Consider the following 425,648-nt stretch of genomic DNA (forward strand, 5'->3'; position numbering starts at 1 on the left):
TTCAGAGTATAGATTACCTCCTTGGTTAAGTTTATTTCTAAGTAAGTATTTTGTTATTTTTTTTTTGATGTAATGGAAATGTCTCTGCTAGTTATAAAATTCCGGGTTTTGAAGTGTAAAAAAAAAAAAAAAGTGAATGAAGGGCCGCAAATGGCAAAATATCCTTCTTTTTTATGGGTGAGTTGTATTCCATTACATATATATGTATACCGCATCTTCATTATCTATTCAACTATTGATGTGCACTTAGGATGCTTCCATGTCTTGGAAATTATAAATAATGTTGCTGTTAATAGCAGGGTGTATGTATCTTTTTTAATTAATTCTTATTTTGTGGTTGGCTTTATTCCTTTGATAACTATGTAAGTTTAAAAAGCTAAAGCTCTAAACGGTCTTAGAAATAATGAACAGTACATATATGTAAATTTAAAAATATATGTACAGTAAAAGAAAAAAAATCTATCAAACCATGAAAGACATGGAAGAAACTTAAATGACATATTACTAAATGAAAGAAGCCAGTCTGAAAAGGCTACAAACTGTATGATTCCAACCAAATGACATTCTGGAAAAGGCACAGCTACAGAAACAATAAAAAGATCGTGGTTTCCAGGGGTTTCGGGAGAGGGAGGGAGGGAGGGAGGAATGAACAGATGGAGCACAAGGGATTTTTAGGCAATGAAATTATTCTGTATACTATAGTGGTGGCTACATGTCATTATGCATTTGTCAGAACCCATAGAATGTACAACATCAAGAGTGAACCCTAATGTAAACTGTGGACTTTGGTTGATAATAATGTGTCCATGTTGGTTCATCGATTGTACCAAATATGCCACACTGATGAGGGATGTGGAGGGTAGGGGAGTATATATGTGTGGGTGGGGAGGGCTATGTGCGAACTCTCTGTATTTTCTGCTCAATTCTGTTGTGAACCTAAAACTGCTCTAAAAGAATAAAGTCTATAAAAAAAAAACTTTACAAGGGTTGCTAGCACCAACAGTGTTTTAGAATCTCCTTTAAAGGTCTTTAAGAATTGTCTGATCTCAACTCTGGCTGGTTGGCTCAGGTAGGGTGTGTTCCCGCAAGGGAAAGAATGGCCTTTTAGGTCTCACTGCTCTGGCACTTGGATGGCAGTGAGGTGACAGCCTGTTACCTAGACGGAGCCTTAACTTGATTCTCTAAATCAGGACTCAGGCAACAGTCTTTCACAGCTTTGAGTTACTTGACCAGATTCAACAGATGGATGTTTTCTCTTTGCCTTCAGTAGGTTTTGTGTGTTTACTTAGACAAGCGGCGTTGCAGTTGGGTTTCCCCACAGCTGACTCTGCAATTAAGATTTATGTGCAGGCTGCTCACTAGGAAGTGCTCTTGGTATCAACACCGTGACGGACAGGGAGAAAACAGGACTGGGCATCGGGAGCAGGTAAGCTCTAAAGGATCCCAACAAAGAACTCAGCAGACCACATAGAAAGCTCTGAGGCTGGGCTGGCCTCTCTCGGGTGTCCCCAGTTGGGACAAGACTTGTCCACGTCTTTATACGCCTGGATATGGGTCACTGGATGAGGGCTGCCACCGAAGAAGGCATGACCTTGGGCAGAGCAGCTTCCCTTAGCCCAGGCACTCCCCACAGCGGGCTGACCACTGGGCGTCTCCTTCCAGCGGCATTCCTGCTGCGTGGGGAATAAACTGCCCCCCACTCAGGAAAGGGGAGGTCTGTGGGTGCGTCACTGTGCTCCCTACAAGCGGCTTTCCCTACCTTCTTCTCGCGTCTGAGACTTGCCTTTTCCCTTTACTTATTTCTACAGGAAGCATTTTCCCTCCTGCAGGAACGTATTTCTCTTACCCTAGTTCCCTTCCAAGCCTTGCCACCCCAGTACACAGAGTAAATGCAGAGTCAGATTCTGTTGGTTCTGAAATGTCTTCTTTCCTCTCTCTGTCCTTCCCCCGCTTCCTCTCTTCCCTCCCTAAACGCTCATCAGGCAGTTTCACCTGCTTCCAATTTGAGCCTCGTGACAGCCAGCCTAAATTGCAAGCCTGATGTCAGCTGATTTCTCCCTCTTTGGAGTTTTTCCATTATTCCCTTCATGGCCATGTACTCCCCCTCTGCCCTCTGCCAATACCTTGTGCGTGAATTCCCCGGGGCAGTGGTGCAGCTGGCCCAGAGCCTGGGTTAGCTCAGCCACGAGCTGGTGGGACTTTGATCACGGCCCATTCTCTCGATTAGCTGTCTAAAACGAGGCCAGGGCACTAAGTGATCCCCCAACATCTCTTTTAACTCCAACATTCAATGACTTTTTGATTTGAGGGATTTTCACAAAGGAAAATGGGAACAAAAAGGGATGCCAGATTCCCTACTCGGTCTTCACTTCCTGTCTTACCCACTGAGAAGACTGGAGCCTCCTCTCCCAGCTAAACGCAAGATGTGGGACCAGTTATGGCACAGTCTAAGTGTCTGGAGAGTCAAGGTTTGGAGTCCCCAGAACATTGTGGAAACCAGTCAGAAGTGAGCTCAGAAACTTCTTAGCAGCCCGTCCTGCAGCTGCACTTAGCCTCTGTCTGTGAGTCTCTCCTGTGAGGTGAGGGAACGTGCATCAGGGCTTGTGTTGAGCTGTCTTTGAAATGCTCAGTGAGTCCACTGCGGTGAGAGAGGTTTCCGGCTGGTTTCATTCTGCTGGCCTCTCTCCCCTCGTCTTAAATCTAAATGGATTTCACTGTCACTATTGCTGTTTTCTGTAGCATTTGTCTTTTGTTTGTTTTTCGCATGAGACTGGGCCAGGGTAAACAGTGGCCCTTGACAGGAACTCAGGCTCAGGGGGACTGGGTTAAGACCCTTCAAATTGTCCTTTCTCTTCCAGGCTGGCCCTTTCACGCAGTAAGTAATGACAGACCGTGATAAATGAACTGCATAGAGTAAATATAGCACAGAGGATGGAAGCTGGAGAGAAAAGCCTACTGGAAAAGTGAACCTGGTGGTTCAAGAGCAGAGCTGAGCTTATTTGCATGTAACTCAGGTGTGGTTACTTATTTATGAAGCACATTTCCTCTGAGGTGTGGAAAATAGGCTAGCTGTGAACCTGATCCGGGCCGTAGAAAGCTCACGGTCAGGAAGCAGAGCCTGGGGCAGAGGTGGGGGAACCACCGCCCACCCCACTGACCAGTGCACCCCACTCCCCACCCCAGTGCTCCTGTTAATTCCCTGAGCTTTTTCTTGTCTTCCCTTCTTGCTGGACTGTGAGGAGGGCAGGGGCAGTGTTTGGTCACCATTGTTTCCCTGCACCCAGTGTCTCACCTGGCACATGGCAGGCCTTCAATAAACACGTGTGTTATGAATGGCACTTGGCAGTGAAGCTTGCACCTACCTGGAAGTTGGAGGGAGGTAAATACAAAAGAGGGGGAGAGCCCTTGGCCCTTCCAAACTAGACCCACCCTGAAGCCAGAGGAGGAAGTAATGTTAGAAAGAGAGGGAAGGAGAAGCACATTTGAAGAAGGGGTCAGCTGTGGACCTGCTGCAGGAGAAAATCCCAAACAAACGTGACCTTCCAAGTGTGTGGTTTGACTCCCAGAACAAGGAAAAAAACAAAACAGAACAACCCACACAGTTCCCCCCAATAAAAAACGCCTACCCCAAACAGCAATTGCTCCAGACTCTTGGTGATATCCTAGTTACACAGCAGAAAGAACAAAGAAGTGATTTAAGCATCTTGAAATTGGAATAGCTGTTGCCAAACGCCAGAGGATCAGCAGAATTGTTAGATTCCAGAAAATGCAGAACCCTTGAGGCTTCTGTATTCTTCCATCCTGATGTCAGACTGCCGGCAGCCCACGCTGAGCTGCTTTGTAAGAATGTGCAGCTAGGCCACTGCCTCTAGAAAGGGGGAGGAAGGAAGGGCCAGCTCGCCTTGCTGGGAATTTGGAAGCTCTGCACCAGACACTGTCATTTCTCCGCTCCCAGTGATGAATGAGGCTGAGGCTGGCCCTTTCAGCTGACTAGACACAGATGTGAATTTATCAGTTAGGAGCCTGCCTGGGCAGGGTTGAGGTAGCAAATATGGAATGTTGAGGAACCTAGAGACTCGCATCAGTGCAAGCTGTTACCTCCCTAAGGTCGAAGGACAAAGGGAAGAAGGAAGTCTTGATGCCTGAACCAGGGGGCACTGGAGCTGTGGAGGAGGGGCCTCCAGAGACAGACAGCAAAGCAAGGGGGATGTGGGGAAGAAACCCTGTCCGTGTTTCCTGCCGGGTGCCTCCCACTGGCCAGAATGGGAGCTGGCCAGCCAGGGTGCCCAGGATGGTGCCTTCTTCAGGGGTCAGCCTCCTGGGGCTGAGAAGCCTCCTGGGGTGAGTCAAAGGAAGGAAAATCAGTACACTGACAACTAGCCTGATTACGGCAGAGCTACATGTCATAGAGCGTTTTATAAGTTACCTCATTTAATCCTCAAAGTTACTTTAAAGCAGGCTGAGCTCAAGGCGAATTCCAGAACTTGTGGGCACAGTGCCTGCTCATGCCTTACAGCCTATGAGGACTGATGAACTGAAAGACGGAAGTGTGTTGACACCCACCGTCAGGAGCTTGAGGCCAAAGGGACTCTAAACACCAACTAGAGCTGGGACGGTGACTGGGGGCAGTTTGCCTGCTCCCAGCCTTTGTGATTTCTCCCACGTTTGTGCTTTTTATCCTGTTTACCAGCAGTAAGAAGGTTGTCTTCTTTCCAACTGGCAGGCCTGTGGGGAGAGAGTCCTGCGGGACGCCGTGGGCAGGGACAGTGATCTGCAGGAAGAGGAACAGTCTGGTTCCACCTGAGGGAGGAAAGGGAAGCAGAAAGGCCAGGAGCCAGCTGGTCCTGAGGAGGGGGTGTGGCTGGGGACCGGGGGCACAGGGCCTGCCTCCTCCGGGTGCTTCTGCCTCCCTGCCTGGGGGATGGGGAGGGGTGGGGAGCTGTTCTCTGTGGCTCAGGTGCACAGACCTGAGTGACCCTCCAGCAGCTCGGGGCAGCAGGCAGCAGACTGACATTGGGTTTCCTTCATTGTAAAGTAATCCAGGCAAGAGTGGCCATTTGATCTGAAGGGCAAGGTCTTATCACCAAATAAATATTTCATCACTTGAGGCCCCAGTGAGTTGAGGCCTGGATGGGACTTCAGTGCACACATGAGTCCCCTGCCCTGTCTCAGATGTCCCAACAGTTCCTACCCAGGGAAGGGGGAGGAGGAGGGCCGGTGGCTGAGCCATTAGAGAGGGTGGGAGAGGGTGTCCCCTCCCATGACCTCCACGAAAGTGCTGAGTCACTCAGCTCGGTCACCTCTCTGCACCTTAGTTTTCTCAGCTGCAAAATGGAAATGATCTCCCAGCCGAGCTCTAGTGCCCGTTTTGGTTGCAAACGTCAAATGTGGTAAGAAAGGAAAGCATTTTGGAAGGCAGAAAATGACTTACCAAATGTGTTCATTATTAATACCGACCCTGTCTTTTCAGAAAATGTCCCTCCAAAGGCCTAAACCATAGTTGAGTTGCTTTCATTTATTCACCAAACAGATATTTATTGCGTACTTTGTCATGTTCAGGGCTGATTCCCTGCCTTTCTGATCTGTATACTCTTCTTGCTTCACGTGTCCTGCCCTTTAGAGGTTTTATTTTAACCTCTGCTCTCTAGGGTTGACAGGGAGTATACAAGGAATTCGAAAGCTTGTTGGGGTTGATGAGGAATACATTGGCTGAAATGAGATTCCAATGCCTCTGCTCATTGCCTCCAGCCTTACTGACGTTCTGCCTTTTCGCCTGAGGAGCTGCAGGCTGGGTGCGAGGAGGGAGCTGAGTGGCCCTGCAGGGTGCCATGGCAACCACGCAGGACTGCCACCAGGGACTTTGATGTCACGCTGCACCTTGAAGCTCATTAGCTGTGGGCTCAGCAGAAAAGAAACCCTTTCTGATCCTGTGAGGAGGAGGAAAGGGGAGAGAAGCAGGTGTGATGGCTGTAGCTCAGAAAAGGCTGTATCAGCAGGGCTGCCTTCATCAGGGGCAACTTTTCACTTTCAGTGGAGCCTCTGCTGGCTGGGAACTTGGGAGGCCAGGCCCTAGCAGGGAGAAAGGCACTAGTGCTGCTGGGTTATTCAATCCTGGGATACCCTCTCAGGACATTAGCCTCAGAGCAAGAAGCATAGGAGTAGAGGGGTCCCACGTGGCTGGCGGGGAAGTTCAGAATCCCTGACTGCCCTGAAGGGGAACCCTCCTGGGTTAGTCCTGCCCACTGTCCAGGACCCGTTGCCTCTGGGTGTGTACTATTTTATGGCTCCTTTGTGTGGTTAATAAATCCACTTTCTTACCGCCTTCATTTCCTAGTAGGAATGTTGGTAGGCACCCAGTAGATGCCTGGACTATCTGCTAAAACCAGCCCCAGTCCAGAGAAAAATTGTCTGCAGAGTATCACTAAACAAGCACAAGATAGTGTCCTTGAAATAGAGAAAGAAATAAATGAGGGACAGGGCTGGGGAACTTGGTGTCCCTTGGTGCTTTCAAAATATGCTCCAGTTCAAGGATCCTAGGTGGTGGGTGTCGGTAGGGGAGCAGACAGAGCCCAGCCCTTGCCGTGGTCCAACTACCACAGTGTGTTTCTGGCAGAATCGGCCTGGTCTGGCGGTAGGCCTCGTCTGCTAGGAATCTGTGCTTCTGTGTCTTCTCCTTTTCTGCTGCTTTCTTGTCATCCCTACACGGACCCCTCTAAACAAATCTAGCCTCCTCCTCTGCCTCATCTAACCCGCAGGCAGGCGCAGAGGCTGAGGAGAAGCTGTGTCCAGCCGTGAGGGGGGGCTGTTGTTGGATGATGGGGGTGAGGAGGACGACACGCAGCCTCCTCCTCCTCGTCACTGTCACTAGTGAATAGGGGTGGAACGAGGGTGACAGTTGACAGCACTTCAGGGGATTTATCTTATTTTAGCTTCTCTTTGCAAAGATGCTTTAGAACTTCATAAAAACCCTTTCCTGAGCTCTGGTGATTTGTCTTTCCTTGTTTCTCAGACCCAGGGTACTACCAAACCAAAGTTTAGAAAGTTTACTAGTTTGTGTGGCTGCAGGTGGTGGCTGCCAGACCCTGGGAGGAGAGGCCCCAATGGTTGTCTATTTTCATAGGTGCTGCTCTGGCTGCTGGTTCACTATTGATTTTTAGATTGGACCCTGTAATCACACTGCATTATGCTGCCCTGGCCGAGGCCCTGCGCAGAAATCTTTACTTGAAATGTCTTTCTTGCTCCGTTCTCTGGAAACTGCTGGCACGCTCTCCTCTGGCTGCGGCCCCCAGTTTATCCTCCGAGCTGAGAGTCTGAGAGGAGAGGGCGTCCACACTCCTTTGTCTGCTGGCCTAGCAGTTTGCTTCAGTCCTGGAATGTACGGTGGGAGGGGCTGAGCCAAGGGCTGTTCTTAAAAGAAGGATAACCCATTCACAACAGAAATCTACAGAAGACTTTGAAAACACCCTGTGAGAAGAAATATACCGTATTTGGAAACAGAAATAAGGGTTCACCACCAAATTTTCCTTTGCAAAACCAACACCTCCCACGCGCTGCTGGGAGCATTGGGTGGAGCCATGATGATTACGTGAAAGGGGCTGCATGTCCCCAAACTGCCCCAAACGCTGTGTGTCAGTCTTCCCTTTGTGCTCCACAGCTTAACCCCCAACCCCGGTGCAATTTGTGACCTTAGATTTGTTGAGGTCTTAGAAGAGTGCCTGGTATGTAGTAAATGTTATATAAGTGCTTGGTAAATAAAATAGCCAGCAGAACTGGAGGCCAGAAATGGGACTGCCGAAGCCACACTAATGAATACGCAGCCAGGGCAGAGGGAATGTGAATGGGGTTTAGGGAAAATTGTATTTGACGACACAGAACAAGAAAATCTCTGAAGGGCGGAGGCTGTGGGATTCAGAATACCTGCTGGGAGGAAGGGACACGTGCCATCTAGTTGAGGGGCCACTGCGTGTTGGCTGCTTCACTTACATATTCCCGTTAGTCACCACGGTATTTGGTGAAGGAGGCGTTGCTGTCGTTATTCACGATGAGGAAATTGCCCAGGGTCCCACAGCTGCAGCAGGGGTGGAGGACAGCTATGGGCCGGTTCGCCTCTGGACACGCTGCAGGGAGGGAGGGGCGCACACTCAAGCCCCGCCCCCCGCGGTGGGCTCAGCGCGAGGCTGCGCGGAGCGGCGGCTCGGCCCCGCTGAGGTGCAAGCGGGGCCCAGCCACAGCGGCCCTGCTGCAGCCCGAGCTCAGAGCGGCTGAGGTCACCCCTCCCTGAAGCCCTCGAGACTCTGCGGTGGGACGTGAGTTCTCCACAGCTGTCCCGGCTCCTCACTCTTCCTCCCTGCAGGGACTTGTTGGCTGCAGGCCCAGGCTCTGCTGATAGAGAACTGACAGACTTCCTAAAATAGGAAGCCCTGTCACCCACCCATTCTCTCCCTTCGGCGGAGCTGGCTGGGGCCTCCTTAGTAGAGACCTCTCTCTTGAGATTTGTTTCACCAGAAGCAGCTCTGGCCTAAAAGAGTCCGCCGGACTCATGCCTTTGCTTGAGGGCCAGTCCACAGCCTTGGAAAGGCTATCGAGCCTGGGGGTCTACAGGGATAACAGGGCAGGCTAGGGGTTGGACAGGAGTTTGTGCTCTCACTTCCTGTTTAAAAGTGATGAAAAAAGCTCCAGCCCACTGACTAACCAGCTGAGTCCTTTCCCTTCCGGCAGAGGCCCAACGGCCCCTGAGATTGAACAGGCAGTTCTAAGTTTGGTGTTAGAACTGCCAAATCCAAGTTGTGGTTACCTTTATTTTTCTATTAGAAGGCCTGGAGCAAATCCCTCTGGGACTTGGTTTTCTTATCTGTGTAGTGGGTTTCACAGTCCCTGTGTGGCCTGGCCACAGGGTCGGTATAACTTCAGCTGATAAGAGACAAGTTTTGTTTGCTCTGAGATAACACACAGGGCCTGGAATGGGAAAGGTGAGTCCCAGCCCACCTGTCTTCTCAGGGTGCTGCTTCCCTGTGGCTGTGACCAGGTCAGCCTCTCTCTCCCGCAGTCCTGACTCTTTCACATTGATTATAAAAATAACCACGTGCCTCCTCCGTTTTGCTGTTTGGATTTTTCTTGGCTGCTTTAACTCATTCTTCTGTAACACTGGCTTTTTTTCTTCTGCACTTAGTTGATCTGAAATCAGATTTCACCTAGTGGAGCAGAATTTCACATTCTTTTGTTGATGAAGGGTATGGGTTTTGTTTTTTTGATCCTGTTCTATTTTAACTGCTCAGAATTCCCCTGATATACTTAGTTTTCCAACTTTGCATGTGATTAGAGGGAGAGGCCATCGTGATACTAACATTCCCCTCCCCTCGATGTGATCCTGCCTCGAAAAATAGTAAAGAAGGATACAGGGCAGATCCAGTCTGAAGTCCAAGTCGTGCTCAGACCATGTCCATTCTTGGTGAACTTGGCAGCGGTGAGTTTGGCTGGACTTGGATGGGGCCATAAACATGGACCTGGTGTTAAGCCCCATCTCTCTGCTGATGGCTATGGGAAAAATCATGAGGACAGTCCCTCATCGCCACCCCCATACAGGCAAAGGCCTAGGGAAGCCTTATTTGAGGGGGGACTCTGCTCCCCTCTTGCCAGAGTTGTCTTTGTGTGTTTTGGGTGTGATGGAGAAAGAGATAACTGTGGGAAACTAGGCAAAGTCAGAATGGCTGAACCGACAGGGGTGTCCCAGCTGCCCTTGCTTAACTGGAAGCAGAATCTTGCCCAGAGCCCCTTGTGAGCAGAGAAACAAGACTCTGCAAGCTCATCCTGGAGGCTGGAACCAGCACTTGTTCTCAGCGGTAGATACAACAAAGGGCAGATAAAGTCCCCGTGCTTGAGGAAACTCAAAACCTACCAGAGAGATTAGAGCATTCCCCAAAGCATGAAAGATGTGGCAGTTATTAAAGACAACTGGGTGTGTGGGTGGGTGCATGGTGGGTGTGAGGATGGCAGCACTTGGGCTGGCGCTGGCCTTCTGAACTGGCAGAGGGGAGCAGACGAGCAATCCTCTTGGCTCCCTGCTGCCCTCTTTGCTTCCCTCCTTCCTGCTATTTGTACAACACTGTGCCAGACCCCAGGTGAGGACAGAGGTGTTATCATAAGGGATTCAACAGTTCACACTGGGAAGTATCCATGCCAGAGCTGGGGAGTACTACTCTAAGGGCCAAGTCATCCTGCCAGAAGGGGCAAGACCTGGATTTTCAATAGCAGTGTCAGGGCAAATGAATCTTGTCTGAGGGCGTCATTCTGGACTGACCACATCCTAACCTTAGCTTCTGCACCTGTTCTGTTCCTTCGCTTTTGCCTTTGAGTCTGAATCATTCACATGGATTCCACCTCCGCGTAGGCGTCTTTCATTTGTCGTCCCAATGTCTGATTTGGAAAGACCCCTGACATTACCCTTGAGGCAGTGCTCTGGCCCTGGACCCCCTTTCTCCTGGTTTTGGTTCTGGCAAGTTGCTTCAGCCCAGATGGAACTTACAGGACTTCATATTAATTGAGGGGATAAGATGTAGACTCAAACTAATTTTTTTTAATGCTATGTTAATTACCAAGAGAACAGGGCTCCGTGAGATCTAAGAGGGCTTGATTTTGGTCCTGAGGGACAGTCTGGACTTGCATAAATGGGAAGGAGCAGAGAGTGCATTCTTAGCAGGAGGCAAGGTTTCAGCAAGTGCTCAGAGATGGGAATGTGCTTCACTAGTTCGAGGGACAATGAACAGACCAGTCTGCTAAAAATATTTATCAAGTGCCTCCTGTGTCTGAGGCACATAGGAGTTACAGAGGAAGGGTAACGAATGATCTCTGTGCTCAAGGATTCTGCCGGGTTCTGATTCTGAAATGCCCCCATCAGAGCAGAAAGGCCAGAGGGAAGTCTGGGGAGTAAAACTGGAGGCAGGAATTGAAGGTGCAGCAAGGCGGCAACTGTCCTAGCACAGATATGGATGAGGAAAAAAATGTGTGCTCCTGACATAATCTTGGGAAAGCTACAGATTACGGTTAAAGCAAATATTTACAAAGAGGAGGGGCACGAGGACTGTGCGGGCAGAGGGCGCATTTCTGTGTCATGTCGCAGAGCTTCAGAACTGCTGCAGTGGATTTAGCTGGCAAACGTGGAAAGAGGAGACACCAGGGGCCGAGCCCCAAGGCGTTTTAACAGCAATCTCTCCAGCCAGCTGATGCCCCCGGTATTTGTTATGTTGCTGTTGTCTCGGTGACCGTGGCAGCGGAGTCATACGGGGAGACCTTTCTAGGTTGCTAGATTCTTTGGCTTTTTGAGCTTGTCGCAAGAAGCTGCTTTGCTTTCCTCACCCTGACTACAGAGGAATGTCTGTGGTCCCTGAAATAGAGTAACAGTTGATGGAGCTTTGTGTTGTTTTAGCAGGAAAAAATACTGATGAGATAGTTGATTTGGGTCCTTGAGTTTTTTCTTCTGAACATAGCCAAATTCTAATGGTGTCTCTGAAGGAACGTATTTTGAGTTTGCATTTGTAATGACTGGTATATTATCCCTTAAGGTATAATTAATAAGTAGCAAGACATGAAATGAGTACATATGTTCCAACGAAATGAACATTCATTCATTCATTCAGCAGGCATTTTGGTCCCTATTATGTTCAAGTCACTCTGCTGGGCACAAGACCAGGTGCTTATTTACAAAAGCCTTACTTGTACTGTGCCCTTACATGCACATGACCAGGACCCTACCCAACTAAATGAGCAAGGCTTGAATTCCAGGGTTGAGTTCTTCCAGTGGAATCATGAACTATCCATCTAATAGAAGGACATGGAGGGAAGGGACTTCTTCAATGGTCTGTGGTAGCCTTTTGCCCCCATCCCCCTCCGGACTTGGTGAAGTTGCCAAGTTTCATAAGGAAAGGCCCTCGTCCAGGGCTGTGTATGCAGGAGGCAGTTAGACCACCAGAGGTGGGAGACTAATCTGATGAAGCAGGACACAAAATCCAATGTGAAATCCTGTGAAGTAGTGGAAACTGGCTGGCTTCTAATGAAGCTGGTTCCTTTTGTAATAGCAAGCAGGATGCTGTTCCCAACCCAGGCTCAGTGACCCTACTCTGAATCAGCCTGCAGGTGGAAAGGTATGTCCCCAAGACCTGGAGAGTTGGGTTCAAGAGCCAGGATCCGAGGGATGGGCAGATGCCTGGAGTGGACCCGCCCACTGTGGTTGAGTCCAGAAGGCCCTAGGGAGGAAGGTGTGCTGCAGTTTCCCTCTATCTGTGCTCCTGTTCAACTTCTTTAAGAATGAGGCCCAATCAAGAGAGAAGAGACTGGCACAGGGCGGTGTCAGAGCATGCTCTGTGGAAGCCCTGCCCAGGGCTCTTGTCATTAACTTCCTGGTTACCCCAAACACAGGGGCTCTCCATTGTAGGATTAGCTTTTTTTTTCTCTTCTAAATTGGAATTTCTACCAACATGAATCATTTGTTAGAACATTTTGGGTCCTGAAGGAGTGGAGACAGGGATGCCCATGGGTTTATGTTTGGGTGGTGCCTCTGACTCACTCAGAGAATTGGGTGATCTTTTGCACCTCAGTTTCTCTTACCCATGGAAACAGGATGAAACTTGCCTGCTGCAGATCACAAGACTGGGAAACTTGCTTAAAGAAAATAAAAAATGTTTACATGCTCTTAATAACTTTGAGGGAGGCAGGAGTTTGGCCTGGTGAACATTTTCTAGAGGAGAGATACATGGTGGTCTGAAAAATCTTTCTTTACACTTGAAGATGTGTTTCATTGTGCCAATGTCTCTTTTCTTCCCACCTTCCTTCTGGTCACCCGGACATGGTCACACACCCATGTGATAATTTATTAGTGATAGTAGTAGCTACTGGTGATCCACCAACTCCTCTATGCCAACTACTCTGCTAGATTTTACTTGAATTCTTAAAACATATGAAAGTTAAGTATTATTATCATTATATTATTGAAGTATAGTTGATTTATCATGTTGTGTTAGTTTCTGGTGTCCAGCAGAGTGATTCAGTTATACATAGATATACATATTCTTTTCCATTACGGTTTATTACAGGATACTGACTATAGTTCCCTATGCTATACAGTAGGACCTTGTTGTTTATTTTATAGGTAGTAGTTTGTGTCTGCCAATCCCAAACTCCTAATTTATCCCTCCCCCAATCCCTTCTCCTTTGGTAACCATAAGTTTGTTTTCTGTCTCTGAGTCTGTTTCTATTTTGTAAATAAGGCCATTCATATATTTTATTTATTTCTTTTTCTTTTTTCTTTTTAATTGAAGTACAGTCAGTTAGAATCTGTCAGTTTCTGGTGTACAGCCTAATGTCCCAGTCATGCATATACATACATATGTTTGTTTTCATATTCTTTTTCATTAAAGGTTATTACAAGATATTTAACATAGTTCCCTCTACTATACAGAAGAAACTTTTTTAAAAATCTATTTTTATATGTAGTGGCTAACATTTGTAAATCTCAGATTCCCAAATTTATCCCTTCTCACCCCTTTCCCTGGTAACCATAAGATTGTTTACTATATCTGCAAGTCTGTTTCTGTCTTGTAGATAGGTTCATAGTGTCCCTTTTTTTTTTTAGACTCCAGTATAAGTGATATCATATGGTATTTTTCTTTCTCTTTCTGGCTTGCTTCACTTAGAATGACAATCTCCAAGTACATCCATGTTGCTGCAGATGGCATTATTTTATTCTTTTTTATGGCTGAGTAGTATTCTGTTGTATAAATATACCACAACTTCCTAATCCAGTCATCTGTTGATGGACATTTAGGTTGCTTCCATGTCTTGGCTATTGTATATAGTGCTGCTCTGAACACTCGGGTGTGTGTAGAAAGATAAATATTACTAATCCCTCTTTATACTTGTGGAAGCTGAGGCCTAGAGAGGTTAGTGGAAAAGACAGAGGCGACCCAGCAAGTCAGTGGTAGAGCCAAGACTGGAACTAAGGTCCACCAGCCTCCAAAGCCATACCCTTTTCACTACACCCCACCGATTCCTCACCACTCTTCTCAGATTTCTGAGGGCAAATGAGTGGAATCTGCCCAGAGAAGGCAGCTCCTAGCAGAAAAGGTGACTGCAGAGTGTGTGGTGCTGAGCACAGCATCGGTGGTGCCTACCCTCAACCGAAGAATGTGGCTGAGGCTGGAGGTGATGGACGCAACACAGTGTCCTTTCCTTCCTTTTCTTGGCCTTCGGCTGAAATGCCATCGATGACTGAACCCACCCTTTTTTTGTGTAGAAGCCTGCATATTCCTGGTTCCCAGCCGTATGGAGGATGACAAAGCTCAGAGAAGGAATGAAGTTTTTTCTGGGGTGGACTCATTGCACACCCAGGTCCCTCTCCCCTCTTGCACTTTGGGGATGCAGCAAGCCCCCTCTGTGCCCACCTGTTCAGAGGGATGAAGGCAGGTGGTCTCGTAGGGGCGCTGGGAATTGGGCCTCTGTCCTGCTGCTTCTAGAAGGCCCAGCTTTCTGGCAACACAGCTTACCTGGAAGCTGTTAACTTTGCCCTACTTCATTTTATTGCATGCATACTTATCCTTTTTGTGATGCTTTCAGACCATGGGTGTGGCAGCTGATGAGTTGAAACCTGTCTTCATTAGGCACTGATGCGGGCTTAAGGAGTGTTATTACTTGCTTAATGATGGCAGCTTGCAAAACAGTTTCCACAGCTCTCAGCACAGCCAGGCCTGCATGGTCAGACATCTGCTCCTGAAACGGATTTGCCGTTTGGAAATGCAAGCATTTGACTCTGGCAAATGGCGCCCTGACACAATCATCCTCGTGTTCACTGTCCTCTAAATGTCATTGTCTCATAATTGGAATTGATTTTGGTCGCTCTTTCAGAGGCTGGGCTGTCAGCAACCCCTTGTGGGGGCTCGTAGCCTTTGATACCTGGGGAGGAGCTGCTGGTTTCATGGATGACTTGCTACGACCAGAATTCCCTGGGGCCTATCTTTAGCTCTTCAGAGGAGTTTTTATATACAACATCCAGAACACTTGTGAAATTTCTGTCTTGTGTAATCAACATCAGTGTCATATATGTAAAACTTTCCTTTTCCTATTTGTGGTAATCACCATCTTGATGCTTAGTTATTTAGGTGAGGATGCACAGTTCTTATAGACGATAACATTCTGTTTTTCCAACTTCTAGCCTTCTCAGGCAATGATGTATTCCAAATACCACGTTTTTTCTAGTATCTAAAATTTACCTCTTCAAGCAGAAAAAAGAAAGATTTTAAGCTTTTGTAGTATACAGTCTTGGTTTCTTAAATATCATATATTTAATGTAATATAATTTTTGTTTTAATGACTTGGGAGAGTTGAGACCAGAGATTGTACAATACTCCTGTCAGTCAATGACAGTCTCTCCAGGCAGCTCAGATACACGAGGTTGGCCCTTTGCCCCGCAAATGCTGGACTGTTGTGGATTTTTATTTCCCTGGACCTTTAGTCTCCTCCACTTTCATTTCTTTCTGCTGCCACGTGTTCTGTTGCTTCTAATCCACGTCCTTATTTCTCACACAAGGACTTGGCCATTACTTTTCTCTCCTGGAGACATCCTGCACGTGGCTTTTGTGACAGCAGCCCATTGCTCACAGGTCCGTTTTGTCTTTTCCAGAATCCATAGCTTTGCTGTAGATGACGGAGGAAGGGGGAGCCTCCAGTTCTCCAGGGTGTTACTGGCCTTGCCACTGAACAGAGCTGCCACTTGGGAAAATACATTTCAGGCCATCTGAGGATATTACAAGTTATAGATGCATCATATGTATGATGTGTCATTTATTTCCTGGCCTGACTTAAACAGAAATCACTTCTCTGATTTCTGTTTGACCAAGTAGCTGATGGTGAGTGGACCAACCTCAGCTTCCCCTTATCAGCCTCCACTTTGGCCCTTACATACTATCCCCAGGATAGGCAGGAGATGCCCGAGGCCATAGCAAAGAACCAGCTGCCCAGCTTCTGAGTGCTTCTGACGATCCTTTGGTAACCCTCATCACACATGTAATTTCTTCTTTAATGCCTGTCTTCCCACAGTTTAGTGAGCTACAAGAAATGGAAGGCTGTGTCTTTGCTCCCCATAGACCCAATCTCTGCAAAGTGCCTAACACTCAGGGAATACTTGTTGGATTAAGTTTGAAAAGGTCCTTCACGTTCTCATCTGAACAGTCCTGTGAGAATATTTAGTGGACAGAGATCTTTTTCAGACTAGGTGTTTGAGCTTAAAGAAAGGTTTTTAGGTGTAAAACTTGTGCTCTCCCAGGCCAGACTGGTGGGAAGGTCCGTGCCATCTTTCTGGGTGTTGGTGTTACAGCTCAGTGTTACAGCTCAGTTGTGACAGCAACCTGGATCCAGGCAAGAGAAAGCAGCACTCAGAGGGTTGGAGCACTTGGTTTATTATGCTGGTGGGCCCAGAGGAGTTAATACTCCAAGCTCTGGACCCTGTCTGTACGTTTACACAGGCTTTTATAGGCTGCCAGTCTACACTTTGAACATCATATGCAAGTAAGATGTAACAAAGTTGACTAATTAGGAATGAGCTTTGTAGAAATGGGCCAATCAGGAGTAATAGAAATGGACCAACCAGGAGTGAGCTCCATGCAAATGAGGCACTACAAATGGGCCAATCAGGAGTTAGCTCAGGAAACCAATAGAATCTTAGGGATAAGTTCCACTTTCCTAGAAGTAAGCCATTTCAGAGGCAAAAAAGCGAGATAATGCTGCTGGGCCAGGGAACCGGATGGTGCTGGTAGGAAAGTAGTGGCCCTGCCTGGGGGTCCTGCCAGCCTTTTTCATGGGGCTTCCCACCTCACTGGTCTGTGAGTGTAACCTAATCAGTAAGTGGTTCCCCTAGGCACAGCACTCTTCTGGGTGCTGCGACAGCTGGAGCCTGTGAGGCTTCGCACCGGCGGAGAGCAAGTTTATACTCCAGGTAGGGAGGCGACAGTAACCCCACAGGTGATGTACGTCAAGTCCTCAGAAGTCTTAATGGGGTTCAGAAAGGACAGAGAGATGGATGGAGACCAGAGCTAAGACCAGGACCCCTACAGTGGAGTCTTAGATATTTGGTGGCTCAGCCTCTTACCTCTTGCCTGTCTTTAGAGGATGGAGTTACCTGTATGGTATCCACATCATTTTCTTACTTGTTCATACTGCCATTTCTCTATCTCAGCCTTCTCTGATGAGGTAGCTGTAATCTGGGCAAAATAGGCCTTTGGCATCTTCCCACCTTGATTTCTTCTGTTCCTGTCTCATTTCTTCACGCTGTTGTTTCCCCTTTCCAGACACGATCTTTGCTTTCTTCCCACGCCCTGCCCTACTTTCCCGGTTCTCAGGCTCGCAGCCTCCCTCCCCCTGCACGCCTGCTGCCCGTCTGAACATGTGCTGCCCAGGCAGGAGTCTGTTCCCTCTCCTTCTACTCACTTCTCCCTACAAACTAACTACTCCATGCCCTTCACTTCTTGGCTTTGCTTTGCATTTTCCCAGATGAGAGTGAATTATCTGATATACTTATTTGCTTGTCAAACATTTGTCATTTGTGGTCAAAGTGCTGTGAAAGGCACTGCAGAGAAGTAATGTGATAAAGAGTCACCTTTCCAGGAACTCAGAACAGACTGTTGACACTTAATTTTTCTGAAAATATCCCAAGACTTTCTGAGGAAAAAAATAATAAAAGAGAACTTTGAGCCCTAGTGTTATAAAAACTTCACTTATATTCATAATTATATATTAAGAGGGGAGACAGTGGGTGATCCTACCACTCTTAGGTGGAGCGGGAACTTACTGTGGGGCAGAGAAAATGTACATTCCTGTCCATCCTGACCTTGGACATCAGCTCATGGCTGGTGGGAGTAAGATATGGGAAGGTATCATTCAGTACCCTCTTGTCTGGCTCTGGGAATACTTTGTGCCCCTGCAGACAGAGCTTTAAATGGAGAAATGAGATTTCCCTGGGAGTTTGGAGGAGTATCACAGGAACTATCATCACTGGTGAAAGAAGCTTCCCCTCCTGTGATGAGCAAAAACTCAGGAGCAGAAACTGTGAGATGGGGCCCACAGTGGACAAGAGGCCAGGTGGAGGCAGGGCCCTGGTCCCCCACTGCAGCAGCCGTGAGCTCTGTGGGCTCCTCTGCACCTGAGGTGGCAGCCAAGAGTTACAGGGGAGGACCATCTTCCTCCTCTTTTGAGCAGTGAAGTCAAGGAGTGCTTTGGGAATGGTGGGGACTTAATGGGGAGCATAGACTTCCAGGAATGACTCTGGGTGGAGAATTAGGACTCAAAGACATTACAGTTGTGTCCTTAACTGTTTTTCCAGACTTGGGTTCAGAAAACAAAGATTAGGTAAAGAAGAACGAACTATGCCCCTTGTCCTCAGAGAGAATCACGCTGTGATGGGTGGTTACGGAAGTGGACATATATGCACATAATCCAGGAGTGATGAGTAAGGAGAGAAAGTATGAGAGTGAGCTGAGTATGGGACTGGCTGACCTCAGTGATCTGAATGTGAAGAGGAGTGTTGCGCCTCGTTGGAAATCCCTTACAGTGATGGATGATATTTGGTTCTCTTTGTGGCATAGATGCTCCCAATACTGCAGATGAGGTGATGAGGACTGAACCTCCCTCATTCACTCTAATCAGAGGAGCTCATTCATGTCCTAGATCATTTTCTTACCTGTTTGTACTGAGCCCTCTCCATCCTGGTCTTCTCTGCCCAGCACAGAGGTAAATGCTCATCGTACCAGAGAATTAAACTTATCAGGGTTCAGTTAAAACCAGCTGTCCTGGGCGGGTGGTGCTGTGACCACCGCTCAGGACACTCTCGTTCCATAAAGCTGGCTTCCGCATAGGTGGTGAAGAAGCACTGAAGACCAGGGATGGCAGGGATCATACAGATAGCCAGGTACAACTTCCCTCCTCTCCCACCAGAAGAATCTGAGGTCCAGTGAAGAGAAGATCTTGCCCAAATTCAAAGCTGTAGGACCAGGAAAAAAAACCCCAGGTCCTCCAATTGCTATGTTACAGAGTTAACTCTTCTGCAGTGTAATCTTAGAATATAGTACTCTCCAGCTAGACAGGGGTATAGCTCTTGACTCTAGGAGACCTTTGATAAAATGTGAAATGAAGCCATGCATTAAGTGCCAATCATCAGTAATACTTCGGTGTGGATAGTGATAGCTTTCTCTTACATCCACCAAGCCAATAGGATAGGATTTAATACTCATGTATCTACTCACTGGTAAAAAACCTCCCCCCTTCTTTCCTCCTTCTGCTCTGCCCTAAAGCACATACCCATCTGGGTTAGGGTAGCATCTTTGTTAGTGATTAGCCTAGAAGAACACCATGTTGACTTTCCTCTTTGGACCATGTCAGGATTTGCTAGACAAGGCAGATCTTTGGGCCTTTCCTGTGTCTTTCTAGTTGCCATTTCTGTGATGGAAATGAAACTGGGGATGTTTCAGACTAAATCCCATAATGCCTCATTCCTCTTCACACCTAGGAGACCAAGAGTGGAAGAGAAAAGCTATGAGACATTCCTTCTGACAGCCAATGGGGTCACTGATGGCTAAAGTGATAAGTGTCTGTAGAAAAACGGACACTAAGAAAATGAATTTAGAGGGTTAAAAACTCCATTCTAGAGCTTTATACATGACATGCTTTATCTGGTAACTTAAACTTTTGAGGTTCCTTCTTCTCCTGTGAGGAACATGGGTCCTGTGGTTCATCTCCCTTAGCCCCCACTGCTGGTAGGTGAGAAATTAGCCGCTTTGATCAGATCTCACCACTGAACATACACCCACTATTCCCACTGCCTGGGTTAATTCCTTCTCTCCTTACGCATTCCTTTGCTTACATATCTTCTTACAGAATTATCGACTGTTTGAGTTGATCAAATAAAGACAGTGAAACCCACAGCTCTGATCAACTCACTTCCCTCCTCAAAACAGTTGTCAGCTGTTGACTGACTGTAGTGGTCGTTTCCAATGAGGGTCCCTGGACCAGCAGAATCAGCATTACTGGGGCGCTGGGTGGAAATGCGGATTCCTGGGTCCCACTGCAGACCCACTGAATCAGACACTCTGCAGGTGGGGACCAGAAAGCTGCACTTTTACAAGCCCTCCAAGGGCTTTTGATGCATATTTGATGAGCACTGGACCACAGTATGAAGCACTGCCTGAACTTGCCATGGGAGGGATGTCATATTAAAGCCCCCTGTTCAGCCTCCTGGTGTGCCCCTGTACACACTCCGTACTCAGGGTAAACAAAAGGGGCCCTTCATTTTCATGCCTTCCTGCCTTTACTCAAGTGGCTCCTCTGCCTGGAGTTCTCCCCTTCCAGACCCCATATATCTGTCTACCCAGTTCTTTACCTAAAAGCTTTGCCTGCCTTAAATGCTGGTCAGCATGTTTCTGATGAGGGATATTTTTCAGTTTCAGAAGTGAAGGTGGTTCTCTCCAGTCATCCACGGGCCCATTAAACACTCTAATAGAACCCCAGCAGCACTGGACAGTTTCTCCAGATGTCAGTTTGCAAGCATTCTCTGATCAGTACATAGGTTAACTAACATTTGCACATTGTTTTCCTTCTGGGAGCCTCCAAAGCCAAGTGTTGTGACAGAAGAGAGGATGATTCAGTCCAGAACTGATGGGTAAACAGGATACAAAATCCGATACCACTGATGTGAGCAATGAACAATACTGACAACCTATATTTAAATGGCATGAGTCTTGATGATTATCTCTTGAGGCATCTATCCAGCCTCCCAAGCTGAATGCATCCTCAGGATGTGCAACTCATTCTGTTAATTTAAGCACTGGGAAACCGTGGTGGGCTTGTAAAAAGTGTATACCGTAAGTACATGATATTCTGAGCAATGTATTCACTTCTGCCAGGTTTCGTGTGCCAAACTGACCACTTTAATCACATAAACTGCAAAGAAAATCAAAACTACAATGAGGTATCACCTCACGAACTAGTCAGAATGACCATCATTAAAAAGTCTACAAATAATAAATGCTGGAGAGGGTGTGGAGAAAAAGGAACCCTCCTACACTGTTGGTGGGAATGTAAATTGGTACAGCCACTATAGAGAACAGTATGGAGGTTCCTTAAGAAACTGAAAATAGACTTACCATATGATCCAGCAATCCCACACCTGGGCATATATCTGGAAAAGATGAAATCTCTAATTGAAAAGATACATGTACCCCAATGTTCATAACAGCACTATTTATAATAGCCAAGCCATGGAAGCAACTTAGGTTGCTTAATATATATATATTTAAGAAGTTGTGGTATATATACACACATTATATATGTATACAATGAAACATTACTGAGCCGTAAAACACAATGAAATAATGTCACTTGCAGCAACATGGATGGACCTAGAGATTATCATACTAAGTGAACTAAGTCAGGCAGAGAAAGACAAATATCATATGATATCACTTATATGTGGAATCTAAAAAATGACACAAATGACCTTATTTACAAAACAGAAAGAGACTCGCAGACATAGAAAACAAACTTATGGTTAACAGAGGGGACAGGGGGTAGGGGAGGGATAAATTAGGAGCTAAGGATGAACAGATACACGCTGCTATGTGTAAAATAGATAAACAACCAGGACCTACTGTATAGAACAGGGAACAATATTCAATACCCTTATATAACCTATAATGGAAAAGAATCTGAAAAAGATTATATATATGTATGTATAACTGAATTACTTCGCTGTACACCAGAAACTAACATGACATTGTAAATCAACTACAGTTGAAAAAAAAAAGAAACAAAGGGGGAAGGATATAGCTCAGCAGTAGAGCACATGCTTAGCAAGCACAAGGTCCTGGGTTCAATCCCCAGTACCTCCATTAAAAATAAGCAAAAAAATAAATAAGCCTAATGACCTCCCCCCTCAAAAATTAATTTAAAAATTAATTTAAAAACTACAATAAAAAAAAAACAGAAACAAAGAACATAAAGAACAAAACCCAAAAAACCCCACAAACACTGCAAAGAAATTTTACTTAATAATCATAAACTCTCAGCTAATCTCTGTAGGAAACTGATCAAAATGATGTCTACCAACATGATCCCCTCTGTCTTCGAGGTGTCACTCATTAGGTCTGTAGCCATTTGCTGCTGTGGGGGAACCAGGCAACCCCTTCCTGTACAAATGGATGATAATGACTAACATGCCTTGCTTCCTCTGCAGGCTGCTGTGAAGATTAACTGGATCTAGGTCCCCCTGTAAACGGCAAAGTTTAGTGTAAATATTAGCTGATATTGTTTGGACCACCCACTCCCTTCTGCCTCCTCCAAAGCCAGAAATCTGGTAGTTTCACTCGACAAACTGAAAAATCATTCTTCTTATGGTTATGTCATAAATAATCAGTTAGTCCTGGAATATGACCGTAGGTGACTGGGGCATAGTTGAAAACAGTCACTAGCTTTTAATGAGATGTTGTGATTAGGATGTGGAAGGAGTTTGAAAGAGCAAATTTGATTTAAACAACTATGGTCCTCGGGCTGTTCTCTTTGTTCACAGACTTGTGGGCTTGTTGAATTGGGGGGTACTGTAGATGGGAGCCAGTCTAACCTTTCACACTCCAGAAATACATGCCACAGCATCCCTGACAGACGTCAGCTTGCTCTTGCCTCGACATCTCCAGAGTTGGGTGAGCTCATCCTTTCAAAAGCTCATTCCATTGTTAGCTATTTCCAGTTGCTGGAACATTCTCTCAACCTTTAAGATAAAATCTGCTTCCGTTTTCTTCCAACTATTGCCCTTCATTCTGAGCTCTGACAACGCACAGAAGGCTGCTCTTCTCTGTGTGCCAGGGCTTCCTCAGGAAATAATGCCCAGCTGGCGGGCTTCTCTCTGAACTAAACATCCGTCTGGTAACTTTCCTTTGTTCATGTGGTTTCCAAAACTGCCTCCCAATCCTGGTCCTTTCTCTGTGTGAGGACCATGCATGTTTACAGTGTGATTGTTGGGGCACTCAAACTGGCAGGGAGCACTAGCTCTTTGATGGTCTTATAATATGGCAAACTTCCCCCTCCTCCCTAGCCCCCTTACTGCAGCGCCCAACTCGATTCAAAAAGAGTCCCAATGGTAACTGACCCTCCTAAGCCCCAAGGCTCTAAGGAAGGAACCAAAACAGTGACACTGGGCAACCAGAGCAGCCGGATTCTGTCCGTTACGCAGAGTGAATTCCACTGGTGTAGTTCCTACTGATCATCTCTTTGTCCAAAGTAATGGCATTCTTCCCAATATCCTATAGACATGTTTCAGCAGCAGACAGTGTAGGAAGTTGGATGCAGTGATAAAATGCAACAGGCAGACCGATTGAAGTTTAAATACGGCTCTGCCCCTTAAGCAATTTACCTAACATCCCGGATTCTTTGTTTTCTCACGAATAAAATGAGAACGATCAGTCCTACTAAGTTAACCTGAGGGAAACGCAGTGATATTTCCAAAACAGAGCCTGGCTCACAGGAGGTGCTTATGAGTACACTCTGGTGCTCTTAGCAAGTGGACTCTTGTTGAGATTTCCTTTCCATTCTCCTCCCTCCAAAGCAGCCCGGTTCAAGATGTTTAAGACCTTCTGGTGTGGTGATAAGCGCACCACAGAATTTAACGCAAGGGGCAGCAAAATTTATTTGCAAAGGCCCAGGGGTAATTACTTTAAATTTACATTTAAATAGCCACATGTGTCTGGTGACTATGTATTGGACATTGAACGTAGCAACCTAGGAGCATGTGAGTTAGAATTGTGGCGAAAAAAGGCTGAGCTCAGTTGGTGGATTGAGTAATAGTCTAATAAGCAGTAGGGAACCATTTCAAGTTTTCCAGTAGGGGAACAGCAAGAAGAGAAGCGTGGGGAGTGCCAACAGCCGACCACCTTGTACAGGGTAGTCAGGTAGCTCAGCCTTTGTGGGTCACACAACCACTGTCACAACCACTCAGCTCTGCTGTTGTGGTGCCAACGCAGCCACAGACATTATGTGAATGAATGGATGTGGCCGTGTTACAATAAAGCTTTATTTCCTAAAACAGGCAACAGGCTGCATTTGACCTGTAGTTGGTCAGCCCTGAGTCTAAACTCCTGTTTCCTTCCTTCCTTTCCTTTCTTCCTTTCTTCTTTCCTTCCTTCCTTTTGGTAAAAACACTTAACAGGAGATCTACCCTCTTAACAAGTTTTAAAGTGCATAATACAGTAGCGTCAACTATTGTCACCACATGTACAGCAGGTCTCTAGAAGTTATCCATCTTACATAACTGAAATTATATTCCTGTTGAACAGCAACTCCATTTCTCCCTCCTCTCAGCCCCTGGCAACCACCATTCTACTCTCTTAAGTCTATGAGTTTGACTCTTTTAGGTCCTCACATCAGTGAAATCGTGCAGTAGCTGTCCTCTGTGAGCAGCGTCCTTCACTTAGCATAACGACCTCAAGGTTCTTCCACACTGTTGTCAACAGTTGAAAGTGAAACTTTCCTTCTGGCATTTGGCAGGAATTCCTTCTTTTCTGAGGCTGAAAAATGTCCCCTTGTATTTACCACACTTTCTTTATCCAGTATCCACTGGTGAGCATTCAGGTTGTTTCTACGTCTTGTGCATTCCGAGTAACGCTGCAGTGAACATGGGAGTGCACATAGCTCTTTGAGATCCTGCTGTCAATGCTTTGGGATAAATATCCAGAAGTGGGGTTGTTGGATCATATGCTAGTCCTGTCTTTCAATTTTTTGAGGGACCTCCATACTGTTTTCCGTAGCAGCTACACCATTTTACATTCCCACCAACCGTGTTCAAGCATTCTGATTTCTCCATATCCTTGCCAACATTTGTCTTTTGCTTTTTTGATAACAGCCATCCTAACAAGTATGAGGTGGTTGTAGTCTTATTTTCTGATCTCAGCCCTGGGGACCTGCTTCTGTTGCTTTCATCTTCCCAAGAGCATCTCTCTCCCACCCTCCCAGCCTCTAGGATTCCCTCTGGGCTCACTAAGCACACAGTCCCAAAATCTGTCTGAAGATTTGCTTCAAATGCTTGTATCTCCGAGAGGGGCAAGGACCTCTATCCACCGTCCCTGAGAGAGGAGGTGGGGGGTGTGTATAAACCCTCAGAGGAGACCCACTGGAGATTTCATTATCACTGGGATACCTATGTCCTGTGTTTCCATTCAGATCATCTGTGTGCGACTTGCCCTGATGTATGCTCCCGTGACACCCCACACTCTTGCCTTGTACCATTTAGTTCAGTTACCACTATTTGCATGATGGTCAGTTTAATCACTATCCCCTCCTCCCTCTCTCTGAAGGCAGCGCCACGTCCGAGTTGCTGTACCTGGCTGTATCCCTAGCATCCAGCAGAGTGACCCACACGAGGTACACACTCAACAGATACCTGCTAAACTGATCCATAGAAGCTTTTCAGATCACATTTGCCAGACTTCCTCTTCCTAGCCGTGTTGGGAAAAGTTTGACTTTGAACCGTTAATGAATGCCAGGCCTGAAAAACAAGACATAAGGACCCATGTTACAGGCATGGCCTGGACTGAGGCCTACATCTCAGGACTCAGCAGTTTTCTTGGTAACATCACTGACACACCTTTTCTGTCTATTTACACCTTGTACGGATTTCTTGGAGGAAGGTGACATTAATAAGAAAGTGTTCCTTTGAAACTCAGGAATGGTGATTCATTCAATATTTCCTTTCTCTTCCTCTGAGAAAGGAACTTTTAGAATTTTTGTACATGGTGAAGCTTTTTTATGATTCTTAGATTGGATTTTGTGAACTAAGTTTTGGAGGACATGAACAGCAGCAGAAGAAAGTTATGTGCTGAATCCTGTGTTCACAAACCAGGAGTAGAAGTGCAGTCATTTGAGCAGATGTGGAGCAGAGAGAGCTGGCGGACTTCCACGAGGCAGGCAGGCAAAGTCCGGGGCAGACAGGCTGCTGGGAGAGTTGCCAGGGCTCAGCCCGGGCTGCTGCCTCGCTTATACCCCCAGGAGGGTAGAAAGAAGGGTTATCCTTAGGTTACCCAGCAGGGTAAGTGAGGTGGAGGATGGTGGTGGGTAAGTGGGGAGAGACGTGGATGACGTGGCTCTTTCCCTGTTACTTTGCTGTTCCAGCCACTAGTGCCCTCTGTGGGTCTCAGTGGAGGGCAGATGCCAAGCCCATGTCCCCTCTTTCCCACTACGGCCAAGCTGAAGACCCACCCATGGCCCTTGCTACCATAATTTGGCTGCATAACTCCAGTACCCACCTTGCCCCATGAACTCCTGCAGTTTTAAACAGAGGCTCAATGTAGTCTCCTCATCTTCTCCTTTCCCCTTTGTTTGGGTGCTGTCATGGGTTGAATAGCGTTCCCCCAAAGATATGTCCAAGTCCTAAACCCTGAAACCTGTGAAGGTGCCCTTACTGGGAAAAAAGACCTTTGTAGTCTAATGTAAGGATCTTGAGACGAGATCATCCTGGACTTAGGGTGATGCCTAGGTCCAGTGACAGGTGTCCTTATAAGAAGAGAAGACACAGATGCAAAGGAAAAGGTTATGTGAAGTCAGAGACAGGAATCAGAGTGACAGTCACAGCCCAGGCAATGCCACAGGTTGCCCCTGGTGGAGGCATGGAGTGGAATCTCCTACAGAGCCTCTAGAAGGAACCAACCCCGCTGACGCTGACACCTTGATTTTGGACTTCTGGCCTCCACAGGTGTGAGAGAATATATTTCTATAGTTTTAAGCCACCCAGTTTGTGGTGATTAGTTTTGGTGGCCCTAGGAAGCCCATACAAGTGGTGATGTGAATGTAGTTTTGAGAAGACTTTTAAGACCTGAGCACATCAACCCCATTGTTATCCTGTCAGCAGCATTGTCTCAGGCAGCCAGGGTGTGGAAGTGTTGAGGAAAACAGTGCCGGGTCATGTGCTATTAACCACCAGCTCTGGGTTCTCCTCCCCTGAAGCCGGGGTGTCTGTGGCAGATAGCACCTTCCTTATCCTTATCGGCTGGGAAAATGAGAGAATGAGTATAGAACTCAGTGACCACTGGGCCGGCTGTGGAGAGTAGAAAGGGCAGGCTGGTCATGGGACTTTCATATCTCTCTCCTCTCTCCACTCCTTTGCTCCTTGGCATACAAGTGTGGAAAGAACAGTGCCCCCATCCGCAGCAGCTGCCACCAGTTACACTGCAAACATGGTACCTTTTCTAAATGATACACTCCTCCCTAAAAGGGCAAAGTAAAGCAACATTCAGAGTTAGAGAAAAGATATCCTCTCATTCTCACTACTCTCTTTGGTTTTTCCCCGACCCAGGCACCAGCCCTTTCGCCTGACATCAGAACAGTGTGGCTGGAAGCATAAACTGGGTGAAGCAGTGGGTGAGTACGAGGCACATGCTGGGGAGATACTCTGGGGAACCCCTAAGGGGTCAGGGAATGGCTCGCTTTGGCTGTTTGGGTTTCCATCACTTAAAAATGATGGAAGTCCTTTTTGGTGTTGATGTGCAAGAATCTTCATTTGTCCTATTGGCTATTTTAAAAAAAGGTTTCATTTAACAATAAAGAGAGAGATTTTTGGCAGTCACTAAACGGTCCAGTGCTACAGCCTCAGCAGAAATATTTATGCCATTTATAGTTGCTTTCATGTCCTTCATTTCATCTGAGTCTCCTAACAGTCATGAGATGAGTGGAGCAAGGATCATTACTCCATCTTATAATGAGAAAACATGAGGTTCATGACTTGAAGAGGATATAGATGGACAGCAGGAAAATAGTAGGGAATTCCAAGCTTGGGGAGGAGGGTGGGTTGGGGGTTGAGTGTGAAGGAATCTGGAACAGTGAAGAAATCTTCATGGCATGTGGGTGAAAAGTACACTTGGAGAGTACTGTCACTTGAAGAGGTTCCTGGAGTGGCGCAGGGGATGAGAAAATCAAGGAGACCCGTGGTTTGTGGGCCTGAACGTTCAGTAAGCAGTGGATTCAGGTAAAACTGAGTCTCCTCACCCCAATGACTGCCCACCTTAAAGATGCTTCATCATAATACAATGAATGAACTCTGTCCTCTGCAGTAAAGAGGGGAGGCCGCCGTGGTAGTCAGTTGTTGGGTCACCCACCCAGCTGTTGGATGGGGTACCCCTCCACAAGGCAACATTTTTGGAAGTGGTGCTTTCGGGCGCTGGGAGGCCTGGACTGGTGGATGCGACCGTTGGGTTTCTATCTGACTGTGCGGAACCTTGAGAGGAGGGACTTGGCACTTCCACTGTCCCCCGCGGAAGCCTGTCCTCAGCTGGTCTGACACATCACATTTGCTTTGTGATTTGCACACATAAAATGAATCTCCCCAACGACCCTCTCCCCAGAGCCTCATCAATTAGAACTGCTTTTGTCCTTAGCCTCCTTTTGTTGACCAGCTTGGAAATTGGTTAGGAGGGAGAAGAAAGGGAAGTTGTCTTTGTGGGCAGTGGCGCTGGAGGGCTGGCTTCTAATGAAGGAGCCCTGAATGGTGCGATTGTGCTGCTGTTTATATAGTTTTAATTTTAATTTGCATCCGTACCAGGCTCGGCTCCCGAGAGGCATTCGGCTGTGTTTGGAGCTTTTATCTCCTCCCATAGAGCCAAACCTGCCAGCTTATCATTTGCCTCGAGGAAATTAATGTGCCTCCCCGCCTCCCACGCCCCTGCCGTCATCATGTGCTGTTGAATTGTTTATACTTCCGTGGAGAGAGAAAGAAAGACTGCACAGAACCGTGGAAGGTTTCTTTCCTCGTGTTCATGGGTCATCTGAGACTTAAAAGGCTTCCGGAGCCTGGGACTCGGGGAGCCAGCCTTTGCCCTGGATTAAGGCGAGGGTGTGCAGACACAGTGTCAAGGAGCTAAACTGAAAGTGTTAAAGTAGGAAGTGAGGGAAACGACTTCATTTCCCCTCATCCTGTGCATGGATGGGTAGTTCTTACTCTTGTTCTGCTGTTCCTGAACGTGTCAGCAAAACATGACTCAAGAACCAACCCCAGCTCTCTAGCCCCTTGTTAATTAAATTGCAGCTCTGCAGTGTGGCATTTAAGACTCCACAGAACTTAGTCCCTTCTAGTTCTTGCCGCTTGCTAATAAGAATTTCCAGTTCCTGCGGATGGACTTCCCGTGCCCGCGCTTCTCTCCGCCTGTGCGCTAACGTCTGCTCGGCGTCCCTGCAGCGGCCGCCTCCACCAGGACGCTCTCCTGGCTTGTCCAGTCCACCCTGCCTCCAGTCCTGTTTATGGAGCCTTCCTCGAGGGCTCCAGCTCACACGGTTCTCTTCACTCGCTAAGGTCCTGGCTGCTCAGGGTGGGTCCCTGGCCTGCAGCCTGGGCCTCCACTCAGAACCTGTGAGACATTCAGACGCTAGCGCTTCACCCAGAACTACTGAATCAGAATCAGCTTTTGAACCAGACCCCTGGGTACTTCATGGGCACAGGAAAGTTTGGAAGCCCTGCTCCAGACTCCTGTGACATTTATCAACTGGTCCTCCCCACCTGGGGATGGATTCATTCTCAGGTGTCTTCATGGGCGTGGACCTTGCTTCCCCAGTGTGAGTGTAAACACTTGGAGACAAGGGCTTAGGTTCACTTGAGTCATCTTTTCAGCTCTAGGATGACCTGACTACATCATAAGAACTCATTAAATGCTTAGTTAATTCCATGCAGATTTGCCCTTAAGTCATACCTATTTGTTGCTCTATTTAAAACGTTGGACGTCCAGTGTTTTGATGGTCCTTTTATGTATGCTAGTTCTGTCATCTTCATCTTAGTTATTAATATATTAAGGGCAGGGATCCCTGGCTGTTTTTCTTATCTTCATACAGCTTTTCCTCCCTTGTGATAAAATGAGCTTTCCCCAGGACTTTTCAGAGTAAGAGTCGAGTGACTCTCCTGTTTGCTGAGAGCAGCTCTGACCCTCTTTCCCTGTTGTGCTGGGTCCGAAATCCCAGTGCCCCGAGTGTTGCTGGTGGGGCTCTGCCCTCATCCATCCCCTCATCTCAGCTTCCCTCAGGCAGTTCCTGCCAACGTCAGCTTACTCTCAGATCTCTCTCTAGCCCCCAAAACAAAAGGCTTTGACAACGCCCTCAAGAAGTGACCACTTAGTGGGCATGAAAGAGGTTCTAGAGGGTGATGCTCAGTGTGCAATCGGCACGGGGGTCTGAAGTCCTCAGGGAGAGCTTCTGGAGAAGGAACCTCGAACCATGCCTGGAAGGGGAAGGTTCTGTGTTCAGTCTAGGCTGAGCCATGTGACAAGGCTCTCAGGCCAAGAGACCATGAGGTGGAGAGCCAGTGCGCTATTCCACCCTGTATGTGTGTGTGTGTGCTGGTGGGTGGGCCCCACTTGCCCAGGGCTCTGTGGGCATAGAAGGGAAGTGAGAGTTCATCTCACAGGTGGTTGGAAGTCACAGGGAAACTGAGCCGGTAGGAGACAGTTAGGGGGTTTCGCTCTCTTGCCGGCAGTGGGGTGGTGGTCTGGACAGGGTGAGAGTCCAGGACATCTGTTGGGAGGCTGTAGCCAGAGTCTAGGCCAGAGAGGATGGCACCCCCCCTCATCCCTCCAGAGCACCAGCCGTGAACCGACCCACGGTCGTGCTCTTCTGCGTGCCTCACATCTGCTTAGTTGCCAGTTCCTGTCCAGTCTACCTCTGAGCTCTCTAAAACTTAGTCCCTGTTGTTCACTCCCAGTGGCATCATCCAAGTACTCATCACTCCTGTTTTCTTCCTCTGGGCGTTCTTCTAAAGTGCAGTCTGGCCTGGCTCGTTTCCCCGGCTCCGCAGTGTCTCTGCCTGGACGACAAGGACCAGCCCCCTCCCCGTGGCCCGGCAGGCCCTTCTCCAGCCTGTGCTCTCCTCACCCCCATCTCATTGCCTCCCCTCTGCTCAGAGTTCCCAGTTCCTGGAACCTGCCTTGCCCTAGGGATAAAGGAGCTATGAACATTGGTTTATCCGATTCTTTTAACTTTTCCTTTTTTTTGAATGTGGCAACTACAAACTGTGACATGTGTTCACGTTGTATTTCTGCTGAACAGTGCTCATCTAGATTCTCTTCTGCGCCTTCTGCTTCCCTGGCTCAGGCCAACTGCCAGCTTAATTGCATTTAATTCAACCAACCAGTGCCCTGGGCCAGGTGCTGGGGAGGTGGGGGCACTGGGTACATCTCTCCTCTGTGCCCCCTAGACCGACCTTTTCCAGGGACTGGCCACCTGGCTGGGGGGAAGGGTAGGTGTCAGGGAGGCAGATGCATAAACAGTCACCTTGAATTCAACATGAGAAGCCAGAGAGAGATGCATAAAGGCTCAGTGATGCAGAGGAGGGAGCACATCTGTCTGGGGAGTTTGGGAAGGTTTCCCCAGAAGATGACATTTGCACTGGGTCTTGGAGGAAGGGGATTCACCAGCCAGGGTGAAGGAGGGGTTTCTATGTGCGGGAGAAAGCTCTGCAGTTCCCCGGGGCAAGGCAAACTCTACACTTTAAATACATGTAGTTGGTTCTATGTCAATTTTCCTTAAATAAAGTGATAGAAATGATAGAATGATTAATTTTAATAATATATTTTAACTCCATATACCCCAAATATTGTCATTTTAACATAAAATCAATACAAAAGTTAATAATAAGATCTTTTACATTCTTATGCTGTGTTTGAAATCTGGTGTGCATTTGACAGTGACAACACATCTCACTTTGGACCAGATCTTTCAAGTGCTCTGTAGCCGCACATGATCAGTAGCTACCATGTTGGACAGCACAGATCTAGACCCTCTAGTGAAACCCCTCCCCTGATCTAGAGTGGTTTTCTTCTTAGATTGGGCACATCTGGGCAAACACATCTACACCTGGAATAGTTTTGAGCTGTTCCTTTCTGTGGCCCTGAAAACCTTGGGCTCTCTGGGACTGCGGGTCAGAGAGTGGCTCTGGGGAGTCTAGGTCATTAGCCTAGAACTGTGTGATTTCCCACCTCCCATCCCACCCTCTGTTTAAGCCTGAAAAACAGCAGATCTGTTAGCTTTAAGAAAATACCTTCTTACGTTCCCCTTTGCATCAGGATGCAAACTCCACTTCACTGACTACATATAGGGGGTTAGTGCTGGGGTAGGAGGTGGGACTGCCCCAGGTTAGGAAGGGCACCCATTGGGTGGGCATCAGCCTCTGAGAGTGAGTCTGAGGCTGCATCTGGAAGCTAGGGAGAGTCTCGGTGCAGAGCAGCCTTGGGCCCCTCACTCCAGCCTTCTCTAGTCTGAGATCTGCCCTCCCAAGCCCTCAGCTCCTGTCAAGAAGGGATCAGAGGGGTGCGGGGAATGGGAGGCGCTGTTGGTAGGACAGATGGGGGCTTCACCAGCCCTGTGGTTGAGGGGTACCCTTGGGGGTCCCCCAACAAAGGTTGCCTTTAGGATAGTGACAGCTTTTTATGGTTCTGCCACTAACGATCTCAGGGGCCCTAAGCAAGTTACCCTCTCCTCAGAGTCTCAGTCTCCCCATCTGTACAATGAAGGAATTGGAATAGACAGCCTCAGAGGCCCCTTCCACTCATGAGGAACAGTGACTCTAACTGCATTCAGTTGAGCACATACTAGTGCTGGGCAGTGTCCTGCACAAGAAAGAGGTGACAAGAAGCACACACGACACAGTCCTTGCCTGTATTCATGGAATGTGGATTCACAGTCCTCTGTACTGCTTGACAGTTTTACAAGAATCTGTTACTTTTACAAGTGAAAAAAGGCAGAGAAAGGGAAAAAAACAAACGAAAAGGTGTGGGTACATGTGTGTGGTGAGAAACTAACCCTTGCAGTTATTAGTATATTTATTTTTAATTTTTCATGTAAAATCTTCAAACATACGCAGAAATAGAAATGCAATACAGTGAGACCCATGGCCCTGCCACCCAGCTTCCACCATGAGCATACCCCGGGTTTGTTCCATCTACTCCTCCCACCTAGGAACCACACGGTCACATGTGGCCTCTGCCTCCATATCCGCTGACCGCCCACAGGCCAGTGACGCCACACAGGACGAGGCCAAAGGGACTGACCTGCAGGCAGCTCGGCTCCTAGCCAGCTCCTCCCCGGCGGGGCCACACAGGCATCCTGAGGCCACGAGGAGCCAAGGAGGGGGGACTGGTGTCTCTGATGTCCCAGATTCTTAAGGGAATGGGCTGCTCCAGAGATTCAGGCGTCACTGGGCTTTTACTCCTCAGCAGCAGAGTGGGGTGTGCTCACCACCTCTGGTTTCTGCACCCTCTTCGCAACTGCCCCAAGGGCAGGAACACAGCCTCCTTTAGCACTTCTGCAAACAAATCTTAGGAGGAGGAAGCTGGGTCATAGGGCTGTCCTAAAGGGACCGGCAGAGCCGCTGGGGCAGAGGGTGGGGCCACGGGGAGTCTGTATATTTGGCCTACTGTTCTGTGTCCCCACCGTGAGGGGAAGACTGTGATAGAACAAAGGGTAAGGGGAGGGGAGGCAGTGGCTTCCTGTGTCCAAACCTGCAGGACGGAAGAACAACCCTTGTCAATCCTGGATGTACATTACGTGGTACATATAATTTCTATCCTATTTCCATAAAAGATCCAGGTGGATAGTAGGTGCATCACTAGAATAGGCTAAAGACTTGGCACGTGGGCTGTCCTTTGCCCACACTTACCAGAGTTTTTCCTAGAATAAGTCTTTATTAAAGGAACTGCACATTTATTAATGTGCACTTTCTATTTTTAAGCCATGTAACCCCCAGAATAGAGTAAGGATCAAAATAAACAAACACCAAGTGCAAGTTTAAATAGCGTGCTACTGCTTAGCTATGATAAGCTTTCTTATCTAAACAGTTTTCTTCTTGAAAAAATCTATTATGAACTGTTTCAAAATACAAAAGGTATTATATTATTCTTTCTCCCTTATGTAGAGACAATTATGTAATAAATATTGTACTTGTCACCCAGGGTAAGAATTAGTGTGATATAAATACAAATGGAAGCTTCTTAAGCGGCTTCTCATCCAGGCCCCTTTCACCCATAGGTCTTTATCTCTCTCCTGTGTGTCTTTATACTCATACTAATTATCTGTATTAAAAAACAAAATATATCAACGATAAATAATAGTAACCATTAATAAATATAAATAGTACATATTTGCATGTTTTAAAACATGCTAAAAATAGCATCAGACAATATGTAGGGAATTAAATATTTGATTTTCTTTATACAATGAAGACAAATTGTGCTTTGGAATCACCTAGAGGTGGACTGAAATCTTTCTGTGTTACTTGGTGGCTCTGTGACCTCAAGCAAGTTACTTTACCTCTCTGACCTTCAATTTTCATCTCTGTGTCATATAATTACTGTATAATTCCTTTAGTTTCCTCAGTTTCACCTGTAAGACAATTAATATTAGTACTTGTAAAACAGGTAATATTAGTACTCACATCAGACTTGTGAGGTTTAAAGAAGACAATGCAGATTAGGGGCTTAGCTCTGAACCTGCCACTGTTGGATAAATCAAAGATTTTCAGAGCGCTAGGTCTGTCTAAATTTTTTCTTCATTTTTGCAACCCGACACCTCTGAAGGAAGCAGGTCTTTTTGTTCTTTCCCACCCTCAAGTGATCTAGAACAGCTAAACCAAAGCATACGATCTAAACAAGGCTATCCAGGATTCTTCATAGTTCTAGGGGAAAGAGCAACTATTTCCTCCTTGAATAGGAATGGCATAGGAATAAACATTTCTGTGCTGGTCGCTGTGGGTCACTCCGTTTTCCAGGAAGACGGAAGCCCCCGACTCTACAGACTGTGGACTCCATGCACAAGGGCCTAACGCAAACAGGCTGACGGGACGAGAGTGGGAAGAGCCACTGGGCTCAGTGCCAGACACTGAGATGTTATCAGCAGCAGGAATGTTCTGTTCCTCTTCTCGTCTCTACTTTTTAAGCAATGGACCTTATTTTCTGTGAATTAATTTCTTTCTAGATGTGTAAGCTGAAATGAGATAATTACTAAGGTATTTAAACTCAAAACATTGTCCCCTATTTCTGGCCAAAGCATCTTCCCCCTCAATAATTTATATCTATAATTTTTTTTTTCTTCAAATCCTGCTCTGTGAGTCCTCAAGAGGGAGCTGACACAGGTAGGCCTGATAAGCAAGGCCTCAGCCTGGGCACCCAGCTCCACGCTTGCATTGTTATCTGACTTTAGGACACACCAGAAAGCACTCTGTTTCTCCACATGTAAAATGGAAATAAAAATGCATACCCATTCCTCATTTCCTCCACCCTCAGAATGAACGCTCACTTAGCTCCAGATTCCTCTGGACATGATGAACTTCAGGGCCGAGGTGTTCATTCCCCCAGCTGCTGCCCACAGCTGAGTCTTTCCCAGGACTGGCCCCTTGGCTGAAATGAGTGGCTTTGGCCAAAGCTGCACGGCCTTCCCAGAGGCAGCCCATGTCCAGTGACTGGTCCGTGCAGAGGTGCAAAAGCCCAGCCCCTTTCCCCATTTGAGGACAACTCTGAGGAGCCCTCTCGGTTCCAGAGCTCCTTCTCGGGGTCTGATGAGGTCACTGCCTGGCTTCTTCCTTTGCCCAGTCCTGTCTTCAATCACCCAGAGGTGTTGTTCCTGAGACCTCTTCCCAGTAAACCTCTTGCAAGCAAATCTGAGTCTCCTAGTCTGTTTCTCAGGGAACCTGACCTGAGATACAGTGGTAAACAGAATAACATCTGTTAGAGTCAGGAGCCTTGGTGAAGTGACCCTGCAACGGCTTCTGGGTATCTAACAGGAACCACCAGATAGGATTCAGAAGGAAAGGCTGAGAAACTGGCTGTTGGGGTCTGAATAACAAAAATGTATTATATCCTTTGCTGAGTTCCCACTCAGGGAACTGTGGCCCAGCTGTGGCCCCAGAGGAATGAAATCGTTCATCAGAGAAGGACAAGACATTGACAAAGGAGAGGGAGGTTGGGGCGATGCTCTCACCATAACTGGCCACAGAGCTTATGTATGGGGGGCTGGCAGTTCCACTGTGGTCCACAGAGAAAAGGCCTGTGACTGGCCTGTGTGCTAGTTTGCCTTGCTCAGCTGTGGGCCAGTGTAATCAGGACACAGGGTCCCCAGTCCATCTCTGAATGGGTCATTTTACTTCCCAAGACCAGCTGCCTGAGAGATAGTTGCCTGGCCTTCATTATAAAAGGTGGTGGTGACCCGATCACCTCTGGAAAACAGGCCAGGGTGGGGCTGGCTACATAATTTGCAGAGCCCAGTGCAAAATGAAAATGCAGGGCCCTTGTCCAAAAAGCAGGAAAGATAAGTGCTGTTGAATAATAGTACTGAAATAGAAAGCTTTTTTTTAAAAGATCTTGTTACTTATAAACATAATAGGCATAATAACATAACATAGTAACAGCGTAAACTTACAAATGCAAAAAATGCTTTTGGCGTCGTATATTATACAATACAATAAATGATAATACTTTATTAATGTGATAGCTTGATCGTAAGATTTTACTATTTCACTTTTTTGCAAATTCATTTATTAGATCATCAAAAGTGATACTTTTAGCAACTTCATTTTCAACTGACGTAATTGAAGGTGACACTGGTCACTCTTGGCAAATGCAAGATCTCAAATAATTTTTGATAGTTGTTAATTTTCAGAAGGATCCTTCTGCTGTTATAGCTGTTACTGGAAATTTTAGGTATATTTTAGAAGCTGAAACAACAGGGTAAATTTCTGGTAAATTATTTCAAGGTAGAAATTTTAACACATCTAGAGTGATGGCCAGCTTTATGTAAGTCTGAATTTAATTTTAAATATAAATTTATACAATGGCATTTTAATGTTTTCTCTGGCATTTCCAGTAACTTGCAGTGGTTGTACAAGAAATTGAGAGTAGTTTCATGATTTATATATGATTAAAAATTCTTATTTGTGCATTCTATTGCATTATCTTTCACTATAATAAAAATTAATTTTTAGTTGTCTTTCTTATTAATAGTTGGCTTATCTGAAGTTTCATATGAAAATAATGTCCTTTCTGTTGAATGCAGTGGTCTTGAAACTTACTATTTCTAAGCCTGCTGATACTGGCTTTGCTGTGCTGTAACAGTTTTCCAAGCCAGAGATTCTAAACTATTCAAAGAATTCTAATAGCCTTCAGATAGGTTTTATTGCGATGTATATGTGCACAATTTTATTTTGTAGTAATTGACTGACAAAGTTTACTGCCTGAGCACTGGCAGCTCCCATCCGAGAGCTGGGACTGGAGAGTTATTATCTGTATTACGTGCTGCAGGGATGGGCTCTGGGGATGAATGGGTCCGCTGACCTCCCACCTCCATCCTGGCACTGCTTTCTTGAGGAGCTTCTCCCTTGTCTGGGGCTGTGGCCACCACTGCCATCAGTGCTTCTGCTTCGCCACCACCCCCACTGTCACAATCTGAGCTCAGATATGGGCCTGGCTGTCCTTTCAGCATGTTGCCCGCTGTGCCTACAGGCTGGAACATGTGTGTGTGCACATGCCCTGTTGCCAGTGTATCTCTTCTGCTCACCCACATGCTTTGTTGTCTTATTGGACTTGGCTTACCAAACACAAATTCAAAGATAAAATTATGAGGAATTTCAGAATGGCCACAGAGCATTAAGCCAAATCTGAGGGTTGGGCCCTGTGTGACTGCACAGGCCACACACCCATGGAGTCAGCCCTGATTCTGGGCACGCATGCAAACCTTGGGTGGGGAGCAGAAGCATCTTTGTACTGCAAGCCAGGAAGCACTGTAAGTCCGGGACCCATAAAAACCAGGACTCTGTTCTAAAAATGGAAACCCAGCACATCCCAAATTGTAAAGTAGGCATTCCATACTGATATACAGCTTGAAAGGCCTATCTCCCCAAGGTAGAAAGGAAACCACTAATAAGTAACTGATGGTATTTGCTCTTCCCGCTCCCACCCCCAGAGCTGGGGACCTAGGCCTAGTGAGAGGTCAGCTGAGCAGAGGGGGTGATCATTGCCAGGCTCCAGGTAGCAGATTCCTGCCTAGGCTTAACCGTCACCACAGCCCCATCCTCTGATACAGGGCTAGAGAGTGGGGGGCAGTTCCAAAGGTCTTGCCCAGCCAAGGAGAAGCATGTTCGCTGGATGGAGAAACAGGAGACAGGAAAGCAGCCGTGGTCCTAATGTCTAGACGAGATGACTGGTGCTTGTTTTGACCCCAGTACAAGGGCTTTCTTCAGGATGACACTCAGATTCTCCGAAGATGGAAGCGGGATTTACGTCTTCATCCCGGATTCCCCAAAGCAAGACATGTTCAGTAGTGAAGCTGGTGCCTTAGAACATTTTTTATAACTTTATTTTCTTATTACAAAATCAACTCTGATTTTTAGAGCTAGATGTTGATTTAGAAAATACAGATAAGTAAAATTAAGAAATCCCTCCTAGCAGAAATAACCACTGTTAAAACTTTGACGTGTGCTCTAGTGGACTTTCTGTTTGATTGCTTTTCTGTATGTATTTCAGGAAAAAAGATGTCGACTTTGGAAAGTACAGGGAGTAACATGACAAACACTCATGTACCCAATACTCTGAATGAATATTTACAGTTTTTCATATTTACCTCAGATTATTTTATATAAAAGAAACAAAAAAGTACTGGTAAAGTTCAAGTCCCCCACTCAAATACTGTTTTCTTTCTTCCTTCCCTGGAAGCAATTATTTTCTATCTGGAATACCAAATCCCACACCATTTACTGAAGTTCTTCCTTTCCCAACTAATTTATTATTCATTCATTCATTTAATGAATATTTGTTGAGGTTCTATGTGTGCCAAGCACTTGAAAACAGTGCGGGTTGGGAAACAGAAAAAAATCTCTATCCCTGAAGAGGCATATATTCTAGCAAAGGAGGCAGACAACAAAGTATGTACTGTGTCAGACAGGGATACCACCTATGAGGAAAAATAAAGCAGAGCAGGAGGACAAGGACTGAGTACTGCTATCGTAAATAGGGTGGCCTGGGGAGGCGTCACTTACAAACTGGTACTGCGGCGTCTGAGCAGAGACTAGACGGAAGCAAGAGAGTGCGGATGTGGGTATGTGGACAAGAAAGTGAGTGCGGAGGCCTTGAGGAGACAGTGTGCCTCGTGTGTTCAAGGAAACCAGCCAAGAGACACACATGACTGACGCGGGGCATCAGCAGGAGAGGCAGTCAGAGCTAATGAGGAGTGGGACGGTGGAGGCCCCTGTGGGCCATCGGCAGGACTTGGGCTTTTAGTCTGAGTGAGATGGGGAACATCACAGGGTTTTGAACAGAAGAGGATATCATCTGACTTGCCTTTTTAAATGGTTCACCCTGGTGGCTGTGCCAGGGGGAAGTCGGTGAAACTTTCCGTCACCTCACTTCTTCTGTCTTTGTGGTTGGCGATGTCTGAACGCATCCTCTGCTCTTAGTTGTTACAGGGGTGCTTACATGATGCCATAAAGGGCTGGGCCTTCTTGCGGGAGAGGCTCCTGGTGATTATCGTTGTCAGAAGAGTAAGAATAATGGAACATGATAATAGCAGGCTGACTAGAATGACCTCAGTGGATAAAGGGGCCTGTCATGCTTCCTGGAGAATTCTGGATACATTGGTGGATGCTCTATGATTAAGACTATTTATTTCCAGCGCTTTATGTTCAAGTGACTGATAATGAAATAGAACAAGCGCCAGATGAGTAGACATTAGCTAAAAGTTTAATTAGCTAAAGAAAGAGAGAAAGCAGTGACAGCCTTAGGCTGACATCCCTTAAGACCCTAATAGTTTGCCTTCACAGTATCCCTTAGTGACAGTTTCCCTGTTAAGGCAATTCCTTGTGGCCAGTTTTGATATCCCCTACTGTTGTGCTGTTGGCTCCTTGAATTTTCTCTATTGAAACACTTACCACGTAAGAACCAGTTTAATTGGAAGTGATTTCTTCCAGACTGTAAACCCTGAAAGCAGAAGTGGGATTGCCTCGTTCACTGCTCTATTCCAAGTCCTGTGTGCAGTGTCTGCCAGAGAAAATGCCCAATAAATATTTGGTGAATGAATGAGAAACTGTCTAAGGACACAGAGCTATTGTGCAGGATTTGCAGCTGGTTCTGGCTTCTCGCGTTTGTTCTGCTAGGGAAGGCGCCGTACGCTGCACTTTTCTGTGGGGAGTGTTTGGTTGGGTGGCCACACAGGAATTCTCCCAGCTGTCCTGGTGGCCTCCTTGGCTTCCTTGTTGGTTGAATCATCCCTGCGTGGAGACCTTGGGGACCCCTGCAGTTGGATGCAATGTCTGGAGCAGCCACTGCCTGAAGCTCTGTGGGTGTGATCTGGAGACCAAGCTTGTCTTAATCTCTGCTCTGGCTGCTGACAATAAACAAGCTTTCCACCCAGCAGCTGTTGACAGTCGCCTCCCACACGGCCCACCAGGGCCCTGCCCGGAGATGGCATGACACCCTCCCAGTTGCTCTAATAATACCAACACTATGTTCTTAGCCAGAGCTCCAGGGCTTCACTCTCAGAGCCTCTTTGCCTTAGAATGGGAGTCAGAAGAGCACAGAAACAGAAAGCTCATCTGGACCTTTATCTAACCATCTCCAAGTTAATTCGTTCAGGTTCAATTTCTCTTTCCCCTGCTCCTCTTCCGGTGGCTGAGCAGTGAGAAGGGGACAAGCAGAGCCCAGGAACAGTCAGAGGCTGGTGTCAGCTCCAGGCGGAGAGGAGGGACCCCGAGAGGCCGCGGGGCTGCGAGGGCGCCCGGTGGCGGTTTGCTCTTGCCTGTGCCGGGGCCCTGAGCCGGGATCGGGCAGGCCTGCTGGGAGCAGCAGCCTGAGGGAACAGGAAGGACTGCTTTCCTTCCAAGAACCCTCTGTTTCCTCCTGCCTGGACCTCTGTTCTTCAGAGAGGTGGTGTGCAGCTCCGCCCCTCAGGTGCTGCGGGGCCTGGCAGGGGCCCAGAGTGGGCGTGGGAACCGTCCATCACCCGCCTCTCATTGCCTGGCGGGTCCAGGCGCACAGGGTGCACAAAGAGCCAGGGGCTTGCATTTCACAGGGGCCGGGCTGAACACTTCCTCAGCTCCTGAGAAGCAAATGGAGAGGGACTTCAGAATCCTGTCCACATCCTCCCGCGTCTGAGGCTCGCTAGCGCCTGACAGAAGGAGAAATGGGAAGCCGACTAGTCAATGGCTCAATTCCTATGCCCCCGTATAATTATGGATTGGCCACAAGTCCTATCTCGTTTTCTTAACAGCCCTATGACACGAGGGAGGAGGAGGCAGGTGCTGCAGCCACACGCCCTACATCTTAGTGGTGCTCTACCTGCCTAGGAGCAAGGCTGCCCCCCCCCACCTCCTTGGGGAAGTATCTGCTTCTCTCCCTAGCATTTTGTTTTTGTGTTCTTGCTCCTTGTAATACTTCCAGAATTTTCACTGAGGCTGAGTGAGATTCCAAGGTGGGCTGATCACTGCCCAGGGAATATGGAATTACACTGTAACTTAGAATGCCTGAGGTTCTATGAAGAGAAGTGTCTGATACACTCAAGGCATTACGAGATTTACTTCCACATTAAGGCTTTTATACTCGCATCCAGTTAGCCTGTACCCTGAGGGCTGAAGCCAGCAGCTCTCACATGTGAGTTCATTGTTCTTAAATAGACTCAAGGCTTTGCGCTAAGCTTTTCAGATAAGATTCATTTAAAATTACAGCTTGCCTGCCACTTTAAGAAATTCATCATCTCCACCATCAGCCTGGTACTGTTGAATATATTATTGTGCACAGAGACACAGATGATAGCTCTCAGAGTAGAAACTAAAACTTTATATTGGATAATTGCAGAAAACTTGACTGCAGCTCACTAAGAACGTATTTTGATGAATAAGGAAACAACATTTCAAAAAGTAGGTCAGGGCGCTTTTAGGGAACCCAAAAAACCCCACAAGTATTTTCTGCAGGTGTAATAATTGGGCAGTCCATCAGCCACCCTCCTCCATCCCTTCCCTTGTATTTCTATTTCCAGTCTGTTGCCTGTGACAGCCCAGGAAGGGGCCCCAGGCAGCTCTCCTCTGAATCCTTCCCTGTGACATCTCCTCTCTGCCTTCTCCCCATACACATCAGCATCACTAGCACCTCAGTTTCTAATTTTAGCTTCTGTTTTGCATTTTGCATAGCATATAAGGAAATATAATGCAGAATTTAGACAGGAGAGAAGTCAGGCTGTTTTCTTCCTGATGAATTGGCAGCAAGTCCTATTTGATGACTGCTGGCTGATAACAGTCGGTAGAACAGGGAACAACAGAACGGTTGTGCCCTCACCTGCGTTAGAGAGCAGTCTCCTTTCAGGATCCCAGGAGCTAGGACCTTTCTGTGCTTTTCCGTCTGCACTGTATGGCTGGTTGCATGACTTCAGAAACCACTAAACTTATTTCCGGTTTTTTAGGAGTTCAAATGGACACAGATAATTGATTATGTTGAGATCGAGAAAGTATGCATGTATGTATTTGGGGTTGGGGAGGATTATTTCCCGTAGGAATACTGAATTAGATTCAATTATCTGTCAACACTAGAGGCTAGACAGATCTGCATTAACAAACAGGTAGAGGACCGTATCTTACATCCTATGTCATGTGGACTGTCTCCTTGGGGGTCTTTTCAAGGATGGGGTAAAACTTTGGGAGCAGACTGGAGTTGTCAGAAATTCAGAATCTTGGGCTTCCAACTTCATACTTACTGACTCCTAACCCCTGGAGGCCCAGGAATCTGTGTTTTAACCTGTTCTCTAGGTGACTTTAAAAATTTAAAAATTACTAGCTAGATGATCTGTCAAGTTCTCTCCAATCCAGCTGAAAGTTAATTAGTTCCCATAGCTTTTTCCATGTCTTCTCAGGTGAGCTTGCTGCCAATTTCATTAGTGAAACAGAACCAAATCTAACCTTTGTTATTGAAAAGTATCACACACAGAAAAGTCATAGATGAATTATATAAAGGGAACTCTGTAAAGCTCCATGAATTATCATAAACATAGCCTCAGTCATTTCACGCAGGTCGAGAAATAGAACTTTGCCGGAACCCTAGGAGGCCCCTTCTTAGTGGAATTCCAAGCCCTTTTCCCGCCCCAAAGGGAACCACTCTTCTGACTTCCGTAGTAGTCACTTCTTTTTTTTCTTTATATTTTTAGTCTAAAACTGTCTCCCTAAATAGCACAGGGTGGTCTTGCCTAATTTTGACCTGTGTCTAAATGGAATGACATGGTACATACTCCTTGGGGTCTGGTTTCTTTTGCTCAGCATTTTGTTGTGAGATTTCATTAAGTTTTCCACTCAGCGATTCTTGCCCTTTGTAGAGCTGCCACACCCTCTCATTGCTTGGATCCAAAGCAACACCTCAGAGATGCACAGATTTTCCTTAAAAATTATAGCAAATTAAAATTCATTTGGTTAATGGGAAATTCACGGTGCTCCTGGAGCCAAATATGGATACCCCAGGATGTGGCTGAGTGAGGACTGGGAATTACTGCTCCAGGGCTCCAGCTGTGTCTTCTCTGTGCCAGGGATGGGACTGAAGAGATGGTCAGGGGGTCCTTCAGGAGACGAGACCTCTCCTTCAGAGAAAGGAAATGTTCAGAGCTATGAGCTCCCAGGGGCCTCAAACCCAACATTCAACCAGTGTGTAGCATTGCATCAGGTACAGGGTGACCCAGACTGTTTCAAGGCAGCACATGTCTGTCTTCCTGCTAGTTTCATTCAGGTTTTCTGATCCATCACACAAACAACAGCTGTGCTCAAGGCACATGCTAGAAGGTGTAGAAGAGAGGAGATGCTAAGGCACAGTTACTGTCAGTCTTTTCCGCAAACTCTTGCTCCCCACTGAGGTTAAGAGCATCACCTTTTGAGTCAAAACCCAACCTGGGTTCTGGTCCTGGCTTTGCTACTTACCAACCAGGTGACCTTAAGCTCATCTTTAAAATGGCGATTGTAATAGTGGTATGTACATCATGGAGCCTTCTTGATGATTGAGAAATGCTTGAAAAATGTTTAGCATAGTATCCGGCTAACACTAATTCCAGCTAACAGTGACTGCTTCCGATGTGCCAGGTCTTGCAGCCCTATGTGTTTGCTTCTATTGCTACCCTCAGTTTCAGATAAAGAAACCAAGGCCCGAAGAGGTTAAGAAACTTGCCCCGGACCCATGGCTATGTGGCGGAGGAAGTCTAACATCAGAGCCTTTGCTCTTAACCGCTCTGTGTGTGGTTCAACAACTATTAGCTATTTTTATCATCTTTTTATGTCTAGGCTTTGATACCCTTGGTGTGTTTCTCTGATTATCTGTTTCAAACCTCTCACGTGACTTCTAGCATAGCCAGGGACCTATGAGCTGCCTATTCCAGATCAGAGTCACGAAACAGATGAGACTGGCTTTGGAATTTGAGAATAATCCCATCTCCTTGTTATGTGATCCTCTTTTGGGGTTGTCTCTCACAATGGAAGCTGGTGACGACAACGGTGGCCTTGGTAGATGCATACCAGAAGGTCTTAGCTGTCACTTCATAAGTACTAGCTTGCCCCAAAGCCTCATTCCTCTCTAAATTGGGATTCTGCAAGCAATGAGCAGACAAAATGGTTGAAGGGTTGGAAAATGGTCCTGAAAGGACAGCTTAAAGGAGTTGGCAGTCATTTGGTAGTGGCGTATTGGAGACTCTAACTTTGAGCAAGATGTGAAAGTTGACAGTTTCCCCTGCCCACATGTGGTGAGAGAAGAAGCAACGTACAGAAAGGGGTGAGCTTGATAGAATGTTTTCCTTCTATTGATGACAAAGACTTAGTGCCCTGGAGTCGAATATTGAGGGGCTCGTGGTAACAGACTGTGCTTTCATGGGCAGCAACATTGGCGGCTCAAGACAGGGGGGTGGACCTCTTTCCTTCTTTTTTCACAATTTTGTGATAAGGACATTTTTTCTTTATTCTCAAATTTTTAAGGACCTTCCACCGCATGGTAGGTAGAATCTTGCCCTCCGCCAAAGATGTCCACATACCAGTCCCTTAAACCTATTTATACAGGCAGGCCTACAAGGTTCTTCTTGGGAGGGGGAACAAGAGAGCCAGTTTCAGGGAGATAGGATATGAGAAAGACTTGACTGGCCCTTACTGGTTTTAAAGATGGAAGAAGAGGACTGCAAGTCAAGGAATGTGGGTGCCTCCAGAAGCTGGAAAAGGCAAGAAAGTAGATTATCCTCTGGAGCTTCCAGGAGGGAACGTGGGCCTGTCAACACCTTGCTTTTAGCCCACTGAGATCCCTGTCAGGCTTCTAACCTATAGAGCTGTAAGATAAAAATTTATGTTCCTTTAAGTCATTTAAGTTTGTGGTAGGTTGTTACAAAAGCTGTGGAAAACAAATACAGTTTAACCCATATGGCAAGAATATAATTTGACAGGTTGAGGGGGAAATTTTTAATTTCTCTCTCAGTCCTGACTTCTGTACCCCAAGTCATGAGATTCGGAAGCCCAGATGTATGTGTTAGCGTGGTAACAGTAAATACCTCTGTTTTTCAAGCTGACTTCAATGCTAGCTGTCAGCTGATACACCCTCTAGTGTCCCCTGGGATTGACACGGGAAGGGAATGGGGACTGCTGTTCCTTGTGCTGTCTCCACCCCTGAGCCTCTGCACCAGGAGAAGCTTCAGAGGAGAACGCAGTAGGGCTGCTTTTCAAAGGCAGCGTGAATGGCTATGCTAACCTCCTGCGCTGCCCCGGAGTTACCCTAAGTCAGTCATGGCCTCTATCGAGCCTGGACTTTGGAGCCTCCTTGTCCCCTTCCAGCTACAGCCCCTGCTTAGAAAATGAGTTTTCTCCCTGTGCTGACTCACCTCTCCGACTGCAGAGTGGAGCTGCAGACTAATTCACGGAAGCAGGAGGAAGAACAAGCCAGTATCAGCAGGAACAAAAGCTGCACCAAGTCCCAGAATGAAGTGACATCACAAAATGTTCTAACTCTCCCTGTCTCGTTCCGGAGCAATGGAAAGACAGATAATTCCAAACTGCTGACTGGAAAGGAGAAGTCCGGCTAGATTTTTCTACAAAATGAATATTTAGCACTTTGAAAGGAAAACAAAACTTTCAACAAGCACAAAGAAAATCAAGTTTTAAATAAAATAGGGTTTCCCAGAGTTTGTGAGGCCATTTCATGGGCCAATAGGCTGAGCACAGAAGTTTCTTTCACAACCTGATTTACTTGCTCAGGATCCAGGATCAGAAGGAGTTAATTTTCTGTTTTTGGCCAGGGAGGGGTGGCCAAGAACATTCCCAGGGGCAAAGAAGTTCCCACATTTGGCACCAGACTATTGGAGAGGGGCTCCTTGGCTCTCTCATCCCCAGTCACTTAGGACTAGAGGTCACCTCTCCCTCACCTTCCTACGAGGGTGGTAAATGCTTCTGCAACTCTTACGTGGGTAGGGGCAGTGTGCGAGTTGAAACCAGGCTGCTGAGCCAGTTTACCTATGTAGGGGCCCCTGGGTCCTGCAGGTTGTGGGGAGAGGCCACCCCCTGAAGGGGAGTCTATAATAGTGTCCAGCTGCAACAAGGGCCACTGCAGCAGCCTCTTCCCTGCCACCGCCACCCTGTCTCCTCTTCCTGCTGCAGACAGACTGACAGAAGCTTCCCAGGAGGGCTGAGCAGTCAGGGATGCTAATGAGGGGGAAGGTAGCCATGGCCTCACCGGAGATCCTAGTCTGTCTCAGGGAGTATCAGTGAGGCTTGGGTTCAAGTCCACACTGGTCTCAGCGTCCCCGGACTAGAAACCGCAGCACTGGGACTCTGAAGGGTCCTCTTCTGTAGGAAAGCAATGCGCACCCCCGTCCCTACCCTCAAATAAGAGAATATCCCTTCCCCCATCCCAGGAAGCCTTGGCCCCTCCCCTTTCCCTACTCCTAGGAAAAAGGGCCTTTCTTGATGGTGGGTTTTTCTATTTTTCTAGTGACAGCACAAGACAGAGTCTTTCTCTCACTGTCAGTCACCATCTCACCATCTTCCTCCTCCTCATGCCAGCCCTGAGGTTTCACAGGGCCAGGCCTGCCCTCTCTGGACCATCCTCTGAGCTCCTGGCTGCCCCTGTTCTGGCCACGATTTTTCATTCTAAGATGTGTTCTTCAGAAACCAATTTTCCCATCTTTGTGGGCATCAGATTCTTGCCACTTCTCTTTTTCATTTTTAAGTATTTTGTGGCTCCATAAACTGCAGTTGAGGGTTTGCAGAAGAGATCAAACAAGGAAGCCAGAGACATGAGCAGCTCTGATGAACCCCATAGCAGAGGAGACCTTCGATGCCAGCGTTAGATGAGAGTTGGGGGTTATCTGTTATATTTCTCCTTGCCCCTCCCCCCTACTACTTACTCAGTTATACTAGTGCAGGCCTATCCCTGAACCTCCAGTGTTTATCCACTTAGAAATTTGTCTTTGCAAGACAGCCGAAGCTGCAAGGCCGGGCCCGGAGCCAGTGCAGCGTGGATGCAGTGCCCCGCAGGGCAGGATCCAGAAGAGCCTCTGGGCTGCTGCAGACACCGCTCAGCAGCCTGGCTCCCGGCTCACTGGAGGGGGAGTGCCCGGGGAGACGCTCCTCTGTAAAAAGCTCAGAGGTCAGTCGGGGACTTCCTCACTCTTCCGCCGTCCAAGTTTGGGTTTAGACCCATACTGGTGTGGATGGTGCAGCTTCTCGAAAGCCAGGAGTCTTGATGTGTTTGGGAGCCTGGACTCCTCACCCCCAGTTCTGTGCTCAGATCCTGCTTAATCACCACTTGACTTTGGGCTCTGTGACCCCCCTGTAAAATGGAGATTTTGCTGTCCATCTTCCAAGATTGCTGAGAGGGGTAAATGAGGTTGCCCATGCCAAGCATTTAGCAAATAATAAACATTAGGTCAGTAGTGATTTTACTGTTGGTATTATTTGTTGTCATCACGGTCAGCAGCATCACAGCCCAATATCAGGAGCTGGTAAGGTCAGCCTGGTATAGTCCCAAGCAGGCTCGCCCACAGGGAGCCTCTCGAGCTGGCCTCAGCGCCTTCATAAGGCTTCCCTGGCTTTGGGAGCACTGGATTGGAAAGTACTGCCCCAGTGTTTGCTTCCTTTTGACTGTCATCCTTGGAGCTGAGTCCCCAGAGGCCCATTGCATGATCAGCTGCTTCTGGAGTTAAAGCATTTTTTGAGCTGAGCGTGCCCACAGGGCAGACCTGAGCTCGCTGAGTCATCCTGCAGCGTCTGAGCCACCAAGACAACAGGCAGCAGCAGTTGGGAAGACGAATGGCCCTGGTGTGCACAATACTTTTCAAGGGGATTTTAGTGATCGTTTAACATGTCTCAATGCCAGAAGGACTGGGTGGGTGCTAACATTTATTAAACACTTGCTCCCTACCTGGCCCCCGCAACAGGGCTTTGGTTTCACTGAGCCCAAACCAGACTGCCCAGTGGGGACACCCTTCTCTCAAATTGCCAGACACCCTCCTCAGTGGGTCCTGGGGTGAGTCCCTGACACCCAGTGGAGGGTGGGAGGTGGCTGTGAAGGGAAAGTCACTAGCCAAGTCCTGGATGTGGGGGACGACTCTCTCCTCCCCTCACCCTACCCACACACAACCTTCAAGGTGGGGTTATGGAAGCAAGAGTGGAAAGCATTGATTTCTCCCTGAGGTCATTAAGAGGAAGTGACTTGCAATAAGGACTATGCTATGAGATCTGTTTTGCACAGTTGCTGTGGATATTTAGTTATTTCTGTTAAAACCACTGTCTATTTGGGCTTAGGATAAGAGAATGTGTCTAAAAAATGCTTCGTCATTATCCCTGTCCTTACTCTCTGCTTGAAAATCTTGGAAGAGTGAGGTTAAAGTGAAGTGATTTCTTTCAGGCGAATAGTCCAATGTTCTCTCAGAAATTATTGGAAAAAAAAAACAATTTTGCAACTAGCACATTTCCCAAGGTTTGCAAGCAGATGAGTGAAAAGAAAGGTAATGTATTTTTAAAAATACCCTGTATTTTTCCTGATTTGAGGCTGGCTTTTAGATTTATTTCTGGAGTGAACACATTTGGTATTTATGTAAAGAATGAGATAAATAAAAAAGGATCCAAATGGATATATATAAGTCTTAAGATGGACTGACATTGGTCTGCATTATTGATAAGCAATCAGGAAGTGCTGTTTGGGAACGTTCGTTTCCTTCATCAGCAGGAATTTTTCGAGCCTTTATTGGCTCTGGTATGTCGCAAGGTATTCTTGATTGTTCTGCTTCTTTGGATATTATTGTAACCTTGAGTAAATACCTATGAGCATAAGAAAATGAAAGGTGAGGAGGGGTTCTGAGGGGTCATCTGTCTTATCCCCCAGCTTCGTTTAGAGCAGCAACTGTACTTTCTACTGACAAGAGAGACCCTCTGAAACTGAGATTCCAGACATTTTTTTTTTGATAATTTGTTCCACCATTTAATGCTCTTTCTTTACCCAAAGTTTTCTCTTACTGATTCTGAGTGTGAGTGAAATGTCTCACGCTTCAGTGAAGAGGCAACCAGTTGTTCCCCAGGGAGTAAAAAACCCCCCCACCGGTCTGAGATTCTATTTGGGTGCTTCCTCTGTCTCTTCTTTCCTTGACTGAGTGATTCTTATTTTCACTAATTTACTAAGAATCTCCAGGCTAATTACTTTCTGCCTGGAGATGCTGAGTGCTGCAGGGCACCCAGGCTATCACACAGTCTGAGTCACGGCTGCTTTTTCCCTTGTTCCTGGGCATAGCAGTAAAATGTCCGTCTTGCTCAAGCTCATCCTTTTCTGGACAGTGTTTCAGCAGAATGGTTGGTGAATAGCAAGTGAATATCCGTAATTCCCCATTTCAGAGGGGAAATTCCAGGGACAGACGTTCTCATCAAGGCTGAGTTAGCCCTGTTCTAGTCAAGGCCACCTGGCTACACCATACTGCACCTGTTGGTCCTTCTATGGCACAGAAAAAATATGAGGACTTGGCTTTTGTAAGCACAGATCATACCAGAAGTCATCAGTGGAGTTGAAGCAGCACCTGAATCACCCTGAGTGCTTTATTATCAGTGTTGAAATTTGCCCAACTTTGCATCTATTATTGAAGGGCTTAAGCTGTCTGGGGACTTTCTCCCATGCTGGCGTCCACTTGCTGGACTTTGCAATATGGCTTGTGATTTTGGACATTAACTGCATTTTAGAAGGAATTTAGCACCCTTTTCAAGTATAGCTGGGGTTTTTTGGTTAAATTTCAAAATTATAGGAGTTTTAACTTAATCTTTGAAGAGCTGTGGCTGAAACATTTCAAAGTGAGTGAATTTAAAAATAATAGTCCAACCTGTAGACTTAAAACAACTCTACTTATCATTCAGAAATGATACTCGGAGCAGCAGCCAGCTGAGCGTGCTGTCACTAGAAAAGGCTATGAACTTGGAGAGAGCTTCCGCCTTGACCTGCTCTTTGCCATTTTCTTAGGAACGTGTTTAGCACAGAGCTCCTGAAACTATTCTCTGAGGAATATAACTGTCAAGAGTTCCTGAGGATCCTCTGTTCTTCCTGTTTTCTGGATTCTACTCATAGAAGTTGGTCTAATTATTTCTTTGGGGGGTCACAGTCATAAGACAGGACAGGTAGGTAAGGCTAGAGGCCAGGCCTGGTGGTTTTGTAAATTTCCAAATCCAGCCTGGTCGGTTGTGATTAACACCCCTTCCCCAGTCTCTCCGCTGGAGCCACTCTAGCTGACTCTTCCCCTCGAAACACAGTGAAAACAAAACAAAAAGCAACCAAAAAATAAAAGAAACCCCCACCCACCCATGAATAGCAAGGGACTCCTAACCCTAACAAATCTTGGTTCTTTCTTTCTCTCTCTCTCTCTCTCTCTTTCACACACATACACACACACACACACACACACACACACACACACAGACACACACACACACACACACACCCTACATTACACAAACACCTGTGCAATTCCAGGCCCATCCTCCACCCTGGAGCCCTCTTCACCCAGTTGCCTTTCCACCCCAGCAGGAAATTGCTTAGAATTTAGAGAATTACAGCTGAAATACGCCAGTATTTTAAAATGCTTAATCATACTTTTCTAAAGCTATATATATGTATGTGTGTGTACATTTGTGTTTATATAAAAAAAAAACCCAAATTTACCATGGTAATTAAAGTGTGATTTATGACTACAGCCCAGGCTGTAAGGTAGCAGAGGGCACGGTGAGGGGGTTCAGGAGCTGGTCTACGTTTTTTATGTGCACCGCAGGTAGCCTTTCCTGAATCACTCAGAAGTATCTCAGCATCTCTGTTTTTATGATTGTAATTGGTCAAGGATGAGAAATCCTATCATGGGTCCCTGTTTGTCCAGGGAGTGGTGTGGACATCTCTGATGCTCACGGATATGAGGGCTCTGGGTGCCCAGGGGGCCCTTTATCTACCCAGAGTCTGACTGACATCTCTGCTCACTTTGGTATCGGCTCAGCCCAGAGTGCATGACCTTGTTCTATAAATACCAGCCTTGTTTAAATAAGAGCTGCCTTGGACTCGTGGCTACCACAAATACCCCAGATGTAGCAGGCAGGCCATCCCCTCCTGGCTGTGAGGTTGGATCTGCCCTCCCTCTGTGAGAGGGAGTAGGGGCGCGGGGGGCAGTGCCTAGAGCTGCCATCCCTCACCCTGTCTTTCCACAGATGCCTGAGGCCCTGATGAGGGCTCTGGGGGATACAAAGATGAATGCAACTCAGTCCCAGCTCTCAAGGAGCTTACAGTGTGATACAATAGAAGAGAGATGCGCAGATAATTATAATGTGAGAAAGAAAGAAAGAAAGAAATCCACGGGGGGAGGAGGGAGAGGAAGAACAGTTAGGAATTGAGAGGAGGGTGCGCTCTCTCCCATGTTGTCGGGGATCCCAAAAGGCTTTGTGGAAGATGGGCATTTGAGCTGAGATTGAAGTTTAGGCAGGATTTGGATACAGGAAAATAGGTGATCTATTTAGAAAAATATTACTTTGGATCCCTAGCTCGTTCATCAGACTAAACCCCAAATCCCAACAATTTAATACGAAAAAAAAAAAAGCAACTCTCAAAATAGTAGAAAATATAATTGAATGTTTCTGTGATCTTGAAATGGGGAAGTTAGTTTGAAACATAAAAGAAAGAAAATATAAAAGAAAAGACTGCTTTTGACTATAATAAGATGAACTATCACAAGCACCCTGCACAAGATAAGAGAGCAAGGAAGAATGGAGAAATGTTTGTTACTTATAATGGTAGATAAATAGTTAATATTAATATAAAGAGCTTGCACAAACTAAATTAGAAAAATAAATATCCTAACAGAAAAATGGGCAAAAGGCAATGAGCAACTCATCAAAAAAGCAATATAAATGGTTTATGAACATGGAAAAATTCCATGTAAGTAGTAATCAAAGAAACATAAATGAAAACAACAGGGAGATGCTATTTCTCACCTACTAATCCAAGCAGTTTCATTTTTGTTTTTATTTTTTAATGATTATTCCCCAGTGTCCAGGAAGAACAATGGGGAAAAATGGGCTGCTTTTAAAACCTCATTGTTTCTTTAAATGTTTTCTTAACCTGGTTTAAAAATGTACTTTATGATAGTAAATTCTTGGATTAATAAAGAGGCTTAAAGTTGCTTTTAGAAAAGTAACACTATGAAGCTCTGTTTTACAAATCTCTTGTATTCCTTCCCCTACTTCCCACCCCTCAATTCCAGAGAAGCAGCAGGTTCTAAGGATCAAGTCCTGGCCTGGAGTGGAGGCCAGCAACCTAGAGCCAGGGTTCTAGTCTGACCACCACCAGATTTTTGCCAGCTAAGAATGAATTTTACATTTTTGAATGATTGAAAAAAAATCGAAAGAATACTATTTTATGACGTATGAAAATTATATGACACTTAAATGTTAGTGTCCCTTGGGAAGGGTTGGGTATAGGTCAATGGTAAAGCAAATGCTTAGCATGCGTGAGGTCCTGGGTTCAATCCCCAGTACTGCCATTAAAAAGAAAAGTTAGTGTTCCTAAATAACATTTATTAGAACACAGCCACACCCGTTTGTTTGTGTGTAGACTATGACTGCTTCTGTGCTGCACAGCAGAGTTGAGTCATTCCAATGGTAGAGGAGGAAGAAGTTTTCCTTGACCCTCTTAGGGTCCCTGGTTGGATCCCAGAATTAAACTAAGACAGATTAACAGGAGAAAAGCATACAAATTTTATCAAAAATTTTACGTGTACATAGGAGCCCTTACAAGTGAATGAAGACTCCAAATGACCAGAGCAGGAAGCTTTTATAACTTTCAGACATAGAAGCAATAAATTTGTGAAGAATTAATGAGACAGAGGTTTCCGCTGGGGTAGTAAATGATGAAGAAGTCAATGAGAAGATAAGGGTTAGTTTAACAAGGTTTGTTTATCCAGCCTCCTCAGCCCTCAATTCTCTGCCTCTGGTGGTGAGAATGTCTTTTTCCTCCTGGTACAGGGAAGGCACCTTTCACCTGGGCATTTTATGACCCATTTCGAGGAAAAGGACATGTTGTGTGTGTTGGGGGGGCTGTCTGAGTGACCTTCCTGTTTCTACTGTGTTTTAAAATCCTTCAACTTAAGGTGTGTAATATGCCAAGGTGCCCTATTTTGGTCTAGTGTGTCCTGAGCCCCATCAAAACAAAGACTGCATGGTCCACAAAGCCCAAAACATTTACTCTTTGGCCCCTTACAGCAAAAGTTTGCTGACCCCTGGTCTGGAGTAATAGTAGACATGGTGTCTTCAAGGAATTTCAATTCTACAAATCCAAATCCAGCTCTATTTCATTTGACATTTTGGCCCTCCCTTCTCTTTCCCCCTAAATCATCATCTCTTCCAAAGGACGGACTCAAATATGTGGGCATGGTTTGGACTGAAGGTTTTGAAATAAGAACATCTCATCTTTAAGGAAAGTTACTTATAATTTTTAAAAATTGGCTTGTTAACTCTATAATTCAAAATGAGACCAGAGACTTTTTTCATGTCTTTAGTGTTCAGATGGCACGTCTAAACCTGAAATACTAGCAGGAAAGAAAATAAGATTTCTTATCTCTTTATGTTCTTTTGATTTTATATTTGATTTAGAAATGTCAAAGAATATGATACTATATCCTACAGAGAGTGGTAATTTTGTAAAATTTGAATATGCTGATGAAATATACATTTTTAGTCACTTAGCCCTTATCAAAGGAAAAATTCACTTTAGCCCTAAAAATTTGAGCAGTACAAATAATTTATTTGCTTATTGTTTATTCACGTGCAGAAATTCTCCTGGTTAATTGTTGATGTGCTCCAGAACTTACATAGGGTTGGTTCATACCATAAGAGGACAGAAACTGGGTGTATCTCTTTCACCACTATCTAGCTAGTACTTACACACCTAGCACTCTGCCTGGCACATACTATTAATGGGAAAATGTGTTTAATGAGTAAATGTGGTTTGTTTATTGTCCTAAAGGTATCAAAGTTTAAAATTCCATTTTGTTTTGTATATGTATAAAAACATATACTAAATTATTTTGGATTCAATAAAGGCTAAGTGTATTGCTGTTCAACACATCAGTTATTATATTAGTCATAACTTCTATTTTCACAGAGGCTTACTAATATTATACCTCTCAACTGTGAGCTACCATGAGAAATCTCACTAATGCTATTACAATTGACAATATTATTCTTTTGCTGTTTTGAACATTGATTTTCAAAAACTTTTTTCTGATTGAAAAAGTAATACTTATTCAAAAGAAATTCAAGGACTATAGAAATATATAGGGAAACTCAATTATAATTTCACCCCTGGAGATAATCCCTATCTATTAACAACTTGGGCTATCTTTCTTCAGATTTTTTTTTCTGTGCATATGCCAATGTGTATAGTAATTATTATTCTACTAAAATATACACACTGTTTTGAAACTGTTTTTTCTCTCTCAAAAACATATTTCCATTTCAACACCTAAAGATCCACTTTATTACATTTAGTGACTGAATAGTTTCCATTATATGAGCCTACCATTGTTTATCTGCAGCCACTTCCCTGTTGAATAACACTCGGGTTACAATTATTATTTTTAAAGCGCCTTAAAAAAATCCTAGGAGCGCTGTCTATCAAGACACAAACACACGCGCGCGCGCACACACACACACACACACACACACACACGGAGAGAGGCAGAGAAAGAGAGAGAGAGAAAACAAAACAAAGAGTGAAACAAGTGAATAAATTTGTGTTTAAGCAATGATAGACCTTGGTGCATCCTGGGAGTTTCTGGCTAGAGCCTTGCAGACAACTTGGCGAAGCTGATGCAATGACAGTGCAATTATATGTCAGTGATGCAAGGAAGTAAAATTGTAAGCAAACATCTCTTCTAAGGGAACCCATGGCATAAACACTTTCGAGACTGCTCGTTTTAGGGCTCTGGGGTTTTCAGGTGCAGAGCAGCGCCTGGATGCTTTGTTAGGATCTAGTAGACCACCAGGGAAACAGCCCCTGGGCTGCTGCTTCTCTTTCACTGTCTTTATTGTGAACTATTCAGTGGTGACAGTCCTGAATCTTTTAATCCCTCCAACCTGAAGAAAGAGTTGTATTGCAAATAGTTGAATGGATTGATACCTGGTAACCTGGAAGGACTTCCAGACAGGACCACTGTTAGGGTTTATGTGACCTGAGATGTATCTTGCAGCTTCACCAGTTTGATTTGAAACAGAGCTAGGGGGCTTTGGGGAATCCATCCCTAGTAGCTCCCTGTGCTCCTATAGGAAAGACCAGACAAATGTGGCTTGGCAATGACTCGAGTGCAAATTAGGACCTTAACTTCTCAGTTGGGTCACTCCCAGCCAAGATCCTGCCAATTTACCCCTTTCCAGATGAGTATAAAAAGCAGGAAGTGTGCTGGTGCTGGGGGACCTTATGAATGCTATTAGCTTTGTTGAATTTGGATTCCTTTATAGGAAATGTTCTAATATGTGTCAGTGTTACATCATTTAGAGCTGCATATTAGTGGGGTAAAAGTGCCGATGGAGCTTTAGAATCATTTTTCTAAAATAAATCAGTGTGTCACTAGACAAGAATAAAACGTAAGTCTGTGCTCTTACCAGATGATCCACAGGGTGAGCAGGCAGCAACGACAAGGCTGAAAAGAGAGCAGCAGTAAGAATACTAATAGCCAATCTCTACACAAGCCCTGTGTGTCAGGCTCTTTTCTGAGCACTTTACAGGAATTACCTCATTTAAGTCTCACCAGGATCTTGTGAATTGAGGTATTGTTATTATTCTCATTTTACAGCTGAGGAAGCTGAAGCACAGATAAGTCGATAAACTGGCCCAATGTCACAAACCTAATAAGTAGTGAAGCAGTGATTCAATCCCCGGCAGGCTACCTCTGGAGCCTGTGCTGTTAGCCACGAGTATGCCTGAGAAATGCAAAACTCTGAAGTCAATGTCAAATCAACCTAAGGGCAGTGAGCATCCCCAGAGCCTGGAGGGAGGTCTGGAAGTACCACCTCCAGGAGCCAGGCTGATGCAAGTCTGGGGCAGGAAATGAAAGCAACTTGTCACAGAGATGTCAAGGGAGCTATCAAAGACTATTAGGGTCATTTCAAAAGGACTCAAGAACCAACCTAAAGGGACTCTCACTGGCTAAAGATGTGGCAATTTGAGGAATAATAACAGCAGGAAATTGAAACATACAAATATATTTAAGTCTATGAGTTCACAATGATTCTCAAAAAATTGGTCACATTTAGAAGATGATTGAGAAGTAATTCATTATTGATTTGAAAACTGGCAAATAAATTCAATTATTTTTCCTGCCTTTCCTATATAAGCAATATCTCTGAGTAACTGAATAATGCATGGAGTGAAGCTCTTCTTTATAGAAGTATTTCAGCTGCTAAATGACAAAGGAATAATAAAATTAGAGTATCACCTTTCTGCAACTCCTAAAGATCTAATAATGGATGTAGATATTGAGCATTACTGATTACTAACCAAAAGAGAGACAACCAAACAACATTTACCTCCCGATGGAAGAAGGAAGAACACACCTAATGAAAAAGTCCTACCAAAAAATCTGAATCTCATCAAGCTTCTCATTCCAACTACCAATTTCAGAAAATACAGAGGATAGAGGAACATGTTACACTACACTGTGGGAACACAAAGAGCAAGGAATCAGGCTGGGAAACTCTACAGAGCAAACAACTTGATTTGGTCAATAAATAATTTACAAGGAAAAATTTTAAAAGAGAGAAGGGAAAATCTATAGATTGAAAGAGACTTAAAAGGCATATCAACCAACTGCAATGTGTGGACCTTAATTAGGACATAATTTTTTCAAATTCAAAAAGAAATTTATTTGTGAAAAAATTGATAATGTGAATAATGACTGAGTATTTGACGATGTTAAAGAAATACTGTTAACTATTTTTGGTTTAATAATGATTTTTTTTAGGTCTTCTCTTTTGATGAAAGGATATGCTCTCTGGGATTTGCTTCAAAATAAAATGCAATGAGGTCAGGGGTAGAGATTAAATAGAATTGGCCCTGAGTTGATTATTTTTGAAGTGGATAATGGGCACATGGAGGCTTATGAATGTTCTACTGTTGTGTATGTTTGAAAAGTTATCATAAAATTTTTTAGTAAAATAAATAATTTTGGGGTTGCACAAGGTACACACTATTTCTGATCAGAGAATACATGAATAATTTGGCCCCAAATACTTTAGATACTAAGGTGAAATGAAACTTATTCTATCATTCATGAGTTTAATGTATGCCCTTTCTATGCTCTGTAATGGCAAGAAAAAAAATTTGAATAGCTCCTGTTAAAATAAAATGTGAGAACCTGAAGCTAGAAATAGGAAGACAAAAACCAGATAGTACTGTGTCGGGAAATATCAACAGCCATAATGTGCAATAGTTTGGTAGCTATTACTTGAGTAGATTCGCTTACAATTTAAACACTAGAATTTCAAGTCCAAATTAATTAACTCTCCTTAAAGCTCCACCATGTCACCAACATTTACTGAGCACCTACTCTGTGCTAGGTGCTGGGAATCCAGCCTCTAGCAGGAGAAAAAGGAAACTGTAACTCAAAATGATCGGAGGTAAGACAGAGGAGAGAACAAAGAGACAGTGCAGCACAGTGCTGGGTTAATTCTCCCCGGGGTGGTGAGAGTTGGAGAGAGTGCCTTTGATAAGATGGCATGAGGCTGGCGAAGGGGTTGGAGGAGGGGCTCTCTCAAGGAGGGAAAGGACTTGAGGCTGAGGGCGATGAGGAGGAGCTGGAAGCACTGTAAGCCCCCTTGGTGAGTCATCCTTGGCCCTGCAGACCCCACCCCCTTTCCTGGGGAATCCCATGTTTTGAGTCCTAGTCTATGTGCTAATAATTTAGAAATTCTTATGTCCAGCCTTGACCTCTGTCCTGAGCTCCAGAACTGTGTGTCCAAATGCCTGCTCTTCAGGATGGATTTCACCTCAAATTCAACGTGTCCCAAAACTGAATTCATTACCTCTCCCCCGAAACCTACTCTGTCTCTCCTATTCCTAATGTCTCCACAGGCGTCCAAGATGCAAACCTTCAAGGCCCCGTTGCCCTTGTGTCCTGCACCTCCACGTCTGACAGTCGGCCTTCTAAAGGTCTCCTGAAGCCACACCTCCTGCTTTTGCCACTGCTCTTGTCTTGTTCCAAGCCTTGGCATCTCTCAGACAACAGCAGTTGTCTTCCAGCTGCTCTTCACACCTCCAGTTTCTTCTCATTCCAATCTCTTCTCTGCTCTGTGGTCAGAGTATCAGTGTTCCAAGCTTCCTTCATCAGAAATATCCAAAGGGCTCGTTACAAATGCAGATCACCAGGCCTTTCCCTGGACATTCTGAATCTGTAAGTCTGGGTTGAGGCCTAGGAATCTGTGCGTTTATAGCCCGGGCCCTGAATTACTATTATCAGGGGGGAAATTTGAGAAATACTGTTTGAACACACATCTGTGCTACATATCCTTGTAACACTCCATAAAGCAGAGTTTTAAAAAATTTATCTAAAGGTGGTTTCCAGTAAGAAATAGAGTTTACATCGCAAATCAGGACATACAAACATTTACAAATGCAGCAACAGAAACTAAATGTTCACAAAACTAAATTTTTCTCCTCTTTTCTCTTTCAAATAATGATAGTTAGGGGTTCATGAAAGGGAGTTTAAGACCCACAGCTTGAAGACAATGTCCTGTGGGTTAAAAATCCAAGTTCCTTAGCTTGATCGCAAATCAGGACATACAAACATTTACAAATGCAGCAACAGAAACTAAATGTTCACAAAACTAAATTTTTCTCCTCTTTTCTCTTTCAAATGATGATAGTTAGGGGTTCATGAAAGGGAGTTTAAGACCCACAGCTTGAAGACAATGTCCTGTGGGTTAAAAATCCAAGTTCCTTAGCTTGTTTTGTCACAGTCTAGCTCTTATCCATGTTTTGCAAGTACTTCCATATTAAATTGCTCAGTGGCCATGGTGTACTCAGTGCATGGCGTGCCGTCTGCCTAGAACTTCTCTTGGCCCTTTGTCCACTTGGCAAACTTTTTTCTTTCTTCAAGTCTTTGCTCAGACATCACTTTCCCTGTGTAATCTCCCCTAAGTACTGGAGCCACCGAGGAACTTTGACTTAGATGCCTCGTTTGCAATTTGTACACGCCCAAATTAACACCTTAGCGTCTACCCCGCAAGCTTGCAATTAACTGTTTACAAGGCTTGTCTACTCCACACTCCCTGAATGTAGAGAATCTTTTTCTTCCTTTCCTTTCCATTTCTTTTTTCCTTTTCTTTGTCTTTTTCTTTCTTTTTCTTTTTCTTCTTTCCTTACTTCCTTCTTCTCTTCTTTTTTTTTTTTTAAAGCAGTTTCTACATTCCAGGGCCTAGAAAGAAAACTGTCACAGAACAGAAGCTTGGTAAACAGTCACCCATGCAGCACCCACGAAGGGATGAGCCAGGTGTGAGTGTTAGTGCCAAACCCAGAGCTCAAGGCAGGAGATGAAACAAGATAGTAGTTTAGCACCAGTAGCCTAAATGTAATGCTGGAAAACTTGGACTTTATCTTCCAACTGAACCAAAGGTTTCTGTTTTGGGGTTTTTTTTGTGTGTGTGTTGTTTTTTCCCAAGTGTGATTATCTGACCAGAGAAAGAATATGACGAGAGCTTTGTCTTAGAAAGACAGCTTTGATAGTGTGGTAGAGGATGCTGAGAAGGGACTCCTGAGAGCTTAGACCTGAGTCTGTGGGGATAATGCTTATGATAAGTCGGGTCTGGGACTTGACGTTAGGTGAAAACTGGAGGTTGGTAGGATGCCAGGGAGGAGAGAGAGTGAGGAGTCAAAAATGACTTGGAACCTCAGCCAAGGCACCAAGGTCTGCATCAGCAGTGATGAGTCACGCTGACTGTGTGTGCCTCAGATATAGTGTGATGACAATGGTACTTTACCTCTGAGGTCTTTTTTCCAATAACCTAAAACTTTAATCATGAGAAAAACATCAGGCAAATCCAGTTGAGAGACGTTCTACAAAATACCTGGTCAGTACTCCTCGAAACTGTGAAGGTCATCGAAAACAAGGAGTGTCTAAGAAACTGTTGTAGCCAAGAGGAGCCAAAGGAGACATGTCTAAATGTAACGTGATACCTTGGATGGGATCCTAGACCAGAAAAAAGACATTAGCAATCTGAATAAAGTGTTGACTTCAGTTAATAATAATGTCACCATTGGTTTGTTAGCTGTAACAGAGGTACCCCACTGATCTAATAAAACTGACTTGGAGGTGGTGATGCTGTGATTAACGTCATGATATCGTACGGCTGTTACATGTTGTATGATTGGCAGATGATAATGATGACGTAGGAAATACAGGGGAGGGCTTGTGTGGAGTAGGAGGGCATCCTGAGACCATCGTTATTTCACTGATATTCGAAATCTGAAGCTTATATAAATAGTCTTGCTATGCATCTCTCACTTCCACTTCTGGATGTTACTCCTTAAGTCTACCTCAGGTCTACTTTATCCTTTGCCTGCCCTAACTCAGAGGTAACTATCAGGTCTTACATAAGGCACAAGGCTAACATCTTGGTTCTCTATGCCTGGAACTTATTTCACCAGGTTATCTCCTAGCTGGCTCTTCCTTATCATTCAGCTCAAATATCCCCTCCCCAGAAAGCTTCTTTTGACTACCTGATCCAAAGTAGCCCCTCCCCAGTCATTCTGCATTGCATCGCCCTGTTGTGTTTTCTCCATGGCTTTTTACCACTATCTAAAATTTGCTTGTTTATTTACTTGTTTATTGTCTGTGGCAGATGCCTCCCCACTGGATTTGAAATCCCATCAGGAAGGCAGAACCTCATCTACTTTATCACTGCTCTATCCACATCCCTGGAACAGTACCTAGAGATGCTCAGAAAATACCTGCTAAATGAATTTCATGTAAATCATTGTCTTAGCTCAGGCAGCCATAACAAAATGCCATAGACTTAATGGTGGCTTAAATAGAAGACATTTATTTCTCACAGTTCTAAGGCTGTGAGGCCCAAGATCAAGGTACCGGCTGATTTGCTTCCTGGTGAAACCTCTCTTCCTGGCTTGCAGATGGCTTTCTTCTTGCTGTGTGGCACAGCACCATCCTTCATGGGTCTATCTCCCCTGCCACCCAGATACATTAGTGTAGGATGTTAGTGACTGTGGGAAAATTGACTCTTTTATGGTATTTCCATGTCCTGCTCATACTCTCTTTTTTAAAAGAATAAAAGTAAGAAAATGTTTTTCTTTATAATTTCTTCCCTAATCCTTTTTCTTCTTAGACAAAGCAAACCACCCAGATGACAGAAGCATATCTAAATAAAACGTATCTTTTCTTTGGCATAGCTTAATGGGGAGTTAACTAAAGGTTCCTGCTGGAATCAGGGGAGGGAAGAATTGGTTACATTCACCCTTTTACCCTTTTCCTTTTACCAATTTTTTCTTTCCCTCCTTTATTTTTGACTCTCTCCTAATTCCCTGGTCTGGTGGGGATCGCCGTCAATGACCTTGCACAGTGCTGATCTCAGAAAGATGCAGGAAATGACTCTGGGCCTTGTTCAGGCAGAAATATCACCTCTAAGCTGAGCTGGGGAACCCCTTAGGGGTTATGGGAGCTAGTGTTACCAGAGAGTAGGTTCTTGTCTTGTGCAGGAAAGAATTCAAGAGCCAGCCATAATAAAGTGAAAGCAAATTTATTTAGGGAGATGATAGGTACACTTCCCATAGACAGAATGCAGTCCATCAGAAATGGGAGTGGCCCCAGAGCATAGGGTCATCCAGGAAAGTAAGAGCAGCTCTAGGAGATACACATTCCATAGTAAAGTGACAGTAGGTTTATTCAGGGAGATATACACACTCCATAGACAGAGTGCTGGCAGTCTCGGAAGGCAAAGGAGGCCTTGAGGTGTGGAGGTGGCTAGTTTTTATGGGCTGAGTAATTTTGTATGCTAATGAGTTGGAGGATTATTCCAATTATTTGGGGGAAAGGGAGGAGATTTCCAGGAATTGGGCTGCTGCCCACTTTTTGGCCCTTTATAGCCAGCTTGGGGACTGTCATGGCTCCTTGGGTGTGCCATTTAGCATGCTACGACAATGAGCCTATAATGGGGTTCAAGGTCTACTAGAAGTTAAATCTTTTGCCTATCTTGGGACTAGTTGGTTCTAGCCAGTGTATGTCGTGTCCTCAATGGCTGTGTCATTCTTTTAATGGTTGTGCCCTGCCCGCTTCCCTCCTGTCTCACTAGGACCTCCTTCAACCACAACGAACACCTTTCTGGCCTAACAGGAGAATACAGAACACTTTCTTGGGGCCCAGGGAGGTTATTGCTTAATTTATTCATTTCTTTTATATATATATATATATATATATATATATATATATATACACACACACATATATATATAATAATATATATCTACATGTGATTTCAGCTAGTGAAAGGTCAGTGATAGTTCAGATGTATTTTTGAGCACTTCAACCACAGAATCTGTTGAACTAGGTGTTTACAGGTATTTAGTAAGAACAAATACAAATTCTATATTACATTAAAAAAAATCAACATAAGCAGCATTCCTGCATTATGAGAGCTGCTACTGCAGTTTGTAGGCTCATGAATGCACATCACAGGCTGTCAGAAGTGTTTTCAACCAACCAAAGTAAGGCAAGGCTCTCATCATCTGCTGTTTACACACCCACCCACACACGGTTATTTATGTTAGTTATCAGGGTCCTAAGCAACATTGAATTGATAAATTAAAAAGTGAATTTTATAGTCATTAATTGTGGTTAGTGACTAAAAGTCAAACAAAAATATTTTACTCTTGGGAAGAGGTTTGAAGAAATGAGCCAAAGGCAAGAGCAGAACATTTCAATAAAGTTATGAAAAAGGACAAAACCGGGTCCGTGGAGAAAAGGAAGCACCTCATGTGTGAATCCTCCTGAGGCCTCCGCCAGCTCTAGTGAGGCCTCTGCTTTTCTCTGGGAGGCCCCGGGGCATATTCATGTCCGTGGGGTCCATTTTATCTGACTTAGGTGAGACAGTTAAATGACAAAACTCAAATGAGTGAGGCCTTTAGGAGACAGCACAGCTGAGGACGGCCTTCGGTAGAGCGAGGGCAGGAAACAAGGGAAACTCAGATGCGTTCATGTCACAGATTCTTACTGAGCACTGTATTCCAGGAGCCGGAGGAGGAATCTCTCCCTTCATGCTCACCCCATTCTAATGGGGAGAGAAAGGTGGAAAATATGCAACTAAACAACAAGTAAGTATCATTAGGAAATAAAGCAAGGTAAACTGTGGAGAATAATTAGTGGGCAGAAATTTCGGGATTGCAGCAGCTATGCAAAAATGTAAAGTGAGAGCATTCTCAGCAGAAGAGTATGTGCAAAGACTCTGAGGGAAGGAGCACTGTGTGTGTGTGTGTGTGTGTGTGTGTGTGTGTGTGTGTTTTTGGAGAAACGGGTCAGTGTGCCTGACACCCCATGGATGGAGGAAGAGTGGAAGGAGATGAGGTCAGGGAGGTGAGCAGGGCTAGGTCATGTGGGGGCCTACAGACCACAGGAGGACTTTGAATTATGGTGGAAACCATGGATGATTTTAAACTGTGGACTGATATATTCTGACTTGGACTCACACCACCTATCTGGCTGCTACTGATATGTAGAAAAAAGACCACTGGGGGCCAGAGTAGAGGCAGGATGACTTAGTTAGGAGGACCTGCACTAGTTCAGCTGAGGAATGGTGGTTGATACTTGGTTGGGATCATCAGAGATATAGGGAGGAGGTGAAATGTCCAAATTTGGTTATGCCTTGGAGGCAGGGCCTGCTGATGGCTTGGTTAGATGAGAGAAAGAGGAATCAGGATGACTGGAAGTTTGAGGCTTGAGCAACTGAGTGGATATGGGGCTGTTAACCAAGATGAGGAAAATTAAGTGAGGATCATGTTTGTGGGGTGGAACTGAATTTGGCTTTTGACCATTTTAAATTGGAGTTATCTGTTAGACATCTGAGAAGTTGATTAGACAATCAGATCCAAGGTCAAGGGCTGGAGGCAGGTCTTTGGGAATCATCAACTGCAGTCCCCTTTTCCTTAGAATGGACTCAAAGCTCTATTCCACATTTCACAGAGCTCCAAAGCACCCCAGATGATTTGGGGGAACCCCCGGCTAGACAGAGAGGAGGAGGTGGCTTCACTTGCATTGTCACCTCTACCTAGCTCTTGCTTCTGCTTCTGTTGAATCAGAGCACTTAATGGACTGTCTCTCTGCAATATCCTTCCCCCAGGGAAGAAACTCAGCCACTTCCTTGATTTCCATAGCTGAACAAAGTAGTGGATTAACCTCACAGACATAATGTAGAGCAAAGGAGGCCAGACACAAAAAAGCACGTACAATAGGACTCTCTGTATGTCAAGTTGAAAACCTGGCAAAATTGTTTGATGGTGATAGACATCTGGATGAGGGTAACCTTTAGGGAAAAGGTGGTGGCTGGGAGGGCTCCCTGAGGGGCTTCAGAGATGCCAGTTATGTTCCATTTCTTGGTTTCAGTAGCAGTTACACAGGGTCTGCATGTTGTGCCAGTTCATTGAGCTGAAAATTTATAATCTGAGTAGCATGCTGTACTTTAATCAAAGTTAAAATACGAACAAACCTGACGCGTATTTGTGGACAGTGATCATTTCCCAAACTTGTTATACCAGCTTTATTGTCCCATCCTGGGCCATAAGCCAGACAGGCACCTTAATTTTATGTGTTTTCAACGTAGATGAATTGGGAAATTGAATTGAGTAAAATTAAAATAGCTGCTATCCTTGCGGGCCTGTGACACTTCTGTCCAAGGCATATATTTGATAGCAAGGGCTTGGAGCTGGAAGTCTTACTCTTCTTAACTTGGCAGTCTTGGACATGTCATGATTTTCTTTCTGGCCTTAGGTTTGACTCAATGAGAATGACAATAATGGCTTGTTGTGAAGATTACACAAGACATATCCATGAACATATATGATAAACCTTAAGGAGCTACAAATTTGATTTATTATGATCCAACCAATGTATAGTGAGATGATATTCATGTCTCATAGGTCTAATGTCAGACAGGAGCCGGGGTCTTTAATAATGTATATTAGGGGATGGGATGAGCCTGGACAGGGTCTGAAATACAAATTCCTTTTTCTCAGTGTAGGTTGGGGAAGGATCATGTTGGTTGGTTATGATGCCTTGTTGTTTAGTCAAACATGTTTACATGTTGCTGCAGGGTATTTTCTTCCATGAGATTGACATTTAAATCAGTAGACTTTGAGTGAAGCAGATTACTCTTCATTATGTGCGTGGACATTATCTAATCAGTTGACGATCTTAAGAGAAAATACTAAGACTCCTTCAAAAGAAAGAAATTCTGCCTCCAGACTGTCTTCCGTCTCAAGACTGCAAGATCAACTCCTCCCCGGGTCTCTAGCCTGCCAGCCTGCCCTGCAGATTTCAGACTTGCCAGCCCCCACAATTGCATGAGCCATTTCCTTAGATTAAATCTGTACATCTTTCTCTGTAAACACCCCACTGGTTCTGTTTCTATGGAGAAACCTGACTAATACAGGCTAGATGAGCAAAGGATGACAGGAGGGTGAAAGGAAAATTTTTATGGCTGTGAGGGAGAGTATCTAGTGCCTTTTTTAAAAAGTGAATTCTGCAGGGTTAGGTGACCTGTTTTCTCTGAATTACATATGAAAGTACAGCTTTTCCTCCTAAAATTCCCCTTAATTTTGTATTAAGTGAACATACAGTTTTGCCTATTAAAAAACTGGTATTTTCCTTCTAGTATGTGTGTGTGTGTGTGTGTTTAAACATAGTACACATCTGCATATACAGATTCACATCATGCTTTTACTGTGATATTTTCATGCAGGCATTTTTCTGTGCTGTGACAAACTGTCAAAGACATCAGTTTTAATGACTGCATATCCCACCTAATGAGATTAATTTGTCTGTTCATCTTTCTCTTGTTTTCCTTTGATGATTGTTGATGGTGTGTTGATTGTTGTTAACTGTTGTTTTAAATCGTAATGCAGCAAAGTTTAGCTGGTAAAGAACAAAATTTGGAGATTTTAGACCCAGGTGTGAATTTCAGAAGTGCTAGTTGGCTGTATAACTCAGCGCAAGTTACTCAGCCACTTTAGTGTGAGATGTGGATGATACGACTTGACTTTACAGGTTATAATGATTAAGGGAGAAAACATATAAGATGCCTAGTGGAACACCTGGCACTTGGTAGGCATTCAGTAAGTGATAAACATGAAATTTCCAGTCCACTGTAAAGTCCCCAAAGGCAAGCGGTGGTTTTGTTATTTCCAACAGCTACTCTGGCTTATGATGCATTTTACTCAGCACCATACGTATTTGTTGAAGTATTGACTGCTTTAGTGAGCTCTGCCGAAAGGTGGGATTATTTTCTTAAGCAGAATTACTGGGTCAAAGGCTATAGACAGGGAAAGCTCTTGAAACATGTTATTGATTGGTCTCCTAAAAGGTTTGAGTCAATTTAAGTGCTGTTACACAAACACGAAGTGTAGTTATGCATGGAAGTAGCTGGCCTCATCTGCCATGATTCATGACCATTGTCATAATGGGGGGGCTTGGCTTGGGTCCTGGTGTCACCAAAGCTTCCTGTCCTATAGGGAGGGGAACAAACACCTGGCCAGGGGTGCCTAAAATTGGCCAGTCACCCATATTGGCTTGCTAGGGCAGCCTGCAACGGGACTGCTTATTTCAGAAACTTATTTGAGAGCGTGGTGGTTTGGTTTTTGGGGTTGCTCCTGATCTGGCTGTTCTTGAGTCCTTAACTTTGTGGGGATAAATGTATCTTCAATAACATTTCAGTTGTGGCATAACTTCTGAGTGTGCGGAATACAATTATAGAGGTGATTATTTACTGTTGCTTTTATGGATAACCAAGGTATCAGGTGAACATGTCTTGGTTCCTGTATTAACAAGCACCTTGGCTATAGCTCTATCAGCTGGATGCGGTGCTCCAAGCCAGGATATGGTACAGGCAGTGAGAAATCATCTCCATAGTTTCAGAAATTACAAATGTAATCTTAATAGATACAAATTTTTGCACATTTATACCTAGAGATTACATCAAAGACTGAAATTCAGTTTAGACCTTCTGCTAAGAAAAGTACCCATCTCCTGGGAAGAATAAAATGGCAGCAGTGTTTAAAGTCAGCACAGGAAAATGGCAGAATTTGTGTGTTCAGGTCTTCTTCTCCCCCACACTTTTTTTCTTTTCTTTTTTTTTCCCCCTACACTTGGTAAAAATGAATTAGCAAACTTGGTTAGCAGAAAGGCAGGGGGCATACCATTTTTTTCTATCACTGGGATGAAATAAATAAATTCTCTGGATTTGCAATTAGTGCAATGATCAGGAATGTTCAGTATTCAAAACGTTATCTATGCATTTACATACATATAGTGCTATGTTGCAAATGTGACATTTAGATTAGATAAAGAGTGAGTTTGGGGTTCATTTTCTTGTGGGTAGTAGGTTAAGACAGGGGGAGGACAGTGTACCCGTTTGAGAGACCTAAATATAGGGAAAAAAGTATCATGTCGCTCCCTTCCAAAAGAAAAATTTTTTCTTTTCCTTTCTCATTTTTAAGACCAAAAGATTTTTGAAAGATAAAGGTTGCATTTTCTCTACATAGTGTAAAGTAAGTTCTTTAAAATCAATTTAATTAAGTCTGACTAAAGAAATACCAACAAAGGAATAGTTTGTGATATGTATTATGCAAGTAAATATGCAAAAACACTGTAAGTTATTGGACATGTACAAAAGACAGAGCAAGGACCATATGCCCAATATGTTAGGAAAGACAGACTATTTTAAAAGAAGATAAAAAAGTTTTCTTAGTAGAAAGACGGTTTCAGTGTACTCAATTTTTCCTACCCTTTCTCAAATTCCCTTTACTTTCAATAGAGACTTGTCATTGAAAATTTTCTCAAAGAGGAGTTTGAAGCATATTCATGTTTGAAATGAGACAAGGTCTATTCTTAATATGAGTAACTTTGAGGAATGTGGTACTAAGGCATTAAAAGACAGTATTTATAATTGATATCTATAAGTCTGACTCAGGATGTGGAGAGAAATACTGTGATGGAGATGAAATACAATAGAACCATGGTAACTGGTATGAACTTGCTCTTCCTCACTCAGATACAAGGAATGTCCCATTTCTTTCTTTTTTTTTTAATCAAATTAAATTTGACTCAGCACCTCCACCTAACCAGGATGATTGGAAATCCACTCAGTCATTTTGTAGGGCTCCTTCCTTTTCCTTTGTGATTAAACAAAACTATACTTGTTCCTTGGTATCTCTGGGGATTGGTTCCAGGACCCCCAGTGAATACCAAATTCCACAGATTTTCAGGTCCCTTAGTCAGCCATCCATATCCATGGGTTCCGCATCTGTTGATAGGGAAGGCCGATTGTAATGCTAGCGAATGTTTACATAGAACTCATTCTGTACCAGGTCCTGCTCTAACAGACTAATTCATCTTAGCCTCACAGCTCTCTGGGGTAGGTCATGGTATTATAATTATTTTTAACCTGAGGAAACTATGATGCAGAGAGTAGCTTATGCTAGATCACCTGGCTAGTAAGGGATCAAGATTTGGACTCAGGTGATCTGGTTTGAGAATCTCTTCTCTTAATGACTATACTAATGCCAGAGTTTATGCATTTCAGGAACAGTGGGACAGGGTTCTTGATCCCTTCAATCCTAAGCACCGTCTTTCTGTAGGAGAGTCCAGATCTTTGCTCCATGATTTGACACCCCAAATCAGAAAACTGGTGACCTATTGTTAGATCTGACAGCAGACAAGTTTTGTTCAATGAGGGCAGTATCTTTCAACCGTCTAAATTAATGGCCAACATTCCAAATATGGAGATTTCAATAAAAAGTCAAAATTTCTAGCTTTTATTGAAAGACCACAAGGTCTGGGAACACAGCCAGCGTTCCCACTGGACCCTAGGCTGGAGCTCATTGTCTTCTGCCCCTTTACACGGGAACATGTGCTCTCCCTGGTTTTATATTCAAGCTCTTTACTCATCTAGGTTACCTGATAGACTCAGTAGATCAGACTTGAAAAAAACAAAGGTCACTTACCCCTTCTCTGGGGCAAGGAAGCCTAGCCCTTGAGGACACAAAGATATGTCCGCCCTCCCAAGAGGTGGAAGAAGAAATACTACTTGTTTCTTCATGAGAAGTCAACCACCTAGACACAAGTAAGTTCTCACTGGCCCTGGTGTAACATTTTGCTTCCATAAAGACCAAGATTGGCTTGGGTTTTACCATCAACTTTCCAGGCACTGAAATTTGAAGCCTTGGCAATCTTTATGGTTTTTCTCTTGTCTTTGCCTAATAGGTCAATTAGCTGCCAAACCCTAGATTCCACCACCAAACCTCTTGTGCCACAACATCTTTTATGTTCTCCTTGCCCACCTGCAAGATACCACCTTAATGCAGGCACTCCTCGCCCCTTGTCTGGACCATCCTAATCCATGACCTCTTACCAAGTCTACTGGCTCCCGTTTGTCTTTTCAGCTTTATTTTCCATTTCCCATCTCTCATCCTTATCCTCAATCCTCAGATGAACTCAACCTCTTTGATACAGTACCACTCTGGGTTTTTCTTCTTCTCTGATTATCCCATCCACTCAATCTAAAATTCCCTTCTTCCTTGAAATTTATTCAAATTTAACTCTCTTCAGTAGCCTTAAATTTCAGTTTCTCCTTGAATCTTTCTGTGATCCTACCTGGAAGTAATTACCTCCTCCCTCAAATTCCCACAACACTTTACCTGCACCCCTTTTAAAGCACCTATCGCCTTCACTGTGTTTACAAATAGTGTCCCTATATGACAGTAAAGCTTTTGAAAGTAAAAGTTATTTTTCAATCACTTGGTATGCTTGTTTTGTACTGCCCACAACTCCCAGAATGGTATCTTGCAAGGACTTTGAGCAGGTTTTCAAGATTCATTGAAGGAAGAAAGGCAGGCAGGCAGGCAGGCTAAAGTCTCTTACAAAGCAAAGAAGTATTTAGTAATAGGAAATTGTTTATTTTTGTTACTGTTTCATTGCCTTTATAATAGAAGAAGAGCTGGAACACCATTTTTAAATCCACACTTTTTAGCTTAAGAATAATATGGCAAAACAACTGTTTCTACCTTGATGTTTCCTTATTTCACAGCACTCATCTATGAGCTAGCTTTAGAGTCCCTGCCAACTTCCACAACATACTGCAAAGCAGGTGAATGTGCATATCTAAGAGAAGACTTGAAACTTACTCCAAGTGTGGATTATGCTAATGACTTGCCACCTAATTTTAATGATTGGGTAAGGTATATGAGTTGCTTTTGGGACATGTTGTGGCTTTGGCTTAGCCTTATGATGGATGTAACCTTGTGATGTGACTGGGACAGGTGGCCCTAAGGGAGTGTGCTGATAAGGGTGCTGTGCCAGTTCTCATGTCAGAGACTGAGGCTCAGGTCCTGGCATTGCCACTTATTAATAAGTGAGCTGGACAAGTTTGTCAATCTCTTTCTTTGCCTGTAAGTGAAGAAAATTGTGCTTTACCTCCAAAGTTCTTTTCAGTTCTCAGAACCTGTGAATCATGTTGATAGGTTATAATTTTCAGTACATGAATCAGCGAATGTTTACAGAAAGCCATTGGTGTGAGCAGTCTGAAGACAAACGGGAATTCTAGAGATTATATTTTCCAGTGGTATCTAATGGATCCCTGCAATTTTTGCACACTGACAGCATGATATAGCTGCATACAGATGTCATGTATTAGCATTCTGTTGTAATTCCTAGAATTCCTAGAATTCCTAGAATATTGGAGCAGTCATTAACCGCTCAGTTAATTATACCGATTTGCTGCCAAATCCTCCTTTCTCCTTCTACTCCTATCCCTGTGGACAACACATGAGAATAAAACTGCTGCTGCTGTTTCTCCTAATGGTTACAGTCAAAGTTATGCTACTGCATGTTTATGTTTTCTATAAAGTTATTTGTAGACAATACTAAAAATAGTTAAATATGATGAGCTGCACATTGGATGATGAAATTAGTACTCTTGATATTTTGGTATTTATGGAGAGAAATAAATAATGGGGTTGAGCTAAAAGTTATCCCCAGTAGAAGAAAAAAAGCTCACCTAAGTGTCTGTGTAGCAATAAACTCCATCTTAAAATGGTTTCTGTGGAAAACAGGTCTTGTTAGAATTGTCTTGTCTTTGATTGAGTAGTATGTACAGTAAAGCTTTTCTTTATGATTTATTTTAAAATATGTAAAGTGCAGCCTAGCCTCTTTAAAATTATTTTTTGAGTTATTGTCAGTTTACAATGTTGCACCATAGCCTAGCCTCTTAATAGTGCTGCTTAATGAAAGTGCAGAAATAAATGATTGTAGCGGGAGATGGAAATTAGAAGAGGCAATTGAATAAGAGAAAAAAATGATGAAGCAATGAAGCACAGCAACTGAAGAAGCTTGTTTTAGGGAGCAGAGTTACAGAAAGGGCTCTTGAACCATTTCTCTTTTGATTATTTGAAATGGTGCTTTATACGTACATTTCAGTACATATAAAGCACAGATGGTAATCTTGAAAAAGAAGGCAAAAAATGGTTATGGTTGTGATCTTTATATTTGGAGATTCCCAACTTTGAAGATCACATAAACATTCCTTGGGACAATTTCAAAATTAGAATTTATATCAAGTCTGATTAGGCATGTGCTCAAGTGCTAAGTGGTAGAGATCTATCTAGAATACCAAGATGGTACCATGATAATTAAACAAAGGGAATTCCTCCAAAAACTTATTTTCAAAAATGAAAGCATTAAAAATGTGTGTGCTCCATGATCCAGAAACTTTACGATTAAGAATGCATCCCAAGGAAATAATAAATACACATACCAATTTTCTTTGACAGTATTTACTCAATTTACTTTTATTTATAATTGGAAAAGAGAAAGAAGAACTAGAAGTGACTCACATTTCCATCATTAAGGAACTGTTTACATAAGTTGTGTACACCCAGAAAGGGGAGACTGTTTTAATGACATGGGATAGGATGGGGGCCGTTTAGTGCAGCAAGCAAGGGGTGAAGGAAGGTGAACATTTCTACTTTCTTGTATTCTGGAAAATTCTCAGATAAATGAAGTTTATCTGAGCCATCTTCCGACTTTCCTTTCTGCTCTTCTCTCTCCTTTTGGGTTCTAAAATCCTCAAGCCAAATCAGTCACTGTAACACTTTTATGTCACAAAGTTATTTAGACTCATCTCTTCTAAACTGTTTATGACTTTTACAGTTTCTTCCTTTCCTTCACTAATCAATCCACAGAATCTCTCAAAAGATTCTAGGGTCTTGTTTGTTTGAGAGTTTTTTGTTTTTTTGTTTTTTTCATTACAACCACAGCCATGACAGTGGTGCTGGAATTACGAAGGGTTTGTGTTACTGTTTGCTAGGAAGAGATCTAGAAATTAAGCATTTGAAGTTTGTGATTGCCTGTAGTATTTTTCTTAGAATCAGATCACATTTGTTCTCTGCAGTAGCAGTAACAAATGACCAGTATTTTTAGTGGCAAATGGTCCCACTCCTACACTGGCAACGTAAATCATCTGCTGTTAAAAGTAGAAAAGGTCACCAAACACTCTGAGGTTGCTTGTTAATGGGTTTCCGTTTTTGCAAAGACCATAAGGACTTAATTATGTCTGGTTGTATTTTCTCTTAACTTTTCAAAGCACTTTTACATCTCCTTTCATTTTATCCTTATAATCATCTGTACAGAAGGTAAGTGAGATACTGTTGCACCCGTTTGAGAAATGATGAAACCTAGACCCAAGAATTTAACTGTGGAGCAGTAATAGGACTCAGGATGACTGACTCTCAGCTGGACATTTTATCTTGTAGCTCAAAAGCAGGAGCCCGCTGGTAGCCAGTAAATTATTACTGTAGAAGCTGGGCAGAATGTGAAGCTACTGCTAGAAAATCACCTTGGGCTGATAGTTCTGCAGTTCCATTTTTTGAAAAAAATCGGAGCAGCTGTTTGTCCTTGAAAGAAATGGAGAGTTTTATGTGCTGAGATAATGATGCATCTAGACCAGTGGTTTTTAATCAGGGGTCATTTTGCCCCCTCCCCTCTCCCCTCTCCCCAAGGACATCTGGCAATGGCTACAGACGTTTTTGGTTGTCCTAACTGGGAGGGAGTATTACTGGCATCTCGTGGGTGTCAGCTAGGCATCCTGCTATATATCCTACAAAGCACAGGACAGCCCCGTAACAAAGAATTATCCGGCTCGTAATGTCACCAGTGCTGAGGCTTGAGGAACCCCACTTTAGATGTCTTTCTGCTCTGGTGAATGGTGATCGGCATGCTCTCAGTCACATACAGTCTCTGCCATTGGAGTTATATAAACTAATGATGGGTGAAACTTTTCAAAAGACCATTCAATAATGTGTTCCCTTTCTCCCTCATAAGGTGCTTCCTCTTAATTCTTCATCCTCTCTCAATCCTTGCTCCCCAGTTGTCATTCTGCCCGCCTCCCGGGCTTATCTCGTCTTTCCATGTTCCCCCTGACCTTTTCCTCTTTGACATCAAACTGATGTGTTTCCACTCCCCTCTGGCCCCTTTCTCCTGCTGTGAGTGAGCACACAGTCTTGGCGGAGTCTGGGTGATGGGTGGAGCTGCAGGCCCCGGAGGCACCACCAGGAATGTCGATTGGGTCTCTCTTGGGAACTGCCTATCTCAGAGCTTCTGCTGTCATCTTTGGAAGAATGGTTGGGTGAGGGAGGCAGAAGCCTGCCTAGAGTGCCTTAAAGAAAACCCATGGGCTAATTTTCTTTCTTACTGTATTATTTAATGATTTCATTTTAGTGGGGGGGGGTAGGTAATTAGGTTTACTTAGTTTTAGAAGAGGTACTGGGGATTGAACCCAGGACCTTGTGCATGCTAGGCATGCTCTCTACCATTTGAGCTACACCCTCCCCACCTAATTTTCCTAAAAGTAGAGTAAACTTCTATGCTTCTCTTGGGAGGAGGGTGAACAATTATATTCCACACCCTCCTATACATTGTAACTATTTGCTTAATGTTAGTGAACTATGCATAGATAGTCTCTGGCCATACAGGCATTTCCAGCTTGCTCTTAGACAGTGGCAGAACTGAATGTACTGAGTAACAGGGGCACTTAGAGTAATAGAGGGACTTTCTGATTTGGGAGAGGGAAAGGGGTAGAGATGGCCAAACTGTTTTGGTATTTTATTTTCCAAAAGAATGTTGACATGGATGAGAACCATTATCCACATCTCAGTAATAAAGATCAGAATTACATATCCTAAATAGTTGACTTCTTGAACAAGACTGAGCTAACCATTACTGTTTCAGTCTGTCTCATGAGGGTCGGCGCTGAGCCAGGTAAAATGTGTCAATTTCTTTAGCTGAATTATCATATAGTTCGGCGATTCTCAAAATAAGAACTTGGACCCCCCCCCCCTTGGGTGTTTCTGAGATTCTTTCAGAGAGACTGAAACGTCCAAATTTTTTTGGTAATGATGTTAAGATGTCGTTTGTTTTTCTTTTTTCGGTACCATTCTCCTCACTAATTTTGCAAAGGCATGGTGATGAGAATGGCTGGTGCCTTGGCCAAAGTCAAAGCAGTGGCTCTAAATTGTACTCATTGTCTCTGTATTTTTCACCTCCATGTACTCACAGTAAAAAGAAAGTTCAATTGCACTTACAACTTTACTTAAGATCCTGTTGAACCAGTAGAAATGATTAATTTCTTAAATCTTGACCCTGGAACACTCACATTGTTAATATTCTGGGTGACAAAATGGGAAATACAGATAAAACACTGTGGCTGCATGCTGAAGTACAACACTGCAGTGGTTGTCTTGAGAAAAAGCACTACACGGTTGTTTGAGTTGCAAGCTGAACCAGCCATTTTTTCCCCTGATGCATCATGATTACTTGAAAGAACCACTGAAATACGAACTACGGTTATGCAAACTTGGGTGACTGGCAGGATGTTTCAGAAAAATAAAGTGAACCTGTCATTTCAAGGGGGAAAAGACCAAACTCCAGTATTTTCTAAAGTTGAAATTTGAGTTATTAAGCAAAAATCAGAATTTTGGAAAAGCTATACCCACCGCTGTGAGTTTGGCAATTTCCAAACACTAGAAGACTTTTCTTAATGAGATGAGTGGTGAAACTAATTCATATGATTGTTTAGTATTGAATAAGGAAATGTGTCAACATTGGGAAGACTTGAATAAGTCTATGGACTGATATTTTTTATTTGACCAATGAACAAACGAATAATGTTACTAAATCATGGATGGGTGGAAGATTCATTCAAGATAGACCAGTGGATTTTAATGTGGCAGAGTAGAAGTTCATTGGTATGAACCTTTTGTTCACAAAAAAGCAACAAACTGAGTTTGTTGGTTTCAAATCCAGATTGCAAATAACCTTAAAAAAAAACACCACTTACTGGGTTTTGATATCGTATCAAATAGTCAAATCAGCAATCATCTGAAAAGATTATTAATATACCCCTTCCTTGTCTAACTACGTATCCATGTAAGGCCAAATTTTCTTCATATACTCCAACTAAAACAACATATTGCAACAGATGGACTGCAGAAGTAGATATGAGAATCCAACTGTCTTGCATTAAGCTAGATTTTACAGAACTTTGCAAAAATGTAAAACAGTTTCTCACCAATTATTCTTTGTTTTAGGAAAAAATAGCTATTTCTCACAAAACTTAGTTAACATGTAATGGTTGTTTAATATTATTTTAAAATTAGTCTTTAAAAACTTTCTGTTTTAATTTATATTACAGTAAATATTAATAGCTAAAATCCATATCACAAAGGGTGCAAAGGGTCCTGAGATCAAAGATTTGGGAACCACAGATCTAGAATATTACAAATTGCAATATGGTTACCATGAACTTGTTCTCTTCAAAGCAAATATGGGCTATTTCCTTTCCTCATTTAAAACAATAATGATTACATTTGGGTGGTGCTTTGTACTTTCCAAAGTGCTTTTATATGTTATCAACAAGTTAATCCTTTGAGTCATCTTATAGATTAGACATTATTTTCTCTATGCTATACTAAAAAAAAATGAGGTCTAGGGCAATGAAGTGGCTTATCCCAGGGCAGAGAGCCAGTGAGAGAACTGAGATCTGACCCCAGAATTTCAAAATTCCAGTTTTCATCAGATTTTTGAAATACTACCATCTAGGTTCAGAAACTGTTAGAAATTATTAGTATGTTAACAATTCAGATTGTAATCAATTTGATTACATAGGGGTTATTAAGTAACTTTCAGTTGACAAACATTAAACTCAAATATATATTCCAGTCATATGGAGTTTGAGTTATGCTCTTTATGTTGACATGCACATTATTTCAAATTCTGATTTAGTGATGTTTAGATGAATGTTTTTATATAGCCTCTTTATATCCGTTCATTATATTAGATTTAACTATGTGAAAATGTCAATATTCTCTCATTTTTTGACATAAAAATGACAACTATATGGCTCAACTTAGTGCAATTTTGAAAACAGAAAGAGTAACAAAATCTCTTAAATTAGGTTAAAAATTAAATAAAAAGAATGAAAAAGTATACATTGAAAAAAACCAGCCTACGTAAAAACTCCAACTCCTAGCCACACCCCAGCAATCTGAGAATCACTACCAACAATTTCCTGCATATCCTTCTAGAAATTGTCCATGCATATACAATCGTACATACACCTATTAAAATATACACACATGTGGGATCATACTAAACAAACTACTCTGCAAATTGTTTTTGTTGTGTACTATGTTTAGTGATCATTTCATTCAAGTCATATACTTCTATTCCTTTTAAAAAGTTCTATTAGTTTATTGGAGGATGTATCATAATTGACTACTGAATTTTAAAAACTATTGGCATAATAATATCCATACAGTAAAGAAGGGAGAGTAAAGCTCAGTGGTAGAGTGCATGCCTAGCATGTACGAGGTCCTGGGTTCAAGCCCCAGCACCTCCATCAAATAAATAGATCAGTAAGACTAATTCCCTCACCCCCCAAATTAATTAAAAAAATAATATCCATACAGTAAAATGCACCAATCTTAAAGTCTATTTTCTACATGTGTATAGACATGTGCGTGCCAACTAATTTCTACATGTGTATGTATGCCTGTGTAATCACCACCTAGATCAAAGTATAAAACGTGTCCAGCATCCCAGAAGGTTCCGTCAAATTGTTTTTGTAGGGGAGGAAGAAATTTTCTTCTACCCTTCTAGGTTCTTTTGGCTGGTCTAAGAATTAAATTGGCATGAGACAGGTTAACAGGAAGAAATCACACAAAAGTTTAATACTATGTTCACATGGGAGAGACCCAGAAAAACTGAGTAACTCATCACCATGGCTGAAGCCCTCATCTTAAATACCCTCTTCAGCTAAAGACAGAAGAAGATTTTGGGAGTGGTGGTTTGGGACTTCAAGGGGGTGGAATGCAATTTATAGGGAGATGGAAAAGCAAGTGCTTGATAAACAAATCTTTGCTGGGCCATACAGAGGCAATGGGACACTGAGAGGAATTTTAATAAACAGAATTTGCTGGGTTTCTCCCTGCCTTCCACACCTAGTTCACATTGTTATCTATGGTGATAATGCTCTTCTTGAGACAGGTCCTCTATTGTTATTGGCAGTTAGCAGGAAGGTCAAAGTTTCTTCCTGATGTTTTGGGCCTTGATGTTTTCAGCTTGAATTAATCCTTATGCCAAAGAAACATTCTGGGGTGGCAATTTTTTCTCCTCAACGGTTTACAGCCAATAACTCCTCCCCAACCCAGCCACCATTGTTCTAATTTTTATCAATAGATTGGTTTTGTCTTAAGTTTCATATAAATAGAATCATAGTGTATGTTTTTGGTGTGTGTGTGCCTAATTTGTGTTGATCAACATCAGTTCTCTGAGGTTGATCCCCATCATTGTGTGTAGCAGTAGTTTGTTTTTATGGCTGTATAGTATTCCATCGCATGAATTTATCCATTCTACTGTTGATGCACATTTGGGTTTTTATTAAAACATTTTTAGATATTATAAATGAATCTCTCATAAACATTCTTTGCATGTCTTTTGGAGGGCATACCCATTCATTTTCTTTGGTATTTTCTTACCTGATTTCATTTTGATTTAAATGTGTGAATATACCTATAAGGCAGTCCTTTACAGAGGAAGTATGACACACCCATCACACTAGCAAATGCTGGTGGAGGCAGATGGTGAAATACAGAAAATATGAGTGAGATTTAAGAAAGTCTTTTAGTTAGAAATGTAAAGAAAATGTGCTATAAATAAAATAAGTGTTCTAGTAAAATGCTCTTTGTGTGAGCTGAATGTGTGATGATGGATTCTGGTATGAAGAAACTTTGCCAATAGAATGCCAGATAAAGAAAACATTCTATAAGTGTAGAACTAGTGGCTTTTTCAGGCTAAAGATATCAATCAGATATAACTAGCCTTTTCTTTCTGATCTCATTTACATTCTTCCTGGCATATGCTTACTGGCTTATTTTACATATACTATTTAAACAAGTATATAATATAATACATGTATTCCTAATGGAAAAAATTAAATTGTTAATCTGTGACATTAATATAATTTGATATCAAATCACTTTCAGATAAAAAGACAAAGAAGGAAATTATATTAGGAAATAATCTAAATTTTTAGTTAAACATATAATTTAAAATAAGAAAAATCTCACTTAACTGAAATTTTGCATTATAATTAACTTGATTTCTGATTAAAGATTAATTAGAATTTTTTTTTATTTCTCACTGATGAGCATTTCTTAAGTAAATTACTGCACTTTCTCAGCCTTAGTATTTTGGTATAGGAATACAATATATTCTTTGATGATTTAAGAGCTTTTGTGTTAATCTTTTAAATATTTATGATTGTTGTAAAAGTGCTATAGATGGTCTAAACGTGGGATGACTCTGGTTTCTTTTAAAAATAAAATTTGGCTATCATGTGTTTTCTTACCATTTGAGAGTTCTAATTAATGTGTTTTAATCAATATTTTACCTAATTCAGATCTTTTCAGATATTAATTAATATTTCAGTAGCATGTCATAAGTAAAACAAATAAAATTTGAGAGTCTTAGAGCACTTCAGTTTACCAAAATGACACTTAGTAGTAATTTTTAGCAAATTATTTTTGAGGTTTAATTTTTAAACAAACCACAGTAGAACATGTTAACATGTAGAACATTCTGACAATATTACCTGTTTCTAAACATAAACATGGTTCTGTTAATTCATCGCTTGAAACCACTATTATTAATAAATTAATAATCCTGGAAATAGGTTTATTAGTGTGGTTTCTTTCTTTATTTTTTATTAAGTACTGAGTGACCAAAGTATATTTTTAAAATAAAGTGTTATCTGTGGTGATTTATGGATGGGAAATTGTTAGAAACTCTGGAAATCATACATTATTCTCATGTTCTGGGTGTTTATATCAAATTGCCTACTTGACTCCTCTGCTTCAACATCTTGAATTCAACATGAGTAAAATGGAACCCTGACTCCTCACCCCTTTTTAATGGGCTTCTCTCCTCTCCCCACTTCCAAACTAAAACATATCCATGTGCTATCATTGTTAACTAAAAACATAAGAAAAACTAAATTATGAAACTTAAAAAAAAACCCCAAAAGGTAGAAAACATTAAAATGGTAAAATAATAATAATGAGCAGGATACTATTATTAATTTTATTGCCCCATACTTATTTCTTTTGAAGTCCAGGACATTGAACTAGCATGTTGTAATAAAAGAAAATTAACTATGAAAAATGAAATTCTGTGTATTTATCAGGAGACTGTTAGAAATTCAAGTAGCTATTTTTTCTCCTCATTACTCCCCACCTTCTCTCTTCCTCCTCCTACTGCAATAGCCAGACACCCATTGGAACTAAGCAGGACCCTGTAGGGCCTTCCCAGGGACAGACCTCCTGTGTCCCCTGCCTCTTGTTTAGAGAAAAGCTTTAGCCTCCTAGGCCTTCCCTGAGTTCCAAAGAACAGATTTAATTGGAGAAAAAAAGTGCAGAAACAAATAAAAACAGTCAAGGAAGACAAAATAGTAATCATTTAGCCATAAAACAAAGTCAAAGACCTTGAGTTCCTCCTCAAGGGCAATATATAGATAATATCCTGAGCCATATCCTTGAGTCGCTTTGTGGATACTAAAACCCCCACCAGGTGGAAGAAGCTAACTGCATGATGACCATGAGCACATAGCCCCCAGACTGGCTGGAGTCTGAGGATTGAGAATGCTAACCCCTGTGATAACATCCTATTACTTCACCGTCAGCCAATCAGAAGAATGTCCGTGAGCTTTCAGGCGGCCCACGACCCTCTCCCTTACCTTGCCTTTAACAACCATTCCCTGAGAGCCATCAGGGACTTTTGAGCAGTGGCCATCTGCTCTCCTTGCTTGGCCGTGCAATAAACGCTGTACTTTCCTTCACCATAACCCAATGCCAGTAGACTGGCTTTACTGTGCCTCAGGTCAGCAGACCAAAGTTTCGTTTAGTAACACCATTTGCTGGCTATAGCTTCTACCAATTAGCCAACCACATTCCAGGAGAGTTTTTTGGTTTCCTGCCTCTTTAATTAAAAAGTAATAATTAAGTATTTACTATATGTTTGAATTTATTTTTTAAAAAAAGAAAAAGAAAATTGATTAAGTCTAAACCATAGATCTTGTCCTTGGGGAGGCAGGATCAAGACAGGTAAAACAAAGGTAAAAAGGTCCAAAAAAACTCCTTATTTTTTCCTGGTGCTTTACATTTACAGAAAGCTCTGACAATAAGCCTTCATTTACTCCCAGAATGATACCTTGCTGCAGTCTAAGTAAAAAAATATTAAATGATTGCTCAGGGTCCTCTCCATATTTAGAGATAAATCTGGTGCCAGGAGCCTTGTTTTCTGACTCTTTGTCCCACATTCCTTATGTATGGCACGACTTTCTGAAAGCCAAAACTTAACACCAGGGTTTTTGACTCTGCATTGTGACTCTGCAATATGCCAAGCCCGACTAACTGAACTAGCTTATGACTGAGGTACACTTTAACTTAGAGATGATCTCTAAAACTTTGTCACTTCTGTGTTTTTTCCCTCCCACTTAGCAACCAAGAAGCATCACTTTATTTTCCCTTTCTCCCTGCTGAGCTCCAGCAGCAGCACCCAATGTGATTGTCCAGAGAGAAAGAAAACCTCCACCATGAGTTGCACTTAACTGAATAAGAGAAGATTGTAGATTCTACTATGAGAACTTGAGCTAAAATTTCATCCACACAGCAGAAGCTGTGAAATGCCTACCAGCTGAAAGTGGCTGCTAGCTGGCATGTATACCATAGTAATCCCTTAGGAGTAAAAAAGAATCTGTGATTTTGTGTGGTGCATTTAACTTTATGGCCGCCTACACATGCAGTTAAAAGCTGTTCATGGCTGAGGAGAAACCCCTGATTCCCTCCCACGTCATATCTCAGCTTCGTTTTGGTGTGAGCCGTGGGCGGCTTCGTTAAGAATGTTTATACCCTTTACCCAGAGCAAACATTCCCATAGTGCTATACTTGTAGAATCCATAAAATAGAGAATCAATTTAGCAATATTTACTAATAAGTGAATAATAACAATACAATAAAGCAAAAGATATTTTCTCTGACTTCCATCAGTCCCTGAGGTCTCTCCATTTTTTTTAAGTCCCTTAAATCTAGCCTTTATTTCCACTCTACCACCCTCGTTCAAAGTCTCTATCTTTAGTACTGCAAAAACCCTGTGAATACTCTTACTACCCATTCTCCCGGCACTTTCTCCAAGTTATTCTTTTCATGTTCCGAATAGTTTTATTGAATCAAGTTCTTTTCCTGCTCAAAAACACACAGTGACTTGGAAAGTCCTCACTGCTCTGACATTCAAGGTCCTCTAGAATACGGTCTCACCTTACCTATGTGACCTTGTCTTGCTGTCCTAATAATAATAATAACAATAATTATAATTACTATTAATTGAGTACCCAAATCCCAGACTCTGTGTGAGGTGCCGTCCATATCCAATTTCCTAACCCAAACTCTTGCTCCAGTTACTCCTATGTCCTTATATTTCCCCTGTAGGCTTTGTTCTTTTCTATACTGTGCTCTATTTTCTGTATCTTCTATGTCCCCAAATCCTATGAATAATTTGAAACAGATAATTTCTCAGCTCCTCTAAAAATCTCCTCAAATTATTCAGAGCCATTGATCTTTTCCATGTCTGACTTTTTAACACCCTTTTTCTATACCACACACTAAGATGTTTAATACTATTGTGTGATTATTCAGTCATTTCAGGTATGTAAATTTACCTCCAGTTAAGTTGTCATATATGGGCATCCATGAGTGGGCTTCAAAGGGTGCATGAACCATTTAAAATTGTGTGTTTTGCATTTGTGCATTTTCCCCAGGTCAGGAGTTTTCATAGCATCCCAAAGAGGCCCAAGAAGAGGGTTGAGTTACTCTCTGGATACCAAGTCATTCCTACCTAAACGTAGGAAATATATATCTTATTGCATACCTCTGATTTCCATTGTAAAAAACTCTTAGCTAAGGTGCATGAGCCCAAGTTTTACAATGTTGATCTGCTGTTTTACTCTGTGTTAAATGAGGTGTTCTGAATTTTAACGTGGAAAATATTATCACTATATGCAGAACTTATTTCAAAAAAAAATTTTAAATTAAACATTTTTGAATAGATAATATAATTACACAATTTGAATGTCAAAACTATGCAAAAAGGTCAACCAGAGAAGTCTCACTCCTACTTGTCTTTCTTTTATAGATAACTATCATCAAAAAAGATTTTAATACCATAGGTCATACAATAATGTCTGTAGCTTCATTCATCAAACCTCTTTTGGTTGCAAGTAACAAATTTATTTCATACCAGGGTAAACAACAACAAAAAAAGAAATTTCTTTAAAGATGGAGTATTTCAAGAGAGGCAGAAAATACAGCCAGGTTTCAGGAAGGATTGGAACTAGGACTTGGGAATCCATCAAGAACACAAGCAGCTGATTTTTGTCTCACTTACTGTGCTCCTTGGCTTCAGTTCTCTCTCTTTCTCTCTCCAAATTGACTTGGTTGCTTTGGCTGCATAAGGCCAAACACAGCTGCCACCTTGCTCCTGAGTATACTCAAAATCAGTTCTGGTGACCAGCCCAGCTTCTTATCTCTCAGGGCCAATTCTTAGAGACAGAGAGACAGAGACAGAGAGATTGAGGGGCTGTTTGGCCTGACTAACCTGACTAGGGTCATGTGTGCATCCTTGGTTGTTCAGCTCTGGACAGGGGAGCAGGGAAACAGTACAAACATGGATGCCAGGGATTCAACCCTGTAGAGGAAAGTTCTTAAAGCAAAGGGTATGGACCAGCCTCATATCCTCCAAGGTGCGTACTCAAGTGGTTTCGCTGACCATAGTTAACTAGCTTTTCATTTTCATGGTCCTGAGGCCACCTTTGGTCCAGATAGATACCCAGTCTGATGATCTCTTTTCTTTTTGGCAGGAAACAACTCAGAGTCTAAGTATGAATGCTCTCTTGAGACCTGAAGGATGGCTTATTCTCTTTTTATTTAAAGATTTTATAAGTTTCCCTTGGCCAGTTCAAGTCAGTACTAGGTGCTGTTCTCACACTAGCTGATGCTTATGTTATCACCTCTGGTTACCTCCTGGTTGCTTCTTAGTCAGGAATGAGGACCACTTCCTGGTTACCAAGAACAACAGAGCAGAGTAATATGTGGCTCATACCAGATCCTTCCTTCCATAAAGAAGGTAGGGGTGAATGCTTCTAAGAAAAACAAGCATTGCCTAAGTAACAATACCAAATTCTAATACTCAAAGAATATGCCCCTAATGTACTTACATGTCATAATGGTGCTAAATGCACTTCTTGGGTGTTATGTCTTATCAGTACTTTTATCTGTGAGCTGAGAATGGTGTTAGTAGAAGCTATTTGAGAAAAGCAAAGGACATACTGTCTCTTTAGGTGAAATTTTCCAGCAGAACAAATATTAGTAATCTTCCATCTATCTTTCCTTCCTCCCATCCTTTCTTCCTTCTAAATATGGTAGTATCTTCTCAGAACTTCCCAGGACTTGTACTGTCTGAAATTCTCATTTTACTGCATAAAATATCCTCAGTGAAGTTTATGAATAAAAACTAACCTGAATAGTGTACGTCTGTGTGCCAGGCACTCTTATAAGTATTTTATGATTACTCAACTAATCTTTGAAACCACTGTATGAGGTGACCACTATTATTAGCCCTATTTCACTGATGAGGAATGAGGCACAGAGAAGATAATTGCTCAAAATCACAAACCTTATAAGCGGTAGGGTCAGGATTTAAACCTTAGAAGTTTGACTCTAGAATCTATACTTTTAACCCCACCTTCACTTCTCATAGTGAAGGCAGTTCTTCAAAACAGTGATCATCACATTAACATGTTTTAGAATATATGCTGCAAGCGTACTTAACAGGATTGACGAATCTGCTGATGCAGTTCATTTGGGAGGCTACAGAACTGTGTCTGAACTGGCCTGTGTGTCATTTATCTCTCTGCTCATTTCTTTAGGGCTTACCTTTTGCAAATACCACCTTTCTCGCCAGATTTACACTTAGAAACTGTTGATAAATAAAAAATTTTTGAGAGGATTGTAGCTCCAAATCAACATAATATTTTCTCTTCCAAGTTGTTATGATTAGTTGTAATATTGCTCATTTGAATGCTCCTGCTCTCCTAAGTGGTGGTCCTCGGTGCTGGCTGTAACAGCAGAGCTCTGCTTGGAGGTAGCAAACAAGATGAAAGTAAAGTTGACAACTAAGCTTGGTGAGACTTGAGAATGGAATAGGAAAAGATGGGTTATTGCTTTGGAGAGGTTTTGATCTAAATATGGAGAGTGATTATGAACTGTTTGTAAAGCTTTGGAGAATCAGTGTGACCTGTAAAGACAACAGGCAGGTATGCCATGCTCAAATCGTAATCTACCAGTTAAGATCCTACAGGGCTTGTGACTCCCCTAAAAATGTTCTCAGGGAGATTTCCAATAAAAATCATAGATACGTACACAGTGTGACTGCCAGACAGAGTTAGGGTGCACTTGAGACCAGTGAGGAGGCATACAAAGTCAGCCTGGGCGGTGAGCTGTGTGTTTTCTCAGTTTCAGTTAGGATGGTGCAAGAGTAGAGAAAACAGAGCTGGATTTAACTGGAGTTGTGGTTTCACTGAGCTAGATAGGGGAAGGGAGTTGAGGGAGTCTTTTGCTATTCTCATCTGTTTGTTCCTCTATGTACATTTTAGAAGTACCTTGTCAAGTTTCATGTAAAATTCTTGTGCTTTTGGTTGGAACTCCTTTGATCATACTAATCAATTTGGGACAAACTGCCTGCTTTATGATACTGAATCGTCTGTATTTCTTCTTATCATTAAACCTCTCTAATATCTTTTAATGAAGATTGAAATTTTTCTCCAAAAAAAAAATGAAATCATATATACCAAATCTAGCAACAATGGACATGAAAAATATTGTCTATCACATCCTTGTTCAGTATTTTCATAAAGATGTCTTATGAAAAATTTCTCTCTAGGTTTCATCATAAAGTTATGAAATAAATTATTACTGCTCTCAAATTCTTCTTTTGAGACGCCAATGGTTTAGTAATAACAAGCACTGTAACTTGGCTGCTGACTTAGAAATAGTTTCCTTGTAGCTGTTTCCCTTTGAGTTCTTATCCTTTGAGTAGGCTGCCTTGCCTCTCTCAAAGATACTGTGTATTATTTCTCCCTTGAAAAACATGCCTTTTCTTTTCAGCTGTGTTCCCTTACATAACAAAAAACTTGGAAATGCAATGTCTTAAAGAGAATGCATAAAGGTTATAAGGCATCATGCATTATTATGGTTAATTACTCAAGCTCACACTGATTATATTAGATTTTTTGAAATCCAAAACTTTGACTAAAATGAAGGTCCTCTTTTCGTGTGTGCTCACGCGTGTGCCTGTAACATTTGGCTATATGGTTGTATTATTTCCTAAGGCTGTTGTAACAAAATAGCACAAATTGCATGGTTTAAAACAAACTGGGTGGTTTTAGCAGAAGTGTATTCTCTTACACTTTTGGAGGCCAGGTGTAGGAAATCAATGTGTTGACAGGGCCATGCTCCCTCCAAGCCTCTAGGATCCTCCCTTGCCTCTTCCAGATTCTGGAAGCCCCGTATGTTCTTTGGCTTGTGGCAGTATCATTCCAATTTCTGCCTGTTTTCACGTGGCTGTCTTTCCTACATGTCTCTGCCTTCTGCTTTTCTTAAAAGGACACCAGTCATAGTGGATTGAGGGCCCCTCCTACTCCAGTATGCCCTCATTTTTACTAGCTATATCTGCGATGACTCTACCTTCTTTTCTTTCTCTCTTTTTTAATGGAGGTACTGGGGATTGAGCCCAGGACTTCGTGCATGCTAAGCATGCGCTCCACCATTCACCTATTACCCTCCCCCGACCATATTTTCAATTCAGGTCATTCTGAGGTACTGTGGTTAGGACTTCAGCATATCTTTTGAGGGGACACAGTTCAACCCACAACAATATCTAATTACTGAGAAATCTTGCATAAGTTTTTTAGGAATATAGGCATATTCATTTAAAAATGTAACTTCACGTTTGTTGTTTGACATAGAGAAAGGACACAAATGCAGGAATATATTAAAAAATCTGCAGTGATGAAATTTTGCATGTCAACCAGGCTTTTATGAGAACTCTATTTTTTACTTCAATAAAATCTCTGCAGGCAATTTTTAAAAATATTTTTGATTAAGCTATTTGGCTGAATCACTGACTGTAATATAGGTTTCTCAAAAATATTTCCAAGTCTATTCAGCTTTCTACATAATTTTCATATTTGCTTTTAGAAATGAGAAAGACAAAGGTAGAAGAGAAACTCAGATCTAAGTTAAACACACTATGTGACTATCCGCTTTATTTTCTTACTTGGAAATATATAAAAGGAAACTGCCTTCTTTCAAGAAAGGCTCTAAAGAATCTCATTATATTTATAAAGACTTCCACATGCTGTAATAAATCCACCAGCACCGTCTTTAATTCAGAGCATTGTTGCAACTCTCCTAACACAGAACACATCTTTCTGAGCTGTTTATCCCAATGTTTGATGTCGGCACTAGAAAGAAATTAAAGGTTAAAAATAAACAATAAAAAAATGATCTTGAAGCTAGATCAGGGCTAGGGAGTCATTAGGTTGAACCCCGTGATTTACAGAGGACGATACTGAGGCCCAGAGGTTCTTGAAGGTCACCAAGCTGGGGCTGGAAAAGCTGGATCTAGAATCTTACTCTATTGAATCACATTGTATTTTTTTCCATATTTTATTCAAAACTTGCACAAAAGGTGAAGAATAGCTGGCACTGAGTTGTACACTTTAAATGCATGAACTGTATGGTATGAGAATTATACCTCAATAAAGCTGGTTTAAAAAAAAAAAGATGAATGGCTGGGTTTCAGAGGTACAGCAAGGAAAGTACAATATGCTTAAGAAAGATTCATGTTAAATAATAGTTTCTTTTTTTAAAAAATTGCACAGTAAATACCCACCTGAAAACAGCAAGTAGCCCCGATTCTAAGATCTAAAAAACAACTTAAGCTAGACTTAATTTTAATTATAACATTATCAGTTTCACAGAGCTAGAAGGTGATTTAGAGAAGGAACATTGTCTAAGAAATAGTCTTAAGACATTTGTTGACACTCAAAAAATCTGTACGCATTTATAAGGCTAAGTTAAAATGTAAGCCTTTAAATAGTGCTCTGTCATGGAGCATGAAGTACCATACTGCAGGCTCACCTTTCTAGAGGTCAAAGTAGATTAATAGGAAACTGGTGCTTTTTCTGTTCTTTCTTTCTGGATTTCTTAATAGTGATTCATAGGCCTCCCAAATTTACCCTCTAACTTTTTCATCTTTTGTCTTCTGTATTATATATATTTGTCTTTAAAAAAAAAGATATAATTTTTATCCAGTAAAGTTCACTTCTTTTAATCATACAGTTCAATGAGTTTTGACAATGTATATAGTGTAACCATCAACAGTATCACTCCAAGAAGTTCCCTAGTCCCCTCTGCAGTCAGCCCTCCCCCCATCCCTGCCAGTTTGGCCTTTTTAAGAATGTCACATAAACAGAATCACAGAGTATGTAGGCTTTTGTGTCTTGTTTCTTTCACTTAATATAATCCTTTTGAGTTTCCTCCATGCTGTGTCTATCAATAGTTTGTTCCTTTTTATTGTTCAGTAGGATGCCGAAGCCACAATATGTTTATTCATTCATTCATTGATGGACATTTGGGTTGTTTCCCATTTTCATTTCTCTTGGATAAATATCCAGGAGTAAAATTGCTGGTTCATACCTAGTGAGATATGTTTAATTTTATAAGAAATTACCAAATGATTTTCCTAAGTAGTGGTACCATTTTATACTTGCAACAGCATTCATTATGTATTCCTGCCAAATTTTATAGTTTTGACCATTCTCTTTGGGCCCATGATTCATTTTGAGTTAATTTTTTTTTTATGATATAAGGATCAAAGTTTTGGGTTTTTTGTATTTGTTTTTCTTTTTGGTTTTTTGCATATGGATGTCCAATTGTTTCAGCACTATTTGTGGAAAAGACTGTCCTTTCCCCATTGAACTACTTTGGCACCTTTGTCAAAAATTGACTATATATTTGTGGGTCTATGAGTCTATTTCTGGATTCTGTTCTGTTCCAGTGATCCACATGTCTTTTTTTATGCCAGTACTACACTGTCTTAATTATTGTAGCTTTATTATAAATCTTGAAATCAAAGTTAAAGTCCCTCTAGTTTTTTAAATTTCTCTAGCAATGTTTGCAGTATAATGATCTTGGGCATATTTTGTTAAATCCATCCTTAAATATTTCATGTTTTCTGAGGCTGTTATAAATGATTTGCCTTTTTTTTTTTAACAACTTTAATTTCCTTTTGTTTTGTGCTAATACATTTTTATTCCTTTTTTCTATTTCCTGGGAGGTTTTACAAATGTATCTTTCAATACTTTGATTAATTTTTTAAAGTTGCAATTAAAATTTTTTAGCGTGGTAAAATATATGAAATGAAATTTACCTTTTAAACTATTTTTAAGTGAGCAGTTCAGTGGCATTAAGTACATTCACATTGTTGTGCAACCATCACCACTATCCATCTCCAGAACTTCTTTGTCAACCCATATTGAAAATCTGTATATACTAAATACTCTCTAGATACTAACTCCCCATTCCCACTGTCCTGTATCCCAAGTGCCCACTGTTTTATTTTCTGTCTCTATGTATTTGACTATTATGGGTAACTCATATAAATAGAATCATACATTACTTGTCATTTTGTGTCTGGTTTATTTCACTTAGCATAATGTCTTCAAGGTTCAACCATGTTGCAGCATGTATCAGAAATCCATTCCTTTTTAAGGCTGCATAGTATTCCATTGTATGTACCTACCACATTTTGTTTTTCCAGTCATCCATTAATAGACACTGGGTTGTTTCTACCTTTTGGCTATTGTAAGTAGTGCTGCTGTGAACATAAAGTTGGCTTTAATTTATGAACTATTTCATGTTCTTTGAGTTTTTCATTTTTGTTTCTCTTTTTATTTTATGGAGTGATATGTTTTGTTATCTCCCTCTAAATATTATAGTTTCTTTGAGGTTTTCTTCTATTCTTTATGTGTCTCTGTTCCCTCCAGTTTCTTTTTCTGTTTGTTTTCACTTTTAGCATCCATTCAAGCCTTTTGTCAAACATCTCGTGGTTCCTGATATTTTGTTTTAAGATGTTTAAGAGTGGGGAATTTAAAAAAATGGATAGAAGCTTTGTGGGGAGAAGGGGGCAGGTGGAGCTTATCAGGTCTTTTTTCTGGGGTACTTTAAATGCCAGAACATTGAGGAAGTTTCACTGGAACCATTTTGTTTCTCCACAAAAGCATGAAAGAGAGACTGAGGCATAGGGGACAGCAGGGGTTGGGGAAGCAGTGATGGTGGGGCAGTGGTGACATGTTTAAGCCTTGCTGTAGGCTTTCTGGGTGCAGGGAGGGGAAAAAGAGGCTGAGGGTTCCACTTTCACTTAATCCACTTGTTTTTAGTCCTAGCACCTCCAAGGGCTGAACTTGTCAAGGATTCTGTGGCACAAAATAACCTTTCTACTTTTAAAGATATTTAGTTGGGAGATGTTTAGGTTGTAACTTCACAGCCAGCTACATCAGTAACTGCTTCTCTATCTGCTTTGTCTTCCAAAAATGTGTTGAAATATTTTATCCACTGTTGTCTCCTCTCTTATTCTCCTTGTCCTTGTTGGTGAATACCATTTTTATTGCTTCATTGACATTTAATGGGGTTTTAGGAGGGAGAGGAAATGAACATATGATACATCATGTTTAACTATTGGAGTAAATAGCATTTATCATTCATAAATGATTTACAGCATTTCTTTTACCACCTGACAGGAAAAACTTCCACCCAGGACAATAAATAAAACTCAGGTGAAGTGGAAATATTAGATCACAGGTTTGCAGTCATAAAAGGAAAATGAATTTTCAAAAAGGCACATACAGGGCAATTTCTGGTAATGAATGTGTTCCTTGGTTCACTGGAAAGTAGAAAAGAGTTGAATATTGAGCAATCTAGATCTGTTGATTAAAAAAAAAATCCTATACCTCATAAAGACAAGTAGTGTATAAAATAAAGCTGTAATTTATAGAACTTGCTTAATCTCTTATTGCTTTTCTTTCAGCCATTTCTTTCTCTTTAGCATCTTCATTAGTGGATGATTAGTTACAGGAAGAGGCAAAAGTCCACTAGGCAATGCTACTACTTGTTATTGGCTAAGAGGCTGGACTTACTAGTTCAATGAGGGTTTGGTTTAAGAATTATGTGTGGCTTAAATTATTGGTGCTGTCCCTGTTACTATAGATCACTTAGTGCTAACTATGATTATACTGAGCACTTACTGGAATATTATTTGAGTTCTCAGTTTAAGGTGGATGGAGAAAATAAAAATGAGCACCTATTTAAAAACTGGACCCATGAAGAAAAGCTAAAAAAAGTTTTATTGTTTTGATTTGATTTGTTTGCCTAGAAAAAGTAAAGGATCAGTGGAAGTAACGTTGTTCAAGGACATCCAGAGATGGTTCATGTTGATGTTTCCCAGAGCTCTTTTCTAAGCCTTTTTCTCCCATGGGCAGTAGACAGTATCCATCAACCTGCTTGGCCATCCCCTCCCCTACCCCACCATTTTTCCTCAGATATTTACCCATGAAACTTAACCAACAGGTTTAGCTACCTGCTCTCCAGACGAGATCCAAGCTCCAGCTCTAGTTTTCCAGCTGCCTCCTGATTATTTCTACTCCAGTGCTCTGCAGGCAACTTAAGTTCAAAGTATCAAAAACTTAGGTCATTATATCCTCCCCAGCATTACTCACCCATTCTGTGCTCCTCTCCTGACTTCTTTAATAACGGCAGTAACAATTCACCTTGTCACCTAAGCTTAAACCTTAGAATCAGCTTTTCTTTCTTCTTTTCCCATCAGCCCCTCCATCTTATTAGTCTGTGAACCAATTCTATGAATTTAACTTCAGTGTTTTTCAAATTTATCTTCTCCTATTTCTTATGCTGTTAGTTTAGCCTCTCATTAACTTTTGCCTGAACTGTAAGCAGTAATGTTTCACTTAAAACAGTCTGTCTGTCTGTCTCTCTCCCTCTCTCTGTCTCTCTCTCTATAATATATATATAATGTATATTCATACACATATGTGTATACATACAGACATATACACATTTACATGAATATGTATACGTACATATGTATATATACCTATATATTCTTATGTAAACTAAACTATATATTCCTTGATGTTAGGAAAAATGTTTTATTTACTATTTATCACCAAAGCCCCGATGCTCAATAGATTTTAGTGGAATATATGAATAACATTTATCCTAAAGGTAGTGACCACCTGGTTTCTATTTCCATTCACAATTAAACAACAAAATTAATAATTCAATCTTTAGGTATAAGGAAGAGTGGGATACATACTGGAATGAGTTTTTTATAGCTCAGATAATTTGGTAAACTCCTCTTTGTAGTTGTTTTTTCTCATGAGGACAGATTTTTTTGTCGAAGATGATTTAGAAATTTCTTTGCTTGGATTTGTGATGCTTAGATTAGTTGATTTTCTGCTGGGTCAAATACAGTTCTTTTGCTAGATCAAAATAAATTTCACCAGAGGAATCATACATATTGAACTAGGAAAGAAATGCAGTATTAATACAGAGGACCTAAGAAGGTTAAAGGAGAAGGATTAGGTTAAATTCTAATTATGACTTTCCCTTGCATGATTCTCTTTGAAACTTGAAATTTTAATTTTAGGTACAACACTAATTGTCAGTGTATAATTAGCATGACCAAAGATGTTGATCTCATATTATTTCTATTCTATCCTTACTACAGAATGAACTAGTATAAGTCAAGATGTTAACTGGAACCGTGAACTGCATTTAGCAAAAAGGTACATTTCATAGTCTAAAATCCCAGCGAAATGGTAGGGACAATGACATAGCAAGCTGTTAATTTTTCTCTTAAGAGTGCCAAAATGCTGTTTCAGGCTTTTTTGAATACAAAGATTAAATGTAATTCATTGGTGCTCTTGAACACAAGTCATTTTCAATAGGCAAAAAAGCTGTGATACACAACTTTTGAAACAAATTTGTCAGGAATCTACCTCTCTCTTTTCTCCCATGGTTGCTAAACTGACTCGACTCTCGAGTTTACATCCTGCAGGATGTAGGCAGGAGGACACCCATCCCATGCTTTTAACTCTTTCAGGGGGCATACATGATGAAAGGACAATTAACCTGTTCTATGTATGTACACCAGATTAGATGTCATTTCAGCATTCTGCAGTAAGGTATAAAATGAGCTATTTCCCTAAGTAGTGAGTCTCCCTCTACTGAAAATGTTCAAGGACATGTGTGTCTGATTTGTTCAGTGCTGTATTTCAGAGTCTTGAAAAGTGCTTGGTGCAGAGTAAATACGCAATAAATATTTCACGTATGAATGAATAAAACACAAAATGGATGTTGTTTCAATAAGCTTTTACTGCGTAATGAACCACCCCAAAATGTAGTAGTTTAGAACAGTGATTCATTATTTTTCATGGTTCTGTAGGTTGGCTGAACAATCTAAGATGGTCTCACATTTCTGGGACATCAGCTCTAGGGTTGGGACAGCTAGGTCTTTCTTGCCATGTCTCTCATCTTGGGCCTCAGCATTCCAAGAGAGTGAGAGTGGAAGCAGTAATGCTTCTGCCTGTTAGGCTTGGAACTCATTTCCAGCGCCTCCTATCAGTCAAAAAAGTCACAAGGCCAGATCTAAAGAGATGGGGAAATTGATCTGACCTATTGATGGGTGTTGTTGCAGAATTTGTGGCCATTTTTAAATCTGCCACAGATGACTAAGTTTAAAAAAACCTTCTGTATGGAATTCTTGTAATAGGAGGGAGATTGGTCAAGCTGATCTCCCAAAGTCCTTCCAACTCTGAGATTCTGATTCCACAGGCTCTATGGATCTCTTATTGTGTTCTAAGACAGAACAGTTACTAACCCATTGTAACTGGAAACTTTAATCTACATCTGGCAAAGTAATTTCAAAGATAATTCACTGAATAATTATTTTCTAACTATTACTATGATCTAGAATTATATTCTTCCTTAACTCATTTCAAATGCCCACCAGAATGTTCTTGTTAGTGACAGTGAATATTTACAACTCTAGTTTTAATTCTGGTAAAGCAGCAACGTTCTCCTTTCCTTATGCTCTCTTGATCATTCTATAAACACTAGATTAACTCTTTACTCTTACTCATTCATCAAATACTTATTTTTTTTTTGCAGCAACATGGATAGACCTAGATATTATCACACTAAGTGAAATAAGTCAGATGGAGAAAGACAAATATCATATGATATTACTTACGTGTGGAATCTAAAAAAGGGATACAAAGGAACTTATTTACGAAACAAATAGACTCCTAGACATAGAAAACAAAGTTATGGTTACCAAAGGGAAAAGCAGGGGGTTGGTGGGGAGGGATAATTTGGGAATTTGGGATTAACAGATACATACAACTAATACAAAGTAGATAAACAACAGGAGCCTACTGTATAGCACAGAGAACTAGATTCAATATCTTGTAATAACCTACAATGGAAAATAATCTGACAAAGAATATATACATATATATGTATAACTGTATCAGTTTGCTGTACACCTGAAACATTGTAAATCAACTATACTTCAATAAAAAAAACCCCAATACTTAATTTTTTAGGAGTCACTGAGATCAGTAATTTAAAATTCTTTTAAAATTTTTTTTAGGCAGGAGGTAATTAAGTTTGTTTATTTATTTATTTATTTTTAAATGGAGGTACTGGGGATTGAACCCAGGACCTCGTGCTTGCTGGGCAGGCACTGTACCACTGAACTATACCCTTCCCCCAGTAATATAAAATTCCTATTTTTCTTCTGTGTCAGAGAAAAGTGCTTACATTATTGCCTTAATATTTAATGCTATTTACTATTAAAGTTGTAAATCTACTACTTTTCTGTAATCATCCTTTTATGACACTTTTAATAAAGATATTCCCTTGTGACTATTTTAGTAATAGTAAGTACACAGATACAGAATGCAGAAATATCATATAAGCAACTTACAAATAATATATGAAAACCCTGTGAAACTTTCCATTAAGGAGTTTCAGTACAATCACAGTAGGAAAACAGTATGGGGAAGACTGAACTGCTGATGGCTAAACTGTGATTTAATAGGAAAAGTTCAGACTGTAAAATTTTGCTAGTATATTTTTGTATGTGTATGGACTTAGTTGAAAATCATGTATGTTTTTGGTAATTTTGAAAAATACTGGACAAATACTTGAAACATGACTATTTTAGTTACTGAAGAATCTATTTAAAAAAAATTTTTTTTAGTTTGACATTCTACGCTAATACTACACTAATACTTCTCTCTTCCTACTCTTCCCAACCCTTCTAAATAAAAACAAAGAAACAAACTCACAAAAATTTTCTAAAAATAAAGCTACTTCATCTCTGGGATTGATAAGCCAGGTCTTGGATGTATTGTTGATGATTAACGTGATCAAGTAGCATTGTCAGGAAATCTTGCTCTACCTTTACTTTTTTTTTTTAAGTTAATAAATTTTCTTTCTTTGTTTTACATTTACAGAAAATTGAACAGAAAAGAGAATTCTCATACACTCCCATGCCCACCCCTCAACCAGTTCCCCTAAAACAAACATCTTGCATTGGTGTGGTATATTTGTTACAACTGATGAACCAATATTGATAAATTATTTACTAAAGTCCAGAGTTTACATTAGGGTTCACTCTTTGTGGTGTACAGTTTTGAGTTTTGCCAAATGTATAATGTCATATATCTATCACCACAGTGTCATACAGAATAATTTCACTGCCCTAAAAATCTCCTGTAGTCCACGTGTGTCCCTTCTCCTGCCCCTCAACCCCTGCTTTCCATTTTTAATACCCAAATTGAGCCCAGGGCAATATTAATTAGTTGGAGCTGAGAATTTGCTTAAATAACCTGTGATTCCCCATGGTGATCAACATTTCTTAATCATTTAGGCTAGCACTGTCCAATAGAAATCAAGTGTAAGCCATATATGTTTAAAATTTTCTAGATGCTGCACTAAAAGGTAAAAAGAAACAAGTGAAGTTAATTAATATATTACACTTTTCTCAATATATCCAAAATATTATCAATTTCAATATGTAACCAATATAAAAACTGAGATATTTAAATTTTTTGTACTGATTTTCAAAATCTAGTGTGCATTTTAAACTTATAGCATATCTCATTTCAGACTACTCACGTTTCAAGTGCTCAGTAGCCAGGAGTAGCCAACAACTAAAGCATGGAACAGTGCAGCGTGGAACTGTGAGCAACTTGAAAGCAAGCTATCCTTCTCTCTCCAGGGCCTCCAGATTAGGCAGGAAGGGAACATTTTTGGACGGTATATCAAAAAGATAAAAGGGTTCTCTAAATCTCTGGATGCTGATACTTAAATGTTCTGCAACTACTTTCTTTAAACTCTCCAGTTCTGGAAAAAGTGGAATGGGGATCATGCTCATACTGGCATAGCAAAGAAATGAGTATGCATTTGGCGTCCTGACTCCCAGAAAGCCTGAATCATCCAAAATGTTGACTCATGAGCCTAAGGTGACTGAAATATAAAGTGAATCAAATCTGCCTTCCAAGGCATCGTTTGTTTCCACTTTTCTCTCTTCCCTCCCTGTTTGGGTGACTCATCCTCTTACCAAGAGTCCAGCAGCGGGCAGATCCTAAAACCCCCTTGAAGGAGATGAGCAGTCTTTCGGTCTGCCTCAGTCTCTAGATTTGCCTACCTCATCCAGATCTGCATTTTAGACTGGGAATGATCCTAAAACTGTCAACAAAATTTTTTTTTTTCTTTTAGGGTGGTGATGGTAGTAGTGAAGAGGTGGTTTAGGAATCTGTGAAAAAAAGACAATCTTTTATTTCAAAATCTTCTAAAATTTAATGTATCCTTCAATCCTAAAGGCCTACTCCTCAGTGCCGTTATTTAGTATCTTTCTCCACTCTGGGTTTTTTCCTTCCCTGGGAGGAAAGTTTCCACCCGCTGTCCCCAAGATAACGCCCTTCCGGTGGCCGCCAGGAGCCTCTCTGACTCCGCAAGGCAAGCAGGATGCCGATTCGCTTTCCCGGTACTGTTAACTACACAGACTGACCTCCAGCTGTGGGCAAGGCCAAGACCCCAGTCCCACCTGCAACCACTCAAGGCGCAGGGTGGGGCTCCCAGTTCCAAGCCCCGCCCATCGAACCCACCCCAGCCGCTAAGAGAGAGGAAGTGCAGTAAGACCCACCCACTTTAGTCGTTTTCCCTTTCCGTTGGGCAGACTGGCTGCCCATCATCTAAATCCCTTAGCCGATTGGTTCGCCCCCTCCCGCGCCAGTCCGTGCTTCTCCCGGGCGGGGAGGGCGAGTCACGCCAAACTGGGCGGGGAGTCGGCTGGCCTCTCTTCTTCGCTCGTCTGGGCGGTGGCGGCGGCAACTGGGGACGGGGCGGGTGGCGCATCACGGGCGCGGAGGCAGGAGGAGCAGTCTCATTGTTCCGAGAGCCGTCGCCACTGCAGGTCCCTCAGCTCATTGGGGCCTGCCCCTCTCAATCCTCCCCAGCCCCCACAACCGCCAGCGGCTCTGAGGAGAAGTCTTCCGTGGAGGCAGCAGCTGCAGCAGCATCTCCGACCCGCCCGCCATGGAAGACATGAACCAGTCGCCTCTGGTCTCCTCGTCCTCGGACAGCCCGCCCCGGCCTCAGCCTGCGTTCAAATACCAGTTCGTGAGGGAGCCCGAGGACGAAGAGGAAGAGGAGGAGGAGGAAGACGAGGACGAGGACGAAGACCTGGAGGAGCTGGAGGTGCTGGAGAGGAAGCCCGCCGCCGGGCTTTCGGCGGCCCCGGTGCCCCCTACCGCCGCCCCCGCCGGCGCTCCCCTGCTGGACTTTGGCAATGACTTCGTGCCCCCGGTCCCCCGGGGGCCCCTGCCGGCCGCGCCCCTCGCCGCCCCTGAACGGCAGCCGTCTTGGGACCCGAGCACCGCGTCGTCGGCGGTGCCCGCGCCCTCCCCACCCTCCGCTGCCGCAGCCGCGCCCTCCAAGCTCCCCGAGGACGATGAGCCTCCGGCCCGGCCTCCCCCGCCTCCCCCGGCGGGCGTGAGCCCTCAGGCTGAGCCCGCGTGGACCCCGCCCGCTCCGGGCCCCGCCGCGCCCCCCTCTACGCCAGCCGCGCCCAAGCGCAGGGGCTCCTCAGGCTCAGTGGGTGAGTGCCGCACCCTCCTTCTCGCGCCGCCCCTCGCGCCCCTCCCTCTTTTGTGTGCAGCCCCCAAAGGCTCGGGCCCTGCGTCCCTCTCCGCCCGGAGGGGGCTTTGTCTCTGGACCTCGGGGCAGAGGCGCCCCCCCTGGTGGGAGCCGCGGGGAGCTGGGTGGGGCGGCAGAGGAAGCCTGGGCTTGCTCTTCATTGTCTGTCTGGGTATTGGGGAACACGTGCACCCCGAGGCTCCCAGGTCCTTCCCTCTTGTCCCCGTTCCATTGCGTCCCAGAAGTTAGGCACCCACCCCTTGCAGGAGCTGGGTGTGTATGGAGGAGCTAGGAGTGTGGATTCATCGGGCTGGCTTGGTTCCGGGGTAAGGATGGAAAGGCTTTGGCTCCCTAATCTTTTGTCTGCCCGCTGGATTGCCCCTAGGGAAAAGATGCAGTTTTGCTGCTGTTCTGCCTGCATTCATCCTTGCCCCCCCTTCCTCACCCCTTCCTCGGCTTGGGTGGCTGCATGGGCTTCATCTCCCTCCCTCCTCTCCCCTTCGCTTTGCGCTGGTGGGGAGCCGGCCCAGTGGAAAACGTCCACATTGACCCAACTGCAGTGAAGGGAGAGCGCCTCCACTGGTGTGGCGCGTGGAGAATTGGGAAGCCGAGTTCTGGCGAAGTCGTGCCACCGCCCAGCTTACCAGGGTTGTGATGTGGCGATTCCTCACCAGCTTAATCGAGCCAGGGAAGTTAAGAGCTGGGCATTGTATTCCATGGCGACGCAGTTCTGCCAGGGGCTCTGTTAGGGTGGACAGGTTTAGCCTCTTAATGCATCGTAATTGAGTCGTAGAGGGGAAAAAAAAGAAAAGGCAAAATGGTTGACATTTTTAAAGAAGGGGAAACCTGTGGATTCCCTGCCGGGAAATAGGCCAGTTGAACTTGTGGCAGATTTACCATGAGACTTAATGAAGTGTTTTGAGACAGGCGTTTTCATATATTGGTTAGAAATACTGTTTCTTAGCATTAATATATTTTAGTTCCGCAGAGACAGATCTGCAGTCTGTAAGTAGTTTTCACATCTTTTGATTCACATGAGTATCAGCTGTACCTGATTGTATATTATTGGGAACATTGTTTTCAGCTGTACCTGATTGTATGTTATTAGGAACATTGTTTTACTACCCTTTTCATCTTGGGAAATTGTTTATTTTGGAAGAGAAAAAAAATCAAGTTTGTTAGTGATTGAAGATTCCTCTTACTTGGCAAATTATTAATAAGTAGTTTGTTACTTTTGGAACAGAAAGTGTCCCACCAGCAGTACGACCTTTATATATAAAAGAGCAAGAATCAGATAATGTAACAGCCTGCTAAGAAATTGTCGTGGCCTTGTAGGATTTTAGAAATGGTTATTTTTCTAGGAAAAGAAAATCTGAGATCACAGAAGAAAACATATTTTCTTCAATCCACTACTGCTCCACAATGGGGAAAATAAGCCAATAATGATGTTTCTGAATAACGTTTTGATAATGACGTACCCCAAAGCATTACTTAAAATAATTCCTATTCTAAAGATGTAAGAATATGAGGAGTAACTTAATTTTTCCTTTTCTGAGTAAAAAAATACATTTTAGAGAAACTAAGGTGAGGTAGAAAAATACCAAGTAATAAGAAATGGAAAATTTAATGATTAACAAGAGCATACTCATTTGGCATCTTGTATTCCTGCATGGGAACAAAAAAAGGGATTCTGTTCTTGGAACAGTGAAGATTCAGAAGGTGACAGGATTCTCTTGGAATTCTGACTTTTGTTGGAGTACTAAGTTTGGAAGACAAGAGAGACAGTATTGCCATTCAGGCACTCTATTTTGCATAGTCCCTAATTCTGTGTTGATGATGCCTATTTGGAAACTTCAGTTCCTTTCGTAAGTGCAGGAACATCGTGATTATGGTCTGGACAGATAAGCCATTTCAGTGAGTCGAGGTTTCTTAACAGAGTTTGTTCGTTCATTCAACTGATTATTGATTACCTACAAAGAGATAGGCACTCTTCTAGGCTATAAGGATATAGCAATAAGCAGGACACAGGTGCTCCCCATGGGGGCAGTACTGATAATAAGCACATAAATAAGGAACTCAGTAGCGTTAAGTATTATGAGCAAAATAAGCAGGATGATGGTGTGGGAAATGATTGAGCTGTGGGAACTGGGAACCTTTTAAGATAGAGTGACACTGAGAAAGGCCTTTCTGAGGGGTGATGAGTTTTGAGCTGCAGAGAAAAAAAATTTACAAGAAGATCCTAGGAGGCAAAAGCCCTGAGGTAGGAAGGAGCTTGAGAATCTAGGAAGAAGACTAGGGAGAAAAACTAGGGGGAGAGTGGTGTAAGGTGAGGGTGGAGAGGTGGGCCACGCTTGGATCATTTGAGGTCTCTAACAGGCCATGGTAAAAAATCTGGCTTTTTAAAATATTATTTATTTTAGAAATATACTCCTTAAATAATAATATTGGGATTTCAGAGCAAAAATTAAATTTAGAGAAACTGAGAGGGCTGATGTGAGTAAAGGCAAGATGAGAAATGTGGGGAGCGTGATTGGAAACAGGCCAGTCTGACTGGAGGAGGGTTTATGTTACTGAGTATGGTAGATCTCTGACACTTGTGTATTAAACATCATTATTTACCCCATTTTTTGAGTAAACTCTAATTTCTATCACTTGGTAAGTTATAATTTTGCTGTTTGCTATTGTACTTGGAGCATCCCCATTGCAATGCAGTAACTGAAGTGAGGCTGAAGCCTCTTGCCTGCTGATCATTTTTCATGGAGAAACATTGGCTTCAGGGTGAAAAGGTGGTTGGTTGACCTAGACTTTGAGGCTGTGCAAGGGCAACTGGATAAAAATTGAGTTGAGAGAAATGCAAACATTCATTAACGATGACATTGAGCTGGTCTCTGGACATGTTCTAAATCAGTGTTAATTAAGATTGAAAATGTGTGGTAGATCAGGATTCTGAAGGGTATTGAATGCCAAATTAAGGAGTTAGGGTTTTTATCATCCTGCTTTCATCCATGCTCTACCATTCACAGTTGCCCTTGGTTTTGGGAATTTATTTTACGAAACAAAAAATGTTTTTGTTGTTGTTTCCAGAATACAAAGTTATTTCATTATTTTTCACCCTTCTCCTGAATTACTGCTTTAGGCATTGGGAAGCCACTGAAAATTACTGAACTGAGGTATGGCATCATGAAAGCAGTGTTAGAAAAGTGAATTGGTGAAAATATTGAAGATAGGTTTGAAAGAAAAAACAGGGGAACTACTCAGAAAGCTTTTGCGGTAGTTCTGAGAGAGGTGAGTAGAGCCTGAACTAGTTCATCACTAGTTCATTCAGTGAAAATGGAAGCATGATTTCTTCGGCTGTGAATGTCTATAGTTAGATTAAGAAGAGGTTTTATGAAAGAAAAATTGATAGGACTTAGAGGCCATGGATGTAAATACAAAGAAAAGAATGTTGGTTCTTATTAAATCGATTTCAGAGACTGTCTAAAGTTGTTGTTGCAGTGGAAATTTGTATAGAATGTTGCTCATAAGTATAGCTTTCTGCTTAAGGATTAAAAATTATTCATCTTTTATAAAGTCATTTATTATATGATTATATCGGCATAGGAGCACATATTAGAAATGTTAAAAGATTTTGAGCAATGTATAGTTTGAATCTTGTGTCAGTTCTTAACATAAAAGTTCAAGTAAATAGTGATGTGACACTCCCAGGAAGTAGATGCCTCTAGAGATGACATGTGCTAATCCATTCCCCTTCCTCCTTCCATTTTTTTCTAGAAAATGAGAACAAGGAATAATAGAACTGATGAATTTAGATTCTGAATAATTTCTGTGGTTAACCATTTCTATTTTTCTGACTAGGAATAAAAGTTGGGAAAAGTGGCGTGCCCCTTATGAATAAAGTAAATTACATATCAGATTGGTTTCTAGGAGACTCATTGTTAAATTTATTGGTTCTTTTTAGTAACGCACAAGCTTCCTCAAATCCTTTTAAAATGAAGTGGTGAATATATATTGAGACCGTGATTAATACCTAGTTTTGTGGAGTAGTATTTAGAAATCATGATGTTCTAGCACTGTATTTATGTAAACTTGGAAATTTGCTATATTATAAAAAACATTTCTAAAATATGTATTCTCTGTTGTCCAAAAATTGGCTCTATTTTATGTATATTTATTTCATAAGATGCCTAAAAGCAGTTTATTTGAAACACTGCTGATGCAAGGCCCCAATTTAAATGGCACACTTCACAGGTATTTTTGCTAGGCCAGGATAAAAGTACCAACCAGAAAGATGATGTTTCTTGATTTTTTTCCCTTGGATCTCTAAGTAGAAGTAAATGTTGCAGATACACTGTTCTTAACAGTACACAGTTTGAAACTTTTTGTTTCTGTTTATAAATATGGGCCCTAGAAAGTCCCTCTAGGGGTGACAGCACTAGGGATGGGAACTGTAAGGGGCAGAACCATAATTCCTCAGCAGTATTTAAGTGGGTGAGTGTGACCTTTGTAGCTAGCTAATGTGGTACATAGGCATGCAAAATGGCAGAACCCAGCTCTGTTGATGCTAATGTCACCTCAGACTGATGGCCTCATCATTCTTTTCAACTCTAAAGGAGGAATTGGTAATTTCACATTTAAAGTGATATTTTTTTCTTAGAACGGTGATGATTAATTTTTATGTTGCTTTATTCAGATGTTCCCATACACTATATTCTTACGTCATCATATATATCATACTATATATATGGCAGTATTATGTTTACTTATTTCTGTTCCCCAGACTATGTACTTCTTGAGGAAAGGGGCTGAATTACCTTTTTTGCTTGAGGAAAAGGACTGTATAACATCATATCTTCATTGCTGAGCATAATGTGTTAGATGTGGCATAGGCACTCAGATTTTTGTTGAATGAATAGATATTATAGATAAATCCTGATTCATATTCTTATAGTTCCAGAGTTTCTCTCAATAAAAATCTCAAGTCTTAGGAATTAAAGCATTTATTTATTCACATACACCAGGTATACGGGTGTACCATATTTTATTTAATCAATCTCTTACTGATGGTTAAGTAGTTTTTCAGCTTTCTCTGTTATAAATAATGTTGCTATGACCATCCTTACATGTACTTGTTTGGAAATACATGCTGTTGTATGTTTTGTGGTATACAGTTACATAAATGGAATTACTGATTTGAAGGATATGTGCGTTAAAATGTTGATAAGGGCAAACTGTATTACAAAGATTTGTTCCAGTCTATTTTCCCATCAATAGTGTGTTAAAGTACCTTTTTCCTTATGCCTTTACAGTGCTGTATATTGGTAAACTGGTGAATGGTTTAGCAAATTGGTTTTTTAAATTTACATTTTAGAGAATTTTTTTCTAGGCTTTAGGTGCCAGTAAATTTTTTCTGATCACGACTTTTGCTTCGTCTTTTGGGTTTTTGTTCTTATAGAGGTAGGAGCACTTGCTCTATTACAGAGAAATTAGCCGTTTGTCATAGGCTTTGAAAACTTTTTTCCTGATTTGTTATTTGTATTTTGACTTTCAGTATTTTTTTGTGTGCAGGGATTTTTATTTAGTCAGATTTATCATTTTATTTTGTGACTTTGAATCATAAAAGTCATAGAGTTCTGTATAATTCTTCAAAAGGCCTCTAAGATTGTAAAAATTTTTCTTGTGTTTTCTCCTAGAATTTTATGATTTTTATGATTTCATTTTAATATTTATTCTTCTGCAGTTTTGTTCTAGAGATTAAAATAGTGAAATAATTTAATTTTTCAACATATTTTCCCATTTGTCCCAATACCATTCATTGAATCATCTATCTTTTCCTTATTGTTTTGAAATACCACTTTTGCCTTACACTTGTAGTATGGGTGAGTATTTTTTGTTCCATTTATTTGTCTGCTCGTACATAAGTAGCAAGCTGTTTTAATTGTTACAACTTTTAAATAAAATACTAGCTGATCGGGCTTTTCCAAAATTATTTTTCCTGGCTACCCAAGTATGTATTTTCTGTCTGATCTTTAAAGTTTGTTTATCTAATCCCGTCTCTCCTTCTGTTGGAATTACAGTGAGGTTATATTACATTTATAGATCAATTTAGAGGAGGATTGATATATTTTTAGCATTGATATATATATATATATATATATATATATATATACACACATACATATTTACAGCACATGGTTTTAAACAACATATATTTTTAAAAAAATTTAGCTTATAATTATGTCAAGTATAGATTTAAAAAAATAAGTATTAAATATTATAGCCTGCTTAGTATGAAACACTTTAAATAATGGATTAAATAGATATTTGACCCCCTCTTTTCAATTGGTTATAGGTAGAAAAGTGAAGAAAGATAAGTCTTCTTGCTTTTTGATTTTTTAAAAAAATTTTCGTTTGAGAAAGGAAGAAACGTCTGTACTCCTGTAGTAGGAGCGATAGCTGCTAAATACTGGATTACCATTTTAGCAGTCTCTGAATCCTTCATTTAGTGGCCTTCTAGTTTCAAAAAACCCCCATTATTTCTTTAATGGCTTGTTCTTGTTGATAGAATTCTTACCATAGATGAAGAAGGCTTATAAAGTTTTGTTCAAACAGATTTGTCAATTGTCTGGTAGTAATGGTGGTCCCTAGGCAATTCAGTGTTAGTTAAGAAATAATTAGCATACTCTCTCTTTTTTTTAACCAGGTTTAGGGCTGAATATGGGAACAAAAAATGAGTAGAGATTGTATTTATGAGAGGTACATGTAGCAGATTAAGGAAAGAATGCAAGTCCCTAGCCGTGAAGTATTTTATGCAGAGGAGTCTTATGGTTGTACTCCAGGAACAGTCATGTATTTACCTACCTGTCAACTGCTTTTGTGAAGAGAAGAAAAGGTTTTTCTCTTCCTAACTTTACATACTGACTTATAAACAACTGATTGAAAGGTGCTATTGTTACTTATCTCAGTGTTCTGACAGCCCTAGGTGAAGCTGGTTTAAATCCTAGATTTAAACATTTTAAACCTACTGCAGTCTTTGGTCTCAGAAAAGAAGGGAATTTACTTGTTTATAACTCTTTTCATCTTTGTTCTAAAGGGGGTTATTAAATATGCTTAAAGCTATCATATAAATCCCTTTCATAAATATCCTTTAGAACTTCTCAGTCTGTTAATCAACATCATTATTAAATTATAGAAAGTTATATTATTTTGCCAAGTTCTGATATTTTAATTTTGTATAGAAATTAATTTTTATGCAAACAACTCAATAAAAACTTCATTAGATGCTCTTGTTTATATATGGTGAATTATGAAAATCACGATTTAGAATATTAAATATTTTATTACATTATATTTTATAGGCCATATATACCATACAACACAAATCTGTTATAAAGATTAGGACTATAAGACATCACTTTTGAAAAAGGACTGAAAAACTACCACCTTCCAACATACGTTCTCATTTACCCACTCATATTCCACCAAGTTTTCTGTTGTCTCTCTTACTAAAATTTTGTTAATGAAACATGTTTCAGGAGCTGTAGGTAAGCATTGGTAGAATGAAACATGTATGCTTTAGTGATCTGCTAAGAGTTGTGGGTAAAATTGTAGTTAAATTTCCTTCAATATAATAGAATTTTAGTATGTGCATGTTGCCTTATCTCTTTTTTTTGAGGAATTTAAAAGTAAATTTTTACTTTCTGCTATGAAAAATTTCAAACATTAAGGAAGACAGAATACTGAGTAAAACCTCCTTTAGCCCCAGCAATCATCAACCCATGGCCAATTCTGCCAATCCCACACCCTCATAGATATTTCATTATGTATCTTGCAAACTGTTAAGTACTCCTTTGTAAAATAAAACAATACTTATAATCAAATATTTCCCCAACCTATTTAGCAATATTTAAGTTGTTAATACTTAATCATCATCATCAAATATCCAGCCAGTGTTTACATTTCCTACTATGAGGTGAATGTCATAAGTGGTCTTATTTTTTTAACAATTAAGAAAAAGTCACATTCCAGATATTACAATGGGTTGATTTGTTTTACAAGTCTCTATCTGTGGGTTCTTCCTTTCTTGCTTGTAGCCTCTATTTCTCTGAAATTTATTTGTTGAGGAATGCTTATATGCTGTAAAAATTTTTTTTATTGAATATAGTTGATTTATAGTGTGTTAGTTTCAGATGTGCAGCAAAGTGATTCAGTGATTCATACATACATATGTATGTATGCTCATATGCTTTTTTCATTTTAAGGTCTTAAGATATAATTTACACATAATAAAATGCATGGATCTTCAGTTTTAACAGTTTAATGGTTTTAGAGTGCATCCACTCATTTAACCCACACTGCTGTCAAGATATAGAACATTTCCATCATCTCAGAAAGATCCCTTTGGCCCTTAGCAGTCGATTCTCTCCTCCCCCAAACCCCCAGTCCAGGGAACCACACTGTTCTGATTTCTTTCACCATGATTAGTTTTGCCTATTATAGAGCATTGTATGAATGGAGTCACACAGTATGTACTCTTTTATGTCTGGTTACTTGCATTTAATGTTTTTGAGATTTATCAGTGATGTTGCTGGTATCAGTAATTCCTTTTTACTACTGAGTAGTGTTTATAAAAATATACTACAATTTAATTATTCATTCACTTGTTGATAGACATTTGGATTATATAGTTTCTGGCTACTATAACCAAAAATGCTGTGAACATCCTTGTACAGACCTTTTTGTGGACATATATTTTCATTTCTTTTGGGTAAGGAGAGTGGAATTGAGTAAGAATAAACTGAGAGTAGAATTGCTGGGTCATAGGATCAGTATGTATTTATAAGAAATTGCCATACTGTTCTTCAGTGTTTCCACTTCCAGAAGCAACATGAGAGTTCTAGTGGCTTCACATTCTCAGCAACATTTTATGTTATCAGTCTTTTAAATTTGAGGCACTTTAGTGTGTATGTAGTTCTTTCTCATTGTGGTTTTAATTTAGATCTCCCTAATGACTAATGAATTAGAGGATTTTTATGTGTCTATTGCCTATTTGTATATCTTCTTTTGTGAAATTTTCCCATTCTTAACATTGGGTTGTGTGTCTTCCTTACTGATTTGCAGGAGTTCTTTCTGTATTCTGGATTAGTCTTTTGCCAGATGTGTGGATTGTGAATGTATTCTAATCTAGCTTGCCTATTTTTATTGGTGGTTTCTTTTGATGAGTATAACTTTTTAGTTTTGCAGAAGTCTTAATTTATCAGGATTTTCTTTTATGATTAATGCTTTCTGTGTGCTGTCCAAGACATCTTTGCCTACTCCAGGGTTGTGAAAATAGTCTGCTTTCTTCTAGAAGCTTCAATTTTAGCTTTTATTTTTGAATCTATGATCTATCTTGAATTAATTTTGCCTATGGAAGAGTTATGGGTCTAGATTTATGTATATTTCCATATAGATACCCAGTTTTCCCAGCAGAATTTTTTTGAAATAATTTTTTCAAAATTATCTATCTTGTCTATCTTTATTGCATTGCTTTGGTGCCTTTGTCAAAAATCAATTGACCACATAAGTGTGCCTATTTATGTACATGTATTTTGTTCTATTGATCTATCTGTCTATCCTTATGCCAATACCAGACTGTTTTGATTACTGTAGCTTTATGGTAAGTGTTCAAATCAGTGTGACTACTCCCAAGTTTTATCTTCTTTTTAAAAATTGTTTCATCCTTTGTAGGTCCTTTGTATTTCTATATGTTTTGGAATTGGCTTGTTCATTTCTACAAAATACCTCCTGGGAGTTGATTGGGATTGCATTGAGATTAGAGATTACTGTGTGGAGAAATGACATTTTAGGGTTTGAGATTTTACCATATAACAAGCTAACCAGTTAGCCTGAATAGTTTAATGGATACTAGCAGTACATACAGATTCCTGGGCCAGAGTCAAAAGAACTTGATTACCCACAGCAATGGTAACAGCTGGAATATCACATATTCTTGTGCAGGTTCCCTGAGCCCCGTTTCCCACCAGGCAACGTGGAATAGGCCAAGTGACACTTGTACTTGCTGTGGGTTGTATTATAGGAGAGGAACCTTGAACTTAAAGAAACTAAATCTTACATTTTTCTGACTGTTGCTTAAGAGGGGGACGCTATCTTCATTTCCAAGGCTGTTCACTGTATACATCTTCAAAAAGATAATCAGAAACAAAGGCAGTCAGTGCCCAGTATCTCTACTCACAGGATATGCAAAAACAGTAGAAACTCATAGGGAACTCTTTCCTGACACTGAACAATATTGTCTTCCAATCCATGTACATGATATATCTCACTGTTTCTCTCTATTCTTTAGATCTTTGATTTCTCTCAACAGCATTTTATATAGTTCAGTGTAGAGGTTTTGTACCTCTGTTGTTAAATTTACTCTTAAGTATTTTTTTGTTACTACTGTAAATGATATTTAAATTTAAAAAATTTTCCATTTGTTTGTTGCTAGTATATGGAAATACAGTGATTTTTGTATAATCATATCTATCCTGCATCCTTCCTAAATTCACTTACTAGCTCTAGTAGGATTTAGTAGATGTTTTTTGTTTGTTTTTTTACCATTGGGATTTTCTAACCACACAGTCCTGTTGTCTGCAAGGTAAGATTGTTTTAGTTTTTCCTTCTCATCTTCATGTCATAAATGTGGTGAGAAGGCAAGTGGATTTCTTGCTTTATTCTACATCTTGAGGAAAATTTGTTTAGTCTTTCACTTTTAAGTGTGATGTTAGCTGCATATGTTTCCTAGATGTTCTTACCTTTAGGTTGAGAAAATTTTCTTCTATTCCATTTGCTGAAAATTTTTATGAAATGGTGTTGAATTTTATCATTTTGGCCTCTATTGAGATAGATGGTCATATGACTTCTTTTTCAGGCTGTTAATATGGTAAATTTCATTGTTAAGTCTGTAAAACATTTTGGGAAGTGTTTGCCCCATTATATACTGAAAGAGTTGTGTAAGCGTCCTTTGATCTTTATAGAATTTACTAGTGAAGCCATCTGGCCTTGGAGGTTTCTTTGTGGAGAAGGTTTTAAATTACAGGTTTACTTTCTTTAAGTGATATAGGACTATTCAGATATTCTATTTCTGCTTGTGTCAATTTTGGAAATGTATACCTTTCAAGCAACTTGTCTATTTCATGTTTATGAGTAGACAAATAGGAATTGGTCCACTCACCTAAGTTGTCTAATATGTTGACATAAACTTATTCATAATATTCTCTTAAGCTTTTAGGATTTATAATGGTAGTCTCTTTTTCATTTCCAATACTTGTTTTTCTCTCTTTTTCTTGATCATTTTAGGGATTATCAATTCTGTTGACCTTTTAATGAACCAGGTTTTGGTTTCATTGATTTTTCTCTATAGTTTGATTTTTTTCCTGTATCTTTTGTTTCTGCTGTTATTTATTGTCTATTATTTGGGTTTAACTTGTTCTTTTTCTAGTTTCCTTAGATAGAAGCTCTAAATTTTGAATTTAATCCTTTTTTCTAAAAGCATTTAGAGCTGTAAATTTCTCTCAGAGCATTGATTTAGCTGTATCCTGCAAATTGCCATTATCATTTGATTTAAAATATTCTTTAATTTCCCCTGTGATATATTCTTTGATCCATGAGTTATTTAGAATTGTATATTTAATTTCCAAACTTTTGGAGATTTTCCAGGATTTTTCTGTTTTACTGATTTCAATTAATTCATGTGGTCAAAGAATATACACTATATGATTTTAATCCTTTTAAATTTATTGAGATTTGTTTTATAGGCTAGGGCATGGTTTATCTTCGTGAATGTTCCATGTTACTTGAGAAGAATGTGTATTCTGTTTTTGTTTGTAATGCTCTATAAAAGATAGTTCATTGGAGTGTTGTCTAAATTGTCTAAATCCTTACTTACTAGTGTGTATGTGTGTGTGTCTAGTGTATCAATTAACTGAGAGTTTTGTTAAAATTTTTAAATAAAATTTATAGATTTGTCCTTGTCTCCCTTTGGTTTTTGCTTCATGTATTTCCTTTATGCCTTTTCCATATACCTTTAGTGTTGTTGTATCTATTTAGTATTATATCCATTTACTTCTTTATCATTATCAAATTCCTCTCTTTATTTCTAGTAATCTCAAGATAATACTCCTTGTCTTTGACTCTACTTTGCTTGACATTAATATAGCCATTCTAGATTTTGTAGGATAAGTGCTTGAATGATACACCCTTTTACATTCTTTTACTTTTAACTTACCTGTATTTTTATATTTAAAGTGTGTATCCTGTAAGTGACACATAGTAGAGTTTTTATCCAGTCTAAAAACCTCTGCCTTTTAATTGGGGACCTTTACTACATTCAGTGTAATTATTAATGAGTCATTTTAGTCTTTGTTTTCTCTTTGTCCCATCTGCTTATTTTTTGTGCTTCTATATATTCCTCCATCCTTTATGCTTTTGTCATACATTTTGCTTTTATGTATATTACTGTATATTGTAATTAAGCTTCAAAAATCAATTCTTGAAAGAAATTAAGAAATGAGAATACTTTGTCTACTCATGTATTTACTATTTCTTTAAAGAAATTAGGGAATGAGAATATTTTGTATCTACTCATATATTTACCATTTCTACGTTTATTCATTCCTTCATGAAAGAGTCAGGTTTCTATCTGATATCCTTTCCCTTCATTATGAAGAACTTCATTTAACATTTCTTGTTGTACAAGTCTCTTGGTGATAATTACAGTTTTTGTTTTTATCTTTTGTTTATCTGATAATATCATTTGTCTTTATTTTTGAAGGATATTTTTGATTAATACAGTCAACTTATTTGTGGTAGTTATGTTCTATAAAGTCACGGAAAACACTGAATTAGCAGATACTGAATCGTCTCTAGGGGAAATAACAGAGTTAGGTTCCTGTGAACCTCTACTCATAGCATTTTTGTTACTGATCAGTATATAACTTTGTTTTAGGTGTGTTTCTATTTAAAGAAATAAATTAATATAGATTGTTGACTCTTTAACATTGAACTCAAGGCTAAGCGCAACAATGCTATAACTCGTGTCTGAATGAACCGTATCTAACACACACTCACGTGTTTCCTCTGTTAGGTACTTTACAGCCTTCTTGTGGTGAAGAACATTAGACGGCACTTAAGCACTGTGCTTAGGGGTCATACCAGAATCACCAACAAAAAGCATAAAAATCCAAACAGCAAGGCACTAAATGTACTGCTAAAAGAAAACTTGTTTACAGTCTGAGAGCCGAAATAAGAAGGTGTAGGGTTGCCTTAATTGACTTCATCTGAGAATGTATGTTGGGGACTGGAGTGCTTGGCTGCTCTGGATGTGTCCACTGCTGTAAGTACTGATTTTGGGGTAATCAATTTAGTGAGTAGGCCAATTGGCAAATTAAGAAATCTGAATTATGAGGGTTGACTGGATGCAATTCTAGGTTTTCAGTTTTTTTTTTTTTATCATTTTAAAGTATTCTTTGGATTGCATTGTTTCCAGTGATAGGTCAGGTCATTCTTTTTGTTGTTCACCTGACGTTTTCGTCTGTTTTTAAGAATTTCTGTCTTAGGTTTTCAACAACTTGATCTCTACAAAGTACATCTTTGTGGGGTTTTGTTTATTTATCCTGCTTGGGGTTCATTGAGCTTCTTGTGTCTGTGGATTGGTATTTTCTGTCACAATTGTCAAATTTTAAGCCTTTATATCTTAAAATTTTCCTTGCTTCAGCCATTATTGTCTTTTTGGGGGACTCCAGTTATGTGTATACTTTAACTGATTGATTGTCTCATAGGTCATTGAGACTGTTCATTTTTTTTCCTCCAGCTCTTTTTTTTTTCCCCTTTTCTTTTCTTTTTTTCTTTTTCTTACTATGCTTCAGTTTGGATAGTTTCTCTTGCTCTTTCTTCAGGTTTATTAATCTTTTCTTCCCCACTGTCCAGTTTGCTTTTAAACTCATCTAGTGAATTTTTCTTTTGATTAATGTAATTTTCAGTTATGGCATTTGCATTTGGTTCTTTTTCTAGTCCATGTTTCTATACAAGATTTTCTATTCACTCATTGTCTGTTTTTTTACTGACATACTTAAGAACGTTTTAAAGCTATTTTAATTTACATTTTAATATTCACTAATTTAACATTTATACTCTTTGTTTATATTGGCTATTTTTTTCTAATTTATGCTCATTTTCTTGCTGCTTTTCATGTCCAGTAATTTTTTGCTTGGTACTGGTTGTCATGGATGTGGTGGTAGTTTTGTTCTGGCAGGCAATTGATTTGCTGGCAACTCATCTTGATCTTTTCAAGTCTTGATTTTAAAGTTAGGGTGGGTCTAGAGCAGTTACTGGCTGATTTTTTTTTTTTTTAAGGGCTGAGAAGTAAATATTTTAGGCTTGTGGATCATACAGGTTCTGTCTTAACTACTCATCTTTGCCTTTATAATGTAAAAGTAGCCATAGACAATACATCACATGAATGGACATGACTTCTTCTGGTGCAACTTTGGCCCATGAACCATATTGTACTGACTCTTGGTCTAGAGTATCCCTTACTTTATGTATATAGCAGTCCCACTCTTAATGTGTACCTTTTCTGGAATCTCATTTTTATGCTTGGGGTGTTCATGAGATCTCCACCCTGGCTGGCCAAAACTATTGTTTTTGTTACTATTATTATTATTTTATATATTTTTATTGAATTATAGTCAGTTCACAATGTTGTGTCAATTTCTAGTGTACAGCACAATGCTTCAGTCTTATAGGAACATACATATATTCATTTTCATTATAGGTATAAGATATTGAATAGAGTTCCCTGTGCTGTAAAGTATAAACTTGTTAATATATATATGTATAAAAGTATCTGCAAATCTCAAACTCCCAATTTATCCTTTCCTAACCCCTTCCCCGGCTAGTAGCTGTAAGTTTGTTTTCTATGTCTGTGAGTCTGTTTCTGTTTTGTAAATAAGTTTGTCTGTCTTTTTTTTTTTTCAGTCCACATATAAGTGATATCATGGTATTTTTCTTTCTCTTTCTGGCTTACTTCATTTAGAATGACATTCTCCATGTCCATCCATGTTGCTGCAAATGACATTTTTATTTTTTATGGCTGAGTAGTATTCCATTGTATAAATATACCACAGCTTCTTTAACCAGTCATCTGTCGGTGGACATTTAGGTTGTTTCCATGTCTTGGCTATTGTAAACAGTACTGCTGTGAACATGGGGTGCATGTGTCTTTTTGAATTAAGGTTCCCTCTGGATATATGCCCAGGAGTGGGATTTCTGGATCATAGGGTAAGTCTATTTTTCATCTTTTGAGTAATCTCCATACTGTTTCCCATAATGGCTGCAGCAAACTACATTCCCAACAGTAGTGTAGGAGGGTTCCCTTTTCTCTACACCCTCTCTAGCATTTATCGTTTGTGGACTTTTGAATGATGGCCATTCTGACTGGTGTGAGATGATACTTCATTATAGTTTTGATTTTCATTTCTCTGGTAATTAGTGATACTGAGCATTTTTTTCATGTGCCTATTAGCCATTTGTATGCCTTATTGGAGAATTGCCTGCTTAGGTCTTCTGCCCATTTTTGGATTGGGTTGTTTGTCTTTTTCTTATTAAGTTGTGTGAGCTATTTATTCTGGAAATTAAGCCCTCATCAGTCTATCTTTTGCAAATATTTTTTCCCATTCTGTAGGTTGTCTTTTTGTTTTGCTTATGGTTTCCTTTGCTGTGCAAAAGCTTATAAGTTTAATTAAGTCCCATTTGTTTATTTTGCTTTTATTTCTATTGCTTGGGTAGATTGCCCTAGGAGAACATTGCTGCGATTTATGTCAGATAATGTATTGCCTATGTTTTCTTCTAAGAGGTTTATAGTGTCTTATGTTTAAATCTTTAAGCTATTTTGAGTTTATTTTTGTGTGTGGTGTGAGGAGTGTTCTAACTTTATTGATTTACGTGCAGCTGTACAGTTTTCCCAACACCATTTGCTGAAGAGACTGTCTTTACTCCATTGTATGCTCTTGTCTCCTTTGTCAAAGATGAATTGACCAAAAGTTTGTGGATTTATTTCTGGGCTCTATTCTGTTCCGTTAATCCATATGTCTGTTTTTGTTCCAATACTATGCTATTTTGATTACTATAGCTCTGTAGTTTTATTTGAAATCAGGGAGCTTGAAATCCTCCAGCTTCATTCTTTTTCTTCAGTGATGCTTTGGCAATTCTGGGACTTCTGTGATTCTATGTAAATTTTAGGATTATTCTAATTCTGTGAAAAATGTCCTGGGTAGTTTGATAGGGATTGCATTAAATCTGTAGTTTGCTTTGGGTAGTATGGTCATTTTAACAATATTAATTCTTCCAATCCAAGAACATGGGATACCTTTCCATTTCCTTAAGTCATCTTTAATTTCCTTAGTCAGTGTTTTGTAGTTCTCCACATAAGTCTTTCACTTTCTTGGTCAGATTTATTCCTAAGTTTTTTTTTTTTTTTTGAATGCAGTTTTAAAAGGGATTGTTTCTTTACTTTTCCTTTCTTATATTTCATTGTTAATGTAAAGAAATGCCACTGATTTCTGTATGTTAATCTTGAATTCTTTTATTAGTTCTAATAGTTTTTGTGTGGAACTGTTAGGGTTTACTATATATAGTATCATGTCATCTGCATATGACAATTTTACCTCTTCTGATTTGGATCCCTTTCATTTCTTTTTCTTGTCTAATTGCTATGGCTGTGACTTCCAGTATATACTGAATAAAAGTGGTGAGAGTGGGCATCCTTGTCTTGTTCCAGATTTTAGCAGAAGGGCTTTCATTTTTTCACTGTTGAGTATTGGCTGTAGGTTTGTCATAAAAAGCTTTTATTATGTTTAGATATGTTCCTTCCCTACACACTTTGGTATGAGTTTTTATCATAAATGGGTGTTGAATTTTATCAAATGCTTTTTCTGCATCTATTGAGATGATCATGTGTTTTTTGTCATTTCTCTTGTTGATGTGGTGTATCACATTGATTTGTGTATGTTGAACCATCCTTGTGTCCCTGGGATGAACCAAACTTGATCATGTATGATCTTTTTTATGTGTTGTTGGATTCTATTTGCTAATATTTTGTTGAGGATTTTTGCATCTATCTTCATCAATGATACTGGCCTATATAGCTTTCTTTTTTGGTAGTGTCTTTGGCTTTGGTATTAGGGTAATGGTGGCTTCATAGAATGAGTTTGGAAGTATTCCCTCCTCTTCAGTCTTTTGGAAGAGTTTGAGAAGGATTGATATGAGCTCTTCTTTGTATGTTTGATAGAATTCCCCATACACAACCTAACCTACCACCTAAAAGAATTAGAAAAAGAAGAACAAGCAAATCCTTAAGTCAGCAGAAGGAAAGAATACAGATCAGGGAGGAAATAAGTAAGAGATTTAAAAAAAAAAAAAGAAAAAAAAAAACCAATGAAACCAAGAGCTGTTTTTTTGAAAGAGTAAAAATTGACAAACCTCTGGCCAGGCTCACCAAGAAGAAAAGAGAGTGCACAAATAAACAAAATAAGAAATGAAATGGAGAGATTGCAACTAACACTACAGAAATACAAAAAATCTTAACAGAACACTATGAACAACTATATGATAATAAATTGGACAACTTAGCAGAAATGGACAAGTTTCTAGAAACATATAGTCCACCAAAACTGAATCAAGAAATGGATCATTTGAACAGACCAATCAATAGAAGTGAAATAGAATCAGCAATAAAAAAAATACCTCCCTGCAAACAAAAGTCCAAGAACAGATGGCTTTACTGGCGAATTCTGTCAGACATACCAAACTTTTAGGTCAGGTCTTCCAGCACAGTCTGACCTCCAGAATACCCATTCAATTCACAATTCTATCTTAGATTTGCCTGCTGGGTCTTAGTAAGCCTTGGGCTGGATATGTGCAGCATAGTATTCAGCCAGAGTTTTAAAGGGAACCTCTATCCAGATTTCTGGAGCTTCTTTTTCTCTGAAACTTGCCTTTGTATGTCACCCTGCCCTACAAGTTCCGGACAGCCTCCTCAGCTCAGCAAGAGTGCAGTATTCTTGGGCCCCTCTTCCATGTACTGTAAACAGAAAGTGCCTCCAGACAGAAAGCCTCTGGTGTGCCTCCCTCTTCTCAGGAATCACACCCTTGTACTGCCTGTGGTGCAGTGTCTCAGGATGGTTGCTTCATACATTTTGCCCGCTTTTACAGTTACGTTGGGTTAGCCTAATAAAATTACTTTTCTAGCTCGGAGCAAAAGTTCTTTTATTTGATATTAAATGTAGTTTATTTTCCTTGTTCTTTAAATTAGATATGATTTTACTGACCAGTTATACTTTTGATTGATAAATTTTAAAATGAACAATTTCAAGGAAAATACTCAGTATAAGAATATGTGGACCTTGATTAGATTGTGATAGCATACGTGTTTTTTGAATTGAGTAGTAATAAACTTAAAACTATGCCATTTTTACTTTTTAAAATAATGATTTACTTTAAAAAAAATCTCTTTAGTGAATAATTTTAAAACTGATTCTTATGTGATGGAAGTAATTAGCATTCAAAATATGTAGCCCTGAAACAGTCTAAACTTATATTCTAGTTTTAGGTTTAGGTAAGGAGAAGAACCTAGCATTAGGGCCAATTTGAGAAATAGATCATTTGGAAAATGTTTTTGTTTTGTGAATGGTGTGCATTTTTCATACTGTCATTATAGGTAGTTCAGTGATTCTATTCATTTTACCGAGGGTAATAAGCAAATAATTGTATATCTGATTATAGTGACAAAGTTAAATTATAATTTTCTAGCTTTGTCATTAACTTAAGCTATGTGACCTTGAATAAGTTCATTCTCTGAGCGTAGGTAACTGGAAATGTGGGAAATTAACAAAAATAAGGGTAAGGACTTAAAATAAGTTGTAAAGAAAATTAGTGAGGCTGAATATAGTGAATTTGAACTTCACTGGGTGTTAGCATTCAGCTATGAAGGAGGGGGAAGCATGGGTTTGGTTAGGAAGAAGTTTGGTTAGCATAGATGACATGTGAGGAGCTGTTGAGGTAAGTTTAGACAGGTAAATTGGGGCTGTATTGTGCAGGGCCTCATATCTGACTGACAGTTTTTGGTGTAACTCAGTGTATAACCAGGAGCTTTTAAATGTTTTCAAGCAAGAAAATATATAAAATTATCCTTTTAGCAATATTAATTTGATGGTTGTAGAGGAAAGACTTAATAGGAGATCTCTGGCTTCCCTTTTGCCTATTTTTTAGTGAAAACTTGGTAAGTTTTTAAAAAACATACCATTATGTTTTTACTTACTGTACATATAATTAAATCCTTAACTATTTATTTCTTCTGGCTCTCTGTTCATACAGCACAAATGAGATTGATGACCAAGGTTTTAATTTCATTCAGTAGTTAGAATTTGGCGTTATGAGTAGATCATAGAAAGGGGGACTTGTTTATCTTTCTTGTAAGCCTAGTATTATAAGTATGTACAACATACCTCAGTAATTCAGAATGTTATACTTTTACTTAATATAGGATCTCTGATTATAAAATAGTTTATTCAGTTGTGAAAGTCAAGTCAGGGATTTTTTTTTTTTACAGAAAAAGGAAGAACAAAGTCAGTAGTTTTTTTCAAAACAAGAAATAAAAGGTTTTTAGGTGTTTTAGCCTTAGGATTTGGTAACTTTTATGATACATAAGTGTATCTACATATATGTACATTTTATAAAATCTCATAAGGCAGCATGTCTTACTGGTTTAGATGAGTGGCTCGTCCAACCTATTGTTCTAGGTTATAGGAGACTCTTAAATGGATTTCCCTTTACCACGTCATCTAAGAATCCTTTATATATGACATCATGCCTAGTATGAATTTGTCTAAAATTTGTGTGACATTGGGAGTTTAACTCACCTATTCAAGAGGAGGAATGCCCTTGGAAGGCAAGTCTGTGTTCATGATAGTCACATCTCTGATTTTTTTCTATTGATCAGCCTTGTCTAGCTTGTTCTTCCAGACAGAAGTGTCCAGATTTGTTAGGTCGTCTATACTAAAGGAATACCTCCTGTCATCACTCAGGCTATTTCAGAATGTCTTTTGCTAGAGGCCTTTCTTTAGTGTAAACCACAGATCTTTAGCTGAAGCTATCCCAACTGCAGGTATCAAATGGCATCGTGCAAGGTTAATATACCAATACACAGAGTATTAGTTGGCTTGGGCTGCCTTACCCAAATACCATACACTAAATGGCTTAAGTAACATAAATTTTATTTCTTACAGTTATAAAGGCTAGGAAGTCCAAGATCAAAGTGTAGGCAAGTTAGGTTTCATTCTGAGGCCTCTTCTTGGCTTACAGGTGGCTGCCTTCTCACTGTGTGCTCATATGACATTTTCATGTGACCGTTGCTCCACCTTCATGACCTCATGTATTCCTAATTATCTCCGAAGGCCCCATTTCCAAATACAAGCACATTGGATCTTAGGGCTTCAACATAATGAATTTGGGGGAATACAAACATTCAATTTATAGCATATAACATATAGGGATTAAGAAAGTGGGCTCTGGAGTTGTTGCCTGAGTCTCACTACTTACTGAGTGAGCTACTTTACTTCTCTGTCACTTGTTTTTTTTTTTTTTTAATCTGTTAAATGGAGGCTATTAACAATAACACTTAACAAAGGGTTGAAAGAAGTAAAATGAGTTCTTGCATGTAAAGCACTTAGAATAACAAGTAGAGAATATTTGTGAATTCTGAAAGTGTTTTCTGAATTGAACATAATGCCAGTAAAAAAAGATTAAGCAAGAGTAGTTATTAATTTTATTCAAATGCATCTTTTAAATTTTTGGCTTGATAATGATAAGATAATTTACCTCTCTGAAAATGTGAGTAAAAGCTTTGGATGCAGTATGATAAATGAAATTTAGTATCTTAAAACCAGTTTGGCTTATGAAGTTTCTTTAACATAAACACATTGCCTGTTGAAAAATGATAGGTTCTATAGATATCATTTAATCAGCTTTATAATATATATGATAATTTGATCTGGATTAATGATGCTACTAATGGTACTACTTTTTCTTTTCTGTCCTGGCTTTTTCTCTGTAGGTAAAGTTTTGTGTTAACTCATTACAAACTGAACCCCTTGCTTGCTCCTCTTATCTTTAGTCTCCTTGCAACTCTGTCTTTATTTCTCCTGAGGTTATATTCTATTTGTTTTTCAGATGAGACACTTTTTGCTCTTCCTGCTGCATCTGAGCCTGTGATACACTCCTCTGCAGGCAAGTTCTTCCTGCTAGCCTTTTATCCTCTGTGTATTCTAACTTTTAACTTTTTAGTTATGTTAACTCTGTGCCTAGTAGTTTGAGTATACTAAAATCAGCATGGTTCCAAGAATGTTTATCTACCGACAAAGTTGAAATTTGCATTTTATATGCTATGACCAAGAGAGAAATGGGTAGAAACCCGATTAATAATTGGAAATTGTAAGGAATTCTTGGACCCTTGATTTACATTTACATATTGACTGGTCATTGTCACCAAGTGTAGTTCACTTGCTTATAGTTGACAGGCTTTCACAGAAATGAATGCCAGTCGATGGCATTTAATTGTCCAGGACCCTTTCTTTCCTATACTGCCAACCAAACTCTCTTCTCAATTCCTTGTTTCTTCCTCTCAAACTAGTTAAAAGTAATTTTTCTCATTTAATTGTACGCGAGGTTTTCCTCAAAGACTTGATGTCTCTGCATGGCATATAATTGCTTCTGTAGTCTTGCACATGTTTTATTGACAATAGTTTTAATTTTTTTCAGTAATGATTCAGTCTACTTGATGATTATTTATTAACTAAATGTTATTAGCATTTAATTTTAGTTAACAGTAAATCTTTACTAACACTATTTTGAATCTGTCATAAAACTTGGATTACCTCTGAGAACACTGGCATTCTCTAACTTTCCTTTTTGTCCATGGTCACAGAAAAAATTATGGATTTGAAGGAGCAGCCAGGTAACACTGTTTCCACTGGTCAAGAGGATTTTCCATCTGTCCTGCTTGAAACTGCTGCTTCTCTTCCTTCTCTGTCTCTCTCAGCTGCTTCTTTTAAAGAACATGAATACCTTGGTAATTTACCAGCAGTACTACCTACTGAAGGAATGCTTCAAGAAATTTCAAATGAAGCTTGTAAAGAATTCTCTGAGAAGGCAAAAAATCTATTTGTAGACAGAAATTTAACAGAGTTTTCAGAATTGGAATACTCAGAAATGGGATCATCACTTAGTGGCTCTCCAAAAGCAGAATCTGCCATAATCGTAACATATCCTAGGGAAGAAATAATGATGAAGAATAAAGATGAGGAAGAGGACTTAGTTAGTAATAAAATCCTTCATAGTCAGCAGGAGTTACCTGTAGTCCTTACCAAATCAGTTAAAGAAGACAGAGTTATGTCTCCAGAAAAAACAAAGGACAGTTTTAATGAAAAAGGAATTGGAGCAGAAGCTCCTTTGAGGGAGGAATATGCAGACTTCAAACCATTTGAGCAAGTATGGGAAGTAAAAGATACTTATAAGCAAGACAGTGATACGTTGGCTGTTGGAGGTAATATAGAGAGCAAATTGGAAAGTAAAGTGGATAAGAAACGTTTTTCAGATAGCCTTGAACAAACAAATCATGAAAAAGATAGTGAAAGCAGTAATGACGATACTTCCTTTCCCAGTACACCAGAAGCTATAAAAGATGGTTCAGGAGCATATATCACATGCGCTCCCTTTACCCCAGCAACAACTGAAAACATTTCAACAAACATTTTTCCTTTGTTGGAAGATCCTACTTCAGAAAATAAGACAGATGAAAAGAAAATAGAAGAAAAAAAGGCCCAAATTGTAACAGAGAAGAATGCTAGCACCAAAACATCAGACCCTTTTCTGGCAGCAACACAGGAGTGTAAGACAGATTATGTCACAACAGATAATTTATCAAAGGTGACTGAGGAAGTAGTGGCAAACATGCCTGAAGGTCTAACCCCAGATTTAGTACAGGAAGCATGTGAAAGTGAATTGAATGAAGCTACAGGTACAAAAATTGCCTTTGAAACAAAAATGGACTTAGTTCAAACTTCAGAAGCTATGCAGGAGTCACTTTACCCTGTAGCACAACTATGCCCGTCCTTTGAAGAATCTGAAGCTACTCCTTCGCCAGTTTTGCCTGACATTGTTATGGAAGCACCATTAAATTCTATAGTGCCTGGTGCTGGTGCTTCTGCAGTGCAGCCCAGTTCATCACCATTAGAAGCTCCTCCTTCAGTTAATTATGAAAGCATAAAACTTGAGCCTGAAAATCCACCACCATATGAAGAGGCTGTGAGTGTATCACTGCAAAAAGCACCAGGAATAAAGGAAGAAATTAAAGAGCCTGAAAGTATTAGTGTAGCTGTTCAAGAAACAGAAGCTCCTTATATATCTATTGCATGTGATTTAATTAAAGAAACAAAGCTCTCTACTGAACCAACTCCAGATTTCTCTAGTTATTCAGAAATAGCAAAAGTTGCACAGCCAGTGCCTGATCATTCTGAGCTAGTTGAAGATTCTTCACCTGATTCTGAACCAGTTGACTTATTTAGTGATGATTCAATACCTGAAGTTTCACAAAAACAAGATGAAGCTGTAATACTTGTGAAGGAAAACCTCATTGAAAGTTCATCTGAGTCAATGATAATAGAACATGAAAACAAGGGGAAACTCAGTACTTCGCCATCACCTGAAGGGGGAAAGCCATATTTGGAATCATTTCAGCCCAGTTTAGATACCACAAAAGATACCTTACCACCTGATGAAGTCTCAACATTGACCCAAAAGGAGAAAATTCCTTTGCAGATGGAGGAGCTCAGTACTGCAGTTTATTCAAATGATGGCTTATTCATTACTAAGGAAGCAAAAATAAGAGATAGTGAAACATTTTCAGATTCATCTCCAATTGAGATTATAGATGAGTTCCCTACATTTGACAGTTCTAAAGCAGATTCTTCTCCTACATTAGCCAGGGAATACACTGACCTAGATGTATCCCACAAAAGTGAAATTGCTAATGTCCAAGATGAAGCTGTGTTACTGCCTTGCTCAGAATTACCCCATGACCTACCTTTCAAGAATGTACAACCTAAAGATGAAGATAAAGGTCATGTTCCAGATGATTTCTCCAAAGATAGGGCTGATAGTTCAGAGGTGCCCTTACTGCCTCCAGATGTTTCTGTTTTGGCTGCTCAAACAGAAATAGGCAGTATAGTTAAACCCAAAGTTCTTGTGAAAGAAGCTGAGAAAAAACTTCCTTCTGATATAGAGAAAGAGAACAGATTGCCATCTGCTATATTTTCAGCAGAGCTCAGTAAAACTTCAGGTAATCAATCCATACATTATTTTGTATTTTCTTACCACCTTTTGACTTATGGAACATTCCATTACATTTTATGTAATATATTGCATTTCTAATGTCTAATATATATCACATTGATAAGAATTTTTCACTGTCTCAGTTAAAGGTTTCAGTGTTTTTTGTACTCTTGAACTCATCACTCATCCTTGCTCTTAACTTTTCCACATAATTATTCATTGGTCGTTTTTATATTGTACCATGGAACTAGAGAAAAATTTTTGTTAGAATTGGCTTCAATGTCTGTTCTCTTCAGTGTTTCCTGATAGCATGAAGAGCAAGAGGTATTAAAACAGAATATTGTCAGATGTATTTATTGTTTCCCAGAAATTCCTTTATTTTAAAGTTTTAATGAAAGGTTTCTGTAACATATTTCTATTTCAATATACTGCAGTAACTTCCAGTAAGAGATATAAAGATAAGGATATTGAGTAGTGGACATTTCGTTAAGTGTAAATTGAGATATGCTATTATGAATTCTTTTGAAAAGTACTGATTTCTCGTATTTTTCTTTTGACTCTACATTTCCCACATACCTGATTTACGTGAAGTGAATTATACATGTGTTTTTTATTTAGCATTCTAATTTAGATGTGCTTTCTATAAAAATATGTAGTGGTTACTGTGTGTTTACTGAATATATCTATGTACTGAAGATAGGTAGTACTAGTGGCATAGAGACCAGTTTAGAGTTTGTTTCTATAGTCTAAGAGGAGTTGATGAAAATTGAGACAGTGGGATGAACAAGGAGACAGTACTTAGTTTTTGATTGGAATCAGACATGCAAGATAAGGGGTGGAGTTAAAGCTTACTAACCAGGAAACCTGAGTTCCTTGTGTGTTCAAATACATGGATGGCAGTATGAGAAACTGAGTTAGGGAACATAAGAAAATAACATGGGCTTAATGGGACAAAAATCAGTTTTGAATATGTTGCTATTAAGGTACCAAGAGATACCTAAGAATGATGGATATTGTACATATGAAGCTCTTGAGAGAGACCTTGGCTGTGTGTATATTTACTATGGGCTCAGAGATAGTAATTAAAAGTCACAGACATTAATTAGGGAGATCAGGGGGAAGAGGAAGATTTAAAGGTAGAAGAATTGGTCAACATTATCAAATACTAGAGAGCTCAGTTGAGAAAAGGATTAGGAATTTGTCAAAAGGGAGGGAAGGTGTTGTCATGTCAGTGGCAGGTAGTGTGAGTGGGCAGGGCTAGCGTTGAGTTGAGGCACGAATGGGACTTGAGCAAACTACTGAATGTTGACAATCTTTAAGAAGCTTGAGAATGTGGGGAAAGTGTTAGCTGGCACAAGAGAAAGTACGAGGTTGAGGAAGGGCTTTTTTTTAAGGTAGGAGTGCAGGTCTGATTAAAGGTGCACTTTGTCAGGAGGGGATGAGATGAGATATAGAATTTAGATGGACAAATTATAGAGGAAGAAGGATTTTGAAAGACTTGTAGTGAGTGGAAGGAAAAGTATAGCTGTTGATACTGCTAGGGTTTTATGGCTGGAAGTTGATGATTTGTGTTTATTGTTTAAAAAAGTATGTTAGGTCATTTGTTGAGAATGAACTGGAACATGCTTGGGTGGAGAAGGTCTGAGATACCTTCTGACTAGGGAAGCAAAGGTATTGCACTAGGAGCCCAGTCAAGGTTGAAGGATGGTCTGTGTGGTAGGGTGACTTCTCTTTGACTGTGCCCAATTGCCTGGTTATGGGTTCAGGGAAGGTAAATGCTTGTATTGATTCAAGATTGTGTTTTGTTAGATGGGCCCAGGGAAGGACAATGAGTCAAAGGAGTTAAGGATAGTAGCAAGCGTAGTTTGATGTGCTGGACTGTGGCATCTAAGTTGAAGAATATAAAGAGGAGAGGAGAGGCAGTTAATAGATAAGAAAGTAGAAGGTCAAAGAACTCAAGTTCTAAATTAGATCTAAGAAGCAAGAGTAGTAGGAGTGAAAATACGAACACCAGAATGATAGGGGGTGTGGTCAAAGCAGGATTATGTGTGTGTATATATGTGTTAGATGTTGAATTTAGAATTCCAGGTTGATTATAATGGCCAGGGTTTGGACATGAGGCAAGGGCTAAAACTGAGTGGGGCAGAGTTTGCTAGAGGTGAGGTGAAGTAAAATGTGAAGCCAGGATGTTGGATTACTCTTATTACACATGACATTGAAGTTACCCAGGATGATGGCAGGACTTGGGTTGGAAAAGAAGGTTAGGAGCTAGGGACAAGAGACTTTGGTACAGGGCAGTGAGGCAACAGGCAGGGTGGTAGATAGAAGCAGTAAGGAAAGAAAGACATAGCTAAATAGCTAAGGTTTTTGCCCAGTGCCCTGAAATAGTAGTCTGGAAACAGCATTGGTGAACAAGAAGAGCACTGGCCTCTCCTCCTCTCTCTTGGTGCATAGTGTGTAGGAGAATAAAAAGTCTCCATTTAGAGAGTTCCATGGGAAAGCAGTATCCTCAGGGAAGACCCAGGTTTTAGTGAACGGACGTAAAATGGCAGGGATATTCACGAAAGGCATTGAAGGTTAGAGGTGGTTCATAGGGGAATGGGGATTTCAAACAGCACAGCGAAGTGGTATAGGAGAGAACAGTAGGGAAGCGTCTGGGAAGCCCAGAGCAGCATGGTGATGAAAGCATGGGTGAAGACCAAGGATAAGCGGTGATGTGTGAGTAGTTGTTTTAACAGCCTGTGCTGTCCAGTTCCCTCTACCTGATACTCCCTCTCAAAACTTAATGCTAGCAGTCCTCTGGTACATGGGGGCACTCAGGTATTTCAGAAGTCAACTTTTTCTTGGGTTGACTTTACGAGACCTAGGATCTTGGCCTGTAGCCAGTTTAGAATTAAGGAAAGAAAAGAGGGCAGTGCCTTTGAAGACTAAGTAGGGGATGACTGAATAAGGAAGTAAAAGCAATAGTTGAGCTATTGCTATAATAGTTCTTTAGAAAATAGTTACTAATGTCTTTTCTGTGAGAAATTGTGACCTATGCTGCTTTTACTCAAACTTTTTTGATATGAACTATTATCATAGCAGCTAACCAGAGAATAGAAAATTATTTGGATACACTAAATGTGTCTACTCTACAAAAGTCATGGAAAGGGAAACCAGTGTGGTGTAGTAAATATAATACAGATAACATGAGTTTTAGTCTTGGCTGTACCACTGACAACCACTTTATCTGTCTCGAGGTTAGTTTCATTTTCTGTAAAAGGAAGGGGATTATATTAGGTCCTTGCAACTTGATGGTTTCTTTGACTTAATTTTAAGTAGGTAAGTAGTTTAGTGTGCTTTATACTAAGCAGTGTGCTAATTGTGGGGGGCAATAAAGACTAAGACAAAATCTTGCCCTCATGCAACTTTCTCAGCTGGTGGAGACAGACTGGTAAGAACATAGCTAAACATTATAATATGTGTTATAAGGGTACAGGTGCTTCCCTGTCTTCCTGAAAATGTAGGCTCAGTGTTAATGAAGTCACATGTACCAAAATGCAGCAAGAGACTGACAGGATTACCATTGGAAGGCTCTATTCTTGACTAATAATTTTCTGTATCTTTGATTATGATATATTTAGGTGTTTTAAAAAAAAAGATTCTGGGTCTTATTATTGAATATACAGTTAAACATGAAAACATTGATAAGTATTAAATAATAAATAAAACTCCCTCAGATAATTTATTAGCTCCAGTTTGCTCTCCTTGTTTTCTTGAAATGACATTTGTAGACAGAATTCTGTTTTAATTTTGAGAAGAAAGACTGATTTTGTAAGACAAATGAGCAGGATATTATGGTGCAGACTTTGATACCTTATTGATATTTTTGAATACAACTTGTTATGAGAAAAATGAATACTAGCCTTCCTCTTCTGCCTTGATAAAGTTATTTTATCAAACTGTATTCTTAATAATTAAATATAAATGCTGCTTTTTCTCAGTTCATAATTATGAACATTTGTTCTGTTTTTTTCTTTCACTGTACTTTGTTTAGAGGCTCAGTATTTCCCATATGTTCTCTGTTTACTTTTTTAAAAAAAATCTGTAGCTAAAGATCTGTTTTTGGTACCCTGACGGTTTCCATTTTTGTTTAAAATATATTATGGCTATCACTGGCACTTTAATTTTTCACTTTCCACTCATTTTAAATAAAAATGTATAAGTTAGAATATTCTAATTATTGTGTAGATTTATACTACTATAGGTCCAGATAATGAAACTTCTGAAAGGAATAGTTAACTGATAGGCAGCACTACCAGATGACAATTAAAATGTTTTTCTCAGATGAAACATGGAAGTCTCAGTTTGTCACAGAATGATGGTTTAGGAATATAAGTATATAATGATTGGAAGTGGAAGACCATCAGCACATACTAAGGGAACAGAGAGGCTAGCTCTTCTTTGGGGTATTACGAATGGCTTCACGAAGAGATAATCCTTTGAAAGTTACAGTTAACAATTGTGAGTAAACATAGAGAACACACACACACACACACATATACATGTGTATGTATATATATGTATGTCATGTATATATATGTATGTTATGGTCAGTATATAGAAACCTACTCATTTGAAACTAGGGACCTAGATGGATTTGCAGACTGGCCCTGGGTGACTTAAGTGAAAAGAACATTCAGGTTTATTCAGAACTAAACTGAAAAACCAATCTATGCTGAAGGAGAGTTTGATACAATATATACTACATTTTCTGTGACTGGAATTAAGCAGAATTTTTTTTTTTAAAACCTGTGGTATCATTTAGAAGACTTTTAAAAAAAAGATAATTGCTTTTTAAAAATTAACTTTCATATGGAAATAACTTCAAACTTAAAAACAGTTGCAAAAAACTAGTACAAAGAATGTCTTATATTTTTCATCTAAATTTGCCTACTAACATATCCCCATTTGCTTTATTATTTATGATCTATTTTTATAAATAACTAATAATGGATACATAGATACATCCTTTTTTTCCTGAACCATTTAAGAGTAAGTTATATACATTCTATTTTATCTCTTAGTACTTCAGAAGGGGACATTCTCTTACATAACCTCAGCACAGCTATTAACTTTATAAATTTACATTGATAAAATACTTTTTTCTAATCTACCACCCATATTCCAGTTGTGTTACTTGACCTAATACTGTTCTTTATATTGTCCTCTACTGGAAGGTCCAGTCTAAAGCCAAGTTTTACATTAAGTTGTTATGTTGCTTTTGGCTCTTTGAGTCTGGAATATTTCCAGTCTTTATCTCTTATGACATTTTTGAAGAACACAGGCCCTTTCCCTTCTCCCTTTTTGGTAGAACATTCCTCATTTTGCATGTCTGATGTTTCTTAGTGATTAGGTTGAGTTTATGGATTCATGGCCAAAATGAAGATGATGTAGTGCCCCTCTTTATGGTATCTATCTGGAAGTACTTACTGTCAGTCCCTCACTGATGAGGTTAATTTAGACCATCTGGTCACGGTGGTCCCTCATTTCCTTTTTGTGTAATTACTGTCTTTCTTCCTCCTTGACAACTAATAAGCAGTCTGATGGGGACACTTCAAGACCATGCATATATCCTGCCCTCCACCAGAATTTCCTTCCTAGATTTAGTACCTGTTGATGATTCTTGTTTGATTCATTCTTTACCATTAAGTTTTCAAAATGATTTTTCAGTTCTGATACTTCCTCTACTTTTTTCAGTCAACCCTGGCATTCTGCTCTTAAGAGCTCTCCTTTTCCATTAATTAATTAATTATCAGTATGGATCCATAAATTTATCATTTCCCCCCAGTGGTTTATAATTCATTACTATACTTAATTTTTTTGGTCGTAAATTGTCCCAGATTTGGAGGGCTCCCCTTCAGGTTGGCTCAAGGACATGGAGCTATCTTTCTTTTTGAGTGGACAAGAAAGAACTTATTTCTAGCATAGCAAAACATTGTAGGCTCATCTTTTGTCCACTCTGCCTCAGCCTGAAATTAACTATTTCTCCAAGGATCCCTTTTTCCATTTAGTGATTGAGATCTGGATGCTGTCAGTACCTTGCTAGTGTGGGGCCTTTCCATTGTAGTCCTTTCAGCAGACAGAGGTAGGAAGTGCTTATATACATATACAAATGAACATAAGCACATACACATATTTATGAAATCATAAGTACACAGATACCTCCATTCCAGAACATTCCCAGAGAACTATTTCTTCATTTCATATTTGTATGTTCCTTCTATAGTGAGAACTTGGCTCCTAACACTACCAAACATTTAGTTGTTTATTTAATCCTTGAATACATCTAACATAGTTTCATAATGTTTTAGAATTATAATAAATATAATAAAAGAATTCAGGATTATTTTACAGATCCATCTCCCTCAGCCCTGCCCAAGATTGAATGTATATATAGTGAAGTACAAGGTACTTGGATTAGTTTTATTTTCCCCTTTCCCTCTATTTTCCCTTACCTTCAATGTGGTTATAATACTCATTTGAAATAAAGTTAGATTAATTTGTTTTAGTTTGCTTGCTTAAGAATTTTGAAAGACCAAGAAAAGTCAAATTCTTTGCATTTTACCTGGAAAGGGGAGACTACCATTTATGAGAAATCTTTTAAACAACCAAGCACTTTCATATAGTCATCTCATTTAGTCTTCACCATAATCGGAAAGAAGGAACCATTTTATGGATGACAAAACCTAAATCTAGGGATGTTAAGAAACTTTCCCAAGGCTACATAGTAAGCACAATACTTTGGAGCTTCTACTGTGCTCCAGATGTCCAGTTAACTGTCTTGTATTAGTTCTTACCTAATTCCACAAGGCAGATCTTTTTTCGAGTGGGTGAAGAACTGGGATGTCAGCTAGGTTTTGTTCCCTTCACAGTTTCCCCATTTTGGAATAAGCAGTTACTGTCCTAAATTTAGCACACGACCAAGGTGCTGCTGCTTTTATTACATTGTGTTGGGGGCATTAGCCAATGCAAGACATTTTTAAAAAGTTAGGAAAGTGGGTTACCATGTACATTTTCTCACGTGGTCTTCCACAGATAGGGATGTCAGAATGAGGGTAACATTCTGTTTCTTCTGTGTGGAGACTGAGTAACTATTGTGGTGGACAACTGCTGTCTATGTTGTTGGTTAGGTCATTGGTTAAGAAAGGTGCTAATGTCTCCCATCTAAACCACTGAGACCTTTGATTTAATGATAGTGATTGCTTAGTACATGTTTGTTGGTTGCTTGGTTTGCTACTAATGCACAGAATATTTTCAGTTCATAATGAGCATATAGATTGTGTTTTGCTGATCTTTTGGTGAGTGAAATATAAACCAACCACAAGTTGATTGTTCATTATATATAGTTAAACTATGTGCTACTAGGAATAACCAAATAGTATTGCCATAATAAAGAATTCACTGAAAAATGGCCCCTTTATCTAGGTAAAGAATGGAAAATTACCTTTTGTCAGTTTACATATACTTCTTAAATATGTTCATGAATAAATGCTTTCTTTTGATAGTGTTTTTGACTTAGAACATTTTTCTTATATTAATTTAAAAATTGGTTATATAGCCTTTAGGCTTTTTCAGTAAAGCATTATAGATAGTAAGTATTTTTGTTAAATTTTTAGTGAGCATATTTAGGATGCTTTTGATAATTAATAGTTGGACTTTGATTAGGACAGTGAGCAGTTAATCTTATAAAAGTAGAAATTTAAATACCCAGAAAAATGAAAATGTTAAACACATTGAGTAATAATATCTTTAACTGGAAGGCTTTTAGTAAATGTGCAGTATAGCTAAATTAGAAACTGACTTATTAATAAAGTAGTTGATTATACTTAAATATGTGACATTGTCAAATTAGTATGGATTTATTTAGTGCTTACTATGAATCCAATACAGGTTGAAAATAAACATGAAATAAAACGTAAAAGACATATAATATGGTTGAAAACTTCATTTTGGGCTTCTTACAGACCTAATTTCTAATCCTGACTTTATCACCAATTAGCTGTATGACCTTGGGCAAATGTTTTAATCTACTTGAGCTTCAGTTAAGTTTAGTAGTCAGAATTTCTCTCAAGAAATTCTATCAATGAAGTCAGGACAGCAGTAGTACATGAAGTAATCTGAAGTAATATATGCTCTTTACGCAAATTTGAGAAATATGGAAAAGCATTGTGATAAAATTGTATTGCTTAGTCATAATCATTGCTAATGTTTTAGAATATGTTCTTTTAGTCTATTTTCTATGCATATGGATACTTTATGAATACAGTGAAAAAATTTTTCCAAATTAGGATCATACTTTACGCATTGTTTATAGCTTTAAAAAATTTTAGTACTATATAATGCCAACATTTCCATGTTTTTATTCTTCTGCTATATGATTATTTAATGCTTATTGTTCCTTGCTTTGGGTATATTACAATTTAACCAGTCAGTTTGCTAGGACCCTTAGATTGTTTCTAGCTTTTTAATTTATAAATAATGCTGTTATTAACCTCTTTATATTTAAATGTTTTACATACCTCTGAATTACTCTTTTCCATAAATTACCAGAAATAAAACCTTAGGTAATTGGGTAAGAGCATTTTTAAGAGTTTTTTTAAAAACTGGCTGTCAGAAAACTTGTACTAATTTTTACCCTTTTAATGGAGTAAGAAAACACCCATTTTTCTATTAGTTACCAACAATTAATTTTTTGGGGGGGGGGGATAGCTAATGACTTCCCACATTATACGGAGTTCAAAAAGTGTAATTACAGCAAGTCTTGCTGTCTTAGCTACCTAGTACTCCTTCCTAGAGTCACCTACTAGGCCTTACTTAAGTATCCTTCCAGACATTCTGTACTTGGCTTTTTTATTTTTTTTAAACTTTTACCAGCTTTTGGTAGGTTACAGTAGTATCTTGCTGTTTTGAACTTTGATTATTAGTGAAGGTGAACATGTTCCACATATTTATTGGTGGTTTGTATTGCTTTTGTGAATTTCCTGTTCATACCCTTTGCCCATCTTTAAATTTAGAAGTTCATCTCTTTCTGATTTTAAAAGTTCTTTATATACAGTGGATGCAAATTCTTACCATGTTACAGTTTCCCCTTAGTTTTCTAAACAATTTTTATTTTACTCTACATTTTAGTGGGCATTTTTAGTTTTCATGTGGGAAATTTTTAAACTTTGTATACTAATTTATAGTTTTAACTTCACATTTCATTCTGATCTATTTTTTAAAATTTATTTTATTTTTTGCAGGGGGAGGTTTATCTATTTATTTATTTTTAGAGCAGGTATGGTGACTTGAACCCAGGACCTCGTGCATTTTAAGCATGTACTCTACCACTTGAGCTATACCCTCCCCCTTCATTCTGATCTATTTAAAATTGATATTGAATTCTGGTCAGAGATCATTTTATCCCACATGCCTTTTTGGTCGTGGAGTTGTTTTCCTATTCACATCATACTCTGATACAGTTCCCTAGTACCAGGCAACAATCCTAGGGAAGAGCCAGAAAATTGAGACCTTTTTTGCCAGATTGTATGCTTTGGGTTGGACAGTCATCTGTACTATGGGTGTTGGTGCCATCTAGTGTTGTAGATAGAGCATTCCATAGAGCTCGTTTTCTATGACCATATGGAAATTCAGTTGGGCAGAGAAATTTAGTGAGTTGTGAATATTAATTTCATACTAATAAATGACTTTGCAAATGACTTTATAAAAGGATTTTGAATTTTGACACATTGTACTGAATCAAACAGATGCTTATATCATGCTACTAAAAACATTATGAAATGACCCTAAAGATTCCCCCAGACATGTACTTTAATGAAAACTTAGAAGTTTTAAAAGATCTGTTCAGAGCCTAATGACAGTTAAATTTTTGAATTCCAAATTTAAAAATGTTTTGGATCTTTTGGAATATCTGTATATTTATTTTAGATTATAATCTAAGAAATCAGCGTTTATTTGGTCTCATTGAATAGTATCACTTTCAGTTTTTTTCTGTATGGTTTTTAGTGTTCATTTAAGCAGCTTTTACAAAATTTTTATAGACCTTAAAGTGCTCATTATTTATTTGTCATTTTAACTTGTATTGTCATTCATTTTCTAAATTAAAGTCTTCGTGTCTTAAGATTCAATTCAGTAAAGTTGAAGTGCTATAATTTAGTCCATAGAGGGCATTATGTTACAGCATATGATATTGAACAGAATTATTTAATACCTTTCAGTAATGAGACATACATTTATTTTCATACTTTTGTATAGCTCAGGATAATTAAACTTTGAAATCAGTTTAAAACTACTATGTAGCTATATATTTTTTTTAATTAAAAAATCTTATTTTCTATTGCTGAAAAGTAGAGATAATTTTTTTTAGCTATCACGAATTGTGTAAAAGTAATGCCCAATTTAGAGAGTAGCACTTTCAATCCAAGTGGCCACATCTTTCTCACCTTATTTCCCTTGATCTCTAAACATTGTGAAGCAAACAAAACAAAACAAAAACTTGAGTTTTTTAGGGGTTCAGAAGTGGAGGAAGGAAAGAAATGGAAAAAGGAGGACCACCTTGGGAGAGCTGGCTCAAGTTACAGCTTACATACATATTACTGCCTATTCCAAAATACAGTCCTCTACTCTGAAATCCTGCCGCTTAGATACAAGCCAAACACACACAGACACACACACACAATATTTATGAGGGTGTTACAGAGAAAGGAGTTTTTTTATACTTTAGTAGGAATTAATCTAATCATATAATTTTCCTACTAATGAGGTAAGTGCATTAAGAAAATGAGAGTTTTGATTTGAGATAGGAGAGGAGAAATGTAGCTAATTCCTTCCTTTTGAAAGGAGTTAGGTACATGCTTGGGGAGGTTTTGGTCATTGGTTTTTTTTGTCATGGCTGGTACTGGGGATATGGACATTGAGGAATAAGAAGTTGTCAAGAACTCTGAACAGGTTATTTCTAAAGTTCTGTGTAAGGCTGATTTTTAGTTCAGGAAAAGAAGAATGTCGTCCGTCTGTCCCCGCCCCTCTCGCACCCACGATAGGCAGTAGGACTTAGAATTCAGACAGCACTTTTTTGATTGTATTATAAAGGAATCTTTTGGGGACCCCTTCTTTGGAAGCATTTATTTTGAAGGGAAAATATGTTCCTATTCCAAATAATCAATGTGGGATGTATCTGCTCTATTTGAAAATCATCCTTGAAATAATTTTTTTTCATTTTTTTAAACAAAATGTTAAATATTTGAAGGAAAACAAAATAAATGATAAGTCTTTAACAGATTTATATTCTTTATTTGCTCATTTTAAGTTGGGATTTAATGTGGCTCTATAAACCATCCATATATAAATTTTTCTCAGCTGGAGGAGAATAGTTACATAGCAAAGCATAATAATTTGTGTGTGGGGTGGGGAGGGGGGTGCTTCTGTTTAGAGGGTATTGAGTTGTGTAGAATTGAATGGTTTAATACATGTACTTTCTTAGATGAGTTTTTCAGGCTTTGTCTTCTTGTGGTTTAACTGTTAAATTTTTATCATCATAATAGTAAATAGCTAGCACTTATACAGGGCCACATTTTGTCAGGCACTGTCCTGAGGCCTTTTGTACACAGTGACTCATTTGATCCTTACAATAAGCCTAGCCCAGTGGCTTTACATTTTTAACAGATTTGTCTCATCAGATTTTCAAATTTAAGTGCTTCTTAGTTTACCAAACTTGAAACAACTCTAGAAAGGGAAGGGAAATAGCTCAGTGGTAGTGTGTTCTTAGCTTGCACAAGGTCCTGGGTTCAATCCCCACTACCTACATAAAAAATAAAAACAAACCAAAAAAAAAAACCACTCTATTTTTTTAAAACTTTATAATAAAGAAATGGGCAAAATGTCAGCTGATTTATCTTAGCCAGTTTTCCCTATAAACTTACTAGCCTAAATTTGCAAAGATCATAAAAGTTAAAGAACTAGGTATCACTATATAAGGTCAAATTTCAGGGCTCCTATTTTGGCTTTTTAATCTGCTGGGGAGCTATTAAATATATTTAATGTTTAGATGAACGGGTTTTACACATCCTTGCTCTCTCAGATGATTTTTAAAAATTGTTGAACCAAGTCAAGTACCACAATGTGTGAATAATATGAGTTGTAAATATCATTTGTCTCAAGAAATCTTTTTTCCTTCTATTAGTGTGGTAATCTCTGGCTTAAAACAGTGTTTGGGTGCTGTTTTTTGAGTTCATTATTCTATTGCTAAAGTATTTATTGGCCTTCAGTCTTAAGGGACTCATTAATAGAAGATACTATTTTGGAAATACTATATACTGACTGAATAGTTTGGAATTTCTAATTATTGCATGGAGAGGCCAGACATTTTTTGCCATGATATGACTTGGTGACAGGATTCTCAAATATCACATTATGCAGAGATCCAATGAATAAAGTTTAAAGTTAAATATTAACTTTTGAGCTGAGAGTACTAGACTGTCTTTAAAGATTGCTTTGCTTTGTTTGGAGTTAGGTAGAGAGGGAAAGAACTGAGTCCTTGATATTCAGACCACTTCTGATATGAAGGATTTTGCAGCCCACACAGTTTTCCAGCAAGTTCAAAAAAATATTATACCTATTTCAGTGTAGTTGTGGTCTTAAGAAGTATGTACTTTCATACACAGGCTCCATCTTATACTTCAACTTATCATGCATTTTAATATAATTTCACTAATTTGTCATTATATTTTGCCTTTCCTGCTAAGTCTGATGGTAGCATCAGTTAATGTTTAGTCAAGACATTCTGCACTGGAATGAATGCCAGTATTATAAAGTTGAACAAAAATCTCAAATTCCTTAGATTTGTTTTTGTGTTTATCAATAAAATTTTAATTTGGTCTTATGCCATTTTCCCAAAGCAAATGATATAATTAGCACATGAACATTTCTCCTCAAGCCAGGAGTTTATTAATAGTACCTGCAGTGGTGTCTAATAGATATTTATTGAAAGATTGAGTTGGAACAGGTGATGATTAAGAATAATTGTTTATTTGTACATCTCTGGATTTCCATAATTAAAAAAGAAGAAAAACATAGCATTACATTGTAAATATGAAATTGCTGAAATTGAATAAAATCTTTTTTCTATTGAAGTAATATATATTCAGTAAAGATTGATAATTTGACTTTGTGATTCTCCTCTCATACTCTCATAAGGGTGCAAAATGCCAATAATTTAGGAGAAGGTAGGAAGAGATTCAGTATTCCCCAGGCTTGAAATTTAAGCTGCTACCCTTCTTTGGATCAGTCCATTTTTATCTTATTGGGTAGCCATGGATTTTAAAGTTTTAAATGAAGCTGAAAACCAGCAGCATAATTTACCTATCCTTAAAACAAAACGAAAAAAACTGCACATGACTTTAAGTGCATTTCAAATAGATTCAGTGGTTAACTCTACTAGAAGAACAACCCTCTTTTCTTTCCTTTCTTTTGGTAGCCTGCCCGTCTCCCTGCAAAAGTAGCTCCATTTGATGTGAGCAACAAGCAAAAGACTAGAACAATAAACAGATAGAAGAAGGCCGTAGTGCCTGAGTATTAGTAGCCTAGTTACAGATTGCACTGCGTCAGACTGCTCCACACCCAGAAGGCATCAGGTGACTTCAGTCCTGCTGCAGTTGTGCAGCAGAGGAGACTGCAGACTTCGGTTGAGGAAACGGATATTTCATGTCTCAGGGGGTAGATTTTTGCAGTTACAGCTTTTCCGTTGGTATGCATAATTGGTAATTGCATCTGGAGGGCAGATCGTGAAAAGAGATGGACGGTCAGAAGAAAAATTGGAAGGACAAGGGTATATGTGCTTTTAAATCTTTATTCAGTTTTTTAATGTGACCAATAATACATTTCTGTGAATAAGCTTTGCAGTTTAGATATATTTTGGATTAAAAATGAAGCCTATGAAAGGTTTAAGAGTAAAGGATTAGAATAGCTATTTCAAATGTATTTTTACATTCGGTTATGTATGAGAAAATGTCACGCTGTTCTGTTTCACTGGCATTTGATTTAGTCTTTGCAGTTCTGTTGTTGATTAGGTTCTGTTCTTTAATCTTGCACACAGTAAACAGTATAGTTTTTTAATTGAAGTATAAAAAAGATAAAAAGCAAATTTCTTTTGTATAGCACAGGAAACTATATTCAATATCTTGTAATAACCTTTAATGAAAAAGAATATGTAAACAGTATAGTTTTAATATATTTCATTTGTTGGTCACTTTGGTGTGATAAATCTACATAGCTATCTTTGTATTCTATAATGATATTTTCTGTGATTTTTTTTTTTAAAGCTGATTTGGTGTAGTTGAAATTCTATCCAAAGGTTTGTAGGTAGCAAGATCCTGCATTTGCAATAAGCCTGTTTTCTTTGGAAATCTTATTAAATCTTTGAAGTTGCTACCAGTTCCCTTTTAATTAGATTATAATTTTGTATATCTTAAAATGGTTAAAATATATACACAGTATTTTAAATGTGTGTCTATATTTAAGTCACTAACCTTTGTCCTTGTAATAACCAGTCAGTGATCTTGATCCCCTTTCCTCCCCCTTGAAAGCCCAGATCCTTTCAAGTCTCAGTGGATTGGGTTGTGTAAGAATTTAAGCCCGTGAGTGTACTGAATATTTTTAAAATATTTTATTATGTAGATGGTTAAATGTGCCATTTTAAGAAAAAGGGAAAGTAGTAAGCTGTATATTTGACCTTATAATAAATTGTATTAAAAATTATTAGAGCTATTTTTAAGTAGTCCAGCGAGACATTCCATACAGGCGATTTTTTTTCTGCCCACATTCAAGTTTTATAGTTTTTAAAAAATGTTATGTATTGCTGTAGGAGATTCGTTAGCAGGACTGGTGATAATGTTTCTAAAAGCAGTATGTGGAGCTAATTACAGTAACCTTTACACCCTTTAAAATTTTTTTGGAATAAAGTATTGTGGGGAAAAGGTGAATTTAAGATTAAGTTTGTATTGAGACATCAGAATGATTTTATAGTTACAACTTAAAGAACAGAAAACAACACAGCTTTGGATTTTTACCTTTATGAATTTAATGAAATAAAGTGAATTTAATGAAGAGAAGGATTTTTATCTCTTCATCCTTCTGACCATTAGCATTACAAAGTGAAAGGTGAATTGCTACACTAGTTTTTCTTTCTTTTTTTTTTATTGAAGTGCTACACTAGTTTTTTGATAAGTAAAAATGATAGTGATAACAGGACATAAATACAGCCTTTTAAAATAGGTGAAAAGTCACATCAGGGCCTACTTTGCATCTGTTAAGGCTCTGGATTAATGATTTGTTTCTTAGACCATTTAATAACATCTTAAGTTCATTATTTGCTGAACTAACTTAGGGATATTTTGAGACATGAGAAATTAAGACCCAGTATAGTCCATATTATACCAGAGATTTATTTTAATTATTTTTAGGCACTAAATATAAAATCAAATTTACTCTTGAATTTCTGGGGAGCCTCACTTTGTGTATTAGTGCAATGGCTTGATATATTTTTAGTACTTGTCTTTGGCATTTTTTGCTTGGGAAGATTAACTTTACCTATTTTTCTGATTCATTGGTTAAGTTATATTTTAGTATTTTCTTTATTAGCAGCTAATTTTAATGTTGCAGATTATAGATTACAATTTAAATGGAAATCAGTGAGAAGCTGAAGCTGCCATGGAATGAGTTTTTCCTCATTTTATGAAAAATGTGACAGTAGAGGAAAGAATCTCATCTAAGTGCTCTAGGTATATTAAAAAGAAAAACCACAAAAAAACTTAAGCCCGTATTTTTCCTACTCCCTCATCACTCTGTTTTCCCCTTAAGTGCCATAGTTGAAACACATCCAGTCATCTAATGATGGTAGCATTTAAAGGTATAATAGAAGTGAGAGATACTTTGATTTCACTGTTTTAAAAAATTTAGGGTTTTGTTTTGTTGCTGGTTAACTGGTATTTAAGACATTTTATTTTTCAGGCTAAGACCAACATTAATAATTTGTATTCTTTCCCATATTTTTTATCTCAGATTTTCACTTGTTCTTAGCAGGATACTTAACAATGAATTAAATCTACGTAGTACTTTGATTATTGGGATTATATGGAAAGCATTGATTGAGACACGATTTTGAAGCGTTAAGATAGGAAGGAATAGGTAGGTTTGGGGGTTTGTGTTGGGTGGGAGAATGATGTAACTGCTAAAAAGGTATACTTGAGACAGTGAATAGTTTTTCTGGGTAGAACAGAATATTTATAGGATAATAGTGGAAAGATAAGATTGATATGATCAAAGAATAGAGAAGATGTGCAAGATCTTGGTCAGGTTTCCTCAGACTTCCCTGAAGATGAGAATCAGCTAGTGCTTCTTGAAAATAGTCCTGTGAATCCATATTCAGATCTACCAAATCAGAATTTATGGGGGGAGGGTATGGCAGTGTATTAAGGACCCTGGTGTAATTCGTGTTATAATCAGGCAAATTTAGTAGGAAACACCAGTCCAGGTTTTTAAGTTTCTGTTCTAGTATGTTTTGATTTTGGCCAGAATAAGAAACTTACCCTTTTCAGTTTCCTCTTTTGCATGATTTCTAGTGTTCCAGTTTTGATGTTCTCTGATTTTATGGAAAGATATCCTGGGCCAGATTGCAAAAGACATTAACTGGGTTTTGGATTTTATCATAAAGTAAATAAAGAGCCTTTGGAAGTTTTAAAGTATGGAGTGATAAAATGATAGGTTTGAAAGACTGTTTTGGGGTGCTGTATAAGATAAATTGAAGAAGAATTTAGAGGCAGAACAGGATGACTGTATTTGTGCCCAGATTTAAAGCAAATAGTGCTTGGATTTGGCCTGAAAAGAAAGTGACAGATTTGAGAAACCCAGGAAAGGAGTGCTTGACATTTGTCATAGATTTGTGGGACTAAGATAAGGACAGCATGAAATTTCTGTCAGAGTGAAACTTTGGCAATGCTAGTGCTTTAGTATCGATAGAAATAGAGCTGAAGTAGGTAGAAATGATGCCAGGTTTTGTTTTGGAAACCTCAAATTTAAGTGACAGAGTATCTCTGAAGCTCAGAGAAATGACAGGTTTGATGAGTAAAGAATTGGGAATTGAATACAAAATGAGATGGATGAATACTGTGAGGAAATTTGCATAGAGAGAACAGAAGATTGAGAAAGGAAGGCCTAAAACGTGCATTGTGGGGATTTGCAGCACCAGGAGGATCAGGAAGTTACAGTCAGAGCAATAAAAGGAGCAGGATAGTGCTGGTTCACTGATACTAAGAGGAGGGAGAATTTTCAAGAAGGAATAGCTGGTTAAATACTACAGAAAAGCCATTTAATAATGAGGATTGAGAGATGATTGTGAACGCTGCATTTTAGGAACACTGCGATTATTACTAGCACTTTTGAGATTTGACAGTTAACATGCTGTAGGTGACCTTTGAGAGAAGTTTGTGTAGGATGGGGTCAGAAATGTTCCTAGCATTTAAATTCATTTTGATTATATGGCAAGACTGGCTTTGGACCATTTCTGGAGCATACTTCTTATAGAGATTCTTATAGAGATTCTTGTAGAGTTCCCTGACCTTTACTTTTGCTAAGTCACTTTCAATTTCAAAGCTTAAGGTTACTGAGTATATGGGTACAGGTGTACGCACATACTGACATTGAGGAAGAGAGGAGCAGGGGTCTTGCTGCTTGAACAAACAAGTACCTTACTTAACCCCTGGGAATGCCCCCCCCCACCCCCGCACACACATAAACACAAAATGCCTGAGAAGAGAACTTGGGTGTTAATTGTGAGACTTACTGATTGGAGGAAGCTTCCTGCTTTCAGTTCTAAACTTAGTTGAAACCCAGTGTTTAGTCATTCATCAGATACTTTTTCTAGGTCTTGGTTTAGTAGTGCAGTGCTGTGTGTGCTTGTGTGTGTGTGTGGTAAAAAATTTGGAAGGTGTGTAGAAGAAGAATACTATCACTTCACACAGTAGTTTTGGTATATATTTCTAACTGTATGTATGTGTTGGGCACATATGGTACATTTTGTTCTATAATCATTTTCCTCCCAGTCAATGGGGAGATAATGTTTTAATGGATGTAGTATTCTAAGTATGTACTATTAATCCCATATATAGTTAAATATTCATTATTTCTGAAGTTTTACAGGTATAAACAATCCTAAATTGAGTATAATTGAATATAAATGATTGTTTTTATTCATAATTATTTCTAAATTGCTCAGTTACAGTTTTTAGGGTTTTAGTTCATGTTGCAAAACTTCCCTCCAGAAAGATACAAATTATTTTGAGCAATGTATAGGAGTGTCTGTCCCGAAACCTTGGCTAAGATTAAATACTACATATGCATTTCTGATGGTTTTAACTCTTAAGATAGCTGTTTTGTCACTTTTGAGTAAATTAGTTGATGAGAATCAAGTTTACATCGAAAAAGAGTAAATTTGGAATTTTTTTCCTTCTGTATATAAAGTCTCATATGGATACATATTGGGAGCAATGGAAATATCCTCTCTGTTTTCTTCATTTACCCAGGTCTGGGTACTCCTAATTCTTTACCAGAACTTCTGACTGGTTATTCCACTAAATCCTATGTGTCACAGCCAGATTAATCTTCCTAAAGTATGGCTCTAATTATAGTACTTAAGGGGTTTTCCTTTATTTTTCAAATTAAGTTCATACCATCTATCCTGGACTTTTAAAAGATATTCCATGGTCTAGTCATAGCCTTTATAATCCCATCTCCCATTACTGTGTCTCCAGCCACATTGAAGGACTTATTCCAAAAACATTCCTGTTCTTTGCATTTGTTTTTATTTTTCTGTCTGAAATCCCCTCTTCCCATTTCATTTTGCCAAGTCTTACTTATCAAAGACCCAATACTTCCTGAGATATTCAGAAATCCTCCTTGGTGGAGGTAATCCAGTGTCCCTTAGAATTCCCATCTCTTGGTTTTCATTTTGTGAAATTCATAACTGTAATAGAATTTATATATAGGCATTTTTTAAAACTGGCACCACCACCCCCCAACTATAAATTCATTGAAGGCAGAAACGGTGGCTTCATCACTGGGTCTTCTCATTGACTCTGCAGAGCTTCTCAACAAAGTGAGAGGCTGAGAAGTTTGTACAGCCAGGTTTATTCCTGGCCTTGAACATCCATTCCTGGAAATTTTTTTAAATGTTCTTTTAAACGGGAGAAATAAGAAAAGAGAGTCCATACTTTACCCCTTCTTAAAGGAGCAATTAAGTAACTGAAGCAACTTTTGTAAATCCAGAATTTTCAGATTATACCTGCAGACAAACCATCTTATTAGTCATTTATTCTGATTTTCCCCTTTTACAGTTAAGGAAACCAAGAAAACTAAAGAGATTAAATTATTTGTTCAGGATTACACAGCTAGTGGCACAGGGTCTTTGTTTTTATTTTACAATTTATAGTTGTACTTGAACAATCAAAGATTGAAAAATATAAAAGCTAAAATGATCCATCTTTTGATACTTTATTCATTTATAATTGAACTGTGACATCTTTCTGTATGGTTCTCTCTGTAATAAAAGTGGCAGAAGTCTGTAACACTAGCCATGAAAGAAGGTAAGTGTGGCTAGTTGTTTAGTATAGTCAAAAGGTTAATCCTGATGAGAACTCTGTGGGCCAAGAGAGAGAAAATTCTCTTCGTCTTTAGGGACTGAATTACATGCTTGAATGTAGAAAAAAATGTTAAGCAGTGATAGAATTCTTTTTCTGATCTCCAGGTATCCCCTAGGTTCCCCTTTTATTTATTCACTTGGTTCCATCTCTTGCTAGAATTTAGGCCCAAGGATGCTATTTAATTTAGCCAGTCCTTCTCTTTGCATCTTTGGAGCAGTATTCTAAGACCAGATTTTCTCTTTGTTTCTCTGCTTTATCATGGATAATGTTCACTTTTATGTTACTGGATATGTGTTCATGTGCATATAATGTGTAAATATATCTCTTTAAATCTGCTTCATGGCTTTCACATTTTTTAATTCAGTCACCTTTTAGGTGAATGGTATTGATAGACACTAAAATACTATTGTGTCTCCTCAATACTATTATCACCACTATCTTAACAGTCTATGTAGCATTTACTTAAGGCACTCAAAGCAATTTAAAGATTAAAAATTATTAATGATAAATTATTAATGATACTCCTCCAACTCTATTGTTAAGAGTTGAGAATTGAGATAGATTTAGGAATTACTACTCAGATTACAGATTTGCTAAAACTCTAATTTTCCATAAAATTTTCCAGAAGAATAGCTGTTGTTAGTTTATAGCTGTATACACTCATTTGTGTATTTTTTCCACTTAAATAATTAAAATTAAAATAGATTATTCTGGTCAGTGATGTGAATACTTTACCTTGTTTCATTGAAATCTATACTATTAGCCATTTATTCATTGAGGATTTATATTGAGTGTGTGCCACAGGTATGTAAAGTTAGAGAAATATAACTAGTTTATCTACTAGTGAAGCTCATTCTTTTTGAACTAGTAATTTTCTCTGAGTTTCCCCCCTCCCCAGTTACAGTTTACTAAGCTTTTCAGATACCTAGAGTTACAGAACAGTATATTTTCCATTTAGTTTTTATTAGGAGAAAATAGGATTTTTGGCAGCAATTTACTATTTCTAAAGTTTGATGCCTATTTCTTGTAATGTGTGGATGCCAACCAGAAGTAAAGTTGGAAGGGGGAAGTTAGAATTATTTTCTGCTATTTTTTTATTTTCTAATAAAGCTGGAAATAGAATGTGGGATTAAAAGTATTGAAAACTATGAACTGATTAATAAGTAAATTGATGTGGTGCTTCTTGAACCTCACTGTTCTCTATCTCAGAGAAATTTGGATTTTCCTTAGAAGAGAGCAAAACCATAGGTAGTTTTTACCTTCCTGCAGTGTATTGAGACATTTTCTATTTGATGATACTTAATATAGAAGAAACAACCACTTAAAGTGAACTCAAATTTCATAGCAAATAAGAGGGAAAAAGGTTTGATTAAAACTTTATCTTAAAATGTAAAACCAACAGTTATGAAAATAAGTTCTAGTTTATTCTTAACAAAATTTAGGTCATAATCACAGCTGTGCATAAGTTCTTAGGATGAACAGAGATGAATCAAGTTTTGGGGCTTTTCACTGTGTAGTTTTTACCACAAAATTGGTAACACAAAATGGCATTTTTATGGTTGAATTTTCACATTGGATCATATATAATGCCTTTTTACACAAAATGTTCAAGGGTTTTAATGACTTTCCTGGTGGATGATCTTAGTATTTTGAGGTCAGATACTCTCTTTTGAAGTGCCTCTTGGACTGTCAGTCTCTTTTGGAGTAATTCTCCAACATCACTGGTAACATTAACCTTCTGAAATGCTACATTATTAGGAACATAAGCAGTTTTGCATTGTCGTAGATTTGTGTTGTCTTATCTGGAAATTATATATATACATATATGTATATATATAATTTTAACTTATTATTTTCAAAGTGAGGGACAATTTAGATGGCTTCTAAGAACTGTAATTTTGCAACTTAAACAGAACATATGATTTACTCATTATTGAATCTTTATTACTGAAATTTATTGGTCTGTATATGTAACTCTGCTCATGGTGTTACTTGCTTCTCTCTCAATTATTTAAATTGGGGTTGAAGCACTCTTTGGAATCCTCAAGTAGGATAAAAAGCAAACTTAAATACTGATAAATTCCTTTAAATACAATATGTGGTATGATGGAAAGAGTGAGACCTTCATGTTTAGACCTGAATTTCAGTCTGTAACCCTGCACAATTTATTTAATAATACTTCTAAGCCTCAGTTGCCTTATGTATAAAATGCAAATAATACTTTATTGGGTTGTGATTAATGATCAACGTATGCAAAGTATTTGCACCATTCCTTGCTCAGAATAGGGGGTTACTAAATTGTTATAAAAAGGGCAAGTATAGAATTTTTTGCTAGTTTTATGTAAAATGTTTCTTCCTTAGATGTATGGTGGTTGAAATGGTCACTGCACTGTAATGTTGTCAGAAGTAAGGCAGGGAAGATACAGCGGTGAAAGAGACAAAGACTTGAAATTGTGGCATATCTTTCAAAAACTAGCTAGAGCATGAGGAGAGATGGCCAAAAGAGGTGCTGATTTGCCAAGTATTTGAAACTTTGTAGCAGTACTAGGTATCCATCAGCCTGAAACTTGCTAACTGAAACCAAGTTAGCAGTGCTTTCAGAGAAAGTTGAATTCACCTTTTTAAAAAATAAGAGCTTATTTAATATTTGATTACCCTGCTTAACTTAGCCTCTTGGGATTTAGTGTTTAGTTCACCAAGCATCTCCATAGGAGAAATCTTTTAGTTTCAGCTAACTTGTTAGGTGATTAAAATTAAAGTTTTCTAATTTTATACGTGGGGAAACTAGGTTAAGTGATCTTAGTCAGGATCATACTGATGGTAAATAGAAAAAAGAAACAGGGCTCAAGCTCTTCTGTCTTTGCTGAAAGAATTAAAACTCCCACTCCACACAGGTCTTTTTGTGGACACTCACATGTCATTTATTAGCCAGTTAAATGATTACTATATGGAGGTAAAAGCTTACTATGTGGTAATACGTGATCAACTCTGAATTCTAGCACATTTCCTGGCATTTGGGAAGAATTTAATTTAAGGATTGTGATTCCTAATAAATACATAATTATTTATTAATATAAAGATTATGGTTGTGAAAAAACTAAAAGTTTAATTTCATTGTAATATTTTTTATATTTATTTGTTTTTAACTGCCTTTCTCCCTTTTTCATTCTTCATCTGACTTTATTAGAGAACTTAACATTTGCTTTTGCTTTAAGAAGTACGTGTTTTCCTGCTAGCCATTTCTTGTCCTCCCAGTGCTGTTAGGACTCCCTAGTTTAATGTCCACCCCCCATCCCGCCCCAGACAAAAGATTTAAGAACTGAAGCCTGACTTCAGGCTATTCAAGGAAGAGCCTCAGTAAGAATTTAATTTGAGGCAAAATGTAATTGGATGACTCCTGCATGTAAGGCTGACACTATTTTTAGCTATGACAGATGAGTTTATGGTTACCAAATGTAGGCAACTCTTCTTAGTCCGCATTGGGCCAGGTGTTTTTATTTTGCATTAAAGATCATAGAGTACTGAATTATTTTGAATTAAAATTTTAGTTTGATAAAAATGCTACTGATCTGTGCATTGCACAAAACGAAGTAAAGATTTTTCACATTTTTTTGAAAACGAAAGTGGGGAAGCACTGCAGGGATTAAGTCACTTTATTCTGAATGACAAAAATTTATTTAAATTGAGCATTATTTTAGTAATCCATAAGCATTCTCCCCTGTTATAAGAAAAAGCACTGTTACATTAATTTCAGATCTTTAAAAGGATGTTTCATGAACATTTTATGTAAGAATGAAGTTGAGGTCGTAACTAGGTGGCCTTGCATGATTAACACTTTATTCTGCAGTATAGAAGGAGACGTCAGGAACTATAAAGGATTAAGCTTTCCATGTACAAGCCCTTTGTGTTAATTTTGGTTTCTCAGGAATAAAGAGGCCATTAAACTCTTCCCTCATAAACAGAACTAATAAAGTGATTATAGAGGATTCAAAAAATTAGCATTTTAGTGACCCTACAGTTCTTAAGGATGTCCTTTATTTTAATTTGAAAATATTACAGTTTTTAATTAAAATGTTTCTATTCCTAAGAATAATCTAGCTACCATTCAGACAGTGCAGCAGATATTAATGAAGCAGGTAATCAGAATAGGAAAGGCATTCGTTCAATCTTTTAGGGTCTAGCAATATTTACTGTTTTATATATTATCTGAAAGCATTGATATTTATTATTAAGTGTAGATATCTGAGAGTAGTTTAAGTAAAAACAAATGTTAAATCCAAAGTACAGAAACTTTTTGAATAAATTAGAATTAGTGCATGCCTTAAACTGGCATAAAGTGTGCATTCATTTAATCAATCAGTAATATTGAAAGTTTAGTTGGATTGAGGCTTTGTCCTCAGCTCTGGTGATGTAAGTAGTAAGAGAATATGCTATTTTGTGGATCTTACAAAGAGAAACAGATGTTAAAATGAGCAATTTTTTTTTAGTTTTTAATTTTTTTAATTAAATGTGCAGTTCATTGATTTTTTGGTATATTTACAGAATTGTGCAGCCATCACCATTATTTAACTTGAGAACAGTTTCATCACCACCCCCTATCCAAATCTTAAATCCATCACCAGTCACTCCTTATCTCCACTCATCTCAGTCCTTGGCAACCACAAATCTACTTTCTGCCTCTAGAATTTGCCTATTCTAGATACTTCATATAAACAGTCATATAACCTTTTGTGTTTGGCTTCTTTCACTTGGCTTAATGTTTTCAACACTCATCCATGTTGTAGCATGTATCAGTACTTCATTCCTTTTTATGATCCAGTAATATCCCATTGTATGGATATTTTGTTTATCTGTTCATCAGTTGATGGACATTTGGGTTGGTTCCTCTTTGCGTTATTATGAATAATACTGTTGTGAACACTTTTGTACAAATTTTTGTGTGGACATAGAATTTCTGGTCTTTGGGGTAGAAATTCCAAGGAGTGGAATTGTTAGGTAACTTTATGTTTAATTTTTTAAGGAATTGCCAATTTTTCACAGTGGCTGAATTTTACACTCCTATCAGCAATGTAAGAGGATTCAGTCTTCACTGCTTGCCAGCATTTGTTATTGTCTATTTTTTTTTTATTATTTTAGCCATCCTGAAGTGGTATCATACTACGGCTTTGGTGTGCATTTCTCTAATGACTAATGATGTTGAACATCTTTTCATTGCTTACTGGCCATTCGTATATATTCTTTGGAGAAATTTATATTCAGTTTCTTTGCCTGTTTTTAACTGATTTGCCTTTTTATTGTTGAGTTGTAAGAGGTTTTTTTCCTAGTATTTTCTGAATACAAGTCTTTTATCAGATGTTTATTTGTAAACATTTTCTCCAGTTCTGTGGGTTGAATTTTCACTTTGCTAGTGTTCTTTAAAGCACAAAAATTTTTAATTTTAATGAGGGCTAATTTATCTGTTTTTGTGTTTGTGTGTCTTTTGTTGTTGTTTGTTTTACTTTTGTGCTGTGTCATATCTAAGAAACCATGCCTAATCCAAAGTCATGAAGATTTATACCTTTTTTTTTTTCCTTCTAAGAGTTTTATAGTTTAAACTCTTTAGGTCTTTAATCCATTTTGAGTAAATTTTTACATATGGTGTATGGTGAGGGTCCAACTTCATTCTTTTGCATTTTGATATCCAGTTGTCCCAACATCATTTGTTGAAAAGCTGTTCTTTCCCTCATTGAATTGCCTTAGCATCCTTGTCAAAATCAGTTGACCATAAATGTAAGAGTTTATTCCTACGCTCAGTATTATTCCATTGTTCTGTCTGTCCATCTCTTTGCAGCCACCAAACTGTTTGATTACTGTAGCTTTGTAGGAAGTTTTGAAAAAGGGAAGTGTGAGGTCTTCAACTTTGTTGTTCTTTTTAAAAAATGTTTTGTCTATTCTGGATCTCTTTCATTTGCTTATGAATTCTACAATTGGCTTGCCAACTTTTGCTAAAAGGCAGCTAGGATTTTGATAGAGATTGCTCTGTAGATAAATTTGAGGAGTATTACCATTTTGACAATAATGCCTTCTAACTATAAAGATGGGATGTTTTTCCATTTATTTAAAATTAAGTCTTTAATTTCTTCCAACAATATTTTGTAGTTTTGTTTCTAAGTCTTTCACTCTTTTTAAACTTTTTGATGCTGTTATAAATGGAATTATTTTCTTTATTTTCAGATTATTCATTGTTAATATAGAAATACAATTGACTTTTGTAAATTGATCTTACAGCCTACAACCTTTCTGGATTCATTTATTAGTTCTGGTAGCTTTTTGGTGGATTCATTAGAATTTTCCATGTATAAGATCATGTTCTTTGCAAATAGAGATAGTTTAACTTCTTTTACAATCTAGGTAGCTTCTATTTCTTTTTCTTGACTAATTGCCCTGCCTCATACCTCAGACAATGTTGACTGGAAATTGAAAGAGGGGATATTCCTGTCTTTTTCCTGGCCTTAAGGGGGAGATCTTTCAATCTTTAACCATTTAGTATGGTGTTATTTCTAGGGGTTTTTGTAGATAACCTTTATTAGCTTGAAGGTATCCCTTCTATTCCTATTCCTATTTTGTTGAATGTTTTTATAATGAAAGGGGCTTGGATTTTGTGGTTTTGTTAGATGCTCCTTCTGTGCCTGTTGTAATGATCGTATGGGGTTTTGTCCTTACTTCTTTTAATATGGTGTGTTATATTGATTGGCTTTCATGTGTTGAACCAACCTTGTATTCCTGGAATAAATGCCACGTGGCCATGTTGTGTAGTCCTTTTTATGTGTTGCTAGATTCAGTTTGCTAGTACTTTGTTGAGGATTATTGTGTCTATATTCATAAGGGATCTTGATCTATAGTTTTCTTGTGATGTCTCTGCCCAATTTTGGTATCAGGATTGAACAGACATCTAAGTTAACTAATGGGTATAACTTTGAATGGATATTAGAAGCAGCAGTATTTGAATATATTTCTCAGAAAGAGTTTTAATAAAACTATGGCTCCCTTCATTGAGAATCGACAATCCTGGATAAACTTAATCTTCCAAAATTTTTTCATTAAAGCCAATTTAAAGAATCTGTGAGACTATAATATTGATGAATGTCGATTACAGTGGCAACCCTGTTTGTTAGAAACTAGTATTTTTCAGCCTTGCAGCTTCAGTAACAATCTCTAAAGTTCCTTACAAAAAAGGATTGAAATCCTTTTATACTTTGCACAGTGACTTTGGTAACAGTGTAGATTGCCTCTCAGATCTTCCTTTTTTAAGATACATCAATTTTGTCTTGTGTGTGCTTATCAATACCTAGTTGACCTATCTCTCTTGGCTTTTCTTACCTTTGTTCATCCTCAGTACTTTAAGGCTTCACCAGAGCATTCCTAGGGCTTACTTCAAGACTCTCATGGTAGCTGCTTTGAGTACTCTCCTATGGCTATTTACGTGTTTTCACACAGTATGTGTGGGCTTGCGTGTATGATGTTCAGAGTTCTTTCATTTATTGGAAAGACCGCATTCCTAGGAACCATATGATAGGTGGAAGGGAAGTAGTAGGTTATGGTTTACTGTACTTTCATACAGATTTCTTTTAGGCTATAATCACTGGATACTGCTGGACCATACGTACATGACTCTTCCTGTATGATCAACTTTGGAGAAATTAACTTGATTTGGCCCAGAGCAACAGAGTTTTTTACTATCAGCTGGATCTAAATACTTATTAAGCTAGCAGACAGGGTATTCTCTTCCCAAAACCGCACTCTTGTTATTAGATTGTCTAGTGGTATCAAACAGGAATAGAAAGGGGTGCACTTTTTGGTAAGTGTGATGATAATTCATGAATGCCATTGGAAAGGGACAATTTAGGGTGGCATAAAAGGGATAGAGAAGCAAGTTAAACTCATCTATAACTCTACTACCCAAGGATAAAAACGACTTACTAGATATCCTTTCAGGCTTCATAGTTACACATTTTAGTGGGATTATACTATATGAATATTTTTATAACATCATTTTTATTTATAATTGTGTTTCTATGGCAATATAGATCTCTATCTCTGTCTTTAATGGCTACCTAAAGCCATAACTTTTGCATACTTATATCCTAATTTTACTTAATCAGATTCACATGGTTTTTAAAAGATGATTTCAACAACTTGATTAATTACAGTCTTCTACTGTGGAAAAATACAGAACAAAAAATACTGGAATAGATCTCTTTTTTCCTTTTTGGATTTAACTGTAGGTGAAGTATATACGTTTAAAATTTACATGTTCCTTACTAACCTATCTTGTTAATTTTACTTAGACTTTCTTCTCGGCCTTTATGATTCATCTGACATGTAGTAATTATCTGCTTATACTCTGCTTATTCATTGTATGTGCAAATGTGTAACACTTTGAGGGATTTTAATGTGCTAATAAGTCTTTAACTTGGCATCATACATGAAGAGTATGAGTTTTATCAGTAGGAAGCCTGTGTTAAAAATTCACATTCTACCACTTATTAATTAAATGATCTGGGTCCAGTCATGTAAGAGCTGAGTCTCACTTTCTTGTCTGAAAGCCTGCTTCATAGGATTTTAATAATTGAAAGAGATAATGTTGTCTACGATGTTTAGTATAATGTAAGTGCCCAGTAGATACTGACTCAGGCAGTAAAGGGATATGTGGAGAATGTAGATCAGAACCTGGAAAACATTTCTGAAACATCTCTCAGGCTTAAAAAGTGTGTAGCTTTTCAGTTTGTTTTTTATTTAACATTATTAGGAAGATTTGCAGTTTTGCATTGTGACTGATTTCTGTTGTCTTACCTGGATGTGTGTGTGTGTGTGTGTGTGTGCGTGTGTGTAGCTATTTAGTTATAGTTTTAATTTATTTTCAAAGTGAAGGACAATTTAGATGGCTTCTAGGAACCACAATTTGCAGTTTAAACAGAACATATGATTTACTCCTATTATTGAATCTATATTACTGGAATTTATTGGTCTACGTATGTAACTCTGCCAGTGGTGTTAGTTAATTGCTTCTCTCCTCTCAGTTATTTAAATTGGGGTTTAAACACTCTTTGGAATCCTCAAGTAGGATAAAAAGCAAACTTGAATACTGATAAATTCCTTTAAATACAATATGTGGTATGATGGGAAGAGTGAGACCTTCATGCTTAGACCTGAATTTCAGTCTGTAACCCTGCACAATTTATTTAATAATACTTCTAAGCCTCAGTTGCCTTATGTCTAGAATGCAGATAATAAATACTTTATAGAGTTGTGGTTAGTGATAATGTATACGAAGTACTTGCACAGTCTCTTGCTCAGAATAGGGCATTACTAGGTTTTAAAGTCCTCTTTCATGTGTTTTATAAAGTAGTATGTTTGTGATATAAACACAGCAATATAACTTACTAACTTTAAAGTTACTAATGGGTTGACATGACTTTCTTTTCTTTTTCTTTGTATATTTATTATTTAAATACCTGGATAAGAAAGGTGATAGTGATTGTGGTGGTATTTATAATAATAACAAAATAACAACCTTGACATTTATTAAGAATTTATTATATGCTACTTACTATATTAAATACATTATATTCATTATCTTACTAATGAAAAAATTTTGTGAATTCATTATCTTACTTAATCCTCATAGTATCTCAATAAGATCATTCTTGTTTCTACACATATTTTATAGATGAAGAAGCTGAAGTGTAGAGGGATTTAGTGACTTGTCTGAAGTCACACAGCTAGTGTGTTATGGAGCCAGTGTTTGAGTCTAAGTGATGCAACTCCAGAGTCTGAATGCTTTATCTTGTATGAGCACTGTTGTGGGGCCCAGGGGGAGCCTCCCGGGGAGAATGTTACCAAAGGCTATCTTTATCACTGCTTCCCCTACCCTCTTGCTGTATCCTGTTTAAAAAAAAAAAAAATGAACGAAAGAAAGAAAGCTACATTAGTTATTAGAGCTGTTGTAGCAGAGACTTATAATTAGACCTGTCCCTATAGGTTTTCTAGATTCCTTACCAGTTCTTCAAGACCCAGCTCAATTTCTGTCTTTCACAAAGTCCTTTAAAATATCTTCCAGTTGTTTCTATTCTAAATTCTTATGATAGTGTGATATTTATAATTTATTGATACTGTTTTTATGTGTCTTACTATCTTCCTAAAATTGTAGTGTTTTAGAGTTGGACAGGACTTGAAGAAAAGTCATGTCCCCATTTTCAGGTTTTCTAATTCATTCTACTAGGTTGAGTTTTTTGAACAGTATCAGCTCAGTGTTTGCTGAATATAAGAAGACTATTATATTAGCATTGCTTATTCAATGCTTATTATTCATAGCATAGATACACTATTTTATGTTCTGGTTAGGTCGCAGTTGGCTAGTATATTGGTACTGTAGTAGAAATTAGTTGAATAGAACAAAACTGATGTAGATGTTTTAGGCAGAGTTGGAGCAAACTTGAGATGGGGAAAACTTCAATAAATAGTTGAAATCAGTTTGCAAACAAAGCTGTAACATCATATATAGGATGTGCAATTAATAGCATTCAGATCAGATCGTATTTAGGAGAATGGAATAAATGTTCCCTAAACATAATAAATATTATTTGAACCCCTGCTGTGGTGGATACAAACTGTGATGGGCATTTAAATATCTTAATCAGCACACCATGTGATATTTACTAATAGAAATTCAGAGCTTCATAATAATATCTAACATTTTACAGTTCACATACATAATTTTCCCCACAAAAATACCCTTTACAATAAAGGAAAGTCAAAGACCTTAGAGGACTTGGGGAATCAAGACCAAAGCAGCCCTAGAAATACTTTTGTTAACCTTCTTCATCTTAAAAATTACAAGTGTTTACAATTGTACTCAAGAGTCTGTCCATGCTCCCTACCCCGGCTGTTCACAATTCAGAAAGAGATGAATTATGTTTAGCCTGTGAATTCCAGAGTCCTTTGGCACACTGCAGAATTCTCCTTGGGTTGACCTGATCTTGAGACCACAGGCCGTTGGTTACTTGATCCCAACAGTGGCCTGTGACCATTGGCCAAGAGCAAACTTGCTAGGTTAGGCTTTGTCCGGCTCCTTACTATTAATAAACATTATGTAACAGTGTAACAAGTTTAATTTTTCTTTTTTTCTTTGACACCTACATTTTATGGAACTGTAATTATCTACTAGCTTTTCAGGTAATCTAAAGGCTGTTTCCCTCTGTTTTGCTTTTGTAGGAAACTTGTTTTAATGATGGCCAGGTTAGCTTACGATTTTAAGTTTCTCAGAAATCTCTTAAAAGCAGAGCTGTAGAACTTACATGTGTAGTTTCTAGTAAAGTTTTAATTTCTCAGCATGTTTTGAATTTAGTGATTTTTCTGTAGATACATTCTCATGTCACCGAGGTATCTTATTTTAGTGTGTGGTAAGATTTTTTTATATTATTTGAATATGTGTCACACATCTTATGATGAGGAAAACTCTCAAGGTCATTTTTAAGAAACCTCTTCTTGTTTTGGATTAGAAGTCTGCTATGCTGGGCTTGGGAGATTTAATAGTATCGTATAGCCAGGATGATTTGGACATGTAGGAAATAGATTTGAATGAAAAACATTTTATGGTAAATACAAACAGATTCAGGTATTATACTAACATACAGTTTGGGGTAGGTTTAAAATTTCGTTTATAAAGTTAATCTTAAATTTTGGTTTTAATTTATCTAGAGGACTTTTTATGTTTGTAAATAGAGTAAGTGTAAATGTGCTAAATACAAATGGGTGAAATAATGTTCTAATTTCAGATTTCGTCTTTTTAAATTTTCAGTTGTTGACCTCCTCTACTGGAGAGACATTAAGAAGACTGGAGTGGTGTTTGGTTCCAGCTTATTCCTGCTGCTTTCATTGACAGTATTCAGCATTGTGAGTGTAACGGCCTATATTGCCTTGGCCCTGCTCTCCGTGACTATCAGCTTTAGGGTATATAAGGGTGTGATCCAAGCTATCCAGAAATCTGATGAAGGCCACCCATTCAGGTGAGATGTGTAGAAAACAAGGCACACGTTGGCTTTGCACACTGTAAACAGGATTAGTATTGAGATTTCATTCTACTATCTGTAGAGTTACAGGAATGCATTTTTTTTTTTACTGCTTAAAGATGATTGCAAATTTTTGCTAAAAAGCTATACCAAAAGCATCTGCTTTTGAGATTTCCTAAAAGTCATTTCAAGGGCTTATGATAGAAAAGATTGGGTTTATGTATCATTAGCCTAACTCTAGTACTTGTTAGTAAAATTTATTTATTTATTGGAAGGAGGTATTGGTTATCTAATTTGACTTTTATGAAAGCTGTATTTTTTTAACATGGTTGGGATTGGTGAGAGTTACATTTTCTTTATTGCTTTTATATACTGTCTGATACTAGAAATACTTTTCTTACTGGCAGTATTTTTGTGTTTTTCTATTACTCTTTCTCTTCATGTCTTTGTCTTTTCTTACCATTCTTTCCCTATCTAGTTTTTTCTTCTCATTCCCTAATGCATTACTTTTGTATTATCCTTTGGAATGCTCCTTAATTTTAGCATCTCCTTGTCTCCAAACTGTCATCTTCTTCCTTTATTTTGACAAGCACGCTCTAGCATTGTCTATCTAATTGCTAGTGCGATGGACACACCTCACCTTGGGTCTTCTGACCTCACTTCATAATCAGCACATTCCCCACCCTGCTTTAAAAATTCAGATATGTATAATTCACATACTATAAAATTCAGTGGTTTTTCAGTATATTCACAGAATTGTACAACCATTGCCATCTCATTCCAGAATGTTCATCACACCCAAAAGACACTTTGTACCCTAAAGCAGTCACTCCCCACCTAGCCCCTGACAGCCACTAATTCGCCATGTCTTTTAATGAATCTTTTATCTCAAACTTGTCAGTTTCTATCGGTTAACACCACTATTACCCTAATTTCAGGCTCCCAGTTTTCATGACAACTCTATAAGATAGATATTACTCCATTTTACAGAGGGGGAAACAAACTTCGAATTCATTAACCTGAAATTGCAGCTTCAAAATGGCAGTTATATCATGCCACAAATCATAAAGGAATATGATTTTGGTTATACTAAAATACATAAAAACATTGTCAAGCCAACAATTCTAGTTATAAATTTTACATGTTTGATTTTAAAGACTTTTGGAAAAAAACTAATGACTTCTTTATTATTTATTCCCTTAGAAACACTATCCTTGGCTCAAAGGCCTTTCATAATCATTATAAAGTAAATTCAGCTAACATGCAGTTTAATACGCCTTTTGGACATTTTTCCAAGTTCTCCAGTCATGCTAGTGAAGTTGGTATCATATTTCATATGTAGTACCTGCGGTCATTGGAAGAGTGATGACAGTGCTGGAATTGCATTAATATCACACAAATGCTGGTTGAATGAATGTAAATACCCACAGGGTGTCACTGATGGAGAGTGCTGCCTTTGTGCCTGCTGGCCAGGCGTCTTCAGCAAGGACAAAAGCAGTGGTACAAAGAAGCAGAATACCAAGTAAAGTTGTATCAGTCGCCTTTCTGTATTTCTTAAAGCTGCATGAATAAACTACTGCTGACTTAAGGGGTGGATGTGAATCTTTGACCATTTGTAACTTGATAATAACAACTTGATATTTGTTGGCTAATAAATAATTGTCTTATGGTAGACCATTGTACTAGTAAAGATGTGTTCCTAGTCCTTAACAGTTTATACTCTAGTAGAAAAAATCTGCGAATATACACGTCTATATTTAAGGGCTGGATATGGTAATTACTTAAGAATAATACAAAAGAAAGTATTGTTAGAGTTACATAGTAGGGTTGGAAGAGGTGGGATTTGAGATGGGGCTGGCTGACTGGATATGCTGTCACCAGAGGTGTGAGGAGAGCACTGGGGATTGGGAAAACAGTGTGAGAAATAAAGGCATTAAGGATTAAAAAAAATATTTGATGAATGGCTCAATTTTGAGCTACAACATAGTATTGGGAAGTAAGGTTGGAAAGATTTAGGAGGGCTGTTGTGTACAGTTGGAACCATAGAATCACAGAATGTTTGAGTCTGAATGGATTTAAAAAGTCTATTTCTCTAACTTGGTACGATTGGCCATGACCCAGAGAAGCTGGTTGCTTTTGCCAGGTTACATAGCTAGGTAGTAGCAGTTCTGGTTCCTGCCCGAGTTCAATCTAAACAGCACGATCTAGAGTAGCTCAGATAAAACTGACCTGGCACTGGCTGAAGGGATGGATACAGACAGGCTAGAGACTGGTTTGGAGTAAAGGCACAGTGAATAAAAACAAGGAGACATGGGGCGTACTGCAGGGGTTGAAACTTTGAGACAAGGAGTTATCAAAGAGGACAGTTACTTCCAGTGTAACTAGTGTCCACAGACGTAGGGAGCTGATGAGAAGGGACTGGGTAAGGAGCCACTTCCAACAGATAAGAGAATACTTAGCACTTCTGATTGGGTTCTGCTCTGCCAAGATAAAATGGTTTCGTTGAAATAATAACTAATGAAGCAATTCCTTGCATTCCTGCAGACTTGACTTCCCCCTCTCCCACTACAGTTATCTTCTTAAATTTGACAGTTCCAGCTATCTCAGAATGGATTGGGGCATCTAAGTGGACAGTAACTGTTGTGTTTTACTGAGATTGCCTTCATATTTTTGGCAGCCATTTCACAATCTGGGGCTTGATTTATTGGGTAGTTTCCCCTAAAGATTAGGCTGAAAGAGTGTAGTATTTGGAAATGACTAGGGTTTTTGTTAGGAATACTTGATAAGATAACATTATGTCAACTTGAAAAAAACAAATCCATAACAACTACCATTTATTGAGTGCTTCTTTGTGCCTGATTGTGTTAAGCACTTTACTTATTGAAATCTCATGATAATCTCTGTATTATAAATGAGGAAACTGAAGTTTAGAGTGATGACTAACTTCCAGAAGTTACACAGCCAGGTAAGTGGCAGAGATTAAGATTCAAGCTCAGATATGTCCGACTTCAAAGTGTATGCTTGGTTTCTATATCCATGTATAAATGAAATAAATACTCCATGCTTGGTGAATTTTTACATTGTGCTTAATTTGGAAAGAGTAGATTTCTATAGTAAAATATTAATGTTTTCTTTTACAGATATATAATGGCTGATTGACAGACATCCAGGGAAAATCACTCCAGTCAGTGACAGTGTATTTTGTTTTCTAGGGCATACTTGGAATCTGAAGTTGCTATATCTGAGGAGTTGGTTCAGAAATACAGTAATTCTGCTCTTGGTCATGTGAACTGCACAATAAAAGAACTCAGACGCCTCTTCTTAGTTGATGATTTAGTGGATTCTCTGAAGGTAAGTTTTTTTTTTTGCTTTTCATTTTTGGCATTCCCAGAGTTTAGTATCAATTGAGTTACAAGGGGTAAAATTCTATTTTTCTATATTAAAGTAAATTAGAAAGACATAATGAAATAAGTACTGTATCACATATTTAAGATGGAGGAAAGTACAGTTCCTTTTAAAGGGAAAATGTTATAAATTCACACTTTTGGAAATCATAAAGATTAAAAGAAGATTAAAGAGAATCTTGACTATTAGAATAAATATTATCTAATAGATTTAATACCAGATATGATTTCATCTGCTTGGCTGTTTTAGAGTCTAGCACTTCATTTCTTAGCTTGTATGTGATTCTTACATACACATAAGCTATTTCATATCTTTTACTCTTTCTTGGAATATTTATCCAGGAAAAGCTTTAATATTCTGAAACACCTCATCATCAGTTGGTAATCTTTGGAATTTTCTCCAGTTTTTGGACCTGCTATAGCAGCTGTTAGAGTCTCACTTTGCAAGTAAGCTCCCCAAATTTTAGGCTGATTCAAAGCAAGCACTAAACTCATAACGTGAACCCCAAGCACTGAGATTTTAGTGCTTTTCCTTTTACATAGAACCTGCCATTTGTGTTTTGTGTGTTATTGCCTGTGACTTAGGACAGACTTGTTCCAATCTGAGCCTGGGAAGAAATGTACTATGGTAGTAATTACTGTAATTTTCTTTTCCAGGAGAGATAATCCAAATTTGCAATGTATTGTGCTAGCCAAGGATATCATAGCAATAGGATGATGACTGGGTGTTTAGATTTGGTGAAACAGTTTCTGAACTAGTCAGAACAGGTTTAAATGCTCAAAATGCTTTTAACAAATATCTTAGCCTTTTTTTTTTTTACATTTTTTATTGATTCATAATCATTTTACAGTGTTGTGTCAAATTCCAGTGTTCAGCACAATTTTTCAGTCATTCATGGGCATATACACACTCATTGTCACATTTTTTTCTCTGTGATTTATCATAACATTTTGTGTATATTTCCCTGTGCTATACAGTGTAATCTTGTTTATCTATTCTACAATTTTGAAATCCCAGTCTATCCCTTCCCACCCTCTACCCTCCCCCCGTAACCACAAGTCTGTATTCTCTGTCCATGAGTCTATTTCTGTCCTGTATTTATGCTTTGTTTTTGTTTGTTTTTGTTTTTTAGATTCCACATATGAGCGATCTCATATGGTATTTTTCTTTCTCTTTCTGGCTTACTTCACTTAGAATGACATTCTCTAGGATCATCCATGTTGCTGCAAATGGCATTATGTTGTCGGTTTTTATGGCTGAGTAGTATTCCATTGTATAAATATACCACTTCTTTATCCAGTCACCTGTTGATGGACATTTAGGTTATTTCCATGTTTTGGCTATTGTAAATAGTGCTGCTATGAACATTGGGGTGCAGGTGTCATCCTGAAGTAGATTTCCTTCTGGGTACAAGCCCAGGAGTGGGATTCCTGGGTCATATGGTAAGTCTGTTCCTAGTCTTTTGAGGAATCTCCACACTGTTTTCCATAGTGGCTGCACCAAACTGCATTCCCACCAGCAGTGTAGGAGGGTTCCCCTTTCTCCACAGCCTCTCCAGCATTTGTCATTTTTGGATTTTTGAATGATGGCCATTCTGACTGGTGTGAGGTGATATCTTAGCATTAATAGGCCAGCAAATATTTTCAGCTGTGTGCTTCTCTCAGTTTAAGACTTGGAACCTCAGTTACTTACTAATAACATTAATGGTAGTTTCCTTTTATTACTTATCTCTTCTGTGTAGTGTCCTTGTATTTAGTGATTTATTCTGTAGTAGTGCTTTGAAATTATCTGATATCAGTCTGTAAATAAAAAGATCATGGTTATGTCATTTGGGATGGTTTGATTAATTTCAAAAAGGAACAAATGGTATTTTGGAGTAAATGAAGTAGAATCTTGCACACAGGAGTCCTAGAAGAAACCAGTTCCTATTCATTGAAGTGATATTTGCAATGTATAGATTGACTGCTGGGGTAGAACGTGTGTGAAAAATTATTGATGGGGAGGTCCTAATGCAGTTTAAGATGAAGGGTTTTGTGGGTGAGAAATGATTGAGAAGAAACACTAGAAATAGTGATACAGAGCTTTAGACAGCAAAGGGCCATCTCTGAATTTAGCAGTCAAATTGTTGGGAATGGGGTGTGACTTCAAACAAAATCATGAAACTTGATAGAGGAGTCACTGTTTTTATAGACTTAATAAAAACTGCAACAGATATAAACTAAAAGTCATTCTTCATGTTTGCATAGTATAGCAGTTAAGGCAGCTATGTATGTCTGTAGTTCAGTATTTTTCTTAAGAGGCATTTTTGAAGAGATCTGTTTAAAAACAAAAACAAATTGATGTGGGAATCATTCATTGTGTTCCAGTTTTTACAATTTGGAGTTTAAAGATTCCCTCTGTCTTTAATGAAAAGAAAACTTACTTGTTCTTACAGAGTTTATTGTCATCTGTACACAGTCCTATGTGTAGACAGTTATGTAGGTGTGGAAATACTTGCAAAGGCTAGAGGAGCAAGAAAATGTCAGAGGAGGCCTGATTAAATACTTTAAAAAACCCTTTAAATCTGATTTGCACAGATAATTGAAAATAGAACATGAGGAAATTTACTTTTATGAAATAAAGAATTTCTTTTTGCTGTTTAATCTTATTTTAAAAATTTCTTTTGAAAATTACATTGGATGTTTTTTTTTAAACAATTACGTTATTTGTGAGGAAGCTAGCATAAATGAGAGAAAGTGAACTTGGTAGATTCTTGCCTTGAGTGACTTTGCTAATTTGAAAGTAACGGGAAGTGGCATGTAATGAGATAGATTACTTTCTGGAACACTTTGCTTTTATGAAATTTTCTTATATTTTAAAACAGTCTTTGTCTCTTAATATTCAGAAAAAAAGACTTGCATTAAAAGTATGGTTTACTACTTTTTCTCCTTAAGGAGTAACAAAAAACCATAAAACTTACAAAGGTGATAGATACAAAGCCCTTGGTAATTCAGGTGCACCCTCTGATAATATACCTGCAGGGTCCTCCTTGATAAACTGTGTTTGTGCTACATGGGGGGGACTTGAGTTAAACCTTTTCTTATGCCATTGTGTATGAGCAGTATAAATTCCATTTGCAGAGAAACACAGGATACTTGCTTAATATGTCTTTATTGAAAAAAAGCTGAGAAAAAAACAACACGCTTGGCTCTTTATGAAAATGACCTAATAGTATTCCTTTTCTAGACATGTTCCTTGAGCATTTACCACTCTTATGCCCCCCAGTTTTTGTTTATATAGAGAGCATTTTTTAAAAGAAAATTATTTTCCTTCTGTTACTTTTTTCCTTTTAGCCACAACAGTTTGTAGGAGAATCATATTCTCCCTCTGTAACGCAGGCAAAAATGGTTTTTTCAATTCCTTTTTTTTCACTTTTTCAATTTAAAGAAAAAATCATTTTGCTCTGTTAAACTGATTTTATTTCCTAACATTCAGATTTTAAATTTGTGGAAAGTTTGCTAATAAATAGCCCCATTTGTGATCTTGTTTAAAGTGTTTTTTAGGCATTTATAAGAACCAGCTTTTTACTGGGATTACTTTTATTTTATATGGCTCATAGCTAGGAATATGGAAACTACCATGATTTCAGGAAAATGCAGTGGAAATTAGTCTCATTTATAAATTCATTTCATTTAGAAAATAAACATTGTATCAAGCTTGGTGGCTTGTTTAAAATAATAACTTTTTAAAATTTGAAAGAGGGTTCTCTATAACTCACTGTCTTTATAAGTGTTTCATGCCCTCAAATTTATATAATCTACATTTCTAGATTCTGGGTCATAATTACCACTACTTTTTTTTTAGCATTTTTTAATTGAGTTATAGTCATTTTACAATGTTGTGTCAAATTCCAGTATAGAGCACAATTTTTCAGTTGTACATGAACATACATATATTCATTGTCACATTTTTTTCGCTGTGAGCTACCACAAGATCTTGTATATATTTCCCTGTGCTATACAGGGTAATCTTGTTTTATCTATTCTGTGTATGCCTGTCAGTATCTACAAATTTTGAACTCTCAGTCTATCCCTTCCCACCTCCCGTCCCCTTGGCAACCACAAGTTTGTATTCTATGTCTATGAGTCTGTTTCTGTTCTGTATTTATGTTCTTTTTAGATTCCACATATGAGCGATCTCATATGGTATTTTTCTTTCTCTTTCTGGCTTACTTCACTTAGAATGACATTCTCCAGGGAAATCCATGTTGCTGTAAATGGCATTATGTTGTTTTTTATGGCTGAATAGTATTCCATTGTATAAATATACCACATCTTCTTTATCCAGTCATCTGTTGATGGATGGTTAGGCTGTTTCCATGTCTTGGCTATTGTAAATAGTGCTGCTATGAACATTGGGGTGCAGGTTTCATTTTGAAGTAGGGTTCCTTCTGGATATATGCCCAGGAGCAGGATTCCTGGGTCATACGGTGAGTCTATTCCTAGTCTTTTGAGGGATCTCCATACTGTTTTCCACAGTGGCTGCACCAAACTGCATTCCCACCAGCAGTGTAGGAGTGTTCCCTTTTCCCCACAGCCTAGAGCATTTGTCATTTGTACCACTGCTTCTATTTGAAACCTTCTTTCTCAGAAATTGAAAATTTTAGAGTCAATATTCTTAGCATATGAAACTTTTCTTATCCTTGCTTTCTTTTGGGGTGGGGGGTAATGTCAGGGAGAAGCTGTTCTATCAAATATGATCAAAGAACTAACCGAACCCCAATGTTTACAGGCTTGTTGGAAAAGATTTCACATGAGATGGTGGCTATCATTGTGCCTAGTCTAGGTCTCATTTTGGTGGTTGACTTGGGCAAATAAAAATATGTTCTGCAGATTTCTTCTTTTAAATTCCTGTGTACAGTTGACCCTTGAACAACATGGGGGTTAGAAGTGCCAGCCCACCTTGCTGTTGAAAATCCACCTGTAACTTCAGTTGGCTATCCATATCCACAGTTCCTCCTTAACCGAAGTTGCTCTGTATTTGCAATTCCTCTGGTATCCATGGTTCCATATTCATGGATTCAACTAGCCAGGAATTTTGTACTGTAGTATTCACTACTGAAAAAATCTGCTGACAAGTGGACCTGTGTAGTTCAAATGGTGGTGTTCAGAGGTCAGCTGTAATCGTTCCTTTTGTTCTGCTCCTTTGCAATTAACTGCAAGTTTCTAAATCCTAGAAAAGATTTCAAGTGTCCATAGACTGAACAACAATCCATTTCCCAAAGGATTAATTCTAGTCAAATATTAAGGGGAAATCACTGACAAAATATTTCTAATTCCATTCAGTAGAACTTATTTCAAACAGTAGTATAAAATTTTACCACAGGCAGATGTTCTGACCAGTCCTCAGGATTTGTTTCAAAGTGGGTTTATTCCATGGAGTCCCAGATCCAAGGGAGGGGAGAATGAATGAACGAAAAGGAAGTAAAGGAGAGATGCTCTATCGTTAAATTAGTCTGTGAAAGCTGTACATGTGTACTTTTCTTGGAGAGCCTATTGTATATTTATTAGTCTCTGAGAAGTCAGAAAGAGGCTGGATAACTTTATTTTACCTAGTGATACTTGTCAACCTTGTTTAAATAACACTCATTACCGCCAGAAAACTAATACAAGATAGTTGAACAAATTTAAAGCACCTGGTTAAGGTTTAACTATGTTTCTGTGATTGACCTTTTGTGTAAGGGATCTTGTTTTAAAACAGTGGTTCTCAGTCTTGGCTGCACACTGGGACCTCTGGGGAACTGTAACAGATACTGATACTTGGAAAGGGGAAGGAGTGAGAGTCCCATCCTCTGAAAGTGTGACTTAATTTTTCTAAGGACACTGCCTGGAGAATCGCTGTTTTTAAAAGTTGTGGCTTTGAGCTGTAATCCCTGGGCTATAGTTTTTCCCCTGCTCACACCGGCCCACCCCCTTCATTATAAAAGAGAAGCATATGACTGTCTCCACTGGGTTCAGCTTTGGGACTTCTTGAGTAAGGTTCTTATCTTTATTTTAGGGGCTTCTGCCTTTTAAAACCTCAAATCCCAAGAAAAAGTCTAATAATTTTATATGCTAGATTCAAAGACCAGGGGTGTTCTTATCTTTCTGTTATAGGGCTTTTGATGATGAAGACTGGATTCTTTATGACAGTAGTTCTTTAACTGTCAGTGGAAATATGTTAAAATTGTAAGAAAATTTCTAGCTATAGTTATCTGAACATCAGGTAAACATAGTGTTCCAGAATTAAGTCTGAAATCTGAATGTGAGCAAAAAGGCCTGAACTCCAGAAATAGCTGACCCCAAAGAACATTAAAATCTGGTCCTCAGGCTCTTAGGCATTTATTAACATACACATTTTGACAGTTTCCTTTCTGGTTTCTTTGGCTCACAGGAAACGGGCTGGGGAAATGTAGAGACAGTCAAAGTGTATTCATGAATGAGGCCAAGTATGTCAAAAGTCAAGTAATTTTCAGTGGTTAAAAATGTAGGAGAAAAGCTTGAAAATGTCACAGTTGCCAAAGCAATTTCTGAAATTCTGTGAAGCACCCTCCCCCCATTTTCCTTAGAAAATGCCCCCATCCCAGTGGAGACATCATCTAATAAAAAATCTGCAGCACTTTTCAATAAGAAATGTACGTGATACACACTTAAATTTAATTCCCTTTTCCCTTGGACAGAAGACAAACAAGACAAGGCCCTTGCCCTCTTCAAGTAAGTATTTATTAGACTTTCATTGTACTTTGGCCCTCTTTCCTCCAGTCTCATTACTACCCAAAGAGAGATGAGCCTTTGATATCCACAGTTAATATGCATTGGCTGCAAGGTTGCTACATATTTGCCTTAGAATTTGTAGGTTTAAAGTGTTAATTGACCTTTTCCCTGCCTCTTTATAATAGCACGCACATTCCTGGCCGTTAATAAATGGTGACTCTGTAGGTGGTTTTACCGTGTAGCAGAGCAGAGATTCTGGAGTCAAATAAACCTGAGATCATTGTCACCTTTGGTCTGGCAACTTGCTTAGTCTTTTCTGTGTCTTGGTTTTCTCTTCTGTGGGGATAATAACAGTTTAAATTTGGGGGTTGTATGTAATGAGGGTAACTGACCTAACGTATGTTCAAAAATTTGTTAGTTACTGTTCTTATACAGCAGTTCCAGTGATCGTGCAGTTGCTACATGCTGGTTCCTAACTACCACCCCTTTCTCTTCTGATGGTGCGTTCTCTGGAAACTCTTACCCAACATTTTTGTTTTGGGCCCCTGAAGTGTTAAATTTTCTCCAAAGTTAGCTGCAACATTTAAAAATTCTGTGATAGCACATAAAAATGTGAATTTCTGGTTTCTCTCTTAAAAATGGGAAAATTTGAAAACATTAGCCTGGAATACTTGCTCGGCCGCAGTCTGTGGAGCTGGATCGTGGGTGCCTCCTTGCGAAGGAGAATGCATGTATCAGTCCTCACCCAGGCTCCTTCATGCATTTCTGTCACCTGCCTGGTCCCACAGACATTTGAAGCCTCCCTCTGGTCCTCTTTGCCTCTGAATAGCCTGACTTTTAGGAAGAGTGCGCTCCAAGAGGCAAGCCTGGTGACATTTGAGCCCCTGGGTGTGAAGTCTTGGGCTCTCTGTGGATTTGGAGTGCAGCCTTGTTGGTGACTTAATGACCAAATTAGGAAGTATTTTTGGCTTATGTGTTAGTTTCTGAATTCTGTCATGGTATCTTTGTTGCTAAAGCAATTTCTTCTAAAATGTAGAAGGTTGACTTTTTTCCCTTTAGACTTGTGGATGGTGATGGATAAAATATCTCTGTTGCTCTATGGCAGACTTGCTCAAGTGCAGAAGTTATATTTAGCTTCTGCAAAAGGAGTCTGTAAAATTATGTGAGGAGGGAGGCTTGCTAACTGGAGTCATGCTTCAGACATTTCTACCAGTGGTTCCACAGCAGTTGCTGAAACCAGGGCAGCATTTAAGTTTTGATTTTCAATTGATAGAGACTAAGAATGCTTGACATTGCTCACTTGAACATTACATTTGTTTGTAGGTAACCAGAGTGCTGCTATTTGTAGAGCTGACAGTTGGTAGAGGAATGCAAAGTGTCTTCTAACCTGCAGTAACTATACTCACTAGAGTTTGAACACCTTAATTACTCAGTACCCAGCTCATTGTAGGCACTAAGATTTTGTTAAACAAATGAATACATGAACAAAGATATGCTTTAAATTAAGGGTCAGCAAGCTGTCTGTCTGGCGCATGACCTGTTTTTGTAAAGCCTGAGAGCTAAGAATGGTTTTTAAAGGATAATATTCAAAGAATATGTGACAGAGATCCCTTGTGGCCCACAAAACTGAAAATGTTTATTATCTTACTATCTTTCATATATTATCCGACTGTCTATGTACAGAAGTTTGCTGCTCCGTGCTTTAGATGATGGAGGTGCTAACTCCCTTCTCTCCTCTTTGTCATTTATACTGTGTTACTGGAACCTAAATAATTGCTGTAGATGGTGGCATCTTGGTGATGTTTGTGACCTACTAAATAGGGCAGAGTGATTGTGGGACACATGAAGGCTTATAATAAGAAGTGAAGGAACTGCTGATGATGAATATTTAATAAAAACCAAACTGACTTTGTGTTTCTAAGTATTCAGGAACTGCTTTGAAAATGTCATTGGGTCTTTACGAGGTCACCAAATTTTAGAACTGGAAGAAAACTTTGAAACTCTTTTGTCCAACCATTCATGAGTAAACTAAAGTATGGAGAGGAAATAAAGAACTTCTCAAAATGAAATTACTTTTTAGAAACAAGGCCTTTCCCAAACTGCTGTATTTGATGATTTAAAAAAGAAAAAAATTCCCAGATTTTGAGACTAAGATTACTGAAGTGGGAAAGTTTGATCAGTTCACTGCAGTCCCAGTCCCTGGAGGGGACAGTAAAACATGACAGTATGATCTGAACTTAGGCAAGTTACTAAACTTTTTTTTTTGTCTGCATTGGCTGTGGTAATAACAGGGCCTACTTCCTAAAGTTGTTAGGAATAAATGAGTTTGTATTTGTAAAGCATTTTAACACTGTGCCTGGCACTAATATGGTAAGAATTGTATTAATGTTTGTTATATTATTGTTTGTTAATATATTAAGAAATATATTAGGGTTTGTTAAAGGCAGTGGCTAAAAGAATAATGGTCAATTTAACTAATAAAAGTTTGAGGCATCTTCATTCCTAGGAGGCCTCATTGGCTGTTAAAACATGCATCACTGTAGAGACAGTGCCTCTGATCCTTAATAAAATGCTAGAGGTGATGTTTTTGGTACCTGAAACCTGGTCTGCCTGATAATGTCTCCCTGCTCCATTATTGCTTATGTCTGAGATTTTAATGTCTGTATTCGGCTCATAAAGATCTTGAATCACTTAGCTCGTTAGATCTTTAAAATCAGTTTTAACAGCTAATTCTCATAATACCTTTCCAGTCTTCCCATTTAAAAACTACTATATAAGAGCTGGAGGGTAAGGCGTACCTTTGGTGTGTTTTCTGATCTCAGAAAAAAACAGAACCAACAGTTGGTAGTATAGTCCAGAGAAAATGAGTCAAATCTGTTAATTGTTTTAATAAGAATTCTGAAATTCCTGAGTTGAGATTGGCGACTTAGAAGTAAAAGATCTATATTATTTTACCACATCTCCGAGGAATATGCCTTTAGTAGTTTGGCATTTCAATGGGACGCTTTATTTGAAAGGTTAATTAAGAAACTTGAGTTTTGTTTTTAATTGGTTGTTCTTTTCTTATAGTTTGCAGTGTTGATGTGGGTATTTACCTATGTTGGTGCCTTGTTCAATGGTCTGACACTACTGATTTTGGGTAAGTCTACAAAACCACTGGAATGAAAAATTATAGGAAAAAATGGTGTGCAAGGAGCTGAGACATTTTAGTGGAGAATATTTTTACATTGTAGGAAAAAGAATGTACGTTAGAGGTTGTGAGCTCTTTAAATTGCTGAAACTGATCCTGTTTATGGAAACTAGTTCCTAAAGACTACTCAAACTAGCAGTGATAAACCAGATCAAGGGTGGTCCTATTTGATGGTGCAGTCAGTTGTGAATCTCACCAACCAGGATGCCTGTATTTTATAAAGTCTGTGATGTGATTTGAAGCCAGGAATGATTCCTGCAGCCTCCCTTGGTTTAATTCATTGCTCTGCAGTGGCTCCCACCAGATGTTTATAGGAGATCCTTGTGTATGTCTTCATGCATTAGGAACACTCCTGGCTCTCTTCAGAGTGCTGCCAGTTTGATGGCTTTGTCGTGTGTGTTCCCCAAATCATACCAGTCTATTTAAAAGGTTGTGTATTTCCTTTTTCAGCTCTGATTTCACTCTTCAGTGTTCCTGTTATTTATGAACGGCATCAGGTAATTTAATTGAAGATTTCAGAATACAGAGATCACTGTCTTATATGGAACTTTGAAATATATCAGTACTAGTTTCCAAAGCCTTAAAAAGAGAAATGTGATGTTTTCTTAAGCCTTTGCTGTGTTGGAAATAGTAAGGGCTAGTAAGATTCTAACAACTTCTTTCTACCTCTTTCAGGCACAAATAGATCATTATCTAGGGCTTGCAAATAAGAATGTTAAAGATGCTATGGCTAAGTAAGTATTTAAAATCTGCAACTTTTTTTAACTAAGGATAAGGTGTACTGGACTTTGAGAACTGTGCAGCATTCTCATATTGAGTAGCAACTTTCAGTCATACCTAGGGTGTGACAGTTGCAAAAGATTAGATTTTTTTCTCTAATGTTTGGATCATTAATTTCTGTTTAAATGTATTTACTAGGTTTTATTTAAGCCTAATTTGTAGGCCAAGGTGACAAAATTATAGCTTGTCGTTTGACAGCCTTAGGATTTTATTTCTTGTATAAACTGAGCAATATATGACTGGTCAATGAAGGACAGACGTTTAAGAAGCAGAAAGCAATTTCGAAATATTTACATTGACCTCTTCCTCCTCCTCTTAATTTGTAGAATCCAAGCGAAAATTCCTGGATTGAAGCGCAAAGCTGAATGAGAAAGCCTGAAATAATTAACAATAAGTGTTTATCTTTAAAGGGGATACTCATTTGATTCCATGGGGGAGGGTCAGGGAAAAAGGAATCCTTGACATTGCAGTGCAGTTTCACAGATCTTTATTTTTAGCAAAGCAGTGTCTAAAGAAAAATGACCTGTCTTGACTGCCATGTGTTCATCATCTTAAGTATTGTGAGCTGCTATGTATGGATTTAAGCCGTAATCATATTTGTTTTTCCTATATGAGGCACTGGTAAGAAAAGAGCTGAGAAGGCTGTATATTACACGTTGTTGCAGGTAGTCTTGCTGTATTTGAGGAATTGCAGAGAAAGTGGAGCTGAAAAAAAATAACCCTTTTCACAGTTTGTGCACTGTGTATGGTCTGTGTAGATTGATGCAGATTTTTTGAAATGATATGTTTAGACGAGATCATGCCACCAAAGCAGGTGTGAAAAAGCTTGCCTTTCTGGGATGTTCTAGGTGTATTGTGAATTTTACTGTTATATTAATTGCCAATATAAGTAAATATAGATTATATATATATCTATATATAGTGTTTCACAAAGCTTAGACCTTTACCTTCCAGCTGCCCCACCGTGCTTGATACTTCAGTCATTGGTTTTATGTGTGTAGTTCCAAACCACATAAGCTAGAAAAAGAACATATTCCTAGGAGCACTACCATCTGTTTTCAACACGAAACGATGCCATGCAAATGAACTCAACATAAACTTCATCGCACAGACTTACTGTAGTTATTTTTGTCACAAACTCTGGACTGAATCTAATGCTTCCAAAAATGTTGTTCGCAAATATCAAACATTGTTATGCAAGAAATTATAAAATGCCGATTTATACAGTTGTGGTTTAAGCTGTACTGAACTAAATCTGTGGAATGCATTGTGAACTGTAAAAGCAAAGTACCAATAAAGCTTCTAGACTTAATGTTCGGTATTTTGGTTTCATGAACCTGCTGCAGATTAAAAGCATACAAAAAAGGGTAGACTGCTTCCGCCAGTCTGGTGGCTTGTACTTGCAGAAAGGTTTTAAGCTCAGAGTGCAGCTGCATTTACTTTGGAAACAGAACATGTTTGCGAAAATGTTTTTAAATTATATTTTTATACTTTGATAACTGAAAATAAGTTCATGCACCAATATTTTAACATAGAGTAGAATAAATACAGTGCAGGATTTATGAACATACATAAAATCATACCATATAAATATTTATAAACCAGATTTAAGAAGTTTTGACACAGACACTATTGCTCTTTACATACAGTTGTACATACCATCATTGATCAGTTTATTGTTCTTCCACATGGTTATTTCAATGCAACATCTGATCAGTATGAAAGGTCAGTGGTACAATGTAGGTATCATGGTTATCACTCAGCATCACATGGTTACAGGAAACAATTAGGACTGCAGAGGGACTAACTGTGGGCCCAACAACCTATCAGTGGATTAATGTAAGGCATTAATAAAATTGGCATATAAAAATAGCTTAATGAGTGATCTCATCCATTTAGAACGCTGAAGCACTTCTGTGGCAAATGTTAATCTGTTTAACTGAAAATGCTTCATTTCACCTTTCCTCTAAACTGACAACTACAAATAGTAACTCAAGATCCAAGATTCTTTAGTTCACTGACTGCAAGGACTAAGCGGTATAGATGTGCTCAGAGTCACAGTCCCTCCCCAGCCTTCCTCCCAGGGTGTGCCCTCAGCCCCTCCTGGAGTCAGCGGAAGGCCAAGTGTAAAGTACGACTGAGGTGGTTTAGGGTACTTTCTGGTTGATGTTGGCCGAGTCACATTCTGTCACTTTGTTTTGTATCTTGATTTATCAGATCTATTGCTTGGGCTTAGGAATCTGTTTTGCAGAGATTCTTAAAATCCAGACTTGACCTTATACATAGTCTACCTCAAGCCTGAAGTCGACTGGAGTCAAGCCCACCCCACTCTGGGAGCAGTAAACTCAGCTCAGCCTCATGGAGCCACTTGATCCCCCCCCCTTCTATTTTGTAGTAGAGGTTTGTTTTATTTGAAATGTTTTGGAGGCTGTGGGTTTGGCACGCAATATAGTGAAAACCTAGTCTTCCCATCCACCCCCCCTCCCCGGCTCCTGAAATTCGGAGTTTCTTTGTGGCTCACCTTCAAGTAGCCACTGTTTCCCAGGGAGGTAACTGATCTGATGTCTTTAATTTAGGAAGCCTTGACCTAAACACATGACACGGGTGACAGCCCAGGAATCTGCTAAGGGTCCTGTAGCCCTCCTCAGTTTTGACATTTTAGCACCATGTGAAGAAAGGAGACAATTTGTGGGAGGTGAGACAGCAGCCCACACAACTGGAAGCTTTCAAAGGCACTTAATGGATATAAAACTCTGCAAATGAAACATTAAAAAATTAAGTTTTCTCAACTTGTTTATACATGGCTCATTTGGTTTTGAAAGCTAAATGTGGAGAACAGAGGCTATCAATGTTTCTAGTATTTCGGTGAACCTAACTTAAGCTGTCCTGTTCAACTTCTTTGTTTGTAAAAGTGAACATTTTTAAAGTATATAGAAACATAATAGCAAAACATCTTTTGTAAAAGTTTTGATGCAAATTAAAAGCTACATATTAGATTAGGGTAACTGAGGCTTTAAATTTTGTCAGTGGGCTACATTATCAGATAGGATTTCTTTGTCCGTGTACTTAGTACATATGGATTTTAGTCTCAGGAACAGGCAAGCAGTCTTAACATCTGAGAACTGACCTCCCGTCTTGGCATCACAGTTTCGGAGATTCCGGACGATGGGAGCAGCCACCCCGCTTCACTAGCACATGGAGCTTGTGCGGCCTGCCCGCTGTAGGCAGTTCCCAGCAGCTGGGGCCGAGGAGGCACCCACTCGCTGCCTCTGTGGTTGCTGGCTGGTAGTGGCAGCAGCAGTAAGAGGATTCTGGCACTTACAGACATCGCCACACAAACACACTGAAAAAGCAGATCAGTCATTTTGCATGGCTGGACATCATACTCTGTCAAGTGACAAACATTTTGCCAAGTGCTCCAGAATCAAACTCAGGTGATGCATTGAACATTTCAATTTCAAATTCAAACAACAAACCAGGGATTTTGCCACCAATGAAAGGTCTAATGCTTTTTTAAAAAGGTCTACTGTTTTTCATTTGGTATGGCTCTTTCAGAACAGCCTGAGTCTGTGTTCTGAATGGGAGGACTTTTGGCAGCTTGACTCTGCACTATCTCTCTTGTTACTATTGAAAAGGTTTTATCATCTCCACTCGAGTAGGCGAGCCCTTTCGAGTGCTCAGCACAGAGCCAGGGATCACAGCAGGCTCCTGTGGCTGCAGAGGCCTGGGGGCCCTGCATCTTAAAGGTTACTTCTAGCTTTTCATACCATCAGAAGTCCCTGGTATCCCCTGCACCAGGTGACTGTTAGGCTTCTGTGTCCTGTCGCTAGCTTGTACCGTTTGGTGCTGCTCTAAATGGGTGTTTGCACCCCTCAGGGAGCGGGCGCTCAGCACTATCTCAAGGGCTCTAAGTGCCAGAAGCAGCTGGCACAGCAGACGAGATCTCCCGGGCAGGCCACCAGAAAGCATCCTTGGGGCCATTTCCCACACAAAGCTTTTGGGAAGGAAGTGGGTTGAAATTCCCTACAGGTGCCTTTTCCACACACCCAGACAACTAGAAAACATCTGGAATGCATGCATGTCGTCTTGGTCATCCCAAGGGTTTTGCTTGGGCTGAAGAGAAACCAATATCCATGTTTCAGTAAAGCCCCTCAGCTACATTAGATGTGGAGAAGCTAAGTGACTTAGAATGACCCTGTCCTGACCCTCTACACTCCAAATGAGAAACGTGGAGGGACAGAAGAGAGCTGCCTCGGAAATGCTGAAGAGGCTGATGTCATCTCCAGAGCAGGCTGGTAGGGGTCCTTCTAAACACTGCAAGAGGAGTCCTGCCTCACAAAGCAATGGGCCTGTTCTGCGCAGAGCAGTGGATAGTCAGTAGCAGCCCTGGCTCACGAGATGACACAGCTGGTTGAGGTTCTCCTTCTGCTACTAACTAGTGCTGGGCCTGATGGCTCCCCCCTCACCTGATCTCCGGTGTAAAGCTGGGTAACGTGCTGTGCTTGTTTCTCAAGGTGACTGAGGCTCAACAGGATTTTTAAACCTCTCTTGGTTGTGGATTAATATCCACAGTGATAGATAAGAACTCCAGTGATGAGCTGGAAGTTATGAGTTAAAAGACCTATGGAATCAAGGTCATTCTAACCTGATTATATGCAGTGGACACCGTGGGCTGTTCAGCAGCTCCTACTGAAATCTGTTGTCTTGGGTCTCTCCCTCACATGTCCCTCCACCCAGCAATGCTCAGAGTAGCCACCACACGCCCTTGGCGTCTCACAATCCCAGGACAGCTCTAGTGGGGACATAAGCCCATCAAGGTGTGGGTTGGGAGTCACCAGAGACTAAATACCTTATACTTGGGAAGTCCTCGTCCTCATAAGAACTCACTGAATCTCCTGTCCACTCCCCCCTCCCCCCGTGCCCCTGGGAGGGGCTGACACCTGAGGGGAGGCAGGCGGGGGTGCAGGCCAGGCCTGGGCATCAGAGCCAGGTTAACCAGGTAGGTACCTGCAGTCATCTCCTCCAGTGCTGACCACATACTTGTCGTCATGAGAGAAACGGATGTTTGTCACGTGAGCTGAGTGACCAAAGTAACGCTTATGTTTGGCCTGTGAGCAAAAGTGAACAGAGATGATTAAGAGACCCTTTTCCTTCCAGCAACCACCGACCACTTCCAGGACTCAATTCCCCGCCTCCCAGGACCCTCCTTCACCCATGGGGCTCCCGTTTGGTCTGGTCTTCTCTGTTAGCCAGTGCTTCACTGGCCTCGTGTCTCATTCTCGCCCCACTTATGGCCATTCTGTCCATCCCCCCATTCTCCTGGCTTCCAGGATTTCCCCTCCTGAGGGAGATGAGAAGGTTGGGTATTGCCAAATCTCCACAGCGATGTGACAAGAGTCCTCTTGTTCTAGGTTTTAGATGGCCATCTAGATGCGGCCACCGTCCTGGCAGACTACAGAACAGAGAGCCTGCAGGCAGTGCAGGGAGACTCTAAGGAAAACTCACAAATTTTTCTGTGCATGGAAAATCAAAGAGCTTCACCAGCCCAAAGTCATCTCCTGTGACAATGTTCAGTCCAGCATGGGTTACACACGCACAGTTGACATCAGCCTTGTCTGCATTTCGTGGCCAGATGCCAATGACTTCGTCTCCCAAAATGCTGTTCCAAAAGGAAGGGGTGTTAGATGTGTGAGAAGGCTTCCTGCAGTCAGGCACACTCCAAGAGGAAAATTGAATATGTCATGTAGCTCTTCTGGCCTGACAGCATCTGTCCCCTCCCCTCTGGACACCTGGCCCAACTCTTAACTATTCTCTGCCCCAGTTCCCTTTATCCCCCAAAGAAATGTTACCTCCATCTTTGATTCTCTTCCTCTTCCCTACAGTGTTTCTGAGCATATGTAGGTTTGAGAGAAGGTGGGGGGGGCTCCTTCAAGCTCACAGGTTGGTGGTCTCTTTTGAACTGGCAAGGCACTGTTACCTGGCAGTTCTAAACTTAGGGGCTGGAGGCGGCCTCCCAGTCTACCACGGGGCTTGGCCAAGAGCTGGGAGATGGTTTCCCTCTGACCTTGCTGGATGGGGCTGGGGCTGGGTAGGACAGATTACACAAAAAGAGAGACTTTGCATTTCAAAAGCCCAGGCTGGTAGCAAGAATCCTTCTGCCCCCACCCCCCAAAGGAAAGACAGCCCTGTCTCTAAGCCACTTCAGATCCCAGCCACACACACACTTGGAGGCTGAGCCTGGGACAAGAGTCTCCCTTGTGACCTTTTCCTCAAGAAGTGTTTTCCTCCAGTCACCTTGTCCAGGAGGCCCAGGTGATCTTCTCAATGACCATGGCTTCGGTCACCTGCTTCCCCAGGGGGACCTCGTGCACCTGGCGCTTGTAGGCTCCTGTTGACACCTGCAAGTGGAAGGCAGCCATGCCCGTCAACCTTTTTTCCTGTCCAAAGGGAACAGGTGTCTTTGCCTTTGGGTGTACTGTTTCCCAGCCTCCACAACCCCAGGACTTTTCACTGAACCCAAGTTCAGCTCCAGGCTGCCAAGCCTGTGGTCAGCCCAGGGCAAAATTTACACAAGCAGGGTGTTTTTCCATCCATTTTCTCACTATTTCCAAAGCCCTAAAGCAGTGGTACTCCAAGTGTGGCTCTGGACCAGCAGCATCAGCGTCACCTGGAACCTTGTTAGAAACGCACATTTTGGGGCCCCCACCCCAGACCTACCCACTCAGGCTCAGGGTGGGCCCGGCAATCTGTGTTAACAAGGCCTCCAGGTAACTCTAGTGCTCACTCAAGTCTAGGAATCTCTGTTCCCAGAGGACCAAGGTCCTTGGGTACAGAGCTGAGGCAAGTTTCCTCGTGGACAGCCAGTGATACAGATGATTTCTGAAGTATCTTGGACCTGATCCTAGCTTCTCTGGGGACCTTCTGGAAGAAACTGATCACTTGCCAGAAAATGGCTGCTGCCTCCATCTCCAGACCCCTCGCCCTGCAGGGGTTGCCTCTAGCCCGGCCACCCCAGACTTTCCTGCTGTTCAGGAATGAGCCGAGATCCCTCCCACAACAGGGCCTTCACGCATAAGGCCTGGAACCTGGAACCTGGAACCTGGAACCGTGTTCCCGCCCCTCTGTTGCCCAGCTCTTACACACCCTACAGCCTTCAGCGTAAATATCTGTGTGGAGAGAAAGTCAATCCAAACTCCGTGCTTGGTAAGCTCCCAGAGCACACTGTACTTTTCCTTCTCAGCACATGACCACAATTTGTAGTTGTATGTACATTTTGTGATGATTTGTTTGATGCTCAGCTTCTCCACGACAAGACACGTTCCAGGGGAGCGGGGACCAGGCCCATTTTGTCCACCCAAAAGCCTAGCAGAGTGCCTGGTTCAGTAAACATTTGATGAATGAACGACACTCTCTTCTCCCACAATGACTACCAATTCCAGGCCGGCTCACAAACACATGCTATTTGTTCAAAGTGCTAGAGAAATCATTCTATTTTCAGCTCTAAGTGCCAAGGCAGGGACTCCTCCCCACTGGTCAGTCCCCCACGGCCAGTGATGGGCTCACTCCAGGCTCACTGTTTGGAGTCCGGGTCCTGAGTGTGGAAGGACCACACTACCCAGTGGGATCTGGAATTGAAATCAGTAAGTATAGGAAGCAACCCAGGCTCTGGTGCAGCCCCAGAGAATGAGGGATTAGACAGCTCTGCAGGGGCAGGGCTGAGAGGAGGATCAGAGATGAGGGCTTGTGTTTCCTGCTTTCCTACTGAAGAATAAGTCTACTACTTTAAATTCTATTCAACTTTCTTAAATTCTCTATGCCTCTGTTTTTTCATTTATAAAACAGGGGAAAGTAACAATACTTAAACGGTTCCTGTGAAGAGTCAATTGGCAAACTGCCCAGCACACAGTCAGCACTGAACTCACGTAAGCCGCTGTCAGTGCTACTCTTACTGCTGGTTGCCCCAGATGTTAGTAAAGCCGAAGCCTACCTGGATGTATCTGCCATCTGCGGAAAAATCCATCTGGATGACAAAGCTTGGGATATCTTTGCAGTAGCCAATGCGGTTCAGACTTGTGCCCTGAGTGAGGTCATAGAAGTCCACGGTGTGTTCAGAAGAACCAACGGCTAAGAATCTGCTGTCTGGGCTGATTCTAGAAAAAGCAGTTCAAGAGCACGGTCTGTGAGGAGGGCTGTTTGGGGCTGGTCGGGCACGAGGTCTGCTCTGGACAGGCCTCCCAAGCTCAAAGGCGATGAGACCACTCCTCCCGGTTCACAGATGGTGAGCTTCTCCTATGGGCTACGGAATCTGACGGCTTCTCTGTATCAAAGCCCCTCAAAATAAGGAAATGGATGCATACAGCCTTCTGCAGAACGGTGTTTCACAGGAAGTTTTTTTACCACACTCTCAGGGAAATGAGCAAAGACAGGTCAGAATTAACATGTGAGAGGGCCTCCTTCCAAAGCTGGCTCATTGAAAAGGACCTTCTCACAGCTGAGTTCTTCATTCCAGCCATGACCCTGCTCCAACGGCACCCACGGGAGGGAGGACACCCGCCCTTTCTCCTCCCTGCCCAGACCACCTGCTATGTACCTGATATCCTGGATAGCACACTTCCTGTCTCGTTTCTTCCCCCAGACTTTCAGGCTGTTCACTAACAAGATGACAAACTCTCCGTTCTTCATGCCAATGGCCACCATCTCCCCGTTAGGGCTGTAGGCTGCACATCTGGCCGCGTGGCCCAGGCTCACCTTGTTGAGTAGTTTCTACATTGACACAAAGTAACACCACCTGAGCCCTTGGCCACCTTGGCTGGTCTCCTGGGAAGTCCTGCCCCCAGGCTGGAGCCGTCAGGCCGCCTCTGCTGCCTGGGGAGGCCTCCTAACCTCTGGCTTCTCAGAGTAAGTGTCCCTGAGTGGCCAAGGCGGCCAGTATGTTTTGACTGAGCAGCTTGGGAGACAACATGTTTTAGGGTGGGGGTTGGTGAACTTTTTCTGTGGGCGGTTTGGTGGTTAATATTTTTAGGCTTTGGGGTCCCTATGGTCCCTTACAACCACTTGGCTCTGCCGACGTAGCCTGAAAGTAGCCATGGGCGCCAACAGAAACGGAAGAGCATGTCTGGCTTTGCAAAGACGGGCAGTGGGCAGACCTGAGCCTCGGGCCGCAGCCTGCTGACCTCCTGCTCAGGGCAAAGGGCTTGCGCTTCGGCATCAGTTAGTTCAGATCCCGACTCCTGGCCTTGTCCCTAGCTGGGCGTTTGGCTAAGTTACTTCTCCATTTTCCCACGTGTAGAGAAGCGATATTAATACTGGTCTTGCAAGGATGTCGTAGGCATTAATGACAGTGTCTGTGCAGCATCTGTATGTAGTAGGTATTAATAAACATAATAAATAATTAGGAGTTAACAAGTGTGAGTATAACAACCACACTTTGGCTTTTCCATGTCTGTTCTTTGATCCTCACCCTGAAAACATGACTGAAACATTTACTAGCCATTTTGTAATGAAACCAAGTATTTTAATTATTAGAACCTAACTACTTGTTTTAATATCAGCTAAGGCTTAGTCACATTAACCTCCCCCCACCACCAGATCATTCCTTGCTTTTTTACATTTTCATTCCAGATGAGTCTTTTTGGAAATTTTTTGAATTTTTAAATTGTTTTTCCAAACTCTAAGAGAAACTTTGCTGGGATTTTGATTGAAATGTTCCACTTGAGAACATCTGACATTTTAAAATCATTTTTAGTCTTCCCACCCAGGGAAGACATAACTTGTCTAAGTTTTTTAGTTTTGTGGGTTCTTTCTTGACAAGAGAATAACCGTTCTCAACTAGATTTTTCCTGGGCTATAAATATTCGTAGATGGATACACAGCTAAAAGGTCTACGTATAGACTGGGGGCGTGTGAATGGGCCTCCTTATCATTAGGCTCTCTCACTTCCCTGCTGACCAGTGGCTGTTTTCCTGTGTGGCCCCATCCCCTCTCTCTGGTCTGACCCTGGCCAGACCTCTCCTCCCTCCGGGCTGTCACTGCTCTGAGACCACTTGTGAGCCTCCCAGCCCGGGCAGCGTGGGGCCCTCACCTTGTCAGCCAGGTCCCAGGTGCGGGCTGTGCCGTCGTTGCTGGCAGAGATGAAGATGTCCTTGGAGGGGTGTGTGGCCAGGCCCCAGATCTCCCCTTCCATGTGTCCATCAATCAGGATGTTGGAAGCAGCGTTTTTTTCACCAACTTCAATTATTTCTCCATCCTTGGTCCCCACTAAAATTTTTCCCTGTTGTAATCAAAACACTATTAGGAAAAAAAGACAAATACTGTAGGATCCCAGTCATATGAAGGGCCTAGAGTAGTCAAATTTATAGAGACACAGAGTAGAATGGTGGTTGCCAGGGGCCGGGGCAAAGAGAGTTACTGTTTAGTAGATGCAGAGCTTCAGCTTTACAGGATGAAAAGCGTTCTGTGGAGGGATGGTGGTCATGGTTGCACAGCAATGTGAACGTAGTTAATACCGCTGACCTGCCCACTTAAGAATGGTTAAGTGGTAAATTTTATGTTCTCTACATTTTGTCACAATTTAAAATAAAATAATTTTTAAAAGACACTATGAGCAACCTGGGAAAGTGCCTTCACTGGCACTGGTATTGAAGCAGGAAGAGCCAAGAGGTGTTTTGTTTTTAACTACTTTGTCCATCCTTCAGCGACCCCCTCACTTGGTCCTTTCTCACTCCCCCATGCTGGGGGACTCCACCGGAGTTCTCCATCCTCTCGTCTCTGCTGGGACGTTCCAGGCACTGCAAGCTCACTGCAGAGCAGGGCAGCCAACCTCTGTTCTTGGACAGCTAAAACGCTTCCTAAGTTCTCCCTCGCACTGAACAAAAACCCATCTCTTGATGACTTTCAGGTTCTGGCTTCATCGCCCACTTGTCTAATCACCCTTCCAGATACACCATCTTCTTCCACTTGTCTAATTACCCTTCCAGATACACCATCTTCTTCCACTTGTCTAATTACCCTTCCAGATACACCATCTATCTACTTAAAAACAAAACTCCCAGTTTCAAATTACGCAGACTCCAAGTCAGGTTGGCCTTTTTAATGGAAAGCATCTAGAGAGCAAATTCTTAGACTGATACCAATTCCAAAACATAAACACGAGGTATTAAATCGAGGTTAGGAGATTTGTTTTCAAGTGCCTCAGAATCTCCTGAGGAATTAAAAAAATAATTAAAACTAAAAAAGGAAAATACTCTTCAAGGCCCCATCCCTGAGATTTGATTTGCCACTGTGGGTGGGAGCCTGGACATCTTGGTTTAAAAAAACCGAAAAAACAAAACAAAACCCTTCACAGTTGTGTTTGATGCTCAGCCCAGGCACGCCTTGAAAACCAGAGGCTCTGAGTCAGACAGTTGGCAGTCCTGACTCTCCCCTTCCTGGCTGTGTGACGTGGGCAGGGGCAAACCATTCCTATCTCTGTGCCTGTAACAGTACCGTCTATGCTGAGGGCCGCAAACACCTACTGACTGTGGCCATGTGCCGGCCACAGTGAAAGGCCCTGAGCATGCGTGATGCATGCGATCCTCCCAACACCCCATCTGCCGGACACAGAAAGGCTCAGTAACACGCCGCGTCACGCGGCCAGCCCTCCCGGGGGAGTTGCAGTTTGCACCCAGGTCAGTCTGCCTTTGCTAAGCTTCCTCCTCTCTGCAGTCTGAGTCATACCCTGGAGGCTGGTTTTAAGGATTCCAGCACCCAGAACAGGGCAAGCATCTGGCCGGGAGGGTCTGTGCTAACTCAGGCCGGGCCCACCCGGGCAAGACCCGCACGGCCACTCACTTTGCCGCGGCACACGGAGCGCACGCACTCCACCAGCTGCCCCGTCTCCAGCTGGAAGGCCCGGCAGCGCTTCATCTCCTGGTCCCACAGTTTCACAGCGCCCCCTTCTTTGGTCCTGAAAAAGATCAAGAACATCTAGCATGTTAACCCTCGTCCTGAGACCACTCCTCCCTGCTCTCCCGTCATCTCATCCAGGTCCCGGCCCCTCACGCCGGGCCCAGCAGGACAGACCCTTTCATCAGCCCTGCTAACGGCTCCCCTACCCCCCCGCAACCCCTCGAACTTGCAGATTCCCTGGAACACTTTCAAATGCCACAATCATGGAAGGAAAGAGAATGGTAATTAAAAAAAAATTAAGCTATGTTTTTATTAGATTGAACAGGAAAAGCAAAGTTTCTCCTGTTTTCCTGCTTCACTTTGACATCATCCTGGTGGGGACCAGTCTCTCCCCTCTTCTCATCCCTCCTCCCTCGTCCCCAAGAGCTACTGACAGCAACACCTGATGGACAGCAGAGTCACAGGGTCTGTTCTAGAACACCTCTCTGGTTTTTAAACTACCACCACACCACCTCTCTCCTTCCCTGGTCCTGACTTCTGAAGGTTCTGCCCCAGGGCCCTCTGGGAAAGACAGCAGACTCGTCTCCCTCATGCAGAAAAAACAGGAGAGGAAAAATCTGCATTTTCTCCAAGTTGAAGATGCTTCTGTCATTATCTCCCAAGACAATAACCAAAGACCAGTTGTTCCCAGAGGAGCTTTGGCTTACGGCCGCTCTTTCCCGCCGGTCACTATGAGTCCATCCCGAAGGGTCGTGTACATGGTGAAGACGGGGCCTGTGTGAGCCTTGGCCACCAGCCGGATTAGGAAGTGGTCCTTCCACACGTAGACATCGCCGTTGATGGCACCCGTGAAAGTGAGGTTGTTCTGTAAACAAAGGGACACCTTCCACATGGGGACATGGGCCATACCTCGCGAGAGGGTCCCCCCACACCTCCTCACTCCTCTGTTAAGGAACAAGGGCCAGAGAAACACACACTCAAATTGACCTCTTGAGCCCGGGACAGGCAAGAGAATTCCAGGAAACCCCTAGAAGCATACAATAAGGAAACCACCGGGCTTGCCATTCACTCTGTTGAGTCAGTTTTGGGGACAGTTCATTTCCCCACTGGGTGTAGCTCTGCTTTTAAATGAACTTGATTCTGTGAGCAGCCCCAGGGGACAATAGGGGAAGGGGCGGGATCCAGCCTAAAGGAAACTTTCCTGGGCTGGTCTACAAGGTGAGTAAACCCACAGCCGGAGGACCAAGCGCTGGCTGTGTTCCAAAATGTCCCAGGTGAGCTTGTGTTGGCTGAGGGCACCCCAAAGCCTACGTGAGGGTGTCAGTGAGGGGACTTGTGGTACGAGAGGGCACAGGTGGGGAAAAGGGATGCTGTCCAGTGGTGGGAGTGTCCCCACAGCTCTGCGGCCATCTAGCCTGGTCGTCCGGGCTTGCAAGTCAGTCTGTCTCTGGAATAACGAAACTCCTGCCCTCGGTGGAGTCTGGCTTTTTTCTGATTAACATTTTAGGGGGAAAATGGGGAAAAATACAATCAACTCATCCACCTGTGCTAAGAAAAGGGAATAACGGTTGCAAATAAGCCAGTAAAGGAGTTACTGTGGAAACGGCTTTCTTGTTGTTCGTAGCTTCTTAGCTACACCCACCGCCCACACCCACGCCCAGGGGTTCGGGTCCCCTCTCAGGAAGCTTCTGCTGGAACTCACAGCACCGAAGGCCACAGCAAGCATCGTCTGCATCTTGGCAGCCTCCATGGATCCGATGACCCCTTTCTTGTAAAGCAGGGCACTGCCCGCCAGGGTCCAGAACTTCATGTGTTTGACCCCGACAGACACAAACTGCGTGTCTGAGTCAGGGCGAAATTCCACCACGAATATGCGCTCCAGGTGACCCCCTCGGCTGGCAACCTTGGCACCTGTGCAGGAGAGAGAGTCCAGCGAGGCAGGTCCTGTGCTCCCGGGCAGGCAGGGGAGCTGCAGCCCAGGACGGATGGCGCTTCGTCCTCGCAAGGCCCAGGGCACACTTCCCTGTTCTTTCTTCGCCAACGTCCCCCTCCCACCTTCAGACGCTACTCCCAGGGAGGGAAAGAGAGCATGTCTGGGAACTTTCCAGAGCAGCAGGTGCGGCTAACAGAATGCCCCTCCCTGCACTCTTCCCCAGGTCCATGAGCCACATCCAGGCATCTGTGAACACAGCAGGGAAGGATGGCCCAGGAGATAGAAGCTTCTAGATATGAGAAAAGGGCAAAAGGCTTAAGGGCATCTTCCATCTGGCCAACTCCAATCTCCAGCATCGCCACTGGGTTCACCCCACAGGACCAGTGTCACTGGAGACTCACATTCCTTTAGACAGTTTGTTTTGCTCCAAGATTCTCTGCCTTTAATTTCTTTAAAAAGTTCCTCATATTCCTTTTTCTTTCATGGTTTTTAGGTTTAGAATTTTTACCTTTTATATTTTATTACTAGTCTTTTTCCTCAACCCCATTTATGTTTTTTTTAGTCTCCTGACTTTTATTTAATCTTTGCCTTAATCAAATCCCAACTCCACTGTTTGTTTGTAGAACAACTTTGGAAAAGTTATTTTAATCTCTTTATGCCTCAGTTTCCTCACCTATAAATCGGGGATAACAGTTCCCATTTTCTAAGCTGTTGTGGAGACTAAAACAATTGATACAAGGGAAGCCCTTAGAACGGTGCTTGATGCACTGAGGGTTCTCCACGGAGTAACCACAGTATTGTTATCACTCTTTTAGCTCTTTTGGCTTCTAGTCTTTTATCCTGTATTTTATCCATCTATTTTTATCTCATCATTACTTTCCAGCTTTTGAGTTTTTAATGTTTATTTTAAATATCTTTTCTTCCCATTTTCTTCAAACTTGTTCTTAATGTCTTAGCTCCAACTTCCTCCTCCTCATCTCCTCTCCCTATCGTATTTACTCACATGTTTTTTCCCTCCCCTTTTCCTCCTCCCTCCGTTTTTACCTGGCTGTTAGCGAGCTGGTGGTGGTGGTTCTCACACGGCTGGGCCAGCACAGCCCTGACACTCCCTCCCGGAACCCCTTCCCAAGAGTGGCTGGGGAGACCCATGGGTCACCCCTCACGGCAGAAATTCTCTCTCTGCAGATGGAATGCCTGGCTTATTGGAACAGATTCCCCACTACCTAGGGCCCAGAGGTTTTAAAACCCACAGTCCCCAACGGTACCGTAAACTAAGTTAAAAGACAAACAACAGACTGGGAGAAAACACGTACAACGTTCTAAGAAACAAAGAATTAACATTAATAACTAGTAAAGAACTACAAGGTGTAAGCAGAAGACAAACAACCCTCCCAAACCCACAGTGGAAAAAGGATCTGAACAGCTGAATTGCAGAAAAAGCAGTATAAGTGGACAATAAAGAGATGGAAAGAGGACTGATTCCAGCAGTCACGGGGAAAATGCAAAATAAACAACTAAGATGCACATTTCTTTTAAGCCACTGTTTGCTTTCTCCTTGTTTTAATCTCATGGACACTTCTAATTGTGGCGATGCCTGTCCCCCTCTTTGCATTGGCTTCTAGGTTGCTCAGAACAAATTTCATACAAGTATCTAGGACCTGACAACATTCATTTTATAGATTAAGCCCATTTTTTTTACTCTATCTAATTCTGTTTCTTACACACACACACCCCCCCAAGAATTCCACAAAACAACTTGCTAAAGACAAATGAGAAATGAATAATATGCTCTCTGATCATAATAAAAGTAGGTATGAACCTCCCCCTAAACCATATTATTTATCTGTAAGCAGGACTTGAAGTGAAGGCAAAAACCACACACAATCAGTTCAGAAAAGCTGTGGTTGGTAACAGGCTGTTACATTATCACTAACTCACAACTGTTCTGTACAGACCCACGCACCGGTTCCGACAAAGACAATGGGAGCAAGTTACCAAAGAGAATTCTTCTCTTTTTCTGGGAGCTTATTTAAGTCCTGGCTCCTTCAAACCACCTTTGGGAGGTCAGAAGGGGCCCCAGGTGAACAAGAGGCAAGGCAGGCACAGGTACTGGGCTGGTGCACAGCCAGAGCGGATGCTGCCCAGAAGGACAGGTGGGGAAGTGAGGACAGTGAGCCTGAACTGAAAAGGACAAGACACGATAGAGTCTAATATGATAACTTTCTTCCACGGAACTAGGAATAGACTTGATCTTGGCTACCCTGAGAGTACAGTTACTACTGAGGAAGAGGAACTATGAGTCAAGTCACACCCTCACCTAAGGGCTTTGCAAGAGCTTTGCAACAGTGGGTGGGCTGGCTTGTGAAGTGACGCAGGCCACATCCTTGCAAGTACTCAAACGGAGAGCAGCAGTCAGCCGTCAGGCAGGCACTCGGAGGGATTTCTCCATGGATGGATCCTGACTGGGCAGGAAGACTTCTCCAGCCCTGCCGACTCTAAGATGCTGTAAGTCTATCATTTAAGATGCTCAATTTCTCATCTGAGGCTGAGTTCATTTAATCAGCTATCCATTTGACATCACAAGGAATGACCTGCATCCCCGAGATACAGATTATAGGGCCGTTTGGACACAACATACCGATGAACAAGGAAGTGAGAAATGGACGGATTATGACAAGTGAGTCTCACCATAAACACCTGCAGGTCCCCATCCTCTTCCCCCGACACGGGCTCAGGAGGGATTAGCACTTTCCTCTCACTGGGCTCATCTCTTTACAAGTCCCCGCTCACGGCCCCCTCCGTGGGAGGATGTGGAGATAATGGGACACCAGGAGCCCTGGATTGGAGAAGTGCCACCTCTGCATGCCAGGCTCAGCGTGCCCCAGATACAAGCGCCCTGGCCGGAGACAGACCTCATTAACGTCTTAACTAATTGGATCTGCTTTTGCCAACCTGAGAATATACTCAGAAGACTGCACATCATGGATTTGAAGATGAGCATCAACTTAGCGGCAGCCTGTGTGTGCACATGTGTTGGGGGAGGACAAGAAAAAAATCCTGTTAAACCTTAATTATCAGGTGAATCCCCATTTCACAAAAGTTAAAATGTGGGGGAAAAGTGTTTCTGAGACTATGGTGGGAATACCCATCCCAGTTCCTGCAATAAGGCAACGAGGGTGACAAAGCTGTGGCAGAAGCAAGATCCAGGGGTCACCGGAAGGACAAGAGTTTGGGTAGGCACGTTAAGGTCAGGACAGAAATGGTGGAGGATAGTTCACAAAGACCCTTCATCAACCAGCCCAGAACTCCCATGACCATGGGGGCAGGGACACAGCAGTGGCTCATGAGCAGCTTCTCCAGGATCCCAAGAGCCCTGGTTTCTGCTGAGTCGGCAGCTGTGCCTCTGGCAGGCGGTGGAGTGACGCAGATCCAGGTTGGAGCCCAGCCCACGGCCTGAGCCAGCCTCCCAGAGGGACACCAAGCTCGCTGCCCTTACCTTCCTGCCAGCGCCAGACGGTGATGGTGTGCTCGGGGTCCACGCCCACCGACACCAGCAGCTTCCCAGTGGCGCTGAAGTTGACGTAATTCACCCCCTTCGAGTGGAAGCACCGCAGCATGGAGAGGGTGTGCTTGGTCATGGCATCCCACACGTGGATGGAAGGGGTTGTGCCTGAATGTGGGAGGCATGACCGAGAGCTAAGGCTGGAGAACGGTGGAGCTGGGGCAACCCCGCCACTCACCTAAAAGCCTCTTTAAGACTAGTGTCCAGGGCGTTTCAGCAGTGGGGGCTGAGAGACCTACACCCTGGCCTGGCTGGGGGTGAGACAACGGGAAACATCTGCTGTGCTTTTAGAGGCAGAGGCCTAAGGGCATTTGTGTTCAACACGCACACCCGAGGAGGAGTTTATACAACGGACACCAGTGAGGTCAATGATTTGTATCTGCAACTCAGCCAGATACAATCAGCAAACATGATACATCGACACCGTTTTGCTGTGCAGATTCAAACTACTCACGGATGGAACAGCCTTACCTGGGGTCTCCGTAATATCACCTGCAGTGGGTGAGCAATGGCAATGAGGAAGCGGCAAGGGAAAACAATAGCTAAAATAAGTCATGTTTCTATGAGTGAGGCACTCAACACCAGCATCAGAAAGTTCCAAAGTAAATTTAAAAATGGGCATGGGTTCAACGAAAACAAGCAGGAAGACATGTTTACAAACTGCCTTTGAGATGACAAAGTTTAAAAAAAAAATAACTTTTCGCAAATGTGAATCCGTTCACATTTGCTGTTGGCAGTTCCCTAGGGTAAGAAGAGCCAGGCGCACACGTCGCAGGCCACCCTTGCCAAGCACAACCTCCAGGCTTCAGATACAGGCTCTGCATCCGACACCTGGGCGCTGAGAAATTGCTCTCGCACATCCCCAGGGATGGGGGCCACCCATCTACTTGGATGATGAGGCACTGGTCAGACTTTATGGTCCCTCAGAATCACCAATCACTGGATGCATCAACTCAGGCAAGACACATACATCCGGGGCTCAAAAAAATCAACAGCGACATGGGAAAGGGTGGCCATCAGTCACGTGCCCGCAGACTCTCCCAGTAATTGCTAGTGAGTCAGTGGCCCTGCTCTGCTGGGAGACCCTGGGTGGCTGCAGGGCCTCCTACCTATCTGGCTGGTGGCCACCACGTTTCTGTACTTGGGATGCTGGTTCACCGTGAGGCAGAGGATGTCGTCCGTGTGCTCCAGGTAGAAGCTCTGGCTCCCTGGAAGAGACAGGGCAGGGTGAGCAGGGGACCAAAGGAGCTCTCAGGACAACCCCAAAGCTTTGTGTGGAGACTCTGGAAATGTTTTGTAAAAGTAAGAGCTTAAAGCGTCAAATTCTCACTTTCAGAATCACTGCTGGGGGGGATGGGAGATCACCTCCCACATCTGCATCCTCTGTGCCAGGTTCAGGAGGAGAGCCGGAGCCTGCTATCTAATCCTCATCTAACACACAAGCTCCACGCCAATCCTTCTGCTTCCAGCGTGGGGCCGGGGCACAGTCCGAGCACAGAGGCTTCCAGAGTCCAGACTGTCTCCTCCTCCCCTCAGTCCAGGACACTGTCTTCCCCTGGGTGGGGGAGGGAGCTGGAGATAGTGCTATCCTGAGCAAAATGGCACCACTTACTCACTGGAAAGGGAAGACTGAAATAGGACAATACTTAGGAAAGCCCTTTTAATCGTCTTTATTCATCAAAGTGCTAATCCACTGAGAGCCTGGATGGCACCGGTGATGGCTTCACCCTGGAAGCCCTAACTTGACATGTGTCACAGAAGTGAAAGAAAGGATAAGAAAAACTTTATTGTCTACTGAAGCACACCGGTTTGTTGACTGCCCAAGTGGCCACTGTAAACCCACCCAAACGCATAGGAACTGAGAGGTGAGTGATGGCTTCCAACACAATTGGAAATAGCACTTTGTTACTAACCTGGAAATATGTGGCTGGAAAATTGAGAAAAACGTACAGAAAATTCCAAGGCCCTCCTCCCCATAGAAGACAAATTATTATGTGCCCCATGATTTTACTGTCTTTTTCAGACTAGGCATGAACTACACAGAATTAGGAAGGAATATAAAAATTTGAGGGGAAAAAAAAAGGTTTAAGATATGAAGCAAATAAGGCAACATGTTAACATATTTAAATCTGGTGGTAAAGATAAGGTGTTGGTTGAAACAATTTCTGAATGCTTCTTTTTGCTTGAGGTTTTTTTTTAAAAATAATGTATTTATTACTGTATTGTTTAATTATTTTATTTTGGCAGGGAGGGGAGATAATTAGGTTTATTTATTTTTGGAGGAGGTACTGAGGATTGAACCCAGGACCTCACGCATGCTAAGCATGCGCTCTACCACTTAAGTTATACCCTCCCCACAAGGTGTTTCTTTTTAAACCATTTTTTTAATTTCAGTCATGCTATAGTTAAGGGACATTTTAGGTATTTTTATTTATTGTTTCATAGTCATTCTCACTGTAAATCTGGTTACAGAGTCAAAACCAACAAAACTTGGAAATATGAGCTGCTAAATAGATGGTGACTTAAAATCCAATGAGAAAAGTTCCCCCACGTCTTGTCCCCAGTTACTGTCCACTCCCTACACCCACTTTCTGACTTCCCTCCATCCCGGCTAAGCATCCGTGGAGCTGATGAAACACGGATCCCTCCCTTCCAGGGCCTCAGACAGACGCGACTGGGTGAGAGCTGGACACAAAGAAGGCCTGACTCTGAGAATGTGGGCCCGAGCACTTCTAGGACTAAATGACACGGCTCCAGAACGTAGGGGAGTGTCTCTAAAGGAAACAGAATGCTTAAGCTTTGGGGCATCTAACCAGTGGGAAAGCGCATAAAAGGGCTAAAATAAAAGCCTCTGTTCAGGTGGTGGTCTCCCCCTGCGAGTTACCTGTGGAGAGGTTCTGAACGATGCCGGCCGCAGCTGTGTGGAAGATGATGTCTGCACCATCATTCAGGTAATGCAGGTTATTGCGACAGTCGAACCCTCTGTAGCCAAATACGTGGTCCAGAGCCAGCTCCTACGTTCCCACACAAGGATGGAAGGGCCCTTAGAGGAAGAAACCGCCCTGCGGGAACGGCCACACATCTCACAGGAACTCAAGGCTGGTGAGACAGCCAACCCCTTGCCACGTGACCAGCTGGGGATGCAGTGATGCCCTTTCTTCCATTTCCTAAGGGGCAGGGGACAGGCTAATGCATAGAATTATGGTGAGTTTTCTAAATAAACTAGATTTTCTTCCCAGCTCCTCAGGTGAGGCAAAGTCTACCAGTGTGATGACCTGTAAAGGGTACCTAGGAGTCTGACATCTAAGGTGAGCTGAAGGGTGGTGGTTCAGAGCTCTGCTCTGATTCTCATAGATGCAGCGGGGCCAGCAGGGCAGAGCACGGAGGCAAGGGCCACGCTCATTCTGATGCTTGGCGCTTGCCCTACAAAGCTCCTACACAATTTGCCATTTCCCCCGCAACAACTAGATATTGCTCTGGGTTTACAGTCTTTCCCTTCTTCCTGCCTTGCCTTCTATGACAAAGAGCAGCGGCTGATTCAGAGCAGATCCGTTCTTTATTCAGTTTGACACACCTGTACTGCTGGTGGCTCTTTGGCACCAGGCACTGTGCTGGTTGTTGGTGGGGTTGCAGGGTTAAGATGTAGATCCCTTTAGTCTAGGTTCCCTGACTCTAGCCTTTTCTCTCTCCAAAGCTCGCCAACTGCAAACATCAGATTAATTCTAAAATACCACATCTCCTTACTCAAAAACATTCACTGACTTTCACTGCCTGTGGGATAAAGTTCAAACTCCTTAAGTCACCACAATCAGTCCGACTCCCATCTACTGTGACCCTTGGTCAAGATGACGTGTCAATTTACCCCCACATATCAGGAGCTTCCCTATCTTTAGGACTTTGCTTTTCTAAAATTCTCTCTTATCCGAAAGCTCTTATCCTTCCAACTTAGTGTCTGCCCACTCCCCGGCCTCCCCCGACCTCCATGTGCTTCACAGAAACCGGGTGTCATACGTAACCCCCAGTCCTGGCGGATGACTGACTCAAGCTGGGCCGATCGCAGTTTCTTCCAGGAGTTTAGCACTGGGGACACTAGTCATTTTGGCTGCCTAATTAACTGAGGAGATGTAAACCCAAGTGCTGGACAGCACCACTGCCTATGAAAGCAGTTGACAAAGTCCGCAGGGAAAGAGGAGATCGCAACAGGCACACACAGGCCCCGCTGGGCAGACAAGGCTCCATCTTGGCTTATGATGACTTTGCATCTCCGGGATCCTGTCTTTACTGAAGTTCAGCTGCATTTCCTGACCTCTGCTGTGTTCCCTGATAAATCCCCCCATAGTTTCCCTTTTCCTGCAAACAATCTTAAGGTGAGTCTTTCTGGCCTCAGTGAGTTCAGAGCACAGTAGGGGAGACAGATGAGTAGGAAACAATGGCAGTGGAGTGTGTGACAAGTGCTGTGGAGGAGGGGGTGTGTGGTGGAAGGCAGGAGGGCTCAGAGTGGGGAGCCTCAGGGGAGACTGCACAGGGAAGATGCTAGAGAAGGCCTTGACACAACAGGGTGTGGGGAGGGAAGAGGAGGGAAGGCAGAGGGGACAAGAGAGACCACCAGATCCATGCTGGTTCACCTGAAGGTGCCTGTGGGATGTGCAGGAGTTGATGTCTGCTGGGCAGATCTTAGGACGTGAGTTATCAGATTAAAAGCAAAATGGTTTAACCTTCTCACCTCAACCAGTTTCTTTTTTTTGGTGATATTGTTCTTCTGGAGCTTCTCAGGCTGGGGAGCTGCTCTGCTAACGGGAGGTCTGGAACAGAGAGTGGCCAAAAGAAGCACAGCGTTGAACAAAAAGCAGCAAGGTCGCCTGGTCAGTGTGGTCAGCTAAGGCCAGTCCAGGCTCCTCTCTCTCTTCTCCCCCCTTGGGGACTTACACCCGTGTTTGTCCTGTCCTGCCCCGTCTCAGCTCCCCCACCCCAGGAAAAGCAGTTTCTGACACTGGGGGTCCTGGATTCACAAGCACTGATCTGGGCCTCCCCACACCTAAGGCCTCATAGTCAGGGTCAGTCCCCTTCTCCTGGGAGCCTGGAAGAAAACACAGACCAGAGGGACTTACTTTAAAACTAAAGAGAAGCCTAAGCCTGACAAGAAAGGGGCTTTGCTTCCTGAACCCACTGGCCATTTTTCAGGCAGGGAGGTACCCACATTGGTCAGAATTAGGGGGTCAGAGGTCATGGCGTGGTGTGAGGTGGGACTTACAAGCCAGTCTTGGAACGAGCCCTGAAGGCCAAGTGCCCAGGTCATTCTCACTAAACAAAAGGGCAAAGTGGGAAGTGAAGGTGTCAAAGACAGAACAAACTCCTCCTCTGCCCTGTCCCTCAGGGTCTTGGTCTGTAGCAAACTGCTACCATCATACCTGAGGTTAGTTTTCCCACTTAGTTTTGGAGATCTGGGCATCCAGTTTTAATTAAGAGATTTCTTTAATGGGTAAGCTCTTAAGGACTTGCAAATGAGTAGGGCAATTTTTGGTAATATGGGATTCCCTTAAATCAGACTTTTCGGACTTTAGGAACCCGGGGACGGATGCGGGGACCTGCACCAGCTCGTGCCACGTGTTCCAATCTATTCTCTATTGCTCTTGGACTATGCAGAAAAAAGGATTACCTTGATCCCCTTGTAAGCAGCAAACAAAGCCAAGTGAGAAACTTAGTACAGTTTAGAGCCGCACTAGCAACCACCTCATTCATGCACAAGCACCGTCCAAGTGAACAGACATTCCTGTGTGGCACAAACCATGCTTCCCGAGCATGCCAGCAAAGAACTAAAACAGAAAGGAAAGAGTGCACCGGTCTACAAATCCAGAAAGCTCATACCCTGGCGTCTCTGGGCAAACTCTGCACTAACGCGCCTACAGGACAGGGAGAGAGAAGGAAGCCTGGTCACCGCTTCCGCACACTCTCCGTGGCTTTGCCAATGCGCCTGGGGCCTCTGCTTATTTTAGAGTGTGCTGGGGAGAAACTTGTTGTCAGAGAAACAATCACATCCTCCTGGATGTCGTTGGGAGTTATGCACAATGGCTGCTTTGTTTCTGAATCAAGTTCGACTCATAATTTAGCCTAATCATTCCCAGTGTTTCTCGGGAGGGCAGCTCGCCTGCTGGAACGGCTTGCATTCTTATGCTGGGGAAAAACAAGGTAGCTTTTTATTTTCTCAGAAACGCTTCCATCAAAACACGTTATGTAATCTTAAGTGATAATTGGACCAAATGGTATTATAATCACCACCGAAGAATGGTGAGAGAGCACATCTCTCCAGCGACACCCCCGGCTGACATCATCGCTGCCAAATTGAGCAAAAGCGGGAGGCCGGGGGCAGGCCAGTTCTCACAATTAGACACTTCCTTTGCGTTAATTATCGCTTCCCAGGACATCTGCTCTTTTTTCTGTTTTAGTGGGACTTTCGAATGAAATCCGTGGGTTTCTTCTTTCACCTCAGAGTGTTGTAATGTATGACAAAAGCAAGCCAAGGTCTGGGCCGGGAGCAAGGGGCCACTGGGGACTAGAGCATGGTTCATAAGGCAGAATTTGAGATTACACGCAGGGCTCGTTTCCAGGGCATACACGGGTTGTATAATATGTCGTATATTATACAGTGTATCTGGAGTATGCATCCAAGCACAAACACTGTGCACTCATATATACACGAGACTGTATATATGGACACGTAGAGGCAATCCGATGCTTTTGTTCACCTTGATTTTCAGTTAAAAACTGAAAAGTAAAGCAATCTCAGAATGTTTTCTTTCTTATTTCACAAGCATGTTAACAGCTGTATTGCTTCAAAACTGAAGATGAGGGGGCAAAAGGCAGAAACCTGCATTGTGGCAAATTCAGCAGATTGTAAGTCTAGACCCTTCACAGTTGTGAACTCTGCACGATCACTTAGTACTAGATGCTCATCCAACACCTGGGCTTTTGCAGAGTGCTGTGCATACTTACTTGACAATTCCCTGCCTCCAAAGGAAAGCAAGGTAAAACACAATACAAGCATTAAAGGCTTCTTTCCAGGCATCTATAAACAGGGTTTGTAACATCAGACATGGGAGGGACTGCCAAAAATCTCAAGCGCAGTCAAACGCTGAAGGTTTGGCATTTTTCGGTGGATCTAAATCCTTCCAGATTCAGATTCCTTTGGAAATGTGACTCTGAAAAGCTTTGCTGAGGTGGGAAATAGGAGCAGGTCTGAGAACGTTCACTCACTTTTCAGTCCAATAAACTCTTTATAGCTGGCTGCTCCCTGCTGGCACACAGGACGCAGAGTGAGGAGGGCGATGAGCGCGTCAGGAATGGGAATTAGCGGGGAGGCTGGGAGAGGTTAAGAGATGGAAGGCAGGGATCAGAGATGGGAGGAGTAGAGGCACAAAGGGGTCTCACGGGGGCCAGTGGGGCTTTGAAGAGACACAGGGAAACAAAGGAGAGAGTTTTCATTGGGAAAGCAATGTAAGAAGAGCGCCTGGCAAGAGGGCAGACCAACTGGACCATCAGGAGAACACGATGGGTAAGCTGAGCTCAGGGAGAGTGGCGGAGCAGCTGTGCCGAGGAAATGGCAGGGAGGCCTGTGAACTCAAGATGGGACTTGGTGTTAAGTCACAAGGCAGCCCAGCTCCTGCCCCATTCAAGGTGCAGGCTGCTGGTATCCCACCCACACCCATGCCTCATGTGCTCTGCGGGCACCGAAGGACCTGCCATCATCCCACTGTCCAGCATCTTGGCTGCTGAAGGGAAAGCTGAGACTCACTTCAACATGTGGGGAGGGTCAAAGAGCCCCAAGGGTGGCCAGCACCCAGGCATCCACCTCCCTGCCCACAGCCCCTCCCTGGGTGCTGGGCTGGCAGAGTCGGGTGGAGCAGAGCACACGATGGCCTGAGATGCACAGGAGAGGGGTCGTTGCCAGGACTCTTGGGGAAGCTTCTGAAATGACAGAGGTTATGAAAGTCAGTCCCAACCGAAGATGAACACAACGAGAGAGCCAGCTAGGGAGCCAGGCTCAGAAAGCCTGTGAGAAACCAAGTCGTTCCAGGGAGCTTCTATAAAGAGAGGTGTGGGTGTGGAGAAATTCAGCTACATTTAGCCAAGAAATGCAAGTTTGGAAATGTTTTTAGTGTTGTTAGTCACACAGTGTTCAAAGTCCCTGGAGGAAATGTAGCTTTTTCCAGGTTCCAAAATGTGCTATAAAATGCTCTAAGAGTTTTCAAAATGTCTTAAGAAACCCAGCTACCCTGATTGATCCTGGTACAGGTGGAAACCAGCAGATGATCTGAGCACTGTTTTCGAACTGTCCTCCAACAAGATATATCACCCCCATAGATGGACTTCAGGAGCCAGGGAAACCCTGACATTCATTCCAAATTGTGTTTGCACATGCACACTTTTCTGGTGAAAAGAGGCATGCTTTAATCATATTTTCAAAGATGTCTGCAGGATGTGAGACTGTGTGTGTGTGTGTGTGTGTGTGTGTGTGTGTGTGTATATAAGAGAGAGAGAGTGAGAGAGGGAGAAGGAGAGAGGAGAGAGAAGGAGGGAGAAGGAGGGAGAAGGAGGGAGGAGAGAGGAGGAGATTGGGAGAGATGCTGATTAAGAACCACTTCTCTAGGATAAGTCCAAGTTTAGGAAAAGTATCCAAAGCCATGGGAGCTCTCTATTATCAAAACAAAAGGAACCGGATTCTGTTTAATGCATTCTTATGTCTTCCAGAACCATCTGTAGAGCTGCTCAGTGAAGGAGCAGAGTTGAAAGAGGCTGTCAGGTGGGAGACTGTGGGCTACCCTGAGCCTTCCACCATGAAAGTACCCTTGACTGATGCCTATAATGTGGCCCCTGCCCTTTTTTTTTTTTTTTAAATAGGGGTATAGTCCCAGTCTTGGCCATTTTAGGTGAATATCAAATTATCTGGGTGGAAAATCAAGGGCATAAAGGATGGAGTAGAGGGAAGTACAAGTAAAGGTGAACAGACCATTGAAGAGGCCAATGCAATAATCCAAGGGAGGGATGGTGAAGATCTGGACTAAAGCAATGGTGGTGGAGAAGGAAACAAGTGAATAAGAAACAGTGGTGAAGCAGACTTCAAGGTCTCTGGAACTGTTTAGCTCTAAGGGATGAAGGAGGAAGAGCTATGCAAGGGGAGCACCAGTTTTCTGCTTGGGCATCTGGGCGGATGGTGGCACCACTGAGACAGGAGAAGATTTACGAGGACAGACGATGAGTTCAGTTTTGGCACGCCAAACTCTGGACATCTGCGGGTTGGCTATACAGCTGGAAGTTCGACTGAGAGGTGGGACTCAGACATATGACTTTGGGAATCATCAGCCAATAGGTGGAATATAGGAGATCAATCAGGAAGAGGGTGGAAGGTGAAAAAAGAGTGGCCAAAGGTGAAATTCGAAGGACCAACAGCATGTGAGGGGCTGGAAGAGGAGGCGGGGATGGGACACAGAGAAGGGTGGCTGTAGTGGGAGAAGGAGGGCCAGAAGAGACTGTTTCCGAAAGGTAAGTGACAGAGGGATATATAGACCTGCACTGTGCAATATGGCAGCCACTGGTCACATGCGGCTGCTGAACACTGAATTGTGGCCTGTCCACATTTAAGGTGTGTTAAAGCTGCAAAATACACAGCAGGCTGTGAAGACCTAGTAAAAAAAATTTTTTAATAACATAAAATAATGAATTTTATATTGATTACATGTTAAAGTTACACATTTTAATATTTTGGGTTAAATGAAATACATTATTAAAATCAATTGCATCATCTCTTTTAATTTTTGTAATGTGGCTGCTAGAAAAATCACATATGTACTTGCGTTATATTTCTGTTGAACAATGCTACCCCAAAACACCCAGTTCTCCCTTTAAACGAGACAAAGAGGACAGTGGATTGGATTTGGGAATTAGAGAGTCACCACGTCAGCAGAATGGCAGGGACAGAAGACAGACGGAATGGCTAGAGAGTGATGGAGCGACTTGGTGGGGCCTGGATGGGAGGGGGAAAAGGAGGGAGGGTGAGGGTGGGAACATGTGTGTAAGATCAGTCAAGAGATCTGTTCTTCTCCTGAAGTGGGCTGGGTGGGATGGGAATGGGAAAGACCAGAATGTGTTTCTTGGCTTGAAGACATGAATCCAGTTTTGGACGAGTGGCGTAGGAGACACAGGAAAGGGGAGAGATGCTGAGGGAGCTTGGATGGATGTGAGGCTGAGGCCCAAGCACCAGCTTGAAGAAGAGAGACTGGCCTTGAACAGGAGGGACTGACTTCCCCTGGGAAGAGACGGAAGGAGGTGAATGGTCTTCGTATGGGTGGACAATGGGAAGCGAGTCAGAGGAGAGAAAGAAGTGCCAAGCTGGAGTTCAAGTTCAGAAATTTGACCGTTGAAGAGGGTGGCAGAAGGAGCCAATCAAAGACAAGGATGAAGATGAGGGAGCAGCGAAGAGGGCTTAAGCACAGCTGGCAACATGGACTCTGGAGGGTGGGGAAGCAGTTGGCACCAGTGTGATTTTCTGGTCAGAGAGTGAAGGGGTGGGTGGTAGGAGAAACAATGGAGGAAGAGCCACAAGGCCTGGAAGAGTGGCATTTAAAGATGCAAAAAGTGAGGCCAAGAAGGAGCTGATGAAAAAAAGATGGAGGTGTGTTGGCACTGGATGCACTGATGAGAATGAAGATGAGGTGTTCTGAGAATGAGAACTCTAGAGGAGAGAAGGTTAAGCCACTGAGTGAGGAGTTACGGGTGATGACATAACCCACAGCATGACAGTGTGGGTGTGGGCCAGCTGATCATTACCCCAACAGACCGGAAGCCAATAAATGACAGAAACTGGGTGGGGAGAGGATGGCAGTGCAGCCATGGACTTCAAAGGAGTGGGTGAGGCTGGTTAGAGAGTGTGCGGGATGCTTTACACACATCCACAAAACGCCGGACCCCCCACACCTCACACCCACCAACACCCTTACAAGCCGCACACATCTTGCCCTCAACGACTACGTCTTCCGTTACCACATCAGGACCACACAACAGTACAAAGCAGGAGGGGAAGCCACCTCGGGAGCACCCCTTCCCTCCAAACGCAGGTCTGGGAGATGTTCAGAGACCTGATTAAAATAATCGGACCCAACTTGGCCCCTGTCTTCTCAGAGAGCCTCCCTCTGAGTAGAAAAGCGCTTACCGATGTGGGATGTGTTCTTTAGCTCCGTGTGTGAGTGCGTTTGAGTCAACTGATTCACTGTAGGAGTACGATCTCATAGGTGTATTCATCTTTTTAAAAAAATCATTTTATAGCACTTGGCCTCTGCATTTTTACACCCTTGATACATTTTTTGTGCTAGAAAGTGAGCAAACTGTTCTCTAATGAATGGCAGGCTTAGTTCCTAAAATGATCAGTTACACAGAAGTCATTATTTTGCTTTAAACAACACAGAAAATCAAGAGATCTGAAAAGAGAAAATCACTTATGAAGGTAGCATTACATTTCCTTAGAAAATCAACGATTCAGCTTTCAGTAGAGTTACATGGCTAAACACTGGGCTTTTTGAGATGATTACTTTCGGCATTTCCGAGTTTAATAGATATTGTAACTTCAGTTCCTTCCATGTGGTTAAAGAACAGGAAACTTGTTCCCTACTGCCTGCTCAGGGCAGCTCTGAGTGAAGAATTCTCAGAATTAAAGGGTGCAGTGAAGGAGGAGGAGTTAGCCTGGAGAGAAATGCCCGGGAGTAGCAGGGGACACTGCCTGCCTGCTTGTCTCACCCCAGCACAGTCACCCTCCCAGAGTGAGGTCTGAGCTTGGCTTACAAGTGACATGTATGCAACTGCAGGGCTGTGTCCTGAGTTCTCTGCTCTGCAAGGTCCCTCCTTCACAGGACAGAGTGGTTTTGGCAGAGCTCAGTATGGTAAATGCAGCGGCACCTGCCGCTACTGTCGGTTCTTAGCAGCTCTTACAATACAAGCTCAGAGAGCAGCTACTGATCAGTGATGACAAAGGGCTTCTGTCAGGCCAGTGAGCGCAGGAAAGCGCCAGGGGACCAGGGCTGTTTATTGGAGGGGAGCATTGCCCCGCTTCATCACACTCATCAAGCCTCAGGCAAGCTTGGAATAGGGACATACTCACTCAATAAAGCATTTTTTAAAACCTGGGGGGAGGGGAGGTTCTCCAGCAGATTTCTGTCCTCAAACATAGCGTAAAAGGTAAAAAGAAAAACTGGGATTACCTAGATCAGGGTTTCTTTCAATTTGGGGAAATCTATCTAAACCTCTCCCGTATTTTCATACGTTGCCACTTGTGAGCCTGTTCTTTATTTCACTGTCAATTCGCTGACTAAGAAGCTCTTGTCTGCAAAATAGGTGTGATGGCTACAATAACACAGAATTTTCAGTTGTTTTTTTGCCTCAAGTTATTCAAATAGATTTAAATAAAACAAACATTTAATTTCTAAAGGACGGATGGTATGGAGATAAAAACATCATTTAACTAAGAGCAGTTCTGCAGCCAGGGGGGGGCATCACTCGATTCTACCTGAGTCACACCTTCCCACAAAATAAGGCCATTCACCAGTGCTAACAAAACGAAGGTGAAAGGGGTTACTGATGAAGAACAGATCTGCAGGCCGTTTTGAGGACACATTAACTTGTTTAAGTATGAAGAGAAGCGGGCTAAGCAAAGGCATCCATTCATTTACTCATTCAAGAAATATTTGTTTACTATGTACTGTGTGCAAGGAACTGAGTTAGGCACATGGTAGTAACCGTGATAGATACAGGGCTGACCCTTGAGAAACTGAGTCTTGTAAACAAAATTTGTAATTCAGTGGAACTGTAAACATCTTAGTACCACAAACCCATATATTAAGGAATCAAGAATTAAAGACAGCTATTAATTTGGGGCTGAAACAAAAAATAAAAACAAAACAACCCCCCTTAGCACTTCTTTATATACCCATGGTGTACAGTTTTCGCTATAGGATTATCTTTTTGTTTAAGTTCATAAATTTATACAGACTGATTCAGAAAGGATAAGAGATAGTGAAGTAGATACGGTTTAGGGCTTCTCTTCACTCAGTCATAAGCACCATTTAAGGAAAAGTTTGGAAAACTCGTAATGCTAGAGTGGAATTTTGAAGTCATTTGGCGCTAGGACCTGTCAGTGCAGAGAGAAGGGACCACCATTAACAGAGGACTCAGAATCTGCTTCTAATCTTGATTTGTAAAAGCTTCTTGGTTTCCTAAGGAACATATGGCGTAAATTGAGAGTAAATGTGCACCAGAGGGACTAAAAGATTAATGTAAGAATACTCGCAGGTTCCTTCCTCATAATCCCCTGCTAAGAATAATCCTAAGCACTGCCACCTCAGTGTCTCCTCATACTGGGTCGCTGAGATGGACAGGGCGAAGTTGCCTTGTAGGGGAAGGCAGTTTATGAGTGAAAACTATTCTCTTCCCCTCCCCTCACCATGGAGGATTGGGAGAAGGATTCCACTCAGGACACACAACCACCTCCACTACATGTCTGAGGGTGCCCCAACCACCCTCCCCAGTGTGAGGACCTACAGGGAGAGGGAGGATAAAGACCACCCTTCAGGATCCTGATATGCCTGCAGATCTGCAAGCGGGGGTTACTGAAAGGTAATGAGACACTGACAGCCAAATGTGGGTGAGTATCTCAAGGGGTCACTGGTGCCGGGGGATGAGTCCCTGTCCATGGGAACTGTGGGAGGCAGCACTCATTCAACCACATGAAAGGAAACTTACAGCATACATGACTGAGCAGGGGAGTTGCCTGATCCCCTAGACCCCTCCTAAACACTCAATGTCACACGCTGTCTTCCAGAGGGAACAAGTACCCTCAGTGCCACAGAGATGTAGCTTAGTGAGGAGTGAGGGCCTCTCAACTTAAAGGTGTTGTTCAGAATTTCCTAAGGGTTAATGCCTTTAACCTGAGAAATGGAAGGATGGCCAGGGGTGCCAACTGCTTAGAGACAGAAATTTCCAAACTGGATTATGGATATAAAGACAAGATGCCAACAAGATCTCAGACACTTGATATCTAATCCACAGGTGTCAGTGACTGGAAATGAACCTAAATCTTGTTAAGTTGTTAAGGAGTTTATTAATTCGTTCAATAAATATTTACTGTGTGCTGCCACTGTTACAAAATTTGAAGATAGAGCAGTATATTAGAAATTTTTCTCTCACAGAGTTGATATCCTAGTTGGAGGAGAGGAACTTTATTAGAATTTCCTAATCTGGCAAACAACAAAGATCTATGGTTGTTCAACTCTTAAGGGAATTCCCAGACTTTCAACCAACAGGAGTAAGATAATGTGTTCTATTCCACTGAAGAAAAGCCCAGGATTAGATTGGCTTTCACTGGTAAATTCTACCAAACATTTGAAGAAGAATTAACACCAATCCTTCTCACACTCTTTCAAAAAATTGAAGAGAAGGGAACAGTCCCAAGCTCATTTTACAAGGCCACATGATCCTGATACCAAAACCAGGAAAGTACACTACTAGAAAAGAAAATTATGGGACAATATCTCTGATGAATACAGATGTAAAAACTCTCAATAAAATACAAGCAAACCAAATTCAGTAGCACATTAAAAGAATCATTCACCATGAGCAAGGGGGATTTATCCTGAGGATGCAAGGATGGTTCAACATATGTAAAACAATCAATGTGATACATCACATTAATAGAATGAAAAAAAAGAAATATATGACAACCTCAACAAACATGGAAAAAGCATTTGACAAAACTCAACATTCATTCACGATAAAAACTCTTTTAGCAAATTAGGAGTAGAAGGAACATATCTCAACAAAGTAAAGGCTTTATAGGACAAGCCCATAGCTAATATCATACTTAATGGTGAAAAGTTGAAAGTTTTTCTCTAAATCAGGAACAAGACAAGGATGCCACTCTCACCACTCCTATTCAACACAGTACTGGAAGTTCTAGCTAGAGCAATCAGGTAAGAAAAACAAAAGTATCAGCTCTGGAAAGGAAGAAGTAAAATTGTCTCTATTTTCAACTGACATGATTTTAAATACAGAAAATCCTAAAAATGATCAAAAACCTTTTAAATCTAATCTATGAATTCAGTAAAGCTGCACAGTACAGTTTCATGATACAAATTAACAATGTTTCCATACACTAATAACAAATTTTCAGAAAAAGAGATAAAGAAGTCAACTACATTTATAATAGCATCAGAAACAAAAATACTTTGGAGTAAATTTAACTAAGGAGGTGAAAAATCTCTACTCTGCAAATGACAAGACAGTAATAAAAGAAATTGAAGAAGATCCAAATAAATGGAAAGGTATCCTTTGTTCACGCATTAGAAGAATTAACATTGTTAAACTGTCAATAGTACAAAAGCCATCTATAGATTTAATGCAATCCCTATCAAGATTCTAGTGGCATTTTTTTAAACAGTAGAAAAAACACTCCTAAAATTAATATGGAACCACAAAAGAATCTAAATAGTCAAAGAAATGTTGATAAAGAAGAATAAAGCCGGAGGCATCACATTTCCTGATTTCAAGCTACACTATGAAGCTATAGTCATCCAAACAGAATAGTACCAGCATAAATGACAAATAGGCCAAAGGAACAGAATCAAGAGCCCATATTTAAATCCAAGCGTATATATGTAAACTAATATTTGATAAGGGAGCCAAGAATACTCAATGAAGAAAGGACAGTCTCTTCAATAAATGGTGCTAGAATAACTGGATACTCACATGTAAAAGAATGAAACCAGACCCATATCTTACACTGCTCACAAAAATTAACTTGAACTGGATTATAGACGTTTAAATGTAAGACCTGAAACCATGCAACTCCTATAAGAAGGAACAAAGCTCTCTGACATGAGTCTTGGTAATGATTTTTTGGATACAACACCTAAAGTACAAGCAACAAAATAAAAAACAAACAAGCAGGACTACATGAAACTAAAAAACTTTTGCACAGCAAAAGAAATCATCAACAAAGTGAAGGGACAATCTAGGGAATGGGAAAAATATTTGCAAACCATGTATCTGATAAGGAGTTAATATTCAACATATATTTAGAAATGTATACAATTCCAAAAAACTAAATAACCCAATTAAAAGGTGGGCAAAGGACCTGACTAGACATTTTTCCAAAGAACATATATGAAAGGTCTATAGCTACATTAAAAGATGCTTAACATCACTAGTTACCCAGGAGGTACAAATTAAAACTACAATGAGGCATCACCTCACACCCATTAGAATGGCCATCATGAAAAAGACAAGAAAGAATGAATGCTGGCACAGATGTGAAGCAAGGGAGCCCTTGTGCACTACTGGTGAGACTGTAAATTGGTAGAGTCACTATGGAAAACAGTATGGAGGAGCCTCAAAAAACTAAAAATAGAACTACCTTATGATTCATCAATTACACTTCTGGAATATATCCAAAGAAAATGAAAAAGACTAACTCGAAAAGATATCTGTACCTCTATATGCATAGTAGCACTATTTACAATAGCCAAGACATGGAAACAACCTAAGTGCCCATCAGTGAATGAATGAACAAAGAAGTTGTGTGTGTATACACATATACATACACACATGGAGTATTATTCAGTCATAAAAAATGAGGAAATTCTATCATTTGTGACAACATGGATGGACCATGAAGGCACTACGGTAAGTGAGATAAGTCAGATAGAGAAGGACATATACTATACGATCTCACTTATTTGTGGAATCTTCAAACAAATAACCAAACTAAACTCAGAAAAAGAGATCACACTCTTTCTATGGCTACCAGAGGCAGAAGGTGGGGGCAGGGAGAATTGAATGAAGGTGGTCAAAAGATACAAACTCCTGGTTGAGATAAGTAAGTACTAGGGATATAATGTACAATATGATGACTACAGCTAACAGTGCTGTATGATACACATGAAAGTTGTTAAGAATAAACTGTAAGAGTTGTCATCACAAGAACATTTTTCCCTTTTTTAAAAAAGATGTATATATATGAGAAGATGAATGTTAGCTGAATCTTGTGCAGTAATCATTTCACAATATATGTAAATTGAATCATCATGCTGTATGCCTTAAACTTACAGTGATATGTGTCAATTACTTAATAAAACTGGGGGTAAAGACAAACAGAAACCCCCAATATATATTTAATATTGGATGAGAGGGAAATGAAAAAAAAAGTGTATTCTAAATATTTCCCCTTACACACAACTGGACCTTGTAAATGTCATTTAGAAAAAAAATAAACACAATTACAGAGGAAGAAATTTTAAAATGATTTTCTAACTGTATTAGGGACCACCCCTCTCTGAAAAACAAATAATATTTAATAAGACATAAAACTTAATTGATAAAAATGTATAAAAAGCATGATTTCTTAAAACTTTTTAGAAGATGGTTGTGTACATGTTATATAGCCAGGTAAGACAGCTGAATATCTAGACGAAATATTTCTGATAAAGTGATGACTAAAGCCATAAATATCATGATTTCGACAGTTGTCCATAATTCATAAGTAAACTACATTAAACTGGTGCTAAGACAATACAGCTTTAGTGTTAAACGCTAACTTTCCAACTTTACACTTTTTTTTTAAGGGAGAGATGACCTTTCCAGTCTGAGATAAACAAGACAGTTTAGCAGCAAGCCCAAAAACTTTCTGAGGAAAGAAAAAAATTATGTTTTAGCTCAATTTGGGATTTGGATTTGCGACCATTAAGTTATGCAGCTTCTGAGGCTGGGGTAGGGGAGGTTTGAACCTCTCCTTTTAGTAAAAGGTGGAAAATGCTGTAATAAGCAAAATGATATTATAAAGATGGTGTAGAAACAGACAGGGTTAAGTCCCACATCCTTTTATTCAACCCTGGACAGAGAACCAGAAGCTGCAAGCCTCAGCATTTGTTAAGAAAGGACCTTGAAAAAATACAGACTGCTGACTCAGATGCACTGAAAAAACAATCCCTAAGATAACTATTACACCCACTTAGAAAAATAAAAGTTGGTGAGCACTTTACATGCCTATTTCCATAAAAATAGTTCAATCTGTATTTATTTTGTATCTTTCATCATAAAGTGTCGTTGCGGTCTGAATGCAGGTTCCAACGGAATAAATTAAATAAAAAATATCCATTATCACTATTCCCCATGGAAATGGGTAATCTAAGCAGTTAGGTGAGGAGGAGATGGGAACATGACCCCATCAGGCACAACTAGGAAGACTAATGGCTGGTCATCATATCTGGATTTTAATAAAAGACCATATCCCACACTGGGAGATATTATTAGATCCTATCTAGAAAAGAAAATGTCTTTGTAATTCACCTCTGTGGTGATTATGCAGTTACCACAGGATGCAAAACTGGGGCTGCATGATACTTTGATCTATACAAAAACTGGATATTGGTACCAAATATTTCTATAATTTTATTCTAATTTCTGGGGTTTTTTGTCTTAATGTGAACATAAAAATCTCTGGAGATGGGCCAACATCTCTATTAATTTTAAAGATTTAAACATTATTTTTAAAGATATTGGGGAATATCAAAATGTAATGTGACTAAAATATTGATTTTTAAAAGTTGTTCATTCTCAGAGTACTAATGAGTTGATTCTTGTGGCACCCCCAGACAGTGGTGTAAAATCCATGGCTCATTAAAACTGTTCCACTTAACCTGGGTCAAGTTTTAAGTGTCTCCAATAATTCTTAGTGTTGATTTGGTTGTATTTACTGGCATCTTTGATTGTATCTATACAGTTACAACATTTGGTAGAAAGTATCTGTGCATATTCAAAGGCATTTATAAAGGATAGTAATTACTGTTCAATATTAAAATGGCCTGAAATTCTTTTCTATGATAATAACACCAATTTCTGTTAGAAAAAAATTAAAGGAGAATGAGCTGGACATTTTCCATGCACCCCTCTGTATCTACCTCCACCCTTCTCCTCTGCTCTGTGCCCTCCAGGGCTGGTCACAATGCACCACATCAATGGACTGCCTTGCCCTTCAGCTTCTGACTGGATTCAGCGAAAGAGAGGCACCAGCAGTGGGTAATAGGAGAATGCAGCTGGGGCATGCATTCCCTCAATACCCCCTTGCTGGGACTCAGGTTGGTTACCTTCTACCCTGTCCCTCAGGTCTCAGCTCCTGGAAGGTGGCCTGCTCCTACAGCGACCTTCTCCACACCTAGCAACAGCATCCTCCCCTTCAGGTCCAGGGATAGCAACGGCTTCCAGCCATTACAATTCCCAAGGTGCTGCCCCACTCCTGCTGCTTCTCTTCATCCTGCCCACACCTTTATTAACAGCCCCTTCAGTAAGCTCTTCCCCAGTTACTTCCTTTTCAGAGTCTCTCCCTTTCTTGCTGGGACCACAACTGACACAGTGAGTTTAGGTTTAGGCCAAGCTTGAAAGACTTAGGTTATTCCTTTCACTGTCTACCAATTTTATGAAATTCTATCCAAGATACTAGGTGTCCTATATTTTTATATCATTTGAAGTCAATTTTAGGGAGCTTAAGCCAAGAATCAAAACCAGAAGAGAGAGAGAGAGATCTCTGAAGTTTTAGACAAGACTATCCAACATAATTTTTAGAAATACAATATATAACATCATGCATCAAACACAGGAAAAAATTCCTATTATAACAGAGAAAATGGGTTATATTTAAAATATCAACATAACCTCATGACCTTAAGAGTAATTTTTTTCTACTTTAGGTCTACACTAATTTAAGCAATCTCAAGTAGTTATAGGCAACAAATGAATGTGAACTCAATAGAGACCAGATTCTCTGCTTGGGACAGGAAAACCAAAGATGAGTGTGGGACCTCTTGTCGAAAAACAAGGGCAATTTCAGAAGTACACAGTGGTATTGTAAAAAGCCACATACACCAACCCAAATAAAGGTCTGCTACAAACCAAACAGTGATAATTTAAACATGAAGTGAAGGCAACAACAGCACGCCATTTGTTTTGAATGTAAAAAAAGTTGTATTATTACTGCAGGAGAAAAATAATACAGATTATGCTCTAAAAAAGGAATGTATACCAATAGTAATCAAACAACTGGTGCTCATTTTAAATCAAAAGTGAGGTTAGAAAGAGTGAAAAATGACTTGATTTTTAAAAATAAAATACTAATATGGCTATAAATGATACACTTTTCCCTCCTTAAAAATTCAAGCAGTTATCAGTCTGAGACACAAAATATATTTTTTCTAAGTTGATGCTATGAAATGCCAAATCTCAGGCCAGAGAATACATGATTTAAACAATGGAATTTAGATTGACCTGAAACTTGGGTCTCTGGGGGTCTCTAAAAGTTGACCTTCCCCTCCCCATTTCAGAGCTGTGTGCACTGCTCATGGTCACCTGGGGAGCAGCCAACCACAGAGCCAGGGCATCTGGAAGAGTCCAGGAGTTCTTGGGGTGGGGGCAGGAAGATACAAATTCTCCCAAGAGCATAGCAAAGTTTCCCACACCTACAATACTCCTTACTCCACAGGGCACTGCCTGCATCCCAGTAGGAATTTGGGAGACTTGAGAAGCTAGTTCTTTAAGGGGATATTATATTACCTCCTACTTTACATTTTCACTTCCATTATGTGTCTATATCTTTTGTCATAAACAAAACCTTTACATCCTCTGACTATTGGTATCTTCCAACATTCATACACTGTCCAGTTATGCAAAACACGCACAGAGCGAGGGCAGAAATCCTTGACTGTCATGTCTAACTGAAGATGATATGGGCATGGACCAGTGAGCACTGTATATTGCACCTCATTCTCCCTCCTTTCAAGTGGTCGTTTAAAACAACTATCCTCACGCTTTCCTCTCTTCACTGTCTATTCAACAGGTTATGCTGACTGACATTATCGTGAGCCACAGAACTATGAGGAGCTTTATCTGGACCTGGATGAGAAGACATCACAATGTCCCACGATCCTGGATATGGGGTTGGATGCAGTAACTGGTTAAGACTCTGGGATCTCTCTCTTTGGGAAGGGGATAACAACATTTTCAATCATACGTGGGATAGTTTAAACTGGGGCATCCTAAGAGTGTCTATATGACAAGAAAAGGGTGGCGTGTAGTAGACATTCATTGTTTTGGGTCCATCCAGAAATCAATCTCTTTAATTTGGTTAAGAGCCCTGGAGTTTTACTTCTGGTGGAGGGATTACACTGCTAGTCTATGCGTGGCATGTGACTACTTCAGAATCATCAAAGGTTCATATTTCCCAGCACATCATAAGATACCTGTGAGGACTTTCACTCACAGAGACTATACAGTCTAGGTACTGCTGTCATTTTTCTACTTGAAGAACTGCAATAACCTAGAGGAAGCAGAACTGGGATATGGAGAGAGAACAGAGTCGAGTCCTGGTAGCAAGATTTGAGCCGTGCCCCACCCCCACCAATCAAGTGACACCTGAAGACATCCTATCCCTGGATTTTCAGGTATGAAAGCCAGTCGTTTCCTTTTGCTTAAGCCAGTTTGGGATGGGTGACGCCCTTGAGACTAAAATCCCTTAACTCAAGAAACAATATATAAACAAGGTATGAACTTGTTAATGTGTTGAAAAAAACATAATTTTCCAGGCAACTCTAGTAACTGGTACTGAGAAAACGTTAGGGGTTTAATCTCCCGGCAAGTTTGGGAGAACTGTTTTTACCGAAGTCAGAGGACAGGATTTTTGCACCATCCCTTGAGTTATGATAACAGTAAGCATTTTGAACTTTAAATTGCTCTGGAAAACTAAGCTTTCTTGCCTCCTATTTTTAAAAACTTTCTCAAGAGAAGCTTCCTGACATTTAAACACTTCTTAAGTAATAAATTTAAGTTTGCAGATAGACAAAACAGCTACTCCATTGTGAGGAAACATGTAAACTAGGAGATGAGGTCAAAAGTTGAGAGCAAGGAGGTGCATCAGGCTGGAGTTGGGAACTTGAGAGGCAGGGCAGGTTTGGAAAGGTTGCTCTAGGCTAGAATTCGACGGACTAGCTGGAGACCAAGGAGCGTGCTTTGAGCGCTAGATAAGGTCTGGGAGCACGGACTCCTGACATTGGAAAAGACTTTTTGACTTTCCTCAGCCACGTGCCACATATGGCTGAGCAGCAGAACTACCCAAGGGTTCACCCAAGGCTGGGGACTGGCTGGATGAGAGGCAAGGCAGCCCAGCGTGCTAGAGCAAAGCTGACGTGGGTGACCAGGACGCTTGATCAATACCAGGAAGAGAGCACATACTGGCAGGGGTAGCCCAGCGTTCTTCTGGCAGCAACAACACATTTCTTTCCACTTTCCCACCTCTCAAAAGACTGGAACTAAAGGTCATATGGCTTCTGAAGAATAGGAACTCATAATGTGTTAGAAATTGTACTAAGAAGCACAATCCACAGCCTCCCCGCTACTTAAAAATCACACCGAGTCCAATCAGAAATAATTTATGACTATCTTAAAGTTTAGGAATTAGGAATTCAGTTGCTTAAAATTGATGCATAATATACAGCTGCCATCAAGGCACTGTTCTCAATATGACAGACACCACACTCATCTCAGGGGTTCTAAGGTGGAAAGGATTTAAACCAGAAGAAGAACTGCCTGGAATACTGGTAGGAGGCAAAACAGGCCCCTGCACTGAGCAGGTGTTCCGAGCTCCTATCTGGAGGTCCTCAGGAATTTGTCTCCCGTTAGTCTTACATGAATAGACACAGGTGTTTAGAACACGCACCCAGGTACGAGCAGGTATCTGCACATACACACAGGACAGAACAATGAAGGGAAGGTAAAGGAGTCTCTGCCTCTTCAATTAGCAGGGCATGAAGTAGTTAAAGGGAGCGGTGCCAGGGCTGACAGTCCCAAATATTCCCAGGGAGAACCTGGGTGCTGCCTGGCCCCCTGTGCCTGACGCCTGAGGCCTCAAGCATTTGCTTCTCTGACGCCTGGGATGCTGGGGTCCGTGGAGCCCCTTTTGCACCCCAGGTGAGGACTCAGGTGAGCTGCCTGCCTGACTTATTGTTAGCAAAGAGTCCCCCCTACCCCAAAGGCTTGGTCCTGCCCCACATTCCCCCTCTCATCGTGCTCTCACAAATCCTCTGAATGCCCGCCGTGCCTGGCACCCCTTTCTTCTGCAGTTCATAAGCTGCCTATCTCTGAGGTTCAAAGTCTCCTAGAATTAATGATAAGGATTGGAGGAGACTTGATTGTCAGTTCTGATTAGGAGGTGACCTACCCCCATGGAGGCAGCTAACTCAGACACCACTTCCTGCTCCTTCCCTCGCCTCTTCCTGGTGTAGTCCTGCTTTGCTCCCAGCATGCTGTGCAGCTGGCAGCCCTCTCTTTGGTTACAGCCCCCTCTGGGAACTGATGCTGTCAAGGCTTTTTTAAGTTATCAAGCATGTTGCTATTATAGAAAAGGCTTGTCTATTCCTCTGGACCCTGTATTTATATCTTAAAATTGTTTTCTTCACTACATGTTTTCTTCACTACACCCTGGTGTGAATTATTTTCTTAAATGCCAGTAAAATATTGAAATGCCTACCCCAGTGTCTCACAACACTATGAAGCTTTTTTTTTTCATATTTAAAAAGTCAATCCTGTTTATGCTAGTGTATGACAAATTTCCAATCTGGCATGATGGAAAAAAATGAGGTAGCTTCAAAATTCTGAAGTTTAAGACTGAAAATTTTAGGGTCCTCTCTACTGTCACCTTTCTTACCTCCTGCTAAATTGGGCAGGTATGAAATTTTTAAAGATCCATCCAAAGAGACAATAAGACCAAGAGAGGTTCAGAGAAAGCAGCTGCAGTGTTTGGGATTAGGAATTTGATTAGATGTCTGTATCTTAGTGGCCAGTGTAAATCTCAGCAGAATGAAGCACTGGGTTGTAGAAATTAGCCAGAAGCAGCCTTGGAATAATAGTCAAGTTGATTCATTTCACAACGTTATGTGAAATTGGAAAGGCTGAGTCATTTTTTTTTCAAAAGAATGTTTAATTTAGGCCAAATGTTTTTTAGGGTGGATTATTTAAGTGGAAGGCTTATTCATACATTTATATGCATACGGCTTTTTTTCTTTCTCCTTAGATTTATATCCTTTAAAAATATTTCCTCTTTGCAGCCACTAAAAAAAAATGTTAGAAGCAAAATAAACCATAATGACTACTTCAGAAAAATCTCTAATTTTGTTTTAATCAAAAGACAACTCTGAACCCTGAGAGTAACATTTAACAAAGAGGCTAGGAAAGAATTAGGGTTTTTTTGTATCAATTCAATCTTCTTGCCTGTAGCACATCCACCATTTATCAGGCTTATTTTAACATCTGGTTCTGAACTGAAGCAGGAGAGGGAAATGACATTTCTTTGTATCTAAATTTTCACCTAATAGTAAAAGGTGATAGATTAGATCTATTAAATATTTATTACTAAGCATAAAGCCATGCTGAATGCAAAAAAGCCAACTTGAACCCCATTAATTATATATCATGAGATCAGGGTACTTGTGAACACTGAACTCATGTCAATATGAAGAGCCCACAGATAATTCTTAAACGTCTTTGAGATCCATGAAGCTCTCTTTAGATATTAGTGTTTTTACTCAATATTTTCCTCTTTAGTATGAGTATGGTAAATTAAAGCATTGTTGTAATTATGAATTTTTTTTTTTTTAGAAATGCTAGTGTTTTCTCTTATCAATACTTACAATAGCACATCAAAAAGGCCCAAAATACTACTAGAAACCCTCCTTCTACACAGAGGATCATGGCAACAAAATCAAACTGGTTAAGCCTGGAATCGCCAAACACTCCTGAACAAAGCTGGGCAGGTGAAGACACAGTAGGAGAAGGCACAGCAAGGGATGCAGCCTGGTGCGCAGACTACTGTCAGGATGGAAGACTATTTTTCACAAACCACAGATGTTCCTCCGAGACCTCAGAAGCCTGCCTTTCCTCCCACCTCTGGAGTCAGCACGCTCTCCTGTCTGCCATCACGCTCAGGACGGTTCTGGGCTTTCCTCACACCCTCTCTAGTCTAACCAAGTCTCATGTCTATTGGAGGCATTTTCCACACACGACTTCTGCAAAGTGCAGCCCACCCTTTTCTCACAATGGCTGTGGACCATCTCCTCCAGCTTAAGCCTGTGTGCTGGTTAAGACTGTGCATATACGTAAAAGACTAGCTTGAGAAGCACCTTTTAGGGCAAAGGAAAATTCACTGTGGTTTCAACAAGTTTCTTGTCGTGAAGTTTAATAAATGCAAACAAACCCGGCACCACCATACCTTTCTTCCACTGAAACTTCCTTCATCTGCTGGTGTGGTTTGGTGCCTTCCATTTCCCTGATGCTCACAGCGTAGATCTTGGTGGTATAATCAATGGCCTTTTCTCTCGCAACGTCGCTGTCATAGCCTCAAATGACAGAGACACACGGGAAGAGGGCAGAGTTGGTTTGTGGCGGCACAGGATGGGGCGGGGAGGGAGGCGCGCTTGGCACGTGACCGCTGAGGCTCACCTCCGTCCTCCTCCGCGTCGGTGTCCGACTCCTCACTGTCCACCAGCTTGCTCTCCTGGGTTCCCACAAATTCCCTGGTCCAGATCATCAAGGCCGTGTCGGCGCCGCCCACCGTGAGCAGCACCGAGTCGTTGTGCAGCCATCGCACGTTGGTGACATGGGCGCTGTGGCCCACGTACTTCTTGAATCTTGCGTGCTGGCCCTGCGGAGCCAGAAACTGGGGATGACCCCACCCGGAACCTCATCCTTCCTTCTTCTGGACTGTTCCATCCAGGTTATTCTCTAGCGTGGCTTCTACTGGATATACGTTTCCCCCAAGCTGTCATTTCCCCACATTTTTCTAGGATGTAACCTCCACGAGGGCAGGGACTCGATTTCTTGCTTCCTTGAAACATTTCCTGCCTCATCATGGGTCCTCAATAAACAGTTTTTGAGGGAAGGAATAAACTACAGAAACTATTTCTGGAAGCTGAAAAAGTTAGCTTAAGAAAGTATAAAAAGCTTGTTTCTGTTTCTCTCGAATATCAAATATGTATTCTCCTCAGGTCTCCAGTGTGAACTCCTGATTGTGAGTCAGGCTGACATTTGAGATCAGGAGTGTCTTTCCAGTCACCCCTCACAGCCCAGCTGGGACAGAAGAGCCAGGGACTTCTTTTTTACAATCCTGGGGCCTCAAGTAAGATATAAAACCAATGCCACAGTTTCTGCCATGGACACTGGAAACAATTTCTAATACTAGAAACTTTCAACTGATTTTAAAACAAAGTGAGCTCTAAGAAAAAGGAAAAAACCACCACAAAACCCCCAAATAAAGAATACAAAATGAAAAATACAATTAATAAACAAGTTGACATGTCACCTTAAAAATAAAACACACACAAAAACAAAGTAAGGTGTTTTTTATCAAATATAACCAAATAAATAGAACCCAATCTATTAGTAACTACTGAAAGCTCTTCAGAGTGGTGCCCAGGCCACACCACGTGCACCCTCAGGTGGAGAAGGATGAGGCTGAGGTGAGACCAGCTGCTCACCCCGGGGCAGTCCTGACAAGCAGTGGGAAGCCCAAGCTGGCACCAGAAACCAGCTTCCATTTTTGGCTTGTGAGCCACAGCCTGGCAAAAACAGCTCCAGCGGGAGCCACTGAAAGTGGGAGAGATTTTCCATCCTCTCAGCGACTCCCAGGGAATGCCTTATGCAACGTGGGAAGCTGCATGCACTTTGTGAGGTCGTGCAAGGGCCATTGCTCCCTCCGATGAAAACTTTATTCAATCATTGGCAAGAGGCTTCCAGAGAGTTTTGGACGGGCATGCTGGGAAACCTGAAGCCAGCGCAGACACATGGCAGGAGACAGGGCAGGAGAGTGTGCGACTTTGAAATACTCTTGGTCAAGATCTCTGTGCATTTGGCTGACCCCTACCTGATAGCAGAGTGAAAGTGCCCACCCCTCTGTAGAGCACTGAGTCTAGAAAGATTAGGGAAGCCAGCAGGCAGGCAGCATTCTTAGGAAGCCCTCCAGAGCCACAATTTGCTAGAGAGTAGGGAGAGCAAAATAATAATTTCCAAAGGAAACCACTGTGTGACCATGTGAGTTTCTAGCAGGCATGGAAACAAAGACGACCGTCACAGTGGCTACAGCCATGCGTCCTGCTGGTCCTCCTGCTGGAAGCAGGAACCTACCCATTTGATCCAAGACAAAGGTAAGCTGGTTTCTTGAGAGGAGGAGAAAGTGAAAGAGCATGAGAAACGCCTCCCTGTACTCACACACAGAGACAGGACAGAAGAATCCAAAAAGAAAGAGACAAAGGAAGAAATGTTCTAAAGTGACCACAATCAGGTTGCAGGGGAAAGAGAGTGACACAGGCAAGAAAGAGGAAAAAATTGAGTCACTGAGGCTGTTGAACAAAGCTGAGATTCTTCGAGCAGAGATGATTCAAGATTCTCAGAATAGGAAACAAGATCACTGCTCCAGAGAACAATGATGGGAATTCACGGTTACTAGAAGGTTCCAGGAAGCCAGATGCTCCTCCCAGGAGCAGGATGTTTGTTGGTCCCCTTAGGGCCTGTGGAAGGAACCTCTGGAGACATGGCCCAGCCAGAAAGGTGAGCTGTCTCCCTGGGTCACTGTGCCAGACATCTCTGTATCTCTGTAACACCCATCGGGACTAACTACCACCACCTTCCCCTTGCACTGGGTCATGAAAGAGTAGAGAATCTGGAATACGTCTCCAGCATGCTGGCTGTTAACTGCTTTTAGGTGAGAAATTCCTGAGACTTGGATGAAAGCTGTGTACCCTTTTCCCACATTCACAACATTTTACATATTGCTTCTCTGCCTATAAAATTTTACCTATGAGGTTCCTCTTTGAAGAACCATTCTCTAGAGCTTTGATACTCTGAGAAGGAAACATGACAACTTGAGGGTAGATTTTTAAAATGTACATGACATGGTGGTACTTTAACCTCTCTGATACAGTGTAAGAGACCAGATTTGGAAAGGAAGGGAGGCTGTGGGAAGCACCAGGTGGCTGTACAGATGGTGGCAGAGCATTGGATTTTCTGGGACGTGGCTGAAGGTACTGGACAGATAGGAGAGTCTATCTTATGGAGGCTGGAGACAATGTGATTATGAGGGGGCTGATGCCCTCATCAAGATTTTATACTGTAAAACTGCATATATAAGGAATATGTCAGGACAGAAAGATGCCTGCAAGAGACACCTAGTAACTCATAGGAAAGGAGAACAAAGAAGACATGACGTTAGAGTCTAACAATGGAACCTGAATTTTGGGCAAAGAGAGAGTTGCGTGATTACAGTAAGATCTCCTAGGCAGCACTAAGGCTTGACATGGTACTCAGCACTAGAACACGGCAATGGGAGGGTATCTTAGGCTGGCAGGGTTGCCATAACAAAATACCACATGCTGGGTGGCTTAAATAACAGAAATTTACTTCTCTCAGTTCCGGAGGCTGGGAAGAGGTGCCAGCCAATTTGGTTCCTGGTGAGGGCTCTCTTCCTGGCTTACAGACCCCCTACAGGAGCACACAGAAAGTGCCTATCTGGCCTCTCCTCAGTGCGTGCGTGCACGGAGAGAGTGAGCTCTTTGGTGTCTCTTCTTATAAGGACACTAATCCTACTGGAGCAGAGCCCCACCCTTATGACTTCATTTAACCTTAATTATTTCTTTAAATGCTCTCTGTACATATCTAGTCACATTGGGTGTTAGGGCTTCACCATATGAATTTTGGTGTGGACACAAACATTCAGTTCATAACAGATGGTGAACTTTGGCCAACACACTCAGCACTGGAAGAGTGGGACTATCCAGCTAGAAATGTTCATCAGCCTGGGTCCCTGAATCTGGGAAGGAAAGAGTGCTGGAAAAATCAGATTTAAAAGAAAAGGAAGAGAAGTGATACTATCAAAGTGGTTTATACAGACCAGTGGTTTTCAAATGCTTTTAAATTATGAAACTATTTCTTCCATCAAATCTTACACATAGTGGAACTCAAGAATAAAAAGATAAACAATCCAGTTTAAAATAGTGGACAAAAGATATGTGCAAACACATCACAAGTGACCAACAAGCAAACAAAAAAGTACTCCGTAAAATTAGACACCAGGGAAACGAAAGTTACAAACACAAAAGATCACACTATCTACTCCTCAGGACGGCTACATTTTACAAGTCTGACAAGGCCTAACTGGCAACTGAAACCTCTTTCATTTTTGGTGACAGTGTAAAATACAACCACTTTGGGAAAAGGTCTGGCAGTTTCTCAAGAAGTTAACCATACATTTTCCCCTATAACCCAGAAATTCCACTCCTACATATTTCATAAAGAAAATGTATGTCCACAGAGATTTTTCCAAAGATGTCTATAGCAGCTTCATTATAACCAAACATGGGAAAAGCATGTGTCCACTGACAGCTGTGTAGATAAACAAACTTTCCTATATCCACACAAGGGAATTCCACTCAGCTATAAAGAGGAAGGATTATTGTTACATACAACATGAAGAAATCTATTTGATCATCCCATTTATATGAAGTTCTGACACAGGGTAAGCTAATTAATCTATGGTGAAAAACACTGGAATGGTTTTTCATCTGAGGGTAGAGTGGGGGTGGGGACTGACCTGGAAGTTACCATGAGGAAAATTCCCGGGGGGTAACATTCTGTATCTTGATAGGTATTTGGATTACATACGGATATATATTTGTCAAAGTGCATCAAAAGGAACCATAAAATTTGTTCATCTCAACTATAAAGTTTTCAATTCTAAAATCTTAAAGTTCTAAAAACTAAATTTAAAAATTTTACTTTAAAAATACTAAACAAATGTTGAACTCTCGGTAATGAGATGCATGTTGAAACATTTAGGGGTAAGTATCCCGATGTCATCAATTTACTTTGAATTACAGAATCTAGGTGGTGGGTTTCTAGGAGTTCACTGTGCTATTCTTTCATCTTATCTGTATGCCTAAAAATTTTCATAACAAAATGTTGGGGAAAAAATCTCCACAGATGCTCAATATATAAAGTACAAAAACACAGAGAGACTCTGGTTGGAGCAGGGGTGGGACCCCAGAGCCCCTCTGGTTGACCCTGCCTTGTTTCCTGGGGTTGTCTCTGAGGAAGCTTCCTGGAACTCTGAGAGCTGGAAGAACACAGTTTGAAATTACTGTGATAGACGGACAGCCCGCTTGGTCAGGCTGGGATGTGGACGATGAAGTCCCAGGATCAACAATAAATTTAGCTCCAGAGCACGATGCAATGGTACCATGAGGACTTCTGGTATCTAAATCTGCCCAAACCTTAGTCTGCTAAACCCGGGTATCACTAACCTCTTGACTTGTTCTGCTAGCAGTCTCATTTCAAAAAATGTAAAAGTAGCAGTGAAAACTGCTACATAGAACTGGATTCTGATCAAGTAGGAAGGGCTGATAACATGAGAGTGAAGAGATGAATCACTGGGAGAAGGTGGCCAGGTGGCTTTGGAATTTGGAATGGACAAGGAAGGGAACACTGGACATGATCAGAAGTGTATCTTAGAAAAGGCTACCAAGAATGATCACCTGATGAGATTTTAACAAATGAAGAAGGGAAGAGGAAGGCATCTAAAGAAACCAAGGTGGCTAAAGAGGGAGTTGGTTGTGGCTTTAAGGTTTTAAATGCACTAATGATAGAAAGAGGAGTGAATAACCAGGGATGAGCACAGAAGTCTTGCACAGACAGCTCTTTCAGGAATGTTAAGGTCAAAACCCAAAACAACTGAAAAGGATTTTAAAGATACATTTAGGACTAGAAGAAAAACAGAAAAGTTAGGAACACTTCTTACATCAGATGGTGTAATATGAACAGAAAGCAGATTTAGTTAACTCCTCTATTAAAGAGAATGCTCTTCAAGCCAGAAAGGGTCAAACAGAGCTCATGTCCGTGAATACAGACACCTTCAAATGTGACCACAGTAATAAGGTCAGTATTAGCTGAGAGTTTAGAAACCAGGAGAGGTGGCATCCAAAAAAACAAAAGAAAACAAAACAAAAAACCCCAAAACAAACAAAAAAAGGTTCCTGTATCCAAAAGGGAAACCAAGCAGACGGGCAAATACTGGTTCATGAGTTGATGCAACTCCTGGAAAATGCTAGGGTGAACTATTACCCAGAAGGTCAACAGGCGCTCGGAACAGATAGTAATGATGACTAGGCAGGAACAGGGGTTCACTGCAAACTAACTGCATGTCTTTTATTGCCTGATTTATTAGGTGAGATTAGGGATACAACCTGCCTTTTAGCAAGATACCTGCCAAGTTTTCATGATGTCTCGTTGGACTAGAGATAGAAACGTGAGCTCTATGCTAGGAGCGTCAGAGATTAAAATGTCTGTTTCTGATGCATGTGCTTTAATGAACAGAATGCCACATTGAATACGGGTTCTTGGTGGTGTTCGGTGGTTCCTGTCTTTTTTTTTTTTTTTCTTCCATGATTTGGAAATCACACTTGTAAAATCAGGATGATGCGATGCTGGAAGGGGAAGTAAGTATTCCGAAAAGGTATTTCAAAGATGTTGCCAGGTTGGAACAAGGATGGAAAATAAACAAGATAAATCTTACTTGGTACAAATATGAAGGTCTGTGCTCAGTTTTTAGAAAATCAATTGTGTAAGTCCAAGATGGAGATGATCTGAATGTTTTGGGGAATAATATCTATGATTAGGTTGTGTGGTGTGGCACCCAAAAGAGCTGATGCCATTTTAGTTTGATTTAATACAAAAATAAAATTAAAACAAAAGAGTCCCACTGTACCCTGAGCTGGTCAGATTACATCTGAAACACTGAATTCAGTTTTCGATGAGACAGTAGAAAATGGAATTGAAACAGGTGAGGAAGATTAAGAAGCACAAACTTCCAGTTACAAAATAAATGAGTCACAGGGATGAAACGGACGGAGTGAGGAATACAGTCAATGATAATGGAATATCTTTGTATGGTGACAGATGGTAACTACCCTAACCGCAGTGATCATTTTATAATACATAGAAATACTAAATCACTATGCTTGCATAAGGAACTAACATAGTGTTGTTGTAGGTCAATTATATCAACAAACTCATAGAAAAAGAGATCAGATTTATAGTTGCCAGAGGTGAGGGGTGGGGGAATTGGATGAAGGTGGTCAAAAGCTACAAGTTTTCAATTATAAGATAAATAAATACTAGGAATATAATGTTACAACATGATGACTATAGCCAACACTGCTGTTTGATATAATGAAAGTTAAGAGAGTAAATCCTAAGTCTCATCACAAGGAAAAAATTCTTTTCTTGCTTTGTTATTATATATCTGTATGAGACGATAGATGTTCACTAAACTTATTGTGGTGATCATTTCATGATGTAAGTCAAATCACTACTCTGTATTCCATAAACTTAAACAGTGCTCTATGTCAATTATCTCAATAAAATTGGAAGATGAAAAAAAATGGAATTTATAAAATGAATTATGTTTAGAGGGAGGGGGCAGCTGGCAACCAGGTCACATGCGAAACGACTGAGGGAACTGGAAATGTTGAGGCTGGAGAAAATGAGACTTCAGGGAGTCAAATACGATCCCTCCACGCATGAAAGCTGTGAGGAGACTGGAATCATTCAGTGATGCTTCGGAAGGCAGAACTTTGGCTAAAGGGGAAAAATTTCAGCTCAACAACAGGAGCTACTTAAAAATGAATCAGCTGTTTTGTGAGGTGGTAAGTTGTTCATCTCTGGAAGTTTGCTAGTAAAGATACCAGTCCAAGATGGACAGAAAAGTCTTACTTGGTAGTTTGTGAGATGTTGGATTCGATGATCACTGAAGGCCTTTCAGGGAGGAATTCTATGCCACGAGAATGTGACTCAAAACAGTAAACATAATGTCACAAAGGTTTTTATACAGTATAAAAAACCTTGATACAGTAGATAACATTATTGATTGCTTATGCCTTCAATATTTAAAAATTTACTTAGATTTAATAGCTAGATTTTGCGCTATTAATGAGACTGAGCAGGTATGTATAGTAAACATGTAGTATTACCTTGACAGGATATGAGAAGAGCTTAACGAAGCCAAAATCATCTCCCGTGGCTAAGAGGGAACAGTCTTTGGTGAGACTGGCAGCATTTACGTCGGTCACATCGCTGTGTGCTGGCCAGATTCCCTCACAGGTGGGCCCCAGCACGCAGGTCCATGTGTCCCACTCTATCTTCTCAATCTTGTAAAGAAGGAAGGAAAAATTAATATATTTTTGTACAACCTAGAGATCTTTTTGTTTTATTTAAAAGAAACATATTGAGGCTGAGTAGTTGTAAACAGTGACTGCCAACACCAGGCATTTGTGCTGTATGCTGCAGTGCAGAAATTCTCAGTTGCATTTTTTAAGTGATATATGCAGTTGTCTCAAAAATCCAACATTGCAGTCAAATCTCCATATAACTTCTCCTAGATAAGATGAACATGTTGGGACTCTGGACATCTGACAATGACAAAGTCTTTTTGTTCTTAACTAGATATTCATCATTGTAGATGCCATAAGCCAGGTCAGGGTTTCTCAACGTCAGCCCTACTGATATTTTAGGCTAGATACTTCTCTGCTGTCAGGGGCTGTCTCTGTGCCTGGTGGTATGTTTAGCAGCACCCCTGTCCTCCTCGATGGATGCCAGTAGCATCCCTTCCCCAGGTTGTCCCCAGACACTGCCCAATGTCCCTGGGGAAGGGGGCAAAATTGCTCCCAGTTGAGAACCACTTAGCTAGACTGATCAATGGGGCTGATCATTTAGCAAAGTATATTAAAAAGTCACAGGACGTAACTTTTTACAGGGCTGCTTCCTTGGAGGAAAGAGTAATATGATTCTGCAGCTAGCTTATTATTCTTTATGCTCTGGAGAGACCATCTTAAAAATTAAAAGCTGTTCATATTGTATTAACACAAATATTTATTCTTTAAAACAGTTTTGTGTGAACTTCATGGACAGAATATTTGCAGTTCATATAGGTTAAATCCTGATAAAATTGAAGATTTTCTTTTTTGAAAAATAAAACACCATAACTATCACTGTGGATCAGACTTTTCTGGGGGATGTGATCTCATTTACTCTCATTCAAGGTCCACTAATATACCTTCACATTAGTTTCTTTACATAAACACATTATAGCACATTTAAAAGGGTATAAAAAGTCATTAGCTAAAATTAAAGGCCAGATTGCTCCCTTTGGACCTGGAAATCATTTTGCATGTTCTTAATGCACCTCGCCTCCATTTCTGTTGTTTTCTGCCTAGTACCACTGCTTAGAAGAGAAATGGTAAGATAAAGAAGCAGCCAGGATTTTAGTCACAGTGTGGAGGTGCTATAAATATTTCACTTGCTCAAATTTCTCCTCATTTAGCATTCTGTGTTTCCTCTGGACACACGCAGAACTGGAGCTAAAAAGCTGTGGCTGACCCAGTGATTTGGGGTGCTTCAGGCAGGGTCACAGACTGAGGTGACATGAAGGGGTTCACCAACAACTACCTCAGTTTCCTGCAGGTCAAGTGGAGTCTCCCCAACTCCTTATGACACCCTAAACTGACCTTCATAGGAAGAGAAGCAGGGAACCTCCCCTCTGGTTCTAGAAATGGGCTTTCTGGCCACTGACTCTCTGACAGGTACTAGGTTCCATTTCTGACACCCTCCTTGTCCATCTCCAATGCCACCTCCATGGGTGGCACCTTCCCTGGACTCATTATCCAGGGAGGAAAGGGGAGTGAGCTGGTACTGCTCACTGTCCTGTCACCCCAGCAGAACTCCCTGGGCCAGATCTGGACACCGTGCTCTCCAGGGGAAGCAAACGTCTAACTTGTTGAGACCTACAGAAGTTGCATTTTAAATGAAGCATTAAGAAAGATCCTTGTAACCCACAAATCCCAAAGGGGTAAATGAACTTGTTAAAACCCTTGGAGTTTAGATGGAAGGAGAGCCCTCAAGGGGTCTTTCTTCCATAGCACCTTGCCCCAGGCAGGTATGTCATTATCATCACCATTTTGCAGAGGAGGTGACTGGAGCCCAGGGAGAGGTGATCACTTAAATGGCAGCCTGTTTAGGAAGCAAAGGGGCAGCTAAGTTTCAGAGGGCTGGCCTCCTGGTACGGAGCGGCTTTAATGGCACCACACTGCATCAGGCGGCTGGATATAAGTGGACATTTTAATATTTGTCATTTTTAACACTTTGCTAGGTAACCTTTGTATTAGTTTCACCGTGGCTATTTCTTTAAAAAAGTCTTTTTTGAAAAGGAGATTTTTCAAAATCCTTCACAGTCAAACATTGATGAGTAAAACCACGAGCTACCTCTTTGGAGCTCCTGGCAGTGGCAATACCGGGGGGGCCAGGCTGAGGAGACACCAGCTGGAGGGAGCCCTCAAACAGCAGCACAGAGGTCAGTCTCTGGGACAACGAATGTGCACTGCAGACTGACAAGTTATTCACTCTCCAGAGCCGAGCCTGGCCTTCAGGAAGCCTCAACACAGATTTCCCATTCGCATGTTTTGTTTTTCTTTAACATAATAGTTGCTCATCTGTCCCAAGTTGGCCTTATGCCCCCTCCACCATTTGGTTAGACTGTGTGTTACTTTGGTATACTTATTTTGGGGCACTGGAACAGGAAGGGAAAATACAGGTGGAGCCATGTACAGGGATGCTGCGTGGTCTCGGCTGTGGAGTCACACACGGACCCCTTAGGCTGGGATCACAGCTCTGTGGTCCTTTAACTTTCATGGAGCCTTAGTCCCTGTCTGTAAAATGAGACTGACAACTATCACACAAGGCTGTTGTGAGGATTGAAATCTAGGTGTATGAAGTGCCTGGCACATTCCACAGGTGTTCAGTGAATGAACAATGAACCCCTTACTCAAGACTATAAATGTTTCCCCATAAAAAAAAGTTAAAACGAAGACTGAGCAAAGATAGATAAACTGGAGTTGGGGAATGAGATCAACTGATCACTTTCGAGTTGCTATGAATACAATGCCATCATCCATAGCAGCTTGTGTCCTCATGTATCACACTTACATTCTTTTAGCAACAGTGAAAGTATTACAAGTGGACGCAAGTCGACGTCTCTGGGAGTACTTTAGGATACTCAGATAGTTTATATTACTGGCTAACTGAGGCTAGACAGAGGAAGACGCCTGTCCCTCAGCAGTGTACCCTTAACCTCTTTTCTTCTAAGGAAGCAATATTTCTTCTGTTACCTAGCAAATAAATGGGTCAGAATTTCTCCTGGGACTAAAAGAACGTCCTTAGTGCTCAATCACGCAATGACCTTTTGGCCAGCGGGGTTCACTCCAGGGAAGTGCTGTGCAGCCTCTGAAAGGGGTGCTGGTCCACAAAAGCAGCCATTAGTTCATGGATTCAAAAATGTTACCTAAGCCTTGATTTCAACAATTAAAAAATTATGTACATGGCTAAGGGAATGAGGAAAATGTGGACAAAGGAAACATTCTACTACGTTAGGATGGTCAGGTTGTGAATGGCTTTGTTTTGAAAAATAATTTATCTTATTGTTGCAGAAGGTATTGCTTATTATTAAAAACAGTAAACCCTGAGAAAGCATGATTCAAAGATTTATGCTTATAAAAAGCTTTGCATAAAACAACAGGACATGTGGAAGAGGAAAAGTACTACGTAGCATCCGAACTGTTAGCTCACTGTCTTCTGGCAGAGGAAGATTGAGCAGAATGCCGACTGAGTCTTGCTACGTCAGTGGTGTAGTAAGTCTGCATGTCCTTAGGAAGCAGGAAACCAGAGGAAGCAGTCAAATGTAAGAAATGATCAGGCTCAAAGCTACACTAAATATAACCCACATTAGTGAACAATGATAGGTTTTACTAAAATGAACATAATAAATCCTCATGAAATAACTTTTTAAAGCGCTATGGGAATGACTGTTACCTCTGAAGGTCTTATTATATGCCGTTTGCCTCTTGGAGCTTCAAAAAAGAGTTGCTCTTTGGCACCTGAATTAACTTGCAGTAATTTTCCTGTTACGAAAGAATAAAGACAATTAAACTCTGCACTTATCTTTTTATTACAAGGTGATAAGCATGGTTGCAACTATTTTGATTCATTTTAATCAAAGTCTCCGAAATGGAGTAAATATATGCTGAATCATCCAGAAGTGTGTGAAAATACAATTACATGGCAGGGTACAATCCCCAAAGTTATGATTTTTAAAAATATGAACCAAATAAAATCTGACTTTGAACATCCTTCAAAAATAGAAGACTCCAGTTTGCTATATTTTACTCTGTTGCATTGAAACGAGCTATTTTTCCAAAGCCTGATGACATTTTTTTTTCTCTTTTACCCCACTGCCTCCTAGCACAGAGATGTAATAAAAGCAAACTGCTTTGGCAAGAATTATGGCACCAGAAGCAAAAACCTCGTTGTTTACTGAGATATAAATTCTAAATTTGCTCTTTAACATTTAGAAACAGGAAGACAAGGATGTACAAAATAAACTGTGAATGCTCATTCCACTCCATCCTTCCCCCTTTCTTTGAAAATTTGTAAAGGGATCTAAGACTTTGCCCAAAACAAAATGTTTAAGCAAAAATCATCTTTCAGTCTAATGTAAAATGATCATCTTTGATTCATTTTGGTTAATGTTGAAACAGATTAGATTTCCTAATTCTCCTCCTACCATGTCAATGATCCTTTGTGGCTTGAAATTTTAATGACTCAAAATATCTACTTTTTAGTATTTTTCCAGCATTTTTTAAATTATGAAAAATCGTAAACACACATGGAAGTAAGAACAGTATACGGAAGCCCTAGGTGCCCAACGTCCAGCTGCAAGGGTGACTAGCACGTGGCCAGCCCATTTCATGAATGTCCTCTCATTCCCTCACCCCAAGTTATTTTGAAGCAAATGTCAGATATCCTAACATTTCATCTGTAGATAATTCAGTGTATACATAAACATACTAGCATTTTCTGACCCTCTCTTCCAAAACGATTTACATCTAGAAGTCTTGAAATGTTCTTCTGGGAAAAAATTATACCAAAGTAAGAACTCTGTGATTTATATCATGTTCTTTCACATTTAAGTTGGCACCATTTAGGTCTGAAATTTAACTTGGCTAAACTTCAGGAGTTGCAGGTCTGTTTCTAAGTGACTAATTAAAACAAGGTTCTCTCATTTCGTAACTGAGACCTGAATCGATTCCAATTTGCTGAGTTTTAACATGGTGATGAGGGGGTTTTGCCTTGGCTGTGAGGAGCAAGTATATTTGAAAACGTTTTCTCTGAAATGGGTATTTTTTTTGACTTTATGGCTCAACATACACAATGAGAAAAGAAAAAAGGGAATGAAATTCACTTTGGCTATTTAGCATTATAAGAAAATGAGTAATCACTATTTTTCCAATGAACTAGACCTATCTGCAAAGAATATTTTTAGAATTCTCAAAAGTAACTGCAAATAACAAAGGATGCAGGAAAATGACTAAAAGATTCAATGAGAACATTATTCGAATATAGATAATTTTTAATTTTTGGCTATGAGGTAATCTAAGAGAACTCAAACAACTATAGCTCTCAGATAATCCTAACAACTCACTTCACACCATGGTTTCAAAGATCATACTTCATAAAACAAAGCAAAAACTATTAAAATAGCTCAATGAAGTACTTTACGACTGCAGGAATGTTAAATACAACAAAAGAACAGACAAGCACCGGAAGTGCTTTGCAGCACTAAGGATACCTTCCCAGCCCCACCCCTCTCCTGAGAACTTCCTCCACCTGGGCTGGGCCCCTGTGATCACATTCGTGCTCTGGAGGTGGACCTTGACCCAGGAGGGGCCCAGCTGGAGACTGGGACTGGGCAATCAAAAATTCTCTCTCCTGGGAAACTGGAATCTAAGGCTGAATCGGTGGATGCCTTGCTGGGAAGAGATGAGGACTTTGGGACTGAGGGTAGCATTCTGGGGCAACAGAGAGTGGGCCATGTGCAAATGAACTAGGCTGTGCCGCTGCAGAGAGAGGGGCCAAATGCAGGCACCAGACCCAGGAGAGCAGTGGACACTGAGACAGGCTGCCTCGGAGCAGGAGAGGAAGGGGGGAGCTTGTCTGCTTGGGTTCTAGGAATTTTCCGATTCATCCCTAAAGCCAGTTTCTCAGGAGATGTTGCTTTCTACGCTTGGATTCTCTGAGATATCCCTATCTTTCCAATAAAGTCATCTTGTATTCTTTTTAAATTTAAGCTGGCTTGAGTGTATTTCTGTTCCTTGAAACCAAGGGTGTGAATAAATTTTTTAAAAATCCATTATTCTTGTGTTTGGAAGGTAGCATTATGGGTGTTTCCCCCCCAAATTTTCTTTACTGCTATCTTTTCTTTTTTTAGCACAGAACTATTTAGGTCACCACTCCCTTTTTTCCACTGCCTGCTGCTCTGTAACCACTGGAATATTCTGAGGACAGGAGTGGAAGTAAAGGGCAAAAGTCCATGTAATCCCTGTATAACTTGACCCTGAATTGTTATTCTTTCAGAATCTTCTCATTTTTATCCACTATTCATATCTACCCAGAGTAAGAGAACTGAGAGAGACAGGTGTCCTCAGCACTACGCAGGTACAGTAAATCACACATATTGCAGGTGTACAGAGCTTTATAATCCACTAAGTGATTCACATACGTCATCCCGGATGCTATATAATTTACAAGTTGGAACAATTCCAAAAGTGATACTAAATGTACCAAACACATCAGGCCATTTGCAATGAAAATCAGAATGAGATGTCCTATTATGACTCAAATGTTAATTGATAGCAGATCTTAAGAGTCCTGATATTTCTAGTAATGAACTAACAGTAGCTAGAAAATACCCTTCCATGTTCTCTCTCTCTCCATATGTATATATATTTTTTCATTCTCAAGCATTCTGTGCAGAAGTTTTCATTCAGGGGTAGCTGATGTTCCTGCAAAAGCCCGATGTGCTTTTTGGTTTTCCTGAGACCTGCAGTTGCCATGGACACGGAAGGCTGCCTGCGGAGGCTGGCAGCCACGCCGCAGCCATGCCACTGCCTGCCCCTGACAAGCCAGCTGGCTCTCACAAATGCGTTCACTATTTTTGACTGCATCAAAAGAATGAAACAGATCGCTGCTCCTAAATTCTTCTCCCTAGCCCCTGCAAAGCCCCCGAAGCCCAGCGGTGAAAAGCTAGGCTGGCTGATCATGAGGCAGCCTGGTGTGTGCTTGAGGGCAGGCATTTGAGAAACTAGGGTATCAAGAGCATAAGCATATCAATAGGACACCTGTCTTGTGACAATAACATTGGAGTTAAACCAGGGAAGATTCACTGGCACACTTGCTCTTACTCTCCAGATGGTGTAACTCTTTCCTAAAAATCAAAAATATTCTATTCTCTCAGTCCACAGAAACCATTTGGTCTGATCCTTTTATCTGACTGAAGGGGCCACATAGGATGACAGACAACGTGGCTTTTCAAAGACCTCGGTCTCCTTACTCCCAGGGCCTTTTCCATCATCCTGAGCACCAGCTGGACCACAGACTCTGGCTTTGGGCAGAATTATGGAAATAGTGAGACTTGCCTCTCCTCCTGCAAGGTGATGGCTCCACACCAAGGGCCTTCATACAGGTCTCTACCTAGGCCCCTCCCGGTGGCAGCCCCCTGATCCTGGCCAAGATCTTGTTCTTTCTATCTATTTACTCCTCTTTATAGCCCTATATCTGACACAGGGTCTACACATTTGAAGAATGAAAACTAATAGCAATAACCTTTCCAAAATGCAAATACAATTACAATGAGATATGACCTCACACTCATTTAGGATAGCTACTAGGAAACCCCCCTCCCAGAAAATATCAAGTGTTGGCAAGGATGCAGAGAAGTTGGAACCCTTGTGCACTGTTGGTGGGAATATAAAATGGAGCAGCTGCTGTGGAAGACAGTATGGTGGCTTCCCTCAAAATTAAAAATGGAATTATCATTTGATCCAGAAATTCCACTTCTGGGTATATACTCCAAAGAACTGCACCCACCATGTTCACAGTAGCATTATTCATAATAGTGAAAAGGTAGAAGCAACCTAAGTGTCCACTGATGGGTGAATGGATGACAAAATGTGCTGTCACAAGACAGAATACTATTCAGCCTTTAAAAGGATGGACATTCTGACACGTTACAACATGGATGAATCTTGAGGACATTATGCTAAGCGAAATAAGTCAGTTACAAAAGGACAAATAGTGTATGATTCCACTTGTGTGAAGTACCTAGAATAGTCACAGTCTTAGAGATATAAATTGGAATGGTGTTTGCCAGGGGCTGGGGGCAGGAGAAAGGGGAATTATTATTTAACAGCTGCAGGATTTCAGTTTTACAAGATGAAAAGTCCTGGAGACGGAAGGAAGTGATGGCTGCACGATAACGTCAATGTGTTGAATGCCACTATACCACACACTTTAAAAAATGGGTAAGCTAGTAAATTTTATGTTATGCATTATTTGACCACAATTAAAAACAATTTTAAAGAAATCTTCCCAATCAAAACTTACTATGTTTCATTTTCTCTTGGCCCTTCACGCCATAAAATGTAAATAATAATTGGTTTTAACCCCCTAATGGTTGTTGTGGCAGTGGGATCAAACATATTGTGTCAAGTGTGTGTGTGCTGGGTTCTAAATAAAACTCACTATACTCTCTTCTACATATGCATAAAAATGGCCTTCAATATTCTAAACCTTTCTCACAAGAGGGTATACCTAGGGATGTCAACCAGTGAAGAAATAGGGTGAAATCCTTGTTTTGTTTTTTTTTTAAACTATGAAGCAGGGAGTATCAAAGAACAAGGCTGAGAAGCAGCCGCTCCCACGCACCCCCCGGGGCTGCACAGGCTCCTAGATGACTCTCCCAGGCCACCAGTGTCCCAGCCAATCACAAGCGCCAGCCTGTGCCCTGGGCACTGCGTCTGGCAGGCCCTGACGTGAAAATGAGAGGACTTATCTGATCTCCCTTTGCCCTTGTTGGGACTTGTACCTCTCACAATAAATGGCACGCCTTCTTTCCATCTACTGCACTGCGTAAAATGCCTGCAGGTTGTAACACTTAAATTAAGTCCAAATTCCAGTGCAGCAAGTATAGTTATAACTAAACCCCTGCCTGGCAGGAAGGTTAGTCTATGGCCACTACTTTAAGAAATACTTGAAATAAAATATGCTGGCATTTCTGGAAGAACCTCATTTTGGTTGAAGCCCTCATTCTCTCTTTCTCCTGGTTTATTTTAGTTGATTTCCAACTCCAGGCTCACACACCCTCCCCAAGAGGGTAGGAACGCCCCACTCAAAATCCCTTAGAGTTACCTGATGCCTACAGGGTCAAGCTCAGGGTTCTACTTGCAGGCATGATGTAACAGTTCCTTGCACTCTGTCTTGGTCTGCCTCTTCCCATCCTCTGCCCTTCGTGCCCGCAGCCACTCAGCATTACTATTTCTTAATCACCCAACTCTCCCTACCTCCACCTTGTGGCGGGCCATGTTCCTTCTGAGCCTGGAATGCTAGCCCGTCTCAGACTCTGCCAGCTGGTGAACTTCTACTCATTTTTCAAAATCCATCTCAAAGGTCACTTCTTTTGTGAAGGCTCCATGGGTTCCCTGGAAGCTCTTTCCTCAACACACTACTGTCTACCCCAATGGACTAAAACTCTGAAGGCTGGGGTCCTGCCCACTCCTAAATGACTGCCCCAGACTCTAACATCAGCCAAGACCCTGGGATGAGATTTAAAAGTGGCCCACTCTACAGTGGACGCACGGATGTGGCACCCTGGGTGCTCAACGCTGCCTTGGTCCGCTCTGAGCTCCTGCTCACCACCTCCCCTGTGACCCACCATCTCTCACTCCAATGCCTTACCCAGTCTGCGCTCCTGTTCAGGCACTAATGTGTCTCCCTCACTAAGTTACAAGCTCTGCAGGGAACAGGAGTCATGCTTCACTCATTTCCATATCCTCCACATTCTCTGGCGTAAGACCACGCACATGGCAAAGCTAGATTTGTAAAATAAATAGACAAATCCCCGTGGCATCTGTGGGCATGCTTGAGAGGAGGTGGGGGGCAGGTTCAGACTCTCAGAGAGCAGACAATCTCTAGGCGAGCCGAATGTTGCTTTCTGCCTTCAGTGGAGGGTGAAAATTGCTTGAAACTTCTTGGGCAGTTCTCCCAAGTGGTAGAGAATTGGTAGAAAAAGGGAAAGCAGTAAGGAGGGGACAGAAGGCAAGGACACAGCATGCCAGACCCAGAGGTGAAGAGGTGACTTGCCATGGTAACAGAAGGCATCGTCTATCTTTACCTGTCTTAAAACTCAATGGCTTGAATTAATAATAACTATAGTAGTAGTAGTAATTATAACAAAAAGAAGGGAAAATACCCAAAATGTTAACAGCAGCTGCCTCAGGGTTGTAAAATCACAGCTGTTTATATGTTGTCTAGCTTTAAAACTCAACTGCCATTCTCTCTGGAAACAACGTATGAATGGACTTTTTAAATACTGAAAGTAAATTTTAAAAGCCACTTTACCTCTACAGTCCCAGTCAATGTGTGTAATGTAACCGGAAGCCCCTTTACAGATGCCGACCCTTTTGCTTGTAAGGACGTTGTATATATCCACAAAGTTGTCGTGGGATGCCACAGCAAGGTATTTTCCTGTATCTATAAAGAAAAGTGTGCAGTTAACACCAAAACATTTTAGATGGGAATTTACTTCCAGGAACTGAGCATTTTAAAATAAGTTCAAGGCCAAGGAAATATTTTAAGAGAGTCCACTCTTGTAACTTTTTATCCCAACACATCTTTTAAAGTTTCTGCTGTCATCTTCACCTTTTGAAAATTTAATATCAGAGATCATTTCTTTCCTGTGATGGAAGGAGACCATGTCTTCAACAGTGTCAGCGTTTACGACCAGGAAACTCCCATCATTCAAGCCAACTGCTAAGGCTTTCCCATCAGGGGAGAAGGCACAGCATCGTCCACCTAAAAAGAATCCACAAAGAACTGTTATGATTTGTGACTTTGCTACCAAAACAAACAAAACGAAGAGATGGGGAAATCTGTATAATACGTGCATTATGCGTGGACGTGTGACTGTGCCTTTAAAATTCACACTACATGTGAGAAGAATTAAAACTTCATAATTTAGAACACCTCATTCCTCCAAACTCAAGGACAATGATCATAATGTTAACAATATGTTTTCAATTTATTGGAGGTTTATCTATTCATTTCTTAGTATCTGAATATCTGAATTTTTCAAAAGACAAGGGGAGTGAATGGGGAAAATAAAGGATTAATATAACCCATATTTCTGCTCCTAAGAGGTGGTATTTAAGAAGGAAAGTTCTGTAATAACATTTCTGGAAACTATTTTTTGGTATCACTCCTGACACACACAACTTGCCTTAGAGCTCCTTGTTCTACTCTGAGTCACTCTAATTCTCTGACCCGTGGATCCTAATGCATAATTCTAGAGGTGGAAGATTTTGATCTGGCCTCTTTTGTCATGAGAAGAATGGACTATGGACATTTTCTGCAGAGGTATCTGCAAAACTAATCAGCACTGGGTGCTACACGAGCAATGTTTTCTACTACTTTGGAGGGTCACACGGAGCTATTTCTGACTGGGGAGGATGGACTCTGTTGGGGTACATTTAATAGGAATCCCACTGAAGAATGTCACCCTTGTTCTTACTGTCAAGACTATAGTAGGCACAGCCCCAGGGTGGGACAGTCCGGCAGCCTTGTGCTAAGGTATTTCAAATGGAGCTTCCACACACACCCCTCAGGCCTCAGACATGCGGAAAGCTATGTTCATACCATAACTTTAAAACTGGCTCATAAACTACACCTCCCTTCCTCTCTTCATTCACTGTGCTGTTACTTACCTTCTATGAATCGGGCGTGCCACCAGTGCTGGAAGACCAGAAAGACCAGCCTGCTCCTGAGGAGAGCCACCAAGATTAGGCTAAGCTTCATAACTTACCACACAGATCAGGACACCTGAGAGTGAAAGGGGGAGCTACTAACACCTACACAGGGACAACAGCTGTCAACTGGGTTGAATGGCCATCCTCTCTAAGATGTGCTGGCAGTGGTTCTTTTGACCTGATTTTTAACCTAGTGAATCAAGTCCACTGTTTGATATTCGAGTCACTCACACTAAGGACTTGGTCTATCATTTCTCCAATATAAATTAATGGCCAAATTATTCAGTCCTGTAATGGGTAAGAGCATGGTCTCTGGAGTCAGACCTGGGTTTGAATGCTGACTCCATCACTTATCACTGCCCAGAAGTCCGGAAGCTCTATGGCGGAGGTCCCACAGAGGCCACGGCTGTGCTCTCTGAAGCCACGCTGCCTGGGTCTGAATTAAGGTCCACCACTTACTAGCTGTGCAACTTTGGGCAAACAACATAAGCTGTCTGTGCCTTAGCTGCCAAATTTGTAAGTGGAAATAATAAAGGCCTTATTCACTGGGTTCCAGTGAAGATGAAGGCGAAGGGCTAGCACAGTTGCTGGCTCAGCAGTATTAGCGCCGTCATTATCGTCACTACCGTCTCGACACCATTTTTCATTTTATCCCCCCAGAATACCACATGTCTCTTTATAAAAGTCCCAAGTACAAATACTTGAGGGCCAGACCCCAGTCTCGTCCTTTCCTGTCTTCACTTTCACAAATCCTTTGAGACTCGGTGCTCATGTTTCCTCCCCAATGGAGCTGTCCCTGGCAGTGGGCCTGACTGAGTCTCCCTGATACCCTGTTTGTGCCAGAGCTCTTTTGTCTCCCCTCACCCACTCTCCACCCTGCTCTGTGGAGCTGGCCCACATGGACTGTATCAATGGGCTCCCGCACCCCCTGGCTTGTGATTACATGTGGTCAAGGGAGCATGAGCAGGAGACTGGAGGGAGGATGGAAGGGAACAAGGAAGGTGGGAGGTGGGGGTACGTGTTCCCCTAGCCACCTCCCTGCAGGGTCACTGCAGGCTGGCTGAGTCTCTGGGCTGACAGTCATAGCTCCTGCCTGCTGTCACCTCGCACAGCAATCACTTTCAAGGTTCCAGCAACTGCCCTCCTTGGCCCCTCCAGGCCCAGGGCTGGTCGTGCTACCCGGCTGTTACTGGCTGTGTCGTGCTGCACTAGCCCTGGTCATCTCCCTACACCCTGCTCACTCCTTTATAAATAGTACCATTTTGAGCCTCTCCTCAAATTACCCAATTTGAATGGGCCATCTGTTGCTGGGACTCTGTTCAAATCCTGTCCTTCTCTGACACTAGAGTTTGACTGTTCATCTTGGGAGCCTCAGTGCCTGATACCTAGAAGCCACTCCATAAATGCTTTTTGAGTTTGTCCTTCTTGTTACACCTCTTAGTTCTAGTGCATATAAGTGTTTGATATATATTTATTCATTTCTTGATATTAGTTTTTTTTAAATATAATTGGCTTTCATTTTCCAGTAATATAAGTCAGTTCTGGAGACGGTTAGACATAAAAATAAACAGCATTCTTTACAAGCTGATGTGTTTCAACCGACTCCCACAGTTCTAGATGAGAAGAGGAAGGACATATTGCCCCCAGGTGGCAAGTGTCTGTGCATTGCAAGGAAAATGAAGACTGGATCAGGCCAGCCTTCTGGAACAATTCTACATGTGATTAGTTCTATCTGTAACAACAAACACAAAATCCCCGTTGCCCAGCATATTTGGGGCCATCTACTAGGTGCTCTCAGTGAATATTAGCTGAATGAATGAATGAATGAATGAATGAGTTCAGTACTTTCTGTTGTAAGTACTTTCACAGGTATGTAAGGTGATGTTACCTACCTTTTTTGAGTTTCCGTACTGCCAGCATACGGTGTTGGGAGGATAATTCCCAGATCCGCAGTGTTTTATCATCACTCACTGTTGCACAGATGGGCAGAAGAGGGTGAGCCGCCAGCCCCCACACCTCTCCTTCCATGTGTCCCTGTGGGAGAGGAAATGGGACAACACAGAATCAGTCCATGCTTACAGCCAGCCCTCCCGCAGCCTTGTGCTGCATATTCAGTCTGAGAGTATCCCAAACAGGTTCAAATGTGAGTAAACACAGTTTAAGCTGCCTTGAGCCAAAATGACTGTACAGAATAAATTTTCATTTGAACTTGATCTAAAGTTGGGCCTACATGATGCTAAAGCGTTCATCTGGGAAATGAAGGATGGGCTCACATCACTCTGAAGTTCCGTTTATATGACACCAAACATCTTTCCATTTAGAAACGTCTGAGTGAATAAGGAACTGTCCTCATTTTATCCTATTGTTTGACATTGAATAAACACAGTACATATGTATCTTCTCATAAAACAGCTTGGTCACAACGACACAAACCACTTCCTTCAATAAGACCATATTCTAAAAGATGTAGGTACCAGCTATCTGTCAGAGGAAATGGGCAGCAATATTCTTGCTAATTCCATTTTAGTTCTTTGAATGCACAGCATTGGACAGAGCAGGAATAGAGCTAAATTTTCAAGCGTCCTGGTTACAGCTCAGAGTCAGCATTTATTCACAAATTATTGTATTCTAGTAAACAGAAAACTGAAAGGGGCTTGACAGGCATTGGACCAATTCCACATACCGATTCGATGTCTTATCACAAACACAGCTACCTAACTGGCTTAGAGTAACAACTGAGATGAAACAGTATTTAACAAACGAGCAATTAGGGAGAAAATGAATCTGATTCTTCTAACTTATCAGTCAATAAAGTAGTGAAGAATAGACTAGAAATGGAATAATAAAACAGACCAGATTGTTTACTGAATTTCTGCTTTTAGCAGTTAATTATAAAAAGACTTTGCTTAGTAAAGCAAAAAGGAAGACCATACACAGGCATCTGAAAGGTGTTTGTAGTTGGAATGCTTTGGGGAACAGGTGGCTCTCCAAAGAGAAATTGGATGATTCCGGTTTAATTGGGAAGCTGTTTAAGCAAAACAGTAATTTGGCAGAAGATACGAAGTTCCCAATACAGTTGACATTCAAATATCTGAGAAAGGCCAATGGGTGTAGATACTCTTTTTGACTATATTAGATTTGAAGCACCATACATCCCCCGTTTTCTAGTTTTCTTCCCTTGAGAAGCTTCCCACTCCCAAGGTCACAGAGGATGGATCAGGTGTCAGCCCTCCCTGGTTTCCCCCAAACTGGATCTGTTTGAAGCTCTTTTACAGACCAAGTCCTTTTGTACACTGAGGACATGGACGTAAGGCTCTGAGACCCTTTCAATCCACTGCCTTACATATCAATTTAAAAACTGTATTTCCTTAATCGAATATGATTATGTACTTTTATGCAACCTAGCATGCATGTAAACAATTTAAAGTCTCAAATATTTGGAAATTAAAAAGAAAGAAACATTTAATTTCTGATAAAATTAAATAAAAAGTCATGGCCAGAAAGAAAAGGAAATTAGGTTGAAAGGAAACAACAAAGGCAAGAACAGCTGGAGAACAAAGAAGTCACACCTCAAGGACGCACCTCAGCCCAGTTCTCAATCCTGGCTGCCTGGTGCCACCAGCTCCAGAGCTTCTGTCGTTTGTTTTTAACACAGAATTTTTTTTAAAAAAAATGCATTTTTATTCAGGATATCCAGGGTGGGGCTTGGGCTCATGCATTCTTAAAACCTCAAAGGACTTTGATCTATGATGTGTGTGTAAAATTGTCCTCAGGGTGAAATAAATCAGAAGACCCTTCACAGTGGGATTCTGGGGGTTCAGCTCTGATGCAGCAAGTCTGCAGGTGTCAATCAGGTCAGGGAGGAGGTAAAACTCCTCTACTGGACCCACGAAAGGTCCTGAAGCTGAGATAACCAGTGTATATTCTTTTCACTCCACCTTCTACACACCCTCAGCCCATCCTGTGTCTCTTCCATCTGTAACTAAGGCCTATCCAACACCAAATTGGGCAGGACTACCTACCCACCTCCACATACTCCCACCCCCTTGGGTGAGATTTGATCCCTTCTTTCATCTTTGAGAATTCCGCTGACATTCATTTTAATGTGATATTACAGGAATATAATATTTGAGGGGAGAGGAAGTGAAGGAGCATGTTATGTGTTTATGTGAGTCAAGGCTGAGACTAGAATGATGCACAAAATCTAAGGAGACACTAGGTATTCGGTGTATGCAGAACAAATAATTTTTTTTAAGTTTGACAGATTTTGACAGACTGAGAGGAAATACATCTAAGGAGCCTCATGCACACCTAGGCCTAATTTGGACGATGAGATCATGGACTTTGAGCAGGTAATGTAGCGGAGTGAGGTTCTTGGGGACCTTGGGAGAGGTGAATGTATTTTTCATGTGGTAGGGACAGGGATATCTGATGGCCAGAGAGCAGGCTGTGCTGGACAGGTGACCCTCATGATCCTCCTGGTTTTTACACTCTTGTGTAATCACCTCCCTCTGAGTGTGTTATTGCCTGTGACTTATTACCAACCAATAAAATATGGCAAAGGGGACAGATATTCATGATTACACGAATGTGATAATATGATTATGTTAAAGTCATTTAAAGGCACTTTAGTACCTGTTTTTCTCTTTCCCTTGCTTGCTTTGAGGAAGCAAGCAGTCAACGCTGGAGACCCCATGTTACAAGGAACTATGGGCAGCCTTTGAGAGCTGAGGGTGGCCTCTGGCCAACAGCCAACAAGAAACAGAAGTCCTCAGTCCTGCACCCAGAAGGAACTGAACTCTGCCAACAACCTGAGGGACCGTGGAGGCAGATCCTCCCTCAGCTGAGCCTCAGATGAGACCACAGACCTGGCTTTTCTTGCAGCCTTACAAAACCTTGAATTGAGGACCCAGCTAAACTGTGTTCAGCTCCGACCCACAGAAACCATAGGATAATAAATGTTATTTTAAGTTGGCAAGTTTGTGGCAACTTGTTATATAGCAATAAGTAATTAATACAGCACTGACCCAACCTTGAGAGTGAGTGCCTCCTTATATTTTACACTCTTACTGCTCCCCGTTGCCTCACCCCACATTCCAGCTTTGATGTGAATTAGTTTGGAATATGTACAAACACAGTACCTGAACAAGCAGTGTCATTGGGCCACTTTTATCAATTTCCAGGATCTCTCCATTTTTTGTTCCCACCAGGATATGTCCGTGTCCCAAAGTGATGGCACGAATAGAAGGGTTATCTTCCAAAAGCAAGCCTGAGGGGGGAAGTGTTCTATTTAATTTTGTAAATATTGTATTTAACAGAACAAAAAACATTATAATAATTATATCAATTCTACTTTCATAGTTTCCAAGTACTAGGTATTGGGCCACCATCCTTGACATTTCTACCAGGGATCAAGAGCTCTGAATGTGGAAGAAAAAAAGAGAACTGATTTGGTAATGGTTTTCCAAGAATTTTAGTACTATCTTTTCCATCTCTATGAACAGAAAGATCTCTACTGCATACTCAGGAGTGGCACCTTTTGAGCTAGTTGACAATGCTGCTCTCTTAATGGCGTAAGTCTTCAAGCATCTTTCAAACATATCATCCCAGAGCTCCACGATTCCATCCTTTCCACCTGTTACAAAGCCCTGTGAAGGCACACGTCAGAAGAATTATATACACATCAAAATGACATGTTAACCCACTCAGCTTCGAAAGGACTCCCCCTTGGGTAAAGAAGCTTCGTCTGTGTTTTCTTCCTAAGTACAGGAGACTGGAAAGTCTGACGATAATAGTAATATGATTTCTAGAAGCATCTCTCCCCTGTTTCTCTGGCAGGATGAAGCACCTCCTCACTGTGTCCACTGCACTGTCTTCAGACCACTGGTTGGACTCTGGCATCACTGGACGGCCCAGTCCCCTGACTAGAAAGTGGGTTCCAACAAAACAGGACCAGCCTCAAAGCCTGGCAGAGTTTCTGGTATCTCATACACTCCTGCTGCGTGAGCTAGAAGCGTCACCACAATCTAAAATGATTGTTAAATATTTTAAAATATTTACTTCCAGGAAAAAGTCATTATTTACTATTAAGAGTAACTTAAGTATTTCATACAACAAAGCTACTCTGTTCTTTTGTTCAATAGACATAATTTAGACAATCATTAAAATTCAGATTAATTTTCACATAACCTGAAAAGTAAAAAGCTTAACATATTGGATTTTTTTTTTTAACTAAACAGTGATCTTTATTCTTGTTCTAAGCTTCTGATTTCTTGGCTTTATTAGTTTTCCTTTCTGGCAACTTATACACACCAACTGTTCTTAGAAGTCTTTTTTTTTTTTTAAAGAAAAATACTGAGTAATGTATTGTTTTCTCAGAAACTTTAATTTACTTCATTTCAATGAAGTTCACAAGGAAATAATATTTTGTAATTCATTACACTAAATATCCTTATTTATCCTTATTATAGATTTTGACCCTAAGGACACCCACTCTCCAAATTAAATGTAAATGCAGTATATTGTAATGTGCTATCCTTATCTTTTCCCACAATTTTTCAGCTTAAGTTAACAAGCAATAAGAGTTTAAACAAACTTATATCACATTAACTTCTGGGCCTACAAAAATTTTGCTTTCTGTTTTAATCTTTTCTAAAATTTGTAGTTGAACCCAAAACAAATTTCCTAGTGAAAAACAGTTTAACCATCAAAACAACCATTGTAGTTGCCCATCTAACAAGAACCTACTTCTATAGTGGGATGAGCATATTTATCTGGGAACAGGTATGCAAGATGAGGCTTAGTTAGGTGTGTCGTATGGTTTAAACTGTTTGGAGGTCAGAGAGCATGTGTAAACTGGCGCCATCACCAAGCTAGCAGCGAATTAAAAACTGGTATTTCCTGGGAAATTGGTTGAAGAAAGTGTTTTAACAGCACTGAAGGGAAGTACCATCTTTATTTTAAAAACAACAACACTGCAAGGCAAGTGTGTAGCTGGACAGGTTAGGACAAAGACAACCTTGAGAAGAAATAAGCTGGTGTGATGGTTAATTTTATGTGTCAACTGACTAGCCACTGGGCGCTCAGATTAAATATTATTCCTGTATGTGTCTGTGAGGGTGCTTCTGGATGAGATCAGTATTTGAATTGGTGGACTCAGTCAACAGCCCTCCCCAATGTGGGTGCACATCATTCAAACCTTCGAGAGCCTTCGTAGAACAAGAGGTAGAGGGAGAACATTCACCTATTCCTCTCTCACTGATTGAGCGGGACATCTCATCTCATCTTTTCCCACCCGTAGACTGGGATTCATACCATTGGCTCTCCCGGTTCTCAGGCCTTTGAACTTGGACTGAGTTAACCCATTGGCTTTCCTGGGTCTCCAGCTTGCAGATGACAGATTGCGGGACTTCTCAGCCTCCGTAACTGCATGAGCCAATTTCTTATAATAAATCTCCTCTCTGCATATGTAAAGGTACATCTATACCTTTGTATCTACATCCTACTGGTTCTGTTTCTCTGGAGAATCCTGACAAATACACCCAGTTATAAGACTTCACTCTAACACGCTTGTTAAAGCTGAGCCTGTCTACACAGGAACAACCTGGTTATCAACCTAACTTCAGGTCAAACTGACGGGAGGACAGTAATCTAACCCCTGGGCACTTCCAGGTCTCCACTCCGCCAAGGAGAATGACGGTGTTGAAATCTTTCTCAGGACTCTTTTCCTACTGTGTGTCTACATTTACCCCAACACTTCTTAAGAGGTTCTTGGGAGTGAGAGTGAGGAAGAAAGAGTGTGAGAAAAGCAAAGCGAAATTGCGCATAAAGAACAATTATAAATGAAAGAGAAGTTTTAAGACCATTTGTGCTCCTCTCCGTTTGTGACAACTATGTCCTAATTCAGAGAGTACTGTTTTCACATACTGACATCCTCTAGGTGTGACTTTCTTAACCCTAACTTGTAATTTTGAAAGCTAATGAGGAAAACAGACCATACCTTGTCCAATGCATACATGGCAAACACGGGCCCGTCATGAGCTTTCACTGTCTTGAGTAGTAGAATATCTTTCCAGATAAAAATATCTCCAGTAGCTGCTCCTGAGAACACTAGATCTTCCATTCGCCCGTAAGAAACACACATCATTGTTTCCAATTTTCCAACACTTCCAAAAATTCCTCTTTTAGAGGTGAAGCCCCCACCTGGAACAGACCAAGAGTATCACTTTTTGAAAAACTGACACCTTCTATGGGCTTTTAGAATGACCATCTTCAATGAAAACCCAGTGTGTCTGCATTATCTGTACACATAAAGATGTACAGAAATGGTACAAAAATATCAAACAAAAACATTATAAAAGGTCTTCTTCACGCATGAATTCAGTGTTTGCTGAATCCCTGTTTTGTGGTGGGCACAGTGGTCAATGTTGGGGTCTACAGATGAAAAGAAAGAGTTCCTGTCTTCTAGGAACTTGGGGTCTGGTTGGAGAAAGAGCTTGATATGCATCTCAGACCAAGGAGACCTGCGTCTAACCAAGACACAGTGCAAGTTCTGTGCAGGCGAGAGGGAGGAGTGACTAAGTGTCCGGGAGATCCAGGCAAGCAGTCATGAAGGCTGACCAAAGAGAATGGAAACACTAGTGGCTGTGAAGGAAACTGTAAACATGTTTTATGTATGTTTTGCCTCGATTTTTATCACAGTAACTTTGGGGTGAGGAAAATGAATCACTGTGTAGGAGAAGTGCATCATATTTGTCCTCAGATGTTCACCTTTTCCTGCCCTTCCTGACTGGCACTGGGAAGCCCAGACTCATTCCAGAGAACTGTATGCAGCCTGGCTCTCCAGACACAGAGGGGGCCATTACCTTTTCTTTTACACCAGAAAGCACTGGAACAGTAGCTTCTTTATGTTTTGTCTTGTGTAAGGCTGGGCTTGGTACCAAAGCTGATACTAAGAACAAGAAACATTCCCAACAATAGGTCTGGCCTATTAGTGAGAAGAGTAAGACCACCTTCCGTGTTTTGTCATGCTTATTTACGCATCCTTATTATCAACATCATATCCACATTTATTTTGACCGCTTCCTGTGTATAGGGTCAAGGTTTCATTCATGTGCTAAATTCAGTGATAAATTAATAAAAGAACCACAAAATAATGAAAATTTTATTCACCCAACCAAAGTGATTATTTCCTGCTCAGTAGTCCAATATAATCACTGCTTTAAGAACCAATGACTAAATATAAAAATAATTATTTTCACAGCAGAACATTTCCCAAAGCTTTCTAGGTATTGATGAATATGCAGCATCATATAGAGTGTTCTCAGTTTCACGGCTTAGGCATATTTGGGAGAGAACAGCTTTTACGCACAATTTTACATTGCAGAGATGGGCTAAGAAGTGGTGGTTGAGGGTTTTCTTTTGTTTTTTTCCAGCTGGAGTAAAACTTTCAACCACATAAATGATAAACAAAACAACAGTACCTGCTTGTTGCCAGAATTTGATGTGCTTGATCCCAACTGTAACCAGTTTGTCAACATGGTGTGGGTTACACTTTACCACAAATATCTTATCTTTATGTCCTCTACAAGAGACAAATAGGAAAAAAATTCTAGTTTTGATGAAAGCACTGCTAGAGAGTTTAATTAAAAGCATGCATTTGGTCTAACTTTTATTAGGTACATCTAACAGGACAAGTAAATTAGAAGATGATTTAAAATACACGTGGGGTCCACATTAAAATAATGAGCTTTGGCTTTTCCTTGCATGTCTGAGCCCTTTCTTCTTACCCTAACATTGCTACCAAAGTCTACCTAATTATGCTTTAAACAAATTAATGAAATACTTTAAATGAATCAGAATGTCTCCATGAGATAAAATTAATACCACCACCATAGAATTGTAATTCTTGGGATAGAGAGGTCCTGTATAAGAGGAAAGAGACACTGCAAAAGCATTAATGAGAAGCTCCAAATGTAATCTTCTTTCCATGGAAGGCATAACTTCACGTTAAACAAAGTTTCAGCTAGAAATGTATTCACAAGAAACTGAAGACCCTAGTTCACACACATGGAGAGAGAAAAGGATGTTGTCTACTGATTTACTGAAGGCTCTTAGGATGCTGTGCATTCAGAAATGTAACTTTATAACTCAAGAGGCACAAGGACAAATGTAAGAATGACGACTGATGGGAGGTCTGGAGCTACAGACCTGCCATTCCACAGTGCAGGGAATATTTCCATTTTAGAGTATAAAGTAATCGCCAAAGTAATTAGAATCTAAGTATTTACTGGTCTTAATGGACTATTTGATGGTATATTAGGACATAACTTTCATTACGTGAAAGAAAAGCAATTAATAAAAAGAACATGACTGACTAATCTCCCTTATAAATACAGGTACAAAAATCTGAAATAAAATACTAGCAAAGAGAATCCAATAGCACGTACATTATGACCAAAGTAAAGGGGGTTCATTATTAAGGAATCAGTACAATTCATCATATATGAGAAAAATTATGTTGTCATTTTCACAGGCATTAGACCAAAAAAAAGTCATTTATCATAAAAAAAAGTACTGAACTAACACTTAGTAAAGTAGGAATTAATGGATGCTTTAAAGTCACCTGTTAGATATTCATATTTCCCTGCAGTTCTTGACTCTCACTGAGAAACCTAGATTCATTCAAGATCAACTATATACAAACTGGCTCTCCTTTTTAAAAAGGAGAATGTGCTGGAATAGTAGCTTATTCATTTTTTGTCTATTTGTGTGTGTGTGTATATGGATTCAAAAGTCAGACTCTTATTTAATGTTATTCCCAATAAAGTCAGGAACAAGACTATTACCACTACCATTTAACATTGCATTAAACATTATTACCTAATGCAATCAGACAAAGTCTAAAAAAATTAAAGGCACAGGAACAGGAAGGGAAGAGGTAAAACTTTGTATTTGCAAAAGAAGTAATTATGTCTAAAAACTTCAAAAGAAAATAATGTAAAAACAACTACAAACAAGATAAATTAGTAAAGTTGTAGTATATTAAATTAAATATAGAATCAATAGTCTTAATAAATACAATAACCAGTTGAAAAACATTTTTGAAGAAAGGACTCTATGTATAAACAACAACAAAAATATCAAGGCACAAATTTAGCAAGAAATGTGCACTACATATGAATGAGCACAACAAAAAAACACCCTGCATCTGTAAGGTGGAAAAGTAGACATAAAAAAATGAAAACACATTCCATGCTCTTTGGTTGGAAAACTCACTCATAAAGATGTTAATTCTCCCTAACTTTGTTTATAAATTCAAATTGATTCCAATTAAAAAAGCAGTTTAATGTCTATTTGTTTGTTCTTTAACCTGGAGTTTAAACCCTGGCTTTCAAGTTCTTATGGGAGAATATACCAGCAGTAATGGCCAGGAAAACTCTGAAAAAGAAAAGCAAAGTGAAAAGGGTAGCTCTCCTAGATACTAAACAATTTATAAAGACTTCATAATTAAAACAGTATGGTATTGGTGCACAAATTGACTGACAAACCAGTGGCAAAATAGAAAATCTAGAAAGAGACCCAAATGAATATTAAAATGTAGTACATAATAAAGACAGGTCTCAAATCAATGGGGAAAAATGAACACTTAAATGGTGTATGTTACCAAATGCTGGCAAGGATGTGGAGCAACAGGAATTCTTATTTATTGCTGGTGGGAACACAAAATGGTACAGCTACTTTGGAAGACAGTGTGACAGTTTCTTACAAAACTAAACATACTCTTACCATAAGATTCAGCAATTATGTTCTTTGGTATTTATCCAAAGGAGCTGAAAACTTATGACCACAAAAAAAAACTACACATGGATGCTTACAGCAGCTTTAATCATAACTGCCAAAACTTGGAAGCAACCAAGATGTTCTTCAGTAGGTGAAGCAATGAGCTATCAAGCCATGAAGAGACAGGGAGGACCTTTAAATGGATATTACTAAGTGAAAAGAAGCCAATTCGAAAAGGCTGCATACTATACAATTTCAACTAAATGACATTCTGGAAAAGGTAAAACTATGGAGATAGTAAAAAGATGAGTGGTTTCCAGGTTAGAGGGGAGGAAGGGGTGTACAGCCAGAGCACAGATTTTTCGGGCAGTGAAATCATTCTGTACGAAGCCATAGTGGTAGACACATGTCATTATATACTTATCAAAACTCACAGAATGTACACCACCAAGAGTAAACCCTAATAGAAATTGTGGGCTTTGGGTAATAATGATGTTTCAATGTAGCTTCATCTATTATAACAAATGTACCACTCTGGTGCCAGGTGGGGATTTGAAGGAGGCTGGGATAGTGGGTATATGGGAACCATGTACTTTCTGCTCAATTATGCTGTGAAACTAAAGCTGTCCTATAGAATAAATTCTATATAAAAGGGAAAAGAAAATTGGTGCTTGGAACACCTTGATAGCCATTTGGAAAAAGAATAAAATAGAATCTGCTCCTCACAATAAATACTGGGATAAATTCCCAATGTTTTAGAGACCTAAACATAAAGATAACCCATAGCAGATTAGAAGAAATTATGAGTGATTTCCTTTTAACTTGAGAATGGGGAATACTTTCCTAACTATGTCTCAAAATCTTAAAGTAGTAAAGACTGATAAATTTGACCACATATAAACAAAAACCTTTGCATAATGAAAAACATCATAGAAAACTCAAAAGACAAATGACAAACTGGGGGAAACATCTGCAAGTTACAGACAACAGACAAATAACCCTAACATGTAAAGGACTACTTCCTGTGTGAACAGTATTTCAGAGAAGCAAGATGGTTCATGAGGGAAAATTCTTACTTATAGAAGAATTCTAGCTAATATGAAAAATGAATGATAGAATTAGAAAATTATCATTTTCAACCCCTAATTAAATAATCAGTTTAGCCCATAGTTTGTGAATGGATGCCACGACCATTAGACAGTACATTGTTGGGAGACTATAATGGAACGATTAGGCTGATACCACTAGAACCCACATAGGAGCTGAGTATTACGAAGAGTAGGAGAACCAGACATTTTGGGCAGTGTCGCACCGTGGGAGTGTACTGGAAGAGTGATCTGCCCTGAGAAAGAGGAATTCAATCCTTAACACTATTTAGAACTGCTGGCTCAGGGAATAACAAAAAGCAGACTGGCTTTTAGTTGGTTTTATTACTCTACTAAAAAACTTCTACAGATAATACAAGCCCTATTGCTGGCACCTGGCAAGTACTACTCCCGTGGCCCCCACCCCCGGTATGCCACCGATTATGTTTCTGACACAGTCCAACGTGAAGTACGTATCAGGTACTCTTGCCTAAAAAACTAAAGAGAAAATATCTGCAAATGATATATCTGATAAGGGACTTATATCCAGAATATATTTTTAAAAACTCTGACAATTCAATAATAAAAAGACAAATAATCCTATTAAAAATGGGCAAAGTATCTGAATAGATATTTCTGCAAAGATACACAAACGGCCAATAAGCACCTGAAAAGATGCTCCGTATCATTAGCCATTAAGGAAATGAAAAACAAAACCTTAATAAGGTATCACTTCATACCTACTAGGATGGATATAACAAAATGACAGACAATAATAAGTGTCAGCAAGTATGTGGTATGTGGAGAAACTGGAACATTCACTCATTGCTGGTGAGAATGTAAAATAGTACAGCCACTTTGAAATATATTTTGGCAATGCCTTAAAATATTAAATAGAAAACTGCTATATGATCCAGCAATTCCACTCCTGGGTATATACCCAAGAGAAGTTAAATCTGTATCTATTTAAAACCTTGTACACGAATGTTCGTAGCACCATTATTTGTAAGAGCCCAAAGGAGGAAACAACCCAACTATCCATCAACTGATGAATCAATAAATAAAACGCGGTTGGATCCACACCATAAAATGTTACTCAGCAATAAACAGGAATGAGGCCTTGACACATGTTATGACATACACGAACCTTCAAACATTATGCTACATGAAAGAAGCCAGGCACAAAGGACCTCGTTTTGTATGACTCCATTTATACAGTGTCTAGAATATAAAAATCCAGAAAGACTGCAAGCAGATTAGAGCTTAATGAATATGGAGTTTCTTTTTTGGGGTGGTCAAAGTGTTCTGAAATTAGATAGTGGTAATGACTGCACAACTGTGTGAATACGCTAATGTTTATACATTTCAAGTGTACAGTATTACAATTTGACATCTGTATATACTACAAAGTAACTGAACTGTACACTTTAAATGGGTGAATTATATGGTACATGATTTATTTATCTATGAAACTAGTGTCAAGGAAAAAACTGAATGTGATTCAAGCCTATGGGTCTAACTACCATTTATAGGAAATGCAGGGAAATGTTTGCTATGCTCTCGTGAAGACTCAGTCAAGTTAAGAATGTGACATATTCTATGGGTCAAATGACCCAGTTCCTCAAATGCATCTATGGTACGAATAAGGGGGGAGGGGACTGCTATAAAATAAAGGAGGCTTAAGAAAGATGACAGTCAAATACAAAATGTGGGCCTTGTTTTGATGCAGATTTGAACAAATCAACTCTCATCTTTGAAACAGTCAGGAATGTTTGATTATAAATTGGGTAATAAATGAAAGAAAGAAATTACTGTTGCCCTAGTTAGTTGTGATAATGGAATGGTGGTTTTTAAAAACAAATCTTTGCAGTTAGAAATGCCTAATGAAGTATATACAGGTCAAATGACACAATGCTTTGAATTATCTTTAAAATCTTAAAGCAGAAAAGAAAGTAAAAGGCAAAAATGAGAAGGAAGGAAGCTTTGTACCATGTGTGGGATATTGCAGCTGGGTGATGGGTACAAGGGAGTTTACTATGGAGGAAATACTCCACTTTTGTGTAACTTTTAAAATTTCCATAATAAGCAGTTAAAAGAACAGAACATCGCCATACCCATTGTATGAGTCCTACAGTGAAAGGCAGGCAAAGGAAGAGGAACTGATTTTTGAACTTTCTCCCTTTGTTTCTTTGAAAGTCAAAAATGAACATGGACACCAGGGCCAAGATACATCACTGGATGTATAAGGAATAATTAGGTCAGACAGAAAAAGGTATGAATGAAAGAGAAAAGAAAATGTGCTTAACACAAAGAAGAAACCAGATAGCCATGAAAGACATTAACTATCCAAGGATTTCGTGATTGGAGGAAAATTCCCACAGCTCCTAAATAATTAATATGAACTTTAGAGACACGATGCTAGAAAAAACCAAAATGAAAATTGAGAACATATCATAAATTACATTTCCTACATAGTCAAGAGCACTGTTTTGTTTGCTCGTGTCTATACAAGGTCAAACAGTTAAAGGCAGTTGGAAAAGTCTTTTTTAAGAGCACATTGTAGTTTTCATCTAATTTCTTGGTGTCATAAAAACAGCGATGTGTTTCTGCTACAGCTAAAATTCTACACTAATGATGGCACATAAATGCTTAATGTCAACACATAAAGAACATGCACTCACTATCTGCTAATTTTTCCTTTAGACACTTGTTAAATTTATAGGAAAGTTGCCTACAACTGCATCTGTGTGCTCATGTCTGTGTAAGAAAAACAAAATTAAAAGAGTGTCAGGTCCTAAACTGAAGGAGTAAGAATGTAGAAGTCTGTCCTGCTGCCCCAACACAGGACATGTCCTCATGCCTGGGTCACAGGTAAGTCACCATGCAGGGCCACATTTTAAACTCTCAGCAAGCACAGCAGAAGAGGGAAGGAAGCACCCCTTCTAGAAGCCAAGGACAGCTGCACACCAGGTGAGCTGGCTTCTTAATCTTCTATTCCAAACGCTTCTGTTTGCACGGAGGCCCAGTCCCGTGCGTGTGATCTGGTCTTCTTTTTATGTGCGTGAAGGTAGCCCACAACAGAAAGACTGAATGAATGTCTGACTTCTACCCCAGCTCCAAATAAGATTATAAATGGATTACACTATAGAGTAATACAGAATAAGCCAGGTAACATTAATGAGAAAGTGGGATGATATATTGGTGGGGGGGGGAAGCAAGTCACAGAGCACTATGTGTAACACCCCATATATGAGTAAAAATGGATTAAAAAACTAGCTGAATATATACTAAAGAACATATGCTAAAATATTAGCCATGGCTATGTCTGGGGAGTGGAATTATGAATCATTTCCTTTTCTTCTTGGTGCTTTCCTGTGCTAACTTTTTCATAATCATGTATTATTTTAAAAACAGAAAAATTAATAAATGTTATTTTTAAAAAGAGATACACATATTTAAAAAGGAGAGTGAGAAAAGACAGTGCCAATTTGGTATGCAGGAGACTTGATCTTATTCACTAAATGTATGTAAGGTTAGGGACCTAAAATAGATACAGCAGCAGAGCCAAAACAGAAATGCATACTCTGAGGGTCTGTGCACCTGCTCTGTGAGGGCCTATACTTTGTCCCTAAGCTCTCTAGTAGCACAACTACCTCACATTAACATTGGAAGTGTTCTTGTTATGCACCTTGATACTGTATCTTTTGCCTAAGATCCCTACTGTTCAAACCTCTGAGATGAAGTGTGTCAATAATTATCAGTCACTGTCCCCCAGAGCCATGTTCATAGTGGGGTGGAAATCCAAATAAAGGGACACAGAGGTGCCTGATTAATTATCCTATTGTTCTGCCCTGATTGACAGTAATATCAGGCCATTTCACCACTGTCCATAAGAGATTGGTCTTGGTTATTAAATGGGTTACTTGTGTATTAAACTAAAATATATTACGTGTACATTAAAAGGAAGAAAAAGACTAAAAAATTAATCTGTAATGGAGGTGACTGAAATCATTCAGGAAAATTAGCAAAGAGTCAAAACAACTGCACAAATAGATTGGATCAAGTCTCATAGAGAGAGATCTTGTAATAACATCTCTATGGGCCAATTCTGAACTTTGCTAATTTCTCTGAGTTGATAAAAAAGTAGGTTCACTTAAACATATTCACAACTGAAGGGTGGCTTCTGAGAGTGCCGTGGGCACACGCCAGCCTTGGGCAGCAGAGGCATTGCTGGTGATGCCACCCCAGCCACCGACTACCTCCCTCCCCTAATGGGGAAATCTCACACCCTGGGTGATGGGCACTTTGGAGAATATCACCTGGCAGAAGGATGCAGCCCACAGGAAGCCAGTTTCCTGTTAAGCATTGCTAGTGGTGATGCTGGCAATGATGGAAACACAGAAGTGCAAAGTGAGGGGTGTCACTGAGTCAGCCACCGCCAAGAGTAAATCAGACCCTCAGAGGAGCTATGATGACTCCCGGAAGCCAGGAAGGTCCCATCAGTAAAGTATTAACTCCTTTTTCTTTGTCACGTCTTTCATGCCGCTGTTATTAAAGTTTCTATCTACTTAAGCACCCTAACTTCAAGCCATAAAATGAATTTTATTTTTGGTTACTTACTTATGTAAGTATTTACAGCTGTTAATATTATATAAATAGGTAGTTATAAATATTATTTATTATTTAAAAATCTAGTATTCATCCAAAGGACTTTAATAATCCTTGTCATTCCTTCTTGGAAAGAGCAGTGGTGAATGTTACCATTGGAAAAAATGCTCTTTGAGGGCAATTCTGTAGGTGTCCTGTTTGGGGAATGTGACATACAACTTGGGAACAATTCCAAAAATAAACTGTGTCATTAACGTAATAGTGTTCAGTCACTTTGTGTTAATTAAATGGAAGTAAAACTACTAAACATATCAGATATATACTTTTTAAGTATTAATATTTCTTCCATTTCTATTAATGCTGCTGGCATACAACAGGTGAGCCACCCACATTTGCAGAGGGTTTTCTAGCAGGAAAACTGCACTTCTTTTGAAATGCAGACATGTGCTTTGCCTGAAATTATCTGTAATACAGGTGGCATGTTATCAGAACTATTAAAGTAAAATTCAGTATATTAATTGAGGAGGAGAGCAGAGCTCTGATGAAAAGCTGGATCTGAGTACTAGTGGGGATTGAAACAACAGTGAGGAATACTAGAGAGACCAAAGGAAAAACCACTTGGGTAGGCAGATTTATGAGCTGCCATTTGCTGCCAAGAATTCCATCTCAACAGCAGTCATCAGAAAAGCTCCTCTTTTTCTCCTAAGATGGTCAGCTGGAGTCTTCAAGGCTCCATCTGCTCCTCCTCCAAGTCTCTATAAATTTATGGATCTTCATTCATTAAATCAAATTGCCAAAAAAGTTTTCTCCTATTTAATATCACCGAGGGACACATCAATTTAAAAACTGAATCTTGGCATTCAAAGCCATGAACTTAAACATGATTTTGTGGGGCAAGATTGAAAGGGAGTCGGTTTACGCAGGGAAGAACCAGCAGAGAGGTAAACTGATAACCTGCCTTGGGCAACAAATTGTATTGCTGGGCCTTGGTTGCCAACTATTCTGACCTCTGACCACGGCTGGGCAAACAGCTAAGCCCAATGCAAGCAGGAGTGGAAAGCAATGTTCAGACTTAGGGCTGATTCAGCAGGGAGGGGGGCTGGGGTAAGGGAGGACAGGTGGTCTATAAACAGCAGTCGGTCTTGGAAAGTCTATTTATAAGACGGGGAGATTAGGGAAACAATTTGCCTGCTTGAAAGCGAGTGGCAGATGCACACGATGGGGCCTCCTTTCCCGCACACCACCGCCTCATGACAAATGGTCCTTCTGACTCCAGTGACATTGACAAGCCTTCACCAGATGCTCAGACAGTGGGAAAACAAGGGGGCAAGGCACCAGCCTGAGAAAAGCTGCTTTTCTACTGCTGGCAAAAAAGCTCCGATACAGATAATGCATATATTACTAAGAGCAAAGTGATGAATAACTCTCTGAAAAGAGTTTCAGAATTTTTCAATTCCCTGAAACAATCATTAATTCCTCTAAGTCAGGATGTCACCATGAAATATTGCAATATGCTCTCCCTTAGGGGTTAAGCTTTCTATATGAATTCCACCTGAGTTTGAAGAAGAACTCTGACCAGAAAATGCAAACTGTTGACCTTTACTGAAGCGTAATCATCGGCAGGGTGTCGTCAGACCTTGGCGGCTTCTTACCTGGTGGTGGCTATCTTTTCTCCCTTTTTCCAGTCCCAAAATACAATACTGTGAAAATCGTCTAAACCAACAGACACCAGGCATTTTCCATCAGCTGTATGAAAACAACACAAACATCAAATGACTCATTTCTTCAGTGAAAAACCCAAACACTTTATATACTATAAAGACGAACAAGAAATTAACCTTAAGAATATTATTTAGGCTCAAATACATTAGAAGAATCACACACTAAATTAGGGACCTCACTGAACAAAATGCATAATTAGCAATATGGAGCTTCTGAATGCACAATAACCGGTTGCTGAATTAAATCACTCACTCAGTGTTCCAATCTGAGCCATGGGGTTGGGGGAGTGTCTTGAGTCATCAAAACCTTGTCTATTTTGTGTCAGACAAATCTCATGGCATTTAATGGAAGAGCCATTTAATGTCACTCTTAGTCTATTCTCAGCTGTAAAAAACTGGGTTCTGTTTAACTCTCCAAGAGCATTAGAGACTAAATTTAACTTTAAAAATTATTTTAAAAGATGATGTTACAATTTAAAAAAACCGTTAATTTCTTAGTTTCCCTATTTCACATAAAGTATGTTTGTTGTAGGACATTTAGAAAATACGGATAAAGGAAATTTTTAAATCATCCAAACTTCTAGGCCTATTGATATAAGTCCTGTCAGTTTCTCTATAAAATATGCTTTCAGAAAACAAAACCAGGATTGTAATGAACATATTAATTTTTTTCATTTGTTATATGATGAGCATGTTTCCTTAGTATTAATTATATTACCAATGATTACTATAATTTGGACAGGTTGTTTTACAAAATTAAAATATATAATATGTATAACTGAATTTGAATCCAGACAGTTAATTTGCTTTTTCCCTTCAAGACAGATGAAGAGGTATGGTCAATAAGTCTTCCCTTTGCTGCCTCCTCATGAAGCCAGATTCAGAGAGAAGCTTCTCGGGTCAGCAGTTCCTCCCGAACTCTCCGTGGGCTGGGAGATGGGAGGCCAAACTCACTGAGCCTCAGTTCAGCAGGGCGTCTCCTCTGACTACAGAGGGCCAGCAACATTCGGGTAAAGAAACATGAGTTTGTGATAAACTACTTCTCCCCAGCCCACTCGGGGTCTCGACTGGTATTTTCAAAGACAGGCCTAGGGTAGATGCCAAATTAGGGCTGCCAGGTAAAATAAAGGGGCCTAGTCAAATTGGAATTTCAGATAAGCAACAAGTAAGTTCTTAGTACAATATTACGCTGCATGAGACATATTTGTACTAAGAAATTATCCAGTTTATCTGAAATTCAAATTTAATTGGGCCTCCTGTATTTTTATTTGCTGTATCTGGCAACCCTCCCCAAATGCTGGTTAACTAACGTCCAATCCTTGAGTGCCCTTACTTGTGCTAACTGGGAACAGCAGTCAGATCCTTTTCCTCCTGGTGGAAAAGGAGAGTAAGAAAGGAAGAGCCTGGCTTAACAAACCAAATCCTCCCCAATCTTCTTCTGCTGCTGCTACTGCTACTGCCTACTACCTACTACCACTGAGGCAAGGATTTGAAGGTTACATTAACCCTTTCAAGCCCCTAGACTGTAGCATTAGGTGAAGACATTAACACTTTCCTAAAGGGCTAAGCCACCAAGTGATTACTATAAACAGATGTGTCTTCTGAATCACAGTGAATGACATGCCCTTATGCGTCAGTGTCACCAGGCTTTAAATTGTGCATGGTCTCTCTTCATGCATTTGGGAGAAGGGACTGGTGACGACCTCCTATTCATTACTGACATTACTTTTCCCATATTTCCTGTGGGGCCTGGCTATGTTGCTACATTAGCCTGTCTCTGCATTTGTATTGGACATTTCTCTTTCCCTTCTTATATTGCAAGCTCTTATTTAAAACTTGTAACACATTTCTTATGAGATCCTCATACTGAGTTCTTTTTCAGTGAAGTCTGGTGATACTGAAGACATCAGGAGGACGAGGGAGACAAGAGTGGAATGTGCCTATGGATAGTTCCATGTTCTTTAGCTATACAATGTTAATTGTCTTAATTATCATTCCTTTCAAAAACACTGCACAAATATTCAGTGTCTGTTTTTTGCATTTGTTAATTTAAAATTTTATGTTTTCTTTTGTGTAGCTGTATTAATATATCCTTAGAATGCAAACATCCACATATATTAAAAGATAGGGTTTTTTCCCCCACATTTTACATTTTTTGAAGATCTCAGGGTAAATTGATTTTTTTTTTGCTACTTTTTATTAGAATTTCTGCAAGGCCCCACCAGCCTGTCTTCACAGTTATACCACCTTTCTACCCCATTTCTGACTATGAATAGCAATGAAGCAGCAGTATAAACCCAGAGGCACCTCAAAAATCATACCTCTTCTTTAGGATGGCAATTTTTTTCTTGAACTCTGCAGGTATGGGCTATTTCTACACACCACACAGTTTGGAAGTATAACTGGCTACCATTTTTTTCCCCCCTGTTCTCCTCCCCCTTACCCAGAGGCTTGACCTTAGCTTTGAAAATCCATTGTCCCTTGACCATTTAGTTGGAGTTTTTGATTTCCAACAGTATTTTTAGAGTTTAACCAATGTCCTTTCAAATCTTTCCAGTCACAGTATGTATTAATTATGGATATTTTGTGACACAGTCCAGAAATAATTCTAAGGCACTTAATGTCAACAGTAAAGGGCAAATTAGAAAGAGAAATATTTTACTCAAACAATTACAAGTTGATCCCGTATTCAGGGCTCATAAAAAATGCATAGGTTTTTAGAATTGAACACAATGAAATCAAGTTAGTCTTAGAGGTGCCCTTGTGGAAATTAGTATATTCAGTGAAGGTTTTTAAAATATGAGGATGATATTTAGTCTAGAGAATGTTTACATGGCTGAACCTTTCTCTTTTTAATTGGTTTTCTATTCACATGGAGGCACTTTTCTGACTGCAAGCAGTCCCATAGATGGCTCCATCTTCCCCAGACAGTGATAATAAATTCACAAAGTCAAAGAGTTGCTCAGTTAAGTGACATAATATAAAGGCATTTTTCTTGTTGACATAATTTAGAGATACGGATTATGCTGTTAGAAATGTTTTTGGTTAAAAATTTATTCTTTTTGTTTGCCTTGGAAAAGTAGCAAACATGGATTAATCTAAATCCCTAAGTATAACTGTTTATTTGTTGTCTAGTTTTCACATCATCTGCCTGCTTTGTATTTCCACGACAATTTCTTTCTCTAATAAGAGGCAAAAGTACTCTCAGTAGGTCTCCACAATACCCCCCAAATGAGCTGACTTGCAAGAGCTAGGTGGACGTGGGGGTGCTGAGGCACACAGATGGGGCCACTAGCTAGATAATAACCAGTGTCCCTGCCTTGTTTACATGGTTCAACACGGAAATCTAAATAATCTTCTCTCGGCATTTTGACTTAAACTACTCACTTTTCTGCTCCTATTCACCATGTTTAATTCAGGGCTGTTCTAGGACACGGGTCTCTTTTCAAGGCGGGACGGGAGTGGCTGTTGCACATGGCAGCCTCTATGTAACCCCATGCCCACTTCACACTGATGCTGGAGAACAGGGGCGGTGGCAGCTGGAAACACCTGCCGTTGGGGAGAGGGAGTGAGGAAGTAAAGGAGCATGCCCAGTGCTCCAGGTATGCCTCTCTGTTGAAAGTCCATACAGGTCCTGGTGGAGGGCAGGGGCAGAAGAGGCAAGAGGCAGAGGGGGGACAGCTCCCGCCAGCTGACAGCCCCAGGCTGGGTGGCTTTCTCACGGGGGGGACTGAGAGCCTAGGTCCTAGCTCTGGATCTGCTACTGTTTGACTTTTGCCCTGGCCATACCAACAAACTCTCTGGATCTACATTCTTGGTCTGTAAAGTGGTGCAGGGGTCTGTTTAAGACTAAAGTGATACCATTCTAACACAGAGTACTACTATCAGTGTAAGCGAAACAAAGAGGCTTCAGCTCACACCTTCAGGAGGGTGCCATAGAGACCACAAAGATCAACCAACCACCTCAGTTGCTCTGCATGTAACCACACACGGTGACAGATCAAACACAACAGGTAGTTCCCCACTACCTTGAGGTTAGTGCTTTCTAAAACTATCACCTAGCTTTCTTTCTGCCATTTACGAATTAACATTGTATTTAAACTCTGAGATGAGTATGTAATTTTTCACAATCAAAAATAACACATTTGCTGAATAAATTGGCTCTTCTTTAATGAATGTTACCTGGGGAATAAAGAATGTATTCTTAAAACTGAAATACCCTTTCTAGGTAGAAAATACTTCATATGTGGGTATTTCTTTATTTACCCAAAGTGGGAATTAGAAGAAGTGACAAAATCGGCTTCTCAACCTCTTCCTACAATGTCTGGTTTCTCCACCAGGCATCAGTGTGAGGGGCTGCCTGACGAGGGAAAGACTTCTAAGTTCAGTTAATCTCTTGATCTTTCTTTTATGAAACTGCTAAGCCAGGAAGAGATATGAGCTCTCAGAAACACAGAGACCAAGTTACTGGGTATCAGCTTCCTGGTATTAACTCATCTCATAACCAGTGTCTTTGATCAACACTCCTTTCATCTCTTTTCTAAGAATATTTAATTAACATGAGTTGGTTTTTTTATTTTTCTCAATTAAAAAACCCCAAATTAATCAATTCTATAGAAAAATTGTCTAATAATTATTAAATTCTACTTGTAGTATTGTAAATTTCCTGCCACTTGGTTTGTATGTTAATACACATTTCAGTTGAAATCAGTGAATAGATGCTATTTTGAGTTCTAATTTTTCTTTGATACATGGAAATGTGTATAAAATACACAGTCCACATACTTGTCATTTAAGTTATATAGCTTTTATTAAACAGCACCAAATTGTCTGCTAGAAATACTGAGTCAATTTTCAATGTTGCCAAAAATATATTAGAGTCTCTATACTCTAGGACACATTTAGGTTTTATTATTTTATTTAATGGGTGTCTTGGCATTCTTCTAAAGCATACTTCTTAATATAATTTTTATGTTAAGTATACGCATATGTATCTGCTAGCAAGTTAATTTTAGGAAAAGGACAGATAGTTGCGCCATTAAGGAGTGCAACTATTTTAAAAAGCAAAAATCCATTCACATCTTTCAAACAGAACCTTATCTGAACTCAAATTATAGGTTCATTTTAGATTTTACTGTTTGTATCAAGGACACATGGTGCACTTATTTTAAAATCATATGTCTGGGGGAGGGTATAGCTCAAGTAGTAGAGTGCACGCTTAGCATGCATTAGGACCTAGGTTCAATCCCTACTACCTCTAAAAAACAAATAAACCTAATTACTTTCCCCCAAATCCCCCTAAAAATAAAAAATTTTACGTCCATCAAATTTCTGGAAGTTTAGGACTTTGTATTCACTTTTTATTGGGTGCGTTACCCAGCCTTTCAACTGGCAGGTGGTAACCAAGTAGTTCTCTCTCTTTGATACTCATGCTTTCTCTACCACTCATGCCCACCAGTGGGCAGTATGAACTGTTTAGTCTTGATTTCTATTAATTCAATAATGACAGAAAGTACTAACTTCTAATGATGACATAGCAACTCAGATTTATACAGTAGTTTATATTATATGAGAATGTACATGTGACACACCCACAGAAATCTGCACCATGTTATTGGTTAGAGAATAAAGATAATTTTTGTCCCAAGATGGTTTACAATGTCAAGTTCTAGCAACAGTAGTGAAAGGCAAGACAAAATACATTAAACAAAACCTCATTCATTCATGTATTCATTCACTCGCATATTTGGAGTAGCTTCTGTGTCCACTGCGCTACAACGTGTGCAGTGGGGAACAGAGAGATGGGCTCTGCTGTATGAGGAGCTGTCACCACATGTAACTATTGTGCCACGTGGGCTCTAACAAGTACCACAAGAGCACTGACAACAGTGGGCTAAGGGATGCAGAAAAGGGAATAGGTCATTTCTCTCTCGAAGGATGGAGGAGGAAACTGTCAGCTTGGTCTTAGAGGATAGCAGGACTTGAACAGACACATGAGAACAGCATGAGAAAAGGAACACAGGCAAAAAACACAGATAGGAGTGCATTTGGGTTCTACAGTTAGGGGGATATAAAGGCACACAAATGGGTTAGTGGGTGAAAACACTGCAAAGGAAAGCTGAGGCCAGATCACAGAGACTATGAATGTCCAACCAAGGGCTCAGCCCTGAGCCAGCCAACCAAAGGGAGTCCACGTGGGGGAGCAATGTCACTGCACTTTCAGGAGACTCAAAAAGTGGGCAGGATAGACTGGAGGAAGTGGGGATGGAAGCAGAGACCAGCACAGTTATGATGGCACTGATGAGAATTTCGGGCTTGAACAAGGAGAGTAGAGGGGGAGGCACATAAGACAGAGGTTGGGGCTGTGAAATCATGGAATTTAATGACCAATATTATACATACTGCACATATTAAACATTTGAATAAAGCTTAGAAAAAGGAAATTACAGAATTAGTTTTCTGCAGAAAGTTCAGAATTTTTTCCTACACATCCAATATCTACATTTGGGATTATTAAACATTTCTAGGCGAAAACACCCTTTTGTGATAAGTCCTCGTTCTTCGATCCTAGCATAAGGAAATGGCCTTATTCTAAAGAAAATTATATTCACCAGTTGGATTATAAAAGCACTGTGTTCAAATTTTAAATTAAGGAGATGGAAACTTCAGTTCTATTTTTTCAAGATGAAATTTATTTCCAAAACACCAGCCTTGTAAAGTGGCCCTTTGCAGAGCAAGTGCAGCCCTCCCTCTAGCTCTTTATGTTTTAAATCGCAGGTGCTGTGTTCCCACTTATTTGGAGAGAGGCAATTGATGTTCTTCTGAGTCACTGCCAGACATTTGCAACTAAGTCTTTCAATAGCAACAGCTGCTCTGGATTTCAAATCGCTCCAGCAAAGGCAGAACACAGTGTGAGCTCTGGGGAATGACCCCGGAGAGAGGAAACGAGGGAGACAGGATGGGAGGTGGCATCTAAAGGCCACATTTCTGTTAGGTATGCACTCATCTGATTTTCCATCTAAGACTGGGTAGCTGACACACCAAGGGCTTACCTCCTTGCAAACAAAACTAAAGGATGCTTAAAAAAGAAAAACCAAAGTAAGTGTGTAACCATCTGCCTACAACACCGGTGGGAAACGTGCTCACCTGAAAAATCAAGCGCACACACTCCTCTCTGATGCTGTCCTTTCAACAGTGACAAACATTTTAGAGTCTGTGTGTCCCACACGTGAATAGCAGCATCTCTTCCAACCTTAAAGAATAGGAAGAGTGTTATTAACTACTTACAAATTATCATAGGAATGATTTTGTTCCTCAGAGTCAAGTACTACTCAGAAATCAAAACCCACATGTGGAGCGTAGGAAGACCCTGGGAAATCATCTGGTCCAACTCCACTGTTTTCCAGATAAGGAAACTGAGGCACAACGGGTCTCAGGGTCTTGCTCTGGCATCAAGTTTAGGTGCCAGCAGAGCCTAACCTGGGGCACAGCTCCCAGTGAAGGGACTTTTAAAAATCCAGCTCAAACGTCCACTGTGCTTTGCTTCTGTTAGATCTGCCTTTCCGTTCCTGCCTTCTCAACTCCACACTCGATTCCCCTTCTCGGTCAAGGAAGCCAGCTGTCCGTCTTTACAGCACTGTCCTCAGAGTGCTTTTAGCTCTCAATTACCTACCTACCTCGAGAAGGCATGGCCCGGCCCTGCTTCTTCCCGTGGGAAATGAGTTTCATGACTTAACTCTGTCAGTAAGGTGGCTTCTCCTCCAGGTGACACAAGCTTCTATCACACCAACTCCCAACAACAGAGAAAACTGTTAACAGTAAAGTGGTTTTCCTCATTTATAATACACAGGGGGAAAACCTTGTTGGGTATGATGACTCTAAAAAGGAAAATGGGACGTAAAGCCACGCACATAACTGAGCAGAGTCCAGCCAACTCCTACACGGCCAAAGGTCATATGACTAAGTTTTACAAAAAGAAACTATACACTAAATGTTACACTAGTATTAAAAGATGGTTCATTTAATAAACATTTATTGAATACCTAGGATACACTAAGTTCTAGGTAAACAGTAATGAGGAAAACATATTAAGACTTCACAGAACTTACTTTAGTTTTACCTAATCCTGTTCATAGATCTCATCACCTTAGAATGAGAATTCCTCAGACTTTCCAGAAGTGGCAGAATGGCTGATTATCCCACCATCAAGTGATTCAGAATTAACTGCATCCTCAGCTTCCTGCCTCACATTTATTTCTACCAAGTGTTTCTTGAATTTCTCATGTGCAAACTGAATTCAAAATTAAATCGTCTCTCTTTGGCTAGGCCCCCATCTTACAGGAGAGATATGTACCTGCCCGGTGGCCACGTAGTCCTTCACTGGATGGATGGTCAGGCTGAGAATGTCATCGTCGTGTCCCAGGTACAGCCTCTGGGAGTGCTGCTGCCTGTTGTACACGACAGCAACTGCGGCAATGTGATAGACCACTTCTCCAGCTTGTGTGTAGAACAGATTGTTTCTACAGTCGTAGCCTCTGTAACTGAAGCACAGGCCCAGGAATTGCACAGTAGTTGAATAAGCAGTGAACAGATCAGAAATTGTCAGGAGATAAAGTTAACATGTTAACACAGACATGCACAAGTAGAACCCCAGGGGTCTCCACAGTTGCCCAGGACAGTGGTCTTCAATGGGAGTACGAGGACCTATGGGGGCACGTGATGACCTTCTAAGGGGCAAATGGACACTGATAATTTTAACAGAATCTGTTTCCAGTTCCTCAGCTACTGTATGTGCTTTCTCTTAAAACTGACCAGTCTGAGAACACATCTGTGGTGAGGTGCAGGTTTTCCTTTCCCACCTCCCCTTTCATAATTGCCTTCTTCCCAGTTTTGCAAGTCATTACTCCCATCCATTTGGAATCTTACTATGTTGTATTACCCCGGAATATCAAATTTTGCCGGGATGCCAAAACAAATACAAATATTGTATGTTGAAAGTGAACAGCTATAGCAACTGGGTAAGAAAAACTTTTGCAAATCAAGTGACTTCTAATTCTTTGCTTTTAAACAAAATTTTAGAGTGATTTAATTGAATTGTCAGATAGACCACTAAACTACATTTTTGTACATCAAAATCACAATATATATTTTTGGCCTATAACTCAAGAGGGATATAGAGAATTAACATTGCTATGATAAAACTGCTTCTGGTTCCCGGCAAGATGGCGGAGTAGAAGGACGCTTGTAAGTCACCCTCTCCCACAAATACACCAAGACCCACATCTACAGACCCACTCAGCCAACCAGAGCACCTGCGGAACTCCAACAGATCATCGCCCTCTTCAAAAGATAAAGACGCCAAAAATCTGGTAGGAGAAAAGGAAAAAAGAAAGAACAAAAGGCAAAGCAGCGCGGGACGGGTCCCGCGGGGAGGGAGCGGCAAAGGAGGACTGGCGCTCGCTCGCTGGGTCTCCCCTCTCCAATTGAGAGGCCAGCGGGACAGAGGGGGAGCCTCCAAGGCTCGGATCTGCACAGAGCAGCCCTTGTCTGACAGAACTAAGTTAAACGGGCACAGAGCGTCCCCCCGACACCCAGCCTGAGACGCGGGCCGGCAGCGGCGGGCAGGGCCAGGCTGCACTAGCCGGGCGGAGGACGGGGGCGGCTGCACGGAGGCAGCTCCGGGGGACTGCAAGGGGCTGGGCGCCGGGGCTGTGGGTGTACAGGACAGAACAACCTGGGCCCTCCATAAAACAGCAAGGTTGATGTGCTCTCGGGGGAAGGGTGCATACCCCCATCTCTGAAAACCCGCGGAAACTTTTCAGGGGAAGAGGGGCAGGGCCCAGGCAGACCCGCCATATTCTCCAGCGCTGAGCACCCAGGCGGGGGCAGAGGCGAAACCTGCGTCCGCACCGAAGGGCTTAGCAGCCTCAAGGGCCAGACTGAGACGGGCCTACAGCCCCGGGCAGATAGGATCCTTCCATTCTGGTCCCCCAGAGAACTTGCTCCACAAAGACAAACAAGCAGCTGGGTCTTGGCTCGGAGAAGGGACAAGGCTGCCCCTCGGTCTTCCCCGAGCCCACCCGCGGAGCGCGACCAGGGCCGAGCGCCGACCAGGGCGGAGCGCCGGCACAGAGCGCGCAGCCGCACAGAGCAGCGGAGCTACCGGCAGCGCAGGCAGGGGGAGAGCGGCCCCCCGCCTGTCGGGCAGGAACACAACCCCTGACCGAGGTGCTGGGAGAGGGCACGACCTGCCCTCCTGCCTGGCCAGTCTGCCACACCTGACTGCGGCATCCGGAGGGGCAGTGACCCGCCCGCCCGCAGCAGAGGAGAGCTGCATCTGACCCCGTGTTAGGAGGAGGCGTGATCTGCTTGCCTACAGGTGCTGGGAGCAGCACAGAAGAGGCCGCCAACGGAGGGCCTATGAAAACAAGCTGAGCTTCCAAAACAGGACAAAGACAGAAGGACATCACATTAAAAGCACACACACTCCAGGAGAACATCGACAACCCCCCCTTTTTTTTTTTTGGTTTTTTTGTTTTGTTTTTTGTTTTTTGTTTTTGTTTTTGTTTTGTTTTATAATCTGTTTTTACCTGTTCTATTTTCAATTACTCTCTTAATTTTTACTTCTTAATTCATTCCTATTTCTCTTGGGTTTTGATGTCCTGTTATTGATTAGACACAGGCTTCAAACACATATATTCATCTCTCCACCCCCTTTTTTTTTTAAAGGTTTTAAAAGGACGTCTCCACCCGATTAATACTCTGCTTCAACCCGCTCTTCTATTATTCATTATACACTGTTTTCAAACCCTTTCCCCCTTCTTTTAAAAATCTTTCTCTCTCTCTCTTATTTTTTTCTCTTTTTTTCTTTCTTTTTTCTTTTTTTTCCTAAGTTCTATTCCTAAATAGGCATTAGATAGATAAAATCCTTAAGATCCAAAATAGACAACTGATACTCCATAAACCACAGTGCCAGAGAGGTATGAGCAAGATGAAGAAGCAGAGAAACCTTTCCCAATTAAAAGAACAAGAGGAATCCCCTGAAAGAAAGCTCAATGAAATAGACATCGATAGCCTACTAGATCAAGATTTCAAAAAAGGAGTGATCAAATTGCTGAAGGAATTAAAAGAGATAATGCTTAGAGAAATAAAATATGTCAAAAATGAAATTGAAGCTATAAAGAAGAGCCAGGCAAAATGGGAAAACTCATTGACAGAGATGAGGAATGATCTAACAGCTGTGCAAAGCCAACTAGTTAATGCAGAGGAACGAATTAGTGATCTAGAAGACAGGGCAACAGAAAGCACCCATTCAGAAGAACTACAAGATAAGCAAATAAAAAATAATGATAATAGCATAAGGGACCTATGGGATAATATAAAGCGTCCCAATCTTCGCATAATAGGGGTCCCAGAAGGGGAAGAAGGATCAAAGGGAATTGAAAAGGTTTTTGAAGAAATCATGACTGAAAACTTCCCAAACTTAAAGAAGGAATCAGATATACAAGTACAGGAAGCTCAGAGGGTCCCAAACAGGAAGAACCCAAATAGACCCACACCAAGACATATCATAATCAAGATGGCCAGAGTCAAGGATAAAGAAATGATTCTAAAGGCAGCAAGAGAAAAGGAAAGAGTGAACTACAAGGGAACCCCCATAAGGCTCTCAGCTGATTTCTCTACACAAACACTACAGGCCAGAAGGGAGTGGCAAGATATATTCAAAGCCCTGAATGAAAAAAAGATGCAGCCTAGGATACTTTATCCAGCAAGGCTATCCTTTAGGATAGAAGGAGAAATAAAGAGTTTCACAGACAAAAAAAAGCTGCAGGAGTTTAGCAACACTAAACCCATGCTAAAAGAAATATTGAAAGGGCTATTCTAAATAGAAAAGCAGCAGGATGCTACAGAAATGAGAAACGTACAACTGGAAAGGTGATAACTCATGAAATACAAATGAAAACACGAAATTATAAAAGAAGACATACAAATCACTGAGAGTGGGAGAGGGAGGCAGGGAAATATAGAATTTTTTTTTCTTTCTTTTTTAAATTTTTTTAACAGTAGGATGGGTTTGAGATCATGTTATTATCAGTTTAATAAAAACAGGTATAGGTTAATAGATTTACAAAAAAGGGTAACCACAAGTCAAAAATTTACAAGGGAGTCACAAAAATTAAATAAAATCCATGATAATACAAAGGAAAATTACCAAACCACAAAAGGAAGAAGAAAGGAACAAAGAGGATATACCAATTCAACTGCAAAGATAAGTTCAAAATGGCAATAAACACACATCTATCATTAATTACTGTAAATGTTAATGGACTAAATGCTCCAGTCAAAAGACATAGAGTGGCAGACTGGATAATAAAGCAAGAACCTTCAATAGGCTGCATACAAGAGACCCACTTTAGGGAGAAGGACACATATAGATTGGGAGTGAAAGGATGGAAAAGGATATTCCATGCAAATGGAAAAGCCAAAAAAGCAGGTGTTGCAGTACTGATTTCAGACAAAATAGACTTAAAACAAAGGCCATAAAGAAAGATAAGGAAGGACATTTTATAATGATTAAAGGAGTGATACAAGATGAAGATATTACACTCGTTAATATATATGCACCCAATATAGGAGCACCTAAGTACATACAAGAATTACTAACAGAGATAAAGGGGGATATTGATGGGAATACAATCATAGTTGGAGATTTTAACACTGCATTAACATCACTAGACAGATCTTCCAGACAGAAAATAAACAAGGCAACAGAGAAATTAAATACTACAATAGAAAAACTAGATTTGGTGGATATTTTCAGAGCTTTACACCCCCAAAAAATAGAATATACATTCTTTTCAAGTGCACATGGAACATTTTCCAGGATCGATCATGTACTTGGACACAAAAGAAACCTCAACAAATTTAAGAAGATAGAAATTATCTCAAGCATCTTTACTGACCACAATGCCATGAAACTGGAAATCAACAACAGAGAAACAAAGGAGAAAAAAAGAAAAGCATGGAGATTAAACAATATGTTATTGAAAAAACAATGGATCAATGAGGAAATCAAAGCTGAAATTAAAAAATACCTTGAGACAAATGATAATGAAAGCACAACCACTCAAAACCTATGGGACACAGCAAAGGCAGTGCTAAGAGGGAAGTTTATAGCGATACAGGCCTTCCTCAAAAAAGAACAATCTCAAATAAACAAGTTAACCCACCACCTGAATCAATTAGAAAAAGAAGAACAAAAAGCCCCAAAAAGCAGCAGAAGGAAGGAAATAATAAAGATCAGAGAGGAATTAAATACAATAGAGATTAACAAGACCATAGAAAAAAATCAACCAAACCAAAAGCTGGTTTTTTGAAAAAGTAAATAAAATCAACAAACCTCTGGCCAAACTCACAAAGAAGAAAAAAGAGAGAGCACAAATTAGCAAAATAAGAAAGGAAAATGGAGAAATTACAACAAACAAAATAGAAATACAGAATATCATATGAGAATATTATGAAAAACTATATGGAACCAAACTGGATAACCTAGAGGAGATGGACAAGCTTCTGGAAACATACTGTCCACCAAAACTGAATCAAGAAGAAACTGAACACTTGAACAATCCGATCACTAGAAAGGAAATAGAAATAGCAATTAAAAACCTCCCTACAAATAAAAGTCCAGGACCGGATGGCTTCACCGGGGAATTCTATCAAACATACAAAGAAGAACTCATACCAGTCCTTCTCAAACTCTTCCAGACGATTGAAAAGGAGGGAATACTCCCAAACACATTCTATGAAGCCACTATCACCCTGATATCAAAACCAGGCAAAGACACTACAAAAAAAGAGAATTATAGGCCAATATCACTGATGAACATAGACGCCAAAATCCTCACCAAAATTTTAGCAAATAGAATCCAACAAAACATAAAAAAGATACATCATGACCAAGTGGGGTTCATCCCAGGGACACAAGGCTGGTTCAACATATGCAAATCAATCAATGTAATACATCACATCAACAAGAGAAAGGACAAAAACCACATGATCATCTCAATCGATGCAGAAAAAGCATTTGATAAAATTCAACACCCATTTATGATAAAAACTCTCGCCAAAGTGGGTATAGAGGGAACATATCTCAACATAATAAAAGCTATATATGACAAACCTATAGCCAGCATAGTTCTCAACGGTGAAAAACTCAAAAGCTTCCCACTAAAATCTGGGACAAGACAAGGATGCCCACTATCACCACTCCTATTCAATATAGTCCTGGAAGTCCTAGCCACAGCAATCAGGCAAGAGAAAGAAATAAAAGGGATCCAAATTGGAAAAGAAGAGGTAAAAGTGTCATTATATGCTGATGACATGTTACTATATATATATAGAAAACCCTAAAAGGTCCACACAAAAGCTACTAGAGCTGATCGAAGAATTCAGCAAGGTAGCAGGTTACAAAATTAATGTTCAAAAATCAGTTGCCTTTCTTTACACTAACGATAAATCAACAGAAAAAGAAAGTAAAGAAACAATCCCCTTTAAAATAGCACCCAAAGTAATAAAATATCTGGGAATAAATCTAACCAAGGAGGTGAAAGAATTATACACAGAAAACTATAAACCACTGATGAAGGAAATTAAAGAAGACTTTAAAAAATGGAAAGATATTCCATGCTCTTGGATTGGAAGAATCAATATTGTTAAAATGGTCACACTGCCCAAGGCAATCTACAGATTTAATGCAATCCCTATCCAATTACCCAGGACACATTTCACAGAACTAGAACAAATCATAATAAAATTTATAGGGAACCATCAAAGACCTAGAATTGCTAAAGCATTACTGAAGAGAAAGAAAGAGGCTGGAGGAATAACTCTCCCAGACTTCAGACAATACTATAGAGCTACAGTCATCAAGACAACATGGTATTGGTACCAAAACAGACATATAGACCAATGGAACAGAATAGAGAGCCCAGAAATGAACCCACAAACTTCTGGTCAACTCATCTTCGACAAAGGAGGCAAGAATATACAATGGAATAAAGACAGTCTCTTCAGCAAATGGTGTTGGGAAAACTGGACAGCAGCATGTAAAACAATGAAGCTAGAACACACCCTTACACCATATACAAAAATCAACTCAAAATGGATTAAAGACTTAAACATAAGACAAGATACAATAAACCTCCTAGAGGAAAACATAGGCAAAACATTATCTGACATACATTTCAAAAATTTTCTCCTAGAAGAAATAAAAGCAAGAATAAACAAATGGGACCTAATGAAACTTACAAGCTTCTGCACAGCAAAGGAAACCAGAAATAAAACAAGGAGAAAACCTACGGAATGGGAGAAAATTTTTGCAAGTGAAACCGACAAAGGCTTGATCTCCAAAATATATAAGCAGCTCATATGACTCAATAAGGAAAAAATAAACAACCCAATCCAAAAATGGGCAGAAGACCTAAACAAGCAACTCTCCAAGGAAGACATACAAATGATCAAAAAGCACATGAAAAAATGTTCAATATCACTAATTATCAGAGAAATGCAAATCAAAACTACAATGAGGTATCACCTCACACCAGTCAGAATGGCCGTCATTCAAAAATCCAAAAATGACAAATGCTGGAGAGGCTGTGGAGAAAGGGGAACCCTCCTACACTGCTGGTGGGAATGCAGTTTGGTGCAGCCACTATGGAAAACAGTGTGGCGATTCCTCAAAAGACTAGGAATAGACTTACCATATGACCCAGGAATCCCACTCCTGGGCTTGTACCCAGAAGGAAATCTACTTCAGGATGACACCTGCACCCCAATGTTCATAGCAGCACTATTTACAATAGCCAAAACATGGAAACAGCCTAAATGTCCATCAACAGGTGACTGGATAAAGAAGAAGTGGTATATTTATACAATGGAATACTACTCAGCCATAAAAACCGACAACATAATGCCATTTGCAGCAACATGGATGCTCCTAGAGAATGTCATTCTAAGTGAAGTAAGCCAGAAAGAGAAAGAAAAATACCATATGAGATCGCTCATATGTGGAATCTAAAAAACAAAAACAAACAAACAAAAACAAAGCATAAATACAGGACAGAAATAGACTCATGGACAGAGAATACAGACTTGTGGTTACCGGGGGGTGGGGGTAGAGGGTGGGAAGGGATAGACTGGGATTTCAAAATTGTAGAATAGATAAACAAGATTACACTGTATAGCACAGGGAAATATACACAAAATGTTATGATAAATCACAGAGAAAAAAATGTGACAATGAGTGTGTATATGTCCATGAATGACTGGAAAATTGTGCTGAACACTGGAATTTGACACAACACTGTAAAATGATTATGAATGAATAAAAAAAATGTTAAAAAAAAAAAAAAGAATGAACCTAAGAAACCCACAATGATGTAATAAGGTAGTTTTCTTTTGAAAAATATATCAAATGCATTTAAAATTAAAAAAAAAACTGCTTCTGTTCTCATCTACTTAAGGAAGTATATGTGAATAAGCTTTGATGTGAATAAGCTTTCTTAGTACTTATATTGAAAACTCAAAAGCCAAAATAGATTCAATGCTAAATTGTGTTACATTCTAGCAATAAGAAATATATGTGCACATATATCTGAACTCATTGAAAAAATTCTTATGAAAAAAATTTTTCCAATAAGATTTTTTGTTTAGTAACTGTTTGTCACAATTTGTACTACATTTACATTGAATTGGCAGCTATTTATTATTAATAGTTATAACAATTAAATTCAGGAAAAAATTGTTAATGTTTAGACCAGCACTGTCCAACAGAAATACTATGAGCACATAGGTAACTGAAAATTTTCCAATCACATTAAAATAATTTCATCTTTTTTAAAGACCATTCAACCCAATATGTCCAAAATATTATCATGTCCACATGTAATCAATATAAAAACATTTTAATGAAGTATATTCTTTTTTTCATGTTAAGTCTGCAAAATCTGGTGTACATTTTCCACATACAGCACATCTTAACTCAGACTAGCCACATTTCAAGTGCTCATTGGCTGCAAGTAGATACCACACTGGACAGCACAGTTAGAGACTAATGGTCACAAGGGAATTAAATTTGAATTGAATTTATAGAAATTTTCTTGCTTGTTGAAGTTATGACAGGGTGAACAAAAGGCTTTCAAGCACAAAAATATTACATTAGGATAAAATTCTATGGGAGGAGTGGAACAGAAGTATGAGTTCATGTATTTTTTAAATTGATGATGACAGGACTCTATCTATGGCATTTAAGTTCCACTGGAGCCATCTTAACAAATGATGTGAGTATTTATAAAACAGTAGGTATCATAGTCTTCATAACCATTTAAACCTAAGTTGAAACATTTTAGATGTCAACTTAAAATGTGGAAGGTTGTGCATGATTTTCAAAATTCAAAATTATTTGGGGTGTACATGAACAAAAATGTCTGAAGGAAACATTGTCTTAAGTGGAGACAGGTAAACAGAGCAGGAGTTATGGGCACCAAGGAAGCAGAGATGGTGGAAAGAATGAAGCGAAAGATTAATGTGCAGCAATAACACATGCATCTCGGAAGTACACAAAGTATGAAAAATCAGGATGCACATGCAGAGATGGTCACAGAACATCGAGTGAGAAAACTGGACAGAAAATCGTGTTTAAAATGTTAACTGCAAGTAGGTGCACACTGGAGAGAAGAGTCAGCCTGAAGTGGGACAGCACTGCAAAGGAGGTGATAAGGTGCTAAGGCTGGTGACAGACCACCTACCCATGGATGAACTGGAGTTTCAAGCTGTCCTCAGGAGCCTTTTCTCGTTTGAGGAAGGGCACTGCATGGTTTTTCTCTTTACTTTGTTGCTTTAGCTGAGGTAGATCTTCTTTGTAAACCTTCAACCATAACAGAAACATTTAGTCAGAAACTCTTTCCTTTAGGCTTCAAACACATTAATATCTTGACATTCTCAGGATATCTTTAATGGCAGGAAATCAAGTTTTCGAAAATCTAAGAAACTAATAATGGTCACAAGAGATGGAGAAGGTCATTACATAATGATAAAGGGGTAAATTCAACAAGATATAACAATTGTAAATATCTATGCACCCAACATCAGAGCACCTAAAAATACAAAGCACATACTAACAAAACTAAAAAGTAATAAATATCAATACAATAATAGTTGGGGATTGATCCAACACACTCTCAACAATGGATTAATCATCCAGACAGAAAATCAATAAGGACAGTCTACTCAAGCAATAGAAATAAAAGCGAGAATAAACAAAAGGGACCCAATGAAACTTACAAGCTTCTGCACAGCAAAGGAAACCATAAGTAAAACAAAAAGACAACCTACGGAATGGGAGAAAATTTTTGCAAATGAAACCGACGAAGGCTTGATCTACAGAATATATAAACAGCTCATACGACTTAATAAGAAACAACCAAACAACCCAATCCAAAAATGGGCAAAAGACCTAAACAAGCAATTCTCCAAGGAAGACATACAAATGATCAACAGGCACATGAAAAATGCTCAATATCACTAATTATCAGAGAAATGTAAATCAAAACTACAATGAGGTATCACCTCACACCAGTCAGAATGGCCATCATTCAAAAATCCACAAATGACAAATGCTGGAGAGGCTGTGGAGAAAAGGGAACCCTCCTACACTGCTGGTGGGAATGCAGTTTGGTGCAGCCACTGTGGAAAACAGTATGGAGATTCCTCAAAAGACTAGGAATAGACTTACCGTATGACCCAGGAATCCTGCTCCTGGGCATATATCCAGAAGGGACCCTACTTCAGAATGACACCTGCACCCCAATGTTCATAGCAGCACTATTTATAATAGCTAAGACATAGAAACAGCCTAACTGTCCATCAACAGGTGACTGGATAAAGAAGATGTGGTATATTTATACAATGGAATACTACTCAGCAATAAAAACCGACAACACAACGCCATTTGCAGCAACATGGATGCTCCTGGAGAATGTCATTCTAAGTGCAGTAAGCCAGAAAGAGAAAGAAAAATACCACATGAGATTGCTCATATGTGGAATCTAACAACAACAACAAAAAAAACCAAAGCATAAATACAAAACAGAAATAGACTCAAAGACATAGGATACAAACTTGTGGTTGCCAAGGGGGCAGAGGGTAGGAAGGGATAGACGGGATTTCAAAATTATAGAATAGATAAACAAGATTATACTGTATAGCACAGAGAAATATACACAAGATCTTATGGTAGCTCACAGAGAAAAAAATGTGACAATGAATATATATATGTTCGTGTATAACTGAAAAATTGTGCTCTACATTGGAATTTGACACAATATTGTAAAATGATTATAAATCAATAAAAAATGTTAAAAGATAAAATATAAGTAAAATATTTTGTTACAATTTCATCTAAGGCCAGAAATCTCATAATGTTTCTGACACTGATAAAATGTGGACCTCGTGAATTATGGGGATCACTCGTTGGAATGATCTTTCCTTCATGACCTCATGGATCTTTCAGATCAGACTGAGATAGAAAGCAAAGCTCTTGGTCTAACCTAGGATCTAAAAAATGCTACTACTGACTGAGAGAATATTCCCCAGAATTTAAATGCAGATAAAGTGAATCTTGTGTACCAGGTACTTACACCCTACTCTCAAAAGATACCAATTTAACACATTTAAATGAAATATAATGGACAATTTCTCATCTTCATAAAGGAAAGTTTTCATTTGATCAAACTAGATTACAAAATAATCATGAAATATTATAATAAAGTCCTTAGGATTTGACCAAAAATCATTTAAAAAGAAGTCAGAAGCTACCTCACTACTCCCTTGTCTAATACAGATGCAATGAACTAAGCTTTTAAAACCTAATGATAATTATTCATTTGAATTCACGATGCTTTCATCAGCTCATCAACTACTTTAAAGTACTGAATTTTAGTCTTGACATTTCTACTGCGTATTTGAACAAATGTCATAACCTCTGTGGGCCTCAAATTCTCATTTGTAGAACAGAATGAAAATCCCTGCTCAGGAGCAACTCAGGAATCAAACATAGACAATGCGAATCAATAATATAGGTGGAAAGTTTAGAAAGTAAGATGTCAGGGAGAACATATAAATCCTAGGCATGAATTTCAACCGAGTCATGTCTTTTCATTCTTTTACTAGTATCATTTTATTAAATAAAAACATCCCAGTTTTAAAATTGCTTTTCTTTTTTCCCCTAAAATGCATGTTCATTTTGCTTAAATCCCATTTCCCCTTGATAATTCAGGTATAATATTGTTTAGTGTTTGCGTGGTATTTCCCCATTAATTTCCTTTCAAATCTTTGTCTTTGGTAGTTTTATTGCATAATATATTGTTATCAATACACAAACTGATTTAGTCTTGAACTTGACCCAAACCATCAGTTGGAACGCTTTTGTACTAATCTAATTTTTCAAACACTGAATCAATGACTGATGATTATGAGCTGGAAAAAAAAATCATCTGAAAAGTTACACATTCGGAGCTCATGTAGAGGCAAAGTCAAGTAGCACAAAGAATATGCACTCCGGGGAGAAGCCCAGATCCACTTTCTCATCCTAATACTACAGGCAATGCGGATGTGGGCAAATTACTTAACCTCTCAGGGTTACCATGGGGTTGGATTTGGTGTATGTAAAGCACAGGATCTGGCCTCATAGACACTCGATACGTGGCAGCTGCCATAGGCCTATATGGCAAGTCTCCATGGGCAACTCGGACAGCTGCTGTGTCCGAAATCCTATTCACTCCACGTTCATGTGCGGAATCTGCTTCACATACCTTTGTTAAATGACAAGGAAGAAAATAGAACCCCTATGGTTATCTCCGTAAGAAGGAGATATGTGTCCAGATTCCAATGAAGGATTGCACTGTTTAATACACACTTCGTTTAGTGCTAAAATTAAATGTCTATTTTAAAAAGAACAGGACCCAATTTGGATGCAATTGTCTAATTTTTCTAATAAGGATGACTTCTGACTGGAGAGATAATGTGCACTGTATTTGGGCTTTTACTTTAATTAAACCGATAATAGTCTCCATAAATTAAGAGAGAAACCAGGACAACAGCTCATTTGCAAACTACCATGTCTTCATGGCTACCTATTCTATAAAGAAAACACATGCTTTAATGATCTGTTACAAAATGAAAAATCCTATAGCTTACTTGAACATTTTCCTGTAAAAAATATTTTAAAGTTTTAGGTGCTGGGGAGGCAAAAAAATCCTGCCATGGGTTCTGTTTTGAAATTTTGCTACTACCTTCCACTTAAAAAAATCTACTGATAAAATGTGGATAAAATGTGATAAAATGATCTGATAAATGCCTTATTTTAAATCTGTGTTTAAAGATCAGCAGGCAATTTTTCTTATTCTAGTTTTATTTTCTGCCTAAGTACTATTTTCAGTACAAATGTCCAAATTAAATGAGATGGAGATTCTGGGTTACAAGGTACCTGTTATAAGGCTCCTGTTCACTGACCTGGCGATCATAGTTGATTTGAGTTTCCTGCTCAATATCAGAGTCCAGCTCCGGCACGTCAGATAAGTCCGAATCAGATTCTTCACTGTAGGAATCAGTGCCACCTTCTGTGGAAACGTATCCCATAAGGAACAAGCAGAAATTCTGAGACTCTAAATAGCTAAAAACTTTATCTAAAATATTTTTCTCCTATCCTATCGAAGTCAATAAAAATAACTATACCATAATTTTCATTTGCTGTTGATTCTTAAAACATCTTTTTTTTCCTTTCATCTTTTGGTTAAGTACAGCACACCTCTCACCCTCTTTTTCAGGAGTATTAACAGACTAGGGTAACTCCCCCCGATCATGTCCACACTTCCATTAGGTAATAGATCTTTGGGTTTCAAATCTTGCTTTGAAAGGGGGAAGAAAGGGGGACAGGTTTTACCAATGAGAAGGCAGGGCCAAAAGGAAATCCAACCACTTAGTTCAGTAAAGATCTCTTTAATCTGTTAATATGCCCACTGAGTGATGGTAATTACCATGGTCAAAACTGCTGCAGAACCCCTCCCAATAAAATAATTTCCTTACATATTACTCGATCATTCCTGCCGACATCACAATAAATTAAAGGACTATACATCCATTGAGCTGGAACACAGTGGCCCAGATTGTGGACCATTCTTTGAACCCCATTATGGAGGCAACTTCTGTTCCAAAGTTTTCCTTGTTACCTGATCAAGCAGACCCACCATCTGTTACAATCATCCTAAGGAGGCTGAAATATGTTCATGTTATTTTCAAAGGTTAATTCTCCATGTAAACCTTAGCCCTTCAACTTGCATTTGGTATAAGCAAAATTCTTTGAAGGAAATTATCCAACTGACCCAAATACAATTGGCCCGTACTGCAAAAGATTTTTCTCTTTTTTTATTTTAAATTTATTATAGGAATGAACTTTTCACAATGGCTTTCACTCTTTACCTTTAGAAGAGATGTTAGACCATTCTTTGAAACTTTTATTGAAAAATAAACAGGTGTTGAAAAATTATTACTGGTTTTACCCTGGCGTGGGGTTTCCAGCAGACCATTGCTGACACCTTCTGGAATAAATCTCCACTGGAAAACCGAGTGGTCAGCCCCTCCTGTGCTTAATACCCACTGAAAGTCATGAGACCAGCGGACGTTTGTGACATGTGCGGAATGGCCCACGTACTTTCTAAATTTGGCTCCTAAAAAGATATTTTTGAGGAGAAGATTAGTTATGCAAACAGAATTTACTGATTAGAAAATTACATTCTTATTCACATTGAGAGGTAAAATCTTCAAATATATTAGAAAATATTATTTTCAGTCTTACAGTATCATAACAAAAAAGCAAATGCTCCAAAAGATACCTCAATTATCCCACTATGGATTAAGCTAAAAGCGAGTTTTAAAATTTAAGCCCTGTGTCTAAAGACAAATCTGAACCTGTTTCAAACCTGCTTCCCTGACTCTGAAAATAAATGCTCAAGAATGAATACCTTACACTTTCTTATTTAACACTTTCTTATTTAAATACAAGATACAACAAGCAGTCCTTTACAACTGGAAACAAAAAGTAATTCTGGGGGTGGGGGGGAGTCAAATTATTATTAGGGGCCATGCAGATGCAGAATCGGGAGAATGAATTTTTTTTCTCTTAAATTGATTGCATTCATCAGTGAACACCATCCCCAGGTGATGAATGCCACAGTAAAGCTATGTGAACTGATACTTGTGGTTGAACTACTGCAGCAAAGTCCTCAGTGTACGGCCAGTACAGAGCAGCATAAAGGCACTCATGGAGCTAAGCAAGCACTCATGGAGGTAAGCCTCCATCTTACCACGGGGAGGCCCAGAACCCCAGAAACTAGAGATTTCAGGGGGCCAACAAGCACTCAGCCCTCCTTCAGAAATACTCCCACTTATCACAGTCCCTCTAAATGAAATCTCTTTAATGGGAGAAAGCCCATCTGTTCAACTATCACATGTTTAAAATTTAAATACCCCCTGGGGAGGTAATAACTTAAATTTATACGAAGATGGAAATGACTGCTATATGTCCCTTTCCTGAGAGCATGTTCTGACCAGGTGAGGTTTTATTATATCAGGGCCTCCAGAAAAGATGAGAGGAATGCTACCACAGCGGGGAAAGGAAGGCCTTGGGTCTCAAAAGCAACCTTGCCTATTTCAGAGTTTCCTAGATCAGTTTTGGTAATTTAATAAAGAGAAACAGATTCCACCTAAAGTTAGTTGGAAATGTTCCCTGATAATTCAATAACTAGGAAGCAAACATATACCCTTCCCATATCTCTGTATTTCTTGCTGACATATTCTTTGCTACCCTGACCTTTATACCCTCCTCAGAGATTATTTAACCCATCTCTTTGTAGTGCTTTAAAAATTGTCCACAATTCTAGAAGAGTCAAGCTCATAGAAACACATGGTAGATTTGTGGTTGTTAAGGTCTTCGGTGTGGGAGAAATGGGAAGATGTTGGTCAATGATACACTTTCAGTTATAAGATGAGTAAGTTCTGGGGATCTAATGTACGTGTTGACTGTGGTTAATAATACTGTATAGTATATTTCAAAGTTGCCAAGACAGTAGTTCATAAATGTCCTCAACACACACACACAGTAAGTAAGTGAGGTGATGGATATATTAACTAATTTAATAGTAATCATTTCACAATATATATGTATATGAAATCACCATGCTGTACACTTTAAACTTTCACAATGTTATTTGTCAATTATATCTCAATAAAGTAGAAGAAACAAGTCCACAAAGTATTTGATACAAATCAAAACAAATAGAGTATGTCAAAAGTGGCAGTTATAAAAGGCATTGCAGATGCCTCCTTGCCCTCTTTCTTGGATCTCTAGATACCATGCAGCAAGGACACTCAAGCAGCCTATGGAGAAGCTCACACAGCAAGGAACTGAGACACAGCAAGAGCCATGTGAGTGAGCCGTCTTGGAAGTGGGTCTTCCAGTCCTAGTCTGACAGTTAGATGACTGCAGCCTCATGAGACCTGGAGTGAGAAACGTCTGGCTAAGCTGCTCCTGAATCCCTGACCCCCAGAAACTGAGGTAATGAATGATTATTGATTTAAACTGCTAAATTTGTGAGGGAGGGGAATTTGTTACACAGCAATAGCTAGCCTGTATACCCTTGGTAGGCTGAAACTAGAACCTGCAAAAGCATTAGTGTCATCCACATTTAGGCCTTATCTCTCTGATCTTCCTTCCTGGCCTCTCTCTCCCCTTCCCTTGCTCTAGGTTCAATGGCCTCTTTGCTGCTCCTCAGGCATGCCAGGCCCTCTTCTGCTCTAGGCCCTTGCACTTGAGTTCTGTCTGGAATGCTCTTTCCCTGAATCTCTGAATGGCTGGTTCCCTCACCTCCTTCAGGTTTCTAGTCAAACAAAACTATATTAGAGTTAAAATAGCAACACTACACTGCCCACCTGAGCATTCTCTATTCCTGCTGTTTCCTTTATTTTTCATCATGGCCCTTCTCACGATCACATATGTTTATATTTTCTTGTTTATTGACTATGTCCCTTCAGTAGAACAGAGGTTCCAGGGATTTGTGCTTGTTTTATTCATTCACGTACCTCCAGCCTCTAGAACAGGACTTAACATTTATTGAATAAATGAAAGCCACATCATTTCTTCCAAGATTTTCCTTAGGAGACTAAGTGTCTTTAACAAGGCCTCCGTTTGTTCTCTGGACCATGAGGAAGGCTCAGTCCTCAGCCCTCATTTCCTCTCTATTGGTCCTTTCTCCTTGGCTTTAAATACTGTTTATATGCCCTTGATTGCCAAACATTCATATCTGGCCCTGAACTCTCCCTGGAGTGCTGACAGCCTGTGTGCTATGCCCACTTGGATGTCTAATAGGTGCCTCAAACTTACCATGGACAAACCAGGAGTTCCCCTTGTCCTCCTACCCCCATAAAACACTGACACACACAATACAACTTTTCTCATCTTCCCATCTCTGTAAGTGGTGCTTCCATCCATCCCATTGTTCAATCCTAAAACTTAGTCATCCTCAGTTCCTCTCTTTCCCTCTATTCCCACATCCAATCCATCAGCCAGACCTTCAGCTCTACCTTGGCACTGTTTCCTAATTTCCACCACCTCTTCACGTCTATTCCCGACAACTCTGTCCAAGTCACATCATCTCTCACCTGGGCTCTTGCAATAATCTCTCTTCTAGAAGCTTCCCCTTCCCTGTTCTACCCCACACAATATCAAAGTGGTATTTTAAAAACTTACGTTGGTCATGTCACTCCTATACTTTAAACACTTGATAATTTTCCAATGCATTTAGAATAAGGCCCATATTTCTAACAGATGCTTCAAGGCCCTTCATGCCTGGTCCCCAATGCCTCTCCAGCCTCTCCATACACAATTCTCCCCACATTCATCACGACTAGCCACATTGATCTTTCTGTTCCTGCATCGAGCTCATCCAAGCCAAAGCCAACACTTTCCCTTCCAAGGTCCCCCAGGGTCTCTGCAACTCAAGTCTTACAGTATCCTGGACACTTGTCATGGGAGGTAGTTGTTCAAGGGCCGTGTGTGTGTGTGTGTGTGTGTGTGTGAGTGTGAGTGTGATTAACGGAATGGCAGCACACAAGTAAAACATGGAGATCCTCAGCCTTGAGCCTTTCCTTGGTGTAGGGATGGGTGTCAAGGGTCTTAAGATATGGCAAATGTCAAGGCTCTGGATTTTACCTCATGTGAGTGTCTGGGGGGTGGGTGATGGTCAAACAGGGTGTAGTCTAATTGACACCAGGGAAAATTATCAATATCAATCCTTAAGACTTGAAAACTGTCAAAATGAGAAAAACAAATTGGTTTGGCTATGGAAAATAAATACCAATTGCAGTCATTTTCATCAAATGCAGAACACTTGAGTTTAATTACTATGCAACAGAATACTACACACTTACAATTGTAAATGTGTCAATTAACTTGATTGTGTGTTTTATTTAATCACAATGGAAAACCGTAATGTTTGCTCAGTCTCCACACTCTCTCACAGTCATAGCTGGCTGCTGACAGGTCCAAAAGTTGAGGGGCATACTTGTCACTGGTATCCTGGGTTATAGGGAGACAAGTTCTAGCAACTGTGACCATACTCATCAGCAACACCTTTATAAACTTCTGACAGTAGCTTTAGCACAAAAAGGCCATCAAAGCCTAAATGTCTCCAAGGCAAATTTCAAGATTTATAAACCATGTGTCATGAAAAGTAGAACAAATCAGTCTGCTCTGAGGACATGGATACATCTGCACATTGCTGAGGTGGGTCTTATTGCCTTCCCCAGACTGTTACTCTGGCTGTCAACCTCTCGTGATCACTCAGATGTCTCCCGGGTGCCATCATTCTCAGGGCTGTTTGACATATCAGGACATCTCATTTTGACAAGTAGCACTACTCAGTGTACCTCCCTACCTCACCCTCATCCTAATAAGCAAACCCAACATCTACAGTCCACCCTACCAGGCTTGGAGATAGACAGGGAATACCAACTCTCACTGAATTAACTCTCTTCCCAAGTCCTGACACTTGAGACCAGTAGTATTGCTTCTGACCTTAATGATGTTTATTCTGAAGCCTGAATTCCCAGATATTCTGGTTGCCTATCTTAACTTCTGCAAGTACATTACTCAATCTAACAAGACATGCCCTATTACTCAAAAGACCCATTAGGGAGAGAGGGAACAGTCTGAATTACGCACGTTGAGGTAATTTTGTGCCATGAGCATCTTAAACTGGCGGTCATTTTGCCAAGTGTAAGTGATAGTGGTTTTGCTAGGCATTTTATGTATAATTTTGTACCATAATTGTCACTGCTTCGAAACTGTCAGCTGAAAATGACTTTCTGATTACATTTTCAATCTTTTTCCTTGCTTAATCTAAAAATCGTTCAAGTGAAAAAGTTCTCATGCAACAGCATACCCCTACTGATTACTTTCCTGAGATCAGATTTTTAGGGTGCAGACACAGAGTCAGAAAAGCCCATGCATGTGGACTCTGCCTAAACTTTTGAAAGAACAAGAGGACACGGTCATTATATGGTTGATTCAATCAAACTCTATAAAGTCTAAAGATGCCACAAAAACTGAAGTGAAGAGATTTTAACCAAAAAATGAACAAAATGGGAGGGCAGAAAGGATTGTTTTGAATAAAAACTTCTCTCTCAAAAATTTCACCAGTTATGTAAGTCTGGTGTGCAAAATTAGTGCTATGACAAGGGGTACACCAACTGTATCATCACCAGAACAATCATTTTCAGATTTTATTTAAAATATGTCTAACAGGATTTGCTTTGCTTCCTATGTATAAGCACAACTATCTGTAATGCAAAAAAGAATTTTAATTATGATATTTTAACGTAATATATGTAATTTAAATTATTATATTTATAGATATATAAATAAGATACAACTTGTTTAAAACATGAAAGATAAGGTCTATCACAAAATGTTGAGTAATCTCTGTTAAAAATGCCAACTTAAACTTGCAAAACCACACGTTGCAGCATGTCAAAAGCAGAAGGCATCAAACATCCTATTTAAAAGTGTTGAGAGTAAATATGAATATAAAGATAAAATGAACAGTCTACAGTAATAGACACCAAGAAAATAAGCCTTAATTACACTGAATATATATTCTAGGTTAAATCTTCATTTAATGAAATGTTTCTTTTGGCCTTACCTTTCTTGAGACAAGGAAACCTGAACAATTTAACCAGTCCAAAATCATCACCAGACACCAGCACCGAGCTGTTGTAATTTGCATCCACTGAGTTGATGTCAGTGACGTCAGTGTATTTTGGCCAAACTCCACACACTTCTGGGCCTTTCACACATGTCCAGGAGGCCCAAGGAATCCCTTTGATTTCTTCTTTACTTGTTAAAGGCTTCCCAGCTGAAAAAATCAATTTTAATATATTACTGCATAATTTAAATAAAAATCATATTCTTACTCTATTTATTTTTCTCATAGAGGTCTAAAGTCTTTGTTTTAAAATGTCTCTAAACCAAGGAAACTATAAATTCTAATCTCTCTATCCAATTGGTCTTTTAAATTGGTGATTTTTTTCAAAGAAAGTACATGCTCAAAATTGATTTAAGAGAAAGAAAATGATTATTGTACTAAATAGAATGTCTGAAGCTACTAATATTTACTTGATCTTAATTATGTAGATATTGATGATCTTATGCTTTGTACTGTTGATGAAATGACTTATTAAATTATGTTTATATAAAATTATGTAAAATTATATTATATATTTAATCTCCAACATTTTGCCAGGTTTTTGAAAAGTTTATTCCAAACTCCTACCTTTCATAATTCAAGGAACCATGGAAGTGACTTTTTAAAATTCAAGCTCAATTAATAAGAGAAGAAAAATTATGGATTTTATTATTTAAATTTTGAAGTGCTAGACGATAAAAATCCACCAAATTTTGATGAAATAAATTAACTGGTTGGGGAAAATAGTCCTGAAAATTGTGCTAGGTATGTGTAGGGCACAACACCCAGCCTCCTCAGCAGCTGGTATGGGGTGTCCCCAGGGAGCACGCAAAGGAGAAAGCACATGGACAAAGACATACTTGCTAAAATGCTTCGCCATACACAATTTAAGAATTCAAAATCAAGACAATTAAGTGTATTATCTCATACCTTCCCCCTCAAAATAAACAAATATTCTCAAATAAAGAATCTATGAGAACAGATACTCTTGTACATTACTGGGGCATTGTCAAGCCGGCATCAAATTCTGGACTCTAACACAGCATTACATAAAAATTCATTATAAAGACTATAGAATCAGAGAGTTTACAGTTGGAACATAGCCTTGGATCCAGTATTCCTGCTTTAAAGAATATAGTCCAAGGAAGTAATTTGGAAGAGAAAATCCCACCTCTACAAAGATAACTGGAGCTACACTGGCTGGACCAGTAAGGAAACCACATTATAAGCCCAAGTGCTCAGTAACAGCAACATGAGGAAGTAAATTATGATATCACTGATTTTGTTACTGCACATGACAAACATGTGTTCTTTTTTTTTCACATATGGAAAATATATATGAAATACTGTCAAGCAACAGACACAAGGAAATACACATCTCTTAACAATGTTATTGATGAATTTGATAGGGCAGAGAGTCTTAAAAATGTTGAAGTCTTATATGTTACATCTTATTTTATGGTGAAGACTGATTTTTCAATAAAACTAAGATGAAATTATTTGAGGTGAAGATTCATGTTAAACATTAAATTTTTCCTCTTAATTAAAAACATTAATTATAAAAGAAATTTATCTTTCGGACACTTCAGTTTTATAAACTAAATGTTACTAAGTGAGTATTATATAAATAAGATGAATCTCTTATAGAAGTTTTAGTGGGAGTTACAAATAAAATTTGTGGTTATTTTAATCTCAATTAGCACATTTCACCAAACAATCATACAATAAGGGCTTCCAATTATGAAGGACCCAGATTTCAGACTAAAACAATCGCAGTCATTGAGGATTCTGATCCTCAAATCTTTAGTATTTTCCTAATTTTTTCCTTTCACTTATCTCTGGGTATTTTTTATATCTAGGTTTACAGCTGACCCTTGAACAATTCAGGGGCTAGGGTCACCAACTCCCTATGCAGTTGAAAATACATGTATAACTTAGAGTTGACCCTCTGCATCCATGGTTCCACATTCACGGATTCAACCAACCTCCTACTGTGTGATATAGTGGTATTTACTGTTTAAAAAATCCACATATAAGTAGATGGTACAGTTCAAACCTGCATTGCTCAAAGGTCAACCACACATTCTTTGTCCGTTATAACAACTGCAAGTATTTATGCCTAGTCTATGCACTGTCTTTTCACTAAATTCATGGTCTCTTTAGTCCTGCAATTATTTTTTATTCTAATGTGTTCCATTTATGAATCTTTTCTTTGAGAGTTTATGATTTCAGTGTCTAGTTTCAGAAAACACTCCTTCTTCTGAGGTCCTAACGACATTCTCAGCTATTTTCTGCTTGTTGTTCAAAGTTGTGCTTTGCACACACATCCAATGCCCTTGTGACTTACATGGCATTCTGTAGAATAGCCGTTCTCCGGCGCCATCATTAGTTTGCAAGTATTTACTATCCAAAGACCAGTCAATGTGCGTGATGAAACTGAGCGACTTGTTGCATTCTCCAATTTTCTTATATCGCTGGGCGACGGCATAGACATCTACTGGGCCGTCGTTGGATCCCACTGCCAGATAAGAACCGTCTGGAGAAAATTTCATTTCATGAATGACTTCTTTTCGATCTTTGATATGGACTACTTCTGTCATATCTCTGTAAGAATAAAAAAGCAAAATGATAAGCAGTAAATCTAGAAATAGGAACCCCAAGTCATGTTTTACAGATTGTGTGCCAGAGAAAAAATTACTTAGAAAAGGAGAGAAAACCTACAGGAAGCAGACAATTAACTTCTATGGAAAGATACAAAATATTATTTAGTTCATTATTTGTAGAAAAAAATTAAACATTTTAAATAATATTTTGGGCTTCCAAAGTAAAAAAACAAAAAAAATTTAATGAAATGCATCTTGCTTTCATGTTCCATTATATACATTATTTTTCCCTAAAATTTTTTATTTAAAAAAATGGTGTTTGAAAATTGTTTTTAAAACATCAGAGAAAGGCAAAATATATCAAGGTTAATAGAAAAACAAACCACCTTTTTTATACTTTAAGAACAAAAAACCAGTGACTGTTAAGCTTGATGCTTATTGTAAAAGGAGCAAGTCCAAAAAGCAGAAGAGGAAAATTGCTTTTTTAATGTTAAATTTTTATGTTATTATAAGTTTCACTATGAAAGTCAATAATGCATACACTGAATCACTGGAATATTCTGTATTCTTTCTGATCAGTTTCTGGTAAGAATTTCTGCCCTTACATGAAAGCTCACTGAGATTTTTTCCTACAACTATGAGACAAGATTAGGACTAGTAGGTCCCCTGAGCTAGTAACAATGCCTTTATCAACTCCAAAATAAACTGAATGCATAAATAATGCCAAATACTTGCTTACATATAATAATTCCTCCTACCTACTATAATTTATTAATGTATCATTATAGTTTGCCATAATGTCACAAAATAGGTGTGGGAGGAATTTTTTTTTCTTTTTTTGGCTTGGGAAATCCATCAAAAAGAAAAGAAAATTTGGTAATTAGCCATCTTTTCACACATCACTAAGCAAAGAAAGAAAATGTTGCCCACCAATTTGGTAATAAGTTACGTGTGGCTGGTAATGAGAATTTCATGTAATAAACCACACCAAGAGCATTTTCCAAAGCTACATAGAATTTGCTGCGTGTGAGAGATGCAGTATTTAATTTACAGCTGCATTTCCTTTCTGTAATCACAAAATGTTTAAGCCAAAGAACAAGCAGTGTGTGTTCAGAGGAGTTACAAGAGTGGGTCATAATTTTTGTCCAGTAGAATACAGGATGTTAATAAATATGAAGTGTTCCATTTTATTGCTGATTATAGGTGAAAGAGCTTTTACTCAAGCTCACATCTAAAAATCTGGTGCTGTTGGAGGGGGTTGGCTTCCTTCCTTCTCCCTCATTTCTCCCTATTACAAGACCGTATCACTTATCTAAAACCCCTGGGACCAGATGAGCTTGAGAGTTCATTATCCACTGAGTTTCAGAATGGTTCACATATGTAACAACCCCAGTAGGAGCTAGGGCAGCACCTCTTTGGAACACATTAATATTTTTGCAGCAAATCACACGATACATGATTATTCCTACTAATAATTAATATACTTACAAACAATCTCACAACAGTTCACTGGGTCAGACTGTGCTGCCAAGTAAGTGACAAAGAATTTGGGATTTTCAGAGCATCTGGATTTTGGAATTACATGTAGGGGATTGTCAATCTCCAGCATTCCTATTTGAGAGAGTAAATGCCTTTTTCCGAAGGTCCTGGCATACATCATGACCGGGAAAATTAATTTCAACAAGAGTATCTCTAGTACCACCTTCAGTATCAGTACGTGCCTGACTCGGAGAACAATGAAAGAGCCGTCCTTCATGCCCAGGGCCAGCTGAGATCCGTCAGGGCTGAAAGCGACGCTGCGAACTGCTTCCTCCATGTTGCAGCGGGCGATCAAGGCGTGGTCCGCCAGGCTCCACAGCCTACGCACAGTTCCAAGTAAAAGACAAGACAAAACAACTTCTCACAGTCATCAGCCAGCCCAAGGCTGGAGGCCAGTTCACTGCGACAATAACAAGAGAAAACCCAGTTACCTCGCACCAGTGTCCTTCCGCTCCCGGCATGTCTGGGAATCTGGGAAGGGGTTTAGTCTGTCTTTGGGTTATTTTCACCACTCAGAATACCCAGCAAGAAATATAAAATGAGAAGAACATTTCCAAAGGTTCTGAGATTCATAAAATAAGGAAATTTTCAATACTCCTTCACACAAAACTGTACTTTTCCCTTTGGAAATTAAACATCGTTCTTTCTTTATACCAACAGTTGTTAATAACATCGATAGGATAAGAAGTACCACCAGGTGCTGTTATCGGTAGTTTTTTTTTTTTTTAATACAAGTACTCCTCTAGTAACTGTGTTACGTAAGCACGAAGAGATTGAAATACACATTCCATTTGTTGGCCTCCTGAGCAAGAAAAAGTATCTGAGATGGAAAAGAATGAATGCTACCCCTGCATAAGATGTTCCAAAGCTCGCTGTACAGTCACATGCTGTCACCCCTCACAAGCTCCCTGGGTGCCCCACTGCCAATGGATCCCCTCCTGGGCAGGGTCGGGGAATACTTCAGTGTCCCTGGCTGACGAGCACAGCTACTGCTGGAGAAATGAAGGTCAAGAGCAAGAACAAATAACATAGTTTTCAGCAGCTCCTGGACCACCTAATCCAGGCACCTTAAACTGACAGAACACAAACTAAATATTTGAAGATACAAGTAAGGGTTTACACGTGAGTTACAATTGTGGTATCTGACCTCTCTGTTAGAACTTTGCAACAGTCTTCTTTTAACATGAACACAGTATCTGCAAGGGGGACTGAGGATCTAAGTTGTGTGATAAAAAGGCAAGACAGTCAACTGTGGTGCAGTTTCTCTAAATGCATTCTGCCATCAGGAGGGAGGGAGGGATGCTCCTGACAGTGCAGGGCTGCACAGCCAAGTTTGCTGACCCCTTAGGCAGCCTGCACTCCTCAGCCTAAAGCTTAAAGTATTCTTTCAACACCTTGTCCATTATTCATGATCTCATGCTGTTTTCAGCCTTGTACTATTTTAAGCAATGTGAGCTTTGCTTTTACTAGCATGAAGAAAACATCACTCCTCAGTAAACTGCACTCTCCTTATAAAGCCACTGAACTAATCTTTCATAAGAAATTATGACTTATACCCTTCCTAAATTTCAATCCTCAGTGTAAAATTCCATTTAAAGAGTTAGCCAAATTAATGGTTAAGGAGAGCAATACAAATTCTGGCAGCAAGGACTCTTTGGGGATGTTTGCAATTCTGAGACTCAACACAGTTGTTAAAATACAAAAGCCAAAGACTTTCTTGAAATCCTTTCTATGTGGATGGGTATGAATTCAGTTTCTCAGGTGTCTGAATAGCGTGGCAGCATCAGTTTACTCAGAGTAACAGACGGAAGAGGAAGAGAAGAGGAGGAAGTGAGTAAAGAGAAGTGGAAGCCAAATAAACATTTATGTCCCACGAAGAGGCAACTGTAGCCATTTTCATGGATTTTCAGACAGATGAGGCTTTAGTGCTCAGGAAAAACCAAAAAATGGATTTGTTTTTGGATTTATGCTTTACTAATGAGTATCTTGATTGCATTTTGGTTAGATTCACAAACATACAAGGGCGGGGGAAGTGCGGAAACCCTTCCTCGGGTTTACAGTGCTCTACTGTAGCTCTTCAAATCCAGAAGCAGTCAACAGTCAATCGACTGATCAGTCTCTTCCTCTCACATCGTGGACTCCTTCTGGCCTGCCTGCTGTCGAGCACATTTAAAGCTCAGTAATAAACACGAAAACCATGGAATCAGGGCAATACTCTTCATCTCACACTTAAGTCCTACGTTCAGTCCTTCAACAGTCACAACGATATTGGAAGCCTAATCATTTGGCTCATCTTCCTAATGTGGTGCCCTCAGATAACAAAGGATCCATAAGCAAGAACCCTTGAGGCCCTCACAAAATGCCATTTTTCCTTAGGAACCAGCAAACTTCCTTTGATTTGAGGGCACTGCTCAAAATTCCACGCAAGAATTTACATAGAATTAATGGCTCATGTGCTGAAGACGACTGAAAAATCAGAATTTCAGTTCTGTTGGTGATGAATGAGTGTCTGTGACTAAACTGAGGATGCTGAGTGACTCAGCTGGGACATTGCTGTGCAGCCCCCGACAAGAAAATTGACCGTATCACAGGTGACCACACTTAGCTCACACCTTCAACAGGAAGAGACCTGGGGCCAGTCTAACCAGCAGTAGTGTATTTTCACTTCTAAGAACAATTTCTTGACTTAAGATGGAGCCAAAGAAGGAAAGCAACAACAAAGTGCCAAGAAGTCAACTTTTGCTGAGTGAAATGTCTTAGCATTCTGTCTGGAAACTGTGCGGTTCTGCACTGTGGGTTAGCCTTCTCTTAAAGGAACAAGCAAATTGGGGCAAAATCAATCTGTTATCCCAGGGAGGTCAATGCAGTAACGGTGGCCACTGCCGGGCCCTCACCTGACTGAGCGGTCATCACTGCCTGTCACTGCCAGCGGCTTCTTGGGGTGCAGGGCCAGAGCCCAGAGCTCCCCTTCACAGTGGCCCTGCAGGATCAGCATCGGCTTGTCCCGTTCCCGTACAATCACTTCGAAGATCTCGCTGTCCTGGGTCCCTGCTAGAAGTCGGTCTGCTTTCCAGCACACACTCCGGATAGAGAGGCCTAATGAAAATGAGTAAAATGAAAGCGTTATCTCTACACCACCTACAAATAAAAGAAAACACCTAAAGTCAATACTTTGCCACCAGGGAGCATCTAAGGCCTCACATTGGAACAACGCCTGGGGTGGAGGATCAATCCCACAAATCGTTCTGTGTTACTGACCGTTGCCTTCAGTCTGTTGGTTGCTGCCCCCACCCCTTGTGATCTGTTCTGTAAAAGAGTGACTGCTCTTTCCTGCCTGACTTAGGGTAACTGTTTTTACAGCAGGGTGTATTTTAAAGACTACATCTAAAGGTGAATATGAGACGAGGGATTGGTCTTTATGAACACCTAACCTTCTTTGAAATAATTTCCTTCTGATTTGGCTATGGAAAAGTTAATCACGTCAATCTTTAGGAAGCTAACACTGTAATAAAATTACACGTGGGTGATACTACAGAACAGTTAATTATATTAGCCAAGTTTAGTATGTATTTGATTTGAACCTAGACTCATTCCACTGGATAAACAGATGCACTATGTCCCAGAAATATGCAAATGAAACTCTAATTCCAGTCTCAAAATACCAAACATTTGAAGATGTTATTCTTCAGTGACTTAAGAATTTATGGAATCTTCTCTAAAAGCACAGTACTCCTTTTAAATCCAAACTTCCACCTCCATATTATTTCACCCTCTCTAAGCAGAGCCTCACTTGCCTGCCTGGGTTTTGATCTCTTGAGCTTCTTGCCATCTGTTCTGTTCCTCACTGGGTACATTATTCATTTACTTAACGTAGCAAATTTTCTCGTGTCTGAATTAGAAATACAGAAGCAATCTCACTTCCGTAACTACTTTAAACTACTTAAGGATGTGATAAGCTTTGAGATCTGAGCTGCATCCCCAGCGAGCTTTGTTTTTGGCATAGAGAGTACAAGAAGTCAGAGCACCTGGACTTCAGTCCTGCTCTACATCTCACTGGCCCCACACATCAGGGAGAGTCCTAGTCTCTCTGGGGACCAGTTTTTCTCCCCATAAATGCAAACCATAATTACAGAACCCATGTAATTTATCATCCAAATTGGGATCCCTTTGGAAGTAAAAGTAGGCACTAAAAATAATTAAATTTACATTTTTTTGAAATATTTATTAACCAAGAAAGAAGCTTTACTATTTTGAAAGATCTATTAAATAATTCCATTAAAAATATTTTTAAATCTAAACTTATAATTACTTTACTGAGCCTTCTTTTTTGGGGGGTGGTAATTAGGTGTTATTTATTTATTTAGTGGCTGTACTGGGGATTGAACCCAGGACCTCGTGCATGCTAAGCACGTGCTCTACCACTGAGCTATACCCTTCCCTTAATTACACTTTACTACAGAACGAAAAGTCGAGGACAGAGGGATGAATAGGCATACATACAGAGGATTTTTAGGGCCATGAAACTCTGCAGGACCTGTAATGGTGGTTACATGTTATTATCCATGTATCAAAACCCACAGAATATTAGACCAAGAGTGAACCCTAATGTGAGCTGTAGGTGTTGGGTGATGATGTGTCTGTGTAGGTCCACCCGTTGTAACCTACTTATCATTCCGTTGGGGATGTTGATGGTCAGGCAGGCTGTGTGTGTTTGGAGGCTGGGGTATTTGATAAGTCTCTGTACCTTCCACTCAAGTTTTACTGTGAACCTAAAACTACTCAAAAAATAATAAAGTCTATTTTAAAAAATCCAGGACAAATGTTAAGCCAGATGGGATGCTGAGATAACAGAAGGGTTAACTGGGGGTATGTGAACTTTAAATTCTGAAATTCTTATGTTAACCAACTTCTTGCGGTCTTAAAAAGCTCCAGTGAGATAATGCATTTAGTTACAAAAAAGTACTTTTTTTTTTTTTTAAGACACAGGGCTGTTACTACATGCGATAACTCTTTACTCCTTGCTCTGAATTCATTGTTCTGTGTCTTGAAATGGAAGGAGACAGCACACAGGCAGATTTATTATTCCTGCTGTGAGGAGTAAGCAGAGATACCTTGGCAACGGCTGGTTCAGGGTCAATCACTTAAAATCCTCCACTGCAAACATCACAACGGGCTTTCAAGGTTGAAAAGGACAGATTGTGGGGAAGGCAGTCAGGATAAGATGGCAGGTGGACAGGGCAGGAAGCTCAGCTGTGGAGGAAACCATCCTTTTGCTATTGTCTCCTTCTTATCTCTTTCCTCTGCCTTCTCCGGTTAATTAGTTACTAATTCACTAATTAACATATTCCTGTTTCCTCTAGGAGGGGGATGAACTGTTGTCTCCCCAGCAGGCTTTGTATCATCTATAATGTTACTATTGAAAAGGTGTAACACTTTGTTCTTCAGAAACAGTAAAGATGAATATTAAAAATATTCCAACACTGGCAAAAAAAAAAAAACCACCCTCAAATAACTTACTTGCTTATTATATTTAGTTTGTTTCCTCTCACTAACATCTGTGAAAACAAGCGTTTTCTCAGTTTTATACACTGCTAGATCCACAGTGGTTGGCAGGTAGTACATGCTCAATAAGAACTGCTGAATGAATAAAACAAAACATTAAAATCACAAACATTTCTTGAGTCTTTGGAGACACCAAGAAGTAAGAGACAACATCCCCATCCTCAATAAAAACATTCACAGAAGGAAGGGTCTAGTCATTCATTTATACAAAAAATTTTATTGAGCACCTACTACATACCCAAGACTGAAGCCTGAGCAGTGAACAAGCCAGACTTTATGGAGTTTATATGGAGTTTACATTCTAAGGAGGAGCCAGACATTTGTGAGCAGATATAGACATGCTAAAATCTACTAAAATGATATATGCAAGAATATACAATAGGGAAAGGACTGTCTCTTCTACAAATGGTGTTGGGAAAACTAGACAGCCACGTGCAAAAGAAACATACAAAAATAAACTCACAATGGGTTAAAGACTTGAACGTAAGACATAAAACCATAAAACTCCTTAAAAAAAAGATGGGCAGATGATCTGAATAGACTTTTTTCCAAAAGAAACATACAGATTGCCAACAGGTACATGAAAAGGTGCTCAACATCCCTAAGCATCAGAGAAATGCAAATCAAAACTACAGTTAGATATTATCTTCTACTTATTACAATAGCTATTATTTTTCTTAAAAAAGACAAGAAATAATAAGTGCTGGCAAAAGCGTGGAGAAAAGAAGCCCTTATACACTGTGGGATTGTAAACTGGTGTAGCCACTACAGGTACCAGCATGGAGGTTCCTCAAAGATTAGAAAGAGAACTACCATATGATCCAGAAATTCCACTTCTGGATGTTTACTTGAAAGAAACAAAAACACTAACTCTAAAAGATATCTGCATCCCCACATTCACTGCAACATTACTCACAATAGTTACAAGATGAAAACAACCCAAGTGTCCTTTAATGGATGAGTAGATAAAGAAAATCTGATATATACAATAGAGTATTATTCAGCCGCCAAAGAGGAAATCTTGCCACTAGGGACAACATGAGTAATCCTCGAAGGCATTATGCTAAATGAAGTCAGAAAAAAAAAAAAAACTATTGTATGATCTCACTTATATGTTGAATCTCAAACAAACTCACTCACTCACAGATACAGACAGCGGATTAGTGATTGCCAGAGGCTGGGGATGGGCAGCAGGCAAAATGGGTGAAGGTAGTCAAAAGTACAAACTTCCAGTTATATAGCAAATAAGTCCTGGGGATGTAACATACAACATGATGACTATAGTTAGTAACATTGTACTGTATATTTGAAAGTTGCTAAAAGAGCACATCTTAAAAGTATTCACCACAAGAAAAAAAATTTGTAACTACGTGTGGTGATGGTTATTAACTAGACTTATTGTGGTCCTCATTTCAAGATAAATATATTATACATATATATACATTATATACAATCATTATGTTGTATACCTGAAACTAATATGTTGTATGTCAATTATTATCTCATTAAAAATGATATATGCATACATGTATACAGCTATATATATAATTACATATTTCAGCAGTGTGTCATATTTTAACTACTATCAAAATATTCAAACCATAATCCCTTTATAATTTTATTGACTGTTCTAAAGACTCACCATTTCGAAGCAGGCCTGGCACCCACGTCTCCACTACAAGCATGAATGTGCCAATTCTCCCCACGGCCTCTAACAGTGTGTCCCAACCCATAGGCCTTAAATGGCTTGAAAATGGAAAATTTCTCCCAAAGATCCAGCACTGTATTTGGTCCAGTGGACAAACATTTTTTCTTCCCATCATCCCCACTATTTTTTAACTTCTTGTTCGGGGAACAAATTCAGAAAGGTCAAGAATATTATAACAAACAAGCCATTACCTGGAATTGACAAATGTTCACATTTTTAAAATATCTGCTTTGTCTTTAAGACACTTAGAACAAAGAAAAACCTTCCAACTCAGCCAAGGCTGATGAAGCAGTCAAGCCACACAGCAACAAGCTGTGTTCTCAGACTGCATTCAGGGAGTTCTTGGATTCCTAAAAGAACCTCAGGGGCCCGGCAAGGAGAAATGAGAATGGGAAATGAGAGGCAAAAAGCAGAGTCTGGAGATCCCACCCCGGCTTTTCCCTCAACAGCTCACCACCTGCGTTTTATAGATTTCACTGCAACTAACCAACGTAAGGGAGAAGCTTTACCCATGGCAAAGGCAATGAAGTTAAACTGATAAGGATTATTTCTAAGGATGGGCAGGAAGAGAAGGAGAGAGAAATAGGGGAGGAGCTGTTACATTTTCATTGTTTACAACATAAAGCTAATGAGCCCTGAACATTTTCTCTGGAGACCAACTCAGGCTTTCCACAAATGCTCAGTTCTTCAAACAGATAAATTGGATTTTGTCACATCAGACAAATCGACCCCAGGGGTCTACCTATTGAAGATACACAGGATGCGAGGCCACTCTCACTTCCAAGAGAACCAATTAAAATAGGGAGGAAAAAAAATAAGAAATAAAATAGTGATGACTTCCTGAGGACATCTCAGTGGGCATTCAAGTTTCTAAAAAGTGTCCTGTTTTCATCATGTCTAAACCTAATTGCGGTTCTGCATGCAAGACTGCCGAAGAGCACTGCCGCGGCTCTTGTGGGCACATTCTGGAGACACCCTGATGAGTGGCAGCTCCCTGAAAAGGTTCTGACAGTATTTCTGTTCTCCTGCCTTTCCACGCTTGGTTTTAACTTCTCTGGCACAAATGCAGAGAACAGTAATGTAATCATGGTTTCCCAGCCAGGCTTGCCAAGGTGACCACTACACTTAGAAATAATTAAGCTGTCTTGGCTTCTTTATTGTCTGCTCTGGGAGTCAGAAAAATATAAGGTATTATTTGGAATACAGTTAGACGTCCACCAAGAGCGAAAAGAGAGCCAGGGAAAACTATCCTAATTGTTTTAAGCCGCAGAAATTCTCTTTTCTTCTGAAAAAGACTTGTGGAGACTTTTGACAGTATGAACTGAAGGCTGAATTTTGAATTGGTGACGGGTCCACATTTTGGGGACGGTGGCCTTCTCATGCCACTGTGCTGAGAAACGTGGGGCTCTGGCTTGTGCTTGGTCCAGACAGCCAGCAGATGGCAGTAGAGAGCAAGCACCCACCTCAACATAAAAATCCTCTAAGGCCAAGACCAATTTCTTGCCAGCCCTTTCCAGGGGTTTTACATTCAGACGAGAGTGGGAAACAGAATCCTTTCAATCTTCTCTGTGACAGTCCTAAAACCTGGGCATGGGGTGGGGGGATCTAGTCCCTGACTACCACGAATATCAACACAGACCTAAAGGACATTGCTTATTCTCTACTAGTTCATGGTGAAGTATACGAGCTGGATTTATACCCCAGCTACATGACACGGCAAGTATTTAACCTTTCAGATCTTCAGCTGCCCATCCGTAAACTGAAGAGAATGACAGCACACTTCACAGCACTGTTACAAGGACTCAATGCAACTGACCCAGTGCCTGGCACTTAGGATATTAATCAATAACTAAGTTGTTATTATTTTAACCAGCAGATTTCTATTAAGTTCAGATCTCAACGGAGAACAACTTGCTGTGCGTGTGTGGTCAGATTCCAAACCTGGGAAGGGTTAGCACCAGGAGCTGTTAAGTTGCTGCATGTGTTAAGTCTCTTAGTTACTTCCGGTGTTACAACTTATTTGTTGTGTTTGCCACCATTTTGATACGCTAACAATGTTGACCCTCAAAAGGAAAGGCCATGGTCTGACACACAAAGAGAGAACTATGTTGGGAATAAAATGGTTTTTCCCCCCATTATTTGGCCCAAGAAGGGAAGACTGGTAGCGGGCAGGGGTTGGTGCTTACTAGTGTTCTTCAATGTGGTGCACCAAGGTCTGATATATGGTGAAGGGACAAGAACAGTTGCTCCAACCCTTACTGTCCATCAGAATCTACATGGGAAGTGTTTTTAAAATATGGATGCCTGGACCCTACTTAGAAATTCCTCTTAATTGGTCTGAAGTGGGGCTAGGAATATTTTTAGCTCCTAGGGCTGAGAACCACTTGTTGAGAACCAACTATCAAGCTGTTCCCAAGCGAGTGTGTGTTCTCAGACTTTAGTCAGACTGAAAATTCAGATTTCTAGGCTGCATCACCAGGTGATTCTAACGCCATGGTTCTTTTGCCACATGTTGGAAAAGTTTGCCCTAGTGGATTAGAAAGCCCAACTCCTGATAAGCAGATGGCCAAAAATAAGTGCAACTTCAAGAAATCAATCTGAGTCAAACAAGCAGGTCCTGTAAATGGGCAGGAATGGTCCTCCCAGACACTCCCCGGCTCTGCATCCAGAGCTGTGCACATATGCCCGGAAAGGCTTGCAGCAACTCAGGAGGGGGCCCGCAGACAGCACCGGGCCCTAGGTGGGGACAGTAAAGGTTTGCTGAATAATGAGGAAGTTACAGCATAGACAGTTGACATTATTTGCCCCAAGTCCCAGAGTGAGCAGGTGACAGAGATAAAGTGAGGATTCAGGCAGTACAAGTCTGGCGCAAACTGTCTTCCCCACAAAGGTATTTCCCTTCTCTGTGCATCAGGACGTGAGAGAGATCATCCCAGAGATCAAACCAGACAAGGGGATGGCCTTCTACAGCCTGACCTTATTAAAGGTGCAATACTAAGGAGCACCCCAGGTGAAAGATGATAAAGGGTGAGAGGGAGAGAGTTCACTCAGATGAAGAGGGAGTGCTGGCGAAGGGTATGGAAAACATAGCAGGGACCCCCCCCACACTTTCCCTCCCCTCAGGAGGCGGTGCTTGAGGTGCCCAGGGAGCCTGGAGGTGGGCCAGGGGCTCTGGTGCCCAAGGGTGATGCTGAAGGCAGAGTTTGGAATGTAAAGGAAACAAGAGGGAGGGAAGATGTTCATCTCTCCAGGGATTTGGGAGCACAGATGACTGGAGGAGAGGACTGGCCTTATGATTTGCAGAGCCCAATACAAAGTGGAAATGTGGGACCCTCTTGTTAAAAAATGATTAAGAATTTCAAGGTGACTCCAGCAAGCACTAAGCCAAGTGGAGTGCCTTGGGAGCAGGGGGCCCTGTGCAACTACACAGATCTCATGCCCTGAGGAGCCGCCCTGCCGGGGATTCCCAGGGCTGTCGGAGGAGAAATGGGCTCCTGCACACAGAGTGCTCAGCACAGAGGCTGCCACAGAGCTGGCCACCAGCCCCGGGAGCTGCTCCAGGAGAGCCACACAGCCTCCGCACAGGCCGGGCAGGGGCTGCTCCCACACCGGTCTGCAGCATGAAGTGCCCTCGCCTGCTGCTCCTGTTTACCAGGGCTCCCTGCCTGAGCACTTCCAGCAGAATGCACAGATACTCTTTACTAAATTCCTGGCTGTTTCAGAATCCACTCCACAGGATCCCAAATCCCCTAGCCTCAGGAAATCAGAAGGACCCACACAGCCTAACTAATGGGGCTCCAAAAGACAGAAACACACTGCCAAGCCCACGGCCTCCACCCCAGGGAAGGAAGGCCCAGGCTGGTTTTTATAGGCCAGCCTGATACGAGTGTTTACAGGGGAACCACTACCAGAACAACTGACAGTCAGCCTCTGCTTGTCACCCTCTACACGGAGTCTGAACAAACGTAGCAAACCTCCCCCTCGCCGGCTCCACGTGTTCCTCCGCAGGGCCTCCACTTCCTCAGAACAACAGTGATGCAGGAGGCATGGCCCAAAGGACAAAGGTGAGCAGATAGGGAGAGAGGTGATGGAGGCGATGGGCACAGAAGTGAGCAACAATCACCCAAGGGACCAGGATAACAACAGAAGGTGTTTGATTTGTTTCTACTGTCAACAAGCCTGTTTTCAGATTTGAGAGCTGGTCCATTGACCTGTCTCTACCAGGGTTTCTCAGCCTCAGCACTGTTACATTCAGGACCAGATAATTCTTCATCGACGTGTCTCTCATTGTGAGATAGCAGGATGGTCAGAAGTGTTCCCAGCCTCTACTCGGGAATGCCCTCCCAGGTGACCATCAAAAATGTCTCCAGACAATGCCCAATGTCTTCCAGGGTGGGTAAAAGCACTCCTGATTGAGAACCACTGGACCAAATGATGATCAACGTACACTGAGGAAGAAAAAGGGTAATACGAAGAATGGGTAGTGGATAAGGTCACCTGGGCTCCCACCTCTAATCTGGCCCCACTCCAGTCTGCTCTCTGCTCCAGAGCAGGTGGAGCCCTGACCTTGACACTCACCCTGCCTAAGTCTTTTTCTGACCTCCTATTGCTGGTCCGTGGGGACCAAGCCTGAATACAGCAGTTATCTGTCCCTCCCACTGCAGCCTTGTCACTGTCACTCTGCACCCCCATCACACAATACACCCTTCACCCAATACACCCTTCACCCATGCAGCCATCTGTTTCCAGGGCTCCTGCATGTGCAGGGCACTGTTCTAAGTGCTTGGGAGGCATCGGTGAACAAAGAGACTCCTGCGCCTGCAGAAACAGAACAGCCATAAACATAACAAACAGGTAAACTACACTGCTTGTTACAAGATGGAAAGAAGGTCTACAGAAGGGGATCCAGGAGCACCTGGGTAGTGGAGGCAGAGTGGGTTGAGATTTTAAATAAGTCATCAGGGCAGCTCCACTTAAGCAAAGGCTTTAAGGAGAGGGGGCGCTAGTTATGCAGATCCCTGGGAGAGTGCTGCCGGCTGACAGAGCAGTCAGCTGGGGAGCCGAGTCAGAGGTGAGATGGGCAGCCTGAGCCCAGGGCAGGGCAGAGGGAGGGAGACTCGAGGGGGAAGGAGCTGGGGGGCCATCCTAAGGACTGAGACTCTTCTGAGGAAAATGGGAATGGTGGCAGGGTTCTGAGGAAGTGTGATCTGGCTCTGGTAAATTCTGAACACCTCCCTCCTGATGCCATTCTGAGAATGACTGCAGCAGGGACACGAGCTACAAAGCTACTGCAGTAGTCTGCGTGCGAGACGGTGGTTCCGATCAGCAACGTGCAAGGGTGCAGCAGAGATGGTGAGCGGGTTAAGAAGGGGCATCTCTCATCCTTGAGACTTCAGCCTCCTACTCTTGCTCAACGCTGAGGGAATGCTGCTTGACCTAATGCAAGGTATCTTTGGATTCAGAGCTTATAGTTCATTAGACACAGCAACAATTCAACAAATATGTGTGGAAGTTAAAACAGACAAAAATCTACAACACAATTCCTGAAGCATGTTTTTATGAGCCTATCCAGTTCCTTGGCATGTATCTGACACTTAGTACATGCTTAATGAATGGATAAACAAATGAATAATGCATCTTATACTGAGTGAATAATGTACTCCTTTAGACATAATCATTTACAACCATTAACTTAGAGTATTTCATTACCATAAATGTAACTCATTTTGATTACCTTGCTTTTAAGAATTATTTTTGGCTTTTATTGCCACCACTGTAAGTCATTTAAGCTTCATTATTTTACCTAAATCATAAATTTGTTTTAAAAATGATCAGACTCAAAATGTACTTTCGTAAAGTTTGGTATGAGACTGGAGTTAGAGCCCTAATACTACAGTTAGCTTGATACCAATGGACCTGAGCCTCATTCTACTCACCCAAAAGGTTATGAATGCCACACACTGATGTCCAGTGTCTCTCCCAGCTTGAAAATTTAAATTTGTATGTCTGGAGGAAACTCTAATTTGACAAGATACATCTACCCCAATGTTCATAGCAGCATTATTTACAACAGCCAAGACATGGAAGCAACCTAAATGTCTATCAACAGGTGACTGGATAAGGAAGATGTGGGGGGTGTATACACACACACACACACACACACACACACACACACACACACACACACACACACACACAGGAATACTACTCAGCCATAAAAAAGAATAAAATAATGCCATTTGCAGAAACATGGATGGACCTGGAGACTGTCATACAAAGTAAGCCAGAAAGAGAAAGAAAAATACCATATAATAACACTTACATGTGGAATCTCAAAAACTGACACAAATGAACTTATTTACAAAACAGAAACAGACTCACAGACATAGAAAATAAAGTGGTGGTTACCAGACAGGAAAAATTGGGAGTTCAGGATTTGTAGATACTAACTACAATATATAAAATTGCAAGGTTCTACTGTATAGCACAGGGAACTATATTCAATACCTTGTAATAGCCTATAATGAAAAAGAATAGTAAAAGTAATATATACATATATATGTATAACTGAATCACTATGTTGTATACCAGAAATTAAGACAACATTATAAACTGACAACACATTAGTTAAAAAAAAAAGAAAAGAAAATTCCAGAATTTGATATTCTCTGAAAAATGTATCGGATGTCTACCATCCCACATATCTAAAATTCTCTGGGGTAGGTACATTTTGGACTTCAGAAAATTTTGGATCTTGAATTCGTGTAATAGATCCAATGGAGTCTGGGGCAGAATTGTGAAATCAAGTATTTCTGCAGTGAAGTATATGAACAGTCACACATATGAAGACAATAAACAGCCTCATATAAGTTTAAGTCAGGTTTTGCTGCCAAATTAGTTATAAAAGTATTCTGGGGAAAAAAAGAAGTTGGACCCTTACCTTACAACATATGTAAAAATTACCTCAAAAATGGATCAAAGACCTAAACATATGAGCTAAAACCATAAAATATTTATAAGAAAATATAAGGGGAAATCTTCATGAAATTGCATTTGGCAATCTTTTCTTGTTATGACACCGAAAGCACAGATAACAAAAGGGAAAATAGATAAATTGGATTACATCAAAGTTAAAAACTTTTGTACATCACCGGATGTAATCAACAGAGTGAGAAGGCAACCTATGTAGTGGGAGAAAATATTTACAAATCATACATGTGATAAGAAGTTAATATGCAAGATATATAAAAAACTTTTACAACTTGGCAATAAAACAAAAAATCTGATTTAAACATGGGCAAAGGACTTGAACAGAAATTTTTCCAAAGATGATACACAAATGGCCAACAAGCTTATGAAAGATGCTCAAAGTCAATAATCATTAGGGAAATGCAAATCAAAACCACAATGAGATACCACTTCACACCTATCAGAATGGCTATCATCAAAAAAGCGGAAAGTAAGTATTGGCGAGGATGTGGAGAAATTTGAACACTTGTGCTGTGCTAGTAGGAATATAAAATGGTACAGCTGGTATGGAAAACAGTATGACAGTTCCTCAAAAAGATTAAAAATAGAAAAATCATATGATCCAATAATTCCACTTCTAGATATATATTCCAAGGAACTGAAAGCAGAGTCTCAAAGAGATAGTTGCACACCCAGGTTGACTGCAGCACTATTCACAACAGCAAGCCAAGTATCCATCAACAGATGAATGGATAAACAAAATGAGGTATACAATGAAATACTATTTAGCCCTAAAAAGAAAGGAAATTCTGACACATGCTCCAACATGAACCTTGATGACTTATAGGGAGAGAAGTAAGCCAGTCACGAAAGAGCAAATACTACATAATTCCACTTCTATGAGGAACCTGGAATAGGCAAATTTATAGAGACAGAAAGTAGAGTGGTGGCTGCCTGAGGTCGGGAGGAAAGGGGAAGTTATTGTTTAATGGGTATGATGCTTCAGTTTGGAAAGATGAAAAATGTTCTGTATATGGAAGGCTGTGATGGCTGCACAACAATGTGACTGCACTTAATGCCACTGATATGTTCACTTAAAAATGGTTAAGGTGACAAATTTTATTATGTATTTTTTACCACATTTTTAAAAAGTTGGTTGCTCTCATAAATGTGTACGTGCATATGTGTGTGTGTGTGGGGGGCATTCTGAGTGTTTTGACTTCAGAACTGCAGAGGGGATCCTGGACAAATTAGGCTGTTGGTTTATATCATACGTTGTTACCGACAAATGGTTAGCAGACTTACTAGTCAGCAAACATCTAGTCACTCACAAAAGTTGCTTGTCACTGGCGTAAATAAAATACTACTATTCTATTGATTGAGGAATGGTCCTCCTGGCTCATTAAGTCCATTTTCTTTGACTAAGACCTGGGGAGAGAGGCCAGGGAGCCCTGAGAATCAGCTCTGGCCCTACAGATTCTTGTTGATGTGAGAATGACCTGTCTACAAGCTGGTTCACCCTCAACTTAAAGTAGGGTTAATTGTTTTCACTGGAAGTCAAATGTCTTACTTAGCTCGAGTTTGACTATAAAGATGTAAGAAAACTGATTAATAACATCTCTCTACAATATATCTGAAATACTGGGTTTTTCCCCTGATTTTAGTGTTCATCTTAGTTAATCTAAAAACTATTCAGCAATTAATATTTATCAGAAGATGCAGATATATGTAAATCTTATGAATATTTATATAAAACAACTTGGAAATTGCCAAATTCATTCTGTAGATCCTTTGCAAGTCTACAGGAGGGGCAGTAGAAGTTTTTACAGGTAGCATACTAAGTAAGTGTGATTGTTACAGATTCAGATTCTCAAGTTAGTAAGTCGCAGTTTCTGAATTTTTACTAATAAAGTTATAAATTTAAGGAAAACAGAATATCAGCTCTACGTCACAGGATCTGGGACATGGCCATGATTAATTCTCTTGCTAAATTTATTTTAAAAGCTGGTTGAGTAAAAGGAGAAATCACTATATTTCTACAGAAATGAATCCAAGAGTCACTGGTATACAGGCAGTGAAAATACGGAAGGCGGCTCATTCATATCAAAAAGTTCTTACAAGAATAAAACCATCCAACATTGTAGCTTCATGTCCAAATTGAGTGCAAACCAGTCCTAACACTGTTCTGCTTGAATCTGCTCCTTTCAAATGCACTTTGTTTCTATTTGGGGGCAGAGCTTGAAAGCAGAGGAAAAGTCAAGACTTCTGCAGGGTGAGGGCAGGGTCAGGCAGGATGGGGTGGGACAAAGGACACCCAAACGTCTGCCCACTGCCTTCTTCCTCCAGTTTCATCCTTTTCCCACTCTTTCTTTTACTGTCCCTTAACACACACTCTGCAAATGCTCAGAGGACTAAGGGTATGGTATTGGCTGGTTGAAGGGGAAGCTGGACCAGAAAACCCTTTAATTACTTTTAATCCTCTCCGCAAATCCCATGTATCTTTGCAGCAGGGCCACTGCTAGTACATACAGATACCTCTATGAAAATTAGGAAAAGGGGTAGCCATTTATTTTTACATACTTTTCACCTTGTATTCCTTTTATTTATGTAAACTGCCTTAAACCTTTTACGGAGTAAGATGGGGTAAGAGAAACATACAAATACAGACTTCCCCACTATATTTACCACTTTTAAGAGTTATGGGTACATATTACATGAGATTTGCAGATACTAACTAATATATAAAAAATAGATATACATACTGTATAGTACAGGGAACTATATTCAATATCTTGTAGTAACTCATGGTGAAAGAGAATGAAAATGAATATATGTTCCTATATGACTGAGCTATTGAGCTGCAAACCAGACATTGACACATTATACAATGACTATGCTTCAACAAAAATATATAATAAAATAATACATGTATTACCTTTATATCCTTGTTCTGTCTCCCTGAGATCAATTTTAGTTATTGGTTTGAAGTCAGTATCCCATAATCGTATACACCCATCTCGTCCACCAGTGGCAAAGCCTTCTTCGCAAGCATACATGCTGAAGATTCCAGCCTGTTGAGATTAAGGCAGGTAATACTCAGCGCTGCAATCATTCTAAACAGTCACTGTAGCTGGATTTGAAAATTAAAATTCAAAACAAAGTAAAAACAGAACAAAAATAAAAACAATTCCTTGTTCTCTATTCAAATGCTGGCAATAGAACAAGTAGCCATTTGTCATATCCATTTTAGCTAGATTAAAACATTTATAATAATCACCAAAGCAAATTAGTTCAACAGCTCCTTAAAATGACAATAGGTTGTGGGGGGAAAAATTCAGGAAGCCTAAATGACAGTGTAAGTCACACTTGTGTCAGCTTGTTAAGCATCATTTGAAGATGCTTCTGCACATCTGAAATAGCTTCCTAACTTAAAGACACTTTTCCACAAAGCGTGCTCCAAGAGCACACTGCTGAAGAAGATCCAGCGTGAAGATAAATTAGCTCACTAACGCAGCTGCTTTTATGAATGAAGGCCAATATTGACCTTCTTAATTATTTCAAGAGATGTTTCATAATTAGTGAAGCCAAGAAAACTGGTCTTCAATGTACAAGACAATGAAAGATCTAAAATTTCACAGCTCTTTTGCTGAGAGCTGCTTAAGCCTTTTTTCATATTCAGAGCAATAGGGGATCAATCTGGAGGCAAGAAGCTAAACGTCTGTTGAGTTTCTGGTAATGTTTTACCAAATTTCCATTTATTACAACAGGCTTTACCTTTCACATCATCTCCCCATTGTTCTGGGCATGTTCTTACAGAGCAGACCCTCAAAAGAGTTTATCAATGGCTTCTGTTTGCATTTTAGAGCCTGTGATGTGGACATGGAGGTGACCTCAGAGCAAGCAAAGTCTACCTTACTAACAATTATATAAATAACAGTTGTCTCCACTCTTGGCTCTACTCAATATACGGGCCTCAGGCCAGCAGGAGTGACATCATCCCGGACCCACTGACCAACTGCACTTTGACAACATCTCCAGGAGACTCGTAAGCACACTAAAGTTTGAAAAGTGCTGGTCTAGAAGACAAAACTGACAACGAAATACTTCTAGTCTTTAGTCAAGCTGCAGCTGATGCACAACACTAATCAGCTAATCGATCACTGAGGCAAAGGTTAATTAAGTTGTTATGCTTTTGAAATATTAATTTCTTCTGGGTGAACAAAAATAATTTGGGAAATCTTCCATGAATGTTTAGTGAGTGTTCAGCAGAACTGGCAGATCCTAAAGCACCAGTAGAAAATAGAGATTTGTGACTTTAACTTATTTAATAAGTCATTCCCAAATTCCTTGGCAGAAATACTTACACTATGTGCTCCTTGAATAGTGCGGACTAAGTTGAGCCCTTTCCAGACGTAGATGTCGCCATTTAAAGCACCAGAGTAGGTGATGTCTTCTTTGGCACATGCAAGGCATAGGATGGTCTGAAGATCCCCTGTTTTGCCAAATATCCCTCTTTTTGCAGTTAGGGCATTTCCACATAGTGTCCAAAACTAGAAAATAAGTGATTAAACAAATATATCAAAAAATAGAGTATTCTGATGCATCTCATTGTTGTTATTTATTTGTTAATGTTTCAATATTTTATATAATTTTCTATAGGTAAACTAAATACACATAATTTAACTTGTTTTGCTGTGACAGCAGAGAATTGCAAAACATTTTAACTATTAGCAGTATTAAAAAAAAAACTTGTAACAATACTTTTTAAACTTTCAAAGTTTCAAAATTCCAAAAATTTGCTAAATGTTCAATGTTCTTTTAATATAAAATGTCAGTGTTCTCAGAACTGGAATAAAATTGATGAATCAATTTTCGTTTAATTTCTTGTCAAATTATAGCACTAGTACAGGTTCACTGTAAAGAAGTTCAGAAATAGAGAAAAGTGAAAAGAGGCAAATTGAAATTATTCACAACCTCCTGTTAACATGTTAATATGTCTTCTAGGTATTTTTTGGTGTGTGTGTATATATATTTATACATATAATTTCTAACTAAAATGTTACAAATCTTCACTGTAGAATCTTTACTGAGAAATATGATTCTAAATATAAATTATATTTACATATAGCCAAATAACTGACCTGGCTTTTCAGTTTTAGTTGCATAATTTATCATATGGAAGATCATAAACATAAAACTTGAGCTACTTTATATAAGGTAGTAGGGAGATTCCCATGGTTATGTAGAAATTAAGTTTTCACTTTGACATAGTTTTTTTCAATGTGCAAACTTGTGTAACTTTGAATGTAGCTCAAATGCCATGAATGTAGCCTCTCACAATTTATAAAGACTCTTTACGTATGTTTGGTTATTTGATCTTCATAATACCCTTAAAAATAGGCTAAGGTAAATACTGTCCCCATTTAGAAGTGAGGGAAGGAAGGAGTAAGTGACTTGCCAAAGGTAAGGGTTCAACAGGGGTTTCACATGAAAAAATATTGAAATCTTGATCTTTTAAATCCAACACAGAAGATACATATAAAACAAAAGATCATCTTAAGGCAGCATCTTCACACTACAGACAAGAGGTAAGGGAATTCAAAGATAGAGAATCACATAGAATTAACTGGAATGAGCAAGAACAGGATTTGGATCAGCAGTGAGGAAAAAACTGGATCATGGTTTAGGAGAGCAGGGTTAGGTAAACCCAGGTGACAGAAAAAGTGTGAAAAGTCAGTGACAACCCTAATATTCTGTGCCTGCAGAAGAGGAAAACTAGGGGTCCTCACAGAGGAGCAAACTGAGTACTTGAGGAAGCCTTTCTGGTGGGTCGCACCATTCGGGGGGCCAGGGCTCAGGCAGCTGTGGAGGCGGTGGCCCTTAAGAAGGATGAGACAGATGTGCAATTATCTGAGACAAGATTCTTCTCCCACTAAGGAGGAAAGTGTCAGCTCTGGTGATTTGTTTCTTTGGGTATTATTTTTATGAAAAGGTGATAAACTATATATCAAAAGAATAAAGAGATCTAGGGAAAAGGCAGTCAGATATACGTTTTGGGAAAACATTAAAGTATTAACTCTGAACCTGAACAAACCATTAGACATAAACAGGTGTACATGCATGCCAAAAAACTTGCTGTTCCATGGTGATGCTTAAGGCAGACACTTCCTTCTATGTCTCCCCCTGGATGAAGATTAAAAGGAAAATAACTATTTGGTAATCATTATCCCTTTAACTTGGGATGCACACTTCAGCCTGAGTTCTTGAAACATTTCTAGATGCACAACTACAAGAGAGACCACTATCCTCAGACACAAAGATCATTCTGTAATTACCCAGTCAGATGGTACGATGTCAACATGAAACATTCCAAATAATCAAATGATTCTCTAAAAAGTCACACATAACTGTAATGACAGGATAGGTATGAGATTTTCTGCTAATGGCTAATAAATGGCTAATCTCTGAGATACTATCTCTTCTTGAGAAGCCCTTCATGTTTGGAAAACAGTAACATTAGGGTAGCAACAAACCAGTAAATCCACACAAATGAAAAGGCATTGTTCATCTTCTCCAATCTCCATTCACAGATTGTAATGCAAATTCTGTTAGAACTGGCAGGTACCTGGGAGTTTATCTGGCCCTACATAATCCCCAAAGTCCCTTCTGTCGATGACTAGAGACTGGAAAAAGATCAACCACACCCACCTGGTAGGACACCCACCTGGTAGGCTTGTTACTATACATCCAGCCAAGCAGAAGAGACGAAGCTCAACTGTTACTGTTTTTCAAGCATTCGTTTCAGATCACTGTAATTTGCCTGTGTGCCAAACACTGGGGATTTTGCAAAACCAGAAAGGATTTTACCCTAGCTACAAAAATTGCACATAGAAATATTTTCTTGGAGTGCATCAAAGATTCTGCATTCACCTTGTGACTGGAATTGATTCATTTGTTGTTAGGCAGCTTCGGGGGGGAAAAAACTGGGGATCCTGGAAGTGGATGTAGAAAACACAGATAGTGAAAATAATTTGTTAAAGCTTGCTGAAATTTGTTGTGGATTTCCTTCTAACCAAAACTAATAAAGAATGGCTGGATGGGCATTTGCAGATTCCTCTATTTGAGGCAAAAATGCTTGCTTTTGCTTAGAAAAAAATGCCTAGGTCTGCTAAAATACAATTAACATTTAACAGGACAAGTGGCTCTTAGTGTTTTCAAATGAAGTTCCAGGGTTTTATCTGTCTCCGCTTTTAGAACTAACTGATTAAGTCAGAGTTAACCAAGGATGGAAAGAAATAGGGAAGAAGCTGGAGAAATCTATTAAAGTAGATAATCTATTATTTTTAGTAATCTGGTTTGTGTAGGGGGGGGAGGGATTAAGCCAAGACAGATCATTAAAGAAATTTCTAAGAGAAGAGAGCTCGACAAAGGGAGTCAGAGACTAAGTTTAAATCTTACCTGAGCCACAATTTTTGTGGTCCTAGCAAATGGGAAAAGAAATTAATAATATTGGGCCCTTACTGGCTCCATATGCTGTTTAATGTAACTCTTAATAAATTCAGGAGGTAGCTATCACCATCCTATTTTTTTCTTTTTTTTTAAGAAAGAAATTCAGTTTCAGGGAGATAAAATAGCTTTCCCAGAATCAAGTAGAGGGAGATAGAACCAGGATTCAAAGCTAAACAGCCTCCTAGGTCTTGGTTTCCTCACTGTGAAATATGCAGGTTGGATGATGGCTCCCAGGCCTCAGCTTTGTTTCTTTTTTTTGTTGTTATTTATCCTTACCCCAGTCCTATACCACTAACTTTTGTAACCTCATAATATGCTTTAGTAAATAGCAGTGCATGTTCCTCTTCATTATCCTTTATCCCAAAGTTTTTAAGTTACTCTGACGTTTATCCTTCTAGATTAACTGAGAGTAACTTAAATGGAAATATTGTCAGATAACAAAACTTCTAAAGATTTTAATTGAACTTGTATTAAACATAAATTAATTTGGAGAGAAATGATACATTTATAATTTTTAGACTCCATGTCCAGAATCAAGGTTGTGTCTCTCCATTTGCTCAAGTCTTCTTTTCTATTTCCCTGCCAAGTTTTATACTATTCCTTACATTAAGTCTTGCATATCTGTTATATTTATTTCTGAGCATTTTATCATCTGCCCCTTTCTAACCATTCAGTGGGAATATGAGACAAATCATGAAAAACTAGACTAAAAGGTCAAAAGAACTGGAAAACAGGAGGAGTTGGTTGGAGGAGTAACAGAGATATCGACTCTGTTCATACAGAATCACATCATGTTTGTAGCAGCAGAGATCCACGCATGCTCTATTCAAGCAAGTAAGCCTTACATTCTCTTATTTCTGGACTTTAACTCATACGATCTACAAACCTACAGACAGAAGATCCTGGGCCATAACCCAGAATCCAGGAGAAATGTTTGCTATGTCAAAGCAAAGGATGTTGATGGTGTCAATTCTGCCACCCATGTAAAAAAACAGAAAGAAGCAAATAGAGGCAGGTCCTGGGCCACCGGTAGTATTCCAGGCTATGTTGTCTAGAGGAAGAGAGGCATTTAAAAATGGCTCAGGTAGGTTTGTGCTATGCACCCCTCTCCTTCTGTGTCCAACACAACATGGCACCTTTCTTCTAAGAGAACATTTCAACATGTCAAAAAGTTTTGACATGCCAAATGTGTAAATATTCATCACAATATAAGAACTTAATTCACAAAATTAAAATCAGAACTGTTTCAAAGCATGCAATCCTAAAGGTATTATGAGTCTTCCATGTAGCATTTAATTAGCATAAAGCTTCCTTTCCAGCTGCCTGCTGGACACTTGATTTGATTGTTGTTACATTGCATTTCTGAAGGAGGCCCATCAGCTGATGTAAGATTGCTTCAAGAGCAGAGATACAGGTAAGAAGCCTCTAACTTTAAGGGGAAAAAAAAATGAAAAGTCAAGGCGTTTCTCAACACCAGATTACATATATATAAACATTCAAAATTATTTCCATACAAGGTGTCAAAAATTTTAAAGAAATAACTACTTTACCTTTATATGTTTTACTCCACAGCTAACCACTCTGTTTGGCTGATATGGATCCCAGGAAATATCAAAAATCTGTTTAAAAAAGATTACAAGTTGTTCTGTTGATCATATTTACATGTTTTTGCCTTCTTTCAGATACTGTCCCATTGCCAAGACTCTACCCTAATACTCATAACACAACGTTACCTGCACTGAATGAAAAACGGAAGATTTGGTTCTGGAGATGAGTCAAGAATTGCTAATGCATGTTTTATCCCCTTCTGTCTACTTACCTCAGGCCTGAACAGAGAAGTAATAATTAAGCACAATCATTGAGAACTGGTGTCAAATTTTTTAACTTTGTCCATCCAGGAGAAACAAATTGTAATGATTTGGGATAATTCTTTCGATCAAATTTTCTGTAGCTCTCCACAATGCTAATAACACATTTTGAGAGAGTTTTACAATGAAAATAAAAAGAATGACAATTGTTTAAAGTGCATATTTCCCCTGGTCATTGTCGGAGATTTTGATTTAGTGGATCTGAAATTGGGTCTAGACACATGCATTTTAAAACACACTCCAGGAGATTCTGATGCAGATGGTTGATGGACTATATTCTTTGAACTTCTAATAGAAAGGATCAATTGTCAGGGACAGAAACTAGACCAAAGAAAGAGCTTAGGCTGCTAACTTCTCATCACATAAGGAAGGAGCTATTGCTCCAAACATCAGAGAAAGGTCCTATAACCTCTGGTTAGGTAGAAAGGAATATTTGTGGACCACAGAAAGAGCACTGAAGAAAGAATACTTGGTCTAAGGACTAAGTACTAATATGGTGCAAGTACCCATTTCAGCTGTACCAGCTCAGACAAGTCTTAGCATCTCTCAACCCCATTTTCTAGAAAATGAATAAATGACACTACCTCAGTTCTGTTGTGAGGTCAACTAAGATAACGTATGTACGATCATTTTGTAGGCTACAAAGCACTCATTCTACAAATTAGTGCTAGGGATTAAGTATTTCAGCCACTAAAATAATCTTGAAATAAGTATTTGCCCATAAGCAGCCAATAATAATCTATACTGGCATCTGTAATGAAGAGCAAACCTATGTGTGATACAAATTATGTGGTCTAGGAGAACAGTGCTCTAAAAACAGTATTTCATTAAAACATTCTAGGCCCTTAAAATTAAAGAGTTCTCACTAGATAACACTACTTATAATCTACTCTTAGCTAACTGGAAAGTATACAGTACATTAACAAAGCAATAGGAAATACACGTATTGATCCAGTCCAATTCAACTGACTTTATATAAACGTAATAGGATCATAGCATAAGCAGAAACAGTAATATCCAAACTATAAACATCACAAATATTTTAACCTATTTATTAACTACTAAGTTAACACTAATTAAATAGCAATAAGTTAATATCAATACCTGGGAGTAAAGCCTGAGCATTGCTATGCTGTAAAACCTGCCTAGGAGATTGTTATATGTAGCCAGACGTAGGAAGCATTGGGCCAGAGGGATGCCAGGCCTCTTCCAACACTAAAGTTCCATTGCTGGTCACTCCTGGACTTTCTGAAGACTTAATCCCCGAATACAATTGGCCCAAATGTGGAGCAACAGTATGCAGTCCCCTTAAAATGAAGATTCTCCCTAGATGAATGTACCATTCACATAAAAAAAAATCTTTAAGATTTCACACCAAACAAGAGGCTGAGAATTTAATAATTAGGGCCTTGTTCTGCATGGAGTTACATTGTGCATAAATACAAAACAATGAGTAATCAATGTAAGATAGTCACACAGATTCCTTTTTTTTTTTAAATTAGAAAATCAAGACAGTAAAGTAGCCACATTATTTTAATTATGCCAGACACCGGAGAAGTAGATTTCTGACCAGCTAATGCACATGCCTGCTTCCTACACTATTTTGCCGGCTATGGCTACAGGTGTTTATTTCTGATGCCACTGACTTCAATATGAACAGTAAGCAGTCGACAATTCACATTCCAGGTTCTCAGATATTACAGAATCACAGCTGTCATTACATTCATTTGAAATTCAAATGCATACACTTGTAAACATACTTTGAATATTATTTTCTGACTACTTCCATTTCTAAATGAATACACCTAAACTGTACATATAACTTCAAATTCACTTCTTTTTTTATTTTATAAAGCCAAAGGCCAGTATCAAAAATTTGTTTAGCCTATGAAACGCAGTAACAATTTAAGTAAAGCATCTGATCACCGGAAGAGATCACGCCAACAGAGCTACTAATCGTAAATTAATCTTTATAAACAGTAAGGTTTTAATTTGAATGCAGAGGAAAAATATACATGTGGCAAAGTAACTTTAAAAAATATTACGGCTCTGAGAAGCTATGTCACAATTCTCCCACAGTTATGAAATCTGTTTGGCTTGATCCAACAAGGTCTTCTTACCCGGTCAGAGTGGCCAGTGGCTGACGCCAGAAGTTTTCCCTTCCTCCAGTCCCAAATGCAGACTGTGTTTTTGGCATCCAATCCCACAGAGGCTAAACGCTAAGAAGAAGAACAGTAATTTAATACCTGAAAATTACGGGAAGACTTCCTATTATTCATGCCATTTTTAATAAATGGTTCTTATTACCCACTATCGGCCAGGCATTGAATTTCTTATAAAAGAAAGATTTCTCAAAATTCATCTTAAATCCAAAACTAAAGGTATCACAGTAGACATTATTCCATTAGCATATACTGAAATGTAACAACTTAAAACCTACACCTAATGTGTCCTTCTTAAACATAGGAAACCTGTGTGCAAAATCTCATGAGGTCACTGATTAATCAGTGGAAATCACAGGAACAGAACTTGAAGGTAGGGTTTCAATTTTTTAAGATTTTAATGTGGTTTTAAGAGAGCTGAGGATTCTATAGTCTAAAAAGACTCACCAAACTGTTAAAATGAAAGGGTTTGACAAACATACGGAGAAGAAATCCCGTAAGTGAACACTTCATTCTTCTTAATCGTCATAGTTTTACAAATATTTGAAGCTGACTACAAGATACCTAATTTTAGTAAAAGTAATCTGCTACTTCATCTTCCAGTCTAAATTCTTTGGATTCAGATCAGAACTTGTCCTCAAAGGGAGAAGAAAATTCAACACCTGACTAAATACAGAATCAACAGGGTTAAAACACATATTTGGGGCATAAAATCAGAGGTTCAAGCAGCATGCCACTCTAAGAAAACAGCACTATGTAATAGACAGAGGTGTCGGCTGGGGGTAAGTAGATTTGGCTTCTCTTTTCACTTTGAGTAGTCAGACATAAGACTACAGAAAATTAACTCCTTAAATCTGTTTTTTCATCTGAGATTAGTGTGTATTATTTTTTCCTGTCTACAAAGTAGCACTGTTGTATGGATCAGTGAAATAATGTAAATCAAAGGGTTTTAAAAACATATTACTACCCAAGTATAAAAGTATGTGAGCTTACGTATTTCACTGAGTATGTCTGTGTGTATGTGTATACACGAATGCCAGCCAGTAGCTATGGCTCAATGTCCATGTGTTGTTATGCAGGGATTATCCAGCTTCCTTCATTAAAGGTGGCTTCTGTTAGGAATACTTCGTGTAAAAAATACATAGCTGGCGTTTTAAAATGTGCCCTTAAGGTCGTCTTTGCTGTAATTTTAATTGAGGGTTCCAGCAATGGACATGCTTATAAGACATGGTTGTATTTTTATACATATACAGGAATTTGAAGTGGGTGAATTCTGAATTCTATTCAGTTTTTTTCTTTTCTCTTTTTTTTTTAAACAGAAAAAGCAGTTAACATAAACATGGGCACTCAAGTTAAAACCACATGAGATATGTTAAAAAGATGAAGAAAAAGCCAAAACAAATCTATTTTGTTCATTTGCAGTGACAGGCCCCATTGCTACCTGAAAAGCATTTCTATTGCCTTTTGTTGCTTGTGAGGTGATGGGCCATTTGTCATTTTCTAAATATCGCTGGATCCCAGTGAACTCTGTCCAGGGAAAAAGGCAGATCTGAAGCAACAGGCATCAACAAGCCATGAAATCCATCACAGCAAATAGGAGGTTATTTTTCCTCAACTGACAGCTGAGAAAGTACCATGCAGTCCATCCCTACCTCCACCTTCAAAATGGAACCTAAAAAAATTGCTAGAATTCTAACACAAAATAATATGGACAAAAGAACTAAAAGTTACAGCTGGATTTCCCTCTCCAGTATTATATTTCTCGTGATGCTTCAGAGAACAAGTTTTGATAAAGGGATGTTTGCTAGAAAACAAAATCAGATTTGAGAGTGTGCACGTTAGTACACATCTAAACACACATTTACACTTGTCCTTGCATATCCATTCTGACAGTCATTCAACTTAGTCAGGAAGTCATTAACTGCAAATCTGAGTAAGTATCACTACCTAGCTATTTTTCTTTAGGCCTGGATATACAACATAACTTACGGATTACCTTGGCTAAACTGGATGAGATTACAGGGTAGTTAAATCAAAAACGTATATACCAGGGATCTACATACGTATTCAAGTTCTAGACAGAAAAATGAATAGCTAATGATCACTACTCTCTCAAAGCAGCAAAAAAAATACCACATAAATGTTCATTGTTTAAAAAGTGATTCAAACCAGGCCAAGGTCTATAATCTGCTGAACTTCCTGCAAACTCCCCATCTCGTCAAGCTTCTATGCATAATTTCACAGGCCTTTCCATAACATAGATTTACAGAATTAACTCTGAAATTTACTTAAAAAATAGACTGAAGGAGTTATTAGGCAGGAATAGGGAGGGTGAAAGAGACAGAGGAAGGGTGTCCTAGGCACATGGAGAAGGCCAGGGAGAAATGGCATGGCCTTAGTGAGGAGGTGAACTCAGGGGGAACCAGAAATGTTGCATCTAGGTTTCCACTCCCTTCTCTATAACATTTTTTAATTGAGATATAAATGATTATCTGTAACATACTAACAAATCTTTTCTATCAAGTGTTGCTGGACGTCCAAGGAAAGAGATCCTTTGTTGGATGGGGGGCACTGGGAAGAATTCATGAAGACCTTTGTAGTGTCTTGGAAGAAGGAATCACTTTAAGGGGCAACAAGGGTGACTATGGCACTGGAGGTAGAGAGGGCAGCACGAAAAAGGGTCTGGAGGTGCCAAAGTGCCAGGTCTGGTAGAGGAATCTCACTGACTCGTCCAATTTCACTGCAAGGGAATAGTGACAATAAGGCTGGAAAAGTTGGTTGGCCTAGAATGCCGAGCCACACGGTGTGTACTCCATTCAGTGGGTACCCCAAGCTTCTCTTGTTTTTAAACAATGCTGACACTTCTTTCAGTTGGTGAAATGCGCTAGTAAAAAAATTGACTGTGAGGAGATTTGTTAAGAGGTTAAACTGTTAGGCATAACACAGATATGGAACTTAAAGGATGATGGCAGAGAGAATGGGAGGGAAAATATGGAAGTCCAGAGTTATTGTAAAGAAACGAATAGATAAACGTGAATCAGTGACTGCTTGAACTGCGGGGACTGGGCAGGGAGGATTAGAAGTCACCTCAAGGTTAAAGAGTCAAAGAAAATCTTACCAATGGATTATTAGGAGATGATGCTATGTTCTGAAAGCAAGGGGAACCGAGAAGATGTTCGGGGCTTGAGGTCTCTGAAAAAGTTTTGGTTCAACCCTTATTCCAAATGGAAAAACTAACAATGGAAAACAAGGTAGACTCACTGAATCACTATGGACTCAATCAGCATGGGTTCAAGACTTCCTTTCCGGGGGCTTTTAAAACAGATGGTGAGACTGGGGGAACCAAAACTAGGCCAGAGCTGGGTGTCAGTGCCATGAGCTTGGAAAAGGACAAACAGGTGAGGATTCCAGGAGGCTGACAAGGGGAGACAGCAAGGGTTGACAGACTTCCTGGGCCTGTAGACTATGTGTATTATAATTCTAGGTGACTTGTGAGAAGTCCTTAAAGAAAATAAAAATGGAAAAAGATACACACCTGTCCATCTGAGTCGAAGGCCAGGCAGGCAACTCCATGTGTATGGACATCTTTAAGAATAGACACAGTCTGGACATTATAGGAATCCCATATACATATATATGGCTCCTTCCCAACTTGGCCAGTTGCAACGAGAGTTTTATCAGGGTGTAAGGCAAGGCTGAAAAAGAAAAAGGCCTCTTTTCACATCCTTCAACTGAAGGAAATTAAGAAAAACATTGATCATCTTTTATTCACATTTCTCACTTTAATCATCTAATAAGATAATCTCAAGAGGAAAGAGTAAACTGTCCCCGAAGTAATTAATTAGCTGATTGGTCTAATAGAAATGTTCAACCTTTTGTAAAGAGAGCCTTAGCACAGTTTAACAATCATTTCATCCATCTTACCCACTTAGTAACTTTGAAAATCAAACACTATTTTATTAGAAATCTATATTCTATAATTGCCTTATATCATGATACTTACTAGTTTTGGAAATATTACTCAGTTGCAAGTTAGCTTTTGACTTACTTGAAAAAAATCCTGTTGCCAGGAGAAAGCGAACTTCTCAGAGTTAATTAACCCTGCTTGCAGAAGCTGTGGACACCATCCTCATTAAGATTTCCAAGCATGGAGGGGTCGCAGAGTCAAGTGCTGTTTCTGTATCTATTGCCATAGATTATGTATTTGAAATGAGCATTTCTATTTTACATAAGGCACCATGACACCAAGAGTACCACAAATTACTATGCTTGTGGTTTGCATAGAGTATTTCCTACACCTGTAGTCCAATCAAAATAAAACTGTCAAATACCAGCTAGAATGACTCTGTAGCAGTCTAGAGGGAAAACTGCAGTTATTATTACTCCTAGATGAGAAATCACTCTAATGTTTTAAACTCATGTAAAGATTTCAAGCCTTTCTAAAAACAGGTGTTGGGAATTTAAAAAAGCAGAACAAGAGCACATAACCTATACAGAAAACTAGCAGATAACTTTGTTTACACAATAAACAAAAGTAGAATATTCTTTTTCCATTTCAGCATCTGTTGACACAGTTAATAGAAGAATGTTTTTCCTTCTCAACTTTCAGCTTGATTTTGATAAGAATTTATGGTCTGGAATCAGACACCTGGATTGGCACATTAGGTGCCCCTCACTATCTTTGGTTCTTTGGACATCTTACTTTACCTCTTTTGCCTAAGGTTCCTCATCTATAAAACGGAAATAAATGACGTAATGAATGTAAGAGCATTCAGCATAGTACCTGGCCCAGAGTAAGCAATCAACACAAGTTTCATTATCATCATTTGTGTAACCAGCTTCAGATAAATTCAACCAACATGTGCACGTCTCTATGGATACCCTGTTCCTTAAAAAAAAAAAAAAAAAAAGACGTTCTGGTTCTTCTTTGGCTCCATGTGTAATCCTCCCAATTCCACAGCCACGGAGCCCCATAGGCTGTCCTGGTATCCCATCCCACTGTGCTCACTTCCTGGGTCTCCCACCAAACCTGGTACCATGTTCTGCGTAAGACCATAGTCCTGACTCCCTGGCGCCCTCGTATCCTGGTCGTACCCTGGCGCAGCTCATCTTCCCAGAATTCCCAACACCCTCACTCCACAGGTCCTCAGTCCCCGTACTGCCTCCGAAGCTGTAAGTCTGCTCCATTTGCACTCTCCTGGCGAGGCTGGATGCCTCAGCGGGTTTTGTCTTGTTTTTTGCTCTTTAAGCTAAGAGGGTGCAGCTGGGGCGGCCCACAGGGTGAGCTTCATGGCTTCGGCTGCGAGATGGGAGTGGAGGAGTGAGTGCAGTTCAGGCGGAGGTGCAGGAAGAGGATGAGCTGGCAGCGTTGAGCATCAGGAGCGGCCAAGAGAACAACAGGCCCCAGGCGCAGCTGTCCCCACCACTCTTCCCCCAGAAGTAGCCCCGTCTCGCGAGATGTGGGGAGTTCACTGCGGCCGGCGGAAGGGTCCTGAATGAGAAACACCTGCGTGCTCCACCGGCCAGCGAGGCTTCTTCAGTTTGAAAAGGGTCTGGCTCACAGTGCGTGTCATGCAAACACCAATCCGCCTCACCTGCTCTTCACCCCCGCGCCCCCAGTCGGAGTCACACTGCAGGGCATTTCCCCCAGGCCTGGCCAGGTACTGGGGATAGGGCTCTGGCCCAGAGGCTGTGTACTAGCGGGCAGGACCGCCTGAGGCCAGAACCCGGGAATGAAGTGCACAAAGAGTGAACGAAAGTCCTTCCTAGAGGAGGAAGGACCCTGGCAGCAACCATCTTCTGAACAGCCCTGGGAGCCAAAACAAACATACGCCAAGGTCCAAGGCTGTGGCAACCCAAACGCACCATTTCACCGCACGTCCTCAGAGCCAGTTGTTCCTCCCTTCAGCAGCAAGGTGTCTAGAATTCAGCCCAGAAGATCTCTGCTGCCTGCTCCTTGAGCCTTCTCCCTGAAGAATTACCTCCGGGCATGGTTCTCTCTTCCCGACCCAGCCCAACAGCCAGCACCCTGCGGTGGGAAAGCGGGCCTCTTGACCCAAGCCGCTCCACCCGGAAATGGTCTCCTCTTATGAACTCTACCCAGGAGCCCATTGGCCTGGGCGGGGCCTGGCCCGGAAAGGGAGGTGCCGGCTTTCCCAGGAAGACAAACAAGGTGCAGATGCCTTGGGGGCTTCAGCTGTGGTGGGAATGAATGCCGGTCTTGATGGAGGGGCAGGGAGAGCGTGGGCAGAGATGAGAAACACCTGGGTGCCCCGACCCTGCGTTGGCCATCTAAGTGCTTGCTGAAACATACAACCTCAGGGATCTTTATAATGTGTAATATAAAAAGATAATACATAAAAGGGTAGCTTTTCACAATAGGTGAATGCTAGAGGTTGTAAAAGATTATAAGGTTGAATACTTGTTGGTGAGAGATGACAAATAAAGTATAAAAGCATCCTCTTCATATCAATTTTGCTGGGATAGCTCTGATACTTGACGATATCTAGATGTCCTAGAAAATTGCAAGTAGGTTATTGAGTGCCATGTTTGCTTCATTAAACTAATGGATGGTGCTAGTCTATGAAAACCCTGTGACAACTAGGTATATTTTGGTCCATTCATTCATTCAACAAACACTTTTTTAAGGATCTATGATATGTCAGGTATAGTCCTAGATTCATAAACAGAAAATCCACTGTCCCTCTCTCAAGAGGCCCACCTTAAAAGGACAGAAAACAAACAAATAACGGGCAAGCCAGGGCAGCCTTGAAAGCCCTTATTTTAAGCAGACTAGGAAGTTAGGGCACTGCTGACGATTATTAGCAGGGTACAATATAAATAGTTCCATATTTTAGGAAGGTAACCCTAGTAGCAGTGAGAACAGTAGGAAGAGCAGATGGTTGAGGGCTGTGAGGACAGAGGCAGAGAGGCCAGTTAGAGATCAGGTGAGAGATAAGAGGTAAGACAGGGGTGGAGGGGATGGAGAGGATAACTCCAGAGATGTGTAAGGAAGCGGGAACGAGAGAGAGAAAGGTTTAGGATGTTTGAGACAAAGGAAAAGCTCAAGCACGTCAAACCGGACAGTTTTCTGCTTAGGCGACTGCGTTTATAACTCACAGAGCTTGGTAGCATTACAGTTGAAGTTTGTGAGCCTGGTCCTGGGAAAAGATGGACTTAACTCCACCTTTGTCTCCACCAAAGAAACTCCTCAGGGCAGCACCACACCTGAAGTCCCAAGGGCTATGAAGAGGAGGATTTGATGTTCCACAAGGGGAGGGGCTGTTTCCATCACTCTACAAAGTTCCTGGAACATCATGGCAGAGTGAGTATTAACCAGGTGCTTGCTGAAGAGGGAGTGAAGGAGGCCAGCAATCATGGCTGCCCTATATCCCTCCCCCTGCCACAGGCAACCCGTTCTACCAGGGACAGAAAATCAAGAGGAAGGAGCATGTTTCCCCTTGATGGTCAGAGACACTTTCTAGAGACATAAATGAAACTCTTGTATTGTGATTACAGCCTCTAAAAATGCTTGAGATACTTGGTAGAATCCTGGGGTTCTGAAGCACTCAGACTAAAACAAAAAAAATGTTATTCCAGGCAATCGTTCTTACTATCATTCATGATTCCTGACTTCTCAGTTCCTTGAGCGAGGGAGGAAATGAAATAAACAGCTTTCAACAAATCTTGAGAGAGGCCTTCAAAATAATTTATAAGGCTATGTTACTCAATTAGCAGTGTGAATCAAAAACATTCCATTATGGATTTGAAGCATTTTTACTCGAGTTTCTATTGTTCTTTTCATTTAAGTCCATAAACTTATCATATTTATTTAAAAGTCCACATTGGGGAAAAAAAAAGGAAAAAAATTGTCCACATTGGAAATTTTCTTTTTTTTTTTTGCCAGAAGTTTCTTTACACTATCCTTTAAATCATCTCTTCCCAGCCTGTGATATCTTATTTATCCAAGTTCCCCCTTTACCAATTGAATACATTAACAAAATTATCTGTTTTTCCTTTTACAAGCCAAGAGTCTCTGACTTCACTTCTCTGGCTTGCATGCAACAAGATTGCTTAGAATGACTCACATAATGTTCCCAATTATCCATGTCCATGGCAAGAATTAGGGTGAACAGAGAACCACCTCTATTCACTTTGCCCTGTTCCTATCAGCTTCCTGGAAACTTCACTCCTTTCACCTGGGTAACAAACAGAATGATAGAGCACAGCTAAGTGGTATTTACTTTTGTTTTAAATTTATCGTGTCATTTCAACAGCACTTTTTATCCTCATATTAGAGCAGGGGAAAACCCCAGCAAGCCTTAATCACTAGATTTGCAAGAGCAGAAGACATATACGGTATCAGTAATGGTGCAGTTACAGAAGCATTTATTTGATAAGCAGGTTTGAAGTTTCCATCAAGGTATCTCTTCCCTTCTCATGTCTCTGCATTTAGGAATTCAAGGATTTCACGTAAAGTCATTTTGAGTAGGATCTGCTTTTGTCTAATCCCAAAGCATATTTGAAATTTTAGTTCAGAAGTCTTTAAATGACAGATACATATATAGATAGATACAGATATAGATATAGACATAGATTTGACATAGAAATAAATTCCAAATTGGTGCCCTGCTGCATACTTCAAAACTGCTTTTTGCTCCTTCCGTAGAGATTCTCTCTGCCTGAGAAACTACCTTACCTTTAGATCAACCAACAGATTGAAGGAAAGTAGGTATCCTCATCCTATTAAGTAACCTGAAGGAAATTATCATGCCCCCTGAATTGCTTTGGATAAGATCTCATCAGAAAAGGCTGTTGTGTTCTTCCATGGAGAAATTACAGACGTGGAAAGTACCACCACTACCTAAAGTATCTGGTCCACTCTGGACTTCCCATCGTCTTCTTTACCATATCAGAGTGTTGTGATTCTTTCTGTGACTGGAAGTATTGATACCACTCACTTATATTTTAAGTCTATCTTCCATTTGAGAGTCCATAAATCCAAATTTCTCCTTTTTGAAGAAAACTTGCATGTCACGAACCTTGCAAGTTATTGTGGCTACAACAGCAATGTCACAATATTAAAACTTTCAAAATTGCCTCCCTTTCAGTGAAGGTCTCAAGACAATAGAGGTCTCATTCCACACCCACATGAAAAGGTTTGGTATCCTTTCCTTTGGCACTCAGTTTATTGCATTGATTGTACTGTACACATGGCAACAAAAAAAAGGGATCAAGGTTTTAAAGAACTGCTTTTCTCTGTGTATATATAAATCTAGTTCCATTGGGAAATCCCATCTTCTGTTGCCATAGCAATAGAAAGCATTGCAGAGAAAGACTTTTATCACCCTATCTGGGAGAAGAAATTGATTTGTTTCTCCAGCGGGCCGGGAGGGCGAAAGCCTGTGTTTCTGTTGTCAGATAAGATCAGGAAGATTTCCCAGTATGCTGTGCAGGAAGAAGATGAGAATGAATAGGGTCATGAAAGGAGGGAGCCTTATGAAGTTAAACAAAGGAACTCTGATCAACACTAATCATTCTCAACTCCTGAAGGCGAAAAAATTAAATTTGAGTATTTGTTCCAAGTGCATCATTTAAAAAATGTTTATGATTCTGACTTTAATTTTTAAAACCTTATTTCATTTCTGCCCAGGTTTCTCCAGGGATTCTCTCACTAAGAACTTTATGTGTTAGTAGCTTTTTTCTTTTAATAGTCTCATGAGGAAAGCATGAACACCTTCTCTGTCCTTTCCCAGATAATAACCCTGAGAGAATTTCCCACTGTTGGAGGCATAAGGGCATCAGAGTGATTAGGCTGGGCTGTCTGAGGGCACAGGGGGGAGGTTGCTGCTTTCTGGGTTGAAGAGGGAGTGGCCCACCTCAGCGGATGTTCACCTGTGAGAAAAAAAGGCAAAAGGAAGGCTTTTTTTGAAAATAGTGGACTGGAGGTAGTGGGGCCTCAAATGGGGATGGCTGTGCTTCAGTCCTTGTCCCAGGGCTGCACTTGGCACCAGAGTACCACCGCTGGGACTGTGATCTCATCTGACACCACGGAGATGGCCCCACCCTCCAGGTGGGCCTGAGTAGCACGAATGGACATGACAGCAATGTCAGCAGACCACCAGGGTCCCCTGCCACGTTCCTGAACTGTGTAAGCCCCAGGGTACTGGGTAGTCTCTGGTTGAGCAGTGGTCCCTCAAACTGGACTTCTCAACAACCTGGATGAGTAGTACATCTAATGAGAATTACTGTGATTTAGAAAAATAAAGACACAATATATCTTTCATGTCGAGAGCTGTCATACCTCATAGTTGGTATGGAATTATATTCTAGTCATACCTTAACACCACATAAAAGAGTGGTTACGGGCATAGTGGTCTGGCTCTCTGAGACCAAAGCATGCAGCGGTATGCTGGGGCCAGCTGGGACTGACCAGCAAGAACTGACTGTTGAATTTCAGCAATTTTGCCAATCAGTTGTTAAACACAGCCACTGTTTTTAAATTAAATTAAATTAAATTGCAACTAAATAAATTATATTAAAAACAAAGATAATGCATACTAAAACTCATCACTTCTAATTATTTTACTATATTTTGCCAATGTGGTAGAAATACTATGTAGAATGATGTGCTACTGGATGTGTGCCTCCAACTCTGTTTCCAATGATGTCACGTTAGTGGTTTGAAATCAGCCATGATAGGAGTATTCACATGGAAATCCACAAAGACTACAAATCAGGGCTTGATCTGTTGTTTCTGTCAATTATCTAGACTTCAGTCATAGAAGGATAAAATGTTAATAATGCAAAATAAAAGTGTGTCATGTCTATAGCTGTTACATTGTGAATAACACACAAAAAAATTGAGGATATATTCTCCCAAAATTCAAAAAATATTATGCAGTTCAGCAGTCACATCATTGGCAAACGATTTAAGTTCTGATACATGACTTTGTTTCACTTTTCTCTTATTAATATAGAAAATATCAACTAGCATTCACGTTAGAACTATTCTCATTTGTCAATGATGTGAGGAACTTATTTTTCTGAACCAGACAGTGATCAAACATTTATTCCACATTAGATTTTGTCAAATCATGGTTGAATTACAACTATAGATTGGCCACAGATACATGAGTTCAGTAAAAAATAATGAAAGCATTATATGAAAACTGATTTGCTGTGTGTAATTTATAATAGTCATATATGTTATTGTTATGTGTAAATTGCATGCAACACATTATTTATATCACTAAAGTTTACAACAAACTTATGCATTATGTGCATACAATTTTTCTCAAGAGCTTGTTGTTACAGTTATGAGTACATTACTGAAGCATATCCCCTCTACTTACTGGCATATGATACTTTCTCATAAATCACCTTCAGCAAGTTACTTAACTCTCATCCATAATATGGGAATAATAACAGTACCCACCTGAAAGAAGGTGGGTGTTATTGTGAGGATTTAATAAATCCTAAAGCAGTGATTAAAACAGTAGTGCTTGAAATCTAGTGAGCAGTATATATATAGGTGATGGTATTATTATTCATTTACTGCCATATGATAGAATCTGCCCAAAACAAACAAATCTAAAACCTCCCCCCTATCCCTGAGGCTTGACATTCTAAGACAGGGAAACTCATGTACATACGGAGCTATTGTGTACTAAACTCCAAAATTTAAAAATAAGATTAGCCTCTGAGAATTAAACTGGTAAAAACCACATGAAATGGATAAGATTCATTATTTAAAGAAGTCATCCTAAGGAGAAAGTATCGTAGGCGAGAAGAACAGAGTTTGGAAATCAAATCTAGTCATGATAGACAGTGAGAGAATCTGGATTCGACTACTGGAATCAATAAATCTGAGCAAAAGTTATTAGAAGGGGAAGTTCTATTTGAAGCCTTTATAAAAAGGAGTCAGAGTTAAGACAGTAGGTTGTTGGCATAAGGATAGATATATAGGTAGATGGAGCAGAATTACATTCATAAATAGACCCACACTTTTATGGTCAACTCATTTCCAAACAAAAGTATTAAGGCAACTCAAAGGGGGAAGGATAGTTCTTTTAATAAATAGTGTTGAAACAACTGGACATCCATATGGAAAAAATGAACATCAACACTTATCTCTCAATCATTCACAAAAATTATCTCAAATGACCAGAGATCTAAATGTAAGAACTAAAACTGCACAACTGATAGAAAAACACAAAAAAAACTTTGTGATCTTTGAAAAACAATGACTTTTTACGAAAGAAACAAAAAGCATTAGCCAGAAAAGAAAACAATTGCTAAATTGTACTTCAAAATTATAACTTCTGCTCTTTGAAAGACATTAGAAAAATGAACTGGGAAGTCATAGACTGGTAAAGAAAATGCTCAAAGGACTTGTACCTCGAATATATAATGAATGCTTACACTTTAATAGTAAGAAGACAAGCTAACTTAAAATATGGCCCAAAACTTGAACACTGTCAATGACAACTAAAATGCAAAAGACTGACAATACCAAGAGTCACTAAGGATGTAGAGCAACACATTGGCTGATGGAGATGTAAAACAATAAACCACTTTGGAAAGTAGTTTGGCAGGTTTTTTTTTTATAAAGTTAGGCATACAGTATGACCTAGCAATGACCCCTAGGTATTTACCCGAGGGAAATAAAATTATATCCCTAAACAAGGACTTATACACAAATGTTCATAGCTGCTTTATTCAAAATAGCCAAAAACTGGGAATAACTCAAATGTTCATCAACAGGTGAATGGATAAACAAATTATTGTATATTTATACAATGAAATTGTTCTCAGCAATAAAAAGGAGTGAACTATGTATTGATATACACAACAGAATGGATGAATCCCAGAAACATTGTACCAAGTGAAAGAATCCTGGAGCATTCAGTAGAACACTCAGGTCACTAATATCTTCATCATACAAAGTTGGGAGCCAAGAGATGCTGTCTATAGTTGATGATACTAAAAATAAAGGTATATATAAAAAAAAGCTAAAAAGATAAATTTTAAGAGAATTAAAAGTAGAAGAGAAGAGATGTAAGAACGGCATATGTAAGCTACACCCTCATGTGTCTTAAAAGGAAGTTGGTTATGTCTAAAATAGATAAATCAAGAAATAGCACTTAATTATATTGCTTTGAGATGTGTAGGTAACCACCAGAAAGATCTTGTTGTTACAGTTATCAGTACATCACTTAAGCATATCCCCTCTACTTACTGGTGTATAATATTTTCATAAGAATTAAAAACATTCCTTTGGTAAGTGGATTGGGTATGGGAAAGAGTGGGGCAGGGGCAGTTTTCATTATAAGGCCTTCTGTAATTTTTGACCTGTGTGTCAATATTGCTTTGATACAAATATAAAAATTAAAACAGATTAAAAACAAAAAAAAAGTTACAGGGAAATAAAAATTGATTAGCTTATGCAAAAAATAAAAACATATCTGGTGATTTAGAAGTCTTTCACAGGCAGCAAGTAGGAAAGGATGTCTGACTTATTAACTCCCAGATGTTCCCATCAAGTATAATTGTTACTGATAAAATAAATTTGATCAGCATGGATAGTCTTACAATCCATTCTTTGAAAAACAAGAAATACTGCCTTAAGAGTGTAACACAACAGTGTGGTAATGAGAAGGTTCACTAATGAAAGGGGTCTACGTGAAACCCAGCTTTCTGGAGCTATTCATCTTTTTTTCTTCTGTAAGTAAGGAGCATGACTCAAGCATTGAGGGTTATATTTGGCAAAAGTCCTGTTAATTTAGGATAATTAAATATGCCAGTCACGTGTTTTGGTAAGGTCTGATTAAATACTTTAGAGAAGTCATTAGTCAATCCATCTGGTCTAGTGGCTTTGCCAGATGGCAAAATGTTACTACCTCTATCTGTATGTACTGTTCTTGGAATATTTTACCTCTATTGTAGAATAGCATGCAGTTAATTTTCAGGGTAAATCTTAATTTGCTAGTTTACATTATCAAAGAATCTGGAAGGTAGAAAGCAAGCCTGACAACTGTGTTACACCACGCCAACAGAGCCACGAGATTTCAAGGCTATATTAAATTGTCTGTTGTTCTACTGCTGAATTCAAAGTGATTTCATCATTTCCATTTCCACAGAATGTTCTATGTCAAACATTTCAGATGGTGCTTCATTTGTGACTAGAGAAGCCCAGGGAGAAGTAACAAGCTATGTGTCTCTCCCATAAGATTACAATACTCCAAGATGAGGAGAACCCTGGAAGTACTTCCTCCGTGTGGATGGTCACCTAAATGGAAAAGTGATCAGTTTTGATTCTTTAAAATTACAGAGTTGTACAGCTTTGTAAGGGCACCTTAAAGTGACAATCTTAAAGTTGCTTTGGTTCTTTGATCATGCAGAGGTAACCTTTGACACTAATTTCCTAACCTGCTGGGTAAAATGCAAGGTACTCTCCAAAGCATTGACAATGGCAACTTTAATCCAGTCACTTCACTAGTTGGTGTCTAAGGTAAATGCTTAGACTCAAGTGATGACTGGGGGCTTGGGGCTGCTGGAGGAGGGTCTAGGGGTGGCTTGATAAAGGTTGATAAAGCCTAAAAAAGAGCCCAACATTTTATTGCCAATCAACTTGCAACCATTCAAACATGTTCTAAGGCTAAGCATTAGGTTGAGGTGAAGCCCCAGGCTTTCCTAATAAAGGCCAATTTCCATATCTAATTGATTGACTTGACTGTGGTCAGATGGAATTGATATTCATGGAACTGTTGCTTCCAAGGTCACCCAGTGAGCATCTGGGAACAAGGGGCATGACCCTATAGTAACTCTTGCATTGAGAGCTTTGGTTTTTGTTTTGCTCTTGGTTACTGGTACCTCTTCTTCTCTTTGTTTTTATTTTATTCCTCCTCCTTCCCCTCTCTCCTTCCTTTCAAGTTTTTCTCTGTCTTTCTTTGCGTTAGGATGTTATATTTTATCCAGCAATTCTATGTGTTTGGAGAGGAGTAGGAAGGGTGGGAAAGGTGAATGTCTGTGTCACCTCAGGACCACATGTTGTCAGAACTGGAAGTCCATGCTTGACTCTAACCCCCACCCTCAATTCTGAACAGCTGAATTCTATCATTGTGGAACTACCACTGTCAATAAGGCACAAATGAGTCATTAAGACCTTTTTAAGATTCCGTATGAGTAAGAGCATCTGTGTTTCCACCGAGTCCAGAGATGGTTGCAGACTGATGCCCCCGGCCCCCACTACTACCTCTCCTCACTGCAGACACCTTCAGTGAAATGTGGGTGACAGGCTGGAAAGATCAAAATGGGATTTAGGATCATCCATCTTCGAACCCCCTGTGCCCTGTGATAAAGTGAGTCTATGAACCAAGAGGCCCAGGCCAAAGGGGCCATGAGGAGCATATTGGCTTTTTCATGTGGGCCTGAATTAGGGTGAAGAAGGGGTGATTTCCGTTAGACAGTGCTGAGCAAGTGCCGAGCACCTCTGCCCTTAGGAGGCAAGCTGCAGAAGGGTACTATCAAACCTCCTGGCTCTCAGGGTAAGGACTAGTTGCAGTGGGAATGCCCCTGTGCCAGGAGGGAAGGGAGGAGGAGCACACCCTGATGACTGGGCTCCCAAAAGACTGCTTGCTATCCACCAATAAGGGGTTAGTATCCAGAATATATAAAGAAGTCCTACAACTCAGCAATAACAAAAAAAAACACAACCTGATTAAAAAGTAAGCAGATGTCTTGGGGGAGAGTATAGCTCTGTGGTAGAGTGCATGCTTAGCATGTGTGAGGTCCTGGGTTCAATTCCCAGTACCTCTGTTTAAACAAATAAACAAATAGATAAACAAACCTAATTAACTCCCCCCCAAATAAAATAAAATATTAAATTAAAAATAAATTAAAAAAAAAAAAAACAGGCAGAGGACTCTGAAAGGCAAGGGAATGGACTCTCCCCAAGAGCCTCCAAAATCCTTTTAATAAGAACGTATCTTCTGGGGAGCAACAATCACAAATATGATCTATATACACAGGGTTCACTGATGGAGAGAGAGAGAGAGAGAGGAGCTGCAGGTGATTCCTTTGGAGAGTGTAATGCTGAGGGCAGGAGCTGGTGGGGAGCAAGGATTTTCATTCCCCGAAAGTGCTTCCTCTTCTGGAAAAAATGACTCACAGAGCTGTGCCACGGAGGCCCAAATTCGGCTGCTCGGAAGATACATTAGTGAATCACAGATATGACTGATGGAGAAAATCAAGTGATACAAACCATTAGTCTTCTTTCCAAGCCAATAAAATGAATAGTTCTATTAGTGCTATTAAAATCGCACATTTATCTAATTAGAATGACTCAGGTCTTTTGCCTTTCTTTATAAAAAAAATTTCCTCTGGAACTTAATGTTAAAACAGACATCTCACTAATAAATCTAGAAAACAGTATCAGGATAACAGTGTGGCATTAATTCACACTAATGACTTCAAAATTCACTGCAAATCACTGGTTGACTTAAAAATGAAAAAAATGTATTTAGAAATAAAAAGGAAAAAGAAAACATGGTCTGTATACCTTACAACTTCATGAAAAATATGTTGGGATAAAGCTAAATTTCAAATGTCTTTCTAGAATCTGTTTGCCAATGTTAAAAAGCACAAAGTCAACGTTCCCTAGCGACGCTGCCAGTGAGGTGGCAGAGTTAATCCATCTCTATGGCTGTACCCTGTAGCTCTTCCTCTCTTCCCCAAATTCCTTTCCTTCTAAGAGTCAGATAGTAAACACTTTTAAAATATTTAATAAATTTAAATAATATTTAATAAATTTGAATTTTTAATAAAAATCTAAGGGTCTAAAACAGGATATTACTCCAACATGTATGATGTAGTCTTTCTAAAATAGTATTCACTCCCAGCTCTTTTCAAATTAATATCCTTCTCTAGTATTCCAGGAAGATTCAAGCAAAATTATTTTGAGCACCCAAAATTATTTTGAGGGTGCAGGGAAGCTAGAAGTGAGTGTGGCTATAAAGTGAGTTATATGTAAAGCCTGCCTTTAAGGCCTTTATAATCCAGCGAGGAAGACATGCAGATGGACAAGCGTAAACTAGGTTAGGTTATGCTGCAGTAACCAAGAATGTCGTAGTCTCAGTGGCTTGCTCATTCCTCGTGCTATGTGGCTACGTTAGTCAGCAGAGGGGCTCTCTCAGGGACCCAGGCTAGTAGAATAGTCATTTTATCCTGAACACACCAAAGGGAAAAATACATGGTAAAGTATGCACTGGCATTTAAAGCTCAAGCAACGCATGTTACTTCTACTCATATTTCATTGGCTAATGCAAGTCAGATGGCCACACCTTAATTCAAAGTGGGCAGGGAGGTGCAGTCCTCCCCATCCCAGGACGGAGAGGGTACGGGGTTATCTGTGAACAGCATTAATGGTAACACACAGACCAATTACCATATAATAAGAGGAAAAATCATCAAAGTGCTGAATGGTGCTGGAACAGAAGGATGATTAAATCTGACTGGGACACAGGGATCTTCAAGAAGACCAGCGGCACTTGAGCTGGACCTAAAAGGCTTGTGGTAGGTGAAGACAACCTAGGCTGAGGGACAAGGTAAGCAAAGGTGCTGGGGCATGGACGTGCAGGGGGCGTCCAGAGAGTCCAGGAAATGAGAACCAGGAAGTACGTAGAAAGTTCAGGTAGGTGTAGACAGAGAGAAAGCTGAATGGTCAGACTAGGCTGAGCAGAATTACTATAACACAAGATTTTCGATTTAGAAAGCAGGAGGCCACTGGAAAATGTTTTGTGCATTGGTAACAACACTTAAGCAGCCTGGTTATCTTTTGCGTCATGTTTTCTACGTTTAACCCACACATCAACCCTAACAAGATGGTGTTGTCACCACTATACCCACCATAAATGTGAGGAAATTGAGGCCCAGGTCACAACACAGGGAGGAAGGGGGGTTAAATTTAAATCTCATGCCAAATCATATTAATCACATTACTAAGACATGACTCAAACTGGTTTTTTATTCATTCAGTCAGTCAGCCAGTCAACAAATATATACTGACTGACACTGTGGTAGGTGCTGGGGAAATACTGATGAATAAGACAGTCTGAAATTCCACAAGGTTCAAAGTGTCCTTAAGGAGACAAGCAAATACAATGACTTTGAGGATCTATGTATCAGAGAGTAAGCACAGGAGAATGCAGAAGCAAGAGAGAGAGGGGGGATGCTGGGACCTTGCTGAAATCTACTGAGAAATGAGGAGTTGCTGTTCAAAAGGTACAAAGTTTTGGCTATGTGAATGTATTCACAATCAGATTAATAAGCTCTTGAGTTGTGCTATGTAACACTGTGCCTATAGTTAACAATACAGCAATGTACACTTAAAATTTAAGAGAGTAAACCTCATGGTAAGTGTTCTTACCACAATTTAAAAAAAAAAAAGTCAAAAGAAAGAAAGCTATTAGGAAGCCACTGAACCAAGGCAGTGTTAGAGGGATGCAAAAGAGAGGATGGGTAGAGAGGGAAACCAAGGAGATGGGACTTGCCGACCTACTGGATAGCAGGAGGAGTTGGGGGAAGGGGCATAGCTGCCAGGGTGGGACTGGGCAGGAACCCAGGAGGGGAAGTGGATGGGGAGAGAAGATGAACTGCAGGCAGAGACCGTGCCTCCTGTGCCTGACACGCAGTGGGGCCTGATGGCTAACTGCTCAAGTAGTGGCTATACTTCCTTATTGTTACGGTGAGTTTTAGGCAGCTTCAGAAGGTCAAACAAGGGGCTGGAGATTTTGGTCTGGTGCTCTGGAGAGAGGTGAAGGCTGAAGACACGGAATTGGAACTTATCTAACAAACATCATGTGAGCAGCAAAGGACACGTCTTCATTCTCATGAGCCTGGCCTTCTTGGTTTTAGCTTTCTCAGTGGTTTCAGCCAACTTTCCTGAGTTTGCGTCTCTCCTTAGTGGTCATCAGTAAAATATCCTATTAAATTATAGCAAAGACTCTCCTTCTGATTGGAGGAGACCCCAGGGCACTGTTCTTTCAACCCCCACATCGCCACCAAGGCATTCCAGCTCCGAAGCATTTTCTTTCATATTAAGCCATGATGATTATGATACAGTGTGAAATGACAATGGTATGTTTTTTCCTCCAATAACAAACATATGTGGATTAATCAATTCTTATCAATTAACTCAGGTTTATTATTATTACCTCAAATGTTACAAGCTTATCTTTACTAAAAGAGTGAATTTGATAAGACTAGTATGTTGTGTTAAATAATGCTTGGAGAAAGTACTTTATTTTATGTTAATAAAATCTATATAAAATAAATTTTTATGAAAAGGAGTTTGCCATCCATTACAAATCCTCGAGAACTATTTCTACCTCATATAATAAAAAAAACCTAAAATAAACAGTATTTATTTAGTGCCTCTTTAGGGTACAGGCATCAGATACTTATACAACGGAATAAATTCACAAAGATTAAGTTCTAATGTGCAGGAGAAGATTAAACAGAGTCAGTATAATTTTAAATACCTGACATATTATTTAAATTTCACCATAAAAGAATACTATTAGATTTCAAATTTCTGAAGTTGTACAAATAGCCTGGAACAATTATATTTCCTGATGTGGCAAAGCCAAGCCATTTACTTAAAGTGAAGAAGGTTTTGGGCAGAAAGATGTGAACCAGCCTGGGATTTTACTGAGAGGGCCAGTGAGAGAGGTGGGTGCGCAGGCTTGCTGACCCTGGCTAATTAAGGACAAGGGAAAGGAAGTGCCCAGCTGATGAAAAGGCAGGAAGGTTCTCTTATTCCACAGCTGGCTCCTTAAAATCCAAGGACACACCCCAGTATCTCTTCCTTTGTTCCCTCGGAAGTTTCTGCTAATTGCTTTTTGTTTCAGGGCTGAGCTCTGAGGGAGGAAAGAGCCTGTAGCAGAAAATTATTACCACCACCACCGGAATGAAGTGAACAGTGGCAGAGCCATCTAACTAAAGGCCCCTGGCCTGTCCTGGTCCCGCCGCCAGTGCTGTCCCTGCTGGCCGTCCTGGCTGATGGCTCCCAGCTCGAGCGCTTCACTTCCCTGCTCTGGCACCTTTCTTTCCTTTTCTCTGCCGATCACTTTCCTTCCAGTTCCCCTTCGGAGCAATAAAGCAGCTGTTCACTTCGTCCCTCTGCCTCTGCTGCGTGAACTCTTTCACAGCCAGCGGCAAAGGACTCCCCACTTGGGTGGGCTTCCTAATTTAGAGGTCTCTCTCCGCTAAGACCAGGCTCTGTGCAGACGTGGCTGCAGGGGTTCCCAGTGAGAGACAGACAAGCAGACATCTGAAAGGAAACCCAGCTTCCGGAGGAGCTGTGGTCTGGCAGCTGGGGAGATGGATGAAGGAAGGCCAGGCGTGATACTGCAGCCCAAGGCAGGCAGGGAGGGCTGAGGAAGAATAACCCATGTCTCACAAGGCCCTGGGCACAGGTGAGGCTCAGGAGCAAGGCCCTGATACTAGGAAAGGAACTAATAACACCATGACAAAGCCTCAGTTCTCCAGAGACCCTGGGAGGCCTTAGGGGAACTTAAAATTGCGGTGCACAGTAGCGACCTCAATTCACATGCACGGTAGTGGGGAACAGTGCACAAGGCAGGGGGTTCAAGGAGCCCGAGAATGGGCTAGAACCATCTCCATCAGAGCTGTCTCAGGCGCTAAGCCAAAACAGTCTGCAGGGAGAGGGTGCGATGCACTTAGGCTTGGGCTATGACACGGGTATTGCAGAGGCAGGAAAAGAAGGGCTGACAGGAACTCACAGAAGGACGGTGTCTAGATTATTGACTGAAGCTAAAGTTAACTCAATTTTGAAGTGCATGCAAGATATTCTTTTAAATTTAAATCTAAATATTAATGTTAATAGCAAAGATTAATCATTACACTGATTCACATAGAATTTTTATTACATACAAAGTCTAATATTGGGCCAAGTTTCTTACTCACTGCGTTTCTCCAAAAACTGTACTGTCTTTAATGATTCCATTTGCAGAAAAAGAAAACATGTAGGAGTCCCACATAATTATCAAACAAATTTCTCACTCACTTGGGTTTTATCTGAATTGTTAATTTAAGTGGGGGGAGCCTACTTTTTTCTTAGCAAAGCAGTGGGGGGCAGAGAGTAGATAGTATCCCTTAAAGCATGAATGGGCAAACCTATCTGAAGTCAAAAACTCTCAAAAATATCAAGTCATGGCAAGCACAAAAAATTGAAAATATTGGAAGACATTACCCTTAAAATGACTTCTGCAAATTATAACAAAAATAAATAGGAAGGCAGAAACAAAGAGCAGAAATCAATGAAATAGAAAATTGAAAAACGATACAGAAAATAAACAGGGCCAAATTTGGTTCTTTGAAAAGATTATTAAAAATGATAAACCACCAGAAATACTGATTTAACAGAAAGAGAGAGAGAAATCTGGATAGCCCTATATGTACTAAATCGAATTTATAATCAAAAACTTCCCCACAAAGAAAACTCTAAGCCCAGATGGTTTTGTTGGTAAACTGTAATCAGCATTAACCAGTTCAATGCAATCTCAGTCAAAAATTCCAACAGGCTATTTTATAGAAGTGACAAGCTGATTCAAACTTTCATATGGAAATGTAAAGATCCTAGAATAGCTGAAATAAACGTTAGATAATGCCAGTCTCACACAGACTCTTGTGGAAAATAGAGGAGGAGATGCTGCCCAACCTGTTTTATGAGGCCAGCACAGCTGACACCAAAACTTGATAAGCATAATCTAAGAAAATAAAATTATAAACTATCATCCCTTATGAATATAGATACAAAAATTCACTAACAAAAATTAGCAAATTGATTCCAGAAATGTACAACCCAGTAGAGTTTGTCTCAAACATGCAAGATTGATTTAATAGTTATAAATCAATGTAAATCTCCTTGTTAACACAATAAAGCAAAAACAAACAAACAAAAAAATACAATCATCCCAAGAGATGCAAAAAAAGGATTTAACAAAATGTAACACCCATTCATGATAAAAACTCTCAGCAAGTTAAGACTAGAATGGAAATCCCCAACTTGATAAGAGCAACTATGAAACACCTGTAGGTAAAATATTTAGCATTGAAATACCAAGTGCACTCCTTTAAGATAAAGAACAAGGGGTAAGGACACCAGTTTCATCACTTCTATTCATTATTAGACTGGATGTCCTAATAGTGAAATATGCAAGAATAAAGAAAGAAAAAGCATAAAAATTGAAAAAGAAGTAAAACTGTCTCCATTCACATAAGATATTTTTATTTATGTAGAAAATTCTAAGAAATCCATTTTAAAAACCTTTGAGAAATAACAAGTATAGCAAGGTTGCAAGATAGAAGACAATGTACAAAAATCAATTGAGTTTTTATATGCTGGTAGCAAACAACTGGGAAAAATTTAAATACCACTTATAATAGCATCAAAAATATAGAGTACTTGGGAATAAATTTAACAAAAGATGTGCAGTTCCTTTACACTAAAAAACTACAAAATATTACAGAGAAAAACTAAAGAAGATTTAAATAAATGAAGAGCTACATTATGTTCATGGATAGGAAAATTCAATATTGTTAAGATTACAACTCGCCCAGAACTGATCAATTTACTGCAATTCTAATCAAAATTCCAACAGGCTTTTTGATAGAAATTGACAAGTTGATTCAAACCTTTAGATGAAAGTGCAGACATCCTAGGATAGCCATAACAATCTTGAAAAACAACAAATTTAGGGGACTCACACTGTTGACTTCAAGATTTACTATAAAGCTACAGTAACTAAGAAAATGTGGTATTGGCATAAGGATAGAAAAATGTATCAATGAAACAAAATTCCAGAGAAGCTGAGTAACCTGCCCAAGATCACAGAGCGTGTAGCAGAGATGGGGTTTGTACTCCAGCAGTCAGGTTCTAAAGCTTGTGCTCATAACCACTATACAGACCGCCTCTCCACCACGCAGTCTCACTAAACACCGTTGCTTCCCATAGATCCCTTCATGTCAACAACAGTCTAGAAATTTATGATGTTAGTAATAATAATAGCCAACATTTGTTGAGACCTATTACATACCAGGCATTGTGTTAAACAATTTATTTATATTAAACCCTCACAACGGTCAAAATAGAACAGCTGTTACCCTAATTTTACAGATGAGAAAACTGAGGCTGAAAGAAGAAGTGACCTGTCCAAGTCACACAATGTATCAATAGCAGGGTTGGGATTTGAACCCACCACACTTACTTGATTCCAGAACCAACTGTAATAAGCTGTTTGGTAGATGAACCAAGCCATAGGAAACCAAATAATCACAAAAATGTGGAAAGTATTTGCAACTTTCCAAGTTCTTTTCACATATACATATGCAAATAAATTATTCATGATGAGAATGTGTTTATAGTTGCCTTTATTTTTTATATTCTTATTTTCAATACCTTTGATGTATTACTGTAAAGATCAGTGTATGTTTTGTTTTAAAATGACAGAAAGATCTTAAAGCATTAACCCCAATAAGTATGGATAAGCAACTTATCAAAACAAGGATTTTAAAACCCCGAAGGCGCTTTTACTAGGGCCTGGTCACTCTCAGTGAGTCAACAGCATCTCACCTGAACTACTCTCAAGTTAAGTAAAGCACTGTCAATTTCATTGACATTAATTGCTCTAAGCCAGTGTTGCTCAAACTTTCAAAATGAGACCTTCAATGAAGTGCCAATGGGGACTATTTAAATTTATTTCACTGGCCACTAATGGGTTTCAACCACCAGCTTGAAAAACACTCCCTTGAAAAGAATTTGATCTTGTCCAAAGAGAAGGTCAAGTCTTTACTCTGCTTCTGGGGGTGATCTCTGGACCCTTGGAATGTCATGCCTGGTAAAAAGGCTTTGTTTCCCTGGGGACTTTGGATCACGCAGAGTCTAACAAATTGACTTAAGGTGGGGGTTGGCCATGCTGGAGAGACCAACAATGTGGCTTTAGGTCACACAGTATCAGTCCATCTGGAGGCTGAGATCAAACACATGGGCAATCAATCAATCATGGGGCCCCAGTAAAGACTAACACTAAAGCCTCGGTGAGCCTCCCTGGCTTGCGACACTGCGTGTATCATCACATGTCAACACCAGGAGACTAACATGTCCTGACTCCACAAAGAGGTCAATGAAAGCTCTGCATTTGGAACTTTCCTGGACTCTGTTCTATGTGTCTCTTCCTTCGGCTAATCTCAATCTGTATCCTTGTCTTCTAATAAACAGTAACTATGAGTGTAACAGCTTTCAGTGAGTCCTGTGAGTCTTTCTAGCCAATCACCAAACTGAGCATGGTTTTGGGAACCCCCAAACTTGCAGCTGATGTCAGAGGCAAGGGTAGCCTTGTGTGGTGACTGTCCCCTGACTGTACGGTTGCACCTAAAATGCCATGCCCTGCCCAAGACATCATGTTTGATGAGATAATTAGACGTGAACATGACCCAAAATCCTGGAGGCAGTCACTAAGACACTTCAGAACATCGACCATGAGGTTGTAAAACAACTCCCAAGAAAATTCTAAATCACTAACTGATTTCCTGAAAACTTAAAAGTCTCAATTATGTTCTCATTAAATAAAGAAGGCACCCAAACCTACTATCAAGTTGTGTAAAGTGATGCACAAATATAGATTTTTAAATGATTCATAAAAAGATGTTTTCAAAAATGGGGAACTCAGATAAATACCACTATTTTTCAGAAAGTCAACTGCAGTACAAATGTAGGCTACTAACTCAAAATCTAAATCTCGCTGTTTTCTACCCGCCCCAAATCTAGGAGGTCCTTATTTTACATAGGTGTTACTAATTTTCTACTAAAAATTTTCTAGAAATTTTCCTCCAAAATTTGTCCCCCAAATGGCCATTTAATGAGTTACTTCTAAGAATCATCAAGTAGGAGTATGTGTGTATGTGTGTGTGTGTGTGTACACGTACATATATATATTTAGATCCTCCTTAACATATATTGATGCTGTGGTCTGACTGTGCCCCCCCAGTGGTGATGGCATTAGGAGGCAGGGTCTTTGGAGGGCATGAGGGCAGCACCTTCATGAACGGGATTAGCACTCTTAGAAAAGGGACCCAAGAGAGCTCCCTTTTCCCTTCTGCCATGTGAGGACACAGCGAGAAGTCGGCAGTCTACAAGTCCAAAGTGAGCCCTTACCAGACACTGAATCTGCTGGCACCTTGATCTTGGATGTCCCAGCCTGCAGAACTGTGACAAATAAGTTTCTGTTGTTTACAAGCCACTCTGTCTATGGTATTCTCGTATAGCCGCCTGAACAGACTAAGACTATATATATGTACATGGTCCTGATGGTTTAATTTGTCTGCTTAAATGTGTGTGGGTGTGTATGCAAAGCAGAGAAATTAAGATATGACAATTCATATTCCTAAAGGTAAAGAGGCTTAGAGAGATGTTTCCATACCACAGCTTACTAAATCTCCCTTCTTTGAATTCCTATGGTTGTTCCTGGTCTACACCAGCCCCTTGCTACTCTAAGTGTGGTCCTCAGACCAGCACCTTTCACAACAGGTGAGGCTTATTACACATACATGCAGAGCCTCAGGCCCCACCTCAGACCTACAAGATCAGAATTTATCTTTTAAAAAGAATCTCCCAGTGACTTGAGCTTCAAGGGGAGAAGCATTTCAGAGAGAGGAGCGCTGGTCTGAATCCCTTACTCCTGCATTTAATCCTGTATGGCCTAGCGATGCTCTAAAATGGTTCACTGCACATATTCACTTCATGTCACCACAACAGAACTGAAATTTTCTTCTAAGTAAGACCTGTGTTAATCCCCAAAAACTTTACTGATATGTACCCTAGTAAGCTTAAATTCCTGTTACTCTCAGGCCTTTGGTTGCTGAGCCAGTGATAGCCACTTAAATGTGTGCGTGTGTGTGTGCGCTAGCGCACGCACGCGCGCGCACATGCACATGCTTAATATATTCAATTTTCATTATAAAAGGATTAAGGCTTCCTTTAAAACAGCAGACTCTCCAAGCATATTTAAAATAGGATTCAATTTTAAAAATCCACCAAAACCATAACGAAACCCTCAATTTACTTAATGCTCTTCAAAAAGGCACAAATTACATCAATGTGAACTCTATCTTAAGTGGGAATGTTTCATTTCTCCTTTAAGAAATAGATTCTCAAAAGAAATAGGTCATTTAGCCTCTCTGTGCTCCTATTGTGTTATTCTGGGTGCAATAAGTAAAGACTGAAGAGAATAGGGAAATTCAGGAGGAGATATTCTATCTCTCATCAGTCATTTTTAGAATCCATTAAGCAGACTGATTCTCAAGGGGATTTCTTCTGGTTAAAATTAGATACAGATATATAGACACAGAGATGCCATATATAGAGTGATACCCTAGAGGTTTTAGTTATACACTGGATGAGTTTTGTATCATACTTGCATTTTCTTTTTTTAGAATCTTCTGAAATCTTTATCTCCTTAAACTTTCTCCCACAGAAAGATTGTATTTTCATTTATTTATATAATTTTACCTAGTACCCAATGTTTTCAAATAAATTTGGATAAGAAGAACATCTCATATAGACTTTGGAGCTGGCTTTTTAGGGCTAATATTTGTAACCTGCTGATAAGCATATCCATGAAATAGAAATTACGCAGATTCCACAGAAGCAGCTTCTTCCGAAGCCAAATGAGTAATATCTGCCTTAAACACTGAAGCTGTACCTCCCTAACGTGCTGCTTTGCGTGTCATCGCTGTTTTCTCCAGGGGTCAGGGATGGCTTCATCAGTCATCAAGCACTGAATATGGGGGAGCCCCATCTTCTACAAGGGGTTGGATTCTACAGTTTGCTTATAGTTGTGGTCCCTCCCACCACCAGGGACAATGCAGTGCATGTGGTTTTTGCACCTATGACTCTGTACAGTATTGAGACACACTGAGGAAACTAGACAGTCCTGCAGGGCACAAACTCCTTGCAAAGGGTGGCAAGAGGCCCAGCCATGCTGTTTAAGTCGTTCCCTCTCCCCACCCCCATCCTCTCTGTCTCCAGGATACACGAGGGTAATGTGTGTTTGATCACACTCACTACACTAATTTTATATCCACAAGGAGCCTACAATCTAGTTGAAGAAGGAAAACTAACCTAGAGAAATTGTTGCCAAACAGTAGGATGGCATGGTAAAACCCTAGGGTAAAGGCTATAAATGAGAAAGGAGTTTAAAGAAGAGTAGGTCAGTGGGAGCTGCTGTGGTCAAAGAAGAATTAACAAGTGAGTCAGCATCCTGAACTGTTTAGTTGTTGTCATAAAGTCGGGGCCTATCCTGGCACCAGAACCTATGGATTCTGCAAATTCATGTCCAGTGACCCTCCTTCAGGCCTCTATTAACATGATAAATATGACATTTGTCATGTAAGAATGCTTAGGACCTTCTTATTATTAAAGTTAATCCCTGAGCTTGTTAAACATTTATAGATGACCGAGACTTTACTCCTTGTAAAGGAAAAAGAAGCTATTGGACCACTGAGAAGCTTTTATGGGGAAAACGTTAGGCAGACAGGATCCTTTGTGGGGCCTTGGACCAGTTAGTTTAAGGAACCCAGCGGGCTTGTAGAGGGAGGGGTCTGAATTAAGGCAAACTAAGTAGACTCTGCCCTACCTACCATCGCCCTCAACCCCAAACACATACTCCCAGATAGATGTTTCTGCCAGAGAAGAAGGCTGAGGACTGATGTTTTAATAATGAAATCACATGATCAGCAAGTGGTCAAATTAAGACTTCTGCTATGAAAAATTAGTATAATATAGGATAAGGATATGCAGGGACAGAGAAAGGGGTGATGAATAGGACTCTATGATGCTCCACTGGCGTCTTTAAGTATTTAAAGGATCTAGACGTTGTGACAAGTGTCTGAGTGAAGATGAATGGGCAGGATGTGTTATGGAAATGGCACAGTCTGGAAGCAGAGAGGCCTCAGCTGAAATCCCAGCTCCCCCACCGTGCGAGCAAGCTGCAGGGCCAGCTAGGTAATCCATCCCAGCCATTCTGTTTCTTTTTCTGTGAAATGCGTGTACCAACAGGACTTACTTTCTAGGGATGTGAGCTGTGTATGAGATGATGTATGAAATCTGCTTAGTGCACTGCCGGGAAAGGGAAAAACGCTCAGCCAGGGTCAGCTTTTGTCACGTTTACTGGACCTGGCAAGTCAAGAGAGCCAACCAAAGAGCCATTTGAGGGAAACCAGTGATAAGGATGGCTCCATCATCTGTTAAGTAAAGACTTTTTCTCAGTGGAGAGGGAACTATGTCCTAAGAGTCTATTGAGGGGGCAGAGGAGGCAAGAGAACCAACCTAGGCTGGAGTTTCAGCCATCACGCCTGTATTCCAGGCAGCAAGAGCAGGGGAGACACAGAGGTCCCACTGGTCCCACCAGCGTAACAGAGCCAGCCTCCACCCCATGAGTGCCATCCTGGGAGTCCATGCTACCCTTATGTAGTCACCTAGCCTCATCTGACTCCAGTGAAGGCTGGGAAATGTCATGCTGGGGGGAAATACTGATTCTCTTAAAAAATTGAGGTTCTATTGCTAAGGAAGGGGCGAATAGATATTTGTAGACAACCAGTAGTCTTTTCCACAGTCCTTGAAATGATAGCTGCCTGTGTTGGGTGTGTGTGAGGAAGTTCAACAGGATTTAGTTGTCACAGTTATCATATATTCTTTGAATTATACAGAAAAATGAAATATACATAGATTTGCTTTTATAATGTAAATGTTCCTTGAAATGAAGAGCATCAAAAGTAGATTTTATTAAATAACAAGAGTTGGTGAGGATATGGAGAAAAGGGAACCCTTGTGCACTGTTGGGAATGTAAATTGTGATGCAGCCACTATGGAAAATAGTTTGGAGGTTCCTCAAAAAGTTAAAAATAGAACTATCCTACAATCCAGCAATTCCAATTCTGAGTATTATCCAAAGAAAATGAAAACACTAATTCAAAAAAATATATGCAGGCCTATGTTCACTGCAACATTATTTACAATAGCTAAGATATGGAAGCAACCTAAGTGCCTATCAGTAGATAAATGAAGATGTGATACACATATACAATGGAAAATTACTCAGCCATAAAAAGTGAAATCTTGCCATTTGCAACAACATGGATAGATCTATTTCACTGTGCTAAGTGAAATAAGTCAGGCAGAGAAAGACAAAGGTAGTATGATTTCACTTATACATGGAATCTAAAAGACAAAACAAATGAACAAACAAAACAAAACAAGCAGACTCATAGATACAGAGAAAAACTGATGGTGGCTACAGAAGAGATGGTTTGGGGTGAGGCATAGGTGAAAGAGATTAAGAGGTACAAGCTACCAGTTATAAAATAAATAAGTCATGGCTATACAATGTACAACATAGGGAATATAGACAATAATATTATAATAATTTTGTATGGTGACAGATGGTAATTAGATTTATCTTGATGACCATTTTGAAACGTATATAAATATTGAATCACTGTGACATACACCTGAAATTAATATATTTTACACCAATTATATTTTAATTTAAATAAATAAATAAATTTTAAGTAGTTTTTATTATATGTTGGGACCAAAAATCAATTCATAAATATTTACCTTGTACCTTATCAGGAAAACAAAGTTACTTATTTTATGATTTGATTCTCCTCTGCTTTCCTGTCCCTCAATGTTGAAAGATTAAAAAATTTTAAACTAACATATCAAAAAACCCAGACAATATACTTTAAAAGTTGTTTGTATCTTGAATGATTTTCTCTCCTGTTTACAACTCCTATATTTTTTCAATTGTCTTTAAAAAAAAATAAAAGACTGTTTCCCATAATCTTTGTGTACGAATAACATCTTTTAAAAAATCCAAATTTTAATCTCCTTAAGTAAAGTAGAAGTTCCTTGTGAATAATGTCTTATACTTCTGTAAACATCTATATTTCTATTTTATCCCAAAGTGCCCAGTGGAGTATTAGGTATATAAAATACTTCAATAAATATTTGAAATATTCTTTTCTTTACAGATACTTCATTGAATAGGAATTTTTTTCATTTTTAAAAAAATTGAGCTATACTTTATATAAAGGAAAATTCACCCTTTGTAGTGAACAGTGCCATGAGTTTTGATAGACACCTGGGGTCATGTAACCACCACCACTGCAATCAAGATACGTTAAGAGCTCTATCACCCTCCCCCTAGTTCTGTCTGTGCCCCTTTTTAGTCAACCCTCCCCTTGTATCTGGCAATTACAAACATAGCTGCTATAAACACTGCTGTATAGGTTCCTGGGTGAACATAAGTTTTAACCTCTCTTGAGTAAATATCCAGAAGCAGTATTGCTGGGTCACCAGATACTTATTCAAAGCCCTAAATCAAGAATTAGCTTAGATATCAAGCTTTTATTAAGCATTTTGACAGTCATCCCCAAAGATCTGCATAATAAGCTACTAAAAAGAGAAACTGGCACCAATACTTTAAGAGCTAGCCCAAGGGACATTAATAAAGTAGGCTAGAAGTAAAGGGATGAAATGTATCAAGATCCATTTCTCATTGTGCCCAACACAACAGAAATCAGAGGAAATATTAGATGCTGAAAAGCAATAAGGAAATACGTTGTTTTAAGATTAATGTATTCCCACTGGTGCTGTAATTTATACTTCTCTCTATTACTCCTCCTACAAATCACATTTCTGAATTTAAAAAAGATTCTCAAAGAGAGCAGGGATGAGGTCGTGGTGCATGCTGATGATGCTGGCTTATGTGGAAGCTTCCAAAGAAGAGCTCGCCATAATAAATGCTTCAATAAACCTCAAAGAAATGTTGGATTTTCTGAGTCAAACAATATCAAGACATATCACTCCTTCATAGCATCAGAACAAAAAGGAAACTCAAATATAATCTCATCCCACTTTCCCAGTTCACCAATTAGAAGAAAACCAACACCAGACAGGACAAATCACTTGCCCCAGGGCAAAGCTACTTCCTGGTAGAGTCCAGGTCTGGGCTTCACAAGGGGAAAGCAAATAGAGGAGAGGACAGTATGGAACTTCCAACATAATCCTGTTACATGAGGGCGAGCAGAATATGCCACCCCATAATATGCCATTATAGCATATGGATTATTTTAAATTAGTTACTTAAGAAACAGCCAGAGTACTATGACCCTCCTTTGTCCTCCTGAAAGCAGGAAATAAATTTCCCATGTGACGGGCACCCTCCCTTATAGCCAAGGATAGGGCATTCAGGGTCAAAAAGGCTGTATAAACAAAGCGTGTTACTTCTTCGTTAATTAGCTACCCCAAGCCCAAACCCCTTTTTTTGTCAATTCTTCATAAATTTATTATTTCTTTGTCTAAAGGAATAAAACTGCCTGCTTTGGTCAATTCTTTGAGTCTCACACTTCTACAAGCTTTTATATGTACAAATTAAAATTTTTCTCCTGTTAATCTGTTCTCCATCAATTTAATCATTAGACCAGCCAAAGAACCTAGAGGAGAATAAGGGAGAAGTTTTCCTTCCCTACATATGTAAACATTCAATTTTCAATGACTCTAGCACACAGACCAGCATCACAGATAATAATGTTTACTGAGGGACATAAATAGAAAGGAACAAAAGGAGTAGCTATGTGACATTTTGTTTGCTTAAGGTAAATATTTTATCACAGGACCTCAGCAATTCTTCCTTCTAATTATAGAATTGCACTGACTGGAACTGGAAGTGGGGGAAAAATCAATCAGCTGCAGGATTTATATTGTTATAGAACTCAATCAGTGATGAATAATCTTGTATCACAGGTACAAAATAGGGGAATACTGCTGGATTTCTTTTAATTTTGAAGTTGAATAGATTTCAGTAAAAAAAAAAAAACAAAAAAACTAGGACTCATTCTCATCTTGGCAAACCACCAATGAAATCCCTAACTGGACAGAATGTGGGCACCTCCCTGATAAACTGTCTTGAAAGGAAATGAGAAAAAGACCCTCTTGAATGAGCATGCAGTGAGACTACAGCTGTGACTATCAAAGCGCTAAACCCATGACTCAGGATTCATGAGGGCTCGCTCCACCATCACGACCTAATCACCTCCCAAAGGTCCCATCTCCTAGTACCAAACCAGTGGAGGAGGTCTCAACATTTGGATTTGCAGGAGAAATGAACATTCAGTCTATAGCGCTTCCTGATCAGGCATTTGCTCATCACATCATCTGCGTTCTCATCCACAACTCAGGAGAAGCAGAAAATAAAGTTGAAACCTCTATGCCCCACTCTAAATTTATGTCTACACCTATTTTATCTTGTAATCTTTATTCAAAAGAAATGCTGGTGCCAATGTAATAACTTAGGCCTATGGTTAATGTTTACGTTTTAAAGTTTAACAAGTCAATTACAAACATGCATCCCATGTTATGGAGTTCTGACACTGACATGGATATGACAGCTCAACCGTGGGAACCTGGTGTTAAGTACTTTTTAAATACAACCAACTTCGATTTTGTTTCCAAGTCTATTAGAATTTACGTCCTTGGTTCCCAAATGTTCATGTCTAAATGTCATGATACAAGATAAAAGTAGGCCCTCTAACTTTGAAAATAAAGAACATAAATGGTAGAGCACACACAGGTTAAGAGTGGATAGCATGTAAATGTCAAAATTCCCACTCATTCGAAACTTATGCTATTATTCAGAGTACAACTCACAGTGAAGATGCTTTTTGCACCCAACAGTAAATCTGAAATTAATTATCCAAACATTCTCTTGGGCATAACAGAAAAATTTTAACCTAATTAATTTACCAATATATCAATGAAAGCAATATATATGTGTGTGTGGAAAAGTGAGAGATAAAATATTACTATAAAATGGGTGAACTGCCTTGTACACACAGCATGTTTCAATTTGTTTTTTAACTGGCTCATTAGAAATAACTGCCTACTATTCAATCTTTACTATTTAAGACCACTAGTAATTAATGAGTTTTAAGATACACAAATTACTTCTATCGCCTATTCAATATTTTGGGAAAACATTCTCCAAACATATAATATACAGGTTACCTTTTTCATCATTTTTTCCCTTTTTATCATTTTTTAAAAATGTAACACAAATGGGTATATAGCTTTGCAAAAATGAAGTGACACACACACACACATGCATGCACACACACCCTGAAGCTTGCTCTAACTTATGTGACCAAAAGCAGAGAAATCAATCAATATTTGTATTTGTATCCTATATTCTAAAGTTCTCTTTGTATTTATTGACTAATATGTATAGGATCATTAAATCTTCAGGAGAAACAAATTTTCAACTTCTGAAATAGATGTTTTGAAAAGTTTTGGCCGTATTTTTTTAAAAGTCAATTAATGTTCATCACCACGTTACAATCAAACAAGTGCAGAAATAACACCTTTGGGAATTTCCAATTCCATGACTGGTCTACAAGTCTGTTAGACTCTATAAATTAGGAAAATCAGCCAAATAACCAGTTATTTTAGTGAAAAATATTGTTTGATCATTATACTAACCTTCAAAGACATATAAACAAATTCCATTTGAATAAAGAGGCTACCTTAGACAGGTGAAGAAAACTTTCTCCTATAAAATCTGAATTGAGAGACCTCAAGAAAGCCTCCGGGTCAAAAGACACCTTCATGCACATGATTCTAGGTTCCCTAACAGCAAGTTCCTCCATTCCACTATTAAAGATTGCATGCAACTCCGTAAGAATTTAGTAATCACAGAATAACTATTATATACTATTTATGGATCAATTACTCTGTGTTGCTTTACACATGACCTCATTTAATCCTCAATAACAACCCAATGGGTTAAGGATAGTCATCCCTCCCTATACACAGGCATACTGAGACTCAGGAAGGCTAAGGAACTTGCCCAAGGTCACACAGCCTATATGTGGCAGGGCCAGGATTCAGATTAAGGTCTGTATAACTTCAAAGTCCTTTCATAATTCAGTCTTCCTCTGGTTTCTTTTTAAAATATAAACATTCTTGAAATTCTCATAAAACTGGACATCTAGGTATAAATACAATTTTATTTCTTTCTTTCACCTTTCTTACTAACAAGGCCCAGAGAGCCACATTTTTATATGAAAGTTAGGATATTGACAAGAAAATGAGAGCATTTGATCAATTTGAGCATGACCAGCCTCTGAATGGTCCCCTCCAATGCACTCTCCCCTCAATTCACAATCCATGACTCGCTGGAGCCCTGCTGAGTCTCCTTACCTACTGGCCTTGCTTGAGACACTTACTTTACAATGAGAACCTGTCTTCTCATGCCCCACTTCCTTCTGCCTCCTTATTTCCAGACCCATAATCAAAATCAGATACCAGCTGCACTGGGAGCCAAAGAAGAAGTCAAACCAGAGAGGAAAGGCTTATATACCAAAAGAATGGCAATATTTTGCAAACTTATCAACTTGTATAAGTTCATCAAGTTTCACTTGGCCAGTGTAAACTTGGGGAATCTGTGTGGGAATGGATTCTGAGGAAAGGGAAGACTGATTTCAACTTGGGCTTTATAGGTCAGCTGTCTTCACAGAGCTTCTGGATTCAGTATGGAGGCTCAAGTAACTGGGAGTCATTTTAATTGTTTGTTCCATTTCTTCACTGAAATGTGGACTCAGTGGTGAACCACACGACTTGCCAGAAACTCCTTAGTATAATGGAGAGGAAGGAATCCAAAGACTTTGAGATGTGTGTTTTGTGTTTTATCTCATACAAACTGTTCACCCACCCTCTGAGAGGGCACAGTTGACTCCTCCTTCACCAGGACACACTGCAGGGCTGCACAGGGGCACAGTACAGCACCTGAACTGGGGAGCCCCCTGTGGTTGGGCACTGTTCTGGGCTGTGTGGTCTCTGGCTGTCCCAGAGATTCGGTGCACTCCCCTTACCCTTACTTCTCTGTTTATAGTACCTAGAGTGGATTCTGTTTGCAGACAAGAACTCTGAGACCTCAGCCCAGGGCATTCTCTGTTGGATAACCTTGGTCTCTACGGAGACCAAGACAAGAGCATCTAAGGAGGGCTGGAACCAAAGACTTAAAGGAGGGAGAAGCCCTCCTTAAAGACAGAGCGGAAGGAAGCCTAGGGAAAGCAGAGGCGCCACAAGGTACAGCCATCTCGTCCGCTCCATTGTCAGCCTGGGGAAAACAGAAGGTTCTCCACAACGGATGATCCCGGTTAACTCTTTTACTGGAGCACTCTGGACAGCCACTCCATCCCCTGTCACGGTCATCATACCCAGCACTCCCTGTGCTGCTGCCCAGGCCCAGCCAGCTCGTCTCTCTTACCGATGCTCCTGGTCACAACCACCCTGGCCTCTTCCTAGAAGAAATTGATTTATGTGGGCCAATTGCTTATAAGACCAAGACCCATTGAATATTCATTATCGTTCTTTGTGACCTCCTACAAGACAGAGGATATTATTAACTAGGATTTTTATTCTGCAGCTCCTGAGAGAAAAGCAGGTAAAGCTGGAAACCAGATTATAAAGCCCAAGGGGCCGGCACCCAGCAGGGAGGGGCATGAGTCAGGAGAAGAGGTGAAACTAAAGGAGGAGAAGAAAGGTGAGACAGAGATGGGGAGAGACTGAGAGACAGAGATGACGTGATAAGAATAAACATGAGTGGTGAACAAAGAGGGGCAAGACCAGGGTAGAGCTTTGGGAAGACAGATTAGTGAACTAGAATTTTAGGATATTTTGCTCAATGACATGCTGTATAAAGCCCCGTGCAAACTCTTTATGGAATTCTATAACCAGGATTTATATTATTTGGTAAGGTTTCCAGATGTGGTTGGAAGGGTGGTGGCAGAGAGGAGGTTTAGACAGGCCAGGGAGTAGAGGCAGGTTTCAAGTCTAACAATTATTCTCCATTTTCACTTCCAATATTTTAATTTTGCAAATGACACAGTCATGCAATAAACCCACACAACAACTTAATGATCTTAGTTGTGATGATGCAAAATACACAAATTGAGGTTAAATCATATAAAATCATAGAAGATTCTCTAAAAAACTTACAATACTTCATCCCTTATGATCTTAGTTATTTAAAATAAAATTAAAATAACACATCACGTGGCATTTATGTGCACTTTGTGAAGGGTGAGGCTCTTAAGAATTGAACTTATCTTTGCAAACAAATAAAACTAACTTACCCAGCCCAAGGTCTATGCATAACCCCTGGCAGCACCCTCAAAGGTCAGTTCTCATCTCTCCCGCTATGTTAAGTGTCATCTTCTCTGGTTCTTATTTAAAACAAGCAAGGAAAATGTGGTAAGGAGTCAGGTCACAGGTGCCCTGTGTTTCATACCTCATTCCTGTTGAGAAAAGCTGCCATCTTTGATGTAAGGGAGGTAGGAGAATTTTGTCTATGACATGCTAAACCATCTTGTTGTCTTCTGACTCAATAAATACTATGGTAGAGCTAAAATAACAAAAAAGGTCCAGGATTCTATTCACTACGACCCAGCAAGAGAGTTCCAAAAGCAGTGATGAATTGTGTTGTACGCTGACACAGTAGTCTATATGTGTCCAAATCACAACCAATCACCAGAACAAGATGTGACAAATTCAGACCAAGGGAAAAACAGGGAGTTAAGAAATAGCCAAAACACAGAGACAGAGACAGAGATATACACATATAAACTAACAGTTGATAAATTTTTATTTCTAAGACAAGGAATAAGGATGGACTATTTAAAATATTATGTTGGGTGGGGGACTTAAAAAGCACTAAAATAAACTGCAAAGGAATCTAAAAAGCTTAAATAAATACAATAACTGAAAAGACAGACAGGCAGAAATGCAGCATATCAGATACGTACCAGGATGATAATTTCTCAGCTTTGAAGCAACAGACACCAAGAAAAAAATCATGGTTTCAAAACAAATACATTTAAACATTTATCCAATGGAATAAGAACAAAACCAAAATCAAAAAGTCATTGAAACCCAAGCAACAGAAATAAAAGCAAAAATTAACAAATGGGACCTAATTAAACTTATAAGCTTTTGCACAGCCAAGGAAACTATAGGCAAAACAAAACGACAACCTATGGAATGGGAAAAAATATTTGCAAATGATGTGGCTGACAAAGGTTTAATTTCCAGAATATATAAATAGCTCATACAACTTAATAAAAAACAAACAACACAATCCAAAAGTGGGCAGAGGACCTAAACAAGCAATTCTACAATGAAGACATACAAATGGCCAATAGGCACATGAAAAATTGCTCAGTATCACTAATTATCAGAGAAATGCAAACCAAAGCTACAATTAGATATCACCTCACACCAGTCAGCATGGCCATCATTCAAAAGTCCATGAACAATAAATGCTGGAGACGGTGTGGAGAAAAAGGAACCCTCCTACACTGCTGGTGGAAATATAGTTTGGTGCAGCCATTATGGAAAACAGTATGGAGATTCCTCAAGAAACTAAAAATAGATTTATCATATGATCCAGCAATCCCACTTCTGGGCGTATATCCAGAAAGAACTCTAATGCAAAAAGATACATGCACCCCAATGTTCACAGCAGTACTATATACAATAGCCAAGACATGGAAACAACTTAAATGTCCATTGACAGATGACTGGATAAAGAAGCTGTGGTATATTTATACAATGAAATACTACTCAGCCATAAAAAGTAATGACATTTGCAGCAACATGGATGGACCTAAAGATTGTTAGTCTAAGTGAAGTAAGCCAGAAAGAGAAAGAAAAATACCCTATGATATCACTCATATGAGGAATCTAAAAAGAGAGAGAGAGAGAGACTGACAGATATAGAAAACAAACTAATGGTTACCACTGGGGAGGGAGAAGGGGGAGGGGCAGGAGAGGAGTATGGGATTAAGAGGAATGAACTATTATGTACAAAACAGATAAGCAACAAGGATATATCATACAGCACAGGGAATTATAGCCCTTATTTTGTAATAATTTTAAATGGAGTAAAATTTATAAAAACACTGAATCACTATCCTTCCCACCTGAAACCAATATAATATAGTAAGTCAAATATACTTTGAAAAAACCAGACTGTGATCCTAATCACCATTTGGAAATGTAGCACCTCTTAGGGTCAGAATTACAGTTCAGCCCCAATTTAAGAGGGGGTATAGAATTTTCTCATCATCCCAGACAGAAAACTCTTTTCTCTGTCTCCTCTCATTACTCTTCCTGTCTCTCCTTCTTTATATATATTTAGCACAAACTTCAGAGGTTTCTTTAGTAATAAATTTTAGCACTTAATAAGCTTTACCAGAATCTAATACAAATCCTTCACCTGTCATCTTAAACTGACTTCATCTCATTTTCTTTTGAGAATTAACTCTGGATTTGCATGCTGTGACATAATCCCAAAGAAACCAAACATTTAGAGATTCACAGGTACATATAAATAGAAGTCTTACCCAATAGGTCTAAATGACCTCAAACAGTTGGAGAGAAAGCAGCAAGTCTAGTCAAGTCTTTGAACATTTAGGTGAGAAAGATCTAGATTATCTTTTGATTTAAACATGTTTCTTTATCTTTTCTTTCTCTGTATAAGCTCACATTGGAAAACAGCACCATTAGTATTTGTTCACAGGTAAATATTTCCCAATAATGTTATAGGTAATTTTAGAAAGTCTATTCTGAAACAGTAGAAATATGTTGCAAATAAATCACATTATAAAGTAATTTGTGAAGTTTTAAGATAGTTTATTTACCAAAGAAAATGTGGGTACTTTCAAGTAAACATTTTAAACTCATTTTTTATTATCTTCTAGTTTTATTGAGATATAACTGGTACACAGCACTGTATAAGTTTAAGGTATAAATCATAATGATTTGACTTACATACGTTATGAAATGATCACAATAAGTTTAGTGAACATCCATCATCTCATGTAGATATAAAAGAAAAGAAAGAAATATTTTTCCTTGTGATGAAATTTACTCTCAACAACTTTCATACATAACATAGAGCAGTGTTAATTATATTAATCATGTTGTACATTACATAGCTAGTACTTCCTTATCTTACAACTAGAAGCTTGTACCTTTGACCATCTTCATCCAATTCCCCATCTCCCAAGTGGCCAATTACAGCATATAGAAGTTAAGTGAGGCCTCTTGAGGACACAACAAAATAATAATTATGTTTCTGGTTTCTAGAGCTTTTTCTGCACTGTCAAAGATCACACTAGAGTCTTGTTTTGATAAAAAAAATTAAATACTGAGAAAGATTGCTAATAGTAGATAAAAAACTTTCAAGGTATATCCAGAATACAGAAAGCAAATGGCTCAAATTTACATAGAACTCAAGGCAAAAACACTGCAACCTAAAAATGGGCATAAAAGTCCAAGCTCGGAGTCAAACAAATACAGGAAGCAGAAGTAGTCTTAAAGTCACTGGGGTACTCAATTAAATGACCTCCTGCAGAACAGCTGGACCAATTACAGGCTCCTCCCCATCACTGCGCCATCACAACTGCCCCACCCCCACCCACCCCAAATAATTAGCTGACAGTGAAAAGGCATTTGCTAAAACCTTAAGATTTGTACCAAATGAAAGATCTTCAGGGCTTCTCTAAGTAAGCGTTGAGGTCAAAGAGAAGCAGGATAGTGTGGCAACTCCAGACCTCCACTGGGTAGAGATGGAGGTGGACAGAAAAGCTATGTCCCAGAGTACAGCTGTCCTCACTTTGAAACTGTGGCAGAATAAACAAAGACCACAATGAAATAGAAAATAAAACAACAACAACAATAACAACAATGTAGACTTGATTTAAAAAATCAATGGTGGTTTTTTGAAATAACAATAAAGTAGATAAAATTTTGCCAAGCTTGAGGGGAGGGTATAGCTCAGTGGTAAAGCATGTGCCTAGCAAGCATGAGGTCCTGGGTTCAATCCCCAATACCTCCATTAAAAAAAAATAAAACTGAATTACCTTCCCCCCACAAAAAAGTATACAGTGTTGTATGTTAAATACATTTCAATAAAACTAAAAGAAAAAAATGATTTAAAAATTTTTTTTAAATTTTGCCAAACTTAAGACCAATGAAAGAAAACATGAGTAATATTAGGAATGATATAGCGGACACAATTATAGATACAAGGAGATCTTAGGAGCCTACTATATATAGGCACATGTTTGTAGCAACCTGCATGTGTCTATTGGCACAATTTTCCCAACAGTATTTGCTCACTTCATGTCTCTGTGTCACATTTCGGTAACTCTCACAGCATTTCTAGCATTTGCACCATTATTATATTTGTTATGGTCATCTGTGATCAGTGACTTTTGATGTTACTATTGCACCAGATTCTATCCTGCTGAAGGTTTAGATGATGGTTAGCATTTTTCAGCAATATTTTTCAAATTAAGGTAGGTACATGGTTTTTTCTTAAACATAATGCTATTGTACACTTAACAGACTGTAGTGTAGGGTAAACATAGCTTTTATCTGCACTGGGAAACAAAAAAATTCCCATGACTCACTTTATTGTGATATTCCCTTGATTGCAGTGGGGTGGAACTGAACACACAGTATCTCCGAGGTATCATTTACCACACAATGTATTAAAAGAGAAAGTTCTATCATTTTTACTGCATCTTCTATTGGAAAGGACCTTAGTTGTAGACCACACGTCCCACGAGGGCACGGTCTATGACTGTCATTTATCATTGTGTTCCCAGAAACTAGCACACTCCTTCCCTTACAAAGATTTATGGACACTCTTCTGGGGATACAGCAGTAAGCAAAAACAAAGCCCTGCTCACTCAGGTCCTACAGTCTGGTCAGGGAGACAGACCACGAACAATAAACAGATAAAATACAATTTCAGGCAGCAATAAGAAGAAAAATTAAGTACAGTGAGAGAGAAAGAGAGAGTACACAGCGTCGTCACATTAGACAGAGGAGTCAGACAGCGCTCTCCGAGGCGGCGGCAGGGGCAAAGGGATCTGCACGATGGGAGGGGGCCAAGCACACCCCTCAGGGAAAAGCCGTCAGGCACAGGGAAGGACAAGGGCAGGAGTCCGGAGTCAGGAACTTGCCTGGATGTCTGAGAAGCTACAGCGAAAGTGCTGCTGAAGCCAAAGGGCTGGGACAGAAATGACGTCAGACAGGTGGCGAAAGGCCAGAGCCTGCAGGGCCTGGCCAGGGACCGCCAGGACTTAGACTACAAGTACAGCGGGCAGTTGAGGGAAAACGGAGTGACAAGACGAATGAAAAATTCTCAAAGGATCAGTCTGGCTGCTCTAATGAATTGATCACAGAAGGGGTCAAAAACAAAAACTAGGAGTTAGGGGACTGCCAGTGAGGCCCAGGCGAGAAACGCTGACTTGGATTGAGTGGGAGGCACCTGCCCCCGTTTGTTTAATGAATGATTTATTTCATTTCTTGATCTTTTTTTCAGGAAATATCTATGTAACAGATTTGTCAACAGAAGTACTAGATATCAATAACCCAGAGTATTGAGCATAGTGAGCACTTCCTGTATTTCCACTCTGGGGAAAACCAAAGGCACAAGCAATGTCAATACTACCTTTTCTAAGGCAACTTATTAGAAGAGGCCTTGATTGAACATTGGCCGACATGAAGTAGAAATTAAAGACTTTGCAACACATTTCTAAATTTGATCATTAGACCAGAAATGGCCAACACTTTTACCCCCACAGGATGTTCTAGGAGAAACAGTCTTGTTAAACAACTGTGGGAAATGCTAACACTGACTGGGTGCTTACCGCTAAGTCAGGTCCTCTGTGAGAGGCCTCCACGCCCTGTGGGGCTGGATCCTCACAACCACTCTGTGACGTGGTGTGGCAGATGTGCCAGTGCTTCCTTTCTGCCGTGGATCCTGAGTCACCCAGAATCCCGTTCCATGAAGGACTCCTTGGCCCAGCTGGCCCAGCCTTCAGGTGCCACTCTCTTCAGGGACCACTTCAACTGTGAAGAGTTCCCTTGCCCAAGGTCACACCTGTTCCCAGACCAGCCCATACCTAACGACTGATCAATACAGGAGTATAAAGGCCTGGCCGTCCCAGCTACAGAGAAACCTGCGGGGGGCCTGCCAAGGCTGTCATGGGGCTGGTATTGTAGCTTCACTTTTCTTTCAGTCCTCTCATCCATTGCCTTTGATCCATAGAGGACCCCTCAGTAAACATCGTGCAAGCTAAACTTTGTCTGAGTCTGCTTCCTGGGGAACTCAACCTCTGATACTCCTCTTCTGTCTCAGAAATAGAACATCCAAATGTCAGCTGGGCATGTGAATAAATGCCAAGGATAAAGATTACCTTTCCTAGCTTCCCTTGGAATCAGTCACGGGGAACCACGCAACCACACTCTGACCAATGGGATGAAAATGGGAGTCATGTGTGCAATTTCCAGGGAAGGTCCTTGGTGGGAGGAGACAGGCCCACTGCTAGCTGGAATGCAGGCTCAAGGGGTTGGGGTAGGAGCAGCCATCTTCTTGGGGATAGCAAAGCAACAAGACAAAAAGGAGGCTCTGTGCCAGTCTTCCTTGGGAGCCTTTTATATTTAATCCTGGGAGGTGGGTAATATCGCCCCACTTTACAAATGAAAAAACTGACTAAGAGTTAAATATTGGGCTAAAGGCAAACTGATAATAAGCAGCAAAACTGGATTTGAATCCAGATCTGACTACAAAGTTTATGTTCCTATACCACACTGAGCCTCTGGGAGGAAATCTGGTGATAATTTGGCCTAGAAGAAGTGCAAATTATGATCATCCATTTCTTCTGAGCACATAATTAAGAGATACAGATGCTCAAATAAAGTATGCAGATTTTAAGTGAGCTGTAAGAAGGAGGTTCCCAGTTGTAAATATTGTAGGAGATTAGAGAAGAGAGGGCAGAGAGAGAGATGGCTCCTTCCACGGAGATCTGAGAGATTAGACAATGTAAATGGGAAGTGATTATCTAGTGATGCTTTGCCTAGAGATATAGATTGCAGCTTGTAAATCTCCTTCTAGGCCTGTAATTTCTCTCTAAATGCTAGCAATGCCTTTTCCTGTCTTGAGTAATGAGGGATGGAAGAAAGCTCAGCCTTTTAGGAGTGATCAGCTGGCATGGAGGAGGAAGGGAATATTGGTCATTCCCAGACATCCCTGCCAGGCTACTGGCTCAGGAGAGGAAGGCCAGGCTCAGTTATGGATCTGGGATAAGCAAGGTGACAACCTGGTTGAGAACAGTGACAGAGACAGGGGGGCACACAAGGAGCACAAGGGAAAGCAGTTCTGAAGCTTGTCTGAAGTGTCCTGTCCTCCCAGCCCTGTGCTACGTACAGGGCCTCTTTGCTAAATGGAGCTCTCTGATCCTAAGGTCACTGGAGAGAAAAGATTTCTCTTAGGTTAGCCAGGGGCCTGCAGCATCAGCATCTCAAGGAAGAGCCACAGCCGGTAAATGGCAGAGCTGGGCTTCACACCCAGGTCTGTTCTACTTTGGAGACCACTCCCCCCCCACCCCCCAGAATATTTTCTCTTTCACACACAGCTGTTACAACTGTGACTGCTGACTGATGAAGGTGATGATGTGGGCAGAGTCCATGTGTGCCCTTCTGGATCAGTCTAACCTTCGCAGGTCTCTTGACCTCTCCCACCTAAATTATGTGGATGATCTTGCCTACACTGCAGAGCTGCTGCTGAGTAGCATCAGGGAATGTGCATAAGACATCCACCACACTGGAAATCTCCAATAAATGATTTTCATTCTCATAAACCAAAATGTTGCCTCAGTTCAGGAAAAGTTTTATCTTGGCATGAAATTATCAAATATCCTTAAAGGCAAACAATATCATTAAAACTAAAGTTGAATTGGTATCCATCGTATTTTACTTTACATGAAATGGTTTGTAAGTTCCACAATCCTAGATGACCATTCTCTGCCTGGTGAAATCCATCCAAGTCCAAATCTATCATCCCCTATTTCCTTTTTGTCCAAACTAACCGGATGGAATCAGTCCCTCTCCATTCATATTTCCGCAGGACTTCTCTTGTATCCCTAAGGAAGTCACTTGAGACTTGGTTTTATGTATAGCTGTTTCTCCTATTAGATTGGAAGTCCCTGGATGACCAGAATCATGAGTGAGTCATCCTTAATCCTAATTGCCCAGCATGGCATCTAGCACAGAGCAGGAATTCCACAAATACTTGGCAAAGTTGCACTGAACGGAATAAATGCTGTGGATTCTGTGGGTTTCAAAAAAACTGCCCTCAGTTCCATAATTCTGACTGCAGCTGGGATATTGGAGCAAAAAAGCATTTCAGAGACTACTTAGTGCCAGTATATTTCACTGGAGAAGGTATCATTTGAACGAGAGATTGTCGATTTAGTTTGCACAGCTCACAGGGTCCTAGTTAACACTGAGGAAAAGAGATCCCATTTTTCATTACAAATCTGAAATTAATTCAATCTGTACCTTTGCTTGCCTAGTCAACTTAATTCTAATTCTCATGTTGAAGAGGTAATACAAATGAAACTATCGGAGTAGAAAACAGGCTTTAGTTTTGCTGCTCAGTGTATGGTTATTTTATTCACCAAGGAAACTGTATGGATACTACATCAGTCAACAAATTATTGGCCAATTGTGAAAAACAGCCTCAAGCCCCAAATACACATGTGCCACATAACACATGTTAATACACACACATAAATATATGTACATCTATCTATAGATACACATATGCATACATACACACGTAGGTGATATCACATAGAAGGCATTTTGGAGAAGATATCTGAAAATTCAAACAGAATTCATTTTCACAGAAGGCATCTTGCATCCAGAATTACCTGCATTTGCATTTATTTTTGCAATTAGCAATAGAAATGCAGCTGTGATAAACAGTTGGTGAAGATTAGTTGAGGCAGAAAAGTTTTATAAAGACTGGCTTTTGAATAACAGCAGTCAGAGTGTGAGATATCCACAATTAATGAATGCATCTACGCCGGTATGAGTAAGAAATGGTGGCCTGGGGCATTTACAGGTGACATGGTGCCTCAAAGGATGACAGAATGAGCATGACGAAAAAGAAAGAACTGGATACCACAGTACCAAAGGACAATTCATCTAGCCAGTCAAGGTTAAGGGTTTTAGGGATAATCCAGTGAAAAGGTGGTGAAACCAAAGTGTAATTAGAACTGCAAAGGTTTGTAGCATACCATTAAGATCAATTGCACAGTAAATTACATATGTTGGATGACAGGGCTCAGTTCTTCTTGACTAATTCTTTGTCATCCCCACGGAGCACTGAGTTAATGGAATCTCTTTAGGAATAGGTAAGGGGCATTAAGGAACCAATTTTCAAAGGAACTATTTGGGTGCTTAGATTAGTTTAATCCAGTAAACAGCATAGAATGGTCTCTTAACCAGTGGATTACCCTCCACACAAACATCATGGGGAAAGTGATGATTTGGTAACAAAAAAAAGCACAAGTAAAGCTTATGGAGGCCTGAGGCAGGAAGACCATGTGGGTGGAAAAGGAAATAGAGAAGACAGAGACAAAGCAATAAATCATGTTGGTTTTGAAATGAAAATGGGCCACTGATGATGTTGAAGAGCTCCCTGGGACACAAGTCATCCTGGCTCACAGTGACCATTGTTTATTCACTCAACAAGAGTCAAGAGCCCAACATGTGCCAGGCACTGTTCTATGTGCCAAGACAAGAAAGTAAACAAGACAGTCACAATCCCTTCCAGCAAGAAGTGTACATCCTAGTAGGCAAAGGAAGAGGGAGACAACAATAAACACCTATTCTGTAAAGAAAGTACATAAAGGAATGGCATACACAGTGATCTGGAGGGGGACTACCACTATCTAAGGTCAGGAAAGGCCTCTTTGAGGAGATTAAAGTAGGCTGAATCCTGAACGAGAAGGCATCAATCATGCAAAGACCAGGGTAGAAGGAAGAGCGGGTTCCAAGGCCATGACCCAGGGTGAGCTGGGTGGTTCTGAGGACCAACAAGCCAGTGAGTTGCCAGCCCCCAGCAATCAGAGGTGAGCAAGAGAAGAGGCTAAACAGAAAGCCAGAGGTCATGTGAGCAGTTTGGATTTTTTTTTCCTATCTGCAGTGTGATACCAGAAGCAGATTTTGACCAGGAAAGCAACTTAAAAACTCTCTGGCCACAATGTAGAAAATGGGCTGGAGGAAGGCAAAAGAGAATGTAGGGAGACGTGTCAGGAGGTTATTGGAAAACTCCAGGCCACTGACGATGGTGGCTTGCACTAGAAGGGTAGCAACGAGGTGAACAGAATATTAGAGATGAAGTTGATAGGACTTGCGGGGAAGATGGGAAGGGTGGGAACAGAAGGAATCATAGATGATGCATAGGTCTTGGGCCTGAGTGAGTGGGTGAATGGTGGTGCCATGCACTCAGATGGAAAGTCTGGACGAGGATTATGTGTAAGGTCAGGTAGAGGGTGGGAGGAAATCAAAGGTTCTGCTTTGACCGTGCCAGGTTTATATCCCTAGATGAAGATGCCAAGTGGGCACTTAGATACATGAGTCTAGAGCTCAGTAGAAGGATCAGGGCTGAAGATAACAACAAGGGTGTCAATATGAAGATGATAATTACAGGCAGAGAACTGGATAGGGGAGAACCCAGGGGCATTTCAAAGCTGAGAGGTGAAGCAGAGAAGCATCCAGCCAAAGATACCAAGAAGGCAACACTGGAGAAGGGAGAGAGGCCAGAAGAGTGTAGGGGTCACATAAATAAGGGGAAGAATATGTTCTAAGAAGGAAGGAATGACCAACTGTATTGAATAAGAACAGAGATGTGACTGCCCTGGCTTTGTGAACATGGAGGTCATTAATGGTGCTAATGAGGGCAGGTTTGGTGGAGTGGTGGAGGAGAAGCCCAGCTGAAGCCGACTAAGAGGACAAACAGGAAGTGAGATGTGGAAAAGAGGGATGCTGGACTATCTTTGCATTCAGAATTAAGAAACTTAACAATCTGAGGTCTGAGTGCTAATGTTCCCCTAATATTTACTGCAGATTCACTATTAGAAAAACTGAAGGGCACGGAAGGAATCAGTCATCAATTCATTTAGTCAATGCCCAGATGCATTAGAGTTCACAGCCCTGTCACTCAACAGGAACCAGGAACCACGGAACAAGTGGTCCCAAGTGCACTGATAGCAACATTTAGAGTGATTGTATGTCTGGACAGTCCCAGTTTACATCCGTTGTCCCAGTGTAATTATTAAGGATTCTCAAAGTGTCCTGGTTTGGATAATAATTGTCATATTTTCTCTGCTTATAGTTCACTTTCTCCTTACCCAACACTGGACAAGCCCTATCACTTAGGTGAAGTCAAGATCACTATTTAAATTAGAAAACTGTCCAAAATTGGTCCCAGGCAAGGTGCTTCGGGCAAATATCTGAGTATACTGGTAGAATCTCAGTTTACTTGGGAAATGTTAAAGGTTTCACCATACCATTTCATAGAATTCAAAATTATATTGTCAAGTACTGAATCCTAAACTATAATAACATAACGTAACAGTTAATATTAAATCATAGTACATAAAAATGATGGTGTTCTTAGAAAAAGACCCAGAAGGACCCACATCAAACTGTTTAAGTGGTTGCCCACGGGAGGTGCGAGCTTGGGTGGGTAGGGGCAAGAGTTCTTGCTTTTCATTTTACTTCAGTAGCTTTTAGTGTTTTACTTGTACAGTGAACATATACTACTTTTATAATTTAAATGTCTTAAGTTTATTTAAGCCAAACCATTTCTCAAAAATAAGAATTCATGTTAGATCAGAAGCACGGTTTTAACATCTGTAATTCCAGGCCTGGTCCCATAGTACCTGATGCTGTTGGCTCTGAAAGATAAATTGCAGTGACAGCAGATGTCCTCTGCAGCATCCTCTATGGAAATGTTCAAGCCTCGAACGATGGCGAAGTCTCCTGACATCACTATTAATACATCAAAGCCTCCTGACTACCCACCAGGTACACACTGCAGCCTGACCAGCTCATAAAATTCTTTGCCAGTTTATTTACAAACTCCTGTCAGATTCTGGTGTCTCAACCAGCTTATTCTGTACATTGTATGTTGATTAATTAAAATAAGTCCCTTATTGGCTTCTTGGCTAGTGTGGTTCTTAGCTGCCCAGCTTTCAGCTGTAGGCTAAGATCCAGACAGCCAAAATCTTACGCAGTCTCTGCAGCTCTTACTGACACCTAAGCTTGTCCCAACTCCAGCTCTGTGATGCAGAAGCGAGGAATTCCAGGACAGCCCTGTGAGCCCCATTTACAATAGAAACCATCCCACATTTCCCCAAGTCACACTAAAAGTCTAAGTCATCATTGTCCACATGTGTTGGTACTATGTAGATATAAACATGATGTATCTCAATCAAAACCAATAAATAAATAATAGATTAGAATCTGCGTGTGATTTTCATCTGTATGGAAACCAAAATGCCATTAATTTCTGAAAAAAAAAGAGATAATCTTGAATAGAATCAAATATATATTGAACTAGAAAAGTTTTAGAGATGTAAGGATCCTTAGAGATAATCCAATCCATCTTGTTTTATAGACGGAAAAACAGATTCAGAGGAGGTAATGGCTTGCCCAAGATCACACACAACATTAACGGCAGATCTTGGATTAGAATCTGGGTCTCCTGACTCTTAGCATCTCCACCATGTTGCTTGGCATGAACAAAGTGAATTCGCATGGACACTCCATAAAGAGATATTTACACAAGTTGACTATACAATGATAAAATCTAATCCACTTAATGTAAATAAACTGTTTACAAGTGTCCTCATAGTTGTGTTGCCTGCCACCCTGAAAACTTCAAAAGAGTCCATTCAGAATGCCTCCACTCACGAAAGGAAGAATAGCAGTGAGGGCAAACTGAGAGAAGTCCTCGTCTGTACTCCTTGAGGCGCTTATCTCTCAGCAGGTTCTAGCAATAAGAAGCCAAAACATTGCTAAACAAGTTTGATTCTTTGACAGGTGCTGAATCTTTTTAATTAAATAATAAGCACCTAAATAAGTGGCTTCTCCAAGATCAGCTAAAGCTAAACCAAATGTTTTCATTGTTTTTAAAGACCAAAGAATCATCAAAAAATGTTTTTCTGATCTGTTTGGGACCTATGATGAGAACTGAACCAAGGCATCACCAGTCAAGAAGAGGTCTTTGAATATGATCTCATCCACAAGACCTCTCAGGAGGTCGACTGAACCAATGTAAAAAATTTACCTGGAAGAAAATCCTACAATTTCTGCAAAGCCTAAGACTCTTTATCCAGAATTCAATCTCATCCAGATGTTTGTAAGTGAATTTAAAATTAAATCAACAGTATTTCTTCCAATATTTTTATGCATGTTAAAGCTATCACAACTGTGTGTGTGTGCCATATACATATATATTTCACATTATCTAATTACTGCACAGGCTCCCAAAACATGGGTTATACAGAACTGATTTGAAATAGGAACAGTAGAAATAAAATAATCTACATGTGAAATAGCTTTTTAGACTTCAGACTAAAAGTATAATAAGCTTGGGTGGTTTTTTTTACATAAAACATGCTTTCCAGTCTTGGTAAAATACATACATGCTTATTTATTATTATCTAGTAGATTCTACATTATCATCATTAATATCACTACAAAACTCCATGTTGATCCATGAGAATCTTGGTCTTTTCTAGCTACAGGTTCCTCTTCATTGATAAACATCCTGAACAGATTAGGGATTGTCAAACTGTCATGATATACTGAGTTAAATTGTGTTTATGTTGCAATAGTTAATACTTTGTCACAACAATAGTGTCAGAAGATTCAATGTGCTTCAGAGAAACAGTGACAACAAACAGATGCTCTAAAAAACCTGCTTTGATTACCTCACAGAGAGTAATTTTGACAAAATGATGTAAATGTGGGTTACTTTGCTAAAAATATTTAATATATTAGATGCTACTTTTAGCTGTAATTTCAAATAAAAGGGAATGGAGTACTGCACAAATAGAATAAGGCATAGTGCTAAGAGAACTATGAGAGAATTTTGAAGCAACAAAGAATATTTTCAAGATAAAAAACAGAATCTAATTAGAAAAGCACCCTTTGGTGACTAAAGCATAAATCATCAACTAATGCTAAAACTCTTGGGTGAAATTTTGATGAGAAACATACATTTACAGAGTCTCAAAGACTCTTCCCACAAGATACTTACTGATTACAAAAGAAAAAATAGTAACTTTACAGTAGAGAAATCTGGCAGACCCCACCTAAACCAAGTGACCAAAGCTACCATCACCTGTAATAATACAAATCAGCACTATGTGCCTCTTGATAATAGGTACAGAGAAGAACACAACATCACTTCTATGATATTTCTGCCAAATATGTATAACCCAAATCATGAAGTAAACTGGACAAGCCCAAACTGAAAGGCATTCTCCAAAATAACTGGCCTGTACTCTTCAAAAATATCAAGCTCATGAAAGACAGAGCAAACGTTGTAGATTGAAGAACACTAAAGAAACTTGATGTATAAATGCAACATGTGATCTGGGATTTTCTTTTGCTCTCAAGGACATTATTGGGATAACTGCCAAAATATTAATCAGATTTGTAGATCAGATAATACTATTGTTTAAATGTTAATTCACTGATTTTGAGTATTATACAGTAATTATACAAAAGAACGTCCTTGCTTTTAGGAGCTACACATCGAAGCATTCAAGGGAAAAGAGCCATCAATCAGGTCTGCAACTTACTCTAAATGGTTCAAGAAAAAAAATGTTATCTATATACATATACATGTTTATATATCCATACATGCACATATGTGTGCATGTGTGAACGTACATGTTACAGATGGATAGATGAATGGAAGGATACGTTCAGCGTAGTCGGATACATGCATAGATGAAGGAAAGAAAGGAAAGAGAGAGGGAGGAAGGAAGGGTGAAAGGAGGAAGTGGAAGGAAGAGAGTGAGAGAATATTAAAGTTAACATTTATTAACTTTATTAACAAAATATTTATTAACAAAATATTAACATTTGGGGAATCTGGGTGAAGGGTACAAGGGAATTCTTTGTATTAGTCTTGGAACTTTCCCATTAAGTTTGAAATTATTTCAAAATAAAAAGTAAACTAAAAAAGAAAGTAGAATGTATATACACAAAGAATGGTTCAAGTCTTTACTAAGAATTAAAAATAATAACTGACTAGAAAGTACCTATAATGTGATAGAGCCAGCGCTAGGTGCTGTAGGGACTAGACGAAGGAGGATGCACAAAATGTTTTTGTCCTTAAACTTACAGAGGAAAGAGGATTAATATAATAAAATAATCAGAACAATTCAAAAGGATAGATATATAATTAAATGCTAAAGAGTACACATGTGCATAACTAATTCATACCAATTCTGAGCCACTGTTTAAGACTTAAAATAATGATAAATCATACCAAAAATATAAGATCTCTCAGCATTTCTGTTCTTCCAAACACACTTGTAAATAACTTCTAAAGATATGCTTATGTGTGCATATAATTAATTACACACAAGAATTTAGAGGCTGTAGATAATAAAATGTTTACTGCTTCTAAAACTTCTACAATCACTTGGATTTGAAATGCAGGTACTTTTTCCACTCAAAGTAAGATATCCAGAAAATGTTATTATATTAAAATGGAAAATAGAAAAAAAAATCCTAATGATGGCAAAACAGAGAAAGAAAAAAATTTTTAAGAAATAGAAGTAACTGCCAACACAAACATTAGCTAACTGTTCAAATGGAACTTAACCATTTCCCACTAATCAAATGTCAACAACCCCAGATGAAGAAGACCCACTGAAAGCTTTAACGGAAGCACTCATGGATGGATTTTAGCATAAGCAATCTGGTAAACAGAAGAGGTTAAATAGGAGAATCTGGCATCTCCTACACTCACCCACTGACTAGAAGTAAAGCTAAAAAAGCCACCTTGGCGCTTTGCTTCCCCACTTCCTCAACGTGGGTTTGATTTCGCCCTGGACAGAGTATCATTTAACTAGTCACTGCACTGATGAGATAGGTGATGTTCTTAGAAATCAAGTTCACCTTTCAGCCCATCCTCGTATTTACTGAAGTTTAATTTTGTCTCTCCCAAAGTTAAATCTGGAGGACGACACTTGAGCCATTAAGTAACTGAGCTTTAACGTAAGCAATGCGAACAAGCCTGCCTAGGCAACAAGACGCAAACGAGTGCAACCGAGTGCAACTTAAGGTTAATGCACTTCAGATTCCTCACAGGGTGGAATGCCCCAAGGTTTCTCCAGCAATAGAGATGATGAATTTATGTATGGTTACTTCGGGGGATCAGACGTTAGGTTAATTATCAGTTCAACTTTTTTTCTCTTGGCCTAATCTCATTAATTCCATATTTACTTTAATTGGATCCTCACTTGAATTTTCTGATTTCATAATATGTGACTAATAATATTTCCACCATGTCCCCTTGGTGTCAATTTGTTCTGTATTAGGGAATTATATGGACTTGATCTTATTTTACATGCAGAGAGAGACACAGTGCACATGGCTGCCCTTTACAACATTTCTCAAATGGCAGTATGAAAAGAACTAGACAGCATGGGGTTTGAATTATGACCTTGGACTGGTTACTTAACTCTTAGTCATTTTTGCCAACCCCCTCCAAAATAAAACGGTGACTAAAAAGGCAAGAAGATAAAATCAAAAGGGAGAAGACCGGAGGCCTGAGAATGATCCTGTCTCTCAACTTCCACCCCTTTCCTGGGTCAAACCCTCAAGAGATAGCACTGAAGCACCAACAGAGCTTTGGCTCCTCCAGGGCGGGGAGTCTTCAGCCTCACTTCCCAGCCTCACCCTGGCAGAGGGCGCCTGAAAGGGCATCTGAGCCAATGTGCCCCCTAGAGTCCTGCAGGGAAAGCCTTTTAGGAGTCCCCTCCCCGGAGACAGCTGAGGCTTTTTCCAATGAAATTAATTTTATGCCCAATCTGTACCTTAACCATTTTGAACTACATTCACTTTCCTAGGCTCCTGGTATTTCACTTCTACGTTTTATCTATGTCTTGGAGAACAGACACCAACATCCTCTGCCCACATTCCCATGGAAAAACACCACAGACACATCCAGCCATACACTGATCTCAAATTATCAATATTCCTTAACAGCACATTACTAACTTAAAAATAAAAAAGAAAAGAAACTTGTAATACTCCTCTGAGTATATCTCATTTTATATAGTCTTGAATTTTAGAATCATGCTAATGTTCCACATATTCAAAAAATAAAATTAAATCAACAAGGATAGCGGAGGATCCTAAAACTGAATGCAAACTAAAATAAATGAACTTAACTATATTTAAAATGAATAACATTACCACGCTGAATTTTTTTGAAAAATAGAACTAATCCAAGTAAATTCTGAACACAGAACTTTGGCTACTCTCAATGTAAAGAAAAATAAAAACTGCAAAGAATCTTAAACTCTTCTTAGTAGGTTTGTTTTTTACAGTCATTGGATACAGCAGTCCTGAACTATGTGATGTGTATTGCAGGCCTGGTCAAATGAGTAAATGTATTAAGCCAGGTTTCTCGCTGTGGAAGAACGGAGGTGCAAATACGAATAGGGGAAAGCAAGGAAGACCTTGAGGTGGGGTGCTAGGTTGAAATTGGAAGTATCAGTATAGACCCAGGATTTTAAAACACATCTCCATCTTTTTAGCAGTATCTGCCAGAGTGTGTAGCTGTATGTATTTCCAAGTTCTGTCTGCCAAAAAGGTCAAGAAGCAATTTCATTCTAGTACAGCAACAATTGCAGCCCTCACTAAAAGAACCAGGGCTTCTTGGAGAAATAGCTGATTCCAGTGCTGGGGCAGAGAGAGTACACGATGGACCTGGAACAGCTAATTATGCCAAAAAGCAGTAAAGTGCTTTAAAAAATTAAGAGTATGTCAAAAGGACACAGGGAATAACAAAGGGGCTTCCTACCAGCCTGGGGGATAATTCGAGCATCCAAATAATTTAAAAGCAGGAAGCGCTTCTTTACAGAAGAATGCTGATTAATAAATACGAAAGGAATTTTGTTTTTAGGTTTATTTGTTATTTTATTTTAGAGGAGGTACTAGGTATTGAACCCAGGACCTCATGCATGCTAAGCATGCGCTCTACCACTTGAGCTTTACCCTCCCCTCCATTTTTCAGGTTTAGTAATGATGAAGTTTTAAAAAAATCATAAACTCAGACATAAATTAGTAGCAATGGATACTAAACTGGGGGTTAGGAGGAGCCTGATGAGGAATAAGATATTTTCATAATCTTAAAGTGTTTTCTCACAAATTACTTATTAATTACAAAAAATAGTAACTATACAGTGGAGAAAATGAATAACACTTCAATGATACAATTTAACATCACCAACAATGGGCGAAGAGGCATTGTGAAACTGGATCTGAGGCCCTGAGAGGACTCACGTCACCCCTGAGGTACTCCAGGCAAGAATGCACACCCTGAATCTAATCATGCAGAAACATCAGATAAACCCAACTTGAACTTTATTCTGTAAAATAACTGCCTGGATTCTTCAAAAATATGAATTTCTTAAAAGACAAGAAAAGGCTGAGATGCTTTTCCAGACGAAAGGAAACTAAAGAGACATGACAACTAAGTTCACCACATGATCTGAACAGGGACCTGTACCAGACAAAAAAAATGCCCTAAAGTAAATCATAAGATAATGTCTTTATTCTCAAAGTTGCATGTTTTAATATTAGGAGGAAGGGGCAATAATGTTTGAAAGCTACTTTCAAGTGATCCAGAAAAAAGTAATATTAATATATATATATCTATAAAGAGAAAGACTCATATGACAACTGTGTCAAAAATACTAAAGATGGATGAAATCTGTGAGCTGTTCTTGCTATTTCTCTGTAAGTCTGAAATTACTCCAAAATTAGAAGTTAAAAAGGAGTTTATAGTTTGAATTTAAAGTATAGGTATCTACAACCAGCTTTCCCTAAACCACTTTAAATGTTTCCATATTGTATTGAGACAAATTAAAGTCAAGCCATATCCAGAGTTTATAATTTATGTTAGTGAAAGAAGCACCTTCAGTCAAATTACATGTGATTCATAAATGTCTACTTTAATGCCTTTGTAATTTTTCAAAATGATTAACCAAATATTTAATATTTTAATTTGTTGCTGTCATATATTAAAGCATACTGCAGATAAAACTGGTAAACTGCTCTGAAAATGGAAAATGCCTTACTTGACTTTCTTATTAGTAACCATAAACATGGAAGTACCAAAATGTTTTAAATTTCTGATACTTTCCCCAAGATTAGTAGAAACAGGCACTTCAATTCATGCTTTGTTTTCAATTAAGCATTTATTAAAAACCAAAACTTATTGCTTACTATTCTACTCAGTAGAATTCTACAGTATTCTACAGTTTATAAAATTATGCAAATTCAAGTTTATAACATTGAACAAGACCACTCCACAAACTGGGAGTATTAATGACGTTTGTAATCCATTTAAAATCATATTCTCTGATGAAATACCTGCATGAAACACAATTTCCCAGTTTCTCAAAAGTGATGAGACTCATTGTCATTCAGCTGCACCACTAATGAGAATAAAGAAGGAATTAAAATCACAAAGCTGAGAAGCTAAAAATCTAGTTTTTAAAATAACTTGGGATTAATTTCACTAGCATTAAACCTCAAAAATACTGATTACTGAACTCAGAATTTCCCAGATTAATAAAAGCATCATTGATCATCCTTCATCATGCCAAGCCTCATCTCTTCTGTATTCAGGAAGTCTGTATTTCCAGGCTCCCCCAGACACAGAGGGTAACTTCCATTCTTTCCACCTGTCCCAGATTATTTTTCTAGTAAATACATTCCCTTAATTCAAAGCAGTAGGAATAGACTGGAGGGGAGGGGGGGGTTGAGGTGGGGCATGAGTCTCATGTGTACCTCCACCATCTTTGAAATTTAAATTCTAGGGCAAGGTAGCAGTTCACTGTTAAGGTTTGCTTATGAGAGGAAAAGATGGGACATTCACAAACTTACTTCTTCATATAAGAAAGGAAACCCAGATAGACTCACATTTGGCAAATAGAATTAAATTTGATAAGAGTCATTTCCTGGCAATGTCATGGGGAAACAGGTCTTCTTCAAGGCTGCTGCTGCCTCTTGGTAATGCAATTTTGCTGAATATATTAAACTGAAAATGGGAATTGCTATGATCAACCAAACCCACCTCTATATATTCCCCTAGAAGGACACTCCTCATGGATACAAATATTTACCAAAACACTGTTTGAAAAGCAAAAGAACCTAAACGTCTTTCAGCAGGAGAATTTATTTAGAAAGGGGAGAAACACATGCACAAAGAATACTATGTAAATTTGGGGTAGGTATGTGAATATAAAGATCGAAAAAGATATACATCAAACTCATAGCAGTGGTTAACGCTAAGGATTGTGGAGAGAGATCAGGAATGGAAACTAAAGCTTTATCTGAGATGTTCTGAAGTTTAAAGGAAAATGTATTCATATATTACTTAAGTAATTAAAAATTAATTTTCAGAGATTAAAAAAATGAATCAAGTTAAACACCAAGTAAGTCTAAGACAGAAATCAATTTGACTAGAAAGTGATGGAAACTGAGAAACGCTGATAATTAGAGTAAGTTTGACTTACTAACATTTTTAATACATCACAGCAATGGCCCAGAATCAGTCTGAATCTTAATCTTGCTGCATATAATGAATCTTACCAATTCCTAAGGAAAGTAAACTATCTTATTTCTCATCTATGCTTAAAATTTTTAAGAAACCCATTCTTAAGAAGAGATGACAGAAGGAAAGAAGGAAGGGAAGGGGGGAAGGGAAAGAGGGAGGGAAGCTTCCCCAAGTATTAAGTCTAATTTTATTTTTTTGTCTATTTTCAAACTTCAATCTTTAATCATATATAACATCTGAGTGGTGGGGAGAGGAATACCAGCAGAAAATTCCCTCAAAAAAATCTCTGATTTAAAATAGAACAAAACCAGGTAGAGAGGGGCACATTCTACTACAGAGACCTTGAGGATGCCAGACCCTAGAGAGCTGAAAATATCAACTCATTTTCAATAAAGGATATGGAAATAACTCCCAAAGTCTAGGGAAATACATTTAGGACACGTAAGCTATTAGGAAGACGATGGAATCCACTTTTCATTTTTTTTTTAGGAATCCATTTATTTTTAATTTCCACTGAGAGAAGATGGACATATTAAGTTTACATCCTGCTCTGAACCTAATTAGTAAAACTTAAGGAACTGTTCTCTCACATGTCAATTTATTTCCTTGAATGGAAAAGAAAGTAGTACTAGGGAGAGACAAGAGGTCTGGCTGTCTTGGCAAGTTTGCTATACTCTGTAAAAGCTAAGAAGTTTACTGTTACATTTATTTCACATAATAGTTTGTAAATTCTTCTGGTGGTTACCTCCAGAAATTATGACATATACCCTTGACTCCCAAAAACTTAATGTTAATCCAGAAAGAACTTGGAACACTTTAAGTCCATTTAGACCCTTTCTACTTAGTTTAAAAACTTAACATTCAGTCAGTGTTTATCTATGCACATATTTACCACCAGTCTTTTGGTTATCTCTCGCCTTTCCAACTGGGATCACTGTAAGAGCGAGCTTCACAGGAAGCTGTCCCATATGCCGATGCCAAGCATTCCATTACAATATTTTGTTGTCAAGCATGTGATCCAATTACTTATTATACATGGAAGTGATGATAACAGGAGGTGCCTCTATAGCTCTTAAAGTCAACTTATGAACCATCCACATTTTATGCTTGGAGAGCAGCATCCCTGCATCACCCACACTGCCTACACGTTCTGTAAGGAGTAGTCAGCCCACCAGACAGCCTTCCCCTACGCTTCAGCAGGAGGGCAGCAAAACCAGAACAAAGAACAATGCTTTCAGACCAATCCGAAACCCATGCCGGCCAAGCCTCTTAAAATAAGATACAGCACTGTATTCATTTAAGAAATATTTACTGATGCCTGGTTTTGGCCAGATACTTTGATAGAAACTGAGTATTTAATGATGAATAAGTTAACATGATCCTGGTCCCTCAGAAGTTACTCCAGTCATAGGGAGGAGAGAGAGAAATAAATGCACGACCATAACACTTGAGTAGCAAGGACAATGATGGGGGAGGTACAGGCTGCGGGAGGAGAAGATTGGGAATAGGAGATCAAGAAAAGTGTCTCAGGAAAATCGCTTCCAAACTGAGACCTGCAAGATGAGTAAGGGTCAAGCAAAGATGAGAAAACAGAACATTCCAGAAACTGCATGTGTAGAGGCCCAGAAATAAGAGAAACTAGGAGGGTAACTTCTGACCAAGCAGAAGCAAAGGCTAAGCTTCCTCTGTAGGAAGTCTCCACACTCTGGGCCAGCAGGATTCCCGCCAAACACAATGTTACCTACTGCAGAGGGAAAGAAACCACCATAAGGAAGAGTTGGGAGATAGCAAACAAGAGAACGAGCACGCACACACACACACACACACACACACACACACACACACACACACACACACACACACACACACACACACACATACACAGCCAAAGACTTGGAAATAACAGAACAATCTGAAAGATTCTAAATATATTTAAAGTCAATAAAAAGATAAAAGGTATAGACACCACATGGCAAAAAGAATACAGAAGAAAACAGAAGAGAACTAAAACTCAGACTGAATTTGTAGAAGTGAAAAATATCATCATTGACATTCAAAACCAACGCAAGACTTCTGGTTATAAAACATGTATCTATGCTTCTTCCTAAAACCAAACTAAAAAGATAGGGAGTTCTTTTAAAAGATATAAACTCACAAAGAGAATAGGAGAGGAGAAAATACACAAGAGAAACTTAAAAAAAAAAAAAAGGAGCCAGAAAGCAAATGATTAAGTGATGACTGATTTCAGAGCCCTAGGAAAGCTGAAATCTGAGCCTGCCAGGGTGGGAGTGGGAGGAGGGAGGGGGAAGCGGAAAGAAGCAGCCCGTTCACAGCCAGGAACCTGGAAAGGCTCGGGGCTTGGAGAGTGAGGCAGCCCTGCAGGCGGGAGCAGAGGGAGGGTGGGGGCCGGCAGAGGACCAGCTGAGAGTTTGTTTAGAGTTAGCCCCCCAGATGCCCTCCTCCCACCCCAGCGGACGTCTGGAGAGTTGCTTTCTAGGGAGGCTGCCCAGCTGAAGAGAGCATTGAGGCCCCTGCAGGGGGTCAAGCAAGAGTCTGCTTCACCACAGAGCCCTCCCCACTCGGCTCCTGCACCCGGCATTTAGGCTTAGAGCCACCCATCCCACCCGCAGGCAAGAGACTGATTCGGGGATTTCTTTCCAGGGAGACTGGCCAACAGCAGAGAAAATACCTCTCAGTTCCGACATTTTCTCATCCTTCAGGGAAAAGGCTGGCCCACCACCTTAGCAACCTATGGTGAAGCCGCTCAGCAAACCCTACCCCCACACTGAGCGCACCACCAGCTTTTCAGAGTCTTGCTCTTAAACACAAAAGAGAGCTAAAGCCTGCGCAACGTGAGATGAAAGCCTTGAACCTGAAAGCAAACACCAACGCGAATACATAGGAAGGAAAAATGGAATGCTGAGGTAACAGAGACAATGAAGGGGACAGAAGAAAATTTAAAAACAAACAACGTAGTTAACATCCTCAGAGAAATGAGAGAAATGTTTAAGAATGTTCAAAGAGGCATTCCTTCTAGTAGCCCCAAACCAGAAACAACCCAGATGTCCAGGAGCGAGGAGAGAAGGCTATGTTCACACAACAGAATACCATACAGATACAATAAAAGGAATGAACTACATGCAACAACACACATGAATCTCACCGACTGCTGAGCAACTCAACCCCCCACAAAACAGCACATACTATATGATTCACTTTACATAAAGTTCACCAACAGGGAAAACTTGTCTACAAGAGAGGGGTCAGAATGGTGGTTATTTTCCAGAGCAGAGAATGACTGGGAGGTGGCAGGTGAGAGGTTCTGGAGTGCAGGGATGTTTTATTTCTTGATCTGTGTGGTGGTTACATGGGTGTATTCACTTTGCTAAATTTCATCAAGCTGAATACTGACAATTTGTTTGCTTTGTTATCTATGTATACTTGAATTTTAAAGTTCACAAAAAATGTAAACAGAGACTTGGTGTCAATCGTGGGCAATTTTTTTCTTTTGGCCTTATTTCCAAAATTTTGTTTCATGAGCAGATATGAATATAATAGGGGGAAAAGCAACTCTTAAAAAATAGCAGAACCGAGATTCTGTGAGGTTCCCACCAAATCTAAGTACGGTGTGTAATTTAAACACAGTGTAAGTGAATAACATTGGGTTGCTAGACAAGCTGAAAGTGATGACCTAGAATGTATTCATTCTTAAGGTGGGGTAGAACAAATAAAGGTCTGGAAGCCTAAGTTACAAATAGAGGATGTTAAAGTTTACCTTCAAAATAGTTAACCATGTGATAGACAAACCTTTAAAGCATTTTGGGTATCGTTACAAGACCAAAAATTCAATTGCCCTTTTTCCTTAAAATTTGATTACAAAGTTCACATCCTATTTTTGATACTCTGACTGCTTTAGCTCTCTGAAAGCAAACTGAAGGCACTTACTATCTGAAAAATAACAATAAACAGCCTGATACCTTCTGCACAACAAACCCTGCATGATGAATCAGAAACCTTTTAGGCTACCGTATGCCAACATGGAATAACATAGTCTGTCTGAACTGAAAAATAAATTTTGAATATAACCCTGTGAGATAACTTCAGGGATTTTTAAAAAATGAACCTAACACTTAATAAGGATACGGGGGAAGGGGCTGTGAGGAGGGATGTGTGTCCTGTGTGCTGCAGGGCATTTGTCCTTCCTCTTGGAAATTTCTCTTTCTTTAAACATGATCATACGTTTTCTCTTTTTCTAGAAGTAGAAGCTCTAATTTAATCCTCTCTGTTCCCTTATGTTTTGCATAAAATAACTAAGGTTCCTTGTGAACTTTCTACTCAGTATTCTAAAGGGAATCTCTTTTTTAAATATTTTTCAAGTATAGTTGATTTACTGTGTTAGTTTCAGATGTACAGCAAAGTGATTTAGTTACACATATCCATACATATATATTTTTCTTTTCCATGATATGTTATTACAAGATATTGTATATAGTCCCTGTGCTATATAGTAGGTCCTTGTTGTTTATCTATTTTATATATAGTAATGTGTATCTGTTAATCCCATACTCCTAATTTATCCTTCCCCTGCCCTTTCCCCTTTGGTAACCATAGTTTGTTTTCTATGTCTGTGATTCTGTTTTTGGTTTGTAAATAGAATTTGTATCATTTTTTTTAGATTCCACATACCAGTGATATTATATGATATTTGTCTTTCTAAAGGGAATCTTCTGTTCAGATGCTTCCATTTTATCCATACTCCACTAGAGCCCTCCGAGGTAAGAAGCAGCTCATGCTCAAACTCCCTTACACCTTTGTGTGTTCCTCAGGAATTAATCCAAGGAAGTGATCCCCGTCTTCCACACAACAGGTAGGTTTCATATTTGCCAGTAAATATGCCCCATATCATTCTGCTCTCTGCCTAAGTAAACTGTCTTTGTTACCATAAAAATGACCCTGATTCTCAACCTAAAATGGTATTAGGGAAGTGACCACCCTTTTCCAAACAGGGCTCCCTGGATTTAGTATTCTGAATACTTTAAGCTCAGTCCTCTATCATTTTCCAGACTTTCTTGTGACTACCACTTTGAAATATCTGCTGTTTTGGTAAACCCTGCATTTCTGTCTCCTTCTGATAATGACACTTCTCCCTTTTGGTAGGAATTAACCTTTCCCCATCCCATGTGGTTCTGGGAGGACTCCCAATCAGTTCCTCACATTGGCTAGACAACCAGGATACCTGATTCTTGGCTGCAGTGATAGGTTGAAAGGATGGGCACATGACCCACACAAGGCCAATTAGAGTGTGCTTCCCTGTAATTTTATAGGCTAGTGCTGGAAAAGCTCCTTTGTCCTCTGAGGTGTCTAGCTGAGAGGCTGGAAGCCTGCATCCATCCTTGGCCATGGCATCACTAGGCAGCCCACTCCCATAGCTTGAAAGAAATACGTCAGTGAAAGGAGGGAATGAGGCCAATGACCAGAGAGAAACACAACCAAGAGATGGAGAAAATCTAAGAGAGATATTGACAATGTCATTTGAGTCCCTGTAGGACAATGTCAACACCAATCTAGAATTTTCCACTGACATAAACCACTAAATTCCTTTGTTTCCTCAGGCCAATTTAAATTGGCTTCTGTTATCTTGAACCAAAGCCTTAAATCACCAAAACTCTGCGGTGGTGGGGATGCCAGTCACTAGCTGCTCTCACCAACTCCTTATAGCTAACCAGAGACATGACTATCTCAGGGCGTGGACTGACTGGAGCAAGTGGCCGTGGATTCATTCTGAATGGGAGATTTCCAGGTCTAAAAAGAGAATCCAGTCCCAGGAGCCAAAGATTGCCAATCTGCATGTCCCCTGGGTTCTCTCTGGGCCACACCCAGAAGCCAGACTCCAGGTTTCTGGGCGGCAGGGTTCAGGGGACGGTTTGCAATAACCTGTGGACAGTCACAGGGTCGGCCCTGGGCTGAGGCGTGTGTTTCTGTCACCATCAGTGCCTTTTCCATGTAAAGGAACTGATCCTTCCAACTTCCAGAAACAAGTGATGGGGATTGTTACCTCTGCTTTCAGCAGGTCCATCAAGAAAAAAAAGTTGATCTGGACCTAGAACCAAGCAGAAGTTCTTAGGAGAAGAGGCCAAGATTTTTCAACAGGGACACTCTGAGAGCCACGAATAGATATACCTTCATGGGTATTCACGTTAGACTTATTATTAGAAAATATCCCTGACTCTCACCACCAGATGACAATAACTGAGTGACAAAAACAGGCCAGACAATTCGGCAAATGGTACATGGGGCAACAGGGGCCTGGGGCGAGAGAGGCCTGGGTTTGAACCCTAGCTTGACAGTTATGAGCTCTTGCCCTGGGGCAAATTACTTAAATTCTCTAGGCCTCAGTTTCTTCTTTAGGAAAAAAGGAATAATAGGATTTATAGGATTTATAAAACCTTAAGGATTTATAATGAGGGATAAATAAGATAAAGTACACCAAACGCTCAGCAAAGTGCCCAGCACAGAATAATACATTATTAACCAATGAAATACAAACAAAATGTTGATTTTTATCTTCTCTCTGCATCAACAATATATGAGTAGAACTCTTCTATAGGCAGTATCATAAAATAAATCCTTATTTATAACATTATGATAGCACATATGGAATCATTAAGCCAAAGATATTTGAATATAATATTTATTATTGAGTATTTTAATTGACTGTATTTCTGTGTGTCTTCACATGTATAGATGTAGGCATCACCATTCAAAGGACTAAACAAAAAGGAAGAAACTTCATGTTTGTTGTCGTCCAGAAATACCTGACTTTCTTAAATTATAAGATTTCTACACTTTCTGACTTCTGGAGAGTTAAAATTAATCTGATACCAGATTAGCAGAAGTTGTAGAGGAATGTCACTCTCCTACACATACATTGGTACATCTCTTCTGGGGAGGCAGTTTGTCAGTATCTATCACAATATAACATGTATATATTCTTCAGTCCTGGCCATTCTACTTCTAGAAACATCAGCTACAGAAATATCCATGCATAAGCTCTACAAAGCATATATAAGGATATCTGCTACAGTATTGCTTTTACTATAGGATACTGGACACGAGGTGTGTATATACATGTATGTGTGTGTGTGTGTTTGTGTGTGTGTGTGTATAATCATAGTATATATATTATAGTATAGTGGACAAAATGCCCATCAGCAGGAATGCTGAGACATAAAACAGAGACTGAGCTGACAAACTAGAAGTCCAGAAGTTCTTCCAGAAGCCACATGTAGGTGAACGCTGGCCTCTGAATCATTCAACAGAAATTTATTGAGTGTCTTCCCCATGCAAGGCCTTGTGCTAGGCATATGAGGACAACGATGACCAAGACAGACCCTGGCCCTTTAGCCAGAAGAGGAAAACCCAAAACCAGATTCCATATTCTCCCACCCAAGTAGGTTCTTATATGACTGTTTTTAATAACACCCATGATTTTTAGTTTGTAACTTCAACTAAGGGTCATTTATTTAAAAATTATGCCCACTGAAAGCACCAGAGCACACTTTTGTATGAAAACGAAATAGATCTTTATTGAGTCTTTCTTTGGCATCATATAATCATAGTTCTGATAATTTCTTATGTCATCTTACTGTTTACTTCTCCTGAACTTACTGCCAAATAGCTGTAATTTCTTTTTGGTGGCTTGCCAAAAATCTATAAACAATTTTGCCCTTTATAATGTTTGTAGTAAACCACACTAAAAGGAATCAGTGTCCTTTAACATTACTGAAACACCTTGCACGTATTAAAGTGAAATTTTCTTAACCTATAAGTTATAAAAAATATAACCAGGCACAAAATTAGGGTGAGAAATAATGGCTCAGTTCTGTAGTCCAAGTGCTAATATAAAGTAGTACTCCTAGGTAAGTTTCTGTAATTTAGTTATGAATAAACAAAATTAAAACTAGATACTAATAGAAACAAGAACTGTTTAACATCCTCCCACATATACCTCAAGGTTCTTTTCCCTCATAATTTCACATATTTCAAGGATAAATAACAAGCCATAAAATCAACTACGCCAATTAATATAACTTTGTTTAGGGCCCAAATAAAATAAAACAAAGAGCCTGAAATAATTTACTAAGTTCTTGTTTCCCTTACCATTTCCACTTTTTATTGCTATTTCCATCTTAAATGAGAATTAAGGTCATTCACTATGTGGGCTTCAGACATACATGTAGTTTCCCCATAAAGTAGTGACAAGCAAGATTATAGCAGAAACCTACAGAGAGCTAACAATTTAGTTTTCTGTCATTTCACAAATATTTGTTTAGTTCCCATATTGGGGTTTTGGGAACCCCCAAACAAGGCTAGTCTAAATTTTTTTTAAGTTGAGCTTTAACATCTCATTATTAACTTCCACTCGTCTGAATTTCTGGGAGCTGGTCTTGTTGTAATGTACTTTCTGGCTACCTATTTTCATTTGCTACCACCGAAATATCCATCTAGCAGACCTTTTACCTTATTATCCAGAAAGTACACTTAGTATAAAAAAGAAGGATGCCTTTTGCTATGTGTGCTTCTTTTGTGGTTAAGGAAGCTGAAGTGGCCTGCTCTGAGTATGTGAGGACCTTAGACTCACGAGTCACTGTATAGGATGGTGTAATTATGAAAACATTTTATCCACCAACGTGGTGGAGACATTTGGTGAAGTTCTAGAATTATTATTATTAATACCTTACACATATTTACCAAAATGTTGCATATCTCCTTGATATTTTTAAAAATCACTTTTTAAAATCCTACCATTAAAATTCCTAAGAATGCTTAAGGGAGAAGGTCAAGGATGTGTGTTCACTTCAGATGAGCATAGGCTGTGGAAAATACACAGCGCTCATATTGTGATCTCTTTGATGTGCATACAGGGCAGGAGAAAAGTAACTCAGACATCCAAAAACTGACAATCTGGAATCACTTCTGGGATGCTAAGTGGTTGCCTCCTTGATGTGGCACCTCTGCGTGATCACTCGTGACAAGCTACTGCTCAGTACCTTCACTAATTTACTGCTGGAAATATGATTTCACTCTTTCGTGGCACCCAGAAGGGAAAATCTAGCTGCTAAATTAGCTTCTGAGATTCGAAAGAGATTTAAGTGAAACTAGGTCACGTATGGAATTAAATATACCTATAAACAGATAATCATTTTCCATCTATAAAATAACCAAAAATACTATCACTTAAAGAGAAAATCTGCTCTAGCTCAGGAAAAAAAAGGCAAAGCTCTGAATTATATGAAATTTGAGCCTATAATTTAGTCTTTGCAGTGTGACAGAGTATAAGGATTAATAAACAAACCAAAACAACAAAAAGCCCCAAACAAACCTGTTTTCCTTTCCTTTATTTTGTTTATTTATTTATTTTATTTGTTTTGCCAAAGCACTTAAACAGTATGTTGTGTAAATCTCGAAAAGAAATAATAAATCACTATGAAACCAGAAGAAATCACAAGCCTGGGCTTAGGAAAACAGTAAATAGATTTTTAAACCTCTGATTTGTGGCTCCCTTAAAGCAGATATGCCTCTTGGTGAAAGATAGTTTTGGGAGGAAGAGACGCAGTTGGTGGTCAACTCGCACCTTCGTTCAGTATGCGCTACTGAAACAGATGGCATCTGGGGGGTGCTTAATTTCCCAGAATAGGTGCCTGTGAGCCAGATGCCTCTCAAATCTTCCAGATCTCAGGAAGCGTTCTGCCCAAGTACGGGGGAACATAGCCCTAATTAGGCTACACTTTCCTGTTGTCTCCACATTTTCATTCTTACTCATTGTTCCAGCAATCTGGGTTCTGCCCCTACACGATGGCAATGAAAATGCTCTTCCTTTGACCTCTTTTGAGTCCCAGTCCTGGTCCCTCCCTTTGCTGGGCTCCAGCACCCCTCACCACCAGCCCCACCAAAACACACACAGAGACAGGCCTTTGCCCCCTCCACCCCTTGCCTTCCAAGTCCCTGCACTCCCTCAGTTCTTCCTGTCACTCTGCTCTGCCCCTTCTCAGGCCCTTTTGTGTTCCTTCTCCTTTCCTGAAAACTTAAAGGTAAAGGTGTAGCCCAGGGTTCTGTCTTAAGCCCTTGTCCTTTTCACTTCTCATGCCCTCCTTTGATCTCACACATATGACGATCACCAGGAGGGTCTCCTAGCGGGCACTCAGCCAACGTCTGGGAGAAGGCTCACACCCTCATCCACTCTGGCGGCCACCCACAGAAGAGACTGTCTCATCTGGACCTCTGACCACCAGGTCCCTCCCATGAATGGCTTAAAGACTACAATTCCCATGAATGGGTTGGAGGCTTTGACTCTAGCTCAACATTTTCCACATGTGATTATTTAAGGTAATTGCAGCTCTCTGTGTCTCTCCCTTCTGGTTCATAGCCTCCACAGAACAGAAGGTGCATGGGTTCAAAGCTGAGTCAGTCTGTCAGTTACTAGCTATATAACCATACCTTTGAATTCTGCAGGATTAAAGGGGAAGATATATATATATATATATATATATATATATATATATATATATATATACACATGTAAACTATTTATCTGTATGTATACGTATATATATGTGTGTGTGTGTAGGTGTATATATACATATATATTTAAACTTACTCAGGGCTTACTGAGGGTTTTTTTTCCCTTTCTTTCTCTTTAACTTACTTTGCAAAGCTCCTTATATGCTTTATTTAATTGAATTCTCCTAATAACCTATCAGTAAATCTAGAGGAAGAAGCTGAGGCCAGCTGGGTAACAACCAGTAAGTGGTAGAATCAGATTCAAACCTAGGTCTGTGGGCTCTAAAGTTCTAGTTCTTTTACCATGTAGAGTGCCTCCAGGATGCAGAGGGGCCAGTAGGCTGGGTGAGTGGGGTGAGGAGATACACAACTGGAGAACTGTAGCATAGCATGAGAAGTGCTGTTCTAAGAGTGGTATGGAGAAAATGTCATGGGGGTCCTGAGGAAAGAGACACTGATTCTGTCTCAAGAAATCAGGGAGGGCTTCACAGAGACAGTGTGTTGGAGTTGCCTCTTGGACGACGTGATTCTTCTCCACAGACAGCCCAGGTAGGCCATCCTAAGCAGTAGGGTCGTGTGCAGTAACAGAGAGATGGAACCATTTGAGTCACAGCCAGGAGTATGGTGTGATGGGAGCAAAAGTGAGGGAGGGTGGGGAACAGAGCTGTCGTAGGAGATGATGGCCAAAAGGTAAGGTGGGGCCAGACCCGAGTGTCTGCAGCCCACTCCAGAAGCAATATAGCTGGCAGGACTTTTGAAACAGGGCAGGAATAGATGGGATCTGTACTTTGAAGGCTACCCCAGTGCTAGCATAGTGCAAGGGTTCTGGAACTCAGAACCACTTGGAAGCTTTTTTTTTTTTTTTTTTACTGATTTCGTTTGTCCCATTACCGTGAATGTTTGATCATCGGGTTAAGGTGGTGTCTGCCAGTCTTGTCCACCGTCCTTTGTAATGAGTAAGTATCTTGTGGCAAAGTACTATGTAAACATCAGTTTCCTCAACAAACTTTCACCGCTAGTTACAACATCTATTGATTTTCCAATTCCAACTCCATCATTCCATCTGTATTTAACAATTGATGTCCTACTCAAGGAAGAGCTTTTTCTTCTCCCCATTAGTTATTTCTACCACTGCAACTATATGGATTTTTATTTTATTCCATGGATTATAATTCATGCTCAAATTATCCCAGATGTGACCAGTGGAAGTCCCTTAAAGCTGGCTTTTAGGTCATTTCAATATCCTTCCTTATTCTTTGAGTACAGCAGTACTTTCTAGCGCAAGAAGCTATTTCAGACTTGTCTTGTGTTCTCCCTCCCCCAGGCCTGGAATCAGCCATTTTTATAAGGAGTTCTGATGCTTTGTTGTGGAGAATGGTATTTAGAAACACATTCTGGGTGCTAGGTGTGTTCCTGCTATTGAGGTGTCATTGCTTGTCAGCGCTCTCAACAAAAGAAGCAGGGAAAGCTGGTGCATGTGTGTGTGTGTGTACATGTGCGTGCATGCGTGAGCATAGTTATATACACCTTTATCTAAATTTCTATGGGACATGTTTTCAAAATATACATTTGGGGGACTCCAAGCCAGACCTTCTGAATTAGAATCTCTAGAAGTGGGCTCATAAATCTGTTTTTTGTTTTTTGTTTTTGTTTTTTAGCTTAGCCAGGTTTTCAAACAGAGGATTGACTAGGGGAGTGATAGCAGAGGCAAGAAGACCAGTTAGGAAACTGCTACAACTGCCCCAACATAGGTGGACCAGGGTGTGAACTAGGGCGGAGGCGGCAAGAGAAGGGGGAATGTGGTGAACTGAACTTGGGGCTGGCGGATACTGGAGATGGAGGAGGAGGGAGAGATGGGCACTGATGGCTCCCTGCTCGGAGAACTGCTGTCGCTGAGGCCAGCACTCTGTCATTTACACAGTAAGCACTGAACACAGGCTTATTTAATTAAATATCTCCCCACTTTTCCCCTATATGTAAAAACCCAAGTGACATTCTGGGAAGAAAATAATTATGAAACATTCTAGAATTTACATCTCCTCCACTGTATTTTATCATATGGACTAAAAGCTGAGTGTTACTCAGGGCAGGAGAATGACTTACGAGTTCACTGTCGGCTGGCCAGGCTCTCACATAGACAGACATGGCCTGGCCAAAGTGACTGTGTTCTCATCTACTATGCAGAATAATAGACCTGGAAGGCTTTTTACCAAGGAGCAATGTCTGTGACAATCTCTCTTATTGTCCAAAAAACAAAATAAAAAAGAGCTAGACTTTGTTAGAGATAAAAGTCATTAAACTGAGATGACTGCAGCATAAAACTCACTCGGGCATGAGCACAATACATAAAGGAGATGTAAGAAGAAAAGTAAAGGTAAAAGGAAATGGCCCTTGGCGTTCTAACTGCTTAACGGAACGTTTAAACCCCAGATAAAAGTATAAGCCAGAGAAAACTAATCATTCCCAGTGTTTCTGTAGCAAAAACAATTCATCAATAATCTTCTCATTGCTAAATCCATACGGCCCTTTTCCAGACTGTTGAGGGTGATACTGTAGAGGGTCACTTGATACCCTCTCTGCTCTGGGCCTCCAGGACACGCCACTTCCCTGGTTTTCCTCCTACTCTGTGACTATTCTTGGCATTCACAAGCACCTCTTTCTTTGCCGAGCTCCTAAAAGTTGATCTTCCTCAAAATCCTAACTCTGGCTTCTTCTCTTTCATATGCCCTCTGGGTTACCTCATCCACTCCTACATGCTCCCTGCAACTCACAAGGCTCTCTCCTGAGCAAGAGACCCACCTATACATGTAATCACCTCGGGGATGTTCCACAGACACATCAATCTAAAGCTGTTCAAAGCTGAATTCATCACCCCCAGCCCTGAACTTGCTCCTCATTCTATTTCAGTGAATGATCACCACCATCCAACCAGGTCATTATGCCACAAACTTGACCATTACCTATCACCTTTCTTCTCCCCCACCACCTATATCCAATCAATAGCCAGGAATCTAGACTCTTCAGAATATATTTGTTGCTTTCCTTGCATACTACCATAATGATCTCACACCTGGATTACCTCAAGTGCCTCCAGACTTTCTTTCCAACAATTCATGATTCCCACTGCAGCCAGAGAGACCAGCTCAGAGCCTGAATCTAATGATGCTCTTTCCTCCGGGAAGCCTTCCCTGACCCTACCCCCTCCCATGCACAGGTTAGGTGCATGTCCTGAGGCTCTCATACACCTTGGGCTAACTAACTACCATGGACCTGAACACACCATATCCAGCTGCTCACTTATTTGTAAATATTACCTTCATGATTATAAGTTCTTTGAGAAGAGACACATATTATTCACTGTTGGGTCCCCAGCACCTACCACAGTGTATGACACATAGTAGACACTTAAGAAATGCTTGTGGTAAGTCATTTTTGTTCCTCTAATCCAGATGTACTTAACCTGGAATCCATGTACCCCTTAGTAGAATTCAGGGAAGGTTTATGTATTTAGATGGACTAAAATTACTAAAAATCTTTATTTTTCACTCACTTGTAACAGACTGTAGTATTTCCTATCATTCAGAATGTGGGCAACAAACTACAGTAGTACCTTGTGACCTTCAGAGCAATAAAATCACAGATATTTTCCTATCAAATCAAAGTTGTTACAGATCTTTCAAACATCATGTATGCTCATCACTACTTCCAAACTTTCAAACGATAATTATTAAAACTGCTAGACTTTTCAACTGTATGAGTTAATAAAGAAGCACATCAAATACATCACAATATATTGAAATATTTTATAACTGTATTTCAAAATAATCACTGTTCTCTGTGATCCTAGTCATGTATTTTATTTTATGGATTAGGAAACATTAATTCCGTGATAATGAAAGTATAAATTGATATATTCACTTTGGAAAACTGTTTGGAAGTGCCTGGAAAAACTGATTATATGTGTACCCCATGCCCCAGAAATACCACTGTTACGTGGAATTGCATATATATGCTCACTTGTAGTAGAATGTTGATAGTAGTCAAAAGAAATGGAAGCCCATCTACAGTAAAATGGATAAGTAAATTATGATATTTCTACACAATGGAAAACATGGACTGAGGATAAACACGTAGAAACACAGATGAATCTCATAAACATAATGTTGACTGAAAGGAGCCAGACACACAGAAAATGCATCCTGTACCATTCCTTTTAAAAGTACAACATTAGGCAAAACTAATCGATACTGTTAAAAGTTAGGACACAGGTTATCTTTGCAGTGGGAATTGTGACTGAAAGGGGGCATGTGGGGGTCTCTGTGGGGCTGGTGATGTTCTGTTTCTTGATGTGCGTGAGGGTTACACATGCATGTGGGTTGTGAGTTGTACGCCATGACATGTGCTCTTTTCTGTATCTAGATTGTACTTCGGTACAAGGGTAAACCGGAACAAACCTATTATTTTGAGATGGGACCTCAAGGCTTCACAGTCTGTCACAGGAGGTCCAAAAAAGAAATCCTATTCTAAGCAGAAATTCCAAGGAGATTATCTCAAAACAAACAAAAGCCAATATATACAAGTCATTCATTCATTCATTCAATAAATACTTATTAAGTGTCTTCTACACTCCAGGCACCATTCTGGGCACTGTAGGCAGGGCAGTGAACAAATAGCCCTGCCTACACAGAGTTTATATTCTAATGAAGAGAGACAACAAGGGTCAAAATAAATAAGAGCTAAAGAGAAACATAAAACAGGGATGGGTAATAAGGAGTGTGTTTGGTGGGGAGTATTTGAACTTTAAATAGGGTAGTCAGGGAAGGCCTCATTGAGAAGATGACACTGAGCAGGGACCTAAGGGAGGAGAGTAAAGTCATAAAGTCATGTGAAGTCTGGGAGAAGGAGAAGCCAGACAGAGGGAACAGTGAGTGCAAAGGACCTGGGGCAGAAGAATGCCTCAGTGTTCAAGAAGCAGCTAGGAGGCCAGTGTGGTTGGAGTGGAGCAAGAGATGGGGAGAAAGTAGATTAGATCACAGAGGTAACAGGAGGCCAAATCCCCATAGAGGCTTAGAGGCCATTACAAGGTATTTTGTTTTTATTCTGAGGGTTCTGAGCAGGAAATAATATGGCTTGATTTATGTGGCAGCCAGACCAACTGGCTGCTGTGTTGAGAACAGAAGAGAAGGGCAAGGACAGAAGCAGGGAGGAGGCAGTGGGTAAGAGGTTTCAGGGAAAGAGGAAGAAAGGAGAAGAGGCGAGAACACATGCCATGAGACACACAAACAAACACACACAGACACCTTCTTCCTGTTGTTGTTAATTTTGCTCCTGTTCCTGAACCGTCTGCAGCTTCCTGACTCCTCAATCCTAAATACCCCAGCACATATCTCCTAAGACAAGTACTTCCTCTCACATGACTGCACTGCTACAATCGAATTCAGAATTTTAATCCTGACATAATGCTATTACCTAACATAAAGTCCCACATTCAAGTCTCACCAATTGTCTTATCCACCCCAATCCAGGATCACATATTGCATTCACTTCTATCTTTTTAGTCTCCTTTAATCTGCAACAGTCTCTTAATTCCTTGTGTCTTTTATGAGAATGACTTTTTTTTTATGCAAAGTACAGGCCAGTTGTGGTGTAGCCTGTCCCTCCATTTGCATTGGACTGTTTCCTCATGATTAGCTTCAGGTCATGCATTTTGGGCAGTTAATATGATAAGTCACGTTGAGGAGCCCCTGTGTTAAAAGGTACGCTCCACTGACACTGGAGCCACTCCAGAGAAGGACTCCAGTCGCTGGCAGAAGTAGTAACCAGTTCACTATGCCGAGGAGTGAACAAAAGATTCAAAAATGAGGTAGTAAATGGCGACAACACAGAATCTCAGCACTTGGATTTAGAAAGGATTTCAGCAGGACCTTAGAGATCATGTGGCTAGTCATCCTGCTCATTTTTAGAGGAGGAAGCTGAAGCCAGGTTGAAGCCCCAGGCCCAAAGTCACATGTCTGCTTAGAGACTGGACCAGGGCCATGTTAAACCCCCCAGGACCCAATCCCCTTGTTCAAGGTGATGCTCCCTCTTCTGGAAAGTTTGTCATTGAAGGAAAAAAGTGTAAGGAGGAATCTGAAAGAAAAGGTTAATATAAAGTAGAAACCCTCTGCCTTTAGGGATCTTCCTAAAATGTAAATTGGCCTTGTCTCACTTGGTTTAAATCCCCTTGCTGGTCCCCATAAGTTGTGGGATGAGCTGGAAATCCCTTAGTGACGGGGCTTCAGCCTACTTCTCAGCTTCAGCTCCCTCTCCCTTCAGGAGACCCTTCACGAAAGCTGTTCCCTCCCCAGTATCTCCTCTTCTCCTATTCCCTCTCCACCCACCTGCCAAATTGCTCTCCATCATCCAAAAGCCGCTTTCTCCAGGCAGCCTGCCTTTGAACGCCTACTTCTTATCTTTGGGTGAAACTCTTCTGGGCCAGAAAAGACTTAAATTTATTTTACCTTGGCAGGTGTTACCTCTACAGACATCCCTCCTCCAGTTGGTCCATCATGTTGTCAGAAGGTGCTTCAAAGATCCCCATGTTTCCTAAATCTAAAGGGATACAAACCCAGATTTTCCTTATAACACAGCCAAAAACTCTTAAGTCATTCAAAAGGAGTGTTTCATTCACTGTGTGATCTGGGGATACATTTCAGCAGATCCATGGATACAGGTCTTCAATGGCTGTTCTCCCATCTAGACCAGGAGAGCAGGAGAAGGAGGAAGTGACAGAGAATTTGGTAGCTGACTTAAGAACAACGCGGTAATTGGCCATTATTGCCATTCGAATATTTTTCTAAAAAGAAGATTCTGAATCCTGCCTCTAAGTGCCAGCTGAGAATATACTTGCAGGACTTTCTCCTCACAAGTGTGTACAAAATGAGGTCCGTAGAAATCTCACCCCCATTTCCTACTTTGCTCCTTCCAAATAATTTGAGAACTGAGGAACTAACAACAAATAAAAACACATCAAGCACTTACTAAGTCCACGACAGGTGCTAGGCAGGGCCCCACAGAACTGGGATCAGGTGGAGAGATGGGTAAGTCAACAAATATAAAACAGTGAATGCAAGGGCTCCAGCAGGGAGCTACTTGCGTGGTAGCCAGGACACACAGAAAAGGGCCTAAACAGTCCTGAGCCATTGAGGTAAGGCTTTGGGGGCAGATGACACAGCACTGAGACTGAGGGAAGGGAAAGACTCTATAAGTGGACAAGTGAGGGGTCATTTGGCAGCCAAAATGTCTTGTGCAAGGATGAGGTCACACAAAATAGGAGGCTGGGTTCAGGGAACTGCAAGGAGTTGGATGTGGCTGGAGGATGTCAGGACAGGGAGGGACACTAAGCTGGAGGGGCAGCCGGGACCAGATGACAACAGGCCTAGGAGAGCACGTGGAAGGAGCTTGAACCTCATCCTGCTGGTCATGGGAGCTTTAGGCAGTTTCTAAGTCTGCCTTGAGGAAGATTCATGTTCAACATATAGCCGAGCTCACTAAATCATCCAGGGTTCACTTGTGCAAACTTTTTGCTCATCAGCAAGGCTGGGGAAGCCGGTCTGCACCAGCATCTGCGCCAAGTAAAGTATGGAGATAGTTCTTCACCAGCTGCCAGCCCGAGTCTCGCCTCCCTCACCTAAGCAGCCTGCGCCAGCCTCAGGAAGCCTCCCGGGCGAGCCGTCGGGCCACCTGCCCGGAGATGCATCAGCCCCTATTCCCATATGCTCCTCTCTGCGCCCCACTCCTACCACCAGACCCCAGCAGGAGAAGGGACACCCTTAGTAGAGGCACTGGTGCCCCAGTAGGCAAACACCTGATGGCCACCTAGCCCTCCAAGACTTTGGTCACCAGCCTGGGTGTTCCCAAGGGACACCCTGGCATGGCCTCTTATGAGAATTAAAAATTCCATGATGTATCATATCACAAATATTTTGTTTTTAAACCCTCTTAGTGTCCTTTTCCTTACCTTTTCTTGCCCTCAGCTTGGTATTTCTCATCATTGTCCTCTCTGTTCTAGCCATCAAAACATCAGTTACCACCTCCTTTTCTAATCCACCTCCTATGGTAGAGTTGCCATTCATTCCTTCTGAGTCCATATCTCCCTCATTAGATAATCTTCCTTAAAGGGGCAGCCCTTTGAAACCTGGTCTCACCCTCCAGGCTACAGTTGAATGAACTGGTGGTCATCCTGACCCTACTAGGCCAATTAGATTTTCTTTCCTGGAAATTTGGAATTAAGACTCACATGACGTGACCAGTTGGTTTTATAAGACCAAGCTGGATAGTCATGTGCACTCAGGGAGTGGAGATGACTTTTTTTTTTTTTTTTGGTGGCTAGGTGCAATATAGTTCATTGAGTTGAAAAGCCAGTCTGCAGTCAGAGAAAATCAAAGCACACATTATCGAGAAAGAAGCAGAGACTTCAAAAAGTTAAACACAGAGTCACTATCGGATTCAGCAATTCTATTCCTAGGTATAGACTCAAGAGACTAGAACATATATGTCTACACAAAGGATGTGCAGGGGGGTAGAGGGTGGGAAGGGATAGACTGGGATTTCAAAATTGTAGAATAGATAAACAAGATTACACTGTATAGCACAGGGAAATATACACAAAATGTTATGATAAATCACAGAGAAAAAAATGTGACAATGAGTGTGTATATGTCCATGAATGACTGAAAAATTGTGCTGAACACTGGAATTTGACACAACATTGTAAAATGATTATAAATCAATAAAAAATGTTAAAATGAAAAAAAAAAAAGGATGTGGACACACTCTCCCACTGCCCAGAGGAACACGCTAGCCATCTCCTTAACTTGTTCCAGCCAGTTCCTGCTTGGTTCTTTCTGGAAAAGAAAGAACACTGGGCTAGATGCCAACCTAATGAAAAAATTGATCCTGCTAATATAAGAATTTAATAAATATATACACATATTATTAAAAGCCTATTTCACAAGCTGGCCGTATCTTTGGGGTTGAAGAAAACACTGTCTGTTGAGCTCTGAAACATACCAAGGTACCCAAAATCTAGCTGCGTAGGAGACCAGCAACATCGGGGTCAACTGGGAGCTGGTTAGAGACGCAGTGTTAGGCTCACACCAGGCTGACTGACTCGGAATCTGGATTTTACTAACAAGTCCTCAGGTGACTCCTATGCACAATGATATCTGAGAAGAACTGTTTGCTACCAAGCACTTCAATTACATTTAAGGCCAATCAACATATGACAAACCAAGTTAATCCTCCAAGAGGAGGCTGATGGCTGAAGAGATGTCGTCTGCTGGCTGAAGGATGGCCTTCCATGTGGCTCCAGCCTCCTGGGGAAAGAACTCCAGAAGCAGAGCCAGCAAGTCAACCTCCCAAGCAGCTTCCTTTTTCTTTTTTGGCGGAAAAAACATCACCTACGTTGTAAGGTATTCAGATCCACATCCTTGGGGTTAGGAGAGGCCCTAGGACAGAAACGTTGCCGTGGAACAATTTTTCACTTACCACGGTATAATCTACATTCTGATTGGCTGTTGGTGGTAGGGCCAATATCATTCTTTATAAGAGAGCATACACCAGCATAATGTTCTTCAAGTAGTGACCATTATACAGTAACTATATTTTTAAAATAAAACCATAGTCATATACTTTGAATTAAAAAAAGAGACTCATAATATGACCAGAACAAGTATACCCATAACAATAACTGAATGGAATATTTGTGGCTGTCCTGGGAAATATAGGACATATGGTGCCAAAACCCAAGAGGCATTAATGACCTGGATGAGAATTTCTCTGACCTTGGTCTTTCCCTGGATATCCATACCAGAACCCCGGGAACACCAAGTTCTTTCCCGCCCTGGTGCCTCTGCATGTGACCTCTCTTCTGCCATCTCATCTTCACTTACTGTCCCTTCTCATCCTTCAGGTCTCAGCTTAAATGCTATCTCCCTACAGAGCTGCTCTGGAAACAGTATCTGAGGTAGCTCCCCACCCTCACCCAACCCAGTTCCCCTCTGTGATCATTCCCTCCTTAGGACTTGTCATAATCTATATTCATGCTTTCTTGTCCATTCATTGTTGGTCTCCTGCACCAGAATGGGGGCAAGGACTTGGTCATGTTCAATGCTGCAACCCTGCACCTGGTATATTCTAGATGTGAGATGAGTTTTTGATGAAAAAGAATAAACTCTACCCAGTTTAAAGAATAAATAAATCTTAATAAAAATCACCAGACTATAGCTTATTAACAAAAATAACAATAGTAAAATCATTTATGAACAGACCATAAGCTTCCATCAAAACCTTTCACTTCATGTTTATGCCAATGAACAGAGCAAGTGAGATCCAGTGCATAGTGGATGGTACCACTGAGTGACTTTGCGTAAATCTCTTTGCTTCTCTGAGCTGTGTCTGTAAAATGAGGACTATCACTCAGAGTTGTGGGTGAGGGGATTTCCATGTGTATGTGCATGTGTGTGTGCAGGCATATATATATAGTGTCTGGTATGGAGCAGACACTCAATACGAGTTTGATTCTTCATAGTTTCTCCCATATTTCCCTTATTCAAACTGTTCAAGGGACTGAAGAATATGAAATCACATCTCCAGGCCTTCATGTGAACCTGTTCACCCAACACCGCAGGCCCAATCATGACCGTTACATTCCTCTCTTCAAACTCAACAAGTTTGATTGTACTTGCAGCACCAGATATTTTGGCCATGTTACAACTGAGACTTTAAAAAAAATTTTTAAAATTATCTCCAGTAGTTTATTGTTTCAGGTCATTGTACTTCAAAGCTGGTGCTGTTAATAAAGTGGACTTGAACATGGTTCCATTTCTAGACAGAGTTCTAGTGACCTGCTTCAAATACTCTTGAATAAACCATGGCATTGATAAACAGAGTTACAAGGAGCCACAAGCTCACCAGGTTCTGGTTATAAACAACGCACAGTGGTAGGGACCACAATGACTAGGAAAAACTGAAGTCTGTAAAGCAGTGAAGGGATAGCTCTGGGCTTTGGAATCAGATCGCCTTGGGTTCCAATTCCCATTCTACAGTCTGTTAAATACTGACCGTGATCAAAATCATTAACCTCTCTGTGCCTCAGTTTCCTCACCAGTAACCTGGGTCTAAAACAGACCAACATCATGAGGTTGTCAAGAGAGTGGAAGAGATATATCAGTACACACATTTAGCACTGGGTCTGCACTCAGGGAGTGTTGGCTCTGCTTATTAAATTTATTCTCCACCTCAAGGATCTTACATTCATTTACAAATAGTCAGACTGAAAGAATGGCAATAAGTGATACATATTAAGGGAGCAGCACTGGTCAGGAAACATGCAAAACCTGAAGAGCGCAAGGAACCCCTTCATCTAAGGATGGTAAAAGGTCTCCTGGGAGAGGTGAGACTGAAGCAGATGGGCCCACACAGGACATGAATACAAACAGGTTCCCTGCGTGGAGCTCTTACGATTTGCCAAACGCTGTGGGGCACCTTGTATGTAATCTCCACAAGCTGCAAGTTAGATACTGTTAAACCTCCATGGTATGGATGAGAAGCTATTTTATTGATGAGCTGAGACTCACAGAGCTTTAGTCATTTCCCCAAGTCACCCAACTCGTGGCAAATCTAGGTTCAAAATCAGGTCTGTCTGACCCAGGACCATGCTCCTGCCACTATGCCCTTGAGGGGAGAGGGAAGAGGGGGATAAATCTTGACTTCAGCCTGTGGGCCATGAGGAATCACTGTTTTGTTTTTGGTGTATGTGTGTGTTTTTAATTAAATACTGTACAACTACTATCACGACCAGGAGCATTTATTGAGCACCAGCTAAGGACCAGGCCCCACGCTAAACTATCTGCATACATTATTTCTAATAGTTCCAATTCTGCAGCTGAGGTGTGGTTATCCCCCTTTCACAAAAAAAAAAAAAAAAAAACCAAGGCCCTGAGAGGTCAGGCCACTCACTCGTGGGTTCAAAAGTCAGCACCCTTTCCCCTAAAATGGCACTGCAGAAAAACCTCCCTTGCAACAGAGAGCTGACAAATAAGAGAAACGAAAATGGAGACGGAGCCAGTCAGAAGGGCTGTCGGGATCCAGGGTAGAGAGAGACATCTCAACCATGTTGTTGTGAAAATGAACGGAAGGTGACAGAGAGCAAATGTGTTCACGAGCTTTTCTTTCCTCTGCTCCCACTCTGTGTCGTGGCCTGCTACCTGCAGTGGAAACCACGTTGTAACTCTTTCTGCCTCGATTGCCGTCCTGGCCTTCAAGCCCGACTTGAGTCCTAGTGTTACTCCCATAGCAAACACTGCTTGAAGCATTTACTGGCCCCATCACAACGTTAGCAGTAACTCAAATATGGCAGCACCCTCTAATCTGCTCTCTGTATTGCAGGGCAATCATTCAAGAGACTAAAACTAAGCCTCCACATCCAATAAATCACATTACGCTTCACATATCAACATTTTACAAAATCTGACTTAAACACATAGTCTGTCAAATCAGGGGGGCACATATGCTGAGCTCTAATGAGCTCTGCCAAATCCTACATTACTATTATTGAAGTTTGTCGTGCTCTCACAGATGACACAGTTTTCTAAAATGGAGTGTGTTATCAATATTTGTTGAGCTGCTTTCTAGTTAATATTCTTGAGAAAGTAGCGCAGTAAATAAAGCAGTAGGAAATGCATGCATTATGAATATATCTTTCAAACCAATGCAAAAGCTAAGTGGACGATTACATCTATTATCTCATTTGATGGAATCAAGAGTTAGAAGTCTTAGTATTCATGTCCTGATTCCAAAAAACCCGAAACACTTTTGCACTAAAACCTTAGCTTTAGTCCTCCTCATCCTATGACAAGCTTCAGTATTTTAAAGAGAAAATCAGTAGCATAACTGGGATATACAGAAATGAGCTGAAATTCAGAAAGATAAGAGTACAAACTTCCTCTCCATATATACAGTTAATACACAAATATTCCCAATATTTTACAATATTAATTTCAAACATCTCATATGTTTCTGGGAATAAAATTATGAAGGAAATTAGTATCCATATACTAAGGATAAAATTACCTTCACTGGAAAAACCTATATACATATATATGATAAAGTAAAATAACAGTATGCACATTCTATCTTCTCTAATTTTATAGCTCTCAATTGTATAATGATCTGTGGTTTGTGTTTTTAAACTGTTGGACTTAAGTTTATTCCTGTGCACAAAGACATACATGGACATTAAAGAACTCTGCTCACCTATACACACTTAGACCCAACCAAACATCATGGAAAATTTAACAATAAAGTCCTTTCTCTGCAGGCAGGCTTCCTACTATGTCACTATTCAGCATAAAGATAAAATTACCTTAGTAAATAGACCAGAAGCTAAATCATCTTTCTTTTTCTTTTCAACAGTTGAGGCTCCCTGCAAACCCAGTTACACGAATAACTTCATTTGCCTTTTCTACAAATGAGTGCTTCTTCAGCGAAGCCAGATATCACAGCCCCACGGGTCCAACAGCCTGTCATGACAGCGGTTTACTGCAACCCCACCCTTTTCCTACCTTCAGTTTCAACAGTGCATTTAATTTTTTTTCCCTCTTAGAGAAAAAAATTAAGATTAGGAGTTCAAATTGTCAAGGTAGTTCAGTGAATTGTCACATTATTATTTAACCTCAGGGAATTTTCTGTTTAATTGCCTCTCTCTCCCTTCCCCCAAAGGACTACACCTTATTTTGATGGTGTAATGGAAAGCACTGCATTAAGAGCAAAAACATAATGAGTTTTAATTTTTAAACACCTAACCTTTCCACGAGTCACTGTTAATCATTTGCACCTGTGACTTTAATAATCAGTCTGGCAATTACAGAAGCAACATCTCCAGGACGGAAGTCAGAAAGGATGCCCCAATCACAACCATTACCATATCAGGGAGAGAAGAAAGCTATTCTGTCATCTGCGACATGAAGAAAGTTTTACATGTCAGTCCCACCAAATCTTGAGAACAGTGGAGCTCCTAGTACTTAAAATCTTCATCTTCTACAAGTCAAGATTTTTAAAATATATATATCTTACTGTATTTTTAAATATTAAGTTTTAACTTTCTGTAACAAATTTTCAACTTTAGGGCTCTAGAAAGAAGAAAAAAGGCTCCAGAATAAGCACACCAACACAAGGGGGGGGCTTGTCTTCTAAATCATTCTTCCCATAGAGAAATTAAGACCATTCACATTACACCACTTACTCATTTATTTCATTATGAAAGGAAACGGAGCACAAGTGGTAATATTCTGAAATGTGCTGGAAGTTGTTCCACGTCAATGAACACACAAGTTTGGAAGGTACACATATTCTCTCTGTCAGTTGTAGTCCATCCTCAGCAAGTCATTTTCCCTGTGGGCTGAGGCTCCCATGTCATGGAAATCTTCCCTAACTGCTGAAGGCTAAAAAGGATTCCCTGTGAACAGCATCTGGACCACACCTTGTTTTGGCACACAAGAAGCTGACAAGGGCTGGAGGAAAATGTGTCTGGTCCAAAGATGAGAGGATAGGGCCAAAAATCAAAATAAGGAAGACCCCTAAAATGGCTATTCATCCAGTTTTGTTCTTCTAATCAGTCCCGGCCATCCACTACTAAGATGTTGGTCATTCTGTGGACTGGCTGGTAGGATTTTGTGGTCCAGCAATTGTCAGCCTTTTATAACCTCAGTGATGGTGTGGAAGCATCCATTTAGTGTATAAATATGCTTTTTTGGCATTAAGACACTAGGAAGTGAAATATTAGAGAACAAACTCCCCACCCACTGCAGAAATTTCCCATTTCAAAGCACCTGGGATGAAGAGCGCAAATTACCTTCAGCAAAATTTCTTTTAGTTTTAATTTTTTTTCAATCTTTGTGCTTGCTGAGGAACCTTGTGAGGAGCCCCCCAGAGATGACACCCATAGTTCAGATTATTGGTCCTACATTTTCCTAGTTAGGGAAGGAAGGAGAAGTCTTCGATAGTTACCCAGGATCCTTCCACTTGTAGCAGGAAGGAACACCAAAAAAGCATCAGGACACTCAACTCCTTGGAGATTTAAAAGCCTTCCGGAGTAATAAAGAGAAAATAGACCGCCCCTTCCCCACTTGCACCATCTACCCTGTTTCTGCCCTAGCCTTAGAGAATCAGCAACCCTTCTGTAATTCCATGCGGTTCCAGAGAGAATCTTTTATTCCATGGGGCTCCCGGATCTGACCCCAGGAAAGCCCGGTTGGTCATCCTTCTCCTCATCCTTCCAACCTCCACACCTAACCCTTCCCCACCGCCCCAGGCCACCTCCTTACCTGATAATGTCGTCGTTGTGTCCCAAGAAGAATTTTTGGCTGTGCTCGCGGGTGTTGTAAACCACCCCGACCCCGGCCACAAAGTAGACCACCTCCTTGCCGGCGGTGTAGTACAGGTTGTTGCGGCACTGGTGACCCCGGTACCCGTACACCCACTCCAGCCGGAGCTGGCAGCTGGGAGCTGTCCGATCCGCCATGATAAGCCGACCCCACTGGCCCCCCGGCCCCCCCGCGCGCGGGTCCGCGGCCCCTGCGCGCCGGGTCGGTCCTCGCCAAGACTCGGGCTGCGGAGGACCTGCAGGGGCTCAGCGTGCAGCGCTGGGCGCGGATTTCCGAGGCGACGCACAGACACAGACCAGCGCGCCGGCCGCCACCATCATCCGCCGCCGCCGCCGCCGGAGACAAGCCGCCCGTGCGCGGCCGCCAGACCCCGCCGGACGCCCCGGCTCCCTCTCCCCCGGCGAGGCGTCTTCGGGGGCGCCAGCACCCGCGCGCGCACGCCTCACTGCACCTGCGGGCTTCGGTCCCCGGGAGAGGTTCTTGGGGGGGTCACCCCGCCTTTTAAATCAGGGATCTGCATATCCAAACACTGATTACCCAGTTCGCTCACTGAAGTTTGCAGTGCGCCGGGGCTTCGCAGCAGGCAGCGGGATTTATTCTGTGGCAGTTTTAATTTGACAAGGAACTCGGGTAAGATTTGCCATCACCATCCTTGGATCCGAAACTGCCAATCTATATCGAGGATACGAGAGCAAGGAAGAAAGAGAGATTTTGCATGTCACCCAGTCCAAGAAAATGATCCCCAAACTAAACCAAGTTTTTTTTTTTAATTGTCAACTATTCCCTTTCTCCCTCCAGATCTTTCCTTTTAATGATACAAAATATGCCTTAAATGCCGCTAGCTGGTGGCTGCTGATATGATTTGAAAGAACATTTGCTGCTTCCCCATTAAGCCAGGGCGAATATGCAATGGTCATTTTTCAGATGCTCCAATTAGTTGTGTATGTGTTCAAAATTCATGTCCTCTGTGAACTCTCTCTCGGCCGAGAAAACCATAAAGAACTTAGCAGCTGTCACTAATCAGCAACTCTAATTGCAAGCGTCATGAAAGGTTTTTCTGAATCAGAGGAAATAAGACCCTAGTGCACTTGGAGGCAGGAAAGCTCAACCTACAAACGCTCTCGGTCCAGAAGAAATTAAATAATTAACAAGTGGCCAAAATCGTGTACCTCTCCCCAGGAAGGTCTGCGCTAGCTGTGGGGTCCCACAAGTTCAGGGGTCATTTCTCTAGCCCGGCGTGGGGCAGGGGCGCCCGCGGAACCACAAGGGACAGCGAGCCCCCGCGCACACATATCCTGGGCATCTGTCGCAGCCGACCCGAGGGGTGACGGCCCCCAGGGACACCCTGGCCCGAGCGCACTGCCGCCGTAGCGGTGTCCTGCGCTCCTCCCACACCCCATCCAAGCTCGCCTGAGGAGCATCCCGGCTCTCCCGCCTCTAACCTCTGCTCTGAGCGGGCGCCGCCAGCACATCCCGTATCTCGCACAAGCGAGCGAAATCCTCTGCTCTCCCTCCCCTCCCCTTCTCCCGAACCCTAGGATGGGCTTCGTCACTGGGGCGCAGCGGGAGACAGGTTCTTCCTTCAGCCGTGGCTCCGGGGGCGGGGCCACAGTGCGGCTTTCGGGAACCTTGGCGGCGGGTTACTAGGCGAGAGCTCGGCGCTTGGAAACAGCGACGCCCCGGGTCGCTGGGGCCGCCCCCTCCAGGTTGCTCCTTCCCCTGATGCATCCTGGGAAAGGTAGTCCTCTCTACTCAGGCTGCGGTAGGGAGCGCGCAAGGCCGGACCACAAGTCCCAGGATTCCGCGCACCCAGAGTGAGCCGTGGAAAGGCCGTTAACCGCGGCCGCGGTGCTTACGGTTCTCCCGGTGAGCAGAGGAAGGCGCACCAAGGGCGACCCCTGGCCAGCGCCCCGAGTTCCCTAGTGACTGAGGCGGGCCCGCGGGCCTGTGTATCTTAAAAAAGGAGCAATGGAGTTGGAATAGAGGCTATACCATTTCTACGGCCCACCTCGAGAATTTCTTCTGCTCCAGTTCCTGAGGGCTTCTGTAGTCGACATCCCTAACGTAGGATAGCCAGCGCAAGCCCGTTTGTTTCCTACCTCTGTTTTACTTTTTATTCAGATAGATTCTAACCTATTAAAGTGCAGTGTTGCCAAGTTTAAGAAAAATGCTGTAGATGTGGTCTCACTTTGTCCTAAGAGCCAGCGCCTTCCCATGAGCTGTCTCATAAGACTTGGGTATTTAAGGATAACCAGGTTTTGCGAATGGGAAGGTGCTCACACCACGAACAACTAACCTTGCCCCTCAAACGCATAAGCCGGTGGAATTTCTTATACAACTGCCTTTAGTGAACTATGAATTCCAGGGTGTTCTGAAGTAGCCTCTTTTCAAATCCGGGCCACAGCTGACCTGTGAGAAGAGGTTTCAAAATCTCACTGACTAAAAGACTGCAAAAGGACGGTTAAAGGGACATTGGGAACATGCCCTTTCCTTCCCTTTCCGTACTCTCAAATGTATTCGCTTCCTCAGTTTTTCAACTGCCTCAAGTTTTAAAAACAGCTCTCTGAATGGCAGGAAAACCTCCAGAAGGTTAGAACTGCCAGCGTTTGGATGAGCAGTTGCTGCCTGCAGCAATGAAGAGGATGTGAACTGGTCTCATCATTCTTTTTAAGGAAACAGGAATCTATAAATCTGTCAAGTCCCACTGTACTCGCCAATAAGGGCACTACCAAATTTAAAAACAAAAACAACAACAAAAAACATGGTCTGAAAAAGATTTGGGACATAAGCAAAATTATAGATGACCAGTAATGCCATGCTATAAAACAATGCCAATGAATTACATAGACAGAAAATTCTATATAAAAATTCATAATATGAGGAGCTTTTCCAGCTATAAGTCAGGAAAGACTTCATGGAGGAAATAGGAAATAAAGGTAGAATTGAGATAAGTAAAGGTAAGTTGAAAGAGCATTTTTACATGGGTCTATGGAATAAAAGGGTAGATGCTTGAGACAGCAAAGCTAACCCAACATACAGGTCACTGGTATTTCTAAATTGGAAAAACCAACAAATGGAACAGAAAATAAAACAGGAATTTATTAAAAAAAAAAACCTGAATCTGCAGATTAAAGAAGTACAGTATATACTAGAAAAAAAAAGATGATCTTGAATACTCTCCATGGAGGCATATCCTAACAGAATTATTTAACTTCAAGATAAATAATATTTCAAAATTATTTGACAACTTTAGAGGGAACTATTATACTATTTCTGCCAATTAGTAATTAAAGAGAAACATTTAAGCATTTACTGTCTTCTTGGAGGAACTGAAGATTACCCTTAGTTGATAAAGAAAATCTGTTTACCTAAGAATGCTAATATAATATTGTAAACCAACAATAATTCAGTTTAAAAAATAATAAATCATTCCCCTTAAAAATATCTGTTGATGATAAATTGTACTTTTATTGAAATGATATTTGTCATCACTAGGACATACCCTTTGCTTGATCTTTCCAGGGCCTGTTAAGTGGCAATATCAAAAGCCTGCCAGATCATTGAACACAATTAGGGCATATGAGTGTAGTTGTTTAACTACAATTTTCTCTGTAAAAGCTAACCAATTTGTTTAGAACTAGAACTTGTAGCCTTGGTCTCACTAGCATCACGTTTTAGATACCACTGAACTGAAAAAAAAAAAAGGCACTCTTTCACCAGCAATCAACTAATGGAGTTGGAGACAACATTTTTAACCAAGTAAAAGGCTTAAAAATAAAAATAGCACATGAAAAGATGCTCTACATTATTAGCCACCATGGAAATGCAAATCAAACCCACAGTGAGATACCACTTCACACCCACTGGAATGGCTATAATCAAAAAGACGATTACAAGCATCAGAGCGGATGTGGAGAAATTGGGACTCTTATACATTGCCAGTGAGGATGTAAAATGATGCAGCTGCTTTGAAGAACAATCTGGCAGTTTCTCAAAAAGTTAAGAGTCACCACGTGATGCTGCAATTCCATTTCTAGATATACACCCAAGAGAAATAACATACATCCACACAAAAACTCGTACATGAATGTTGATAGCAACATTATTCATAATAGCCAAAAGTGTAAATAATCCTAATGTCCGTAAGTTGATGACTGGATAAGTAAAATATATATATTCATATCATAAAATATTCCTCAATGAAAAGGAATGAAGAAATGATACAAGCTACAATATAGAACCTTGAAAATATTATTCTAGATGAAAGAAGCCAGTTACAAAAGACCACAAATTGTATGATTCCATTTCCAGAAAGAATGTTCAGAAGAGGCAAATGAGTACAGATAGAAAGTAGATTGGTGGTTTGCTAGAGCAGAAGATGGGTAGGTGGGGGAAATGTGAATGATTACTAATGGGTACAGGACTTTTGGGGGGTGAATGATAAAAATGTTCTAAAATTAGATTGTGATGATGATTGCTCAAGTCTGAATATTCTGAAAACCATTGAATTGTACACTTTAATGGGTGAATTGATAGTATGTAAATTATATCTGAATAAAGCTATTAAAAATAAACAAAGTTTGATGCATTTTACTTGGTTGTTGCATGTAGATTTCTGTATATTATACACACTAATCATTTCTTTATTTTTGATTTCTTAAATGCCAGTAATTTTTAGAGCAGAAATTGTTTCTTATTCACAGAGGAAAAGATTGATTTTTAAATTAAAGTTCATGATTTTTAGTCTATCACCCAGAACTTTTCCTATGTTAATGTTGTTTAGAGGAATATCAAACATTTTAGGTAAACTATACAAGTCACATTAGAAGATATAAAATGTGAGGAATTAAAGGAATGGGTGATTTGTAGAGAAAAGAACTTTAAAAGTTATTCCCCCCATCTCTTCTCAAACATTTTTAACAAAGGGTAAAGAGGCTCTGTCTACTGAGCTGGAGTAGACAGCAGTCTCAGAGAAGATCAAATCAGTGAAAAGTTTCCATGATTTTTTATTGAAGACAGAGATCCTCTATTTTCCCTATTCAATAAAGATAACATCAAAGAACCAGATCAGACAAGTAAGAAAAAGCCTTTTTAATCCATGTTTGAAAAGGGCCCATTCTGAAATGCATTCCTAGATACCCAGAAGGTTTGTCTTTGAAATGTAACTAGCTATGACTCTATGTAAAGTCCAGTTTACCTGAAGACCAACTGCAATTTCAGATATCTATAACTTTAACACATCATTAAATATTTCTTAATCTAAACATTAGCCCTTGTAATAGTTTTTTTTCTGCTCCTGGTAATAATTCAATCACAGTGTTCCTCTCTAATAGAGTCCCTATTGAAACTCTTGCATGAGCTCTGTAATCTTAAAGAGAGAATATGAAAAATTAGTCATATAGCTAATAACATATGCTATATGTTCAGTACATTTTAAATGTTTTAGGTTGATTATAATAGGGGTAACGTCTAGTTGTTAGATCTCGACCACTGAAGCTGACGTCATTACATATTCTTCCTAACTAGACCCTATAGGCTAATTAATGTAACTTCTCTACAATTTTTGCAGTATTTCCTAGAAAGGGCAATGAGAGTTTCCCATAGATGTTAATTTGTGTTTCAAAACTTTAAAGATGTGCACCAATCTCACTGATATATAAGTTCCTATAATAATAATTTAATAATTATTATTTTGAATTATTCTTCTGAATTATTAGTAGTTTTGTGTTACCTTCAGGTTTACTTTCTCAATCTTACACTGAAGGGGAAATTATAATCATCTTCACCTGAGATTCACAGGATTCTAGAGCTGGAAACTATCTTAGAGATACCTTAATTTTACTACTGAAGAAGGCTAAGGTCATGGCCAAGAATGAAGTGCATAACAACAACTTTATTGACTGCCTGTAGAGTTAGCAAGCAGGTAATTCCTGAGTACTCCTGTGGGGAGGGATTAATAATGCTATACAGAAAGTGTCACGGGAATAGTGTGATAGAGGAAAATCCTTTCAGTTCAGAAGACAAGGCTCTGGAGCCAGACTGACCAAATTGTAATCTTTACTCTGCCACTAAGTAATCTTTTGGCCTTGGGCAGTTTCCCTAATCTATGCCGCAGTTTCCTCATCTGTAAAATGGACATAATAGCATAGGATTGTTGTAAGGATTGAATGAGTTAAATACATAAGCAACCTGAGGCCCATATACATGAACTCTCCTCTTCCTTATGAAACAAAGATTTTTCAGGGCCCAGGAGACATTCCCACCCAGAACCCATACACCTCCTGTCTTTACTCCAGGTGTTTGAGAGCCTGGAATTACCTGCACAAATGTCCCTGAGCCACATACAGGTCTGTCTTCTGGACAGCTCTGCCTGGGTGCTCTCTCCTACGTCAGAGGACGACCTGAAGGGACAGCTATCTATGGAGTGGGAAGGCATGAACCTGAAGCTAAGTACAAGGCCTCTCCAGGTATGGATGGCGTGGGAGGTGGGACGAGAAGGGAGGCAGCCTAGAGGCAGGGGGCCGTTTCTCCTCACACAGCCACATTCTGTCATGGAGCTCAAAAGTGTCTTAGGAATTCTACATTGAATCTGTCCTTCCAGGTTGTTGGGAAAGCACATTTGACATTAAGACATAGCTTGCCGGATAGCTAACTTTTAAGCATGAAGACATATGGAATGACCTGTAGTGTTCTCGCTCTGCCCCCAGGAGGGCTGGGGGAAGCCCAGTGTTTTGCAGTAAGTAGTCGATATATTTAAACCAGTATTATTGTTGTTATTACTATAAGAAATTGACTCTTCCCACAAAAGGTAGCAGAATAGAAGCTTGCCTTTCCCCCACGGACCAGAGAGAGCACAGTCTGCCAAGGGGATGCTGATGTGCGAGCACTCAAGAGGGGAGATTTCCTAAGGCCCAGGCAGAGGCCCAACCACTTCTCAGGTTGGTGAGAACGCCAGGGGGGCAGGCAAAGCCCTGTGCAAAGATCAGCAGACAGGAGTTCCATATGAGGCATGAACTCAGCATCAGCAATGGTAAATATGAAGAATACGAACTCCCCAGGAAAGTCTTGGCCGCAAAGAGGCCACACTGGCCGCATGGAGTGGTGGGGTAAGAGCCCTAAGGCCAAGAGGGTGACCAGCAGGTCAGGAAGGAGAGGCAGCCAGACCAGAGCAGAGCAGAGAGAGCGGACCAGACCGTGGATTATCCTCACAGCTAAGAGGGCCCAGGTGTCAGAGCCAGATCTTCAGGAAGGATGGGCTGGAGGTACAGAGCAGAGCTCGCTGTGGTCTTGCACTTCTCTGCTCAGATCACAGCAGAAAAGGCAGGTCTGTGTCTTCTCAACAGATCCCTTTGTTATTCTTATAAAGTCCTGAATTTTTAAACCTGCTCTGAAAACAGACTTTGTTTTATTCCTTACACCTGACCCCTGTATAAACTTCAAATGGGTCAGAAATAGACAGCTGACCTTTGAACAACACGAGTTAGGGGGCCCCAAACCTCCCAGGAGTCAAAAAAATCTGCATATAATTTATATTTGGTTCACCATATACAGTTCCTCTGTATTCATGGTTCCGTATCCCTGGATTCAACCAACCAGTAATTGTGTAGTTCTGTAATATTTACTATAGAAAAAAATCCACGAATAAGTGGACTGGCTCAGTTTAAACCCCTGTCACTCAAGAGTCAATGATAAATGTAAAAATAAAATAATCAATCACCATAAGAAAGCATGAGTTAATTCATCTACAACCTGGAAAAATATTTCTAACTATGATGCAAAATCCAGAAGTAATATGGGCAAAAATTGATGCAGTCAATTATTTTAAAAATTAAGAATCTTTTGCATGGCAGAGAATAATACAAGAAAGCAAAAAAAAAAAATTAACTGGAAAAAACATCTATAATCAATATTACAGAAAAGGGATAAATATCTCTAATATATGAACTTCTTTTGATAAAAATAAGTCCACTAATGCTATGGAAAACTATGAATAGGCAGTTTACATAAAAAGAAATAAAAATGGCCCTTAATCAGATAAAAAAAAGAAATGCTGAAAATAAGAGAAATGCAAATTAAAACTCCACTGATTTTTTTAAACTGTGGAAGATAGGCTGTACTTTCCCAAGGATGTACCTAAGGACAAAAAATAAAATAAAGTGGTTATGTCCCTGAGGATAGAGTCTAAAGGTAAAAATGAAAATATTTCCAGTCATCATGTTGGAGCATAATAATAACACAGAAATGCAATTAGCAAAATCCAGACTTTGGGTAATTCCAAGGGAAAATTATTTTTATTATTATTTTTTTAATCAAATAAATTATAAGAAATAAAAATGTCAGATGGAGGGGGAAACTGTGTACTAGAAGATACTTAAAAGACCTACCAATCTCAGGGAGTTTACTTGGAATCTGATTTGAACAAACTATTTAAAAAAAAAAGAAACCCACTATGAGATAACCATGGAAATGTGAATACTCACTTAATATTTGATTATTTTAAGTGTTAGAATTTCCAGGTCTTATAATGGCATTACGATTATACTTTTTAAAATTTTTTTGTTTATTTAAAATTAAAAATTTTTGTTGTTTTTTTCTTTGTGATTATGCTCTTTATTTTTTTTACAATTTTTTAGTAAGTGATAGTCATTTTACAATGTTGTGTCAAATTCTACTGTAGAGCACAATTTTTCAGTTATAGATGAACATATATATATTCATTGTCACATTTTTTTTTCGCTATGAGCTACCACAAGATCTTGTATGTAGTGATTATGCTCTTTAAAAGAATCCTTATCTTTTAGAGATACATGCTGAATATTTATGTATGAAATGTTTTGAGGTCTGAATTTGCTTAATTTGCTTAAAAATAACCTGGAGAGGGTGGGGAGATGAAATCAGTCTGGCCCTGAGTTGATAATTACTAAAGCTGGGTAATGGCTACAGGCAGTTCAGTCTACTATTTTCTCTGCCCTCCCCTGACTTTTTTTTAATGGAGGTCCTTGGGATTGAACCCAGGGCCTCATGCATGCTAAGCATGTGCTCTACCACTGAGCTATACCCCCTCTTACCTTTTTTAATATGTTTGTAATTGTCTGAATATTTCATATTTCCAATGTTTTAAAAAAACTACTCCAAATATTGTTACGGCAAGGATTCTGGAACAGGGCGGATCCTCTCTAACTGCTACAGCTAGGATTCAAAGTGGCACAGTCAGAAAAGTCACATTCCCTACAGCATTCTCTTGAGTTTATTTCCCTCTAAAAATGTTCACTCATTACTCCTGCAAGTGTTTTCTTTATTACATTTTCATTAAAATAGATCAGGTAAAATCTTGGTTTATTACTTCCACTGATGAGAACCAGGAAGTGCATGGTGATGGTTAGGGATTCAGGCTCTGGAGACAGATGCTTGCAAGCACAGCCACCTCTACCAGCTGGATATGAGACCCTGGGCAAATTATTTACCTCCCAATGTCTTCGTTTCTTCCTCTGTGAAATGGAGATGAAAACAATAATCCAATTCATAAATATGTTATGAATGAAATAATATATGTAAAGTGTTTAGAATGCCTAGCACATAGTACATATTCAAAATATTTATTATTGTTAATGATATTATATATCATCAATATTTAAAATATCCTCCCACAGAAGGCTCCCAAAGAATTTAAAATAAGATTTTGACTTAATTGTGCATGTGTCCGTGTGATTGCCTGAGATACCATTGTTGTGTTTATATGCTGCCTGGCCATGAAATTGGTGTCTGTTCTCTGAAACAAAGTTTTTTGACAAAATTGTAGAATATATTGGAACTGATGCTGTATCAAACTAGTAACTCTCCACAGCCTCAAGGGCATCAGCACTGTTTAAATGCAAAGATTTTAATGAGCTAAATAATATTCCACAAATTCACTAAGTCATTAACATTGTAGAATATAATAAGTTCAAAACTGCACACAGAAGGCACGATAGTAGGTCATCAAATAAGTGGTAACACAAAGCCCTCAGAATCAACCGGCCTAGAGGGAGGAAAATTAGAGAAATATTTATAATCCAAATCTCTTGACCCTTGAAATCCTAAGTTTCTGAAAACATTTTACTAATGGGAAGGGATGAAAAAATGTATTACTTTTATAAACCCTGGTGCTGGTACCCACAAATACCTGATCTTCCATATTAGCAAAGGTTTTGATTCCACCGAGGAAAGGTGACCAATGAGAACAGAGGACAGATAGGGGCACATGGAGTCGAACAAGACCTGAGTTCCAGCCTTAATCACTTCCTGCGCAGCTGCGAATAGGCTCTTAGTCTCTTCTGGTCTCAGTTTACTCGATAAATAACCTATAGGATCTCTTCATCTCTAAAATGTTATGACTAACTAAGAACGTTAATCTTATTGGTACTACGAATTTCCAGGAAGTCGTACAGTTCAGCCACACATCATTTGTTGAGTTCCTACTTCAAAAATGGTAGAGAATCAGAGCTATTCCTGCCCAATCTAAGGCTCTCTAAAAAGATGAGGCTAAATCCTTGTGAACAGACGTAAAACAATGTTGTCAATTATATCTCAGTAAAACTGGGGGGTTGTCGTTAAAACCACAGAATTGTACATTTTTAATGTTAAGTTGTATGGTATGTGAGTTACATCTCAAGAAAGAACTTTTCTTAAAAAAAGAGACTGCTCATCCCTCCAGGAGTATTCTCAGTGGCCTAAAGAAGCTTAAATGGTGATGTGGAGCAGAATATGAACCTTTATAACTGAACTAAGAAAACACGGACCACACGTTCAGTTAGACTGACAGTGAGAATTACCCTTTACCAAGGCCGGCTACATAATTTCCATGGTCCAAAATGAGAATGCAAAGCCCTTGTCCGAAAATTGTTAAGAATCTCAAGACAAACAGCAGAGCATTAAACCAAACTCGAGCCCCTTCTGAGTGGGGCCCCTGGGTGACTGCACAGGGCACACGCTTGTGAAGCCAGCTGTTGTTACTTAATTGTTAAGATTTTTCTAGGTCCAAGGCTGAACACTTTACAGACAACTCATTCAGTTTTCACCACAACCTTGCAAAAGTAATATTATTATCCCCTTTTGTGATAGAGGAAATAAAGGCTTAAAGAGGTTAAAGGACTTGTCCAGTTTCCCACAGCTTGTTAAGGACAGAGCTGGACTCTGTGCTTAGGCCTGACTCCAAAGTCAGGCTCTCACCCATGGTCTTCAAACTTACTAGTAAAAATTTTTAAGTGAATATTCCAATGAATATGTAAATGTGACAATAGACTATATACCTATATTACTGTGTTAATACAGTATGTACCTTATAAATCATGCAAAACAAAGATGTTTTGAAGATTCCATCAATAGAAATTCTAATATTTTCTTCCCATATCTCAACCAATCACTTTTCACAATCCCTGTTGTACCAGGGGCTAGGGCCACCCCTGACCCAGCCAAATTTAGAGTTAATGGCACTTAAGATGTTAATTTCCCTAGGAAGTGTGAGCATTTTAATAGGATATTGTTAAAAGCTATCACTCAAAAAGGTGAGTTGTTCATGATGGAATTTTAGGCCCTGTGAAAAGCAAGGGGTATTTTTTTTTTTAAGTGCTAGAGGCTGACTTGCCTTGGAGAAATCTCATTTCACTCACTGATAAAACAAGCTGGCTGGATCTGACCAGGATTTTTGGTTTATTCTCAGTTATCTGCAGTTATACAGCAAAGGTTGATTAGCTGTGGAACACGAGAAGGAAAATATTCACTTGATAAGCATTGATTGAGTGCCCATGATGGGTCAGAAAGTTCACTGGTTGCTGGGTGGACAGAAAGTGAGAGAGATTCTGTGACAGGTCCTGCCAGCAAAGAGCTCAGGTACGTTCTAAAGGAACAGAGAGAGCTCCACACCGACAGAAGTAACCTTAGAAAGAGATGCAGTTGGTAGCAGCACTATTTAGAATAGCCAAGACATGGAAATAGCCTAAATGTCCATCAACAGATGACTGGATAAAGAAGATTTGGTATATTTATACAATGGAATACTACTCAGCCATAAAAACCAACAACATAACACCATTTGCAGCAACATGGATGCCCCTGGAGAATGTCATTCTAAGTGAAGTAAGCCAGAAAGAGAAAGAAAAATACCATATGAGAACGCTCATGTGTGGAATCTAAAAAAAAAAAGCATAAATACAAAACAGAAATAGACTCACAGACATAGAATACAAACTTGTGGTTGCTAAGGGGGCGGGGGGTGGGAAGAGATAGACTGGGATTTCAAAATTGTAGAATAGATAAACAAAATTATACTGTATAGCACAGGGAAATATATACAAGATCTTATGGTAGCTCACAGGGAAAAAAATGTGACAATGAATATATATATGTTCATGTATAACTGAAAAATTGTGCTCTACACTGGATTTTGACACAACATTGTAAAATGATTATAAATCAATAAAAAAAGTAAAAAAATACAAAGAAAGAAAGAAAGATGCAGTTGGTCCTCTCCTCCTTGAAGATAAACCTTTAAAAAGAAAGGACCGTGCTCACAGGTATATTTTATGAATAAAAAATAGTTTAGTAAACTAGAACTTGATGAAAACCCTAAATTTTCCTTAAAAATGTAAGAATCAACCTTTCTTAATACTCTTTTTTCTCTAAACCATGGTCCAGTTTTTAGATGTTCTTGAAATATCTGATACAAAGTGAACTACGAAATTTCTTTTAAAATTCTGCTTTTATCTCTTTGTACATAACGAGTAACTTTGAGTCATGCAAGTGCTAAAAATCGACAGCCTAAGTCAAGATAAAGGACAGTTTTAAATCTCTTCCTCTAGATGGCGGCATAGGACTGTCTTTAAAACAGAGATCTGTCCCAAGAAACCAAATTGTGCTGTTTAAATTAAGTGGAAAATACAGACTTTGTTCCTTACTAAATCTACAAGAGAAAAAAAGTGTAACTAAATGATATCTACAGGACTAGATTTGTCTAGTCTCCAGTTCGTTTAAAGGGTGGATTCTTTGGACAGCTTGTTTGCTTTGTAAAGGTAGCAATAGAAAAATAAAAAGATGTGAGTGGAAAGAAAATTGGGTGGCAGATTATTTATGGAGCTGGGTGTGTAAACAACACTTCAGGTTCCTTTCTTTGTTTGCTATGATAACACCCAGGTTTATTCATCCCAGGCCTCATTTTGATACAGCTCAGAAGTCAGTGGGATGTTGGAGCTACAGGTAGATTGCTTCCTTCAAATTCCATCTTCAACTTTTACTAAACGTGTGACTCTCAACAAGTGATTTTTAACGCCTCTTTCTGTGCTTCAGTTTCCTTATCTGTAAAATGGGGGTGATGATTACTGTAACACACTTAGCACAGTGCCTGGCACATACTACACGTTCAATAAATGAGCAATCATCACCAAACCACTATCATGGCCATTCCGTGCTATCTAGGAAGACTCATCAAAGCAGTTCTTTCATCATATTTTAGGAAGAGGTATGATTCTTGGTATGGACCAATATCAGACAAGGAGGAAAATACTTTAGGAGCTAAATAGTGTAATTTGAGTATCTTTGACTTATTACTTAAAATGTCAAATTGTTCAGTTTTTTTATTTGATGCAATCAAATAAGTTGATGGATGAACCACTCAATTCTGTTTAATTGTCATTTCAAATCTTTGTAATTTTTGCTTTCACTGATAATTACACAAAGTAAATTTATGTAGAGGGCCACATTTTTACCAATGTATTTCTTCTTTAAATAATTTTTACATGTTCCAATCCATGTTTCGATTTCAGGATTTACTCTGTAATTATTATGAAAAAAAAAGAATAAAAATATGCATCATTTTCCAAATTGCAACTTTCCAAATTGAACGAGCAAGTTCAGTCAACTCATGTTTGCAGGAGATGTTTGGTGTTATTTTACTACTATCCTCTTTTGCCTTTCCTTCCTGATATTGTTAATTACATTAGGATTTAAGAAGTACTTTCAACATTCACTCTCTTCATTGTCATTAATAATTTTCCATATTAACAGCCAATATGCCTGCTCCCAGCTGGTCGAGATTCAGTTAGTCTGTTGATTTGGTCAGCCTGTTTTGTTTTTCTTTTAAACAGATTCCATTTATCTGCAAAATCCCAATTTTCTTGCTAGCATCCCTTAGCTAATTAGTTACTTACCCTCTACACAGAATTGTCTTTTGAATTTGAATGCTTTGCTTCAGATGGAATCATTTCTCATTTTGGTCGAGTGACTATCAGTGAGATGGCAGGAATTGCAGAGAAATCTGGGGCCACAGACAGAGATTAAGAATCCAGGGCAAGGAGAGTCAAGAGGACCCTTCTATGTAGTGGAGCTTGCCTCCCTTTAGCTGGATAAACTGATACTTTCTAAAACTATGCTGCACGTTACACGTTTTACCTTTGTAATCAACACTACTGGGCTATACTCTAAGATTTTTGAGGGGTGTTTTTTGAAGTCAGAGAAACTTCACCTGTGTGATCTGTGGTACTATTTTGTGCTTCACTTGCCTCCTACTAGTGACTTTATCAGAGGGAAGTAAGTCCATCCTTTCAAACAAAACAGTAGAGAGAAACATGGTGTGGCAGTATGCCACTCTGGTGGCCCCAGTGAAAAATACTCCCTGGTTTTCACGCCCTTGTGCATTCAAACCCATGAATCTGGCCTTGGTCATGTGACTTTCTTTGGCCAATGGGATGTTAGCAAGTGTGGTGTCAGCAGAGGCTTAATAAGCACTTGCACATGGGGGCTTGTCCCCTTGAATGCTTCGTCTTGGAATTAGACCCCTGAAAGGTAAAAGGCCAAGTGGAGGGCGACCCTAGGGGCCACTTGGACATTCCAGTTCCAACCAAGCCGCCCACAGAATGCAACAGCGTGAGTGACCTTAGCCATACAAACGGAGCAGAAGTTCCTCTCAACAGAGCTTAGTCAACCCACAGGATCATGAGAAATAATAGATTGTTGTTTGGCTACTACCTCTTAGGATGGCTTTTTACACAGCGATAGACAGCTAAACACATGCTAATAAGTTACCTTCTTACTGACACATGGTGTTCACCCTAGGTTGCCGCTTAGGAAAACCTTACTGTGGACACATTTCATTTTGATAGATTCAGCTCTAAATTTATAACCAACTGAAATGTCAGAAGGATGCCTGACACCCTGCTTCATCCTCTGAGCTATTTAAAAACATGTCACCCAGCTCAGCCTTGTCCTTACTGACATCTCTTCTAGGGGGCCTGGCTGGCTGGTGCTCCAGGCATTACACATCTTATTTCGGAAAATGCTGACATATTGTTTCACAGACTATTGTCACAATACTGTGTCATGGAATCTTGAGCTGCCTTCATGGTAGCAGATTTCTGCAGGAACTGCCCCTATCTTTTCAGATTCTATGACTCTGTTTATGTTGAATCCTTGAAATTGGACAGTATCTCCAAATTATCATTAATAACTGCAAATTCTGATAAAGCTTTAATAGCCTAATCAATACTTTTAATAAAGTTTCCTTTTTCATTCAGATGTATATGTATTAAAAGTACTTATGAAACTATAGAAACAAAGAAAAAGTGTACCTATAGAAAAAATACGAATATTGATAGTGGACTAACTGAATAAACTCCTGTATGTCCACACAATGGAGAGCTATGGAACTATCTAAAAAAAAAAAAAATGAGCACTTCCTTTCATACTGATAAGAAAAGTACTCCTAGGTACATTATTAAATGAAAAACAAAAAAGCAAGTTTCAGAACAGTGCATATGGTATGCTTTCCTTTGAGCAACAAGGGTGAGAAATCTATATTTGTATTTGCATGTATGTGTAATATATTTTAAAATCTGAGGGCAGGAGTGGGAAACTGACACCTGGGGTTTCAGCACAAGAAGGAGATTTTTCAGTGTACACCTCTTCATACTTTCTGTTTTTTAAACCATGTGAATGTACTATCTACTCAAAATATGAAGTAAGTTGTTGAAGTTTGGGGGAGACAATAACAAAAATATTAACAGTGATTGCCTCTGGGTGGTAGGATTTCACATGCAGTTTTCTTTTGTTTATATTTCCTTTTTCTTTTTTTTTGCAAACAAAATGCATGTAATTTAAAAAGCAATATTTATAAACAATTGAATAAAGGAAAAAAAATCCATTGGTAGTCCCACCATTTAATCCAACCACCATTACTATTTTTTCTATGCATAAGCATTGTAATCACAAATATATACAATCTGGTATCTCTTATCTGAATATACCAAGGCTTACTTAACCATTTCCCTACAGCTGAACACTCTGATAGCTTTTATTGTATCCTTTGTTAATAATGATGCAATAAATCTGTTTGAACAAAACGTCTTTTTATCTGTAGGCTAAATCCTCAAAAGTGAAATTCTGTTTCACAGGGTGTACACATTCTCAGAAGCCTGATATATACTGTCTAAATGTTTTCCAAACGGATTGTTGTCAGCAGAAATTTATGAGAACTCCAGGTTCATTAAATTATCACTAGCTTTGATTTTTAACATTTTAAAAATCTTTGCTAATAGGCCAAATTTGAATCTTTTCATAATATTTTACATTTCTTTTGCAACTAATGAAGATGAACATTTTTCTATTTGGGTTCCAGTTTAATTCCTCCCTAAAAATCTTTTTTTTTTTCCAAATCCTTTGTCCATATTGAGATCTCTTTGCTTTGTTTATGGGTTTTAAAAATATATTTTAGTTATTAGCAAGTGTTAGACCTTGTCTGTCTTTTCCATTGGAAATATTTTTCCTCTGTCATCTGCATTTTGCTTTACTTTATTTATAGCATTTTATAGGGTTAGGTTTTTATGTATTCATATCCAGTTTATATGTTTTGCCATCAATCCCTTCCATCAGAGGTCTAATAAAGATTTCATTTAATTTTCTTCTATTTGATATACTTAGATTTTTTTAACATTTCTTTAATTTATTTAGAATTAATTTCTGTATGCAATGTTAGAAGAGGATTTGAATAGATATTTTGAGACCATCCAAACTCCTTAATAGCATTTATTGAATACTCTTTCCTCATCAATCATGTGGGCCTTCCTTATAATACTTTTATTTCTTTTTTCTACATTTTTAAAGTGAAGTGCCATCAGTTACAATGTGTATATTTTTCCCTTATGTGTACTAGTCTCCATTTCTATACTAGGTACTATGTTCCACTGATTTACATCAATATCATACTCTTTACTGTAATTTGAGACTATCTTTCCACAAATGGCAGTGCTAGTACACAGTAGGATGGTCACAACCATTTTCTTTGATGTCATCTCTTTCTTTAATATTTATCCATTATCTATTTCAGGTAAACAGTTTTAACTTGCAAAGCTGGTCCATGGTTTTTATTGGAAATTGGTATAAATCGATAAATTATTTTAAGTAGAAATTGTTTCTTTAATATATTCTTGCCTCCAGAAAGAGCATGGTTCTTGCTCCCATTCAGTCTGGCCTCTTTACAGCTCATCACCATTCCTGTTTGTCTATTCAGTCGGTTGGTTGGTTGGTTTTCTTCTCACAGGTCATACATATTGCACATTAAAAGTATTCCTTGATACTTTTTGGGTTTTTCCCCTATTGTGAATGAGGTCTCTTTTTATTATATTTTCCTAACTGCTATTCCTTACATAGGGGAATGTTATTGATTGTGTATTTACCTTGAATCCAGCCCATTTGGGGACTCTATTATCATACTGGAAAATGATTTCCAGTTTAGGTTTTCTGGAAATACAAGCTGTTTTGACACTTAAATGGGTCTGGAATTCTGTTAATTCATGGAGAAAACAAAAATCATTAATGGCATCACAATGGCCAATCAACTGGCTGATTTGAATGTTTACTTTCAATCAACTTCCAACTTTACTATCCTATGGACACAGGCTATGTTTTAGGGACGTTACCACGGAATCCTGTAAAAATAGATATGCGAATGAATGCTAACGAATTACAAGTACAATAGCAGTTCTTGATTTAGCTGTGAGCAGGGTACCCAGCTCACTCTCACTGTGCTGACAATCGCAGGTCAGGAGAAGTGAGAATCCTAAAATGGAAAGGAAATTTAAGAAATCAGCAGAATGACTGAATCAGTGCAGGTGAGTTTTAATTACCTGCCTGGATGCCTGAGTACATTTGACATTTAATTGGTTCTGCCTTTGTCCAGATAGATTTGGTACCACCTTCATCCAGAGAGATTCCTAAGAAAATCTGAAAGGCACTGGCTTCAAGGATATTTATCACTGATGCCTTCATCTTAGACAAAAAAACATGGTCCTTCTGTGTTATCTTCATCACAAGTCTCCTCTAGGTACACAGGGAATGGGACTCTGGCTCCCTTTGCTTTATTCCAGGGGCCAACATGGCCAACCCTGCTGCCTCTACTGGGAGAAGCCACCTTGCCCCAGCCCCTGATGACAAGGATGTAGAGAGGTAAGTGCAGGGCACTCTACCCCAAAGAAGACCCGCAGGAAGTGCAGGGGATAAAAACACTGAGAGGACAATCAGGAGAGGGGTGAGGAAGGAGGGAAGCTGAGGAAGGCTTGGTATGGACTGATAGGTGTCATAAGGGTAAAAAGAAAAAAAAAAAACGGTTATAATCCATTCTCTGCACTCTGTGTATGCTCCAGCGACTAAAAGTCAAGAGTTTCCTTCTGATGATGGCTGAAACTTCCTGCCTTCCAACTGTTAAAGGCCTGATCGAGGGGTTATCTGACGCGTGAATCTCTCTCCTCTGGAGAAAGTTGAAGAGAAAGGACTACAGCATGTGGGCCTCTGCCTTGTCTAAAGTCCTGTTTCTCCATGGAAAAGGTGAGTGAAAAGTCCAGCTGGAGTAGCAGTTTAGCGGAGGATGAACGTTGGAGCAGTGCACTGGCTTCAGTAGGAATGTTTCCACTAGGCGATGCCAATCAAATGCCAGGAGTTTCAAAGCAATATGGCTAGTAAAGAGCTAAGAGAAATGACTTGTGCTCTGAGAAGCAGCTGGAGGACAATAGAATAGGGTCTTTTTTAACAGTAGTGAAGTAAACATAAAGCAGGCAATCTCTCTGTTTTATAAGATCTGTGGCAAAGGACCCTTGCCTGGAAAATCAGCGTCTGGATGCCCAGTGGCCCTGCCACTCAGAGAAGTCCCCTCGGGACGACTAGCTCAGAGCGTGGAAGGCCTGAGGAAACGAGCATGCAATTGCTTTTCTTTTTTAATTGTGTGTTCTGACTTCCAGCCTCCCTCCCTTCCTCTTCTTAGATGGCTGCTCTCTCCTATAAAATTAGGTAAACTGTCATTCCCAGTTACCTAGGGAGAAATGGGTTCAATACAATCTCCTTGAGGTGGGAAGCCCCATAAAAAGACCAGCAGGACCCCCAGGCAGGGCCACTGCTCTCCTACCAGCACCATCCGGTTCCCTAGCCCAGAGGTTCTATCTCACTTTTTGCCTCTGAAACGGCTTACTTACCCCTAAAATTCTATTGGTTTCCTGAACTCACTCCTGACTGGTTGTTTCCTTCACTTCTGATTGGTTATTTTCTTCACTCCTGATTGGTCCATTTCCCCTACTCCTGATTGGTTATTTCTCTCCCTCCTGATTGGTCCATTTCTACAAAGCTTGTTCCTAATTAGTCAACTTTTGTTATACCTTATTTGCATATGATGTTGCAAAGCGTAAACTGGCAGCCTATAAAAGCCTATGTAAACCTATAGATGGGGTCCAGAGCTTGGAGTGTTAACTTCTCTGGGTTCACTGGCGTAATAAACCTGAGTTCTCCAACTCTCTGTGAGTGCTGAGCTATAACACTGAGGTGTAACACATTCCTTTTGCAACATCCTGTGCTGGCAGATCTCTTCTTCCTCTAAGCTCTGAGTGAAACTGCCTGCATTTGGGGATGCTCCAGCCCCATCCTCTCCGGGAAGGGCCTTGCTTGCCTTGCTCACTACTACCCCCCAGAGCACGACATGGTGCGTAGCACCATTAGGTACAATTGTTGAATGAAGCCTGCGCCAAACTATGTGAGCTCAACGTGTGGTTGTGATCCATCTCAGAGACGTCCGCGGGCAAAACCAAAAATTCCGAGCAGATTTTTTTGAAGCCTGAAGCTTATACAATTTGCAGGAAGGGAGCAGTTTAAGGGGAAAAGCACATAAGTTGATAAATACAAAATTAGCCAAAGAGCCTTGGAAGGGGCCTGAGCAAGTGAGGGTGAGGAAACATCAGCGTCCTCTGTTTTGTGATAAATCCACCTCTGCTACCCACGAGCGGTGTGGAGGGCACCGCCACCCCCCCCCCCAAAACCCCAACAACACCACTACTAGTCCACAAAGATGGGGACAGAACTCTCCTGATGAGTTGCTGATCTCCCACAAGATAACCACACCCTTGGTTGACCACAGGCTTAACAGTTGTTGCAAACGCACCTAAAACGTTTGGTTATTCACATCAGATTCCTAATGTGAGTATCTGTGGCCTCCATTATAACCTCCATACCAAGACACATGAAAGCAAGTCTTAGATTGAATTCTGCCACCCATGGAAATGTGGATTCACAAGCAAGCACGAAACAGTCCTACACATTCTGGGATCTCTGTGAAGTCCCAGCTCTGTTCTGTGCATGGAAGGTTGACTAGATGCAAATATGACAGCATTCTGGTGACAGGATATTATCAGATTCAGGCACAAGAATCCTCTATTAAATATTTCAGAAGTTTTGTTTTGTTTTGTTTTTCTAAGAACAATGGCATTCTGCTAGATAAGAACTGTACTAACATTAAAATCAGGAAATTTAACATTGATGTAAACCTATTATCTAATCCGCAGTCCATATTCAAATTGTGTCATTGTCTCAGTAATGTCCTTTATAACTCTTTTTCCCTTGGTCTGGGATCCATTCCAAGTTTACAGACTGCATTTGGTCATCAACACATTGCCTCCTTTAATCTGGAACAGTTCCTCAGTCATTTTTTGCCTTTCTTGACCTTGAAGTTTTTGAAGAGTAAAGACAAATGAGTTTGTAGAATGTTGCTCATTTTGGCTTTGTCTGCTGTTTCATGACTAGATTAAGGTTATGCATTTTTGGCAGGAATGCTGCAGAAGTGATGCTGTGTCCTCAGTGCATCATAGCAGGAGGCACAAGATAATGGCTTGCCCTGTCACTGGGTGATGTTCATTTCGATGGCTTGGTTAAGATGGGGGCCATGCAAGATACCTCACTATAAAGCTACTGCTTCCCCTCTTCATAATTAATGAACAACATCGAGGAAGACACTGTGAGACTATGAAAATACATCGTTCATCCTGAAACTCACCCCCTGTTTTGGGCAACAAGGATGAGTTTCTAATTCCATCATTTCTTTTATTTTTATTGTTGGATTTCTATTATAAGAAATTTTACTTGATTGTTTATTTCAGTTGGAACTCACAGAATTTTATTCAATAGGTAGTAATCCACTATCACTAAAATTTTAAAACCCTGTTTAGGTAAGAGTGGGATTGCCTGTAATTTCCAGCCCCCGTCTTGTACACATTTCATTTTACTGACGACATCCATTTGTCTAAGCCTCAACTGCTCAGCCAGGATAAAGACAGCAGAAGCATTTTTAGCAGCTCAAGGACCCCTGCAGTGTATGTTCCTGAATCAAGAAAACTGAATTCTCAGATTGTAGATTAAAGCAAACATGCATATTTAGATCACAGTGCCTATGTCGAAGAATGTAAAGTAAATTATAGAGTACATAACAGTAATTAAACCGGGGAAGACAAGAGAATGGAAAGATAGGTAAAGTTAAGAGGAAATGCTCCCACCTCCTCTTGGAGCTAAATTAGTATGCTTTTTGCTTGCTGTCTGAATTCCACCTCAGCTCAGCCCCTCCTCCCCTTTTTGGTCTTGGGAACCCAGCTTGCCTGCACGGAGCTCAGACTCCCTGCTCCTGACCAAAGCTGTAGGCTTAACAACAAATGTCCTGCCCTCCCCGGAGGAGGCCTGAGACGGTCCAGCACCTCTGTAATTGGACAGGTAGGTCTGTCTGGTGCTCAGATCAGTTACAGAGCCCATTTGTCCTAACAAAGCCACTTCCTCCAAACTAGCCTTGATCTGGTAATAAAGTTAGTATTTTGGCCTTTCTCCAAAGAACACCTCTTGTCTCATTTCTCAGTTGGCTTGGAACATGGCTGGGAAGAGGCAAAATTTATCAGAGACCTCAACCTCCCAAGGTCCACCTGTTCCATTGCTATTTCAAGGCAGTTAAGCAGCCTCTCTCTGCTGACGATGCTCTCTCAATCTTCAACGGACCGAAATGTCTTCAAATGAGGAGGAACGCCCTGTAGCCTCTTCCTCACTAAATGCCGGTGCCCCCCGGGACTCGTGGACCCCAGGACCCCCCTTTCTCTGTGCCACTTCCTTCAAAGTTGACTTTCTATCCAGCATCCAGAATTACACTGTGAAACAGAAGTAATCTCTTCTTGCTCAGAACGTTCCTCCATTCCCGAGCACCCTCAAAGGAAAAGCCGAAGTCGTTACCTCGGCCTCCTGAAACACAAATGTGGTTCGGGTGACAAAATGGGGGTGTTGACTAAGGTTATCTTGCCTGTGGCGTGGCCCTGGCTCCCCAGCTCCCCTTCTAACCTCTGCCTCCTACCCTTCCCCTGCTCACTCCTTTCCAGCCATTCTGGCGTCATTTTGTGGCTCTAACACACCAGGCACATTTCATTCTCAAGACCTCTGCCCTGGCTGTTCCCTCTCTCGGGAACAATTTCCCTCACTTATCTGCATGACTCATTTCCTTACCTTCTTTGATATTTATCCAAATGTCATCTTCTCAGGGAGACCATCACTGAACCACCTACCTAAATTGCAACCCCCCAAATACATACACCTCTTCAGTCTCTCTTCAGCACTTATCAGCACCTATTGTTATTATATATTCTATTGTTAACTGTCTGTGTCTCACACTAAAATGTGAGCTCTCTCAGGACAGGGCATACAACTGAAGAAAGAATTTGAAATCCGGAATATAGAGCTATTACGCAGAACGCCACTGTTGCGGACTGAATGTGTCCCCCCATCCCCAAGTTCGTATGTTGAAGCCCTAGCCTTCTGTGTGACTGTATTTGGGGATGAGGCCTCCAAGTAAGTAATTAAGTGTTGGGGGGGGTTCCTGATCCAATGGAATTATTGTCCTTATAAGAAGAGACACTGGAGAGCTCCACTTCCAACCGCGTCTCTGTGTACACAAAGAGGTCGTGTGAACACACAGCGAGATTGTGGCTATCTACAGGTCAGGAAGAGAGTCCGCACCAGAAACTGAACCTGCCAGCACCTTGATCTGACACTTCTAGCCTCCAAAACCATGGGAAAATAAATTTCTATTGTCTATGCCACCAAATCTGTGGTCTTTTGTTATGGCAGGCTGAGCAGACTAATACAGCCACATACAGAGATTTTTCTTTTTTTTAAGACACAGAGTAAGATGGTAGAAATAAAACTAATATGCGAGTAGTTACATAAACATAAAGAGATTAAACTCTCCAATTAAAAAACAGAGATTGTTAGACTAAATCTTTAAGAATCCAGGTCTATGATATTTATAGGAGATACACCTAAAACACAAAATAATAGAAATACAGGGAGTGGGGGGAAGAATGTAAAAAATCCACATTAGGCAAATATTAGCCAAATGAAATTTCTATACTAGCCAAATGAAATAAAACTAATATCAGACAAAATAAAGTTTAAGGCAAAACCATTACTTGATAGAAAGATGGTAACTACATAAAAATGTTAAAACTTCAGTTCATCAGGAAGATAATAAAAATTCTAAACTTGGAGAGACTTAGTAATGAAGCTTGAAACAATATAAAGCAAAATTGACAGACTAATCCCCAACTCAATTTATGAAGCTCTCCTAACCTTGATAGCACAAACCTAAAGGGATTGTGTAAGAAAGGAGAATGATACCAGTCTCACTCATGAACATGACAGCAAAAATCCTAAACCAAATTTAGTAACCAAATCTAGCTTTGTAAAAGCAGACAACATAATGCATCAGTTTATCTCAGGAATGCGAGTTGGGCTAAATAATATTACTGTTGCAATTTACTTTCCAACGAATTAAAGGAGGAAAAACATGATTCCATCGATAGACACTGCCACTAACACATGCAGGGCTTGGAGCATGAATATGAGTGGAAGCCTGCATATCATGAAAATGAATTTTAAAGTTATAAATCAACCTAGGAAACTGATGAACAAACCATGCTTTATCCTTCTACCTTGATAAATATACCTTCATAAGGACAACATTTTAAAATATGCACAAAGCCTTGGTTTTTTATAATATCAGGTTATGGTTATTTGTTACCGGAGCCCCAAGGAAGCAAGACAAAACACAGCTGTAGGCAATTTGTGCAACGATTAACCAAGGAATAAAGAAATTAATCAGTTAGCGATTGGAATTTAAAGTATCAGACTTCAAAAATACCCATGAAGTCCTGTCATACCTTGTATGTTATTGAAGAGCATGCAAAAACATCCAAGATGACTAAATCTAAGTATTATTCAGCATATCTCGATAGTCTTTTAAGGGACTGGCTATGTTTAAATGAATAATAAACTTAAAACATAGATAAGGTGTACATTTGTTCCATAAAATATATTTTTCTCACTTCTGTTCTAGTAAAATTACTAATTTTGATGTTATAATCAAGATTGTCATATAACTTGTTGATAGTAATGATCTATGTGACTGAAAATAAAACAATTTTATTAAACAGACACAAAATTTGAATATATTTTCATCAAAAAGATAAACTGAGATAAATGTAAAAGTTAAAAAAAAACCCTATTTTTATTACATTGTCTAAGAGAGCTATTTTATTTACACCCAGCACTGAAGTGTAATGTACCCTTGAAAAGAGAAATTGCAAATACATTTAACAAGCCATGGTTCTACTCCCAAATTTCCACCACGCTGTAGACTATCTGTGGATTAGATTATATCAGTTACACATGAGATTAAGGACTAACCAAACAGTCTGAATTTCCACATACGTGCTGTCCTAGCAGACACAATTTTAATTTTTCTGACTCCCCCCCTCCTTTCACTTTGGGGTGAACTAATACCATTGTTACAAACAATACATGAATGCTTACTGATTCACAACTTGTTAGGTAAAAGCAAATTTAAACTGTTACTGAGTTAGAATGCTTCAAATGAAAGCTGATGCATTGCTAAAACATTCTAACTATACTGAGACTCACAGGAATAAACAAGTGTACTAAATACGATTTCACTTCAAAACAGACACCCTTCTGGGTAGAAAAAAAAATCAGTGCTTACATTTTAAATCCTTGAGTGTTCTTCCTCTGCCTCTTTAACTGCACCCTCTTAGAGTTCAGATTTGAAAGAAAAATTCTCTAGCAGTGAATGGTGAAGGGAAGTTATCAAGAGCTGCGTCACTCGGGGGACTTTGATTAGATGCTTTTGTTCTGCAGGAGTGACAATCACTATCTCCAGAATGAGAGCCCTGTCCCAGCCCCATCAAGCACCAGTCTGACTACCACCTCCCCATCCCTAATTCCCAGCACTTAGATCTGAACACGGATATCAATACCTGATCAAACACCATGTCAGCAAAATAAAACTGTAAAAACCAACAGCATCAAACCCTAGGAATCAGAAAATGACAATAGTAAGAATATGTGATGCTGGTGGAAAAAAATACATACAATGGAACAAAGAAACTAGAAATAGGCCCCCCAAAATACAGAAAAGAGGATCATAGGGTGAAGTAGTGAAACCAACAAGGACTGACTAAAATATAAATTTATTATTAATACTCATTCATTCGTTCAAGAAATGCTGTGGGTTAAGTGCCTGCTACGGGTTAGGTTTAGGCACTGGGTCCAGGGGATTCAATGTGAACAGAAGACAGGGGTCTGGGTTCACCTTGTGTTTTTGCTGTGAGACAAAAATTAAGTAATGCTAACTGTACCCGGCACTTAATAAATCTTAGATGCTCTGTAGAAATCAGTCATTAAAATTCTAATATTGGAAAGAGGATGAGTGAAGATTGTTTACTAAATAACATTGAGACAATGGGCTATTTAAACATGGGGGAAAACAATTTAGAGGCACTTCTTATAAAGATCATCAAAATAAAATTCAGAAGAATTTATTGAACTATAAACATTGTATAAAAAGCACAAAATAACCAAGTTATTATATCTATGGAGAAGATGACTCTCCTCCGTGTTGAATAAAGTCATCAAGAGGAAAAAAAAGATAAATCTTAATATTTAAACATTTTAAAATTCCATACCAAAACCAAACGGCAGACCGGGGAAAATATTTTGAATCTGTATAACTGATAAACAGGGTAAAAATCTAGAGAAAGCATATCAGTTCATAACCAAATCACAATAAATAAATGTGATAGGCAGAATAATGCCCCCTCCCCAAAGACATCCACATCTTAATCCCAGAACGGAGGAATAGGTGACATTCATTACACAGCAAAGACGAAGTAAGTTTGCCAATCAACTGACCTTAAAACAGGGAGACTCTCCTGGATTATGCCAGTGGATGCAGTGTAGTCACAGGAGTCCTTAAAAGTGGAAGAGAAACCTAGACGTTCAGAGCGGTCTGTTGCGAGAAGGACTTGTGTCCACACTGCTGGCTCTGAACGTGGAGGGAGGGTCCACAAGCCAAAGGATATGGTACCTCTAGCTGCTGGAAACGGCTAGGAAATGGATTCTCCCCCCAAAAGCCTCCAGAAAGGCAGCCGTGCTGACACCTTGATTTCAGCGCTCTGACACTTGTGTCCGGATTCTAACTTACAGAACTCTAAGAGAATAAAATTGTGCTGTCTCTAGTTTACGGTAACTTGGGAAGCGAATACAGCCACCCAGAGTTTTAACCGCATTCCTGTGTTGCTGGAATCCGTAAACTCTGGGGCAGAACCCTCCCAAATAGAAAATTAAGATTCCTTTTCCCAGCCTCCCTTGCAGTGAGTAAGTGCACGAAGTCGTGGCCCCCGTGTCCACCAGTTATACGCACCTGCATGGCTGTATGCCTTAGCCTGGTGCCCTGGCCCTCCTGGAAATGCTGGGAGCCTTAACAAGTTTCTTTTCTGCTAAATTAGCCAGAGTTGGTTTTTGTGGTTTGTGATCCAGAAGCCTCAGTGAACCAGGTATGAACAGATCATTGATTCCAAAGGAAAAAAGAAATTGTCAGACTCAGGAGAGGAAGTTTACCACAGCTGATAGTCAAAGAATCTCAAAGCAAGCTCGAGATGCTATATTGCAATGATTTAAAAAAAAATGTTTTTGTGGCAAGGTTATCTTTGTTTACAGTTAGTAACTAAATGGATGCATTGTTGGGAAGCGGTAACAGGAAAATGAAGTAAAATCTGTAAACACGCTCTCAGCTTTTGACCTACCAATTCCCAAGAAAATGTGGCCAGGTATGTGGTAAGATGCAACTTGATTATTTGTGCATTTGTGAGAGAGATTACTGATGCAGGCTTAAAATTTGGGGGGTTGGGAAGATTTTAGGGAGCCAAGGGATAAAGACTCAATTCCAGTTTCCTGAAATGTAGAATCCCTGAAACTGTCAGGGTGGCCGAGGTCAAAGCCCAGAGCTGGAAAGGGCAATGAATCCCCAGAGAGAACATTTCCACAAAAGTGGAAAGAGATGGGCTTATGAGGTGTGTACCCTGTACCCAGGCGGGTAATTAAAAGAGACTATGGTCTGTGAAGTGGCCCCACCTGGAGGGACTTTATGCCCCTAGAAAATTGCCTTTGGAAAGAACCATGTCAGAGCTGTAATTTTTGGAATGCAAGCCTTTGGTGGGGAGTGATCTTAGTGCTAAATACCTAGCACTTGGGGGAACATTTTAATAACTGGTGGTGCATTGACCCAAAAGAGCCCTTGAAATAAGAATCACAAAGTCTCTGAGCCACATGGCAAAATATATGTGACGTATATTTAAATGAATATATGATATAGAATGAGTACATGTGGGTTTAGCTGTGTAGGATCATACACATGTGGGCAGTGGATTTATTAGAGAATTTTAAAAAAATCTTTAAGAATGCTTTTGTTATACTCTTTCCTGTTGAGAATGTTGCATCTCTTATCAGTGTATTTCATTTAAAAAAATTTATGAATTAACCAAATCCTTATCTCAGGAATCAAATTTTTTTTCTTTTGAAATAACCCAGGAGGGGCTGGGTTTTAAGCTGAGGCATGATTCATTTTGCCCCCTCTCTGAGGCTACAGAGCATCCTGCTAATGGAAGATCCTCCCACCTCCCCTCCCTCTGGCCTCACTCTCTTCTCTTCTTCCCTCTTCACTTCCTTCCAAATATTTATTGTGTTCCTACCAAGCCTTTTATCTGAGCTTACATTTGATCCAAGAAGGACTTAAGCATGTAGATTGTCCAAATCTGGGCAGCTGTAGATTTGTAAGGCTGAATCAGGCACCAACTGGCCTCCAATTACACTGCACACGCCTTTGAGAGCAGACGTGTTGCATGTCTGCCTGCCCTTAGAGCAACATGGGCACTGGCGGTCAGTGAGGAGCTGGGACTCTGAGAACCCAGGCTCAGGTGGCTGGTTTAAGGACCTGACACTGGTCGTTACAGTCCTAAAAGGCCACCTTTAAGGGGATGCTTTACACACGAGACCATGGTTCTGTGTTCCACGTTTCATGACGACTTTTTCTGGGCCCACGGAGAAGCACAGGAACAGGATCGAGGTGAGGGACTTCCAGCAACAAGTTTAGTCTGAGAGAGTCTGGAAAGGCGTGTCTGAATTTAAATCCCCAGTTGCTATTTACATAGGTGCTTAAGTCTCTAAGCCTTGGTCTCCTCTGTACAATCAAGACGACCACCATGAATGAGCTCACAGAGCTACCACGAGGAGGCAACAAGATAACGCGTCTCCCACGCTCAGCACCCTGCCGGCACGACGTTACAGCTAGTGTCAGTGGTTATTATTAACAAGACAAAGTCATCTGTCTGGAGAACAACAAAGGGTGAAATGTGTAACACCAATTGTTCAAAGCCCTCTTCCTAAATCACCAGCTGTTTTTTTTCCAACCTGTTGTTCTGGCACATTCAGACCCAGCCCGTGTTCCTCACTTCTCAGCGAAGACCCTCTCCCTTTCCTCTGGGGTATGTTCACATGCACACGCCCACCTCCCCAGAGCCCGGACTGGCTGAAAATAACAACTCAGCTGAGCGAGCGTGGGACTGGGGGAGACATTGATCATGGCAACACCAGACCTGGTCAAAGCTTCAGAACACTTTTGGGTGCTGTGGTCTTGGTTCTACCAAGTGGTTCTCCAGTGTGGCTGTCTTCTGTTCCCTGCAGTGACAGTCCAGTCTCAGCTATAACAGTACCCTGGGAACAAGTGTCTACCTCACAGGGTAGTGTCATCACAGGTGAAGAGCTAAGGGCCACACCAGATGCGGACAGTCAGAGTCCAGCAAATGCTGGCTGTCAGTGCAGAAACGACCCTCCTCTTGGATGGGCCCCAAGAGCTCTGAGGACAGCCCCGGGGTGGACCACAGGCCCTCCACCGGCCTCAGCTCACATCCCCAAGATCTGACACAGCTGGGCTGCTCCCCTGAGAGGCAGCTGTGATAGAGAAATGATGGAAATGCTAAGCATCACAATTAAAAAGATAATGTACAGACAGGTTCATCTTTGCAAACCGTTCTGCTATGGAATTTAAATCCCTTTCCCTCCTCACTGAGGAATGCTGGGCATTCCACTTTCCCTTCTTTTCCAAAAACTGATGGCAGTTTCTTCCACTCAGACCTCTGACTCAAGTAAATGGCTTTCCTCAAATTCTGCCTCAGCTCCCCCAGCCCTCAGGACACCCTTGGCCTTTTGAGTCATTCTGAGTCCGGGTACTTCCACCTCCCAACAGTGATGAGAGACTGTGTAAGAAGTAGGATGCTGAGTGGTGAGGCAACGGCCCCTTCATGGGGCCAGGCACCCAGGGAGAGTGCACACCCAGAAGGCTCATCTCTCGGCCAAATGAAGTTCCAACCATTAGCTCAGGCACTCAGCACTCCTCAAAGAGACAGATAACTAGCACCTTCTGGAAGGCTTTATTTGAAACAAACAAACAAAAATCCAATTCCTTAGACAAGCATTTGGTTAACTCATAAATGAACAGCATCCCAACATCAGCTCCTTTGCCTGCTGAGCTGGACCAATGTCTGAAGTCACCCCGCCCCCATGATGCTAAGGGACCCCTGCAGCTGCAAGTGGGACTAGACCCCTCAGGTCCTTCTGACTCATGCCCAGGCATCTGTTCTCCGAAGCCAGGTGCTCCCCAAACAAGCACCTTGGCGGGAAAGCCCAGGGGCGGTCTCAGCACAAGCAGTCAGGGGAAGGGCTTGAATGCACAAGTGGACGTGCTTTGTACACACAGGGAGCTTCAGGCCTGATTCCAAGAGGTGTTCCTTCTAGAACCACCACTCCTCCTTTTGCAGAGAAGAACTGGCTTTCAGAGAAGCTCCCTTCTTCCCATGTTTCTCAAACTCCACCCCCTGTTCGGGGCCAGCACTTTCATGCTGAGATAGGCAACATTTGGGGGCCTGGGCAGAAGGCGGGGGCTTTAGCACCCCACACTCACTCACACATAATCTCCATCAACCCCCACCCCGCAAAGCCACCCCTTGAGGTTGTTATTTGTTGATGTGGTTTTCTTGGTCTTATGTTGTAATGGACACTGGGGTGTCCATCACACCCATCCCACTCACGTCCACTCTGTAACGGCCTGGGTTTGGAGAGATCAGGAGGGCACTCTGGTTGCCAGAGGTGATGTCTCTTGCAGCAGGTGTGGTTCAGGGATGGGTGCAAAACCTCTTAATCCACTCAGAGTGAAACTCAGTGTTTTGTTCTATGTTTGGAGGAAGACCCCCCCCCCTCCCCGGACGTGACCAAAGACATGGTTCTGAAGGTGCTGGCAGCTGCCACACCCAGGAGGGAAGCCAGGCTGAGGCCAAAACTGACCCATGGAGGAGGGTGGGGTTAAGAGAATACAGACAAAGTCAACTGCAGTCCTGAGAATCTCTGGAGGAAGTCAGCACATAGACGGGGCCCTACCCAGGGATGTTTCAGTTGTACAAGCCGACAAAGTCTGTTATTTGCCCCATTTGGATGTGGACTTTCTGTTACTGAACTGTGAAGCCCTCTAATAAGATCATCTTTGGGAAAAAAAAATACAGGGGGCCTTTCCCTGGTAGTGGGAGAGGAGGAACTGATTTATGCAGTGCTGTCCTCATTTCTTCAAGCCCCTTTTAAAGAAAAGATTACCCGGGTGGGGAGGAAGCAGATGGTAAGGAGTAAGCCCCACAAGGGCTGCTCCCCAGAGTGGCTGGCACTTAGTAGGCGCTTTGCCAAGGCGATGAGGGAAGAATTATTGTCTGGCTGGTCAGTGAAGGGGCCACAGTTCCAAACATCGGGGCTCAGAGCCCATGCTCTTTCCCCAGAAGAGCAGAGGCCGGGCTCGCCAGATGAAGTAATCAGACCACACGTACCCAAAGCCACGGGGAAGCTGGGACAGCCGCGTGTTAACAGCGGGAAGCGGCTGCCCGGACACCAGTACACATGGGTCAGATGCATGCTGTCCCTGGCCATTTGACGAAGGCCCTGGGTGGGACAGTAAAACCTTGAGGGACATTTTCCCTCACAAAATCAGAGCCCGAGGAACAGCAAGACTGGAAATCATTTACTGTGACAGAGAAATGGAAGTGGTGATGGAACAGAGGGGACCCTCCAGGCAAACCCTGTGAGCCGAGGCTCACGCAGCCCCAGGGGAAAAAGACCCAGACTCTGGGATGCAGGACAGATGCTCCGCCTCCCACCATTTCTATGTCCCTCTGGGCTTCAGGGAGAGAAAACTCCCTTTCCCTTTAAAGAAGCAGTTCCAGAAACTCCACCAACGTTCCGCTTCCCCCATTCCCAGTCTGGACACAGAGGGTCCCCAGAGCCTGATCAACATTGGGGAGGATGCGTGGACATTTGCACTGGGCCCTGATGTGGAGCCCGTGGGACGACTGCTGCGAGGACAGGACAGAGACCAGGCTCACCAGGGAGCAGCCACAGGCTTTGGGAAGCCGGGTGGGCAGGGGGCGAGTTGGGGCCCCAGCTTCTCTTCCTGCTGTGATGCCAACCTGACCCTGAGAAAACCCATCCCCCCACCCCGTCCCCCCACCTCACATGACCTTTGAACAGTGACAACTGAGGCAACTGAGGCAACCAACCCCTTGCGCCTAGAAACCGGGGCGTTTCTGAGGACCCCAGCCTTCCGAGCTCCTTCATGGAAGGGAGAGGCAAATGAGGTGCTACCCCGGAAAAATCTGGATTCTACCAAATAATTCTACCCACTGTCACAAACCCTCCCAGGTCACCCCGTTCACATGAATGAGTCTTGGGTTGGTGGCGCTTCCTCTATTTGAAGGAAAATTCCCTGAAGTGCGTGGGAAAGAAGCATCTGTTTCTCACACATCTTGACCTTTAATTTAAAGGGAGAGAGTACGTCCCTCAAATTCCATTTCCTGAATCCCTCCTTTTAGAAGAAGTCTGGCCTTTTACAAAAACATACAAAGCTCCAAACAGGATGTAACATTCTTTCTCACATCTGGGCCAGTGGGATTTTTTTTTTAAACACAAGTTGAAAAGCTCTCATTTTTCTAGGGTGGACAGCATTCTTTAAGTAGGGGTTAAACTTTGAAAACCTTTGGAAGTTTTTCTCCCTTGGAAAATCTTTATTCAGTTCTGAACATAACAAAAGAGCACTTCACTTTAAGTGCTTGACCTAGTGAAGTGGCCAAAAATAAGGAGTTGGGGGGAGGTGGAGCCAAGAAAGAGGAACGAATTAAAAAATATAGATACATGCATCAGCCACACCAAGGGAATGCACTTCAGACAACCAGCATAACTAGAAAACACCTACATGTGGATTGGTGGTGACATATACGATTATTTGCAGAACTAAAACAGGACAGTTAAGAGGGAGGGGGCAGAACCAGTAGCTCAGACACTGTAGATACAGTGAAACAGCCTCGAGGTTGGGGTAAAGGGGAGAACAGAGAGAGCACATACAAAACGTCCTTAAAAACTGTTCTCAGCACTCCTGGGCATTTCTTACCCCAGAGAAAGAAGATGTATGCCCACACAAAAACCCACGTAAATGTTTATAGTGGCTCTATTCATTAAAAACCAAAAACTAGAAACTACCCAAATGTCCTTCAGCAAGTGAATGGTTAAGCAAATGGTGGTACAGCCACCCCACTGAATACTACTCAGCACTGAAAAAGGAATGGATTATGAATACACACAGTAACCTGGATGAATCTCCAGAGAATTATGCCAAGTGAAAAGAGGCCAATCCTGGAAGATGACATCCTGTGTGATTCCATTTATACAACATTCTTGAAATGACAAATTTATGGCAATGGAAAACAGACTGGTAGTTGCCAGAGGTTAAAGGGGACGGGGCTGGGAAGCAGGAGGAATCTTTGTGTTGATGGAAGTGTTCTGGATCTTGGCTGTATCAAGTGTTCTGGATGTGATACTGTACTATAGTTTTGTAAGATGATACCATTGGGGGAGCCGGGGTAAAGGGTACTACTGAATTACTTCTTAAAACGACATGTGACTCTATAATGATCATAAAATTAAAACCTTCAATT

At 40.4% G+C, this 425,648-nt stretch overlaps 3 protein-coding genes and 4 long non-coding RNA genes across 16 annotated transcripts; 5 read left to right on the top strand and 2 right to left on the bottom strand.

The window, feature by feature from the left end:
- Positions 1-8,179: 8,179 nt before the first annotated feature.
- Positions 8,180-30,838, top strand: LOC140685693 (uncharacterized). Its single transcript, XR_012059016.1, has 3 exons — positions 8,180-8,306; positions 27,368-27,432; positions 30,752-30,838. It is a non-coding gene; the product is annotated as an uncharacterized lncRNA (long non-coding RNA).
- Positions 30,839-63,822: 32,984 nt separating this feature from the next.
- Positions 63,823-96,951, top strand: LOC140685694 (uncharacterized). The gene is made up of 2 exons (XR_012059018.1): positions 63,823-63,902; positions 96,771-96,951. It is a non-coding gene; the product is annotated as an uncharacterized lncRNA (long non-coding RNA).
- Positions 96,952-97,938: 987 nt separating this feature from the next.
- On the top strand, positions 97,939-170,422 carry RTN4 (reticulon 4). 5 transcript variants are annotated; one of them, XM_031675655.2, is made up of 9 exons: positions 97,939-98,763; positions 120,066-120,122; positions 120,820-123,231; positions 154,794-155,001; positions 158,217-158,355; positions 168,210-168,279; positions 168,781-168,827; positions 169,006-169,064; positions 169,437-170,422. In XM_031675655.2, the coding sequence occupies exons 1-9, from the start codon at positions 98,202-98,204 to the stop codon at positions 169,477-169,479; spliced, it is 3,597 nt and encodes a 1,198-aa protein (XP_031531515.2). In that variant the 5' UTR covers positions 97,939-98,201; the 3' UTR covers positions 169,480-170,422. The 5 variants fall into 5 exon arrangements, with proteins under 5 accessions (XP_031531515.2, XP_031531516.2, XP_031531517.2 ...); XM_072937726.1 differs by lacking the exon at positions 97,939-98,763 and adding an exon at positions 100,623-100,666; XM_031675656.2 differs by lacking the exon at positions 120,820-123,231.
- A 108-nt stretch (positions 170,423-170,530) lies between these two features.
- EML6 (EMAP like 6) lies at positions 170,531-281,707 on the bottom strand. Of its 6 annotated transcripts, none has more exons than XM_072937721.1 (34): positions 281,466-281,707; positions 279,077-279,289; positions 273,380-273,547; positions 272,334-272,440; positions 268,571-268,689; positions 259,120-259,306; positions 257,913-258,018; positions 250,698-250,791; positions 241,054-241,154; positions 239,571-239,773; positions 237,108-237,219; positions 236,713-236,840; positions 233,464-233,605; positions 230,469-230,621; positions 230,169-230,300; positions 223,527-223,615; positions 219,638-219,814; positions 212,064-212,265; positions 211,834-211,960; positions 191,215-191,293; positions 189,376-189,505; positions 187,601-187,699; positions 186,426-186,599; positions 182,699-182,907; positions 181,704-181,861; positions 180,940-181,054; positions 179,192-179,380; positions 177,701-177,873; positions 177,098-177,260; positions 175,405-175,508; positions 174,616-174,769; positions 174,118-174,218; positions 172,238-172,453; positions 170,531-171,863 (listed from the first exon to the last, which is right to left on the bottom strand). In XM_072937721.1, the coding sequence occupies exons 1-33, from the start codon at positions 281,668-281,670 to the stop codon at positions 172,429-172,431; spliced, it is 4,638 nt and encodes a 1,545-aa protein (XP_072793822.1). In that variant the 5' UTR covers positions 281,671-281,707; the 3' UTR covers positions 170,531-171,863; positions 172,238-172,428. The 6 variants fall into 6 exon arrangements, with proteins under 6 accessions (XP_072793822.1, XP_072793823.1, XP_031531521.2 ...); XM_072937722.1 differs by lacking the exon at positions 170,531-171,863 and adding an exon at positions 173,756-173,902 and having other exon boundaries at positions 172,107-172,453; XM_031675661.2 differs by lacking the exon at positions 170,531-171,863 and having other exon boundaries at positions 172,107-172,453.
- On the top strand, positions 175,531-178,535 carry LOC140685691 (uncharacterized). The gene is made up of 2 exons (XR_012059014.1): positions 175,531-176,313; positions 176,953-178,535. It is a non-coding gene; the product is annotated as an uncharacterized lncRNA (long non-coding RNA).
- LOC140685998 (echinoderm microtubule-associated protein-like 6) lies at positions 281,672-311,252 on the bottom strand. The gene is made up of 8 exons (XM_072938389.1): positions 311,208-311,252; positions 308,997-309,095; positions 306,559-306,627; positions 301,864-302,049; positions 300,435-300,570; positions 286,155-286,356; positions 283,439-283,580; positions 281,672-281,722 (listed from the first exon to the last, which is right to left on the bottom strand). The coding sequence occupies exons 1-8, from the start codon at positions 311,250-311,252 to the stop codon at positions 281,672-281,674; spliced, it is 930 nt and encodes a 309-aa protein (XP_072794490.1).
- A 2,774-nt stretch (positions 311,253-314,026) lies between these two features.
- LOC140685690 (uncharacterized) lies at positions 314,027-316,723 on the top strand. Its single transcript, XR_012059013.1, has 2 exons — positions 314,027-315,210; positions 316,242-316,723. It is a non-coding gene; the product is annotated as an uncharacterized lncRNA (long non-coding RNA).
- The last annotated feature ends 108,925 nt before the right edge of the window (positions 316,724-425,648 follow it).

The sequence above is a fragment of the Vicugna pacos genome, chromosome 15, assembly GCF_048564905.1.
Source record: "Vicugna pacos chromosome 15, VicPac4, whole genome shotgun sequence".
In the NCBI taxonomy this organism is placed as follows: domain Eukaryota; kingdom Metazoa; phylum Chordata; class Mammalia; order Artiodactyla; family Camelidae; genus Vicugna; species Vicugna pacos.

Bases quoted from the DNA above. Each gene is read 5' to 3' on its own strand.
- LOC140685998 (XM_072938389.1), bottom strand. From the start codon at position 311,252: ATGGGGAGTTTGCAGGAAGTTCAGCAGATTATAGACCTTGGCCTG. The intron at 309,096-311,207 runs GTTTGAATCACT...TCTTCTTCTTAG, and splicing joins AGATTATAGACCTTGGCCTG to CGTTTAGCCTCTGTGGGATT. The intron at 286,357-300,434 runs GTAATACATGTA...CATTTTCATTAG, and splicing joins GACAGAACAAGGATATAAAG to GCCTCTCTATCCGGAGTGTG.
- RTN4 (XM_031675655.2), top strand. From the start codon at position 98,202: ATGGAAGACATGAACCAGTCGCCTCTGGTCTCCTCGTCCTCGGACAGC. The intron at 123,232-154,793 runs GTAATCAATCCA...TTAAATTTTCAG, and splicing joins AGAGCTCAGTAAAACTTCAG to TTGTTGACCTCCTCTACTGG. The intron at 155,002-158,216 runs GTGAGATGTGTA...TTTGTTTTCTAG, and splicing joins GATGAAGGCCACCCATTCAG to GGCATACTTGGAATCTGAAG.
- EML6 (XM_072937721.1), bottom strand. From the start codon at position 281,670: ATGAAATTTTCTCCAGACGGTTCTTATCTGGCAGTGGGATCCAACGAC. The intron at 241,155-250,697 runs GTAAGAAGCCGC...TGTCTCTTGTAG, and splicing joins GAAAAGATAGCCACCACCAG to AGGACATAAAGATAAGATAT. The intron at 189,506-191,214 runs GTGAGAAGGTTA...GTGGGAACGTAG, and splicing joins AAAAAAAGAAACTGGTTGAG to GAGCTGGCTCTGGACCACGT.